Raw genomic sequence first — 576716 nt, forward strand, 5'->3', positions numbered from 1 at the left:
GCTGATGTATACGCTGGCATTAAAAAGCAAAGTATGGGAACCTTGAACGGTATTTACCATAATTGAGAAGATATATTCAGCCTATCTATTATCGTTAGGCTACATAATTTAATAGTAAATAGGATTAAACAAATTTTCAGGACTGAACACCAGTTTTCTTATCAAACACGAAAACTTGTGAACGCTCATGTTGCATATTTCATGTAGCTTCTCGTCAGAACATAAACAGATGCAGATCCTGTGGAATATACTGCAGTTTATTCATTCTAATTGATGTTTCATCTTAAATATTAAAAACATCAAGTAAAAATGACCACATATATATACACAGCAGCAGAAGCAGGAGTTTGGGCTGAACTGAGCAGGACACTGTTGTGCTTTATAAGTTTCTACTTGGCAGGGGACAAAAGATACATTTACCCTCGTTGTACACACACTGCATGTGAAACGAAGCCACGGATACGCTTGAGTGTTAACCTGTCTCTACGTTAAAGGTTTTACATACCCTACTCACCGTAATGTGTCGAGTGCAGCAAATTTCTATCAGTAGTTTTAACAAACGTTAACATTTTGTGTCCCCTGAAGAGAAAATAGTGCTTAATCTCTGGGCAGGAAGCCAGCTGCGATGTTCACAGATGCTTTTACACTTTTGTCAGGTCAAATAGGTGTTCAGACATTTTTCTAGCACCACACGATGGTTTGTTGCCAAACAGACAGATGTACCAGCGGCTGTGTGCTGGTGTTAATTTCCCACCCTGTTAACACCTGACGGATGTGCATTAAATCTCATAACAATCCTTGCATCTAATCAAATGTGAGGCTACTACCATGTCGATGTTAGTGCATGTGAAAATAAAGCATCTATGCACTGTACCTATTTAAATGTGTACAATCTATATAGTTAACTCTGCACATGAAGCCATCCTTTTACCCAACAGGACATATTACGTTTCTGTTTCGGTCCACAGGATATACTGCTGATGACCCCACCTAAAGCATAGTATTGTCATTTAAATGTAGATATAGGCAAGGGTGATTGGAGCTAACACAACAAACTGAAAGGAGATAGCACACATACAGTACACTTTTAACAAAGACGAACGCACAAAGAAAAGACAAAAGTTTCAAGAAATAAACTCTTTCAGATGGTAACACAAGATATGGAGTATACTGCAGAAGTGAGCCTAATGAAACTACTTGTTGCCTTGAAAGTAAAGGTCTGGAAACTGTGGCATGGTAATGGCGATATACTGAAGGTCTTTGTAAACATTCTCTGTTCTAGGCCTCGGATTCTGATTGGTCGGTGGCAACGCTGCCATTCAGCTCGCCCAGTCCTGATTGCTCCTGGATGTCAGTCATCTCCCCGACAATGAAGGTCGGCTCCCCTCCTTTGCTGTTGGCCGAGCCGCTGTCTGGCTGCTTGGCCGCCTGGTTGGCCAGAGTGGGCTCTTCATCCAGCCTGCTGGAGATGGACCAGTAGAGATGAGCGTCAAGTCTGGCTGCAGCTAATGACAGCTCTCGTGCTGAGCAGGATGGCGTGTCCACCTTAGAAGGAAGCAGAAAAGTAAGATGAGAATTTCTCTGTTACCTTTTGTGTAGTCCAAAATGAATGGACTGGTTCTTTTATAGCACTTTTCTACTCTGACCACTGAAAGCACTTTACACAAATTGCCTCATTTACCCATTCACACTAGCACTGTTTGGTATGCTTTTTCACACACATTCATACTCCGATTGATGCGTCAGAGAGCAACTTGAGGTTAGTATCTTGCCCAAAAATACTTGGCATGCAAACTGGAGCAACTAGGAACTGATGATCTACCAACCTACTGATTAGCAGATGACCTGCTCTACCATCCCGAATGAACCCAAAACTGCAACATAAACTGTAATAGTTTCCTATCTAACTCAAACACACCTGTCCTTGCTGACCTTTTCAGTTTCAGTTTAGATTCAGGTCACAGTATATCATCAGATAATTAGCTTGATTTATTTTAAACTTATTATAATGGTTTAATGATGCCTCGATTGTTTACTCTGCAGCATGTTGGTTAACTTCTACTGTGTTAACATGTTCTATAGAAATTGATTTGAATTGACTTTGTAATTGCCATCATGTATTCCATAAGTTAGAGTTGACACATATAGTTCCATTTCAGTATTTTCCGTTTTAGTATATTAGCTTTGGGGGTGGCCCTTATATGTAGAAAAAAGTGCTTGTGTGAATGGCTAAACGTGAGACATCTTATATGAAGTGCTTTGAGTGCTCAAGTACAGTAGAAAAGTGCTATACACGAGCCAGTGCATTTATCTTCCATAGGCTTTAAGAACATCAAAGCACCAGACGCTGCTTTACAGCATCTGTATTTTGATGTCACACATCAAAGAAGCAGCAGCAGAGAATTTCAAGCAACTTCCACTTGATAGCGCTCACCTTCAACCACGCAAACAGTGTCCTATGTTTCTGAAGTTTCTATTTTGATCCAACTATGCTTTTAATATTTGTCATACATTTTGTTTGGAAATGGATGCCACCACGCAAGCAGGAAACATTTATTTATATTAAACTTTTACCCAGACACAAATAGACACGCTTTAGAAAAGGCAATAACAGGATGTACAAAACTTAACTCAATTTGTAAAATAATTAAAAGGAAAGTTAACAAAACAAACAGCATACATTAGCAAAATGGTAAAATAAATAAAATAAAATAAATAGACAGATATTTTTTCATTGCAGTTTGAAAGCACACTTTAAAAATGTATTTATTATCCAATAATCACTATGTAACTGAATTACAGACAATGTTAGTAAAATGGCAAGAGCAAGTACTGCAGGACTTGTTTTAGCACAATGGCTTGAGAAGACAATGTCTACTGGCTTTAGAACTTTTATTTTTGAAAAACTATAACTAACCAAAATAAAAACCATTACAAAATTATTTTCTTCTTTTGACTGATCTCTTTAGGGGTCACCTTATCCCTAATATTCTCATCTGTCCTTATTCACCACATCCATTAATCTTCTATGTGGTCTTCCTCTTTTCCTCCAGCCTGGCAGGAGCATTTTCAAATTCCTTTGTCCACTATATCCCATCTCAACCTTGTCTCTCTTACTTAAAATGCTCAGCTTGAACTGTCCCTCTGATGTTCTCATTTCTAATCCTGGCTGTCCTGGTCACACCCAGTGAAACTCTTATCATCTTCAACTCTGCCACCTCCACCTCGGCCTCCTGTCTTTATGTCAGTCCCACTGTCTCCAAACCATACAGTATAGCAGGTATCACTACCACCTTATAAAAACCTCCCCTTTCACGTATTCCACTCCACCCTGCCTGCACTCTCTTCCTCATCTTTCTTGTGCTTTGTCCATTGCTTTGCATAGTTGACCCCTAGGTATTTAAATTCATCTACCTTCATTACCTCTACGCCTTGCATCTTTACCTTTCTGCCTGCCTCCCCACAAATAACAACTTCTTCTGTGAACAGAATAGAGACTCAGGCATGAACTCATCTGTCAGCCTGTCCATCACCACTGCAAACAAGAAGGGGCTCAGAGCCGAGCTGACATGATCCCACCCCCACCATGAACCCATCTCTCACGCCTCATCATTGTCTCACTGTCTTCATATCAAATTACTTTAATGGATCCTTACAATTTTCCCTCTGCCAGCGCCACCACAACCATAAACCACCATCTACTTTTCCATAATCACATATCTGCAAAACTAAAGACATTGCTATCAGACTCAACTATGCATTGTGTCTACTGCCAGTCAGTAACATGTTAATATGCTAAACATCAACATGTCACTTTGGGCATATTAGCATGAAGACCTTAGGATTTAGCTCAAAGCATTACTGTGTCTAAGTACAGCCTGACAGTTCTGCCAGCTTAAATGCGAATTCCTAATCTTTTTAGTGTAATCTGCCTCATCCACTTCTACAACTCTGACTGCATTATATTATTTTAAATACATCTGTTTTCCCAGGCTATTTTAAACCATTTGATATATAAATTGTCTGTTATTTTCAGTAAATTTCATCCAAAATAACAAAACTAGTTAAAAACTTATAATCTTATGACAATCTGTGTGATTTTGCTTTGGCAAAAACATCTTTCCATAGAGCCAAAAGTTCCTTTATGCAGAAAAAAACCTGCAAACTTGAACATGAATCAAACTTCACCATATTTTCTGTGTTTGTCTGCTTACTTCAGTGCTCACTTCAGTTAGTATTTCTGTTTATATTTTTAAAGACTCATTGCATTAGGCTACAAATGCCCACGTATGTAGCACATGTCCATGTAATGTACAGTCCACATGTCTACAAAAATAAACATGAAATAAATACTTTAGTCAGAGTTCCTACACATCCCAGCATGCTTTTCAACAACCCCAAGAGAATGTGAGAATTCAGCTGCCAGTTACACGTGTAGGTGGAGACAGGAATAGGGATAACAGACAAACAGTAGATAATAATCTTGGTGCTTCTAGAAGAATTGTTGCTTAGTTCAGATGATGAATTATAGAAAATTGTCTTTTTTCTTAAACTAGGAGGAACTAACAGTGAAGCCTTACATTTGTGTAGCTATTTTACTCTCAAGCTGTACTGTTCATTTGCTTCCTTTGTTTATTTTCAGTTCATTTCATTACTTTATCCCAATAGGAGTTCTCAAGATGGCATTTCTAATGTTTGTTTCAGGAAGGTTCCTTTACTGATCTTCACCTTTTACCTGGTGGTCAGGACTTAGCCCACAGGGCGTTTGAAAAAAGGGACATGTGCCTACCCTCCTGTAGGTCCACCACCTGCAGGAGGCGCCATAGGGTCAGAGACCCTGGTGGACCGATCCCTGGCTACAGGGTCTAGCGATTGGGACATGGAGCATCACCTCTCTGGTGGGGAAGGAGCCTGAGCTAGTTCTCAGGTTGAGAGGTACTGGCTAGATATAGTCGGCTCACCTCAACGCATGGCTTGGGCTCTGGAATCAGTTCTGGAGAGGGGCTAGACTCTGTCACTGTCTGGAGTTGCCCGTGGAGAGAGTTGGCAGGTTAGAGTAGGTATCTTAGTATCCCCTAGGCTTGCTGCTTGTACGTTGGGGTTTTTCCCGGTGGATGAGAGGGTTTGTTCCCTACGCCTTCAGGTTGGGAACAGGCCTGACTTGGGACATGATCGAAATGGATCATGTTAAAGGGGTCCTATCAGGCTTGGTTAGCCTATGGGCTTTCGGAGGCAGCCAGTAAGTACCTATAGGCCAAATAGATCGCAGCTCAGGCAGCGGCCAAAGCAAAAACTTGGGTGTGGGAGGAGTTTGGAGAGGCCATGGAAAAAGACTTTTGGACTGCCTCAAAGAGTTTCTAGCAAACTGTCAGGCAACTCAGGAGGCGAAAGTGGTGCTCTACCTGCACCATGAATAGTGTGGGTGGAGCGCTGCTGACTTCAGCTGAAGATATTATCAGGCGGTGGAAATCCTAATTTCTAGGCATAGCCAAGTGGCGGCATGCATCCACTTGGGCGGTCTCAGAATCTCATCTCTGTTTTTTGCGGAGGATGTGGTTCTGTCGGCTTCATCAGGTGATAGCCTCCAGCTTGCACCGGAGCAGTTTACAGCCGAGTGTGAATCAGCACCTCCAAATCTGAGGCCATGGTTCTCAGCCGGAAAAGGGTGGAGTGCCCACTCTGGGTCAGGGACGAGCTACTGCCCCAAGTGAAGGAGTTTTGTTCATTAAGTGAGAGGAGAGGGCAGCAGGAGATCGACAGACGGATTGGTGCGGATGCTTATTGTTAATTATTTTTACTTCAGATATGCAGAAAGCTTTAATAAAGGAATAAAGTGGAACATCTCTTAATAGGGAAGAGAAAATACAAAGATTTAACTTCACCATTTATTTAAAATTATTTCTAGCCTTAGGATTTTAGTGGTAACTTTCACATGCTTGTCCACATATAGAGCCTGTATACAACAACACAAGAAGAAAACATCGAGATGAAGCCAAATGAGTACTTTGTAGCCCATCCTAAGGATAGTCATCCACTGTGACATTTTGAAGTGCCTTACTCAAAGTGAAGCAGGTTCTCTGAACACTACTGTTCTCTTTCCTTCACCTTATGATGTTTTCCGTCATAGCCAAGCAAACCTTCTTCCATAACTAGAGACTATTTTAAAATAAATTATACTGTTAACAGAAATGTCACATATTAAATGTTTTTGGAAACCAACATAACCACTAAGAATATTTGGAATACTTTAAGATTTCTGTGAGTAAATTTAAACACAAATTCATGCAGTCCTTGGCTATCTGCTTGTTGATCATGATTAGGAAAATCGAGGTGAGATTTTCTGTTAAATAGTAAATTATATTTTAAGACAGACCCTGAGGCACTTCATCTTCATGAGGTACACATACTTATAAGATAATATTTTACTAGACATGCATGTTAGGTTAACTGGTGATTCTACATTGGCTTTAGGTGTAAATCAAAGCATCAATCTTTGTCCACCTCTTTGTATAACTCTGCGAAAGACTGGCGAGCTGCCCAGAGTGTACCCCTTCTCTTTTCCAATGACACCTGTGATAGGTGTCATTGGAGTGCAACAAATCATGCTTTATTAGCTTGCCCTCATCACATCTTCTTCAAGAGACATTACCTCAAATGTGTGGTGAAAGGCTCCATAGTCGACGTCAAAGAAGCCCTCTGCCAGCGACATCATTGGGCTGAACCTGTGACCCCACAACAACTCCTCTGCAAGATACGAGCTCCTCGCCTGGCATGTCATCCCTGCATGCACAAACAAATGGATGACTATAGAGATTCATAATACACATTTTCCCTCACGGCATTTGTTCTGGTCTGTGTGATAAATGATTTGATATTAACTGGATTCGCTGTGCCTGGCTATGGCAAAGCAGAAGAGTAAAAGCACCACACCAAGAACTCTTACACAAACATAATTCATTTACCCATTTAGTCACAAACAATTTCACTGGCAAGCTGTCGTTGTAAGGATGTTCTCTGCAGCAGAGTTATGACTGTCAGCTACATCTTTGTAACATAGCGCTCTGACTAAGGGAATCAATATATGGTGTAGGCGGACAGGCCACCTTTACCTCACAGATACACATCCTGAATAGCTCCGATACACTGAGTTCTTGCTAAACTGTGAGGAAACTAGTAGAGTATATCATCCTCTCAGAATGAATCTGACGTAAGGCGATATAAGAGTGGGATAAGGGAGAAAAGATAAACACAGCCTTCCAGGATGCTTTTTCCTATCAGACATATTAAAATATTTGATTTTGTAGATTTAACACAACGCTTCAGTTAAAACAATCCTAAAAACAGTGCGTGTTAAACTCTGCAAACAAGCATATAATATTTGGAACGTCCCCGCTCGTGCAAATTACTTTGGGAATGAATATCCTATAAATCCAGATGCACTTAAGACTAGCAGGAGAAAGTAAAAACATACTTTAGTGTACTCCTATATTGTTTAACTTCCACAACTCTTTTATGTCTCTATATCATCTACCTGGTGGCCTCGGTTTGTCTTTTATATTTGGTGCTATTGTTTAGCACTTTGTTCATCCCTGTTGTTTTTTATAAATAAATATGATATGTTGAAAGTATATATTTTTATGATTTTTCAAGAGGATTAGTTTTGCTTTTCTTATTTCTTTTCTTGTATACTGTTAAAGTCAGGATTTTTACAAGTAATCCCTATGAGCCAAAAGTTCAGACTGCTCCGTATACTTTCTTTAAAACTGTTTTTTTTCTCTTAACTTTGTATGACATCAAGGAGGAGGGATTAATATAGACTCTGTCTGTATTCACTTAACACTTAGTGTGTAGCAGCTATGTATTGAGTATGAGTATTTTGTTACCTATCCCATCATGCATTGTCGGTTTTTTGCTAAAAACGTAGTAGGACGAGAGGAAAGACGGCAGCAAATCAAGGTAGGAACTGCCACTAAATATTTGCATTTATTCGTTTAAGGAAATTTGCTCAGTGTATTCTATATTTGTGACAAAAATGCAGTAGTAGTAGTAGTCTGTAGTTATTCATCTAGCAGACTCGGCTCTGATATTGTAATGGCATAAAGTCCCAATAGTGTCCGAAATAGTTTTTTTATTTTTACTGGATGGATGGATGGATGGATGGGTGAGTGGGTAGGAATCCTTTCCCATCTGTTTCCAAGGGGCAGCCAATTAGAAGAAATTAGCTAAAGGAGGGTTGCATGTTGTACAGTTTCCTTGTGTATGTGGGGATTCTCTTTGGGAACTCCAGCTTCCTCCCACAGTCCAAAGACATGGATGGGGTTAAATTAATTGGTGATTTTAAATCCCTGCAACTACTGGGATCCACTTCACGACAATGAATTAAATAAGCAGAAGAAGATGGATGGAATCTGTGAATCACGCAAAGCCACTCTGGCAGAGGCTAAAAATAAAAATACGGCGCTGGAAATATATAGCATAATAGGTCCACTTTTGCTGATGATTTATCAAGAGTGAGTAAGCACAGCAGGGCTCTGTGATTTGCCCAAGGGTAGATGAGTCTCCAGTTTTAAACAGTTTGCTTTCTGTTGGGGTAACATCAGACTGCAGATTGCTAGACCGTGGCTTCTAGGTTTTTGTCATTTCTTGTGCATACATGGAAATGAGTTTCTCCTTATTTTTTTTTTGTTCAATGTTTTAATTTAATCTAAACTACTAAACCCGGTGATTTGTTTATTTACTATTTACTTGTTGATTTATTATAGGACCTGGGGCTAGATTTAATAAACGGGGAAAAATAATGTATGAGCGCAATCCCCAAAATAGCGCTCAGTGCTGTGGTTATCTTTTAGGGTGATTTACAAAGCTTGCAAGGTTTCTACCCACAGGTGGAGTCTCTTCATTTTAAAATCAAGGACAACAAATAAAACACGCTTTTTTTAGGGGTTAAATTAATAGATTTAAACTCGCAGATGTTTCTTAATTTGGTGTTTGCCGTCTCACCAGTGGCCTCCACCATTCCTTCTAGGATGACCACAATCTCAAAGTCTTCTTTCTCTAGCTGGGCCTGCGACATGTCCCAGAATGGTGAACGTGCGTCAATCTCATGGGAAATCACCAATGGTGAGACCAGGAAGAGACGATCATCGCCCGTCTCAAAGCCCACACTGATGTCTGTCTGATCCAGAGGGATGAACTCACCTGGAAGAGCCAATAAAGTGGAGATGAGGAGAGAGGTTGTACCTGGAAGCTCAGGTTTAAAATGACAGAATACTAGAAAGATACAAAAGAGATCTTAGAATGAGCGGTTCATATGGCCAAGTATGTTATTATTATTATTGTTGTTATTATATACTGGGCCATTTGATTTTTCAATAGGTGTAGTTGTTACAGTTTTTGTCACCAAAGGAAGAAAAAGAAAGATTCATTATTAACTGTCTCACCCTCCTGAGTCTGCTTAGACTTGATGAGTTTGGCCCTGATGTTGGCCCCCACAATGTGGGAACTTCGAAGGTCTCCCACCCTGAACATCAGGCAGAGCTTGTCGTCTCTCGGCGAGATAACAGCGTGTTTGGAGAACACCAGCGTCTCGGCTCGTTTGTTAGGCTGCGAGATCTTTACAAACATGCAGCCCACCTGGACAGAGAGGAAGGAACAATGTGAAACATGGGCCCTGCTAAAAAGTCAAAGCCACAGGGAGCCTTGCACAAAGTAGAAAAGCAGAGGATTATTATGAAAGGAACAATATGTCTTGGTGTTTATAACAAACACATCAGCTAAAGAGCTGAATAATTCCGGTGTAGTCTGCACATCTGGAACACATTCACTGTGGCCACTGAATACAAACTAACCTTGATCATTTTTCAGAAGAGCTTGCTATTGCCAGTTTTTCTTGTCCAAAAAGATCAGTGACACTTGAGTTAACCCCAGACTCAACTGTTTTTATATGCATAGTAAAACAGCCCACGCTACGTGTACATCAGTTGTTAATTTGGAACGTTTCCAGCTCCCAAACATGCATAAACATGATTCAGCCTGGATGTCGGAGTGTGAATTCATCCTCATCAAAAGAGTGCTTACACCGTGCAAAAGAAATTGAGCTTCATCTGCATTTTCTGTGTAAATATTCTTTTTTTTTAGGAAGAATACCATCTGCATATAATTTGCGTCATTATGGCTCCACTGTATTTGTGCATTCAATCTTCTCTCTAAGCTAAAAAAACAGCGTATCATTATTTTATTTGATTCAGCTGAGCTGACAGGAAGCCTCCGTTTAAGCAAACAGTCTCGGGTCAAACTGAAATTGCAGGCACAAAAGGAGTTAGCTGAATTTGAACACTAACTCAGAAGTTCAGAAGCCTGTTTTTCATTTTTCGTTTCCATTTGTTTCTGTAATCTGACTTCCTGCTTTGCTAAAACACATCTGACAATCTTGTTTGCTACATATGTTACACTCATGTCTACATCGTCATTAACACATAATCAGATAACAAATCATCACAGATGTCAGCAGCATTCATTCTAAATATGAAAACGTCTATTTAAGATTCTTATATCCCAAAATTACTGAGAATATTCACTTTGGCACTGCATGAATTTAAACTCATGCTTAATAGGAGATAGGAAGAGAGGTCCCAATTGCAGGACATGCACCTGGTTTAAATATTGAAAAGGAAACTTGTAATGTTACAAAGACCAAACAAAAACACAAAGTCCAAAGAGCATCCATCCATCCCATTCTTTACCACTTATCCGATATAGGATCACAGGAAAGCTGGAATCAATCTTAAACACACAGTCATATTTACACAGAAGACTGATGGGAAAATTAGACATCTTTACCTTTAGAGTAAAAGAAGGAGCAACTGAAAGACAGGACATGAAGACAGAGGCAGGGCGACACAGAATGGAGGGCGAAAAATGCGGAAAATAGAAACACAATGGGGCAAAACAGAACCGGCAAATATAACAAAAAACATAATTTATCAGAAAGTGAATGTGCGAAAGTCTAAATAATCATATCCTCCGTATATCTTTGAATTGCTATGTTATTGTGGTGGAGGGGTTTGTGCGTTTCAGTCATCCTGCAAGAATCAGCTGGCTTGGGAACTCGTTTTCCCCCTGGATGAGCTACAAGAGGTGCCTGGGGTGAGAGAAGTCTGCTTAGACTGCAAACTGAACCCAGGTAAGGGGTACGAAATCGAGAGAAGGATGGATGGATTTCTAAATATTTCCCCATCTCTGTTTTCTACCAGTTAAGCTGCTCACCATGAAGGCGTTAACCATCGATCCCAGTATAGCCTGCAGCAGCAGCAGCATTGTGCCCACCGGACACTGGTCGGTGATGACACGGTGACCATAGCCAATCGTGGTCTCGGTCTCAATGGAGAAGAGGAAAGCCGAGATGAAGCCATTGACATTGTTCACGCACGGCGTCCACGTCTCGTCTTCCAGATGGTCGAGATCACCCCTTGGGAAGAGGAGAAGCAGAATGTGTGAGAAAGGGAAGGCGGGAGGTGACAAAGTGGGTGTCAAGAGGGAAAAATAGACTGAGAGCGAGAAGATATATATTTTTAGACTGGAGGTGCAGAAATATATAGATGACGACTCATCTCTCCATTTAAATTTTCCACCACCTTGCAGCTAATTCCTGTAATGAATAGGAGCAATCCTGTTCATCAGATTTAAACATGGTGCTTAAGCCAACATTTATGCTGTCACTTCTTGCCGAGGCTGCAGAAACCCGCCACTTTCATCATATATCATCACGCGCAACTTGCTCTCAGCATCTTTTGAGGGTTTTTTTCAATCCTGTGCCACTAAAAGTCTGCAGAATTTCTGTTCTAACACACACTACACACACTAATGTCCCCGATTAACACAGCTCCAGCCAGAGAGGGAGCGCTAATTAGCGAAAGTGGTGTTAGGTCATTTATATAATCTATGACTTTTATTGACCTGTGCTGGTGACAAAGGGATTGCAGCAACACTGACAGCTTTCTGGCACAAAACTGAATGGCCTGCAATTGATATAAAAAAGGGTCACAATTTTTATGAGACGAATACGTTAGTTAATTAGAGCAGAGATCCAGCGATCACAGCTCATGAAGAGGCAGCACATCATGATGAAATACGCTGTAATATTAATACTGCTTTGTCATCTGCTTTTTTGGCTGAGAAAGCAGCTTCATTTTGGCCTTTGTGGTAGATGTGTAAAAATCTAACACTCACTTAAAGAATGGTTGGACTTTGGGGGAAATACGTTGAAAACATCAATGATGTTCTCATAGCTGTCTGCTAAATATGATGCCGCACCGAGAAGGCAGTCAGCTTAGTTTAGCACTAAGCTGTCAAACAAGAAAAGAGCTAAAATAAATTTCCCTGCCATCCCCACTGAAGCTCCCTGATTAGCACAGTACATCTTATACAGTACATTGCTTCAATTTTTGCACTCGTTAAAGAAAAGCACCAAATTTATGAGCAAAATTCTGTTTAAATGGTTAAATTCTGCATTTTTGGAGTTATTACATAGACTGAATTCAAATTAATTACAAACATAAATCCATGTTTATGCCTTCTCTGCAATTTTCTGATGATTACAGGTCTAAAAGAGCTCTGAATGACTTTGATTAACATCCTAAGACCCGAACTCTTCCACGGCATGCAGCTTTAATTTCTCTTTGATATTTCGGCTGATTGGGACCTGATGAATGCAAAAACGAAAGAATCACCAGATCTTTTTTTTTTTTTTTACCAGATTTTTGTTTCTAAGAAGAATAAGAGCCACATATCAGGATATTCTTTTTACATTTTGATAAAATAGTGACAGTATAATGTCCTCGTAGGTGTATATCAGGCCCTTGTAGAGCAAAATGTAGTATTTTGGTCTAGACAACCCAAAATGTGCTGTCCACATATATGGACGCCAAGTCCTAGGAGGTTAAAATTGAATTAGCCTTTGTTTCAAAGTGAATGTTAAGCAAACCACTACATCACAGCCAGAGAACAAAAATACATATATTTTTGGGGTTTTTTTTATGCAAATTGACACAATTGTCGCAACACAATGTCCACTCTGGTTAATAACATTTGTATGAAATTCTGAACGCTCCAAACTTATTTCTACATCAAAGGGCAAAGGGCAGTGGCACAGCAAGAAGAGTCTGGCTGTGAATCTGCTTGTTGAGGAGTTTGCAGAGGTGACAAGTAGGAAGAGATGTTCTTTTGCTTTTTTAGTGAAATTTTACTTTTCAAGTAACTCAAAAACAACTCTTTAGCTACATACATACAGTGTTGTTTACATTTCTGTCCAACTGAGATTTTGCTGGATGGGATCACATAAACATAAAGATGGTCTTTATTGGGGGGTTTTCGAACTCTAGATATGAAAAGACAATTTCCCAAAACAAGAAACTTTAATGTGATAATTTGTTGTCAGAAAAAAGCACACAGATAAGGGAAAATCCTGTTTTTGGTCATAATGTGTTGCTACCATATGAAAAGATAGAGTTTAAATTAGGTCCCATATTCCTGATATCACTTGGATTCAGAATATGATCCTATGGATCAGGACTTAATCTGTGGGAAATGATCATTTGATGCCCTGCTGACTTTGTAGGTTTGCTCACTTACAAAGAAATGAACAGTCTCTAACCTACAATTTCATTGTAATGGAGACAGAATAACAACTAAAAAACAAACAAACAAAAGTCATAAAGTCATTTGCATGTCACTGATTGAAATAAATATTTGATCCTCTGCAACTAGCTAGAATTGTGGCCTCCACAGATTGGCTCTGTGCCCATGTAGAACAGATTGCAATCAATCAATCAATTACAGATACTCCTGATCTCAACTCATTGGGTGTATAAAACACATTTGTCTACAGAATCAATTTCTCCCATTCAGGCATCTCCACCACAAGACAAAGAGGCTGTCAGGGACAAAATTGTAGATCTGCATAATGTCTGGTATGGACCATAAGACCAGCAAGAAGCTTGGGGAGAAGGTGGAAACTGTTGGTGTGAATATTCAGAAATGAAAGAAATATAAAATGATCAATCAGACCAATCTTGCCTCATGGGGTGAGGATGAAAGGTGATGCATCAACACAAAACTACACGGAGGGGGCTTAATGTTGAGAGCACAACACCACGAGGTCCCCCTGCTCAAGAACACACATGTACAAGCCCATCTTAAGTTTGCCAGTGAATATCTAAATTATTGAGAGAAATCTTGGGAGAAATTGCTGTTGTCAGATGATACTAAAATCAAACTGTTTGTCATCAACACGACTTGTCATGTTTGGAGAAAGAGAAATGCTAAGTATGACCAAAAGAGCACCCTCCCCACAGTCAGGCATGGAGGTGGAAGCATTATGCTTTGGGGCTGTTTTTCTCCTAAGGGTACAGGATGACTTCACTGCATTAAGGGGCAAATGGACGGTGCTATGTACTATAAAATCTTGGACAAGAACCTCCTTCCCTCAGCCAGAACACTGAAGATGTGTCATGGATGAGTTTTCCTGCATGATAATGATGCAAAACATACCACAGAGGCAACAAATTAGTGTCTGCAGAAGCACATTAAGATCATGGAGTGGCCTAGCCAGTTTCCTAATTTCAAACTATAGAAAATCTCTAAAGGCAGATGAAGCTTGGCGTTGTTAAGCGGCAGCCAAGAAGCCAAAATGATTTAGAGAGTTTCTGTAAAGAGCAGTGGGACAAAATCCCTCCAGAGATGAGTGAAAACCTGGTGGCCAACTATGAGAAACATCTTACTGCTGTGTTTGCCCACAAGAGTTTCTCCACTGAGTGTCATGTCTGATCAAATACTCATTTCACTCAGTGCAAATCATGCAAATCAATGTATAATGTTTATTTCTGAGATTTTCATTGATGTTCTGTCTCTTACCATTAAAATTAACCTACTGTAAAAATTAAAGACTGTTCATTTCTTTGCAAGGTAGCACACAAATTCAGCGGGAGATCAAATGGTGATTTCCCACACTGCAAGAGATCCAAATACATTAGTGCACATGACTTTATCTTAAATCTTACCTGCAGTAGGCGATGAGGTACCAGATGGCTCCGAAGAAGAGCCATGTTACAGCGTAGGCCATGACAAAGACGAAGAGCGAGCAACGCCAGTTGAGGTCCACCAGAGTGGTGAAGATGTCTGTCAGGTATCGGTAAGTCTCCCGCATGTTACCATGCTGCACATTGCATCGACCGTTCTTCTCCACGTAGCGCTGTCTCTTACGGCGAGTGCGGGCTGGTGGAAGGGCAGAGACAGAAGAGAAGGGGCATGATTAGAAATCTGTGAGGCTAACATCGCCTTTTGATCCTTTACACTGTTGAAGACAACTCTTTATTGTTCCATTAAACACTTTCAAAAACATGAGGCTCCCTTTCTGAAATGTTTTGTTTTTAAAGCTACAACTCTGACTGCAGTCAGACGATGAGAATTGGATGAAGGCACTTAGAGAGACGTGAGCATAAACACAGGGAGGTAGCAAGGGACAAAACTACTGAGGGAGATCCAGCGTGGCTCAAAGGAAAGTCAGACTGGTGAAGAAGGGAAAACATAAATGAAAAATGACAGGTGAATAAAACAGAGCAGATGAAGTGCGACGGGACAACATCATCAAACGCTTGGAGAAGAAAAGCTATAACACTGGACTTCATCTGTGTTTTGTTTTGTTTTATAGGCTTTTTACTGTGGATGCACCAAGCCAGAACTGAAATTAAGACACTATACCGCTATCACATACGCTTTAATCAATGAATATCAATCATCGTGCATGCTACTCAAGCTATGGAGACTTATTTTAAGGTAAAACAAAATCTGCCTTTTCTGCAAAAAAGGTCTGGCTCTGCTTCGTAGGATTTTTGTCCTTTGCGATGATGACATCCATTCTTGATCACAAGTTGGAGTTAAAACACCGAAGGGTCATATAAACTGCACATTTCCCTAGTTCCCTAGTTAGGCTTTCTTTCTTTTTATTCTATGAAGATGTACAGCAAAGATTGGAGCAAACAGAGCAGAGCTTAATGAGCAAGACTGTCAAAATTGCTGAGGGGTGAAGCTCTGCAGTATGGTCTAAATTAGAAAAGATTCACTACTACTACTGCGAGACAGATGGGGAGGAGAAGAGGGTGCAGGGCTGAATGGAGAAAATGTTCATCCAGACTCCGGAGTAAGTCAATATCTCTAAATCTCTGGAGATTTTTATCAGATACAAAGAGATTAATAGTGATGCATTTCAGTCTGGTTGAACTGCAGGTCCAGAAAGAAGCCATAACATTTAAAGAACATAGTGAGTGCACTGTTCCAAACAGAAGGGGGATCAAGGACAAGATGTCATCTTGAGAGTCACTCACCCCACCCGAACCGTCCCCTCTCCTTCTCCGTCCCCTGTGTCTTCTTCCTGTGCTGATTAGCATTGGCTTCCCGCTCGGCCAGCTTGGACTGAAACGATCTCTTGACCGGAGCCGAGTTCGGGAGGGAAGAAGTCGTCTCTGTGGTGACGACGTGGCCCAGCTCCTCCGATACGTTGAAGACTCCCGTGGAGGCTGTGACCTCCGTGGCCACCTCCACTTCTTCGCTCTCCACCTTCTCCTCCACAGGGAGCGAGAGCGAGTCCGGACGGGAGGGGAAGATGGAGTTCTCCAGAGCCATGGTCTACGTCTGTGTGTGCGTGTGTGTGTGTGTGTGTGTGTGTGTGTGTGTGTGTGTGTGTAAGCGTGTAAAGAGTATTAATGTGTTATTGATATCTTCCCTAAGGCAGAGTCTGTCCAGCACCTATTGACTGAACCATTTGTTTGCTTGTCTGAAGCCTGGAATAAATCAGAAGAACACACTGATCTGATCAAATGAAACAATGGAATTGATTATCTGTTTTACTGTCACAATAATTCACTGTCAAATGACTTCTTTAAAGAAACAGGACCTCCACACAGGAGTGCTTGAACTCTGATGTTGCTATAATAAATTCTAAAAAAAAAAACCTATAAATAAATGTGTATCCTTTTTTTGTGCTTTTATTACTATTGTCAAAGTCTCATTTGAAGTCTTTTAATAATAAAATGAAGGAATAAGTCCTTATTTTCAGATTGAATATGGATAACTTTGAAAGTCCTTGGAAATTAGACACAATGGTAGAATAAATTAGTTCTCTGAAAGACCCCTAATCCTGATGCACGACATGGCATATGCATATCAGAGCCACTTTAACTGGTCTGTATGCTTCATAAAAAGCCTCGGGCTAGGAGTGTGTGTGGCCCAGACGTGTGTGTTGTATAAGTGCACTTCGTGCTATTTTAAATATGCTGGATTTATACAGCAGGCCTGTTGAAATAGTCTTACATAAGTCCTATATAAGAAGCTGAGTTAAATATATGCATGGATAACGAGACGTGATGAAATATTTACTCAGTAAAATGGAGTCCTAGTCCTCTGTAGCCTTGGATGATGTGCGTCCATTTGGACAACTGGCGGATTGGACGCCAGAGGAGACTGATGGTGACAGTCAAGATGACGCACTACGCCTGATGGATGGATCAGAAATAGCCTCTGTTAAAGAGTGTCTGTGAGCCGGCAAGAGGGCTACAGAAACCAAACAGCTCAGCTACGGTTTGGTTTAATGTCACACAGACTAAAGATAAACGAGTAAAATCCTACCTGCTCAGTGCACCAACTTGTAGATGTGTAAGACCCAGATTGGGCAGATGTTTTGCCATAAGAACGGCGAAAATCGGGTCCAAGAACGAGCCAGGATTCGCAACCTTGGTTCAATTACACCCATTTCTGGTATTTACGAGCGACGCAGCATAATCAGTCCACTCTTGTTCGCTTTTCCTGGAAAACAAAGACCACCTCGATCCGACCGCTCAGTATTCACAAAAAATAAAAAGCGGGCAGCCCAAGCTAAAGATACACACACACCCAAACAAACCCGAAAAAAACAGTTCAAGTACTCTGATTAACGATAAGGCTTTTTCAGAACATGTGTCTGGCAGTGGATGTGCGAAATGGAGGCAACAGGATAATAACCCGGCAGCGCGGAGAGCTCCATCATCTGTGTATCTGATGGAGTCGGTCAGGTGTGGAGCGGTAGAGGATGCTGTCATCAGCCCAGCCCCTATCAAGCCTGCCTGCTTGTTTGCCTGCTTGCCTCAGACGCTTCTCATTTCCACAACAGAAGGGACAGTCCTCTCCCTCCTCTCGGTCAGACCCTCAGCATCTGCAGAGTTCACTGATGGGGAAATTAAAGGCCTTTGTGATGCAGTAACAATGCAAAAATGCAGAAACATAAACATATAGATTGGATGTAATAAAGCTCATTGTATATGTCATTTTAAATATGGTCTGATTGTGATGCAATCCTTTTTATGGCTTTTCCATAATAACATTATTATTACTATTATTATATCAGACTCCTTGTTAGAATAATTTACTAATTAAAAAATTCCGCTTATAGAGGAAGATACAGTCCTACAACATTGTATCACAATGATATCAATGACTTGATCATAATTAGCATTATTCTCACTAACCGCTATTTATCCGCCAGCCTCAAGGTGGCGGTATATGTGTCCATGAAGCCGGTAATCAGTTGGTCTCTTCAGGCAGTGTGATCAGTAGTCTGCCCTCCTTTTCCAAGATGTCGGTGTTCGGGCCAGTTGTGAAAATTCATCCCGTCGTCCTCGCTTCTATCTGCGACTCTTACGAGCGAAGAAATGAGGGAGCGAGTCGTGTGATTGGAACCCTTTTGGGTAAGTAAAAAGACAATATGTTTGTCCTGCGCCGCTTGGACCGACTTCGCACGAAACCAGTTGCCGCATAGTTAGCTGCTTTTAGCTTTAGCTGCTAACACATGCTGGTTCAGTTCAGCAGCTGGCTAGCATTAGCTACTGTTAGTTAGCTAGCGGCATCACTCGTAACAGCTGGCCGCCCACTCAGTTGTTCATATAGTTAAAATTTTAGCAAATCACCTGGACTTTTTTCCATTTTGGTGGGGTTTGCACTCATTTGATGCTTAGCAACAGGAAAAGATCGCTGTTCTTATCGCTGATGTTAGCGCTTATTACTGTCTCGATTTAATGGAGAATCCTCTTGTTTGCTAACTTACAATGAAGCTGCTCGTCACTACAACAATATAATGTAAGAACTGAAACATTTGCTTTTTTCAGGTACTATTGACAAGCACTCTATTGAGGTGACCAACTGCTTCTCTGTCCCTCACAATGAATCTGAAGATGAGGTATGTTACTAAACTCTTTATTTGCAGCTAACATAATTTTATTTATTGTTGATGTTGAAGCCAAGTGGAAAGGGCCAGTAATACAGTAGCCATTCCACATCGGCCATCGAGTAATAAACAAGAGACGAAACCGACATTCAGCAAATAATCTCAGCAAATAATCTAAAGAATAACGCATTATTCAGTTAGACATATCCGAAACTCAAAGAGTCATGAATTAAAATCTTAGGAGCATCAACAAAGCAAAAGATAACTAAACTTTATCAAACTTGTGTGTTTGTGCTTTTGTGTTTTTAATTAGATGAGTCTGGGTTTTTAAATGTCCATTAAAGTTTTAATTTCGATATGGCTGCTAAATACCAGGCTGAATAAATTCCTGGTAGTTTTTCTAAATGGCTTCTGAGGCTACATAATTTCCTTAGGGATTAATAAAGTATTCTGAGTGTGATTCTTCCTGTTACAAGAAGTTATTTTCTGGATATGATCTGGGTCACTGTAGAGATACTTCATTTTGATATGTGTAATAGTGTTGCAAAGCACTACTTTTGAGTAGCTGAGTAAACAATAGAAACAGCCCCCTGAGATCTTCTCAGTGATCAACCTTAATCTGGTCATGGCACGTTTTTACCTGACGTGTGTTGTCTCCTCCAGAACGATTGTTCTTTTATCTTTAAGTAACAAGGTTTTGTCAATTGTTTGAGTTTAATCAAAAGGCATTCAGCATTTCTAACCCCCACCCCATTAAAAGGAAAAAAAATCTCTTAATGTTTATCTCTTGATACCACCTACTATGTTCAATCCTGCTTTGTGAAACAGTGAATTACAAAATATCTTACAGGGTAACTATGACTAATACATGTATTATGTAATTATCACTGAACTCTTTCACAAGTGAAAGTTGATTCTGTAGAAATGTTTAAGAGACAGTGTACATGGCTGTGCTTAAATGCATTGTTTTTGACCACAGGTTGCTGTGGACATGGAGTTTGCCAAGAACATGTATGAGCTTCACAAGAGGGTTTCACCCACAGAGGTCATCATCGGATGGTGCGTCAGTCTGTCATATTAACGATTTAAAGTTTGTTAAAAGTGGAAAAAACTGTCTTCTTTAGCAGATTTTCATCTTTTCTGACAGGTATGCCACAGGCTTTGATATCACAGAACATTCAGTGCTCATCCACGAGTACTACAGCCGCGAGGCCTCTAATCCCATTCACCTGACCGTGGACACGGCACTGCAGAGTGGCAAAATGAACATCCGCGCCTACGTCAGGTTGGCTGATCTTTCTGTCAGCGCCTGTGTTTATGTGATCATCTACAGCCTGAAAGTGCTTCTCTGAATGTGTTTGTGTGTCTCCTACACAGTGCGCAGATGGGTGTGCCAGGAAAGACAGTTGGTGTGATGTTCACCCCACTGTCTGTCAAGTATGTGTACTATGACACTGAGAGGATAGGCGGTAAGAATACAAAGAATAAATGAAGGCGACTGTTTGAAAACAAATGCTTTGTGACTAAGTATCTGTGAAATGCCAAATAATTAAATCCCAGTGTCTCAAACAACTCGCTGGGGTGCATATGAAAGGAAAGAAAACTTTATATTATACTCTCTATTTGTTCTTTAGTGGACCTGCTACAGCGAACACGTGTGACCCCCAGTCGTACCAAGGGGCTGACCTCTGACCTGTCTCAGGTTGGTGGTGCTGCAGCCAGGGTACAGGACATGTTGACCACAGTGCTGGCATACATTGAGGATGTGCTGGTGAGTATCAAGACAAACTTGTCCCCTGGGTTTTTTTTTTCTTTTCTAATTAAATCCCTGACAATTTAACTTAATATTGGTCACCTGGGAACATTTGAGCAGTAATTAGGTTTTGCGCTGATGATGGCTATGAAGTTCATGTTGTTCTGTTTCAGTCTGGCAAGGTGACAGCAGACAACAGCGTGGGCCGTTTCCTGATGGATCTGGTAAACAAGGTGCCCACTATCTCACCTGAGGACTTTGAGAACATGCTCAATTCTAACATCAATGTAAGTGTTCGTGTTTAAGTTACTATATCAGTGACAACTGCTGTTTTTGTTTTGCTATTTGATCTAAACAGACAGGCAAATGGCACTTAAAAATAGCTAGTTTAATAGACACTGTCATTTTTATTATTGTGGTAGAGACACAAATCTAGCGTCAGGAAGATCATCTGGCAATAAACTGCCAAATTGAACATGCAGAGCTACCCGCTGTGCTGACCTGTTGTGACAAGGAAGTAGCAGAAAATTTTATTGTTGTGGTAATAATGTACTTAATTTCTCTCCACGTATAAACACATTGGCTATAAAAAGAGTAAACTGAATTGTCACAGCTCTTATATAAGAGGCTTTAGGTGAGCTCTGAGTTGTTTTTGGCATGTAATTAAACTCTCCTCCTGTTTTTATGGTTATTTATGGTCTTTGGGCTCTACTTGCATCATACTGTTTCTCTTCAGGATTAGAAGCTTTAGAAGATGGAAGTATTTTTGCATCATTAATCTGGGCATTCTTTCCAAACTTACCATCCTTTAATCTTGTTTCCTTGTTATGCTGTTATAATCTTTCACTTTAGTTTAGTGTGAATCTAAATGCTCTCTTTTGTTGTTGCAGGACCTGTTGATGGTGACCTACCTGTCCAACCTCACCCAAGCACAGATTGCTCTCAATGAGAAGCTGGTGCTGCTCTGAGAGGGTTTCTTTGAAGTCATTCATATTTAATTTTTGTATTTTTTTTTTCTTCTTCTTCTTTTTTTTTTTGGCTGATATGAAAATAAAGATGTTAAACAGTCACACAGTGTTCATTCCCTGTGGTAAGATGGTAATTAAATTTAAGGCTGCTTGGTTTCTCACAAGTAGCTTTAAACAGTAACATTAAAGGAAGGATTATACTGCTAACACGTTTCCTTTCTGGTTATTAGACACCTCACATTTACTGCTGTCAACCTGCTGCACTGCAGGCTTTATGATTCTTGATCTGTAATAATGTGTTTTTAAGGAGGCAACTGACCTTATATCTTTTCATGGACGTATGTAGAGGGGGGACATGGGGTGGCTGTTTGACCCATGACATTTGATTGGCCCTCTACCAATATATTTTGACTAGAGTTCATTCGTGGTGTAAAAGGTGAGCATAGTTTAAGGGTGTGAGGCCCCTCAATCTTTCATTCTTTCTGAAGGTCAGCAGGCGGTGGGAACGTCTGCCTGTAAAAGGACTTTGGTTTATATAGAATTGTAAAGTTAACAGCCTTCCAGTCCTTTCTAACATCAACATTTTCCTGATTATTTGTGAGCTCAGTCACATTTCATAAAACATTAAATTTACTAAGTCAGAAATTGTGATTTTCCAGGAAATGCTCATTGGCTAATGACATTTTATTTACAAGTTGCTACCCAATGAGCATGGGCTTAATTTCAGACTGAACCACTGGTTGTTTTGGCGTATCCAGTTTCAGAATGCAAAGCTGGCAATAGCAAAATTGCTCAACTCAAAGCTGAGATTTTACTAATTAGTGGGTGTGTATGTCGTTTTAACTAGTGCTTCTAAGTACTTCTGGGTCATACTGTTTTCTACTTCCACTCAACAGTATTTTTAGCCATTTCTACTCCATACCATTTACTTTAAAGCTTTAGAATGACTTTGAAGTTTTTACTTTAAAAGCATTAAAATATAAAGCTGAGATATATCCAGCATTACTGAGCAGTGTAATGCAAATGGGTCTAATGAGTACTTAATACTACAAATGTTTTGAGTTTATGTAGGATTATGACTTTTTAGCAAAACCTTTTTTATACAATATGTTTAAAATCTGTGAGTATAATAATTGTTACCTGTATATGACAAATAAAACTTGAAAATAATACAGTTTCAGATCAAATGTGCCTACTTTGGTGTTTGTCACCCCATTGAACAAAATTGTTAAAATAAACGACTGGTTATTAAAATCCTGAATTAGTTTTCTTTTTGGTGCTGACTATCTTGTTTGTGCATGTGGCATTATAAGACACGGAATCAAGGCGGTAAAACAACTTTAATGTAAGACACTGCTTTATCTCTACATAAATACACATTCAAATCAGAAGGAAGTCATTCAAGTTGCAAATCCCCCCTTCCCTTTGCCCGGCCTGAGTTTCATGTGAAGCTTAGTGCAAAGTGTAGGCATGAAAAAGTCACGCTGTCTAGAAAGCGCTCAGTTTACAGTATCGGGATAAAGCTCCTGTGTGATTGGCTACTGCTCGGTTATTGCAGTCACGCCGGGGTCGTCACTGTTTGGTCTCGGAGTCGTCACTGTTTGGTCTCGGAGTCGCTGCTCTTTTCGGGTTTATTGACCTTCTCAGCTTTGCTCTGGGGGTTTAGGATCTTCTCCGCCGCTGCGTAGCTCTGCACGGCCAAGTCGTACACGGAGTCTCCGGTTGACTTTGCGATGGACGCTGCTTGCTCCGGGTAGTAGAGAGAGGCGCTCAGGGTCATGAGAGTGGTCGGATAGATGAGTTTCTTAATCCTGGAGCCTCTGGCAAGAACCAGCCCAAGGACTCCGGTAAAGCCGATGACTCCCGCCCGGGGGTAGAAGTCCTTCGGGGGGTTCTTCACATAGGCGTATGCGTCGTTCCCAAACTGGAAGACCCCCTGAACTTTTGGTTTAATTTTCTCATAGGTGACCTGACACCAAGCAGTGTACGGCTCCGCTAACTTCCTGAGGGTGGCGACTCGCTCCTCCAGCTGCCCCGCTTTAGGCTCCACATACTGAAACTTCTCCGGGGGAGCGGTGTACAGAGACAGTTCGTCCACGTTTAACGGAGCCACCGCTGGTTCCTTCTCGCCGTCACCCGCAGCAGCAAACACGGTGAACGGTGAAAATCGCAGGGCTCCCGGCATGGCACTACCTGTCACCTTCAACATGATCCCCGCGGGCCATGCATTCACTACGGTATCCACGGAGGGACAAGGCAGATAGCCCCGCCTCTCTGATTCTCACCCAAACGCTTTTACTACGATTGAAAGCGCGCCAACAGTGGCAGGAGGAATAGAGTATATCTGTGAGGACAAGGCTTTCTTTACAGATAGTAATGATGTCTGTGCCCACATCTCCAAACCATGCTTCATATGGAACTCCAAAGATATGCAGTTTAAAAACGTGTCCACATGTTTCACCATAAATTGACTGCCTGTCATGCATATGTTTGAATGGGTTCATCAATAAAGTTGCAAAATAGGAATAACCTACTTGTTAAAGGTAGATTGTGAAGGTATGGGTAAACTAAATACCCACACCTTCACGGCGATCTGCGTAACCGGCTCTGGCCACGTAATTTGTTCGACGTCACTGGTTGCCATGGCAGCGGGAAAGCCTGGCGTCTCCAGGGAAACAGAAAGCGTCAACAATCCAAACGTGAGCTGCTAAAATTAGTATACTAGCACCAATTAAAATAATTGTTTTGTTATAGTTACTTATAGTTTAGCAGCTTTCTCCTCCTCGTTTGTGTCCGCTGCGCGTTTTATTTTGTTTATTTGTTTTTTTTCTGAATGGATTGTCTTGGGGTATCTTCTGCAAAGAGCCTCCGGGCTCTGTCTGCCTTGTTGTCCAGTCAGCAGGACGAAGAAGAGGAAGATGAGTGTAAAGTAAGATCAACATGCGTCCATGTTAAAACCCTGATAACACTAGCCTTTAGTATCTTCCTCGGAAATTGTTGTCTCTTTACATTTTTCAACAAGCAAAATTTTAATCCTATGTATGGAAGGATAATCAATCAACACTAGCAAAATGAACCTTTAAAAATAATTTTTCAATAAAAATATACATTTTAGGGTATTTAGAAAAATGGTGTGAAGTTTATTAGTCTGCAGGTGTGGGCAGGGAGGACCAATGGGAGAATATGGAGTAAAACGAAGTGGACAGAATATGTATCATTGTATTTCAACTACAGCAACCATTAAGCCAAGTCTCTCTCCCCCCCACCCCACACACACACACTAATATTAGTTTATGTTCACAGGATGTGAAAGCATATGCACGTTTGGGTCCCGGACATATTGGCCCCCCACCCAAAAACGAAAAACAAGGTACTATTTTTCAATTATAAGCACTCTAAAAAAGTATTTATTCAAGCATACATGACTGTTTCTGCATTTGTCTTTCTCTCTTTATGTGACTGTTTAATTAGTGTCAACCGCAAACACGAAGAAGAACAGCAAAGATATCTGGTGTGAAGAAGAAGTGGCCGAAGGCTCACAGTATGATGATCTAACTGACCCAAGGCCACAACCTGAGTAAGCCTGCAATGCAGAAAGAGACACACACCAACAGTGGATGTAAAAAAGCATCAGACATTATGAAAAGCGGATATTTAAAGGTTCAAAAGAGTCCTCATACTTTTTCAAACACTGTCTGTTTCTGAGCTTAATCTCCTTCTGTTCAAGGTAATGTCTGGTAATGTGATATTTGTTGTGTTTGGTTTTAGTGTGTCTGCTTCATTTATCACCTCTGTGTGCAGGTATGAAATAATCCTGAAGCAGAGTGTAGGAACAGAGGATCTCTTCTTGGGATTAAGCAGAAAGGATCCATCCTCCATGTGTTGTGAAGCCATGCTGGTAACTTACCAAGTGTCACAAGATTTCTTAACACTTCACTCAGTGCACTTTTTTGATACTAAAATGAAATGCACAAGGTTGTGATCAAGAGCAGCAAGGCATGAATCTCCTATTAAATGTTGGCTGGCTTCAGATAATTCTGTTGAAGACGTAGTTAGTTTTAGACTTTAGAAAGGAACAGTCTAAAAATGTTCAGGAGCACATGTTAACCCTATAGTGACCAGGCTCTATATACGTAAAAAATATTTAAATGCTTCTAATAGTGTTTATCTTTCCTCTACTGTTCACCTGATCTCTGACAGATACTTCAAAATGTTCTCAAATTGCTAAGATTGCCTTTGTCTGTTCCTTTTTTAAATATGAAATGTTATGTATATTTAAGGGAATTGTGTCTTTTAGTATGTTTGTATTATTTTTTTATCTCCAAAATACAGATGAACTGACTTCCAATACTTCGATCAGCAACAAATTACAAAGAAGACTTCATAGATCAGGGTGTTTTTTCATTGTCTTTAACTTCCAATCTTCTAAACAAAATCTAAACAAAAGTTTTGTTTGTAGATTTATAAAGCTGATTTTGTTCATCTAGATTTCAGTGGGAGAAACATTTCACCGGGTTACTCCTTCAGTCTCAGCTGACAGCAGGTTTCCCCAAACCTATAAACAATGCAGTTGCATAATAAGAGAAAGCACCGTTGCTTTCATGATCAGAACACGCATTGTCATGACCACTGTTACGTGGCCATGAGGACTATTCACAGACCTTCTGGCTCTTTGTTAAGCAATGCTGCTAGTTTCAGTCATTATGCAAGCATACTGTGTGTAAGGTTGGGGAAACCTGTATTTAGCTGAGACTGACAAAGTCACTTGGATGGATGATGTAGTGTTTCTCCTACTGAAATCCAAATGAAAAGAATCAACTTTCTGGGATTTCCTCACCTGTATTATTGAGCATGTATTAAAACATATGTAAAAATATTTCCAATAAATAATATTTGGAGTCTGTATTTAAAATAGTTTGTGTTAAAACACTTGTAAATATTGAGATTACGTGCATTCACTCTTTTAGATTGGTCATAGTAAGATGCTTGATTCTGGAATAATCACCGATATGGCACAATAATTACAGCAGCTATTTAGGTACTTTCACCTACTGGAAGGATCTCCACAGCAGATCCGCATATTTGATTTGGCACACATTTTATGCTGGATGCCCTTCATGATGCAACCATTTATCCGGCTTTGAAATCAACACTACAGTACATTAGCTATTTCAGGATCTCAAACTGGGATGTTTCACATGTAATGTGTGTTAACCTTTAAAAAGTGGAAGTAGAAGTAGAAGTAATATTCAAAGTAGGAAACAACTAACAATCTAAAAAACCCAGCAGCACAAATACATACACGGCTGGGGTCATAAATGACCCCACTCAGTTACTTGAAGGTTAAGAGTAATTGGAAGGAGGAAAGTATTTTTTAAAACCTAATCTTGCATTACAATTGAAGAATAAAAAAGGGGAAATGTTTTTAAAATAAAAATGATACATATATATATATATATAATAATGTGAACAGTGTAGAATAATAACAATGCTAACTTTTCCCTCACTTGTAGGTTAAAATCAAACTACCAGACACTAAAGCAAAAGAGGTGGTGCTGGATGTGAAAGAAAAGTTCCTTGATCTACGGACGCCGAAATAGTAAGAGATCCTTTGAAAATGTTTGCTTTCATTTTTAATTCCCTGAAGACTTAGAGGCAACATTTAAGGCCAGAAGTGCCCTGTTTCAGATATTTCCTTTTAATCAGAGGTGCATGCCAAGATCTGAGCTTTGATTGCTTTATCACACAACTCTTAATGTCTTTCAGTGTTAGACATATATCATCCCCCCTGTGCTACTTGTTTTTTTTAACCTGCCTTTCCATCTGTTTTCAGCAAACTGGGGCTCCATCTCCCCGATCCGGTCCACAAAAATGAGAGCAAGGCCCAGTTCTTCAGTGAGAGGGAGGAACTGGAGGTGACTCTACTAATGAAGCGTCCTATGGACTTCATCAATATGCAATGAAAAAGGATGATTTAGCAGCAAATACCATTATACAAACTGACACATTAAGCATTAAAACCAGAAAGGAATTGGGAAATAATCAGCAAAAACTCTGCTATGAATTTCTTCATGAATTTTGTGAGTTTAAGCTATTGCTTGTGCCATCACAGCCTCTATGACTGTTAAATTGTGGATTTCTAATAAATACTTGACTACTAAAATGGATTATTTTCATTTTTCACTTCAAATTTCTACACCCAATAACCTACAATGACAACATGAAAAAAAATACTTTAAATTCTTTGCAAATTTGATAAAAATAAACAAAAAACATACAACATGTACAGATGTATTCAGCCTTTGCTTACCATTATGCAAGCGTACTGTGCGTAAGGTTGGGGAAACCCTTATTTTGAGGAACACTGAACATGATACCTGGAACTGTCTATTTTTAAGCAATCTTTTATCTGCATAACATTTACCATTCATATTGTATATTGCAGTACAACAACTTAATGTAGCTGTTATTACTGACTTTCATGGTGTACACATCTTAATGTGGTACACAGCTTAATTAATCTTTGAATTCAGGTCTTTTGAGGCCATTTTATACAACTTTTCTCTGGAGTGGATCCTATCTCAGCAGGGCTAATATATAGTGACCGAAAATAGATTCACAGTCACAGTCCCACCTAGGAGAATTCAGAATTACCAGTCAATCTTTCCTCATTAATGTCTTTGGGCTGTGGGAAGAGTTTTGAACATGCAAACTCCATACTGGAGTACCCAGAGCTCAGTGCTGCATGAAGAAGATATACAAGAAAATTGCTCAGCCTTCATTTTTAAAAAAATACTTTTATATTCACACAAAACTTAATGGAGATGCAGCATTTACTGAATTAAATACTAACTCTTATCATCTTTATACTTGATCTCGTTCTGGAAACAATCAATCATATCTACTTCCAGTGCCACCACTACTATTTCTAATATTACTGCAAGTAATATTACTGCTAATAACAACTTATATAGAAAGACACACAGACAGTTTTCATCATGCAGGCTTAAACTTAAACTATTAATTGTTCATTCATTCTCCTCATTTCAAGTCAAGTGTCTGAAGGACTCTGTTAAATTTTTACCATGTTCAAAGAAAAGTATCTAAGTAGAGCATTTTAGTAATTTTCCATTGATGACTGGAGAAAAAAACTAGCTACCTGCGTTTGTTATAGTGGTGCATCGAATACTGGGGGTAAATAATTCACAAATAATTCCAATGTAACTTTCCTACATTAGCAACTCGTAGCACCCCCCGGTGAGCAGTGCCACACCCCCGGGCATCGTTACCGCAGCAGCGGTCGTAGTGGTGGTGGTGTGATCATGTGACGCCTGCATTTCCGACACAACAATACAACACCGTATCGGTCTGCAATCTCTCTCCGCTTTCTCCCCCCCTAATCCCCACGCCTCGCTCTCGGTATGGCGGACGGCGAGAGGTCCCCGTTATTATCAGATCTGGGCGATGGTGCTCTCGGCAGCGGTAACGGCGGGTTGTCCCCCGGTGCGGGACCGTACGGTGTGCCCAACAAACCACCGAGTGAGTATCCATGGTGCTCTCTCCTCCACCCTCAGTTAGCTTAGCTTTTATTAGCCTCTTCTTCTAGCTCAGCCATCACAACAAGAAGGGGTCACCCTAGTGTGATTGTGTTTGGTCAGTATGTGGTGTAAAGCTACAAAGCATTTACTGTTTGAATAAAACCGATAGTTTTAAAATAATGGAAGAAAGCACAGGAGGGAATCAACGCTGTGCTCACTGGCTAACCTAGCTTGACAGCTAGCGCTGCTTAGCACCGGCAAACCATCCGCAAAGCCTCAGTCATGCAGCTCGGTAACGTTATTATAAAATTATATTTCATTTACGGGTTTAACACAAATTAGTGCATATAATTTGGCTATTTAAGAGAGCCCATTTTCTTCACAAGCTAGATAACTGTTTCTCTGAGCTAGCTAGCATACGAGAAACACCTGATTTGATTGGCATGTGAGAAAGCCATTATGGAGGCTGCCGAGGGATCCTGCAAAGGAGAGCGACGACCAATGGTCGTTCACCTCGAAAGGGACAAATGTGCCTGAATACATCAACTGAGAAACATGGGCTGCTTGCAGTAAAAGTAAAGCTGCATGTTGCATATGACTTCTAGATGGAACTGAGCCATTTACTCACACACTGTGAGTAAATGGCTTTCACAAATACCTTTCACAAATGTCTTTCACAAATACCCAGCCTCATTTGTTAAAACTCAGCCCGCTCAGCATTCCAGGAGTGTTTTTCTTCTAAAGCTCCTTTCTGCTGAACTCCAGACCAAATCTTATTATCTTGTTTATCATAACAGGGTATTTGTCATGGGAATTGAGGCTTTTTCCAGCTCACTGCACAACTCTTATGACTGTGTCCCTTCACTAGTCCTTACTACTGTTGTATCTTTCCCCTTGCCTTCAGGTTTCCCTCCATTCCCCAGCCCCACGCAGCCATCAGTGCTCCTAGGGGAGGACCCGCCGCCCTATTCCCCTCTCACCTCACCAGAGAGTGGCAGTGCCCCTGTTATCAGCTGCAGGGTGTGTCAGAGCCTCATCTCTGTGGAGGGCAAGATTCACCAGCACGTGGTGAAGTGTGGGGTTTGCAATGAAGCTACGGTAGGTTGTTTTCCAGAGGAATCTAGACCCAGGTGTAAAGCCCGTTGGCTGCTTCAGGTTATATTATGTCAGCTCAAAGGAATAGAAGATACAATTTGTTGATCTGAATGATGGCTGCAGAAACTAAGATATTTGTTTTACATTTTGCGACCATAGACCTTTGTCCAGATGGAAGAAGGTGAACCCTAGTATGAAGCAAACACTTTCAACATGAATTAAGTTGGCTTTTTCCCCCATTTTTGGTTCTGAAAATGAGGGATTGTATTTTGTTTTGTTTGTTTTATGTTTTTTGTTTGTTTTTTGTTTGTTTTTTTAGCACAAATTACAACTGTTGCTGTACTAGCCCAGCATCTAGCTGTTTGTAATTGAATTGTTACTATAAACTGTTTTAACACATATAAAAAAGATTTAGGACAACAGAAGAACGCGTGTTATTTAGTATAACGTGAGGTTCATTTTGTAAAATTAGATAAACTTTTTGAGTATTATGAGTAGGGCGTAAATACCTTGTGACTTACAAGGAGCTACTGTGTGTGCAGTATTTTTAGGTACTGAGCACCTTCACACCAGAGCCTCCAGTATGTTAATGCGCAAACCAATGTGTGATGTAGGGAAGGTATGACCAAAATTTTTGTTTTGTGGTATTTTTAAGATTATAGTGGTTCAACAGTACATCTCAGTATTATTAGAAGTTGTAGTTGTAGTATTATTAATATATTGGTGTAACCGAGCCTTTATAGGCTTACAGTGGCCCATTCTCCTCCAGGAGTATATAAAGTATAAAACACTTAAAAAGAAAGAAAACATAATTAAAATAAAACCACACGACCAAAACGGTAAATAATCCGCTCTTAAGCCCTGTTAACAAACGTTAAATGTACAACACAGGGATATAATGCCAGTCTTCAGCAGGGTGTCTGTTCTGCTTTTCAGTTCATTTGTTATGACACAGTTGTGACAGTTCCGACCTTCACTAGTCAAACATTCCTATATCCATATCTTGTGAGATGTAAACAGTTAGCATTTAAGCCCACGCGACACCCAAAAGACTCATGCACCACTACTGCAAGGCCAAAGAGAGTTTCAGAGTTTTCAGAGGGGCATGAGAGCAGTAACCCCGCTTTATTTTTTCAGCTGTTTCAAAACAAAATCAGCACATGGGTCTTTAGCATTAATGTTTCTACAGAAGAGCTGTGAAGGAACCTCCATTTAGAGTTATTATTTATGTCTCCAGGGATAACCCCTGCTAGTCTTTAGTAACATGATATCCTAGAATCATATGACTATAGATATGTCTGGAGGCTGTTTGAGCCGTACCCTGAGTGAAAATCCAGCACAGAAACAATCAGGTTCAGAAATCAAGGCAAAACTTTTAACTTTTTAAACTGAAATACTGTAAACACAGTCCTTCATCCTCCATCAGTCTTGAATATATTAACAGAGCTCCTCCCAGCTGTTAGACTGTTATGCTACCTGGCTGGCTAACATTACCCAGAATGCTGTTCAGCCGTATAAGTTTGTAAACTGTTAGTGTTATAAATAGTTTATGTTTCTGTCAGAAGTATGTTTATATACATTTAATATAGGTAACCTTTCAATATGTTCCATGCATTTAATGTACAGACTAACACACACACATATGTATGTGTATGTATATAGCACAGACAAAATGTAAATAATGTTGCGGTCTTTAAAATAAAGCGATATACTGGCCAGCTACAATTACAAAACATGTCTTGTGACCACATTGCCAAATTTGGTGTTGTCACCCTTTATGTTAATATAAGGTGGATGTAATCTTCCCCTTTTTTCTCAGAGCCATCCAAAAAATTTAAAAGCATTTTTTTTTCCAGAATCAACATCCTCATTACTCTGGATAATCCCCAGAGTTTGCCGTGAGGTCACTAATGGTTCCTATAATCCTTGTGAAAATACTGTAATGAAACACTTTTCAGCCTACTGTGCATAGCAATCACACACCATTAAACATTTATAAATTACATCATACTTTTTTTTTTTTTTAATTTGTTTCCCAATCGCCACGAGTCAAGTTAGATTTGCAGGAAATCAGCTGAGTAGTCTCAGGGTTTGAAAACACAGTTGCTTTTCCAGGGCTCATCTGGTGCAAACTAGTTTGTCCTAAACTTAATTTGATTGTTTTGGGCAGGAGAGCGCAATCTCATTTGAACTCATTTCTCTCCTCGCTTCCTCTCTTCAAGTGTTAGGGCCCCATTATACCTGCTGTCCGGTGTCTGGCGAACGGCAACATATGACATTGCCGTCAGATTCACAAAAAAACAAAACAAACAAACACTGGAATTTCTGCTCTTATACCAGCACTGATGTGGAGGTGTTGTCTGAGTGGCAACACCTGTTGTTCAGGTGAATAATGCAACAGGTACCTGTACTATAATGATGAGCATAAATGGATGTGACTGTTATTAAGCCACTGGTGGCATGTAAAGCGACCAATGTAGTGGGTATAGTGGTTCCTTTGGTCCCTCTCAGAGAAAGATGTCTGATATGAGGAGGGGAGGAAGGGGCAAGTCAGACAAAAAGCATTTAAACAACCTGTGACATCCTCACTTTCAAAATGTTATTTTAGAGGGAATTCAGCTAAGTATCACATAACTCAGCTGAAATCCGCTATGCATATTTTTATGTTTTTTGTTTCAAATGTGTCATCTCAGCTGTCAAATAAGTCATTGCACCATGACAAGAATGTAAATGTTTCACTTACCTTTGTTTTATTTTTCACATACAACATTGGTGAATAACAGAAATACCAGAAAGTAACCCCTGCTATTCAAGTTGTGTGTCACAGCTGTTTAATATATTGCAAGTTAAATATACTTTGGCATGCGATATAGCTCTACATCTTCAGTTATAGCTGCCTATATCAAGCCTCCTCTTCTTTCTTCTATGTCCTGCAGTTGCATGTTAGGAATTGAGTCATCCGGGATGACACAGTGAGATTGATTTCCAGGTCAAAGGCTAAATGACTGTGGAGATGAAGGGGCAAAAATAAAAGAAATAAGAAAAATCAAATCATGATGAGACTTACTTGCAGATTTGTACAGTTTCACATTAGCAGTGTTTATAGGATATATGTCTCCAATACTCATAAATTTAGCAAATTATTAGAAATAATTTATTGATTAGCACTTAGTTCCAGTAGAGCAGGGCCGCATCAATTTAAAAAAAAAAAATAAAAATAAAATTGACATTGAATTGAATTCCACTTATTCATGTGGCCCTCCACAGCAGGCCCAGTGTCTCATAGAGCCCATTGGGATAATAATTGCCTAGACGGCCTGATCAGTCTATTGCTATCGGTGTATATGTTATCCTGTATGACAAACTTTTAAACTGAATGTAAGGGGGGAAAAAGAGGTTTGGAGTTGATCATAAGTGGTTTCATTACAGTTTGTTTAGCCGAGCGTATTTCAACACCACTGTTTATAATACATATTACCAATACTGTTGCTAAAAATAAAAACGGACAGTTTTATATTATGATAAATAAAACGTTCACAGCTCTCTCTCTAGTTATGTACAATAACTTTTAAAAGTTTTAACTGTTATTTCAGCTGCTGTTCCCTCTGCTAATCATAACTGAACTTCAGTAGGACTGCATATCATTTTTTTAAACCACAATGTTTTTGTAATGTAGAGGCAGAAACGTAGGAAAAGCTTTTTACTAGTTTCATCCTCTTCAAGTAATTTTTCCACTCGTTACTTTTGCATTTCCCTTTATTTGTGGTCCATTGCATCATATTGTCTTGACATAAAAATGTTCCCTGTTGAGCATAGCATAAGTAACAAAAGCTGCCCTTGACCCATGAGGACCGCTTTGGATGAAAGGCAGGCTTTAGAGTAAGTGTCTGCTCTTCATTGTTGACTTTAGTAAATAAGAAAAACTCAAAAATGTTGGACGTAGTCCCAGTATATGGAATGGTGGGACAACAATTAAAAATGCTGTGGATCTTACATTAAGGAAGACACCCAGTCACCTTTTTTTGCATCATAGCAGATTTTAGTGGTGTCTTAATGACAAGTTGGAAACTGGCCTGGGAATTGCATTGCTGGAGTGTTGATTAACAGCAACCTCATCAATTAACCTTCTCCATGTGTATGCATGTGTATTATGGAGATGCACAACTAGTCGTTTAACAGTTGCTGCCCTAGCTAGTCATCAGCAGAAATTTAGCTAGTTAAAATAATTATTCTTATTTTAATCGTGCACAATAGCAGTTACCTGTTGGTTTTAAAATCGTATGATACCCTCCCCCACAAGCCCACGCAGATTACCTTTTCACTCTCTTATTTAATACATGCATGTGGCGCCTTTAATATTAACCAAACTCTGCTAACTAATCTGATATTGTGTGTTTGTGTGCTGTTATATAGCCATACCTGTCAATTAAACAGCATGATTATTGAACAATCTGACTACAAATGGCTCTTAAATACACACACTTGGCTGTAAGATTCTAGTTCAGGGGTGGGCAATCTCAGTCCACGAGGGCCGGTGTCCCTGCAGGTTTTAGATCTCAAAACACCTGAATCACATGATTAGTTCGTTACCAGGCCTCTGGAGAACTTCAGGACATGTTGAGGAGCTAATTTAGCCATTTAAATCAGCTGTGTTGGTTCGAGGACACATCTAAAACCTGCAGGGACACCAGCCCTCGTGGACTAAGATTTCCCACCCCTGTTCTAGTTGATTACTTTTTACAAAAATAAACAATTAGTAAATTAGTTGCCGGTAACGTCTCTAAAATGTATAAACACGAAGAGTATGGCTGATGAATCTCAATGATTTTTACTTCCAGCAATCATCAGAGGCCTCAAATGACGCATAATAGTTGAACTCTAGTTTCCAGCCTTGTTTGGAGTGAATGCTGATGGGAAAATAGAGGTGAGGTACACAATCAAACATTGTGAAAGGCTCAGCAAACAATACTAATAGCTCTAAACGAAGCTTGACATTGTTTAGAAGCCGGTCTAATTATTCTAATGTTGTAATTAAACAGGTCTCGCAAATAATTTGGCAATAATATAGTGAAGTTCTTCATTTGCTACCACTAGCTAAAGATTGGTCAGGTGTGCAGTAAACAGACGCTCAGCTGCAACTTTAATTACCAAGTTTAACTGGCGGGTTTGACCGTGGAAGAAGATCCCAATGATTGGGTCAGTTTGACAGTCGTGCTGATGGTAACACGGTGTGTAATTTGTACAGTTATCGCTGCCAGATTCACAGGTTGATGGGGCTCCACAAGTGTGCTTCACTAGCCATGCAAATCTGTGTGCGTGTGGAAGAAGAAATATGAAGTGTGTCCAGATGTACCAATGGGCATAATGAGGAATTTACAGATGGAGGCAACATATGCAGATATGCAGAAATATGTCAGAGGTGTGAGGATATCCTGTTTTCCACCACCTCATGAAACATGCAAAACATTTACACTGATGTCGATATGAGAGTGCAAACGTGCTTTATTACATACATCAGAGGTTTGCTCAAATCCAAAAGATATGCAGAGGATGATGTCAGACAGCGGTTATTTGTTTTAAGTAAATATGTGTAATTTGCGGGCTGTTTATTATCCTTAATTAGACTCATGAATTAGTAAGATTTTGATGTGCAATTTTGTTCATTCCTGTTTTAATTTGACAGCAGGCGTGGGATGGCAATCAGGAACAGTAATTGCAAGTAAGCAGTATTAATTGTTATTTTACAGCCTCAGATTTGCATTTAAAAAATGTTTATTATCGCAGTTAATGGTTTTAATCATTATGCAGTCTCTTGGGAGCAGCGATATAGCTCATAGAACGGAAGAAATTATTATATATGGAGTTGTCACATGTAGCGTTGGATGAGTTGTTGTCCCACCGAAGACAATATTTAGACTGTGGTCAAGGTTAGTTTCCTGTAACTGCTCATTATTTTGCTTAACTGATAGATTATCTTGTAAAATGGGCTGAATGATAGAAACCTCTGCGACTGTAATATTACACAGTTAAACTGGAACACGAACTTCACCCTTTTTTAATCGGATCATTGTAACAGTGAGAATTTAATTACGTTTTTTTTTTGTAGGAAATAAACATTAAGACTGAAATATCCTTTTACCACGGCAACTTTAAAATTGTACAAAATTGGCTAATCCACTGTGTAATGATCGCTCCTAATATTAGTTTTCACTTGAGTGGAGAAAAGAACTTCATTCCTCCGGGCATTGTAAGCGGAATTGATAATGGATCTGGAAACGAATGAGACACAATCTGATCTGGTTAGCCGGGGTTTAATGACGCTGTGGTGAGAACGCAGCACGATGGACACGCGGGATGTTATTTCATTCTGGGTGATGGTGTGTAATATTGTGGTGTTTCCAACATCACTTGGGCAGGTTGCCTATGCATATTAATCGCTGAATAAATATATTTGGCAACTCATTTTAGAATTTTTCTGCTTTTATTTGTTTATTTATTTTTTTTATTCCTCCCAAGTGACGAGTTGACAGCCCCCTTGCTCTTATTGTGAAACTTACCATCTTGGGCTTCAGTACTAGGAGGCCGAGCAGGCTGCTGCCCATCTGTTAAGCAGTGACCCTGTTTTACTTTTATTTTTTCCAAGTGTGTGCTATGAAATTGATGAAACACTCCTGTTTGAGCAGACATGAAGGCCACTGTAAGAGAACCATGGCAGACCCGACGATGACATTTCCACAAACATGCTTTTCAGGATCTTTATTCACACTTATCACTCCGTTGCTGTTACAACACAACTGCAGCTTTATAACAACGACACTGGACCTAGCACACTTTTAATCTGGCAGATGCCCTGCAGGTGCGTTCACCTCCCCTGCAGCGGCACCGCCGACCACACCCCGCCACAGCCACCAAAAATAATTTCACGCATTCTGTTTTATTTTTATTTTTTGATTTGCTGTGTACGCAGCAGCACATGGGGTCATGGTGTGCTGCGCTCCGATATTTGACGACTTCAAAAAATAATCGGTCCCTAATCTCACTGCGCCACATGCGCTTTATTATTATTAGCAGCTTTTCCTCACAGCTTTGGCTTACGGGGTAGAGTTGGTCATCTACCAACTGAAACAGGTCGATCGATCTGTGAGTCCTCCACTCTGCATGTTAAAGTGTCCTTTGGCATGCTGAACTTGGAATGATCCCTAGTACAGCCATTGGAGTGTGTTTGGGTATGTTTGTGTGTGAGATTGATAGAAAGCATTCTATAAATGTGTGTGTGTGTGTGTGTGTGATTGGGTGGCTTGTTAGCTTTAAGTGCTAAATGGAGTAGAAAGCCATTATATCAATTCATTTTTGTTCTTCTAGGTACTTTAGCACCACCATCTGGCAATAGAAGTGCATTACATCATACCATTGGGCTGGTAAAAACAAACAAAAAAAATTAGTTGCAATAATAACTTGACTGGAAAAGCTGTTGATTTTGCTTTTGTTATTATCAGAATATCCATAGACTGTTTAAAGTATGGAAATGATGTGGCGTCTAGGAACATGAAGTGAATGTAAATGGGAAATATGTTAAGCCTGCCTTCTTTTAGCAGACCACCAGGGGGCAACTCTTCAGGTTGCTAAAAGAAGTTGTGATTTGGCGCGATATTAATAAAACGGAATCGAAATTGAGTAATATCGTTTATATATAGCTTGTGCTTTTGGCCTGACACAACAAATAAACACTGCCCACTTTCATTGTTGGCCATGTTGGCCAGTGGTTCTCATCCAAGCTCGAAGCCTAATGATGCTAATGGTCAGCCAATATATGAGTGCATCCTTAACACTGTTAACTGATTTCAGCACGGACTTCAGCACTTCTTGATTCATTGAGAAATATTATATAGGTTGTACAAACAAGACTGTAGAGATGGATGAACAACAACAACTCCCAAAAAAGATTGTGGTTATTTGACACGATTACATGCTTGGGGGGTAAAAATATTGACTTTTTAAACCTTAAACAATAAAAGAACCTTTTTTTTTTTTTTTACTGAATGGCTTTAAATAAATAAATGAGCGTAACTAGACCTGCCACAGTCTGGCAGAGAGTGAATTTAAACATATATGGAGAGGCACAAGCAAAAGCAAACTCCATTATTGCAAAACTTTATCTTGTTTTAGTTGTCAGCAGAAGCTGAAATTGTAATTGAAATTAAAATGTGATTATTGTATAGTGGTTTTACTATGACAGTCACCACCATCTATGTCCACTTACAACCAGGTACAAAGCGATGGACCCTGAATTGTTTTTATATGTGGACAAGGCTTTAAACATCAGTCCAAAATCTCCCATAGGTGTTCATTTGGTTAGTTGTCTGTTGACTGCACTCTTTAATAGTCTTTTAAACAGTTTCCCATAATAAATCACAACTATCTTCCTTAACCTGCAGCTTCTGTACACTCACCGCCAATATCTCCTGGCATACTCCTCTCCCTCGTGTAGTATTGGTTAATTCTCGTCCATCATGAATAATTGGCTTGTTATCTATTCCTATTCGAATGTGTTGTTCTGCGGTCTTATCTCTCCCTCCTGTGTGTTTCTGTCTCCCTCTGCAGCCCATTAAGAATGCCCCAGCAGGAAAGAAGTACGTGCGATGCCCCTGCAACTGTCTGCTCATCTGCAAAGTCACTTCCCAGAGGATTGCCTGTCCCCGACCATATTGGTGAGAAGTTATTTGTGTATGTCTGTGAATGTGTGTGCGTGCGCACGCCACTGTGAGACTGCAATAACACTGTATCTCTCTGCGAGAGAGAAGTGAAGCAGAGGAAACAAGGTGCAATGGGAGCAGCAGTCCCTCAATTAAGGCTATGCTCCCAGCACAGTTTACATGCAGTGCTCAGCCAGCCGGATGAGGAAATAACGGCCTAATTAGAACAACTGCATCGTGAGTTTCACTTCTGCATGTCATTAGTATTATGAGAGGTGTGTCTGCGTGGATAATACAGTGGATGCATTATGTGTATTTTTTTTTTCTTAAATGTGTATTTGGAGATGTGGGGGTTATGTTGAGATTTAATTGTTATTCTGAACCTCGCAGCAAAGGAAAAAAAATCACAATATTCATTCAGCATCTATCTGCTTTTAATTATGCACCGAATTCCTGCGGAGCAGCTACCAACCAAATGAACACTTAGCAAATTCCTTCATATTATAATCTCAGAGGGCATAATGAGCACAGCAGCCTCTTCAGAACAAAGAAGGGCAAAGTTAACTGGAAAAGTTAGTTTTATGAAATGTAACTTTTGGGATATGTCTTTTATATTTTTTTCTGTTTTAAAGGTTGCTGAAAGTTCAGATCCAGTTGGTTGTCTCTTGACAGGAAATTACCTAAACACATAAAGAGGGGACTCATAGTATGGGACTGTTATAGTAAGAAGCAGATGGCTGATGTCAGTCACTGGAGATGCACAGCTTTGGCATGTCGTCTCAACATTATGCTGCAGCTGCCATGTGTAATTTGTAACAGAAAAGATTTTTGCCCTAGGCATAAAATGTGCAAGAGCAACATTTTTAGATGTTTTTTTTTTTTTTTTTAATTTTTAGATTTATGCTGCTATGTAAACAAGCATCAACTAACTGTTACAAAATGTGTTGTCATAAAGATGTGAAGCTCAGAGTTAATGTGTCATTGTAAATGCAGATCATGAAGTGAGGCTCAGGGATAAAAGGGCTTGCATTATCTGCCGTGTGAATGCAGCTGAAGACAAATATTTTTGACATCAGTAATTCTATAGCCATTAATTTCATTTGACATTGTTGTATACGTTTTAAACAACGAGTAAATATCCTACCTGACCTCATCAGAATGAGAATATGTTGCATATTTAACAATGGCATACAAAATGTAAATGTACTGGCAGGAGAAACAACACAATTTGACGTTAATATTTTGCGATTGTTATTTCCACCATATTCTGTTTGGCTCCCTGTTAAATTCAGAATCTAAAATTCTTCTCCTCACATACACAATCTTAAATATTCAGTCCCCATCTTATCCTAAAGACCTCATTGTTGCATATTATCCTAATGGAGCACTTCGCTCTCAGACTGCAGGCTTACTTGTGGCTCTTATAGTTTTCAAAAGTAGAATGTGAGGCAGAGCCTTCGGTTATCATTCCCCTCTACTATGGAAACAACTCCCAGTTTTCTGTTTGGGAGACAGACTTTCTCTACTATTAAGATTAGGCTTAAAACTTTCATTTTTGATAAAGCTTATAGTTAGGGCTGGACCCTGAATCCTCCCTTTGTTAGGCTGCTGGGGGTCTTCCTATGATAGATTGAGCGGATCTTCTTCATTCATCTCTTTTCACAGTAGTGTGTTTATACCACTGCTATATGTAATCATGAACAATTATTAAACTCTGGCCCTCTCTGCTGTAGTTTGCCATTTGTCCTGCCTTTCTTGGCACTTTTTCTCTCACTACCCAACTGGATGCAGTGGATTGCTGCCCCTCCTTGAGCCTTGGAAGTTTCATCCTGTTAAAAGGGAGTTTTTCCTTTCCGCTATTGCCAAGTGCTCCCTTGTAGGGAGTTGTCCGATTGTTGGAGTTTCTAATATTATATTATTAAGGTTGTGAATAATAAATAAACAAAACTGAATTGTACTGAATGAACTGTTCATATGTCATAGTTTATTGTATTATAGTTTAGCAAAAGACATCCATTAACCTCAAGTAGTAATAAAATATGTTGTGTATGCACATTCCTCTTTGGCCACTTTTCCTGCAGTAAATTACTTTTAAGAGTTTACCTCCAGTATTACTATTTGCATTCAAACCAGACATGCTGACTAAACCAGACACATCTCAGCCCCGCGGCCTGATCAGTGATTCTGAGCTACTGTAGCCATGTGAGAAAGCTGATTGTAGGAAAGCAGTGTGTGTAGTAATGAGAGGAGTGAATGCTGATGAATTTCATGAGGCTGCAGTCAGCCCTTGAGACGACTGCTCCCAGCATCAGCTTGCATTATTAGCTAGCACTTGCACTGAATAATATCTCGAGTCGCTTCTGGTGCGAATGCTGACGTTGTGTGTCTGTCTGTCTCCTTCCAGTAAGAGGATAATAAATCTGGGCCCGGTTCACCCTGGTCCAGCCAGTCCTGATCCCCAGCCAGCTGGAGCCCGCGTCTCCTGTGGACACTGCAGCAACACCTTCCTGGTACCAGCTCTTTGCTTTTTTAAAAAACATCTATTTAATTAGAATAAATGAGAAGCTTTAGGGGAAATAACCACAGGATTTCGAATCATAAAAAGCTCTGCCTTCAAGGTTTTGGGGAATTTGCTCTTTTAGATTAAAGCAGTGGTTCTCAAACTGTGAGGGAAGTAAAGCAGAATCGAGTTAATATATGGGTAGGGTTTAAAAGTCAACTTGAATAATTTTTCATTTTGTTGATTTAAAAATCTCTGGGATGTGGGAATGAACTTCCTTAAATGGTGTATGCCAGAAAATGTTTGAGAATTACTGATTTAAATGATGGTGGGTTCAAACGTGTCTGTCAAGTATAACGCCGAATCAGCTGTGGATTAGGCTTATTTAAGTTGGTTAAATCTCCCAGTATCTTCAAGACCTTTTCAAGACCTGAATTAAGCTTAGACCTTTATTTTAATTCAATGGAGAGCTTGACTAAATAGACAAGGTTAATCTATGTTTGGGAAAATCTCTACTGCACTGTAAGTCACAGGTCCAACCTTAGAAGAGGTTTAACCACCTGTAAAACCACAGTGCGCCTTCATACATAGATGTATATGAAAGCACATCTATGTATGAAGGCACACTTGTATTAGAAACATTAAAGGAACACAGCCTTCTTTTACTGGCGCCTAAGCTCAGTAGAGGTTCACCTTCAGCGGTGCAGTGTTAGAGTTCTGTAGTTACAGGTTTTTATTTAGGTTTTCTATATGAATGATGACATGAATTATCCTGAATTTTGTTCAAGTCTCTAGTAGACGTGCCAGAGAAAGATGTATTGGCACTCTGTAGTGTCCAGTAAGATGTCCAGTAATATGTAGTTGTATTACCACAAAATAACAGCCTGAAGTTGGTGCCAAGATGACTCCTATTTGAGAAGGACTTGATCTTTTCTTCTTTAACTAAACCTCACTAATTTCTTAAAATGTTATACTACTGTTTCAATAAGTAGTTTGGATTAGGATTGAAAGGGAAATCTAATCCTTTGTGCAAAGAAATATTAAACCAGTACATGCGAGATCAGTCTGAGCTCAGCTGTGAGAATTATAGAGTCAGTGAATCGAACTGGCCATGCTCTCCAAGGTGTCCTCGCGTGACACACTTAAGCAGGATTTATGGTCTGTCTGAACTCTGTGTCACTTGGTCAGATACTGTCATACCCCCACCACACACATGCTTTCCTCTTATCTCTAAACAGCAGTGTATTCCTCTTTCTACTTTTCCTTTTTTCATTATTTTTATTTGTAGCACATTTAATACGTACAATTCAATACAGCCCTGTCAGTGTCTCCCTGAAGCTGACACCCTTATCACTGTTTTTAAAAAGATATCATGCCTTTCCCTTCGCTGTGATGGCCAGCTTTTGACTTCATCTTCCTGTGTAGCCATTTGGAACAACAATACACGAAGCAGTTCAGAGAGACCATAACCTGGCAGTTTGGTGAGGTAATGGCTCAAGTTCCAAAAACTGATCAATAGATTTTTGTTAGGTTTTCTGTTCATTTGCTCTGTGCATACAGTGCTGTGGGCTTTAAGATGTGTAATTCCTAAAATCTAATTATTAGGGTGTCATTAATATTTGCTATAGTTAAAAGAAACATGTTTTGCTTTTCTTAAATCCAGGTTTATATCACAGTGATGGCTGATCATAGTTTTAAATAATGACGTCAGGGTTTGTACAAGTCAACAGATCAGTCTTCAGACTCCTCTGAATATTCAGTGTCAGACCTTTTTTTTCTCCTCTTGGCTCTGCAGGATGTCAATGAGGACGGTATCTATAATATGGTTATCCTGAGCTCTTCGCTCCACCTTCAGCCTTCTGTTTGCAAGGAAAAGGGAGAGGAACAGCTTGTTTCAGACAAACAAAAGATTATTTTGTACTATTAGTCATGCATATTTAATCTGGAGAGTCCACTAATATATAACTATGGAACTAGAAATAAGCACACCAGATCCCCTTTAAAAATATATCTATTGATTATAAATATTAACCTCTGAAGCAGCGTGTAGTAGTTGAAACATCAGTACAATTTGTGTGGTTAATATTCCATAATAAATCAGCTGAATCTTAAAAAAAGTTTCTCCTCAGATTCAGCTGTTTGAGTTTGTTTTGTTTTTTTTGTACAATAACTTTAGCATATCTAACAAAATCATGCAAAATTTTACCTAATACTGGGAGTATTTTTACAGTTACAGGAGCTCAAGGTTCTGAGGGGAGTGCTGAAATTTAAATTTAAGGCTGAAAAATATATTTAATCTCTACTAAAAACTGCAATCAAATCAATTTTACTCCCACTCCAAGTCTGACAAAAAGATAATTTTTTTCATTACCAACTCTGAGCATCAATATTATGCGATACGCATTTTAGTTGGTAGAGTAAATTGGGCCTGTCACTCAGAATATTCATTCATTCATTGTATCAATGTAATATTGCTGCATGGTGTTATTAACTGTGCTAAAGTCATAACCTCTATTTACTGTATTTTTCTTAAAAATACTGTAGATGACCAATGAAAGTCCTGTCACTAAGGAAGGTCCAGAGCCACTAAAACACATTTTTGCAGAAGGGATGTGTTACTTTGCAGAACAGCTGAATAAAACAGTCTTTCGGGTGACGCTTTTATCGTCTGCAGCCAAAGCTACAAACCTGTAACAGTTTGAGTAGCCCTCCAAGGTTTTTGTTGTGAAATGTACTGTAGTGAGTGAATTATTGAACATCCCAAAAGCACTACACCAAGTATATGTTGAATTATTGGTACAGATCAATAACCCTATCAGCTCTCTGCTGATATATTATGGTCATTTTCTGCTAAAGGGAGGAAGGGAAATTCTTCTTGCTGCTCTTTTAACAATCAGTGGGACAGGTAAGGATGGTTTAGATATATGGTGGATGAGAGGAGGTGGGTATACTGGGAGAAGGAGAAGAATAGAATACACCGCCGTTCTTGATTTCTCTGACTATACCCACCTCCGAGGTGAGATGGATGGTGCTGGGTGTTTAGCATTCAGCTGGACCTTTCCTACACGCTTACTGACAGGACGGCTGAACAAAAAGTTCAGATCTGTGCCCTGGGTGGCGTTCCAGTTAATCTTTTGTTGCAGATCCTGGTGATAATGTTCTCAGTGTTTCTTTCAAGACAAGAATAATGTACAGCATGCACACAGTGAATTCTGCCCTGCAGGGTTTACAAATGTATCACGGCCCAACGTTGGGAAGAAAGTAACTGTCTGTGTCGTGAGAGAGAACAATTTTTCTTGTTTTGCTTTTGTGTAGCAAGCAGCACCTGCTGCCAAGAATTTGGATATTTGGATTGAATATCAGTAGGTGTATTTAGAAAAAAGGGGAAAAAAAGGCCTTCAAGACTAGTTTATAACTTGTACCTGACATAAAAAGCAAAATATTACCTTATATCAAAATCATCTATTGCACACATGGGCAACAAAGGGCTCAATAGCCACATTTAGCCTGTGAACCATATGAGTCTGGCCCTAGACATTAAAGGGAAACTACCCTCCAGGGTCTCGCCTGGGAAAAAACATTAACAGGAAGTATTTGGTTAATGGGTGTTGAAGTGAATTACTTGGGAGCAAACAAATTTCACATGAATCCATGTTCTATTCACAATAGAACATGTTTAAACTGAGGAAATGTACCATTTCAAGAACATAATAAGGTTATTTTGAATTTGATGACAGCAACACGTGTCAAACTGTTGTGACAGGTCCATCCACATTTTCTGCTGAGTAGGATTCCCTCGTCTTCTAACGCCTGTACATACATATACATGTCTTTCCAGATGTGTAAGAACTGATGCATCCCTATGTCATCAGAAATGCTGGCTTTAGGAAACAGTGCTGATAAAAAGCCACATGGTTCCTCTGCTCTTTAGTCCAGGATCTCACATCCATGTTTTTCATAAACAATCAAAAACTTTGATTTGTGTGACCACACAACAGTTTTCCACTTTGCCTCAGTTCATTTTAAATGAGCTGTGGTCCAGAGAAGCTGGTGGTGTTTCTGGATCATGTTCTCATACAGCTTCTTTGCATGATGGAGCCTGCATTAGCGGATGGCACAGTGAACTGTCTTCACAGACGATGATTCCTTGAGATGTTCCCGAGCCCATGCAGGAATTTTCGTCACAGAATCATGCCCGAGGGCCAGAAGATCATAGACGTTCAATATTGATTTTCAGCCTTGTCTCTTGCACACAGAGATTTCTGATGAAACTCTGATGGCTTTATGCACTTCAGGTGATGAGATACTAAAAGTCTTCACAATTTGACATTGAAGATTATTATTCTGAAATTTTCCCACAAGTTTTAGAGGTATTTTTTCCCATAGATTACTGAACCTCTAACCACCTTGGCTTTTGAGTAACTTCCCCTCTAATGCTCCTTTTATACCTAATCATGTTACTGACTTGTTGCCATTTAACCTGATTAGTAACAAAATGTTTCTCCAGCTGTTTCCTTGTAGTACCACTTACTTTTCCAGGCTTTTGTTGCCCCAACCCAACTTTTCTGAGACAAGTTGCTACCATTGAGTTTAGAAAGAGCAAAAACTTTTGTGAAATAATATAATTTCTCAGCTTAAGCATTAAATATGTTCTGTAGAATATTGGGATTGTGCAGTATCTTAAGTGGCAGATCATACGCTAGGGGGAGCAGCCTAAAGGAGGAGATGATGTTTCATGTCTTTGTAATAGGAAATTCTTGGTTTTAGAAAAAAGGGCCTTTTTTTCTGTTTACCAAAATTCATCAAGTTTAACATAAATAGTGGTCCTTCTCGCACTTTATCATTGTACCTCCCTGTGGGGGATTTATGAACCAAGCCTAATTTTTATGTTCTCATTTATTACTTTATGTGACGGAAAGTTACATATTTTTCTGCAAGAAGGAAATTGCATGACTTTAAAGACAATTAATCTGCATGTAGAGGAGCACGATTGTAGCAAAAATTATAATCCTGATTATTTTTTCATTATTTAACATGTTAACTTTCCTTTTGAAACATCACACGTTTGTTGAATTCAAGTGTCTAAATCCCACATTACATTGTCAGGTAAAGCTCATTTTTACTTTAATCGAGCTGGGTGCACTGTTACATCAGGAGCATTTTGTTTTGTCCAAGCACTATTGATAAATGAACATGACATTACATTAACATATATCTGAGCTCTTCATACCCCAGCAGAGCCTTATGTGGCGTTTATGATTGATGTGACTTGAAGAGAGACGAGGAGTTCTTTGCTCCTTGCAGCTGATATCCATATGACTGAGAGACGTTAATGACAAATGTTCCTGCCAGAAGAAAGAAAGTCCTCTTCATTTGCATTACATTTGCATGTTTTTTATGCTTTGTATAAAAACTTTTTTTTTTTTTTTTTGTAGAAGGAGGGTTTCATTACTCAAGCTTAATTTTGGTAAAATTTCAAATGGTCAGACCTCTGTAAAGTCAATTAAAACTGACTTTGACTCGCCTGTGTGTGCCAAAAGCCAATTTTGAGCCAGGAAAACTCAACATTTATTTAAAGAACAAAAAAAAGAAAGTTACCCTGGGGCTGCTCAATTATAGCAGCGATCCTAATCAGGTTTATTTTGCTCAGTATTGAGGTCCTGATAAAACACAATGCCTTCTTTTAACTTTAAAGAAAAATTTATTTCTGATTTTAATCAAAGTCGTTCTTCCTGTCATCCTGGATAAACTCACCTCAGACTGTGAGTTTGGAGAGACGCGCTAAAGAAAAGACAAAAATGTCGGCCACAAAAAGAATGCAGAAACATCGTGTTTTCATCTGGATAATTTATGCTGATAGTTATTGGAAGACATCATTGTATTTGAATTTTGATTATTTGGAGGAGTGTTATTTTACTGCAGTGTTTCAGTTGCAGGCCCTTTACACTTTCTCACTCCCTTCAGTATCCAGTCCTGATGATAAAAATCTTCTGACCAGCCCAAATGGATGGGGGGGGGGGAAAAAAAAATCTATCTGCTGTTAGCACTTTATAAACAAACTGTGAAGGACTTCTCTCCAACACCTGCTCACATTTGCTTATCAATCTGCTGCACAGCTATACTTATTTAATTTTTACCTGGTGCTACGTTTATTTTTATTTTTTTGAGCGAAGTCAAAGTTTTGTGCCCGTTTCATTATAAACCAAACAGAAGCAGAATCACTAGTTTGTCTGTTAGAGGTCAAAAAGAGAATTAAAGTGAGTGTAAGTGTGTCGCCACCATAACTGCTAAGTTGGCAAACGTTTTTAGCTGAAGCCGAAGCTCACGTCTTTCTCTTTGTAATTTCAGTGGACAGAGTTCACAGATCGGACGCTGGCCAGGTGCCCACACTGCAGGAAAGTGTAAGTAGCTATAAGCAAATCATCCATTACACCACTCTCCTCTCACTGTGCGCAACTTTTGCTTTTATATCGTTTGGCATTAAGCTGTAAGGTTTTACTCAGACACAGTAACAAAAAGGTAATAAGCAGTGACTTCAGGGCCACTTTAATTAAATCTCTTACTTCCCGTTTCCTCACAGACCTCAATTAGTGTTAAATGTCATGAGGCTTCTGATCTGTCACATTGTTGTCCATATATGTTTAGTACCTCAGGTTACAGATTACTGTATCACTGTCTCCATGAGCTTCTTAACGTGGTGAGAAATGGATGCAGGATGCTAGTATCTATTGCAATTGCATGATAAATCTGAAATAATATAGGATGCGGTTATATACATGTTATTGATTATACGTTTTTAAAAAAAAGATAAACTGAATAATCAGAACGGATATACAAAGCAAATAGCTGCCTTTTGTTCTGGTACTGAAGAGACGTGCCAGTATGTCAGCTGTCTTACTGCAGTGCACAGGTGTGCAGGTGCAGTTTTTGTGAACAGATTTAGTCACAAGACTGTAGTTTGTCAACACAAAAGCATCTACAGAACCTGCATTCAGTCTGGACAGTTACGTTTCTGCAGGTGTACCACCATCATCCATGTTTTATTTCAGCTTTGCACTTGCAGTTAAAAATGAGAATGTAGAAATGCAAACTAAAATTAAGCTACCAAAAGTAGTTATTGTAATCGTTTTTATAATGTATGTGTTAACATGACACAAAAGGAAATATTCTGGTGGAAAAAAACAAACCCAAAAAACCAACACACACAGTTAATGTTGGCTGAATTATATATAGCTGCTCCAGTTTCGGGGTGATATTTTTCACGCTGCTTGCTGTCACGCTGTTGAACCTGACTGGAAAACCTGAATGTGACAAAGGTAGCAGCGTTGTCTCAAACCAAACATGGCAAATGATTCAAGGTTGTTGCTCTAGCAGCCACATTTTGCATGCAATTCATAACTTGTTGAGGCACTGTCCACACGCCCAATACTAAATCCTTTGATACTGAGGAAAATTTTAAAAGCAGCAAGCACATGTAATTTTAATGCCAACCTACTGGCTGAAAATTATTCAGTGGCCCCTCCCCGTCTGCCGCTTGGGCACGATGGCAGCCATGGAGGGTGACAAGTGTTCTACATTTTGCATAATCTGGGTACTTGTAGTGTACTGCATGCAGTCTATTTGTGAGGGTGAACACACTAGTTGTACAAACCTGCCAACATTAGGTTTGAACATCTGCACGTTTTCGCAAAAGTGCATTTTCTTAAGTAAATAAAATCAAAGGGAGGTCAGTGATGTGTGAGTTAAGTAATATTGAATATTACTGTAGTATCTCTGCACACTGGTCACGCAGCCAGCTGCACAGACAGCCTGGTGTTATTTGGTTATTAATTTCACTGCCCTACCTCCTAATTCAATATGGCAGGAAAGAGGCGTTGTTTGTGTTTCTAACATTTTGATTATAGAAAGCTGGAATCGGCGAATATCTTTGTTACTTCATCAAGGTCTGAAACTCCCTGTTTCATGTGGCACATGTGGCTCTAACTACCATTTATTTGGTGTGTTTTAAAAGTCTTTTTTCCCCCCTGTTCCTTCACAGAGTTTTACTGAGAGGCTGGACATTGTGGCAACTTGGGTAGTTTTAGATAAACACAAAACGGTACTGATGCAGATATTATTCCTAATAAATTTAAGGGTCATGCAAATTACTGGAGTTCCTTGGGAAAAACTGGAGATATTAAAATAAAGAGGACAGCAGTTATGAGTAAGGAAAAGACAGGAAGCACTTGATATAGTTAATGGCTGAACTTCTCACACTATGAGTCTGAACAGAAAAATACATAAACCTGCAGGGTTTTTTGCTGCATTTAAATAAGCAATATTAATTTCTATCTCTCCTCTACAGGTCTTCAATTGGTCAGAGGTATCCACGGAGGCGGAGCTTGTGGTGTTTTCTACTCTGCTTGCTATTCAGCATTTCAACCGCCGGATTGATGGTGAGCACACGTCGCCCAACGCCAGTCTGACACCCACATGAGTCAAGGAGCTGTTGTTCAGTATTAAAAAAGAGATTATGAATAGCTGTCTGCCGGGCATTTATCTTTTTTGAAAATGGTTCTCATGTCCTTCCTGTTTTGTTTTATGAAGCGAAAAGTCCACAATTACAGATAAAACAAAGGTAGCAGGGAGAAGCAACATGATTGCTATCTTTTCTTTTGTCGTCGCTTGTTTAACATGGAAGGTTGGCGCCTCGCGGCTGCTCTGCAGACACGGTGTGACAGGCCTCTATTTGTCATTGAGAAAAAGCACAAACACAACCTGCTTTAACTGTAAGCTGTGTCAGGCTGCGACGCTGCCTTCAACACCCACAGAATAACAAAACAGAACATTTGTGCTGAGTTCTGATCTCCTGCTTTGCCTCGTTGCCTCTTGTTCTCTCAGTTTGACGTGTGCAAAAATCCATCAGAGCTCACGGTGCTTTTTAGAATTTCTGTTGTTGCCTGCATTTAAGGGATGGTAAATAGATGCTGCAGTGGAATATTATCAGAATAATAAAGAAGATAACAGCTGTTTTAGAGAGTCTAGAGTAAATGAGGGGAGTAAAAGTCTAATAGTGATGCACAGAAGGGCTAAATGGTCAGGACATTCTGCTTTCTGAACAGCAGAGGGCGCAAGATGAGCATCAAAAGAGGCTGAGCATAAGAGGGTTGCATGCCTGGCAGCTTTAAGAACTGTAATCCAAACATTAAATGTGCTGCATTGAAAGCATTGCGTAATGCTGGTGTTGTTGCAATAAATGTCACGATGTGGAATGAGGTTGTGTTTTATGAAAAGGTGTTTTTAATTATATGAGTGGTGCATGAGCAGCAAGTTTTGACAGTTTAATCTTTAGGGGTGTTTTGCGTCAATAACCTTTTAACAGCAAGAACCAGAGACAAGTAACCGATCAAGCTGACTTTCCAGGCTGAATTTTAATTATGAGTTTTAAACAGAATAGTTAAAGGGAAGAAAAGAAGTTAAGATTCAACTCTGTGACGGCTTTGACATCCTGGATTTTGTCTTGAGAGTTGCCTGTTAAACTGTAAAACCCCCTTGAGAACGACATGAATGATTAAACGTTCACACATCGTTTATAGAAGAAGAAAGATGAAGCTTGAAAGCATATTGATGTCTTTTGGCCTGCTTGAACTGTTAAGATTACCTCATGATTTCTATTTTTATCGAGCTTTTTTGGATTTCTGCTTCTGGCCCTGAACATTTGGAAGCATAATGGTGTATTATAGATGGTAATATTAAGTTTAGATATTCTTGACAACAGAAACGCCTCTAAATCCTTTTTCTTTTCCTGCTTCTTTTAATACCCATGTGAATATTGCTTGAGTGTTTTGACTTTGAAAAGGGAATTTATATTTCCGTACTCCCAGAAAATCCCTGTGGGTTTTCTCAAAGTCACTTTTGCCATCTTCATTAAATAATTTTCTTCTGAGCAGCTGCACACTTAATACTTGATGGCAAAGCTGTTTTCTCTCTTATCTCTCAGTCACTCCTATGTATTGAATATTAGCTTCTGCTTGAAAAATTGTGGGGAAAAAACCTGTCACTGCATTAGTGTGGTGCTGGTGAATTAATCACTAAGTGTGGATATGGGGCTAAATGTTAACTGGTCTTTGTTTTTCTGTCCTTGAGAGGAGAAATTGTGTTGCTGCCAAGTCAGTTTGAAAGCTGAAAATCTGATCGTTTTAGTTTGGGCTGGCCTTGAAATTTCATTTAAATGTTTGATATTTTTCTTATTTTATAAATCCAGCGCAGTTCTTTTCTTTACACATCTGTAAAGTCACGCTCTTCTCTGCATCTTTCCATGTTGAATGGCAGTTGCCCTTGCAAGACAGACTACACAGTCTAACCTAATCTAGAGCCCAGTCTATACTACTTTGCTGAGTACTCGCTGTAGTGGGCGACCTGCTTGTTTACATTTGTCCTTGTCCACTGGTGTGTCTGCATCACTCTGCCATCACGAGTAAAACTAAAGCTGTCTATCTTGGTCTTACAGACAGTAAATCTTGAGCAGCTGCTTTTATGGAAACTTGAGAACAGACTGTAGTGTATGCACACATTTTCAGAGCTATGGAAACAAGAAAAGTGGCACATGTCTACACTGACAGACTACTATCTATTCCATTATCATAATTATCAGTTACAGGCCCATTATATTTTATTTGAAAGCAGCATCCTTGTGCTAATGAATATAGTATGAAAAAGACCTGTTACACCGGACTGTGATGCAGTTTAATACAGTATCATAATTCAGGCACAACTCAAGAAACTTTTAAAACGTAGGTATTTTTGTTTGATTTATACTCGGAGTTCCAGAAAATCCACTTTTAAAGACATTTCTTAAGGTTAAGTAAATGTTATTGATTTAAAGGAGTACTCTTGTAAAGTCTCAGTAATCCAGTCCAATTTATTGCATTTCGGTGTAGTTTCGTTTTTATACCATCGATTCAAAATAACTGTCCTACCAAAGTGCTTTATATTGGAAGCTAAAAATACTACAATATTAGTAAGTAAAAAAACAACAACCCAAGAGTCAATAATAATAATAATTGCTGATGATTAAACACAGTGGTGTATAAACACAGAGCAGTTTCCAGGTAAGGAAATCTCATGAAGGCGATTGTGTTCATGTAGATCAGGGGTGTCGAACTCCAGGCCTCGAGGGCCGGTGTCCTGCAAGTTTTAGATATCACCCTGGGTCAACACACCTGAATCAAATGATTAGTTCATTACCAGGCCCCTGGAGAACTTCAAGAAATGTTGAGGAGGTAATTTGGCCATTTGAATCACCTGGGATGGATCAAGAATCCATCTAAAATCTTCAGGACACCGGCCCTCGAGGCCTGGAGTTCGACACCTGTGATGTAGATGGAGCATTTTCTGTGAAACATTGCATCGCTCATCCAAGTGCCTTCTTCAGTATGACTTGCTTTTGAGTGATTTGTTTTTTGTTGCTGTTGTTTTTCATCAACCTATTGGCAGATTTATGTAAGGATTATTTGACATGATAATCTCTGCAAAGTCGTGGCGGAGATTACTTCATACTTGTGCAGATTACAGCAACAAAACTGATCTGAGGATAAATGCGGGAAACATATTCAAACGTACCTGCAGCCTAGGCTCCTTCGTTCCCTTACATTGAGGTTGATCGGCGTTTTCTGGCCATCCAAAATTCCATCTGGGTCGCACGTAATCACAGAACTGGAGTTACAGTCAGTAACTTCAGTTTTTTTTCGCAGGACTTCTTTGTTGTGGAGCCACACTTGTTCCCACATGGACACATTTTAACAGTGCATTATAAATATCTTTTGTGTTTAATCACCAATAATAATAGGAGTGACTGTTCCACATGTTTTTGTTTTTATTTTAGGATTTATATAAAATTGGCTTCTTCTCATCCTTTTGTTCTTCGTCATACCTGCATTTTCCACCTAAAAAACTAAATAAATAAACAAGCTTCTCCAGCCTTATAAAAAATGCCTGGCTCTGCCACTGCTTACATGTGCCTCTTGAAAGGGCTTTGTGGGGAGCAGATGGATGCCTGAATGCTCCCTCTGCTTGTTGTTTCTCTGCAGGCTGGAACGTGGGTGAAGGCTCAGACCTACAAGGGAATCTACGCCTCGTGGGCCGTGCTGCTGCTCCTGGTTCTCGTCACCCTTGCTCGGGCCTTCTACTGGGCCTGCATGAGGGTCAGCCAGCCCCTGCAGAACTTCACATAAAGCCCCACCAACACCTCTCCATCATCTGCCGTATCTCTCTTTCCAAACCGCCTGGCTGGAGGAAAGTTGGCTTTAATGAAGAAAAACAAAACAAAACACGATATTTATTTAAATCCCTACTACAGAAAGAAACAGTTCTCCTCCTCCTGTCCCTTTCCCTTTTAGTCCAACGTGTTTCCAAAACTGGATGGTGGCGGCTGCGACTGCTATATATATCTATCGGTAATTATGATGACGCGTATAGCCTAATGTACTGTTTATCTGTTCTAATCTCGTGGCCAGTGTGGGGCTCATTTTAACATTTTCTTTTTTTAACACAGTTTTTTTCCTCTTTACCCCTGCGCTGTTTTTCGTCTGCGGCGCATCTGCTGCACTTGCAACTTCTAAGACGAGGGCTTAAAGTTAAGTCTTAGATGTGATTATCAGGCCGCCTTTACTTTTTTGGGTGGCGGGGGGTACTTGCCCTTTCTAATCCTAATTTGTCATTAGGTTGAGTATTTCAGCATTTAACATTTCCTTTTAAACTGAAAAACAAAAGTCAGATGAAGCTAACAAATTGATGCCAGTAAGAAGATAGGCGGCTGGAGGGACATCAGCCTCCTTTTGTGAATCTAAAAGATCAAGTAGGTGTTGAAAAGTGTCTGAAAAATTGAATTCAGCAGCGTGTGAAGGTAGGCTATGATGTTTCTGAACTCTGTGTTTATGCTGAATTATCCCCTGGGACTGACTTTGATCCAAAGCAGCTTGAAAGCCTTAAAAGGAGGTGTGATAGAAGGATTCAACACTCGCACGTACGCACGCACACACACAAACATTCATACACAGCCACATTAATGCATACCATCACACAACAAAAGCAGGATGCTCTTTTAGAGTTGCACCAGCTCAGAAAGCAGTTTGTCAAAGGCAAACCAGCCTCCGTCTTCAAAGCCAGACCTGGAGACAGATTTCCTCCACACCGCGGTTTGTTTTTTTTCAGCCGGGAAAGAAGTAACACGCGTGAAAGTTGTGGTCCGACAAGAATGTAACCGCATTTGAAAGCTTCTTTTTCTTGGAGCCAAAATGCAGCCAACAGGTTTGCACCAACTTCTCTGCAGTCAAAATAACATTAACAGCAGAGCTCGACAGAATCCTTCCTCCCCACTTATTCCCACTTCCAAAAGATACGTGCATGCGGTTTGCTCATGGTGCATTTTGTACAGCGTGGCTCTCTGAAGTACAGAATACCAAATAATAAACCACAAATGGGCACTGACTTTTAGAATACTGATATCTGCCTTGTTGCATCTGCAAAACCCTCAGAGTATATGTGGAGTTTCTTTTAGACGTGTGTTTAGTTGTTGAACCACAGGAACAGGATGTTTTTTTTAAAGTGCTGAAATCTGGGCTTATTCTGCAAAAATACAGGACATGAGAGTTTCACAGCTGAGGGTGGAAACCCTTACCACTTCAAGATCTGTGTCCGAATGCATCAAGTTTCACATAAGTTACCTTATTTCGACATTTAAAAAAAACACGCCGCTTTGCTCTTTTTGTGTTTTGGGACAGTTCAGGATCACTTAACAGTACACACGTCGCTTTTTTGGTCACTGAAGACGGAGGCTGCTACTGGTGAAGTTTTCACATTAAGGCCAGCGGGAGATGTTACGTGGAAAGGTCAGAATAGGTCAGTAACACAAACACACACTATGAATACATTCTCACACAGTGCTAGTCCGTAACTCGTCTGTGGTCCTGAATCTGAATGTGGTAATAATTCTTTAACGATTTATGTTTTGTTTTTTGATTGTAAATATATTTGTTGTATGATGGAAGTGATTAAACGGATTCTGTTGCACTCTGAGCTTAACACTACTGCTGTAATCGCTGCTCAACTTTTAATTGTTCTGTTTGAGAGGGTTATTTTTGCAGCTCCTTCAATTGTTACATATTTAATGATTTTTACTTTTTTTTTTGTGATCAACTACTAACCTAATGAGCCTCTGGACACACGTTCGTGTTCAAAACATAACTATTAACATACCAACAAAACAACACTGAATCACATTCCTGAGCGATGGCATTTCTCTCTCTCTTACACACACACACACACACACTCTCAGCACCTTAGCCGGAAGTAAGAAACACTGCATACAGCAAGAATGAAGAGATAAAGTTACCCTGCTAGACTGAACTGAAGTCAATATGGATGCGTCATGTTATTTATTATACGCACTGCAAACTAGGATCAACTAAACAATTCAGCTTTTTACAGTTTTACAGTCTTATTTATTGTGAACGACGTGGGGTGTGGAGGAAGGTGATTTCATTTTCTTGCTCCGAGGGCATTTGTTGTTGTTTTTGTTTTATTTCTGTTTGTGTTTTTTTCTTTCTTTTAAAGAACGATCTGCCGGTTTAAAGTTATGGTCGGTGCATTAATTTTTAAGACTGTTGGAAACAAAAAGAAATGAGATAATCGAACACGGTGCAAGATGACTTGTTTAAAGGACCCTTTTTTGCAGTGGAGTGACTGTGTTTTACCCACGACTGCAAAACAAATTAATCATGTTAACGCCAATAATCAAGAACCTGGCTGATGCTCTTTTCGGAGTTTGTTTACACTCGAATAAAGACATGATGATGTACAAAACTGGAGATGTGAGATCTTTTTATCTACCAGCATAAAATTTTCGAATGCCTTTATTCTCTGCTCATGTCTTCCAAACAGATCTGGGGTTTTAAAAAGAGGATTTCGCTGCTTGTGCTTCCTGGAATAATCAAACCATTTATAGCTTAAAAAAATCAAAGAACTTCAAGGCGCTCTCTTTGGAATAGCATTTACAATGGTTTTATTTTCATGCCATGGTCATGTTTGTAAAAACAGATTAGTGCTTTTATAATATCTACTGGGAAAAATGAACGTGTCTCAACTCAGCCATCAACGGCATAATTCAAAAGCTGCCTCAGATGGGACGTAGCCTTATCTGCTTCCATTAATGTCCTCATCACACTTTTTCCCAGATGAGACCCAAACCAGAGTTATTATAGTTTATTTTTTCTCTTTCATTTTGACTTTTTGGTTAACATTCAGTTTGCTTTCAGTTAAACTGGATTTGACCATTTGAGTTCAGTTTCCATTGCTTAACCCTATTTATTGTGTATCATGTCAGATTTTTAAAATCTTAAATCCCCTCATATGTTTGTTTAAGAAAAACAAGCTATGAGCAAGAAATTGCATCAAAAATGCCAGCTGTAGATCAACACTCTAGTTTCAAGAGTGTTGAATTTTCTGGCAATTGTGTCATGATTCACAATTTAAAGGGTTAAAATGTTTAGTTTTCGTTCAGCTTTTACTTGTTTTTATCTTTACATTTTTTATCTTCAATATTATAATTGAGCTGTATTAGTCAGGGGCAGAATTTCAAAAGTTTAGAAGCAGCGTCGCAGTACAAACGCAACACTTTGCGAAGGCATTCGACTCACAGTCACATAGACATCCCACATGTTAATAAGCATGCCCATCAAAGCCGTGACTAAAACTGGCTAGGACTACAGCTTCCTCTATAATTTTATTGTATTTTTATTAGATTTTCCGAATGCACAGTACTGCTTCTCGTATCTTGCCGTAGAGGCAAACTTGATTTCTAGAGCAATAAGCTCCCCTTGCACCCAACACCCTTTTATTTCTGTTTAGATTTGAAACACTGGGATATACTGGCATTTTCGAGCATTACACGTAGTGCTGATACAGACTGTTTACTTACTGGACACTGCAGTGTTTCTCCAGGATCATTCAGACTGGCTATGTGATGACTCAGGATACAGCGATGCCAATCTGCACATTTTTCAAGCCTAAACCAAATAAAAGTTCATTAAACTAAGCAGGGGTGGGAGGAGGGCTTACTGCTCATGAAATCAAGCTTTCGAGTCAATAGAGGCTCTTTAGGAATTTTAAGATAGCTTGTTAGTTCAGAAAAACAGCAGTTTGTTATTTATTTATTCATGTATTTATGCTTGGCCAAGTGAATGTATTATACTTTTGTATGTAAGAGACTAAAAGGGTGTCGAGATATAAGATATTGAAAAATGGCATCCTTTTGGCCCAGAGTATTTATCTTATTTCAATTAAAATTCTATAAGCAGCAAAATTTATTCAGAAAAATAAAGTCCTCATTTAAGCCAAGATATTTAGTGGCCTTTAATTTATAAATCCAGCTCCCCTTTGGTTAAATCTTCACTTCTTCTTCTGGAAAGAGGAAAATGCTTAATTCCAAAGGCTCGTAACGTGGATGTGCTGCTAATATGTAGGTCCAGGTAGTGTCTAGCCACGGGATAATTAACACGTCTGGATGTCTTTCTTTGCTCTTCCAGTGTAAAAAAAAAAAACCCTTGCAGTTAGTGAAATAATTGGTGGTCTGGGGTTTGTTTAGAATCACCGACATACACTATTCACCTTTGCACATACACAAGATATTTGTATTTATGTACTGTTTGGGTTCTGGGATAATGATGGAAGCAGAAACCCGTGATTAAAACTGTCATCCTTTCTTTTAATTAGGATCATTCCTAGTTATTAAAAAGAGTGAAATCAAAGCATTCCTCTTTTTGCTGAATCTAAAGGTCTCCCGTTTTAGAATCACTAATTAAAAGCTTTGTGCTGAAGCCAAATTAGTTTTATCTTTTTCTCTCTTACTTTTTTTTTTTTATTCTTACAAAATGCTGGAAAGAAGCTCATCATTTTCTCACACAACTTGGCCCCTGTCGGCTTCTCGAGTTTCATGCGGATATATTTTTTGCCTGGACACAAAGAGATGGAGAGATTAAGGACACTGAAAAACCTTTCAGAAACCACAGCTCCCCAGAGAGCCGCATGAACCACGGAGGCTGGAGGGGCGTAGACAAAAAGAAAAAAGCAGTGAAGAAGACAATTGCACTCATAACCTCCTGGTTTTCAGGCTTTAGCCAACTTTTATTCTGTAACACAACAACTGAGCCGTTGTCTCACATAAATACGCACTCCTACTCAAAAATGCTCCAGGGCCATTTTATTGTAATTGTATTGACTTAATTTTTCATTCATGAAATTATACCGCTCTGCCTCCTCGGAGAGCTTTACAGTCTCTGCTCTTCACTTTTGTTCAGTCGTTGCCATCTTGACAGTTTTCCCTTGTGAGGTGCTTCAGTGACAGCTTTGATGATTTGGGACTAAAAAACAATGAAATAACAGGAAAGAGAACGCAAAGCTGTAAATCATCGTATTTGTTCTACTTTTGGATTATGAGGGTCAGCACTGCACTCAAATCAGTTTGCCTTGTACAGCCGCCAATGTATGAAAGGCACTGCTATTTGGCTAATCCAGTATTAGGGGGGAAAAAAGAAGGAAAAAAGACACTTATTTTAAATTAGCATGGTGGGATTGTTTTAAAATGGAGCAATGGAATTAATTCTGTATATTCAATGTGCATCGTGCACATTTGACAGAGCTGTTTTTATTTTGGGCCAACATTCAGAGAGAATCCGCAACGAAGAAGAACGGCAGCCTAATAATTAGAGCATGTGTCAAAGTACTAATGGCATTCTGGCTAATTGAACTGTTTTCATTTAAAGAATATTTTTAAACACTTAATGTGTCTTCAGGGTGTGGGGAAAAAAGGCAAAATCATACCACTGTAATTCAACATTGTAGCCTTGGGGGACCAAGCTATTTTAACAAACACAATGACAGATTGGGGTCTTTTATGACCCACGTTATACTATTACACACAGGAACGGTGTTTTAATGCCACTATTTGTGTTTTACATTCACCAACCACTTTATTAAGTAGACCTGCTGAATTACTTGTTAATACAAATGTCTAATCAGACAGTCACATGGCAGCAGCTCGGTGAGTTCAGGAATGTAGACGAGCTGCTGAAGTTCAAACTGAGGCATCATAATGAGGAAGAAAAGTAATTTAAGTGGTTGTTTACATCAGACGAGATGGTCAGAGTATTTCAGAAACTGCTAATCTACTGGAATTTTCCTGCACAACCATCTCTAGAGTTTACAGAGAATGGTCCGAAAAAGAGAGGATATCCAGCAAGCGTCAGTTCTGCAGGTGATGTCAGAGGACAGTTGAGAATGGCCAGACTATGAGCTGGTAGGAAGGCAATAGTAACTCCGGTAACTGCTCATTACACCCAAGGTAAGCAGAGGAGCATCTCTGAATGGACAAGACGTGAAATATTGAAACAGATGAGCTAAAGCAGCAGAAGACTGAAAACTCCTGCCAGCTAAAAACAGGAAACTACAGTTCAGTCTCAATTTCTGCTGTGACATTTGGATGGCACGGTCAGAATTTGGCTCAAACCACATGAACACAGGGATTCAACCTGCCCTGTAGAAACGGTTCAGGGTGGTGGTGGTGTAACAGTGTGGGGATAGTTTCTTGTAACACTTTGAGGACCTCACTACCGACTGAGCATCATTTAAACACCACTGCACACCTGAGTATTGCTGTTTACTCCCTTCATGACCACAGTGTACCCATCTTTTGATGGCTGCTTCAACCAGGATGACGTCACAAAGCTCATGCAGAAGAAAACTCTGCAGCACCTGTGTGATGCTATCATGTCAGCATGTCAGTAAATCTCTGAGAAGTGTTTCCAGCCCCTTGTTGAAACTGTGCCACCATGAACTAAGAGAGCTCTGAAGGCAAAACAGCAAAGGTGAGTCTACTCAGTGTGTAACAAATATTCTAAAATCTCATACTGTAATTAATTATTGTTTTCAATCATTATTACTTCCAGGCTGGACTACTGCAATTCATTATTATCAGGATGTCCAAAAAACTCACTGAAAAGCCTTCAGTTAATCCAAAATGCTGCAGCAAGAGTACTGACAGGGACTAGAAAGAGAGAGCATATTTCTCCTGTTTTGGCTTCCCTTCATTGGCTTCCTGTTAAATCCAGAATTGAATTCAAAATCCTGCTCCTCACATACAAGGTCTTAAATAATCAGGCCCCATCTTATCTTAATGACCTTGTAGTACCATATCACCCTATTAGAGCACTTCGCTCCCGCTCTGCAGGCCTACTTGTTGTTCCTAGAGTATTTAAAAGTAGAATGGGAGGCAGAGCCTTCAGTTTTCAGGCCCCTCTTCTGTGGAACCAGCTTCCAGTTTGGATTCGGGAGACAGACACTATCTCTACTTTTAAGATTAGGCTTAAAACTTTCCTTTTTGCTAAAGCATATAGTTAGGGCTGGACCAGGTGACCCTGAATCCTCCCTTAGTTATGCTGCAATAGATGTAGGCTGCCGGGGGATTCCCATGATGCATTGAGTTTTTCCTTTCCAGTCACCTTTCTCGCTCACTATGTATTAATAGACCTCTCTGTATTGAATCATATCTGTTATTAATCTCTGTCTCTCTTCCACAGCATGTCTTTTATCCTGTCTTCCTTCTATCACCCCAACCGGTCGCAGCAGATGGCCGCCCCTCCCTGAGCCTGGTTCTGCCGGAGGTTTCTTCCTGTTAAAAGGGAGTTTTTCCTTCCCACTGTCGCCAAAGTGCTTGCTCATAGGGGGTCATATGATTGTTGGGTTTTTCGCTGTATCTATGAAGCGCCTTGAGGCGACTTTTGTTGTGATTTGGCGCTATATAAATAAAATTGAATTGAATTGAATTGAATTGAATTGAATGTTTATGTAAAAAAAAAGACTTAACTCACTCATCACAATTAATTGAGGCAATTATATCCTCGCTCTGGAAATCGAAATTCCTAAAGGCGTAGCTTTTGTTAGCTATAAGATATTGTAAACATTACAATAAATCAACAACAAAATAAAACACTTGCATACACAAAACAAGAAAAACATTTATATATTTTCAGGCCCTTAAATGACTCAAATCATTGGACAAATTAAACAAATATGAAAGGTTGCTGGAGAAGTAGTAGCAGAAGTATGCTGAGGTCACTCGCAGGTTTAAATCTCAGCGAAGTCAGGAGTAATCAGTGCACAGCTCAAAACTGATCCAAGTCTTTATCTTTATCAAATAAAGCAGTTTTAACATTTTCCACCTGAAGTACTATATATTAATACTGAAATTTTACATTTTCAAAACAACATAACATACAAGCGCAGAGCGTCTTAGTAAGGAGGTGAGCCCTGATTACCATCAAACAGCTTCAGTGCACCTTGAAATTGTTTCTTTAAGACACTAGAACTCTGCTCCATTCTTCCAAGAGAGATTCCCAAATGTGCCGTGATGACATCGATGGTGTGCCAATGTGTCAAAACCCTCGTGACAGACATGTTTCTTGGCAGGATAAAGACGATCAGCTTTCCACTCAGTTGCAGTGACTCTTTCTTTTAAGGCGATAAGTGAGCCCGCTCCACGCCAGCAAAACGCTTTCAACAGAGCCGCCAGATCACCTTACTGGAAAGGTTAAAGGTATACAGGTTTTGTTTTGATGTATGTGAAATGATGCATGAGGAATATTTGATTGGTACAGCCAGGAAAACAAGAAGTCTGGTGATGACTGATTGATTTCTGTCTTCCAACAAGGCAAACACAATGAAATAATGCACTCTCTGTGCTCACACATTGTTTTGCGCTTACACATAACACACAACTGACGGGAGACAATGCAAGTGAGGGCTTAAAGCTGAGACATATTGATGCATAAATTAAATTAAATACAGTCAAACAGAGACAAATGCGATCTCAAAGCTTTAAGGACTGAGTGCCAATTAACGGAGCCAGCATATACATTAAACAAAATAATTACAAATCCATGCTTCATTTTTTTTATTATTAAAGATTAAAATACCACAAAGCTTCCAGAGCTGCACACAATGATCACAATGATTTTTACATTTGTTGTCACATCCATAAAGTCCTCTTGTTCTTCAATATCCGTTGCTGATGCATCAAGGGCTGATATTTGGCACCTGTACGCCTGGATCTTGGCTTGGATTACTATTATCATTATTATTATTATTATTTATAACGTTTATCAAAGTCTCTGCTTTCAAACTGAAAGTCCATTCTCGCTGTTTGTGTGAAGTGCACCCAAGATGAGATTCATTTCTCCTCGAGCTCTCCTTCAGGTCCATGAGTGATCGCCCTTATTTCCCATCAGGCCTGTGATCGATTTAGTAGTCACTGCTCAGTTAGTCTCTACTGTGCCAAGTTTTCTGCTTTCTGCTTCAAAATGCGGGTGCGACTTTTAGTCAGTGCTTCCTGTGTAGCGAAGGTTTGGGGGTTTTGTGTTAGTTGTCCTTTTTTGGGACGGTTTTGAGATGTTTAATCATCATCAGGGTGTATTTTTCAAATGGTTCCTGAAAGATGAAAACAGTTTTTTGTAATTTTACAGCAATGATTACAAATAAATCCAGGCGGCTTGTATGACGGTTGGGTGATAAAGGTTTAAGCCTCTGAGGTTTAGATGGTAACCCTGTAGAAAGGCACAATGGACATAACTTAGGAAAAATGTAAATAGTTTTTAATGTTTGTCAGTTAGAATTATTAATTTCTTTTTTGTTCCCTGATCGTCAAGACTTGGGAGAACAACTTAGTAAAAACAGAAGAGTTTGCCCAGAGTTCAGATTAGGGGTTGGGTCGTCGCCGCTGCCGATTTAGACCTTAGAGGAGGCACCAGGATGACTGACACACTCGCAGGCCTTATAAATTATTACCACAGGCCAACACCGGCCTGCGGGCCACACTTTGAGACTGCTTGCTTCAGGGAAAGAATAAAAAAAGGGAAATCTAAGTGATGCCGTCTTTGTTTCCTGATGATTTTTTCACCTTTCCTGCACAATCTGTCATTTTCTTCCGCCACCTTACCTCCTTCTTTATTTAAGAGGTTATGCGTTATTCCACAGACACACACACAAACACACACACACACACACACAGGATGTATCACACACACTCACAGAGCTCCTCTTGCGCACTCTCAGTGAATATTGCAGCAGTTAAGAAAAAAGGCAGTGCCTCGCTAAAGCCTTGATCCCTCTTACTTCTAACAGGATTTGACCCTTAAGACTTGGAGCATGACCCTCATCTGCTGCAATACCATCATCCTGTTTAACATACACTCTCACTATTGTCCTCCTGCCCTCACTCACACACAGTTCACACAAACACACACACGCACGTCTAGAAGCCCACACAAACAGCAACTCTGAGACATTTCAGGGACTCAAACCTTCACTGCACTCCTACATACTCCCACACACACATACACGCACGCACACACTGTACCGCATGATGTAACACTAGCTTAATTTTACGCCTAACACACAACCTGATGGATCCAGTTAAATGTAAATCGCGAACAAGCGCTCCTGGCACTACAAAGAAAGAGGAGCGAAATAAGGAGATGACAAGGGATGGAGGACGGGGGGAGGAGGAGGATGGAGAGGTTTCAGTGTGGGGAGGAGGGGGGTAACTCTCTGTGAGAGGATGATACGATTGAATGAGTGAGAATGGGAGAGACGAAGGGGAAAGCGAGGGAGAAGAGAGAGAGAGGCAGTGAGGATGAGAGGATGCAGGGAGATGAAGGAGAAGGAGAGATTGAGCAGGCAGCTAAGCACCAGATTAAACTCTGGGGCCGTCAGCTGTAAAACAAACAGTCCTTTTAGCAGGGATCAAATCCAGACTTAACCCCCCCCCCCCCCCCCTTTCCCATCTCTCATCCTCCTCATCCTCCTCATCCTCTGTCCACACGCAAACACACACACACAGAGGAGATAATGCAGCTTGCTCAAGTAGAAGAGAGTAGGGGGAAAAAAACAACAAGGATGACAATCTTGGTGGAAAGCAAATTCCCATCTCAGGACCCATTTTTGTGCGCCACTACCTAAATTGCTCCTCGGGGAATGTGAAGTCTTATTATACCCTGGCAGAAGTCCTTCATTATATTTGTTTTTTTTTTTTATCCCCCTGCACAGTTTCTCTTGGTGATAGACCGGGCTAATATCTGGCACAGAAACACTAGAGAGTAAGCGAGGCAGAGGATGGGGTTTTCCTCACACAGCTCTGTGTTTATATTGCATCTTTACTGTAATATTCCCCAGACAGTGCTGCAAGCCTCAGTTCTCTTTCTGTCATCTGCTTCTGGGTGCTGCAGTCCCATCAGTCCGAAGGCTCAATTTCCAAACTGTCAGCTTTTATTCTCACTATGAGGCCACTTCCTTTGTTGTGTGTTTGTGTGTGTCTCCAAAGTGTCTGTTTAAATCCACTACTAACAGCAGGATTTTTTTTTTTTTTTACTGTCTATCAGCCGTCTTTGTTAGGACTGCTCTGAAGTTGAGTATTTTTGAAAAGAGGGGTTATTTACACCATGCCTCGTGGTATCATAAGGCAGTTTAAGAGTTAAAAAAAGAAACAAACCTGACCCTCACAATACACCTCTCAACCAGTTCGAGATGAAAAAGGATGATCTTTTTTTGTGATTCATACATAAAGCTTCTCTAACAAAGTTAAAAGATCCGGAGATCTTTTAACTTTGTCTTTAAAGTGCCTTTGACCGTTTAAAAGGGACTTTAATCCCACAAGGTTTCAAAAACATTTCAGATTTAAGAGCAAATATAATTATATTGACTTTTCTATCAAATGTAACCATTCAGTAGTTACTTGTTTAAGAATGATAGCCCCAGTTGTTCTTTTAATTCTTTTTGAAGGGGTTTTAAGTTGTAGATCACACAAAAACAGCAAAGTGAAGGCATCAGTTTGATGTTCATGTCCATGGTGTCAGTTTCAGCTGTTACATTTTACAGAAAGAGCAACTCAATAATGAATCAAGAACAGCTAGGCGTAATAGATAATGAAATATAATTTCTTTAGCAACCCAATTTTTTTTTTGATTGAACAAACAATATTTAAACTAATCACAAAGTTTGTTTCAAACCAAGAACATTGTTACAGCAGTTTCACTTCACAGCGAGAAGGTCCTGGCTTCAAGACCTTACTGTGTGGAGTGTGCACATTTTCCCTGTGACTGTGCGGGTTCTCTCCCAGTACTCCAGCTTCCTCCCACACTCCATTGGGTCAGGTTAATTGGTGATTCTAAACTGACTCTATGTGTTAGCCCCGCAACAGATTGGCGACCTGTGACCCAAACACCCCATCCACCAAATTGGATAAGCAGAAGAAACTAAATGTAGCTTGCAGTGCATTTTGTTAAATTTAAATTAGTGTAGCAGCGGCAACTGTCCCCGGGTTGGTCCCTTCAAATCATAGTTTGCTGCATGTAATTTCCATTTTGTTAATTTAACTAATTATACATTTCTGGGAAATATGAAGCACAAAATGAACAATGGCATGTCCCCTATTATCTCATCCTGTGCTGCACTTTAATAATAATAATAATAATACTACCAGCTGGCGCATCTGAAGCTCATTAACATATTACATCTTGTAGAAATATTAAAATGATGATATGTAGTTTCAGGCTGAGTGCTGTTATTTTAATTCCTTAGAATTTTATTTGGCCTTGTTGCCCGGCAACCCCACTAACAAGATTCCGAAACTCAAAGTGACTGTTGGTCGCTAGGAAACATCACATAACCAAAATGTAATTTTTATATTCCTTTCTGTATGTGTGTGTGTGTGTGTGTGAGTGTGTGTGTTTATCAGTGTGTGTGTGTGTGTGAGAGTGTGTGTGTTTATCAGTGTGTGTGTGTGTGTGAGAGTGTGTGTGTTTATCAGTGTGTGTGTGTGTGTGTGTGTGTGTGTGTGTTAATTAGTGAGCCTTAGAGGTGATGGTAGGAGTATTTTTTAACATTAGCTGCATATCTATTGCACCGACATGAAAGAAGTGTTGAGCTTTTCATCTCACAGGAAGAAAGTGAAATTACTTTTTAAGACGTTAAAAGCAATTTATGGATTCACAAAAAGACAGACTTTGACAACAGCTTAGATCTCATTAAAAGCGAGCCTTTAGCTACTTTAAATGTATCTGTTGCACAAAAGTTGTTTCGCTCTTAACTATCCAAAGTAGGATTAATGTACTATAAATATGGAGGAAATCAAAACCTTTTATTCAAACTGAGTAAAACATGCTTAGACAAATATTAAATCAAAAAGCTCTGCTCGCAGCATTCAAGCAAGAAACTTGTCCTTTAGAAAAATAAGAAATAATTTTTAATATTAGATGAATGTAACAACAAATAATGAGTCATTTTCCAATAAAGTCTTTTTTGGGGCTGTTCTTTTTGCACCATGGATGAACCAGTCTTTACTTTTGTCAAACCCTCGGGGCCTGTTTTACATCTCATGTGAGATCAAACCAGATGTCCTAGAAATAAGTTTATGTGCAACTCTATTATTACTTTCAAAGAAATGTAAAAAGAAAAGCCTGGCTTGATTAGGAAATATATTTTATTAAATTTAAAACCAGGAAGAGGTGGTTATGGGGTTGATGGAGAGTGTGCAAACATGAGATTGGATGCAGTGGTTTTGCTTTTGTAACAAAAGTACTTTGGTTAAGGTTAAAGGTTAAAAGACCACATGTTGTGATTAAAGTCACTGTAGATTTTTTTTTTCCTGTATGAAACCATACCATACTCTTTTAAAGCATTTGAGAAGTTACTCACTCTGCTCTGTCAGAGTGACCTCACTCATCAGCTCACCAAACTTTAGTTTTGTGTATTTTATAACATGAGACTTATGGCTAATATCAGTGTTCAGTGTCAGCCAAAGTCTAGCTGATCATTTTCCACATGTTTAGATTTCATTTTAGATTTGCAGCACTGTGAAGGACACTGAATGTCAAATCCTTATTGTTTCTCCCTCCAAATACAGACATTTTTATATCGTAATGTAGCTTAAGTGCAATGTTTGCACTGGCTATTGCTCATAGTAAAATATAATGGCCAAAATATTTCTAAAGCCAGCCTAGTAGTAAACTAGTATGTAGTCTGTTGTAATAGGCTAAAAAATGTCGTCTCACTTCTGTTTTTTAAGGTTGAAGTGAAGGAAAAGGAACTGAATGGTATCGGAATGGGTTCTCGTATATGTGCAATTATCTATGTGTGTTTGGTTTCAAGCTCTGCATGTGACCCGGGGTCCTCAGGCTGCTGAAAGCACAACATTCAACTCAATTAGTGCTATGCATAATTGATAGCTGTCTGGGAGAGTATTTGTATTTACACTGGAATTAAAAGCCTCCGGTGTCAGCTATCACATCTGAGGGACGATAAGTGTATGCGGGTGGGACTGTGTGTGTGTGTGTGTGTGTGTGTGTGTGTGTGTGTGTGTGTGTGTGTGTGTGTGTGTGTGTGTGTGTGTGTGTGTGTGTGTGTGTGTTTTGTGCAAGGGGTGGGGGACTGTATAGGGATGTATGTGCATCACAAGCCTAAGCAGATTGTTGCTGGGAGCTTCTCTTTATGTCTTTTCTCCTGCTGTATAGGGAACACTAAATCACAGCTAATCCACCAACAAATGCAGCGGCACAACATTTTGTTCGGGTTAAGTAATGCAGGATTAAGTCGTAACCCAGTTCTCACAGACTCGGCGAAATATAGATTTGGATGCTGTCTGTGTGTGTGATTGTCTTGAAAAGAAGCTGATATCAACATATCAAAAATAATATTTCCATTTTAGGAAATACAATCTTTCCAATACTTCATTAGCATAATTACCTGATTAAGAAACAAGTAGAAATCTTCTATACTTAGCTACTGCTGTACACTAGCATAAATTGTGTATTAGCATAAAAAAAAGCTATTCTAGTTCTATACATTTGTAACTGCGAAGTTGCTAGGCAACAAGCTGATAATAGCGTCTGGTTAAAATGTAATTCTGTACACACGTGTCCTGTCAACATAAAACTTGTCATTTTTTAAATACAGATTTACCCTTAGGCTTACCTATGAGCAGATCTACACTGCTTTCAACTGTTTCCAGTTATAGCTTCATAGCTATAACTTCATATTTAACAAACACACGTGAAAACAGAACTGATATTTCAAGATTTACCGATCTGTCAAAATGTTGTCCTCAATGATGCGTAAACACAAGCACGGAAGAAACTAAAAGGAAGTTCTCAGTTATAAAAAGCATGTAATTTACATATTCAAGTTAAAAGAAAGGGAACAAAAATGGAATCAATATTAAAAATAAGTCAAAATGACATATCATCTGTACCTTACATCTTTGCTTTAAAGGTTTTGCGACTTTCAAGCACAGTGTTTCACTTGCTTGGTAAAAAAAAACAAAAAACAAAAGTTTTGTTCTGTAAAATTATTTGAATTCTTTCAATTATAAAAGTTATTTGAAATTGATGTATTGTTATTAAAAAAATTGAAGTAAAAAAACTGATTAGAATTATCAAAGTATTTAGAATTTACGGTAATACATCTTCTGAACCATTTTAAGTAGTTTTATTTATTTGTCTAGTGTTGCATGCTGTAGGAATGCCCCCTCACCTTCACAGAAGTGCGATAAGTGCTCGAGGCCTGTGGGACCAATAGCAGGACATTAGCTTGAGCAAAATGTGTCACCGCTACCTCCACCTCTACACCGGCCTCCTGTGCCTGTGCGGCAGAGTATTGAACAGCCTGTTGACCTTGGCCAAAGTCACTCCTGTCAAGTGAAAAGCGGCTCTCGTTGACTAAAGTGTGGCTCCGGTATTGAGTTCATCACCTATTTGATTCAGCGAGGGAAAAAAACCCCTTCTGTCACCTTCAGTCTGCTCAATCATATCTCTCTCCTCAGCTCACTTTAATATGCTCCAGTCATGACACAGAAGAAAAGTACCTTCACCTATTTCCTAACACCTTATTTTCTCGTGCTTTTTAGTTCTGACCCACTCTCTCATATAACCATCTAAGCACTGTGAGAAGCTGTTGACCTCGACTCATCTGTGCTTACAAGAAGTAAGTCATATAAGGCGTAAATCATAAGTAAACCATATAAGGGTGACAAAAAAGACTATGCAAAAAGTGATGTTTTAAAATTACAAATTTTATATAAAGCTCTTAAAATGAAAAAAATAAAAATAAAAAAAAATAAATATATATATATATATATATATATATATATATATATATATATATATATATATATATATATATATATGCTATATATATAAAGGTGCACTTAACGGCTCTTGCAAATTATAACAATCATTTGTCCCTATTTGTTTTTACACAAATTAACATGTTATTATATTTTAAAAAATAACTGTTAGATGATGATCTATCAGCAGCTAATCAAAGTTGGATTTCTAACTCATTAATGAGTGATGGTTTCATGTTTTGGGAGGGTTTTCTTCATTCATCATCAGTGTAATCAACATCTTTTTGTCATGCCCCAGTCTTCCTAATTCTGGGGCTGGGGGAAGGAGGGAGTAATGTTGTAGGAGGGAAGGGGGAGGTGGGAGTGTGTGTCTGTGTGCGGTTAGGGGGTGAGATGAGATAGAGGGTTTAAGATTCGGTCCATCCATCCTTCAGTCGTCCCAGATTGGAAGTGGGCCGGCAGACAAACTGATCATTGTTACTCGTCTTAACGAAGAGTTTTCCACTTTGGCTCCAATCAAGGTAACAGGACCAATTGCATTATGATTACACTTGCACGGGAGCTTCTAAATTAGGCTGCTCTTTGTAAACAAAATTACTTTGAATGATTAGTTACATTTTGACCTTAAATTCACCTACTTAAAAAAAAAAACCCTGTGAAAATGTTGTGCTTCTCTGAAATAATGATTTGAACTAGTTACCATTAGATTTATGGTGGAGTTAGAGTTGCATTTTTAGGCACTTGGTGCTCTTATGGAGTAAAAAATTGTAGTTAACCACCAAAACAACCAATAAAAAGGGGGGAAATTTAAATATGAGAGCCAAAGTTTGCATAAAATTGCACAGAAAGCTAAACTAAATTAATTCTAATTCCTCTGCAGTCCTCTTTTGATCCCATGTTTTAGTTTGTTTTTCAATTTTGAAGCGGAACAACTTGGAGCTTGTTTTTGTCTAATCGTCGGCCTTAACAAGTGAAACGACTTTGGCTCGTCTCCCGCGGTTTCCTGATAATGTCCCTGTGACCCTGCAGTGATCATGTGTGAGAGTAGTGCTTCATGGGAGAAGGAAATAAAATAAGAGCTGAAGGTAGACATCGTTTTTTTTTTTTTTGTTGTTGCTCCAAGATAAGAGGATATTACAGCTGATGGAAGAGGGCTTATAGCAGAGGACGCATCATTCAGTTGGGGGAAGAGGGTTATGTGAAGTACTTCTTGAAGAGATGAGTTTTCAGCCTTGCAGGGAAGATGGTGGGTGTCTCTGCCGCTGCAAATCGCCTGGGAAGGTCATTGTGTCTGTGGGTGGACGATGTGTGTGCGTGTGTGTGTGTTTATAGGATGAAATTATAGAATAATATAGAGTATTAAACAATGTCTGCAGGTAAAAAGGGTGCTTTCACACATTTAAGCCACTGTAAAACCAGCTATTGAGTCAAATGCAGTTCCAGGCACATTATAAACTGTCAGGGCATACATACACATTATATTCATTTACTTATATTGATCTAATATACAATTGGGAGATGGGCTTTGCCATCGATTTAATTTGTGGGTGATGGTGAAAGAATAAGTTGTTGCAATCAGCTGCATTTGTGCTTTGTTGTGATGGCTAATTTCACACCAGATGAGAGGTAATTAATATTTTTTATAAGATATTTTCTTCTCGTTTCTCACCCACCTTCAGTCCAGTGAAGACACTGACGAGTTTTATCTGTTTGTATTTTGTGACAGATGCAGTGCAGCTGCAGCTCCTCGGTCGGTCACCTTTCCTCACCTTATTGGAGCAGAAGTAAGACCGTGTGTGTCGGTGTGCGTTCATCTCAGTTATTTACATATGTGTGGGTAGACATTTGTGTGGGATAGCGTTCATATTTATGTAAGAGTTATTATGCATTCATTCGGTGCAGATCTTATTCGGATGCATGATAAAAATAGATAAAACTGCGAGAAACAAAGGAATGATATGTCATCATGTCAGCGCCAGCGAGTCGTGCAGTCTTGATGCCGTCTTGACCAATCAGCAACTGATACAAGCTGCTCCATTTTGACCTGTGATATTAATGTTTAGTCTGTACTTAAGTTAAAACTGAAGCTATAATGTCCACGAGGTATGGCATACCAGCGTGAACATCTGTCAGTTTTATTTCCGAAGCAAAACTGTTTTTCCACCATCAGTTTGCTTACTCGGGGATCTTTTAGGACATTATTCTAGTTAAGCAGAGAAGCTGATTTTGATACCAGTAAACATTCTTTTCAAGGAAGATTAAGAACAAGACAGCGGAGCCAAGAGGGAGTCTGACTAGTTGACTAGAAGTAAATAACGTGAAGAAGATACTAGCCATGGATATCAGGCTCATGTTCCCTCATTGCCATGCACCCTGGAATACTCACAAGAGGACAGAGAGATGGTCTGTGACCTCATCTCCAGTCATGGGCAAATCATCTCCCTCATTACCAGACTGCTTCCACTGCAGAAAGCTTTTCAATAGTATTGAGGAGATCCTCAAAATATTCTTTCCTCTGCCTGACTACCTCCTGCTGTATACAGTGTGAACAGGAAACTGCTTCCTCCCCCTGAGTCACCTGACAGTTTCCCAGAATTGCATCAAGGCTGACTGAAAGTCTTTCTCCATGGTTTCACCAAAATCTTCCCACATGCAAGTTTTTGGCTACTGCCAGAGCTGCACTGGTTGGTCAATACCTGTCAACTGCCTCCTGAGTCCCAAAGGCTAATCATGCTCAGTAGGACTTCTTCTTCAGCTTGATGGCTCTCTCTTCATCTCCAATGTCCAACATCTGGTTCTGGGATTACTTCCTAGCCAAGCACTTTGAGGCCACAACTCCATACAGCCACCTCAACAATGGAGGTGCAGAACATGATCCATTTGGACTTAATGTCCTCAGAGTCCCTCAGATTGCGACTGAACATCTATTAACCTTCTGGTGTACCTGAACCGTAAGCCTGTTCAGAATTCTCCTCCACTATTTGATTCAACTCACTGCAAGCTGGGGTTCAGTTCACAACTCTGCTGTTCTTCACCCAAGTGTCCAAAACCTGAAACCACAGATCTAAAATTATGATTGGCCTACAGTCCTCATGCCACCTGCAAAGAACACCCTTAACCTCAGCCATGATGCTTATTATAGACAAGCTGAGGTTAAGCGAAGAAGTCCAACAATCCTCAAAATGCAGGTACTGAACTGATAACCAAGCATACCCAACACTGCTCGCTGCCTCTCAACAGGAGCAACTCTAGAGTAATATGGAGTCCAGCCCCTCTACAGGTTCCAAAGCCCAGGCTGTGCATTGAGGCAAGACCGACTATATCTAGCTGGCATTTCTTGGCCTCAAGCACTAGCTCCATCCCCACCAGAGAGGTGACGCATCAGAGCTGTTATTTTAGAGTTTATTTGCTCAGTTAAATTAAAATATGTTACAACTTAATCATCTAGTAATCCATTTTCTAACTCCCCCCCCAAAAAACTTGGTCTTAACTTTTAACACTTCAGTTTTTACCAGCTTATAAACTATATTACGTAGTATCAGTTACGAACATATTTGGTAAATGGGACATTTTTATCAGCCAACAAGTTAGACACAGCAATTCATGCATCCTTCCACTTTCTTAACTGCTTATCAAGTTCAGGGTCATGGAGCCTTTCCCAGCTGCCAGAGGATGATAGGCAGTTTACACCATGGACAGGCTGCCAGTCTATCACAGGGCCAACACAGACAGACACACAACCATCTATGCTTTAATGTATTCACGTCACCTTATTAATTTTGTTGGAGTTTACAGTCTTGCCTCAAATAGCAAAGCTTCAGACAGATCCAAGGACAATCTATTTCCTTGTGGAAGAATTTACAGATAACCAGCTTGCAGTAAGAAACCTCTGTAACAGATGAGCATATTTCTGAACCCAAAATAATGAGCTGAGCTTGAATAAGCTTGAAATTATTTTTCTCATAGTCGCAGAGTTATTAGTTTGTGCTCACAGAACAACAAAGCTTCACGACCACCAAAACAAATGATGAGAAATATTCATTGTTTGTGTCTGTGTTTTTTTATGACATGTCTGGATGAAACAGAGATTCAGTTAAACTCCTCTACGACCAAAATCACATTTGCAAAAATCCGTACAATCAGTGTGGAATAAAGAAAAAGAAACCAAAGCCTATTGGAGTCACGATCTGATATGGTGATAATAAGATGTTATATTAGGAGCTTCTTGTGCAGCAATTTTTGTTTCAGCAAAAAAACAACAACAACTTCCTCACAGCAAACTTCATATATGTTTGTTTTACTCTGACAGAGAGGTGATTTATGTTGAATTAGCGTATTAGCATGTAATGTAACGTATGCAGTGGCGTTTTTATTCTGTTACATTAATAGCAGTTTTGAGCTTGTCACAAAGCTTAAAAGAAAAATAAAATCCCCAATCTGAACAAAACATGAGACACATTACCTTCTAAATATGAATCAAATAACCAAATATTCATAATTAATCATTCCAATAATTACGTCTTCTGTCTTTTTCAAGGTTTCAGTACAAGAAACAGCCACACTCACTGAATCTAACTGGATAAAGTCCACTTATAAGTAATATGTTATTATGATAGTGTATTTAGCATTAAACTTGCAGTCTTTGTAATGGCCAACAGGGGGCGACGTGTGTGGTTGAAAAAATACATTCGATTGTATTCAGTCGGTAGAAAAACAAAAAATAAAAACCTTTTTTACTTGACTTATAAAAACACATTCCTGGTGAGTTTATGGTCTCAAATGCTGGTTAAAGTTTTATTTAATAAAATATAATGTCAGTTTATTTTTTTCTAATTATGGTCCCATATGGAGGAATTAGGCAAGAAACCTGAGCGTGATTTAAGAGTATGCATGCCCGGTGATCGCGTCCATGTCTTAGTTCAGAAAAACATCTGACTTCTTAAAAATAAAATCATAATGGTCAATTAAATGCTCAGCTCGTCCCATCATTTATATACAGTTTACAGCTCATGTTTGCTTACTTGCATAGCTACCGTGTCAACTTCAGGCTTCAGACTCAGGCTTCTCCTCTAACTTTAACCAATAATGCAAAATATTAACCCAGCAAATCAAAGTGTGATTTGTGGCTTCCTGAGAAAAATGAATGAGCAACCTCAAACACAACCACTGAATTTTAGATTGCTGACTTTCCTTATTGTTTCCCAATTGCTTCTCCAGCGGTGCTGTTTCCTGACTGGGCCTACAAACCCACGTGGTCGCCCGGCTCCCGACAGATCCAGCTTTGGCACTTCCTCCTCGAGCTACTGGGCCGAGGCGAGGGCGGGGCCATCGGCTGGGGAGGGGAGTGGGGCGAGTTTGTCATCAGGGACCCTGAGATGTTGGCCAGGCTGTGGGGCGAGAGGAAGGGCAAACCACACATGAACTACGACAAGCTCAGCCGGGCCCTCAGGTGGGTAAATTAGCATCAACATATTCTGAAAACTTAAGACTTAAAATGAATTTAAGACAAATAATGTTATAATATTCATATTTTCTCATTTAATTTGATTTTGACTTTGCTGAAATTTATTTAAGTTTATTTGAATTTTCCCTGTAATGAAGAAAAAAAGACTGAAATAAAAAAAGTTATACAAACAGACTATAAACAGACTATTTATATATATATATTTATAAATATATATATATTTAACTGTGAATATGAGTAATCCTTTCTCTCCGTGCAGCTTCCTCCTCAGGCTCCTCGCCAACACATGTTGTCAAATTAAATTTTCAAATCTAAAATGTCCACAGATGCAAATCATGCCACCTGGAAAGCAACAAAGAAATCTAAAGTGCCCTACAGGAACAGCAAAGCGCACCTTAGACACACACTTCAGAGTGTAGTCTTGACAGAGAAAACATTTTACTTCCAGATACTACTACAACAAACGCATTCTGCACAAGACCAAAGGGAAACGATTCACCTACAAGTTCAACTTCAGTAAACTCATCCTCGTCAATTATCCGGGATACCCACCGCCAGCACCGCCAGCACCACCAGCAGCACCAGCACCGAGCCATCAGGTCATTCATCACATCTTCACTTCAGCTTAAAGGACTTTGTTGTGTGGAAAACTGGCTTCTGGGTTATGTTACACTTTATATAACACTATAAATACAGTGGAGTGGAACCTGTCATTTGGCCAGTTTTCCAAAAAATGAGTCCTTTAGGAAGAGTTTCATTCCTCAGCACTTTGAAATAAAATAATTACCTTATTTGATATATAAAAAATGAACAAGCTCTAATAGAAACAATTGCCTCAACTTTATCATTTAATATGAGTTTGGCTGACTTGAATAAAAATCATTAGTAAAATTTTATCATTTAATGTAAAACCAAGCAATTGACTGATCCTCTAAAGTAGAAGGGAGTCAGTGTGTTAAAGTTATATCATGTTCATGGGCAGCGCAAGGGCTTAGGTTACCTGCTAGCCTTTAAAAAAAGCACCAGACCTTGTTTAATTATTTGATACATTTTGTAGGAGTGGGGATTAGTAGGGAGGCGCTTTGTCTGCTGAGGTAGAAAAGCGCTGCATGAGCAGAGTCTATTTAAAAAAAGTCCTGTTTTGGAATTAAACTCTTAATGTCATATATTCTAATGACGTTTTTCAGATATGTGTGCAAAATATCAGGAACACCATACTTCAATTAAGTTGATTAATGTCTTCATCATCTGAAGTCCCCTTTTCCTTTCAGCTCCAGGAGCTTTGATCTTCTGCATATTAAAAATAAATTAATCTTCACCTGGTGTTCTTGATGTTTTGTGCACTCTCTGTCTGTCTGCACTCTTTGCATTTCAACCATCCTTCCATCTCATTCTTCATATACCTCCATCCCTCCAGCTCGTCCAGAGCGGCTCTCTTCTATTCCCTCATCTCGCTGCTGACAGTGGCCTTCCTCTCTGTGGAAGAGCAGGGTCAGTGATGGACAGAGGTAAGGCACGAGGTCCGCAGAGTCCAGCTAACACAGATGAAGACATAAAAAGCTGCCTTTCACTGCTCCCTTGCCACAAGGGGTCATTACAGCGGGTAGCTCTGCATGGTTGATATGGCAGCGTTTTTACACCGGATGCCCTTACTAATACAATCCCAAAGGGAATTTGTGTCTCTGGCTGAAATTTAACCAGCAACTTTTCACTCGCAAAGCAAGTGTGTCAACCTAATAATATACCACTGGAGGCACCAAGTGATTGCAGACACATAATAAGAGAAATCTGGCTCTCAAAGAGTCCCAAATTGCAATCTGTGAGAGAATACTGAAAAGTTTTTAATCATCTTTTATTTAGACCTTAGTGGTAACCTTGGATCATGGCGTGGGCGTTAAAGAGGCTGTTTTTGAATGGTTTAAATCATATTTAACAGGCAGGCCGGGTGTTTTTTTTATTTATCTATCATCACCTTCCCTCACAGGTGGGATCCCTCAAGGGTCCATTCCCAGTCCCGTACTTCTTTCACTCTGTATGCTGCTGTTAGGATCAATTTTCAAAAAATACGGAACTTAATTTCACAGCTGTGCAGATGATTCCCAAACTTATCTGCTCCTTGAAATGTAAACCACAACCCCCTTGAAGGTCTTCTTGGACCTCTTTGATGATATAACACTGCGGATGACACTGAACTTTTTTAACCTGTGTGAGCCGAAAATAAAAAGTGGTACTTTTTGGAGCCCCTAACCTTCACGCTTTTCTTAACAGTCATCTTGACCTTTTTAAAACACCCTTTTGCAAAGAAACAAATAAATGTTATTGTGTGAGCTCGTTTCTTTTTCTCCTTCACTGACTTTGAGAAAAGAATTTATGGCTTCATTTTGTTTAGTCTTTTTTTGTGCATCACCCTGTCTCCAAAACACTGTAGCTTGACTCCTGAAAGGCACACATTTGCTAGGCGAACGTGCAAACTAATACTCTGTGGAGCTACTAATGGGACGTGTAAAATCATCAACTCTCTGCTGTCCCAATAAGTGTAGCACTTCAAAGCTTCTCTTATTAACATCAGTACAAAAGCTGTGCACTGGGAGCTTCGTAGCATATCATGTGCAGGAAGGCCAGTACTTTTGTCCACATAATGTAATTCAGTTGACTCAGGACTACTTCTACCTCTGGATTAATACACATTTGATGTTCTTGTTCTTATATATTTATAACCATTTTGTAATTATTCTTTCCTCTAGTGCAGGAGAAGGATGGTGTGTTTAATGGTACAATTTTATGTGATTCAATGAATTCTAATAAAGGCTTTCGAGACCCAGACACACTCATTGAAAGGATCAGTTGATTGCGACTGTAGGTTTCATGGACTTTACTGAGAATTCTCCACTTGCTTGTAATTAAGAAAGCTGTAATTGTAGTTTTAGCTGGACTGACCTTGCCTTTCCACTGTCCTCATATTCACTCACTTTCACATTACACAACTCACTATTCATTTCCTGTAAACTGCAGATTTTTTAAACTCCTTCAGCTGCATTTAGTTCAATTTCCAATGAGACGTCATTTTGATGGCTTGCCTCTTCTGTAATTTAATATATTTCAAGGTGAAACAGGGTGACGTGATGGGAAATAATGCAAGGAAGGAGTTCGATCCTGACCTTGAAGACTTTTCCTCCAGAGTGAATAAATTCATTCAGCTTGAACACGCATGAAAGAAAGTAAATGCTAAAAAAATGCTCTGTACTTTGCACCTTGGAAGTTTTAATACTGCATGTTTCCTGGAAGATTGAATTTATGTGGGAAGGACACTAATTTAATGTTCATTTACATGCCCCCCCCCAAAGAAAAAAAAATCAAGAAACTTACGGTTTTACTGAAATATCAGTTTAAAACAAAAATAGCTCATAATTTGACATTTTTAATGAAGATTTAGACTCAAGATTGCTGTTCTTCTTTGTGTTTGATCTATTATAGACTTAAAATATTCACTTTAAACAGTTAATTTAACTACTTAGAACCAGTTTTAGGTTCCCCCCGAACGGCTTTAAAGCCCGTTCAATGCATCAGAGTAGTGGTATTAATAAATCACTATGTGTTTAAGCTCTGCATATGTCTCAGGGGTTACTTTTCTGATTGATTTGACTCTCACTCTGATTCCTGACAGCGGTTCAGCCTCTGCCTCACCCCTTCCTGCTCCCGTGCTGCCTTCCTGAACCGCTCCCCGTGCCTCGGGCTCTCCACGGCCCTTTCCCCGTCATCTCCACCCCTGCACGGCCAGGAGTCAACCTGAGGGAGCTGGGGGAATTGAGCCTGAACGCTCGCTGGCTGCACAAGAGCCCCGCAGGGTGGGATGTGAACCATTACGTCAGTCGGAGCCTTTATGAGGGAGCGAAGCAGACTCAACTTCAAGATGAGGAGAAGGCAGCAGGGAGACGGTTAGAGTGACAAAGAGAAAACAAGCTACAACAGATGGACTGCTTTCCCTCCTCAAATCTCTCAAACACAAGCTTTTTTGTGTGTTGTTTGAGCTTGTTGTACAATAGTTTATAATTCACTACCTGTGGTTTAAAATGCACAGACTTTGTGGGCTATTTATTTAGTTGGACCATGTTGTCTTCTTCTTCATTTTTTTTAAATTTTTTTTTGCATAGAAATATTTATGAATCCTGCTTTTCTTCTGTCAGCACTTCACGCCACAGTAGGGGAAATGCACTTGTAAACAATTAACTACATGACACTTGTGTTTGGGTAAATAAAGCAGTGCACTCAGCTTGCATTATTTAGCTGTTTGTCTAGCATTTCACCAGCCCCCTGCTCCAGGCTTCATGAAAATAATACGAGCTCCATAAATGATGCATTCAAACAGGCCCAGGGAAAATCCTCTTGAAACGGGGGCTTTCGTGTAGTCTTTGCAGTGTCATTTCCAGGAGCCGGTGTTGTTGCAGTTACCACCCCGACACAACAGGGGGCAGTAGCGTCCTTGACAACTCGTGAACCTTTCACTACACCCCATTTTCCCGGGAGAGCGTCTAAGCGGAGAGGTGTAAAACAGCAGAGGTGCCACTCTGATCAGTAAAGATAGTACGCGTTATATTTGATCTACTATTTATTTTTCCTGATATTAAGTTGTAGATTTTTTAAGGGGATGTTGTTAATATTGCTCTAAAGCAACATTATGGAGCCTTCAGAGGAATCTATATTTGAAGCATTTTGTCACTTTTTGCTTATATTGTTGCATTTAAGTTATGGTGTTGTTTTTCAAGATATATTAATTTGTTTATTATATGTGTTGTTATTTTTTTTTCTTGGAGCGTTCACTTGTACTTCTTTATGTTAAAGGGTGGGTATGGTGCTATTACTGATCTGGCCTGCTTGGCATAAAACTGATGGATGAGATGTTCCCTTTCTAGAGCTCGCAATGACAATAAAAAGAAGCTTAGACACACTCAGGCCATTTTTGTTCTCTTTTAACCTTTAAAACTCTTCTTAACTGTAATTTTAAGATGCTGTTTTGTCTATTATTTGACTTTCAGTGGGAAGCATTTGACAAATGGCACATTCTCTGAATACTGCCTTTGCTTGACGCGTCTTGTAGTTGGAGATTACAACACACTTGATGGGCTTGTCCAGCGTGAATGAACTCATTTTTTTATATATCTCAAATATCACATCACTTTTTGAGCTACACTTCATGTAAAACTCAAAAATGACAAAGAAAATGACTGACAAAAATTTTGGGAAAGCTGTTTGACATTCACTTTCCACCACTTTCTCCCAGTTTTATGTGTATTTCTTTTACTTCTGGTAGTCCACTTGTAACTTTGTGGTTAATGTGGTGACACATTAACCATCAGGACACTCTGGCCCTTCAATAAAAGCCAAACTTTACTTTTGAATATTACGGATAGTAATAAGTTGAGAAATATTTTCTGAACATCTGCAGAAATGAGATTAAAAAGGCTGTGCAGATCCCCATACAGAGGGATCATACTATCTTTAAAGAGGGGTCGACACCCCTGGTTTGGAATGACTGTAGAATGACTTTGGAATGACTTTTCAAACCTTTTTTACCCAAGATCCACCAAAGGTTGAGGCAAAATGTCAAGGCTCATATTCATGTCACCAAAAAAATAGCCTCTATCTCTGCTGGTTCTGCTGTCAGATCAAGTCCCCTTTACTCCACCAGTTCATATAACTGGCATTCACCTCCTTATCAGACTGACCATGGTTCCCACATGCCTTTTTAGCTTGCTTGGCACCATTTTGGCAGTGTAAATTGCAGACTTTAAAAGTGTTTTAGCTTTTCAAAATGTTCTCCTCCTCATTATGAGTCTAGTATGTCCTCTGATGTGTACTTGCTAGGAAGACTGAAAAACACCAGGAATTAAATTCAGGTACCATTTAATGCAGATTGCATCGGGAAACATGCAGCCATTGCAAGAGAAGTCTGACAAAAAATTAAAGTACAATTTTTTATATACCTGCATGAACATAGCAAACCTTTAGCTTTGTTATATTTTACTCATCTTGTCCATTCCATAGTGAGTTGTATACTATCTTAACAGTAGCGTAGAAGCTTTGACTAAGCACAGTCACATCTTATTAGTAGCAACAGAGTAGTTTTATTCAATACATTTTGTGTAGCTACAGTAAAAATTATTTTTCTTTGGGTAAACCAAGTACGTGAGTGCGCATGCGTACAGAGCGGTAACCGCTCGCTTTGGGCTCCCGTAGTAAGTCTTCTTTTCCTCTGACAATCTTTGGCTGAGATACAACTTTTGGCGCCGAATATTCCAAGTTATTATTTTGCCCCTCTGCAGCGCGGGAGTTGGTGTCTTCGTGTGTGTGAATGTCGGAGTTTTGCTGCGATTTAAACGTTTGTTTTAACCGGGTATCAGGTGAAGGAAGAGTTTAAAGACAACATGCAGCGGAGCATCGCGTAAGTGCAAGCCAAAGTTTGCAGTTAGCTTGCTGGAAATTAGCGCTAGCTTGACGATGCTTGTGTCTGTGCACTAGAAGAGTTAGCTGTGTAATAAGTGGTGATTAGGCGGGCGGGCGGGGGGTTAAGTGTGACTTAGAGGGGGTTACACTGAAAAAACAAACAAAAAACATGTCTGTTTCGGTGTTAATCGGACTACCTGTAAGCTAGCTTTAGCATGCTTTTATCCGCATCACCTATTTGGAAAATAGGGTAGTTTTATCTCCAGCACAGACACAGACAATATCATAGCTATATAAGTATACATGATCTTTAAAGGCAGGTTATTTTCCTACCTTATAGAGATCTTTTAAAGCGGCTGTGATCAGTGGAGCCACATTGCTGTAACACTAGATAGCAAAGATGGTAATCTGTGATTCAGCAAGTTTCTAATTAACAGGCAAACCTTTTTCTGTATTATTGTAAAAGTGCGGTCTTATTACCGATTTTTATTACACTTTAATGCACTAAATACAGACATGTGTTGGTATAAACATGTATCAAGCCAGTGAATGCTTGTGTGGTCTTTTTACAGATCCTTCTTTCAGCCCAAGAGCAAGGACATTCAGAAGAAAGCTACGGAGGAGCCTGTGAAAAAGTGAGTTAAGACTTATCCAGAGTCTGCTGCCTGGAATCACTTAATTTAGCTTTGACACTAGGGTGTTTTAAATCTCTCAGAGCAATTGAATTAATCTAGACACAAATTATAGTTTGACTCCACATGTAAGCATGCCTGGTCTGTATATAGTTCAGGCAAAGGATGTGTTACCTTATTTACCTAAAGCCTGAAACCTGGAAACAAAATAGTTAAAAACCATGATCCTGGTGTCAGCTTTGATGTATATGTATGAAAATCCTGCACCTGTTTGTTTTCTTTAAGCTTTTAACATGCTCGTGCTGCTTCTGTGAGGATAGATCAGTTTAAAACCTCAGGTTTACCTTACATAGTAATTGCTTGGCCCAAAAAGTCCCATCTTATTCAAAGAATGAAGATTCAGACTTTGCATAACGCGATCACGGTGCAGTGTCAGTTAAAACTTCTGCATTGGCGGCTGCTGCTGTAAAACCTCGACTGTTTAAGCATTATACATTTTTGGTAAACCTTCAGAAAAACCCTTTTGTATATCTTTTCTAATTAGACTTTTGTTGAATTAGTTTTACTGTTGTTATTTACACCGGCCTGTCTTTGTTTCTCATCTTAATTCAAGCCACAGCTGAGTGTCTTTGATTTTTAATAGAGGTGCAAATGCACACCTATGTCTGGCACTTGTACTGGGAAAAGGACTGCAGAGCAAAAGTAATAACTGTTAGTTTTTTTTTATTAATAGTTATTGTCTCAGATGTCTTGTTTTCATAATAGTTACATAGCCTGAACTTTGAAGAGTTGGCTTTTGTTTTAGTGGAGTTTAATGTACTCATTTGTAACATAGTCACTGCATCAAGGCCAATTTTGAACCCTTAAAACTTTTAATTGGGCTGCAAATTTCCTTATACTTGGACAAACAGGGCTATTTTAAGGAATAAACCACATAATAAAACTGTCATATTATCAGAAGGATGGAGATTTTTACTGCCTATAATACAGTTAAAATACCTGCATTTGTATTCAGGCAGAAGCATAAAGCGAGGTGGCTGATACGGCGCATACTGATCCCATTTTCAAACATATTTTTGTGTTGAAAGCCCACCCACGCGTGGCGTATGTGCAGTTATCTTCGCTGCTGAGTGAAACTTTGTGTCCAGTAGCTCCTATCAAAAGATGAAGAGATGAGAACTTCAGTTTCTCATTTCCGAGCTGCTTTGGTGATAAAATGTTCATTATCTCTAGACTCTTTAATCTTTTAAGTACGTCTTAAAACTCACTTTAATTGACTTTCCTTTCTGTAATGATCGCCTCATCATTGCTTTGACCTCTTTTTACGAGTCTTACTTTGATTTTATAGGTTTTCTTTTTTATGATAGATTTTACTGTTGACTTGATCCTTTAAAAATGCCTAATATCGCACCTTGTGGGTCAACATTACCACGTGAATTAACCTTAAAGGGTTCTTTTATGCTTTTCCTTGTTTTCTGTCTTTAATATACTGTTAAAATGGTGGCTGTTTATATCAAATACAATTAGAGTTTTGAATAATAAAGTCAGCGTTCATGCAAGTAGTTCCTGTGAACCGGCTCTTTAAGCCTTCTGTTTGTGATGGGCGATCAAGTCTCCTAAAGGTGGCCTTTTTAAATATTGCGAGTTTAAAACAGTTTAAAACTTAACAAGTTTAAATGAATTTGTCAATATTATATGAAGGAACAATGGCTTTATGTCCTAAATATCTACAGAGAGAAGATATTTTAGCTCAAGTTGAACAAGGGCTGCACTGTACTTTTATGATATATATAGACATGCTGGCCCGTTTGGGTCAGTGATGGCATGTCCAGCGTTCAGCTGTAAAGCACACTGACTAAAATAAACCCTGAATGACAAATTATTTTTCTTTGTTTGTTTTTTTTTCAGTGTTTTCACATTAAAATGTAAATAAAAGTCCTTCATCAAACGAGCTGTTTGCACAGCTTCTCTCGCACAGCTGGTCCCCTCTCTCTTGGAAGCAGTTATTCCAGCAGCAGAGTCTTTATTAATTTTAAAGTTTTAATTGCTGATTATTTTATGCATATAGATTATCTCTAACTATAATAAATAAACTCTCTTTCTGTTTGTTTGTGAATTCTTTCTACACAAGCAGTAATTAAGTAACCAGACTTCGTACACAGATGCATCTTAGGAACGTAAAGGTTTCCATCTATATCATATCCTATGTTGTCATCATGATGTCTGGCAACCACCCACCAAAAATGCTTAATTTATCTATAACACTTTATAAAAGCATACTTTTAATTCTGTGATGGTGACATCTGATTTATCACAATACATATTATATCATGATGCTATGCAGGTTGCCTGGCAACCACCTAACAGTGGATTACAGTGACAGTAGAGCAGGGCATGCACCGTTTAATATAAAATGTGTGTTTCTGTGGTTTATCTCCAGGTCTGTCAAGAGTCCACTGAAGGTGCAGAACGGTGTTCAGGAAGCAGATTCGCCCATCAAGAAGGTTGTGAAACGCTGCCGTCAAATCCTGGACAGCGACGATGACGAGGCGCCAGTCGTTAAAGAACAAGTTCCCAGCAAGGGACAAGGAGACAAAGAAGCTCCTGGAAAAACAGAAAAGGTAAAAGCGACATGTGGTTTTATAACTGGGACGTCAGAGTTCATTTAATCTGTTACATTCAACACATCAGCTGCAATTTGTGAGTGACGTTTTCACCAATAAAAGACTTGACAGATTGATGGGATGTCATGGTGCTAAAGAAAAAACGCAGACATGCTTTGTGGAAACGCTAAACGGTGTGTTACCCATCAAATGCTGAACGAGTGTAATGAAGACGCTCAGGGCTCCTGTAGGCATATCAGTGCCTATTGTTGGTTTGGTTATGGGGGAAAACAATGCTACACAAAGGCCTAGTAATTGTATGGTGAATCACAATGTTGAATACATTTGTCAATAAGCCATGTAATGAAAAGACCTGATTATCAGCTTTGGCTGTCTTTCAGCCACCTGTTGTTTGATAAACACTTCTCTTAACCAGCCTGTTTATTTTGTTTGTTGTATGTCAGCAATTATTCACTATTTGTTGATTGAGGGAAGTGATTATGATGATACATGATGTTTGTCAGGCTGCCCTCACCTCACATCCCTTTCATATGGGTGTAATTATTAATTTTTGTGACAAGGTACTAATATATCCACTCTTGCACTCTTGGCAGTGGAGAGGCTCCCCCGCAGATAAATGCAGGGCAGCGACTAAGGATCACTTTCATCAGTAATTAATAATCCGATTTGTTATTAGTCTGTAAAATGGTAAATGAAGTGTCAAAATACCTTAAGTAATCTTGTGATGCCAAATTGTTTGTTTGCTTGATAATAACTTGGTAAATTAAATTACATTTTCTGCACTGTGCAGTATGGTATTGAACTACCGGTACTTATTTTTAGGGTACATGAACATTAGAAATAGCCTGCAATGTTGGAGAAACAGCAGGTTTTCTCAGTGGACCCCAGGAAGCCCTTCATGTGAACGCCACCTTTCCTTCTTAATTTGTAGTGATATGGTTTTATTTGAATCCAGATGTTTAACATCATTAGTTTGCTTGATTTAAATGTAGTTTTTGCTGTTCCAGCTCTTGATGGTCGATGCTTAATAATAATCCGGTTTGCCTTTCTACAGCTACCCCTTGCTGTGGCAGAAGCTGGCTGATTGTGTTGCTCTTGGCTTTCTGTTTTGACTTCTTCGCTCTTTCCAACTATTATTATATTTTTTTATGTTGTTGAGGCCAGTAGGTGGGAGATGTGACCAATTCAGTGAGTTGCTGGTGTCTTTATAAAGAAGGGAACCTTCAGCTGGGGATGGGGGATCAAAATAGTTTAACAAATGATTTTTATTTTAATGTGATTGTTATGTTAAATTAAACACTGTTATTCACGTGTTTATGCCTTTTTAACTGTTCAGACTGGTTAATGTTCAATATTGATCAGGTTTGTTTTTATCTGTTTGTATTGATTTCTTTGCTAACTTTCCAACTCCTTTTTAACACTTCTATTTTTGACTTTTTATTCTGAGGGAAGTTGGTGGGAGACCAATTCAGTCGGTCCATCTCCAGACTTAAAAATTCCCTCCTCCGTGATGTAAACTAGTTTTAAAGCATATCTCCAGTACCATTGTTACTTATAATGGACAGTATTTATTCATGTAATTATTCATTTTTTTGCTGTTCTCAGATGAATTGATGTTCAGTATTGATCAGGTTTGCTTTTATCTCTTGCTCTTAGCTTTCGTTTTCACCGTCTGTGCTATAATTATATTTATTAAACATATCTCTCCTTTGAATGTAATACAGAACATTTCCATAAAATAATGAGTGGAAAATTTGAATCTCAACAAAAATCTCCATGTATTTCATTAACTTCAGCAACTATAGTATTTGCCTTCCTCTTATCTTTAATGACAGCAGCACTTAAGCCAAAAAAACTGATTACCTCAGCCTCGCTATCACCATTTCACAAGGACCTTATTGTCAAGTCAGGAGTGGTGCGTTGACAAAAAAATGCACAGAAAACGTCATGCATAAAGGGCCATCTGAGGCAATAGAAAGTCAAGTGACTGGACCTGCAAAGTAAATGGGACTCTGAAGTTAAACCATTAGCATTGAGACTAAAGGATAATACTATTGAAGCCAACGGGATGAGGAGGAGTTCAAATGAGAGCTGTAAATACATTTCTCTCACTTTTCTCCAACCTCTCTTTGTTCCTTTGCTCTATATCAAAGTGAAACTGAACCATACAGCTACAGCTGCCCTCAAATAGCATCAGTAAGCTTGATGTCAGTGTTGTGAGGAGAATCCCAGCTGATGGGTGCTTTGTGACAGCATGAAGCAAATTTTTCACTGAAGTTTTTCATCTATTTAAATTGCTGCAAACTCTGATTTCCTCTGTCAGCTTTACCTGGTATCTATTCACCCTGGTTCACCTCATTTCATAGAGTTTGTTTGAATGTAATGTACCCTATATAGACAAAGGTATTAGGTAGAGCAGGGCGATATGACCAAAAATATTTATCACGATATACATTTGAAAATTTGCGATAACGATATAACTGACGATATAATTGACACTAGACAAAATACTTTGCAACTCCACAACTTTATTAGTGCAAAAAACAAAAACCATCAATGTATTTTCACTTAAACAAGCAGCTGTTTTTTATGTGCATTAAAGTTATATAAAAAAATTTAACAGTGCAAATGCAAATTCCTCGCTGACAGGTTAACCAAAAGGCATTTTCAGTGGAAATTGGCCGACATATCCTCAGCATAATATCCACACAACTTAAAAAGAGGTTATACACACACAATACGGTAATATTATGTTGAAGCACCGTACGTATCACTCTGCGAGGCGCCTGACTACGGTAGCCGTAATCCTCCGACAATCCATCAAGCAGTGCGGGATCGTAGCTTAGCAAAGTCGAACTAAAACATTTGACAGATTTTCTAGCGCTGTGTACATAAAATTGTTTCGAGGTCAGTAAACACAACCAGAACTCATACATAAGGCACACGGGATTATAAGGGGCACTGTCGATTTTCAGAAAGATCAACTTAATAAACTTTCCTGTTACTGCCATAGATTCATCAGTACTTTTTTTTTGGGGGGGGGGGGGGGGGGGGGGGGGGGGGGTGGATCTTTCACTGTGTTTGTCGGTCTTTCTTTCTTAACCTACCCCAACCATTTCACCTTGTTTCCCCTTACAAGATGTGATTTAGAGACCCTTCCATCCTCTGAGACTATTGCTAGACGGCCTTCTCTTGACAGGACTGTTGCTGCAGGGAGTCTTGTGTTCTTTATTTAGCTAATTCTGTTATCTGTGACTTTGCTTCTCTGTTTCTCAGAGAACAAAGCCTCTCGTATTGATCTTCTCTCAGTGCGCTCACTTTTCCTCGGCCTGATCGTGCTTTGGATTCAGCTGATCCAGTTTCCACAGCGGTCCATGCTGCCCTCTTGCAAACCTTGACTCTAGTCTTGATTTGGAGCCCTTAGAGCCTGTCTTGGATCAGAATAACCATTTTTACTTCTAAAACTTCTAATTCTCAAGCCATGCATCCCATTATCACAGTGGTGTTTAAACCCCTTTTAGAGATTCACTTCTTACCATAAGTCTTGTGGCATGTAAACATGTTGGCTTCATGTCTAAAGGAGCACCCGTGTTAATTTTTATGAGCTACTAGGTCAAAATATTCTTCATCATAAAGATTTACAAAGATGGGTCCTAAAAAATCTTGAAGGATTTAGGGATCATTTTAAAGCATAGGTTATTGGTTGCCAAAACGTAGTTCAAAAATTAGAAACTGCATGTCTTCATCAAATTACTTTATTTCACATTCAATAAACAATTTCAGCAATAAAAAACGAAATAATACACAGTATTCGTATTCCTCAGCAGAACAGGCCACATTTTGGATGAGCCACACAAACAATCCACAGCGATCCAAATGATATTGTTGCAGACAGCTGGACAATTGTTGCTGTCACTTCCTTTTCATTTTCAGTAAAATCTGTGGATGATGGCGGCCATGCAAACAAACCATGATCTGCAGTCATTTTGCCTGTTCAAGCTGTTGTTCATGCCGCCTCTTGTCATAATGCTTACCATCACTCGTGCTTGTGTCTTTCAGAAGGATGATGCGTTTAAAGCCGTTCCCACCCCCCTGTCTCCACCATCGCCTCCAGCCACGCCTGTAACCCCGACCACCCCTGCCACTCCAGCCACCTCTGATTCACCGGGGACCCCCAGCACTCCCAATTCCGTCTCCCCCACTGGGATCGTCAAACGCAAGACTGGTCAGCATCTGAACAGATTTTTATTAACTTTGTCTTAATTAAGCTGTTTCAGAATTGTGCTTTTCAGCTCGTTTTCCAAACTTGCACCATTTTGAACTTTGACACCAGCAGAGGATTAATAGCGTTCCTGCCTCGAGCTGTTTTATTTGATTACTTGTTAGCAGGCGCCTAATGGCTCCAAATACTCATTATTTCACAATGAGGGAGAAAACAGGAAATTTATCTCGAACTGAATGCATAAGAAGTTTGTTCACCAGAAGCGGCGAAGTTCATTTTTCACCCTTTTCTTTCATTTGTCTTTCCACACTCTGGACTGCCTTAGATTGACAACCACAAGACTAGACCGTGATTGCGCTATCATTAATCATCATCTGCTGCACCACGAGTACACCCTCCTGGAGCCTATATCATTATTTTTCTGCACGTCTTTGCACTGTGATAATAATATTATTACTGCTATATTGTCTTAGCAGTGCATCATTTCTGCTGACTGGGAGTTAATCGAACCAGCAGAGCATGTCGTCCTATTATTGCAGCTGATTGTCAGTGTTTATTTGGGTGCTTTCTTGGGTTTGCAAGCTTTAGAAACTTTGGGCTTTTTAAAAAAAACCCCAGCATAAACATATGTAGTGATCATTATTTTATAGCTGCAGTTGGTACAAAGCAGCTTGAATGTTTCACATCTGCAAGATAAAACTGAAAGAGAGCTGCTGTTTCTTGTTTGTAAATTCTTAATCAGATGATGTGTGCAAATATCTACATTTAAAATGAAACAGAATGGCCTAGTTATTTTTTTTTTTTACATGGCTCTTTGTAGTTGCTGTCTTTCCCATATAACACCAGATACGTTGGAGTTTGAACAGAGAATTTAAGCTGCTTAGAGTTTTCTAGCATTCCAGCTTTGTCTTCATTTGAGAAGCACCTCCTCTCCCACTTTGTTTCCTTCATCCTAGTTTTTGCAGCAGTAAAAGTGTCTCGTTCTCTTCTCATCGTCCCGTTCTCTTTGTGTTTGATGACTGCAGTGTTTTCTTTCACCAGTGGTGCGTTGCCACAATAAGAGCCCCGCCACCATCACTGCTGGAGAAAACATCACATTAAAGTAACTCCCTAATTCGTCCAGAAATTGCATTCTTAATGTCCTGGGTTAATGCTTTCATTATAATATCCAGAAGAGAAACATCAGCACTGCTACCTGTGCTAGAACCCGTAACAAGGGCCAAAACAGAGGCAGGTGTGTTACCAAAACTGAAATTGCCCTCGAGCACCACTGCTGCATAAAATTGCAGGGTAATTTACACTGGAACCGTAAGCTGCTGTGCTGCATAATATTCTTCAGGATGGAATTAGTGTTTTCATTAGCAAAGTATGTATCTATGATTCTCTCTCCCTTTTTTTCTCCTTCTTCTTCTTGCCCTACATCTGCAGCAAGAGAGCAGACTCGTCCTGTTTTCATCTCCTTATTCTCTTACTGTTTGATCCCGGCATGATTTCAGCTGGGATGCCTCCCACTTTTTTTTTCCTTTCTTTTTTAAAATCATGTTCTTTTAATGTAATGCCTGTCCTGATATGTGCAGCAAGGAAGATGTTCCCTAAGAGGAAGCTCAACGAGAGTGGGAGTGGCAGTGACAGTCAGAAAGAAGATGCAGAGGTCAAGGAGGAGCAGGGTCAGAAAAACAAACGGCCACGTGTGGAGACTAGTGTCAGCGGTGAAGGTATGCTTTCGCTTCTGCTGCGAGTCTGATAACCAAGTTTGGCTCCTGTACAGGTTTGGAAAGTCCACGTGGGAGGGGAAGTTGCACAGACACATCGGCTATAAGGGGAAAAAATCAGCATGCTATATTAACAAACTCACACCTTATCATTACTAAAATCCACTTTTGGAAACTTTCAATTGCATCCTGACTAAACACATAAACAATACTTTTTGTTTAGCAGTGTCACAGTACCAAACAGCTTATTTTCTTGATGTACATGGTCTCATCCAGCCATTTGTTTCCAGAGATTTTATGGCCGATTGGGTTGCAATAATAAAGAGCAACAACTTGGATAATTAATTAGATATTAATCACCAGGCAAACGCTTTTCAGTTCCAGCTCCGCAAATAAGTGTTTCCTCTTTATTGAATCATGAATTTGAAAGATTTGAAGTGAAAGATTGAACATTTTTATTGCTGTCTCTGCTGTCACAAGGCTCTGGTAAATTGCGGCATGTGTTTCGTTTCATCATGGCCTTTTTCTCTGAGCTTAACGATGAGTGGAGGAAAACAAAAAAATGTAGCCTAGTGAATCAAACAAAGTAATGTCTAGTTGTAGTCCTATAGATGTATGTTGTTCAGAGAATTATGGTACAGTGACGAAGTGACAGATAATCTCAAACAATGCACAAGTGTATTTCCTTTAGTTTTGACTTGTGGTTGAGGACAAAAGCGAGTCACACCCCACAGGATCCCACAGAGTTTATGGACGTCCACTTCTATCTGGGCCAGCTAATGTTAGTTCATAACTTAATGCTCAATTCTCTTCTGCAAATAAAGGGCTAAAGAAAAATGGTGAAACAGCCTTCGTGCTAAAACTGGATTACATAACAGCGTATATGTTCATCTTTTATGTACAGACTACTGCGAGCATGTTAAACTCATTTTACAGCTCCACTAGTTGTAGTTTAACTACACATTTAATCCCTGAGATATCTCAGTATAACAAAAAGAAGTGCAATTTCAACTGTATGTGTCAGTTTTGAGAAATGCTTATGAAGCAAATGAAAGAAATCTGTCAGCACATCTCTTTGGATTCAAATAAATAAGAAATTAAGAAGATTATGTAAGAAATTAATATTTCAAATGACAGAAAATGTTTTGGTAGCTCATTGTCCAGACTGTCCCGTAATTATAAAACAGAAACTTTTTGTTAATTTACAGAAAATGTCCTTTTTTGTTCAACTGCGTAGTGACTTTACTATAGAAATGTATGTTTTTTAGATGATGAAGAAAAGGAACTTGTTGCCATTTAATTGTTAATTTATTACTTTACTTTATTACATAGATGTATTATGAATGACCATGAGGGAAGTCTTTATCAATAAAAAAAAAAGTTGCAAAACTTTTGAAAATATAATTAAAAATAAAAAAATGATGTCCTCCTTTACCTTTCCTTATTCGGTGGGCCGATTCTGGCCCCTGAGCCTTATGTTTGACAGTCGTAATCTACTGTTATAGTGAAGTGCAAATAGAGAGAAACACAACAAAAACAGCCTGCGATTCAAAGGAATGAGGATAAAGGGTAATGATTTCAGTCTGTTACTGCAACTGTAGGAGCTCTGCACTGTGATAAAGCAAAGTTCATTTTTACCATCTGTGAGATGCAAACTGAGAAATTCACCATCCACGGAGCTTGTTTGGCTTTGTTTAATCGGTTCGTCTAAGTTTTGACACAGACGCTCAATAAAGGCAGAATTATGAAGAAAATGTAGCAGCCCAAGAGTGTAGCAGCCTCCACCAAGGCTGAAAATTGACTCCAAAATGTGCATAAATTGATATTAGTCTGTGATATTTTCTTGAGAAGATGAACGCTATTCAAACACGATGCAATGTCCAGTTTTGCCCTGTCTCACAATTATAAGCAGTCCTTCTCAATGGCCCTGAGTTCAGATCTAATTAATCCTTAGATGTGCTAAATCCAGCTTCTCACAAGATTTTTAAGCGAGTCTGTCCGTTACGTTTGTGAGTAGTCCTCCTAACACACGGGCAAACAAACTGAACCAATCACATCACCACCTGGACAGAGCTAAAAGGTTAGAAACCGTCTCAGAGCGGTTCACTCCACATGTGTTCTCACTACTGCAAATACTCTATTTGGTTTAGGTTAGGATGCTGCATTGGTAGAGCATCTTGTACTTTCTCAGTGTGAATACACATGTGGTCAGTCACACATCACATGCAGTTTAAATCTGGGAAATGGCAGGTTAAAGGCTCGTATTGGACAACAGCTAAACAAGGTTAAAGCTGAAGTGTGTTTGAAAACCACTTTAGTGTGTTTTGGGGGAAAAAACAAAACAAAATTGACAGCAGCTCAGCTTGGTGCCCCCCCCACTCTTTTTTTTCCACAGACAGGGAAATGGCTCTCTTTCTCTTTCTAAAGTTGTCTAGTAAAGTACCAGCTGTGACTACTGGGTTTAGCGGTCCATTCCACCACTTACTTTAACGTTTGAATGAGAAAATTAAAGTTTCATGCCGCCCTCCTTACCCAGGCAGTATCATGACCCCAGCTCTGACTGCTGGGAGTCGGTGCTACAAGTTTGTCAATAGTAATTTCTCTTAGCTGCCTTCCTCAGGTGAAAATGAAACCTCAGAAATATAACCTGCGGCATTTACTGAAGGAGGCTCTTACGTCTTCAAACATGGGCTCTCAAAAAATCTGGGTTGCCCTCAGTAAACCTGCTGGCATTTTTCTCTTCAATGACTCCACTCCCTTTCTGTCTTGCCCCTGTGTAGGTAACGCAGATGAACCCATGGAGGAGGACACAAAGGAAGAAAGGGGAGAAAAGGCAGTGACCGAGGCTAACAACCCAGGGGACGAGGAGGTGGAGAACAAGAGCAAAGAGGAAGAAACTGTAGAAAAAGAGGAGCAGGTGGAGAAAAAGAACTCTGATGAGAAAGAGGAGAAAGCTGAGGAGGCGGAAAAGAAAAATGAAGCAAAGCCGAAGACAGATGATGATGATGAGAAAGGACCTGCCGTAGCCAAAACGGAGGTGGTTGAAAAGGACACGCGAGGCACAGAAGAGAGCCCGAAAAGTCAAACGGTGAAAAGGCAGAAAGAAGCAAAAGAACAGAAAGATAAGGAGCCGACCAGGAAAGCCCCCATCAGCAGTTTCTTTGGTGAGAAGGAATTTGCATAGTTCTGTGCTTGCATAAAAAAACAGCATGTGAATGTACTGTGCTTTTATCAGTTTGGAGAACAAGGTAAAATAAGCCTCCACTTCAACCCCTACATCACCCTCACCTTGTCTTTTATTTATTTCCTTCGATAGCTCCCAGAAAAGCAGCAGTGAAGACGGAGAAGCCGGAGAAGAATGAGGGGGGAAAAAAGACGAGTCCAGAGAGGAAGAGGTCAGAGGAGGAGAGTAAAGACACGAAAGGGTAAGACAGTCGCAACAGGAGGTTACAGGTAGCTCAGGCTTGATAAGCTTGCCACCTTGCTTGCCTGTTTGTTATCTTGCTGGAACACTAAACTTATCCACATGTCGGCCTGTTCAGCTGAGCTTCACCCCTGACCCCTTCTTACTAAAGTGTAAACTGTACGTGCATGTGGGGAAAAGAAGACGGATCAAAATTTAGTGACAAGGTGTAGAAGAGCAGACGGAGAGCAGCTACTGAGAATTATTTCCATTATATTCTTCAGTGACTACCTAATCATTTTATTATGTTGATTGATTGTAGCTGCCAGAGAGGTTATATTTTATTGATTCAAACTAGGCACTCACACTGCAAAGAAACCCTGAATTCAGTTCCTTTATCAGTTTTGTAAAGATATGGTAAAATGCATGGTTACTTTGAAAGAATAAATGTAGGAAAAAGATGGCTGTGAAGGCACAGCTGGGTGGGTGGATGAGAAATACTGTCTGCTTTTGAGCAGTCTCTATCAAGACTTGTAGCCAAAACAGGTGAAATGATGCTGTCGTTACATTTTGTTGGCGTTAACTAATAGTGATCCGCAGTAAATGCGAAAAATCCAATAGTATATGACATCGATACCTTAAAAAGTGAATGAAACCAAGGTTATCTCTTGCACTCATCACTACAGTGATGTGCTTGTTTTGTTTAGGAATGTTCCTGATGATTAAGTGTCAATTAAGCGAGAGGAAAAAAAGGAAAACGGCGATTGACTGGGTGATTATTCTAGTCCTAAAAATAACAAACAAATAAAAAGAGTAATAGGATTAGCAAAATAGATTAAAATCTGTCAGTGTATATTTATAAATGAGTGTGCTTTCTATTCTACAGATTTCTATTCAAGGCTCAGAAGGCGTGGATGAGTGGGCGTTATCAAGCTTTTTCTTTAAATATCTATAAATGTTTTATCTAAGTAGTTCCAATTATTTAAGACAGTTGCTGTCGTGTTGAACCATTTTCAGTCTGTAAAATGCTGACTTATATAAATTTGCTAGTGAATATTAACACCAGCACTGTTGTTTCATTACACTACAGTTGTACCTTTTAGTCTACAGTTGAAAAACATGCTTAGGAGTGCACCACCTCTTCAATATTAAACAGGCTGTGTCATCAGGTTCTGCTGTCCTCTTTCCTCTTTCCTCTTCCTTCCTGATTTAAAGAGACTTGCTCGTGTGGAGAGGAGGAGGGCCTGGCTGGTTGCAGCTACTTGGTCTCAACTATAATTATGCAGAGCTCTTCAGTGTAGAGCACACAAGTGTTGGGGGTGAAGAGGGGAGCAGATTTTGTTGCACACACGGATAACGAACGCTATCATCATCATCGCAAATAAACTGTAGTCCAGAGTCTGTTAGTCAGCTGCGACGTGTGTGTGTGTGTGTGTGCGTGTGTCTGCCCCTCCTTCATGTAAACAGACAGTGATACACAGTGCAAAAGAGAAGCAAAACTCATCATTGAGACTGGGCTTAAATGGGGTTCCTAATGCAGTGTGTGCTCTGCATTATTTAATGTAATTTCTTCCTGATGTTCCATTACCAGAACTATAACTGTTCTCCAGTGACTGCCTTCTTATTTTCTGTCTATTCCTCTTGTTTTTATATATTCCTTGTGATTCTATATATATTTCTCCTGTTTATTTATTACTGCTGTCTTACTATTTATATTTTATACCTGGAGTGGAGCACCCATAATTTCGTTGTACATGTACAATGACAATAAAGGGCTGTTCTATTCTATCCTACAAATAATGTGATTTATTAGCCAGCAATACTCCATGCGTCCTTACCAAAGCCCATAAAGCTGCTGAGCAGTCAGTAAGGTGGACTCAAAGCAGCCTTTTGCATTTCTGACTCGATACCGATGCCTTTGATTTCGGGATCTGCCCATTCTGATTTCTGATCCAGTGTCAGTGTTGAATAATAAGCTCTGTCAGGAGTTAAGAGAGCAGAAATCTTTCTTTATATGTAAAACCGCATCAGGCGAGACTGGAACATTGTTTTCTTATTTTTGTGAAATGAAATGTGACAAATAAACATACCCAAGATACATATTTACCAAACCGCTATCTTGTATAGTGTAATAATACATGACAACAGGACCAACGCAGGCGTTAGTTAAATTTATTTGCCTTTGTTTCATTTCAGCTCGGTGTGAGAGTCATTAGGCTGCTCCATACTGCTATTATTTACAACTTTTACAGTTGTGCTAATTTCTCCTTTTCCTGCACCACCTACAACGAGCAAACACCTTATATGATGATTGTTGTATTCTCAGCTCAGGCATGCACTCCGTGCTGCTGGAAACCAATCGGTTTCTCTTTATTATGATTGCTTTTGCAATTATTCAGTCTCCCTTACAGGAAGCAATGCATTTACCACATGTAAATGTGGTAAATGTCATGTTAACTATTCAAGATCCAAACTATTTTTGGCTGTGGAAAGCAGGGAATGCATTTTTCATCTTCCTAACTATTTATTTTTTTATCACTACCTTGTGTGTGACACTCTGGGAATGACAGGTATTGCACACAAAAGAAAGTTTACAGCGTTAGTTTATCTCTGTGTAATGAATTCAGACAATGATATTTTGTTTGAGGAAAAGAAACTCAACATCTTGTATGTTACTGCAGTAAAAGAGAGACGGTTTAAACTTGTAAACCATCCCAGTATTTTGTTTTTTGGAAGCAATAACTGCTGACAATGGAAACACTTTTCTATTTAATGTGCAGAACTTTTTCTGTTTTTTTTTAAAAAATATCTACTTGCACGTTCAGTTGGGATAAACTTTGCAATAGTTCAGCTTCTTTCTTTGTGAGATAACCAGAAAAACTACTAGAATATCTTCCAAAATATTCTTCACATTTTTAAAGTGTTTCATTGTTGTGATAATTGTGTGCGTGACTCTCTGCCTACAAAGGAATCTGAGTTGGCACCAGTGACTGCAACAGCTGTTGTCATCATTTAGTTGGACACAAATGTGCTCTTTCGTTTTATCTTTTAAAATTTGTGTTATTTCCTCAGTGAGGCAACCTCAGGACAAACAGACTATGATCCGTCGAGACCAAACTATCATCCCGTGGACAACGCTTGTTGGAAACAGGGCCAGAAGTAAGTCACCTATCTGCAAAAATAGGAAGCCAAATTCTCTGATTGAATGTCTTGATTGAAATTCATATGCATCTTTAACTGTTTCCATCAGTTACTGGCACCTCTCAGACATATTTTATCACTGCTTCTGTATGCTGCTTTTCCCTCTTTCCAAATGTCTCCAAAATAATATAATTTCTTCACAGGGTGGATAGCCTCTCTATCCACCCACCAAATCCAGTCGCTTGGACATCAGACATTAAAATATAAAGAAGAAAGACAGAAGGAGGAGGGGAGCACGTGGGATGATCAACTAGCTTTGCATAAGGCAAAAATTATGAGAATTTTATGTGAAGGATCATTGGAAAAACAGCTGTTATTTTAACTAGGCAGCTGCCTATTTTTTCCCTTTACTGGAGAATTTGTGTAATCCTAAAGTAAATACAGAAATCACAGCCTGCCTATGTGCCTAGACCTATTTAAACAAGATGCCCTGAGATTGATTATCATGAACTATGCCAAGCAGGGTAATAATAAAGCTTGGGAGTGCAATGTGGACAGGAACTATAGTCGAACGCCAACCTGTCTCTTTCTCTGCTGATTATTTGCTTTTACTCTCCACTTCTGGCTGTCAAATAAAAGACAAAGCTAATCTACTCACTAAACAGGCAAGATTTGGGATGCAACGTTTTCACTCAACAGCGATTAGAGTCATCACACTGTTGGTGGGGTTGTTTTATTTTTCTCGCTTCTTCCCTCTGAGCCAAACTGAAGTGAACACCAGCCTGTTTGTTTTTCTGTGAAGATCTGCGAGTTATTTATAAGGAGAAAAAACTGAAGGAATGAAAACCTTCAGGCCAGGGAAGTGCTCTGACTTAGTAATGGGTAATCACAGGGAAATCATGGAATTTTATATCAAGGTCACGCTGTAAGGCATGCTGCTTATGTGCTCGGCTTATTCTCAGGTCGACTGCTGTACAGATTGTTTTAACCTGCTTTAAGCCGTGTGCAGGTGAAGTCTGCTGCTTCTAGCTAAATATCAGCCTCTGAATTAAATTGTTCTTTTCTGAAATTGAATAAACAGTTTGAATGTCAGAGCTTCGCGGTAAGGATTAAAAACACATTAGGATATAGTAGCTTTATATCCAGAATATATGCAAAAAATTATAAAGATTAAATTATATATATATATATATTTAAATTGCACTTCCCACCATATTTCTCTGTCAAACTAATTGTAACGACACACTTTTCTCCACATGGCGTTGTCACCTTCGCCCTCCTTGCTGTCATTTTTGTGCGGTTTTTGATAACCTTGAATCAAAGCTTATTCTACTGTGGCATTAATTGCTAGGCGCTCTGAATAGCCGAGTCAGCTCAGCGCCGCGAGTGTGAAAATCTGTCCGTGTTGATGCTTTGCCTGCTAACTACGTGTTCATCACTCTCCAGAGTGCCCTACTTGGCAGTGGCTCGCACCTTTGAGAGGATTGAAGAGGACTCTGGCAGGTAAGACTTCCCAATGGGGGAAATTTTTCTTTTAAATGCCAGAATGAGTTGAACATCATTAGTAAGAAAATGATTGCAAGTCTTGCAAAGCACACACACGTACTAGCGAGTTTCTTTTTCTTCATAAAATTACCATTCAGGTTCAGCTGGGAATTTCTGGAACTAAATTAGTTAAGTGCTCGCCAGTCAGGAAAAGTGAGAAAATTTGAATAATTCACTGGTTGTGTTGGGAACATGAAGAAATTTTAAAATGGGTCACCTTCTAGGATTGCTCAAATATATTGTAATATGAAGTTATTATGCTCTCTTCCAGCTGCATATTTTTATTCTTATGTTTTACTAAAGTAGTTAAAATAATCCTTATTTGCCTCATAACGAGCCGCGGTGCTGCTCCTCAGTTTGCGCCGTCTAAAACGATCATTTTAGCCCCTCTCTTAAAGGCCACCCTTCATTTAAGCCTTGTTTCTTTTAATTGGCTGATTCTTGTAAACAGAAGGTTTGAACAGCAGGTTAGCAGCTTATGTGCTCATGCCTGATGTGAGCATATTGGCCGTCATACAAGAGTGGGGAAAAAACAGTCTCAGCTTTTAGACATCAGGCTGCTCAGAGGGGTGGTCGCCTTCAATATGAAAGCCAGTATTGTAACTATACCTGACAGAATATAAGTCTACGTTTCCCCACCTTAGTTTCCATCTTTTGTTTTGTAAACCTGGGTTGGTGTAAACCAGCCAAAAAAAAAAAAACCCAACAAGAAATTGCATGTTATTTTTAGAAACCCTACATTTTAAATAATGATTTGTAACCTTTGTATCTTGCTGCTAGTTGAAAACATCTTTATCTTTAAAGGATATTGAATGACAAATCTCCTTCCAATGACATGTTATTATCTGAAACTGATGTATAGTGTTTCATAAGTGAACTCTTCATCTGCCTCCCAAGCCCCTATTTCCGATTAAAACCTCCAGACTAATCTCATTTCCCACCTACCAGTATTTACGGGATGGCCTTAAAATTCGTTTAACTCATCTTCCCTGTCTAAAAGCAATCCTGTTGTCATTTCCTAGGCTGAGAAACATCGAGACACTGTCAAACCTGTTTCGCTCTGTGCTGCTGCTCTCCCCAGGTAAATGCTATTTTATCTGTGCCATAATGCATGCTGATGTACCTATACAGGCAGCTGGCTGCCAGCCGCTCTATCAAGGAGATGATGTTGACGCCAGGTTGCACACAAAAGTGGGAGGACGTCGGGCGATGTGTGTATGAGAATGTGGGAATCTGATGGTGTTTGTGTGTGTTGTTCTGCTTGTGTTTCATTGTGTATATAATAGTGTTTGTGTCAGGCCTCAGCAATACAGTCATACAGCAATACAAAAGCTGCAGGCATTAAATGAGCTGAGGTAGCTAATTAGCCTACTGTTATGCTGACCGCTTTTGTCCAAATAGAAACAATTCAATGAGCTCGGATGGGGAAAAGTTTGCGATTACATGCAATCTTTTTGTGACACTATAGCAATTAAATGCCGTAGGTTGGCAAAAATCACAAATTTGTTGCTGTCTGTGTACAAAGAAATTTATATTTAGAGTCCACCCAGAGCCTCAGAATTTAAAGCAAAAATTCAGAAATTCCTCATCACATAGAGATGCTTTAAGAATGTAGGGATATAACCAGCGTACAACTAGTTGGCAACCAGTTGAGTCAAGCTTCTTACTGAAGGAGTTGGGCTGACTGGCGCAAGCTCAGATTCATTGGAATATATTGGCAATTTATCTGCATTATAAATTGGGATCGCAGTTATTTGCAAACATTTACCAGTTTGTCTGTGAGCGATTGCCGTCAGTCTGTGTCGGACTACAGTTGTTTGGAAACAGGTGGCCTCTGACCAGGCAACTTGTGCAAGCAATTGCAATTGAAAGTGGTTTGCTAGAAGTTAGTCACTGCAACTATTAGGAATTGGTTAAATTTAAACTGCAAGAGAGAGATTCGCATAGATAAATAGAGAGAGAAATATAGATAGATATAGAAATATGAATAGATACATAGATATTTTTACTTTAGTGTGACTGAGCCATTAGTGGCTATGGTAGGCGTAATTAGTCATACTTGTATGCCAGGGTTTTATTGGCTATGAATGAGCCTTTATGATTACATAAAGTAAAAGCAGTGAGTCTCTGCACTTTCCTCTTATTTTTGACCATTTGGTAAACAAGAAATTCCTGTATGCTGAAAAAAACCTGTTAAATGTGATTCAGTGCTCTCTCAGTGGTGCAGCCTGAAAGCATGTCTCTCTCTTTTCTCTCATCCATTATGTGTGTGTAGATCTAGATCTGCAGTATGTAGCTCTGCTGTTGTGTCTGTCCCAGAAAAGTAGGGTTACAACTGGTGGAGTGTACTATATTAACCCCTTAAGCCCTAAGCTGTTGTTTGAAACTTCTACCTGGAATTTTTATCCTTTTTTTTGCCAAATTAAATCAGTAAAAGCCACAAAGATATTAAAAAATTCATGACTTTTGGCCTTTGTGGGCAAAAAGGAAACACATTTCAGAGAACTTTGGCTTGTTCTGTCAAGAATGACTTAAAAAACTCTTAATATTGACAGATTTTCTGTCACCTAATGTACACTGTAAATAAGAGAATTTAAAAAAAGCCAAACAATTACACATATCAGTGATGCTAATATTACTAAAAACTTTCAGCTGCAATTCTACCAAGTTTTGATGCCCGATAAATGAACCACAAGAAATTCTACATCCAGTCTAGTCATGCCAGTAGTTGGTGGAAACTCCATCCAGGGAATTTGTCATACTTGCCAACCCTTAAAAAAATAAAAAAAGATACCCGATACATTTTTATAACAAATCCAGCCAGCACCCAGAACAGGGGACTCTGGGGAGGAAGGAAAGATTGCTGGTTGAAGCCAAAGCTGCCACAGTCAACAACTTTTCTGGTGGAAACCCTTAGTCTTGTGTTGCCTGTCTTTATGTATTTGAACGTGATTTTGTGGGTGTTCATTTGTGCGTCAAGAGTTTTGAGTGCCCACACTTGTGTCACCTGCTGTTGTCTCAGAGTGTGGTTATGTATTTGAGTTGCTGCTTGAGTGTGTCTATCCATGTGCCTGAGTTTGCGTGTCTGTATGTGGGTTTACTGTGCTGTTTTTGGTGGTATCTGTTTTTATTTGTGTGTATGTGCTTCTCTTTGCAGACTTGTCTGGAGGTGTGTGTGTGCGCTGCTGTGTTTGGAGTATAATAAAGCCTTCATATGTGTTCTCCTTCCTAGATGACCTGCTCTGCTGCGTGTATCTGTGTCTGAACCAACTCGGTCCTGCCTATCTAGGGATGGAGCTTGGTGTTGGCGAGACGGTGCTGATGAAAGCTGTTGCTCAAGCCACTGGTAATAAGCGCGCACACACACGAACATGTGGAAGCACTCTGCTGCACCCAAACACTTGCTTGTGCATTCCCAGCCTAACTGCTGATGCCACCCTTCTCTGAAGCTCATCAGCCAGCGAGGCTGCTGCTATTTACCGTTTCACTCTTGTTTCCAGGGCGACAATTGGACAAAATCAAAGCAGAGGCACAGGAGAAAGGAGATTTGGGCCTAGTGGCCGAGAGCTCCCGTAGCAACCAGCGCATGATGTTTCAGCCGGCCAGTCTGACAGCAGGGGGCGTGTTCAGGAAATTGAAGGAAATTGCCAGCATGAGTGGGAACTCGGTGAGCCACAGAATAACATTTTCATTAGAGGAGAGCAGTCTTGGGAAAATATTGTTTTCGCTCTATTTGCCTCTCAGTATTGAGGTCATGGACGGGAAAAAAGAAAGGAAATGTTAATGTGACGTATCGAATGTTAATGTGTGTATCGAACAAGAAATTAATAGTTTATTTGTCTGCTTCTGAGGGGCAAGGTAAATTTTCCACCATTTGAATAAGTTGTTACCTGCCTTGATTCTCTTGTCCAATTAGTTGCTTTTCACTTCATGGTTGCTGCTGGGTCATTTTTTATTTTTATTTTTTTCCTCTGTATTGAACATGGAGTTTGTACTCGCTGGTGACCTCAGTCTTTTTGCATTCTGTCTCTTCTCGCTCTTCTTCTGTGAATCTCAATTTCCTCCCGCCTGCCTCAGGCCATGAATAAGAAAATCGACATCATCAAAGGCCTCTTTGTGGCATGCCGCTTTTCAGAGGCCCGCTACATAGTCAGGTAAAATAAGACTCTCTCTCACACACATGCACACACAGCCTTGGCTGCACGTGTGACCACAGGCATACATGGGCGTCTGCACATTTATAGATGCAGAAATGCATAATAACTCCATAACCCTCTGTGTACAAGTATATAAAAGATGAATGTAGCCTTGGAGTCTGAAAAATACTGCAGAAGCAGAAATCTTTTAGACCTGCATTCTTTCTAATGGTTGCAAAAAGGAGCTTTTAGCAATATTGCCCTAATTCTCTCTCAATCACTAGATCCTATCTACAGTAAAGCAGAGAGTGACTGTATGGTTCAATCAACACAATCAGCGTCCATTAGTGTTATTATTAAGTGAAATCTTGGATTATTTGATTATTCATAAAGAAGAATTTTCCTTTAACATTACATCCTTTAGTATTATAACTGAATATAATGCACATAGGAAAAATAAATGGGGGCTTGGGAACTTCCCTCTTGCAATGTCTTTATGTGCAGACAGTAAAAAGAGGAGTAGGGGTGGGAGGACTTGATAGCACAGTTAGGGCAAAGGTGAGTAGTCAATCAAGTGACCTCTTAGCGTTGTGCTGCCAAAAGCCAACCTGGGTGAGAAACCTGCCACTGGTTCACCTACAGAAAGATTCTTCTAGATGGAGCTTGTTGACCAACACGTTTCTTGATCCAGGTGAACAGACAAAATTGTAACTGCCTTTTTTTGATGATTTGAAATAATTAAGTTTGCATTACGTCTGGCTTTCTCAGTCAGGTTCACTGCTAACTCCTGAGGTCTGGTTAAAATAGAAAAAGGGGGGAAAAAAACTCAAGTCAAGGCTGCAAACCATTTTATGGGTATCCTTTATGTTTTATTTTCTCTGCTTGCAGGTGTTGTTCAAGGTAGCTAGGTGCAAATAACTGACTTGACTTGGTGCAAATAGGTGTGTCTTCTGACTGCTGTTGAACTTTTGGTTCTGATGGACAGGTCTCTGGCTGGAAAGCTGAGGATTGGTCTTGCTGAGCAAAGTGTGCTCTCTGCACTGAGCCAAGCTGTCTGCCTGACCCCACCTGGACAAGGTAATTTTAAAGGAAAAGTTCTTTTTTTTGTTGTTTTTTTTAAAACAGCAGCCAGGTTTCCATAAGTATATGAAAGAAGAAGAAAGAAAGCTTTTTTCTGTTTCAATCATTCCTGCTGTGAGCACTCACCATGAAAAGATCCTTTCCTAGTGAACTTTTGGTTTAAGTGGCTGCCAAATCTTGTACAGACTTTTCAAAATCAGAACTTCTCTTACTCAGTCTCTGCATCTCACCTGAATCCAGCTGTTTTACAGTCAGTGTGGTGGTGGCTTGAAATCTCTTGCATACTCTGACATTTTACAATTCAGTGCCTTACCTCCCTCTGTCCTTCCCTTACTTCCCTCTATTGACACTTAATAAAAAATTAAAGACATCCATGTTTCACTTTCGTTCTGGGTTATGCTAATATTTGGCATTAAATTTTAATTTTATTTAATGTTACTAATTGGTCATATGAGTTTTTCAAATCCTATTTTTTTCTTGCTCTGTTGCACATATTCAAAGGTTTCTTGCCCTATGATGTGTACAGAGCTTTGGTTAACTGGTTGTTTTAATTTATAAATGAATTTGTTACATAGCCGAGTACCTTCTGATGTAAATCATCACTCTGTGCGTTACACCAAACTCAAGAAAAGGAGAGAAGGGAGGTTAACAGTGAAAGGACTAAATATTGAAATGATTTCTACTTGATTTGCGAAACCAAACGAGTTTACTGTGCCACACTGTTGGGGCTAATAGAATCCCGATTGCCAGTCCTTGTCAGATTGTTCAGTATCAAGCTGCAGGCTTTTCAGTTTGTGCAGCAAATGATTCGGGAGTTGTTGCATTGCTACTAAACTAGGGGGGGAAAAGAATAAGATATGAAGTATGTCATCCCTCTGTGCCTTACTTGCATTTTGAAAGCTTTAGGCATAGTTCATAATAAACTTCTCTGCACTGAAAAAACAAAACAAAACACAGATTGGGAGGTGGAGGAGGAGATTATGGATGGATCAAAGCACAATCAAATTGGTAGATGTGTCTTACACTGTGATCAAGTACATGTTTCCACCAACGATAAGCTGTTGTTGAGCCATTTCTTCTCCCATCCCTTTCAAGAACCAGCCAACATTTCGGCAGATTTGGGAACCAGTCGTTAAATAGCATTATGCAGCAGAACTTGAGTGATTTTAGTGGGAAGAAGATCACGGCAGGCAGATTCTGGGGGTTGAATCTGCAAATCATTTGATATTTTTGTTGTGGTAGCTTCTTAAAGCCACTAATGTACACAATTCCAACTTTTGGCCCGGTAGTTTTGGGAATTTGCAAAAGGGCTTAGTTCTGATTGTTTGAGTCTCATGCGAACTTCAGATCAATGTATATTTCAAATTCATATATTTTCTCACACGGTGAACGTTGCATACTTGAAATGGTTAAAATAATTAGATTTCTGGTGGTACGATCCAATTATTCTTTGTAAAAGTTGAATCTGAATCCTAACTTGGAGGTGACAACGATGGAGGAGGAGGTGGAGTGTTAGAGCAAGTAATGATGTGCTTTATTTTTAGGCTAGTCATTAAATCAGCGTTAAAATATTCTTCACATGAATTAGAGCAGTCATAGATCAGCTTCAGCTTGAAAGAGCAGTGTACATCATCCGTGGATTTGATATATTTAACACATTTTCTGACCTGATCTGTTGCTAAATTCATCTCTTTACGAAGAAAGTTTTGACTGCCTCGCTTTACCACCTACTTTCAGCACTCTTACTAACACTAGACTTATTAAAATGAGTTGCTTAGTCACGACTGGAGGTGTGCTTTAATAAGAGTCAATTAGACCAGAGGCTCATAGGGGAAATTTGCATTGATCTGTGGCCTGGTCTGGAAATGTTTTTCTTAACATTTTTATTTATTTATTTCGCCATTATTTAATCAGGCAGGTCAACTCAGAGCAAATTATTTGTTGGGCTGAAGAGGATCATGGTGATGAATAATTTAACTTAATACATTATTATTCAGTCATAGTTTAAATGTATCATAATTATTAATTTTAAACTGGGAAACAATATAATTAATTTGGACTTCACAGTGGGAATTAAATCCAGTCTTCACTGTTCATTGTTGAGCTAAATAAATAAATAAATGAATAAAAGTGAAGTGCAGCAATACTCAAGTAATTGCTGCAAGTCTTGTATATTTCCTGGCCTTTGAAGTGCTTCTGAACTCTCATCCAACAAATGTTAGGTCATACAAATGTTCAAACACTTGCAAAGATCTGTTTGAAATGCATTTTTACCCCCCCACCCCCACCCCTCTTTCCTTATAGGTTTTCCTCCCGCTGTGATCGACGCAGGGAAGGGAATGAGTGCTGAGAGCAGGCGGGCGTGGATTGAAGAGAAGAGTCTCATTCTCAAACAGACTTACTGGTAACTGAAGCCTCAACAAACACCCTTGTTTCAATTTGCACTCTCTCCTCGGCACCACCACAATGCCTCATCGCCCCCTTTAAGTCCCGTCCCTCATTCTCCCTCACATTCCTTTTTTGAACATATTGATTTTTTTCTTCTCTTTTTTTTGGGAGGTGAGGTGAGGTGGGGGATTCTTTCCAATCACCCTGTCTCATGTCTAACTCGCTGCCCTGCTCTCTCCCATACAGCGAGATGCCCAATTACGACGTTCTGATCCCCGTTTTGCTAAAAGAGGGCATAGACCAGCTGCCCAATCACTGCAAGCTCACTCCAGGTAAGCAACCAGTCAAGAGGCAGAAAGGTTGTAAGATCCAAAGCAGTGATTGGTGTGTGTTTATTGATCCATTCAGTGGAGGTGAGTCAGTTATTTTAGTTAAGTCATTTATCACAGAAAGATAGAAGATACCCTAAACTAAGGATTAGGTCCCAATTATACTCTTGTCAGGCTATTTGTGATAAGGAGACTTGGCACCAACGTAGGAAATTAATACAAGCCACCATCTGAACGATACTAAATTGGGAAACTAAATTGGCCGTTGTTGGTCAGTTAGAGCAATCTAGCTGCTATTTTGGCAGGTAAATAATTGTTCTTCAGGGGCCTGTATTGTTCTGAAATGTGAGATAGTTAAAGGAGCTGGTGAGTGTTTGCATAACACCAGCCAATTTGGACAAAATGTTGCAGCCCTTTCATATTGGGCTTCTTGCTCTGTAAGCTGCAATTAAAGGAATTTGTTTGGTATATTTTCATTATATCATGCTATGTCTGCTGCTTTTGAAGCTTAACTTAGCAGCACAGCTCAAGGGAATGTGAGTCAGAATGTTAATATTGAGGCCAAATGGGAGTACAAACAAACTAATTTCGACTGTGGTTTTGTCACAGAAACAGTTGTGGGTGTGATGCTGATGTGTCATGTGGGAATGTGTTGTTGAAGCCAGTTTCACATTTTCTTGGTTTGTTTTATTTAAATTTTTTGTTGCAAAAGGATACGAGATTCTTGGAACCTGAAGCTCTGTTAGCAGTAGCCCTCCTAGCGTTAGTCTTTCTCTGCATAGGAACCAGAAAGAATGGCAAATGAATGGAAACTTAATTTGCCATTCTTCGTCTGGTTGTTTTTAGCCGTTTTTTAGCCGTTTACTTACTCCAGTTCTCCCACTATTCACCCTTTTTCTTCCAGGTGTACCACTGAGACCCATGTTGGCTCACCCAACTAAGGGTGTTGGCGAAGTGATGAAGAAGTTTGACGAGGCAGCGTTCACCTGCGAGTACAAATACGACGGGGAGCGTGCACAGGTCTGTGTTTGTGCAAAGTGACAGAGTGCAACTGTTTGTTTTTCTTGCATTTGGCACCAGACATATGCCTGCTGAATTTTGCATGCATATAGCTTTTGGCTGTGTTCTTTTGAGTATGAAGTATTGCTGTTCTGTGACTCTCACTGCCTGTTCACTTGACAGTGTGTATACGTGTGCCTGTGCCTATTCTTTTAAGATAAATAGTAGTGCTGCTTATACCTTGGGCCTGTGGGTAGACTGAGCTACTTCTGCCACTGTGGGCTAGAGGGGAGGAGGGGGTGGAGGTGGTGGAAGGGGGGAGATGAAGAGACATGAGGCAAGAAGGTAGAGACAGAGAAGACAAGAGAGATCAGAGAAAAAGGGAGTCCAAACCACAACAGGAGAGAAAAGAGGGTATGTGGAAATTTCGAGGGAGACGTACAGAAACGCAGCAAGAGAGATTGTAATGTAAACCCCTCCAGCTGTATTGTTAATTTTGGACAGTCATGCCAATAAAGTGCCTTTGAACTGAGTTGAATTGAGAAGAAGAAAGATGAGGAGAGCAAGAGGGAGAAACAGAAACAGAGGAATTGGATGCGAAGAGGGAGCGAGTCGGCGAGCAAGCCGTATGACGTCCTCCTCTTCTCTCTGGCCTCACTGCAGTGGACTTTACCTTAAACGGCCAGCAGGGGGACTCACGATTCACTACTCAACCTTCTGTGTGTGTGTGAGTGTGTTTGTGTGTATGCAAATGATTGTGTGGTCAGATATTGCAGCCAACAGAAAGTCAGCATTGCTCTGTATGACAGCTGAAGAAAAAAAAAACTGTAAATGAGCAAAATAATTAGATGTCCCTGTCTGCAGGTTAAAAAATAGACAAAATCCGCAGATATTCTAGGTAGTTAATTTGAAAAATGGGGGTTAAACACATGTAATGGTTAGAAAAGAAATGAGCTGAATAGAAGAGACGTCACAAGGGCAAAAAAGTGGACAGTTGTTGTGCTAATGTTCATATCTCTGAGTATTAATGAGCGAAAGTTTCAATTAGTTTGTGAAATATCATTTTGAATCCCTAAATTTATCTAAAGCTCATAATGTCAGTGTGAACAGACATGCAATAGATGTTTCTACTAGAAAAGCTAAATGACCGTATAGAAAAAGTGACTGTTGTGTGGATAACTTGGAAGCATGTGAGTTAAGCCACACATGGCCCCACATACACTTGAAAAGAGAACAGACTACACCTGCACACAAGACAGAAAACCCAAAGGGAACATTTATACAGAGAGAGTGTGAGAGATCAGCCTGACGATGAGCTGACCCAACAGTGTGTGTGTGTGTGTGTGTGTGTAACAATGGCTTATTTGTCGTCATTGCACTCGACACAGAATGGGAAACTTCAAGATATAAGGAGCAACAGTTTTTGTCTCTCACCTGCGTTAAGATCTTGTCTGTCACTGGACTAACTCAGTTTGCCGATTGGCAAATGCAGTGAAAATACGTTTATTACCAGAACAAATTTTCCAGCTGAAATGGTAAACCCACTGTGGTTCATTTCCCTTGGTACCAGTCGGAAAAACAGGCGGTGTTTTGCTCCCTAGGATGTTAGAGGCATTCAGCAGTCGCCCAGTAGTACAACACAAAGGCTTTTTATTTATCTTTATTTGGCGTGTTTAACAACACAGCAGCAGTATACTCATGGATACAGCCTGGTCTGTACTCTGTGTATGGCTTATTTAGTCACAAATACAAAGCGGTACTAGTACAGATGAAATGTTCTACAGTTTTACTCCATGTTTATGCACGCTACTGCCACCTCAAGGCCAACTTTACCCAGCGTTCCAGCTAAAAGGTCTGACTGGGAAGTCAGAATTTATGACTTTGTACTTCAAATGGAATGTAGCATTAGTTTCTTAAAGGGGAACTATTAGGCTTTTCCTTATTTTCTGAAATATGCATACTGTTACACTGTTAGATTTCCATGTTAAACATGGACATATTTTCAAATAATGAGCTCAGTGTATGCACAAGTAATCCCTGTGAGCCTAAAGCTCAGGCTTCAGATTCTTCTAAATGCTCTATCTCAAACAGTTTAGTCTACTTTTGACTCTGTTTGTTTGATGTTAGCGGATCTCCCTATATCTCATATCAGGCACACAGCTATAGCTGAGAGTACAGGAGCCCCAGAAGAAAGCTGGCTTAAAGGGAGACGAGCTAAAACATCTTGTTTCATACGCTGGATTAACTGAGCGGCTGCACCTAAACAAAGGATAAAATAAATGAAGAATATTTTGAACTGAATCAGTAAAATATAAATATAAAGCTACAACTTAATATATTTCCTCTGCATCATCTTTTTTTCTTTGTTTTACGTGACACTTGAATCAAACTAGACTGTCTTGCATTAGCAGAGGAGCAGCTGCTAACTTTTTCCACATAAGATGTGTTTATGCACATTATGCAGTGACCTGCAGATAACCCGTGTATTGGAAGAATTAAGAGCCTAATAGACAATTACCGTAGTTTTGTATATGAAGCACAACGCAATAGTAAAAGTAAAACACAAGCCATTATGTTGCATATGTAGACAGCTGTATTGATTAAGCTAAGGTGTTTATCCTGTTGCATGAGATTGACTGCTGAAAAACATTATGTGTCAGCGTAGCTGTCTTGTGATTTTCTGCCATTTACTTGCTCATTTGGTCATTTCGGTGACCTGACAGTTAATCCATTAATCTAGAAAATAATTGGGAGACTAATTGTTGAGGCCTCAGTTTAATGATCACCCCTACACTAGGTAGGAAAAACCTTCTCCTCTGAGTGACCATAAATGTTGTCAGCTGTATGTTCCTTCAGAATACATATTTGCATAAAGATAGTCATTAGTCTGGAAGACTGAGCCGATTACCGGAATAGATCGACAGAAAACTGGTGCTAATTGGTCAGGAATCCATCCTGTGTGCATGTATGTATTGATAATGCTTGCATGATTTCATAATCTTGCTGTGTGGGTAGTTGCTCTCTTCATTCCCAGGACTTATTTCTTCATTCTGTCCCCAAAGCTCCCACTTAATTGGGCAAAAGGAGCATTTGAATTTTAAGTAATATCAACTAAGGCTTGGTGAGCTGGTCTTACTAAATGAATTGAAGGTAATTTTAAATGATTTGGAATCGGTAAAAGCTGACTGTGAATGTTATCGTGTCTATCTTTGTGTATTTAGTGAGCTGCCTGTGCCAGTCAGAACACTTTTGCACAAGAGATTTTAAATCTATCTTCTGCATAAAGAAGGATAAATGTAGCAGGCACTTAATGTGTAGACTAAATGTTTTCCTTTTAATATCCTGTTGAACAACATAAGTTATGATTTTATATTTGCCCGAATACGTTTGTCCTATCTGACACTTCAACTATTATACTGTTATCTTGGCATAATAAGAGCCGGTAACGAATTCCACCTACACATGCATCTCCTGTGGTTAGTTGTTAATAACAATAGCTGTTGTTCTTCCTCCTTGAGGTCCATGAATTCTTTACAAGTCGATCCATCTGTATCTGAATGCAACATCAAGTCTCTTTTTGTTGTTGTTGTAATTTTACATGTTTTAACCAACACATAAATCATGCTGTTATTGTGACTTTTTTGTTTTCCTCTACAGATTCACATTTTGGAGAGTGGCGAGGTTCGAATATTCAGCCGCAACCAGGAAGACAACACCAGCAAATACCCAGATATCATCTCCCGCATTCCCAAGGTAAAACACTTCGACACCGCAGCTCAGCCCTTTGGGAGAGAGGAGAGTGTGATTGTCAAATGAGGCCTTTTACAGCGTAGCGGATAACAGCTGAACGCATTTATCCTGCTCACTGCCTCGTCACTTTGGTTCTTCTTCTCGCCTATCTTTCATCTGTCTCGTTTCCATGTGCATACTTCTCTTTTCTGCCTTAGATTTGTCACAGTTGGAAACCCCTGTTCAGTTTATTTGTTCTTTCCTGTCCTTACTCTCCCTGCACTCATCGAGAGCTGCTGCTGGCCATTAGATTTCTCTTTTTGTTTTAAATCTACTGAGTTGTGCACTCAGGATGGGAATTTTAACCAGCTTGTCATCTCTCTAATAGATGTCAAAAACACACATTGTTGCAGTTTTGCTTTTAAATTTCAGCCGTGGGAAGGCTTGCCAAATTAGTGAGGATCTGCTTGAGTGGGGAGTGAGAAAAAGAGCAACACTACCTGAAACTTTGGCACTTGGCCTGAGGTTATCTGAGCGTGCTCACTGCTTCAGTGCCTGCTGAGTGTGTTTTTCTGCTGTAGTAAGGAACTGCAGTCAAGTACCAAACGAATCTACATCAGTTTGCACTCTGCTCTCATTTATTTTGTTTTTAAGCCTTTTGTTGGATGCACAGCTATTATTGAAACGTCATTGACATTAAAATAAATTCCCATCTGGTCTGTGCTAATTAGAGCAGATTATCGAATCAGATGAATTCTCAGAATAGACGTGTATTTCTAATGGGTTCCTGTGCAAGAATTTATTAAGACGTTATTAATTACTAGAGCTTGTTAGTGGAAACAGGTGGTGTTTCTCACAACAAATTCAGGAAAAAAAATGGCAACACAACACCGTAGCAAGAAAGCAAAAGAATCACATCATGTCATAATTTTGGTAAATTTCAGTTTAAGTATTTTAGTTTGCAGGTCAGACTTGACCTTTTGTAGAGTTCACACTTTGTTTCCTCATGTTGCAAGGTATTTTGTGGTGTCAAGGTTGTCATTAATTAGATCCTAGACGTATTTTGTTGACTTCAAGGGCAGAATGTGAAGATGCAGACCTGAAGGTTGCAGTTGCAGGTCAAACATGCAACTAATTTTCCAGTGTATGACTCATGATAGTTCACAGAGGTCATGTTCCCTCCGGACGTCAGTACAGTCAGCCGTTAATTGTTCCAACCTGTGAACATATCATCAGGAAATAAGCACCCCCCCCAAATCTAATCAGTGTCTTGTGTTAAACTGATTGGCTCTTTATGTGCAGCTGTGTTTTGTTTTTAAATGCCTCTCTGAGTTCATCCCCAACTAAATCTGTGCTGCTTGAGTTTAGTTTCACTTCTACATTTTATCTATAAGAAGATATTTATAACATTTATCAATGATAATATCTTATTCTTTATTATTTTGCTGATAGAATCCAAATTTGTTTTCTCTAGAGGAGAAAAAACTGGACCTAAAGAGGTTTTTAACCCTCCAGCCACAGAAAGATGAATTTCATCATCACTCCACCTCGTGGGTGGTGTGGACACCCAAGTTTGTTATCATGATTACTCAAGAATGAGGTGACGTTGGATTTTTAAATTAATAGTTCAATCTACCCAAATCACAGCGACCTCGACCTATATTTCATGGTCAGAGGGCAACTTTTCAGAAAAACTTTTAGGCTTTTCACATTTCTACCATAGATGCATTTACCAGGAGCCTGAGGGTCAGCACCAGCAGCCATTAGTATTTTTGAAGTTGATACAGTGGGGTAGTAAAATTGTTGCTCAGCTTCAATTAAGCTCATTTGAGTAACTGAGTTTGACCATCTCCATTACGTTCATGCTGTTTATGCTTCTTAAAACATTTTCAGTGGTTTGTCTGACTAATAGTATGGCTTGCTTTGTTGTCCACAATATTGAAGAAGTTTGTGCTTCCGGAGTCAAATTCCTTATTAGTTTGTTCCATAGGTCTAACAAGCAGACGTGTTTTTCTGCATTGCATTTCTGCACTTCATGGTAAAAGCTCGCTAGCATATCTGGCTGGTGTCCTCATCTGGTCCCAGGATACAGCTTCTAACTCCAGAAATGTAGCATGGCGGTGTCCACGATGCTAAAGTTAAGGTTTTAAGAATGTCACAGTGCCTTTACCCTCCACAGTCTCTGGTCTGAACACAGTGTAGGTAAAAAGCTGGTGTGCATAACCTCCACTTCCACAAGTTGGACAACATTGCTCAGCTTTGTGCAGCCTTCAGACAACCATGTAAAATTCTGGTTTAAATGAAATAGCAAGTTCGGAGGCATAGATTAACTGGACAGATTGGAACCAGTTTCCTATAGAGATGGACCGATCCGATATTACGTATCGGTATCGGTCTGATACTGACGTAAATTACTGGATCGGATATCGGAGAGAAATAAAAAATGTAATCCGATCCATTAAATATAAAAAAAAAAAAAACACCTCACAAAACATACTACACGGCGTAACTCGGCTCATAACCGTAGCATGTCGGAGCAGTGTGCTCACGTGATAGAGTGGCTGTGTGTATTTGTAGCCTCACTACCAAAACCAGCATTTCATCTCTGAGGAAGTTTTCCCAGAGAGAAGTAAAGCAAGTGTGTAAGTTCATCTCTGAATGTTTGTAAAGCATTCCAGCGTTAAGCTTAACAACCGATATATAGAGCAACTGCCTCTTCTCTCTCTCTCTCCCTCTCTTGCTGCTACGTGAAACTGATTAATGATCAGCTGATCGGCTTTTCTGTCGCGAGTCCGTCTCTCTGCTTTGTTTTTGGCCCACTTTGCACCAGAAAGAGGAAACCAGCAGCTGAACAACAGCAGCACGTTTAACCTTGATAAGCTGTTGTTAGAATTTATTTAATATTACTTTCTACACCAGGATCCTTTTCTACGTAGCTGACAGCTGGTAACTGTGCAGGGGTGGATCTAGCAAAGTTTAGCCAGGGGGGCCGATAGGGCATGAACAGGGAAAAGGGGGCACAAAGACATACTTTTCTTTCTTATTCTCATTTAAAATGTCTAGCTTTTAATAAAAATTATCCGAATCTTACACCCAAAGTTTTAATCTGATGTAAAATATATAGAAGTCCATTACTGTATATATTAACTATTAAGTCTAATATACCCTAGTAAGCTATACTACTTTTTCCTTTGGGAAGATACCATCTGGCAGTCTGCAATTCTGTAGAAGAAAGATGTTGAATCTATTTAATTATTCTTGAAAAATAATTTATTTCTGTGCATTTTTTTTCCAACCTGCATCAAATTAAAGTTGATTACATCATGAGGTGGAGGGTGGGGGTGGTTCCCTATTTTTGTTTTTGCTGGGAGTTTGCAACCCTATTAGTTAGGTTGCTTAATATTTCTGCTAAGTACTCTTTAAAATACAAGAATCGGGAGGATGGTGTAGGTTTAAGTTTATTAGATTGATCAGTGTTGCTGAACTATGAAATATTTTGGGTGATTGATTGAATCTTTATTTTGAACATGTTAAAAAAGTACAACAACATAGAATTAAAAGAGACAAATAAACAAAGCAAAACAAAAAGAAAACGAGCAACCACAACTACAAATATCTTTTATGTTCAAAAAGGAGCAGGAAGAAGCATGAGCTTATTTAATCCCACCCCTTTTCCACTATCTAGTAATTTATAGACTACCGAAATACCTCCTTGCAATCACATTATAAGTCATGTGTATTTTTTATTTTTTTTAATATATATACATATATGTTTCTATCTATCCATACATACGTATTTACACATACGCACATATACACATTTTCAATAACCCCATTAACACCTCAAAGGATACACAACCTACAAATATATATATACCCATACCAACATACCCGTGCACCCGCACACACATGAAAATATTAGACAAGAACACCCTATCAAATCTCTACCTCGTCCCTGTACCCTGTAAAAACCATCTCCTTAAACCGCTTTTTAAACTGTGCCATGCTCGGACATTGCTTTATATCTTTACTTAGTCTGTTCCACAGTTTCACTCCACACACAGAGATGCAAAAACTTTTTAATGTTGTACGGATACGAGGATGTTTTAAATTTAATTCCCCCCTCAAATTGTATCCCCGTTCCCTTTTAGAAAACATTTTTAGAATATTGTCAGGAAGCAGGTTATTTATTGCTTTATATATAATTTGTGCAGTGAGAAAATGAACCAGATCTGTGAATTTGAGAATTTTTGATTTTAAGAATAGTGGATGCAGTGTATTTTTTACATACAGGTATAACAGAATAGCTTTAGTGTTGTTGTTTATTTAAACTTGAGTATGAACTTATACAAAATGCAGCAATATATTTAAAAAAAAAACAGTTTTATTGATTAAAAAACATACTACATCGGATTTATATCGGTATCGGCAGATATCCAAATTTATGATATCGTTATCGGTATCGGACATAAAAAAGTGGTATCGTGCCATCTCTAGTTTCCTAGTTCTCGATTCTCATCTCTACAATACTTCTTTCCCATCGACTGTTGGCTGCGTCTGCCAAATCAATTTTCCTGTTGACTCCTGGGGGAGCATAGGTCCGCAACAACACCACGCCAACGGACTCTGTTCTGGGCTGCCTTCACTTTGCTCTCGACAGATCTTCTCCACGTCTGTTTGGGTCTCCCCACTGGCTGCGTCTGCCAACAGTTGATAAATTGTCGATGTGCTTATACTTACTGACAGGTAGTTCTAACTTTTAGACCCAGGAAACTTGTGGGGTGTAAAGGGTTAAACAATAACAATATTTGTATTATATGTTTCACTTAAGACCACTTAATTTACACTAACTTGCTTTATATAACTTCTTGATATCCTCTTTCACATTCAATGCTTTTCAACGGCGGGGAACTCTCACGTCTTTGTGGGTTTAAGTCACAACTAATTAACTTCATCCCTATTCAAATGGTTGAAAGCTGGCTGAGAAGCATTTGCATGATGTTCCTATCTTTCTCTTCTTTCATTCCCTTATATCTCCTTACTGTCAGTTTTCTAGGAGACCCTTTTCACTTCAGACAGCTTGACTCATCAAGCAGGAAACGCTTAGGTGGAACTAACATTAACGGCTGCTCTGGTCCATTAAGTAGTCGAGGAAGCCTTTCCAGTCGGTGTACAGTAACATACCCCGGACCCAGCTCATCTAAGTGGCATAAAACCACCGTTAATGTTATCGATTATAGATTATATTATTATGTGGTTTTCCTGTTTTGACATGTTATATTGTCAGCTATGAAAAAGATCTATAAAAAGTCTAAAAAATCCAAAAAGAAAAGCTAGCAGACTGCTGTGAAAGAGCTTTAGGGATTAATTGTGTTATTTAAAATAAGATTTTTTTCACAATAAGATTAAAGTTATTTGACCTTGTTTAGTTTTAAGATTTTAGAGCTGTTCACATGTTGGTTACATGAACTAGCACACCTCTGCCACATGGGAGGAAAGTAAAATCTCTTTCCTCATCCTGCTGGACAGTAGCTTTTTGCCAACATGACTCAAATGATAGCTCATATCTCACCTCAGTCAATCTAACCTCTGTATCCCATCTTCTCTCATAACATCTGCACTCTAACTTTCCCTCACACCGACTTTCATCTTTCTGATATTTTCCTCCCTTTTTTTTAATAACTTTAAAAGCTACACGGATCTTTGTCTCTCACACTCACCTTATTGCTCTCTCCGTCCACTTCCTTCATGTCTGCCTGTCTAATCATTCCCCGCCTTTCTTCTTCATTACGTCTTGATGATACTTGTTCAATTCTTCGCTACTCCTGGCTCGCTCTCCTTTTTTCCCCCACCTCTCTTTCTCCACTCTTGTCTTATTCAGCCTCTCTTCCTCTCATCTTTTTTAAGCTTTGATACTACCTGTCTGCAATTTCACCTTTCTGGTCTGCCTCTCTGCCACTTATACCTTTCTCCTCTCACTCCCTCTACACTTCTTACGTATTTGCTCTCGCTTTCTCTTCATCGCCTGTCGACGATCTTGACTGGTGCCTTCTCTCACCTTTTTTGTTTTTGCCTTCGGTTTCTTCTCATTCCTGTCTCCCTTCTCACTGTTTCTTTTGCACCATTTTTTCTCCCTTACTTTTAAAACATTTTCTTTAACTTTTTTTTTTGGTTCCTTCCTCCCTTGCTCCTCTTCTTTCACCTTGTTCTCTTTGCACTCCCCTTACCAGCATTTCTTGGATTATTTTCAGACTTTTTCTCCTTCTCTGTCTCTCACCTTTCTTTCTCACCATTATTACCTCCTAAATTGCAAGAAGAAACAGACATAGTGTCAGATTTTGGCATCTTTGCTTGATTATTTGGATGACTCGAGATAGATTTGAGTGATGGCATTGCCTTTCTTTCTTTTGAAGTAATTTTCCTTTTTATGGGTTTGTGAAGTTAATGGTTCATAATTTAAGATGCTGAATTTCTTGCGCTTTGAAAATGGCTCATGTTGGTTATGTGACGTTTTTGTCTCAGAAATTGATTACTGATCATTAATGTGGCAGACAGTTAATTAAAGAAAACGCTTAGATAATCATTTACATTGCCTATCTTGACATTATGATTTCGTGGCAGTGTGTTTGTGTGTGCCAACACACTTGGTGAGCACACTGAGTTAAACTTCAAACTAACTCAGGTTGCCTGCATGGAGAAGATGGTTTGATTAGATTTTACAGCACCTTGCTGCATTATTTTGCATTTCAATAAGGGAAAACCAATTTTCCCCAAGCTACCACAGAGCCTTAAAGTTTCAAATTATGTATTAATATTAATACATTAATATTAATACAGATGCATTAATTAGTAATTAATTCATTACTTAGCCTAATAACCTTATGAGGAGAACTGATTGTGTTTGATATTTCAGACTGTTTGCAAACAAGCTGTTACCTCTAAAGTGTCTGTTACGCTTAGCTTTGATTAGGAGTCTGATTACCTTTCAGATTTCCTTCGCTAATAAGTTCCCAGTCTGATTCAGATTACAGATGTAGACATTTCGAGGTATCCTACAGGTCCTCGAATTGACCAGGAAGTGAGGGATTAAAGCCTCACACACGATTTGGTGGCTCAGCTAATTAGCAGCCGCTCAGTTTGCTCAGTTTGATCTTGGGATTCGGCTGTGATGGTCAATATAATCTGCCCATGAGCTAGACGGTTTATCCGCAGCTTAAACCCTATCAGTGTCTTCCTGCACAGGGAAATAACTATCAGCTGCCAAAGCCTTTAGTTAATGCAGAAATGATAAACAACAAACTGCAGAATGTTTCTGGTGAAGCTTTTGACCAGACGTGGGCGTCCGACCAAAAGAGGGGATGTGCTTAACAGTTTGGAAACTGTCTGAAAAGAAGAAACTTCAGTTATAAGACATGACTGCTCAAGAGTAGCAATAAATGTAGGGCATAAAAAATGTTAATATGCGGTCTTCCAAAGCATTTGGCAACAAATTGGGGGCAGCTGCGGGTCCTGAAACGATCTGAACATGTCTTCGGTATGATTGCCTCTGTATGAGACTCAACTTGGCGCTTTTCAAAGACATGAACAGAGTTTGAATCTCTGAGTTTGTCAGAAGATTGAAAGTCTCATTGAAGTAAATCCAGCCGTCTTCTGTTTGCTACAGCAGATGTTCCCTATATGCAGTCTGGCTTTTTTCCCCTTCATCTATAAAAAATCTTTCTCATCTTTCTCATCTCACTCTTGAGCGCAATCTTTTATCTTTTTGTTTATCTATTTTTGTTTGTTGCTCTGTCATGGTTTTTCACGCAGGTGAAGAAGGACTCTGTTGTATCTTGTGTCCTGGACTCTGAGGCGGTGGCCTGGGATCACGAGAAGAAACAGATCCAGCCCTTCCAGGTCCTCACCACCCGTAAGAGAAAGGTATGGACAGAGCGGGATGTAATAGGGAAGAGGAAAGGGAAATAAAATGGCTGTGGTGTCATAAAGGCAGAGAGTAGGAGATAATGAGAGGAGAAAGGAGGAGGAGTGAAAAGGTTGAAGAGAGAAAACAAGACAGAGATAAAGACTTGAAGGTAGAGTAGAGCGAGATAATAGTGTGAAATGATCCGGCAGACTGAGGGTGATGGACGGAGAAAAAGCAGACAGAACGAGGTGGAGACTGATAAGTAGGAGAAGGAAGAGTCAAATGGATCGAGAAGGGTGGTGGTGGTGGCTGAGATTGCAAATGTCAGCAAGGTGTTTATTCAGTTTTGATCAGACTAACGGCCTCTTTCCACTACACCAATCACATTAGAGTGAAACTGCTCTCTTTACTTTCTCTTTGTATGCATGATGCCACCCTTGTAAATTAGGAAAAGAGAAATGAGGAGGAAAATACAGAGAACATGGTGATGGAAATTGCTGAAAATGATTATCTTGATGACTTTTTCTTTTCCTTTTTCTTTTTTTTTTGGATACTGTTACTGCCACCATGAAACTATGATTATTTGTAATGATGGTTTGATGCACATACTGATTGTTTTGCCCTTCTGGCATTCTGTAACATCTCAACTGCTTCAATACCACAAGCACGCTTCCTGAAATGAAATATTTCTGCTGAGGAGATGAAACCCGATATGCACTAATTAAACATTATTAATGAGCAGAGAGGAAAGTAATGAGGGTGTGAAAAGAAGAATTAAAGAGAGAAAAATCCTTCAGGTTTAAAGATTGCGGTGTTTTTTGTTTTTTTTTAGTCGTTGCTGTTTAATTCTTCCATCCAGTCCTTATCAGATCACTCACAGAAGTTTGGAGAACTGAACCTGCAAGTCACACTTTACAAAATTATCTAATCTGACTATCTTATCTATCTAACTAATAATTACCTGAAGGAAATGTTGATGAAGCTGAGTATGTATTTCATCATGAGCTTCTTGTATGTTGGTGACAGATGGATGAAAGTTAGTTGCAGATGGAATTTGGCACAGATTTGATTTAGTGTCAGTTTGTACTTTAGTACTGACATAAATTGGTAGGTTGATGGGTTACATAGTAGAGGTGGGAATCACCATACATCCCACGATACGATATTATCACAATACTTAACGCACGATACGATATTATTGCAATTTTTTAAAATATTTTGCGATATTCAGATTCTGTACATAAAGGTAAACTTTATGAATATTCATTTTATCTAATAACAAAGTCTCACACTCAGTCTTTCTCTCATTTCAGTTTTATTGTTGACAAACTGAACGGTTTGTATTACAGTCTAGTCCAACTTAACTGAACGCAACCATCTGGTACAATTATAGCTATTCTGAACTATGCAATTTATGAAAACTATGCAGCCCCTTCAGCAACTGAAGAATTTGAAAGTAAATTAAAACAAAATATAATTTTACATTAAATAAAAAAGTTTTAAACTTAATTAAAATAAAACATGTCTTAAATTAAAATAAGTAAACTGTCATGTTTATTGCTGCCAAAAAAAAAAGTTAAACACATTTGGACAGTGAAGGAATGTCAGGATTCTTGCTCAGAAAAAGGATCAACATGCTCTGAAGTCAGAGCATGTTCCAGTCCACAAAAACTTTTTTTGTAACAAAATATCGATTTCTGCTGTCCCTGTATCGATACATTATTAGCAAACAAAATATCACAATACTACACAGTATCGATTTTTTCCCCCACCCCTAGTGGGCAAGTAGGCTTTCGGTACACTGATGTTAATGATCATGATGATCTGTCTAAAACAACAGTAGTTGGCTTGAGAATAAACTTAGGAGGCAAAGTTTATTTGAAGAGTGTTTCATACTTAATACTTGGTATTGATGTTTTCTTTTCACGTATATAAACACATTCGAACAGTGGTTTTTAAACTTTTTAACCTTATTTTGAGATGACTTAAGAATATTTACTTGGAAAGGTTATATACATCTGAAATAAATGATGACTATTAATGAAGTATCCCAAATAGGCAAACAGAGGCTTGTTATCAGAAGCCATCAGTTGAGTCCCAGTTGTTAGTTAAGCGAAGTCAACGCTGACTGATCAGCCTTTTCTAAGTATGGTAGCACAGCTGAAACTGTTTCTGTTGTGCATCAGCCTCTGTGGGTTCAATTACAGTCCAAAAAAAGAATATTTTTTTAAAAGTGGTCAGTGATTTTGTTTTAAGCCTGCCAAAAAACTGAAGATTTCATGCTGCCATGGGCACTGCTCCCTTCTCAAATTCGCACAGTCTAACCAGAATAGAAGGAGAACTGGGAGACCATAATGCACAACTGAGGAAGAGTCTGTAGTCTCAGAAGCCGACACCTCACAGGTCCACAACTGGCAGATTCATTAATGGTAGCCATCTGAGTCAGTCTGTGCCGCATTGCACTTCTTGGCACGTCGCTGCCATCGCAGAAAACTGGGATTGTTTTGAAATCAGGAGTTAAGAATGTGTATTGCTGTGATTGCATGCAAACAAATGCTCCTGAAATCTTCTCTGGAAAGTTGCTTTATTGTGCTACTAGTGGTCAAAAACTGCACAGGGGTACCCTTTAAAATTTTAATGATGCAACCTGATTTCATACATCACTAGTTTGAAACAAGCTAGTATCTAATAAAGAATGGTTTCACAGACAGAGTAATGGATTTGTAAATCGCTTGTGGAGCCTTATCCCCGGAATTCAACATTCCTTGGGTTCCATCAGGGGTGTGCTGGAAGCCCAGTAATAAGGTCGAGTTGGGAAAGTAGAAACCAACAGGGGTAAACAAGGAGTGGAATAAACAGGATGAGGTTCAAGAAAGGTGAGAGTAGGAGAAGCAGAAGAGGTGAGTGAAGTGAGCAGAGGAGCAGGAAGTAATAGGCTGAGAGAGGGCGAACACAACAGGGAGGTGTGACGCTGTTAAGAGGAAGACGGAAAGGCTGGGTGGTTAACTTTCAACGCGAACGGGGAGAGAAATCAAAGAGCTCTTTGTAACAAGTCCCAAGGTTGGATGTAGCGATTTGTGAATAAGATGCGTCTATTTGCATATTTTTGTCAAAGGGAAAAATATTAAAATGTATCCATGTGTGTTGATGTCTCCCTGCAGGATGTGGATGCATCAGAGATCAAAGTCCAAGTGTGTGTGTACGCCTTCGACCTCCTCTACCTCAATGGCGAGGTAAGGCCTAGTGATGATGAAAATTTTTCCCAGAGATCTCTTAAAACGCTCGTTTTCTTTCTTTAAACCGCTGCGCGTGTTTATTGTTTGTGAGTACCCGCGTGCTCGTCGCCCGCCAAGTTGCCAGCATCGTCCCTGAATGCCAATGATGCTGCTTCTGGAGGCCGTAACTACATAATGATTGTAATGCTCATTGTAATTCCAACGGGGTGTGTGTGCGTGTGTGTGGGTAGGTGTGTGCCTGTCTGTCTGAGAGTGTAGTGGGTGGTAACTGTGACTGAGTGTGGGATAGAGTATATGTTTCTATCCAAATAAAGCTTAGTTTTTAAGCACATTTCTTAAGACTGCTAAAGAAAATCCTAATTACTGTTTCCATCTTCCGGTGCCATGTGAGTTTTCCCAAGTGGACAGAAACAAAATTATGTAATTAAAAGACCAATACTGTCTTCTTAAGTTGTGCCATTTCATTGCTACTTCCTCCTAATATGGCATTTATGCAAATGTGATGAATTATTTTTTTCTCTGTATATGCATGCTTTGTCTTCTTTATGGCTGTTGCCCTTTATTTATGAATTTATTTTTTCTTTATCTCTCTCTGCTCGATTAATTGGAAACATCCAATTGCCTTTGCCCTATAGTCCTTGTCATTGCTAACGCTGTTGTTGTCCTGGGAGGGTTTTTTAATGCTATTCACACCAGCTACCTCCCCTGCTAAGGCCTGACCAACCAGCAAGAGCTATTAGTCAGCAGTAGCCACCACACAGGACACCAAGGTCATGTCCTTGGTGCTATTTTTTAAATTATTTATCTACTTTAGGGACCTAATATTACACATACACTGCATATGCTCATTTTGTTGGGTTCATATTTTTAAGGCAAGAATATAAAAGGAGGGAAAATAAATAAATTTGTGGTTTTAACGCATTGGGGTAAACAGATTTGTATGACTCATACAAAGCTTTCTATGAGCACTGGCTGGCAGCCGTACAGCAAACTACTAGTTCAAGTCCAGCTTCATCTGTCTCATTATCCTTCGAGATTTCTCTCCCTTGGTGGATTTGAACTTGCTCTTTTTATAAATCGGTCTTGATTCCATGTAGTGACACAAGTCCTGAGTTTGAACACAAAATACTTCCCGAACTTCAATTTATCACTGGCAACACAGCCTCCATAACTCTTGTGCAGAAAGGAGACAGAAGAACGGCACAGAGAATGAAAAAAAAATAAACTTTGTAAAGAGTCACAGAAATTCTCTCTTTAGAAAAATGTAGAGAATTTTGCAGATATGGCAGATTGGCAGAGGTCAAGAAGCTGTTGACAACTAGGCTAGAACTTCTCGCAATAATGGATAAGAATTAATATGTTGTGTATTTACAGATGGGTATGTTCACTCTTACTGTAAAACATGTACAACCCTGTGGGGCACTGCAGGCATGGCACAGAATGAACTAACTGTAATAATCTACAATTTGCTGATGAATTGTGTTGACCTGCATTTAAGTAAAATTCAAGAATGTTGGAGGGCTTGAACTTTTTTCACCTTCTGAAATTGGGCATGCTAGGAAAAGTTTGAGAACCCCTGGTGTACATGATGAAATGATAGTGAATGTAGCACCAAACTTGGCCCTTTAAAGTCTTCTCCCCCCTCTTGCTCGCTGCTATATATTCTTGCAAAATACCAGGTGCATGTCCAACATCCTCTATGCCAGAGCACACTTCAGCTTTGTATTAATGCATGTCACTGTGTCACAATATGCCAAAGTCCTATTTCAGAGCAATGACACGTATAAAGACAAGAGCATCATTAAGGATTGGCATTGCCTAGCTGTTATGCCAAGCTACTGTCAGAGTGTATAAATCCATGTGCTGCCAACTACAGGCAACTGACACATGTCAAATGACAATATAGATGTAAAATTTACCTCAATTATAATCAAAAATTCAAAAGTAGACATAATGTGAAGATGTTTAAAAATGTAATTCCAGTCAAAATCTGAACTCCTAAGGGTACGATCCCCCCTGCAGCTTCCCACAATCTTTTGGGGTTTCTGGTCAGACAGAAATTGCAGCAGCATTTCAGTGCTGCGACTAAGCTGAATAAAATGAAGCATAAAAAAAACCTTGCAGTGTCATCATTAATTGATGAAACCTGCATCTGTTGACCTTTAATGTATTGTCCTCTTGTCAGTGCTGTATGTGGGTGCTTTGCTGCTTTAGCCAAGTGTTGGCTGACTTGTGATATTTAGGAGAATATGTGGCCTTTTCAGTTATTTTTAACGGATAAATTAAACTCTAGTAGATGGTTAGAATCATCCTCGCAAAGAACGTGTGGAACGAAAGGTTGGCTGTGCCGTAGCGTAGCTTGCACCAAACTCGTTACGTGTCTCTACCTAGAAATGTTGTGAACCAACTTTTGTAAAACAAAATGTAAAATGTAATAGGCTGTAATTATTTTTCATGCTCTTAATGCAAAAGCAGCAGGCTTTTGGTCTGCCAGTATGACATTTCCTTGTTTTCAGAGCTCCACCAATCTGTGCGTAGACGCTTCTGTTTTCTGAGTTGCAGTAATTTCAGTAAAAGCAGTGATTTTCAAATAAAGCTCACACCTGTCACCTCACAGTTTTTTTTTTTGTCAGTCAAATGAATTAAAATAAAAGTTCAGTATCAGTGAAATTCCCCCCGACAAAATATAGTTGTTCAACTTCACTCCACATTTTCCCCTCCCGCAGCCCGCTGACAGCGGCCCCCCAGTTCCCTTACAGGTTGAGGAAAAATTGCAGTAAGCCTCTGTTTATCTCGTATAAGCTTCAATCGCCATTGATTGTGAAAAAGTGCATATATGTAAGTGTAAAAGAAAGTCAATACTGTAGCATAGAACAATCACCGAAGGTGTAATTGCAGAACGTTGCAGGCTGCATCGGCCTCATTGTCTGCACACATTTTGAGTATGAATTGCGCATAAGACTGCATGTTCTGCAGATTTAAGGCTGCTCGTGTGTGTGGCTGTGCGTGCACATGTATACGTGTGGGTGTTTGTATGTGTGCCCAAAGCTGCCGTGGCTGTGTGTCTGTGAGTATACTCTGAGACTGTGTGTTTGTGTATGAGTGGGTAGATGGTTGAGATGGCATTTCATCCTTGTCATCGCAAGGCTCCGAGCTATAGAGAGGAAATGGTTGTAATGATACAGTTTTGCCATTTGTAATTGTGTATGTGTTTCTGTGTGTGTGTGTTGTGTTTAGTCCCTGGTGCGACAGCCATTGTGTCGGCGTCGGGCTCTACTGAGAGAAAGCTTCTCAGAGGTGGAGGGAGAGTTTGTGTTTGCCCGATCCATCGACTCCGACAACACCGACACCATCGCCGAGTTCCTGGAGCAATCTGTCCGAGGTGTGTGTGTGTGTGTGTGTGTGTGTGCGTATACTTGCCGGTTAGATGGAGACAGGCTTTCTTACTTGTTTTCCTTCCTGCTGTCTCTTTGTGTCTCATAACTTTTTTGTGTGTGCACCGACTGTGTACTTTTTTTCCTCGCCTGCTGTCCCTGTGCGTCTTGAACCTTTTTGTGTGTGTGTGTGGGTGTGCTGTGCGAGAGATTCATTTCATTTGTGATTTTGTGCGAGGGCTTTGTGTAGTAGTCGTCCTTTCCCTGCATGCCGTCCCTTTGTTTGGCGTGTGTGTTTGTTGTGTTGTGTGTTTGCATAAGAGAGACAGGACTTGTTAGTTGTGTAATTGAATTTTCTTGCGTTGTGTCTGTCTGGCTCTGTTTACGAGGAAGCACATAGAGCTGTGTTTCCCGTGCGTCTCTTTGAGTTATACGCCGGTGTCCTTGTCCACTGGCTGTCTTTGTGTCCTCAACCTGCTTTTGTTTTGTGTATTTCAAAAGAAAACAAAGACCTTTTATGTATCTGAAAGATAATCTCTTAATTTCCTTTCTGCGTAGCAGGAATCGTGAGTTGGAGTATTAATCTGTTTGTGTGTTTAGAGTCCTGCGAGGGCCTCATGGTGAAGACTCTAGAGAAGGATGCCACCTATGAAATTGCCAAGCGCTCTCATAATTGGCTCAAGGTGTGTGTTTATGTGTGGTGATGCGCTTCAGTTTTGTTACCCATTATTCATTTACATTCACGTCACACACACACACACACACACACTGCCTAACAACGTGGATGTGCACTTACCCTATCATAAGGTTATGACACAAACACACATATATAGAGTGACTATAGAAAGAGCATTCTTTGCTTCATGGTATGCTTGGAAAGCCCCAACATTTGCCAAGTAAAATGCCAAATCGTACTTGATTTAAAGGTAAAGCCTTCAAGGTCATCTTATCTTGCACTCCCCGGAAGACAAGCCCAAAACAAACAACTTTCACAACTTCTTTGTCAAACTGACATGACTTTCAGTCGTTGGATCAGTAATGACGATGAGAGCTAAGACTCTGGCTACAACCCAAGCAATTTTTAAAGGCTTCCACTTGAGGAATCTGCAGTTTTTCAAGCCCACAGGTAATATGTCAGATGTAGAGTACAATCAGAAGCCTGCTGATTTGATATTTGCTGTTTATTTTTGTTTTGTTTATTTGCTTATGCCATCGTGAAGCAGCCATCATCTGTCTTTCCATAATTCAAAAGAATCGCTGCTCCTCCTACTGTACCAGTCAAAATGTACTCAAACTGGAAACACAATGATCACCTAATTGGTCTTCATCCAAAAACAATTATCTTCTAATGAGTCCAAGCTGTGCTCAAGATCACTTTTGCCATTTTACAGGCACTTTCCTCACATAACCTTCATGCACACGATTTACACTTTTACCAAATTCTTACTCCTGATCTTTTTAACAATATTTAATAAAGCTAACATAGCTTGATTCTGTTGGATTTTTCATATTCACCAAACTTACAGAAATGCCAAATTATTTATTAGCACATGTTGCATACAGATGGAGATGAGCATGATCATAGATGAGGTGATCATGTTGGTTGAGACCTTAATATTACTAATTATACTTTTACTATTATACTAATGCCAATAATAACCAATTCCATGAGATGCTAATGAGGAAAATGAGTTACTATGTCACTGATTTATAAGTATGATATTCACATGGATGTGGACTGTGACTTCATCTCTAATGGTGAGATTTTCAATGCCTAGCTCTGTTCAAGTGAAAAGATTAATCAGAAACATGAACTTTGCAGCAGCATCTGTAAGCACTCAGCATACCTAGACAGCCTTCGCTCACCAGATTTGCCTTCTTGAGACTTTTTTGAGACTTCCTTTTCTCCAAAATGATGGTCAAGTTTAACGAGCGACATTTTTAAACACTGGAGAAGTTCCAGTATACGTCATAGAAGCGCAAGAACAAGGGGAGGGAACGGGACTGAAAGAGGGTGATCTCGAAATGCCTTTAACACCAAACTTGTGCAGAGGTGCACGATGAGACAGCCTTGAAGGGAATATCTGCCGAGTCGAAATCACGTTTTCGATTTTCAGCATCAAAGTCTAGGATTTTTTATCCGTACCTGGTATTCTAATTACAGACATTTTTTCCTCAGGTTTCTGCTCAGAAATATAAACACAGATAAGTGTAACAGATTTTGAATTTGTTTTTTTTTTTCTTCTGCACACCAAAGTTGATTACACTGTTGTTTAAAACGGTTTCATCCAAACTGAGTTTGAATTTCTGGAGGACATTTTTAAACTATCAGGTTTTCAACTAATTCACGCAGCATTTAAAAACTGTGACGGTTCATACTGTATAAAAAAACAAAACACATGAACATACCCTCAGGCATTTAATTTATGCACAGATAATTCATACACTCTGGAGTCATAACTGATTACTCATTTAACACTATAATTTTTTTTATTTTATTTTTTTTAAATTGCAGACATTTAAAGTCGCACTTTTTATTTGCCTGTGTTGAACAATGACCAAAACTTGGGGTGATTTATTCATGAATGTATTTCTCGCATGCTGTTATCCTCCCCCAGTTGAAGAAGGACTACTTGGAGGGAGTTGGAGACACAGTGGACCTGTGTGTGATTGGGGCCTATCTAGGGAAAGGAAAAAGGACAGGCACCTATGGGGGCTTCCTGCTGGCTTGTTACGATGAAGAAAATGAAGAGTTCCAGTCTGTCTGCAAGGTATGTGTGTGTTTTTTGTCTTATGTTTATGTAAAAAAAACATAGACACAAACATAGGCATCCTGTAAGGAATATCTGCGCTCTGTAAACATCTTTGAATGGCCTTGCATTCCTGGCGTTCCACATTAAACGTCTCCAGAGACACTTTTTAATATTTTCATCCAGAAAAGTGTGTCAACATTTCCAGGCAGCTGTTGAGTCCTTCAACTCAAAATGTTAATCAGTGTAATTAAATTTTGACCCGTGGATTTTGGTGCATGTAAACGTGTGATGTGTGGGAGGATTGTGAGAAAAGGTCTTTAATAGTGCAGCTAATTTTCTGCTTAAAGATAATTAATTTTGACATATTTTATTGTTTGTCTTCTGTGCAATGCATATTTCACATCTTTGTATTAAGGTGCTCTAGAGTGTGGAGTGTTAATTAAGTGCGAAGGTTTTTCTGTGTGTATGTGTGCTGCTTTTGCCTCTTATGTGTGTGGGAGCTGTGTTTGTGAGTCTGTTTCGTGCTTTGAACTGTCGTGCTTCCCCTCAAATCCGAGTTAGAGGAAAATCGTTGTGTCCCCAAGTGTGGAGGTGTGACTGGATGCATCTTGGAATAAGGTGTAAGCATATATTGGAACATGCGTGACCGCTTCAGTGTGTGTATTTGTACGTGTGTGAGATAATGACAGTGTGAACAAGTCAGAGTATGACTCCAGCACAGAGCATAAATTCAGCTTCTCCTCTGTCCTCCTAAAACCTTTCATCTCCATTTTTTTCAGTCTCTATAACTTTTATGTCTTTATCCGGAGAAAAGGGATTTAGAGAGCAGCGAACACACACACACTCTTTCTACAACATCTACTTACACACATTCACACCTGGGAGCTCATTGGTACAACCGCAGCGTTTACGCTTTTGGCCCATGAGATGCTCCAGTGGAGCCGATGGAGGTTAAAGCGACCGTTAAAGAGCCACGTTAACTATTCGGGCAATGCTGGTAGTTTTCTCTTTTTCAAGCTTTTTCATCTGTAAATGGGGTTCATATTTGAGATCACTATCCTGAGTAAGTACAGCCAGGCAGATGTACAGTGGGGGAAATAATTGTTTGATCCACTGCTAAATTTGTAAGTTTGCTCACTTAAAAAGAAACGAACAGTTTGTGATGTTTGTAGTTGTTATATTTTAATGGGGTGAGAACATCAAACAAAAATCCAGAAAAAAACCACGTAAATGTTATAAATTGATTTGCATGTCAGTGAGTAAAATAGGTATTTTGTCCCCAAGCAAAACATGATTTAGTACTTGGTGTTTGCCTGGGAAAATCTAATTGATTCAGAGAAGGCGAGGGAGGAAGTGCTGTGGTCAGATGAAACCAAAATCAAACTCTGTCGTATTTGGAGGAAGAGAAATGCTGAGTACGGTCCTGAGTATAAACATTGTCCTAACAGACAGGCACGGAGGTGGAAATGTTATGCTTTGGGGCTGTTTTTCTGATAAGGGTACTGGATGGAGCCATGAAAATCTTGGCTGAGAACATCTTTACTTTACCCAGAACACTTTAATGGGTTGTGTAACAATGACCACCATATCGCTTAACACGTTGCTAAGGCAGCAAAGGAAGAAGAAGCACATTAAAGTCACGGAGTGACCTCTGTAAACCTCAATCCTATAGAGAATCTGTGGACAGAGCTGAGGCTTTGATTTGCCAAGCGACAGCCAAGAAGCCTGAAACATTTATAGACTTTCTATAAAGACGAAAGGGCCAAAATCCCTCCACACATGTGTGTAAAGCCACTGACTAACTGCAAGAAACATCTTCCCGCTGTGCTTTCCAACAAGTTTTTTTCCAAAAAGTACTATTTAGTTTGGGAATCAAATGCTTATTTGAGTCAGTGATGTGCAAATCAATTTATGACTTTTATGTAATGGGTTTTATTTTCTAGATTTTTGGTTGGTAGTCTCTCTATTTATTAAAATGAAACTACCATAAAAATTAAAGACCATTCATTTCTTTGTAAATTGAACAGTTACAAATTCGGCAGTGGGTGAAATAATTATTTCCCAAGCTGTGGATAACAAAAGATGGAGTGAAAATTGTAGAAGAAGTCTGGTTTTTAGCGCTTCATTGATTTTTATATCTTTTCTTTTGCTCGTGTTGATTTTATCTGTAGTGCTTGAAAATCCTTCATTTTTAGGAGATTTTTTCAGTACATTGTCAGTAATTCTTTATTTTAGTTTTCCAGTTCAAAGATCCAAATGTCCAAAATGCTGAATGAGCCACAGAGGTGACAGGTTTACAACTATCCTGTCAGCTTGGCCTGCAGCGTCCAGTCTTGCTCATATGTTTTAATCCTCCCAACTCTTACTCTCACTTGTTCAGAGTTTGGCTAATTTCAGATCAGATAAAATCTCCAACTGTGAATTGCACTTGCCCCCATTTTATTTGAGCTCATTTATGTGAAGAACAAACAATTACATCTATGGCTTCTCTTAACAGAAGGAGAGGTACAACACACATTGTATGAGATATCATGCCCTTGTGTGTCCTGGCTGAAGAAACCTGTATTCACACCTTTGACCTGTGATGACATGCGTTCATATAGCCCCTCTCGTCAATCATCCCTCAGTTCAATAGCTGCTCTTCACCAAGCCAAGCTGCGGGGCGGAGGAAACTTGTGTTGGACCTCGTTCCTCTCCTTCAGGAAACAGAAGTTACAAACGTAACTGTTTGTTCCCTTTCAGCTGATTCACTCTGTACAACACATATAGTATGGGACATATATACATGCCCTGCAGAGCAGCCACTGAACTGGAGTTGGACCACCAGCATCTTAAGGACAGCATGAGCTGTAATGTACAAACGATAAAACCAAACAAAAGCGTGCGGTGATGCCCCACTAGCTGCAGCACAAATATCACCTACAGTTACAGATTTAAAAAGAGCCTATGAGTTTGCCCTGGTAGAATGAGCTCCTATACCCTGGGGTGAAGCGAGACCCTTGGTGCTGTACGCCAGTGAGAGAGCTTCTGTAATCCAGTGGGACAGCCTCTGTTTACACAGAGCTCTACCTCTGGCTAGATACGCAAAGCATGAGCTCGATGAATCCAGCTGTGATGCGGAGAATCTGTTGTGCTTAGACAGCAGTGTTGCAGGGCCACCGGCACCATGGTCTTGGGACAGGGCCAGATAAGCAGCCAGGGACGGCTCCGTGTATCGTCCATAGTGACCGGTGAGGATCACTGTTGTGCATAGAGAAACAGCGTCTCAGAGGACATGAGAGAAGAGTAGATTTCGGCTTTCCTTGCTTCTGTTTAGCATCCATACCAAAACGCAAAGCAAAGCACTGCACAGGAAGACTCTAAATTGGCGCCTTGCGGGCAAACTACACACCAACTGTGCGGTGGAAGCTAACACCAACAGGGTTAGTTAAACTAACTTAAAGCAGTCAGACAACAGAGATAACTAGGAGTAGATAGTTAGCCCAACTCAGTAGAAATGTTTTTAGCGAGATGAAGAGGATAAGAACTGAGGGATGACTGTGATGACATGGGGTATATGTGTAGGCGGGGCCATAAGCATGCTATCACAGGTCATCCACTTTAAAGGCATTAATACAGGTTTCTTCAGCCAGGACACACGGGGGCGTGATGTCCCATACGATATGTGCTGTACTGACTAAATTCTCTGACATGCAACTTGGCAGTTACACTTTGTGCTTTTCTAAAGTCATGTTGGAGCATCACCTCCTCCATGCACAGTAACTTTAAAAATACATGGGGACAGTCTTCAAAAGCCAGAGCCAAAAACTGTATAACGAAGTTGCAAGCTGACTGACTGATGTTTTGGCACTTATTGGGCCACTTGTTATTTTTCAGGCTTGGAAACAATTTGGACTTTGTAGGCAGTGTCATTCATTTTCCATTTTTATTCATGTTGACACATAAAACGGAAAGAAAGATGTAAGTGTTGCTGACACTCTCACAGACGTAAAGGATTAACAAAGCCAATGTTTTCTGGACAGATGCCTTTTTTTCATTAACAGTAAATTTCAGCAAAAGTTCTCAAAGACGAAGGGCGTCATTTAAACCATGTTTACAGAGAAGGCCCTTCAGTTGACCGAGGCAGTCAGGCATTACTTTAGGTCACCTGTGTTTACAGGGTCTTTAGAAAGTCTTAAAATGACTTTAACAAGTAATCAAAAGGCCTAAAGATTATTAAACTGACTTAAATTTTTTAGGTCACCATGAGAATTTTCACAACTCATTGGCACTATTCTTGCCTCAAGGACACATTAGATCACATATAGCTGCATTGTTGACTTATTTTTAGGCTCCACTTCAGAAGGAAATTACCAAATCAATCAAATGACTCATTTAGCTCTTTGGTGAACAAGTGTATTGATATCAGCCTAACCAACACCAAGAGAAGTGGGGGTATTGCCAGTGGTGCAGCACCTGCAATTGCAAAAGGAAAACTGGGGGTAAAATAAATAAAGGTACTTTTTGTTTCCCCCTTATAAAAGCATCATGGTTAAATGACGTTACTGGACATCCCTAGAAGTGGTGCATTTTTCAAAATTAGCTATCAGCCAGTACCTCTCACTAGCTAAATGTCCTCATCGACATTTATCGCCTAAACTTCTGAGCACCAAGTCACATTTAGAGTATTATAACCTGCACCCAGATGAAGGTCAGGCTTTGGCTTATGAGCTGCCGCTGTGCAGTTTAATATTGTAATCAAGCAGTAATTTCACAGTTCTGCCTTTGTTACCAAAAGGGTACTTATAAATTTGGCTCCATATTTTGATAGGTTTTGGTCAGCAGTGCACAAATAGTTTTATTGTATGTCTTCACTGCTTCGTCGTAACAAACCTCATAGTATGACTGATGTGTGTGTCCGTCGTGTGCAGTTTACTTAGTGTTCTGTTGTGTGCAAGCCGCTGTATTTTTTTCTTGGCTGTTCTGAGCGGTTCAGTTCAGTTTCGGGTGTTCATTCGTGTCTGCTGGTTGCAGGACTGACAACCTTTGTAACACACTACAGCACCCTCACCTTCAAGGCCCTTCCCACGGCTCTAAGCGAAGTGTCTGACTGTAAAACAGTCTTAACATTTTTCCTGATTTCTTTTCCGCTCATTTCCAACTTCTTTAAAGGGCATTTAGCTTTTAAAGGCTTTTTGTTGTTTAAGATGACCAACTTTAACTGTGGTTAAGCTAGACTTGTAGTCAAGACCGCCTAAACCAAGACCAAGAGGGTATCGAGACCAAGACAAGACCAAGATCGGTCTCGAGACCATCTTATTAGATGGGTCTGAAAGTCGTGTAACGTGTTGAACTTGCATTGAGCGGCACTCAACTCCTGCAGTTTTGTACAATGAAAGAAAAAAAATACTTCAGATCCTGTTTCCTGTCTAAACGTCTCACGTGGACAGCTATGTTCAGTAAAATTGGAGTGTACATACTTTTTCACATGTGTATGAGATGAGTGAGCACATGGAAGCACGCCGTTAATCTTTTCTGCAGTTGTCAGTGTGTGCCATGTGACTGCAGCATCCACTTCTCCTGTGTGCTGCACTCATCTTCCCTTTGCTCTCCAGTGTCAGCTAAACAACAAAGGAATAAATGTTTTGTCTTTGACATTGTACACTTCAGTAACCCTCTCTGTAGCCGAAAGCAGAATCTAAACCACATTTCCATCTCCCAAATGTAATTTCACCTGTATGTCCTGTGAAGTGTCCTTGAGTGAGCAGCAGATTTGGGAGCAGTGCTGCTGCTGTGGACACACAGTTCACACAGGCTGCTGTCACAGAGAAGAAAAAGGGACACTAATGAAATGGAAGGTGACAGCTGAGAGATACATTTAGCTATTTACAGTCATTTAAATGATTAAAACAAGTGCTTGTAAAGTAATTGTGCACAATGAGAAACCAGCACTTATACATAGTTAAGACTGACTCAGTGGTAATTTGTTAATGACCAGTACTGAAATACTGTAGTATTGAGGACTTTCACAGAGGAAAACAAGATCTAAATCTCAGTCTTCTCCACTTTATGTCGACAGTTTATTAATGTACATCGAAGCCAGTGGTTTGCCTTTAATCTGCTAGGTTTTTCTAACAAATACTGGTAGTTATGTCAACACGCATCTCATTAAATGATTGTTTGTTGAGCCTGTTCTCTGTGAGCCCATTAAAATACATTAGAAGTGTATTTATAGTTTGCAGTCTTTGGCAGGAGCTTGATATTAGGCAGGCAGGAATGACTCAGAGCAGCAAGCTGAGAGGTTTTCGTCAAAATAGAAAAATAAGAAAGCATATTGGAAAAGAAAAGTGCTGCCAAACAAATAGGACCTGAGCCACACAACCTTTTCTCCACCATGAAGAAATTAAAAACACACGCACACACGCACACACACCTCACAAACGCAAAATTCCCACATACGGGAGAAAGAAAATAGGCGTGCAAAGCGTGCAAGAGACGAGGACATTCATGCACAGCTGTCAATGTTTAGTTTTGGATCCATTTTTATTAGTTTCAGTGTTTGTTTGTTACTAATAGTAATATTAGGGCTAGTGGTCAGGGGCAGGATTTAGACCATGTATTAAAAATACAAACATTTTGTAAAAGCTTTTGACATACAGTCGGTCTCAATGAACCGATGCCTCCTCGGGCATGTTTGGCAAGGCTAAAACGAAATAAAACCCATAGATTTCCATCTATTAACTCTGAGCTATTCAGTCCATCACAGGGCAAATGTGGATACAACCACATGCACCCACATTCTCACAGATGGTCACATAAGATATATTAACTTTCCAAGCATGTCTTTGTGGGAGGAAACCACAGGGAACCCATTCAGCCACAGTGAGTGCTCCATACTCTCCTGAATTGGATGGGGCATTCCCAAGCAGTCACTTGAATCAGGAATTTTCTTGCTGTGACCGTGCTAAGTGCTTGTCCATGTTGCTGTTCATGTACTTCATTTCCACCTAAGTCAATTTTTTTTTATCTTCTTTGCTTGGTTTTTGTCAAGTTTTAATTAAATATATTTTTTAAATTTGCAACATAGTGAGTCAGTGGGCTTGCAATGAAGCTCACACTGATCTCCCTGTGTTTTGAGTTATAAAACCAAAAATTAAATCATCAAATTAAGAGTGTTTGCATAATGTAGTGGTTTAAACATTTATCTAACAAACAAATCCCACTGTGGTTGTGTCAGGAAGGGCATCCAGCATAACAAGCGGACAAATCAAACATGTGGACCTGGCTGTGGTCATCAAGAAAAGGAAGCTCAGCCCAGAACTACCAAAATAGAATAATTTATGTTGCTTTGTTGTTGTTGTAGTGTTAAAAAATGTGAATGTTTGTGAGCATTGCTGTTTGCTTTTGTTAACTTGCGCACATACCCTTGTATTGATTGGATTAAGCTGCTGGGAGACTCTGATTATCCACAAAACAGACTAGTTGTACAGTAATTAGCTTACCTCTACTTCATGTGGAACAGGTGCTCTTAAAAATACATTGCAGTCGGCTTGGTAGAAGACTTGGCCAGCACAGATAATGAATGCATGAACACATGCTTGGATTAACCTCCAAATCTTCTTGAATGCTACCTTTAAAACACACAGTGAAGCCTATCATGGAGATCTGCAGAATACATGCAGATCTGTAAGCTGGGAAATCCTATATTTGCATGACACACCAGCCTGTTTTCCTCCCCCCTTATTCATTGGGTGATTCTTGTGCCTCAGCAAGGCTCAGGTCTTTTGAGAGGTGACGTGTTGCTTAATGTGAAGTAGGCAGACAAGATGCTCGTGGTGTAGGGAGGGATTTTCTTGCTGTTCTCTGTTTTGCAGCCTGCTGCCAAATGTCTGCTGCCTCACACACATCTAAGACTGAGTGTGTGTGTGTGTGTGTATAGATGTGTGCATGCCTCTTATCTCCTTTCGTCTCTTCCAGATCGGGACAGGCTTCAAGGATGAAGATCTGGAGCAGCATTACAAGTTCTTAAAGGTAAAGTGTCACAGCAAGGCTGTTGCACTTACTCTTTAAACAGTCACACTGTTGTTTCTTTACATTGATGTCTTGATTTTTTTTTCTTTCTTCCTCTTTTTTAAATCGCAAATGTACAGGAGCCAAATATTTAACTGTAGACAAGATTAGCTTTGTGTGATTTCAAAACAATCTTTATTTGTCTTATACTGGGCCTTGGTACAGTCTTTTCAAATTGGCTTTTTTTAGTGCTTCCTTGAAGCTAGCTTTTCTCTGAGAGACTGTCCCTCGCAAACATAAGGTTTGAATGGCCGGCTTCTCCACTCAAAGCCAGAGCTGTGAGCCTGAGGAGACCATACAAAGTATATATATCCCATCTAACAGACTTCATTCAGAGATAACAGATGACAGTACTGTGTAAAGACATCTGAAGCTTCAGCTTTAGGATTACTTGAATTCATTGTTTGATAAGTACTTACTTGATAGTAACAATAAACACAGACGCAGTAAATTTTAGATCAAAACCACAATGAGGTTTTTGGGGGGTTGGAGCCGTGAAATTCCACAACTATACATTCATAGATTATATTCTCTGTTCATTCAGTCTCTTCAGATATGAACCAAGATTTTAGTATCAAAATAATAGGACCAGTGTGCAGATAAACTCCTAAGTTACAACTTCATTTTGTAAACAGCACCTTGAGGATACCTTTAATTATCCAAAAGGAGAAAAGTAACAGGAATAAGCTCAGGGATTACAGATGATGTTTTCTACCCTCTAGGCTTATACACGTGTTACATCTTACCTAAAATAAGTTGCACGTGCTTTTCAGAGGTGTTCATTTGGTGTGTTTAGAAAATGCTGGGCTGGCACTATGAATCACTTCTATTTTACCAATGAAATAAAATGTGTTTAGTGAAACTGTGTTGGCGTGCTCTTACGCTGGTTAATGAATTTCTTTTTCAATTTATATTTGAAGAGGTTTGCTCCAGAGCAGCAGAGCAGCAGAAGCATTTGAAGAAACTTGACAACTGCTCTCTGAAAATGATAGCCGTTACGAGAGTGTGAATTCATTTTTGTATTCTGCTGGCTTTATCAGCTAAATTTATTACTTCTTTTACAGGAATAAAAGAGACGGGGTTTTTAAAATACAGTCATCTATTTATAAAACAATGTAATCGTTATTTAATGCAGACTGAGCAAACCTGGTGAACACCGTGGGTTTTTTTAAAACATCTCTTTTAGAGATTAAAGGGTTGAATTTGGTGTAACAAACTGCTGCCCAGTGTAGAATCACTACAGTGAAGCAGTGATTTAGAAAGCGGTGTAACCTTTTTTCTTTTTTTTCTTTGTGAGACCAATAGAGCCTGCACTGTGCTGCTTTGTAATGAAAGTGATGGATGGTGAATTAAGGAAGGCCAGTGTTGCTTTAGTTGCAGCAGTGCTGCAAGCCGAAGGGACTCGAGACGGGGAGACGATTGGCTCAGTTCACAATCCCCTGGGTGGCGAGTTGCTGTGCTGTAACACCGGGAGCTGCTCCCCCCCATTTTTCAGTCTAATCGTTATTCTGATGCTTGAAAATGATTAAAGGTAGTAGATGTTAGAGGCTGACTGATAGTGGAGTTTTGGGGGGCTGATGCAGAATCATGTTCATTATAGATTTTAAGCAAAAGTACAATTTGACATTCAAATAAACTCTCCCAGAAATGATTTGGGAATGAGTTGGCGCTTTTGAAGGAAAGAGGCATTTTGTAACAAAGGGCTAAATGAGACTCCAGAACTTTGGTGTCATTGATCTGAACAAAGCAGCTAGGCAGTGGTGACACTCACATTCAGTTGTTCGTAGCTTATTATTAACTGAAAAGTACATTTAGGCTTCAAAAATCATAGAAGTGATGTCAATTTGTGAGGAACAAACTATGTAAGTACCATAAACTTTTATTTTCTACATATTTTCTACATTAATCCAAAATGGTAGTGGGCAGTAAAGCCCAATTATATCATGAGATTTTGAAAATTTGCAATAACCATATTTATGACAATAGAGGGGAAAGAATTTAACATTTCTTTGGTGATCTTAGCTCGCAGGCAGCAGCTTTATGTGCAAACAAAATGAAGGGCATTTTCCATCCTCCTCTTCCATTGAGTTACTGTCATTGATGACAGACTACCTAATTTGAAGTGTAGCGTTCACAGCATTAATGTAGCTGTGAGACAGCCTTATATCCACTGACATGGCATAAGTCAACTGTAAGTACAATTGTAGTCTCGACAGTGTTTTCTCCAGAAGTTTTAAGTTAAAAAAAATTAAAAATAATGCAACTGCTTAACACAGTTTAACCGGAAAAGCAACTTAACCTTGTAATTCCTCAGGAGCCTGCACAATATGATCATATAATAAAGTATAAGTCTAAAAATAATTTTTACCCAGGGTGTTTTAACTTGGGTTTATTTGAGCTGTTTAACCAGTTGCTTAAAGTCCTGTGTTACCGCTGTGTAACCGCATTACTAATTTCCATCCACCGTTGGCTCTTCTTGCCATATAGAGTGCAAGGAGTGAGTGCTCAAGCGATGTTTACTTTTGCGTCGCTGCTCTTATTTCCGCTTTACCTGCCTTCATAGCCTTGTAGTAGTCGGTGGTGTTTTTGCCTCAAGCGGTGAAACAAGTTCACTGTTCCCATTGTTAGGAGCAACATTTTTCTTGCATATTGCGTTATCATGTTATATTGGATGTCATTGAAGAAACTCTCTTTTTAAGTACTAAAATGACACTGCTCTCGCCCTCAGACATGCCTGGACTTTGTTGTCATCGTCGTGTGTGCTAGGCAAAGTAAACGCGTAGCGTCACTTTATCATTTTATATCATTATCATGATGTGACAGATTTTTTTTTTAACAAGTTAAAAGTATATTCATGGATAGTGTGATTCTGGCATAGGGTGGAGTCCTAACTCGCAGGATGGCCTGCAAAAAACATTCCTGTAGCACTCTTTTTTTTATCATTATTAATATCACGCATTCTTTGTGTTTTTTTGTTTAATAATACTTGGAAAATGACTTTTGATGCCTTATTGTCACCTTCTGGTGGAAGCAATGTGTTATAGATTCAGGTACAACCAAGGGACAAATACAGTACCTATTTAAAAATATATAACTAAAATATAGCATTTCAAAAGTTGGAAATCATCATTTAAAATTAATTGAATTTGAATTGAACTGAATTTCAGTTTCTCATTCAGTGAACTGATAAAATGTTATTATTAGTATACCGATCACACATTTCACATTAAAAGCCTGGAACAGAGTTGATACCTAAATGCAGCTTCTGCTCGTCATTGCTGATCATGTGCTTAAAATGTAAGTAGAATTTCTTTTATTTTTTTTCAACTTACCGTTTCACATCATATAAGCCAAAATGTTCCACAGCAGGCACAAACTGCACAGTTTTCCCAGCAGTAACAACTGTACTTGATTATATAATTGCCACTCCACCTTAAATAAGTCACTTTACATGCCCCGAAGATGAGTTCTTCACTTGGTCCTCGGTGGTGTAAATACATTTAAATCAACATGAATAATTGCATGTAACTGAAATAGCTCACACACCTTTTTAGGCTTGTGTGAAGTGTAATTATGATGCTCTGGAAGGCGTGTAAAATTGCAATATTACAGTTTTATTAACTGCACCTAATACTTGACCCATCTAATGATTACAATAATAACTCTTTCTATTATATAGCTGTATCTGTGTATCCCCAAGTATAACTGAAAGGCCACAGGTTTGAGCTCTGACAGAACTCAATATTTTATAAGACTCTACACGCCTACCAGCTCATGCATTGTAATTCACTCTGTATTGGAGTGTCACTTGAATGCCCACAGTATAAATAATGTGTGCGGGGAAACAGCACCGCTACAGCTGGAGCTTTCTTTCCCCCAGAATTATTTAACTATGACCCAGTTCTGTGGACACTGCAGCAGTCTCGTTAACATTAAACCGTTTCAGAGGCACAGTCGCTGAAATGGCTGTTTCACGCCAAAACAAGATGGGTATCATTTTGTAAAAGACTGACACCTACGCTGACAGAATGATTGCTCGTGTCAAAGTTAAAATGGTACTATTAAATATTGCAGAAGTTGGCTCTTTTTATTTTTCTCGGTCGCCTCGCGGGAACAGAAACAGTTTGGCGGTGAAGCCTGCGAGGTAAATATCGAGTTTAAAATAAGGAGAAAAAAAGGGCAGTATATCAGGCTGTTTCTAAATGAAATCCTTCGTGTAGGTGTGTGATAATGTGTCTTTGAAATCATGTTGCCCCCACCAAGAAATATGGGAGTGCTGAGACTGTGTCTGCCTCTTGGGATGTGGTTTTTGAGACACGGCACAATTCAGCAGGGCAACCAGAAGCGCTCCATCACTGTCTTTTTTACCAGGTTCTCTGTGCATGCATTGCCCTATTTTTACACTGTGCATATTTGCATGTACACTGTATGTACACTCTAGTTGTTCTCAGAAGTGGGATACATAACACTGCTGGCTTCATCAGTCTGTTCAAATGATGGCAGTCTTTCATTTCGGCATGAGTCACTTTTTTCATGCTTTCCTTCAGACACCCACGGCATTGGGTGCATGCGTGGGATAAAGTACTCTGAAGGAGATTTTAACAGTATATCAGTTGACAAACAATGCATGAGGTCAAAGTTTTATTGTCATGGCTGCTATATTTCAACAGCTGCTTTAATAAGAAGAGTTGCTGCTTACTATATTTAAACATGGAAAGGAGAATATCGGCACGAATAGAAACTTACCAGACTTGAATTTGCCCAAACTCCTTTTTAAGGTCAGCTATTTAGGCCATTTTAGATGCTTCCTTAAATCCCACTATGCACCTAAAACTCTAAGCAAACATTTATGTGTAGAGCCAGGACTTGTATTGAACTCTATGCTGTTTTTAAACAACAGTAATAAACCTGAACTAACTGACCTCTACTCCAGTTAACTCAGTGTATGTGCACAAACTGGCTTAGTACTGAGTGGCGTTAAAAAGTCAGATGCTAAAAGTAATCTGGTGGTGCCTGTCTGATTATGTGACTACATGCATTCAGTTTATGCTGTGCTAAAAGTAAAAACGTTATTTCATCCAACTTGGATTCTAATCACGACATTTTATGTGTGACCGAGTGCCCTGCACAAGCTGTGCATATCTGAAGAGTTTTGAGTTTGAAACGTTTATATAATTGTACTGTAAGAAGAACAAATTGGAGTTCTTTTGAAGAAGTCACCATTAACTCTGGGTACACATTTCTAACATTTATCTAACGTTTTATTCTTAAGTTGGATAATTTAGTGATTTAATCATTAATTTTTCATTTTATGTTCTCTAGGAGCACATCCTGCCCAAGCCCCGTGCTTACTACCGCGTTGACCAATCAGCCGAGCCCGACGTGTGGCTGGATGCTGTGCAGGTTTGGGAGGTGAAGTGCGCTGACCTCTCACTGTCTCCGGTCTACAAAGCTGCAATGGGAATGGTCAGTTCAGTGTCTTAATCCGCCCTCCATGTGTTTCCACTGATAAATTCAGCCTGTTATGCTCTGTTGCCTACAGTGAAAAGTCATAATTAGTGCCTCTTAATTGAGTTATTAAAAATGTTGTAAAAGCGTCCGGTTTTAATAGAACAGATACTTGTTTATTACCCGTGGTTTGGCTGCATGTTAGATGCAGAGTCCCTCAGCGCAAATAAAAAAGGTTTGCCAGAATATAGCTCCCGTTTTAACAGCAGGCAAAGTAAAACAACAGTGGGATGGATAAAACGCTGCCATTAATTAAAAAAAATCCGGTGTGAAATTTGCCAGGTGTTGCGTTCGTTCTCAATAAGCCTTCTATACATCGTATTTTTAAACAGTTGAATATCAGATGTTTGGATGAGTAACCAAAAAGAGGATTAGCAGTATCAATTCTTTTAATACCGTGATCCCCAGGATGGTTTTGACAGGTAATTTGTAAGATTACCTTGAGGCTTCACACATAATGTGGCTACAGCTTTCTGCGATAGTCAGTAGCTTGAAAAAGAGTGTATACTTTCTGAGATATTAGAGCAGTGCAATCTGATGTAACTACAAGTGCTATGTGGATTTGCTAATGATGTTCATCCCCTCTGTGTACGTGAAGCTCGAGCAGCTCATGTGAGCAGCTCAGGTACTTATGAACAGAATGGTCATCATGCTTTGCTGGGACCCTCGCTAATTCATGTGCTGTTATGGTGGTCTAAGCCAGTTTCCCAACTTTTTAAAAGCCAAAATTTCAAGGCACAGCAAAAAAATAGCCTGTACTTACTGCAAATTACGAAAAGCTTTAAAGATTGAATTGATAGGTCAGATTATTGTCAATGTTGTATACTTATTAATTACATTTGACCCCCCGAATTTACACAAAACCCCTTTTGCATTTGATAAACTGTAACTACAGCTCTGAAAAATCTTAAACACACCCTTCACATTCAATATATCTGCATTGTTGGTTGTTCTGAAAAAGAAAATGTACAGTGCTTTTTCTAAAGCCAGTAAAATACTAAACAAGACAAATAATTCATTTTATTTTATTCCGGTTTTTGGAACTGGAGTAGAAAGTTGATATTTCCGAGCCTTGAGCTAGCAGGGCTTGAATATCTTTCAGTGCATGTTAGTCAACAAAATATTCAGTACGTGGGGGTATGTTAGAAGTAACAACAAATGATAACTCAGTATCACAGGTTGTTTGCTGGTTTTAATTATAATTCTTGTGATCTGCTCTTCTTCAGGTGGATCCAGAGAAGGGCATTTCTCTGAGGTTCCCTCGCTTCCTTAGGATTAGAGACGACAAGAAGCCCGAGGACGCCACGGCCGCAGCTCAGGTACATTAGATCAGTACTGCTCCACCAATGAATATGAAACCAGCAGTACACTCACAAACAATGTCAGATAGATCTCTTATAGGACTAGAAAATATGAAGGATCATGAGGTCAAAGAAGGAAGATCGCGGCCTAGTAAAATTCAGTCATATGCTTGTTTGACCGTGTTGTATAGAAAAGCATCATCATCACCACGGTCGCTTCACAAGAGCTGTCCTGTAAAATTTCACGGGTGAATAGCACTCCAAGGACAGTCTTTTTTTATATACAGGAATTGGTTTATGTAATGGTCTCCTGCTGCATGTCGAACAGAGCTGTATTACAGTCAGTTAAAGCACTGTTGGTTTCGGAGCAATATATTGTGAGGCAGCAACCATGATTTGTACTGTACAAACTGCAGGACAGTCGTGTCTTCAGAAAAACAAATTTAAGTAGACAACGCCAAGCTCACCAGCGCAAACCATTAATTGTGTTATTTTAGTCTAACGGTGGATTTGTGTTTGACATAACTCGCAGAAAGTTTTGCCAGAACACAAGTCAACTTTCAGCGGTTTGCTTAGGTGTTTTTTTTTTCTTTTTGTTTGTTTGTTTTTTATTTTTTTATGCCATGTTGATCTCTGCCTGCCTCTGAATGACCTGACTGCTGACCCATGAGCATATAAAATTCTTATCACTATGCTGACCTGAGTTACAGGACTGTATATGGACTGTATACTTTATACATACAAATATTTTTTATGTTTTGTTTTTTCTCCTAGACTAATACTAGTAGTATTAGTGAAATAATGTTAAATATTGATATATATTGGAATATTACCATAAAATACTGCAACTTGTACTTAACTATTTTATGTCTTGGGGCTAAAACTGCCAAATATTTCTGTAATCTTATATAGTGCCAGTGTATATACAAGTGATCAGCTTAAAGCTCTAAAGTGCTATTCTAAAAACTGTGTTTTAGACAGTTTTTTTCTACTCTTGCATTTGTTTTCTGTTTGTTTTCCAGTGATACAAATATGGATTTGAATGTGAATAAAACAAAGTTACTCTTAACAGAGTCAAAGTATTAAAAATATGGAGGTGGAAATGAGCTTAATAATGAACCCTTAAAATGTGAAATGCACAAAATTAAATAAAGTGTCTAATTCTTGTCAATTAACCTAAACATTAGGGTAAGATACTTACCAAAGATGTGTTTTCATGCACTTTTCAGACTTTCAGCTGTTCTTTAATTACAGTGTCGATGTAGAAAAGATATGTCCAAAATAGACATGAAGGTGTTTTTTGTTTTCTTTAATTTACTACCTTGTCTGTTGGGCCTATGTGTCTGAAACCAGAAGTCTCCACTTCTGTGTTAACATGCACCAGAATGTCTTTATGATGCCTGAAACTCGTACTGAAGTCTCCATGTTTATTTCTTTCTGTATTCTCAAAGTTTTGTTTTCTGAAGGTTGCGTTCATGCATCATTCATAGCCTGACTTATAGAACATCTTTTACCTGAAAACAACATTGAACATTGATATTTTTTTTGTCCTCCTGCTGTTGACCATGTTTTCTGATTCACGGCAGAATATAAAGAGATCCCCTACGTTCAAAACCGTTTGACTCTAACAAGTCAACAAAATGAAACGAGATTTTTAAAGTTTGATTCTCTGCTAAACATTTTACGACATGCTTTCTTGCATCATTCATCGCCTTAGATGCACCAGCTCGGAAAAGCACGCCGCGCCTCACCGGGAAAATCCATGCCAGGTTCATTGTAGTGTAACACCACCTGCGCCCAAACTTGTGTAGCATTTCTAAAGACTCAACTACAATAAAATGTTAATATTCACTGAGTTGAATCAATGCCCATCTGTTACTTATAGAGTGTAGATATAGGCGTTTACGGCAGGGAATCAAGTCGGAACATCAGCCGCATTTAAAATGATGCTTCTGTCAGTTTTCATCAGTTAAGATGCACACACGCTCATTAGCACAGCACATCGGTTCACGTTGCCTGACGTAGCGCGCGGTTTAAATAAAACTTAACCTCATTCGAGTCGGTGGGAATTAAGAAAACATGAAGACCAGCCAGATCATGTTGGATGCAACCACTTTTGGGCTGAGAATCAAAGCTTTACCTTGATCCTGCGGAGGAGAAATAATGTGATGTTTCATTGTTTTCCATCCTCACTGTGCCACCCTGCTGTACTGGTACTGATACTGCTGATTCTGGGTGGGCCTGCTGTTCGCGCATTATTCATTGTCCCGCCTTCCTCCTCCCTCGCCCCCGAACTCCGATGAGCCCAAGTGAGCACAGCCCCCGTCTCGCACTCAGCAGCTGGGAGTCACCAACATCAAAGCCCAGCATATGAATAATCAAACTGATATTTTTAGCTTCTCCTCTTCATGTTTCTGACCTCACTTCATGATAGTCTCTCCTTCACTCCCTCCCTCCACCCTGCTTCCCCTCTTTCTCGCAAATCGTCTCATCTCCCTTGTTCTCTCTAAACATCTCTCTCCCTCTCGATCTCTGCAGATCGCCGAGTTGTACAAGAAGCAGCAGCAGATTCAGAATCAGGGGGATAAAGCTGACCCAGAGGACTACTACTGATCGTCTGTAGTCATCAGCAGGGAATAATAAATAATTGAATTTTAAGTCTTGTAATTGTAAATAGCTTCTTTCTTTCTTTGTGTACTGTTGAATGAAAATAAAGGCACTTGCCAGTTTTAAGCGTCCTGTGTACGTTATTGATTTGTCGAGGCTGCTCCTTTTTACTTACTTTGATTTCCTTTTGAGAGTCAAAATTGCGTTAACATCTTGCCACATGCGATGCACATAAATTCCTAAAACCTGCATCGATTCAGCAGTTACAGCATACCTGCCGGTATCAAATCCCTATCAGAAATTCACTCTGCACAGCCGCCAAGTAAACCCAGAAAAGTAAGGTTTGCATGCAAATATGTTTTAGACTGTCCTTATTTCTCCTCAAAAAGGCAACAGCAAAGTGTGTGGTAATAATAGTACGAGCCAAAGAGATTGCCAACTGCCTAAAATGTTATTAGTAGCTGACGATGCCGGAGCTGACAGTTGCTCAAACAGCAGGACAAAAGCGAAGCACTCACAGCTTGCATTAGATGATGGAAATCCACTAACTGTCCAGCATGAATCAATCACAGATGTGTGGAAGGAGAGTCGCAGCGAATCAAGCGCCAAGGATGGGTGATTATAACGTGGAGAAAGAGGATTGTGAGTTTTCTGCACAGTGATTCCATGTGCGAGGCAGCGAGTGCTCGCGGAGATTGAACTACTTTGGTATTTGTGAGCTGTGAGCACCTCAGAATCTATTTTAATGCTAAACAGACTGAATGAGCGGGAAATATTTTGACATTGACAGACGCTCACTGCTTGAGAGATATGTTTTGCGAGTCACACATCACGCAAGGGCAACAGAGCTGCAATAAGAACGGAGGGGGAAAACTGTTGAACTGCAAATAAGCTCTTGTATCTGCAAGCATGTTGGCAGCAGTGCTTACTGACTAAGCCACAGTATTGGCTCTAGGGGTGGTAATATCAATCCACCATAAACTCCCATTTAACAGTCATCTCAGGGCATTTTCCATTGTAAGGAAAAGGTAAAGAAAGATACTCGATGATCCCCTGTGAGCGGGGCGGGGAAATATAAACTGCATATACTGGTGCATTTTATGTGTTCGATATGACTGCTTCCTGTTAAAATGGAGTTTTTCCTTCCCACTGTCATCTAGTGCTCATTTTGGTTTCTGATATGATTGTAGGGTCTTTACAATAACAAGCACCTTGAGGTGACTGCTGTGTTATTTGACGCAGTATAAATAAAACTGGATTGAATTTACAATTTCTAGTCTATGAAAATCAGAAATTCAGTCATTCAAATTATTTTAGAGTTAAAGTTTTTTCTCTGGACACTGTAAAAATGTCCAGTTCTGAAAAGTATGTTTGTGTATGTACTGAATACTTAGAGCTTTGTTTTAACATGCGGTGCAAAAACTCAAAATCTTACCAAGAATATTTGTCTTATTTCTAGTCAAAATGATCTCATTACACTTAAAATAAGACACAATCAGCTACTGAGCAACATTTCAGTAAGGTATAGAAACAAATATTGAAACTAGAGAAAAATTAGAGAATTTTCACTTGTTCCATTGGCAGATTTTTTCACTTAATACAAGATATTTTACCTTGAAAGTAGAAAAAAAATCTGCCAATGGAACAAGTGAAAATTCATTTTCAGATTTGGTAAGATTTTGAGTTTATGCAGTGAATTACTGCATCAGTGTGACGTGGCATGTAGGGGATCAGCTTGTGGCTCTGCTCAGATGTTATTAAATCTCAGGTTGCTTTAATGGCGGCCTTCAAGTCTTCTCTGTTTATGCCTCGTTTGTTTCTCATCTTCATCTTCAGGCGACTTGGTTAGCCAATTTAAACGTATTATTAATATAGAGTGCAAGCTATTGGATGGTAGTTTTGGCACTCTGGGCAGCTCCCCATAAGGCTTTTCAGCAGATGGAAGCATGAAGTGTTATAATATGTTTTGTTAGACAGTTGCGTTGACATAGCCCACCAGCACCACCACCTGCCATAGTGCCCCGAATAACAACAGATTGCCGAAATTTCTCACTAGCCTTCAAACACCTTGGATCCAGTGCCTCATCAGTCTTCCTCCAGACGCCGGGGCCTTGTTTTCCATATGTAACAAAAAGTATATTTTTATCTGGAAAGAGGACTCTGGACCACTGAGCAACAGTCCAATTCTTTTCCTCCTTATCCCAGATAAAACTTCTGACATTGTCTGTTGTTCAGCAGTGGCTTTAGATTAGGAAAGCGACAGTTGGAGCTCCTTTCCTGAAGACTTCTGAGGCTGGTGGCTCTTGATGCACTCACATCAGCCTGAGACCAGCTTTTGACTCCATGTTTCATGACGATCCTCTCAAGCCTGCAGTCGACCCTTTGCTGGTGCAACTTTTCTCTCACTCTTTTTCCTTCCAGTCAACTTTCCACTAATATGCTTCCATACAGCCCTCTGCCACCAGCAAGCCTTTTCACCAGTGCACTTCTGTGGCATACCCTCCTTATGACTGACAGCTCAACATCACATGATCACAGAGTGTCTTTGTTTTCTAATTCAGATCCATCCTCACTTGTTGTTGGTTTCAAGCCCCGAGATGCCAAGGCCTCACAGTGAGACCTTACTAACCAAAAGGTGACATCGGGATGGCCAGGTTTTATATACAGTGTGATGTACAAAACCAGGCTCAGGGGAAACCGCCATCTGTCTCTGCTTGTTGGGGTGAGGGGGGAACAGAGAAGAAGAGGTGAACAAAGAGAAAAAGAGCATAACAACAAACAATATAATAAACAGGGAGCAGCTTCAGGGGCCATTTGCTTCAGATTACCAAAGGGGACACAAAGTTGATTATATGCAGTAGTGGCATATAAATACAGGCTCACCAGCAGCTTGAGCTTGTAGAAGCATGACTAAAGGATGGTTCAGTTCCAAGAAGGAAAGTTTGAAGGTAAATCTAAAAAGTAGAGAGGGCACTTGTTTTCCAAACCTGGAAACAGATTCCACAGAAGATGGGCCAGATCGCTGGAGGCTCTTCCTCTGAAGTATGCTACGGGAATAATAAGATACTGTGAGGTCTTTAAGATAAGGTGGGGCTTTGCGTGTGGTCCCGAATAAAATGTCTCAACAGTTTAGGATTGATTGCTATAAAATCTACTACAAGTTAGAACTTTTTTTGATCACACTAAGAAAAAAATAAATCACAATAGCAATATTACTTCAGTATCTAAAAAGCATCAACAGCTTTTCTTGTGTATTTTTTTTAGCTAATTATACTCAAAGTGAGATTGCCTCTAACCATCACTGTTCAGTTTTCATCTTCCTAATAAGCATGTCTTATTGGGGTGATTATTGTGTGGGAGGAAGCCAGAGAACATGCAAACACTACACAAATGTGTCCCAGAGGATTCAAACCCAGACCCTTTGGTGTGTGAGGCAGCGCAAACCTCTGGATCACGCTGCTGCTCAGCCCCCCACAACACAAAATCCATTGACTTTACCTGTTTTGTTGCAAATTAAAGCTCTACTGCTGTTGAATGGATTGTTGTGAAATTCCCTTAATGATGAAGTGTAATTGCTTCATTGATAATGCTACTTTTCATCTTGTCTGAATTTGAATTTCCAATATGTTTTATGACTGAGGGAAAAAAAGTGATTACCCTCAGCTGCACTTTTAATTAGCAAACCTTTCGGTCTGTAATGATGAACATATTAAGTATTATACCGGCCTGCTTACTGGCATGCAGATGCCATCTAGCTAAAGGCACCACTGTGCATCCTCACAGCTTCTAGCATAGACTCGGAAAATTGTGTCAGTTGTGCAGCATCTAACGCAGCATGTGGCACACTATTGTCAGTGTATTTACATGCAGAGTGGTTTATATTTCCCATAGTCGAAAGCTCTTGAGATCGCTATTTGTTATGCTTTCTCTGCATGCAGGTATGCATACTGCACGGCTGGTGGTTTGCCTATTATTTGTGCGTGTGGGCCGTGTCCTGTGTCTGCTGAGGGGGAGTTTGAGAAGGACACCATTGTGGCCGAATAATCATGGAAATGCCAAATCCAGATTTGCCTGCCTGTTTTGTCTTCTGTTTATCTGCAGCGCATTTTTCCTCCTATTTTATTCAGTCTTCCTTTTTCTCGTGTAAATACTGAAATGTTTTAGTCTAGTTTCTGCTTTCAATGTGTCGTCTCTCCTGCACACAGCTTTGGGAAAATCTGAAGCACATACTGAATATCATCATCACATCTCATCTTCAAGGAAAAAAACAAAAAGTATGAACAAGGGCTTGCTGGTGTTACTGAAATCTGAATTTCAACCAGCAGTGTTCAGCTGTGCTGTTGCTTTAGAAAAGAGCTTTAAACATCCAGTTTGAGGGAAAAAGTCCCAAATGGGAATCACGCAGGCAGCAGAGCGTGAAATATTTAGAAAGAAAACATATAATTAATTTAATCCCATATTGTGTGTGCTGTATGATATTGTCCATTGTTGTGGGCAACTGAAGGTTGACGTGGAGAATGTCTAATTTGTGTCATTGTGTCAGTGGGGAGGAAATGATCAAATCTCCTTGGTTTGCTGTTGGGTCTAAATGCCTGCATGCTGACACTGTTCTGCATTTGTTCCCTTTTTTTTCTGCATGTCTGAACGAGGCTGTTTTTGTCATCTTTTCATGAAACACGTGCGTGTGTGTGTGTGTGCGCCTGGTTAACTGCCCGTGTATTTGTGTCACTGATGTTTACCGAGGGGGGCAGCTGGCACGCATCGAACGCCTGCAGGGCATTGCAGCACAGCGGCCTCCATCTCTCCACTGAGGTCTCAGCCCGTGTTCAAACAGCTGTGCTGTTAGTTCACATCAAGTCACCCGTTCAGACTGGACCCAGGGGGCAGTTGCTGCAGACCTACCTGCTCCCTGCCTCTGTTGAACTGTTTATCCACATGTTAAGAAGTGACTGGAGGCTCTTGGATGTGAAGCACGATTTGAAAGGAGAAATGATCTCTAGGCTTGATGCACATGAAAAGCAAGTTGAAGATTGCTCCTGTGTGCTGAAACCGTCCCTGCTGTGTTCCTCTTTAAACTTTCAGGAAGTGTACCCTAAAGCCAGGATTATGGATTACCTCCAAGTGCATGGGGGGGAGGAGGGTGGGGGGCATCTATAAAAAATGCCAGGTTTCACCTTTCTCTGTCCTTTTGTGTCCCTCTCTCTTTCCCCACCCCATTCTCCCACATAAGCTATCTGTCTTGTTCACAATAGCGCTTTCTCCACCCTTAGAACAATGTGTTTGTTCTCCTCCACCTCCTCGCCTTCCCTCCATCCCTTTCTATCCCTCCATCCATTTGTTTGGTGCTCTCTGTGACATCTCTGCGATGCCAGGCCACGAGGGAGAGCGGGAGGGACAGTCCCTGCCATTGTCCCCGGCCAAACCCACGGCATATCAATAGTGTTTTTCTTGAGCTTGAGTGCCCAGCGTTGGCCAGTAACCTTTCGGATTTGATGATGTCAGGCCCCCTCTGTTTTAGGCCCTTTATATGATTTCCCTCGTCCTCCAGTCTCCACTCTAACAGGGTATTAGCTCCTCAACACCAGAGACAGTGCAGAATTGTGCGCGCAGTGTGACTCATCAGCGCACTTCATCAGCTCATTTTAACTAATGCGAGTTGGGTTTAACTGTGCCAACAAATCCTTGAAATTAAACCACAAACAGTGGCGTTGGTAATTGTCTTCCAGTGTTTTTTCTTTTCTGACACGCCATGACAAATCACTGCTCTGCTTAAATTATTTACATTTAAGCACAAAAACAGACCTAATTAGGGGAAAAGTTTAGCAGCGATATCTCTCATGGTTGAGCAGCATCCTCAAAATCAGACATTTGTTGACTGCCCCTCCACCACCACCACTCAGTTTTTCCGTGCTCAAAGTGGACAAGGGTCATAATTTCTGCTGGTGCTTGAGATTTGTGCCACTTGAACGTAAACACATGTTGTTTATGGAAAGCTGTAAAGAAAAATAATAAAAGTACCTCCAAATAAGGAGTTAAGTTGTCTGCAGCAGACCGTTGTTCTCTCTTTATCCCTTCTGGTTTTGCTTTTTGATAGCGTCACTGCTGGTAACATGAGTACCAACAGCCCATTGAAGCACAGGAAGTCCAGCCCATCCAGATTTCTGCATCCATACAGTGTGGGAATGATTGGATCCCCTGCTGAATATGTAAGTTTGTTCACGTCCAAAGAAATTAACAGTCTAGTTTTTATGGAAGTTAGAAACACAATATTATAAACTGATTTTGGTGACATAAGTGGAATAAGTATTTGATCCCCTGATACCCAACCAGATTTCTGGCTCTCATAGATTGACTGTGTGCTCATATGGTACAAATATTGTAACTGATTAATTGATTGTAGATACTTCTGGGCTAAATTTGTTATGTGTATACGGCACGTCTGTCCACAGAATCAGTTTCCTCCATTTCACCTTCATGGGCAAGCCCAAAGAGTTGTGAAAGGATGTCAGGGGTAAAACTGTAGGCTGGACTACAAGACCATCAGCAAGAAGCTTGGTGAGAAGGAGACAACTACTGGTAAGATTATTTGGAAATAGAAAAATGACCATTAAGTATCTGAACAGTGTGAAGGAGAAACCAGGAGACTAAGGTTACATAAGGTCCAGCAGCAGGGCCAGTATCTGCTCCATCTGTGTGAGAAACAGGGAGAGAGCTTCCAGAGATGTGCAGGTTTCTGATCAAACAGCTTGAAGGCAAAACGGGGTCTAATAAGGTGTACCTAATAAAGTGTCAGTGTGTGTGAATTTTCCTATACAAGCTTTGTAAGCACAAAATATCTGTTTTTACCCTAAAATCTAGTTTTTATTTCAGTTAACTAAAATTGCACTTAGCTTTATTTTTTTGTTAAGTTTTGATTAAGTACAATAACCTTGATAGACTTAGATTAACAACAGTGGATGCCAAGTATAACAAACGCGACTTACATTCATACCATAACGTAGTTAGTTTAACAGCATTTTACTAACTAGGACATATAAAACATCTCCACGAACAGGAGGTCCACAAAAGCGATACCACATACCTCCATCCTGATGTTAATCACTCATATTCACTATGGAGAGGCTGTGACACATCACCGACATCTGGACTCACAAAGCAGTGTGACTCTGCTGTATTTCAGCCATGATTTTATTAGACATATTTTCAATCTTACTGACTTTTTTTTATGAAGCACAAACAGTGAAAAAATACCAGGCAATAAAGGAGAAAAGTTGCAATACTCTCCACAAAATTAAAAATAAAAAAAGAACCTATGCATGACTGAACTTCAAATGGCTGAGGCGTCACCGTGAAATATAACCGTTGTAATCCTTTCCTGTAAATGACACTTGCGTGTAGATATTCACATTCATCCTTTAGTCTCTCTGCTTGCTCAGACATCAAAGATATTTTTCAGAGTTTACACAAAAAAAACAATTTTAATAAGTTATTCCCTTTCATCATGATGAACTTCCTGCTTTTCAGCTGGTTTTTATGTGTTCAGGTGTTACATCACAGTTTACAATTTTATCACATGCTGTGGCTGTCTATACTTTGGACAGTTACATATTTGATGTTTTCTCCCCTCTGTTTTGACCGTGTAAAACAATGCTGCTTATGTCTGCGATTCTTCACATCACCTGAGTCATCAAAAGAGATTTAAAAAAACATGTATTACCCTATTTTTTCTTTGAAATCATCTTTTTTCCCCGTGCCAAGCTAATATTGGTACAGCACAGCAAATAAACCCCTTTTCAATGGCAACAACAGCGCTGCCAAGTAAACTGAAACAGCAGTCCATCATTACATTAAGACATGAAGGTCAGTCAGTCTGAAAAAAAGCACCTCAGGCACCACAAGCATCACAGTGGTGCTTCCCTGAGTTCAAGTATCTTAACCTCAACTGCTAGGTGAAGTCTGTGTGAATCAGTCTGTCATACTCTAGCTGTTGCAAGGAAACCACTGCTGAAGGACATTAAGAAAAACAAGGCCAATAAACAATACACAAATACACATTAGATGAGGTGGAAATTTGGACTTTGGTTTGCTGAGCATCTGCATGTGTGCTTCACACCATGAAGGACAGAGGATGAGCTGTAATGGCGTGTGGCTTTTGGGGAGGGGGGACATAGCAGGTGAGACTGCTGGAAATTTATTCAGCATTCAAAGCAACACTGTTTTGAGCAGCAGGGCTACAGCAACATCCTGCAGTGACACGCCATCCCATCTGGTTTGAGCTCAGTGGGACCATCAAAACACACCCCTAGGCTCTGCATGGACTATTTGACATGGGAGCGGAGTGGTGGAGAGCTGTGTTCGACAACGTGACCTTCACAAACACCATTCTACATCCAGTAAACAATGAAAACCAGCTAGCAAGTGCTCCAAATTTGTGCAAACCTATTGGTCGGTTGGGTGTAGTGTGCAGTTTTTGCATCTTCTTCCAGTGCATTTGGAGGTTTTCTCAGAGTGCTTGTTGCAGACATGCATGCAGAAGTCGACTGATGATTCTAAACTGGGCATAGCTGTGGATGTGAGCATGGAAGCTTGATTTCACTAGTGATCGGTGCAAAGTGTGTCCTCCCCTCTTGCACAGTTGCAGTCAGTTGCAGAAAATATTTCCCTGCTTTCTGATTTATTTATTTGCCTATTTGTCAAAGGTTACCTGACCCTGTGTGAATTAACTGTGACTAACTACATTTATTGAAAATCTGAGTTGACACACGCATGCCTCATTATTGCGCATCAATAAATCATATACATAGAACCTATTAACAAAGCAACAAAATATGACACAATGTAAAGAAACAACTGAGAAACATCCAGTCACATCTATTAGTCTTGAAAGTCTTACAAACCCATTTTAATGCTTTAGGACTCTTGCAAACCACACTGAGAGATATTATCCACAAATGGAGAAAACTTAGAAAACTTGAAACAGTGATGAACCTTCCTAGGAGCGACCTACCAAAATTACTCCAAGAGCACATCGACGACTTATTCAGGAGGTCGCAAAGGAACTGCAGACTTCTCGTGTTTCAGTTGACAATATGTAAGAGACTGAGCAAAAATGGCATCCATGGGAGAGTTCAAGGTGAAAACCACTGCTGACCAAAGAGAACAAAGAGGCTGATCTAAGATTTATGAAAAGAAAATGACTCAACAATCTGTGAACTGAAAAGACAAAGGTTTAACTTTTTTGGAAGTTTTGAGTCCTGTTACACGTGGCACAAAACTAACAGTATTTCATTAAAATGACATTATATCAACAGTCAAACATGGTGTTGGTAGTTTGCCAGAAAATCCTGTGGAAGAAAATTCAAATGTACTCGGGTTATGTAGCAGGACCGTTACCTGATACACACCAGCTTGAAAGCTCTGGCGGGCGTCGTCAGTCTGGACTTTGATCAAATTGAGATGTCCCGGCATGTCCTTAAACGTGCCATTCATGCTCAAAGAGTGGCCCAAAATTTCTTCACAGCGACGAGGAAGTCTCGTCAGTCATTGCAAACGCTTGGTTGCAGTTCTTGTTTGGCACAAACAAGAACTGGCACAGACAGCTGTTAGGTTTAGGGGGTGATTACTTTTTCAAGTAGGATAGATTTGGATAGCTATGAAGAGTATGGAAAACAAACGGCAGTTTCACTAAAGAATTAGAAATTTGAAATTTTTTTCTTTGTAAATCCAATGATGCTGTTTCAGTCTGTCATATCATTACACATTTACAGAAACAGTGAAAATAAAACCATTGACTCTAAACTGAGCCAAAAGTGTCTCAAACTGTAACTCTAAGCAGCTGCAGCTGCGGCTCTATGAAACACACTTCCCACTACTTAGAATAACTTCTCTAAATGTCAAAGATTACTAATGAATACACACCTATGTCATACATTTGGTCGTCTACTCTTTCCTCTGTTGACCTTTTTTTTGTTGTTGTTGCTGCATCGTTAACCTGCCTCCTATTAGAAACCCATGGTGGAATAACACGGCTGTATTTATATTTAATCCTGCCTTCTAGCCTGAACTTTTGACAGTTTTCTGGCCAATTGCTCGCCATGGCTCATTTGCCTTATTTGGTTATGGAAATGTTTCGCTTGATTATTCAACCCCTTCAGCGAAACTGCGAGTCGATCCAGTCGCTAACGAGACCGCTTTGTGATGGGTTTATGATGGCAGCAGTTGTTGTTCCCCACTTCTCAGCGCTTCACTTTGGCCCACACTGAGATGCTTGTGCTTAAGGGGTTGAGATTGCAGTGCACTCCATTGGATCGCTGTTGACGGTCATTAGTCTTTTGACCTTGGTATGAACCGGCCTCTGTGTTGTGTATCTCTTCTGTCTTTTTCCCATCTCGACCGGCAAGAAACCCTCCAGCAGTCCCGTCTTAAAGCGGCTCTTCATTCGCAGAAGCCCTCCACATTTCGAAAAAGACATTCCCCTTCTGCACATCTGCCAGCCTGCCTTGTGATCAGTGCTGCACTCAGCTGTGACAAACATACTCCACATTGCAGAAAAATTAGACATGGATAGAGCTGACAAGTGCCCCAAACATCTACAGCTCGGGATGCCTTCCCAGCCTGTGTTTATCTGTGGGCTTTGGTATGTTCTTTTTTCCTCATTCCATTGGAAATAATTTGATGTCAAAGGAAATGAGAAAATCACAAGGAAATGTGCTCTGTAAATTTATATGGGTGTCTAATGACATGCCCTCACCAAATACAACTGAGGCCACTGTCTCCACCCGTGAAAACAAGCTTGATGGGTTATACAGGCAGACAGCTGAGATGGTTTCATTCGCACAGTGGCTAAAGCCTGAGGTACTTTGCGTATTCAGTCATCTCTAATAACACCAATTGATGTGAAGCCTTGTCCACCTCAATATGACTAAAGTGCAGCTGAGGACTTGTGTATAATTTTCCTAAAAAGAAAAAATGTTAAAATTGGTCTACAGATCGAGTTTTCCCCGCTGTTTCCCGCTGGTACCTCTTTTCCCTCTCCTCTACCTCTCCTCTCTGTATAATTTAGCAGCAGATGAGCTCTCCCTCTCCTGCATTAGTGTGCTATATCACTGCCAGCTAAAGGAATGGAGGCCTTCGCTCTATACGTGATACAGTTTCTGCCTGCCAAGCTCAGCCGCTGCCGCTGCCACCATCGCTCGGTGCTGACGAGTTTGGGTGCTTGCCACATTCTGCACCTGCCAGACTCATAAAGAATCCCCCTGTTTCACTGGGGCCTGAAGGCAGGATCTGCAATAATTGTTAAGGATGTCGCGATTTAGACATTCAAGCCAAAGCTTAGACAGTTGATGGCGCCAACAAGTTGGCAGATGGTCCATTTTGTTCAGCTGATCCGTCAGGGGGGTATCTGAGGAGTTAAGATGAACGAGTGGCTGTCACAAGTGGCAAAAAAAAAAAAAAAAAAGTATGCTGTCGTCTGAAACGTGAGAGAAAGTTGATCTGATGCTCGGCGCTGTGCTGCTCTCTTGGCTTTGTGCTACCTTGCAAAACGAGAGCCTTGATTTTTATCCCAGAAAACTTGGATAAGTGGGCTCAGTGTAATAATGACGTGAAGTGGGTAAAGTGGACGTCCTTGTCAAGTGCCAGCTCTTCTCACTCATCATATACAAATTCTAAAGAGAGGTAGCAGGACTTGAATCAAGGTTGATATGATTTACACTTCAGTGTTGAGTGTATCCAGCTTGTGTGTTTGCTGAAGCTAGAGGAGAACTCCTAATTTGAGCATGTATTCACTACAAATATGCCAGCGGCTAAATGAATCCATATTCATGACGGGTGACAAAATGATTGAATGAAACCTCCAGAAATCAGACTTTTTTTTTTTAAATCTCACTCTCGCTCACACCGTTGCTCTCCTTCTCATATTTTCCTCACCCTGCGCCTGTATCTCGCCGCTGCCTCACTTGCACGTCGGTGCTTCTTCTCTTGTCCTCATATCAACCCATCTATATATAGCATGTCTCTCCCCACACTCTACTGCTGTCTGTGCCACTGGAAAAGTGAGGAGTGGGTGCTGCGATTTCAATACGCAGCTTTGTCTGGGCAGGGAAAAAGAAAGGGAGAGGAAGAAAGCCCCATTGACAGACAGGCAAACACCAGTCAGGCCCTGTCCACTCTCTCTCCTTTGTGTTCGTGTGCGAGACGTCAGCAAATGACAGGAATCTGAAGAGGGGGAAGAATGAGAGAAAATAGTCGGTGCATTGTTTGGGCCACAGGGCGAAAGTGCAAGGAGAAGAGAATGAGGGGTGAGGCATGGGGGATGGAGGAGAGAGCCCTGGACTGACCTCTCTGCTGGATCACTCCATGTTATACTAACATGCGAGCAGTGATCACATACAGAGCAGCCGCATATGGTCACGAGTCCCCGTCACACGCTTTTACCTGCACCTACACACTAAGTGTTAATTAGCATCTCCTGTCAGCTCAGTCACATCAAGGTGAGGGTTTAATGTGACACATCACATTCATCATTCTGTAATGTCGCGCATACTTTGCAAATTCGCCCCTAGTTGCCTATCCAATTAATTCACCAACTACTGTACTGAGCAGGTGTCTGTCACCTGCCTTTCTTTTCCACTTCAAAAGATAGCATGCGCTCATTTATTTCAGAGAGGGAAATGGAGAGAGCCGGGAGGAGGGGAGTGTGAGGAGAGGAGGAATGGGCCGGGCTGAGGCCTGAACGAGGGGTGTGGTTGGGTATAAAACTTGGGACAGTGGGTTTTCTGTTGTTGTCCTGTTTTGAAGCCCTCTGTCCTGGCATCCTGCACCCCTCCACTCTCTTTTACCTCTTTCTTTCTCCTCCTTCCACTCACGCTCCCTCCAGAGAGGGACTCTTCCTCGACCGACTCCAGTCGGGTCTGCAGCATCAGTCTTTTGGGAGCTCCGTAGAAGCCAGAGACCATGCTGACGTTTTTGGCGCTGACGTCGGTTGTCCTCCTGGGAATAGGTAAAACAACAACAACAACAAAAAAAAAAACGGGGGGGAAAATGAAAGAAAACATCTTCTTTTAAAGTTTTAACTTCATTTTTGAGGACGTCTCTAACAAAAAAAGCTCACACTTAACTTAATCTACTGAAAGTGATGATGTAGAAATGATCTTTCTATTAATGTGAGGATACGGCAAAGTGGGTTTTTGTGTGTTTTGTGCTACCTGAAAACTAATAAACTTGATGACAATGAAAAAGGTTTAATAGCTTTGATACTGAATCAATCTCAGAGTGCACTCTAATACCTCCCACTACACTGGATTAACACTTAGCTAAAGCATTTTAATTGATATCTTGGCATTTGCTGTATTGATTTAATCTAAAAGGCCAACAGCACACCTGTAGAAGATTCAGTCTCTTTTTGCATGCATTCCAGTAAATGGGTCAGCACCGTCCATCTGTGCTTCTCTCTCGAAGCAGGTGTCTCCAAGCTTGCATCTTTAAAGAGCAGCAGCATTACAGCTTTTTAACTGAGGAGTTTTGGTCTCGAGGAGGCAGCTTTCTAAACTCCCTCCTGTCAGATGTTTTGTCAGAATTTTAATTAAAAACGTCAAGCGTGATTTCATTGACAAGTTGTGCGGGGGTTGGCTATCGCTCAAGGATGTGCACAGCGAAAGCTGCGAACTTTACTCCCTGGGTGTTGAAAACTCCAGAGTGCTTAAGGGCATTCGTGTTGATACAGCAGTGAGAATACTGTGACTCGTTGGTGGCGCGGTCCAAGGGAAAGTGAACAATACAAAAAAATGATACTGCTCAGCGGCGAGGCTGTGCAGCTCCGAGGGGCTTTGGTAGTTGTTTGAGATGCTGAGTGCATTTTTGGAGGAAGTTAAAATATTGATTTTTGCAGCCAAGACTGAATTAACATAGATCATTAAATATTATTCAAGCATAAACTGTGCACATGATTAGGCCAACATTATCCCTACCAATGGAGAAAATGAAGCTCCCCCTTTCAGAGACAACCCAAATATTTACTGAGTGCAACTCTGAATCAATGGCACATTTGACCCCACTTAATGTGCAGTTTGTCAGTGACTATCTGGATGTATATGCATGCACCTAGCATTATGCTAAAAGAGGACTACTTTGTGTCTCTTGATAACAGTTTAGGTGTAAAAATATTCACAAAGGTACTCAAGGTATTCTACGAAACAGTGCATGTTAATTTTTATACACCAGCTCACACTAACAACTATGTACATGTGTTTTTGTAGTTACACATTTAGATTCCTGAACACAGTATATAGTGAAGGTCAACTCATAGTATCAAAAATAATATGAGCTCCCAGAATATTTTGTTCTTTCTATGTGTGATTTAACCACTTAAACCTGTTTTGTGTCTCCCAGTGCCTGAGCAGTCCCAGGCCATAGCGATTTACACTGGCTGGGAGCGGCACGCCTTGGTGGGCTCTGACATCCGACTCTCCTGTTCTTTCTTCTCCTGGCGCTGGACCTCGGAGGACGTCACCTTCTCCTGGACATACAGGCCCGATGGCTCACGGGACTCCATCTCTGTAATACTCGAATTCACACACATATACACACGCTATGCAAAATGAAAGGTTGTGTGTTTATAGGTCGGCTACTTTGAAAGGAACAAGCAATTCAAGTATAGTCGCATCAAAGCTGCGCTTGATGAAACTCCAGCGAAACGTCACCGAGCGTGGTATCTATAAAGTCATTGTTTCCCTGCCCACAACAGTGTTGTTTTCATCTGCAGCATGCAGCTGTGTCAGTAAAACATCTCTTGTCCAGAATCAAACAGCAGACAGCCAACGATAGCGTCTAGCTGTTGAGATAATGGAGCATTTGGCAGCTAAAGAGCCAGATGTAAATCACTAAGGCGGGCTACAGCAGGAGAGCCTTCCCTCCTTTCTTGCTATTTGCATGAATGACATTCTTATGTTGTTTACTCCCACTGTTCTCACATTCACAAAGTCATGTATAAATATTTAGGAGGGAAGCACACAAGTCTGCTGCACTGACAGAAATTTAGACTTGCCAAAAATGTCTATATTTTCTTCCAAAAGACTTTTTATTGTTTTCACCATCTCTGCGAAACACGGCAAGCAAAGGGAGAAAACCGATAATAGGAAGAAGGTGTGGTTTTCTTTTGGAGGCCACGCGATTTGATTTATCTCGGGAGATGTTCTTTAATCTTCGGATGTCTGTATTTTAAATGTCTTCCAAAATTCACAAAGTGATTTGTAGAGCACTGAGGGAGCGCGGTTATCCAAAAACAAATCCATGTTTAATCCAGCAAATGCAGTACTGTGCATATCTGAAATGTCATCATACACAAGTACTCAGTTTACTCTAACATCTGCACTAACTAAAAGCAATGTTCTCTGCTAATCTCCCCACTCCTCCCGCTGCATCACCTGCCTCCTGCTCTTTAATTTCACTCTCCCTGCCCTTATCATCCTGCCATCTCTCTAATCTCTCTATCTCCCCACCCTGACTGCGCCTCCCTCTGTCCACCTCCCTTAATCTCCTCCTCCACAGCTCTACCTTCTTTGTCCCTCCCCTCCTCTCTCATTATGTCCTTCCCTCACCTCCTTCGCCTTCATCTGTCTCCCGCGGTGGCCTCACTTTGAAACTAGACTTCTCTTCTTCTTTTATTTATTTATTTTCCTCACTTATCTTCAGTCGCTCATTTCTTTCCCTGCCTGGACAGATTTACAGTTTCATATCTCTATCTGTTGTCACGCTGCATTTGTCCCTTTAAAATGTCATACTTGATTTCTGACACGTTAATCATATGAAAGCTCCTCTTCTTTTCACGTGGGACTTGGTAACAGCAACCGCAGGCCTCAGGTCTTTATTTATAGATGAAGCCTTGAAAGACACATTTGACCTTGACCTTGTAAAATCCAGAGCATCACCCCGATTCTGCCACTGTGACCATTTAATGCTTAATAATCGATACTTGGTGACGGCATGTCATCATTTTAAAAGTCATGGCACTTCTTCCAGGAAGAAGAACCAGAAGTCACGACAATATGCAGACATCTAAATGCAAAGCTCTCCTTTGCTTCCGGCTTTTAAATTGCTTTACATGTAAAACTACCTTTGACAACGCTGTGCAGTCAATACTGCAGTTTAAGCTGGTCCAGCAGGAGTGAGATTTACAAGCCTTCAATAAGCTGTAAGCTGCCCGGTTTGAGACCATATACATTAACCTGTGTGTGCAGAGCACAAGATGTGCACAAGAAACAGACCAAAACTATTAAGAAAAAGTGCTTTGTTCCCAGTAACAACATCATTGCTAACTGCAGTACCACAGTGATTAGTGTGCATCTGCTTAATTTAATACAGTGAAACAGGTAGCTAGCTCTTGCTCTGGGAGCTGTGGTGGTGGAGTAAATCAAGAATGGGCTAATTTAATCAACCTACTGTTGTATTATTGGGAAAGATAAGAACCTCTAAATAGGGCAACCAAACAAGAACAACGTCTGCATCAGAAACAGTAAACTGGCTAACTCTGTCAGTTAAACTATCTATAGGTCACCGCAGTCAGTGTCAGCAGGCAGCGGTAATCACTGTAGACTTGCTGCTGCAGTAATGGCAGCACGCTGAATGGACTTAATAATTAATAGGTTATAAATGCAAAGCAATAGACTGCTCATATGTTTCACTGGGATTTGGTCCACTCCCTGGAATTCCCCAAAGCCCCTCAGTTATCAATTATCCACCATATATTAGTTATAAATGTTGTATATGTTTTTCGTGCGGTAGTAATTGGCGTCACATTTGCTACACCCCTCAGGAGCTGCTTTTGAATATTATTTTCTGGCCCTCGTGTGAAGCTGCTTGCCAGTTTTAAAAGCTGTGCCCTATTTTTTTCTAATGCTCCATGAGTGTCCCCCTGACAGGTGCTTCGTGCATCTCTATATTTTTTTTAAAAATGCACACAAATAGTGGCAAAATTTGTTATTGCAGGAAATCACAGGTCTGATCTGCTGCTCTACTTACCAAACATCCAAATGCAGCATTAGTCAGAGTGACAGTGTGTTGACTGTCCTTTGTAGATCTTCCACTACACTGGTGGTGCTGCCTACGTTGACAACAAGGGTCCCTTTAGAGACAGACTGGAGTTTGTGGGAAACCCAGGTCGCCGTGACGGATCCATCCTGCTCAAAAACCTGGAGCTCAACGACAACGGCACCTTCACCTGTGACGCTAAGAACCCCCCTGACATAGTGGGCCGGCCTTCCAGTGTCCGACTGCTGGTGTTTGAGAAAGGTGAGACGTCCTGTGGGGGGTTTGTCTCCTAAATTAAATTCCTGCTTGCTAGATTCCCACCCGCCCTGTATTCTTTTTTTTCCATTGAAAGTGAACTGTTCTCATTTGTTTTAATCATTTGAAACTCTGAAATTAATCTCAGTTCTCGCCGTTCATCAGAATCAAGCAACTGTCGTTGCTTTGCCTCATTTAGAATTCTTCACACCTCCCGTTAAATGAAATCAATTACAATTTTATCTCTTTCTCTATTTGCGATTGCTATCACTGCCTCCCTTTCACTTCTTCTCACCCCCTCCTTCTCAGCTTCTCCTCCCATTTCTCTCTTCCATCCCCTACGCCATCGTCTTCCACTTTCTCCCTCAGCACCTCTCTCCATGACTCTCTCTCTGATCTCACCTTTATTCTACCTTATCTCTCTGTCACTTCATCTCCTTCTCTACCTTCACTGTGCTGGTATCTTTAATCTTTCATTCAACCGTTATTTTATCTTTTGCTTTACTTTTCTTTGCTGCTTTCATCTCTTATTCACTTTCCTTTTAGCTTTGTTTACCCTTTCCTCTCCTACCAATTTCCTCCCACAAATGACAGCATCGTTTCTTTTCCATCTCCTTTACTGTTTTTTTTTCTTACGAACACTTCTGACTTCAACCTGGCATTCGCTCTCCACTGCCACTTTTCCATCTTTGTCCTTTTTGACCTTTCCTCATCTGCTTTTTCCTCTCGTCCACTCATAGTGCCCATCCAGGCTGGCGTGATCACAGGAGCCATCATCGGGGTGGTCCTGGGCCTGCTGGTGCTCATCGTGGTCATCTACTACCTAATGAGGTTACTGGTGGCACGCCGAGTCTTCAGCCTCAGTGTCAGGTCAGTGCCCGGCCTGTGGCCGGCGACTCTCTGCCAGTCGGGTTTTTGCCAGGGACTGGAGCTGAAGCCGGAGCCCATCCCTGGCATGGACACCTGCGTGGCCAAGCTGGCATAGCTGCTGTGCCACGATTTGATTTGGTTAGGTGTGCGGCGTTTAAAATTGAAGTTAGTCAGCTGTAAAGACACAGATAATGATCTCTCGATTTAGATTTAATCTAAAAACAGTACTGCTCAGGTCCAAGGCGAGATGATTAAAAGTAGTGAAGTGAAGGTTTCTGAGTGGATTATCTACTAGATCATGAAAATGACAGATTCATCATCTTGCTTATACCCTTCCAATCTTCCAGTCTTATGAGATCTTAACACATCTAGCACCTGGGGGCTGTGCTCGAGACAGGGCCAGTAGATTAAGTTGATGTTCTTTATGATGGCTGCCAGGCAATGCAGCCCTGTGACCACTGGAGGGAGAGATAGATTCGACATCCTGACATTGTCTTTCTTTTGTCCCCTCCAGCAAACATGGCAAGAAAAAGAAAGAGGGTTCACAGCAGAGACAGGCAAGTTTCCCCTTCTACTTATTCCACATGCCTCTCTTCCTCTCCTTCCTGCCCCCGCTCCTCTTCTTCCTCTGCCTCCGTCCAGCCCCACCACACACACAGACACACACACAGACCGGCGCATATACACATCCAGCCGACAACACCAAAAGCAACAGATTGGTTTGCTGTCACATTCAGGCGCTAATAGTAAAATCATGTGCTTTTGGAGAGGTTACAATGGCATTCAGTGTTTGAGTATTTGGGCTCAGGAAACATGTTGTCAGAGGGAATATTCATCTCCTCTGTTGCAGTGCAGCAACACAATAGCACGCATCCAACATGACAGTGCATAACGGCACAGTTTCCTAATCGCATTCCCCCGATGCCAGTCCAACCAGCTCGAGTATGCCCTCGCACTCAGCCGGCTCCTCCTCTCAGCAACATATCAACAACAAAATAACATGCCATTCAAAGCCGGGCCCGCTAACACTAATAACAGTGTTCAAGCTGTTAAAATTCTTGTGTTGTCTCAGCGTTCGTGGTGCTTTAAAGCCCACGCCATCACACTTTTCTTTCTCGTGGTCCTCACCACTGTTTCAGCTCCCTCGGGGGTGGGATGGGAGGGGTCCTAACAGTACGGTGCCTGTACACAGCTACGGGGCAAAAAAACAAAAAAAAAAGAAGGAAACACTCAAACCAGTGACTGTGAAATGGCCGAGGCCAGGTTATGGCACTAATGCTATTGCCTTACTGAATGGGACTATGATTGCTCGCAGTGGGGAAATGGACGGGAGCTGCTGATTTTGCTCACTGGGAGTCAAATGAAAATCACGGGGTCTATTATGGTCTGGGCTGTTATCAGTGGTTTTACGCTGCTGCACGCCAAGGAGTTGGCGTATTTTTTTCCCCCTTCTGTTCCTCATGGGGGTGTGATAGCCTCAAGAGGTGGATTAATCAGACGTTTTGGTGGCTTGTATTCTTTTGTGCACCAGGGCAAGTTCTGTTTGATTACTCTGTGGTAATGTGGGGGCTGCAGGGTTGTAATCGACTGTATGCTTTGCATGCTGATAATAAAAAAAAAAGAAGGAAAAAAATAGAGAGACAGAAGTCAAAGGATTTGAGTTCAAGGCGTTTTCAACAATCAAGACTCGGCTTTGAAACGAGAGACGTGTAAAGATATCCGCGGCAGGAGATCAAAGGTGTTATTGTAACAGCTAGTCATTTAGCCACAGGTAGAAGCAACTGTAAAGCGGTGGCGGGCTCCGGAGTGCGCCACGTTGCCCCTGTAGCGTAAACCTAGAGGGCGACACCGGCAAGGACCGAGACTTCCTCCTACCTTAAACAAGTGCGCTCATTCTCATCTCCCCGGAGCCCCGCTTCCTCCTTCTGTCTTCTTCTTTCCTTTCTACTGTCATATGATTGTCAGGTTATTCTTGAGCTGCAGTCAGTTGCTCTCAAGTGCCTGCGGCGGATGACAGTGCATATATGAATAAATAACTCGCCGCCAAAAGGACACTGAAATATTTGACAACGTTGTCATTTGCAGTTACTCTCCTGCAAGTCTCTGCTTGGAAGAAAAATATACAGCGAAAACAGCTTTTCCATCTGAGCTCACTCTCCAGTGTGTTTTAGCTTATTTATTTATTTCGCTCCTCTGAGCCGGTTCTGGTCTTCTAGCTGCACCACACACAGAGAGGACTCGTGGGAGTTTACAGTGCGCTCATAAGCGGTTGTTTGATCAAATAGCCCTTATTAGGAGGCTCTGCTGACACGACACAACTTTGCATCAGCATCGCCGTCTTCGTCGCTCCTCTGTTTGCTGGGCTTGCACTACAAATCTCAAAAAAGGCTTTTGGGCAGGGAAGTGAACAACAGGGTGAGCGAGACAGAGAGACAAAGAAACCCTGTGGTGCCCGCTACTCCCCATTAGGTGGAGTTGTGGAAGAGGACTTTACCCTGCAGCCACACACATAAGAAAGCTCAAAGGATTGAACACGCATACACACACACGCACTGTACTGGAATGATAATTGAGTGCACTCAGTATCGATCTGAGCACAGACACACACACACACAGACACACAACCCACCCATTCTTCTCCACTCCCCAATTGCCTCACTTCACTCCACTCCCTCCCTCGCACACTCTCTCTCTCATTCAGATTCCTTTTATCCGGTCCCCTGTCTCCCACTCTTCAGTCGCATCTTCCTCTTCTCTCCATGCCTTCGACTACCTTGCTGACCATGAGAAGCATCTATCTGTAACTCCTTCTTTGCTCTTTCATTTTTTTTTAACTCCCTCTCTCTGCCGATTGCCTCCTCACCCTCCTCCCCACGCCCCGCCGCCCCCTTCCTCTCTCCCGTTCCAGTTTCTCTCCTCTCCCTCCTCAGGTATTCTGGGTTCTGATCAGCTTTGGTTCCAGACAGAAAATCACTACCTCTCGCTCTTCATCTACCTCTCAATCTCCCTCCTCACCTGTCACCTTCTCTTTTTAGTATGCAGCACGGGACGCAGCCACTTACCTACCTATCTACCTCCCCGCCAGTCCCTCCTATTTTGCCACTGTACCCACATTTCCTTTGAAGTGTGTGCAGCCCCTGTAACGAGGGTGGTACTGCGTTCTGCATAAGCAGGCAGGAGTGTGTTTACGAAGCAAGCCCGTCGTTAGCGTGGGAGCTATGGAAAACACCGCAGTGCAAAACTCGAGCCTATCTTGGGATGCATAATGGTAAACAATACAGTGATGTATGAGAGAATGTAGGATGATCGAAGATAATGACACCGGACGGCCCTTGCAGCTTCCCCGTCGAGTTGGTTGCACTGTGTGTCTCAACTGCCGTCTGTGTGTGCAGCTTCTGCAGAGTGCGTAATTAAAGAAGATAAATTTTCTAATGCAATCAGCGGGGTATTATTACTGGGAGCTTCAGTGGGTAGAAACCGCCTCTAGTGTGCTTTCCACTGTTGACTAACCTCACGTATTAGAGGAGTATTTCAGTCTCGAAGCCTCATATCCGGCACGCTTCCCTCTTCACTCTGTTCTCTGTAACACGACAACACTGTGCTGACCCGGGGTTCAAAAGGAATGGCATTATAAAAACCATTACATACGAGCAAAGTTTTATTAGGCTCCATCAAAGCATTATCATGCGCCTGTGATAGTTTTCAATAGGTTAACTCAGGGGTTAATGCACTGGAATACAGTTATTGTAAAGTTAAGTGTTGCCTTGACCTTATCTCCACTTGGTCAAGTCTTTCCTCCTGGATTTGTTGTGCTCAAATGAAGCAACACTTTACTTCATTTTCCCTCTCTCCTCCTCCTGCGTTTATAGATTTCTCATAGGAGATTTTTTTTTTAGAAAACACACAAACGATAAACAGAAGGACTGCCAGTAAAACTGCAAAGTTACATAAGCAGAAGCTAAATAAAGAGTTTAGCTCGTTCAGGTTTAGGGTTAGAGTGTGTTTTAGCCACAGGTTAAACAAGCGTGCTCTCAAACTAGAGCATGTTACTTTTAAAAATTAAGTGAACTGTACCTAGCTCTCAGTTCTTCTGTTATGATGCATAATGTTAACTTAACCTTAACCCAAACCCTCAAAGGGTAACCGGAGGCCTGGAGGATGTTAAGAGATTACGCAAGTCTGTCCCTGACCACAGCTACAGCAAAACAGTGTTGAAGATTTATAACGACTATTCCCCTGCACACTTTAGTTATTATTTATTCAGTAGCTCAGTTAGATACTTCAGAAATATTTAATTTTCTGTTGCCACTCTGACCCTGGAACTGCCCTTTTTAAATGTGATGGGATGCTGTGCCTCAAAGTGCAGCCACCCTGGAAATGATTTAATTTTTCTGTTCTTGGTGTAACTGTAAAAGTCTAAAACATGCACCAGACATCTAGTATTTAATGGTCGAATGAAGCGTGTCTGATATCAAAACATGTTTCATATTTAACAGGCTAACCCCCCCAAGAGACGCATTTCTTTTTAAGAGGGTCGTGCAAACATATTGGATTTTCACCATTTATGTATTTGAACAACAAGCGAAACCCATAAAAACGGGAGAAGAAAAATGACAGTATAATTATTTATAAGTCACAAAGTCAGACTTTAAAGCAAAATTACCTCGATTTTAATCATGAAAAATCTTTCTTTTAAAAATAATTAAAAAGAGTTCAATGCGTGGCGTTTAACTGTCCCTGCTCCATCTGCAACGGCACTTTCAACAGTGTTTAAACAGCTTCCTCGCATTGAGCTAAAGGTCTTCACTCCGTAGTGAACTCCAGTCAGAGGAATAATGTTCAGCACTGAAATGTAACCTAGATGAAAACACTTTCCAGCTAAATTTGAGACATTTGTAAACATTTTTCTTTGAAGGATCCAGCGGTGGCTCAGAAGGAATAGCAGGTCGTCCACTAATGAGAAGGTCGGTGGTTTTATCACTGGTGCCTTCAGTCGGCATGCAAAAGCGTCCTTGGGCGAGATATTTCAAAACCCTGAAACTGCACCTGATGTGTCATTTATGTGTGTTTGATAAGTGGAAGTAAAAGTGCTGTATGTATAGTAAAAAAAAAGCACTGCGTGAATGTGTGGGAGTGAATGGGCGAATGTGGCTGGTAGAGTAAAGGGAACTATTTTTGACCGAGACAAGGACGGCAAAGAGTTAATTTATACAAACCAAGGCTAAATTCAAAGACACTGGATATGTAAATAATTCAAGGGCAATATTTGCTCAATAGCCAATCAAAATCTACTCTGCATGTGTGTGTGTGTTTGTCTGTTTGTTAATCATCAATTGTCACTCAGTTGTCACAGGTGTATGGAGCCTACCTGCCACTGGGTCCCATCCTAACGCATGGTTACCTGTTTTGTCACCCCCTTACAGCTCTGGACACCGCCCCCCCTCACTTGCTACCCCCTCCCCTAAAAGGACTCTCTCTCTACCTCCTCACCCTCCTCCTCCTTTTCCACCTAAATGTGTTTTTCTCTCTCCTCTTCACATTTCCACCCACCCTGCTAACCCCATATTTCATCTTCTCACCTCTAACACACCTGTGTCACCCCCCTCCTTCTTTTCTCTCTTCTTCCTCACGCTCCTTTCCTCCTGAAGTGACTCTCCTCCCCTGTTCTCCCCCCAATTCCCCTCTCCCTCCTCCCCCCACAGGGCCCTGTGCCTCCCGCCGACCCCTCCAAGGTGAAGGCGGCCACCTCGGAAAAGAAGAAGCAGGAGTCACGCAAGGATAAGAAATAGGATACGGGGAGGGGCTGGGGCGGGTTCGCTGACCGATTGCTCCAGCCCGTACGCCAGGCGGTGGGGAAGGCCCAGGCCAAGCAGCAGCAGCGAACCATAGTCAGAAAAACAGAGAGGGCGGGGGGAGGAGGAGAGGAGGGCTCGGGTCGGGTACTGATGACCATCGAGCTGGAGCTGACTCGCAGAAATGGTGAGGAGGGCCCCAGCGGTGAAGGAGGGACAGGGAGGTCCGAACCGCTTGGCTTCCTCTCCAGGCTCGCCAATCAGCTCACCTTCAAATAACAGACCACGAGAGAGGGAGGTGGGGGTGGGGGACCCATCGAAGATAAGAGAGTGGGAAGTCTATTGAGAAACCACAAACCTGCTTTTCAACCCACAACGCTAACCTGAGTCCCTGAATAAATGAGTCAAATCATAACTGCTCCTGTCACAGGCTGATGATTATAAACGCAGCTATACTGGCTGAGATCTTAGATGTCGTGATAATCTCTTACACCAGCCAGCACCCCGAGTGCTTTTGTCAGGTCATAAGATATGCCATTTGAAGCGAGACCCTAAGACGGCTTGGTTTGATAACAAAATCTAAAAAGCTGCTCCCTGGGTTCTGCCTTTCTGGTTCCTTTCATTGTGATCCTATCCACCGAAAAAAAAAAGAAGAGCTTTCTCCAAGTGCGTCCGATACGCATCACGAAGCCCTGGCTGCGGGGACAAGCCAATTTGCTTTTTTCAGAGGCGACATGTCAAACTCCAACTTTCTCACCTCACACTGATCTTCTTTCTCTTCCCCTCTCCTATTCCATTTCTTCCTCCTTTCACTGTGAATTTCCTGACTTTCTTGTTAATTCAAATTACAGAAGTGATTTATATGCTAACTGCTCTATCCTGTTTCTCTCTCTCTCTCTCTTTCTCTCACCTCCCTTCCCTCTTTTCTTCCTCCTGTAGATAAAGGTCTGACTTCTCCATGACTGCCTCCAATCCTCTAGTCTGCTCCCTCCTTTTCCGCCCAGCCTGATGCAACCCCCATTATTTTCCATTATCTCTACTCTTTCAAGACAGCACTGGCTGTAAGAATAGTCCCACTATATCAGCGGCAATGGTGTCAAATAATTTTCACGACGCCTCGCCGGAGATCCTGTATGTGCTCATTGGGCAAACTGTAAAACTGTTTAGGGCCTAACTATGTACATAACTTCCTTAAGAGGAACCTGAAAGATATCCCCTTGTGTTTAGAGTCCCCTGAATGTCCCCGCTTAATGTTTACAACTCAATCACACACACACACACACAGACACACACACACTAAGCGGAGCTGCGAGTGCACTCTGGTCTTTAGACAGAGAAAAAGCGAGACAGAGAGGGACAGGAGAGTGATAGTGGGAGCGAAATATGATTCCTGCTCTCAGCCGGCGCAGATAGAGGTTCAAGCCCTCGAGCTCGGGGTGATTCAATCCTCTCACATTTGAGCTAATGGAGGTTGTCGCTGTGTCCCTGCCCTGGCTAAAGGGGGCTATTTCTGGTCCTATAAGAGCGTACGGGCTTACTGTAACAGCTGCACATTTTTCAGACGACAGGAGATTGGGGGAAGGGGGTGCAAGAGAGAGGCGAGCAGAGCAGGTGGAGGGGGCCCTGCTGTGCTGTTTGCGCTAAGTGCATGAGGCGGTTTGCTGTTGACTCGACGGCCGGGGACTGACAACCTGGAATGACGTCACGGCCCCCGAGGCTGGCGAACGCTCTCACGAGTCTGACAAAAGAGCTTACCAGGAAGAGGTGCAGCTTCAGAGTTATTTTAGGTCCAGTTAATCCGCTTGCACGTTTCTCCTCGACAACCCAGGGCTAATTATTTTAGCGTGCTGGTAACAAGATATCTCTCTCTACATCTCCCTCCCTGCCTCCCCTGCGGTCTCCTCTCCTCTGTTATTTGCTCTTCATGTCAGCCCCCATCTTGAGAATCATCTCCTCTCTCTAAACTCCCTGTTTCGTTCTCGCCGTCCTTAATGTCTTTGACTTCCTTTATCTCTTCCTCTTCCTGCCGGTTAGTGAGTCTGCACTGCATTATTCCCCCACAGAAAAGGCCTATACACAATCCACTCCAGTCTTTAAGCCTCTCCTTATCTGACTGCCAGGCCTACAGCTCAATGCTCTGCTCCTCTCTCTTCTGTCCTTCCTCCTCTTGCTTCTTCTCTTTTCTCAACTCGGTGATGGACATCTCTCTCTCTCTCCCCTCCCTTCGTGTTCACCAGTGATCGACCAACGCCCTCTCGTTTGCCCTTCAAGCACCACCTCCCTAAGGGGCACGTCCCTTTGCCAGCCCTTCTTCTCCGGCCCTTTACTGTCTTTTTTTTCTGCTGGTTCGAAAGCCAAAAGGTTCTCCTCTGCCCACTACTTCCAGAGGAAAGAAACGGATGGGCACAAATCCGCCTTTAGTCCTCACTGAAGACGCCAAACAAAAACTTATAATCTAGCTAGCTCTTTTCCGGTCGCCACTGCGTGTTTTATGTATATGTGTGTCTTGTTAAAAGTGTTAAAATTTAGATTACATGTGAAGTTTAAAAAACAAAACAAAAGCAGTATGTCACCCCAAGTAAAGCAAATGTTTCTGAGGCATTTTTACATGTGTGCAAGAAAACACATGGAGAACATGTTTATGGAGGCAGGGAAGAAATGTAATGTAACTCTTTAGAATATGTCATATTTCTGACCTTGTGTGTTATGGAAGGTACTGTGTGGCTGTCTCTATGGTATGTTTTATTCAAAGATGAAGGGAAATCAAGGTTGTTGTGCGGAGTCAGAGAGAAGATGAAGGGTGGATAAGGGTTTGGTTAGCCTTAGATGCAGCGCGGTGTGGCTGGGAAGGAAAAAAAAGATGGGGGGAGAAGGTGCTTGCTGTGGGAGAAATCTTTAGAGGAAGAGACTTATCTGGTGTGTTAAGCCCAGCCAAAAATCCATATGTATCACTACAGATAGAGCCTCCTCTTCCCCCAGAGCTTTCTTTTAAAGGTGCTCCTTCCCCAACCCTGAGCCAAAGATGGACTGCGATTGGTGAGCTTAATATGCAGGGTGGAAAGCGTAGACTTGAATGTTTCTTTAAAATTCATAACAGGAATGGAGGTGCTAAAATCCACATCGATATAACTGGTTTCACTAGTCGCTGTTTAACTATCCAGTCAAATGGATTAGTTGGAATGTTTTCTTCTTTTTTCAGCAAAGCCACACAGACACCTGACGTAAGACAAACAGCATTAAAACTGCCTTTTAAACACACGTTTTGTATGTATTTTGAACCGTGTTAGTCGTAGTTGCAGAATAACATTCCTTCATTTGAAATGACTGGAGCTTCTTACATTTTTTTACATTTATTTTAATGCTTGTGATCATTTTCGAACCACTAACGACTTTTGGTGACTGTAATGTGTTGTAAAGAGAACGTAAATAAAAATAAAATCCCCACGTCGCCAGCTGTTGTCAACAGAAGACAAAAGTAAACCCAGCTGAAAGTGCCTGCCGTGTCTTTCTTTCTGTGCCGAGTGCTAAGCTTTCTGTAAATTTGTCACGTACGTCTGTGCCAAGACTCACTTTTATGAACTTTTCAAAAGACGAAGGTCCTTGCAAAATGATATAGTTACCATTTGAAATATTTGAATATGCTTACTGCTGGCAAGAGAAGTAAAACTCATTATAGAACAGCACTAACCTTATTAGCTATCTGAAAGCTTTTTGCATTTTCGAAAAGACCATTTTAGAGGATGTAATCTGGTTTTAAATGCTGCACAGTGATCACCAGGTGGTTTTCTTGTAAGTACAAAAGGAATTCAGTTTTGAAATTAAACTTTTAAGCTTTCCTGCATGATGGTAGCAGGTGAGCGCTAAAATGGGTTCTCCTCATCATGCCGCTTTGCAATCCTACAATCAAAAAGGAATGATGATAAACAGGAAATAAATGCCTAGCAACCATTAACCATCCTTTCACGAAATGGCAAAATAACATACAATTTTTTAGGGGATTTTTTTTCCCGAATTAACATGCTGGTGGGATTTAGTGAGCATAACCTTTTCAAAAATACTTTGCCTCATTATTCACATCAGAGTCGCTAACAGATGTGCGGTGACTTGCCTGGAGACAGTGTATGACTGACTGGCCAATGGGAGAACATGGAATGCTGCAAATGTAGGTTTATTTTGGATTATGCAAACAACCAAAATTAAATTTGTTAAAAATTCAATTTAAAGCTGATGCAGATGGAATTTTTGTATCATCTTGTGACACTGTGGAACAGATGCTTATATGCTGTGCTTCCCAAAGTTAAACTGGATAGATGATAATGCACTGTATAAGCCAGACTTTAGCCAGAAATTAGTTGTGGAGTAATAAAGCCAGATTGCTTGCCTGAGCAACGCAAAGTTTCCAGACAACTGAGCTCAACTTCAGGGTTGGCTGAAGTTGCTCATACACTCTGATATATTTTGTTGTTACACCTGTTATGAATATAATGAGGATTTTAGAATTACTGCAGAGCATCTTGTGGCTTTACTCTCTCGGGATTGGTGGGACAAAAGTAAGACAAAAACAAAATTTGACTGTTCATGGACTTACACAAAGTTGCAAGTTTCTTTCTGTTTTGCAAAAATGTAGAGGATGCAACCATGACCTGTAAAAACGGTCACGTATTCACCAGCTAAAGCTGCCTATTTAGAATTGACAAACAACTATGTTGTAAAATATAAAAACTGTATATTATTACACTAAACTTTTTCTTGGATAAACACATCAGAAAAAAAGATATCTGTAACTTTTACAAAGTATTAAAAATAAAAGAGCAACATCAGATTTTATTTAAATGACACAATAGCATCAGCACATTCCTGCCTGTTGATATCCCCTTCACCAACAAATAAATCAATAAATAAATGAGAATTAAGTCACTCATCAATCAAAACATACAGAATGCCTAAATATATAAGCAGAAGGTTGACAGGCAAATATCGAGTTAGCTTAGTGTAGAGCTAAAAATGTCCTTATAATTCAAAATTTTAAGTTAGGTTTGTTGAAACTTAAAGGCGGTCACTCATTGAGTTGAAATTTTGAGACAATAACCCCTCACTTTTGATATAATAACAGAGAGGGAGGATGGCTAAGCTGTCTGCTAACTTGGTTAGCAAGGCACCTTCACAGATAACTGCTAATTACAGCACAGTAGTGCTAAATAGCTAATAGTACTCAAATTATACTTACCAGAACTGAGCATCAGAGTTGTTATTTAATCTTGTGGTACAATAAACATTGCAATAAGCTCATTATTTGGGAGCTAACTGCATGATAAATGCTTCAAACAATTATTAAGGAGTAGTAGTAGTTACTACTTCATCGGGTGAGGGCCTCCAGCCCGGTTCTGTTCATAATTTTTATGGACAGGATTTCTAGGCGCAGCCAAGTGGCGGAGGGCTTTCGCTTTGGTGGCCTCAGGATCTCATCTCTGATCTTTGCGGATGATGTGGTTCTGTTGGCTTCATCGGGTGAGGGCCTCCAGCTCGCACTGGAGCGGTTCGCAGCCGAGTGTGAAGCAGCGGGAATGAGGATCAGCACCTCCAAATCTGAGGCCATGGTTCTCAGCCGGAAAAGGGTGGAGTGCCCACTCCGGGTCGGGGATGAGGTTCTGCCCCAAGTGGAGGAGTTCAAGTATCTCGGGGTCTTGTTCGCGAGTGATGGGAGAAGGGAGCCGGAGATCGACAGACGGATTGGGGCTGCGGCTGCAGTAATGCAGACGCTGCACCGGTCCGTCGTGGTGAAGAGGGAGCTGAGTGTAAAAGCGAAGCTCTCAATTTACCGGTCGATCTACGTCCCTACCCTCACCTATGGCCACGAGCTGTGGGTAGTGACCGAAAGGACGAGATCGCGGATACAAGCGGCGGAAATGAGCTTCCTCCGAAGGGTGGCTGGCATCTCCCTTAGAGATAGGGTGAGAAGTTCGGCTATCCGGGAGGGGCTCAGAGTAGAGCCGCTGCTGCTCCACATCGAAAGGAGCCAGCTGAGGTGGTTTGGGCATCTGACAAGGATGCCCCCTGGGCGCCTCCTGGGTGAGGTGTTCCAGGCATGTCCCACCGGGAGGAGGCCCCGGGGCAGACCCAGGACACGCTGGAGAGATTATATCTCTCGGCTGGCCTGGGAACGCCTTGGTGTTCCCCCGGATGAGCTGGAGGAGGTGGCTGGGGAGAGGGAGGTCTGGGCCTCTTTGCTTAGGCTGCTGCCCCCGCGACCCGGCCCCGGATAAAGCGGATGAAGATGGATGGATGGATGGATAGTAGTTAAGCATCTTCAGCTAATGTGATGCAGGTTTGGGCCTAGTCAGGACCCACCTGTCATTCAAGGTAGTAGCAGCATTTCTATGCCCTTCAAATTGAGAAATTTAGGCTTGATCAGATTTAAATAAATTAGTTATTACAAAATATCGCCACACAGCCATGAACAAGGAAATTGATCAAAGCCCCATTTTTGTACCAGGCTGTAAATATGCATCTGCTTATTTACACAGGAGTCTCCTGGGATTAACTCCCTTGCCAAGTAAAAAGACTAAGTATGCACCGAAGGCATTATCTGCTTACACTCATGTATACCATTTTTCTATCACATTTATCAGGTGCTTGCCACAAAGGAAGCAATGCTTGTTAATTCAACTTTATTTTTCGAATGAATCAAAGTATGTGTGCGTGTTTATAGCTCTCTTTTATATTTCTTGTAATTAAGTCCAGTGTGAAATTCTAAAGGGTTTTGATCTGTGAAGATTTCATTTTTGCACATATTTATTTATTAGTTTTTTTTCTGAATTGGTGACATTTAGTACAAAGATTTAGCTCATCATCAGTGAAATATACAACCTCCAAGTTAGATTTAAAGATACTTTTTCCTCTTAGGTTACTCATTTAATTGACCTGTACGATCACTTCTCTGGCTTATGCCTTAGACACTTTAATAAGAAGCTTTATCTACACGGAGTTTTATGCTGAACTTCAAACAACCATGCTAATATACCATTAAAAATAAAAGACCTTTACTGCAGAGAAACTCATTGTACAGGCGCTTAGACATGAAGTACAAAGTTCATACAGGATTAGATGCATTGCAATGTAAGCAGACACCCAGCATAGAATCTGCTCTAAAAGCAATTGGCAAAAAGTGATAAGATATTTGGTGCACATTAGATACAAGATCATCTGCAGCATCTGTTGTGTGGGCGCAGTGGTCATGACCCACCTTATGTAGTAAATAACTTGGACTTTAAGCTAATTTAAGTGTTGTGTTGGCAGTGAGTCACATTGATTTCATGCACAGGACAAATGAAGAAATCATTTCAGCGCTATACAATAACACAGCAGTTTCTCACTATCATTACTGTTCACAAACAGCTGGACACTGTGCTTCCCTTTGCATGATAATGAGTCTTAATGAGAATTCTTAAGGGTCACTAACGGTCCCCCATTATGATGTTTGTTAGAAATGCTGCATGTTATGTTGCTACCAAGGTTTCACTTGTAGTGTTGACACGAGTGATTGAAGAGCCATTGTTCTCTAAGAGGCCTTGTGTGTTGTGACAGGAGGCAGTGACGTATTAAGCAGGTGCAGGTACTTGCTGTGTGTGCATGGGACCATTTGCTCACGGTAGGGTGGGTGGGTGTGAATATGGAGAAGCCCTAATGGGGAGGGCCAGTGGAGCGGGGTATACGGGTCAGGTTACCCTGACAGGAGTTTTTGGTGGTGGGGGTGCCAGGCCCAAAAAAGCCACCAGTGTCTTCCACACGTGGGAGGAGAGTCTCAACTGTGGCCGGGGTTCCTAAGTGCTGTCCTTTACATTATAACCCGCCGACGTCTGGACGTCCAACATGGGCAAAGGGGTGAGTTCTCTTGATTTCTGAAGCTTTTCTTTCTAATATCAGCGAATGAATGAATGAACATCGCTCATTACTTACTGTAATATATGTACAATGACAGCATATGGTGTGGACATGCATCACAGACTTTCCTAAATGCGTCTTCAGCACTTGATGTCTCTAAGTGTCAGAATGATGCCTTTTGAAAAAACAAACAAACAAAAAAAGACAGTAACATCTCAGGATAATGGCTTTCCTCCTCAATAAGTTTTGTTCTCGGCTTGCTGTTTATTTGGGTAATTACGTAATTTTGCTTTTATTCTCTCCATCAGGCCCATTCCATTTAGCTTTATGGGAGGACAGCCTGGTAATCTTCCTCACACACAGTGGTGGGAAATTGCTATGCCAGACACATTTCAGGCACTCCGCCGGCTCTGTGCTCCCTGTTTGGCTCTTTCTGATTACTTTTTCACTGTGTCACTTGCTCACACTCTCCTCTCATTCACGCTGTATATCCCTCCTTCACTGACATGCACACGTGCCGCCAGGAGCAGACTGACAGCGGCAGATGATTTCCATGATGCACACTTCTTCCAACTGTTCGTGACACGCACACACTCTCGCTCGCGCTCACAAATGAGGAACTTGCAGTATTAGAAAAAGATATTTTCTCGTCCATATTCGGTGAATGGTTTGCCAACAGTGTCAGGAGATTGCAATAAACAAGAAAACACAAAGTCCATTGTGCTCACATTGATGCTTGCATTCTGTCGCTATGGCTGGGCACAATGTGCCTACCAAGCAAGTGACTTTTCCCACTTATTTTAGGTTTACAATGATACCCTAATGTATAGTTATTGCACTCTTTTCCCCTAGTGTGGTGCCGAGAACGGAGGGAAGAAGAATAAGAAGGGAAAGAACTTGGATGAGCTGAAGAAGGAGGTGGCCTTGGTAAGAAAAACAAGCTGTCACTGCTCCATCTCATACTCATTCGGCACAGTGATTGATTCCAATGCCGCTGCTACCAAATGATCCCCAAATAGTGTTACTCCAAAGACACCAGGTTATTTAACAAGGCTATAAATGAAAACGGTGACCCATAAACAAAATGGCAATCCAACATGTTTAGTGCAGTCAATTGCAGACTAGTTGTGAGCCAGTCTGTCCTCTCCTATCTGCTCAGCCACCCTCTGGCTGCTCCTCTTTGTACTCGGAAAGATACTGAATAATTTGTGGGCCACCAGCAGTGTAGTGCAGAGTTTCGTCTTGTGCAGAGCTGTAGCTCTTTGAGGTGCTGTCAGAATGCAGCCAAGCGATGTCCATGAAAAGTGGGCTAAGTTTTGCCTTTTGCTACTTTATCTCTGATAAAGTCGCTCTTGTCAGTTATCAGATTGGCTTGTGACTGATTAAAGAAAAGAATCCCTTTGATACTGTCAACACTTAGGAGAAGTTTTTTGATGAATTGTTTAATTTTGCTTTGATCTGTCTGGCTCATATACTTCTTTAGTTACTGATTTCCTGCATTTTTTTCCCCACAGAAATCATTTTCACTACCACCAGACAATAGCTAATCAATACTAGGTTTAGGTGCTTATAAATAAAACAAACTATCTAATTGTTTACTTGATTTTGGCCAAATTACTTGCAGCTAGTGAGGCGGCTGTTGATGAGGAAAAATATGGATTTTTCCCTGTCTTACTAAGAAATTCACCCTTCATCCTGTTTGATTGACACAATCCTGACAGCTGATGGCTGAAGTTTTTGTTGCTACACTGCCAAACTCCATATCACCCACAGTGGAAATGTCTTGGGATTGGGCCAGCAGCAGAAATATGCCACCAAACAAGAAAATTTAGTGTTTCAGGTTGGGTTTCTTTTCTTTGCAGCAGGAAACAATCAGTTTTTATTGGCTTACACACTCAAGACACAATAGAGTTTACTCATCTGTCTGTCTGTCTGTGATGGATCCTTGTTAGATACAAACAATAAACTCTTTTATTAGTGAAAGACAGGGGTTAATGGGGTTCTTTATAAACAAACAAACAAACAAACAGTGCTGTAGTGCACCTGTGCTTTGCGCTTGTGATTCTTGAGGCTTCAATATCAAAGAAACGTTTTATTTTTGCAGGATGACCACAAAATAGATCTGGATGATTTGGGGAAACGATATGCAGTGGACCTCAGACTGGTAATGTCAGCTACACACAAACTCTCTTAAGTACACATGTACACTTGCACACAAGCACACAAGAAAGAGCTGCTGTAATATCCCGTACAGAGATGCAACCTCTCGTTGCCCGGACTGAAGAGCAACATCCAAACGGAGACCAAGCATTACTTTGGTCAACATAAACTCTCCCCAGTGTCACCTCTTCATCTTTAATCCGTTGCACACTCAAAGAAACTTACACACTTTAGGATAAAAACTAATTGCAGATAAACCACATCATTTTTTGCTTTCACCACGTCTGCTGCTGATTCTAATTGTAACATTCCAGGTGAGGTCAATAAGATTTTATCTTTTTAATCTTCTTTTTTAAAGATGAGCATGGAAAAAAAAAAAATCAAAGCTCTACACCATGGGAAATAGTGCAAGATGTAAAAATGTCAAACATTTGTCAAGCTCCAAAGACAATCAATCAAAGTCAATTAATCAGATGTGTGATTATCTGTTCTAATTTAATCATAGCACATTGGATATTTACACGGGATTTTGCTAAATAAGATATTGGAAAAAAGAAATTAAGGGGAAAATGTTCAATAGGTACATCCAACAGAGCATCTTAGATGAGCATCTTTTCTATGCTTGTGATGTTAAATAGGCCAGACGGGGACACTTGATGTTCTGCAACTACAGCTGTAAAATTGCTTTTTAAGCCAAGGTGAAAACTGGGCCATTGTGTTGTAATAAGATTGCCTGTGACAGCAGAAAGACATTTATTCCTAAAAATTGCTCTCCCCCAGGGCCTGACCAATGCCAGAGCTGTAGAGAATCTTGCCAGGGATGGTCCGAACACTCTGACTCCTCCCCCAACCACGCCGGAGTGGGTCAAATTCTGCCGCCAGCTCTTCGGCGGCTTCTCCATTCTGCTGTGGATTGGGGCCATCCTTTGCTTCCTGGCCTACAGTATTCAGGTGGCCACAGAGGAGGAGCCGCCCAATGACAATGTGAGAAACTGCTTGTAAAACCTGCACACATATGGACCTAACATATTAATCACACACTCAGAGTAAGACGTGCAGAAAAGCAAAGGCAGCTGCAGATATAAAATACATTATATATACTGATATAGGGTGTCAACTCTAACACTTGCATACAGCTCCTTCAGATATATACACAGAGCTGGAAATGCACATGTCCACGCATAAGAAAGCATCATTTTAACTTCTTCTAATCTTGTTCAGACAGATGTACTCGGTTTATGTGGAGCACTTATCTAATTATAATTTTATATGAAATTTAAAGTTTCCTCCAGGTCTAGCAAATTTTACTAACTTTATGGATTTCCCTGCCTTTTCTATCTTTGGTGGGACTCAACATCATTTCCCATAAGCATAAGTTACAGAGTTTTATCAACAATCACATAAATCAAATCGGTGTTAGCAGAGGTGTATATAAAAGGGGCGAGAACACTGACAAAATTCATCTGATTACATCACACATCCTTTTGACTATTCTGTTAGACCCCTCAAAACTCCAGTGGGGATAAAAGTTAAATATGAAATGACTGCAAAGAAGATTGCAGTTATGTGAAAAACTAAGTATGCCATTAAAATTTCAGTAGGGATTAAGAGGGTGAGTAGCAGTCCTGTGATCCCAATTGGGTACACTTGATTATTGATGAGCAGTAAATGTGACCACCTCCATAAAAACAGATATTTTGGCAGTTCGCTGGTCTGAGGTAGGCGTGTGTAAACATAATGCCACAGTTTTCCCAGGGAAGGATGTCCCAGCAAATTCATCCAAATTTCAGACTGTGAAATGCTAAGGGAAAGTTCAAGAGCTACATTGCCAACTTTGCAGCTGTCACTTAGCATGTTAAAATTCAGGACAGTACCACTGGAAAAACACTGAACACCTAAATGTTCATATGGCTTGTTTGAAAGGGTTACCAGGTGCCTCTTTTCTCTAAAATTAACATGGCAGCACAGCTTAGCTTAGCTTTGCAAAGTTGCATTTAAACAACCCACAAGACTTCTGGAATAATGTCCTTTGGACTGACAAGACCAAATGCTGATGTTTGACCATAAGGCACAGCGCCACGTTTGGAAAAAAGCAGCACAGTGCAGGACTGGTTATGTTTTTGGGCTTGTTTTGCAGCCAAAGGACCCGGGTGCTTTGCAGTCAACCACAAACTCCTCTGAACACCAAGGTATTCAAGAGTCAAACGTGAGGCCATCGCTCTGATAGCTATAGCTTGGCCCACATCGTGTCATGCAACAGGACAATGATCGCAAGCAAAGCAGCAAATCTACAACAGAATGACTGAAAAGGGGAAAAAAAAGATCCCACACCTCAACCTGACTAAATTGGTGTGATTGGGATGCTAACAAAGCTGTACATAAACAAATGTGTGCAAATTTCAATGAACTAAAGCAACATTGTAAAGAAGAGTGGGCCAAAACTCCTTCACAATGATGTGAGAGACTGATAAGGTTATACAGAAAGCAGTTAGTTGAAGTTATTGCTGCTACAGGTGGTTCTACAAACCACTGAGTCAGGTTTTCACAGGAGTCCTGTGAAAATGTTATTTTTCGCATGACTGTTCGTATAAATACAGAATTGTTATTAAAGACATGCCTCACACCTTTCAGCTGCTTTGAATCAAATCTTAAACAAAGGCTAGAGAGTAAAGAGATTTCAAAGGACAAGATTTTCCTCTGCTTAAAGTGGTATTTATCTCTCTAGATGGTTTGGGTGTTACTCGCTGTAGAGATGTCTGCCTTCAGTTGAGTATAATGGACGGAGATGCCATTTACCTTGCAGTTCACAAAATGAAGAAAAAAATCAAAATGAAAAAATATCACATCACAAATCACGACGTGGCTACACACTTATTGTTAGTCCAACTAAGGTGGATTTTTCTTTGGCTTTCTTTTTCTCCTGGTTATATTTTCTTAACATAACCTTTACTCAGCAGAGGTTTTTGTCTTGAGATCTTAATCTCCTTTCTGAGTTTCCCGTAACAACCCAACTGGTCACAGGGACCAATATAGAGACAGCATACATGAAAACCAACAGATTAAAGAATGAAAACTGAAAAGGAACAGGGGGAAAACTCAACTTCTAAAGTGTAACATGAATCCAAAAATACTTTTTAGAAACAGCAGGCTTAGGTTCCCATAAGTACAGAATATCGGTTACACCGTGACATAGAGTCCTTGTCTTCTTCCGAGTGTGGCACAAAAACAACCACTGACACTGGCATTAGTCCTAGCAGTCGCACGAATAAACACCCAGACCAGCCGCTGAGCAAACAGAGCCAATCACCACCCATGCTGCACATTATGGCTCTCACTCATTATGCAGTCATCATCATCATTCTTCAGACTACAGTCTGCATTAAGCTCTTGCATAATATACAGTAACGTACAGTAGATAGACACGTGCACATTAATCCCCCAGCAGTTTAATCTCTCCATTTAGCGCCGAGCATGTACAGCTGGATGCTCCGGTAAGCTACTTCAAAGCCCTGACAGCCTGCAGCTTCGGCAAATTGAGCCTTTGCAAAGTGTACTTGCAGCTATTACAGAAGAAATTCCACCTTAAGTGTACTCCACATATGGTTGTTGTCAGATGATAAGTTAATCTTACTTTGATGCATTTTATTGACCTGAAGAATTGCGTTTAATTTGAGAAAATGGTCCAGCAGGCTTCTGAAAGTGCTGCTGAAATAACGCAATATATTTCTTGGTGTTAAAATTCACATTTGGGAAAGAACCTGTTGATTTAAATGTCACCTGCCTTGACAGCTGTTGTTTCTATAATTTCCATGCAGCTGGTGAACAGAAATATTTCTTTCTGAAGTGAGAGGAGGTAAAAGAGCTGTACTAAAATCTGCAAAAACTCACATGGAGACAAAATCAGGACCTGCAAACTGAACACTGAAGTACTGACAAGTGATTTTTCAGCGGATACAGATATGTTTCCCGGTTCAGAAGATTTTGCACAGAGTTAGTGTTTTTAGAAAAAGAAAGAAAAAAATAACCCACTGAAGTGTAAAAGAGCAAAACATTCTGTTGTTGCTGTCAAATGAAAGCTACACCTGCCAAAAAGGGAACTTTTCAGGATTTTGTAATTTTTCTTTCCAGGAGTCCAAGACATACAGTACACCAGCTGGCAGATGCTTTCATCCAAAGTGCCTGGCTGTCTTGTTTGCATCAGTGAGAGCTGAACCCATAACAGCCTTTTCACAGTAGACCTGAAAATAGCCACCAAAAACGCAATAAAAATACACCAGAATGAATGTTTCCTGCTTTTACATAACCATAAGTCTAAAAAGCCAGGCTGTAGCTCAGTGAGCGTCTCTTAGTGGCCTCGCAGATTGGAGTTTCAGTCCTTGGTTTTCTGGGTTCGGGTGACAGATGCTCACTTGGACTGACGAGAACTGAGCCGTCCAAGATAACAAAAATAGTACAGAAGATTTCGGCTCTGGGATGACTTCTTCTTTTTAAATCTCTCACTAAGTCTGTGAGCTTCCCCCAGGTTTTTCCCTCTGAACTCTGTTCTTGCACATGTCCATTTAAGGTTTTACTGTTTTAAGACCTGTTTCAAGCTGATAAATCCCCATTTCCTGCGCTTAAGTGTACCTTACATGAACCAAACTAAGTCGATAAAGACACCGTCTCCCCCTGTTACATGGCTTTCTTTCCGTTTCAGTTATATCTGGGTGTGGTGCTGGCAGCTGTGGTGATCGTCACCGGCTGTTTCTCTTACTTCCAAGAAGCCAAAAGCTCTCGAATCATGGACTCCTTCAAGAAAATGGTGCCACAGGTAAGTTGATGCATTTGGTGTTTGTGTAGTCTCAGAGCTTTCTGAATCAATAAGCCGTCCCTCAAGTAGGGCTTACACACTCACTTGAGTGGAAACCTAATAAGCTTGCACAAAGGAAGAATAAATGTTTGAGCCAACTTTGGATTGTGAGTGTGTTTGCATAAAAACTCCCCTTGCGTTATCCACCTCTAGCACTTTGATTGCCTAATTCTTTAATCTATTTAGACTCTTTTCACACACTTCTCGCGCCTCTTTTCCCTACCTGTCTTCCTCCTCTCATCTCCCTTCTCGTCTATATCTGTCTTTTACATACCTCCATACCCCCTGGCTTCTCTTCTTTTTATATCGCTCCTCTCTCCTCATCTGACTAAATCCTCTCTCTGTTCCCAGACATTCTCTCTTCCTCACACTCCCTCTCCCCGGTCTTCTTTTTTTCTCCATGCCAGCAAGCGATGGTGATCCGGGAGGGGGAGAAGATGCAGATCAATGCAGACCTTGTGGTGCTGGGAGATCTGGTGGAGATCAAAGGGGGAGACCGCGTCCCAGCTGACCTTCGAGTGATCTCTTCCAACGGATGCAAGGTAGGGGAGGGATGCTGGGCCCGTCCCTGGGGAACCTGGAAGTCGCAGTGGGATTACAGTAGCTCAGCTGACTTTGGTATTTCTACCTTTTTTTCTCTTTTTTCTAGCACATTGTTTATCATAAAGAGCATCTGAGCATGCAAACATTTGCAGGTAAATGAAGTACAGGTGACTTGGACGGGAATGATAAATAAATCAAATAACTGATAAAATATTTGGCCTTGAGATTGACTGTTCACCAGCTATCAGTCCTTGAAAGATATTTTAGTCTGGATCAAAGTAATGCACCAACCCACAACAATGCTGCAGTAATCAGACTGTCCACTTTTCCCAGTTCCTGAATGTTTCCTGAATGTTTTTTTAAACATCTTCTTGTTAAAGCCTTTTCCCCTGCCAACAAGCAATGTGCAGTTTTACATGCAAAAACTGTTGTTGTGTTAGCTATGACCATATTTACATCACCCAGAAAATGCTTTCATTATGGCTCGCTTCCAAGCCACCACGTAATCACATTCAAACGCGACGCTTGAGCGGCTAGTTGTCTGCTTCTGATTTGCAGTTTAATGAAAAACTGAGTCAGATTGTTCCTGCAGAATTCACCTCATACTGATGAGCCAGGGAAAGGGCATTTTGTATACATATTTTGTGTGAAAGATTAATCTGGTTTTGATTAAATTTTCGTCTTTTTTTATGTCGAGTCAGAGTAAGGTCTGCGCGCTCACTTGGAGATTTGTTAATATTTTCTGCATAAATATGACCTAAAGGTTCATCTGACTCTGACAAAGGTCTTAAAAGGAGATAAAGAGGACCAGTTTACATAACTGAAATAAAAAATATCTGACTTGGTCACTGATTAAACATAAATTAAATTCTTCATGGCATAGATTCAACAAGGTTTTAGAAACACAAGTGTCTATCTCAAGGCTTTCCATTGACATGATGTTATTATGCATTACTACTACTTCTACTACTACTACTACTACTACTAATATTTCAAAAATAATCATTTTTGAATTTTTCATTTCAATAAAGTGAAAAACATGGAAAAAAAAACCCCACAAATGCAAGAAGACAAAAAGATGTGTTGGCTGCACATCCACAATCCACCACATCCCAAAGGTGCTTTGTTGACTTGAGATCTGATGTCTCTGAAGCCCATTTTACAACTCTTTGTCATGTTGGACAAACCGATTAGAGATCATTTGAACTTGATGTGATGCATTCAGCTTTAAGGCACCAGCATGTCTGGCACCAACAGTGGTGCCATGTTCAAAGTCACTTAAATGAACTTGAGCAGGTCATCTTGACCATACACCAAAGTATTGGCTGATTTGATATTTGCACCAACAGTTGAACAAGTGCACCTAACGTTGTGGTCTGTGAATATATGTTCAGTGTTGGGAAGGTTACCTTTAAAATGTATTCCATTACAGAATACAGAATACATGCCCCAAAATGTATTCTGTAACGTATTCCGTTACGTTACTCAATGAGAGTAACGTATTCTGAATACTTTGGATTACTTAATATATTATCATGCTGTTTACAACTACATGAATGTACTATTGCTGTGGTTTATTACTGTTACTGAAGGTCCGCGGCTCCGAACCGTAGTAAAGGTACCTCTGACTAATACGATGGGTTCTGTGTCGGGCTCGTAGCCGAAAACTAGCTTTACTTTGTTGTCTGGGTCAACTTTGCTTGCGAGAGACAAAGAGAGGCGTTGAAAGGCTGCTCCAACGGAACTTATTGTTTTTGGAGGAAAACATGAACATGGTGTACAGTCGAGTCTTAATAGCTTACTTACAACTGGGCTCGTCAGGCACTCTTCTTGGCTGCAGTGGTTATTATTATATTTACATGCTTCCAACTCCCGTTTTTGCTAGATGACAGCTAGTACTTTTCCTTTTTCTCCCTCCCTCGCTCACAGACACATAACGTGTATGGCAGTCCATTCTCCCTGCAGCACGGACTACACTGCCCATGATGCTACATTCTTTAGAGTTATACCGGTAGCATTTTGCCTATTAGCTTAGCACAACAACAACAACAACAAAAAGGCCTCTCTCACCCAGGAAACATGCAGAGAGAGAGAGAGAGAGAGAGCGTCACCCTGTAACCATGGCAACCGTAACGCTGCCGCCTGGAACAACAGAACGTAGCTGTCACACAAAACCCAAACAGTCCTGACCCGCCACAATATGAAACAGGGAAGTACCGCCGTGTAATCCATTTATTTCAACAAAGTAACTGTATTCTAAATACCACCTTTTTAAACGGTAACTGTAACGGAATATAGTTACTCATATTTTGTATTTTAAATACGTAACGGCGGTACGTGTATTCTGTTACTCCCCAACTGTATATGTTATATGTATATTTTCTACAACACTTCTCATTGAACCGATCCATAAAGCACTGTCAGAACAGCCTTCTTGTTCAAGCAGTTGGTAGCAAACATGCAGATGGGCTTCACAAACCTTACAATCCTGTTATATACACCAGTGTTGTTTAGTTAGTCTTCTGATGGTGGAATCATTAGCCACTGTAAAACAGGCCTTTCACATTGAGTTTCTTTGTGACCGACCAGGCAGACTACTAAATGCCTTTAACTGTAGTATTTTTTGTTTTGTTTTGTTTCTTGAGCACACCTGAAGCGAGCAACAAAGATCTTTAATTTCTTTTGTCTGTCTGACTACGAAGTTGTCCAAATTCTCCAGAGAAGGATTATACATTTCAACATTTTCCCAGTCTGATGATCCTGAACATCTGTTTTTCTCAGATCCTCCTTCGTTTGAGCCATAATACATTTTCTACATGGGGATGGGAATAAACCTACCATGAAAACAGGGCTCACTCTCACCTAATTGTCATCCCTGATTCATTTTACCTTTAAATTGAATGCTACTCCTAGAGTTTCACACACCTTTCTCCCTCACTGATATGTAATATTGTATCATTTTCCTCATTCAGTAAATTACCAAGTCTAATATCTTACCTGTATTTAATTGGGTTTAATTGATCTGCTTTTTATGACTTGTGTGGAAATCAGATAATGTTGTAGGTGCTAGAAAATATCAAAGGCTTTTTCTGCAGCTGCACTTGCTGTTGCCGAATAGGGTGAAGGTTTCTCTCAGTGGTTCAAATTTCTACACCGTGTTGCAGCGAGCACCAAAATCGGAACACAGTTTTGACAAGACAACAGCGCTATTACACTTGTTGTTATAAAGTGCTTTTTTTCCCATTTCCACTCTGTCAGTTTCACCTCTTCAGTCTCTCTGATAACACCGCACTCACATCCTTTTTCTCTCTCTCCCTGTGAAGGTGGACAACTCCTCTCTGACGGGAGAATCTGAGCCTCAGACGCGCTCCCCGGAGTTCACGCACGAGAATCCTCTGGAGACCCGCAACATCTGTTTCTTTTCCACCAACTGTGTCGAGGGTCAGTAGGCCACATCTGGCCAAGATTGTCTCTTATCGGCTCTAAATGTCTTCCTCTAAGCCATCTGGAGATCAGCATCATTTTGCTTTACCACCCATCGGTGAATGTGTTCCAGTACATGATCCGTACACTGCATCACGCAGTGTGTAGCTGCTCTTGCTGAATGCATGAGGATTAGTAATAAGCATTTCCATCTGAGATAGAGTCACTGGGAATTTCAGTGGTCAGTGGCTGTCAGTCATAAAGTTTCAAAGGGATTTTATCAGATTTATCAGATAGATCTTAGAACAAGATGTACATTAAAAGAACATCTAACGCTGATGGAGTTATTATGAAGTTTTAGAAGCTAGATTTTTTTTAACAGTTCTGAACACTTGCATGTCATCTTTGAAGATCTGCGTTTTGGCCACACGTTTGTGGAGCTCTTTCTGACTTAATTTAGAGATTTATTTTTTTTTTTATGAAAGTGAAGTGTTAAAAAAGTACATCCTACTTATCTACAAGCTCAGAAGTGTTTGTCCTTGTTTTTGAAATACACATTTGTTTCCAACTAATTGAACATTAAACCAGTCAGAAATGCTGTAATTTAATGGAATACCTGTGTGGGTGTATGGAGGCCCATTTTCAGCACTCTTGTGTTCAAATGGCACATTATGCTCCCTAATGCAGGTTTAGCATGTTAACGGGCTTTGATTACGTTAGCACAGCTGAAAGATGTGCTGATTAAAGAAACAATAAATTTGGCTGGGTGTGTGGAAGATTGGCTTTTATGGGTTCGGACGTAATGGACATTCTGAAAGTCTTTAAAATCGAAGGCTATTCAGTTGGAGGCCTAAAAAGAAACAGGATTGCATATAAAAGGTGTGTACTGCAAAGTGGCCCTAACCAGAGTAGAACAAGACGTGGGAGAAACTGAGCAAGATTACAAGTACAGTTTAAGAAGCACCGCTCAGGTCCTCAAGAGGAAGCTTCATTAAATTGTCCCCACCAGATTGTGCTGGTTTGTAAACGAGTAGAGCACAGTTGCACAAAGCTTTTTTTTTTCTGGCAGTTTAGCACACAGAATACTCTTCGTTTCTTACACTCTGATGAATTTCAGAAGAAAGTTATTTTTTGAGGGACATTTTAAGGCTATAATCAAACCCACAGAGGGTGATGCTACAGACACTCAACAAGCTATTTTTTTTCCTTCTTTAATCAGCAGAACAGTTTTCAGCTGTGCCAGCATAATTGGAAAAAGGTTTTCAAATGATAAATTAGCTTTCAAACGTGATCAACTTGCATTAGCTACCACAATGTGCCAGTGCAACACGGGAGTGACAGTTGCTGAAAATGGACCTCTGCATGTCTATTTGATTAAAAATCCTAAAAGATTCACAATTATGATTCAATTACTCATTAATTTGCAACATCTGTGGTTTGTTATCGTCTATAACTAAGTGTGTTTTTCTTCAAAAATCAAAGACATACCTACATACGGAAAAAAAACTCTATCAGAAACTGTGCTGGTTACCCAGAGTAACTCACAGTTTCCACATTTCAGAGGATAAGGTAGAGTCTGCTTATCTGGATTCTCTCCTCATCCGCTTTCTCGAGCATCTGCTCAGTCCATCCAACCACCGATCACTGGCCAACACCTGTAATTCACCTCCATCTATCACTGCTCTACAGCCAGTTATGTCTCGCCATCGAACCTCCTCATTGTTTACACATTAGAGCACGTCGTCTGCAGTGCCCACGGTATCCACGCTGTTAGCATTTGTTTGCCCCTTCGCATATTACTCTGAGTCTCACTACAGCAGTGAGAGCATCTGGTCACCCAGCTGAAAGCTGTACCTCACACCTAGTGGTCTGTAATTTCACGACCTCTCATGTGAAGAGCTGTCTTAAAAAAAATAGCTATAATTTAAAAAAACCGATGCTTCTTGACTAGCGACTGCAACAAATCGATGTTGTTAACTACTGAACTGATGAATCATCCAAAGACTTTAATTTAACTTTTAATTGCACAGAAAAAAATGGTGAGTTTGGTGAATGTTTTATATCTATTTAATGCAGAATGTGGACCTCAGGCTTCTGGTCCAGAGCACCTAGAGGCTTTCCTGTGTGCTTCAGCATTTGCATGAGTGGCTAAAATCTAATCACTTGAATATTAATGTCAGGAAAACAGAACCATGCATTTTCATTTCCCAACAAATATCTTTGAGTTTTTTTCTTTATTGCTGCCTGATTCACTGACAACCAGCAACTACATTTCTATTAAAAGATCAGATAATACCTCACACATACTGCTTAGGACACATATTTACAGTACTGTGCAAAAGTCTTGAGCCACCCTTCATTTCCTAATATTTAACTTTTTTTAAAGCCTCTTAACGCTGATCTACGAATCATTCAGGCATAAAAAAGGCACCTAACTTTAAATTCGAGGGATGAAGCAGTGCTTTGTTGACACATAACAAACGAACCAAAAAATCAAAGTTAAATTGGGTCTTTAGACACTTTGCAAAAACACATACTTGCATTTCTTTAGATGAACCAACAAAAAATGTCAAACATAACACGGACTGACAGCCGTAAAATAGTATTGTTGCACTAACATTGTGATTCCCAAAGAGCTATTAGCTGAAAACTTGGCATATCTGTGTAAGATGTGCAGTGAGTCCTTGAAATATGTTAGAAAACTGGACAAGTGGAGGACAAAGAAGTGGCAGCCCTAAAAAAATCATCTACAGCAGATGAACAGTATCTGAAAGTCATGTCCTTAAGAAAAATAATTCAGCAAAGACCTGGCAAAACCTGAGAGATGCATCTGACTCTTCAGATGATCCATCTACTGTTCACTGAAGCCTAATCAGAAATGTCTCTGTAGAAAGGTGGCTGTCAAGAAGCCATTCTTAAGGAAGGAAAACAGGGAGGAAAGGCTGAGGTATGTCATATTGCACGTGTAGTGCACGGAAAATCAGTGGCAACAGGTCTTATGGGAGCGAGGAGTCAAAATTTGACAATTTTGGTTCAACTCGTCATTAATAGAAGAAAGCTTGCAGTTTCAACCTGTGCTGAAGCATAGAGGTGGTTGGACAGAATATTGAGTTTCAAACTCATTAGAATTGTGCAAACTCTTCTTTTTTTTTGTCTATTTCCATCTCTGCTTCAGGATGTTTCAATAAATCCTGGAACTATTTCCCATTTTCCTAGAAATATATGAAGAAATGAGAGGTGGCCAGTTTGTACCCCCACCAAAAAAGAAATCACTGACAGCAAGACTTTATAACAAAGCTCATAGCTTCATAGCAGCCTTCCCCTTTGGACCAACCACAGCTTTGCACTCTCACATTCAAACACCTTCACTTGTCAGATTTACATGACTAAGCAAGCCATTAAAATGTTCTTTCAGATTCAAAATAATAACTCCTATTTAATAGTTACTGCTGTACTTTGAGACATAGGACAAGAGCATTTTCACACGTACTCGTTCCTCTAGCGGCATGAAAACAACTATTAGATAATATTTTTCATAATTACACTAAAGACTGGAACGAGACCCTGTATTACATCCGAGCAATAACTTTAGTTACACATTTAAAACAAGGATATAACCACTATTTGCTGGAAGGAGGGCCAGTGAGTGAAATCATCATCACGTTTTATTTTAATTCATATTGTCTCCACTGTGCAGCTGTTCATGTTTTGCTGGGTTTTTTTGTGGCCTATTTTTGTTTTATCTATTGCACAGTCATCCCAATTACAGTATTATGCCCTGCAGAACAGAAATCTCCTGTAAACCAATTTTAACTGAGTCAATGCAGTTACATTGAACTCATTTTATCGGTAATGTCCCTTTGTGGTAAACAGAATGACCGATTTAAATTTAATGACCCCCTACTGCAGGTACAGCTCGTGGCATTGTGATAGCCACCGGTGACCGAACGGTGATGGGTCGCATCGCCACTCTGGCATCTGAGCTGGAGGTCCGCCGGACACCCATCAGCATCGAGATCGAGCATTTCATCCACATCATCACTGGTGTGGCTGTTTTCTTGGGAGTCAGTTTCTTCATCCTGTCACTCATCCTGGGATACACGTGGCTGGAGGCCGTCATTTTCCTCATTGGCATCATTGTAGCTAATGTGCCTGAGGGGCTTCTGGCTACTGTCACTGTGAGTATAGTGTATCTGAGTGTTTGTCTCTCTCTCCCTCTTTTTTGTTTTTATTTTTTTAGAACAATAAGTTTATTAATAATAATTTTCTCCAAAATATATCTGCAAGATTTTCTATAAATAGCCGAGCAGTTCAAACGGTTTAATGAGAGTTTATGTCCCTGCACAGCTTCTTTCTGTCCTTGCTGCAATGGCACAATGTGCACTTCAGTTTACAATAATCCCCTGTTGCAAGATCACTCCATAATATGCTTCTGGGAAAAGAAAGTGAATGGAGACATGTGGGAAATAAAAACTGGCTGTGCCACACAAAGATACAAAATTGTGTTTGAAATGGTAGTTTTAAACAAAGATTATGATTCAGGTTGATTGCAGGGGGAGGCTTTTACAGGTACATTTGTTTTTTTTTACATTAACAGTGAGATTTTGTTTAAATAAACTGTAAAGAACCATCATAATGAGCAGAGCGAGGCAGGAGCTGACTGGTGTGTGGACTGTAGTGTGTGGGTATGTTGGATTACTTTTTGTACATTTGATTGCGGTCTAGCTTTTGGTTGTACAAGGTATCATTAGCATGATTACTTAAAGCTGCTTTCTTTGTGTTTTTGCAATTTGGAAGATCAGAAACCAGCTTCTGAAATTACTGTAAGAAAATGGAAAGTTTTCATTTGTTTTTAAGCTCTGTTTTCTGGCTTTGATGGACATTCTTCACCTGTTCAATTTGTATAGCAGAAGTCTGTCTGTGTCTATTGATAATGGGAATTTAAGATCACAGGCAGCAATAATGAAACCAACCAACAAACAAAAAAGACTTAAAGGCTTTACAAAAATTAGGAAAATAGCAGTAGGTGGCAATAATTTCCCATGGGCTTTTCATCTCGAGCAGCTGCTTTCATACCCATTTGATATTGTTGACATAAACATATTGATTAGTGCAGGTTTGCATGTGCCAGTTCCAAAGCCCTGATGGCATGCCTGCTGGCTCACTGTCACGGTTTACTGGCACATCTACCTGGAACCAAGCCATCATCAATGTTATTAGTTACACCTGTGCTTTTCCTATCACTAATTTACCCTCCCTGAATGTTAGGTGTAGGTCTAATGATCTTACAGAACACAGCAAAGTGATTTATTACCGAAAAAATGTAGCTAACTTTTTCTGCAACAACAAACAGAGAGCAGGTTGAGGGGGATGCCAGCTGGCATTTTAAATGCCATCAGTCGACATTTCAGTGGTCGCAGAAAATAAATTAACTTCCAGTGGCTGGTTTCTTTAGTTGCATTCCCTTTAAATACATCATACAGTAAGGTATGTGTGGAAATGCTTGTGTGTACATTATGTGTGATATATTAGTTGCTATGTGGGTGACATATGGAATATGTCCACTCATCATATTTTTATGTTCTTGTTCACCTGCTGTTAACTAACCAGCGAGATCCTCACACACATACACGCACTCTCATTGAGAAGGTACCCGGAGCACGCATGGTTTCACATGCACAAACACTTGAATGCTCCGCTGCGTACACACGCTTTCACAATCATCCATCCTCGCCTCTCCTTTTTCTCCCTCCCCTACTCTTTCTCTCTTTCTGCCCTCACCTCCCACCGTCCTCCCAGGTGTGTCTGACTCTCACTGCCAAGCGAATGGCCAAGAAGAACTGTCTGGTAAAGAACCTGGAGGCCGTAGAGACTCTCGGCTCCACCTCCACCATCTGCTCCGACAAGACGGGCACGCTGACCCAGAACCGTATGACGGTGGCCCACATGTGGTTCGACAACCAGATCCATGATGTGGACACCACCGAGGACCAGACTGGTAAGACTGAGATGAAAGGAGAGGAGGAAAACAAGGGGGAGAGTAAGGAAAGAGAGAGAGAGCTTGGAGAGTGAAAGATATAAAGGAGAGATGGAGTGGGGGATGCAGAGGGGGGAGTGCGACCACCTGCTGAAATTCATCTGTCCAATGTTCACACCGCCAACCAACAAGGCTGTTCACTCTACTGCTTGGATTAATTGAGCAGCGGTATGCGGTGGGCGGCATAACCCTCAGCTACAAACGTGTCTTTTCCCAGAATTCCTCTGCAAGACTGCTTCCGCGGAACCAATCGGATTCTTGACTCCTGTGGAAAATCGAGCCAAATTTTAAAGAAGCTTTTAGCAATAACCAAAAGGTCTGGCAGGAGAAAAAAAACAGGTGTTCCATGAATACTAATTAGTCCTGAGTCAGACAATTGTGAACTCATACAAGGAATAGCCAGTGGTGCTGACAAAGGCTGTACAAGAGAAGCGAGGCAAGAGCTACGAAAACACAGTGTGTTCAATTTTTTTTTCTCCATAAAGCATGCAGACGTTTTTTTACAGCTGCTGCAGCCTTTTTAGCCTTTTGTACCGCACCGTGTCAAGCTCAACAATCCCAGCCATAGTGTGTCAGTGTGTTTCCACAATAACAGTTGTACACAGTCCAGGCAAATATGAAATATGAATGCAGGCGCCTGCAGTAGAGTGAAGGTCATTTTCAGTGCAATTGGGTGGGAGGGTTGAAATTTTGATACAAGTCATTTCCAAACACCTTTTTATTTTGAGTCCCTCTAGTTAAAAATGAATGGCATTTTAGAGACTGGGGATTTGAAAAATCACTTTTGTCAAGGAAACAGTGATTGTTCAACTTAACTGACCCTGATTCTATTATTTAGCTACGATATTCAGTTGTACTCTGTGAACTGAGAGTTAAGTCCATAGCATAAATACTGCATGAGTCCTACTTAAAAAAAGAAGCCTAACACAGTTCCTTCTCCTATTCTCTCAGGTTTGGGTTTTGACAAGAGCTCTCCTACTTGGACTGCTTTGTCTCGCGTGGCTGGCCTCTGCAACAGAGCTGTTTTCAAACCCGGACAGGCGCACCTTCCCATCGTAATGGTAAAAGAAAGTATATATATATTTATACTGCCACTCACACACACTTATTGGTGTATTGGTGCCTGAAGAAGTATGTATAATCTTTATTTTTTCCCCCCAATATCCTCTGCTCATCTCCAAAGAAGAGTGGTTCAGATAAAAGAGGGAGAGGCAGCTATATAAATAAGCTTTTTGAACAAACAGTGCTGTGTGTGGAGGGTAGAGGTGTAAAGGAGCCAAAGTGCAGCACAGAAGAGGCGTGAAGAATCCAACTAAAAGCGAGCTTTATTAGCAGATAAGTCCAATACAATAAAATCCAAACATTAATCCACAAGGCACGAGGGAGACCAGAACTCTACGGAGGAACTCTGAAAGCAAAGCAGAACAATACAGGACTAAACAGACATAAGCGGATGACATGACCAAGACAAATAGAGGGATAGGACAATTTATACAGGCAACTGATTAGGAATTAGACACAGGAGAATAACAAGAAACGGGCGCAGACAATCCAGACAATCAGACAGGGAGGAAGTAAAACTGAAAACAAGATGCAAAAAAACTAACAAAGTAAAATAGGAAATGAACCAGAGACGTGAAATATGAAAGTACATTTTAAACATGCTTGAATTAATTTACACAGAAGGGCAACGCCAGACAAAACAGAGGGGAAGGAAAACTGAAAGTGATAGTACTCTGTGAAGACAGAAAGCTGACACTCATCTGAAGCAAAATGTGACTCCGAGATCCAAAATATTACAAGAAATAAAAATCACTATTTGAATAGTTATTGAGTTAAGACAGGAATCCAAAACCCTTCCTAAATACTAAAGAAGAAACTGGAGGCCATACACACGCTAAGCAATGACTAAAGCTTAAATACAACAAGAATTAATACTTGAATGATAACAAAAAACAGGCAATGCAAGAATATAAAACTTCACCTCAAAAGGATCAAGAAGATATACTTGCACTGCAGCCAACCGACCAACTAAACAAACAAACAAACAAGCAAACAAAACTCAAAACCCAAGAATCAAAACCAGGGACAGCAATCGATTCCTGACTCAGTGCTCTACCAGCATGTGAACACTGGACACATATAATGTAGTACTGAAGACACTATATGTTCATTTATTTAACTCCAATATGGAAAATACATGAACATAGCCTCTATAAATGATGGATGAAGCCACTCTTACATTACCTAACACATAAGTTTGACTCTTGTTTTAAAACCTTAAGTTGAGCATTGTTTCCATCACCATCTTCCTTTTTTTGAAACTGCATGTCACCAGCTGAGGGGTGGATGTGACACCACGCATTCATAAGTTAGTGACTTGTCAATCACAAGTCCAAAGCATGCACTTTTTAAATATATTCTATCTTACTTTAAATAGAAGCTTATATATTTAAAAAAAAAAATCACGCTGTATTCAGTAAGACTAGAGACTGAGACTCAAACATGTCAAGGAAATGTTACAGAGGTCATAAATCAAGAGAAAATTAGCATGTTCTCAAACGCTTCTGTTATTACCAGGTTTCTTTTTGCAGCCAAAATAGTCACGCACTGCTGGCTCGCAGAAAGAACCGAGGTTCAAGGCTTTAGCCCCAGAGGCTACATCTATCTTTTATATACACTGTGTGGGCATAACCCACTCTCCTCTTGTCTCTGATTGGCTTACTCCAGCCAGTCATCACTTGTCATGTCCAAACCCAGCCAAACCAACCAATGAAGGCAATGAGTATTCACCAATCAAAAACAGGGTAAGGAAGGATGCGCTTCACCATCCTTGGAGAAAAAAAATAACCTGCCGTACTGAAAGATAAATGTCGTTTGGGATTTATAAGTGGTTCTATGCAATGCAGCATGAAAAATAGATATGTACCTGCCGCATGTATACCATGCAACACAGCAGCGCTCACGCTATAACATCAAGTTACTGAAAACTTTACCTTTATACTTCAGCTTCATGAATTATCTCTACTCCCTAAAAAGGTGGAGTATACCACTTTTAGTTTAATCCAAGGGCATTCTGAGTGGGTCTTTTATATTTGGATCAAATAATGCATGCGCATTATTCATGACATGATTTTTGACAACATGGTTTGCCAGTAGGGTGAACTTAACAACATGTGGGAAGTGTTAGCTGAGTTGTCACTCCAAAATAAGAAGTGGTGAAATCAGTGTTCACTCACTAAATCTAAAAAAAGATTTAAAAACAAAATGTTTAGGTTGCTATCAGTTTAATTCATGACAAGATTGAAAACTGTTAAACCTATAAGTGCTGTTGTTGTGCCCACAGGCGTAGATAGATAAACTTCACATACCGTTGCATTTGTTGCTAAAATAGCTTTAAAGTTAAAGTACAGAAAAATGCAAAAAGCAGAGTCAAACAGCAGCAGCTTTTGTAACATAAATCAAAGCACTTGTTACACATCTTAGCCTCTTTTAATGTTTCATGCAGACTAAGTGGCGATACTTCAGATCTAAGATTTATATGCTTGAATATGTGCTTAACTAAAAGTGGCAATAAAGCCATGTAACAGTAGTATAAGTATAACAGACCCTAATAAAAATAATGTAAAAGTAAATAATTTAAAATGTATTTAAAGTCCACGCTGAAGAATAGACCTGATCATGTTATTATAATACTTATTACATCATATATCTGGCGTTTGCAGTTTGCACGTTGTTCAAGCGGGGGCTAATTTAAACGTTTGCACATACTGCCGGCAATTTAATCTATGAGGTTAACATTGTTAACAGAGATTCAATTTGAAATCTCAATCTGAAAATTTACTGGCGTACATAAATAATATAAATGTAGCGAAGCTAGAAGGAAAACATTTGCCTCTGAAATGTAATGCAGCGTAGGTATACAACAGCACGAAATGCCACTACGGCTGTTTGCATTATGCAAATATGAGCATATAAAAGATTTTCTAAATGATCATACACTTTATCTTTAAATGAATCACGCCATCAGCTCTCATACTGAGTGTATTAGAGGTTAAAAGCACAATATTCTCCTTTGAAACGCGTAACGCTGAAAAGCATAATGGGACTATGCTCAAGAAAAGTGTAAACACTTCAAAAGAAACGTAAGCACCGCGCTTTACATTAGAGTAGCCGTTATTGTGTCTCTTATCAGAAAGAGTATTACACAGATCCCTGAGAGTGGAATTTTTTTTTTTTACATGTTGAGTTTTCATACCTTCTGCCTGAGGGTATCGGCTCCGGCTCTTTGTACAGGATGTGGTTCGGGTCTCTGGTAATTTCGAGGCTCTCCCTTCTCACTGTCTCTTCAAACATCTCTTGGATGAGACGAGGGGGAAAAGATGGGGCCAGCATGCCAATTATGTTCCCTGCCCTTCTGATCAGATTTTGAAGTTGTTATCTGAGTTTAACGGACTGGTTGCCAAACCATCTTGTTATGCCATACTTGAGCAAAGATAGTTTGTATTCTCTCCTGTGGTCAGCCCATCCTCAGCTGTATGGCAGCCACAGGGGAATGAAAACAACCCATAAAAATAATTTGTCAGTACCACTTGACACTTGGCTTGGCATCTCTCTCACACATAAATGCACATACACAGAGGATAATCCAATGCACCCCTGGAAATGACTCCCCCAGCACAGATACACAAACACACACACACACTGCTGGGAAGGTAAGTCAATAATATCTCCGTCTTCTACCGACTGCTGCCCCTCTAAACTGTGCTACATTGACCTGAAGAAATTCTCAGTATGGCTCTCAGTGACAGGGATTACAGCGTCTTGACTCAGATGGGAGCAGACGGTGCCAGTGCAGCCTCTGTACCCCTCAAGGTGGGCAGAATTCCTCGTTGGATTAAGTGACACGCGTATATCCCAGCAGCCCTCAAACACAGCAGTCGAGGCTCCGTTGACATTACGCGAACAAGTACCCATCTTACTCGGGAAAGGAGAAAAATGGAATTTCCATGATCTATTTATTCATTCATGAAAAGGCACAAACAAGGACAAATCTTGTGGAGTGCGTGTCCTTGTTTGGCGGCCGTTCATGAATGAATAAACAGAAACAAAGAGAAATTTCTTGTCTTGGTTTCGCTCCCACTGGCGTATCGGGTGTCAGGTCAATCAGTTTAGCATGATTTTAATAAATTGGCTCTAAGAGTGGTTTGAAATGCCGTTATTATCATGGATTTTTTTATGAAGGTGGATTTCACAGGTTATCAAAAAAGAATTTTCTCTAAAATTATCCAAGTATCACAGCAAGCAACTTTATCAGACAAGTTAAAGCTGATAAGCCTCCAAAAACAAAGAAATATCAAACAAGCTGCTTCTAGGAAAAAGAGAATAATACTACTTTGAGACTTGTGAAATAGGCTTTCTTAAAGTGTAAAGTTTATTGCAGGACACACTCTGAGACATGGATCTAATAAGCTTAGGTACAACATCAAGTTTGATGTATGCAGATTGTACCCACTGATTCACTCCCCACAAGGTATCAATTCCCACAATATTTCGCTCCATACTAGAACCTCCTTGAAAACAGCTAGAGGACACATCAATCTTGTGCTGCCACAGCTCAATAAATTACATTTTTTATTAGAATCCCAAACATTAGGTTTGTTTTTTTCCACTTTGACACCCATATATTTTTGATCAGCGCGTTATCTCCCAGCTCCTTTCCCATTCATTGGTTAGCAGATGTAGATCTTATCAGCAGACACGTTGTAAGATGGTCTTTCTAAATTTCTTTCCCATACTGCTTTTAGTCACAGACCGTTATAACAGCCGACTTTGAAGGCCTCTTTGTGCGGAATATTAAAATCTGTTTTCCAGCCATGACCAAAGATATTGCCGCGGCTCTTTCTCGTTGGATGTCTTTCATCTGCGATAGTACAAACACATATAGTGTAGCTTATACTTGAAGTTACTCTGTATGTGTCTTCATGTGAAGGCAGTTCACACATGTTAAGACTTATGAAGCTTTTTCTTTTGAATTAAGGTCACATGTAGCTACACAGAAAAAAATGCCACCAAGCTCAATGACCTCAATGAATATAATCTGAGATAATTTGTTATGCTGGAGCTTGTGTTTTGTTGGACTTTTTTACTGTTTGTGCAACAGTAGAATTAATTGGTCCGGGTTAGAAAAATATCACGTTTTAGATTAAAATGCAACATTAAACAGATGAATTTCTATCGTCTTAAGGAAACGGCTATAAACAGTGGCTTCAGATTTTTATAGGTCATCATAACAGCTAGGACAAATGATTTAAGGAGTGCTTTAATTAAATATGGTTTACTCAGGCACTCGAGAAAATAACTCCATCAAGGACAGTTCTTCACCACCGGCGACACACATGTGGGTGGTCTGTGGAAACAGAGCTGAAGACCCCCAGCTACAGCTGGAGCATATCTGAGAAACTGGCCCCAGTACAGACTGAAGTGTAAAGTCTTTGTTGCTGCCCTACATTCCAGATAAATAGATCAAGCATCAAAATTAACCTTTTCTTCCTGAATTTCCCTGAGTATATTATTTCTTCACACCACTATTGGAAAAATATAACCTAATAATTTACTCATTTACTACAATCTTAGCAACCAATTTGCTACTGATTATTGCCAACAGGCAATACTCAAATGTCTTCCTCCAACAGTATTTATTTAGAAAACCATCAAGACCTTTAGAAGCTGCCCTTGAGAGTTTACAAACAGCATATGTACCCAACTAATTAGCTATATTTTCCCTGAAGAAACTGGGCTGTTTTAATAAAACTCTTCCTCATCTTGTAGATTTTTTAAAAAGGGGAAATCATTGACTTCTTTAATGTGAAGTTATTAACTTAGACAGCAATATTGTGGCCAGCATTGGTAATTCAGATCATACTCCACTACCTGCATAATTAATAAGAAACATAATGGATGTAAAGGAAGTCCTCTCAGGTATCTCAGCTAGTGTTTTAATCAATTAAATAACACATAATCCCAAAGCTTCCCTCCACTGCAGTATGATAAACACCGGCAATGAGACAGACAACACTCATTTCCTAATATGCATATGTTAGTGACTGTGCTAATGTGCTCCTGTGTGTGTTTCCCCAGAGGGAGACAGCGGGGGATGCATCAGAGTCAGCTCTGTTGAAATCCATCGAGGTGTGCTGTGGGAGTGTTCGTGACATGAGAGCCGCAAACCCCAAAGTGGCAGAGATCCCATTCAACTCCACCAACAAATATCAGGTATTGCATGAGACTAGTGTCACATCACGGCTTTGGGCTTGAACTGATGAGAAAATTAACACAAGGCTGAAATTTATTACTGTGCATTCTGGGTTTTTGTATATATACACATATTAAGCAACCTAAAAATGTAATAGAGTAACTGTTATGTAAATAGATATTGTTGCTCACCAGCCAGAGGAGGTATTTATTTCTAATCTTGAACAATTTTATGTTTATGAAAGCTGCACTAACATATGCTATCACATAAAACTGTTTCGGTCAATTTTTGTATTAAAATCAATTTTTACTATGTTTTAACAATCTAGATTTCTTATGTAATCAGTGTGAGCAAGACTACACAAAACCAAATGTCATGAAACTTAGTGAAAGACAAGGACAAAGTCTTTAAAATGCCGGTATGGGTCCAGATCTTTTTGGTTGCAATTCCAGTGGTTTTATTTTTAATGTATTCATTTTATTTATTCATTCATTTCAATTAAGAGGTTATTCCTCTATTTACTTTAAATGATCTTTCACAATTCTGTCAGAGCTGTGGTGAGTTTTTCCACACAGATTTCCAAGACGTCCACGAGAGGAAAAAAATATAATTTTTTCCTTATGCCAGAACGAAATCATGCATATTCATTTTTTAACCTTTTCCTACTGAGTGAAGGCAGCCTGAACATGTCTGCTCTTTTACCAGAGACACCCTACTTAAAATTCACACTGCTGCACGCATTCATACTTGGAAGCTACCCAACAAGCCACAAACGCAGCATTGTTGGTAACAGGAAAAACGGTTGCAGCATTAAAGCAATGCAATGTGTTTTATTTATGTTAGAAAGATACATCAGGATTATGAACTGGCTTGGCTGGGATACTAAGAAAGTGCTCTGCTGTTGCCTTTCAATGCACAGAAATCCCATTTGTAAATTTATTGTATGTTGAATATGCTATTGAATTGTAAATGGGTTGGTAACCTGCTTATAAACAGTGCCTGAATCAAAAGGCCTAACATGCTGGGAGAAGAACAGGTGAGAAGACCTGGATGTACATCACTAATTAAAATTTGCCATCATGCTAGACAATATCAAACATTTGCAGAGGTAGCTTCTTATGAGACTGAGCAAAGACAAGCATGCTCTGTAATTCTATTCTTTCACCAAAGTGGATTAAAAAAAATTGAGGAGAAGCTATTTTTTTTTAATAAAATTGAACAAACATTTCCCATCCAGTATCTGTAGTAGAGAGGCAGTTGTGAAAGGTCTTACGTTAATCCACATGCTTCACTCCGTCCTCTAACAGTCAACACCAACAGAGCCAAAAGTTAATACTGAACTGTATGAAGCCATCACGCAGAGCATTAACACCTTGCTCAGGGGAAGTGTAACAATTAACGCACAGAGATGTGTGTTTGCTTTGCTTTTCCACACCCAGTCTTTCCCAGCTTGTGTGGAGATTCGAACCAGCATATGAATTACACAGCAGCAGTGTTGAAGCAAACAAAGTACTTCCTGCATGCGTCTTGTGCACCTGTTCCCTGACTTAAAATAGGCACGTCTGTGTTAGGGGAGGGGAAATAAAGCAATTTTGCTCTGGTTTTCTGAGATTAGATATGTTGTGACTCAGATACAAATTACCTTGGGGAATGTGTGTGTGTGTGTGTGCGTGAGTGAGGGCGTGTGTGCACACAAACTACTGTAGGTATGGGGGAAGGGATAATGCAAGGTGCTACACCAGAGGAATATATGCAATTGGGTAAATGAATGCCCCTTCAACATAAGGCATACATATGACTTTCAAGGTACACTCAATCAATTCAACCTTGAGATGATTTTTTTTTTAACCAGTTGGAAAATATGACAGCAGTGAAAACAAAATAAAAAAATAATAAATAAAAAAATCAGACTAACAATAGACAATGAACCGCATGTGTGCATTGTTTTTAAAGCAAATCCCACAGTGTCGTGTCCTCACATTTCCTCCTGTGCGTTTTCTTCTAGCTCTCTATCCATGAAGCGGAGGACAATCCCGCTGGTCATATTCTGGTCATGAAGGGAGCTCCCGAAAGAATCCTGGACAGGTTGGTTAATCAATAATGGATCGATTATATGTCTCAGTAGGAAAATAGCACAAAATTTGACTCATTTTTCATTTAATGTTTCCTGTTGCTTTGTGGTTGCAGTAAAAAAAAGACTCTATCCAGGCTGTTAATTTTCTGTATATTGCTTTGTTACTGTCAGGGAAAAGATTAAAATCCAGCAACATAATAAAACCGGTTGTTTTTATCATAGGCTTTGTTTAAAATATGGTGGCAATATCCTTTAATTTGTCTTTATTCATGCATAATATTTACAAGTGGGCACAGGTTAAGAAACCTTAACATTTATGCACCCACATGATTGGCATTCATTTGGCACTGTTTAACAGTCTGATAGATGCTCCACTGTTAGAGGCGGCAGGGCGCAGAGTCACTACAGGTGGGCAGTAGATGACCAGGGGAAAAATGTGAAGTTAAACTTACCTGAATTAACATTTTTCTTATTCTATCATGTTGACATTTATTTTACTAAAATTAAACTTCTTCTTTTTTCCCTTAAAAAAAAATGATGATAGTTGATTGAAAACAGTATGACTTGGTGGTCGGGGTGGAAAAAGTTATTGCACTTTAACAGCTACTTTTGCAGCAAAAGTTCTACCCGGGGGTAAGTACTAACTACGAAAGTCCCCGGGGAGCTGCGTACTTTCAAAGCCTTCTTTCTGCTTGCATTCGCACTGCTAATGGGAACTCTAACGTGATGTAATAGCTGGCCAGCGGTTGGTAATGCAACATCACCTCTTGTTGTGGTCCTTTGTTTTCTTGTAATCCTGTTTGAGCAGCATCATTTTCTTTCTGCATTGCTTCACTGTGTGGTGGATGCCTTGTAGCAAGTTGAAGGGAATTGATTTTTTTTATTTTTATTATTTTTACGTTTGCCTCCGACAAGTCAAAATCTTGTTGTGTTTCCTCCTTTTCATATTGGCACAATAAAGCCTGGATGCCACTGTCAGTTTACTTCTTTGTGTTATTTTCCCCACTTTGCAGTTAATAAGAGTTGTTGTATGGGAGTATTGTTTTACCATGGTTTTAAGGGTTTTTTTTATGTGAGCTGTCAGTGCTGCATTCATGTGTTTTACCAATTATCGTATACGTACATCACTCCCTAGAAGTTCCCTTTTATGCTGAGAAAGTATCTACTTTTAAAAGAAGCAAACAAAACAAAACAAAACCCTCAAAGCAGAGTTGTGAACTACAGGGGTCTCCAGTTTATGCTGTACAGCCACAGAAAAAAAGAGGGCACTACATGTCAAAGTTTGGATTGTGAATAACTTCCTGCTGTCCACATCTCTGCCTAATAATGAGATTAAGCGCTCCTCCAGTGTGCATATACTTTGTATGTAACAGTGGTGCAAAAACAAACCCAACTCAGTGCTGACATGAATATTAAATTTAGAATAAAGCCACAGTAAAGCTGTTGTTGGCTGATAAAAAAAACAACTTATCCTTTTAAAGGCGCAAATCTTTTTGACACCACATATCATATTGTCCATATAGCTGGAGCTCATCCTGCTTATGTAATATAAGCACACTGATTATTGTAAGCACCGTAGTTCTAAATTTATTATTCATTGTTTTACAGATGCAGCACCATTATGGTACAAGGCCAGGAGGAGCCTATGGATGAAATGTGGAGAGAGTCTTTCCAAAGTGCCTACCTGGAGCTGGGTGGACTGGGAGAAAGGGTGCTTGGTACGTTTATCTAGTGGCACCAAATAAAAGCAGTCTGCTTGGGAATAGGTGGAGAGGAGAAGCAGTTGGACACAGCACTTACTTTTTATAATCGCCTTGGTACACAGGGTAGTTTGCCCTAATGTCCCCATAAAGGTAAAGAATGCTTGCACTGCAAGTTTTTGGCTCTTGCCTTGGATTGGAGCTGACACAGAGCAAACACTTATAACCAATGTTACACAAAATATTAGAAACATTTGTTTGCAGCGTTTTAAGGAGTATCAGGTGAAAAGTGAGCCATAAAATGCAGCACATTTTGGGTTAAAAAAATACTGTACTGGAAGTTCAGCTTTCGGTGTTTCTAAAGTGTTCGGCATTCTGACTCTGTAAATGTCATCTTTTTGACAACCAAGGAGAAAACTTACCTGGCATCTTTTAAAAAGTGCCATAGGTAATAATTATGTGCTATCATCATTTTGTTAGAGTAGGCGTCACAACAGTGGAATATGGAATGGTGCCATTTTAGAGTGAAACTCCTGAAATTGTGTAAATTAGTGTGTCTCAGTTATGCCTTAGGTGATGATGATGATGGGTCGGGTGCTTCTCCCGTTTTAGACTGAGTGTGGTGTTTCATCCGAAGTATCTCACTTTGGGCGATTGGAGAGAGAGAGATATGATGGAAGCGATGTGTATTATGAATTAATAAAAATGCCCGATTCAATTTGTGTTGCAAATCTGCGACTTCTGAATCTGAATAAGCATTTGGAAATGTACAGGATTACTGCAACCAGATGTATTTTCTGAGGGTGTATTTCTTATATAAATCTTACTCACATTTTCTTAACGAGCTTAACTGTAAATAGCAACAGTAACAGTAAAGTCCACCATCAAAAATCAGTATTGCTTATTGTTATGTTTCTTGGGGGTCGTAAAAAACAAGCCTCTTTTTAAATTTAAAAATATGTTTCTCTCTTGTTTTTTCAGTAGCTGTAGTGTACTTTGAGATTTCATTTCAGTCTGTTATGAACAATCACCTCACTGATCTCTCTGCTCTTCCAGGCTTCTGCCACTTGAATCTATCCTCATCTCAGTTCCCTCGAGGATTCACCTTCGACTGCGACGACACGAACTTCCCCACTTTGCAGCTCTGCTTCCTGGGTCTCATCTCCATGATTGATCCTCCGCGTGCCGCTGTGCCTGACGCAGTGGGTAAATGCCGCTCTGCTGGCATCAAGGTAACACTTTCTGCAGATTCATTTATAGTACTTCCTGATACTCCTTTCCCTCTGGCTTCATTCATCAAGCTTTTTAAAGAGGGGATTTGCATGTCAAATATCTTTTCAAATCACATAGTGAAATCCAAATGACAACTGATCACTTCTCGGGACCATGACAGATCATGACCAATGGACAAATTAGTTCAGGCACGGCACAAAGTCAAGCTCAGCTGCAATCCCAACAGATCAGCTGATGTCAGTGTGGGCTGGCATTGACATCAGACTTTTTGCCAGAAGGCTCAGCTAGCCTTCTGGCAAAACCCACACGGGAATGCTATTTTAAGCTGCTGTAAGCTGTCGGAAATGTTCTGCATCTGCAAGCGACTTTGCAGTCCACCTTTATCCCAGCTCCTCCTTTCATGTGTACTGTACATGACATATTTATTGTCATATGTGTTGCAAGTGATGCCTGTTCTCTGCTATAGTCATACTGCTGATCTCCCCACTTTATGCTTTCCACATAGCTTGTGTAGAGGTCACAGAACAGCAGGCTGCTAGATATAAATCACTGCAGATGGAAAAAACCATCTTCCTTTGACTATGACTATAGATGAAAATGCTTATGGCATGTTTTGCATAAACACTTTGAAGGCTGGCTGAAGTACCCGAACAGTTTTAGAGTTTACTCGGTAGTTTATCAGAGCTACTGTTGCAGGTGTGACTATCTGCGGGTAAGAAGTGACTGACAGTTTTACGAATAAATTATGGTTTTGGGATGAAAAATTCAAAATAATTGGCAAATTGAATTGTTGGCGTTAAAATAAAAAGCATGGAAGGCGATAAAGAATGAGCTGAATATATTCTGATAGCAATTTGTAAAAAGAATCCATTTAGCTAAATGCAGATTCAGTGATTTACTGCAAATTGTCATTATATGTTAATCGACTCCAAATACACAGAGCAGATTTCTTTTCTTTTTTTTCGTCAGAAAAGTAATAAGCCAGGCCGCAGGAAGGTTAAACAACTTCCAGCAGAGATAAAAATGGATAATGAGGAGAATGAGGCATTCTAACTCAGGGGAACAACTACAAATATGGGAAGAGGATTTTGCATGTTTAATTTCAGGTACAGTAGTTATCACGCTTCTTTTTGAAAGACACCCTGTAATTGGCTTAAAAGTGAACTAGAGGCAGAAGTGACTGAAAATGCTGCTATATTTATTTTTGTAGAAAACAGCTGGAAAGTTTGTGTTAAAAACATATCTGATAAAAAGTTTAAAACTCAAATGTTTGTGAAGGTTCTCAGTCATCCAAGTCATCGTAGTCTAAGGAGCTTGGAAAGAAAAGCGTCTGGACTTCTTTAAGTTGCTTGAAGACGTTTCACCTCTCATCCGAGAAGCTTCCTCAGTTCTAGGGTCAGATGGTGGAGAGTCCCAGATTTAAGATCTGTGGGAGTTCCCCCCCCAAGAGGGACAATGGACACCCTGATGATCCTCTACCTAATCACACAAGCCAAGGTGTGAAAACAGGTGTGGGTCACAATCAACCAAGGTTTCAGTTGAGCTCATTGCGAAACCTAGCCCCACTCTATCATGTGATTTCCTGAGGTCAGATGGCCCAGGATGTGAGTGGGTGTTAAGATGCCTTGGAATTGATCTCAGAACTAAATTATAAATGGCAGACAGTTGGTGTCGTAAGCCACCGCCTCTGTTCTAAGATCATTCACAGTGGACATAGATGGCTTCTTTCACTCCTCTTTCAAACCATCTGTCTTCTCTGCCTAAAATGTGAACATTGGCATCCTTGAAAGAGTGACATCTATCCTTTAGATGCAGATGGACAGCTGAGTCTTGTCCCGTGGAGGTGGCCTAAAACTCCATGTTTTATGACAGGTTTAGTTGAATATATAAACTTTGTTTTGACTGATGCATTAGGACATGTATTAAGTCCTAATGTATTAACTAATTAAATAGTTTAAACCTACAGGAAATGATCCCATTTCTAAACAATTTCTACAAATAAATAATTGAAAATATAGTAGCTTTAAAATGATCCAGGGAAATATAATGTTTGTAGCTGTACAGTTGGGAGATTTTGTAGTTTGTAGTTTTGCCTCTGTACCACACCACAATGGATTTTAAATCAAACAATCCAGATGGGATTGTGAAGTGCCTCTGAAATTGGGGTACTTTGTATAAAAATGACTGTATTTCCTAAACAGTTAATGTAACACTTTTGGTCAAACCCCTTGAGTTAAAGTTGAAAGTCTGCACTTTAATCACATCTTGATTATTTGATTTGAAATCCACTTTGGTGGTTTACAGAGGTAAAACTACAAAAACTGTGTTTTTGTCCAACAGATTTTGGACCTGTTTCTTTAAATACCTTTAGCTGGATGTTACATTTTCATTATGCTGTGTAATCACATGATGTGTGATGTTTAATGTACCTTCATGCAGCCTGTATATGTGCTGCTGAAAACTTTAGTGGTGACGGTAAAGTAATGAAGCAGATGTTAAAAATAAGCTAAATGTACTATATGAACAGTACATATGGTTATAGATCCTAATATTTGCCACATTTCCTTTATAGCAGTCTATATATATCCAAGTTAAATGTATACTTATATATACTTCCCTTTTTTATTAGTTTTATAACTTTCCTTTTCAACAGCTTCTCATCAGGGAACTGATTATTTTCCACTGGGTGACTTTGAAAGAATAGAAAATAATCTCCATTGTGCAGTATGTTCTTTTGTCACTTCTGTGATGAAATGAAAAGTGGGCTTCTTAGCAAAGTCTGCATCTGTCAGTTACTTGTTATTGGAAGATTACAAAGGATTGGATGATACTCAAACTAAACAATAGATGAAAATACGGTGCCTAAAACCAGCATAAGAATTGTTACCTTCTGCAGGTGCAGCTGGGGATTGGCGAAAGTGGATGAATTTCAGTACACATCACCAACTTCTGTAGTTGCTTTTGCCCAAAGACAAAGATTTGATGGATTATTTGTAAAATCATACTATTTTGCCTATAAGAAAGCATCACATTTAAGATTTAATAAATTTAATGTACGATTTGAACCTTTAACCCCTGATAACCCCACTCCCTCCCAGTTTAACTACACAGCACATCTGGATGAGTTATGTGCCTGTAGAGCCTATACTAAACTGTAGCTTAGGAATGCTCTGACACATGGCATACAGATGAGATACAGTCAGGCCTCATGTGACTTATGGGAACCTTCTGTCCACGGTCAGGTGATCATGGTTACCGGGGACCACCCAATCACAGCCAAGGCCATTGCTAAAGGTGTAGGAATCATCTCTGAGGGCAACGAAACGGTTGAGGACATCGCTGAGAGACTAAACATCCCTCTGAGCCAAGTTAACCCCAGGTGTGTGTGCGCGTGTATAAAGGGAGAGTCTGACTGCGTGCTTTAGCTTCTAATAGTAAGTGTCTGTGCGACTGAGAGTGTTTCAGTTTGTGAACTATGTTGTGTCTTCTGGATGTGTTGTGCATATAAAGTGGAAGCAGTTGATTTAAATTTAAATTAAAAAAACAAAAAAAGGACAACGGTCGCATATATTTCCATTCAAAAGTGTATTATAAAGATCAGAATCAGAAGAAACAACTTTGTTACATGTCTGAAGGTAATAAAATCTGCCTACTAGGACCTCTGAAGGTCACTAAGGTTAAAAGAAAACCTCCTTAATGGAGCTCAGTCAGACAGCCTCTCTACTTGTAAGAATATGCTTAAAGATTTAGATAAAGCTTATATTTAGGGCTGGATTAGACGCAAGCTGCTGGGGGCTTCCCATCATGTGCTGAGCATTTCTTCTTAGCTCACCTTTTTTCATCCTTTATGTGTTTTCCGTCCATTATTGTAGGGTCTTTACTTTACAATATTAAGTACCCTTCGACGATTGCTATTGTGATTTGACACTATATAAGCTGAATTGAAATGAATCTAACTGAATTGTCTGAAGGATGTACAAAGTAAACAGAAATAACGAGGGACAAGATTCTTGATAACAGAAACACTCTGGATCCCTTTATAGTCTTCACAGTTTTGTTACTATTCCAGTTGTTTGAGTAGACTTCGGTTACAAGCAATCAAATAGTCTGTGTAATATGGAGAGCACTAAGAATAATAATAATAATAATTGTACAATACAAACTGTATTTCTATAGCAATTTTCAAAACACAGTTACAAAGTGCTTCACAGTTTGAATAAAAGCCACACACTGAAGATAAGTGTACATGTTAAAACATACAGACACATAATCAACCACACGGTTTTCCAGCATACACACATACATGCAAATAGTTCCAAACTATGGCTGAAAATAAAAGGGATAAATTAAGGGAAACCTAACCTATACAAATGAGTTCTCAGCAATCGTTTCAAATAAATAACAGCGTGAATAGGAGGATTTCAACAGATAAGCAAGGGCTACCTTCTCACAGCAATATAACTTTTTGCAACATTATTATTATTATTATTATTATTATTATTATTATTATTATTATTATTATTATTATTATTATTATTATTATTATTATTATTATTATTATTTCATTCATCTGCATTCATAAACAATGTGCTCTGGACAGAAATGGAAATCTTGACCGGGATATGCAGCCACTACACAGGAAGCACCCCAAGAAACTGCAGCGATTTCCCACCATATGATAATCAGCAGATGGGTTTTGAAATAATACTATAGTACAGACAATCCTGATGACAGTAAAAAGTAAGCATGTACTTGGAGACTCCAGGAGGTTGAATTACTTCCCCAATAATTTATTTTCCGTATAATACAAAACAGCACATATTCATCATTAGACTTTTATTTTTGTGTAGATTAGACAAAGGAAATATAATGCATTAACGAGCAACTTTGGATTTGCTGATTGGCTAATTGTCTTACTTTCAGACAATCTCCCAAATGTCAAACTGTTCCTTTAAGACACAAAGCATGGAAATGTATGTTTCCCGCTGCTGCATTTGTGTGGTTGCCTGACAATGACAGACTTGAAGGAAATGTCATTACCACCCTCTGCATAATTGTACCTGCTTGTGTGTTTCCCAGGGATGCCAAGGCGTGTGTGGTGCATGGCTCTGACCTAAAGGAGATGAGCTCCGAGTACCTGGACGACCTGCTGAGGAACCACACTGAGATAGTGTTTGCCCGAACCTCTCCGCAGCAAAAGCTCATCATTGTTGAAGGCTGCCAGAGACAGGTCAAGGGTCACACGTGTGTGTCTGTGTGAGTGAGAGACAGAGTGTGTGTGCAAATGTGTAATTGGGTCTTTTTGAGAGCTTAAAGCTGAATTGCAGTGTGTGGCGTTTTATATAGATGAATGCAGGCATTTGGGTGTTTGTGATAAAGACTGAATGAATGCTTGAAAGTGCCTGTTTTTGTTTAAGTGTGGAGGTATGGTTCTGTACAGGTGTGTGTGTGTGTGTGTGTGCGTGTGTGTGTTGTGTCTTCCTGCCATTTAATACTGAATACAATTGTCTCTATGTGTGTTTGTGTATTTCAGCTGTTTTTAGTGCAGGTGGTTGAATGAATGAATGCTGGCTTTTGTCCTCATGCTCATTTAAGTGTGTGCGCCTACAATGGAGGCCTGTTTGTGTGTTTGAGCATGTGATTAACTGTATGTTAAACTCATATCAAACCCTGTATATGTGCCTTAAATTAAATGCTGAGCTTTTATGTACAAAACTTTAAAATTATGTGTGCGTGCACTTATTCACATCCCCATATATTGAGGTCATGCTACAATTCACCCTGGCTCACTCACTCTCACTCCTCGTGACTGAATGACTGCAACTCAATTCCATTTTTCATTTAATCTCCCCAGAGCTGCTTTGAAAAGACATTATTAAGACAGAAGGGGCGGAGGGGGGAGAAAGGCTTTAAATCACGGTACTTATCTTTTTCCTCTTGACACTTTTTGTTCGCCGGTCCTTGTGGGTACAGGGGGCGATCGTGGCTGTGACAGGCGATGGCGTAAACGACTCTCCGGCGCTGAAGAAAGCCGACATCGGCGTTGCCATGGGGATCGCCGGTTCTGATGTGTCCAAGCAGGCGGCTGATATGATCCTGCTGGACGACAACTTCGCCTCCATCGTCACCGGAGTGGAGGAGGGTGAGTGTGGGGGAAAGGCAGGGTGTCAGAATGGAGGCATAAAAGGAGAAAATTATAGAGGAGGAAACAAAGAGGGAAAGAAAACATTGTGAGTCAGTGAAATAAAGGGATCAAGAATTTGAAGAGTAAAAAAAAGAAAGCTCAGAGAAAGCTCTTTTGTCATTTAACACTAGAGACCAGAGATTTTCTATTTTGAATGAATAGCAGTTTATATGTGGAGAAGTCTGGTTGATTTCACAGAGTTTATGCTGCAACTAGAGTCAGGCCTCAGTCAAAAAATTAACTCTCAGCTAATTTAGCATTTTTTTTAACGTTGACTTGAACACAATACAAATTTTAAACAGATAAAATTAACTAGAATAATTTAAAAAGACTTTACTCAGCACTATGTAGGTGCCGCAGTGAAAGGACTCTGAGAAGTTTGAGTTAAGATTAGAAAAAAAAAGAGTTTAATGGAAATGTTAAAATGTGATGTATTAATAAAGAACATTCGGCGACCTGAAGGACGGATTTTGACCTACAATTTTCTCAGGAATACTCGTAATTTGACATGCCTTTGCTCTCAAAGATTTGACTTGAGATTTAACCTTAGATTTGCTTTGAGAGACTGATATTTAATTTAGCTATGGGTGTTTAATATGGTCTTCGATTTTTAAAAATCCATTTGTATTGTGGATATGCTGATGAAGGGGTCGGAGTGACCTTCATTTAAGTAAGAAAATTCACTCGGCCTTGACCCACCTTAAATCAACCGTCAACACTTTTTTCTTTTTTGTTTTTTAAATTGCTGCAGGTCGTCTCATCTTTGACAACTTGAAGAAGTCCATTGCGTACACATTAACCAGCAACATCCCAGAGATCTCGCCTTTCCTCCTCTTCATCATTGCGAGTGTTCCTCTTCCTCTGGGAACGGTCACCATCCTCTGCATTGACCTGGGCACAGATATGGTGAGCACTGAGGAAACAAACTGAGATATCTCTTTGCAATAATACCTCAAATAGTTTCCTTGACCAACTTTTTTTTAGCCAGAAGCCAAAAAAAATTTCCCAAGCATCACTGCACAGTCTTAAAACTTGTGAGACATTTACTTTACAGCTGTTATTATTCTTAGATGCCTTTGAAACCGTTTATAGTTTTTAAAATGTTATTTTAAAGACTTCAGAGATGTAATTTTCTATTTTGATTGTGTAATACTTCTTACATAGTGTGCAGTGTTTATCTGAAGTGTGTTTGGACTCTTGACAGCACTAATACTTTATAAAAGTAACTCTTTCTGGCTTCATGGTTTCGTTTGCCATCACCTGAAGCTTTATCTCATCACTATATTTGTCTTTTCTCAACTTAACTGCTTTAGGATTAACATCACTCATTTGGACTCAATCAAATATTTCTCCTTCGTCTCCAGTTAACTATGCTAAGCAGCTGCAAGTGAGTGACTATGTGACAAATTCATAATCTTATTGCATCAGCCCAAAGATAATGTGAGTGTGAAGTGTGAGTCACAGATGAAAATCTAGTGCCTAAAGCCAGTCATAAAACTTATTTCTTATAGGCAACAGTTTCACTGATTTTTTTGCCCTTTTTCAGGCACGATCAGTTATTGATTAAATCATCAGCCTTGAGTTAACCATTTTTGCTGTTGCCATTTCATCTTACAACGCACCAGCTGCACATGCTCCCTTTATGAGTGAGGACTTTAGGCAGACTTACAAGAACTATAACAGAAATGACTATATGGCTGTGGTTTCAACAGATGTAACAGTATTATTGCTGCTTTGCAAGTGAGTTGTGGATCTGACAAAGAGTTCTATACATGCAGTGGTTTATGACTGACAAGCTCTCAGTCACGCTCATTTGCTAACACATTCTCAATCACAAGTCACTAGCCAGTGAATATGTCTTATATAATCCTGTTCCAACAGTAATGATAACCACGGTTAAAAAGAATATAATGTATCATTTGATTTGACCTGAAACTAGTGACTTAGCCCATAAACTCATCAGTGTAGTATTTTCTGAGGTCATGGCTACTTTCCCAAAGACTTATATAAGAGAAAGTCTTTTTGCAACCAGTCGCACATTGTTGACCACTTAAAAAAAAAACAACAACAGAAAAAAAACACTTCTGCTTTGGCTTCAATTTTCAGCCCTGGAAGCTGTGTCCATCTTCAACACTGTCTATGCTAACTAGCATAAGCGCAAAGCTAATTAGCATATCTTGACATATTACACCTAACCAAAGCAATTTATCACACACATTATTCATCCCACATGTACACATGTTGTTTACACCAATACAAAATGTGCTCACAATGAAAAATGGTTAAACTGTGTATTTCACCAGAAAGCTTTGGCTATATATCATTAGTGTCCCTGCATTCAGCGACATAAATGAAGCAATCCCACAATTCGCCTGCCATAGCTGTAACATAATCGTCATTTGTTTGTCTTTTTTCCGTTGTTGATGATCAATCAATCAATGCAATCAAATTCTCTAGTAGTATTGTAGTAGGATTCAGTGCTCAGACCAATATGTGACTCATGAGAGCTCCAAAACAATTTCAGTTTCGGTTTCAGGGCTTTTACCCCAATACTTGTTCTTGATCCCCAAGTAGAATGACAGCTTTATTGCAAGACTTGCTTTTTTGGTTTTTTTAAAAAAAAAATATTTATACAACAATTGCAAAACAAACTTAAATTGTCAAGTCCTACATGTTATATACCTATATTTGTGTTTGAAATACTGCTGCTTATTCAACTTTTACCATTTCTGCATAGAACCTTTAGAACTCATAACACAGCATAATATTTTAGATAAATCTTTATTTATTGAGTTGTGAGCTTTCACCAGCTAAATGCGGGCTAATTTTAATGATTTGTCTTCAAGAGAAGGTGCTAATTATTAGCATGCTACATAGCTACCGGCAAGCTAAAGGTGACATTAACGAAAATGGCACTAATACTGGTGTCAAATATGAATGCCTGAAGGTAAAAAGAAAAATGTTTGGTTTCATTAGCTCTTTCATTTGGGGGGAAGAAATTCGCTTTTGCCTCACTGTCGACGTCCATTTGTTCATGTAGAACAAAGACCGAGTGACACTTGCATACAGATTTACATTTCACAGCTCTAGTATTTCCAGATGCCAGTCTCTCCTTTGTATTTCTAGCAGCAAAAAGAAAAAAAAGAGAGGGTTGCTGGCACACTGCTTGCCTGAGGGGTGTAATCCATCATTACAACAAAAAAGAATCACACAATGAATATATTCAGAAAGACTTGTTCAGTTGTGTCCATTATTTCAACTTTAATTTTTCCTGCTTTCACCCAGGAGCCATTAGAGTGCCCCCGAAACTGGCTGTTATACAATGTTTCTCACGTAATCAGGTACATACATTAGAAATAGTCTCCCACTGCCAAGAAACACAGGTTAAAAATAAAGAGGAACTGCTTGCTAACATTGTTAATAAAGCAGTTCAGACTTATTTTACTTGGGTGACATCAAAATTGAACTTCTTTGGTTTCCTAGCAGCAGAACAGATTTGTTCCTGTTGACAAATATTTACTCAGCTGTCTCAGATCACAGACATACTGCATTCTTTATTGGTTGAATTTCTCTTTCAAGATGACATGACTGAAGTTTTTTTTTGTTTTTTTTTAAAAACACACAAATTTGTTCACCTGTTTTGCATATAAAAAAAACACCTTCCCTTCAAAGTAACATGTCTTCATGTATCCAGTAACTGCATGAGAAATGAACAGCTGGATGTGAGCTTTGAAGAGTAGGACTAGCCAAAAAAAAGTACTCGAAAAGTGTTTATTGTACAGTACAAAAGTGCAGATTTCCAATGGTGGTAAAGCTGTTAACAGCTTGTTAACAGCGACGTTCCACTCCAAGCTACAGGCTGGAGGGCTCTGCTGAGATTTAGGAGTGACAATCAGCACTTGGAGTCTGCTAGGATTATTTTTAGCAAGAACTACCATGCAGAAATGGATGCTTATCAAAGCGAGATGTAGCACACTTAAGAATGCTTCAACACTGAGACTTAGTTTTTACACATGTACTTTCAAAGGTGCAAAAAAACCCCCAAAAAACAACACAACCTCTGTCTACACATCCCTTTCTCATGCTCTATTCTCTTCTTTCTTCACTGCTGCAGTGGGTCAAGGGAGTGTAACACCAAAACAAAGTGGATTTGTACGCCACAGAGCATGCGCTCAGTTTCACACAATGCCAAGTCCACACCTCAAAGCTCTCCTAAGACCCAAAGATTCCTGCCCTAAGTCACACATATTGCTCTGTTGCTTACCTGGTAAAACCAGCCAATATACGATCTTTATTACAGGGACCTTTCTAGCCTCCTGTTTTATGAATGTCTTGAAATTCACTATCCGTCTCTCTCCTCTTGTCTCTTCTCCCCTCCTCCCTCTCTGTCACTGTCGTTACTTCTTTTTTTCCCTCCCTCCCTGTCGTTTCTCTCCCTTTTCTCCCTCTACTCAGTGATTGAGTGATTATATTAACAGTCTAGTCTTCCCTGTGTCTGGCATTGTCATCATGCCTTTGTACAGATGCCACAAAGACAAATTCCTGCACATTCATCGTACAGGGAGCTTAAGCCGAGGTCGTTCTGTTCTGTTCCTCCCTTACCCTCCAGGTTCCAGCTATCTCCCTGGCCTATGAGACAGCAGAGAGCGACATTATGAAAAGACAACCAAGAAACCCCAAAACAGACAAGCTGGTCAACGAACGCCTCATCAGCATGGCATACGGACAAATAGGTTTGGCCTCTTGTCATCTTTCAGCACTGCAGCTCGTAAACCCGAATCACTGTGACAGGCCTCTTCTTGTGAAGTCTCAGCAATAATAAACATCAAAGGCATATAAACATTAAATATTGACATTTATCAGAAATTTTGGCATTTCTAACTGGCTTTGTAAATGTGTAGGCACATACAGTAAAGGAAAATAGATCCAGAGGTGAGCAGATAGTCCCACAATTTCACTTTAATTGTTGTGACATTTCGAGCAAATTGAGTGTAGAGAGTGCAACTTTTTTTCTGCTTAATCTTGGTCGTGTTCCAGTTGTTGGAGCCTCACTTCAATGCATGCTTTTTCATCTTTGGTTTTGTATGGTTTGGGAATAGCGAAAAATCAAAGTCTGGCCTCATTTTATAGGCTGTTAAATAGGTCAAACTATGACAGGGCCTCACTGGATGACATGCAATCTTAAAATTGAACATGCTCTAAACAGCCGGTAACTCGTGAACTCCCATAATGTGTGCAAGATAAACACTGCTGGGGCAAAATGTTTGCAGGGCTCAACAAATCACATTTACAAACCACTGCTGTGACATCACAGCCACAAGTCCTGAAAAACCTACTGACGACGTGATCCTGAGTGACACTTCGTGAATGCAACAGCAGCACAAACCACCGCCAGTGAGAAAAAAAGTTAAACAACCAGCTTCTTGTCACTGACATGATGTCATAAAAAACCTTAAACATAAACACTGACCTGGCAAAGAGTTTTAATGTAACAAATTCATGAACACAGTAATTAATAACCATTGTCTTAATCCATAATCAGTCATTTTGAAGGTTTGGTGTAAGTGGAGCTTTTATGCTCTGCAGTAAGATGTCCATCCTGCTGAAAATGTTACGCCCACTCTGACAAAACGAATTTGCCAACATCAAATTAAAAGTCACTAACACCTATTATGGAAGTACTCAGCTGTCTGGAGCTATTTACCTTTAAAAAAAAATAATGTCACAGAGGAAAGAGGGATGACAATACATTAATCTATTTTCCCTGACAAACACTAATGGATTGAGCTACTATAGACTCAAAATATGCACTTTGTAGGGATTTAAGTCAGTATATATTGTCCAGGTTTTAGTTTAATCCCTTGGCCTGCCTGTTAATTCAAAAAGTACATGTGGAAAATTGTTATGGCACACAAGTTACGCAGTTGCCATGCATGTTGTAGGTAGACTTTGCATTTGTCATCTTGAAATGCCACATGAGTTTGCTTTACAGGATTGCACTTTCCTACAACATTTGCTGGAAATGAGTAGGTGTTTCAGTATTAATAATAAAAAATAATAGGAACTATATTAACATTTAATTAATTAACAAAATTATAGATTAACTGTAACTGCTGCAAGACAAGTAAAGAAGATAAAGTAAACACACAAAATAAGCAGCCTGATGAAACCAACACATACTGTTGTGGTCACAAGTTCAAATACAAATACAAATCTTTAACGACATGCATTTTTAATTTCTATTTGCTATTTGGACTGATTGGGACCTGATGAATGTACAAACAAAGAATTGTGTTTTTACCTGATGTAGTTTCTGAGAAGAAGATATCAGGCCCTAGTAGAGCAAAATTTAGTATTGTGGTCTAGACAGCTCAAAATGTGATGTCCACATATGTGGACGCCAGGTCCTAGGAGGTTAAATGTGGGCTTCTAATTATTTTTTTAGTTGTTCTTTTTCCAGGGTGGAATTATTTTACATCTTTAATGACTTTAAAAAACAAAAATTAGTGCACATGTTTGAAGTTATTTCGGATTTTTCTCTAATCCACACAAGTAAACAGGTTCACCAACCAATTTAAATGAATCTTCTCTCCCTTAGATTGGTTTAATATTCAGCCAGAATCATGCCAGAACATTATTGATGGTTACTAAATGCATCTAGTTGTGGTGCAACTTCCCAAGAGACATTTAATCAGGTATTAGTGGGGTATGTCCACCCTGATCCTGTGTGTGTGTTATATATATAAATATATCCATCCATTCTCTGCCAATTATCCTTTATCAGGGGGATGGAGCCTATCCCAGCTGACTTAGGGCAAGAGGCAGGGTACACCCTGGACAGCTTGCCAGTCTGTCACAGGGCTAACACATGCAACACAGACCACCATTCACATTCACACCTATGGGCAATTTAGAGTTTCCAGTTAACGTATCCCCACTAACTGCATGTCTTTGGACTGTGGGAGGAAGCCGGGGAGAACATGCAAACCAGACTGCTGGTGGAATTGAACTCGGGACCTGAGTACAGTACTAACCACCATGCTGCCACTGTGCTGCCCCTAGATTTAAATAAATCATTAAAAACAAGCTACCACAAAATCCAAGCCATGTATAAACTTCTCACCACAAATCTATTTGGAAAATGATTTTTGCATGAACTAATTAACACTAACAGAATATTTACTGTGTTTTAAATGGGACAGTGATAAATCAATATCGCTTTCCTCTCTGAAATAACTTAAAAATTTATTTTTCTCTACAGTATAATACCACTTATTAGAAAAGTTACAAAGTTACAAAACCATTGTTGGACCTTATGAACCTTTGAAATGTAACAGCTATAAAATGTTACATTATTTTTAGATCATCTAAATGAGTTTTTGCATTGCTGTCTTATCAATGGGCTTTCATATTTGTAATCCAGGTATGATCCAAGCTTTGGCTGGTTTTTTCACCTACTTTGTGATATTGGCTGAAAACGGCTTCCTCCCAAGAAACCTAGTAGGCATCCGCATCGACTGGGATGACCGTGAAGTCAATGACCTGGAGGACAGCTTTGGGCAGCAGTGGGTAAGGAATGGGGACTGACACTCGCCAACATGACCGGAATGAATAAATGAATGTTTCCACTCTCGCGCATGAGTAATACAATGTGTTTCATCCTGGCAGACCTATGAACAGAGGAAGATTGTGGAATTTACCTGCCACACAGCCTTCTTCACCAGCATTGTGGTCGTCCAGTGGGCTGATCTCATCATCTGCAAGACAAGGAGGAACTCCCTCTTTCAGCAGGGGATGACGTGAGTGAGTGGGGTGTGAAGTAAGGGAGGTGGAAGACAGGAAAAGAGTGCTGATGGAAGGAGGAACTGAAGCATGTAGAATCGATGCACAAATGAGGGTAGTCAGAAAGGTACTCTTATTCTTCAAAATGAAAAATGATTTTGGCTCTTTTATTTGAGGCTTCTAATACTGGGATCATATCATCACTGCTATTTTAATGTTCTGCACTTTATAAACCTGTATAAACCTTTTCTTTTCTCTGATGTGCACCTTTTTTCTGCCTAACAGGAACAGAATTTTGATCTTTGGCCTGTTTGTTGAAACAGCTCTGGCTGCCTTCCTCTCCTACTGCCCTGGAATGGACGTTGCCTTGCGCATGTACCCCCTGAAGTATGCTCTGCATATGCATATCTCCACTGAACCGAAAAATAACCTCTGAAAGACCTAATAGGCTGCCATTAGCCTGTCACTCTGGACTTTAAATGTAGTCTGGGATCTTCTTAAACACCATGTTGTTATCCTTAATATTCAAAAATAGCTGCAATGAATTTAACAATTTCCACTCCGCCTGTGAGTCACCACATCTTCCTTTTCCCCCCTCAGGATCCTTTGGTGGTTCTGTGGCATACCATACAGTCTTCTCATCTTCATTTACGATGAGGTCCGTAAATTTATTCTGCGGCGGCAACCAGGAGGTAAGCAGTTATTAAGAGAGAACCATGATTAAAAGATTTTTTAAGCTTATTTATCTTCCTAATAAGCTAGAATAATAATCAAGTGATGGTGCAGTATAGTAGTTGAAACCCCTATCTCAACCACCACATGTGCCAAACTTTTAAAAGCTTTCCTTCTACCTTGTGTAACTCGCTCAGCCTTCTGTCCTTGTAAAAATAAACACCATAAAAGAGAAGACTGTCCAGTGCTTTAAGGACACATTGATTGACAGTGTTGCCACAGCTCTGCTCTGTTGATCTCACCTAAACCATCCCAGCAAGCATTTGACAGATGGTGACTTTTAGAAGAAGATTGAGTTCAATGTCATTCCAAACAAGCACAAAGTATTTATATATATAAAAGCACCTTGAAGTGGTGTGGACTGAGATTAAAAATAAAAGTACAGGTAGCCAACAGTGTCGAGTGTAGTGCATTTACAGCAGAGGAAGTAAGCTTTAATTTTGGTGTAATATTAAAAGCATAGTTTATTTCTGACAACTTCTTACACTTGCAAATGCAGGCTTCACAGTCCATCACTGCAGTTCTTCTGGTTCATCCGGTTTCTCCTGTGATTCATGGGTTTGAGAGCAATATCTTTCACCACTGGAGGCAGCTGTCTTTTTGAACTCTCACAATTCATATGACTTCATGTAAATTTGGTAATTCACCAAGTTTTCCAGACAGATTTTAATATTATTGTTATTTTTTACACGTATTGCTAAACATCATTCAGAAGCTTTGCTTTTTCCACAAATTTACCTTCATGCCCAGTATTTAGTAAAGCGGCTGAAATCTATCAGCCATCCAGCAGAATGCAAACCAATTCTCCAGCTTTCAAAAATGCAGATTCTGCAGCACTTCACTGATTATTGTCTTCCAGTTTTGATTTCTCACAAAATAGCAAGCAAATGCAGCGCTCTCTGGCAGTTTGCTCTGTCATTGAAATCTAACGTGATCTGATACTCGGGCCAGGTTTTCAGTCAAAGCTGATCCAGGAAGGATTAAGATCATGCATTACTGCTTAGAATTTTGGGTTCACTTAATGTATCTGTTTTGAAATATCCATTTTAGAAATGAAACAGCCCATTGAAAAACCCATTTTCATCACCGATTACTTCTGTGCTCCATTGTGATGTCTGAGGTTTCTCAGGTTAAAAAGTTAAATGATCATTCATCACCTTTTCTAATTACCTTAGCACACTTGAAAAAGAATTGCTCTGCTGATTAAAAAGAGGAAACAAACTGACTACTTGAGTGTTTGGAGCATCAACCTTTGTTGGTTTGATTATTGTTTGGAGAAAAAAGCCACAAAAAAAGTGTTTTCTTCTTAAACTCATCAGTGTTCTTATTGAAATAAACGAGTGATATTACATTAAATAAACTGCTAAATAATTAAATATGTTTAAATAATACCTGTACTAACAAAGCTAACATAACAGAAAGAGAACTGAGCAACTGTGGTTCACAGCTGAGCAAGAGCCAGACTGTTGCGGTTTGTTAAGGACGTAGTAGGCACTGTTATATGGAAACTCCAGAATTTGCACATGGTTTTAATTGCTTAGAAAAGGAATATTAGTGTATTTTCATTTAGGATATTTTTTGTAGTTGGTTTAACCGGTGCAACAGTTTCTGCTGTCCTGGCATGAACAATTATATTATTATAATGGAAAACAGAATTCAATGATAATTAACAACCAATCGATCACAAACTAATTTCTAAGTGGCCCCAAACTTTTGATGGGTAATACATTTTATAAATAAATGTCTAATTATTCCCAAAAATGAAAAAAAAAATCCCTCTGTGCTAAATGCTGCTGTATGAAAACATCTGTGACCCCTTTTTTATACATCTGCAAAAATATATAATGTCACTCAAGAAGAGAGCGCGCGGTTAAACAAACAGGACAAGAATATTAGACGCAGCTATTTATTTATTGAGAGAAACTATGCAGTATTACACATCTGTAAGTATGTGAACCTCTAGACTTAGCAGTTAATTAGATGTTAAAAATCAGGTGTGAGGGTGTGATGTTTTAATGAGCCTAAAGAAAAGGGATCTGTTAAAGTCTTATCTTTGGAGGACATGATTTTAAAGTGTATCGTTACTGCAACATATTATACTTCTGAGAACTTTCACAGAATCTTTGTCAATGCTCATCACCATATTTAAAGAGTCTGCACTTCACCAATCCACAGTCATACATACTGTTCATGACTGATGTTCAACGGTCTGGCAGGTAACAAATGAACCAGAGGAAATGTCTGATCATCTAAAGACCTCTCTCACACTGTCTAATATTCATGTTTGTCCTGTATCAAAATACTGAACAATGGCTTGCATTGCAGGGCTTCAAGGAGACAGAGACAAGCCTGAATGATATTTAAACTCGGGCTGGATGATAAAAGGATAAAGACAGTTATTCCAAATTACCTTTTCATCAAAAGAAGCATTGGACATGGTCAATGTAAAGGCAACACTAATCATTCTAGCCATGTTTTGATAGACAACCAATTGACAGGCCAGTGACAACAAGAAGAGTTATACGTCTTATCAGTCCCCTGGTTGGAATAGAGTTAAAGCAACATCAGGTTAAGACACATACAGCGTAAAAGGATTTTGTTTGGGCTACTGTAGCCATACACATCAGTACATTAGGAGTGTGAGGAAAATAAAAGACAAAATGACAACATAAATTTTTAACGAAGCATTGCTAAACATGACAGTGCATCGAACACGGCCCAAGGCTCAAAGGACGAGAACTCCGTGGAAATGTTCAGTAGTGTGGAAAGATTTCTGGCTATTTAAAGTTGCACAAATGCACAGAAGAATGTTTGCAAAACCCACAGCTGAATGTTTACCTGCACAATGCAAGACTTTACAGTACCAGACACTTTCTCTTGTACCATGCCCAGTGACAAAAAACAAAGAGACACTGATGCAACAGTTTACTTTATTGTAAAATATGTGATGTAATGTAAACAGAGCCAAAAATGTCAGGTTTAAGTGAATGACTCGTTACCGAGTCCCTGGCCATTTCCCTTACACGGCACTTTTCCAGCTGCGCGTGGAGTGTAAAGAGACAGGAGAACATCTGAGTCACACTTTGCTACAACATCAGATTTGTGGTCAAGTCACATATCTGATCCATATAAGAGCCTCGCTGCCCACTTCACTGAGTCAGAACTGCACTTCTTGTGCTTTTTTAAAGAATTAATTAATTATTAATTGATATGTTGTCATGAAGCATAAGTGGATCACAATTGAGTGATCCCTTTCACAGGCCGGTGTACTGTATGGCAGCTAAGAAACCAAACCCAGCAACTTCACAGCACTAGTTGGTTTTATTTATTTTCTCCTTTGTTTACATTTGAAAGTTGGAAGGTCTATTTAAAACTTAAAAACTGTTTAAATCTATATAAAAGAAACGATACCGTGTGGGTTCCCTGAGATATGATTTTGTCCTTTGTGGAGGACATGAGATTTTTAAGACAGCGATCATTTATGCAATCTATACGAGTCCTGCTGTGCTGTAAATAGGACATCCCTTCAAATGAGGACATCCCACATTTGTGGGGGTTGAGCTGAGACAGCACATGGATTTTATTTCCAAAATGATGGGAACTGCAGCTTCCAATTTTATGACCATAAAATTAGGTGATAATAATTTTGCAGATATTATGTTTCCATTACTAAAAATCAAACTGCTTCGTGAGATCTTCTTTGAGAGTCAAAGATTTAATACGATTTCAGAAATGTAGAGTAATTTTATGGCTTTCGAAACAAATTTTAGCCAGTGGACAAAAGGACTTATCACATTGCATTTTCAACCTTTGTCCATACTTCAGGAAGCAAAGGGCAGAGTGAAGCAGAAAGGATTTTTCTCAAAATTGTGGCAGGGGTGGTCAGTCTTATTGCTGTCAGGGGTATGAGATGGAAGAAGGCCAGACATTAGAGCAGAGGGGTGAAAGGTCAGAGGAAGACATATCAGCATTTGGTACTCACCCATAATAAGAAGTGTTGTATCATGTAGGGCTCTGAAGTTTTCAGGTATTACAAATTTCTAGAAGCCTTTTCAGCTGAGAAGCTGAAAAGAAATTTTTACACACTTTTACCCTGTTTATTTACATTAATTATTAATTGATTAATCATATATATCCTAAAAGTATATATAATATAAGCATAAGCTAACTCTACATTTCCTGCCTTTTTCACTTTAATTTCAACCATACTGAAACTACTGCCAAGAGAGTTAGACCTCTGATTACATCAAACAGTAAAGAGCAAACCAGGTCTTAGACTAAAAGATGTCAGACGACACAAACCAGAAGGAAGTGGTTTTAAGTTTTAATGCTGAAGGTAGCATTAAAACGTAACGCATTCTGGAGCTGAAAACATTCTCCAGCATATCTGTGTTCATGACATAACTTGGATAGCCTAGGATCCAACTTTACTGGTTCCTAGTTATAGACAATTCAATAAGTTGAGACAGATTCTTCGAGATTGGCCAGTCGATCAGAGTAACAAATGATCTTAACGTCTGATCAGGGGGCAAAGACTAAAGCTCTCTTGAAGGTGACATCTCCTTAAAAAATGCAACCTTCTGCCTCAATCTGATGAAATCATGAAAAGATGATTCACTTCACAGGCCGGTGTCCTATACGGCAGTCGAGAAACCAAATCCCACAACTTCAGAGCCCTAGCTTACGCAATACTCCTCATCCATAATAAACTTTGGGTGTCATCATTTTGACCCTGCTCAGGCTCCTCAAACGCTGGTATGTCCTCCTCTGAGCTGTCACCTTCCGGCTCTCATGTTTGGCCTTCCTCCACCTCCTTTCCTGACAGCACTCAGTATGACTCCACTTGCACAAATCTGAGTAAAATCCTTTCTGCCTCGCTCAGCACTCTGTCATATCATGCATGATCACTGCTGTTGTCATGGGTTACATGACCTAATGATCCAGGTTTAGGTGAGAATTAGGTGTGCAGAGTAGAGTTAACTAAAATTTAAAAAAAAAAACAGTATAAGAAAGTATTTGCTAAAATAATGTTTTAGTGTTCATTAATGTTTCCTTCATGAAATGTTTTAATATTCACAAAATGAAAAACATTGTACCGGAAAATCCACACAAAGAATGGAAACGATATCCTTACTTATTCCCGCAGAAGATAAAACAAAAAAAATAATATAAATAATATTCTTTGTATCCATCATTTCCTGTTTTTTTATCTTCAGAAAGAATTATGAACCTATGTTATTTATTTTAAAAAGTACATATATTGTGATCTATCGATATATCTGACTGATATAAAAAAAACTTTCCATGTCACCCAGCCTTAATTTGAATACATTCACAGTAAAGTCAAGAACACGAATCTCAAAAGAAAAGTGCATAAAGCCAGAAAACAACTCGTAGCACAAAAATATTTCTACTGAGGAATGGTAGTGGAAGAATTCAGCTAATGTTTTTCAATAGTCGAGTCAAAGTCCTAACCTTTAAGTTGTAGAAATTGTGGAATAGCCCAAAGCAAGCAGTTTGTGTGAGAGAACCCAAAGTTTTGTGTTTGCAATACTGAAATGGACTAAATTCCTCGAAGCCAGTGTGCAGAATTGATCACCTTTTACTGCATATTTATACTTGCATTTATTGCTGCACAAAAGTGTCACATGGGATGCTGAAAACAGAGGTTCAGGTGCCATTCACAGATCTGTATTACTGACTATTTTTTCCTTAAAATGTTAAGGACCAAGTAATATTATTGTGTAATATAATTCATGTTGTTCTGTTTTTCTTCCTTTAGCAAAACTGGATATTTTAGGATATGTTTATACAAAAATATGGAAAATTCTAAAGGGTTCACAACCTATTGTTGCAATTCGAGTATATAGCGTGCAGAGCTGATCTCAGCCTATTCATGTTCATATGTAAAACTTAAACCAGGAAACTTAAACCTGTCCCACACCACCAGAGCCAGCTGAAAATTATTAGAAAGGAAATTAAAGCAGGCTGATGAAGACTCTTGAGATATGTAATGAAGATTATGCAGATGATACGGGCACCTTACAATGGCTCAAAATCTGTTCACTGCCACTGCCTTACAGCAGATGAGGGGCAAGACACGGGGAGACAAATACAATTTATCGTGACAGTTCATCATTTCTGTTAATCTGTGTGTCACGGGCGGCTGATCAAAGTCTTAGAGTTATAAGGGGATTCATTTGGAAATGTACGGAGACAAAGGCAATGAGATGAATACAAATAGAGCGATACAAAAGGATATTATGAAAAATGCTCGCCTGTCATTTTGTTCCCTGACACTTTCTCTCTTTGTCTTTCTGCCTCTCTCTCTTCATCTCTTCCAGGCTGGGTGGAGCAGGAGACATATTATTAACATTCAGAAAATGTCAGTTTGAGGTCTGTGTGTGTGTGTGTGCATGTGTATGCATAGATGTGTTTGTTTGCGCTCATGAGTGTAAAACTGTGCGTGCGTGTCTGTCAGTTGTAATATTGCATGGATCAGTTCACAAATCTGATTATCAGAAAAATACTGCTGAAAATAGGCTTTTGATTTTTCTCTTTTTTTCTCTTTATCAGAAAACATTTCCAGCAGAGTGATAGTAATGTAAACCTTTGTGCCTTACACAAGCTGCTACCAAAGTGATGTACTGTGGCCTGTTTGGCTGGAAGGGAGTATCAGATGTTGTTTGTGTTAAATTTGACAAATAAAATGTATTCCAAAGTATGTCTGCCCATCATTTAAACATTACTCACCTATCTGTATTGTTCCCTATTACAAAGTCATATAAGCAACTTGATTTTGATGTGCCATCCCTCTGAACATTGCTGGATCTAATCAACTAAGCATCTGCAGGTTATGAAGGAACAAGCCAACAAACCCAAAGTATTTTCTGCCAGGTTCCCTCTTTTGTCTGTTGGAATACACAATCTGTACAATATTACACAGATGTTTTTAATGTCCTGGCTGATTTGTGTGTGACAGGAGGTAATTGGAAATATCTAGAAGAGCTTTTGGGCATCACTAACTTTATTATTATTATTATTATTTGTATTTATGAGTGTGGAGTGCATGGAGCTCCCATTTTACAATAGTTGTTCCATGCATCCATTTTACTTGACAGAAGACATGACTGGTGGGCTAGTTTATTCTTGCAATTGATGAATGGGAGGATATTCCAATAATGATCTTCTTGAAAAAATATTCCTTTATCTTTTTGACTTCTCTTGGGCTCTCCAAGTTAGTTGGTTCAGCCAGACAAAATAGGCATGGAAAAAAAATGATTCAGACAGAATTCACACACTATCTAAGTAGTTGTGTTTCTCCTCTAAAATCAGACTTAAACCGCAATCATCACCGGATATGAAAAAGGAAATGAATCTGATATTTTCTTTCAGCATCCTGTGCAGATTTGATTTAGGAAAGTTGTTCCCCCAGTGGATAAAAATACTCTGTGTTTCACCCACGAAAGCAAAGGATTGAAAGAAATAAAAAAATATGTCGGAATTTTTCTGAAAACAAAGACTCAGTGTTTGCATGTTGCTGTCATGTTACAGAAAGAAAAACAACCAAATCCTGACAAAGAACTGTTATAAAAGAGTAGCTCCTTAGTGTAGTAGGTTATGCATTTGCCTAAAAAGCAAAAGCTCCCAAGTTCAGCATCAGGAGAAAACATAAATCCCTTTGGGACTGTGTCAGGAAGGGCATCTGGGTTGCTGCAATTACTTTAAACTAAAAACCACAGAGCTATGTACAAATACTTCCATCAGTCCATTTTGTCAAGTGGACTGTGCCTATACTAACTGACATCGGGTGAGATTGAGAGGAAGGACACAGGTTATGGCAGGTGACAGGTTGTGTACATCACAGGGGTACCAGAGAGGCAGACAACAACGCTCACATTCACTTACAGATGCTGATGACTGTCTTTGGACAGTGGGAGGTAGTCGGAGCACCCAGAGGAAATCACTTGTAAATCAAGAAGTAAACTCTAAAAAATGTAACCTAATTTTACATTTTACTTACACAGTCACATTTCCTTTTCATTACATTTTTATATTGATTTGATTTCCATTAGCATACTGATTTACCTATGTTTTAATAAAATAAAATGTCTGAGTATTTTATTTTTGTCTAAATTTCTTGTGTTTAACATGAAGTTCATAAAAGTGAAGGAAACAGATATTTTTTAAGTCATTTTAGTATTTTAAAGTAAAAATTGATTTCAGCCTTAAAATGGTGAATAAATATGGGATTTCTTTTAAAGTCGGATGCATTTTGCTGCAAAGATAAAAACATTTTTTCAACAGTAAAACAGACATTTTCTGTAAAATAACCTAATTATTACACGTCACCTTCAACATTACGCCATGCCTTACAGCACTCAGACAGTTCAAACTCCTTTTCGAGCTTGAATCTCTTCAAGGTTTTTCATAACGCCGCGGAACAACAACATCCGTAACGTCACTTCCGCTCACTGTCCGTCAAACATGGCGCTGCTTCTAAGGTCAGTTTATCTTTAGTCCATTACTTTCGGGCTCTGGGAAGCTTTTACTCCTTGTTCTTTGGGATATTGAGGCGCATAGAGGAAAAAGTACAATAAACTAAATGCACGTTTGAGGTCGACGCGCCTTGGTGTAACTTGTAGTCTCCATTTATTATCCTTGTTTACCGCAAGTGCGGTGGAAAGCCGCTAGCTTACTGTAGCTATCGTGCTAGCGTCAGATGTTCTTGGTTATCTGAGAGTGGACTTTGACAAGTAGTTTTAATAATGACAGACGTAAGCGGTTATTTGGCGCCTTAACCTTCATGTGACCGCTTGACAAATGCTTGATTCGCTGTTGATAATCTGAATTTGTTTGATTTAGGTTTGTGTTAAGTGATAATCGCACTACACCGTTACAGTGTCGTAACTCTACCCAGGTCAAATGATTGTCAGGCTTTGTCTAAATTACCTTAAATGTGAAACAGATCTTTGTTTAGTAGAAGTGAACCTATTACCCTTTAGAGTTTGTTTAACAGACACTTCTCATCTGTTCTATTCTCGCTAGAGCTGGAGTTAAGACTTGGCTTTACTTATTGCTGGGTTTTCCCAACGAATATGCAAAATTTATGACCATAACTGTTTATAGAACTATAAAAATACAACACCGAACTACAAATTATTCTCTCCTAAACATTTTTTATTGACAGTATTAACAATTTTACAGTATGAATAATAGCGAAGCTCAAACCTTCTTTTGTGTCCTATTTTTTTGTATGTGTTATTGTTCTTTTTTATGTTAATTTGTTGACTTGTTGCCCCTTGTTCCTATTTAGCTCTGTTTACTTATTGAGAAATCTTCATCTTTACAACATATCTTTCTCATGGTGCTGCTGGTTTACTCTGAAGTAAACCAGGATTCAAATCTAAACCTGTTTTTTTTTTTTAATGTCTTTAGGACGTTGGGACGTCAGAGTGTCTGTCTCTCCAAACCCCAGTGCAGTGTCCTGTACAGACAGTGAGTTCTGTGCTTGTTTGTTAGTGCTTTTAAATGCACACATAGATGCTACTGCAAACTTGTTTTCTGTAACCACCACATTTTCTCTCCTCTTCAGTGTGGCTCCAATGGGATCCACAGCCAAGGAGGAGATGAACAAGTTTTGGGACAAAAACTCCAGATTAAACCGACCCATGTCTCCCCATGTCACCATCTACAAGTATGTACTGCATACCTTCTGGTGTCTACTCAGTGTTGTTCAGATGTGACTCAGTTAAAGTAAAATTTGTTTTATGTTTTCAGAGACACCTCAAATCTGCAGCAACACGTTTTCTGAGCTGCAAATATTGTTACTTTTAAAGTCATTTTTTCTGATTGTGCAGGTTTTTCATTCTTTCGAAGCTAATAAAACAGCAGGGCAACCCACAAATACCTGAGATTTAGTGCAATAAGCACCTTATAATGTACTGTCACCAAGTTATTGCAATCCTAACGCCTGCAGCAAAGAACCCCTTTTTTGTTCAGTATATGTCGGTATATGTAATTTCTCTCTAGGCTACCCTCCTGGTTCAGCTGCCTTTTTTTTAACTTTAATATTTTTCTGTCATTTGGGATCATTGTGATGACTCAGGGCACCTTTTTTTAACACTGTCAACAATCTTCAGCTTCTCCAATCTGTAATCCAGTGATTTAAGTCATACTCTTTCACCGGGTTTAGCCTGTTCTGTACTAGAGCATTAGCTTATTCATATTTATGCATGAAAACTTTGCATGTGCATCCATCACTGGCACAAAATAAAAGTTCCATGATTAAAATGTAAAAATTGCAGTGTTGTTACTTGTAAATCAAAGCCTCTTTCATCATAAAACTGTTTTAAAGATTTAAAATAATTATTAGTTGAGGCCTGCATGTGTGAAAGCTAAATGTGCTCTGGTTTTTGGGGGGTTTTTTGCGTCTCAGGTGGTCTGTCCCCATGATGATGTCCATCACGCACAGAGGAACTGGAATTGGGCTCAGTGGAGGTAACACATCTGTTTTTTCCATCCAAAATTAAAGTTAAAGCAAGTAAATGGTTTAGTTTTGCCCTTGAAGTACCAGTTCTGAAAGAAGCTATAAAGCCACTGTCAGCTTTTAAGTGACCTTGGAAATGTCTTCAGGGCATTGTAGTCTGTCACTATTGATTTTTACTAAGAGCATTTACTGGAATTACAAAACACAAGTTGTTCAATACAATTAAACCTAACATGTGAAAATTAACACTAGATGGCTAACAGCTTTCAGCCATTCGCCTGGAGTAAAAACACGTGTCATTGTGGTGTTGTATATCAGTGCTGCTGACCTTCATGGAACATGCTGTAAAAGCTGAATCAGCTTTGTTTATGTGTTAATTGGCTCGATAAGGGCCAAACTTAACAGCCAGGCTACCTCTCGGACATTAATTGCCACTTACTGTCTCTCAGCTTTCTATTAGAATCACATGAGTAATCACGTGCCTGAAATCAACTTCGATTCACAGTGAGGGAAGTAAATCTGTCACCAACTGACAGGAAGCCATATCAGCTCATCTAAACATAACAGTCAGTATTTAACATTTAGTTTTTAATGCAGCTTTCTGTATGTATATAAATATTTTAAAGAATGTCTTTTCTCACACGGAGTTGTTTAGTTTATATTCTTTATCATCCAGGTAATACAGAAATAGAAGCTTTAAATAAGCCATTGTGTTCAGTGCATTGTAGCAGGCAGCCCGAGAAGCGCTTGTGTGATCCCGATCCATTATTTGGCTGTCACTCCAGCAAGAGCAAAAAACAATAAAGTATTTACATAACTGAGGCTTTCACATGTTGCAAAATTACTGGTGAGCTGGATCATGTGGTAAAGTGGCTTATGGAGAGAAGATGTTAGAAGCATGCGGAGCTTCTTTTTACATGTCTTAATTTCTTACTGATTATGAAAGGTGTGGTGGTCTCAGGATTTCTGTCTGTGTTTAGCTATCTCAGCATTTGCGGTGGCAGCGCTGGTTTTGCCAGGGAGCTACCCCTACTACCTGGATTTAATCCACTCACTGTCCATTGGTCCATTTCTTACTGGGCTGGCCAAATTCGGGATTGCCTTCCCCGTATCTTACCACACCTATAACGGCATCCGCCACTTGGTAAGATTTAATAATTCATTTTTAAATTGCCTAATGATTTAACTGAGGAACTGCTTACCTTTTTCTTCCTCACACTAGAGTCTCTTTGAAATTCTTTGGTAGTTTTTCCATTTGCATGTTTTATGAGGTGTCTGGACTGCTTAGCTTAAGCTTTTAAGAGGATACAGATTTTTGTTTTGCTTTTGTCATGTGTACTAATTTTACTAATTACATTTGCCAACATTTATAAACTGAGGTTGTTTTTGTGTGCTTAACGTTCTTTTTATGATCTTCTTCTGTTTATTATTATCTAATCAGGGCTGGGATATGGGCAAAGGCTTCAAAATTCCAGAGGTCTACCGCACCGGCTACACAGTCATTGGTCTGTCCGTCATCACGTCAATAGCTCTGCTCATGATCTGAGCTCAGGACCAGACGTGATGAACAGAGCGAGTTAAAGTGAACGTGAACTGGATTTCACTGTGGGAGTTGTGTTTTGTGTATATGTACCGTGGCCTAATGCAGACTTATGTCATCAAAGTGTTCAATAAATGATTATATTATTCTAAACTTAGAAATTATGTTGTGATGTTTCTTCCTTTGAATTAATTACACTTGGAGAGTCTTTGGGGTCAGCAAATGCAGCAGCAGAGTGCAAGGTGCATGCAAATGTGACCCAGTTTATTTCACACTTGTTCTCAGTGTGAACAACAACCAGCGGCCAAAATTAGACATGTCCTACATGCCTTATGTAATTTGCCTAATTGTGCTGTGACGTCAAAATCATTAATCACTTTTCTTTGCCCTGAGTGCTCAGTCACTGCCAGTTCAACCAGTGTGTCTGCTGATGTTGTTTGTGCACAGAAAGGTGTGTTTGTGGTTTTGGCACTCTTTTTTTTTTTTTTTTTTTTTTTTTTTAAAAACTGTAGGCTGTCATTTATATTTTAACTTATCCAGGCTGCAGATGCTCAGATACATTTTTAACGGCAGGGAAGGGAGAGGCTGAAATGTAGAGGCAGCTCAGTGGTGGAAGCTGTGCATGTGAACAGGCTCCTCACCGGCAGCCTGCCTCGGGCCTTACCTCCAACTGAGCCGCACAGGAGATACACACTGCATCTCACCTGCTTTTGTCCTGCAGTGTGAATAAAGGCAAGCTGTGATGTAAAGTCAGATCCAACTCCCGCTTGTGCTGCGTACAGTAACAAGTGCATACAGATCAACAAAAAACAGGTGAATGTTCTGAGGTTAGCTGTAACAAAATTGGCTCATTAATTTGTAACCGATGCCTGGAGGGGAAATGCCCGTTAGGCAGAATGTCTTTTTGGTTTACTGATGAATATATATATATATATATATATTGGGTGTTGTGTCATGCGTTTTGTCAGTCTGTTTCTAAAGGACACAGCCAACTGTTTTTCCCAGTATTTGTAAAATTCAAGAGTTAATTCAGTGCTTTTGATGGTGTTGTAATGTCCACAGAGTCATATCAGCTCTGTTGCTGGACAGGCATCGCTATACCTAACCACTGCCAGCTCAATGTTACATCAACTCTTGCAAAATGCCTCTTTGTACATGAGTTTTTTGTCTGATTGCTGTTAATTTGGCATACGCAGGATTCCCCACACAAAGTCCTATCCACACAACAGGCACATTTCCACCTGAGCTGCACATCCATTGGTCTGCAATTTTCTATTGTGATGGACGGGAAAATCGCTCAGGCTCTGCGGGATCCAAGACTGAATTTGTTTATAGACTGTTTGGACTAAACCCTGCGGAATTTCTCATTTTTTGGGAGTAAAAAAAAAAGAATAGGGGGTAATAGAAGTATTGGCTGTTTCATTCCCCTACAAACAACAAGCACTCTGGCTCATAGTTGTTGATGCATTTCCAATGCACAATGTTCCATCTTTTAGTTTTGCTCTGATAACATCACCATAATGATATTTTGACGAGATAACTTGCACGAAACAAATGGAGGATGAAAAGCGGGAGTTCCCACTGTTTCTATGAGACATTAAGTCACTGATGATTATGCGGCGGCAGCACCCCCTACCGTTTGGCAAATTATTACACCACGGAGCTGCGGTCCTGATGCTGAGGGGTGGTGAGGATGCTGCGCAGGGCTGGGAGGGGGAGTATAAACCCGGTTTTGATAGAAAAAACGGTGCCTCAGTCTCTGTGGCGCAATGGAATAGCGCGCTGGACTTCTAATCCAGAGGCTCCGGGTTCGAGTCCCGGCAGAGATGTGGATGTAAGGATCCGGCAGTAAATTTTTTCCTTTAATGAGAAGGGTTCGGAATAAAGCTTACATTTTTTTTTTTAAATGTTCTTTGCAGATAAGATGTGCATAACAGAGCTGCTCTGTTCTGTCGACGGAAAGGGTGGATGGGTGGAAATAAGATGATTCATAGTCGTGTTTATTTTGCAGAAGCTCAAAAACAGTACATCTGGCCTGGTAATTTCACAGGAGCCTAGTCACCGCGCAAAGGTCATCTCATCTATGCAGATTTGAAATAGGGAAAAGGCGTGAAACCATAGCAGAACTTCACGGGGCTCCCTTCCCAGCTTTACTGTCCAGGCTGCGCGCTAAGTTATCACGCGAGCACATTACTGCACAGTCTCACCAGCGGACACGCGCGCACGCTCACGGTTTCGGCACCTGGGGCTGTTCGCTCATTTAAACCAGAGCAAAAAGCTTTCCTGAAGCAGCGGCAGCAGCTAAACGTTTAAAGCCTTTTGCCGTCCTCGTAACAAGTGTTTAATGATGCCAGATGCCGCGTTTCCATCCTCCCATTCGGTTCAGAGACAGAGGGAGAGATAAAGACTCCGGTTTACTTTGAACATAAATGACTCATAGTGCTAGAAAATGGTGTCGTCTCAAGATTTTTTTTTTGTATGCAGATTCTGTATTTAATTAAAGACCACAACTACATTGTACAGTGCGAGTGGAGAAGAAGAGTTGGTGGAAGTCATTGTGTATTTTTAAATTAAGGGAAATCAGGGTGGGGACCTTTCTGGAATCCTTTCAAGGATCCCTGAAGGTGGACTATTTCCATCTTTAAAACCCCCCAAATCTGGGAGCCCAGAGCTGATATTGTTATTTGCTTTCAGTGTGGGAAAGCAGCTGCTTGCTTGAAGATCTCTCAAACGCCACGACTCCCCTACCACTCCCCACTCCCCCCGCGCTCCCCATGGTTTTTATAATTTTTTAAATTTATTTATTTATATTTTCATTCAACCCCACCTCCTCGGTTTCAGTTTGTTGCCACCACCACTGATTGGGCTGTCGTGCCATCCATGTTTAACCCCATCATGCCTCCCCACACACAGACCTAATCCGCCCGCAAACTAATCCTTAATCCTCTCTGGCAAGTTGAACAACCCCTCCCCCTCCTCCCGCTCTCCCTTCCACCCTTGGATCCTGATTCCCAAACGGGCCTGACGTCAAAAACGTCAAAACTACAAGGACTCTCCCCTTTAACGTTGCAAGCATATGTAAAACTCCCAAGGGTGTAGCCATTATGATGTAGAAACAATGGACTACTGCACAAACGGTGAAACGATAACGTCTCAGCAAAGTAGGACTTACAGTATTCTGGGAAAATAGGGAGGAAACGGAAGTCCCACAACTCCACAAGGCCAAGGACTCGGTTAAATCATTAGGCAACCATGGAAATGATCTAACCGATGGGAAATAGTAGTGGGCCTATCTGCAAGATATAAGTAATAGCTCCATAGCATCAATGATAAGAAACATTATACTCCACTGAGAACCGTGACAATCAGCTTCAGATGAGATGATATGAGATATGTAGGTCTGAATTCAGGAGAATTTTGTACCTACTCTGTAGGCTATGGAAACTTTAGATAAAGCGAGCGTATGTACAACAGGGGATAATGAAATTCCATAAAGGCAGATAAGGTCAGATGACTCACTGTGGGATATTATAGCAACATTACGATGATTTTTCGCTATGGTAAGATCTTACTATCCGCTCCATCTCCTTCATGCTGCTCTCAGTCAGTAGGCCCCTGCTCTGGCCCTGTTATCCCGGTGGTACGGGCCAAATCGTATTAAAATCCCCTCCCTCCCTCCCTCCCGTGTCCCCTCCCCTCCCGCTCGTCTTTCAGACAGTCTGTTTTTGCTGCAGTGAACGGTAGCCGTGGAGAGCGAGCTAGAGAGAGATAGAGATACAAAGACAGAGTGAGAGAGTGAGCGGAGGGGGAAAAAGCAAGAAAAACAAGGAGTCGGGAGAAGGAACAAGGAGAGAGAAAAAAGTCGATAAAAGCAGATTGAAAGAAGGCTCCGAACAAGCGACTGCTGCGCATCAAAGGAGGGACCTTACTGGGGACCTTATTGGAGACCAGCATCAACAAAACCCGACTCCGGAGGCGGACTATACCGGTGTGTGTGCGTGTGGTTATTGCCGTGCAATGTTTCACAGTTTGTATTAATGTACAGGGTTAGGATGTAGCCTGTAGGGCGGACAGGAGACACCTGTCAGTGGTGACGCTTTTCTGTCTCCAGGAATGTGTCCGTGTGCGCACTGCGAGTCTCCCTTCTCTCTCTCTCTCTCTGTAATCCGTTATGCCTGCCCAGGGAGAGAAGTGTATAATCCCTGAGTGTTTCATAATTTACTCTAAATGTACGTTTTGTTGTCGGGCTGTCTGCGCTGTTCCCGACTCCTCTCCTCCTTTTTTTTTTCTTTCCGCGCTCTTTTGCAGAAAAAAAAGATCGTAACTCGCGGGGTGTGCAGCAGCCACCTCTCTCCAGCCTTTTCAAGAGTCTCCCAAATTCTCAAGAGCACCAGATTTTTCTGCAAGCGCGGGAGAAGGACTGGTTTTCCGACCTGAGAACCAGTCCTCTGGTGCTCTCGCGGTCCGTCGCAGCAATGCAGGTAGCCATGCGCGAGCTGTTGTTGTTTTCATTATTGTTATTATTATTGTCATCATCTTTATTGGTTTCACTCTCCACGTTAAGCAAAGAACTTCTGTTCTTCGCGCTCAGTTTCCGCGTTATTTCCCATGGATGCACTTGGTCCAGTTTTGTTTTCGCTTCTCGCCATCACTCATCAGGAAGGGCTGGAGCAACAATAAACATAGACACCCCCCCACCCCGTCTCTAGTCCCCAACATCCCTTTCCCATGACATGCCCCCCCCCCCCCTCCGCCCCATTACTCCATCCCACCCCTTGTCCCCGCCCTAACCGCCCGCTTGTGCGTCTGTCCCGCAGCCAACGTTACAGCCCCGGTTCCCTCTCGGCGATGACAATGAGGGAGCCGTCCACAGATGGACCGAGGGCTCACCTCTGCGCAAGCTATTGCTATTTTAAGGAATCTGCGTGAGAGAAAGAGGAAGAGAAGGAGTGCGAGAGAGAGAGAGAGCGAGAACGAGTGCCAGAGAAGCTATTAAGCACGACGGTCCGTCTCCGGTCTAGTGCAAAGCGCACCGTGTATTCTCAGCGGGCGGCAGGTGTATCTCTCCGCTGCTGCTGTGTCTTTCATTGTCTTCCCTCTTCTCCTTTTTTCTTTCACTGCCAATTGTGGGAATGTTGCTCAGTGTTATTTTTAATTAGAGTGAGTTAGTTGGAGCTCGAAAATGGCCCCAGAAACATTCGTTTTCCTTCTTTCCACATGCGCACAGCTTGTTAAAGTGGAATAAATTGACAGTAATATGAACACCACCCCCCACCACCCCCATTCTTCTCGTCTCCCCTCATTAACACTTAAACATCGCCACCATCTCCGTCTACTCCTCTGTTTGGCTCTATCACCGCCCACTCTCTCCTTACTCCCACCTCCCTCAATCAGTCGTCGGTATAGTATGACACAACCAGATCGATGAATACCCATGGAGCAACGCGTGAGTAACGGGTGGGCCAAGCGTTTATTCAGTTGCAGCCAATCAGTAGCAGGGGATGCAATTAGTGGCCAGTTGGCCTTGCCTGCTTGTTTTCTTTATCTCACCATTGCTTTCCCTGCAGGTGACACTCCAGAGCTCCTCTGCCCTCCTGAGGATTCAGTGAGACAGGCGGATCTGTGTGACCGAACATGGCCTTCCCATCAGCCCCCTTTGCATTATGGAGTGTCAGCTTATTGACAGTACTCTTCACAGCTGCGGTTCACAGCAATACTAGCTTTGGTAAGCACATCTCTTCCTCTGTATCTGTCTGCCTCTTACTGTCTCTCCCTGGGCCCCTGACCTCCCTGACCCTCTCTCTCTGTCTCTTGTGGTGCCCCTTATCTGTTTACTTGAGGCTTTTTCGTTGTTTCCTGTATTATGACAAGGGAATCAGAGCAGCGTTAATAAGCACATGGGACACTCCCACCTCCCCAGACCCCAGTGGAATTTCTGCTGTTGTTTTTTAGGAATGTGTGTGACTCGCACGTGGGTGTAGGGCTCAGCAATGCATTGCAGGTCCTTTGCCAGAGTAGCACACTTGCCCAGTAACTTCCTCTTCTTTTTCTCTCTCAGTGACATCTTAAATGACTTGCATAAGGTCGCTTGAGATGCAAAAACACAGGCAAACACTCATCATTAGCAGTCTTGGATGTTTACCTGCTTAGCATCTCTCTGTCTTTCTCATGAGTATACACTTGGAGATAAAGAGCGATTGTCTTGTGCTTTCTCAGGTAGGAGCAAAGCAGCGTGCAAATTCAACTTATATACAGACATATGACAGTCCTTATGGCTGAAGCTCAAACTGCGATGAGCTGGGTGTGGCTCAAAGCGGTTGGTAAGAGAGGATTTGATGAGAGAAGCACTTTGTAATGATATCATCCTTGCTGTGAGTGGCGAGAATATACAGACCGATGTGCTTTCCAATTACATAACACTCAAGTGACTGACTGCTGGTAATACAACCTTTAGAGGACGAGTTTTGCCAGTGGTAAAATGGTGCGTCACCACTGGCCCTCAATCCACAGAAAATTGATTGACATAGGTAGAATCCTGTCGGCATGTTTCTCATTACACTTGGTATTTTTTTGCACAGAGTTTGACAAAGAATTGTAAGACAATATAGCAGGTAATAAGGCTCCTAATAGATGTTCCCTGATTTGCATTTCCAATATATATTCTCAGAGGCCCCTTGTATTCACTTATGCACACCCACACTATTTCACAAATCGGAATGCACCTGTGAATACACACTGCATGCATATGCATGGAGACATACACAGTATACGCCCATAGATATGCACGCACACGGACTACATTTACTGTACTTTGAATTTGTTTATCCACATCAGCTGTTTTTATTTTCTGTTGAAATAGGTATACTTGAGTTTCCGTGCATTTATGAATTCAATTTGGGGGCGCGAAGGATTGTCGGCGTGAGCTCACATTGGTCAGTGCGGTAGAAAGTGAGAAGCAATATGGGTATGTCAAGAAGTTGGGATCAGGCCGCTGTAATACAAATGCAAATGGAAGCATGTCAAAACCTTTAGAGTTGCTGAAGATGAGAAATGCACAAACAATCACCTCAGACTGAGGCACTGATGATGAAACATCAATCTCCTGTCAGGATGCTGACCCCAACTGTGTAGCTCGTCATTGAAACCCAGGCGCTGGTTCGTTATTTGGGTCCGAAAATGATTTTGGCTCGCATTCACACGCATGTCACATTTGATTAAGGTGTGCTTGGAGGGAGGCCTGACCATGCGTGACCAATTCTTGCTTTGGTCTCACCTAAGTGCTGTTTTACATTATCATGTCAGTCAAGGAGAGTAATTAAGCCTGGGACGTCTGACAGCATTTAGGAGATGAGAAAACACGTCAAAGAGCACAGCTGAGAGATGGGAAGCAACCGTGGAGTGCTGAGTTAACAATTTTGGCATCCATGTCTTTTTGTCAGTAATATGTGTCATCAAATAATGATCAAGGACTTGTATTAATTCCAAAGAAACCAAATTAATAATATCACCGCAGTGAAATCAGTCAGAATCACTTGTCAAAAATGTTTGAAAATATATTTTTTGCACCATATAGAAATGCATTAATCAGAAGAAGACCGGATACTTTTTTTTATCAGTAGTATTGAAATTTGTCTTAGTGGCCTTGATGCAAGAAATAATGAAAACTTGTAGATTTTCCCACTGGCAAACAAGGAACCCGTTTTTATTCAACACATACAACACCAAGGAACAATGCCAAAAAAATTCAAGATACAGAAAAATAGATATATTCATGAATAAATCTTGTGTTTGCTGCTTTGTTCTTGACGTTTGAGTAATGTGGTAAGCAATGGTGTTGCAGTTATAGAGGGAAATGTAGTGCATAAGCCGCAAAGCACCAGCCCATCACTCACATCAGCTCCGATCTGTCTGAATGTTGTGACACAGCAGCAGAGCTGTTAGTAGAAGGTGGAGTAGGGTGGGGCAGAGAGTCAGATAATGCCGTCATAATGGAGATCTCCAAGCTAAGTGGCCTTGCAAAAGAAGGGTCTACTTAGCTTAAATAATTCAGTGTTATGTATCAGAGAGAAAACGATTAGCTCAGCAAGTCAACGTTAAAGCAGATGAGCCATTAGAGTAGGACCGTCTATTATTGTTATACTCAGAGTGGATGAAAAATATGTTGACTGTTTGTCTCTTATCATCGGTCAGAGAGGTACAATTAAGAAAAAAGAAATACTTTCCCAGGACATATGGGGTTGATCATGTATTATGATAGTGTTCATGATAGATCAATCCTGGACTTCCAACTTCCATTTGATGTATGTCAAAGTCATGGAAAGGACAGAACTAACTCTGCTCTGGATTTATCTGTGACCGGGCATCCTTGGAGCATGTGAACGAATCAGGGAGACACTAATTGCACGCCATTTGACATATCCATTTCCACAGCTGGATGTGCAGCCATGCGCTGTAGATGGAAAGTGCCTCTCAGAAGGGCACAGATTAGGCATGCAATTGGCCGGCTGTGCCCTGGTTCTGTACCGCTGACCCAGTTGCCACAGGACTGCTGTGTAGTGTGAGGGTCCGTCTGCTGAAGCACTCAGTTGACAGCAAGTAGAACAGTGTGCTGCGACCTCCAATCAACCACCTGGCCCTCAACGCTATGGCAGCCTGATGGCAGTCTGATCTCAGACTCCAGTAGAGTGTTTGCATTCATGGCAGGAAACATGCCTAATAGTTTATTTACTTCAGCGAGTTCTGCTAGTCAGAAACACTGAATGAATCCCGATGCTTCCAGCTGAGGCTAGTAATGGATAAGGATTAAAGGACGGGAGCAGTGTGGACCAGTTGTTAGTGTGGTAAGATTTATAGGCGGGAGGGCTCTGCGTGTGTGTGTCTCTGCCAGTGGTTCACTTTATACTGCCACAGAATGGGTTCCTTTCCCCCAGGAGCAGCTCTTTCTCACTGGCTAAAAGCCCACTTCCTGTGTGTGTTGCTGTTGTTTGGTGTTGACTTCCTGTGTGCCAAGATGGGGGAACATTTGGCTAATACACAGTACGGCTAGCACACAATAGCAGTAGGCGGTTTGGATGGGAGGCCTCTGCCTGTTAACAAGGCTGACTGATAAGCAGTGACTCATTAACAAGCCGAAGTACACAGAGCCTGGGGGAATTACCGCCTAGCCACTGTGACATTAATAAGAGGCCTAAGCTATTTTTCCATTTGGCTCCACTGGCATGGGGCTAAACCAGTGGTTTCCAATCTCAGTGCTGGCTATTTATTTCCTCCAGCGCTCTTCTATTAGTTTCAGCCGCTGGTTACCTGGTCTGATTGGAGTGTGGGCTGATCAGTATTGTCAATGTGGGCTGTAGCTAATGACATCTGCCGCTTCAATAGAAAAACCAGACAGCCCTCATTAGTTTTCTGCAGATTTGTTCAGAAACATCTGGGGAGGAGCCCAATTAATTATTCTTATACTAATCATGCCAGTTAATTAGCAATATGTTTGTCTTTTAAGAGAAAAACGACAATGACACAATCTAGCACATATCCTAGATTTGAATCTGTGAGACTGAAGGAGATTGTGACACTATATGGATCCAATTAAGCATCTAAAATACACATGCTAAAACATGCAGTAAAGCTCCTGGAGACTGTCTGCTATCGGAATTTTAAATCTAAAGCCATATTACTTCTATTGTCTTGTGTGTTTATTCTTCTCTGATCCTTTAAGTGTTTTCTTGTCCAGATCAGTTTTCTGATTATAAATTGGATTCTGATTGGCTGGCATTAGTTTGAAACAGATTCACATCTGGCAGAAAACCAATTATTTCTCCTGTTCATCATGCCGATTAATTAGTGTGCTGTGGCTGATTGATTAAACTCCCAACAAAGCTCTAACCATGAGCACTAGAGCCCCCGGGAATGATTTGCATCACACATTGTGCACATTGCTGTTACTTCATGTTATGCTCATACATCTCTCGACATGCTGAAACATTACACATACGTAAGCGGCAGGAAGAGAAAGTCACAGTTCAACAAGGCAAAAGTGTTGATAAGTCATTTGTAGCTAAATTAAGCAGAATTAAAATGCAGTGGCGCGCCAGTATCTTCGGATGTTAGAAGTATCAACTGCACCCAAACAAGACTCCATTAGACCTCATCAATCTGAAGCAGATCTCATCCACCCAGGCTCTCTCAGGCAATGTGAGATTACATCAGAACAGATCAGTCTTGCATGCTGCCATCATAATAACAGCAAATGCCATTAAGAAACCAAAAGAAAGAAGTGCTCTTGAGATTTTGATGAGCGGTAACGCATTCGCCGCCCTCTCTGGTGCTTCGCAGAAGACACATCACCTTGCAGCAGGTCAGAGTTGTGAAAAATAGGGGTCCAGCATTTACAGAGCAGCCAGCTTCAAAACCATCACCTCACAAACACACTACCGATTAAACAAACCTAACAACAACAACAGCGTCAGCCTTGAAATAAATTAATTTACCTTGTTTCCACCAACAAGAGCCCGTATTGCGTTCAGCACTCATCTGGCTTTTCCTTTGATCAAGGCCCTCGCGCTCATTCCCCCATCCCTACCTGCCTGCTTTTCTCATGTTATCTGCTGGAATTCTCTGGCGGGTATTTTAATTGATTGCTGCAGGGGTGGAAATCACCAATGGTGCCATTACCGCATGGGTGGTCAGACCAAGGGCTTCCTGGAAAGGTGTATCTGTTTGTTGAAGCACATCACTGTGCTGTGTGTAAACTCCAACTATGACCGGGTGCTGGAAGATTCGAGTGCATGGCTGTAAAGCGAAGCATTTGTATTGATTGACTCTGAGTGCTGAGGGTTCCCCCTGAGCACAGGAGCTCCACCAATGAAAGAGCGGAGGTTGCTCTTATATATTGCCTCTTTTTGATGATGCCATCACTTCAGCTCGTGGTAGAGAGTGTGCCTGTGGGGGGATCTTATCACTGATACCACAACCATAAAGCCATTTCAATTCACCTGTGTGTTGTGTAGGGAACTCTACCTAGTTCTGCTGAGGATATCGCTGTCCATTGACTGGATGGTGAGTCTTATTGAGCCTCTAATATAACTGTCAAATATAGAACCAGTGTAGGAAAAGGACTGTGAAGCAGTTCTCCAGATTAGTACTTAATGTAGTATAAACTCTCACGAGCATAAAGAGAATAAATCTGAAGTCTGACACTTTTGCTTTAGCGCTATTAAAGTGAATCAGCAGACAGAGTGACAAGGTCTTTGAATCTGTGTCCTTCATCAGCACATGCGGCAAAGTTTTTTTTAATAGCTTTACCATCGACTGGCTGATTGTCAGTTCAACTGAGTGCCAGTTGGATCCTAAAATCTGATACAATTACTTTTTAGTGGTTTATTATTGTGCCGGAGCAGAGTTGAATATTGCCTCCTATACACAGCATATTTTATTTATTGTTTTAGTTGCAAGTTTATTGTTTACGGAGATATGTTTTCTGCATTGAAACTATTGGACAGTATCATTATTAAAGTTTTTGCATTGTAACACAGCCACTGCTCAGTGGAATTCATTTATGGTTCCACTGCACTGCTGCACTCCTTATGCCTCCCAATCATATTGTACAGCCCTGCTTGAATGCTCATAGCTTCTATATATACTGCAGATCTGCTATTGAAATTCATTCTGTATTATTTAAATGCCCTTTGAATTAATGCACTACCTGGCATTTAGTGTATGTGTTTTCATCATTTATGGCTGCATTGTAATCGGATCAAATATTTGAATGCAGCCAATGCAAAGCGGGGGTGTCATTTGGGGAGGTTGCTTTGTCAACAAGAACAGCCATGACGGGCATAGGATCATTAGACATGATACTATAGAGCCTGGATTTACTTTTCATTGAAGTGGAAAAGGTCGTCTTTTACGAGTCTTTCCTGGAAGGCAACAAAAATGATGACGAGGGATTTTTGCTGCAGTTTGCAACTACTGTAAAGGCTAGGGGAAAAAGGGGATAGGAGTGAGAAACTGATGGGATCTGAGTGTGGTGCTGTATTGTACCACTGTAGGTGTCTTTGGAGAGGCTGAAGGAACGGCAAACTCTGGAGAAGTTTAGACTTTTCTGCAGTGGTTGCAGGATGCGAATATACACTTTATTTACTCCTGGCTGAGGTTTGATCATCTCTGTGGGTGGTGTGGAGGACCTGATAGCGTTAAGATCGTGCCATGTATTTACTCTCTGTAAAGCCATGTTTTTTCTGAGTTACAGAGCTCCAAAGAAATTGAATTTTAATACAAAGTGTAAATTATGCAAGAGTGCTAAATGTTTTAAAAGAAAGAGGAAGTAAATTGTCTTTTTGTTTAGTTTCCTCTGTGTTCATGCACCTCATTTCAAGTTCTTTTAAAGTGTTTTTGGTTTATTGTTATTGTTCTTCTCCTTCAATGTCACAACCTAGACAGGTACTCGCCTGATACAGTGAATATTTTCATTGTTGGAACATTTTCATTGTACACAGCGATTGTGACCTAAATTAGTATCATTACACTTTTATGAGATTTGCTGCTCCCGTCTATTCTTGTCTTAAGTGGAGGAACTGAAGTCATCACTTTAAAGGAAAAAAAAAAGCAGCAGTCTGCTGATGAGCATGAAAAAATCTTGTTTGCTTTATTCTGTCATCCTTGAGCTTTTAAAAAGTTCCACATCTATGTTTTCTATTAGGAACTCACGAAAGGAATATAATGCCTCGTTTTAAGCGGTAGATAAGATCTTATGATCAGTGAGTCATTGTAATGCAAGTGCAGACTTTAAACTCACGGTGACCAGTCGAGAGGTCCAGGCTCGGCTTTTAATCTGGACCTGACCCTTTGCACCGATCGAGGTACGATGAACTCGTGATGAGTGGATGCGGCTTCTGACGATGGGGCCATCACCACACGGTGTAACTCAGCATTACTGTGCTGGTTGAAGACAAAAGCACCAAATAGGCATCTCTAATCTCCCTGCTGAATGAATCCGAAACAAAGAGAGGAGGAACGCAGACATAGAAGCTTGGACACACATAGGATAAGCTGATTACCCAGGAAGGGAGGGAGGGCGAGGGAGACAGAGGGAGAAAGACAGAGGCATTCACGTGAACAAGAGAAAACCATACAGTAAGGGTGCATGACGGCAGGGAAATGGAGGAGGAGGGGTCGGGAGGGAGGAGGAAAAAAAAGTGAGCGCACTCTAATGATGGGGTGAACAGACCGGAGAGAAAATGAAAAGAAACAGTGTAGGGAGCGAGGGAGGGAGAAAGAACTCACAAGAGAAAAAAAAGGTGAATGCTTAAAAGGACGAGCCCTGGCGCGCTACACAGAGCATGCAATAGGAAAATGAAGGGAATGCATATTTGCCTCTGATATCCTTCTTAGCCATGCGACACAATCAAAAAACAGGACATTATGCTAATGCGAGACTGCTCAGCAATATAATTGCAACCTGACTCATTTCACCTGTCGCTATATATACAAACGGAATTACACCCAATCCAGGTGTACAGGCTAAATATACAGCTAATTAAAATTAATGAGATTTACTTAGAAAAGAATATGCTTCTTCTCTAAGCTGCTTATCCCTGCATGGGAATCGGCTACACACACTGACACACACACACACACACTCACCTTTGCCAGTTCTCTAAGATACACACACTTCATTTTGATTCACTCTCCTTCACTTCGCTTTCTCACCCTCTGCTAGGCAGACTGTTTAGAAACCCCAGTATGCTAGCACGCACGCACGCACACACACACTCACACACACACAAACACGCAGTCTATCTGTCTGTCTTTCAGCCAGCTTTCCTCTCACGCAGACTTAAACATGCTCCTTGCTCAGTGAACATGAAGTTCTTGACTGTACGTTGCCACTCACACACATAGACATGAATAAACAACTGAATTTCTGGAGAAAAAAAAAGTTGAAATTGTATTGAAAATGATTTGCAAGTCATTGTTTTTAGTTTTAGAAATCTCTTAAACCACTTTAGCTTAGCTTTTGGTGTTTTTTTTATGCAAACACAAATGCAACCTTCATGTATTCCTAACAGTGCTGTAACGTGCTAGTGTTGCTCCTACATAATCATATTAATGATGCTCCATGACCATCATTACAACTGACAAATTATGTTATTGTGATGTCAAAGCTTTGCGACTCAGGAACAAATATTAAATCACAACGCGTCCTGTAGTGGAAGACGTGTAGCACAATAAAGTCAATTTGAAGATGAGGGTCAAACACAGGATTTTACCCTTGAGAAACCCAAATTATATTTGACTTACATTATATTTTCATTATTTATGCATTTTTCTTCTTTTGATAAAGCACCTACATGGCTAAGTTGAGGAAAAGATAGTAGTTTCTGTTAAAACAGAGCCTTTTGCAGTATTAACGCTGTATTAAAACTGTTTCTGGTTGGCTTTCTGCCAGAGTGCATGTCCTTCCCTGGTGTGGGATAATATCGGACGATATCTGATTGTGCGAGTGACAAGATATCTGTGTAAACGAACTCTTGACCTAAAACGGGTTACATAAACATTAATGAAATCTGAACACTAGTCGTCAGCTCAACACTTTAAAGAAACATGATAAAGACAAGCGCATATGGTGATATTTACTTGTAATGTGATGGCCCAGGACACCAGCTCAAACCAATTATAAACAGGGTCTTAGAGGCAGCAATGCAAACCCACAAGCAGATGCTTGTGACCACACAAAAACACTTCCAGGAAAATGCACGTGTACATTTATGCATAAAGACAGGAATAAGACACACACACGCATACAAACAAACATATATTCAAATGGAGCTTTGAAGGCACTCTGTTCTTTACTTAAACAAAAATACCCCTGTGAGCCAGGCTGTTGACTGCCAGATGAAAAATTGTGTTTAGCTGGGGAGCCCGCATACAGCATACATATATATACTCCCCGCACTGTGTTTCTCTTGTATATACACAGTGTAGGCGTTTGATATGTAACAGTTCCCAAATTGCTTATGCATATGTTTTTTCCCCATAAGGTGTTGTCCAACCGGCAATTCTTCAATTCCGAGTGAGCAAAGTGCTGAGTAATTAAATGGCTCTTCAAGTCATCTCTGAAGTAGTGTTGTAGGAGGACACTGGGAAAATGACACAGAGCAAATTAATCACGCACTTTATTAACAGACTTAGGTTTCAGCGGAACGTTGCTGTCTCCACCGCAGCGAGTTGCACCACTTGGCACAAAACCAACTTATGTCTCGCCCGACCCTGAGCACACTCACCCTAACACGTACAGTAGGTCACACATGCACTCACACACTCATCTGAGTATTATGTGAGTAACACACACTTCCGTGCTCTCCTCTTCCTTCTGTCTCTATCTCTCTCTCCTTCTGTCAGAGCTTCATTTCTCAGCCTGGTGAGTACTTGAATGTCATTATGACTTTTGCTATCAAAAGCAAACAGCGGGGCAGGATTGAGGAGTGCATGCCAGACCTCCCGTTTTCCACGCTGAGAATGCCGCAGCATGTCGAGTGCTATTTTGATTGTTTCAGATTCTTTCCTGCTTCTGTGTGACAAAAGGATAGGCTTTTTTTTTTTAAAGAACAGATTTATTGACCAAGCTCCTGCTGCGAGGCTCTACAAGCCCACGCTGATGTATTTTCTGAATGGAAACCCCCATCTCTTTATATTTACAGTATGATCACTCCACCTTGGCCTGTGTGTCAATGAAGATGTCTTCATATCTACCGGCACATTCGATCCTATTTTTGTAGTGCATCGACAGACGGCAGAAGTGAATAATATAATTGAGTTAATGAGCTACACGCCCTTATCTGCTGTTCATTCACACGGGCAGCCCGAGGCGTGACGACTATCAGCCTCTTACACAAGCTACTGTATGTTTGATGAGTACCTTGAAGGGAGAATTTGATAATGCAGTCAAACTTCCTCAAGGCAAACTGTTTTGATGTGTGAACCAAAGAAGAAGGAGTTTATCCCCTGCTTTTCCCCCCTTATTCTCTTATTCTACAATGAATATTTAAATATTATTGTGATTTATTTATGGCGGCTCGGTGTTCAGCTTCACTGAGCTATTTTCAGGTTGATATCTTCACAGGCAGGAGGGAGGGGAGGTATATAGACTTGTACATGGGAGGTGTCATGCTTGAGTTTGTGACAGCGCTCAGCAGCTTGCCTCCGAGAGCATCTTTTTGTTGTTGTTTGAAGAGTTTGGTGACATTTTCTGGTTCTTCCCCTCAGGGCTGTAAGATTCAGAGCTGGCCTGGTTTCATCAACCACCCAGTGCATTTTACTCAGGACGTCATAGGGTCAGTTGCCAGAGGAAGGGTGGTTACATGTTGGCTTTTCTTCATCCTGCTGTGTATTGCAAGTCTGTGGAATCAGCTGCCATTCAATAGTGTTAAACTGCTCTAAGCCCTCATGCAATTGAAGGCATTTTAAGAATATATCTCAAAAGTTTCAATATCCTCTGCGTAAATTTTCATTTTTTTTTGTGTAGCTTAGTAAAATGCTTCTATCTGGACAAAAGTTAACCATTTAATCTAATATAAGATACAGTATCTTGGTTAGAAATATTTCTGTTAGTATTTTATTTGCTTGTGAGGCCTGTTATTATATTTTTATTGCCCTTGGGCATTCAGTTTTCATCATTTATGTTAAGCACATTGAGTTTATGTGTAATGTGTAATCGCCATTGTCAGTTTTACTGCATACTTTACATTCAAGGCCATTTTGTGAGTTTGCATTGTATCAGGCTGGACGTGTTCACTTAAGAAGTTTTCAAAGTTTGAAGGCTAAACTTTCAACAACCAGCTACCTTTATTAGACTTATAATATATAGTCTATATAATATAGACTCATAATAGTCGCTGCTGGGGCAGTGACACACTGGGTTAATGCAGTCGTGAGATGAACTTGACAGATATGGAATCTGAAAGGATTGCTTTACAATGAAGTTTAAGGTGTTAACATTTAGGGTTAATGTGGTAAATTTAAGCAAGTTGTTTTTGGTGCCTAAGACCTAACCAGCAAGTGAACGATTAAAATCAACTAAAAATCTGTAAGATATCAAATGGGACATAAATCATTGTATCCTCCATCCCTCCAACATGCAAATGTGGACTTTGTTGCTCTGCAAAAGAAGACTGATCACTCTGTGACAAGTAATACCACAACCAATGTGTCAGTGCTCATGCGCTAAAGGGTAGGTATCAATGTAGTCGAGCTTCATAGAAATGAGTTCAAGTTAAAAGACAAAAAAGCCCTAAATTGTAAACCTTGGGTTTGATACTTATATAGAGTACTGTAATGTTGGCTGGTAATAATTAACCTGTCATTTTTAAATAGTGACGTAATACAAATATTGATTTATTTTCTAAATAATTTAAATGGCGATTCACACAAAATTCTGTTGTGGATACAAATTTTGGTGAACGTTATGGGTGCCGCATGTTGAACGTGACACAGGAAAGAAACACAAACTTAGAATGTAACATTGCATTTGCAGGAGGATGATGAGAAGAAGATCATTTATAAGAAAATCAAAAGAATTACGATTTATAATCAATCTTTTTTAAAAAACATGTTCATGCAACGTTTCGTTCAGATTGGCCCACCCGTTAAAGATGAGAGAGGGTACGTGCACACATAGATATGAGAATTGACTAGAAATCCACAGCCTGCCAGGCTTTGCTTAACTAATTGCAGTGTCCAAAGTACATAAACAGAAAATCATTCTGCAACTTTGATAATCGTGTAACAACTTAAGTAAAAATTTGCTGCTTTCTGCCCTATGAGATGACGTGTTTGGAGTGCTGAATTCACCAAAAGAAGCATTTTAATACATTTTTTTAAAATAGTAAAAGATATTTTCACAATTCCAGAATAAATAATCATTTCTTTTAACCTTAAACAATTATTTACTATCCTTTGCTATTAGACTTGATTATGTTTTTGCTTTCAAGTGTCACATCAAGTCAAATCTAACGTCCTCATTTTTATTTTTAGGGCTTGTGTCAAACTAAAGTTTCACACTTTGCTCTGAGTGAGAAAACACATTTCAGATCTCAGCCCTGACTAAGAAAACAGTAAGTGAAATGTTACATACTGAAGCCCCACTGTAATAATGTGGCCTGGAAATATGGCCTTGGTAAAAATCACATAACTCCTGCAGCATCTGCTCAGGCATTACGTTTGGTTCTGGTTTAGAGTATCGGCTAAATTGCGAACATGTTAAGATGTGAAGTAATTGCAAAAATTCAATCATCTTCACTGGCAGTTTCAGATTAGCCTCAGCCAGTATGCCGTAAATTGACTGGCACATATCCTCTAAACAATAGATATCCCGCACTGCATACATATACATGCAAATAGGAGTTGTTTCAGGGGGCACATGCTAGCACAGTGAATTGAGAACCGAATGAAGGAGCCGGCGATCTTGGTGTCTTGATTAATTGTCTTTCAAGTACTGCTATCAAATTTACTGTCAGAGTTGAATCTCTTAACTCCCTCCAATCAACTGATATTGCACTGTTTGAAATGAAAAATGAAAGCTCCACCTGAATCAAATCTGACATCTTCAATTTGAAGGGGAAAAAAACACCTGATAAAGGAGCACATTTTGTGAGCCACTCTCAAACATTTATATGAGCACTTTACTCTGGGACTTTATTCTGTTACACATAGAAATGCCAACAAAATAAAACTCTATTAGCTATTCACAAATATCCCATTAATTTTTGTTATTAGTTTCTTATTGTATAGGGCAGGGGTCGGCAACCTGCGGCTCTTTTGTCCTTATACTGCGGCTTCGGGTGGTTTGGGAAAATAAATTAGAAGTAATTAGCTGAAGTGTATTTTATTTGTGTTTAGTTCTTTTTTTAACTTGTAGTTCTAAATTGGAAGATTATTGTGATATTGAAATATAAAAATAAAATTATATTTTATTATTTTTCATTGCTCAAAATAAGCGTCACACTCGCGGAAGCCGGCGTACCCGCCGAAACACCGTGCATTTATTGAGACTTTCAACCCCAGGTAGGCCAATTATGGATCTTCGGATCCACATTATGTCAGCGGGTGCCGCTCAGGTGCGTCCGCCTCCCCTGCAGCGGCCCTGCGGACCACGCCCCGCCACACACATTAACCAGGTAAAATACATATTTAGGCAGAATTTTGCAAATATCTATTTTTTTTTAGCAGCATAGTGCTTTTTTTCCAATTATTTTTTAAAAGTCAGGTCAAGGCTCCAAAAGCCCAAACGCAATATAAGGGTGGCAGCTCACAACAGTTTTTGTTTGCTGGATCATTTTAGTTCCTTTTGTTATATTTCTTTAAGAGTTCAAAATGTGTTAATTACATAAATAACATGTAATTTTCTCTGTAGCACTTCATGGATTTCATAAGCAACACACCTTAGTTGCTCTGTGGATTCTTTTAAAAAGCAGTTAAAAACTTTTCTGTTCAAACAAGCCTTTTGTTGATCTACGTATTTTATATTCTTTACATTATTTACATTTGATCTTTTACATTGTGTATAATGTCTATTGATTGTATTGTTTATTTTAATCTTTGTGTACAGCGCTTTGTGACTGCCTGTCTGTTAAAAGCGCTTAATAAATAAACTTTACTTACTTACTTTAGTTGTTCACAAAAAGCATAAAGGTAAAAAAAAAACCAATATATACAGTGTTATCTTCATTTTAGATGTCAAAAAGTATTTGCTGCTCCCAGTGTTTTATTTTGCGTGGAAACCGGGTCCAAGTGGCTCTTTGGGTGTTAAAGGTTGCTGACCCCTGGTATAGGGAAACACATGCTGAGACATACAAACACTCATACACCAATACTAACAAAGCCACAGTGGCACATGTATTTGAAAAGCACCTCACTGTTGGGAGGAATAAAAACACATGCACTGCTTCAACACAAATCATCATGCATATTATTCTCTCTGTTTTAAAAAAAGCACTGAAATGGGACCTTTAAAGCTCTACTACTAAGATAAGTATGAATAATTCAGAGTGCCAGACATGATAGACAGTCTGATAAAATAACTATTTATATAACAGTTTCAAAGTGAAGTCACAGATATCTGCTCTGTTAGGAAAGTAAATCCATTAAAAACAAGAAATATAAAAGTGATACAACACCTGCCATTTGTCGGATGATTTCTCCCACTGTGCCGCTATGACTGCATACATTTTCGAGCGCCAGTGGCCCGAGGGGGAATCCCTAACCATGACAGTGTTAGTGCATAGATTTGTCTGCAGAGATATATACCAATGCAGCAGAGTTTATGCAAGATTTAAGTTGTAAAGACCAACAGAGGATGACAATGTTTTGGGAAATGTACTTTGTTGCTCACTGGAATGACAATAATTTATATCCAGGAGTTGATTAGCCATGGTATTTAAAATCTTCCACCTGCTGTATACAAGGCCCTTTAGCTCCGATACAACAGGAAATCTAATTGTCTTTCATTGGCACTTCTGTGCTGCTGATATTTGAAACTGTCACAGACAGAAATTGACTTCTATCTGTGATAAAAGTTTTTTTCCTGACCTTAACATCCTACATCACTCACTTAATTTGAAGGAGAATTTCATTAACAATGATTCGTTATCACTGGGCTTTTACCTTTTAAGCCTATGGCAAGCGCAGACAACTGAATTTCATGTTAAAACATGAAAGAGTCTGCAGTTCTTTGAGGCTGTGCTTACTGTGGGTAGTATTAAGGTTAGCAAAGTGCTAAAATTATCCTCACAACATGCCTACAAAGACATGCTGATGATGTCAGTTTATAACAAGGGCCAATACTTGTAAAATAGTGAGGTAAGCTAATGTTCTTATACACATTTCCAGTTTAAGTTTAGGAATGCTTTATGGCCAACTATCAGATTGATACCTTGCCTGTGTAAGCTGAATCTGTAAGCTGCCTTTTAATAAATTGTGTTGCCTGTGGGCTTAATGTGAAAGCCAAGCCTTCATCATGCCAGAGAAGTCGTATTTAACATTTTTCAGTACTGGGTTATTGTTTTGACCTCTTTGACCTCTTCTTACAAACAATAGGATAACAATGATCGCTTTATACTGAATGGCATGCTGCTTGGCACTTTCACACATCAGCCACCTGCTGCAGTGTTGCTGCCATCAGCTATCTGTGGCTACCTGAGGTCAGTGGAAGTGCTGATGATGCAGTGAGTCTACCACACAGTGGATGCTGAATAGCAAGTCTAAGCTGAATTAAGCATGATTTTTGGAGGGAAAATTCTTATCTGCTGATTTTTTTTTTCAAATAAAATTCTTAACAGTAATGAAATTACCTTGTTCGCATCCTAATATGTACAACAAAAAGTTCAGGTAAGGCTTTTTTTATTTGTCATAACCCAAAGAAGTGGGCAGACTGAATTTATTTATAGATGATGGGGCATGAAAAAGTCAACTTGAAATTCAGTGTTTGGGTGGAGACAAAAGAGAGTCAGAGTTGAGATGGTTTGGTGGAGGATGATCTGATATCGTCGTGTTGGTGTTGACCCCAGATCATCATGAAAATGTTGTTCCAGGTTCAACATTGCAAGTGACCAATCACATTGTTGTGACGTTATTCTTTTGTGCGCCAAGCCATTCGTGCATTTATGAAATTCCAATGTTGCAAGTACAATATCAGTTCTGCTTACCGTTTATTAAAGGATTAGGGTTAGGGTTTGGGTCAGGGTCCGTTGATCGGAGGACAGAGGCGGTTTCTCGCAGCTTAAGTACAGTTTTTTGTTTTACGGTGGTTTTTCCCGAAGTCGCAAAAGTATGACGTCACAACATTCTGATTGGTCACTTGCAATGTTGATCCTGGAACAAAATTTAGTATGATGATCTGGCAACAACACCAACACGACGATATCAGATCGTGCATTTGGTGGATGTGCAGATTTGCAGAGGAGGGACAGTGGATGTTAAAGATGCCAGGTGGAAAAGAGGACCAATATAGAGACGGTTCATGGATGTTGTCAAGGAGTGCATGCAGAGGGTTACTGTAAAAGAAAAGGATGCTGAGATGGAGGGAGATGATCTGCTGTGGGACCAGCGGAAAGAAGAATCGTGACTGGAACGTGAATGTCTGTACCAAATTTCATCGCAATTCATCCAATATTTAACTGATAACCTTCAATTTGAATATGATGGAGAGTGCTGGTCTCAAGGAAGTCATTAGGATTCACCCTCTAGAGAAGATTAAGATGTGAACAAAGTTGCATGGCAATCTATCTACTAGTTGTTGACATGTTTCAGCAAGATGGTGGTGTACTCCAGAAGAAAAGCTCGTAACTCAAAAGTTTAATCTGTGCATTACTAGCAATAACTGGCATTCTGGTTATATTCATAGAAATACTTTACAAACATGGAAAATAAAAACTTGAAGTCATCATTGCAACATGTCGCCTCAGCTGTGCTGTAGACAGAGTGTCAATCACAGTAGCCCCTGTGCCCAAACCAACAGTCGGTCGACAAAGTTCCATTTAGAGTGGAACCCGGCTTTAAATGCGATTCAGCTGGATTTGAGTTTGCTCTCCCGGCTTTGGATTTGAATAGAATAGAATCGGCCCTTCTTTTTTTTTGGCTTCCCTGGCTTCAGAAAGCAAGATTAGATAGAGGTAGAGCGGGAAGAGACACACATGGCGAGGGAGAGAAGCAGAGTCAAAGGAGACAGAGGGATAATAAGAAATACAGAGCAAGCGAGAGCGTCCGCGGATTTTTAAAATTGCAAGAGCCTTAAAATAAATCTAAATTTAAGGCCTTGAGAAGTGTGAAAATGTGTGAAACGTCTGTATTAAGGGTCTTATTTTTCCACCACTCTATGATAAGTTTCTTTGTCCTGCACGTCCCGTCTTAGATTATTTCAGAGCAGAGCATGGTTAGCAGTACAATAGGCTGCGTAATGTTTTATTCAGCATTTCTGCTTTAGCAAACAAAATTGGACTTCATGTTCCTTAACAGATAATTTCATGTTGTCCTTTTTATTACACTGCCCGTTCATAATATCAGAATTTTTATAAGCTGTACTGAATCTCAAATAAGTTCATTTTGGCAGTTTTATCGTGTTCTATTTGTTGCACTGGAAGATCTGTAAACCCCAGCCAGATTTTGACAATAAAGTAATTACCATAAACAAATGACACTATTACGAGGGAGATTGTCAGCCTCGGAGGGCTTCTGTGCTGCATTTTAGAGAGTGTGAGATTTCAGAGGAAATCTGGGATATCTTGTACGTTGTTAACAGGAATTTACATTACAGTATTAAAGCTTGTGGCACATTTTCATTAACAGTAATGGCAAATATTTGTCATCTGGATTTCTTTTTAAGTGAAAGAAATGAAATACAATCTTTCTGATGTTAGATATGTTGATGATTGATTCAGGTTTTTTATATATACATGGATTTATTCGTCCAGCATTTGGTCCACTTTTTTCTTTTTTATCTCATGCATGTATTAATCTCATGCATTCGTCTTTCTAATAACAATATTCTTTTCTCCTCTTCATATTCTTCCTTTTTAAATGAAGGTGTTACTTTGTTTCTTTGTAAAGTATATGAAGCTAAACTAGACACTTTTTTTGAGAGCTTGAGAAATAGAGAACCAAAACAATATCTTAATATGGATTGACACTATCCTCTCACTTATATATGCAAATAACCATTATCATTCAGTTAGTGTTTGTTTGGCCATCTGGTGACTGCTAGGCCAATTTTTACCCTTTTTAGCTCTATTTTTGGCCTCCACCAACTCCTGAGGGAAAAGCCTATATGGGGAAAGTATGTGTCTGTTTGCTTTTTATTGCTGAGTAGCTACAGTGAGTTTCTAGAGCCAATTTTAAAAGATAAAGAAATAAATAAATGAAGGAATGAAAATAACATTTTCCGGCCTGAGCCAAAACCATAAAGTTGTGAGCTGCAAAGCCAAATAAAAGTGTAAAGCTGAGATAACCCGCAGTGTTTCTCTGTAATTTCGTAATTGTCATATAGTTAAATTGTGATGAGATACGCTGAAATAACAGCGTGTGAAGCGCTACTTGGTGTTTACATTCATCCATTTGGCAGATGCTTTCGTTCAAAGGCCGAGTGGCGAGTGAAGGGCCACAGAACGACCACGTAAGGGTAAGCTGGAAAAATCCTTTAAGGGGAGTGGTTTAGTGTGTGGATGAATCTGTTTTTGGACTGAACAGTAGAATGTGCATAGCATATTTTGATTGTTCCACAAGTGGCACGGCAGTGCAGGTTCACATAAGTGCAGTTTTCTTTATTATTAGAGAGAATGAGAAAAGGAGGAGTGGGAATCCAACACATTTGAGTTTGCGACATTCATTCAGTTTAAGCATCTTTAAGGCTCCGCTCTGATGTTGCGATACTCATTTGTTTTAGCTTTTGACACATTCCCCACTGAGGTGATCAATTAATATATGAAATGATGAATGACGAATTAATAACAAAAACAAAAATTAGTCACAGCCCTACATGTGTGTTACATTGTAGACTGCACAATATAGCATTTCATTTCAGCAAGTCTGAGTGTCAGCAGGAGATTCATTAGCTCATTAGTGTGAGACTCATTAGCCAGAAGTCTTGTGATGTTTAAGTCTTTGGCAATATAAGTACTATACTCGCAGTAAACTTTGCACTGCCCTGACCTGTGTTTCTGCCAATTGAGTGAGAACATAGTCGGGGGGGGGGGGGGGGGGGGGGGGGGGGGCTGGACAGCTTCGTCAGCTCTCTTTTTCAGGATAGGTCACCTGAAGTTTTGATGAATGTGCTTTTTGCCAAGACGATTTCCTGTTGCTGACATTGTGTTGTTAATTGGAACCAGTGCTGATGCTCTCCTTTCCTGAATCCTGTAAGGAATCTGTGAGTTACGTTGATAAAATGTGGTCATTTAAGTTAAATTATTCTTTGTGAAACCTGCAGAGACCTTGTAAAGGTAGAGACGGAGAGAGCAGAGAGTGCTGCTGTTGCTGCAGCTGAGGTCTGGGCTATTTCAGGATGGTTGTCTTGCAGTGTAATGTGGTTTGGTACTTGTGTGTCTAGTCAGGAGGAGATATATGGCTGAATTTGCCTTGAGTGGCTGGCTGGTTTTTGAATGGAATTGAATGGATGCGTTCTGGTTTCTCTGGTTGCTGATTGCTGTGGTTGAGACTTTTCTCCCCTATTTTTCTCTCTCATTTCCTTTTTTGCATGTGCCTTTGTCTTACATCTGCATCTTAATTCTGTCTTCACTTTCCTTTTTGTTTGTCTTATTCCCACATTGTCGTCCTTCCTTTTTCTGAACACCCCGTAATTTTAATTCGGGATTCTTTTTTTGTCTCTTCTTAATTTTGTCACAGCAGCTCTTTCGCTTCCTGCTTTATTTGTTCCTTCTCAGATTTTTTTTCTTTTTTTTTACTTTTACCTCATCTGCTTTGCCTTATCTCACTTCCTCTCTTATTTATCCACCTCCTTTCTCCTCATTTTCCCTTCTTTCAACCCTTTCTCATTTTTCTCAGAAATCTTCTTGCCATTGTTTTCTTTTTGCCTCCTTGTGTTTTTATATGTCATTTTCCCCTCCGTTCTCTATGTTTATATCTCCTCCCCTCTCATCACTTTTAAGTCCCCTTTTCGTCATATCTTCTTCTCTCTTTTCAGGCTCTCTGTTTTTTTGTCCTCCCCTTTTGCTTTCTCTCTGTCTTTTTGCCTTTATCCTTATGTCTCTCCCTTTCTGCCTCCTTCTCTTGCTCTCCCTCTGTTTTTGTGCTTGCTGTTTTAGCATACTCTGCAGGGAGCACTCCTGCGATGCCAATTATATTGACTGAAGAAAAAGAGAAAGAGGAAGGGAAGGATGAAGAGGGAAAGAAGACTAAGAGGAGGGAGGGTGGGAAGACCTGTGCATGCACAAAAACACACATTCATGCTGATGGAGAGAATGAATAAGGGGATAGAGGCTTTAGAGCACAGGAGGAACAGAGGAGACAGAGAAGGAGAGGAAGAGAGGAATGATGAAAGAGAGGCAGAGCTGAGAGGAAGAGGACAGAGAGAAATTGGAGGAGAGAGAATCCGTCTGTGAGTGTAATAGTCTCCTGCTGTCGAACCCGGGGGAATTCACTGACTGCAGAGGGAAAGAGAGAGGTAGAGAAGCAGAGATAGAGGGAGACAGAGGAAGAGAGAGAGAGGGGGGTGGGTGTGATCACAGCAGAGAGAGAGAGATGGAGAGATACAGAGGCAGAGCAAGCGAGACAGAGAAAGCTGAAACAGAGTGAGACGGCAGGAAAAGAAAGATGACTTCAGTCCTTTCCTCTCAGAGCTGAGCTTGTAGGGCTCCACTCCAGGCAAATGTGGCTCGTGACATTAAATAAGATTCAGATTCAGGACTGAGTGTATGAATGGAGAGCGCAAGTATATCATAGTAATGTGCTGCTGTACAGTAGCTTTGCCGGGGGAATTAAATGTAGTGTGCAAGCCTGTGGATTGGATGTTAATGGTTTTTTTTGTACAGTGTGAAAAATGTCAGATTATCCAACAAAAAAAGAGAATAGATTCTTACTAGAAACTATTTTCTAGACACGCAGACTGCTTAACTTGGATTACTTCTGTTTTGAAATACCAGTTTGTGAGACTTTACTCTCTCAGGAAAGAGCCAAGTAGGGTGTGTGAAAACAGTTAAGACAACCACGACAACATTGAAACCACTGGCAAACTGAATGAGATTTCTCATTTTATTACAGTGTTTTGGCGGGAAGTCATACCGTGGCATTTATAGGGATGCTACTTTGACACATGACAAGTACAAATCCCCGTGGCACGTGGCAGTGTCCACCAGCAGAACACGCCCCACCACAGCGGCCTTTCAGCCAACCTTTGCTAATGTATTATACGCTGTCTCTTGGGAACTACCTCTGTGATAGACTTGATGTACCCCACCCCACGACAGCTGGGACAGGCTCCGGCCGCCCTGCTTCCCTGAACTCTACAGCAGTACAGAAAGTGGATGAATATGAAATCCATAGTGGTAAATTTCCAACATTTGTTTCATAGTTTCGGGCAGTTGCAGATTTGTTGATGTGGTCCTTTTAAATGACACTGATTGGTGCAGTGCACACACATCTGCACAGTGTACTGTACATCCATCATGCCACCTGTGCTTGCATGCACGACGATGTACCAGGAGGTGTTGGGTGTTTTTCCAGGTTTTTAGCTTGACATATAACTTGATAATATAAATTTATAGCACCCATTAGGGACAGGATGATAGATCTAGCCAGTATTTACCTTATTATATGTTGTGTCAGATAGTTAGGCTGTTGCTTAAAGTGATGCTTCCTCTCTACTGTATGTGCACAAAGAGAGACTTGAAAAATATTTTAAATCATTGATTTTTTAAAAATGATTTTGTTTTGGGTTTATAGTTTGATTATTCTGTTCTACCAACAAGTATAATTGAGCCCCCAACCTACCATGGGATCAGTGTAATGGGTTAATTGATCTTAAGGAGATGGTAAGAGTTTTATTGTCAAGAAAAGTCTTTTAGTGATATGTGGTGCTTTAAGTGTTCTCTCTGAGCCTTTTTTACCTTGAAGAACAAGAATAAAATTTACATGGAAATGCTGTGCAAAGATGAATTCAGTTTGAATACATTATGGTAAGTACTGTCAAACGGATGTCAGTTACACTGAGACATTAAAGGAATAAAACGGTTTTTTTTTTTAATACATAAATGATTATTGGTTGCATAAGTAGTGCCTTGTCCTGATTCTTTACCCACCTATTTGCTATATTTACTGTAATAACACCATCTTCTAGTGCCCTCTGTGTGGCATGTATTTATAGTGTGTAGGTGTGCGCTGTATGCTGCCTTGCTTGCATTTGTAAAATGATTACGGTCCAGGGGTTGTTGATAAAAATTTCACAAGGTGTCCAGCTAAGTGATAATTTAATTTCAGTGTAATGCAATTCAGTAGAAATACATCAATCAGAATAAATGAGAGTGTATATTATGATTTGAATTTGCATTTTTTGATATTGAATAAAAAAAAAATCAGAGAACATTTCAGCCGCGTGTGCATCTGTGTACATTTGCATCGTATACTGTGAGGTGCTGCCCTCATATTTTCTGTCAAGGGCGTCACCAGATGGTCACAGGACCGCGCCAATTTACCAGTCTAGGCAGTCATTACAGTTAAGACCACTTGGAGTGACCCTAATTAGTCAGTTACCCCGCAAGGGGCACCCTGACAATGTGTAGAGGTACCCCGCCACTCATAGCACACGCAGATTAAACCGCCACTGTCCAGGCTCTATTGTTTCACTGTTTGTGTCTGTGGTGCCATTGTTGGAAGCTGCCACCGCTCTCCCCGTCTTTTTTGTCTTCTTCATCCCTTGTCTTGCTTTTTCATTGATCTCCATTGTCTTCACTGGGAGTGACAAACCGTGGGGGCCGTCTGAAAGGTTGCGTTCGTTAGTTGAGGTTTGTTGTTACAAGGCATACACGCATTCCAGTAGACATGATGGGGAAGAGGAGCGTTGATCATGGTTCCTCTCACTGTCTCTCATACACAAACACACACACACAGAGACACACACACAGCAATGAAGACATATTCTCAAAGTGGTCCCTCGAGACAAGAAACATGTCGGGATAGCGAAGCAGAAAGAGTTCTTGTACACCTGCAAACACATACTTTCAGCGAAGAGAAGACAGGCCTTGCATGAAATACAAAGACTCATACACATTACACAGACTGCAAACTTTGGTCCACATTAACATTTCTGCTTCTCTCAACCCTGCTTTGTCTCTCTGTGCTATTTCAAGGGAGACGCTCAATCGTGCACGCACTCCCATGCACTCCCCCACCCATCATCAGCGCGCTTGCAAAAACACTTCGTCCTTTCATGTCATGTTGCTGAGCAGTCAGAGAAGAGAGGAGTGGAAAGAAGAAAGGAAGAAGGTCTGCCTGAAACGAAACAAAAAAACACCCAGCCCGAACACCCATTCTCATGTACTTCAGCAACAATTACATGACGAGACGAGAGAACACGTTTATTTGTGATTTCGAGTGGAAGCAGCCAGACAGGAGAGTTGACATGATACCAGAGAAACTTCAGTAGCATCTGCAAGTATCATGATTTGTAGTACGAGTGTATCCGAACAGGTTTCTAATAATTTTTTTAATTGTGCATTTAAGAAAACAGATGTGTTAAACCATACTAGGCTGTTTTCTAAAGTAATTTCAGTGGATTTTTGATCATGTCTGTACTGGAAGGGGGGGTGATTGAAACTATAAAGGCTGCTCTTGTGAGTACTATGTTGAAGGCTGAAACAGAGTGGTTTGTACATTGTAACCAATGTGCAACCATGTGTAAAGGTGAAAATGTTTAGGCTATACTTTTTCTGAATGACGCTGGGGAAACAAACCATTTCCCATGTCAAAGAGGTTTGGATGAGAATGTTTTATACGATGCACAATGTTTACTTTGTGTGAAGCGTACTGACAGCTTAACGCTTCGTCTTTTCGTCCGAAATCTTTCTCAAAAGATTTCCATGCTATTCATACATGTTTTGTTTTGTTTTTTGTAAAGAAGCAAACAAATAAAATAACACTGAATTTCAGGGTAGAAATCATCTGCTGTGGTTGATGTAGTCTAGAATCAGAGTCACAATTACATATAGTTTGTCCATCAAATAGCCAAGTCAACACGCATTTATTTTTCAGCTCTACACTCTTCCAGTCATGAGGAACTCTAGTGTCATAATAAAACAGCCCGAAACACTTTTCATCAAGCGCATATCCCAATAAATACAGGGTGATATATGGTTATGAAATTGGTCAATCAGCCTTAAAAATCTTGTGCACTGTTCAGCACTGATAAGTAGGATATTACTTTGTCAAAGGCAGGATTTATTATTTCAACGACTCAATCCCTTTCATTTCTCATACATAATACACCTCTGTGTAATAAGAGCACATAATGATCCAGTGGAATTCAATATTCAGTTGTCATTCTTATACCACAACACAGCAATCACATGTTCCAATGAATAAAACAGAAAATAACAGCAGTAATGTGTTTATCATCTCAGCCACTGACTTTGATAAATAGCCAAAATAGCCTTCTTATAATTTACAGTTATTACCGCTTAATCATAAGCATGAAGTGCACAAAAGTAGTTTTGCATCCCAAGTCGTTGTCAAAGGAAGCTCTTTATTGGAGATTATGTATCAGAATTTCAGGAGCGGGACTGCGCCTCCAAACACGCTCCTTCTGGTTCTCATCTATATACAGTAGGTTCCCTCAGTTCTGTAAGTTGTTCATTCTCGTTTACGTGCCCCACCCTCACTCCCTCACCTTTTCAATTATTTAACTTCTTCACTCCTATTTAGGACATGGGGATCTGCCACCCCCGGGTCCCCTTCGAGGTCTTCCCCAAACCGCAGCTAAATTCATGTCCAAGCATCCACCTTTACCTACTAAAACACTGCCAAACCTAAAATGAGGACATCGGCCCAGCTAGTGAAATAGCAATTAAACATGTCAGCCTCAATACGCATTTGCTCATGTCGTGTACTACTTCGTTTCACAACAGCGTAACACAGCTGTGACACCATGAGTGCAATGGCCTGCAGAGTTGATGAGTTTGTGATATCAGATGTATTCTAGGTGTATTCTTCAGAAACAGAAGTGATGCTCTGCTCGATGTTAAAAAAAGACCAAAGCTTTCTCAATTCCTGTTTACAATGATTCACCACTTATCACAACACTGAGAATAATTTCTTTCTTTAACCAAGCCAATACAATTTCAAGTACCAGTATAATCATTTTAATAAGGATTGTGCTTTTTAAACACAATATGCAATTTTCTCTGAGAACCTTTCCCCAGTGTTTTTCTTTGTAACTAAACAAATTGACTTTTTGTAAAGATTTTTTTAGACTTACCTTATTTGATAAGTGAAACTGTCCTGTTCTGTTGGCAGATAGCTGTTTCAAGTAATTTTTTCCGCATTTTCTTTGATTTTGTTGCTTTGCAGTATTTTGTTAGCACTTTTTTTTCAAGTAACACCATAATTTTAAACTAAATTCTCCTTTCTATTAAACTTCTTAATAGGTCCTTAAATAAGCCTTTATATACGCTTTCCCTTACTAAGCGAGAATCTGGGAGCCATCCATTAGCTCTAAATAGTGTTTGTATATTGATATTGCTGCCAAAACCCTGTGAAACATACAGCAATGTTCATCTATTCTATCTATCTATTCATCTTGGACATTGGACAGTTTCTGTGTTGTGCTTCACTAGCTGTTGATTTTGCCTAACATCATAACTGCCTAACCCTGGCCCCACTCAGATTTAAAACTGGCCTTGATTGAAAGCACTGCACTTTGTTTGTACCTCGGGTTGACATTTCGGTTGTGCTCTGCGTTTTCCAGGAGAAACCTTCTGTCTGTTTGTGTTTGTCAGATGGACCTTGAAAGCAACAGGCACGGAGAGCAAGGCGGAGGTGTGTGTTTGTGTGCCCATGTGTGTATGCTGATGGACGACAAGGGCGACTCCATTTCTCAGGTCAAGCTTCGGGTCATCTCTGTTGCCCTGGTAACCCTGTTCTGGCTGGGTTGCTTGGCAACGATCCTCTTTTGTTCCAAATGATTTAATTTGAGAGCATATCTTCCCTCGTCACCCTTGGCTCACTGACTCACCCCTCTTCCTCGATCTTGTCCTCCTTCTGTCCCTCCATCACTGCTTGCTGAGTCTTTTCCTTCACCCTCCTCACTGAATTCCCCTTTTTTATATCTTGGCCCTTCCATTGACATCGAGAGCCCAATCCTTCTTTTCCCTGTGCTGTAAGTCCCTCCTGTTATCTGAAGGCTTTACGAGCGGATAGGTGTGTGTGTGACTATGTGAGAGCACAAGAGTGAGTTTGCTGAGTTTGAAGGTGGTGACTTTGCTTGACTGTACTTGCCTTTCTGTACTGTGCCATACAGAGTATGTTTTCATGTTTCTCATAAACTAATCTAGGATCTAAACTTGCACTGTGGCCTCCCATGCCTTCCTGTGAATGGTTTGTATCATGTTCTTCCTTTGCCTGTAAGTGCCTCCCACAGTCTAAATATATGCATATAAATTTAATTGGGGATTCTAAATTCGCCTTGGTTTTCGAATAAGTGGCTAAGAAAATGGATGGACGGAAACTTATCGGCAGCTGTGACGGCCTCCGTTCTTCTAAGAGGCTGTCCACAGAAGCCTGGCTGCAGGGACGTAATACTTTTCAGCTGTAAGAGCATTTATAAGGGTCAAGCACTGATGTTGGACACAGAGTGAATCCCGAGAATATGACCTGACAGTCAAGACACTGTTGCCAAAAATGTGGGAGCATCACTCTCGTCTTCTGAGAAATTAAGATTTAGACATTTTGGAATTTAAACTGAATTTAACAAATAAGTTTGTTCACATACTTTGAGGCTACACTCTGTCATAATATTACAAACCGTAATGTTTAACCGTCGCTTAATACAGCAGGCTGTGTTCTGCTGTCGTGCCTTACATCAAACAAAACCTGTCATTCATAACAAAAACCAAAAAGTTTGCGAGTTTTTAATCAGTTTGTTCAGAATCATTACAGACACATCATTAAGCAACATCATCAAGGTGGAATTTCACTCCAACGTAAATTATATTAAATGAACAGCCAGTGTGTGTGTGTGTGTCCTTCTCCTGCTTATGTAACAGTCCAAGTATCTGATTGCGGCACGCTTTTGTTTTCCAGAACAGTACACACATTTTTTCCAGACTTCTTGTTATTGCTGTTTTTGAAAAATGGGTAGACAACACCCATCTTTCACAGAGAGATGAGCACAGAGAAAGACAGAGAGCAGATTCTGAGTCTCACCATAGCAGGTCCAGTGATCTTAGTCAAAAGGGCAGACTTCTGGTAATTGACTACTCATTTCTTTAAGTGGCCTATTGGCAAGGGCAGTCAGTGCATTTGCCAAAGCATTAAAGATTTAACTCTCTTTATCTTCCTGCGTGTGTGTGCGGAAGTGCAGATGGACAGATAAAGCTTGGTTGCCATTTTTGATATCCTGTGATGATTTGTGGTGGGGGATTTTTTTTTTAAATCGTGTGTGTACTGGTTCAGGACAGGGCTTCTCCCTTTAAAATCTAAAGCATCCGTCTTCCTCTGTCTTCCCAACCCGACTGTGTCCGATTTATTTTTAAAGAAGCTTAGCTGACAAAGCTGTATTGAAACTCTGCAGAGATAATTATAGAGGTAATTATGATGTAACAAACAGCAGCTGAATAATGGGTTTCAGCCTGATTAGCAACTCAATAAAGCATATATGCCATTAAAGTATAGGTTCAGATCCAAGTCGCATATTTTATCTCTATGTACAGTAGGCATACTGGTTCTGAAGCAATACTCAGTTTTACTCCACTGCGTCAAAAAATGGGGTCAAATTGTGCTTTCACTATTTTAAATTAGTGTGAAGTGTTTACATTCTGAGGTTGGTTTCTTCAGCCTTACAGTTTGATGTTGCTGGCTGAGCCCAACCACAAACCTGCGTGGCTCCGAGAGCTGCAGGAAATGAACAGCTTTTACTCAAAGCTAGCCACAGTTTTTTATGCCTGTACATTTTTTTATACAAAGAGAAGGACAGAAAATTATGCACTTTCTTTCACAGACAGCTCTGCATTCCAAGTATGATGATGGAGGATGAGAAACAAATAAGTGATTAAAGTGCGGATGGGTTTAGGCAACTAAAATTATAAGGTGCCTAAAGGGAAAGATGATGGGTACGGTTAATATCTGATAATCTGGATGTTAAGCGTAGGGTTTTTTTGTTTTTTAAATCATAGGGTACAGAACTTTCCTGTGCTGAACCTAATCTTAGCTGAACCGGTGCAAATTTATGAGCTGTTAAAATATCTGTAAAACTACTGACATTTAGAGAGTGTGAGACTTCTTAGGGTCTACAACACTCAAGCAATTGCTCACTTTGGTGACAACCAAACAATATTGCTCCCATCATAGGAATACTAACCTAGGAAACATGGAGAAGGAATTTAATGCTTAAAAGGCCATAGCTTCGGAAGATACCCACTTGATTTGACTCCCTCAGACTACTAAAGTTTTATTTCACTCTGATTTTGTAGGGATGAAACAAATTTTGAGCACTAGTAAAGTGACCTTAGAAAGAGATAAGTTCAAACCAGTAGCAAGACAAGGAATGATAACATAAGTGTGAATATTCTTGTGGCCACGCATTTGAAAATATCCTATCCTATCTTTAACAGTTATTGCCGTTTATTGCTGCTCTTTCTCCCCACCTCACCACTTATGTCAGCACCTCTTCATTTTTTTCATCCATACTGTATGTCAGCTTTCTCATTTTTCTTTTGTCTTTGCTCTACTTCCCCCCATCTTGCTCTCATTGTTTCTTTTTTCCCACTCTTTCTGTCTTTTTGCCCCCTTTCTAAGTCACCCTGTCATCTCTCCTCATTGCTCTCATCAATCTATATATGCTTATTTCTGCCATGTCCTTCGCTCACCTCTCACTCTCCCTTTCCCTCTTTCATTTGCTTTCTCCCTGTTTTTCCCCTGTGCTTTTCTCTATCTTTGCCTTGCTCTCTCGCCATCCCAACTCTCTCTGTCTTTCTCTTCCTTGCAAATCATTATTCTTTTTCTTTTGTCAGCAGTGAAGCCCTTTTCTGCAAAATGAATCCCCCCCCTTCCTCCCTCTCTCCCTGCTTGCGCTCCCTTTTCATTCTCATAGTGCTGTTCCAGTGGCAGGGTGGGGCGGCCGGCTTGGCGCCTCACTACTGCTGCAGACACTGCTGGGCTATGATGGTGGTGGTGTGTGAGTGCGTGTGAATGGGGGGGATCTAGCTCGTGGAGGATGCGAGTAAGGAGGGGATTGCCCGATTTCTGAGCTAACTATGTTTGACAGGGAACATAGGGAGGGTGGGTTGGCAGGGTAGTGGAGGGGTACTTTATGGGAGGTGGTGGGGCCTTTTGTGGGCTCAGAGAATCCCCCACAAGTAGGACTGATTAAGAAAAAAGGCGGGCTGGGGTAAAAACTAAGGGCTAAGGAGGTTGTTTGTCCTAAGGTGGCAGATAGGGGGTCCTTAAATCCCAACATCCAGTCCCACCCAGCACTCCCCCCCTTTACTTCCACACTCATCTACATCCCTTGAAGATTTTAAGTAATTTGTTCACGGTCCCAAATAATGTGGCACCAGAATGAGGATTGCAACAATCGCTATTCTGTTAAAGACTGCAAAGCTGTAAAGAGCCTTTTCGCTACAAACGATCTGCATTTCATAAGTCAGACATGAATGGGGGTCTGCTTCTTTTAAAAAAAAACAAAATTGTTATGATTTGCAGATTTTTCTTAATTCACCAGGAATTAAGAAAGAAAATAGATTAAATTTGCATCTTGTGACAGCCGGACGGTAATGGTGGAGAGGTAAAGGGTGGAGTGAGGGGTGCAATAGTTGGGGAGGAGTAAACTTGTGGATGGTAGAGGTGGGCAGAAGGGCACGTACACCCACACACACATATTTACAGTCCCAGATATGCACACACTTACCCAGGGGGATGGGGGTGGTAGTTGGGACAGCTGGGCATAGATGGATGGTGTGGGGGAGGCTGCTCTGTATCTGTCAGGGTGGGTGTATGTTTGTGTGTCTGTCTTTCTGAATGTGTCCTCTGTGCATTATGGGGAAAGAGTGTGCATGCATGTGTTTTTCGTATGTCCCCCTTCTTGAGTCCAGCTGTATCTAATGCTGCATTTCTTTAAGCACGTTTTTATCCATTAACGTCCTCGTGTCTGATGTGTGTGCCTGAGAGATGTGTAACTCTTTTTTTGTGTGTGTATGCCCCTGTGTACAGTTTTGGGGGTGAGTGGTGAGTACGTGAGGGTGTGTCTGTAGGGGGGAGGGCTGTTTGTGTGTGTGTTTGGGGGGAGGGTCAGCTTTCTTGTAGTCTGAGCAAGTGGATGCCTCTGTGTGTGTGTAATGGCCTGTATCCTACCACGCCGTATCAACCCGCACATTGTTGGCTGAGTTTCCCATCAAATGTGTACAGCATCAGTGGCACCATGACACATGACTGTGTCTGTCACACACCATAGCCTTGGACTCAGTGGAATATGGATACACGCACAGGAATGCACAGGGTAACGTGCGCATGCACTTCGCCTCAACCACATGGAGATAAAAAGCATCTCATAAATCACACAGATACACACGCTTCTTCCCACGTATTTGTGCACAAACAGATATATTCCTAGCCACAAAAAAAACCCCAAATACCACTGTGTGCTTGAGCGCTAACACGCACTAGCATGCAAACATCTTCGATAATAAGATTCTCGGAGCTTGCACACACACCCGCAGACGTGCACGTACTGAGACACAGCCAAATAATTACCTCCCTGCAAAGCAACAAATACGCTCTGCTTACAAATATAAACCACATGTGCGCAAATATGAGGATAAAAATCTTATCACATAAACACCCGTGCGCACTTAGACCAGACCTACATGTGGAGGTACTCTCACACGCATACGCACACACCCGCACACAGTTGTTTAACAGTAAATAAAGTTTATTAACCTGAGTTAATTAGCAACAACATCGTAAATCCACCCTGGGGGACCAAAAAACTGAGGAAAACAAGGAATTAAGGATGGGGAGAATTAAGCGAGTTGATCAGTAATAGAGGAGGAGGGGAAGGAGGCTTGACAGAAGGGCGAGGAGGTGAGGGGGGACGATAGGAAAGCAGGGAGGACATCAGGGCAGATGGAGAGAAGGAGGGGGGAGAAGCTAGAGGGAGACAGATGGAGTAAGAAGGAAAAAGAGGGTGAACATGGAGATGTGCAAGGTGGTTTGAATTTTTCACTGTCTGTTCTTTGTAGGGAGAGAAATTGGAGGAATAAAGAGGGAACTTTTTTTCTTATTAAGGCAGCAGTTCAAACTTTTTGGGAAACACATTTCCAGAGAGTGAAATAAGGTGACTAAAATTAATCCAGTGTGTGTGTGTGGGTGTGTGAGTCTATGTGTGTGGTACCGAGCTGAAGTCAGGACCTGGTTAAACTAGTTTCGCCTGTTCTTATTTATACATATTTATGTAGTTTAGCTTAAATACATAGATACCAGGCTAACATTGGGCCATACAGGATGAACTTAAGCCTCACTGCACAGTTTTGTATTTTATCATTAAAGCTGCTTGTTTGCAGAAGTTTGTAAAGGCGAAGAAAAAACACGTTTGCTTAATTTCATTCTAACGTAAAGCCTGGGGAGTACGGTTCATTGTCAACGTTCAAAACATTATTGCAACACTTTTCTTCGGCACTGTGTGAACAACTTTTGTTTGACTGAATAAGTACCTTCTGTCTAGACATCTTCATAGATTGACTTTGAATTTTTGAAGTTAACCACAAGCTGAAAATGATATCCAAACTCAGTGCGCATGAATACATTTTCACAATAAACCGCCCAAAATGTAATTAAATGTGATATGAAATGCAGCTGACTGTAACAGAAGAGAGGTTTTAGTTGGTATATTGTCTCTCTTTGGATAAACTGAACAAGTTTGCAGTGCAGCTCTATATGTAATGCATACACATGAGATTGATAGCGATCTTCTCATCTAACTCTCTGACAGAAAACAAATAAACCATATGTTTAAAAAATGTGTAATTATTCTTTCAGGTTTTTAATTCTCTCTCTGTTTTTCTTTTTTTGTCCCTGAAGATCCCTCGAGCGCTTCTCACTTCCTCTGTTGTCTCACTAGCTCCTTCTTTCCCCTTCGTCTCATTTTTTTTTCACACACACGCACAGTTTCCCACCTCGTTTTATCACCGACCCTCCTCTGCATCCATCTTTCTCTCTGTGTCCTCCTTCCTCCCTCCCTCATCCCATTGACTTGATATCCCAGTCAGCCTCTACCCTTGCGTTCTCTCACCTTGTTTCTGGCTAGGGAAAGTGTAAATTGTGTTGCTTTAAATACCCGTGTCTTACTCTGGCTCTAAGCTTGGTGAGGGAAGGCGTGGATGTGAGGAGAGAAAAAAAAGAGGAGCAAACCACAGAGTTTAACTTAACGTCTGCTAAGGATAGATAGGTCTCTCCTTTTATTTTTGCAGCTTGAGTGTTTAACCTGACTTAACAGTTTAAACTCTGGATGAACTTCATTTCCCTTCTTTAACTTTGCTGCTAAGGAGATTCAAAGGTAAAAAGCACAGCCGTATCTGAATCCCAGGATTATTGGAGCCAGATTCTAGTGGCGAGTGACTCTTTAGCACTTGTATGAACCAGTTTCAACCAGCAGATGGTTTGGGTGCGCCACATTGGACTGTATCATAAAATATGTTAACCACACAAACTTTTTAATAACTCATTTCAAATACTGTAATATCTCTAGCATCCATCTTAATACCCACTGCTTCTAACCGCACCCCTCTGACCATATAATAATGGTTTAAGTGGATTTGAGATATTGCTAAAAGATTGATAAATTATGCTCTTGCAGTTAAATTCTACACACATGGTCCTTCAACTTAATTAAGCCAAACTTTTCTTTGATTAATATTTGACCAACTGTGCTAAAAACGTCAGCATGCTCGTATACTGTACAATTCAAATAATTTGTATACATTTGTGGCGCTTTAAGTTTAAGATGCAGAGTGCCTGTTAATCATGATTAAAGCATTTTAGGCCTTATGGTCCATAAGAGTGAAATTAACCTTTATTTGTTAGCTTTCATTAATTTACACACAATGTTTTTGTAGCAAACAACAACCAGAGCCTGATGTATTGGGCGTCTGCTAAGTGCTACTGGAGTAGCTGAAAATTATGTTTTGCTCCAAGACACTCCAGCAGCGTTAATGAACGAGCTACAAGTGCAGCTTTCACATTTACCATGCCAGTTCGTGGATCGAATCTGCAATCTTCCTCAGACCCTTTCACTTCTCTAACCTTTAACAAACCGGCAACCCAGATCAATAATTTTAAATGAAAATAAAAGACCGAAATATGACAAATGATCACGAGAAAAACAAACATGTATAATACCAAAGGCCGCTACCTTTCTGGAAGTTAACCTCCTTGGCTCTGGGTCGTTCTTTATTACAGGGGCGTGCTTAGTTTGAAACCTTGAGACATTTAATTGTTGCGCTTTTGAGTTTTTATTTCAGATTGAAGTTTGGAGAAACAGATAAAGTGTAATTTATGCGAAAAATGTGACGTGATGGCTTTGAAAACTTTACTCCCTGCAAACACAAATTTGATGAAATGATTAAATGGTTGATATTACATTGACCAAAGGAAAAGCTTTGTCTGGCATTTAGTGTTCCACTGATAAAAAGTGACATTTCTGGGGGTTTTTCTGGTGATAAATATTCAACATTATGTAAAGGATCCTTAAAATATGTCCACTTTAAAAGCCTGTCTCCTCGCTGAAAAGTCACTAATTGGCTACTGATATTGTTTTACCAGCACAAATGTCACACTGAGCCTCAAACTCAGGTTGTCCTTGATCAGAAAATGCCAGCACTCTGTGGCAGCTAGACAACGCAAGCTTGGCTAACTTGTCGGCGTTCATTGCGGTCGGCTTGATGGGTAGTGCAGTGGGACAGCCAATTTACCCAAAGTGTTCATGCCAAGTGGAGGAGCTTGTGCGATCAGCCACAAGAATTAGCCCAAGATGCTATTAAAGGAGACACTAATCCGTGGTACACTTGACCACACATTCAGCCCTCAGCCATCATGGTGCTTAGATAAACTAACCACAAGGTCAGAGCTGCAGTAAAACAGGAGAGAGAGCAAGTGAGCGACTTCCTGACATGAAGGGCTCTGGAAGTCTCTGAGTGTCTTTTGAATCCCGCTGGCAAAGAGCAGCTGTACCTTTATTATCGCTCTGAAACCTTATAGCCCAGAGGCAAACCTGAAGCCTTTTTCTGCCTGATGTTTTCTGTGATGCTGGACTTGCAGGCCAGTTTTATAATGGAAAAAAAAAAGATGCCTATAGTTTCTCCCAGGTGCTCTCGGCTCATGTACCGCAAATATGCGTTTTTGATGCTACATTCAGTTAGTTTGCTCTCCTCCTCTTCTGCAACCTTCCTTTGTGTGCCCCTCCTTTGCGTGTCTTGATGGGAGTTCCGCTGAAGCGCACTTAAGCAGATGTTCTTCCTGCAGAAAAAAAAAATCAATTCCACCGCCGGTGCAAGGATGCGATAACGCTCCACACCGAATATAAACCTGTCTCCCGCTTGACAATTTGGTTCCAATTAAACTATTTATATGCGCCGTATTTTCAGGGGTGAGGAGACCGCTTTGAGGCATATTTTCTTATAAGATGTTCCCCCACGTTGGCTTGGTCTTGTCGTCAATTATGTCATATTTTCCTTTTGGTTGAGATTTGAAGGAGTGAGCACCGGCATATTTGGAAGATGGTAGGAGAGGAGAGGGCACGAAGGGTGCACACAAGGCCGAGATATGTGGAACTTCACGTGGCAAACAAACAAAACCGCAGCGACCATGTTAGGCTTTACTTACCGTAACGAGGGACTCCATATTTTAGTATAGATCTCTGGTTCTGATTCACAATTTGTCACCCTCATTGAATGCAGAGGAGAATTAGCCTGCCTCATCACCCGTTATCAAGGGAGCTCTGTTAAATACCATAATTTGAGCCAATTTGAATACTGTTATACACCCAGACAGTTCACTCTTCAGTGATTTTTGCGGTGTTCCAGTTTCAGCTACAGCCTTTAGAATCCCTTCATTATGTCGGGTCATTTATATTCTCATTCTCCTTTTCCTCTGACCTGCTCATTTCCATAATGCCTGTCCTGTTTGAGCTTCCTCTGGACCAGCCGATGCATATGCATGGAGTTAAAAACTGACACAGATATTGACAAAGGAGAGTTAGAATGCCATTAGAGGTATGAGACAGTGCTCTTGTTGTTGCTTTGACCCGTCGAGAGCCACTGTCTGCTGTAGTCGCTTCATCTTTGCTGGTCCCTCAGGTCGCATGGTCCCTGGATGCCAGGGCTGCAACTGACTCATTGCTCTTACACTGGCCTCGCAGACATACAAGTAGATAGCCATTTGTCTACTTTTTTGCCCCTCTGACAGCTTGTCTGTGTGTCGGTGTGTGTGCGTATTGTGTCTGAGCTTTCAGAAAGACAGATAGAGATATATAGATAATCTGACAAGCAGAGAAAGAGATGGGCGGGGGGAGATAGAGAGAAAGAGTGAGATCGAGGCGGGTAATGCACTTTGTGGGTTTATCTGATTTGTGTGTTTGTGTGTGCTACTATTTTTGCCTGTGTTTTCATATGAGCACTGCATCTCACTGACTTGCGATGCATTTCTATCACTCAGTCTCGTGATTTTTTTCTTCCCTCTCTCCTGTTACCTAGAAGACGACCCCTTGCAGCCAATGACCTCCGATGAGACGGTGCCCGTGGGGGGTACGGTGACATTGACCTGCCGGGTGGCAGAGAGCGACAATTCCTCACTGCAGTGGTCCAACACTGCACAGCAGACCCTGTACTTTGGAGAGAAGAGAGGTGAGAGGAAGTCAGGGATGGAGAAACTAGCAGAGTATCATTAGGAGCTAATTACAGAATATGTACAAATTCTGCTAATTTACTTTGCCAAATGTGTTTTGGATCAGTGCTTTTCAAACCACTTGTGCTCAAGTCACACCAAAGGGCAGACCAACATTTCAGTGCGCACCTTAATCCTCAAAATGTGACACAAAATAGTCACCAGTTCTTATTTGGTTTGATTTTTGCCACCTCACTTGCAGCATCTGGACTCTGCCTGACACCTGAATTTCAGATACTTTCATATAAAAGTCTTGCTGCCTCTGGTTTAGATCCAGTGCTCTTTTTAAAAAAAGCCAAGGTTCTCTCAGAAGGATGTTTAGTTTCTAAGTGCCTCTTTAGCTTGCACCGTGTTAGCTTTAGCCAGCTTTTCCTGACAGATGACTTTCAGGCTGAGGGCTGTTAACATCCCCTGTCCAGCTGTCGAAGCCAAAAGACATTTAGCGTTTTTTCTTTTTCCTCCCATTAGGCAGCAGATTTTTTGTACTGATGGTTATTTAGAGAAAATTAGTATGTAAAAAGTACTAAACAACCTATTAATTTATCCATAGCTTTTTGTGCAATTCAAACCTGAAATCATGGCAAAGCGTGCAATAGACACGCCGTTTGGCATGCAGAAGTTGCCGTAACAGCAAGGGGAGATAATATATTTAAAGCCAAAAAGTCGCTAGTGACCAAGGAAGGTATGAAGTAGGGTTCAGGGTCCTTAATCACCAGAAATCATTAAGCTAGGTGGTTAATATGTATATACATGTAAATGTGCTAAAAATGTCTGTTTAAACGCTTGTATTCTTGTTGGCTTAAAATAAAACATCTCCCTCTGCTGGTACTCCAGCTTACTGCAACTTCTACATGCGTGTCCATTTCACACTTAGAAGAAGCAAAGTGTGGAATGGACACGGTGGACCGGCATGTCTATTACACGTTTTGCTGTGATACGGGGTTGGCAATAATATATTGTGATTATAACATATGTTGGACACCTGGACTTACCCCAGTGGACACTATTTGGGGGTCATGGGGGTCAAATTGATGTTAGTACATCAGCCACATATATATATATCTATGTTGGCCCAGTAAAGACCCATTGCATAATAACATATAAAAAAAAACAAAAAACACATAAAATTTTCCCTGTCTAGATACAATCTGAAAAAAACAAAACAACGTGAACTTTCAACATCCTGTATCAGTTTTCCATTTTTTAATATCATTGTTAGAAAGAAGGCTGTAAAACTGAGATTAAGTCAGATTTCTGGGTCAGATGAAAAAACACCTTAGATAAAACATATATGTATATATATATATATGTATATATCTATCTATCTATCTATATATATATATATATATATTCTTTTTCTTGTTTCTTGTATTAACCACTCCTGCAAGGCATCCAGGACACTATTTGAGGCCGGTTCTCACCCCAGTCCATTCCTATTTCATGATTTGTTATGGGGAATAGGACTGGTGGAATGCACAGGGCTTACACAGCTGTGACATAAATTTTGTTTTAGTGTGAGACCACAAACCTAAAACAAAAGTCACAGTTTGGTGAAGCATTTTAAAGCTCATGTCCCGGCTGTACCCTGCCTTTCACCCAATGACAGCTGGGATAGGCTCCAGCTCCCCACAGGAGGATCCTTAGCTTCTTATCCAAACCTGGATAAGGAGATAAGAAAATGAATGGATGGGTTTTAAAAGCTCAGTGCTCCCCTGCTTGTGTCACAAGTAGGTATAATTGAGAAAAGGAAAAAAGAAGAATTTGTGCACTTTCTGATTGTCGCTATAGCAGACAAGCAAATAGAATTAACAGCTAACAACTGCTCACAAACTGCTAGTGTCACAAATGAATTGTATTTGTGAACTATAAGGATATAAATGGTGAAGTAGTATCATCCGCCACGTTGCTCCAAGGCTTAGATTACTAGTTTCGAGCTTGAATAGTCATCGTGGCTCCAGCTTTTCCTCGCGCTACTCATTCTGTCCCTCAAGCAAAGTAAATGCTTAAAGACGAAGACACACATACACAAGTTGTCTCACGCACACGCACGCACACACAGATCATTAAGCCCCTGAACTGTTAAAGGATCAAAAAACTTGGAAAAACAATGGCTATTTTCACTTTAGCTGTGATGTGTGTTATTGCAAGGGAACCCATGTAAAGGCTACTTTAATGGTGCTTCCTAACACAGAGTGATGTCAAGAAGTTCAGGTTTGCACTTTTCTTTGTATTACCCATCAGAGATGTACATGAGAACAGACATTAAACGGTCTTTAACCTTCCCACTCTGTAGTACAATGTGATGTCTGATTGTGCTCATGTGAGAATAGCAGTTAATTCTCTGGTGAATTCACAGCAAATGAGTGGGCGTCATGTGTCCTGCCTCCGGCTCGCTCTACTCAGGCAGCTCCCTCACCTAAAGCAAACGGATGGAGAGAGAGTGAGGATGCCTGTGAAACTGACTGGCTGCTGTACATTTGAGAAAAGACAACTGCAGGCAAAGTCACAACCTAGCATGTGTAAAAAAAAACACCCCAGCTATAGTAACAATTGGAAGGCGTTAAAATTATGGATATGCCTTGGACAGATGGCTGCACTTATGATTTTTCAGCAGCTTGCTAAAAATGCTTCACTAAAATGACCCCTGAAAGTGAATTAAACAATAGGATTTCACTCCCTCTTGAATATGTCTCGGATGCATTTGCATATTGCACACTATCTCATGTATCAAGGATGCATGAAGTATCATAACTAGATGTAAATAGAGGCTATTTTGATTTTTTTAAAGGTATATGCTTTCAATATATTTTCTGAAGAATATTAATTCTGCTTGAATGGAATTTTTGGAGGATGGGTGTGCAATAAAGATGTCTCCTGCTGCAATGTTGTGTTGAATGAGGCACCATAATTACTTCATATAAACAGGGTCAAGTGCTTTGTTCGAGAGAAGAAAAGCCTCAACGACATTAGGAGACCGAGATGGCAAGCAACATATTGTTGTAATATTGCACGGTGCCAAAAGCGCTCAGTAAGTGCAACAAATGAAAACTGACGACATAAACAAACTTCTGGGGGGCTAAAGTGCATCTTAGCGAAGAATTCAAACTGTTTTTAAGAAAATCTGTCACAGTTTTTTAATAACCCATTTTGTGTAACTTGATGGGCGAACTAGCTTTTGTGCCAGGCTGGCTTTTATTGACATTTTGAAAAGAGAGACTTCCCACTCAATGATACATTGGTCAAAAAAAAAAAATAAATCACACAACAGACCTCGCATTTGAAAAGGGAAAAAGAAAGAGGTGCTGCTGGTGGGGTTAAAAATGACACTGTAAATAAGGACTGACATTAAATATGGAGTTTCATGCCTGTTGATTGTGCTGGCTCAAACCCATGGCTCAAAACATCATGAGGAGTGAAAAGGAGCATGCCCAGCAGTTAGTTTGAGCGACATTAATAAGCTATGATTGTGAGAAAAAAAAATTTGCTTTTTCTTTATTTGACATTATGACAAAAAATATTGCCAAAGTGGTGGTTAAAGACAAATACATTTAAAAAAAAAAATTCTCGGAAACTTTCTTGTAGTTTGTCCATTTTCTGTAGTCCAGCATCACAGAGCAGGCTTGGCACTTGGGAGTGAAAAAAGGAGAGAGCGGTACAGATGGAAGGAAGGAGTGATAGGATAGTTGGGGAATTACAAACGAGCCAGACGAGAGAGATAGAAAGCCTCCCATATGCAGTAATACACGCTTAACAGTGGAAGTCAAGTAATTGAGAGATGGAGTTGAGAATTGCGAGAGTATAGATGGCTACAGGCTGAGACGTTTTCACTGCAAAGGGCCAGACTTTTTGAAACAAACAATTTGGAAAACAGAGAGAGGCGCGAGAGAATGGGGAACAGAGGTGGGGAAGGGCAAATTGAGAGAGCAGCGAGTCTTTACTCCAGACGGAGCTTCAACCACAGTGTAGAGATTGAAGACAGAAAGTGAGGCTCTTCTCTGCAATGATACAACACTTACAGATCGAACCCCTACTTGGGAGGGAATTGAGACGAGTATTGGAGAAGGAGGTGGTGGTGGAAAGGCTGAAGCAACCCATTGTAGTGGGTTAAAAAGCCGAGTTAAGAACCAGATCTGGGTGAATGGTGGTGCTGGAGGGGTGGAAGGTGTGACGGGAGTTGAGAAATCTTCGACCATGTCTTTTCTTTAAAGTGAAGCAGATGGGGGAAGAAGGAAGGTAACGTCAGGTTCTTGTCTTTTTTACAGTAAAGATATAAAAAGATAAAGCTACGGAGGTATTAACAGAGTAAGATTACAGATAATGACGATAATGACGAGGCTGAAGGGAGACTGGATAGTAAACAGAAGACAACGGTTGTCTAAGAGGAAAGAGAAAGAAGATGAGAGAGCATTTTGACTTTAAGAAGATGCTATTACAGTGATGGAAGCATTGAAAAGCAGAAAAGCATGTCCAAGATGCACAAGGAAATGGCCTTGAAGGACAGATTGCAAGAATTAAAATGAGAGGAGACTTTTTCTTTTTTTTTTCGGTAGTTGTTGAAATGTATGATTTCACCTCCTAAGTCTAGTCATTTGAATTTCTTATAATGCCATTTTAGTATGCTTAGGATAAATGCTTGCACTGTTTTATGTATTATCACCTGCCGTTTTCTGTCATTAGTTTTAAGCAGGTAGCAGTAAAGCTTTTACTGGAAACAGCTGGAAACAAAGCTTATGAGATTTAAGTGAAACAGTGATGTAATATAGTTGAAAATAAAAACACTGAGCATCTGCCCCCTTCCATAGTATGATTCAAACCAGAAATTTCAAATTGGGATTCATCACTGAATAATAGAATAATAGAAATCATTTTCAGGCCAGTTTTTGTGTAACTGAGCATACCGCAGCATTTTCTCCCTGCTTCTCTTCCTTATCAACGACTCCTTGACAGCCACTGACCTGAGCTGCCCTCTGATTACACTCATTCCTAGTCCCATTCCTCCAAAATGACAAGAAAGCCTTGCTCAACACTTTTGTACAGCACCATATATATTTCAAAAAAAGTGTCAAAAGCTTTCAGTGTTTAGTTATAACAGTAATTTGTGAAAATGTTCTTCCTCTTTCAGTTAACGCCCTCCACACATTACCATCCCCCCCCAAATTGTCTTGGTAGTTCACTGTAATTGTCGAGCCAAGAAAGAAAAAAAGTCAAAGTCCGATTAAAAAGGTTAAATGAAAGGATGCTTGGCTCTAAAAAAAGTGCAGTATGAGAGCGGGAAAAGAGTGACTAAAAATTCCTCAGTTGTCCAGTTTGGACATGATAGATAGAAATGAGGCAGCAAGTCATCTCCGCGGTTGGCCCAGACAGCAAAGCGCAGGCAGTGCACTTCAGAACTGAGACAGCAAGACATAGATGGATGAGAGTGAGGAGAAAAAAGAAGGGCAAATCAAAACAGGAATAAAAAAGCGGAAAAAATTAGAGATACGATTGAAAAAAAAAATCATAGGGGGAGAAAAGAAAAGGAGACGAGAACGGGGAATGAAAGGAATCAGAACTTCTCACCATCATGTTTCAACATAGCACAGCATGCAGCAGGCTTTGTAGCGGGAGGGAGTGAGGGATGAACGAACAGCATGGTGAGTGATAAAAGAAGACGCACAAGAAAGGACGAAGCAAATGATGAGTGACAACTCCTTACAGAGATGGCCACCACACAGCAGACTGTGGAACTGACGAAACTGTTCTGTGACAAAATCCGAGATGGCAAAGGAGAAAAAGGAATAATCAAAGATGGAATGACAGATGCTTGTTTTTCTTTAAACAGGTATCCCTATTAAAATGAAAACCCTGCCGTTGATGCATACATGACAGTTTTACCATCATTAAAGTAAGGAGAAGAACAGGAGGGGAGGAGATAAAGAGAGATGTGATGCAAAAATGAACGGAGGGTATGAGGACAGAGTGGTAGACGTGACACTATAGAGAGAGCAGAATTGGGTTTGTAAAAATGATACAGGGAAAGTAACTTGGGAAGAGACCTTGAATTCAATTTCTAAATACATTTTTATTCACACGTAATATGAAAAATGAAACATCTAAGCCCATGCTGTGATATATGAAATGTTGACGTTGCTGGCATTATCACAGGGTCACATCAATTCAATCCAATTCTCCATGGTAGATTGAAAGCTCAAGCTGACTTTTATCATTAATCACTTAGCCAAAACCATTGATATCAGTTAAATTTCACCCTGCTTTCACAGATGAGAGGTGATACAGAGAGGCAGTGACACAGAGAAGGGAACAGAGAAAGGGGGCACATTTAAAAAAAAAGAAATACAAATCCTTTTTAAAGCTTCATGGAAGTGAATTGAAAGAGAACACGTTAAAAAATAGAGTAAAAGAACAAAACTGAGGAAACCAGTCTGGTTCCAGTGGAGCAGAGCTAATGAGAGTTCTGCAGCTATAACAGACCAGATAAAGATGAAGCAAAACAAGAAATTAATTGTTGAGGGACATAAAGCCCAGTTGTGTTTATTAAAGCAGATACAATTACAAAAAAAAAAATGCTTTTTACAGCTAATCCTGTCCTGCATTAATCCAAGCGTGCACATTTAGTGCAAAGGAGCCTGTCACTGCGTGGCATAAATAAATGATCTGATAACTGTAGCCAACACAGGATATTTTGATACATTTAAGGCCTTAATTTGAGATCATTTATTTTAAGACCCTTTTAAGGACTCACATACACCCTGGAGGGAACATGTGGAAGTGAATGGATGGATGGATGAGTGGGAATAAAAAGACCTTTTGCTGCTAATAGAAGCGATTAGCCAGCTAGGAAGGCATGAAAACAGATGGGTTCATACATTAATGCTGAACTGTCAGGAGACAAGCCAGGGGAAAGGAGGGGGGCAGAGATACTGAGACCAAATGATGGACATGAGGGAGTTAAGAGAACTTTCAGTTTGTTATTTTATCAAAAACAACCCTTGGAATTGTTTCAGTACATCTGTGAAAGGTCTCTCAGTCATTTCTTACAGTAGCGTTAGATAGAGTCACTAAGTTTAAAAAAAAAATAGTAGTGAAACTTTGTTTTAGTGTGCTCGACATAGTTGTTTGGTTGTCTGAACTCCCAGCTGTGGGGTGAGCTTGCTACAGTATAGTTAGTAAGACCACCGGAAGGCAAGATGAGGCTGAGTGACTTGTGTATTCTGTCAGGAAAGAGACAAACCTGTGAGCATCCTGATAATAATTTTTCATACTTTATTGTGAAACCCTAACCTCTGGGGGACCTGGCATTGTTTTCCCACAGTACACTGTGACATCCTTGGGATTAAATAAATGTTGCGGTAAATGAGCAAAATTCCCCCAAATTCAGAAAAAAATAAATAATTTTAAAGTGAATAAAAATGAGCTCAGAGGCAGAACTTTCAATAAAATTATACAAGAGTGAGAGTTTGATTATAATATTGCCTCCTTGTTTTCCCCTGATACAGACTTCTCTCCTGCGGTGACTTTCTCCGGTTTGTCGGCTCAGTTTTGTGGTTTTGGTTAATTTTTTTTCTTCCAGTTTTACTTCTGATGCAAACACCTAACAGGAGCAGGTGTGACAAGTCTGTGTCTTAGTTGCCCCAATGCAATAGGATAGACAGTTTAATAGACAGGAAATGCAATATAAAGGAGTCAAATTTATTTTGCATTTCCCCCAAAGTTTTGTAACTAGCAGTCATAATATAAGAACAGACTCTTCTTCCTTATTTGTCTTAGGTTAGAATGACCCTGACATTACTGCTAACTAGGGATGCAACGATACCAATTTTTTCTTTTTTTCTTTTTTTTTTTTTTTTCTTTTCCTTTCCCTTTTCCGGAAAAGATACCAATTTTTTCAAACCGATACGATACCGATACTTGGATCTGAGTACTTGCCGATACTGAGTACAAAAACCAATACTTCTACCACACACACACACACACACACTGCCCGTGGATTTTCTCTTGACATTTTTCATCGCTTTTCCAAAACCTGAGTTAAAGTTGGCTGTTCCAGTCCACATTGCTGACATTTTGTTTAGCCTAGCTACAGCAGGCTCCAGTTTCTCTTTTTTATCTGGAGCCGCCAGTCTCACTCGCCTAACCCTGTGCCTGTTTAGCGCGGGATGCCCCCCTAGTGACCAATCTAAAAAACTACAACAGAAATGACCAGCCATCCTCTGACTAATGAAATAAGTTAGTATCGGTTCATGGTATCGGTTAACTTTTACGAGTATGAGTACACACACATTTTACAGTATCGGCCCCGATACCCGATACCAGTATCGGTATCGGTGCATCCCTACTGCTAACAAAATAAAATGTGATATGATATCCAGTTCCAAGCTATGGAAGAAGTTGCTTGAAGGAAAAGGCATTAAGCATTATAACTTGTTGCACTGCTGATCCATTGACCTCCATAGTCCAGTGGGAATGTAGTGCTGTATCAATCAGTGTTGGAACTGAAACTGCAGAAATGATCCAGCGAAACAGAAGAAAGTGCCCACATGAAGAAACCCCCATTATTAAAAGCAGGCAAGAGCGTAATCAAACATCACTCTTGCATAATGTGATTGAACGCTCTGCCTTTGAGCTCATCTTGCCATTCACTTTTTCTTTTTAGATTGACTTTTAATTTATTTCCTTTTGTTCAGTTCTTGTGGGATTTCACTGAATTATCATGACACGGATTTAATCACATAAACATCTTTTTATTCATTGCTTTATTTAAACTGCAGTCCAAAAGCAACAATTTTCACTGTCTATACTGTGAAGCAGAGAAAAATTGAAACGGGAACGTGCTGCTTCTACATTTCACTTGAGGCACTTTTCCACTTTGTTTCACCATAAGTTGTACTTTTATGAGAGAAATTCAATTATGTTATGCGCCAATTAGCATTTAACTAGCTAGACAGTTATATTAAGCACAAGCTTAAAATGTGAAATGATCTTAATGCATTTCTACATTTGCCAATGACTTTCTCTTGTAACAAAAAAACAGTGTTATACACATTGTGCTTCAGAAATGTCTTAACAGACTAAATAGCAGTAGGACAGAGCTGAGCTGTACATCCCCACAGAAGTAAAATTAAATAGCATCTCAGAACGATTTCAAACATTAAGCCCAAACTCTGAAATGCATATTGCGTGACGTCTCCAAAAATATGAAGATTGGTTCCCTCCATCTTGAAAGGATTATATGACAACAGAACAAATTAGACACTTTATATTTACGTGCTACCCAATGATTAACCTTCAGCCTATGAAAGAAGGATTAATAGGGATAGTTTGTTTGTTTGGTTGGTTGCGATTAAAAAATAAACTCTGTAAGGGGAAAAAACAGCTGAGTCATACTAAACTGTGTTGTATGATTGACAAAAGTGTTAAAACTGCGTAGCCTAACACGTATGTGGAACTAGGTCAGGTCTTTCCAGCCGCGTCTCCACCGCATCGCACACTTACTATTTGCTCTATTTTTAAAATAGAGAGAATGCCTATGATATTTTAAGATGTCTTTATTCCATTCAGCTTTACGGCACCATGTTTGCAGCGTAGTTAGCCCTCATATGCTTTACAGCGTAGAATAATAAAAAGAGGCCTGCAGCATAAATACTCAGTTTAAGATTTTGTAGGCACATTTCCTTACCAGAAAGTTGTGTATACGCTCTCAGTCCATCTATAAATTTATTTATTTGTGATGTGGCTTCCTTCCTTCCTTTCCATAAAAGCATATGAGCAGACATCAGACAGCTATCATCTGCCTCGGTGCAATTTAACAAGGTAATGGCTCTCTGGTGATTTACAAACAATGGTGGACAGGAAGGGCTTGTGCCTTTCGGGAGGGTGTGTAGTAGGAAGACTTTAACTGTGGTGAAAATGACTGTAACTTGTACATCATTTCATTATAAAGGCACACTAAGCACTTTTAAAGTTTACAGTGTTAAGCAATCTTAAGTGAAACGAGCACAGAATTATTGAAATTGATTGCATGAGCTCCCCACTCAGCCTCTCACAGATGGAGACAAACTGACAATGAGTGCTCACAACACAGCGCGAGGCGGTACTCCAAATGCAGCGCATGAGATGTTTTTTTGACATTTTCTGAAAAACTATTGATCCACATCACATCAGTCAGAGTTTTCCTGGTGTCTTGGAAGGCTCTCTCGAGAATGTATTAACAACAACCATCACAGGACCGAAAGACTGCAGGAGATGCTTTTGAAATCCAGCACTTGAAAGATGGCTTTTTATACAGTTTCTCTCTGTATTATTTGAACTCTTATTTTTCCGCGTGTCCTTAAAATAATCAGCTATACTGGCAGATAAGCACGAGGAGAAGAAAGAGAAAGGCACACAGGGAATTCAAAGTCAAATATACAGTCATATTTTTCAGGTTAATGAAGTAAATATATGAAGAAATCCACTGTGTGATTCGAAAATTGGCCTTTTGCCACTCACCCTCAGAAATAAAATTAAATTGAATAAATTACACATAAAGCAGTGCAGGCATACATATGCTGCTACTGTATTTGTTTAATTTTTATCTTTTCTTTTCCTTGGATTATTTTTTTCTCCCTTATTTTTAAATCAATAAAGTAACATTTTGCCACTTATGACCTTCCTCAGCTTGCGCTGAACCCTGATTCATAGAATTATAAATAAAAAGCTGAAACTGAGAGTTGTGACTGTGAACATCTCATCTTTATAATGTAATATTTCACCAACACATCATTAGCGCAAGTGTGTTTTTCCTTTTGTTCTTCTACAGTTTAATGCCTACCTTCACTATAAAAGAGCAGAGCCTCCCTTTAAGGAATTGTTTGGCATTTGGGGAAATAGGGTTCTCACTTATTTGATGATTAGAGGATCTACACTAGAATACTAAAAATGAAGCCAGCAGCTGGTTATTGTAGCGTAGAAAAAAGACGATCACTTCAGACTTTGCTTTGCCCAAAGTAAAAGAAATAATGCCTCTAAAACCTCATATAAAAATTGTTTTATATTATGTTCTTGTCATTCTCAAAATCACTCTGAAGTCATTGTCTTAGTCATACCAGAGTAAAAATGGAACCTTATAACTGGGAAAAAGTGTTGGCTGTCTGGTAATTATATTGAAATTTTCTTGCAAGTAGCTGTGGTGACTGCCTGGTTGCCCAGAGGTTGAGCGTGCAGCATCATCTGTCTCTAGGCAACAACTTTTAATCACAAGGTGATTGCACAGGTCGAGCAGCCTGTATCCAAACAGCCGTGGTCATCGCTCTCAGACAGATTGCAGAGGTTTTGCAAATAACTGCAAACTAATTTATGAATGCAGACACATTGCCAAGATGTTGCAGTCAATCTGAGTCTGCACCAATCAGCACAACTTCTCTTGTAGTGGTTGCCAGCTGACTTTATTCTGGTTATAGTCTTTTGTAACGGCAAGGCTGCTGAGCAGTTCAGTATTTTGCAGTTAGATTGCGTTTCTGCAGTATTGACGTTATTATTTGTGCAGGAATTTCAGAATTTCGTCTTCGAATATACATTTTTCTGAATTTAGATGACAACAGAGTTCTGATTCTTGCAGATTAATCGCCATTATAACAGATTTGATGTAATTGCCAACTTTTCCACATTCAAATGCAGATTGATAAAATACTTACAGCAGACTGACAGACTCCATCTTGTTGCCATTTTATCACTTAATGCACCAAAGTGACTTTGAGGACGTCAACAGACTGCAAGTTGTCGCTGACCTGGTCACCCATTTTTGAAGCAACACTTTTCAAAATCAATGAGACTGCAAGTTCAGTGTGCACATTTGTAGTAATTTTAGTTGTTTCATGATCTACAAACTCTGTTTTCCCTAGTGTGACTGTAGCATTGTTCATCTTTGGACAAAACTTGTAACAGGTTTGTCCAGTGGTGAAAAGTTGTCTCTTTACAGGCTGCAGATTCAAATACATCAGTGAGACATTAGTTTGGGACCATTATTTACAAATTAACATGGTGCATTGTTGTTGTAGTTGGTTGTGAATATAGCAAATGAAACCTTAATCCCTGCAGGAAAGAGTTTACTGAGGTCAGAGAACACGTGAGCATTACAGTTGGTTTCCCCATAGACTTTGACACAAGGTGCAACCAGGAAAAATTCAAGGTGAAGTCACATATGCAGCAACTTCACTTCCCAGGAAACCTCATCAAGGGTAAATCTATGGTATTGATGTTTTTAAGGCATGCAAAAAAAGCCTGTATCCAAAACCTTTTCCTTAGTAATAACGAACCACGTGAGGAATTCTCACCCTTATAAAAAGAAGATAAAAAGAAAAAGAATTGTATCAACTAGCGGTCCAGTCAAAACACTGTGGGACATAAATGGACATAAATGGACATCAGGGGAAAATAATCTCACTTTACTTTGCATGAATCTGATCTTTTGACATAGAAAATTGAGCAAGTTAATGATAGCATGCAGACATTCAAAAGCAGCAGGCTGACAGTGATATGATAATGATCGTCTTGACTTCTTTTTTCTATAAAGGTGAGGAAAGTTGAGAAAATATTCTGTGCTTTATTGTTATACTTCATTCTGATGTTGCTTCCTTTTTAATCCTTTTGGGCCGGGCTGCCAGCTGAAGCCATGGATTCGCTAGAGTCTTAGGATGTGTCATCGGTCAGTGTTATTTGCAAGAAATCCCCAGTGGACATTTTTCACTACTGTAAAAACTACATGGGAGGATTTCGTTGGCATGTTGCTTGAAGCCGCTACACCGTTGGGAACATTTCTCTCTCAAGTTTCAACTGGAACTAATGCCTCCTTGCTTCAGTTTGCACCACCTTGGGCAAAGTTTAGTTCATCTGCCTCAGCTTGCTTCTTTCCATTGATTTTGCATACATTCACGCCGCTGCCTCTAAATTACTATTTTTGAAATCTGAAAGTAGGGTGAGAAGGACAAGTGCATTTAGAGGCAGCAAAAGGCAGTGGGAAGGATGGCAAAGTAGATAAAACAGACAGGGGTGTGCATTTATCAAGTGTTTCGTAGTTGGCGCACTGATCCAGGATCAATTGACGCTCTCAGATCAGTGGGGACGGCATGATCAAGGGAAGCCCGTGGTCACTGAACCCAGATCAGCTGTTGTTAGGATGGATAATTAGGGAGCTGGAAAGAATATTCAGAAACAGATGGTAGGATGGGTGAGACGTGTGGGAGAAAGACAGAGAGAAAAGAAAGAATGGAGGCTGTCTCTTTGGATGAGAGTGTGAGCTAAATGCCTGAAATGTAAAACAAAGTGGGAAAATGAGAGAGTGATGGAGAGGAAGATGGGGGGTGGACAGGAGAAGTGGAAAGAGAAGAACAAGGCAGGGTTGGAGAAAGAATGGATTGATGACAAGAACAATTGTGACAGACGCAGAAGGGAGGGGTGAAATGCTGATTCGGTTTGAACCGCAGAGGAGGATATGGACACGGAGAAGCCGGGTGGAAGACAGACGCAGACATATAAAAACTATATATGAAAAAAATATTAGTCTGTAACTTATGTACTTTTTTTCCAACAACACGGGTTTCTCTCCTGTTGTGCCAATAAAGCAAATTTGAATTTGAAAGAGTTCTCAGCATAGTGGAAACTTGGCTGGAAAGGCATAAAGAGGCAGATGAAAAAAAAAAAATACATGGATTTGCACTCGGTATGTGTTGCGAGAGAAACCCCACTGCCAGCCCACCCCACCTGAATGTTTGAAGTTGAAAGAGCATGAGGAAGATTGAGGGAGGAGGAAGAGGAGGAGGTGCAGGAGGAAGATGAGTAGGCGAAAATAGCTACTGTGACCAGATCAACAGTTAGACCTTTGGGGAGTATCAACTCTCGAGTTTGAGCGGCAGACAAGAACCAACGTCTGGCCAAAGAACTACAAACACACACACAAGATGAAAAGACACCATCAGCACGGATGTAAAAAATATGTGTACACTGATAAACACATCTTGTACTTGGTATGTAAGAGCGCACAAAGGCTAAATCTATCCACCCGATACCATTTAGAAACCACTTACACTTGTTTAGGCTGGTAGCACAAGGGTTTCTTGATCCTGTCTATAGCTATTCAGTAATAAATTGTGAGGAAGTTTTATACAGTAATGTGCATTTCCTTGTGAATACAGTCAAATATCACGAATGCTACAGACACATGTAAGGAAAAAGTAGAACAACATACTTTTACAGTATGCAGCCTTTCTTTTCTTTGACTAAAGAATCAAACAGACAGAAATTTTTAAATTCAAGTGAATAATCTAGAATTGATTGCTATTAATTGCATTTAGGCTTTAAACATTGTTGATGAGTCACTATTACTGCAAGCGATTTAGTGATAAATCCCCTCAGGCCGCCGTTTCATTCAAGAGCATCACTATAACTGTATGGTGCAAGGAGCATGGTAATTGGGACAGAGCTGATATTGTGTCACCGTTGTTCACAGTGACACCTTGGCAAGGACACAAATTATACTTTCCGGTAGTAAACTGTTTATGGAGTTTGCAGTAGAAAAACTAAAACAACAATATAGTTGCAACTAAAAAGCAGATAATATGATACTTGCTTGCTAGATTTTAATCACTGAAGTGCTTTTATTAGATATGGCGGTAGTTCTACTGTAATAATACTTGGTGTGAGTCCTGTACTGTGATTAATGTGGAAATTTCTTACTCTTTAGTGCCTATGTGTGTGTGTTTCCATTGCACCTCTGGACAAAGTGTGGCTAAAGCATGAAATCCCTTTGTGAATGCATGTAATTGTCTGTAGCTGTTAGTAACTGATACAGAATTAAGATTTAATTATGCACTTTGGTTATTGATTTTTGTTCCTGTTTATCATATTGTGTTTCCTCCCTGAGATTTGTGAAGCTTTAGAATGAAAGGTGAAATCCCTGATGGAGCGCAGAACAAAAAGTGACACAGTATGCAGTGTTAAACAAGTAAAGTGCATCTGCACAGGATCAGAATATACTGTGTATTAATCATAAATGTTACGTGCTGTCATGTTTTCAATATGAGATTTTAATACAAAAATGTTAAATGATTCTACTCAGGAATGGAAAAGAGGCTGACAAGAACAGACTTCTACATGGTAGCATGTTCTCCTTCTGAAACACTTAATTATTTCAGCTTTATTACTGAGAATTCATGGTTATTGTCTGGTTAGCAGATGGCTCTCTGTGCTGTGAAACCTGTGAGCTGCAGCTGAAGCTGCTATGCTGAAGAACCCAGTCAGAGGCACAAAAAGCAACTGTAACAAATTCAAAAGGAGCCTTTGTTACAAATTGGAACAAAATACTGCGCAACAGTCTCTGAATTCAACCAGAATTAAAAGGGAAATCAACAGCTGTATATTCCGTCACTTCTAAAAATGCATCTTTAACTTTAGCTTCCTAATACTGGTGCATGCAGCAAAATGTTAAGCTTGAAGACTGCACGCTCCTGGGAGACATAGATAATAAAGGGAATACTTTATTCATTTGGTGGAAACTGAAGCCAAAGATGCACAAAAGAAGTACCAGCTGGACTTGTTGATTATTTTATTTTACAATAGACTATATAGAAAGATGGACATTGCTTCCAGGACCTATTGGTTTATGAAACCCTGTTTTGAAGCCTTAGCTTGACTGTCCCTCTTTTGCATTTTTAAAATCCTGACACAACGAGTGAGTGAGAAACCGAGGACCCTAACATGGTAGTGGCTTGCCCATCACAAAGAAGCTTCTTCCTAAATCAAACACTGTTTTATCATCTGTTTTACTTCAAATTGAACAATATGTTTTTAAAATGAAGCTGGTGTTGTTTTCAATAAGGCTAATGATTGACTTCATAAACTGATAAGGGAAGCTTTTACTGTGGCCCTAAATCAAGTGATGGCCTTTTTTAAAATAGATTTTTAAGCATTTTCTGCAGGCAGTGGATTTGCCGCCTTCTGACCATTTATCAGAATGTAGGTTTGAGGCGCTTCTAAATTAGCTTCATTTTTCAGACCGAGAGGCTACGTCCATCATTGATATGCAGTGTATATTTTTTTGCCCTTTTGGCCTCCTGACAGGCTGCTAATGCCAGGCTATGTTTCTGTCATATATCCATACCACTGAGAACGTTAACATCTTAATCTTTGTAAATAGTGCAGAGTTTTGGGTATTCTGCTTTCTAAACATTCGGATTCAGCAGAGGAGACTAGAGCACTGCCTTCCTTTGGTTCAGAAAGTTTGAAAAAGGTCTTTGTGTGTTTAAAGTTGTGGAGTCTAATCTTAGATGTTCAGAGGTTCATGTCTGTCCAAGCTTTGGATGTGTTCCAAATGTCAGCCACCTAACAAGTTCTGTGAGTAAATGAGCAGGCCTTCACTTCTGAGCTATATTCCTCTACCATAAAGCAGCTACACTCATATATAACGTTTGCGCCAATCCAGTTTATCTCAAAACTAAGAAATTCATTATATCCCTTAAGCGAAGGAACAAAACCCAAACATCAGTGTGTGACCTATTGACAGACTATTTATGTTGCCCACATCACCAAGGCACAGCACATGTCCAATTTTCAGGTGCTTCTGGATCGATACGTCCCCGTAACTAGATATCATATCGTTTTCGAAAATCCATCACACCTGTACTGGCCAGAAATATACATCGTTTATAATGAAAGAAGAAATAACCCCCCAAAAAAGAGAGAGAGAGAGAGTAAGAGCCTGGAATGATTAGAAATGGGTGAGATGTAAGAGAGAAAGACGAAGAACAAGATGTGGGGGTGGGGGGATGAGTAGAGATGAGGGGAAGAGAATTAAGGAGACTGATAGTTGAGCACAAGGTCCAGGGGGCATGGATAAGTGTTTGTGTGTGTCTGTGTGTGCGAGAGTGAGTGACCGTATGCCTCACACACACCTACACACACACCCACAGAGAGAGGGTAGCTCATGAAGACAAATGTAGTGACCTTGCTTAGTGATAAGGCATGAAGATAAAGTAGTGTTGGATGAAATAACGGGAAAAAAATGCCAAGAGAAACAAAGGTGTGTGTGTGTGTGTGTCTGTGTGTGCGTGTGTGCATGTTTGTGGGAGTGTGCAAGACAAAGATGGGAGAATAGACAGATGGAGAGATGAAGAGAAAGGGTGACAATAGTGAGACAGAAAGAATGACAAAAGGGTGATGAGACAAGCAGCCACAGATGTGGCTCAATACCGAGAACGCCAAATAAACAATAAGAAAAGAAAACAGAGGCAAGACAATATGAAACTTGACACACATGTTTGGACTGACCTACCTAATGCTCTCCCTTCAAGATTTCCAAGATAAAATAGCTTCTTACCCCCTGAAACACAGGGTTTCACCTAATACACTGAAATCACTGATAAGTGTGATTTGTTAGAGGTGCAAGATCAACAGGAAGAGGTTAACAGTGTTGCCAAGTTAGCTGTTTTCTTCCTAGATTTTGTGACTTTCAATACCTTTGCTCTTTTGTGAACAAGTTATAGTGACAAAAGTATTCTACTTGGGCTAGTGTTTGAGGAGAGGAGAACTATATTTTTTAAAATAAGGTGGTCGACCAAAGAGCCAGACAGATGTGTAAATAAGCTGTACATGTACCTACCTCCTGTCCACAAGTTTTTCATTTTGAACTTTAGCTTGACCATTTAAATTCAATTATTCTTTCTCTAAGAACACATTTTAGCAGAGTGGGTAAACTCTGTTTTTGGATCCTTCCATGACTCTTCCATGACAGCTCAAATATATATATTTTTTTGAGTTATAGGTGAATAATCTGAAGCAATTAAAACACTTTATAAAATTATAATAGCTTAAGCTAAAGCTAGTTAACTTGAATTTTTGACCTGAATCAGCCAAGAAAAGTTCTTCTGCAGGCAGTCGGTGTGACCTGCCAGGAGGTCCCTCCAAAGCAAGCCTTGACTCTTAGCAAACATCTTGGTCAGAGAGCAGGGTGATTATATGGTCAGTTATTTTGACTACGCTTTATAAATGAGTGGGGAGGGTGCAGTAACATGAATTTTAATGGTCTCTAGAATATTAAAAACCTGCACATAATTAGCAGTAATAGTAAACACTGCTTAAAAAGTTTGTCTCAAAATGAGATTTAAAAATTCATGTTATGGGTAGAGAAAATCAAGAGAAAATACTAATTAGGCACACTTACATCTTTACTATGATAACAAGTAGATATCTCTCTCGACACCCATTTGAGGCTGTTGAACCTCTGCTGTCCAATTTTGTATTTTATTGAATGGCTTTTCATGTGAAAGATCAGATCCACTACTCTTTCTATTGCTGGATCTTGGAATCAGCCAGGGCAGCCCATTGTCACTGATTCTATTCATAATTTTTTTCATGACCAGAATTTATAGATGCAGCTGTGGAGGGTGTCAGCTGCCTTGGTCTCAGAATGTCATCTCTGCTTTTGCAGATGATGTGGTTCTGTTCAATTCCATTTTATTCATGTAGCACCAAATCACAACAACTGTTGCCTCAAGGTGCTTGTTACCCTCATCAAATGACTTCCTACAGGGCAGTTTCCGGCTGAGCATGAAGTAGCACCTGCGGAACAGGCTGAGACGCTACACCATGCTCAGGTGGACTGGCAGACACTGGCAAGGCCACGATCCCTTTCTCCACCAATCCAGACACAAGAGCAGCTTTCAGCTCAGCCTTACGCAGAGCTGTGGAGACACAAATGCCATAAAATGCTGCCACCTCATGCAAATCCCTCTTCCTACAGGCATCCAGCTGGACAAGCGAAAGGTTTGTCTTAAACACGGCAATATAAAAGGTAGCCATTCAAAACCACAACAAAAAACTACCTGAGGCTAACAATAACAACAAAGAAGAACCACCTCCAACACGCAAATCAAAAACAGGTGGGAAATATGTGTGGCCACAGGTTAACCAATAAATAAAAATACCACCGACCCTCTCCCCAGACCTACCTACTAAAATCGTAGCCTAGTTAGCTTCTGGAGTGTACCAGGCTCGAGGCAACTTTAAAGGCTAAGCATCAAGTGCACAAAGCACCGACAAGCCTACCCCCAACAGGGAACTAATCCCCACCCGGGATTACTCCAAAAATAAAAAAGGCAAAATAAAAAAATGAGTGCCTGAAGGAGGAGCTGACGCTCAGCTAGACACTCCCCTGTGCTAACCGGAGAGAGAGCGCAGCAGATACAATACAACCAAACAAGCCACTGGCAAACAACTCACGAATACTCAATTGCTGTTCCTTCCATTCATATCCCGGACGAGCCCCCACATTGTTACGTCCCCACAATGAAGGTCTAGGGGTGTGTGTGGGGACTGGTAACAAATTGGTCCAGAACAGAATGAAAGGAAAACAGACAGAGGTGTTTAGTAAATAAAATAGTTTTTATTATAGATAAACTTAACATAAAGAGCCGGCAACGCCGTTTTACTAATAACACTAGAGAAAGAAAAAGGTCGCAACAACAAAGAACACAACAGCCACACTACTCACGTGAAGCAGCTACACTGCTTCCACAACTCCACACTATAGGATCGCCTTCGACACACAATGTGGGAACACCAGAGAAAAACCACCCTCTCAAGTCCAGTTCATCCCCAGCTTATATGACCTCAGAGAGGTGATTGCTAACTGGGCCTAGAGCAGGGCGATATGACCAAAAATATTTATTACGATATACATTTGAAAATTTGCGATAACGATATAACTGACAATATAATTGACACTAGACAAAATACTTTACAACTCCACAACTTTATTAGTGCAAAAAACCCCATCAGTGTATTTTCACTTAAACAAGCAGCTGTTTTTTTATGTGCATTAAACTTATATAAAAATGTAACAGTGCAAATTCCTCGCTGACAGTTTAACCAAAAGGCATTTCCAGTGGAAATTGGCCGACATATCCTCAGCATAACCATGTATAATATCCACAAAACTTAAAAAGAGGTTATACACACACAATACGGTAATTTTATGTTAAAGCACAGTACGTATCACTCTGTGTGGCGCCTGCCTAATATAGCCGTAATGCTCCGACAATCCATCAAGCGGTGCGGGTTCGTAGCTTAGCAAAGTCGTACTAAAACATTTGACAGATTTTCGAGTGCTGCGTACGACATAAAATCGTTTCGAGGTCAGTAAACACAACCAGAATTCATACATAAGGCACATTGGATTATAAGGGGCACTGTCAATTTTCAGAAAAATCAAAGGGTTGATGCCGTATTTTCCAAACAACACGGTAATAATGACGGCTGCTGGAATGCTCTACCAAAAATAGTGCTTTGTTGTGTATCTGATGGACGAAAGCCAAACCAGTTCCACACCACTGAGGTTGCAGCATTTTTACAAACCAATTCTGGTTCATCCGTTTCATTTTACAGTCCACTTTCGCTCTTCTCATTCTGCGTTGCCGCCATGTGCGTATGTAAACATAGGCACTGCGCATGCGCGTTTTACCCATATTCTATCGCGATATTTCATTTTCCTATCGTTGCCCAAAATTACACCGGTATTACCGTGAATGGTATGATATAGCCCAGCCCTAACTGGGCCCAGGTGGTAAATGAGGCCAATGAGCAGACGCTGTGTCCTGGGGAGAGAGAAGAGCAAAAGAGAGACAGAGAGGTGGAGCAAGAGAGCAAGAGGCGGAGCAAGAGAAAACACCACACCCACAGAAGGGCAGTTTCAGGAGGCCCAGCTAGGGCCGTAACAACCTCCTAGTCTGGTTCTCAGCTCCGACTTTGTGTTGGAATTGAGTTGCTGCCCAAGTGGAGTAGTATCTCTCATTCACAAGAGAGCGAAGGAGGGCGTGTGGTACTGGTAGACATAGTGGTGCTGGGTTGGTCTTTCGCGATGACGAAACAGCTGAGCGTGAAAGCTGAGCTGATTTACATTTCCATCTTCATCTAAGGCAACTAGCTGTGGTTAGTGACCAAAATCTCAGTCATTCATTCCCAAACCACTTCAACCACCAGTTGACTTCAAAGTGGGATGTTTTGGGCATGTCTAACCAGGACAAATGGATAGAATAGCTTAGATAGCACAGTATCTCACCAGAAGAGCTGAAGGAGGTGACTGGGAAGAGGGTAGACTGAGGCCCTCACAGCTAGGACTCGTAGAAGCAGTATATGATGGTTGGAAGAATGGATGGATCCTTCTAAGGATTGAGATCCTTGTCTCGCTCTCCTCCTCTCTTATAATTATTCTGTCTGCACTGACTTTCCATTTTATTGTAGTTAAACTAATATAGCTGTCCTAGTTTGAAACTGGGAGAAAACACAAAGAAGAACTTGCTAAAAAAGCAACAACTTTGAATGTGTTGAATGTGAAAACAAATCTGACTATTCACTGTACTTAAGCATGATGGCTTTTTCCAGGTGTCTGCTTTATCATAGCCTGATTGTTTTGCGTTTAACCATTATTTGCAGAGAGCCAGCTCTGCACAGAGAACAAAGCTGAAAAGTTTTTCTTGAGACAGAGAGATAGACAGATATACATCTAGATAGACAGACAGATAGCAAGGCAGGGAGACCGGCAGCAATCACAGCGCACAAACACTGCAGAGGTCAATGCTATCACGGAAACGAGCGGTTATTTCGTAGCATTTCATCATCATCATCTATCTCGGTCGCTTGCGCTCTCTCCCTCTTTCATGGCTGGATTTCTCATTGATGACAAAGCCATTTATGTCTCTCTTATTCCCCCTTCTCGCCTCCCTCCTCTTTATCCCCCCCCATTCCCTTTCCTCTCCCTTCTGTTCTTCCTGGTCTCTCTCTAACTCTCCTCGCTATTTATGCTTCCTCTGTTTTATTTTTCAGCTTTTTTTTCCCTCTTGCACTTTTCCTCGTCTCTCATTCTCAATTTGCGTCTCCTTTCCATTCTCTCTTTGCTCTTTGTCTTCCTTTGCCTCGTTTGCACTTGCATCTCTATTTTTTACTCCTCTCGCACCTCATCTTCATCACTCGTCCTTCTCCTCTCCGCCTTACATCATTTTTTCTTTCTCTAAACACCTCTCCCCCTCCCTCCTCCTTCTTCTCATTTTACCTTTCTCTTTCCCATGATTTAAATTCTGCGGATCATCTTTCTTGCTTTCCTCTTTGCTTCTCACTCTGCTCTTCCCCTCCTTGCTCATCCTCCTTAGCGCACGTTCTTTCTCTCTTCCCACCTCCTGTTTTTCCTCACTTCAGCTCCACCACCCCTTTCATTATTGTTTCTTTTCGTACTTTTTTCGAACTTGTGCATTTGCTGTTCCCCCTCATATACTCCTTACAAACATTTATCAGCCTTTTCTTTCCTTCATCTTCACCATTACCTTCTTAACTATTCATTTCTCTTCTCTCCCTATGTACCTTCCTTTCTAACTCATTCCCCTCCTTCTAACTCCCATTTTCTCGTTCTTTCAGTCTTTCTCCCTACTGTCTCACCTCTTGCACACCCTCCTCTCTATCACCATCCTCCCTGCTTCACTTTATTTTTTTTTAACTGTCTGTGACAGTATTCTTTCTTCCCATACCTCTGTCACCTCCCTCCTTTTTTCATAATTTCTTTTATCGCATCCTTTTTCCTTTCCATTCTTGCCTCTTTCCTTTTCTCTGCTGTGTTTGATCATGCGCCCCTCTCTTCTGTCTTCTTCCTTTTTTTTATTTCTTTCCCTTTTATTTCATTAAAACAAGAAACCCATATATAGCAGTCATTGAAAAAAACACTATTTAGCTCTCTAACTAAAGTTTAAAGGCAAAAATAACTGATAAATTAAACAAACACAGCTAATACAAGCTGAATCTCCTCAAACACTTCATAAAGTACATTTCTAATAATTGATATTCTCTTCCTCAGCGCTGAGAGACAACCGCATCCAGCTGTATCGCTCGACATCCACCGAGCTTTCCATCACCATCTCGGAGGTGCAGCTGTCTGACGAGGGAGAGTACACCTGCTCCATCTTCACCATGCCAGTCCGCACCGCCCGCGCCACCGTCACAGTGCTAGGTGGGTCACAAAAATATGTATAAAGCACACACTGTCAGTCACTCTTCATATTGTGGGAGAAATCTGTCATTTTGTATAGAAACTGCTTTACCTTTGATACTGTCAAACATATTTTTATATGAACTTATCCAGAAAGTAACCTATGTCTTAATTTGGTAAAGAGATAAAAGGACAAAAGTATAAAAGAAAGACGCTTTGCTCATTTTTTGATTTCAATAAAACCTTATTTACTATAAGTCTAACTTTCCTGTCTCCTGTATGTCCTTGAAGGATCCTTAGGTTTTCATATTTTTCATATTTCTCTGTCTCTTGTAGGCTTTTCTAAAATATCTCTTTGTTCACACCCAGGGCTAATGGTCCACAATGGCATTCTTGTCTCCATTGTTCACCCTCAGCTTGCCTCTTTTGAGGCTGATTGACATTTGTACAAATCAGCTTGACTGCAGTCTGTCTTAATTTGTGACAAATTAAAATGGATTATTCAAAGCTTCTGACATATGCTATTATCACCCCACTCAGTTTTCATGTTGTTTATTCCCACTTTCATGGGAAATACTACTACAATTATTCCAAGCTGCATTCAGAGTGCACATTCAGAAAGTAAACGCAGGTGTTTTAAATTGCAGAAAAGTCCAACTTGACTTGTCGAGCTGTAAACAACTGGCTTCAATTCATCTTGATACATCGCCGTGGTATTTTGCTAGTGCGACCTACTCGCAGAGTTTACCCCCATGCTAAATGAAATTTTCCTTTGTTAATGTTCAGTTTAAGTCAAACTTGCTTGCACTGGTACGCTAGCATTTTAATGCTGAATCTTCACAAAGTTTGGTGAATGATTAAATAAATATGTGTTTAATTTGTGCAGTAAAAGACAGAGAGATCCCCACCTTTAGTTCAGAGTGTAGATGAAGTTGGAAAAGCACCTAAAACAACCATTTTCCGTTAAGCTACCCAACTGCAAATCAAAAGGTCTACTCTGCCAATCTTCTGTGCCACTAAATAAAACAAGAAAACATATTTAAATATTTAACAGAACATCTGAATACTAGTACTCAATAGTCTTCCATGTAATCGTTTCATACTGTTGCTTAAATCTGTGCATAAGGTTGTGGAGATATTATTGAGAGATATTATTGCCAATAAATCAAAGATTTAAAAACATCCAGATTTTACAAAATTGAAATAAAGTTTAGGTCACCAAAAAGTGAAAGGTTATGCAAGTTTAACAGAACAGTTTGCACAATGATAAATGTGTTATCTTCCAGTTCCTACAGGTGTCCCAGTGTTTGCTGCTTTGTTTTTGCTTCTGTCCACTTCATCTCAAACCAGATCAATGACTTTTAAGTCTGGTCTTCCATCATTTAAAGACTACCATCTAGTTCTTTTCTCTAATGTTTTGGGTCATTACCTTTTTGTAGAATGAGCCCCGGATAAACCAATGTGTCTTCCGCTGCCTTTTTCCCACCATTCGGACAGCAGTATACGGTACTAAAAATACATCAGGGGGTGTCATAACAGTTTCTTTCAACATTGCCCTCATATGGACACAGGTTTAGGTAAGTAAGCTGGGGCATCTATAAGAACTGTTAATTTAGTTCCACATCTCCAGGAAAGCATTACATGAATAGGTTTGTAATCCGTGAAAGAAGTCTGTTTAATCGGAAATTGAGCTTTTAAAATCTTTTTTAGCTTACTTTTCTACATTTTGGTATTTTTACATTGGAATTAAACTGCACATATTAGCACCCTCCTTCCCCCCAAAGAAAAAAAAAGTCAAAATAAAAATAAAATTGAATACATTGGTGCAATCTGAAGGGTAATGCAAGTGTAATGAATGCCTGCAGCCTTGAATAAATTGCCATCATCCCATCAGTGGAGAGTAGGCTGTTTTATTGATTGGATATTGGCGTAATTGGCTTTGGACGCTCTTTCAGGTATTGACTTTTATTAGCTGAGTTTTTACTGGTTCTCTGTGTCAGCTTATTCTGTCTATATTTAAATTAATGATTTTACTTTGCATGCTTGGCAATAGTGGAATGCACCAACGCATAAACAAAAGAGAATTATTTTATACATGGAAAAAGCTGCTGGCGGGATATTTCTGGGAGGCAATGATGGACAAATTCACAGCCAACACTTAAGGGCATCTAGTGCCACTTCTAAATTGGTGTGTAATGAATTTAAGTCATTATTTGTGCTGAAAACTCTCACATTAGTATGTATTCAATAAAGTGGACTTCCATTATTTCATTTTGCATTTCCTTCTAACATGGAGATAGAATTAATATTTACTGTAAGTTAATTTGTGATATTGATGAGATGTAATTTCCTCTCACTTTTTTTTGATTCAGCACTTTATAATTTGCCAGCAAATTCCTGGCTGAAAAACCAAGCTGCAGAGGGTTTCGGCCTAATTCTCTTGGAGAATGCACTTAGTGGAAACAAGAGATTTACATTTAGGGTGGGGCAAGGCAGCCTATGATTGCTCTGTGATTGTTCTGTGGCTCAGCGGGCAAAGGCTTTTTCCCCATATTTGAAATTAGTCAATCAACAACACCAAAATGATGGATTCAATCACTGTTGTTGAAACGTATCCCAAATGTTTTGTCAGTGCTACAATATTGAAAATAATAAAACCTAGTTCCCCTGGACAACATAAGCAGTGTGCTCAATAATGATTTTTTTTAATTCATAGAGGGGGGGAGGGTGTATACTTTGAAGCAAGCATGAGGGTGGGTCCACTTGACTTTTAAGAGCCAAATTAACACGAGAATCATTTCTCAGTATTTTCTTAAATTTTGCAGTAATTGTGTTTCAAGCATCTTTTATTCTCTGTAATTGACGGCTGTGACACTGTATTCTGCGTTCAATAAATATTTCATGGCTCCTGAGAGGGAGCCAACCCATTAAAAATGTATGGTAAAATGTCTAAAAAAACGCATGGACCCCTATGGGAAAATCAAGCAAAGATATCGAGTTTTGGCAGAGCAGCGTTTGTGTGTGCATGTTTCGACTTGTTCTGACCGTCGTGCACAATCACACATCAGCACATAACTGGTGAGCGTGGCCAGTTCGCATGTGTCTGTGAGAAGGAAACGTGTGACATGCCTCCGCTCTTGAGCTAACCATAGAATAATTTATAATGGCTTTATTCTCTTTTATTCTACTTGTAGAGGAAAGGGTCTCAACAGGACTTCTCCAGCCAATTCTATATATCCAGTATTATTCCCTTATTAATATTCAATGCTACTTTACTGCCAGAGAGCTTCTGCACACAGTGCACTACATCAAATACCGCTACATTAAAAATTGACCACATTTTTTTTTTAATGTATACCATGGCTAGTTCACAGCACTTTTTTTTGGCACTTCTGTTCATCTTTTTGCAGTGGTTTGTACAAAATACTATAAATACATTCTCTTAATCTGTTTTCTGTCATTTGCTGTTTCCTGAATTTTATGAATATTTTTGAACAAAAACTAATAAAATATACATTTTCTTTCTTTCCTTTATGCCCTGGTCCTAAATCCATCTAATCTGTTGGCTTAACCATCTCCGCTTGTGCTCTTTCAACTCTATCTCTTTCTCTCCTGATATATAAGCAACTCTGTCTTTCCTGCCTTAATGCATAAGACGGCAGTTTGCAGTCAAACCGAATGTTTATTATTTGCAAAAGCAGAATGACAGTAAGCGCCGCCAACATTTAGAGAAATGTGCCGCCCGCAAAAGCTGCAGATGGTGTATTGCAAGTTTAGAAAATTTTCTCCTCTTACCTTCAGCCATGGTGGTGAAGAAAAGTGGATACTGAAATATTTGGCAGAATGGATGTTTAGAGTCTTTTTTCTGCTTGCATTGTTTTCACTTGTGCTCCAAGTTAAAATAGCAGTTAAGCAAAAAATGTGTTAAACCGACTGTGCCAGAATCTGGAAGAACACCCTCTGGGAGAGTAGCATGAAATTTTGGTTTGGCAGCAGGGCATCTGGTGTCTCACTTGGCTAAAGTTTTTTTTTTCTTTTTCACCTGACCTTTGGCTCATGCTGTGTTTCTGTCCCTCTCTTTCACTCCTGTAAATGGTCATCCAGGCCACCAGTATTCTTGCACAAATAGCGTTCACCTTGGCTTTTAGATAATGAATCCTGGAAGTTGTAATTAGTATTGTATGCAAAATATAATCTACTTGACATTATGAGCTGACCTGAGAATGAATGCAACGCTGACTGAAACTGTAGGAATACATACATGCAGAACCCTTGCTGCTGATTTTGAAGGGATAATGCGTTATTATTATTCTCACTGAATTAATTGCTTTTCCATGATCATCAGTAGACAGCCGTCGTGCCATTTGGGGCTTCACTGCGACTGTTGGAATACTTAATATGTGTGCCACAAGTACTGTTGTAATGTTAAGTTAATGAAGGATTTAATCGTTTTCCTTTGGGAATATTTTCTTCTATATTTGGTTTCTGTCTTGTTAAAAATGTGGTGAGCGTTTCAAATTTTTCATGAGACTGTGAAATGCGCAGGAGAATATGACCTTTTTTTGTGAATAAAGAGAAAAATTAGACAGAGTTAAGGGTTTGTTGTATGTTTTTTTGTGTAATTACCCAGTGAAATGTGTTTTGCAGTTAATTCAAACATAAATTTAAAAAAAACAAAACACTTTTGTTCTTGATTTACTGTACACTTTTTTGCAATAAAAGGAATTGCTATAAATTTCCTTACAGCCCCATGCATGGGCTGGGTCTTTTGGCAGTTTTATAGAGACGAGTTTCTTTCCGAATGTTCTAAAATGTTTTGTTTGTGCTAACACCAACATCTATTTCATCCGATGTATTTTCCTCTCACTGCATCAAATACTGGCCTTCTGTCAGATGCTGATCGTGTCCCTCTCGGCAATATTGGACACTGATGGATCACGGCCATGTTTTAAAAAGTGATAATGTCTGCTTTAGGAAGCTGCAAAGGTGAAGGTTTTCACAGGTTTCTTAGCCAGGAGACTGCAGTTTGTGTCCCATTTGGAATGCTGTGCTTTGCATTTTTCTCTATATTTTCCCTCACTGATTTGTTATCATCTGACTCATATCCACTACTTTAGATACTTAAAACTGCTGGCCTTGGTTCAGTTGGGTTCAGGAAAATATTGTAACATGTGTTAAAGTACATGGCTAGGCGGCTGCCGCTGCAACTCTGCCCCGGATAATCAAAAGAGAATGAATGGATGGATTGTGTTAAAGTATACCCCTTCACAACATCAACCCTGCATGTTGAACAATTACACTGGTCATTTAAATATGACACAAGCATCCCTAAGTGACGGGTTGGGAGTGAAAGATGTGAGACACCAGCAGCTTTGACGAAAACAGTCAGTATTTGACAGCCTAGTAATGAGAATGAGCTGTTTAGTCACAGCAGTTCACCAACTGAGCTTAAATGCTTCTGCAAGTTATGCCATCTTACTGTTTTTCAGACAGGCATGCAGATTTCTTGTTTTCTCATTTTATTTCAAAAGACAAAACAAAAAAACTGAGATATTTGCTCTGGGAAGCTGGAACTGGGGGAGTGTTTTGCCTCTGGGCTGCAAACATTAAACTCGGATGCCCATTCAGCCCAAAGAGGTGTAACTGTGCTGTGTTTAACTAACAGAAGCAAGTCACTTCCTTCTGAGACTGAAACAGTCATTATCTGCACATCCTAATTGGTCGCCTGTTAGCAAAACTGGGAAAAAAAAATCTCCAGTGCACCAGTCATGGCAGATACTTATAATAGAGACAGCATGTTCTGATTCTTCTGGAAGGTCAGAGCTGCTGTGAAATGGTTACGAACCATATTGGGTGCAAATCATAGGAAGCCTGCATCATTATTTTTCTCCCAGCTGGATTCTATCAGAGCTTTCCAAGTTGCCCAAATAGATTCAAGCTTGTCTGCGATATTGTGGATGCTGCTGCACATTTTGCTGATAGGCCACAACTTTGCAGACACATGCAGTACTTGTTAGAAACTCAGCAACTGGCCTTAATTTTACAAGGTTAGCCCTGCTGCATAAAAGTCTTCTCCTTCTCTCTTTCTAACTCTAAAACTCTTTACTCTTTAGGTGTGCCCGGCAAGCCTCAGATCTCAGGCTTTGAGCATGCAGTGAAGGAGGAGGAAAAAGTCACCCTGACCTGCACCAGCACTGGCAGCAAACCCCCCGCCACGTTGCACTGGTACAAAGGAGACCAGCTGCTGAAAGGTGAGAGATACGGACAGTGTGTGCAATGCTTTGTGTCTGTCTTTATAATTTTGTGTTATGTGCACAAGGGTGTTGTGAGGTCAAGAAAAATGTGTGTTGCACGTGTTAGTTTTTGTACTCTAGCTTGTACTCCTGGTAAGGAGTGTATGGGTGTGGCTGTGTGTTTGTTTAGGAAAGCTTGTGTGTCATTATGCAGCTGGAAGGATACTCTGAAGGAATGCAAGGATGTGTTTTTTACTTGTGGTGTGTTTGTGCGAGGTTTCTGTGGTCACAAGTGTTTATGGGTGACTGTGATCCTTGATTGTACGCTGTGTATGGGTATTTGCAAGCGCGTATGCGACATTGGTGCGCATATGCCTCACGTTTGAGCATTTGCAAGATCATGCTGCGTGTGTATTGCGTCCTTGCCATATTGCCTGCTGTCTCTCTGTGTGCCCTGAACCTGTGTGTGCATATGTGTGTGTGCATGCGCGAGAGCAAGCTGCTTGTGAGCCCGAGTCCAGAAACGTGCTGCGTGTGTGCCCTTCTTTCCCATCATTCTTTCACACTCTGGTCCTCTACTGACACATGTATCCAGGAGACGTGCATGTGGTGGCATTTATTCTATTTTGTGTGTGTTGTTCCATAGCTTATTTGCACAAGTGCATGTGTATGTTGAGCCGCAGCATATCTGCAACTGGGAGCGACGCAACAGAGAGCAAGAGATAGTGTGGGTCGGATCTAGCTAGGGATAACGACAGAATCCAGCAATAAAAGGCAGGGCGGAGGAGAGGATGAAGGGATGAGGTTGAACAGAGAAACCGAGATAGGGAGAGCTTTGCATGAGGTCAGGCTGACTAGTCTTTTGTTACAGATAAACGGGAGAAATGAGAAGGGAAGAAAGAGGAAGAGGCACAGCAAAGACAGAGAGGATGTCATGAGAGGACAAATTAACTGGCTTCTTCCAAACAGATAAGCTGAAAATCAAGGAGACGATTGGCAGCTTCTGACTCACAGTGGTATTGGCAGTGCTTTCGTTTCTCCAAATTGCAACCATCTTTCCCATAACCCCCCCTGCTTCTTGTTTCTAAATCAGTCAGAGGTTTTCTGTTTTGCTTTACCGAGCAGAACAAACATGTTTGAAGTGTTGTTTCTGTCGCCCTTTCGCTCCTTCCACCATCTGCCCTCACACGAAAAAAAAAAGCTTTAAGCTCTCATTGTCCTGGAAGAACAGCGCTCTCTGTCTGTCGTCACAGCTCTCCAACAGATGCCGCAAATCCTACTTTATATACAGTACGCTGCGGTGTTTACACTGGTGAATCGTCTTTAGGAGGCATTTTTACAGTAATTACATTAATATAATAAGATAAAGATTTATTGACGTAAAAATGGACGCTCAGGCTTTGTAATGCAAAAATGCCCATCATTTGCCCTGATGCTTTGGCACTGTGTTAGTGTTTGCTATAATTATGGATTGAAAGGACTCAAAAGAATGGACTAAAGCTACAAAGAGAAGGAGTAATGGGAGAGCTGCCCGCCTGAGGACAGATTATCTGGTCCTTTTGTTACAGCTGAACTAAAAGCAGGAGACAGAAAGGAAGGAGAAGAGTGCGGAGATTGTCGCTTTTTAGAAACTGGATTTCTGTTTAAAGGCTCACTTCACCCAAAATACAAATAGATGCTTTTTTCCTGTATGTACCTGTAATGCCACTTCAGAACATTCATAGCCCAAATACTGCTGTTCTGTTTGATGCCACTGCCATCACAGAGATACACACAATATTGTCCTTGTCACTAGTGCCATTGTATACAGAGAGATAGCACTCCTTTTTTGCAAAGTGGCAACATTTCCATTTAGAGGCTGGAGTGGTGGTCACAAGTTTGCCAGCCAGGCTTGGGACTTTATTTTTAACTTTAATGTCAACTACTTATTGGATTGTCTTCCTCTTGCATTTTAATTTTGCTTTTACTTCATAATTATCATTAGTAATAAATCCTTGCCTTTTTTTTTTTAAATAAAAGGTTGCGGTAAGGTTTAAATATGTCCCTTTCTCAACATAAGTCCTGCATATCATCTAATGATGCTTATCCATTGCTTTTAAATGCAACAGCAATGAGAGCAGGCTAGCTACACCAATAATTTTGGTCTTTTTTGCCCAGTTTTTGAGATAAACACTGTAAGTGAATGTTATTTTGTTTGTAGCGCTCTATAGCGTATATTAGAGCAGGGCAATATGACCAAAAATATTTATCATGATATACATTTGAAAATTTGCGATAACGATATAACTGACGATATAATTGACACTAGACAAAATACTTTACAACTCCACAACTTTATTAGTGCAAAAAACCCCATCAATGTATTTTCACTTAAACAAGCAGCTGTTTTTTATGTGCATTAAAGCTGTATAAAAATTTAACAGTGCAAATGCAAATTCCTCGCTGACAGTTTAACTAAAAGGCATTTCCAGTGGAAATTGGCCGACATATCCTCAGCATAACCATGTATAATATCCACAAAACTTAAAAAGAGGTTATACACACACAATACGGTAATATTATGTTAAAGCACAGTACGTATCACTCCGCGAGGCTCCTGCCTACGATAGCTGTAATGCTCCGACAATCCATCCAGCGGTGCGGGTTCGTAGCTTAGCAAAGTCGTACTAAAACATTTGACAGATTTTCGAGCGCCGTGTACGACATAAAATCGTTTCGAGGTCAGTAAACACAGCCAGGATTCATACATAAGGCACACAGGATTATAAGGGGCACTGTCGATTTTCAGAAAAATCAAAGGATTGATTTTAAGTGTGTCATATTTTCCAAAAAACACGGTAATAACGACGGCCCGCTAGCATGCTCTACCAAAAATAGTGCTTTGTTGTGTATCTGACGGACGAAAGCTAAACCAGTTCCACACCACTGAAGCTGCAGCATTTTTACAAACCAATTCTGGTTCATCCGTTTCATTTAACGATCCGCTTTCGCTCTTCTCATTCTGCGTCGCCGCCATGTGCGTATGTAAAAATAGGCACTTCGCATGCGCGTTTTACCCATATTCTATCGCGATATTTCATTTTCCTATCGTTGCCCAAAATTACGCCGGTATTACCGTGAACGGTATGATATAGCCCAGCCCTAGCGCATATGTTTTATTTAGAAATTCAACAACAGCATGTCTTTCCACAGACATGGTGGCAATTTCATATGCTAAAGAAACAGTCGTATCCCCAGGAGTTATATATTTGCATTGCACATAGCCACACTGCATGATTTACATACATAGTGTTTAATGTCATTCCACAGAGTAGGGAGCCCTTTACACAGCAAGACGGAAATTAAAGGTGCGGAAGTTCTGAGACTTGATAGAAAGAAAGTTTGTATTCTGTGATTTGCTCATTTCACTGTCATCAGAACCTTTCCCAATTCTTTGTGGTATTTTTTCTTGTCGTTTTTCTTTTGTGTGGGTGTGTGTCTTAGCTATATGCACATCTTAAATGGCCACTCTTGCAGACTTCTAGTGGAAAAACAGAATGTTACGTGACTCAAAACTGATGCATTCACAATTTGTTCCATTTATGGGCTAAATTCTGAAATACTTCATCCTATAGTTCCCATAATGCAATATAAAGGTGTTGTTCAGACTTTCTTATTCCTGCTAGAGCCACATGGTTGTGGTTAAATAGTAGTATTTTCTTAGGAAGGTTCTCAGCTGAGTGACCCAGAAGTGTCAGCCAGAATAACATGTTCCAAACATTCTCCTGATGTTATGGAAAGGTGTTTTTGAGCCTCTGTTATCTCCTGTAGCACTGGATACTGGGCCATCCTTTATAAAAGGTGAGCAGATAATGCTGGCCTAGAATTCAAAGTGACACACTATCAGACGGCGCAGGAACAGAAACAATCAACATAACTGACAAGCTAGAGATCATCATATAATTTACTGCTGTCTTCTCCCTCGTGCCGTAATTTGCTGTTTTGCCAGCTTTTAGGATAATCGATAATTAATTTTACTTCAGAGATGCCAGAAGCCTTAAAAAGGCAATTTTCAATGTAGATAATGTCTTCAGCAGGAGAACAAAATAGGAGTGGACAGCCGGTGAGCAGCATTTCCTAACACAACCATTTAATTTCACCGTTGTTGCTGATATTTTGTAAACCAACATGGTAAAAAAGCATGGGGTGAGGTGCAATCACAGTTCATTTTCAGGATGTTGTAGTTTTAACATAACAGATTCATGTCAGCAAGCAGCCAGGATGTAAATTTATCTTTGTCAAACTCCTTATCTCTCAACCTTCATCGCGTTTCCCACTAAGGTCAAGGAAAACTCATGAGTAAAAACACATAGGCGGTAAGTTTTTTGACTCTTTGACTCCAGTCCTTTTCTTTTGAACTTTGCCCTCTTCATTTAGCAGCTTCATTTCCTCCCACTGAAATAGCCCAGATGACATCATTCACCTTGTCATGATTAGGATATTAAACACCATGTACAAAATTACCGGGTCCGTGCCCCTGCCTTGTACAGATGTCGCAAAAATTAATGAATTTGTAAAACATTAAGTGTTCCTCAAGGTTTTGCTGAATCACTGATCTGGCTTGGTGAAAGGGTTGCATGTAAAGCAGCGGTCCACAACCTTTTTTACGCCACGGACCGGTTTATGCCTGACAATATTTTCACGGACCGGCCTTTAACGTGTCGCGGATAAATACAACAAAATAAAACTGGTACCAATACCAAAAAAAAGAAGATTTATTCATAACACACGTGAAAAGACCAAGGAAAACCGAGTAAACGATAAAAACGATAACAAAATAACTCTGAAAACCGATAAAAACCCTGAAAACTATACATTTCACACCTGAGCCTCAACTCTCGTGGTACCAAACGACTCACGGACCGGCACCGACCGCTGATGTAAAGTATACAGACATTGTTATTTTGTGGAATTTGGATGAACTCAGCTTTTGAAATGGAGTGAGCACAGAGAGAAATAGAGACACACCAAGAGAGATTTGAAGGAGATCAACTCCATATGAATGATGTTGTGTTTGAGGCCTCGCTCAGCCATCCTGACACTGCGCAACACCAATCAGTCATTGCTGGGATGACACACACTCTGTCACAAACACAAAGACAAACACACACACACACACAAACACAAACCCATTCGGTTCAATACACAAACATTAGTAATGGACAGATAATAATCATACACACACAAAGTGCTCATCTCCGGCTATATCACAGAAGAGCACCACGGGTCAGTGTGCTATTATTACAGGTTCTCATTCATGCAGCTGCGGTGTATGTTTGTGTGCGAGTCCAAGCGTGTGGATGTTGGAAAGATGAGCCCATAGACTGTTTCTCACCAATGTCTGTGACAGCTTCACTGACAGTAAAAGGAAAGATGGAGAGAGATGAAGAGAAGGGAATGAAGGCAGCACAGTAAAGTGTGTGTGTGTGAGAAAGACGAGAAAGACTCTTTGTATCAAGTAAGTGACAGCGAGGGGCTGCTGAGAAAACAGTGAACAGAGAGAGAGGTGAATGAATGAACGGGAGCACGTGCGTGTGCGTGCATAAAAATAGACAGAGTGACTGCAAGTATACCGAGAGAGTGATGGAATCTGCAAAAGCCGATGTTGAGAGAGACAGAAGGAAGAAGAGAGAGCTGAAGGGGAATTAAGAGAACTGCAGAAGAAGTGAGGCAGCTTTATGTCTGAGTGGGAGTAGATTGGGGGGGCAAGGATGAAGCAAAGGGGGACCAGTTTTAAAGAAGAGGGGACTGGGGAGTGCAACAGGAGAGAGAAGTAGAAAAGAAGGGAAGGCTGACGAAATGGAGAGAGAAATCCAGAAAGAGGATTTAGCAGTGAGTGGAGAGAGCAAGAGAGAATGCGGGAAAGGGAGTGGTAATTGAGAAGAATGAAAGTCTAAGAGCTTTGAAGACTGTATTAGTTGTACTGTGTGAAAGGGCTATGGATCATTTAGTGACATCGATGTATTGGATTGGGGATAATGGGGATTTATGGTGGCACTTAATGCCATACCGGTTGAATTCCAACCTAAATTGTCATAATGCAGAACGTAGGGCGGATGGTGAAGGGTACATGGGCGTGTGTCTGTGTGTAGCAACATAATGGACGAGAAAGGAAAGGTAGAGAAACAGTGATGGAAAAAGTTTTCTCAGTTCCTTCGCAGCACTTGGAGAAAAGTGGACTGTAGGTGATGATTAATAATGATCATTAATGAGCAGAGTTTGCCTGGTCATGAAACTACTTTTAAGCCTCTGAAAACTATGCATCAAAATGGCTCTAATTCCCAAACAGTTCATGTGAAACTTGTTGAATTAAACCTCTGAATTAAAGTTGATGGTCTGAACTTCAACCACATCTACTTTGTTTGACATCACAAAAATCGTGTCACTGTCCAAAACTAAATACATGGTTAAGACTGAGAGGTCTTAGAAAAGAGCCCGAACTGCAAATATAAATTACCGCAGATGGGAAAAAATTGTGTCCTTTTCAATGTAGTGGTTCTGAATAAAAACTTAATTGAAGTGAAGTTAAACTAGTAAGTGGAAGAAAATGGAAATACTATATCTTAAACCTGAGTATAGCACTTTGTCATCTGAACCACTGAATATGGACACACATGGACACAGCAAGACAGATGCATCCCATCAGCTTCACTCAGTAATTCAGTAACAAGACTAATTAACTTTCTTTCCAAATTAGATGACCTCATATGAACGCTTAAATCAGACTTCAGTGCTTTCTCTGGACCTAATCCACTTAAAGATTAAATCTGATGACTGTTTCGATTATTTTAAAACCTTCTACTCTTTCACAGGAAGGCTTTTTGCTGAGCATTTGTTTCTTCCTATTCACAGTCATGCATTTTCACACCTTTGAGAAACTGGAGTCTTATAATCAGCTCAACTGGTCGTGGTGGGGAGTAAAGTACCAGCTGGCATAATAGTGAATTTTAAAGAGAATTTATTCACTAATTTCATTTAGCTCCCCACACTGAACTGAGCTGTTTTTCTTCTTTTTTTAGTAATGGATTAATTTTGCTCGTACCTTTGTCTATAAAGAGTCACTAAATACTATATTGAAAATAAAATATCATCCTTATGATTCAAGATACACATTAAGATATTGTAAAGTCATATTGTAAAACATTAGATTTAATAGTGAAAGCATTGGCAAAATGATGATTGTTTTTCCTCCGTTAATGTTTTCAAACGTTAAATTCTCAGTTTATTTATTATCAGTGGAATTTTTTTTCAAACAAAAATAATCACAGTTTGATTTGATAATATCACATTTTCCCAGTGCAATAATTAAAGGACACCACACAGTCGAGTCTGTCTTTAGCACAAACAAAACAATTTAATCTCACTGGCAGCTTCATTTCTTTGATTACGAAAGCAGCGATTTTGGGACATTTGGTCCATGAACTAATGGATTCAGTTAATAATTTTTTCCGCTCTAATCTGGACCTTCTGGTCACAAACACGCTTCTTTAGCCATGAAGTCCCAAACATGCTGGTCGCAGTAATTGCTGCATCCAGTTGTTTGATTTTCCTAATATGATTATTTTATAGCAGATTGGACGCTTGAGGGTTGATGCATCAGCAGCTCCACCACCTAATCTGCATGGCATCACCACCTTGGGGGAGGTTAGTTTCAAGGATGTGCCGATTGGCCACCTTTTTTTTTAATCGAGGAATACGAGTTTTATAGAAAAGTGTCGGTATCCCATGAAATTTTTAGCAGGTGCTGGAGTATCGTTGAGCTTAAATATTAATGAAGCAGAATGCTGCACATACTTTTCCTAACACTGAATATTAAGATTTAGTTTAAAGATTTAGCAGTCATTAAATGCATTACTTTGATCGTATGAGATGTTTTTGTAATTATTTTGTATTTTTGTGAAGTGTTTTGTGACATAAACTTTTAAACTGTTGTTAATTATAATGAATCATGTAATATATTAGGAGCATAAATGCTAGCAGCAGGGTGACTCACAGGAAGCCATTCTCGTGGAAGGGAATGGGGAGAACAGGCTGAGGTAGGTCAAATTACTCAAGAACTGAACTCTAAATCAGTGGCAACAGTTCTAATGATGTAATTAATCCAAATTTGAAGTCGTTTTGTCTTAATGTTCATCAGTATTGGTCAGGAGAGAGGTGCAACAGTGAGCGTAAAGCACTGTCAAGTTCTTTCATGGTTTGGAGCTGCTTTTTAGCCAGTTGTGTTTGGGATCGTGCCAAAACGGATTGAATTATGAAGCCAGAAAGATTTTGATACACCATGCAATGCCATCTGGAAAGCACCTAATTGGCAACAGCGTCATCATTTACTTCATTATTATGAAGGCTACTTAAAGAAATTGCAAGAAAGCTTGCTTAATAGAGTTCAGGCAGTGTTAAAGAATGACGGTGGTTATACCAAATATTTACTTTCAGGCTTGTTGAGATTATACGTACTCTATTTTTGCCTTATATAATGTATTTCCACTTAAGTTTGAACATGATTTAATGAATTGCTGCTTTTATTTATCACTTTCCTGTCAAAATATAAAGAAATTAGAGCTAGCTCTTACTGTATATCAGACACTTGTGCTGCCTTTCTGTCTGAACCGAGCTGTTTTAGCTCTCTTTGCCACTTTCAGTAAGCCAAATGTCTGCTGATTGGTTGCCCATCATTAACAACAGATTTGAACAGTAGGTTAGTGCTGTGCTTGATGTGACATATTAAGGACATCTCCTCTCATTGATGTTACACAAACCCAAAGATTGAGAACACTGTCTGAAACCACCATAACAGTGAGTGGAAAAGAAGAACGAACTCTGAAGAAAGTTGATGTTGGTTGATGGAGCCAAAAGAAATAGCAAACCTGGATTCGCTTTCATAGTGTTACGAAATCAGTTTCACCCCGGTTCTTTTATTCCTCGAGGCATCCAGAGACGGCACCGGAACTCAGTAGTCATTTTTCACAAAACCTTTATTCGTCTTCATTCATCTTCATTTAAGCATGCATCTTCTAGAAGGGGTGATGTGCAAGGCCGGTGTCCCTCTGCAAATCTTCCACTCCTTTGTTGGTTACAGTCAGCTTTATAGAAGCGACCCCGTCATAAAACCCCCATGGTATGCTGCAAACTCTGTGTCTCTGTGTGTATGCACGAGCACGTGAGTGCCTGTGTGTGCGCGTACCCGTATGTCTATGTGAGTGCACGTGAGTGAGTGTGCATGTGGGTGTGGGTGCGTCATAACAGTCAAAGCACTGTGTGTGTGTCTCTGTGTACGTGACTTCCTGCCGGTCATAAAAGTAATCTCCTCACCCAAGCTACACCAAATTCCTCTACACAACATAGAAAACAGAGTTAACATATTACAAACACTGAGACTCCCACTCTGCATCCACTGGCCCATTGGCCTCTTGTTATCTTACATTTACAGATAAGGTGGAGAGTCTCCTACAAACCTACTTCTAAGTTTATAACAATTATGGGTTTTATTAAAGGTACAAGCATCAGCATCAGCAGCCCCCAACTGTAGCTTCCTGTCTCCTTCTATGGCAGGCAGACCCCCAGTGTCCATAAATTCCTTTCTCTCTAAACAATTACACACACTCTCAGGCCTACAACTAACAGTTTGTGACAACAGCTGTGTGCAGATCAACAATGGATCATATATCGAGTGCGGGAGAGAGTATGAGCGTGCAGCGTTTAAAGCGTGGAAGTACTGACCTTACTTTGAGTTTGATTCCATAAAAAGTGACAAAAACATTAGCGTCTGTTGTGCGTGGGAAGAAAACTTCTTTTTACACCGAAAAAAACCCTAAACAAGCTCCGAGTGCGCAACGACGTAATGGGAAATTCACAGAGAAACTCACGGATTCTTTAACTGACCGCTGCGTAGGGATGGGTACTGGTATCCGGTTCTGACATAAACGGTAGTAACCAGACTGAAAAGCAGCGCACATTTCAGTGCTTTATTTTCCTGAGCTGTGATACACTTTAGATTCTAGCCAATCATTTTACGTTTCTGAGGATAGTAGGCGGGTCCAGGTACGTACGTTCTTTTAGAGCAGAGCTACAGATTAAAAATGCCCAAGGCAAAGCGGTCAAAGTCTGGCTGTACTTCACAGCAAAAGATGCAAACTCAGCAGCCTGCAACAAGTGCTTTAAGCTGATACTGTGCAAAAGAGGTAACACCTCGAATCTGATGAAACACCTGGCGACGTATAGCATTTTGTTAAAAGCTGAGAAATGCGCTGTATTTGATAGCTTGCTGCAAGACCGAGCACCGAGCACATCTACTGCGGGTGTGGTGCCTGTTTTCGGACCCGGAGTTAGCAACATCCCCCAAGAACCCGAAGAGTAGAGTCCTGGCCCCTAGCCCTGCCAGTGTAGCAGAAATGATGACGGATGATGATGGCAGCAGCAGCCGTTCTTCTCTGCGTGAGTAGCTTAATGTTGTTCGTGTGTAATTTACTTTGAGTAGGCTTACATGCATTATTAAATTAATGCATGTAAGGTGAACTAGCAAACACCGTCATAGTTATAGCGGCTGTCTTCTTGTTTGATGGCAGATGCTCCCTTCACCCTGGGCAAAAAAGGCTAAAATGACCAAAGAAAAAGTGGAAAACAGTTAAACATGAGAGGTTTTTGGACAAAGTTTGTGTTTGTCCATTGTTTAAGCACTGCTTCCAGCCAAGAGTGATACCATATATGCCCTATAGCGGCAAAGAAGACTAACATTGTTATCTTTTTACAAAAAAACAGCTAAACATGAGAGGTTTCAGGACAAAGTTTGTGTTTTCCATTGTTTAAGCACCAGCACCATTTCAAAAGTACCGGTTTGGCACCGGTATCGGATAAAACCTAAATGATACCCATCCCTACCGCTGCGGCACACCTGCACCAGAGCACATCTCCGCCTACCCCACTCCTGCTTTACAGGTGAAAATAGAGCAACAGCTGCTAGTCTTTGATTTTATTTATTTTCTGCTGTGTTTTACTTGCATCTATTTGAAAGACTGAGTGTAAACACAAAATATTTTATTTTATGTGCTGGAATGTGCAGAAAATAGGTTTAAATGTTAAACTAATTTCTTCAAGTCAGAGAATGGTGCATATAATTTGATTTTTGCTTGATGCATAAAGTTAAAAGATTAAAACTGATAAAACAAGTTAAAAAAAAAGAGACTTTTCCATTTGATTACATTTTGTATGATGGATTATGCAGAAAAAGTAGAATTGGGCTGACAGATCTATCGCTTTATTACCTATTCAGGTTGTAAATTGTGTTTTTAAAAAGTAACTAAGTAATTAATTACTTTTGAAAATAAGTAATTGGTAAAGTAACCGGATTACTTTTTTGGGGAAGTAATCAGTAATTAGTAACTTGACCAACACTGGTACTCACAATAGCCATAATGCTCGGGTAAACTATAGCAACAGATTACTCTCCCATGTTGACCAGTTGCTCTCCAAGATAGATGGGCTGGTTCTTATATAGTGCTTTTCTACTCTGCCTGAGCACTCAGGGCACTTTATACAACTTGCCTCATTCATCCATTCACACCCATTCATACAACTACTTTTTTTTCTATGCTTAAGTGCTTTCTATCTAACATTCACACTCCAGTGAATACATTGGTGTGCAACTTGGAGTTGGGTTTGTTTCCTGATGATATTTGGCTACAGCCTGAGTTACAGGCACCCCACCCCAGATGAGCTTTGAATGCTTCCCAGATTGTGGGAGAGACTTCCCTGCTAGAATCCACCCCAATCACAGAGTCATGTAGGCCATTGTTAATAGAAAAAGTACTCATTATAGCAGCTTTCAGTACATATTATATCCATTATCTTGTTCAGGTTTTGAGTTTGTCTGAATATTTCTGTCTCATCTTCAGTTCGGTGATGATGAATAGAGTTTTGTGCTTCATGCCCACAGCAGTCAGAAGTAAAATATTTAAAAAATTTAACAATGACCTATGTTTCCAGAAATAACATCCTAGTTATTCCACTATGAACCACTTTAATTGGAGAAACAGTAACAAGGACCTTGTTTCTGCGGAGAATTTTTTGTTCTTTTTAGATTCGCTCTCTAATGCTGTGTGCACCAGATTCTATTAAAGTTCACATTATATGGATGGAGACAGGAGTCCTCAAGATGCATATCACAGACCAAGGGGACAAAACAAATTGATCTGCATGGATATGCTTATGTGTTACAGTTAAAAAGACTTCAGAGTGTCTCTGTATGTTGCTACAATCACTCTGAAATAAAACAACCAAGACTTGAATTCAAAGGGATGAGCAAAGTGTTTTAACTATTAAATAAAACACTTTTATTTAATAAAACCTGAAAGCCATTTTCAGGTTCTTGGTAAACTGACCCTTTAAATGGTAGAATATGCTAGCTGATGCATAATCCAATGTATCAAAATATTTTGCTATTTTCCAGTCTGATTTGGTTGGCTTGCAGCAGCTGACATGCAAATCTGCACTGATTATCTAATAATGAACTGAGGAAATGTGAATTATGGGCAAATGTGCATCACAGCTGTCTTGGGAAAAAGCACTTAAACTGACTGCATCTTGTTTTTTCCTTAATGAATATGTTGTATCGGTACCGTGACCCCTTGGGCACAGAAAACGTATTAAAACTCAATTGCACAAATTCAAAAATACTGTACACAAGAGTCAGGGAGTAAACAAATAGGGCTTCACCATTCCCAAGTCTGGTTTTGGAGATCTGTGGTCTTTAATAAAGGCAATATACTGCCTGTATTTGTGTGTGGATTGAGAGAGAGAGAGAAGATAGTGAGAGAGACAGAAAGTGACTCCTTAGAGTGGCATACGATTATTGAAATGCACCTGGAAAGTAAACTAATTTTCTCTGTGGGTCAGAGGACTGGTCATGGTAATAAAAAGAGAGATGTCATTAGATTCAGTGGTATTTGAAGAGTTCTCTGGGGGAGGAAGGAGAAGAGAGGGAGGTGTCTATAATATCTGAGGTTTTGAGAGAAAGTGTGAGACAGTGGGGGAAAAAAACAAAACAAAAAAAACCAGGTGTGTGTTTTTCAATCCTCTTTCCTGCCACTATCTGTCTCCGCTGTGTATATGTTATTCATGAGCTTGACCTACATGTGCCCATGCTTGTGCGTGCATGTGTGAGTGTGTGCGTCAACCCGTGCAGGAGTAAATGATAAGGTTCTGGTCCACTTTCCCAGATTCACCAACCACTTTCACGGTCTGACCACCCAGTTTGATATCTCTTCTTACAATAGAATGCGATTTCTGGCTGACAACAACTCAACTGTGTTTATGCTTTCATACTATAACTGCAGCGATGCTGCTGTTGCTCGCTCAGGCACAGCTGCCCAGTTCTTCTTCAGCACAGTTTCCCATGGCAGCTTCCATGAATTTAAAGGAAAGAAGTATAACAGCTTTTGAAGTGTTTCTACAGTATATGCAAATCGGAGCATATTGTTACTTAAAAGTTTTTCTATAAAATCTGACCTGTTTCATCATTTTAAATTGAGAAATAGAGCTTCAGCAGATTGTGTGGAAGATGTTGCAGATGCTCTTTATTTGCCAGGATAAATACTTTGCTTCAGTACAGTTGCTTGTCTGTCTACAGTGATGGATCAAATCATATGCAATGCAATCCGTCTCCTAAGCAACAGCGAGCAAGCGAGTCCAAAGAAAGCTGGACTTAGCAGCATTAGATCTTTAGCCTGTCTTGTCCCTTTGGTGTCCTTCAGCATGAAACATCACAGACTGGCCTGGTTAGTAAACATGAGCGTGCTGTGTGCAGTTTACTGATGTTACATTGCAGAGGCTGTGGGTGCTGAAGAGAGCTGACATTTGGAGCTGCCATCGTGCAAGTTTTACCCCTACAGAAAACACATGTGAGGATAGATACAAAGCTTTGAGATGTGCTTTGATTACATGAGAATTTAAAAGAAGTGTTGCCAGAAGAAACAGTTTCCATGTGTTCAACTGTCAATGGATGAGTTTGAGGAAATTCAACCACAACCACAGTAGTTGATTGCAAAATGGAACAAATGTGGTGCTGCAGTTAACAAATATAAGGCTATTTTTAAACAGTGGAAAGAAGATGTCTTCGATTTACATCCTATTTTTGACAAAGAAGAACATGTGCAATGATTTAGCTTGATTAATCACTTAAAATATGGATCAATTATAAGTGTTGTTGAGTAATTTTCTGTCGACTCACCAATGCCTGCTACAGTAAGCTAATTATTTTGAACACAAAGATTCTCTGTGATGTGAGGTCTTATTGGACAGGATGATTTATGTATTGCTGAATGAGTCAGCAGGGAAAAGAAATGATGATGACGAGAGAAAACAACGATATTTTCTCACATTGCTAAAATATGGTTTGAAATGGATTGTCAGACATACAGTGTATGCGGAACAAAATGATACATCGCAGAACAAAACACCCGAGGGCACAAGGTAACTGCAAAAGCATTTTTCATTTAATGGGAACAAATGGGGGTCATTGTCGTTCTGCACAGTTCTGCGACATGAAACCGCCACATCCTAATTACAGTGCAAAGTCCTTTTCTGTGTCATAGCTTGTGAGTTGTGTGAATTTTCTGTTCAAGACTACTGTACCAGTCCCAGGTTGAGATGCAGGCGCTCTCCTCCTGACCGTATTCTTCCTGTTCCTCTTCACCTCAGGCGGTCCACAGGTGGTGGAGACTGTTGATGGCAACCCCACGTACAACGTGAGCAGCGAGCTCACCCTGGAGGTGAGCGCCAGCGATGACAACACGCTCATCACCTGCGCCGTCAACCACCCCTCTCTTTCTCCGGGGGACAAGAGGAGCGAGCAGGCTCTGCGGGTGTTGTGTAAGTCAACTGGGAAATTGGGGGGGAAGGAGGGCAGCTACAGAAGCTACTCAGGGATGGGTGAGAAGCAGTGAAAAACCTCAGACTGCTCTGTTTCTTTATTTCTATCCTGACCTTTTCTTTTATTGGGCAGTATAAGCCCATTTTCCCCTTTTTCGGTTTGATCTTTGCTCCAATAATTCCACATTAGCTGCCTGTAATCATGACCACACAGGAAATTCACCTTCCTCTGCTGGTGCACTTAGCCAGAGTAGAGTCACAGTGAATAAGGAGAGAGGGTTATCATCTAAAATGAAACTATAATTGGAGTTATGGAGTCTGTGTCACTGCTGCCACCCTGTGGGAAATATGACAGTACTGCATCGCCGGTGGAAAGTGATGTTGTGTAAGGGGTTATGTCATAGTGGGAGGCAGAGAGATGGTGACGCCTACAGGATGCAGATGGGAGGAGATGGGGATGAATGGGATTGTGCATATTCGCATGGTTACAAGTCTTCTGTTATATAACTATACTTTGTGTCTCTGTGTATATTTGTGGGTGTGTCTGTCGTACACTTACAGATTCCCCGAACGTGATGATACACCCTGAGAGCACTCTGCCTAGAGAGGGGGAGAAGTTTTCTCTTCGGTGTGTCGGCAACGGCAACCCCGAGTAAGACAAACAGATGCCTCAGTGCTTAAACACATACAGTGCTCTCTGATTTAGCTGGAGTCTAGACACCACCTGTACGCAGTCGAGGCACAATTATTAGTCAGAACAACAATATTTTAAAAAGTGAATAAAAAAGATACTATCCAAAACAATATCCTTTATGTGGTTTAACTATGTAGCACATAATGTCATGGTCATGTTTCAGCATTTTCCAGCAGCTCTCCTCTTTGCCCAAACTCAATGATTCACAGCTGAAGTATTTTTAAATGACTGGAGTGAGTGAACCTTGTCATTGACTGAATTGGCAGTAAAGCTCCTCCCACTTGTGACTGATGGCGCTCTTGTATGCTGAGCTGTGATTCACAGGGTGTCACGGAACAAAGAAAAAAATGATTGTGAAAGACACAAAAACATCACAAAAACGACAATCACAGTGACTCTTTTAGAACCGAAGAATCTTGCTGGATGAGCGGTAAAGTAATCAAGTTGCACCTTTTCTTTTCAAGGTTTAACTATCAGTAACTAATAATTCAGTCCAACATAACAGGATGCCGAACTACCATCTCTCTATACAACGCTAATAATTGCTAGTTTTGTGCACAACTGATCCTGACAGGTTAGACCGAGCAACAGGCTGAATTCACTCTTACTGAACCGAAGACAGCAGGATCACCTCTGAATGTCGACACTAATGGATTCACCCATTGTTGTGGTTACCAGAAAGCTTTTAAAACTAATAGGATCAGTCGCTGACAAACAAAAGCCCAAAGTTAAAGGTGTTGCAACCACTTAGCTTCACACTTCCACCCTGGTATTAAAGTTGCGTAAGTGTTACTCTGATCTCTACTTTGTGGGCTGTAAAAGACAGGCTAAAATGGACTAAATAAAGACGTAACAGTGCTACGATTGGTTATAGGATCATTAGTGGTCTTGGGTAAGAGACATCAGCTTTTACTCTTGGTGCGAGATGTCTTTCTATTTGATGTCAAAAGATACTTTTCAAGTCGCATTCCTTGCACCTCTTCCTGCTCGCAGCACCTTAAGCACTCAATGATCATTAAAGCAGAAATATTTTCTAAAATTTCAACATGTGCTACCATTTTTTTTTTCTTGACAGTTAATTCAGGGTTTATATGCCTTTTGTGGAGTGCCTGTAGCTTTTCTGAAGTAAGTGCAAGTGCTTGACATGATTCCTGTCTAGTAAACCTGAGTTCATGACCACATTCAGATAAATGCTGCCTCATATATAGCACTTTGGCCTGTTTTACTGTAAGATATATCGATGGGAGCCCTGCCTGTAATGAACAGTTCAGGCTGGCTTTACTGTAATCGAAGCTCTCACCCCGGTTGTGTGGAGGACCTCAATCGAATTGTGAGGCATTTTAGAGCAACATACAATGAAACAGACACGCGTGTAAATACTGTCACATTTTCTCACGGTAAAGGTGCCAGGTCACACAGCATGGGTACACAATCGTATAATAAAAAAAGCGCACACACGCTCACGCTAATTATGCGGGTAACAGCAGTCACAGTAAGCACACGCACACACAGAAACACTTGTAAGCAATCAAAAATTAACATGTTCGGTTTCTGATGCCTTCTTGTGCAAATGGTCTCTTGTCCAAACGGGACTTGTGTGCGAGCACACATGGACGCAGTTAGCAAAAACAAAAATCTGCTCAAACAAGCTCTGGTGTGTTCACTGATACAGCGTGTACATGTTTTTTCTGATACCCGCATGCACACAGAAACAAACTGCAAGCCGCGTCTTAAATCCTGCCCACACAAATGCACTTTCCCCTGGCCTTTCTGCATTATAGATGAATCTCCATCGATCCGTACTTCTTCTCCCTCTTCTTCCTCCTTCCATCCTTCCATCATCACGTATCTCTCTGCCGCCTTGTCACTCATAGCTCGTTCGCGCCTCTCCGCCTTGTCATGCCTCCACCCTTTGGTCTCCTCCTCCACCTCCTCCTCACTTCGTCCTTTCCTATAACTCTCATCTATCTCTCCTCACACCTTTTCCCTCTAAACCCCCCATCCCTCCCTCCTCGCTCTCCCTCACGCTCTACTCTGCTGTCATCCCTTCCCTACTCATTCTCTTTCCCTGTCAGCTCATCACAGGAGTGGCTAGGAAGAAGACTAGCTGGTAAGTTTGATTGGCAGGTGGAATGCACAGGGGGCGGGGGAGGAGGAGGTGACTGTCATTGCACGTACGTGCTGTAACAGGCAGCATGGTTGTGGATAAATTATAGGCAGCAAGGAAGCAAGGCGTGGAGAGTGTGCCACAGTCAGGGGACCACCAATGCTAGAAATCCATTTGTTTGGGAAACATTTCAACCATCCACTGAATCATGTTTGTTCTGCATAAGGAATAGTCGTGTTCTGTTATAATAAATGGATCTGCAGTGTCTACTTTGAAATGGCCTTGACAGGGCAAATGTTCAGGGTGCTCCTATTGGGATCACCCACTGTAAAAATTTACATGGAGTACATGGAGAGGCTTTAGATAAGAATGACTGCTGAGTGGCAGTGAAAAAACACACACAGAAGAAGCGAAGAGAGAAAAAAAGAGGCAAAGAAAATAAAGGTAGAGAGGAAAGGAAAACAAACTGACAGGAGGGGAGAGGTAAGTGGAGAAAAGCGTGGGCAGAGGGGAGACAGAAAGATATGGTGACAAGCAGGGAATGACTAAGACAGAAAGGGGGAGCGCAAACAAGAGTGTGTGTGAGGGAGAGAGAGGGGAGTGTGCTCAGTTATGTGCACCGCTGCTTGTGGATGAGCTAGTGTCCAATCGAGTCAGATACAGGTTGCCCCTGCAGCTGTCAGTCAAAACCCAATCACTGCAACAACACCTTTCCTCCGACACACCCAGCCACTCAGCTCCCTGTCCTCCTTTTTAACCGCCCGCCACAATCAAACTCAATGAATGTCACACTCTATTCCAGGATACACACTTTTCTCTCCGTGGTCACATCCTGTCAGGTTCAAAAGAATAACAGCGTATCAAATTCTATACTGTGTTTCCTTGACGCCCTGCGGCAAGAACTTTCTAATAGAAGAGAAAAGGATTTGTGCGCTACATTCTATTATAGTTCCCATTTATTTGATCAGGAACACGGGGTAGTGCTCACAATCGCTTTACATTTCTATTCTTCAAGTCACATAACTGAGTTAATCTCTCCCCAGACTTTTCGCTTAACATGTTTACAGCTTAAAAGCCTGACATAACCTTGACCTAATGCTTGCAAGCTTCCTTAAGTCTGCAAGGTTGTGGATATGTTTAGAAAACAGCAGGTGACACGTTACAAGACTACTAACCTGCAGCTTGTTAGCAGACAAGGCCGTCCATGCCCTGTAGTTCAGTTATCTTAAAGACCAAATATTTGTAGCCAAATCATAATATAGCTTACAGTACTGTGCAAAAGTCTTGAACCACATCTCATTTCTTTATATGTTGCTAGGAAAATGGGAAATATGTGCAGCAGTTTATTTAGACATGCAAACATAGATGGAAATGCAGTAAGCAAGGCAAAAACAAAGCTCATTTACTATAATTCTAATCAGCTTGAAAGTCAATATTTGGTATGACCACATCTATTCTTCTACATAGACTCTCTCAGGCACACTGTCTTGTAATTTCTTCAAGTAGTCTCAAGAAATAGTTTCTCCAGGCTTCTTGAAGGACATTCGGAGCTCTTATTTGGATGTTGGCTGTGTTTTATTCGATACTCTGTCAAGATGATCCCACACTGCTTCAATAATGCTGAGCCCTTGGGAGACTCCATCCATGACTGATACTGTTCCATTGTTTGTTTGTTTTTATGCAGGTTTGCTTTTACTATGTTGGCAGTGTGTTTGGGATCATTGTCATGCTGAAAAATGAGGTTGTTGTCAATCAGGTGCTTTCCAGATGGTATTGCATGGTGGATCAAAATCTTTTCTGCTTTCATAATTCCATCAATTTTGACGAGATCCCCAACACCACAGTCTGAAGTGCAGCTCCAAACTACGACAGTGTTTTTTACAGATGGCTTTAGACACTCACTGTTGTACCTCTTTCCTGACATTTCATTACCGTGCATCATGACAACAATTTCAACTAAAAATTTCTCATTTGGATTCAAATCCAGGCATGTTTTTCACAGATTTTCAGTCCAGTTTTTTGTGTAACTTAGCACATTCATTTGCCAATATCATTTCGAGAACATTTTTGATGTGGCTTCGGCAAACAGGAATCAACTTAAGGACTAGATGCATCTCTCTGGTCCTGTGTCAGGTCTTTGCTGGATTTTTTCCTATTTTTTAAAGATGTGACTTTTACATAATGTTCATCTGCTGCAGGTATCTTTTTAGCCCTGTGACCTCTTCATTTGTCCATTTGTGCAGTTTCTCAAAAATTTTAAAGGACACGCTGCGGAGATGTGCCAGGTTTTAAGTTGTTAACTCTTTGAAAATCACCTTACTGTTGCAAAAGTACTGTTTCATGGTAATCACAATGTGTTATCATTGGCATTTTGTTTGACATGAAATGAGGCAGCCTGCTGTTTGTGCAACAAGCTGCTAGTAGTTAAATGCATGAAGATTTAAAATAGTTTCTTTTGCTGTTTGCTATGCGTAGACACCGGTTCATCAGAAGTGGCAAAAGTACAGATATACTATACTGATTTAAATTATTTAAGGTGAAAAAGTACAGGCTCTGAGATGTACTCAGAGCAAGAAAGTAAAAAGTCATTTTTAGGACCTTTCTATCAGCTATTTTTGTGTAAAGTCAACTGAACCTTGTGCTATATTACTGTAATAAAATAATGTTAGTAAACAGGAATATAAACTTTACTTTAGTCTAAATTTTATTCAGGTGTAGTGGCTCACAGTGCAAAAAAGAATAGTAGCTTACAATAATTGATATTGCGGTCTCCAGTAGATTCTTTTGGTGTATAGGCTGTGATCAGCTGATCTGTGCTCCTGCTGACCCTTATGGAGTTACACAACTGTATTCAAAAAGATGCAAGCAGTGCTATCTTGGCTGATTCCTATCCTCTACATCGACACTGTTTATTCTGTCTTTATACCAGTATAAAGTTGGTATTAAGGTGGAATTCAGTGAATTAAGTGTCAACAGCTAAAATTCATATTAATCTCTGCTATCCTTCATGTAACCTAACTATAACCAGGAACACCACATCCACTATGCAACCTGCCAATAACACACAGTTAGTATAACTTTGTTTGTTTCACAGGATATGAAAAAAAAAGCTTCATATCATATAGAGAGCCAATATCAGATTTAACAAAAAAGAGCTTACACGTCAATTTTTAATTTCCATTTTAACCTCTCTTCTTCTTCTCCTGTCCTGCCTTTTTGATCTTTTCCATCTTTGAGCGAAGTTATTTTGCACTCTTTTGTCTCCCTGTGAAGAACAGCAGCTGGACCCTTAGCAGGCAGACACACTGTGCGACAAACTGCACACTTTGTGCGCTTGCTGATATTTGTTGAGCTGATAATAACGTTACATTTGAAATTACCTGCCACTCAAAAAATGTTACTGCCTTTGTACTTGCTCTTCTTCTGTAGGGTTAGCTAGAAGTACTGAAGTACTGCGAACACAACTTAAAAACATCTCCACTTGTTCAAAGAAAAAAAAACAAACACCGGCCCACTTTGACTGGCAATATAAATTATGCATAGCTTGTATGGTTTTGCCTCTTTCATCTTTTTTTTAATGCAATAACCCCTGGTGATTGATATGCTATTAGGATTGTCTTTTATGTGTTACTGCTTAGGCTCACACCGGTTTAATGTTTGAAGGCCCGCAGTGACATGAAATAATAAGCCCCTTCAAATGTGTTAAACCGAAAGTAACAAGCCTGTTTTGAAAATCTAAAGAGTAGAAAGTACAGATATTTGTTTAAAAATTTAGGGAGTAAACGAAAAAAAAAATTCCAGTAAAGTACAGATAATCTGGAAATTCTACTTTTGGGAAGTACATTAACAGATTTGTACTTCCCAAAATTCCTCTGAAAAAGATCAGGTACAACAACTGAGTTGAGAGTGAGTAGAAAAAGCAGAAAAACCTTAAAAGATCAAAACGCCTCGAGAGCTATTGCCTAAGACCACTTTAAAAAATACAAGAAAGTCTGCTTGGAAGGAAAGTATAAAGACATGAGGAATAGCATTTGCAGCGCACTGTTTGTCGGTAACATACAGCCACATTGCCGTTGCCACATTCAGCCATGTATACTCAGCCTTGAGGACCTTTCCATACACTTCTTTGCCTGCCGGTAATTTTTTTTAAATGACAGGAAATCAGGGTCCAGTTAATTATCCTAACAGCACTAAATAAATAAAGAGTGAATAATGATTAAAAGGCCTCCAAGTCATCAATTTTATTTTCAGATTTAGTGACTTTTAAACGGCATTAATTTCATGGAAGCATAGATATGATGCCTGTGGATACGGATAAAGCACATATTTTACTTTATTTATTATCTGAATTAGTTACAAATGCTTTGGTAACAACTGAAGGAGTTCAAACAACATTAGCTGGAGCCTCTTTAGTAAATTTGATTTAATGAATAAGTGCACCAGCCGGCAGCCTGCAGTGGGCCCAGTTTGGCCCACTGGCTGTAAGTTAAATACCGCTGTTGTGTTTCTACAGCAAACAGGTTGTCAAACAGAAGTTTATTTATACACGTGCACACACAGAGCAACATTGCCATTGATTTGTAAGTTGAGTCTGTATGTCCCGCCTGCTGAGCGATGTTCTTTTACCTTTGCTGATTTAGTCTCTAAAAACTCCCAAAGGGTCGGCTGTGGCTCTTTAGCATCTAAATGCTCCAATTTCTTTGCAAGCTTCAACTGATGATTTTGTCTGTCTGATGAAAACGGGAAAAAAAATTAGTGGCATAATCATTTCACCCATTGTTAATACAAAAAAGGTAATTAGAGCAGCTTCAAGGCTGTCTATATTCTGCAGGAAACAGTGACCTTGGGACTGAGCGCCACAGAGTGGGTGTGAAAGAGCGAGAGTAATAGTGTAGTCTCTGGGATTTAATCAAAAATAAAAAGCAACATAAAAAAAATCACAAGGCTTATCCATTTATAATCTCTAATTGTAAAAATACCATTATCTATTGACATGATATGTTCGATTGAAATAACTGTTGAATTACAAAGATTTTATAAATGAGCTTAATTTAACAAATCTTATATTAATAATTTAGCAGAAATACCCAAAAGCTCATTCTTCTCAGTGATAATGATTACAACTGGGAGAGAGAGGCGTATGCAGCTCCAAAGTACCCATAATTGCAATAAGGAATGTCTTCAAGCGTATCATGACTTTTGTACAGTGTTTACTAATGCATGTGTGCTAATTGAAAACTTTCCACCTAAGCGGGGCTCACAGCCAAGAATAAAGCGCAGAGTTTAGACCTGCATGCTGGGAATTATCAGATCATTATGATCTCACCAATCCGCTTTATCCACTTAAGCTGCCCCGCTGTACGTAAACGTATATCGAGCATTATGTTTAATATTGCTACACGAGTCACAGCCTGTAAATGTGGAGTTAATTGTTCGGTTAATTGCACATTATCAAGCATTTGGAAGCGGTGTAAAACAACAGAAGATTACATTTTATTGCAGGTAACCACACGATGCACTGAAACGACATGCTGGTTTTTAAACATTTTATGGTTGAATAATCATCTTTTATTTGCCTCGGGCCACTGAAAGGCTTTCCCTTCAGGATTGTTAGGATTTCTTTGCCTAAAATGAAGCGTACTCCAAACTTTGACACTTGGTCTTTCCAAGCGTTTGCTCCGCAGGAAGTGTCAAGGGAGCAGATTGTGTTTTTCATTAGCTTTCAGCCATTTGGAGAATTTTACCCAGCAGCAAAGACCAACAGAGTTACTCCTTTACAGCTGCGACTCATCCAGCTAGGTTTTAAATACTGGTTTGAAGTAGCTTATTCAAAGAGGCTCATTATTCCTGCCATTTACAGTTAGCGTACGAATGCCAACCTGGCCAAAGCCGTGAAGTTACGGATCGCACCTTTAGGTGTCGCTAGGAGTTTTTTCACATTTCCAAGAGTGATTAATCAGTCCAGTATATTCAGGTCTGTCCCCGATTCAGACTCCCCGTCATCCTAATTACTGTACAGTGCTTAAGGACTTGCACATTTACATAATTGATTCTTTTATCAAAGCTCGTCTCGCTATCTCTCTCGTTCACAATCTGTTATGCAGAATGGATTTTTTAGCGCAGCCTGATTTGAAATGCTGATCTTCGCTCTGTTGTCTTCTTCTCTTTCTGTCGCTTTTGAGCGCCTTTCTTCTTCAAGCCGTGCCATTATTTTTTCCATCTTTCTTTTTTATTCATCTACTTTGCTGTGTCCTGCAACAACTTCCCTATAACCTCATTTTTTCTCCTCCTGTTTCTCCTTGTGTCTCCTCTGCTCTGCTCTCCTGCTTTTATCTTTTCTTTTTCTGTCTTTATTCCTCCCAGTTTCCCCGTTCCTTTGACCCTTCCTTCTTTTCGCCTGTCTCGCTCAACCTTTTTTTCTTTCTCCTGAAGCACTTGTCACAGCTCCCCTCTCTCATCACCGTAGAATCTTTTGATTGTTCAGACTGTATATGTTTCAGCTGAGGTCTCTCATTCTCTCGGTCTGCCAGGCCCACTATCTACACATGGGACAAGAAAGATGGAGGGCTCCCCTTACAGGCCAAACCTGATGGTGCTGTCCTGCATTTCTCGATGCTCAACAAATCAGATAATGGCGTCTACGTGTGCCATGCTGACAACGGCATTGGAAGCAGCGAGGGGGAGTACACACTCTTGGTGCAAGGTAAGGAGAAAAAGCAAAAAGAGGGAAAAAAGGGAAGTGTGGTGACAGAAAGAGGAAGGAGAGGGACTCTGGGATGTTTTCTTTCTTCATCACGTTTTTTTATTCCTTCTTTTGTTTGTTGTGGCTTTGCTTGTACTTCCATCTTTTTTTCTCTTCTGATTTTCTTTTGTTTCTTTCCTCCTGTCTTTGTTTTTTCTTTTTGTTTTTTTTCTCATCCAACCGCGCCTGACCACAACCATCCAACCGCTTGCGTTCATTTCTTGCGCTTCTCTCCCTTTGCTTTTATGTGACCCGTTCATTCAATTCGTGGTCGTTTTTGCGCTTTGCTCACCCGTTTTTTCTCCTGCTGCGCTTCATTTTTTTTCTCGACCTCCTCAAAGATCCCGTGGACCCAGACTCCCCAAAAGTCACAGTTCCCTCACTTGGTTCTTCATCTTTCACCCCCTCTTCCTTCCTCCCATCTTCCTCTCCTACCGACAGCTTCTTTGGCTCTGGCTCTCATTCCATTTACTCTGACCCCTTTTCCACTACTGACCCCTTCACCACCTCCTCTTCCTCAAACTCCTCCCCTTCATCAGCTGATGTGTCAACCACCATCTCTGAATCCTCCACCATGACTCTCTCCAACGCTCTCTTCCCCGACCTGCCATTCTCTCCAGACTCCTCTTCCCCCCACTCCACTTCATCCCCAACTCCTCCTTCCATCAGCTCTTCTAGCATCACTGCCACTCCCGCCTACTCATCCCCTGCCTCCTCCCTTACGCCCCCAGTTTCAGTCCAGCTGAATGGAGTTAACACTTTCACAGGTAAAACCAGTTACACACTTACGCACACACACACACACCTGTAAGCAAAGAGATGCGAGAATCTTAGTATAGCCGAGAAAATCCAAAACGTTTGAAGCTTTCTTATGTTTTCCCGCTGTACCAAAAATTGATCTTGAATTGTGTAGCAGTCAAAAATATTCTGACCTTGTGTTACATGCGCGCACACACGCAAACACAGAAAAAAGCGTGGCAACAAAGGAAATGACGGAGCACTCCATAAAGGAAAAAATGGCATTTGTTTGGCTGTGTCACAGCTGTTTCACATTTTTTTCTTGTCTTCCTCTTTCCTCCCGTTGATTATCCTGAACCCCAAATCTCTTCCTTAACAAACATTCCTCCACTTACCTAACCACCAACCATCCCTCCCTCCATCCATACATTCAACAATCCATCCACCCATCCACTTCTGAAGATGAAGCACGCAACATTACAGGTATAACTTTTCCACCAGTCAGCTGTGGTCTTTTTGTTTTCTGTCGTTCCAACTTTCCGTCCACCTGTCTGTCCGCCTGACTCTTTGTAGTTTTGTTTTTGTCTGTCTGTGATTCTGGGGGGGAAAAGTAGTCTGGGGACACTTTGAACTTGTGAGTAGAGGGATGAATATTTTATACTCCTGCCCACATAATGCTTTGTTGTTGCCCATACATACACAGACTGGCTCCAGACACAAGTACCCACCATTCCCACGTGCTGCACACACTCACATCCACACTCGCTTCTATCTCCCAAAGACACACAGACTAGCATGACCCCTTAAGTGGTACAAGTCATTTACACAGTGTTCCGCTTCCTCTCTGTGTGTGTTTCTGTGTGTGTGTGTGTATGTGCGCGTACCAAGGAGGGAGGGGGGTCAGGCTTCGAGGTGTTCTTGGGTCTTGTCTGCTTTCCTTTGATGCTGACAGCAGGATTTATGGGCTCATTCTCAGTCTCGCCTCGTCAGCATGCCCCTCTCTCACCTCCACGCTGGCCAACCAGAGTGTGTGCCCGACTCTCTGTGTTTGTGTGTTATTCTGACCGGCGTACAGAGTCCTACCCTCCGCTTTCCCCTTTTCCTCTTTTCTCCCATTCTCTTGTCTAGAGCTGGCCTCTGGTTCACCACTGTCAGGCCCGTCACGTCTCCAATTGACTGAAATATATTTCTCCTACAAAAAGGCCCTTCACTACATCCTTTGGTGACCCAGCTGGTTGTAAAATGTTCTTTTCTTCCATGTTCACTTTCAGTTTTATTTCTGGTTGACAGTAGCTATTGCTGTGTTTCAATGTCTCTCTTCTGCAATCCAATTGAGTGTAAAGAAAAATAGCTTGTCCTCCACATTGTTTTAACTTGCTGATTGCCAGGTAAAAAAAACAGCCTCTCCAAAACCGTTCCTTTTTATTCCTCTAATATCTTTTTAAGGTGTGTTTTTTGTTTGGTTTGGTATAAGACATGCTGCATTTCAGTTGTTCCTGCCTAAGTGACTTTCAAATAATGAACACCCAGTGTCTGATCAGTTCTAAAAAGCCAGGCGAAATGATTGATGTATTGTGTTATTTCCACTTAGATCGCTTTCTCTTCTGAAGAGTAAGTTGATTAAGTGGCTGATTCGAGGCAACAAGAGGAACTTAAAATTTTCTGTTGTTGGCTGAAAAACCTTCATCTCTTCAAAACATAACAAACAAACAAAGAGAAAAAAAAAACACTTTAAAGAGAAGAAAAGGATGTCTTCTCTTAAAGTCAACTGAACATTATTCAGAAACTTACCCAAGTCAAGAAAAAAAGAAAAATGAAAAACTGTTCTGAAATAATTGTGTTGAAGTGTAGACGCTACATAAATGAACTGTTTGTTAAGTTGTTAGCACTTTTATAATTATGAACATTATTATGGTGTTAGCACGCGCTTAATTTATCATTTATATAGCATTACTCCTCCTTAGTTTGATGTTTAGAAAATACAGATAAATACTTATGACTATGATTATGATTATGATTATCATTGTTACTGTTTATCCATCTGTTACTGGTGTAACAGATGGATAAACATATTTGTGTTTATAAATGGCGTAATAACGAGGAGTAATGTTATATAAATGATGAATTAAGCACTTGCTAATACCTTTATAATATCTTGCAAATGCTTAATAGTGTGACATTATCCTAAAGTGCTACCGGTAGGTCTTTCCTGTATTTTTATGACACTTCTTTTATGTCATGCACGGCGTGACTTGGCTGAGCTATTTGCTGATTTGATGGTGTCAGCTGTTATAACGGCCAATAAATGAAGATTAACAAAATAAAGAAGAGACGTGAGAAGCAGCCTTCATCTGTAGGTGCTGATGTTGCATAGTTTGTCTATCTGAAGGTGGCCTGCAACTTCCCTGGTGGCAGCATTTGTTTGGAACACCACAAACGCAACAATCAGCTGATCCAAGCAGAGTCGTGTAGAGTATAAGCGATCAATAAAAAACAAGATTATTTTTAAACTGTTGTGTCATATTATCTTAGTAAGGACTCATAAATAACTACACATAATGGTTGGGGAAATCTATTTATGTGTAATGAGTCTGCAGAGCTTGCAAACTCGTGTGGAGAGAAGGAAACCCAGGATCCAGATACCGATATGTAGACACAGAAAAAGTCAAATGAAAATACGCAGTCCAGCAATAAAGTCTATGATCAAAGTAACATGAATCCAGAATGAAGCAGGAATAACAGACTGGCAGAAAACAGAGTGGGAGGGTAAACAGACTCTGTGACACTGGACAAAGGAATGATAGGATTATATTAGCTCACAATGAGGGCTGATGGGGATTAGACACAGCTGGACAGAAACAAGACGCGGGTGCAGACAATATAAAACACTCACGGGGGGAATAAAACTAAATACAAGACACAACTAGCTAGCAGAGCAAAACACTAAATGGGTAAAAACAACTAAACAGGGAAACACAGACATAAGAATAAACTTGACACAGGAGAAAAAAAAAGGAAATACAGAGGCGAATACTGCACAAAGTACTGGATTAAAACAAAACTGAAGAATCATAAACTTCAAAAGATGCAACAAATAAATTATCTGCTGCATTTTCTGGTTGCACTGCAATTTCAACGTGTATATATATTTTTAAACATATATTCATAATACAGCTTTTAAATCATTAAAAAGCTAAGTGTTACTATCCTGCAATACATGATAATCATCTTAAACTGTAGTAAGTTATGAAGAACTCTTACTCATTACTTGTTTGATGGATTGTCAATGATTTCAAATTAACAACAAGAAGTTCTGAAATGTGCTAGAGTATATGAAACATATTCATTCAAAATCCTCCGTGATTGAATGAATCTGCTAGATAAATGTATACTTAATCAAATCATCCTAAAAGCAGAATCTGGGGCTTTGGAAGCGCCTGGAGGCTTGGGACTCTGGTACAGTTCGGTGCATTGCCTTGGATTTCTCAAGACCGAACATTTTAATTCAAAGAGGAGCATAAAATCAATCAGTCACAGTGAAATCGCCACGGCTGAAGGGGTCAGGATTTCAGCCAACATCAAGAGTCTGTGTGTGTTCCCGCAAGGTTCCCACGAAGTGATTGGTACTTGGTTTGTAGACTGCAAACAATTTTTAAGGTGACTCAGTGGCCTTCTTTCTTTCGCCTGGCTTTTTCACATCCCTGTCTTTGTCTTCTGAAACTTTGCCTCAGTGGGTTTTATATATTGACAAGTCTTCTCTGCTCCCCTGTTCTTGTCATTTCGCTCTGTATTCTCTCTGTCACTCTCCCCATTATTCTCTCTCTCACTCTCTTTATTTCTACCGCCTTTCATCATCCGTTTCCACCAATATTCCTCCACCCCCTCGTCTCCCCCTCTGTTCTCAATCTCTGTCTCTCTGTCATGCTCTCCCCTTATTTCTCGCTGCTTCTACCTCATTTTCTCTTGCTTTTTTTCTCTTTTTCTTTATCACGCCTTCTCTTTCCCCCCCCCTTCTTCTCCTTTCTTCCACACTGCTCGACCTTTTCTTAAGACCCCACAGCCATGTCGACGACTTCGGGGGTGGACCACGCCGTGATCGGAGGGGTAGTGGCTGTCATCGTCTTCATCTTGCTTTGCCTCCTCATCGTCCTCGGCAGATACCTCATCAGACACAAAGGTCACTGCCTCCCACAAACACGGACTCGTGAACACACGGACGCACACTCATTCATGCGTGCACGAGTATACACAGAGATACACTTGCATAAATATGGATACACGAGCTCCAAGACTGGATCTCGCACCTGCAAATATGCATACAAATGAAGGAACACAAAGAAATGCAAATGCAGTTACACCTACAGTATATGTGAGTTAGAAGCTTAAAACTCGGAATTAATGAATTTATTTATGCTCAAATCAGAATAAGAAGATGAATGACTCACACAAAGGGAATGTTTATTTCTTTTTAAAACATTTTGGTTCGCATAACCCCCCTTTTTAAATTAGACTGCCTGTCATCGGCGATGTGTCACCAGCCTTTTCTTTTCGTTACATCACCAAATTTTATTTGGAATTCAAAATAATGCGTTCAGTCCAATTTTAGGACGGAAATACTGTAATGCAAAGTTCAGAGGCAATAAAGACCTGTTTCAGTACCCAGGTGGGGTGGTTAATTAAAACAAACACCACCACCACTCAACCAGATTCAATCCCTGAGTTAGGTGCTTCAAGCTGGTAGAATATTAAAAGCGACTGCCTGCTGGCTGTTGTTTACAAGTGCCAGATCTACTAGGAATGATGTCCATTTCCCTTCACTACCAATTACCTCTGACTGCTTCAGGCAATTGTATGTCAGCAAATGGATATAGTTCTAATTTGTGATGAGTATAGTGGGCACAATGCTAGTTATCCTATTCATTAGACGTAAACTACCAGTACATGCAATAAAAAGCTAATAACACTCAGACCTTTACATTTAAATTTGTGTAAGAAGTAAAAGCCCTATAGGTGATGGGGTTATTTACCTAACTACCTTTGATTCAACAGACTTATGATGACCTAACATTATTTTAAAACAGGCACCAACACCATATTAAAATAGTAATAGTAATAAACTGGTTCTTAAATAGCGCTTCTCTGCTCTACCTGAGCATTCACCCATTCTTACCCATTCACACAATCACCTTTTCTCTGCTTTCTAGCTAACATTTATACACATTCATACTGCGATGGAGAGCAACTTGGGGTTAGTCTCTTCCCCAGAGATATTTGGCATGAAGACGTTCTGTACTTAAGTAGAAATACTGCTGTTAATAATTACTCCAGTAAAAGTTGAAGTACTGATTTAACTTCTTTACTAATGTAAAAGCAAAAAAGTACAGGCTCTGAAAAGTACTCAAAGTAAGAAAGTAACAAGGATGTTTCTATTTCTGTGCAAAGTTAACTGAACCTTGTGCTATATTAACATAATGATAAAATGAATGGCTAGATGGGAATGCACACCTTTTGTTATTCTAATTATACTCGATCGCCACTATAGTGGCGATCGTGGCTCAAGAGTTGGGAGTTCGCCTTGTAATCGGAAGGTTGCCAGTTCGAGCCCCGGCTCGGACAGTCTCGGTCGTTGTGTCCTTGGGCAAGACACTTCACCTACCGCCTACTGGTGTTGGCCAGAAGGGCCGATGGCGCAATATGGCAGCCTCGCTTCTGTCAGTCCGCCCCAGGGCAGCTGTGGCTACAACTGTAGCTTGCCTCCACCAGTGTGTGAATGTGAGAGTGAATGGGTGGATGACTGGACGTGTAAAGCGCTTTAGGGTCCCTAGGCGGGACTAGTAAAAGCGCTATACAAACACAGGCCATTTACCATTTACTCAGCTTGAATCTGAAGAAAAAGAAGGAAGATAAAAAAAAATACATATCTATTTTCTGTTGCCTACATTGCAGAGGGTGTCTGCCTCTAAAGAGAAAAATGTGTACAGTCAGGGGTTAAAGTGGAATTCAGCAGTTGGGGAAACCTAAAATTGGTTGCAATGGCTCACTGTGGGGAAAAGAATATAACTCAGAATAATTTATTTCGAGAGCTCTCGTAGATTTTCTTAGTGTGCAGGCTGTGATCAGCTGACCTGCTGCTCTTTGTCATTTACACACCTGAACTGAACCAGGTGTTAGCAGATATTTCACGAGTTGTTCTGGCTAATTTCCAGCTACACTGTCAGTACACTCTTTACATTCATTTTTCTAGATGGTATAAAGTTGGTATGAAGATAGAGTTCAGTCAATGGATCTCAGCATCATCAGCAAAAATCCATATTAATCTCTGCTACACTTGATGTAACCTAACTCTGGCCATGAAACCACAGCCACTGTGCACCAGTCACACACTTTACTTTAATCCATCACAGTACAGCAAGCTCACCTGTTTATCCTGCACTAACCTGCGGAGTATTTTCATGCAGCCTTATAATAGCACAGTTAGTCTACCTCAGTTTGTTTTCAGCACATTTCACAATATGAAAAAACATAATTTCATGATCTGATTTAAAAACACGAGAACTTGCATGTAAGGCTTAAATAAAGCAGCTGGACCTTTAGCTAGCAACGCACTGTGTAGCAAACTGTAATGGTTTATTTTCTGCTGGTCTTTGTCTGGTTACTTTTTACAGTTACAATGTTACACTTTCACTGCCTTATTTAATCTTACTTCTCCAAATTTTTCTCTCTCCTGCCACAGGAACGTATCTGACCCACGAGGCCAAGGGCTCAGATGATGCCCCGGATGCCGACACAGCCATCATCAACGCAGAAGGAGGTCACTCCGGAGCAGAGGACAAGAAAGAGTACTTTATCTAGATAGAGAACAGAGTGGTGGAGGAAAGAAGCGGGAGGAGGCGGAGAAAAAAGTTGGAGGACGTGGATTGGAGGAGAGGGGAAGAGTGAAGGAAAGGAAACCTCGATTTTTTTTCACGATGCTTCAGTTCTTCACTCTGTTGGAGGGATGATGGGATGGGAATGGAGGGAAAGGACTCTGGGCTGAGTTGAGCTTCAACTGGTACTACCCTCTTTGCATTGATACAGGGAAGTGAGATTTTGCACTGACATATGGATGAACTAATGTTACACTCAAACACACACACGAACATGCAACATACTTGTGTCAGTTAAGGGGTAAATCTGTTTTCACACAGACGTGAATGCTCATAGATGCTCAGAATAACAAACGGGAGCCTCCTACTAACACGCATCCGAATTCTGACACATTAACACATTGTCACACAAGCATCGTAGCCTATTTTGAACTGTCAGCGCAGTGAAAAATCAAAATTGTAAGTCACATTCCAACATGTCGAGCTGATATTCCACTTCTCAAACCTGTCTTCTCAACATTTAATCCAAATCAGGTCTGTCTATTCACTTTTTTTTTTCTCCTCATTCTCTACATCTAACAAGGCAGAATCCCTCTATAAGCCTCCTCGTGACAGAGAAATCCATCTAAAGCAAATTATTACTGACAAACATAATCTCCCTCTCTCACGGTTTAATCTTTTTATGCCATCAAACCTCTTCCTACGTCCTCGCAAACCCTGGTACGAGCCATCGAGTTTTCCACAATGCACCGCCACAAAACACATGCAACACCCATGCAAAAACAGCATTCCCACCTTGTGCTACAAAGCCCAGGGGCTCCAGTATACATATATAAATATATATATATATAGAATTATATAGCATTCTTTTTACTTGACAGAAAATGTTTGGTGTGCTGTAAATACACTCTCTCTGTCCTGTTTCTGCCTTCTGTCTCTCCTTCTATCCCCCTTCTCTTTCTCTCTCCACCCCTCCCCTCTCCTGTAACTCATACAGTCTGTTACTGCATTACAGTAACTTATATACTCAAAAAAAAGCCTGCCTGTTTTTATTACATGCGTGGAAATGCAGAGTCGAAATATCAATATCTGGGTAAAAAATAGAAACATAACAACAATGATGTTGCAATGAAGACTAACATTAACTGCAAATATTTGTATATTCTGATTTTCTTTGATCTTTTCTTCTTTTTTTATTTGATCTCTTGGGGACTCGTGAGGGATTTGCTCTCGTCAGTGTCTCAGTATGTTACTGTCAGTGTTAACATTTTTACAGTGTTTGTCAGTTTGTCAGCCCAGGAGTCCATGAATCTAATTTCCAACTTGTATTTTGATTTTGATGTTCAGGTTTTCAACACTGTTTATGTACTTAGTTCCTTTTTCGCTGATGAATGGAGTTTCTCCCTGCTTTGTCGGCTCTCTGCTCCTAAATGCTAATCAGCAGCACACCTTCGGTCGAGAGCTTTGAACGGCGACAAGTTGGTGGTGGAGTTTATCTTGAATTCTGCGGCCCAGTGTTTGCACTTGTGGACCACTGTGGCTTTCCTTCCAGCTGGCCCCGCTGATCCCACGGTTCACCTTCGCCGTTTTTCTCTCTGCAGCAGACTGCTTGTCTTGGCGAGGCCACCTGGCGCTAAATTCATTGAGTAGTGACATCATGACTTCCTCTAAGAGGTTGGCACATTTGCTGCTTTCAGAGGTGAAAATGCTTGCTTGCTTTTCACTACAGGGCCAAATAAGACTGGCTACATGCATTATGACAAACTTCCCGGCAAAAAACCTTTCTGTTACTGTTTTTTTTTTTCTCTTTTTGTGTGTGTATGTGTGTTATTGCAAGCAGGAATCATTAACCAGCTTAGCAAAAGGTTCCCATAAATGCACAGTGTTTTATTAAGGTTGGAAGTTCGCCTTAGCACTGAAAGCTCCACTTGGCCCGGTCATTGAAATTGATTGCAATCTAACTAAGAGGCTCTGGGTTTTAGATTGTACACATGCCAAGCTTTGGTTTGGTGGGCAGGGTGCCGAGTCTGGGCGGCGCTAACACTGAAGAAAGTCATTTAGTAACTTAAATGTCCTCTTCTCTTTTCCCCCCTCTGCTCCGCCCGTCCATTCCTTGCATTCTTTAATCAATCATCCCGTCTGCGTCCTGATCCACCTTCACCCCATGTCCCCTCCTCTCATCACTCCTCCACTCCATCTCTGATTGATGTCTGATTCTCCTTCCTGGTCTCTCATCCACGAGTTCACATAGACGTACAGTAGAAGTAGCGTCTATAGCTTTGCTGGCGTGTGCTGATGGCTCTTCGAAGCACTGTTTGGGAGTGTTTGGAGAGGAATCCACTTGCTGTTGTTGTCAGTCTACCTGTAGACAGTTATGTCTTTGATAGTTTTTGTACACATTTTATGGGAATGTTCAGGGAATGTGATTTTGCATTCCTTTCCCCGTGTTGTTGTTAACCGCTACCTAGCTTTCTTCTTTGTGAGCAAGTAGTATGTCTATAAGCTAGCTATTCTACAAAGGGTAATGCGACCTGAAGCAGGGTCAGCTGTTGTTCTTTTTTTCTGCCGAGAGCTCTTGGTGAGACTATTTAGTGACTGGTGATGTGGTAGTGAACCCGGGTTAAACAGTGCTTGGATTCTGTGTGTTTGAGCTCGCACTGTTTATCTGATGTTTGCTCTACAACACTCTTCTGCTATCATTTCACTGCTATCATGCCTGCAGATCAGAGGATTGGCTCTGTCTCACAGAGATTGTTGTCCACTTTGAAGATGTTACCATTGATTTGTATTTAACCTCAGTCTAGTTCTGCTCTGTGAATGGAGAAAGGAATATCTGACTCATACTCACCAAAGTGTAGTGTCTTTTAAAAACTAATGGACCTGTATTTGCCTGTAATTTATTGTCCTGTCCTTTGTCTTAGTTAGTGTGCTAGCATGTAGCTTGCATGAGAAATGGTTGGAAAGTGTAGATAGTGTTGCAGATGAGCAGCGATGACAAGTTCGTCTCCTGAGACGAGAAGCGGCGGCCTAACCGGCCGACCTCCCTGCTTTTCTCTGATCTGCAAACATGTCCCAGTGAAATCCGTCTGCACCGCCTCAACACAGCAGAAAAGCAGTGAAGCAACTGGCAAAGTAGGACTCGTTATGCCCTCATCAAAACCACGTAGGGGCATAGTGTTGGACTGAGATGTGCACTCACGTCTAATTGAATTTCAGTGCATCAGTGCAGTAATGATTGACTGTCACCAGATGCCAGCAAACAACAGCTTTTCTTCTCCCTCCTCAGTCGGTACGAGCTGTCCTGCCCTTCCACCCGACGCGCCACCTCCTCTTCAGGCAGCCGCACACTAGCTGCCGCCCATCTGTTTTCATTTTGTAGAATAAGCCAATTAATTTTTAAATTATGTTTCGTTAAAGGTGTGCATAATCTCATTGTTTTCATTTCAATTGATATCTTTTTTTTTTTCTTTCCTTGAATTTAGATGTTCCAAAACTTGAAGGTTAGACATTTAGTTTTTTGCATATTTTATTGTTTCAACAACAATTTTTAATTAATTTCATGTATATAGTGTTGCCTTTTACCGGATACTCTTACGAGCGCACCCCATACATACTTTGCACATACACTTTGGATACAAACACATCCACACACATATTTGGATATGCACAGCAGGCTTGATGTCTGTTACTATGGTGTATTTGTACATGTGTGTGTGTGTGTGTGTTTGTGTATGAGTGTGAGGCGTGTAATAATTGACCCAGACAAACTTCAGATTTACTCTCATGTGTGTTGCATTCACAAAAATGTTCTTATTTCAGTAACTCAGACAATGTCTTTGTTCTTATCATTATTATTTTGAATGACAAGTCTTCCTTTTGAATAAATATCCATATCACATGGGAGTAGTGCTGTCATGTATGTTAATTTGTACTATGGCTGATGATGTCATCAAGGTGAGGCCCAACCGCATGCAGTGGTGGGTTTTGCGTCTGTTGGCTGTTACGTTCATAAAGTATTTGTTTTTTTGGGGTTACTTTTGTTAAAATAACAGTTCAGTTGTTGACTTCAATAAACATGCATTTGGGTTAATTTCACGTGTCTTATCATTTGTTCTTTATGCTGGGAAACTGTAAAAATTCCAGGTCTGAAATGCCCATTAGAGCTTTCTTATGAAACTTTTTTTTTTAATATGAAAGTGTGGTTAAACACATATTTTGCTAATCACATTTAATAACTCAGCACAGACTCGTCTTTAACGTTATTAGTACCTGTGTTTACTGTTTCACGCTGTAAAACTTTGTGGTACCCGGCAGTTTACTGCATCATTGAAAAATGCAACATTTTCTTAAAAAACTGAGACTTTTCAAGATCAAAGAGCTCTAAGGCGCTCTCTGTTATTTAACATTTTAAATGCCTTCACATTCATCATATCAGAGACATATTTGTTGAGAATAGCTTCCTATCTCTCTCTGAACTAGATGGACTGGACAGTTTCTGATTCTAGACTCAATTTGAATCCAGGCATTGCGCCTATAGAAATACTCTTCAGCTAAAATATAAGAAATATATATATATATATATATATATATATATATATATTTAAAATAATATTATATGCTAGATCTGTAGTGACTTGATTAGGACTTTAAACAGGCTTATGGGATTTATGAGCTTTCTTTTCTTTGTCAGCGGATTCTGGGGGGTTTTTTTCTGTTTTTTTTCTTTCCAGTGATTAAACATCTTACTTTTCATCAGTCTCTGTGCTTGAAAAACACTTTTCCCCCCAGAAAGTAATTGATGTGATAAAATGGCTCATAAATCTAAAAGCCACAGAATGAAGTTATCAACAGGTCCAGATGAGCCACACTGCATATTTTGTTTCTAGCATGCAGCTAAAAAGAAGGTCCAACAGATGGCAGTGCAACATAGTAAACGGAACACTCTTGTTTAAACAGAAATGATCTTTGGTTATAAAAATAAGAAAGCTACTGACTGATTTTCTCACTTAATTCTATTAACTTACATTGGACACTGGCAACAAAATTCATCTTATTATGTCTGAAACCGATTATTAAGTCTTTCTTCTGTGTGGTTTCCTTTCATTGCTCTTATCTTTCCCTTGCTTCCTCTCATTTAGTTTGCTCTGCGGTTTGGGGAAAATTGTTAGCACATGTTGGTACTGGAGGTTAATAATCAGCCTTATATTGTGTACATGCTACTGGTTAATTGCACAGTATGTAGTCGCATCAAAACAGATGGATGATGCGTGCTCTCCATTCATTTGAAGATAAAGAACTATTTTTTTGCTGAAGTTGTTCTACATATAAAAGCGTCGTTGGGATGAATAAACAGAATGCCGTTATAATAAATTAATCAGTTTTCACCCTCAGAAATGTGATCCCGCTCAAACTGAACAAAAATGCATTGATGTAGGTGCCAACAAATGCGTGCACTGTCAAAGCTGACCTCGTTTGGGTGGTGAATTATGCAATTTTAACGCAATTTACATGTTGCTGTATTTGCAGGCAATGAAACTTCTTAGCTGCAATTAAACAGGTGTTCTGGTGGCTTTTACGCTTTAAAAATAAATAAATACAAATGAATACGAATTCCCTCTATAAGCAGCTATTCCCATTAGCACACTGGATACGATCGGGCCGCTGTTATTGCACTAGTCCTAATAGTAACAGTAATAGCAACATGTATAAATATTCAACATTCATTATTTTTTATGGTTTAGCTCTCAAAAGCTATTCAAAAACTATTTTGCTATGATTTGATGAGCAAAGAATTTACTCTAGTATTTTAAAACTATGATCGGCACATGAAAATCTGTAGTCCTGTCATCCATAGCCAGATATACACAATCTGGCATGAAATGATCAAGACGCCTGAAGCTTTGAACAATGCAAATTTCTGATCGTTTTCTTATGTGAATCGAATTAATGTCCAGAATATCTGACTTAAACATTTAACTATCTACACTGTCTTCACTGCTTTGCTACTTTAATTTAAAGGTTACAAACTATTCACATCCATAATCTGCATAATCTGAGTTTTCATCGTTAAAGCAGCATTCATTTGTAAAGTTTAACACCTGACTGTTTAGATTTCTTTTTTATGTTTTAAACGCAGTTCTTGTTGTGGCCGCAGCAGCGCCCTCCTCTCTGTTCTCTCTAAAACCGAGATTTGGAGCGGGAGGGGTGGAAGAGGTGGAGGTGGTGGTAGTGAAGGAGGGAGGGTGTGTGTGCTACTGATTGTATGAAAGGAGGGGGGCACAGAGGAAGAGAGAGAGAGAGAGTAAGAGAAGAGAGAGAAAGAGGAATTCAGTCCTATTTAAATGGGAATCAAAAGCGCACAGAGGAAAAGGGACCAAGAGTGAGAAACAAAAAAAAAAAGAAGTGGAGACAGGTTTAATTTACGCACGGAAAAAACTGAGACATAGTTTAAGAAAGACAAGGGCAATAGAAATAAAGAGGCATTGGATTTTTTTTTCTCTAAATGTGTGTTTTTGCACTCTCATGACTCAAAGAGGATTCCAGTTAAATTCACCCGATCGGGAGGAATTGATGGTGTCTTGTTGGGGAGGCAGAGCCGAGGGGAGGAATCTGAATGCGCTCGGCTGAACCATGCCAGCTTTGTGGATCATAACTTTGGCGATCACTTTAAACCAAGGTGAGTGATGTTTAAAGACGCTCAGTTTGACCTGACTAAGACATGAGAAACTGAAAGTTTCTGATAAATACCCGATTTTCCACCCATTTATTGTTTCCACTGTTTGTGCGGGCGTCTGTGAGCTTTGTGGGTCTCTTTCGGTCTGCGCTGGCAGTGCTTGTATATTTTGGATTTATGTCTGGCGATGAGTCCGTGCGCATGGTTCTCTGTGCGCGTGTTGTTACAGATTTGTGCCGCCCTGGACATCATCATCAGCCCCTCAGCCCGCAGAAGCTGAAGGGAAAGAGTCGTGGGGTTTTCGGGGTCTTTGCCCTGTTGGGGAAAAATAGATTTTAGAGTGCAGACACAAACGGCCCAGAGAGGCTGCATTCATTTTTCTTCAGTTACACGTTTATGGGAGAGATGTGGAGCATCTGCAAACGACATTGCTTTAACGTGACCTTTAAAACGCATGGATAGAATTGGTTGACACATACGAAAACGCAGTGTGGGTCACACATGCGCGCGCACGCTTGCCCATGCAAACACACATTGCGCATAACCTGCCAGCCGGGGGATGATTGATGAGGCGAGAATCCAATGCACAGTCTGGTCGCCGGGTTTTAACATAAGTCACACTGAATCAATTTCCAACACGTACGCGCACACACACATGCAGCATGCACGCGCTTGGCGTGATCGTGCCTTCAGTCTCTGTATCGAGCCTGTGTGCAGTGAGAGTAGTGTAAAGACCAGCGCAGACAACTGTCCCTCGAGAGAGAAAGTCGATGTGTGCGTGCGTGCGTGTGTGTCTGTCTCTCTGTGTGTGTTAGTACTCCTTCTTAGCATGCAGGTAGAGTCTTGCGTGCTCGTGTCCGTGCGCGCGGTCCTGCTGCAAACGTTCAGGTGCCAAGAAAAATTCATATTTTACCTTAAAGACGGAGACATATTCAGTGGACTGAAAGAGAGTCCCATTACTAATATTAATGTTCCTATTTATCGATCACCTTGATAGATTGCCCTCTCTCACACACACAGCGACACACACACACACCTCAGTGAATGAGCAGATGTGTGCGTTTGTGTTTGAGGGCAGTCACTGCTCCAAAGACAGAGGTGATTAATTGAGGTGGCCTGATGTGAACAGTTCAACCGTGTGTGAGAGAGAGTGTGTGTGTGTGTGTACCTGCTTCAGCACCTGGGTCCCTCGTGCTGCAGGCCGAGGGTGTGATGAACCACAGACAATGATCTACCTAGACAGACAGTCAGAGGAGCTCCCAGACTGGAGCTGAGCCGACCACCCCATAGGATTATAACAGAGCAGGACATTCGTGCTTCACACAAGAAGGTTAAAGATGTTACAGAATAATATGTCAAAGTCAGAATATCTGAAATTGAAGATTAGAAAAGAGATCTGATTAACTGGTGTCGTGGCTACAAGGAGCACTGGTAATAAGCTTAATTGAAGAGAAGGAGAGATATGGGTGAAGTATATTAAAGTTTGTTTTTTTGTAGAATAAAGAGAGAATAAAGCAAACCAAACAGAGCAGGGTCACCAAAGAAAATAACAGAACAGCAAAACAGCAGAGAAGCTCTCAGCTCAGAGGAAAGGTGACCAGAACTGAGTTATGTCAGACGGAGGAGAACAAGAAGAAACATAATGAAGTAAAAACACGGGAGAGAACAGAAGCAAAATGGATCACGACAAATTAGAAAGGAATATAAGAAGGAGCAGAACAGAAGAAATGAGAGAAAGGATGAACAAAACAACTGAACCAGCAGAGGAGGTTAGAAAAAGTGTATATCAGGGGTTTCAGACATGATACCTGCTGGCCAAAATCATCATAATCCAGTGCAGTGGATGTCTTTGCAAGGTTTTTGGGCTTTTTGCTGTATTTTGAAATGCTGTGCTGCAAGTCACCTTCTTCGTGTCAAAAATATTACCATACTACGTCAAAGCAAAGTTGTTAAGTTAAGGAGTCAATCCTAAACATGTTGTTGATGACAGAAGCATTTCTTTGTCATGACACTAGAATGACTTATAAGGAAAATTTAGACATATCTTTCTTAAGTTATCACCATCTGTTTACAAAATGGACTGCCTGGAAATTCATAGTTTATTACATGTGAACTTTTAGAAAAGCCCACTTGTATTTCTTTATGCTAAAAGAAAGAGAACATTTTGTAGACTTTTTAGGAGATTCTACTGGTCTGGCCCACTGGGACGCTTGTGGCCGATGAACCAAGGTGATTTTGACAACACAGGCACAGAACCTGAGCAGCAGAGAACAGAGCAGAACAAAAACATAAAGAGAACAGCAGCGAACAGACGAGAACGGAGCAGAGAAGCAGATCAGTGTTTCCTGCTGAGCTGGTGTAAGCCTGTAAATGTGATCAGAGGGAATCCATCCCCTACATGCAGCATCTGCAGCTTAATGTGTGTTTAGCCTGTTTGGACTCTTCCAGGTGTCTGTTGCCTGGACTCTGCCGCTGACACCTCAGATGGTCTCTCAGCCTGATTTACTGTTCAGTTCAGTGGTGTGTCTGGCTTCCTAACACAGACCAGCTACATCTCTGTGTGGTTGACCGCGCATCTGTGGGCCCCTGCAATTACGATTGGGCTCTGTATGTGTGTGTGTGGGTCTGATGTAGCGTGTTGCCGCTGTGAACTGCCGCTGCGCTGCCAGCGCTGGTCTGGCCACAGGCGAGGAAGCCTGATTCTCAGAGTCGATTCTTGAACAGACCTTTTTGCTTGAGTTGAACATTTTTGCAGCCTGATCATGCAAGCAAGGCAAGCAAAGCAATTCTTGCACTGCAAGCACCTGTCCCATCTCTCGTCTCTCTCTTTCACACACACACATTCACACACACACACACACATATATACACTTTCTTTTTCTCCTATATCTCCCCCTCCTCTTCCTTCCACTCTTTTCGCTCGTCACAAGAATAGAGCAGAAGCGCAGATGTAAAGAGACAGGCCAAAAGACAGAGAGATGGAGGCAGAGAGAGACGACGAAAGGAAGAGACAGCGGGGTTCAGTCCTAATCTGTTGACAAGAGGGGATGCTTGAGGATAAACAGAGGCAGAGCAGGAGTGCTCAGGAAGCAGAGAGGGAGAGAAAGAGAAAAGAGCCCTACTGGCTTCAGTCTCTGCTTCCACAGCAACCCAGCTGGACCATCAATGTTTGATGGTTTACATCAGCAAAGATTTACACCCAAACTGGGCTCCAGGGGCACCCAAGGATCCTCACAAAGGCTTCTCAAGATGTATTTAGAAATGTTCAGTCAAAAGCAACCGGACTTCCTTTTTACCTTCAACCGAAAACACTTTCATTCAAATCATCTTAAAAAAATGTAAACTTTAAGATGATCTGGATAACGGCAAATCTTTACAATCCCTCAAATTGTTGATTTGACTCACTATGACTTCGTACAGTAATAGACTCTGTGAGGCAAATGATTAGTTTCAAGCTCTCTACTGTAACGCCCTCAAACAGTTGTATAATTCCTCTCTGAATCATCAAGATAACAAAAATACTCTCTGATGGGGGTTTATGGGTAAAGACATAAATCTTTTTTGGCATTTACAGCATGTAAAGATTTTGAAAACTGCACAACAACACAGTTATAGCCTGTGTAGTTAACGGGAACATTTATATGTAATGAAACTATCTATTTAAAAATTAAGTTTCACGTCTCAAAGATAAATACTAATGGATTTCTTCTACCACTACTGCCTAACAGTAACAACTGTTACACTTGATCTGTGATTTTATTACAGTGTTTAGAGTAGGTGTGTCTGGAAAGTTCTGACATCAGTATGAGTGAAGAGGGTCATGTTGATGGGTGTAACATGGCAGCCTGGACCTTTGATGCTCGTTGTTTCCCTCTTCTCTTTCCCTATATTTCCATTTCCCCTCAATTCTCACTGTCATTACAATTTACAAAATACCAAAACTAAAAAACTAAAACAACAAAAAAAGACATTTTAGGCTGATTTGACCTAATTTTGTTTTAGTATTTTTGGCCAAACTTTTCCTCATTCTATGGATGGGATACTCATTTTTAAATGACACAATAAACCTGAGCGTTAAACAGTGTTTTACATAAAAATTGAGGTTTCATATTATCACTACTGAAATAAGTAGTTCCCCTATTTATATCAGTAGAATTCATTCGTAACTCTTCTAAGGAGCTTGGAAAGAAAAGCGTCTGGACTTTGTTAAGTTGCTTGAAGACATTTCACCTCTAATCCGAGAAGCTTCTTCAGTTCATTTTTCATTTACAGTTCTTTCTCGGATGAGAGGTAAAACATCTTCAAGCAAATTAAAGAAGTCCAGACGTTTTTCTTTCCAAGCTCCTTAGACTATGATGACCTGGATGACTGAGAACCTTCACAGACATTCAGAACTCCTGTTATTGCATTTGGGATGCCACTGTGCAAAATTAATAAATTAATAAGTCAAGGTCATCTGCAAAGAAGTTGAACCTGCTTACTTTATCCTGTTAAAGAATCATGCATCCTGCAGTAGGCTGCTGGCTTTTGCAAGTCACATATCTGCATGGCATGATAAGCGTTTTAAATTAGTTAATCGTGACATCAATTATATTTGATTGCCTCAACATGTTCCTACCACTCCATCACCTTGTGTTTTTTGTTTTTAGACCCAGTGCTTTTATACAAACAAATCTACAGTCAATGAAATTACAAAAACAAAGCACGCTTTGAATTTCAACCTTCAAAGGTCTGGGGCCTCAGAGCAGCACCTCACTTTACAACAGATTACAAAAGAGCTTTTGTCAGCACCAAATCCAAACAAATGGCTTCTTGTGCGCCGTTGTAAATATCAAAACTTTTGAAAAGATATTAGATACATGCGCGAGCAATATTTATTTGCACCGGCGCTTCTATTCACTATACACAGCTACTGAACATGCACTTCACTTTAATGACTTTTATCATCTAAAGCACAACTGATGAGCGTTTCTTGCATGAGCAGCTTCAGGATGAATCACCCTTGGCCATTAGTGCCAAAGTGTACTGATCGTACCATAAAAACAAGTATACAAGGTTGGCTGACTCTGTTGTTCTAATTGGGTTGTAAAAAAAAACACCTCACTGAAGAAAACTCTGTACTCGCCAGTGAAAATAATTAAAAATAGCATGACAAGCCTTGTTTAAGAGCAGAGGTTCAGACATCATGATGGCAAGTGGAGCTTCTCTGTATATGTGTGTGTGTGTGTGTGGGCCTCATCCCAAAGCCCTGCAGTACCTGACAGATCTGATATCCTTATGGTTGGAGAAGCATAATCTGAGGTGACAAGGAGCAGCAATTAAAATAAATAAATAAAATAACCGCCACAATTAGTTGCCGCTTAATTCACTACGATGCCCCAATAATCCAGTGATCTAAAATGATGGCGGCAAATTCCCCCTTCCCTCCTCTGCACAGGCTGATGTGTTTGTTGGAGTGAAAGATGGAAGAGTCTGCAGAGGCTAACAGAGGGCTTCTGCTGGTATTAGGGCTGACACCCATCAATCTGTCTATAGATATGTCATCCTAGATGAGGAAGGGGTCATAAACTGAGAGAGAAAGGGGAATGAAGAGAAGAAGACATATACATGAGAAGATAAAATAAGGGACAAGAGACGAGAAGGAGAAGAGAGAAGAAAAGAGGATGATGGCAGGAGAGTAATTCAAACTGGAAAAAGAGTAGTGTGAGCTGGATTGAAAGATCAGAGGGGGAAAGTGGTGGGATAAGATGAGAGAACACGAGAACAAGAGAAGGGGATCTGGGTTAGAGAGATAGAATTGGAGGAAGAGGACAGACAAGGAGCGAAGGAAACTGGTAAAATAAGGAAAGGAAAGAAAAGGAAAAGAAAGGAAAGGAAGCTTTGCAGGAAGGAAAAAATGAAGAGGAGGAAAATGAACTATATGAGGGCAAAATAGGAAAGGATTTTTGGTGGGAGAACCAAGGTAGAAAGGTGAAAGAGCCATAGAAATGATGTGAGCCATTTGTGTGGAGATAGAGGAGAAGAAAATAGAGGAGGAAAGGATGATTGCGAGACATAAATCTGGAAGACAGAAGAGCAACAGTCTTCTATCTATGATTAGAGGAGGCAGGAAGATATATGAAAGAAACATGAACAGAAGGAGAGCACAAGGAAAAGGAAGAAATGAGATTCTGAAGTGTAGCCGAGATGCGTAGTGTGAGGTGAATTTGGCTAAGAAGAGTAAAAAAGACTGACTGAATATAGCAGAGTAGGAGACTATAAAGGGGAAGTGGAGATTAAGGGTGAAAGAGGAGAAGAGAAGGGCTGTTGGAGCAATGGAGGAGAAGAAATGAGGAAGACAATAAAATAGAGGCGCAGAAGAGAAGAGGAGTGGGTAGATTAGTAGTGTAGGGGGCGACAAACAGGAGATGAATAGTTAAAGGAAGCAGAGAGACGGAGAAAATGCTGAATAGAGGGAGAAAGAAGCATTAAGAGGGGAGTTTGGACATAAGAGGACAGCAGGATTATAGATTAGGGAAGGATGTACATTTTGGTAGGAAAGACTAAGAGGAGGATGAAGGAAATTCTAAAAAGATGGCAGAAAGAGAAAAAGCAGCGGGGTTGGAGAGGCCAATGCAATATATGGATTGGAGCAAAGGAGCAAGAAAATGGAGAAGTACATCAGGCATGAGAAGAAAAGTGGGTGAGACTGGAGAGAAATTTGCAATGAAGGAGAGAGAAAGGATGTGGAACCTAAAAAAGGGCACTAATAGAAGAAGAAGAAAAAACGGAGGAAGAAGGAAGATGCAGTAGTGTTGATGAAGGCAGGAATGAAATGCAGAGGAGGAGTGGGAGTTAACGGGAGTGAAGGAGGGGGAGAGCAGGTTTGGGGAGCAGAGATTTATGTGTGGAGAGGGTTGCTGCTCGGGAGCAGAGGGAAACAGCCAGGCCTATTATAGATGGGGCTCTCCTGGGAGAGCAGGGCCTGGAGTTTTCCAGGCATTTCCAGCATATTTCACCGCTGTTCCAAGCAGCATGCTGCAATGCACAAAGCGCCGCCTTCGACCACAGTCCTCAGCCCTCCAAGGATAAATAAAGTGGGTCTCCTTTCTCTGCATGAGTATTCAATAAAAGTGATAAAAGGCTGGAAGTAACCCTTCTTAGCTTTTTTGGATGGGAAAGTGAGAAAACCAAACTGGCCACCCTCTCCAAGGAGAGGCTTTCAAAGAAATGCAGACATCAAGCATAAAAGCACCAAAAGCATAAAAGTGCTTCCTTTTATATGAGGAAGAATGTCAACGAAAAAGGGCTGTGAGATCAAATAAGCTCAGTGTGGAGGTAGTTTATGTTTCTGCCTCTCTCTCTCTCCCCCTCCGTTTCTTTGTCTGCCTGTGTTTTCTCTCGCTCGCTGGCTGTCTGAGAGACTCGTGTGGAGGTGAGAGAGAACAATTGAATGGGCCTCCCACATAAAATCCATTCAGAGACATCTTGAGGAATAAGAATGAGAAATTGTCCGGCGCAGTGAATTAAATCAATCTGATCCATTACAAGATCACTATCACAAGGTTTTCCCTTTTGTCTTTGCCCTGGATTATGCATGCTGCTGGATAAATGTGTGTGTTTGTACCTTATGCAACACCGTATTGCAGCGTTCCTGGTAATCAATGAAACAATTACTCAATTAAGCGAGGTCGTAGCAAAATGCTTATTGACTTGTCACATTTACATTTTTGATAATTGACTATGCTTACTGGGTATTAGGCTTAATGCTTTGACTAAAAGGTGGCCAAAGGGTCTCCGAAAACAGAAAATCATGCAAAAACTGTGGAATAAAATTTTTAAAAAGTAGCAAAATCTTTTTTGCGCTGAATGGTATGTAAGTGGTAAGAGTTTATCATGGTTTAAGCTTTAAATTGTCTCAGGATTACAGATCTATTTCATAGAAAAATAATATTTTCCAGTTGTGAATTTCCTAGCCCTTACTCTTATCAGAAACATTATCAGGTAGAGATATGGATCCTGAAATCAATGAGAACATTTGTCTTGTCTCTGTTCTCAAAGAGCCAAAAAGGGAAATGTGAACCAATCATGTTGCTGGACTGATGCACGGATGTTTCAATTGTGGGTGGTTTTTTTTACATCCCGGTGATGACTGAAGTAAAAGTTGTGGTTCTCATACCACTAATTCAGATAAATGCTTGGACTAGACTGAAATAGCTGCTGTTTCTAAGAAGACTGCTGAGTGACAAGACTTGCTCTTAAAAGAACTTTGCCAATGTCGGTTGTACACAATGTTGGGGAGTAACGGAATACATGTACCGCCGTTACGTATTTAAAATACAAAATATGAGTAACTGTATTCCGTTACAGTTACCGTTTAAAAAGGTGGTATTTAGAATACAGTTACTTTGTTGAAATAAATGGATTACACGGCGGTACTTCCCTGTTTCATATTGTGGCGGGTCAGGACTGTTTGGGTTTTGTTTGACAGCTACGTTCTGTTGTTCCGGGTGGCAGCGTTACGGTTGCCATGGTTACAGGGTGACTCTCTCTCTGCGTGTTTCCTGGGTGAGAGAGGCCTTGTTGTTGTTGTTGTGCTAAGCTAATAGGCAGAATGCTACCGGTATAGCTCTAAAGAATGTAACTTCATAGGCAGTGTAGTCCGTGCTGCAGGGAGAATGGACTGCCATACACGTTATGTGTCTGTGAGCGAGGGAGGGAGAAAAAGGAAAAGTACGAGCTGTCATCGAGCAAAAACGGGAGCTGGAAGCATGTAAATATAATAATAACCACTGCAGCCAAGAAGAGTGCCTGACGAGCCCAGTTGTAAGTAAGCTATTAAGACTCGACTGTACACTGTGGTGTTTTCCTCTGAAACAATAAGTTCTGTTGGAGCAGCCTTTCAATGCCTCTCTCTGTCTCTCGCTAGCAAAATTGACACAGACAACAAAGTAAAGCTAGTTTTCGGCTACGAGCCCGACACGAACCCGACGTATTAGCCAGAGGTCCCTTTACTACGGTTCGGAGCCGCGGACCTTCAGTAACAGTAATAAATCACAGCAATAGTACATTCATGTAGTTGTAAACAGCATGATAATATATTAAGTAATCCAAAGTATTCAGAATACGTTACTCTCATTGAGTTACGTAATGGAATACGTTACAGAATACATTTTGGGACATGTATTCTGTATTCTGTAATGGAATACATTTTAAAAGTAACCTTCCCAACACTGGTTGTACACATCTTACTGATTCCCAACCACAACAGAAACAGTTGCGATAATATTTCCTTCCAGTCAAAAAGGAAACCTTTAAATCAACTGTCATTCCTGAGATTTTTGTTGTCTTAGCTACTTGATCTCGATCCAACCAGAAAGCTATGAATAAAAAGAAAAAGAGAAACAAATCTCATGTTCAGTTATTGCAAGAGGTCTGACTGTGTGTTTCACTATGTAATTCAGCATACATTGGATTTATGAAAAGCAGGTGGTACAGTGATGCAGTGATGTACCCCGTCTTTTTGCATGGTCGTAGCAGGAACAGGCTTCGTCTCTCTGAATTAGATGAGCGGCTGAAAAGATGGATGGACGGCAGTAGAGTCGACTCTTTATTGCCGTTGTAGAAATGCTCCTCAGTGCAACAAGTTCTACACTACACCAACTACATACACTGCATATATAACACCAGATCTTTGCATTTCAAGTTATTTCTTGACTAAGTTACTAAAGTCTACGAAGACCACATATCGTACTTAAACTAAAGCATCTGCCAAAGGAAAAGTTTGCCATTTTTTAATAATTTCTTTTTCACATATCCAGTGTGTAGTGAACATAATTCCAATTTTTCACACCCTACAGACTGAGTATCCACTGGCACCATTTTCACTTAATTTAAAATTTAGCGCCTTCCAATCTTTTCCACTGAGACTTTTTCAAACTTATTTCCCTTATCAGAAACTGAACTTGTGTAACCAAATGATTTTATTGCATAGGCACCACCACCGAGACATTTTTTTTTTTTTGAAGGCTCAAAGTATCTCTTTTATTTCTTTTCCTTTGGTGGATTTTAAATGGTGATAAAAGAAGCAGCAGCAATTTAAAGATGGAGATGGACAACATGATTACAGATGATGAAAGCCGGTATCCATCACCACCCACTCTGTGTGTGTTTCCATCCAGCCTATGTCTGTCTATCTGCGTGTTCCTCCTCTCTCCCCTCTTATGTTTTAATGTAAGTCGATAGCCATCAGGAACTGATAACACCCCGGGCTCCACTTCACTTGGCGAGGCTAGATGAGGCAAAGAGAGCGAGGAGAAGGCGAGAGCCGGGTTGGCTGAGGTGTTGGTGTGGGTGGGGAGGGTGGTGACACTATCTCCCCTCGGTGAAGCCTGATATGCTCCAGTGCAGGAGAGATAAGCGAGCAGCTCTCAGCGGTGGCAGCGAAGGGGGACGGTGACGTCACGCTGCTTGTCTCTTGTTCCCTGTGGCGCTGGAAGAAGTGATGGCGTCACAGGTGGAGATTATGTCAGTGGAAGATTTGCTATTGTTCAGGAAAGGAAATTTGACTGAATCGTTGTGACTTTATACTTTTGGAAGAGCTGCACGTTTGCACTGGTTGTCGTGATGGTTGTTTGTAACTTGGTGTTTTTGCAGGAAACTTGCAGGAAACGTAAACAGGTGTTACTCATGATATAATATAACCATTCAGCTGTGAAGGTGCCTGCAACCAAGGTAGCTAATTGAATTGAATTAAATCCAGTCACTGTGAATTTCTTTATTTATACCTGTGCTTTTCCTTCTGTGAAATGTCATAATGTATTTTATGAAAAACACTTTATGCTGTGTCTCAGATTGTGTCCTCCTGTACTTGTGCTCTCTATTCTGGGAGCATAAATGCGCTCACACTACCAAGTACAGCTACATGAAGTGCTCTGTGAGTACAAAGATGGTGTACTCATAATGGTCATAAAGTTCAGATGGAATGCTGTACACTCCTTGCCCTCAGTGGTTGCCACTTTGGCTATACAGTGACAAGGTGGGAGACCACCACCAACAGTTTTCAGCCATCAGGGAGGATACAACGCCAGCTTTGATGATGCTTTTCAGGCATTACAGGTAAACCTTGCATTATCAGCACTTTTAAGTATTTTTGTGTAAAACTGGCTTCACTGTAGTAGAATATTTTATGATGTGCTGTCAGATGCACAACAAGTTGCAAATGTAGGCAATAGCCAGTGTAAAAATGCAAACATAATTTCTGGTAAGTGCCCAATGAATCATGTTTGATTTGAGATAATATTAGTCTGTATAGTCTAGGCCTACTACACAAAAGTAACTAAACTGAGACACACTATTAAAGTGCTTAAATAAACATTTTAGGGACCTAAGTCCCTTTTTGTGGACTAAAATCTGATTTTCCAAAGGTAAACAGTTAAATTTAGGGTTACCGTGTTTATACTAGTGAGAAAACAATGTTGTTCTTGAAGGCTCTTTATTCAGGACCCAACATGAAATGCCTCTGAACAGTTATTTTGAAGCATTAAGTTAAACTTATGTATGTTAAACATTATGTTAACCATTACTTTTAATTTCAGTGGTGACTTGAACATAAAACCACTGTGCACACAATCACTGTCAAATCTCAAATCAAAAGCTCTTAGCCTTTCTTTCTTTTTCTTTTCTTTTTATTACTGTGGATGTTTTACGTCTACCACTGTGTTTGCTTTTTGCAGAATTAGATTCTGATGGATTCAGTTCTGGGTTGTTTGAGTGCCCCGTTTCTCTTTCATAATGTCTCCAGCGCAAAAGACAGAAGGCAGTTTTGTCACGCTGAAAGGGAAGTTTGTATTATGCATGTTCATTAAGAAAAGGCACTTTCAGGACAGATTTTGTATATTCATATTAAGTGTGCGTGTGTGTGCAACAGTAGGACCGTTGAAAGCGGCTGTGTGTGCGTGCGTGTATAGGGTGGAGGCGGCGGGTGGAGGTGGGGGGAAGGTGAAGAAAGAAAGAGAGTGCAGGTTGTTGGTTTATGTGTATGTTCTTGTGTGAAAATGAAAACCAGCGTCATACAGAGAGGGCCAAATGGGAATAAAAGAGTAGGTCTGCTCGCTTGTGATTGAGGCAAAGCAAGGAAACGAGAGAGGGAGAGAGGGGGAGGGAGGTGGGTGAAAGAGAGAGGAAGTGAGGGAGCAAAAGTGAGTGTGTTGGGGAGAGCTAGAGAAAATGATAATTTCTTAGCTCTTCTTTTAAATAAGTCTGTTTCTATAGCAACCATCCAACCAGCCACTGGAGAGAGAGAGCAAGAGGGAGAGCGAAAAGGAGGGAGAGCGAGAGAGAGAGAGAGAGGGGAAAGAGGGGGTGCACCGGAGAGATAGAGGGAAGGATAGAAAGAGAGAGAGAGTTACCATAGCAACGGAGGAAGAGGGAGAAAAAGAACTTGAAGAAACTTTAAAAAAACATGTTGGGAGAAAAGGTAGAAGGAGAGATATGCAAAGGAAGAGTGAATTTACAGCAGATAGTGCTGGGTAAATTAATTAAAAAGGCAATGAATTACTCTGTGAAAAGGGGGATATATCACTTTACTTATGGAAATAGGAGTTAGTTTAAATGAAGGGGGTTCAAGACTTCCTGCTTAACTTGCAATTGGCCACCATGCCAACACTTTTGTAGCAATTAATCACGTCCAACCAGGATATTTGTTGAAATACTGAAGACTGTGAAGTGTACAAAAAACAAAAATCAAGTGACGTTATCCAGTGGTAGTGAATTGCCACTTCTGTCTTAGTATTTCTAAAACTAGATGTGACAAATGAATCTGAGTGAGCATGCACCCAGGGGCGTAATTTCCAAGGGGGTTTAGGGGGGTTATGACCCCCGCAATAATCAAACCCAACCAATGTAACCCCCCTAATAAAATTATGAATTATCTTGCATAAATAGGCTGTTGATTTTCTTTACTCATTTCAGTTATTACCAGAAAAATAGTTGCATGTTTAATCATCTGGGAATTTACCCAGATTTATTTATTTAGACAGAGATCTTGATCCCCCCAATGTTCAGCACAAAGTTATGCCGATGCATGCAACTCTACTTTGTCATCCTTCTGGACACTAACGAGGAACATAATATGTAAAATGAACATCATGTTGAATTCAGTGAGACTAAAAACAGTGATTGAAACCACAAATTCATCAGAAACGTATTTACTGAGGTCACAGATGAAGCAAGCCAAGGGTCAACTTTTCCTTAGACTTCTCGACAGCCAGACTTCTTTTTGGGACCAAGTGGAGTCTCCCCCTGCTGGCCATTAGAAAGAATGCAGGTTTGCGACACATCAACCTTGCTGCACAATCTAGCTGATCATAATAAAATTATTATGAGTAGCTGTTTGAAAAAAAAAAAAAAATTAAATCTGAGTCTGGTAAGTTTTGTTCCGCTTTTATAATTTTTAATATGATACAAATTGTTTTCAAATGAAATTCATCAGAAAGAAATTTAAATAAATTTAAAAATGTGTGTTTTCAGGACACTATTTTTGAAACAAACTTCCACTTTCTTTGTGGAAGTTTGCATGTTCTACCTGTACATGGGTTTTGTCAGGTTCTCCAACGTCTTTCCACAGTCCAAAGACGTGTATGTTAGCTTAACTGGTCATTCTAAATGGTTGTCTGTCTTGATGTTAGCCCAGTATGAAACCTGCCTCTCCTCCTATCAGAGCTGCGATAGGTTTCACATAAGGAGTCAAGAAAATGGATGGATGGATAAGAGCAGCTTCCAGTCCTTCTGTCCAAATCCTCTCCAACCATGAGACATTTCTTCATATTTAAAAAGGGCAAACTGCGTGTTAACAAGCAGTCAGCAAACAATTCCGATGAGTGTTCGTAGCCTCCAAAAGTCATGTTCAAGGCTGGACAAACAATTTCTTATTTTATTCTCAACAGTATCAAATCAGTTGACTGAGACGTGTAAAAGTAAAAAAAGGTTTTGTTGCCTTACTGCTCAAAACTATAAATGTGAAATAAAGAAATAGTAAGTAGAGTAGTATGACTGCACTGTATAGAGAGAGGGAGACAGTGATATGAGCTGTAGTGATAACAGTGGGTATATGGCTGCTGCCTGATTGTCCATTCTCAACTCTTGACCACACATGACCTCCATCATTGTGTGAGTGAGCAGAGAGAAATACAGACAGGGAGACAGGGAGAGGGGGAGAGGATTGATTGGGAGTCCCAGAGTTCAGACAGCTCTGACCACAGAGGCCTCGAACTGTTTCCCTGAAAGCGCTGAAGCTACATCGTGATCCAAAATAGGAACCGACAAGGGTCGAGTGGGGAGAGAGGGTCAGAATTCATTATCCTGCTGGAAACTTTTGTGCTGTCAATATAAGTGGCAAATTTAATATATGAAACATATAAGAATTTAAAGCCAATTGCCTAAACAAGCGAATAGAAAGAAGACTAATTTAATGGCTTTGTGACAAGAACGATTTTCATTTAGCACTATGAATGACCTTATGGTTTGGGCATGGATAATGTGTGGCAATCAAGAATATTGTTTTGGGCACAAAGGTGATCAAAAGGGAAGCAAAGTGACATGGGGTGCATTAGGATAGTGCTATTTGATGCTTGTTGCACATACAGTGCCAGTGCACCATCAGTGTTGAAAACTATGAGCTCTATGCATTTATATGGCATCATGGCAACAAATGCAGGTCTTGCAAAATCAGGAGGAAGCAACACAACGCAAATGTTTTATTATTTATCATATATAGCTAAAACACCAAAACACGAAAGTCCATAGACGAGTCAACTGAATTCACTGCAGTCATCAAACCATCACCAATCACGAAAAAACTCTCTGGTCAAAGGCCCATGACCATGACACAATGATGATGTGGGTGTTGAAAAGCAACAGCAGGTGTGCTTCTGCTACAAATAGGCAGGGGTCATGTACAGTCGACCCCTGCCTATTTGCAATTAGATATTTGCGGATTTGTGGATTTTTCTGTGAAACGTAATTCCAAGTTATTTGTGGAAAATTCGCCTATTTGCTGTTTTTTTTTGTAGAGCATATCTAAAATATTTATTAATTATTTACATTTTATTTTCATGTCTAAATACATTTTTCATGATTTAAAAATAAAAGTTGTGTTTCTCTACCTGGAGAGATAGCATCGACAGACACGGAAGTGTCAGTAAAATGTTCTGAGCCAGATGGCTTTGAAATGATATTAAAGTGTTTTAGGATGATAGTTTAAGGTATATTTGGTGTTGAACTAGTATAATAGGCAGTTATAAGTGTTTTTAGAGGGGGTCTCAGCTAATTGTGTGCCGTTGTGGTCCCTAACCCCCGCCTATACCGGGGGTCGACCGTACATTCGACTACTTTCGCTGCTACATGTCATCCATGAGTCACAGATGGTATTCATTATCCTCTAATGCACTTATTTATCCCAAGGTGACAAATACTATTGCAGTGCCAGAAGTTGCTGGTGTCACAAAGAGATAGGCACATGATGTACTAGCTGTGGTAGTGTTGGAGCCAAAGAAATGACAGAGAAGGCAAGAGGGGCAGAGGTGGCAAAAATGAAGTTTGTGGATCGTAAAGGATCGTGCTGTGCTTGTGAGCTTTTCATTTTATCTTATTACCTACTTTTAACAATCATTTTTACTCACCTCTTACACTTTTGAAGTCTGCTCACTGTCTCTTCACACTGTATATTAAAAAGGCCCTTAAAGATGGCTAGTGTATTTTAATGGGATGCTGAAGGGTACTGAAAGAGAGGTCGCTTATGATGAGTTCAGTAAAAGAATCAACGGTAAAACAACCACCTCCATCTGGTTGGAATCGAAGGTCCGTGCTCGAACAATCCTAAATGGGCTTTATCAACACAAAAGTCGCTTAAGTCCTCACTCACATCACTGATCTGTGCACCAGGAGCTTTGTTTAATTGATCAAAACAAAGGTTTCCAAAAACATCAGAAAACAGAGATATTTGTACATCAGGTTTAAAGTTGTGCAAACAGTCAGTATTGTTTCAGTTTTCATATATGTCATTTTCTACTTCAAATGCAGTAAGGATGCAGTCAGTACACTGCATAACTTGTCTCTGAAACGAGAGACAATCTTCACTATATTTTCCAGACCTCAAGACAAGATTCTGTCTTTTAAAAAGTGATACAAGCTCACACTTTTTATACTTTTTTTTTTTTTTTGCAAAGCACACTAGCAGCCTAAGAATTATTTCGTTTTGAATTATTAAAAAGGTAGTCTACTTTTATCAAACTTTCTCTAACATGAAATCCTTCCTCTGCAAAGTTAGAGTGTGGGTGCATGACTTTTCAGCCTCAGCTCAACCTGAGCCTTTCACACTGAGGCTTTCTATGCTTCTGCCTTCATAAACGGATGTTATTCTTAACAGCACAGAAAATATCTTGCAGATTTGACCCATTATACACTAGACCGAGCAGGATGAAATTAATGGGGTTTGGAACAAAAGGTTTTTGAGCAAGATTTCCTGACTATTCCCCACGCAGTTACTTAATCCCTTGTAATTAGTCTCCTTGTTTGAAAGGGAATATACATTCTCTGTCTCCATCTTTTTCCCTGTTGAGTTGGAAGATAAAATTGCTCAAAAACAGCACAAATGTTATTTCATGGAGCTCACTGCATATAAACATCCACACAGTTTTGGCTTTGAACAACAGTTCCGCTTTGTCTTTATCAATTTACATTTGTTATAGAGAGCTGCACAAGGATAATTATTTGTTTCAGGAGGCATGGCCATTATAATTAAACATAAACACAGTCCGGTTTTGTTGCATGAATGAAGCTTTTTGGATTGAGCCTCAGTGCACTCAGACATTGAACAGGAAAAAAGGGGGAAAAAGATCATTTTCTTCTTTTGCTTTTGTGGTCCATTGTTGTGTGGCAAATTCACAGAAGCAGATAATGAGGAGTACATAGTCTTTTCAATTCTGGCTTTGCCTACACAGGACAGCTGTCTATTTTAAGCTATAGCTGCTGGCCAGTGAACCATTAGCCTGTTTTACACCGATAGCAAATAGCCATTAGGCGTAACTGCAAGCCAGTTAGCCAACAGCCATCTGCAGCACGCTGCAATTATGCTGCCTTAAATTGCTGTTGGAAATATAGTAATTATGAGTTGAGAGTGCATTAATGACCCGACACAATGGTAAATATGCCTTGGAAAGGGGGAAATTTCAACGATACCTGCAGTAACACTCTATGCTGTGAAGAGCGTGGAGGCAGTGTGAATACTGATGGTTTGTCAGGATGTGTGCGTATCTATGTGTGTGGTTTTTAAACAGCTTTTCTGACACTTTTAACAGTATTGTCCAAAAGCAAATATGCACACAAAGTTACTTTTAGATCGTGTGAGCTCAGCTGTCGCAGCTCCTGACAAGCTTTAAAAACAGAAGGCGCCAACAGAAGTAGCTTGTTAGCTGTTAGCTTCTGCTCTCTGTGGTGTTTCGCATGTTGGGCTCAGTTCTGTTCAGTGACAGTGGGCTCATTGAGACCCTGCTGCTGCTACTAGCTCTCCGTGTAAATCCTCAGGCTGTGTTTGGTGAGTCTTTTCCTGGCAATGACAGTTGCTGTAGTCAGCAGTGCATTCAGGTCAAGCAACTTGACTCATTTCGTCACATTCTGCCACAAGCCTTTTTGCCTTCACAATGCTCTGATTAAGTGCTACAATAGTTGCAAATGTGCTGGCGTGTTTGCTGAAGAGTAATTACTAGCGTCTGATAAGCGTTCTGGGGAAGTTTCCCAACTACATGATTTCCACTGAGACTTTATCTCAATTGAATGTGATTGTCTTTGCAGAATTGGCTCAGCCATGATCCTGGAAACTGGCCTTGTCTCACAGACATGATAAGACAACAGATTGCCTTGTATGCTGTCCAACCAAGAATAATGCCGCAAGCTGTAATGATTTACACCATCCATCAGGGTTTCTTCACAACTACATGCATTCTTCATCACAGAGATAAAACTGCTTCTCACTAGCAAACTCTGAGAATCACGAAGTGGCATGTTGGAGACACTAATTGGCCACATTCAGAGAAGCGCTTTCAGCTTTTGCACAAACATATCATACAACATAAAGACAGCGATGCAAATCAAGCTGAAACTCTGCTCAGGGATGACAGGAAGGATGCTGAAATATGAAGAATAAGGTTTCTCGCTTAGGACTTCTTCACAAACAGACCACAGACACTCCAGATAGGGGAGTCACACAATCTGCACTGTAGTGCTAAGCAAAGGAACTCCCCTAAGGGCTGTGTGCTCACCCCCCTCCTGTTCATGCTGTATATCCATGACTGGATTCCCAGACACAGGGAGAATTATTGTGAAATTGTGAAAAACATCATGATCATCAGCCAGATTACAAACAGTGACGAGAGTTCATATCAGGAGAGAATCGCTGATCTTTCATTTTTGGTGCACAGAGAACAACCCACTACTGAACATCAACAACACTAAGAAGATAAGTGTTGATTTTAGAGACACTGAGCCAAAGAGACACCCCTGTTTACTTCAGTGGGGCTGAAGCGGAACAGGTGAGCAGCGTCGAGCGTACCTGTCATAGTCATCACACATCTGTACCCTGGTGAAGAAAGCTAGAAACATCTGTGCTTCTTAAGGAACCATGAAAAGACTAAAGGATCCTAAAAAAATCATAAAGTGAATAAAGCCCTCCCAGAACATCACCTGCACTCATCTATTGAGCATCAGCAAGTTAAAGTTTCTCAGAAATTACAGACACATACAGTTCCTACTCATTTCACCAAAAAAATTAGCTTTGTTCATGATTATTTTTTATGACGAAATGATTTCTTATTCGTTTATATTTTTTGTTGGTAGCATAAAGGGACTGCAGCTCAAATTTCACTGTGTTGCATAATGAGAATTAAATGAATGTGGAATCATGTGTCTTTTGTCTCTTTTGTGATGTTTGTGTGTGAGCATGTGCCGGCCTCGCTTCCCCTCTTTCAGGATCCCTCCGTTTGTGTTACCATGGGGACGGCATGCTTCCTATATCTCCCCCTCTGAACCCCCACTCACCCTCCTCACCGCCACCACCAACCATCACCAACACCACTACCTCTTTTTCTCTCTCTCCCCTTTCCTGGTTTCAGTGTTACCATGGCGACACATGTCTGTCTCCTCTCTTGTGTTACCTGTTTCACGTGCTGCCCTGTTTCACTGGGTCAGTCTCTCTGTGTGTCTGTCTGTCTCATTCTCTGTTTGTCTGTGTGCCCTTGCCTTTCTTTGCTTGCTCTTTATTTATTTGTTTTCTGTTTTATGTATCTGCACGACCGTCTGACTGGCTGTTTTTCTGTGTCTGTCCCTGCCTGTGTTTGCTTTCTGTCTCATTCTTTTTTCTCTTTTTCTCTCCGGCTCACTGGCTGCCTGTCTGGCCACCAGGCTTTTCCACCTCTAATCCCTCCTCTCCTCTTTCTGCTCTGCTGCTCTGCTCCAACGTTCCCCCTAACATCAACCTCTCTCCCCTTTCCTTTTTCACCCCCAACTCATTTGTTTGTTCCCACATCAAAACAGTATCCATTGAATGTCACTGGGAACACACAGTATAAAAAAGAGAGCGAGAGAGAGAGAAAAAAGGGAGGGATTTAGGTAATTTTCGCAGACGGCAGCTGTTGCTATGGCGACACAACTTTTGGATTTGCTGGGGAGAGATGAATAGAGGGATGGAAGGAGGGACAGAAAATGTGTGATGAAAGAAAATGAGGAGGTGAAAGAAAGAGAGAAATAGAGAAAGAAACAGAAAGGAAGTCTTTGGCTATGGTAGCACATGCTGGCTGTGGTTGGTCCTTTTAAACAGGGTAAGTTTAAAAGCAAAATAAGGACAAAGAGGGAAGAAGCATTACCTGAGAAGAAACTCTAAACTCCGCAAGGGGGAAACACAACATGTGACTAGGTTACAATTATATTACCATGAAACTTTCTGAAAATCAATACAAAATCATATTTTTAACTGTGCTTGGAAAATGTTTAAATATGCAAGCCAGGCTTTTGCAGAGAACAAATCTGAAACACTTGTTTCGTTTTTGTTATTTCGACTGCGAAGCCCTGAACTTTTGTAGATTTTAATTAATAGACAATGACATAATGATGTCTGCCACAGCTGGCTAAGACATCAGCCAGAGTTTAATCTGCTAACTACAACAAAATCTGTAATAGTGCACTGATGTTGCACAGATAATAATCCGATATGTTCATCATTAGCGAGCATCGTGTGTGCTACTTGCTGCGTCCACAATCAGCCCAGCCCTTAAACTCTATTTCTAGTGGTGTGAATGGTCCTGAAGTGTACCGTTACCTGCTGTGTGCTAGGGGTGAGTAGTGCTGGGTCTAACACATTGCAATGACACAGTAACCCCAAGTGCAATTAAATTCAGTAATCACGTTACTGTAACAATTAGTTTCTTTGCAAAGATTCTCAGCTGTCTGCCCAAAGGGCGTCTAGAACAAACCCCCATACCATTTTTTGCTATAATCACCTGTTTCAGTTTTTGTGCAGGGGAGAAAGGAAATGTTAGTGCATCTAAAACTTTTGAGGCATTGCAATATGGACATTACTTTTATTTTAATAGCATGAAAGCAAGAGAAAGAAATGCTTGCATGTGATTGTATGTTTGTCCTTATTAGGATAGGGATATGTGTCAGTGTGTACGGATAATAATCTAATGACTAGTGTAACGGATTTCTGTTTCCAGGGAGTAATAAAGTAGTGTACTGCATTATTTTGTAATGTGTAATACATTACTTTTCTGAGTATTGGCCCCAACACTGTGTGTGAAAAACAAAAACTGTATGAGAAAATCTACAAACTGATTCTTCATCAAGTTTGTATTTTTGACACTTTTCCCCCCTGGGGGGATTTTAGAATTCTTTCTTTAAAAAAATACTATGCTATCACTAAATACTATTCACAGCCAAAAAGAAAAAAAATCACCATGTTTTTAGGAATATTATGTTCTAATTAGTTCCTGAATTATGCATGAACACATTTTTTAGTAAAAACCTTCAGAATACAGATAGGAAAAACACTGAAAGGTTGGTAACACTGGATGTAAGTGTTATCAAAGTGGAATTTTCTGGCTCAGAACCAGCATCACTTGTTACAGCGCTGCTCTGTCAATCATTTTGTTTGTACCAGTTAAATCTTTGCTCGGTAATGTGTGTGGAAAACCACTTCATTAAGCTCTCAGTGGTACTCTCTGGCCTTTACTTCTTCTGCCCGTTCTGCAGATTTAACAAAAAAACTGTTGAAAAACATCATCATAAACAAGGCGAGAAGATCTAGAGACTCTAAATGGAGCAGAAGTAACCGATCATCTCTTATAAAGCATCCTCTTCTTTGTTTCTGTAAATCATGTTGCAAATGGGCTTCCCTCTACTCACTTCTCTCAAAATGGTGAAAACCTCATTTTGGACGGACCCCTCCTCTCCCTTCTGCGTGCTAATGCATTTAGAAAAACCACTTTATTATAACACGCATTTGAATATTCATAGTAGGGAGGCAGGGGGTGATGGAGGAGACTGGAGCCTTTGGGTATTGATGCAGAGCTGTGGAATTAGCTGCGAAACTGCTATTGATTCAAGCTGTGAGGACTGGAATATGAAACACAAGGGGGGAAGAAAAAGGGCAAAAGACCTTATCAATGAACTTGGAGAATGAAAGAGAGAGTATAAGAGAACGAGAGTGCTCAGCGGAGAGGGGGAAAAGAAGGAAAAACAGATTATCAGTCAGCAGAGAATTGAATTAAAGTGAGACAGAAGGAGAGAGTGGGTGAAGAAAGAAAAGGAGATTATGAAGCAACACAGAAGGGGAATGAAAGAGACAAAGTACAACAAAACTAAAGGAAAGAAAGAACAGGCACAAAGAAAACAGGAGGGAGAGGAAGAGGAGAAACATGATGAGATTAGAGGAAAAATCAAATAAACAAACGAGTGAAGGAACGGGGTGAGGGGTCAGGGCTCGCCGCATGTGGTGCTTTAGCTGCTCCAATAAACCCACAACCTCCGGACACTGCAAATTGTTGATAGGAGGACTAAGTTGACAAATGTCAAAGTTTACATTTTATTACAGAAAGCGGGGGCTGGAGAGAGATGGCAAAAAGAGGAGGACAGAAGGAGAAGAAGAACCAGGGGGAGGGAGAAAAGGAGGAAATGCCATGCATTCCATTAAGTGGCCAGAGAAAACCTCAGAAAGAGGGGAGGGGAGGAAATGGCAGAAATGAGAGAGAAATACAGGAAACAGTGGAGGAGGAGAAGAAGTACAAGGGGGGTTGGGGGTGGGGGTACAAGGATTAGACAGATAGCAACAGAAAGGGGGGGTTTATAAGCAAAGGAATGAAGTGCTTGATTCATCACCGCCTCAACTGCGGTCTTGACCTTTGAAAATGGAGTTTAATGTTAGACAAGGCAGCACTTAACATTCTGGTAGCCTCCATGTTTGTTCTGAAGTTGTCAAGGCGGCGCCTCAGATTTGTTGATCTCAAAATTGCCAGGCTTTACCTCTTGCTTGCTTAGTGATGACAAGTTGACTCAGCATTGTTTTGCATTCTTACGGTTAGCAATCATCCAAATGTTTCTAATTGTTAAGAAATCCCGAAAACGTACACTAAATTGATTCTTCTGAATGTAGTCGGGCTCCGATGAAGCTCATTCCTCCATGCCTCAGACCTTTGCAGTAGTTCTAAAACTATTGAAAACACATTAAACTGAATGCCATGTTCCTTTATTACCATGATGGCTGCTGTAGTTTATTTTGAATCAATTCCACTAGAGCACCAAATGTGTATTGATCCACAGTTGAAAATAGTCCCTGCAAATTTTACTATTCACTCCTGTTAGAGTACATTCAAAGCGGGTGAGGGAGTGTTTAAAGAAATCATTCTGTTTTTCCCCCACATTTTTTTGTGGACCATTATAGCAGATTTATTTCTCAGTGCCATGCGGGGTATGGCAGAGGAGGAGAGTAGGGCAAAGCGGGGTCCCAGACTTTTAATGGGTTTCCTTTTATATAAAGAAATTACAGACTATTTCCAACTTTTGTGAGTTTTAAACCTTGCTACAAGACACAAGTGTCTTCAATCTAACTTTATATTGTGTAGCAAGTTTTAAGTTCCTATCTAAACATGCTCCCAATCCATGATCACAGTGAACCCGACTTCAGCCCTAACCCCTTACCCTATGTGTTAGAGAAGAGCAACACAGACCTCACAAGTATAAGCCTTTAACAGAGCGTTTTTCTCAGGTTCCAGACACATTCGAGCAACAAAATTGCACAATTTTACAAACAAACAACATAAAAAAATACAAATACAAATAATCAGGTACATAATCTCAGAAATGACTTAATTTTATTACCTCGTTACCGAATGTTTAGGAGACCAAGGCTGTCTCTCAAATGATCTTCAAAAATGAAAATCTGAGTATGAAGGAGGATCTCCTACTGTTGGCAAATGGTGATTTCTTTTAACTCATTTTTGTATAACCTTGTGTGTCTGTTACTGTAACCCACAAAAGGCACCAAACCTGAACAAGTAGAAATCAAAGGATCAGTGCTGGCTATATTAGCGTTGAAACTCAGCGCTTCAAATGATCAGCATGAAACTATGGAGTAATTACGCGTACCCATTCTGCTACATCAGGTCATTGTTAGCGCTGACAACAATGAAACAGATTAGAAGTGTGCATTCCTAACGTAGTCTGTGGAAGAAGTGGATGTAGCCACTGTGAACAGACAGTCAACTATACCCACGCCCTGAAGCTGCTTTATCATCTATGTTACTTTACATAAGGCACCTACACTTAGCTTCACCATTCAGACCACAGGCTGTTTTCTGTACACTCTGAATCAGTCTAAATCAGGGGTGGGCAATTCCAGGCCTCGAGGGCCGGTGTCCTGCAGGTTTTAGATCTCACCTTGGGTCAACACACCTGAATCACATGATTAGTTTGTTACCAGACCTCTGGAGAACTGCAGGACATGTTGAGGAGCTAATTTAGCCATTTAAATCAGCTGTGTTGGTTCAAGGACATCTAAAACCTGCAGGGACACCGGCCCTCGAGGCCTGGAGTTGCCCACCCCTGTTCTAAATGATCCCAAAATGCTGTAGACATAAAGCATTTAGATTTAAGAGTTTGCTTGCGAAATTAAATTTCCCCTTTACACCAAACAATAGATTCTTGCTAATGACTGTATGCGCAAAGTGAAAACACCTTTGTTCAACAAAAGGAATCGACACAGTGGATCATTTACTGCATCAGGCAAGTAAATAAGTATATTTTTCCTAAGTCAGTGGTCCTGTGTTTGAGATGACTTTGACTCTAGTTCGGTAGCTAGTTTTAGTTCTTTTCTCTTTCACCATTTCAGACTGAAAATACTGTACTTTCTCATACACTTACCTTTGTCAGCCAGTGTTATAACCTTGAATCAAAATGCAGTTTTTCAGCAAACCCATTCCATTCCCTTGTAGCTGCATTGATATTAGAGTTGTTCCTGCTGAGGAAGACAGGAGAAAGTGGATGTTTTTTTCACTGCTCTAGCCCAGTAACAATTTCCTAGTAGGATTCAGGCCAAGATGAGTCAGTTTGAGGCTTGGGCAAGCTTTGAACAAATGCCATGGATGCACAGTGAACCTGGTAGTAACAGATTTTTACATTCATAAATATCTGATCAAAGCCAAAATTATTATTACATATTGCCATGCTGTATTTTGTACATTGTCTAGTTTTTAAAAGTGCAGAAGCTCTAACTGCCTTTGTTGCTGTCTTTTTATTTCATTTTGATTCAGTCTTCTTACAGTTAAATTTCCCTTGTGGACACATGTTTACTGCCTTTACATGCACAGTATGTAGACCCATAATTACTTTAAATTCTAGTGAAGCTCTCAAAGTTTCCAAGACTACCAAATGTGTCAGCTTAAATTTGGTAGAAACATACATAAGAGGATGCACAAGGCAGCAAAAAATTTGTGCATCTGATGTAACCGTGCCGCCATAAAAATATTGTGAATAAACAGCTTGACTTTTAACATTTCTCTCAGTATGAACAACACAGAGCATCAGACGAAACATACATATTATAAATCCACAGTGTGGAGAGCGTACTTTCATAATTTGAAGAAAGTTATGGCTAATGTCGAGCATTAAAATGTTTAATGTTCTTAAATCCACCTCCAGGCAGAGTTAAAAAGCTTTAGAAAAGTACGGTTTGAAATATGCAGCTAACCCTGTTACTTAGCGCCGGTAGACGTGAACAAAATGGATAGAGACGCTATAAAACTAAATGATAGCATATTGTTGTCTCTGCAGTGGACGGGGCAGTTTATTTGTTGAAAACAGAGCAGAAAGTTGAGGTAAACTGCACAAGAATCTTTTTATATTATAAGGTTGCTCTCAAGATGCAACTCCTTTGCAAACCACGCTAGTTGTATTGTCCAAAGCAGGTTTATCCTCATTTCAATTTACCTTTAACTCGTTTCAGATTGAGTCGATATTGGTTGTACCTTTTTTTTGTTATCACATAACCAGCAACAAGCTTATTAATTTGCCTTGCAGTGACAGCTTTCGCTAAATTAGAAACTAGCTGGTGTTGGTGCTGAGGAGCTGTTGCACTTGCATTATTATCCTTCTCAATGAGCCACCAGTGAAGAGGTGCTTCTTCAGATTTGAAGTAGAGCTCCAACAGACACTTATCACCCAGGAACGATTTGCATTTCACTCAGTCGACTTACATGCGACTCATTTATTTCACCAGCAGAATATAATTAGAGTTCGGTATCTGGGCTCTAAACGTGTTACATGGAAAAGCGGGGAGTGATAAATAAATATCCTCCCAGAGCCTGCAGGTGGATGCTGGGTTGGTGGAGGGGTTGAGGGCAGCTGCAGCACTAACATGTCAGTTTTTGATGTGATTTTGATGCAGTCCAGCTCAAGTTACTTGGACCTACTAGCTTTCAGGGCTTTATGGCTGTTGTTATAGTTTTTTCCTCAAAAATGTGCATTCAAAATAATGCAAATAATTCCTAAAAGTAAATTTAAGTTGCACGTGGGCTATGATAGCAGCCTGTTCAGCTACTGGACATGGAGAGGGAGAGAAATAGAAACGTATGTGTCAGGTTTTTCTCTTTTCTTGACAACAAAAGGTTAAAAGGAACAACAGTAAAAATATGATATGATAAGCTGCTCATTTGAAAATTGAACTAAAGGAAGCGCTTTAACTCGTTACACCCAAACAGTAATCTGTTCATAATTAGGGACATTTTTACTAAGTTGGCTCACGTGGACCTGCGTACTGCTGCAGAGCTCCTCTTCAAGCCCTTCAGTTTTTTCATCAGCCTACTGAGTGCGTATACTGAATATAGAGTATAGTGTATCTGTGTGTATGTATGTCTGAAGTTCAGCTTCCCTGCTGATAGTCCTGTGACTGGGCTCTGCTCCTTGCCAGCCTCCTTCGCATCTTCCTTGACCTCCTTCATACTTTGTCTAATGAAAAACCTTCTGCTTTGTGTGTCCCTGTCTCCCTTACACACACACACACACACACACACACACACACACACACACACATACACACACAGACATAATCATGTAAACACACAGAACCCTGCACCCACACTGACAGAGATATATTTGCAGACACAAGCTCTTGGTGCGCGCGCACACACACACACAAAGCACATGAACACACATGGATAAGACGCTCAGAAATCCTGCTAACAAAAAACATATACTTGCATAAAGTGCACATACACACACTAGTCCCATGACTCCACGTCTGGGAGCAAAGAGACGTCTTTAAAAAGCGAGTCCTCTGGTCCATCTCCACAGAGATTTAATTTCCCTTCTCCCTGCAGCAATCGGTCACAAAAACAAGATTTTTCTCACTGATGATTTTAGAGTAAAAAAACCCCAAATGAAAAATTCATCAAATTGGAAGAGAAGTCCAGGATTTTTTTCTTTTCCTTTCTTTTTTTTTTTTTTATTGAAGAGGGAGTAGTGTGTGTGTGTGTGTGTGTGTGTGTGTGTGCATATTAGTGTGTGCAACATGAAATGGGAGTAATGCACCTTTTCTGTGTCACTGCTAATGTCGCATGTTGCAAGAACCTCCAGAGGGCTGCAGTCTATACACACACACACACACACACACACACATACACATACACCTACATGCATTCATAAACATCACACAAGACTAGACATACTCACATATTATTATACATGTAGTACACACTAATGGATACACGCTACACACGCCCACTCGTATTGCACACACACACACACTCGTGCATGTGCACCCTTTCTGTCATATTCCTGCTCAGCATCATGGGAGTTCCGGCTCTTCTACTCTGAACATAAAAGCAGGAAGCAGTACATTTATCTGCTGTTAAAATAAAGTGACGGAAATCAATTTGGCTTGTCATACCCCACACTCACATACATACTAACACATAAATAAAAAGTGAATGCCTGTGCATGTGTGCGTGTGTGTGCGCGCGTGTGTGTGTGTGTGCTAATGCGGAGGAGCAGAGGTTGACCTCAGGCTACCAGCTAATTAAAACTGTTCCAGAGAAATAAGAGAGGAAGGGAGGGAGAGAAAAAAGAGAGAGGAGAGAAGGAAAACACAGAGAAAGAGGAGTAGTTAGAAAAGAGATTGAAAAGAACGAGACACGGGGAAGAAGGAGGAAGAGATGAGAGGAAAAAGACCAGAAGGCAGAGGGAGAGGGAGAGAGAGCTTTCTGAGGTTTTTTCAGTTTTTGGTGGAGTTCTGACTTGAGGAAGAAGAGAGGTTGTTGTGTGGTTGTTGTATGGAAAACCCTTTGAGACAAAACTTGTGATTCTGTGCTACATAAACTCTGACACACTAATTTACCGTCACAGATGAATAATTTGTGTTTGTTAATTTATAGAAACATTAAACAGTATTGTTGAAATTAGATGCAGAAATATGACTTGGTTGGTGTAAATGCCACAGGATGTCAAACGTAGTCATTTTGTCAGAAGATGCTGGTGTCCCACTGATGTGCACAAAGTGGGCTTTGACACTGATGCACTGGCTGTCACACTAGTTGCAGTAAGGCAGTGATAACAGTCCTCTATTTGGTATGAAGTCACAAGTTTGTCAGCAAAGAGATTCACTTTGTATCTCATTTGGGAGCTTTGTGTTTTACTCTCTTTTCATTCAATAATTGGTTTTGTTTCCACTCACTTTTCCTAACTAGTAGCTGCTTAATTAGTTTTAGCCAGCAAAAGCTATGTGGTAAAGTTTAGGTACCAAAGGCTACTTGGTTAACCTTACAACTTTATAAGCATGTTTATCCATCCATCCATCCATTCGCTTCCGCTTCTCCTTTTCAGGGTCGCGGGGGGCGCTGGAGCCTATCCCAGCTGTCATAGGGCGAGAGGCGGGGTCCACCCTGGACAGGTCGCCAGTCTGTCGCAGGGCTAACACACAGAGACAGACAACCATTCACGCTCACATTCACTCCTAATGGCAATTTGGATTATCCAATTAACCTATCCCCACAAGCTGCATGTCTTTGGACGGTGGGAGGAAGCCGGAGTACCCGGAGGGAACCCACGCAAACACGGGGAGAACATGCAAACTCCACACAGAAAGACCCCGACCTGATGTTGGAATTGAACTCAGGACCTTCTTGCTGTGCGGCAACAGTGCTAACCACCGTGCCACCGTGCTGCCCCACGGCAGCATGTTTATTTCTGCTCAAAATACACATTTTTACCCAAAAAAGAATTACGTTACTTTTAAAAAAAAAAACCCAAAAAAACAAAGAAATGCATTACGCTACTTAATTACTCCCTCGGGAAAGTAATTTGTTCTTCTTCCTATTTCACTTCTTTTGACTATTGCATTACTCCGTAACATGGCCTAAAATGTATTGTCACATAATTACAGTTACAATTACAACAATATAAACCTTAGGCTACAGTCCCACACACTGACACAAAACCTTATCCTAAGCCAACATCACAAAGCAAATGGGAAAACCAGCTCAAAGTGATTCTGCTATACTGTTGTGACTGCTGGCTGGAGTCGGTATACACTGATTTTTAACATCACTCTGGGTTTTTTTCCACTAGCTTTGTGTTAGCATGTTGTTTATGCAGATGCTTATTGTTTAAGCACCAGCAGCAGCAGTTTGCACTTTACCATCGGGCTCTTGCTCTGAAGTAATCTCCATTTCTCTACTCCTCAAAAGTTGTAGACTGCTCCATCATTTTTTTCTGCTTAGCTGAAATCAGCTGATTGTAGCACAAGTGCAACAGGAAAAACAGGTTTTATGGGGTTTTTTGTCTTACTATCAGCCTATTGTACAGTTGCTTGAAGAACGTTTACAATGCAAGCAAGTGACATGATTTTAACTCTCTCACTCTAATGGGTGAGTGAGTTCAGTGTAGTAGTTATTTATCTTTAAAAAAGCAACCTGAATACAGAAATGCATTATGTTGTAATGTGCTGCATTAAAAAAATGGGGATTTACTGACTTTACTTACTTTGACGCTTCTTCGTCACCTTTATTTTTCAGCACAGTACAGCAGATTGTAGAAAGAAAGAGAGAGGTGGAGAGAGAGGAGTGCGAACAGACCGAGCCACCTGGATGGGTGGAGTAGAGGTGGGAAGTGAGCGAGAGAAAAAAGTAGTTCGCTGTGAATTTTGAAAGTTTTTTGAGAGCGTCTCTGTAGTTTGTTGTATTCACTTTACTTTGTTTTGTTCAAACTTTGTTCAAGCTTTATTGAACTGAATTTAATTTAGATACGAGAAGTGGGGTGAGAGCGGGGAGAGAGAAAAAACACGGGGCATTCATGTTTTATTCACACAGCAAATATACAATCGATGTCTCTTTATATTATTCATGGTTCATTTTAAATATTTCACTGTCAACAAGCCAATTAGCAGTTTAAAAAGGAAGTGTGTGTATGTGTGTGTTTGCACTTTTTAATGTGTCTCTATGGCTGCGTGTGCTTGTTTGTATGTTTTTCAAGTATTTCCCGATATATTTATATATGTGCGTGTGGGTGTGTGTCTGTGTGGAGGCACATGTGCACCAGTTATTGTGTATCTGCCCTGCCAAACAGCCTGCCGGGTCTGGGCAAAGGGGAGAGCGTGTCTTGAGGAAGAAGGAGGAGAGGAAGAAGGAGGGGAGGAGAAAGAGGAGGAGGCGAGCGCACATGCGTGAGTGCGGGTGTTCAGGGGTTGGGGTTTGTAGAAGGAGAAGGAAAGAGTGAAAAGCCTAGATTGAAGTTTGATATGTTTGTTCTCTCCCCCCTTGTCCCACATACATGTCCCCATGGAGCTCAGAGAAGGAAAGCAGGATGATGTATGTGTGTTTGTGTGTGTTGATGTTTATGTGCGTGTCAAACACAGCAACACAAGCTCAAAGAGGGGGGGAAAAATGAGCCAAAACAGATCAAGATAAACAGATAAACAGACGGATTGAAATAGACAGACTGACAGCAAGACGGGGAAAGATAAGAGAGAGGAGAGGGCACAGAGTTAGAGAGAAGAAGACAGTGGGAGATGAGTTTAGAAAAATCATACTCGCTCACAGATGTGCACACACACCCCCACGCACACACAACAGCAGCGCCGATTGATTGACAGAGACCGACAGACACGCCTACAGACTGAAAAAAGGATGAGCGGAAAGAGAGTGACAGAGGGAAAGGGAAAGACAGAGAGAGACGCAGTGATCCACAGCCAGATACAAATCGAAGCAGACAGCGAAGAGACAAACAAAAAGAAAGACAGACAGATGGACCGAGCGACAATCACTGGCTCTGTTTGTCCGTTCGCGTCCTCGGCTGCTCGGTTAAACGTGTTGTGACCAACCGGTTTGGTTTAAGTAATGACCTGAAACATTTGGATGGTAACTGTAGTGTCAGTTTTGCCTGCAGTGAGCCTCAACAGCAATGATTCATGTGAAAGCCCATTTCACGAGAGCTGCCACATTTGCTGTTATAAAACTTTCAGTGTTGGGTAATGCCTTTTTCAGGGAAATCATCTGGAGCACAAGAAATGAACAATTTTCTGTTTATTTGTTTTTGAATATGTGGGAGAATGCAAGAGGCAGCCGCCCCGGTTTCATGAGCCAAAGTAGAAATGCTTTAAAATGAAAAACGGAAAATTGCCTAATTTCTGCTGCAGAGTTCAGGGGCACATCCTTCAAAGTCAGCATTTCTTCACTGATAATGTCCTGAGAAGTCACCAAGGTCTGCCCAATTTCACATGCTTGTTTTTATGTGGGGTTCATGAGGAAGGAATGCAGAAATCAAACATGCAAATGCAATGTTTATTCATAGTGAAGATGGTTATGATAACAGATAAATGAAGACCAGTTGACTCAGATGAGGATAAGCTCCCAGGTCTCAAACAAAGGAGGAAAACTGGGGGCATGGAAACAAGAACACATTGTTGCATTGGCCAATTAGACAATTTTTAGGTGTATGAGAAGGAATGACGAAGTTCGGTCCTGCTCCTGAATTTTTAATTCAGTTATTTTCAATTTGGACCAAAGTCTTTGTCACCTATGAAATCAAATCCAAATGACAGGGATTAAGAGTGCTTTGGAATATGTACAGTCCCTACAGTAAATGCACTATAAACTATACCCCAAAACACCTTGTATAAATACAGCAGAATCAACTAGATGTAGTAAAATTAGATATACTTTTTTAAATATTTCTAAATACAATATGACAGACATACACAGCATTATTGTCAGACATACAGACTGTCAGTCTGAAGGTGATACCTGAACTGTTCCGGCCCCTAAAACTAGCAAGATGATGGCAATAATGGTATTTCTACATTTTTTGTACACTGAAAATCGTCAGCAAGTCTGATATCAGGCTCATCGGTTTTGCAGAAAAAAACTTCAAAACAAAACAAAAGTTCCTCTTAAGTTTCATCAGCAGAAAATAAAACTCTATCTACAGGAAAGCTGTGCAGCAGTCTGAGCTCTGTCACTGTCTTTGCTTTGAGAGGCTACAGCTGTGCTTGTCCTTCGCTAATGCTGTGATAGTGAGAGAGAGAGCAAGACCAGAGCAGTGGTAAAATCCTATTACCTTAATTCTGCCCTGGCAGCAAATTTCACAAAGATCACTTTTAAAAATGTATCTTCCCAAAGACAAACCTCATTTAGCCTTATTATTAAAGCCATGAGCTTCCCGGTGCCCTCGAGACAAATTCTTGAAAAGCGGGAGTCCCCTGATGGAGTTGAGCTGCCTGGTCACTTTACCGCATCACTGTTTGACTGACAGATGATCCCTGAGAAACGTAGCCCAGTAATGGAGGAGTACCATCAGCGTTGATCTCACTAAATATTCAAAAAATACAGAAACATTAAAGTCTTATGTTCTTATTTATAATGACATCTCTTTGCCTGACATAGTGATGCAGGCTATCAAAAAAAGAAAATCGATTACTGAAACCAAATTCTCAATACTGCCTCAACATTGTTCCTAAATAAAGCATTAGACAGTGAAAGCAGAGATTCAGTCAACTCTAACTCCACATTTCAGATATAAAACATATAGTGACATAGTCCAAATTAGCACCCACAGACCTGAAAGAGCCTTTTCATATTTTACATTCTTTGCAATACTGAGATCAGATCTTCAAAGTCTGTAGTAGCAGAGGTATCTTGCACTTACATCAGAGAAAAAAAATGATGAATGTTGAATGCTGCTGGGCTGTGAAGTTCTGACAAAAAAGGGCCTCCAACGCAACAGCTATGGCAAGCTTTCACACTCTCACTATGCAGCTCTATTATATCTTTGCATTAAGAAATGAAGGAACTGCGAGTAAAATGTCAGGCAGTCGCCGTGGGAAAAGGAATTTTTGAAATGCAGGGGATCAAAATTCTAATTACACGTCTTTCTATCAGCCGCGCTAAAAAAATAAATAAATTGAATTCACAAACAGACTTTAAAGAAGTGAGTTCTTTTTGCAAGAATGGCATTGTGCTTTTGTGCCAGCGTGAGTGAGCTGTATTTCATGCTTTTATTTTCAACATGCAAACCAAGGAATGCATTTTGCATACTGCAAGCTCCTCTGAAGCATTATACATGGAAGAGACAGCATGTATGTTTCTTTTTCACTGAGAGGCCACGGTTTACTCAGAACATCTCACAGAGATTTTCTTAACCTGCAGAACTTTCTTTTTTACCTCCAGTGAGCATAAAAGTTGACATTTACATTGGGCTTTTCCAAGAAGCGCTTAGAAGGCAGCGCGGTTCCTGTTCTTTCTGCATTATTGCAGGAACGCCATGAAAATGTACTTACTGACAATTAGAATAGAAACTGCGTGAACATCTCCTCTGTTTGGCAAAGGTAGCTCCAATTTTTCCTCCAACCATATTTCATCATCATTAAAATGAAAGTATTCTCTGTCCTTGTTTGCAGCTGAGCTTTTTGTCGTCTTGTTCTCAGGGCTGCAACGAGGTTATTTCTTTCCTAGCTGTTACACTTCACAGCAGAACCTCATCTCCTCTGCCTCAGTGGAGTTCACTTTACCAATTCTTATTGAAGGGTAAATCACACAGCCGTTGCTGAGCGAGCTTGTTATTTGGATAATGACTAATCTGGCCCCGACTTAATTCCATTCCTCTGATCCGACGTCCAGGTTGGAGTCAGAGGATGCGGCTAATGATGTGGTGGCAGTGTTGTCTGGGAATACACACAGTTTTGCAGTCACTGACTAGCCTTCGTACAGTAAGCACTTATGTGAATGACTTCTCTTTAATGTCATGCACTGACACACTTATTTGGCATTAGGCCCATAAACATTTTCCCATGCAATTCCCCCCGTAAAGAAACTCAGTAAAAACCCATTATCTCGCAATGTCACATTATTTTCAAGTGCTTCAGTGCTTTAAGTAAACTATTTTTATGGCTGCAGCAATACTAAAGACAGCATTAGCCTTAAACATACTGACACGAATGACATATAATGTGGAAGTTGCTTCCATTAATGAACCCGCAGAATTTGTTTTTCTCAACTCTATAAGTCTGCAGATCTTTTTACACACATATAGCTTAGAATTTAGAATTTTAGACTGATTTGGTGTGATTCCAGACTTTCTCGACTTTGTTTCAAGTTACAGTAGAGTATTATTCATTTCAAAGTTTGTTCATTTGCTTTTGAGAAGTCCAACCATCTGAATTGACAGAGGAACTAGGCGGACTACATGTTAGACATTTAGAGACAATACACTGTGCACTCTACCTGCTAACTTTAGTAGCTTAAATGAACCTCGAATGAACCTAAAAACTAACATTTATACTATTGTGAGCTCAAAGTAGTTACTGGTTATTCCATTTTTATATGAAAACCAGAATTAGATCAACTAGTAACCACAGCCAAAGAACTACTCATGAACAAAGCTAACAGGGCTCATGACTTGAACAATAAATTTGACAATTCCTTTTTCTGTTTTGAAGATAGAGAGGGCTTCACATCCAGCTTAGTCTCTGAAGGCTTAATTATCTGCTAGTAGTAGCAGCTACTGAAAGCCTCAAGTTTAAAATCATCTTAATTCAGAGGTAGTTTACTATTTTTACATGCTTTGCCATCTTCATTCTTGTACTGTGATATGATAAAATCCAACCCGACCAACAACCTCAATGACATGATTTAAATTTCTTCAATAAAAGGCCTCACAGAAATTTTATGGACAAGCTTTAGATCTGTTAGTCGCCGTTTCAAGTGGTCAAGTGAAAATGCACAGGAAGTGCTTTACCTTCCTGTGGCAAAAATAATAAACCAAAGCCGGAAAGTCCACTCATGTTGCACATTCTTCACTCTAAAAGTAACACTGGATGATTCTCTGACCAATCAGATTTGGTACTAAGAGAGCGTTGAACAGTCAGGCTGGAGAATACACTCCTGTTTGTTTTTGTATACCTGTAAGGACCTAAAACCTCACAAGATGATTATGGTTTACTCAGTCCTCACGCTGCTACTCTGAACCCCAACATAAAGTCTTAACCCTCACACAGCCTTTCAAAAAAGGTGAAGAATGACTAAAATGTTCACACTTTCAAAAAATGTCCTAAATCATAAAGTCTCCAGCGGGTCCTCACAACTCTAGAAGTGCCAGAGCGCGCACACACACACACGCTCATATTCATCCATGCGCTCGGTCTAATTTGTATCGAATGCAACATTCACAGCATTGACCTGCTCACTCAGATGCACTCACACTCACAGACACGTACACACAAATATAATCTCCCCCTCCACTCATACACTGACTCACACACACACACACAATTGCCCTCCTCTTCTCACATGCTTTTTCACTCCGTGCTCATTTGGTGATGTTAATGCTAGCAGACATGTACAGTGTGCTCTAACAGCAGAGGGAGGGGAGGGTGTGTGTGTCCGTTTGTGTGTGTTCGAGCATGTGCGTATGTCAGTGTGCGTACGTTTGTGTGTACTTACCTCTCTTAAAAACCAATTAGCGGCGCACAGCAGCAGACACCCCCCTCCTCCAAATGAAGAGGTGAATTAAACATCACCAAGACCAGATGGAAAGAAATCAGAGAGAGAAAGAGAGAGGGATGAATAATTGAAGACAGGGGATCATAAAAAAGTGGGAAATAAAACTGAAATAAGAGATGAAATGAAATGTAAGAAAGCAGAAGTCAATTAGAGAGACTGAGAGAGAGCTGCGGGGAGAGGCAGATAGGAAGACAGGGGAGGGATTGCTGCCAGTGTGCGTGTATGTACTTTTGCATATGTACAAGTGTTTTTATATATGTGTGTGCATGTAAGTGTGGGTTTGCAGCCTGCGTTCTGCAAAAGAGTCAGACTAATACAACACAGTTGTTTGAAGTCAACAGCAGCCTAACCAAGCTGGTTGCAGTACGGTCATGATTAGCCTAGTACTTTTTTGACTGCGCTAAATTTCAGTAAAACTCTGTCACCACTGTGCATGCTACATGTGCTTCTATGTATGTGTGTAGGTCGTTCTACGTGCACGAGAGTGAGAGAACAACCTGTGAACACGGTGCTGGTTTACCAAAAGAGATTTGTCAACACTGCTGAGACACAGATCATAAATGCTGCTGCAGTCACAATTCTCAAATGGTTATCGTTCAAAGAGAATGCAGATGAATTTGAATTCTCTTTTATTAAACTGAAGAGAGGGGAAGAAGAAGTATTTGTTTCTTTTAAAATCTTGACACATCTGTGATGAGAAGAAACCAGCATGTACTGAGCAGCTAAGCTTCGTCTCCTGTGGTGTTCTCTACAGTTGTCTGTTTGAAGGTAAATGAATTAAGAGCTAAAAAACTTTTACCTGAAAAACAATAAACTGAAATAGTTTTAGATTGCATTTCATTTGAGTAGTGAGGTGAAATGTTTTTATCTGACTATATTTGTACTAGTTGACTATAAATACATAAAATGTTCATATTTTAAAAGGAAAAAGGGTAAAGATACACAGTGGTGCACATTTATTAGTTAAAAATATTTCTATTAACTGCTTGTTAGTAGAAATATCTAATCAGCCAATCACATGGTAGCGACTCATGGTCAAGGTAACCATTTGAAGTTCAAACCGAACATCAGAATGAGCAAAATTCCAACTGATTTAAGTGACTTTGACCATGGCATAACTGTCACACACACAGACATAGGCTGGTCTGAGTATTTAAGAATCTGCTGAGCTACTGGGATTTTCCCACACAACCAGCTCTAGAGAATCATCTATAAAAAAAGAAAACATGCAGTCAGTAGCATTTCTCTGATGAATATTCTTGTTGATGTCAGAGGTCAGAGGAGAATGGCCAGTCTGTTTTGAGTTGATAGGAAGGCAACAGTTACTCAAATACCACTGATTACAACCAAGGTCGGCAGAGGAGCATCTCTGAACACGCAACACTTTGAACCTTAAAGTAAATGGGCTCCAGCAGGAGAAGACCACACTGTGTGCCACTCCTGTCAGCTGAGAACAGTAAACTGAGCCTGCAGTTCACCAAAATTTATAAATTTATAAATAGAAGGTCTCATTTCTGGGCTGTCATTGGTTGTCACAAAGGTTAAATAATCTCAACCTGTTTTCTTGAACATGAGTTTACTCTATTCAAATGGCCTCCACAGTCACCAGATCTCAATTCAATGGAGCACCTTTCAGATATGGTGGAATGGCAAATTTGCATCTGCGAGTTTTTGCAAATCTGCAGGAACTGCATGATACTATCATGTCAATATGGAACAAATTCTTTCCCAGCACTTTGTTGAATCTATGCCATGACATTCTATGCCAGGTCAAGGTCACAATGACCTCACAAAACACATTCTTGGCCAGTATGCAATAAAACAAATTAATTGAGGCCAAAGGTGTGTTATATGACTCCATCCATTCTCCACTTATCAGGATCGCAGGGGGCCTGGAGGCTATTTCAGCTGTCACGGGGCGAGAGGCAGGGTACATCTTGGACAGGTGACCAGGGTTCACACATAGAGACAGACAACCAGTTAACCTAACCTCACTAATTTCATGTCTTTGAACTATGTGAGGAAGCAAGAACATGTAAAGTCCACACAGAAATGTCAGATAGTGGAGTTGATAGTGGAGTTAGCACTGTAAACACCATATATGAGCCCTTATATGAGACCAGTAATGACAAATAAGCATGAAAATGTTCCGCCATAAAAGCTGCTGGTAGCTGTCAGTTACTTTCAAGGGCACTGCAAATTCAATAGTTTTCTTTTGTCTGTACTAAACTAGTTAAAATAAAAAAAAATATCAAAAAGGAAAATGTCAATTTATTGTTGGAACAACTAAAAGGGCTACCATTAACTAATACTAAGAGTAGTGAATCATCAAATCAAATGAATATTGTTTTTAAACCATGCAGTTTCTGATCTTTATTTATCCCGACTGCTGAAGATAATGGGCCTTTTCTTATTTATTCTGTTTGGAGTATAACTGGTTCCATTTTAGTATTTTATGATAACTCTGTAACTGCATTTTGTGGTTTATACAAATTTAACATTTTCTGTATGCTATATTCAGATTTAAAGTCATCTACAGCAGGATTTCAGTAAATACAAACACTTCATTTTCAAGTTTTATTCTGAAACATTTGCACGAAATGAAAACTGAAACTGATTTTTACAGTTGATAGGCGTTGGGCATTTACCAGAGAAAAAGTACAGTAAGGGAAAAGCAACCGACCTACTAAGAAAAACACACACATAAACATATCCATGGACAACAGCGAGAATTCTGTATTGGTTGATAAAGTTGGTCAGAAAGAAACAGTTCATGATGGTAAATGGCCTGCATTTGTATAGCGCTTTACATAGTCCCTAAGGACTCCAAAGCGCTTTACACGTTCAGTCATCCACACACATTCACACACACTAGTGATGGCAAGCTACATTGTAGCCACAGCCACCCTGGGGCGCACTGACAGAGGCAAGGCTGCTGGACACTGGCGCCACCCTTGGCTACCACAACCAGTAGCCAACGGGTGAAGTGTCTTGCCCAAGGACACAACGACCGAGACTGTCCGAGCCAGGGCTCGAACCGGCAACCTTCCGATTACAAGACGAACTGCCAAGTCTTGAGCCACGATCGATGATGATGAGTCAGATGATTTTCTGATCTTTTCCATGATGCCAGTGTAACATTTAGTCTTCAGCTGTAGTTGAATGATGTATTTGAACATGTGACTGTGGTGACCAAGCATCAGAAATGAGCAACAAATCATGGGTGTGGACATGCATGCTTACCAGTGGTGTAAGGTGTGTAATAAAACAGGTTGCCAGCTTGTTGCAGGACTAACACAGAGGAAAAACAACTATTCATGCTCACATTCACACCTATGGTCAAATTGACTGTAGAATCACCACTTAACCTAACATCCATGGCTCTGAGCTGTGTGATGAAGCCAGAGCACCTGGAGTGAACCCACAGAGTCACAGGAAAGACCTGCAAACTCACACTGAAAATCCCCACCTACCCAGTGGACTTAGCAGCACGTGATAACCCCCTCACCACCAGGATGGCCAAAAATTTTCATAACATTTAACTGTACAAGATTATGATGTGATGATAATGATCCAAAGGGTCAAAGGTCAGTTTCACTGTGATGTCTTGAAGTTCTGCAAAAACAGTCTTTCAACTGTAATTTGACATTTGATTGAATAGTGACACTCATCTTTAGTGTCTCCCTGTTCCTTCAGAGTGTTCACTACATGCGTCATACCAATCTAGACACACATGGATGGAAAGTGCAACTTGAGTAGGCTGATTGGTGTGATGTGATGTTTCTATCTATTCATCCATCCACTATATTCTACTTATCCTTGTCAGGGTCATGTGGGTGCTGGACCCTATCCCACCTACCACAGGGCGAGAGGTGGGTACACCCTGGACAGATCGCCAGCCTGACACAGAGCTAACCCAGAGAGACAGACAACCATTCGCACTCACATATACACCTATGGGCAACTTGGAATCTAACCTAACTCAGGACCTTCTTGCTGTGAGGCACCACCGTGCTGCCATTTAGTATTGATGTTCCTGCGTTCTCATTTTTTACTAATTAGTTACGAGAACCAACATTTAGACCAAAGTTGTAACAGGTCAGATTTCTTTAAGAACAAACAAAGTGAAGGAAAATGTAAAAAGAGCAAAAAATGCCCAGAAGGTGTTGAGAAGGCTCATGACCTGTTGTAGTTGTAAGTATGCGGTTTCTATCAGTGGTTTTAGATGCCTCTTCAAGCTTATTAATACTGAGTTTCTTATTATAAGCAATCATAAATCATAGCCAAACTACAAATGATGGACCAGAATTCTAATAGATTCAATTGCCTTTTAAAACTATTCTTGAACAACCACATTGTGCTGTGATAAACAGTTCCCCTGTAATGTTCCTATCCCTTTATTCATTCAGATGTTCTGTCTGTATATTCTTTGGCAGCGTAAATGTAGACTACTACTGTGCCAAAAATGAAAAGAAAAACAAACAATGGAATTTAAAGGGAGCGGGAGCCAGAGGAGGATCATGTTATTGGGTGATCCCTAAAATCTGGAAGCTCAAGAAAGATCCTCAAAGTGATTTTCAAGTAAACAGATAAGTCAAATGTTTTATGAATGTAAGCCAATAACTGGGGAAGAAAGATGCGTGTGTCTGTGTGCGTATGTGCATGTGCAAGTGTTTTTGGCAGTGTAATTGTGTATATTTGTGTGCGTGTGATTGGTGCCTGTGCTTTTGTAAGTACGCTCATGTGCTCATAAATCTTGCGCGCATTACTTTTTTGGAGTGCCCTTGTGTGTGTTAGAGTGTGCGTTTCTATATCTACGCATCGGTAACTGCCCCTGTGAGTGCGCGTGTGATTTCCAATAACTGCTGGGTTTGCTCAGCATCACCTCTACGGTTGGTTTCACGCTGCTTCTCTGTTCTGCTGGAGGTGTTTGTGAGGAGAAATAAAAGCAGCATTTGATGGTGGGGGGCACTGGGAAATCGCGGAGCTACTGTTTACAGCAAACACACAGCAAAAACTGAGACACACAGCGGCAAAGTTATGATCTCCGTGTCTGTCCCACTGTGTCTGTCTCGCCGAGTCCTTTTCTGTCTCTCTCTGTCCGCTCTCGTGTACGTCTCTGTCAGTTAAATGCTGTGTGCTTTGGGGGCATAAATGTTACATAAATTATATTTCCAAAACATCAAATAAACAAGGATGCAGTAAGCATATCAACCCACAGGAATGATGCAGTCGCCCCTCACGGCCAATCAGAAACAAACAGGTCGCTGTATTCGTGACCTTTGTTTGTAAATGACTGGAGGGAGACATGGCTTTGTAATGTGACAGAAAAATCTTTTCTGTAGTTGCTTTGTGTGCCAAGCCTTCCTATATACTGCAGGCTAAATGTACTATAGATGCACAGCATTTCTGTAAAGAATATAACTATAGCTAAAACAGAGATTCGTCTCTAACTGTGGCTGTGTAATATCTCTCTCATACATTATCAGAGGAATTTTTCAGGTAATAGTTCAATTACCACATCTGTGTTGTAGGTATTTGATTAGTTGAAACATTTAAACATTCACATAAGAGGAAGTTATTCTACGTTTCAGTCTGTAGCTTGAAGGTTGTGAATTTCTGTACTCTACAGGTCAATAATAGATCCATAATTTTGTCAGATATCAAATATTTGACAGTCATGTTCATGCTGCAAAGTAATACAGCACTTTGCTTGTTAAGGCCCAAAAGCATTTTGAGTGGTAAATTAAAATATACGGCAATGTAGATGAATTATTTCTAAAACTATGGAAGCATAAAAAATGTATTTCAGACACCACAATGATGTCTTTTAGACCATTTAAAAAATGTAATGCACCAACTAACTTACAAACTGTCATGATAGCTTAAATACGCTTATGTGATGTCTCACTGTCATAGATGACAGAGGCAGAGCACCTACCCCAGTAACTACTCAGAAAATTATTACACGTTTTCTTCTTCTCTCAGTTTTATGATTTTATATATTAGTCTTTTAAGCTACTAATATCACATAAATGCCTGGAGAGTTTATTACGAGTCATAATTTTTCTCCTAGTACTGGATGTTAGCCATCTATATGCTGTTTAATTTCTTTGCTTTTCTTTTTGTTCCTTCACACACATGCACACAAACACTTTCTTTTTCCTTTTCTCTCTTTGAGGCGAACACCTTTTTTTGACTCTTGCAGCCACACTTTGCCCTTTGCTGCCTTTTTCGGAAATGGCAAATATATGCGCGCGGTGTACACAACACAACAATGACAGCTACGCATGCAGGCATGCGTGTAAACACGAACAATGCTTTCGCATACACACGTAGACACAGCGTGCTCTCTCTCCTGAGTGAGAGTGGTGTGTGGTAGTTGAAATGGGAGCGAGCCATAGCCCAGAGGCAGAGCTGGGCCATGAATACAAGGAAAGGGTCAGCGTTGCAGTTTTTGGGGTGGGGGTTAGAAGCATGAATGCTTCAGGGTGTGGAGATGTGCAGTTTAGGGTTACAAACCTCACAAACTGCCTTTTCATTTCTACATTTGCTTGTAGGAAATTGCATTTGGCCTCTGATGGCCACCTTGGAGGTCTTCGCTGTTTGGAATCAGCAGCTGCATTCCTCAGGGAGTACTGTGACCATGTCTAATAAGATGACAAGACATCCCACTTTAAAGTCAAGGCAGTTAAAATGTCAGCCGATTTCTTCTTGTTACAAAGACTTCCTTCCTTTTCATATTAACTCAAATTCCAAAAAGAAGAGCGCTGCATGAAAGTTATGATTTGATATGAGTGAGCAGTGTTATTGTTTAGCTCACAGGAGAAGAGAGAGCGCTGAAAAGTTGATTGCCGCCTGAAATTCCAGTTTCATACATTCTTGTCAGCTGCACTCAGCCTATTTCTTTTTTTATCCTTGAGCTAATCAAAAACCTGTGAACTGCACTCGGAATAAGAAGTTATGTGATAGATTCATTTGTGCTTATCACAGCAAAGACAACTGAGCAAAAAGGGATAGTGGCAAATATTATATGGGGACACACACCTGTACTGTGCAGCAGCGCTGACACCAAGTCAGGTTACCATCTTATTTCACTGCCAGCTGTCAAAACTGCAGAAGAGTTGCAGTTTTATTACAGGTACTACAGTTTCTTGATATTGTTTTTTAATAGTAAACGTCTTTTTCTAAGGAACACTGTGTTCATCGTTTGGTGGTTGTGTAGATTACGACTGTGATTGTCTGTGCAGAGCAAACACTCCTTCCTAAAGTAAATCAATGGGCGGACGAAATTTATGACTTTCACAAAGGAGATTACTGTCCATTTCTTAAACCTTTTTAACCGCTAAAGTAATCATTCCCTAACCTTTTGGAAGTGGTCATTTTAACCCAAACAGCACCCTTTTTAACCTTATTTCTAATCCTTTGTTAAAGTCTTTGGTTGCAGTAAGCAAGGTGCTACAGGAAAGTCTTTCCTGTACCCGGCACCCCTGACAAAACAAGAGCCATGTGTGTTTGTATTGTGTTGTTTCTTTGCAAGTGGCTTTTCATTTGGAGAAAAGATGAGTTTTGAAGTGAAAAAGACAATGCATTCAGTGTTATACAATGACAGCTGTGAAAGGGCTGATGCAGACCACAATACAACAGTAAATATGCTCTGAAACATACATCAGCTTTGTGGGAGCAGTCACAATAGACGCCAAGGTATACACCATTTTTCCCTATGATACCTGGGACAGCCTCCATACCACTGTGAGCAGTTATGGATGGATGGATGTATGGATGGATGTATGGATGGATGTATGGATGTATGCATGGATGGATGTATGTATGTATGGATGGATGCATGTATGGATGTATGGATGTATTGATGGATGGATGGATGTATGCATGTATGGATGGATGCATGTATGCATGTATGGATGGATGCATGTATGTATGCATGGATGGATGTATGGATGTATGTATGTATGTATGGATGGATGCATGTATGCATGTATGTATGGATGGATGCATGTATGCATGTATGGATGTACGGATGGATGTATGCATGTATGGATGGATGGATGTATGGATGGATGCATGGATTGATGTATGAATGTATGGATGGATGGCATACAACTACTTATCAAGTCAAGTGTCAAGTGAAGGCAAACATTTCTTACATGGTTAATCACCTGCATAAATGTTCACATGAACCGATGTCCTAGGTTACTCATTATGAAAGTCTATGAATTATTTGACAGTACAAATTCACTGGCTAAAATCGTCCTTGCTGCTCAGCTTCCCCCTTCAGCCTACACTTCTGTGTGAGGTTCTAGTGCAGCTCCTCTATTCCAAGTCAGCCACTGAATGTTAATACTTCAGCATTAACGCAAAATGTAGAATTTCTTTATAATACAGAAAGACTTGTACGCTTCAAGTAGAAATTGATAGGGCTAGTTAGATAGTGCTTGTATTGATGTTTAACAAAGCTCAGCCTGAAGGGAAAAAAAAAAGACCAAAGTGAATAAAAGATATTAAAGGTATTACGGATAATATGCAAGGGCACTGTGGCTTTTATTGTGAAGCTGGGTCATTATGCAATGAGAATAAAAAAGAGGAAGAGAAGATATGCCCAAGATTATCCCCAAGGGTAATGATGCAGGGATGTAAAGATGAGAAGGAGAGTGAGGAGGAGGCTGAGACAGAAAGAGACAATTGCAGCAGAAAACAGTGGATAGGAGAGAGGGCGAAGAAAAGTGAGAAATATATAAAAAACATGGAAAAAATGTTCATAGATACAGAGAGATAATGAGGGAAATACTGGAGTACTAGAGGGGTAGTGAAGCAAAGCGGGAGAGGAAAGAGAGAAGATGGAGGGAGGTGGAGAAACAACGAGCTGGGTCCAAAGAACAAAAGAGAGGGAGATTGAAGAAGCTATAAAAATTGTGCATTGCTGCATTGAAAAAAATACACAAAGAAGGAGAGGAAACGAGGACGGAAAGAGTCAGACTGTATTAAAAGAGGTGGGCTAGTCAAAGTTAAACAGGGTGAACTTGGAAACCCTGACAAGAAAAAAGAAAAAGTGATTGGAGGAAAATGTAGAGAGGCTAAAAAAAAGAGCAACACATAAAGGAAATATAAATGTAGAGAAACTGACCACATGTGAGAAGAAATACACGGGGAGTTTGAAAATGGAGAAAATGTTAGAGGGGAGAGAGACAGAGGTGTGTGTATGCTGGTGGAGGCAGCGGGTTGGTGGGGTATCCCGTAGGGTTAATTACATCTCTGTTCTCTGTCTGTACAGCTCTCACTTCTCTGATCTGAATCCCTGCTTCAAGCTGACAAACTGCAGACACACGTATTCAATCCCAAATATGCACACAAATCTACTCCAGGCAGCCACAACTTTAAACCCACTGACGGGTGAAGTTCGGCATTAAACTGTGAGAGTCCTTGAATACATTTGGATAAAACACTGACGTGTGTTACCTACCACTGGCATTGTTGCGAGCAAAAACCCTTCATGTGATTGCACTGGCCAGTGGTTCTGGCCTCTTCCAACACAACGTTGTGCCCAGCCTCAATGCAAATGCTGCTCTGGAGCACAGATATTAAAGGTATTAACCCAGCCTCCAAAACAAAAACCACAAATGCACACTGCAATTCAAAAGCTGCAGGATCCACTGCTAACTTTCCACTATAGACACTGACAGTCCTGGAGGTCTTAAGTTATTGCCCTGACTGATCAGAACTGTGCTGGTAACAGACCGCACAACATCATACAGGTGGTTTTAATGTTGTGGCTGATCAGTGTATACCCACGCAGTCATACCCACACATTCATGCATTTCACAGCACACAAACAGAAATGTTTGTTGTCTCCTCCTTCATATCTTTCTGTCACTACTTCTCTCTTTCTCTCTCCTACACAGTTACACACAGATTAAACACATCACAGCCAGTCCCGTGAGAACATGTGTTGTTCTGTACAGAGTTCTACACGAAGATGAGGGCCTTTGCTCATAATAGCTGTTAATTTTGCATAAATCATGCATAACATGACCCACATGTAAATCACTCAAGTTAGCAGGCACAACCCAGCAGCTCCTTCTTTTTCCACTCAGAAAGAGAAGCAGCTCCCACGTTCGTAGTTTTATTTTAAGGTATTCTGTTTGACTTTCACTTTTTAAGATTAAAGACCTAAGAATGCACGTTTTTACAGCCGGGGAACATTATCACCTTTTTTTCGTTTTTCAAAGACCAGGTGTGAAAAAATGTGTTTCAATCAGGAGAACTATAGACAAAGAAGATTGCTGTTTTCCTTTTCATTTATTTTTACTTGGTGGAATACCTCTTCATACAAGGGAAAAGGAAAAAGACAGAGAGCAGTGATAAGACCCCAAGTACAGAAAAAGGCAAGAACAACATGGATTAGATTAGCTATAACATGAAAATTAGGAGATAGATTCAAGGTGGGTCTCTGGGTGGCTTGCAGCAGTTGTTTAAGGATACTACATATGGCTTGCAAGAACTAACATTAGAATGGATATTTTTGCCTCTGTGCCAGGGTTGTTTAACATATCAGAAGAAATAAAATCCATTAACATTCTATATTAATGTAATAAATCATACTGTATATAAAAGTAGATATGCTTTAATTATTTTATTGACCCGCTAGTGGATTGTTCTATCTCACCGTTCTAATAATATGCAGTAAAAGTAAACAAACTTTTAAACAAACTCTTAATCTTTTGTTATGTAGTGTATGTGATACTGCATGACTCCTTGCACGCACACACACATATATTTTTCCTTTTATTTGTGCTGGAGCGACTGCTTTCTTGTATGTTCTTTTTTACTCTCCCTTTTGGCAACCTTACAAGACGTGTTGAACTTGTGTTGAACTGTGAGTGATCCATGTGTGCACGGTGAGTGATAACAAGAGAGTGGTCGAGTTGAATGCACTGAAAATGCAGCACAGCTTCCATATTCTGTGTGTTGCATTTTGATTGATTGTGCAGAAATCTAAGGGTGTTATTGTATCTTTCCCAGTAGATTAATGAGAATTTTAGGGGCTGAAAGTCGAAAGCAGCTTGGATTTTAACTAATGACTGAACTAATTAAAGTTTTTTTTTCACATTCTGCCTAAAAATGCCAGCTTTTCATGAACAGTTTGCCTTTATTTGAAACTACTGAATACAGAAGTACATGACTCGCACCACTCTACAACTATGATTACAAAATGTTTTACATTAATTAAGAAGAAATACAGTAGTACAGGAAAAAAGAGACAAAACAAACTAAAAACGTGATAAACGCTGTTAAATGTTTGCTATTTAAACATGTGATAAGAGCCAAAAGCTTAAAGGAGAATTAAAAAGTCTGAGGATTTTAAACTCTGATGAAAATTAATAACCTGACCTCCCTTGGGGTTTCTGTAACTTGAAGCAAAATAAGAGTGAACACAAAACCTAACAGGTTGTTTAAACATTTGAACTAAGTGGAAAAACTGTTCATTCTGGAAATAATATCTCAACAAAAAGCACAACCAAGCAACAGCCACTTTAAGAACGGTGAAGTGTGTTAAGGCAGTTTTTCCCTTAAACTTCAAAATAAATTACACAGCTATCAGCTCACAGTCGCCACAGTTGTCTTCTTGAATCAGCATTCAAAAGGAAAGTTGACGAAACATCAAAGCTCTTCTTGTGAAGTTTTAAAATGTCCTGCCTTCATTAGACGAGCCTTCCACACAAATAACATGACAAGTCATGTAATCCTCCTGACAAATCAGTAAATCGCCCTGTTGTTTGCACCTTTGTGGTTGAATCCCACTGAGATGTGTCCCTCAGAGCCAGGGCTCGCTTTATTAACCAGTTTTGCCTTAATTAGCTAATAGGATTGTTTTAACCATGATCCAAGAACAGAATAGCCCACGGGAAGACAGACGCAAACTCTGTGGAAGTGTGTATATGTGTGCAAGTGCACACATATACACACTTCCACAGACTGAGTATGCAGCTGCATTTGTGTTAGTGATATAGTGCGTTTGTGCACAACTGCATAAATTGGTTGTTGCATGTGTGAAAAAGCTTCTGTCTCTGTAAGTTTCAGTGTGTTTGTATATGTGTGCTCGTGCACGTTCGTGTGCATGTGTCATCTAAGGCAGCGCAGTCTCTCGCTCTCTGCCTTAATTAACGTGCCTTCTTGCAAGACTTTCTCCAGAATATGAAACAATTTTACCTGATGATGCAAACGGCTGAAAATAGCGCCGGGTGAGTGCCTCGCCTCCTCACCTGACACTCTCTCTTTAAGCGAGTGCGTTAATGTATGCCTGCTCTACACTTGTAGTTTTCTATCTGTGTATTTTAGTGGCACTGCGATAGCCAAAAGGCTTATTTTGCTGCAGGAAATGTGTGTGTGTGTAAGCAAAATCCTTTGAAAAAGAGCAGGCTGTATAACAGCTTGCAATGATGTTCTTGCTACACAATTGTTCGCTTACACATCCATGCATGTACACACACACTTTTGCACAGAAGCCTCAGTTCAGACCAGGGAAAACCTTAAAAAGGAGGCAAAGAGACAAAACACAGAGGAATGAAAAATATACAAAATTCAAGCAATGGACTCTTGACCAGGTAAAAAGACAATAATAATAATGAACACTATATATGCATGGAGTTCATGTTTATTCCTGTAAGAGAAATTTCACTCAAACCGGGTTCATAGTAAAAACACATAATAAAAGAAACAATAAAAACACCCTATATTCAATAAAAGCACAAAACAAATTACCCAGCAACCTCCATATGGACAAACAGAAGTCAATAAGACCAGAGAGGGACTGTGTAGCTCGATACAGTGCAATAAAAATGCCAGCTCATGGCCAGGTCACAGTGAAAGGAACTAAAAAATTGATCCCGCTCTCTGTCCTTCTGTTGCAGTGTGGTGCGTTCGTTTCTCCCAAGAGCCCGCGGACCAGTCGGTGGTGCTGGGAGAACGGGTGGTGCTGTCCTGTGTCGTCTTCAACTACAGCGGCATCGTCCAGTGGACCAAGGACGGCCTGGCACTCGGCATTGGAGAGGGTCTTCGAGGTAAAAAAAAAAAAATGCAGCTTCACCCAGCTGCAGAGATCAAAGTGAAGAAGGGGAATAACTCAGCTACGGTTTTGGTTCAGTTTGGAGTGTAAGAACCCTGACAAAAGCTATTATGGTTGAAAAGTGTAGGGGTTTTTTAACATTAAGGGAATGAACACTGTACCATGCGAGAGAGAGTTAAGAGTGTGTGAGTGACAATCTGGGCAAAAAGGAGTCCTGTATATCATGCTGAATTAGAGAAAATCCCTCACACTGCTGACAAAAGCAGACGCACATTCACATTTACATTTTAAGCCGACACGCACATCCAGAATGACTTACTATGAGTGCAACAGTAGAATATACTTCCTTTTAAAGATGAGGAAACATCACAAGCAGCCAAAAGGGAGAGTCAAAGGGTCAAAGCCACAACAGACACCCAGGTTTTTTTTTCTGTATACGTGGAATAATCAGACGAAACTCAGAAATGCAAAATCAAAGAATGAGAGGCCAGGAGAAGAATAAGAAAAGCAAAAAATGTCATTCTCAGCTAACCTCATCTTGATTTTCTTCAAAATATGCAAACAAGCTTTTGACCGCTGTGGCTTACTGAATGCTACCATTGCTTATGAATAAGGCTGCTTATAGACCTCTGATCAGGATAACTTTCAGGTAAAATAAAAGGGAAGAAAATGAGCTGATAGGCTCACTGAAACAGAATTAAGAATGCGCAGCATATGAAGTATTCAGATTTAACATCCATATAACACATTAATCAGGTAACTACCATATCTTTTCACCGTCATCGGCTGTGCATTATTGATTTATACAAATGAAAGTGTTGGAAAGAAAGAGAACTATACAATTATACATAATATACAAACACATAAATAAAAATGCAAATAAGATGATTACTTTTACAAATGTGTATTTTTGAGAAGTATAGAAAAAAAAAACAGCATGTAGAAAAAAGAAACTAATGATTTCTAAAAAACCTCCATTCTAACTAACAGTCCATGAAAGCTCTTCTCCATCCACCCATATTCTTAACTGCTTACCCAATTCAAGTTATTGGAAATCAATTGTTTATTGTTTAAGGCTGCAGTTATACATCCCTACAAACCAATTGGTAACTGGCTTGAAATCACTAGCTACTCGTGAAAAATGATTTTTCCCTGGTCATTTGCTAGCAGTTACGGTGAAATTGATCGCTAAAACCCCCAGTCCCCAGACTACAGACCAGTCAGAGACTCCTTGGCAAACACAGGCAGCTTCGGAAAAACGTGTATTCCCAATCAGCTGGTCGTTGTGGAAAGTTGTTTTGCTGTCGATGGAAAAACATACCTGATAAACACGTGTTCGGTGCTGCACAAAAATCCTTTTGCCGCTATAGCAGATTGCTGTGATCACAGATAGTTTTTATGGAAAACGCTGACTGTGAAACCTCGCCAACTGCTCACTTAGCCATAATGAAATTGCGAAAGGTGTCTTCAAGGTAAAGTTGCACCTACTGAAATGCGTTAGCTTCAGCAGTAAGACAACTTTCAAGTGTCAAAAATTAAGAAATACCTTTGACACTTTCATAAGTTTAAAAAAAATATTCTGTGATTATGATTTTTGAGTTTCTCAAACTCACATGTTATGTTAAATGAATAGACTTTTGGGAGTATTGCAAATATACCCTTGCAGTGTAAAATATAATGTCTAAGCAGTCTGTAGTATTACTGATCTCTACTAGTTAGCCTGGAAGATGTACCAGACCGTACCAGCAGGTCTAAAGTGCTGTAGCTATGGTGATTGTGCATCCAAAATTTAAATGCAGGACGAGTGAAGGAGTCTGTGGAGAAGGACTTTCAGCTGATCCAGGGAAGTTCTGACAAACCTTCAGACTACTCAGCAAAAGGAAAGCAAGTCTTAGCCCAGGCTATGCTTAGCAGTAATCCACGCTGAGGATATTGTTTTGCTGTGGAAAGAGCACTTTCAGAAACTCTTGAATCCCACTAACACATCCTCTGTGGAGGAGGCAAAACTTCAGAGGTAGTGAAGGAGCTCTTAAATTCTCCACAAGAGTCTGAAAGCTCCGGACTTTGTTAAACCGTCTAGGCAAAGATGCATTTTCATGTCGCGTGGAGCTCGGGGACAGCGTCTGTACAACAGGATACCAGAATAAGGGAGTCAGGTAACTGCTCAGCATCCCTGGCTAAGCTCATATATGGTGCTCAAAGGGAGGTTCTGATTGGCTGTTGAACTCTGGACTAAGGATTAATCCTGCTTCACTCCTGCCATACCACGTTAGACTAACTCTTCATGCTGGAAAAGTTACTGAGGTGTGATGGAAAAATTGTTCTTCCAGTTTACATGTGTTTTATACATGTGTCAACTGAAGTATCAAGGGATCAGTATTTCACAAAAATGGTACCAGAGCACTTTGGTGGAAAGGGGTTTGAACTGGAAGGTGAAGCTTTCTATTAACCAGTCAGTCTTCTCACCTGGGGTCAAGTTTTGGGTAGTGACTGAAAGAATAAAGGCTGCTGAGGTTCTTAGATGCAATGTGAAATATTTTAAAATACCGAGGGGTCTCTGAGAGGACTTGGTTCTCCTTTGCGAAGGGATCGAGTTGAGCCGGTCCCGGGATCTTATCTAAATACCATTTTAGCAACTTTGACTGGATGCTTTCACAGCTGATTTTCCATCTGGTATGTGACCCTGTGATACAAAGGGTAGACCCAAGACAGATGATACAACTCGTCTGACCTGTGGACACATCCGAATCCTTCATTAGGGGTTGAAAAATGTTTTTAAGGAGAGAAACATTAGAATTTACCTGCTAAGCCTACAACCACCTTGATTCAACTCTGCATAATCCACAGAAAAAGGATAGATGGAAGAAAAACTAACTACACAGCTTTCATTCATTCTGCCTTTAAAGCTATTTTAAACAATTTATTGATAAATAGTTAGGAAAGCTTTTATTTATACATGAAAATGTTGCTTTTTTGCTGTAATGGGCAATTTCACGTTCTCACAAAATGTAAGAGAAAAACTTTTGCATTAGCACTTACAAACATCACATTAGCACTCACAGACTTTCAGCTCTAAACCACCCATCACATTTCTCATAACACTGTAAATTCATCCACAAAGAACGCTCGATGCTGTATAGCACGCAAAAAACACCACATACCCATCCACCCACACAGACACGCACACACCGCCCACACACACTGACACAAAACACACACATGCACACAGTCACACAAGTGATAATCTGACATGTGATGCGAATCTTGTGTTCAACTCAATTTAATTCACAGGTTCAGTAAAGGTCTGCACTTCTCTCTCGCCTCCTCTCGCTCGCTCTTTCTCCCTCACACTGCCTTTATTTCCTGCTCCTTCATCTTTAAAACTACAGCTTCACCATCACTCGCTGGCTTCCCAGATCCCCTCTATTGCTTTTTATTTCTTCACTCTCCTCTCTGTCGGTCCCATCGCCGTCCCTTCCTCCTCCCGCTCTCATTTTGTTGTTGGTAATGCTCTCTTTGTCCTTGTAGCCTTTTACAGCGTGGACCTGCTGACAAACACATTTGATAAACATGTTGTCCTCTTTGTCTCTTTTCCTGCTTCTCAACCATCTACCATCGCCTTCTGTCCATCTTTTATGCTTAGTCGTCGGCTGCCATTCTTCCCGCCGTGACATACGGCCACTCAGCCTTTTGCTCATCTCATAACCTGAACTTGAAGCCATGTCATGAAGTCTGCAAGTTGCAAACACTTGCACCAACAAATATTATTAATTCACTGGTGATCTATTAAGGTGCAGCTGTTTGATGTATGATGTATAAGTGGTTGTTATTATGCGCCCTGTATGATTACATACAGCTGTGGATGACAGTGTAGGCGTACAGATTGTGCAGTGCAATTCTCACCTGCAGTTAGCTCACCCACACATACGCAGGAGATCTGCGTTCATTCACAGACCAAAACAGCTTCTAGACATCACCTGGCTGCGCCTGTAAAATGTCAGATAAATAAAATTTAAATCCAGTTAATATATGATCGGTGTAAAGCCACCTACATGTGTGGATCATGTTTACGTAAATACCCAAAACACACATGCATCTTCTCACTACCTGCAGGCATAAGTGGTGGCAGTTTATTGTTCATCCTCAACCTCCTCCTCCTCTCCTCCTCCTCCTTCTTCTCCTTCTCCCCAGGGTGCTTTCACCTCTGTGGTTGCTATGCTGCGAGGTGCTGGAGTGGATGATGTAATCTCCACTAATACTTTTGTCCCCCTCCACCCAACCTCCTTCTTCCTCCTTGCACCCCAACTGCCTGCCTGCTTGCCTGCCTTTGCCATCTGAATCCATGATGTCATGTTAGGATTGGGCACGGAGGATCAATGAGTGCCCCCTAGTGGGATGTCACGCTCAATTATGTCTTTGTCTGCGAGTTGAGGGTTCAAAGAGAGAAAAAGAGGGTGCTGTAATTGGAACAGCGCCGTCCGTAATTCTGCAGGAATTGATGTGGCGTTATTGAATATGTGGCCACGTTTGATCAGCGTTAGTACAAAAACCATTTAGCTATTTATCGCTAACTGTGTTACTATACTGCCGTTACGCGTGTGTCCTCATGCATTCATTACCCCCCTTGTGTTGTTTGTGTAGAGGGCATATCATATCATTGTGATCTCCAGATGCTGTGGTTAATGAAAAAAGGGTCTTCAATAAATCATGTTATCTGTGTATTATGATAAAAAGCTTTGACACTTTCCCATAAATATGTGTCGCCTTGCTCTCTGTTCTCTGCCTGTGATGGATGTAAAACAATCGGGGTTCAGCATTTATCCATTTCAAAAGAGCTTTTACATTTGCTTTATCCTGTGAACAAATCAGGTCATAGTCCTCTGTTGCACAGTTACACAAAGGACATAAATAATATTAAAAACTGAATGAAAGAAGATGGAGAAGAGGTTTTTGGGCTTTCGTTTTTGGTCTTTATATAAAAGGCATGACAAGTACCTCAAGGAACTACAGTTTAAATGGTTAATTTACCAATATTACTGAGAAACTGTGTTTTTTGTGAAGTATGTTCTGTTACAAACACACACAGAGTTTTAATTTATAGTCATAAAGTTTAAGCTTTTGACTGCAACCCCCAGACAAAACAGAGGTGAATGACATTTGTCTACAGTCTACAAAACATCACCTAAAAAAATTCAAGAGTGACATCTCTTTTCAGAAAATAAGAGACTAGATAGAAAGGCCTACATTCTATCTAGGAATATTACTGAATTCAGATGAATGTCACCTTTAAATTAGCAACATTTCTTTTTATTATCAGTTACTTGTAGCACTTTTTTAGGAATTTCAGATTTTGGATAGCTTAACAACAACTTTTAACATACAATTTTACAAGAAAGGGTAAATGTGACAAATACCAGCTTGTTTTCTTCTAAGTGACGTGGAAACAAAATATTTCACAACAGGAAATCATCACAGAGTATTTCTAAAAAAATATATACTTTCCTCCTCAGAAACAGCAGATACAGATCATTCAGTGAATCCAGTATTGCTGTGATGACTCATGTCTGTAATTGAAGCATTTAATGTCTCTTCCTGCACTCCAACAATCATTTCAGAACAATCAGTCTTCCCTTCAAGTTGGCTCACTATGTATGAAAAAGTATGTGACTGTAATAAAAACAGACTGAAGTAAATGAGTCATAGTGTGAATTATATGCTCTCTAACTGAAAGTTTGCTTGGTTTGTTTAACAGCGTGGCCCAGGTATCGTATCCTGCGTTCTCTCGACATCGGCCAGTACAACTTGGAGATCTCCAACGCCGAGCTTTCTGATGACTCTCTCTACGAGTGTCAGGCCACAGAGGCCGCCTTGCGCTCCAGGAGGGCTAAGCTCAATGTACTCAGTAAGTACCCTGCTGCTACTGATACATGGGTCTTCTCCTGATGCATTTTTCTGATTTTCCTCTAACTAGTTAAGTAATTATGCATTGAATCCTCTCAGTAAATCTTTGGGTTTCCTTTTTGCTTTCATTAAACCAACCTTGTCATAAGTTAATATAAATCTCCCACATCCTTAACATTTAAGTGGAAATTGCAGAAATTGTTCTTTCTACAAAGCCTCTGTGCCAGCTTGCTTTTGTTATAATCCCAAATGTGCTGTTTGAGAGTCTGTAGCTTTAAAAACAACTGAGCTGCCACTACCCAAACCCTTTCAGGAAGATGTCTGACAAAAAAAAATCTAAATTCAGCTTGCACTAATACACAAAATATTGCATGAAAACAAATTAACCAACACATAGGTCTCACCTATTAGCTTCAAAATGTCCCTGCACTGTGCTGGTTTTTATAAACGCACAAGAATTCAAACTAAGAAAGACTTTTACAGCTGTATATGCAACTTGCAGGTTAGGCAACCAGCATTTCTATTTTTTGCTTACCAAGATTTAGAAGGTTTGGTAAATGATAAAGTGAATAATTAGGAAAATAGGTGTTACTTACAATCACATAGTGCTGCCAATCTGATTGATAACCTGGGACATCTTAACCTTTGCCAACTACTTCACCCAATGTGTATATATTTTCTCTGACTCTGAGTGCTGTTAGTCCATTTAGATAGTTTTGGGGTAAATTGCCCATTTTTAGAGATATTGGCTATAGAGAAGTTGCTTTCCCTTAAATATAACCAAGCAAGGCGACAAACCAGTTAGAAGTTTTATGCAGGTCTAATTTTATTCTACCAAACTACATCCAATAACCATACCTCTGTGCAGAAGGTAGCTTGCATCTACTCGTGATGAGAAACTCATTCTAGTGACAGTGTGACAGGGTGTAAACATTAAAGACGACCTCCTTTAGCTGAGCTAGCTAGCTGCATCCTTCTTTTGGTGGGCGGATGCAGACAGAGGTAAGAAAATAGCTCCTATGAAACAGCTCACAACAAAATTGTGGATTTTTTATGAGTAACTGGGTCATGTTTTCTGGAGAGAGACATCGCTGCTGATTTTTAGTTTGTTTGCTTGTTTTTGGCACTTGGGTGAAGCTAGTATCTCCAGAATTGGGCAACTCAAACCATAAAAAAGCAGCAGATTAAACAGGAGAGGAAATGCATGAGGAAAATATGTAAATTTAGTAGAGGGTGAACAACTCCTTTAAATGGTTAGCTTAACCAAGAAGCTAATTGTGTTAAATAGGACATTAATATCTAAAAAAGAAACACATGAAAATCATGCCTCTAGTCTTTTCATATGTATGAAAGTTTTTTACAGTACTATGTGTTTTTATGGTTTACTATATGTATATGTAAAGTTTTTTTCTTTATTTATGTGTTCACACTTACATAAATGTGTCATTTTAAAATATGAATTTGTATATCACCCCTTCAGTCCCCCCTGAGGACCCAGTGGTCGAGGGATCCCCTGAGCTCTTGCTGATGGCTGGTACTTCACACAACCTGACCTGTGTGACTCGTGGGGCCAAGCCTGCGGCACACATCCAGTGGACCAAGAATGGCCTTCCTGTGGAGGGGGCCTACCACTCCACGGTGACTCATACACACCCATGCACACATGCAGATAATAGCAGCCACACGTGTGTGTGTGTGTGTGTTTTTCCAAGGGGAGTTTGTAAAGCTCCCATAAGGATGATTTTGATGATCATGAGTTCACTTGTCGCTGTAAGACTATGTAATACAAACTGTAGAACAATGCAATCTTTGTAATATAATCCACTCTGTCTGTTTATTTGTTTTTATGCCTTTTTTTTTTTTTTTTTTTTTGCTGGAGGCTTGTTATGATGGGTAAATACAGTATGCACACCTCGGGCCAGGCGGCTTCCCAGAAGTCCTCCAGTCAAGAAATAGTGTGCCAATCATTAGTATTTCACACAAAGCGCTCCTTACTGTTTAGTCAACAATACACTCACCATATTTATTAAGAAATGATTAATGGTTACAGATTTTAACCTACAAATCAACAGACAGAAACTTTCAATGGGCTTTTTTGGCTATAGTAGCAGCAATAAAGGTGCAGAAACATTACTGAAATGTCTTTGCTCAATCAAACTAAACTGTCTTTTCCCCCTCACACTGAGAAAGCCACAGTTACACCAAAGTTCTTACATTTTGAAATGAAAATTAAACCATGAAACTCACTAAGAGAGGACACGACAAACTTTCAGTCCTAAATTTCCTGCTCTTTGTCAGCTGTAGAGAGACATCAAAATGTGCAGTGTTAACACAGCATGCTGATGTTGCTGCTGAGCAGATGAAATTGTTAATGTGTAAAAAAAACAACTAATACTAGAACATCAAACTAAGAGCACATCACATTTCCCTCTTTGGGCTGCTATGCATTGCTTCATTCATCCATAGTGAGTCTTAGAAAATATCACAGACTCTATTTTTATGTGTTTTAACAATTCAGTTGATGCACTAAAGCGAGTTTGCAGGGGCAGCTAATTAAAATTAGTGGTTAAGTAGATGTACTTGTGGTATTTCATAATTTTTGCATTAGAAAAATACTGTCGCACTTGCACACCTACTCAACACATGTGTTTAATTACACTCTTACTTCAGTAGACTTTATATTGCGAGTGTCAGCCATACCTTCTACCCGGAAGCACAGCACATGCTTTCCAGACATCTCTTGCATTCCTCGCTTTACAGTCGTGACACAACTTAAAAGACACAAAGATCCAAGACATGTTTTATTAACCCACTGCCAGAGATTTTCTTTTGTACACACATACAGGCAGGAAATGTATTTGGTGACACCTTGCACACAGTCGCAGTGTTACATTTCTTCCGTGTTCAGATTCCTCGCCATCCCGCATATTCTCCTGTACACATGAAAGCAGGTCTGCAAGTGCACGCACGCATAGACACTCGCTCGCATATGCACACATGCGCTTTTATATGCACAGAGATGCAGCAGCAAACACTGACTCACGCACTCAAACACAGATGTTTTTACATCTCATCACAGCCAGCTTTATGCCCCCCACACATGCTCATACATATTACATGCTGCTCTTATATTACCCTGTTACTGACCACGCATTCAAACTACATTGAAAGCTGTACACAGTTTCTTGACAGATTTTGTGGCTGCGTTTTAAAAAATGCCACCTCCTCATTCCAAGAAAGCTGGATTTTATGTTCATGTTTGCCAGAAGAAGATTTATGGCGTCTCTTTTATGACTGCCACTAAGGACTGTTTACATTATTGATTCATCTATCAATTCTTTTCTCCTACATCTTTCTTTTCCTTCTTAACTTCACATACTTTATATTTTTTTCTATTTTTGTCCATGGATTTCTATTTATGTTCAGTTATTTCTCATCTCTAATGGCTCCATTAGTAACTCACCAGTGTCTCTTTCCTTCCCCCACCTGACTTTCTATCTTTATTTCTCCTTTTTTCATCCTTCCTCTCCTCTGTGTATCTTTTCTTTGATCTCACTCTGTGGGCTCTTCTCCCTAAATTCCTCTTATCCCGTCATCTCCCCTGCTAATGCTTGCCCTGTCTCTGCCTTTTTCTCTGTCAAACAGGAAGTGCTGCCAGACAGGAAAAGGGTTACGACCAGGAGCTACCTGCCCATCACACCAGTCGACACAGACAGTGGCAGCAATTTCACCTGTGTGGCCAGCAATCCAGCTGTACCTATGGGGAAACGAACCACCCTAACCCTCAATGTTCACCGTATGTTACTCTTCCTGTCTGCAAGACTTTAAACACACATAGATGATGATGAAGCAGAGAGTATTTTTTGCAGACAGACTGCAAAATCAGTAAATATTTTTAATTAGCTGTGCCAGCACTCACCAACTTGAATTACCAGCAAAAAATAATATACATGTCAGTAATGTTCAATACATTCTCAAATCTGGATGTCTTCCAAATTGATTTAGCTTGATTTGTGTTGTTTTAGCACATATTTGGAGGCCCGAAGCAGTTCAGGAATCTACTGTCACGGCTAGTGAAGCGGACTCAGGCGCAGACCACTAGTTCCTTCAAACAAAAGTGGATTTATTTACAGTGATTCCCACAGGTGCAATATATATACAAAGGTGTTCGGGAAAAGGGTCGGGGTTCGGGGTCCAGGAGTGACAGGGGAAGGAGTCCAGGGTGGGGGCTTTCCATACACAGACAACAGCTCCTCTCTTCACCACCACTCGTCTTGCACACGCTCAGTCACGGTTGCTCAGGGTCCAGGGGAGATCTACACACATATAGAGAGACAGTCAGCTTCCAGGTTCACAAGTACTCACGAGTTCAAATAACAGGTTTGCAGGGTGACTGACGCTGATGGCTCAACGATCCAGCGACGAGTAGAGCAGACTCGCCATCTTAAGTAGTACTCTAATTTGTAATCGCCGGCAGGTGTGCTGATCATCCCCAGGTGCGTGGGCCAGGGGCGGGAGCCCATACTGAGCTCCGCCCCGGCAGGAGAAAGAGAGAGGGAGAGGACGAGAGAGAGAAAGAGAGCAGAGGCAAGAGAGGAGAATAAAGAACACAAAACATAGCGCCTGACTGCTGTCAGCTGGCGAGGTGCGGGGACCATGACATCTACTGTACTTTATCACCCGGTGAGCCAGAAAGTTTTGGTGATGAACTTAGGAGTTATTGTCAAGAAGGAAAAAGTAGCTTTAATAACTGTTTTACTTAAGATATAGGATCAGTGCAGAAGTCTATAGGTAACCAAAGTTTCTCCTTGAACGACGTTATATGAATCAAAGTCCCATATCCACAGATGAATAAAATCAAACATCTAGACATGCAGTCTGCCTTTCACAAACATTTGTGAAGGAATGGATTGTTCTAAAGAGCTCACTGAGATTAAGTGTAGCACTGTAATAGGATGCCACTGTTCGTCCTAAACATTCCAAAATCAGCTGTGAGATGAGTTATTCCAAAGCATTTAGAAACTATAGAAACTCAGACACATTCCCAAAACTCTGCTGACTTAATAACTGCAGGTTTCCAAACCTCCTCTGGCATTCATGCAACATCAGCACAAAAACTGTGCACCGTGCGCTTCACAGCATAGATTTCCAAGGCTGTACTATGTAGGTGGCCCAGTACTTTTGTTCATATAGTATGCAGTCATTATATTATTCACACTCATGATCTCTATATAAAAGATAAAGGCACCGCTGTGAGTTCTGATTTGCAGAGTGCAGTGTTTTTAAGCTTTGGCTTTTTAAGCATTTTCTCCATCAGCATTTTAGAAATTTCAAGCAGAGGGCAGATCTGGGAAACTTGCTCTTTCAGTAGCTGCTTGTCTTTCACATGCTAGGCCCACCCTGAGTCATAATCTGCTTTATTGTTCTTCTGGATATTAATGGGGACTGTAATATATAAAATGAGCACACTTTCATATTCACTAAGGACCGAAACTTTCAAATGAGAACAAAAAACTCATCAGAACGTGCTCACCGAGGTCTCAGAATAAGGGAACCCAGAGTTTTCTTTACTACCAGAGTTCCTTTTGCAACCATAGGAGGTGTCCCTTGTTGAACATTTAAAAGAATGAAGGTTGAAGGTACTTCTGGATTGTCATCTGCTATATGCATATTTTATAAATACAATTTATGTTCACATTATTGTTAAGTTCATTTAGAATATATATCAAACGTGTATCTCTCCCTGTGTAGACCCTCCCACCGTGACCCTGTCCATCGAGCCTCGCTCTGTCCTTGAGGGAGAGAGGGTTACCTTTACCTGCCAGGCCACTGCCAACCCTCCTATCATGGGCTACAGGTCTGGATGTTTTTTTTTTAATATGTGTTTACAGGTCTTTGTGCACTTCAGGCTATGAGAAACTTTTTGATGCTCGTCCTGCAGTGCAGATAAGATGTTTAAAGCCAATATGTTTTCTTTCATCTGTGTGAGTGCGCTCATACCCTCTCCCTGCTGTTGCTCCTGAATAGCAATTTCTGCTTAGAGAACAGAATTGATAAAAGTACTGAACATTTGTACAGCTAAACGCTGACTTTTATCGTAAATGACAGCACTGAAGCACTGAAACTGCAAAATGCCGGAGTTTAACACGATGGTTGTAATTTGAGGTTTGAGACTCCAACAGAGGGTCCCTGTGTGGGAACACTGCCAGGTACTTAGGCACTAGGCCTACTGAGTGAACATTAAATGTCATCTAATGGACGATGTGCAATATGGTTATTTGATTTTGAGTCAGGTATCTGGCAAGATACAGCACGGATAACAGAGATGAAGAGAAATTTCTTGCAATCATTCCCTCAGGTTTTCGTATTAAAGTCGTGTAAATGTTAGCTTAATTGATAATACAAAAAGAATCATTGTCTTATGGTGGAAATCTAACATTTAGATAACCTCAAAAACCCATTATGCTTTTGAAATATCCCGCTGGGAGGTCTACATAACAATGATTTACAACGCTTAAAAACATGTTGAACTGTGTGTTGTGCTGTGTGTCTCACTGTCAGGTGGGCTAAAGGTGGCGTGCTGCTGGAGGGAGCCAGAGAAAGCGTGTTTGTCACCACCGCAGATCACTCATTCTTCACCGAGCCCGTGTCCTGTCAGGTGTTTAACGCCGTGGGAAGCACTAACGTCAGCATCCTTGTGGACGTGCACTGTGAGTAGAGTGCAAACACTTCTTAGCTGAGTGGGATTCTGATGACATGAATGCGCTTTGTGCTCTCTATTTGTCTAAAGAAACATGCTGCATTTATATTGTTGCCATACACCATTCATGTATTGCGCAATGAGTAAATTCCCAATAGGCTGTTATTGCGTTTTCTCTCGGTTTAAACTGAGTTTAACAAGACACTTAAATGAATTAGGTAAATAATCAAAATGTGAAAGAAGCAATGTGTTCTTCATAGCTAAGGACATATTCATAAAAAGATTGCAGTGAAAAAGGAGAAAAAGAGAAAAATGTTGCACAAAAATTTCTTCCTTTATGATAGTAAAATGAACAGTTCTTTCTTAGAGAATATGAATGAATTCTGCTGTAATAAAACTTCTTTGTAATCGCATATTTTTTTTTAAACGAATCAAATGAAAATCAACTCAATTTTATTTTTGTAGCACCAAATCAACTCAACAGCCACCTCAAGATGCTTTATGATAAAGAGAAACACGATAATAAACTTTATATTGTTGTAGTACTATATATTGTATATAATGTGTTCTATACAATATAAAGTGTAGAAGACTGCTGAAAATCATAAAAATAGCTAAAATAATAAGTTTGACAAAAAAAATTTCATAATTAAAATTTTCAATACATTAACATAAAAATCTTTATTCTATTAAAACAGCAAAAGTGAATACTCCTACTAGTACTACTAATTTTACTACTGCCATTAATAATAGTACTAATGGGCTGCTTCTGACCTCCCTGTAATGCTGTGGCTTGAAGTGTAATGGCTGAAAGCATCACTACATGTTTGTTGTTTTGCTTTGAGGAACAGATAAAAGAGAAGAACCGGAGACTCTGCGGGGCATTCCCAGTTCATAAAACAATAGCATTTTCAGAGGCCGTCTGATGCAAGGGCATGTAGACTTGTAAACCTTAAAGACTAAAAAGGGAATTTTAAAATTTGTGCAAAAACTACCAAAGCAGTGTAAACAGGCTTTAAAGTGCTTTTCTGGTCTTCGGTGCGCAGAATCTATTAGTTTTTTGAAATCCGGATTAAAAACTATTTTGTTTTTGTACCTTTTACATAAAATATAATTGTAATTATTGTATTTTTGTTTTGTCCTAATGCTTTTTGCTTTTTGTCTTTGTAAAGCACATTGAATTTCTTTGTATGAAAGGAGCTATATAAATACATTTGACTTTGGTAGGAACCCTTTTGTTGCTCATTTGGTGATCGGATTGCTATTTTCTTTCAGTTGGCCCCATACTGGTAGTGGAGCCCAGGCCGGTTACAGTGGATGTGGACGCAGACGTCACTCTGAACTGCAAGTGGTCTGGAAACCCTCCTCTCACTCTCACCTGGACTAAAAAGGGTTCCAGCATGGTAAAAAGACATTTTTACCTTTGAACTTAAATCTAAAATCACCCATTCATGATGGATTAAAGTATTATTTCTATAAATACTTATTAATTACAGAAATATATAAATCATAAAGTGAGAACAGCTAATGTAGTTGTAGTCCTAACCATATAATATATAAGCACATCTATATTAAGGACCTAGATTTTGTTAATGTTTGCTCAGTTGTAAAGCCATCTTAAATTTTTAATTTTTAGCTAACAAGTTAAAAAAAGCTTGAGGGGAAAAAAAACTAATGGTGCCCTCCAAGTAAATCAACATGCTATATGAATTAAAAATAGATCATCTTCCCTCCAACCTCCTTTTTTAACATCTCTCCAGTCTGCTTATCTCTGTTCTTTTCCTCTTCATCAGCCTGTTTTTTTCCCTACCTGTGTGCTTGCGTCCAGGTGCTAAGCAACAACAACCAACTGCATCTGAAAGCAGTGAGCCAGGCTGAGGCAGGCCAGTATGTCTGCAAGGCCATCGTGCCCCGAATTGGCGTGGGAGAGACCGAGGTTACGCTCACTGTCAACGGTCAGTTAATCTTCACTTACTCTGCATTATCAAGAAAAGTGTCGATATTAGCAAAACTCACAACATTTGTAAAGAGATCTCCCTACACAAAGCACAGCCCTAATTCTTAATAATGAAACCACACAGACCTGCAGGATGTGTTTATTTGATCTAGTGTTAAATGTAAGCATGCATCAATCTGAATCGCTCTGACAGCTGAAGAGACTGAGCGAATGGAGCACAGTACTGTACGGGCCTGTCGACCCGACCTGATTTATTCCGGCGTGACCCAAATGATCTAATCAGCTAATTTTTCAGTCATGAACAGGCCAAAACCCAATATTTCAAAATCTCACAGAGCAGCCAGCAGGTACTTAATAAATCAAAACTGAATCACCAAGAACACAGTGATAAAAAGAGAGTTCACAAATGCCCCTTAAATCTTCACTAAATAGCCAAGTTCCTGGTCAAACAAGAAAAGAAAATCACTGGCATGTCCTTGCAACTGAAAAGCTAAAAGCTTTTTTCATTTTATTAATGATCTGGTGATTATTTTGGCACTCATTCACTAATCAGACACTTAGTGTGAACACAGTAAAGTATTTGTACCATCCACCTCGTTCCCATGACTCACTGCAAAGCATGATGCATTGTTTTAGTGGAGCTATTTATACTTCTGCAGAGCACGGTTACTGTATAGCACACCAGCTTTGGTTTCATAGTTCAGCATCACACTTTAATCTGACGATTGCATGTGTCATACATTTGATCAACTTACAAATATAATATTTACATAAAAATAAGCTAAATGAGTTTAAAATAGCAACAAAATGGCAGAAAAGAGAAATAACAAAGAACAGAGAGAGATGAAAGACACTAAAAAGTTATCATCCACGGGCAGCTCCAATGGCAAACAGCAGAGCCTCTTTCTCCAATCTGCGGAAATTGAGAGACATATATGGTGTTAATAGGTCTTTGATATACTTCAGAGCAAGGCCGTTTAGTTCTTTAAAGTAATTAATAAAATTTTAAAATCAATAGAGAATTTAACAGGCAGTCGGCGCAAATTTGCCAGCACTGGAGTAATGTGATCATTTTTTTAGTACCAGTATCAAAATCCGGGCAGCAGAGTTTTTTCCTCAGCTGGATTCAGTTGCGAGAGCTCGAACTGATGATTAAAACCACTGCAGTCAAGTCCAGAAACACAGTAATTAAATCCATGCATGACAATTGAAAATAAGATGACTGGATGTTATTTTCAACTTGTGAATCAATACAGAGGTCAGTGCTTTAAATATTTTCCTCACATTAACTTTATTTTCCACTCTGATTTTGAGCAAGCGCCGTTACATGCGTGTTACTTTTATTAGCCCGGTTTCATTACTGAAAAGGAGAGCACTGCAGTGCGGTTGCTGTGTTAACAGTCTTTCATTCACTGTGATAGAGAGTGACAGTATTGCAGCGAGCAGGTTTTCAGGGACTTTGCTCAGAGTGTTTTTGTGAAAAGCAGTAGATAACAGCAAAATCTTTCTGCAACTTGCTCAGAGTTGTTGTTACCATTAAAATTACCCACCTGCAACAGACATTTCACGGATTTTCTGCATGACCAGACTCTGAATGCATCTTTCAGCTTTTCTTGGCCTTTTTTAAAACTCTTTGTGTACAATCTTCGAGCACATAGCCAGAGTTAGGAAACACTATAATCAATGCAGTCTGAAATATAGAGGTATAGAGGTTGAAGAACTGTCTATGGGATGTATTAATACTAGAGAATACACCTTTTCTTTCCTTAATAAAGCAATTATTTGTGCCGAAGAATGTCCTCTAATAGCAGACACTATATAAGAAAAAAAAAATTCTCATTTGCTTTTTGGGGTTCTCTCTTAATTCTAAGAATTAATATGATTTTTATGAATGACAGTTTTTCTTCATTGTAGTAATCCTCCTCTCTGTGCATGTATCCCTCTCTCTCTCTCTTTCTCTTTGCCTGGTGCTATCTCACCCGTTCAGGCCCCCCTATCATCTCCAGTGATCCGGTTCAGTACGCTGTCAGAGGGGAGAGAGGGGAGATCAAATGTTACATCGCCAGCACCCCTCCACCTGATAAGATTGTAAGTCCATCCTTGGAAGTTGTAATCTTCTGCAGAGGTGCTTGACCTTTTCAGATTGCATCTGCCTCACACAGAATCGTGATGGCAACGCCTCGTCCACCCCGAAAACAAAATGATTTTTACTTTCTCTCTCCAGCCTGTGTCACACAGGCCGAAAGACCGACATAAGCGACTGTTCTCCAATGATTACGGGAGAACAATCTGTTCTTCCTCTGTGGTGGAAGGTGTGACTCATCAAAAACAGCTGCTGTAGTGTTTGGCTGAAAAGAAAGAGGACACACGCACAAAACTGTGCACCGTGATCCAGTGAGATGTTGGAGTGCAGTAGATTCGATTCAGCTGCGATTGACGCCACACGTTACATGTTACTCAAGTATTTGTAAAGGTTTTGTGTTTGAATGGCTTGCGGTGAGTTGCAAATTTTAAGACCTTTTATTGAAAAGTAAAAGTGATTAAAAAGTGGAAATCACTTTGACTTTAATGTTCAAAAACATATTAAACGATCCAAGTAATAAATCACAACTAAACGTGCCTGCAGTTTTTACAATTCACAACAAATTGGTGTATGACAGGCAGGTATGAAATTGGCTGTAACTCTCACACCATCACAAAATAGCTACGACATATTTTTCTATTATTGACAAAGCTGTTTCTACAAGCCTTTAAATGTCACCGCACAGGTTTTGTAGGACACTCAAATTACCACTATTTCACCAGTGAAACACTGGCTCCGGTCAGTCAGTGGATGCACGTCAACTTTCAGGAAGTCTTTAGCTGTTACAAATAAAAGACCAAGCTCACATCCATGTGTAATCCTGCAATATCTACCATACATGCATGTTTACTGCTCTCTTAAAGTCAAATATGTGGGGAAAAAAATGAAATTATAAAAGAAAATGAACCAAGAAATGTTAAAGTTTCTTTAAATGAATCATCTCCTCCGAATCCTCCACCATCTCTCAGGGATGCAGTGATGCTTGTACCTCTATTTTGGGAATCGACTGTAAACGTGACAAGTTTCACAGTGATGGAATCAATCACATTACAAAGACAGCCAAGTGTTGGTTTCAGATTCATTTCACTGTCTACAACCTTTGGTGTAGTTTAGTTATATCAGGATCAATCAAAGTATTGATCATCCCAACCTCTTATTATGATGTAAGACTCATTTTTCAACACAGGAGTAAAAAGTGTTCTGCAATTAAGGAAAAAAAAACAAAAGTAGGTATAGATTTCTTTTGGCAAAAATGTAATTTATTTATGATATATTCACCTTGAAGTTTTCATATGATAATATGTATGTGAAGGTTCTCAGTCATCCAGGTCATCGTAGTCAAAGGAGCTTGCAAAGAAAAGCGTCTGGACTTCTTTAAGTTGCTTGAAGAAGTTTCACACCTTGGCTCAGGCGATTAGAGGATCATCAGGGGGTCCTTTTGTTCCTCTATGGGGGGATACTCCCACTAGGTTTAAATCTGGGACTCCCCACCATTTGACCTTAGAACTGAAGAAGCTTCTCGGATGAGAGGTGAAATGTCTTCAAGCAACTTAAAGAAGTCCAGACGATTTTCTTTGCAAGCTCCTTTGACTATTCATATGGTAGTTTACCTACTTAGCCTTTGGTAAGACCAGCTAATAAGGATATTCAGGATATCCGACTGATGGCTCTAGTAACCTGATAACAGCTATCGAGTTCATGACTGTGAGGTATTCATTATTTGTGAATTCAGAGCAAAATTGTAAATATATAAATAAAATGGTGCATTTATTTAAACGTAAACATGACTTGTTAATAACACGTGTACCTCAACTGGACTACAGATAGAAACCAGTCACCACCTGTCACCATATGCTGTGCTCCTTTCCTACAGATTCGACATTATTCATATGCAGATATGATATTGTGACCCTCTCATATGTATCATTACTCAGAGCTGGTTATCGCCTGATTGGAAGGTTACAGCGATGTGTTGCTGAAAGATTTGAATCTTGTATCAGCTTTTATACAGTTACCCTTGAGTAAGGCATTACACAACACACACCTCCTCCAGTGCTGTGTGTGGGTTAAAGGTCTTCCTTTGAGCTCAGGTGTGACTTTGTAAAGATGTAGGACTGCGATTCGTGAAATGAACACTTTTTCCTATTCCTATTTTTCCTAAAGACTGACTCAGTTTTCTTACGAAATACCATCAGTATGACTTACAAATACCATAATCACATAAATTTCAAACCCTCATATAAAGACAATCAGCATCCAGAATCAGGCTGTGCACCAGAAGCTCAGTTCAGTCCTTTTCAAAGTAAGCACCATCCTTTCTTTTAAAAGAAAGCTTTCTCTCAGATTGCCTTTCCGGAAAACTGTAATTGAGTATCCGCCTGAATTTGCCATCCCAGCTGTGTGTGCTGTTTTTCTCAGTGACAGTCACTGAGGGCAATGCTTGACCAAACTCAAATTTAATTTAAAGTGAGGTTTATATAAGTTAAAATATAAGTGGTCTGGCTTTCTATATAAAATTTCAAAAAGAATACGATGACCAGTATGCGCTCATATCACAAAAAGAAGCAAAAAGAACTGAAATAAAGCCACTTACACCATTTGAGTTTGAAGGCTAGAATGAGTCAGAGAGAGTGGGGGTGAAGTAGATCGAAATGAGAAGGAGAGAGATGGAGGGAGAGTAAAATTTTGTACCTTTCAGCGTCAATTATCCAATTGTGCAGCGCCGACATGACAGAAATCAGAGCTTTTAGAAAGCTTCAGCCCCCTGCTGCATTGGCAGAGAGCTCAGAGCGTATAATGTGATATGACATTATAGTCTAGGCTTAATGCAGAGACACAGGGACTCATAAAATATGAAGTATGATGCTGTGTGTGTGTGTGTATGAAAAAGTGTGGGCAGTGTGTGTGTACGGAGAAAGAGGGACAGAGATGCAGACAAAGGTGGTGCAACATAATTATTGTGAGGAAGTGCGATTAAAGAGAGAGAGTAAAGAAAATGAAGCGTTCTGCAGAAAACGTCCCTGGTTGAGTCTTTAAAGACATTCGCCTTTTTATTTTTTCAAGCCAGGTTAAGAGGTACATTAGCCCAACATTTGGGTGTATGTATATTTGATATTGTCATGCTCTATATTTAATACCCTGGGAATTCCACCTCAGCAGATTTTAAGTAGAAAAACCTGCTCGAGTTTTTACCTCTCGTGTACACTTGCTGCACTGTGTGTGTCTCTTCTTTTTAAGCAGAACTGTTTTCTCACCCACTCAGAAAACTCTGTGCACACATTTTAATTGGGGAATAGTGTACCAGTTACCAGGGTGTGAAAATATAATCTTTCGAGCTTAAAATGTATTTCCTCGCTTTTGCCTCTTTTAACACGTCTTAACAACAGCCCATCTGTTGCTCGTGTGCGCGCGCGCGCGCGTGTGTGTGCGTCCCTCGATGTGAGGCTATCGTGAAAAAGTGAAATCAGCATTATTGATCCCTGAGGTTAAAGTGGATGATTGCAGCAGAAAATGTTGGAGTTTAGATAAAAATCAAACAAATTACAGATGCTGGCGATTAGATCAGCATCACATTAATACAGCTTGGAGGAGATGTGTTGATTAGGCACATATTTATATATTTACAGATATATCAAGTCTTTATTCTTAACTTAATCTAAAACTGAAGTACACTTGGGCGGCTTTTTTAGAGGCTTTGAAGAAACAGAACAAATGCAAAAGCCAGTGCTCACTCCAACATGTTTTTCTGACATCTTAAAATGTATTTTACCAGCTGTGTGTGATAGCCTTGGCCTCTTCTCTGGCAGGTTGTCCAGGTTTAGATGTCAGGCCTTTGGTATCTTTGTTACAGGTTTGGGCGTGGAAGGAAAACGTCTGGGAAAAAGAGAAAGGCACACTAATGGAGAGGTACACAGTGGAGCAGAGTAAACCTCCATCTCAAGGCGGGGCTGTTCTCTCCACCCTGACCATCAACAATGTCATGGAGTCAGACTTCCACTCCCCGTACAACTGCACTGCCTGGAACTCCTTTGGACCTGGCACCATGATTATCACACTGGAGGAGAAAGGTATGAGGGGGGGGACATATGTTGAACATGGTGGTCATGCTGAGTACTCCTCACATGGACACATTACAGAAAATAAACTACAGTCATCTTTACTTGCTATTATCAATTCAAATATTAGCATAATGGAATCATAATGCATCATTATGGAGAGACTGTGTTGAAGTTAGGGTTTTAGGTTAGGGTGAATAAAATCATTTCGTTTTTTGTTCAACTTTAAAGCACAGATGAAGCTTGCCGTGGCACGTGATCAATGCAGATTGCAGTAGTTAGTAAACAGAATTAAAATATTTATTATATATATCATAAATGTGTATCTAATTTTCATGAGCTGCTCTTCTTGTCTTTTCAAACACATAGATACACAACTACTCCACTGGCAGAAGCACAAAACCCTTCCTGCCTTCCTAGTTTAATGCTAGAATTATGTTTTCTGTTTGGCTACTGCTTTGTGGAAGTTTACATACATAAAACAAAAGCATAGAAGAAGACAAAGATTATATGTAGCAACCATGGATGTTAACATTACACTGGACTTTTCTGTCCAGTGTAATGTTAACATCCATGGTTGGATGTTAACATTACACTGGACTTTTCTGGGGGAAGCCATTTGTGAATGCAAAATGCTTTAACTGTAGTTAAATTTATGAGTTGCAAAGTTCTCATTGTTGGCTTCCAGTTGTGGCGTTTCTGTATAAATCATTCGGATGTGGCAAACTTTGTGAGAAATACTCCAGCTTTCCAATTTTTCCAAAAAAATTAGCTTTGGAAATAATTTATTAGGAAGGTGTTAAATTAATTTGTTGGGCTTTAAATACCCTGAATAATTTTTTTTTCTGGGTGAGCTTTTTGTGATACGCAACAGGAATTTACATCAACAAAATATTAATATAAAGAATGAAATATCAACTGGATGTTTCATTTAAAAAATTTCTATATCTCTTCATTTCTAGATGCTCCTCACTCATCTATGTGTGTGGCTCAACTGAAAAAAGGCAATATCACGTAATTTTCATCATAAGAATTAAGAAACTTAATTCCAAATTTGATGACGGTTGGTTGTGTGCTTTGTTGTTTGTTTTGCGATGAAGGCAAACAGCTGAGTTTTTAAGCGCTGAATTTGTTTACAGGGAAAAAAATCAGACGGGGAACTTAATGTCCCCGAACAAGATGTTCTTCTCTTTCTTACAAGCTCAAATGCCCTTGAACAAGATTATTAAGCTGTGGCCTCAGCCAGAGAACAGATAGATAGTGTTGTTAGTCCATTCTGGATGGTTACATATTTTATTGCCAGAGCTTGGTATGCCACATTACATTGAGAAAATGGCTTCTCCATGCTCTGTCAAACTGTTATTGTTTCAACTGTCAGATTTCGCCGGCTTCAGAAAATCTCCCAAACATCTTTGAAAGCGAGAAAAAAAGACGGAGCCTGGATTTTCCCCTCACATGTTCACTTAAAGCATTTCATTCCTCGTCTGACTGGTGCTGCTTCTGCGCCTTATCAACAGAAGCAGCCCTCAGAGATTCAATATTAAGCTAGAACACCAGTGGATTTGTGCTTAAACGACGCTGCATCCGCGCAGGTTTCTGTAACAATGAGGCAGCAGCTGTCCCTCAACCCCATACCCTTTTTCTGCATGTGTTTGTTTCAGATATTGTTCCAGTGGGAATTATCGCTGGTGGCACGGTGGGCTCCTCCATTCTGCTGCTTATTTTTCTACTGGCGCTCGCCTTCTTCCTGTACCGCCAACGCAAAGGCAGTGAGTGCACACAGTCGCTCTCTAATGTGTTTGTGTAGGGGCATGCACACACTTATATTGTGTGTGTGTCTATCAGTCTTTCTTTTATCCACTCTCTACAACTGTCATTCTGCTTTTCCTGGAAAAAAGGGACACTTGCCAGCCATATAGCAAGCGATATTAATGAATATTCATATAATATGGCAAACTGCCTTAAGACGCCTACTGTACATTTCCCTTTTAATTCTTTTGACTTATATTTATAAGCTGCTTCTACGCTAGATAAAGTACATAAACAACAGAGCAGAAAACAAGAGCATTCAGAGGTGAATAGTATTTAAATTATGAATTCCTATATGTTATTTCTACAGCCTGCAGCAATCCAATTAGTGTTTATGAACACAAATCACGCTTCTGTTAAACGGGGAGCTAAAAACAAGCGGCGTCTCTTAGTTGTTTAATTTTGAGCTGCTCCATCTCAAATAAAGAAGTGGGAAAGACAGTGAAGGTGACTGGCAGAGTCCCCAGAGGGATTTTCTGTGGATAAGAGTGTATTTTTTTCTGGTTCAGAGCTGATAACACCTCTACAGAAAAGACACCGTTTGGAAATAGAAACTCAAACAAACATCTCTGTGGCTCCAGATAAACAGTCTTTCATTTGTCGTCTACGATGCAGCGCGACACTTCACAGATTTAAATCTCTGCTTTTAAGGTTTCTGGCTGTGGAAGTGAGTTGTTTGTGCTGACAAATATTGACTGCTTTGCGACTGAAGCATGTTGAGTTGAGACTTTTAGGTTGCATGAGGCAGTATAGAAATACACTTCTTTTATTGCCCTAATATTTACATGTTTGCAGTTATAGACAAGACAGCGTTATCCTAGCTCAATAAAGCCATTTGCACACAGTAAGTATATTTAATATCAACATTTTAGGTTGACTTTTACCAAGTTTAATGTTATAGCACGGGCCTGTGCAAATGGATACTGAGCCAAAGCATGCTGCAAAAGAGTTTCTCAAAGTAAAAAAAATTGATATTGTGGAATGGCCAAGACAGTCACCTGATCTCAACTCAACAGAGCAGCTTCTCATTTATTAAAACTGTAAAAAAGGAATGCAGAATGACCCAAAAATGAGCAGCAACTGAGACTGAAACGCTGCAGGAAGGAAACATAACTCAGGGCTGAGACTTCAGGCATTCATTGACTGCAAAAGAATCTCATCCAGGTATTAAAAACTTTCCCAACATTTAAAATTATGACAGTTTGTCCAATTACTTTTGAGCCATATAAATGGAAAAATATTTATTAAATGACTGTAATTCCTACAGTGAAGCTGAAAGTCTACACGTAAAGGACGTCATCATTTTGTTTTTATTTCAAATCCACCTGTGTAGCTGCTTGTTTTTGAGAAAAAGTGGCTAAAAAAATTAGATTCTTCACATGGTATGCTATTTGTTCTGAACGCTTTAAAAAAAATATTCAGACACTTCCACAGCGTCTACTTTTAGAAAACTAAGCTGCTGAAGTCAGAAACACGAAACTACGGTGGCCCTGAGAGGCCAAACGGACTGCAACTTAAGAAAACACCAGCAATAAGAAAAATACTGCAATAGCACACAAAACGACAACGGAAATAGGAAAAAACAAAACAGAAATAGGAAAAACGAAAACAGAAATAGGAAAAAAACAGATTTCCAAACGCTCAAGGGAAGTGTTTCTGGGGAGACAATAACCCGACGGACCAGTTGCAGGAACCAAAATATGCTAATAGCGCTGGGAGACACTTAAAAGAAGTGGAGGATCTATCGGTTTTGTGAGGAAAGAAAAGATGAGAGGTAAGTGTGTTAGCCTAAGTATTAGCCTAAAATCCGTCATAAGTATTATATGAATCGTGACAAAACACACCTACCATGTTTTGGGTTCCTGCAACTGGTCCATCGGTTTATTGTCTCCCCAGAAACACTTTCCCTTTTGGAAATCTGTTTTTTCCTATTCCCGTCTTCGTTTGTCCTATTTCCGTTGTGTTTTGTGTGCTTTTACAGCGTTTTTCTTATTGCTGGTGTTTTCTTAAGTTGCAGTCCGTTTAGCCTCTCAGGGCCACCCTACGAAAATACAATGTCCAGCCAAGCAGATGGATTAACAACGACAGTATACCAAGATACACAAACTATGAAAGAATACACATAGACACAGAATACAAAATGATAACCACATAAACAAATAAGAAAAAACTAATATCACACCTACAAGGAAAGGACAAAGGTGGTTAAAACTGAGAAGTTCGTATATAAAAGACAACAAAGCAAATAATGAATCATCCTTGGATTTGCAGACAGAGACATCTGCTGAAACGATATTTATCTTTCTTATAAATTTTAATCAAAACAACCCCTGATGAAGAAATTATTGCCCAAGTAGAGTAGAGATATTTTAGCATATTCTTTCACTGTCACATCTTTAGAGTTCATGTTGTGATATTTTTCATTTCTTTTAAGGCTGTCAGCATGCCAAGGCAAATAATGAACCAGGCAAGCTGAACAAATTTAAAACAAAAAATAATGCTGAAGTTTTCTTTTCTTGCTACTTTTCTAGCTAGACTGAAAAAGAAGTCAATCATTTATCTTAACATTACCACACATTATAACCGGTGGTTGTGTTTTTCTTCCAGGTCGAAGGGGTGTCACCCTCGGTAAACCAGACATCAAGGTAGAAACGGTGAACAAAGAAACTCACAGCCTGGAGGAGGAGGCGGCCAACGTCTCCACAGCAACCCGGATGGTCAAGGCTATGTACTCTGTGAGTAGACTCCCATCTGAGTCACCGGGGGCCGTGGAGAGGAGGCGTATGGGTCAATGGCCTTAAATGTACAGATACACTGACACTAAAGGCGACTTGGCAGGAGAGGCACACACAGACATTCTCACACTCACACAATGGGAACAAATACACACACACAAGGCCTCACTAAACACACACTAAAAACACAAATCCATAAAAAAGATGTCAAAGTATATGCGCGCACACACTCGACTCAAAATCAATAAAGCACAATGAAGCATGTGTACAGACACATATGAGGAGAAACAAGGACATGACATTCACGCATAGATACAGGAGAAAAACTAAATGAGGGAAAAAATACACAGTTTTTCCTCAATGCACACATATTTGTGCACACAAAAAAACACAGAAATAATAAACAAATATACAGACACACACTCATTTTAACATTTTGTTCCTTTTAGAGGAGAATTCAACCCCGGAAGTCCTGGAGAATCTAATCGACGCAGCTCCTCTGACGCGGTTTTAAAGCTCGGGCAAAAACACCTTTTTCTCCAACAACTAACCGTTTCTCGTCTTCCGGTCTCATGGGATTCAAAACCTGAAACTCTGTTTTCCTCTCCCCTCCCTCTCTTCTTCCTCCTTTCCTTTTTCACCCTCCCTCTTTCCGTGTGTGTGTTTCGTTGTTTGATGGTTTAGTTTCTGCCCTCTGTTTCCCTCTCTCCCTCCACTCAGCCATTCAAAGATGACATGGACCTGAAGCAGGACGTCAGAAGCGAGAGTGACACCCGGGAGGAGTACGAGCTCAAGGTGAGATGAGTCAGCGAAGATATGTTGGCATGCTCGCGCTGGATTAAAAAAAAACAAAAAAAAAACACTTATCTAGAGCATCACTGGACATTTGGCATGGTGCATGAGATTTGTGATCATGTTCTTCAGGTCCTGCTGTACTTTTTCCTGTGGCTTTACATCACAGTTAAAGCAACTTTTTCTGTAGTGCCTTTTTTTTGAGTGTGAGTGTCCTGGCATAGAAACCTCCACTATCTGTATTTGAGTTCACTTATAGAGTCTGATGATCAGGTATCTCTTGAAAAGGCCAGAATTCTGTATTCTTAGGCAGCTCGACCCTACTGTGATTGGCACACGGCTGCAAATAACATAGTTTTAACTTTTCTAGACTAAATAAGTAAAAGACAATAAATAAACAATGCAAGTGTTTCAGTTTCTTCACCAGTAATGTAGCATATTTAACTTGATTACTTCTTGATTACTTTCCTAAGCATTTTAAACTGGGTGATAAAGCAGCAAAGTCCTCCACAGGATGCTGAAGTTTCAGGTTTGATATCGAGCGTTTCAGTGTTAGCAGAGTTTTTCATTGTTTCTATACAATCTTTACACCGTACTGTAAGTTAGAGCCTTTTTTGGCATATTCGGCTTGTTGTGGGCATGGCAGACAGTGGTTGCTTAGAGGAATTCATATTGATTTCAATCCTAGACGAGGAGGTGCAAGTTCAAAGAAGAGTCAAAGTCAAAAACACTGCTTTGAATTTTAGTCCATACTACCAAATGCAAAGAGCCTGTGTAGAAACAACTCTTTGTAAATAGACCTGGCCTTGTTGGTTTTGGTCTTTCCCAGCAGTTTTGTCAAGAAATAAAAAATATTAAATATTTGGACGTAACCCTTTATATCCCCTGTAATTATTAAAGTTCTGATAGTACTGTTGGTAAATGTGATTAGAGTACATATCTGTCTTTGGTAATATTTTGGTATTTAATAATTAATTTCTATTACACATACACGGTGCTGCGTTACTCATATCATTACATTTTTGTGTGTATGCATGAAACAACAGCACACCACCATTATCACCATGCATATCTTGTGACACAATTTCAGCAATATATGACAACATAATGCAAGATTTGTAGAACTCTAATTTAACTTTTATTTTTAGATTATTACACTTTTTTTCTTTTCATTTGTTTTGTAGCAACAGTGTAATATAAAATACACATCCCAAACAAGTGGTAAAAATATTCACCACTTGCTTGGCATACTAACCCTTTAGTAGTCTATAAAAAACATTAATGCCTTACTAAGAATACATTATATTTAAAAGACACATACATGTCTTAAACCTGGATTATATACCATTGGCCAGCAGATGAGGGGTGGGGGTTGGGGGTAGGGCGACTCCAATGGATTCAAAGAAAAATCTAGCTCTTTTATACACTATACAAAAGAGACTGTTTTTGTAATAGAAACAAAGTGTAAACTAAGCTAACACAAGCACAGAACAGATCGTATATGAAGAGAGAGAAATATTAGGATTTACTGAAAAATCTATATTCTTTTTCTGATCACAGGATCCAACCAATGGCTACTACAATGTCCGTGCTACAACCCATGACGAGGCGCGCCCCCAGTCCCGGGTCGTCCACTACCAGGGAGAGTTTCGCTCTCCAAACCCAAGCAGCGGACCAGCAGGAGCCACTTCCAGCGGACCCTCTGCGTCTGCCAGCGGTGCAGTTCCCCCCAGTGCGGTGCCGGGCTCAAGAGCTGGCTGCTACGACCCACGTCCACCATCCAGGATGTCCCATTCTACTTATGCCCAATTCAACACATTCTCCAGGGCAGCACAAAGCCAGCAAGCCCCTGCTAATCCAGCTCTTCAGTCACCCGGAGAATACCCTGGAGACTGTGGCCTGCTGGAAAGTACCACCCAACTGGCTTATGACAACTACGGATACCCTTCCCAGTATCCCAGCTACCGCATGGGCTTTGCTCCACCCATAGAGGAAGGGCCAGCCTATGAGATGTACCCAACGGGACAAGGGACAGGGCCAGGGCCAGGGCCAGGTCCAGGACCAGGACCAGGACCGGGGCCAGGGCCAGGGCCAGGACCAGGACCACAAAGTCCTGAAACAGGGCTGGGAAAGTATGGAAGCTCCACTCGCTTCTCATACTCATCTCCACCTTCTGACTATTCGCAGAGACACACACAACGGATGCAGACTCATGTGTGAGAAAGTGGTATACAGGCTTTTTGGATTTGCTTTTTACAGGAGCAGTACTTATTACACAGAAACATAAAAAAAAAATCTTTGAAATCTTCAAAAAATGCCCTCATATCTATACATATACACCTAAGAATCTGTTTTCTGTTTTCATCCTAACCACTGCATGGTATTCGGCTAATTTTCTGAGTTGATAAAACACCCAGCAGTTAGCAGCATCGCATATTGTACGGTTCACAGCAATACATGCAACACATGCACAGCGATATTCATACACATCTAAGAAGATCTTCTGTCTGCAATGTTTATGCTCCAATAAAAACAACAGCGAGAGCCGCAATCAAGAGAAAACCGACAAAAAGACAAGAAGAGCACTTTGACGACACAATGAAGAAGAGGAGCTTAGGGGATGCCGAGTGATCATTTCTCTTCCAGCAATTCTCATCTTGCTCTTGGACCGTTTTCTTCCATCACATGGTCCTGCCGCCCCATCTCTGTAAATAACCGCACATGGAGATTAGGGTCATTTTAAAGATGTTTCCTTGTACAAAACTATACATTGTGATGCAGTACATTGACCTACAGCAAACCCCTCTGCTAGTCACACGTTTTACATTTAGTGACTCTAACAAATTGCAGAACACACACGTGCAGACACACACACACAGATCTCTACAAGCCTATTTGCTTCTATGTATTGCATCAATGGGGCAGCTTGGACTAACAGTATATGTGGCACTTTTTGACTCCCCTTTCCTCACTAAAACTCACCCAATTGCCATTCCTTACAAGATCTACCTTGATTTAAATGGGACAAAGCTTCTTAAGGTGAGTGACCAGAGTGCCAGTGCTTATGTGCCAACACATACGAACTATTAAGACGTGTCTTCTTTTTGTAAAGCGTGGACAATGAGGTGCTCTGGATGATGAGATTTTGTACATGCCACATCTAAGATGACCGGAGCGGTAGCAAGCGTTTCTATGCTCCTTCACCCCATCTTTCATTTTTATCATCATGATGCATTTCTATACATTTCACTCAAGGTCAATGCTATAAATGGTTTTTGTGAAACGAGGTGGGAGTGCTTTTTCATTAAATGAATTTCTGCAATTTGTACAAAAAGATACCTCCCCTATCCTCAGTGTCAAAAACGTATGTGTTTCTATCACTTGCACAGTAGAATAGATTTTTTTTCCATATTTATACGGAACGGTATTGAAAAAAAAAAAAAAAAAAAACTGCATTCAGAAACATTTTATAGTATTTTTATAAGGAGTTGTGGACCAAAGGTTCAGCGTTTTGGGTGACACTCACTTTTTAATGTGTATGTGGCATCGTATTGGAAACGTTCCTTTACAAAGAGATGGATGGTGTTTTTAAAGTGGATGTTGTAGACTTAAATTAGAAAAAACATGAAGAGCTTCACTTCAAAATGATGAATATCCAGCAAAGGCAAATGTCTTTGATGGATATCTTTGTTTGGTGTGAAGCTCTTTCTTTGACTTCCAGTCTTCTGACTGGACTGCCTTTTTCAAATGTTGACGACATTCAATTGAAATGGATGGAGAAGAAGCAGCTGCTCAGGTTGAGCTGTGCTGTAAACTTTGCAAGCAAAGAGAAGGTTCAAACATATCAAAGTGAAAGTACAGAGGATTCTATCTAGCTCATATGGTACTTTGTACATTTGAAGTATGTGTAAGTATGCTGGTTTCCTCACTGCAGCAGGAATTTGGTGGTATGTTATGTCCGAGATTTTTCCCATTATGTTGTGTCAGCTTTTGATGCATGTGATTGACCTTTAACCCCTATGATCAGCATTTAAAACGTTGCTCCTCTAAAGTAATGTCACTGAATAGCTGTTTGGCCATTTGCAGTGATTATCACACTAATGTTGTCACAATTTGCACACTTTGTTACTGAGATTTGGTTGGATTGCTTCACCGTATAACTTCAAAACTTCACCTTCTGGTGACGTGTTTGTTGATTTGATGCAGCAGCATCAGTCTTCACTATATACTGACCTTTAGCTCATAAGGTTCATCGGCTGATCTCCATTTTTATTGCTCACAAAAGATTAAGACAGTTCACATTTTTAGCAACTCTTGGGAATTGTACCTTTTCCTAAGAGCGCATTCTGTACTGTGTATACTTTACTGGACAGACACAGTTAAGAGAGAGCAGAAGCAATAAAGTTTCACCCACTTGTACCTTTATTCTACAGCAGTTAAAATCTGAGAACAGATAATAGTGGTGTTTTAAAATAAGACCCCAGGCTGCAAAAGGAAGCCTGAAATCTCAGCACCTCCAGAGGTAATCATTGAGTGTATCAGCCGCCCTATCAACCCCTCTCGGTATATTATGGTAATTGTGTGCTAAGGGGCTGTAAAAAATGTATTTATTGCCTCTGTTTTGAATAAACACAGAGAAATGAAACCACAGACACACCGTTTCTGATTAGAACATCAGATTGAACCTACTAGCTCCAAGGTCACTATATAAACCTTTTCGGAGAAAATAATGGCAGGTGGAGCAGCCTTTTAAATTTATATGGTTATCACAGCCTTGGTATTGCATACTATTACCTCTTTACAACCCTTTTACAGAGTTGTAGCTGCGCAGTATTTTGCATCTGACATACAATGTCGTTACGACCTTGTGTAGAAGGAGTACATTTGACACAGAAGAGGTACTGAGGCCAACAAATACATGGCCGGGCCATCCAGGTACTTAGTTTTTACCTCTTTACTGTTTACGGTTTGTTGACAGTGGGGACATATGAATATGTAAAAGACACCACAGATGCCAAAAATGTAGACCATGTGTTTAGATTTGGTTCAGCAACGAAAAGATGTGTGATTTGGAAGAGAAGAGGTGTTTACCCCACTGGGTTGTTATTTTATGTCCTTTTCCCCTTTTTTCCATATGTACCTGTCACTGCAATGTGTACTGATGCTCTTATGTAGAAGGAGTACTCTACTCTCTCCCCCATGTCATATTAATTGCCACCTACAAGCTTCCAAATTTCGAGGATGAACCTGTCTTTTCATGGAAAAAAAAATCATCGCAGCATAGCTTTCTTCCAAGATTACAACATATGGGGTCGGTATATCTATCTTGCTTGCATAAATGTTTGTATGTCGGGTGTCTTTTTTAGAGAATATATAGCTTCATGAGCTCATGACATTCATCCATTGTTAAATTATTCCATAATCATGTTTCTTTTCAAGAAAATCAGTATTTTATTTTAATTTTTCTATTACTTTATAGTGATTCATCACCACTGTAGTTGAAAGCGTGTGATTTAACTTTTAAAGACAGTACTTTATTTTATGTTGTATGCATCAGATAGAGGGGTTCTAATTAATCAACCCAGTGAAAAGTGAGAAGGGTTTTGTGCATCCGTGGCCAAAACGACTGCCCAGCCAGGCCACAAATAGCCAAAATTCTGCCTCAACTAGGCCAACGCAGGCTATATTCAGGCCAGACCAACAGCTAACTGCTCTGTTCCATGCTGTGCTGTGCTGTGACAGGCCCGGCCAACAGTGACTGAAGTGGCTCGGTGTCCATTTTTACCTTTTGGAGTTTCCAGTGAGTGCCAGAAGACTGTGCAAAAAATGAACTGAGCAGAAAAACAAATGCAACAGCCATTTGTGTTTATTGTGTTTATGTAAGCTCATATGTGATTGTGAGTGTGTGTGTGGGAGTGCGTGTGTTTTGGCTACATGTAACCCAAGTGTGTTTTCATGTCATCTGAAATATGTGGAAACCACTGGGCTTTAAAAATTAGGGTTTGACTGATATTTTCAGCAAATATAATAGCGATCAGACAGTCGTGTTGTCACCTGCTGGCATGATGGAGATCACTCCTGACCACAGCTAGGCTACACAAAGAAAATGTAATATTTAACAGTTAAATGAATATTTGAAAATATTTTTTGCAACCCTACTACTGCATAATACTGTGTATACTCTGTAATCTAGTTTATATCCAACCTCATCTGAGATCAAAATGGTACTGGTATTCCAAGGTGATGTGCTTTAGTTGTTTCATTAACCTGTAATAGTGTCATAATTTTAATCACCGATGGCAGATTAAAAATTTTCAGTCCATGCGCAAAGTTCAAATGGAAGCTAATCCTATGAGAAATAAACCTTCTGTGTTAAATGACAATGACACAAAGGGACACAGAGCAGTACAGTACACAGCAAATAACTTTGGAAGGAAGAAGTCAGTTTGTGTAAAAGTCTATGGAGAAATAGCCCCAACACCTATTATCTATGACTTCAATTAACACTTTGCTGATGACTTTAACGGCTCTGTCAATCATTCCAACTCTTACTAACACAACATGATGTTCACTTTATAAGTTATGGTCTCAGAGTAGAGTATGTTTTCTAAGGCAGTCCGTCCTGACTTTCAAGCTGCAGCAGCCTTTGATTTTGCTGCCAGATTCACTTCTGCTCATGACGTCGGGACCCCAAGAAGTTGACTGAGAAAACACTCAAAGCTGTCAAAGCAAGTCACAGTTGATAAAACTATTTCCCATATGCAGTATTTAATGAAGAGCAGTGAATGGAGCTCATCGGCAAAAATAATTGTCAACATCTGCTTCTGGGCAAAAAAAGACCACATTTTATTCTAGTGTTCACTCATATAGTATCATTCAGAATTAACATGAAACACAAATAAAACTCTGTTAATGGATGTTGATTGGCCAAATAACGATTTACCACAGGAAATCCTATTATTGCAACACACTTTCAAAGTATTGTTAAGTCAAAACAGAAAGGCGCACAACTTTGTTACATTTGGTTGCTTGCATTAAATTTTAAAACGTGTAAAGGTTGATGCTATTAGGGTAATGTTAGCTGCTGTGACCTGATCCAAACTCCTGTAACTGAATTGAATGGCTGAGAATTCTGAGTGGCCTTGAGCGAACAATATCCTCATTTAACCTCACATAATGTGCCCTGTTAGAATAGGAAGGGTTAATTTTCAGGCTCGTCGCGCTTCGATTGGTGCTAAAATTTTAAGGATTCTAAAATGCTTCAAAATGTGTATTTTGACCTTTTTAATACTTACAAAGTTCCATGTAAACACTGTATATGTGGCACTTTAGGAAAAATGAACAGTGCTCTTTGTGACCTTTCAAACAATATATCAGTCAAACCCTAGTGAAAAGCTGAACAGCTGGTAAAACAGACTGAAGGAGACGTGGCGTATAGCCTATGGAAACGAGGAAGAAGCTGAACTGGTCCACTTGTCCCTCATCCAGCTGCTGAGCTTGTCTGCTCTCTGAAACAGCTGCACGAGCGAACAAGATTAACTGATGTTCTGCTTGATATCTTAAAGCATATGATGACAATGATCGGTACAGTGAAATGAAGGTGTACACCGCGACAAAAAGAGGGACAGCCTGTGTGCTTAAGTAAGCATATATTCTCCATAATCCTTTTTTTTGTTTGTTTTTTTAAAATATCCCTATATATTGTTCTCATGTGTATTATGTTCTTGTTGGGTTCTTTGTTTATCCTTTTGTCAAGAAAAGAAACTGTAAACATGTAAGCAAAACATACAAGATATTATTGAAATGTTCTTTTATTTTCATGTTTTTTGTTTATTTCCGTTTTTCTTTCAAATTCTATGTAATTATTTTTTCACAGTATTAAAAAAAATAAAATAAAAGAAGACACGGTTTCATAAGAACATTGGTAAAAGCTCCTTTTATTTATGCTACCAAAACCCAATTTTCAGAGAGCTTATTTTATAAAATTATATTTTGTTCATTTTGTAAATGAGACTCCGGGATGGGGCTAAAAATACTTTAAATGTAGTTTGTGCACCTTGTGTGCTGTTGTTTATTTAGGTCATACTCACACTGGCAGTATACAGCACTCAAACAGTTGTTTTGACAGTTTCTCATGTCAAGCAGACTGGAGTGAAAAGTAAGTAAGTGTGTCTATGTATAGCACACAAGCAAGAGTGATAGTGTTTACCTGAGTGTGAGGGAGACAGTGGAGCACAGTGCACAAAGCCAAAACAAACAGCTGCTGAGTCTTAGTCACTCCTCTCATTTAAAACTCATTTCGGGGTGTCTCCTGAAATGAGTCTTCCCTTCCTCTTCCCTTGCTTCATTTTGTCATTCTGAGTATCTCCTCTCCCTGATTCTCATTATCGTTTTAAATCTTCTCTCTCCCTCTTGCAGTTTAGATCTCCCTCCATTCCTTTCAGTGTCTGTTTTTCTCTCCATTTGCTTCGACTTGTCACTCCTTCTCACAGATAATATTCTTCTAATTTTCTCTCAACACCTTTCCTTTCACCTGACATTAGTCCTCCTCTGCTCTCCTCTTGCTCTCCCCTCAAACCATCTTGTCCCTTTCTCATCTCTCTAGCATCCTTTGATCTCCTGCTCTTTCACCTGTCCTCTTTCATTTCCATCCTACCACTATGCCATCGCCCTCCCTCTTTTTCAGATTTTGCTATAGCTTCAGTTCTCCTTTCATATCTGCTGTTTTATCCTCTTTATCCTTATCTGCCATCTCTCTTAATTACTTCTTAATTTTCCTCTAAGTCTCACAAGTCTAGTCTTTATCAGTTTTTCAACTCTTACATCTCGTCTTATACTTATCAGTCCTCCTTTAAATCTCCTTTCTCATCCACCTGTGTCTCATTTTTTCTTCACATCTTCACTATTTGTTCCACTAATGACAAGAAAAATGAGTGAAGTGTTGGCAGAGAAAAAAAGCAAAGCTCTGGCAGGGTAAAGGCAGACAAGGACAGGAGACAGACAGAGCATTAAAGCTCTCCTTTGCTTAGTATGTACTATGATTATTGCCTGCTCTCCTCTACCGTTTTCATTGAGGAATAATGTCTGGAATAACCTTCAGCATTGCACTCCCGACTCCAGTGTGGACCCCCCTTCACTCCTCCCTCACCAGCACTTCCATTTTATCCTCTTGTTCGCATTCGGAGCGACCGTTGTATGGATTATGGCCCCTCTCATGCTTGGCACCGCACTCACTGCTTGAGATATATTATCATATTAGTGGCGAATGATGTAATGCATTTCAAGACATTTGTCCTTCGCACACCCTCTGTCCCTTCGCAGATGATGTCACGGGCTTTGTGTCTGGAGGCAGAGAAGTTGTCAAGTGCACTCTGGGTTTTCGCTTGGTGCTGTCGCCATCTAGTGGCACTAGAGCCGATTGCGGTGGTGAGTGAAGAGGAAGGCATGGGGAGTAAATTAGGATGTGGGCAATTATTTATTACTGAAGCAGAGGATAATGTGACTCATAATGGATGTCCTTGGTGTGACTGTACTAATGTGGTCTGTTGGGCCAGGGACAGAAGGGAAGAGACAGACACTTTGGATGTGAGTTGATTACAAATTAGGGTTTGACCGACTGGTTTTGGAGCCTCCTGCCAATGACTTGTTGATAGCACACATGTTAGTCCAATAATCAAGATGTTTTAAATTCATTTCCATATATAAAAAAAATATATTTGGTTTTCAATTTAAACCAAAACAATGTATACATAGCATTTCTCACTACATAAAGAAGTCTATGAGAAACTGACCCTAACGCAACCTTGATTTATAGTCTCAGTTAAAACGTTCCTAATGAGTTTACTGGGCTGAGTTCTATGTAAGAGAGCATTATGTTCATTTTGTAAATTATGGTCCCATTTAGAGTAAATTAAACATTAAAGAAGGCCATGTTTACATTTGTGGCTACTTATGTGACTGATAAATCCTTACTGTGTGAGCATGGAGTGTCTTATATATCCCCAGCATATCTACCATTGTCATATTTGGTTTCAAGGAACCACTGAAGGGCCAGAATGACGAAAATATCAAGGCTTCAAATTTCATTCTTTCAGCCTGTATTCTGTTTTTTTCCCCTTTGGTGAAACATTTCCCAAATTTAAACGTATTTTGTGGTAATTTGATTTAAAAGGTTCATTAAACAACATGCAACATGTTAGAATCAAGAGTAAAGGGAGGCTTAATCTGATGGCTTTGTTCTATTTTTCAGAATTTTGCTTTAGGTTAAAACTGGGCTCGAGACAAAGTTTTAAGATCAAGGACTCACCTCGTTGCCCTTGGCTTTACAAGCTGGTGTAGTGGTTAATTTGTGAATATTCCCAAATAAATGCAAATGGTTCATTAATTTAACACAAAAAAAGATAAATAAATAAATAAAATCTGCTCCACAGTCAGTAAGCCTGGAGCATTGGACAGCTAAGGGCTGTTGCCCAATTTGCTCCTTTGTTAATTCAGCCTTGACGTAATCCCAACACTGCATCCGTCCTGTGTTATGTCAAAACTGTTCTGCACCGGCTTTTACTCATTAAGCAGTAAATCCTGAGTTTTGTCACCTGGCTCTGAATTATTAACGAGTGGATGAAGGTGCACGATGCATGCAAAGAGCACTGGGTGAAGCTCAGGCAATTTTATTTCACTCCAATGACCTTGTTTAAATTTTTATGTATTCTGTTTTGCTACCATCTACATAATGCAGAGGTGGAACAAATTTATATCGATTTCTTTTCTGAGTTAAAAAAAGATAATGCTTTTTGGAATATAATTACTCTCCACAGGTTGTTTCCCACCTAATCTCAAGTAAAATAAAGTAAGAATTAGCAAGAAAAGCAAGAAAAAAGGTAAGTAAAAAAGGCAGGACAAGCACACATAAAAAAAGGATCTTCAATCACTGCATTTAGCTGACGCTCCCTCTCAGTGAAGAATATTATTAGCATTACAAGGTGAAATACAATATCAAATAATTAAAATATGGAGTAAATCAGACACAAATATATTAAGTGGATCAAAATGAAGATTTGTAGCTTCATATAAATCGCTGTTGTGTTGCAGAAGCAGATATATACTGTACATAACATAACAACATAATTTATTAGGATTTAGATAATGATCCAAGCTGCATCGTCTCCCTGTTTGAATATGGATTATTTCAGTCTTGGTCTAACAATCCTTGGCTCATTACTGAAAACTGATGGCAGTCTCTCCTTCCTCTGTGCAAATTATGCTAAAGCCTCCTCTTTCACAGAGCATTTAAAAATGCAGAGATGCATCGAATCAAGCTATAAACTGACCACTACGCCAATGCCTGGATTTGATTTTCCATTGATTTCAGTTTTATTAGGCCTTTATCTGAACTACTTCCTTCAAAATCATATGAAAAGACAGAAAACCACTTTACACGTGTAAAACATTTAAACTCGGCAGATCCAAACACTGCTCTTGTTTTCCATGGAAAGCTTCATGCTGGCATTGCTACCTGCAATGACGAATCAAGAGATTTGTTCTTAGGCTTCGTGGGTATGAGGTCTGTGGATTGAGGATTGGGAAAGATTATGACTGGCTCGTAAGTCATCAAAATGCAGATGATGCATCACAACAAAAGCTGTGATTGTTTGTTTGATAGCACTGGTTTCTTTTCACTCAGTTCTCATTGTTAATCAGAGCAAAGAGATTCACAGTTCTCAAAGGAAAGCCTTTATGCACTGTAAACACTGTCAGATGCTATGATATCCAAAAGTACATAAAATTAGAAACCAGAGCTAACATTAAACCAAGGCAGCTTTTTAATCTGCTTCACATGAATTTAGCCAAATATTATGCAATTATAATATAGAATGGGGCTTAAAACTACTTAAATATTGTTTTAAAAATGCTGAATTCTTCAGTAAATTGTTTTCATAGAAGTGGCTGAGGATTACTCTACTAATGACAGTGTAGAATTTACTTTGAGGAGGAGGAAGGTGTCACTTAAACCAGAGGTGTGATGATTGCCAGGTCGATGTTACATGATTGTGTTACATGAGAACTAAAAATGAGACTTAAACAGCAGGATTCCTGTCAATATCTTATTTATATATGTATACATAAATGGTTGTTGCTCATTATGCATGTTTTTGATCACGCTACTTCCTACTTTTCCTCTCTAAATAAACAGCAGTTATATACAAAGGAATAGACCAGCTCCTCTTTAATGGTTTAATATTCTATATGCTGAGTAATTTACTTGTTTATTTTCTTTGGTCACACAATTTCGGAAGGAGTTATTTAAATTTAAAGGAGATTAGAAATGAACGATACAACAACAATAACTTTATTTTATGGTAATATCAGTTTTAATCATTGGGATTTTGAGTTGCTCCACCAGGTACCCAAATCTATTATTCTAAAACTATAAATATGATCCTATTATTACACCACTTCATTATAATTCTAACAACAATAATTACACTAATACTACTACTATTAATAATACTAAATAGCCTCAACTTAAATGCAAACTTTTAATTTTAAGACAGAGAATATATCTGTGTGTACATACATACATACATAATTTTGTTTTTGTTTCTTGTTGCTATATCTGTGCAAAGATGTGGCTTCCCTTTTCTTGTGCCTGTTTTTAAGTGCAAGAACTTGGTATTTGGTAAGGAAGAATTTGGTGTCATTAGATAGTTCTGTTTAAGTGAATGTAATCCTAAGGCTAATACATAAACTGCGTAGTCATCTCATTTATAAATGACAAACTCAACATGAAAAATTGAAACAACCACGGTCTTTCGTCATGACTGACGAGCTCATCACGTACATGCCATTGTCATGTCTGTATGTCATGCAAAGGGGTAAAAAACAGAAAAAGAACAGTGGATGCACTAAATTTGCATTCTGTTAAATTCCAGTTGTTGTAGTAATAAATAACTAGGATAAAATAATGTCCTGTTCCTTTCAAACTGTGACGAATGACAAAGTAAGCTTGCAGGTGCCTAAAACTGTGAGCAGAAGAAAACCCCTGCAACAGTTCCACTGAAAAAATGTGTTATTTTATCTTTTTGTCCTTAACAGCAGCACCGGTTGTTTTCTCAAGGACAGTAAAAGAACTGGGAGTTTGTTTTTGTTTTTGTTTTTTGTTTTTAAACTTGCTTCATATACCTAGATGTGCTTAATTAAAATGTTATTTCCAACAATGACTCAGACACCTTAGCTGTATTATTCTATTGTTCAGTATTGTCCCATATTGTTAAAGCATAATTTTAATTCATGTACATTCTTTGAAGTTTTACATAAATGAATCCTATTTGATGCACAACACCAAGCAGTAAAACAGGGTTCAGAAACGTAACAAGAAAGTGTCTGGAAGTGTCAGTCATGTCAGCTGGATCTGACAGATTGGACATTTTGTCTCTCAGAATGACAGTAAGTCTGACAGATAAGCAATTTACTGACACCATCCCCCCCAGCTTGGAAATTCACTGTAGAACTAAATTTCTATAGCATGCAAAACTTTATATGTGAAAGTAAATAAGTTATCAATGGGATTATATCACCAACAGTGACGAGAGGGTCCTTGCGCCTCTGCACAGGTCTGGCCTGGACAAAAAGGAGGAGTACATGCAAAAGAATTAATATATTTTATACAAACTGAAAGATATAAATAATATATGCACACACACACATATATTTCACTTTGTTAGAGAATCAATAATGAAAGAGTTTTTCTTTCTAATCAGGTTGGTACAGTTTTTGTTAAGTTAGGAGATCTGAGTTGCACAGCAGTGAAGCATGAGACGATTAAAAGTTATACTTTAGCAAACTGACCTGCCAACTCCTCCATGGCTAGTGTTAGCAACAGTTGTGTGCCAGGGCTTTTCAGTAGCTGTTGCTATAGTACCACTGTTTACTGCTGCAGCAGCTCTAACAGTTGACATGTTGATTAATTTGACACATTTTGCTGCATCTACTTCTAGTTTTGTTTTTTCTCTTAGCTTTTCAGCTCTTTTACATTAAACTCTGCTGTACAAGTGAATAGGCACAGGGAGAGTAGTGGAGGGGCTGTTTGCATTAAGATCTGATGCGGCAATCCAGGGTCAGTAATGAAGCTACTGTCTGTGCTTTTAGGGCCGGTGCACAGCAGACCTTAAAGCTTATTCGTAGCCTGTATAATTGTATCGACATAGAAAAATTATATATATATATATATTGACCTATCAGCAAATGCCTGGTATGCTAGAGGATCTAGATTGAATAATGTAAGTGTGAATGACAGCAATCAAATGATCATGATAATCGCATGATTGAAATTCACCATAGTGCCACATTTTTATTGCTCTGCAATAAATAATGACTTCATGAACCTATATAAATAGTAAGTGCTGGGCCGACCCCTCCCATACACCTGTTCTGGATAGGATCTGAACAAGGGGACAAACAATAGTAGGTATAACCAGAAATTTACCTTCTAAGAGAAAAGAAAAATCAAATTACCTGATGGTTCAGTAGAATTCGATTTTAAAACCTATGCATAGATGTAAACTAACCATTACGGCCAACAGTAAAATAACATGAAACAAATTATGAATATGTTTAAGAGACAACGGGTAAATAACTACATTCCTGACATATGTGTTTCTTTAATCTCACCAGCAGATGGCAGAGGGTGGTTTTGGAGACAGGCTGCATTGCCAAGGAGAATTTACAAATAACATTACTGTTTTTGTGCTATTCTAGCACTGGTTGCTCAAGGAAAATATGTTCCTTTACTTTTAATTGAACAGGGCAAAAGCTGCTTTCAAGCTACTCTTGGGTTGACGGTAAAGCTGAAAACTAAAACGAAAAAGTAAAAATTTAACATTAAAAAGAACATTTGTTAGGTCTTTAAAATGTGTGTCTGAATACTAATTAGTTCTACACTATGAAAACATTTAGAAGTTATTGCAGGTTGCTATCAGTCCAAACTTTGAGGACATAAGTTATGAGTGTGACTAAACTTCTCACACTAAAGAATTAAAAACTAAAAAAAAGTATGGAAAAAAACACATCAGATCATTCTGGGGGAAATTATTCTGGATAGATAGACTGACGATGACTGTGTAATGGATAGGTATAAACGGATGTCACATCATTTGATGGAAATAAGTGAAAAAAAATACTTCTCATGCTCATATGCATGCCTGACAGGATTGGTGATACTCTTACTGTGACAATGTGTCACGGTTCTGGGTCCGTTGGACCCAGTATTTTGAGTTTATTATGTTTTGGTTTAATTTTGCATCATGGATTGTTTCTTGTTCTCTTGTTGTGGTTGTGATGATTATTATTAGAGTTTCATGTTTCTGTTATCCATGTTTTAGGAATTGTGGTTTCATGTATAGTTCAGTTCCATGTGTCATTTTCTGTCTCTCTGTGTTGACCCCGTCTCTGAGTTGTGATTCATGTTTCCTGTTTTATTGTGAAAGTCTTTGTCTTATGTTAGTGTGTGCAGCTTGGTTCCCCCCGTCTCGTTAGCCCTGATCTCTCCCAGCTGTGTCTCCCTCCTGTTGCCCATTCCCTCATTACTACCCTGTGTATTTAAGCCCTGTGTTTTCCTGTGCTCGGTGTTGCGTCGTACCCTCAGATCCTGCCTGTGTGTTCCAGTTAGTGTTTTCATGTTTGGTTTCTGTTTTGTTGGTGCCAGTGTAGCCGCTAAACTGGTGGACCTAACTCTTAACCACCACGTCCGTATATATACAAGCGGAAAAGGGAGTGAGTGGGTCAGCGCTCGGAGAACAGAAGCTAAGCCAGCTTTAAACACACCATTTATTTTCAGGGTAAAACACAGTCAGAACCCCCAAATACAGGCTAAAATTCGCGCTACACAATAAACATAATGTTCGCAACCCGCTAAAAGCCCTGCCGGCAGGAATAACTATACACTAAAAACCAAAAAAAAATAAATAAATGTTTTTTTGTATAATAAAAACTTCCCCCCAGAGTCCTATATTCCCTCTTATCCAGCCACACACATGCGGGCAAATGTTCCTTAGATGGAGAAGAGACAGGAGAGGAACTTCTCTTCCGGGATGGTAAAACTCGCCAGCAGCCGACCAGGGAGGAGGCTCCTATCTTCGCCTGACGGTACGCGGCCGCACAGTCCAGCCACTCTCCGCACCTGCACACAGCTTCCCTCGCAGCCCCGCCCTGAGACAACAGACACGGGCCAGCAACGTTGTCGGCGCAGCCGCTGTTATCCTCCCCCGGCAAAGCTACGCTTAGCGCCCAACAGTGGGAAAGCGATACTCACAAATGCAGGCAGAGGCGTCCCCCTGCCCTACTGTGGATTTCACGCGTTGCCTCCCACTGTTGCTATTTTGTCCGTCTGGACTGGATCGCCGGGTTATGCTGGCCGATCGTCGGCTATCTCGTGCCGTCCCACAGGCAGGCCGGTCTTTCTTTGCAGGTGCTGGGCTACACATGTTTTGTTTCCTGCTCCTCGTGTGTCTCTCCTCTCTCCTCTTTGTGCTCACCATCTCCCTTAAGTCCGTTTGGTGGCTGATAGGCCACCTCGGGAAACGCCCCCACATCACAGGTGCCTACAATTGTCCGCTTAATACACAGTGGAAAAAAAATACTACACAACACCAAACACGCACTATAAATATGGGGATAAAATCATGCAATAAAAATATCAATAAAAACATGCAATATCCCTATTACAATAAAAACATGCAAATAAAATCGACACTAAACAAAATATAAAAACACAATTTTCCACTGTGTGACATCCCCCCACATTTTACCTGTGACAGTCCCTGTCACACTAGTCAAGCGTCTGTCCAGGAGAGTGGCTCGCCAACATTTGAACCTGCTGGATACTGTGGCTTTGCCATTCCCTTCTGTACACATAACACATAAAACATCAGCAATAATCTGCTACCAATCAATCAGTTCTTTCGAATGCATCCTAGAAACATTACAGCATAGAGGTGAGATGCAGTCTAGTTACCACATCCAGGTAACCTGCTTTTCTTCAATTTCGTGACCACATAGCATAGCTAACGTATGGGATTATCAGACTATTGGCTCCTCTCAGCTGGGCACTGCTGGGATCCTTCCAGGCATAACCTGGTCTTCGTGCCTCTCCTAAGCACTACTGCATAGCAGCAACCCACAATCCCACAGCCAGCAACTCTTGAAGCTCAACTCCTCTGATATCCCTGTGGTTGAACACTACTCATGACTCCTCACGTGGCAACAAAGTCTTTCCTGTTCACCCTTTGCTCACAATCCTCAGTGTGAGTAGCTGATTTAAACACTTGGCTTTGCATTCTATCATCTATATCTGTACCCCAGGTGCTGAACACTGCTCCCCAAACTTGTATCCTGTCGACAACGCCAAAATTATGTAGCCGCTAAGCTGGTGGACCTAAATCTTAACCACCACGTCCGTATATATAGAAGCGGAAAAGGGAGTGAGTGGGTCAGCGCTCGGAGAACAGAAGCTGAGCCAGCTTTAAACACACCATTTATTTTCAGGGTAAAACACAGTCAGAACCCCCAAATACAGGCTAAAATTCGCGCTACACAATAAACATAATGTTCGCAACCCGCTAAAAGCCCTGCCGGCAGGAATAACTATACACTAAAAACCAAAAAAAAATAAATAAATGTTTTTTTGTATAATAAAAACTTCCCCCCAGAGTCCTATATTCCCTCTTATCCAGCCACACACATGCGGGCAAATGTTCCTTAGATGGAGAAGAGACAGGAGAGGAACTTCTCTTCCGGGATGGTAAAACTCGCCAGCAGCCGACCAGGGAGGAGGCTCCTATCTTCGCCTGACGGTACGCGGCCGCACAGTCCAGCCACTCTCCGCACCTGCACACGGCTTCCCTCGCAGCCCCGCCCTGAGACAACAGACACGGGCCAGCAACGTTGTCGGCGCAGCCGCTGTTATCCTCCCCCGGCAAAGCTACGCTTAGCGCCCAACAGTGGGAAAGCGATACTCACAAATGCAGGCAGAGGCGTCCCCCTGCCCTACTGTGGGTTTCACGCGTTGCCTCCCACTGTTGCTATTTTGTCCGTCTGGACTGGATCGCCGGGTTATGCTGGCCGATCGTCGGCTATCTCGTGCCGTCCCACAGGCAGGCCGGTCTTTCTTTGCAGGTGCTGGGCTACACATGTTTTGTTTCCTGCTCCTCGTGTGTCTCTCCTCTCTCCTCTTTGTGCTCACCATCTCCCTTAAGTCCGTTTGGTGGCTGATAGGCCACCTCGGGAAACGCCCCCACATCACAGGTGCCTACAATTGTCCGCTTAATACACAGTGGAAAAAAAATACTACACAACACCAAACACGCACTATAAATATGGGGATAAAATCATGCAATAAAAATATCAATAAAAACATGCAATATCCCTATTACAATAAAAACATGCAAATAAAATCGACACTAAACAAAATATAAAAACACAATTTTCCACTGTGTGACACCAGCAATAAAGCTGTGGTTTTCAGTTATAGTTCTGTCTCAGAGTCCTGCACTTGGATCCCCATCTCCACCTGCCCGCACACAGAGCCCTGACAGAACGACGCGACCAGTAATGGATCCAGCATATGGTATCGGCGACCCGCAGTTTCCACCTTCCTCAAGGAGAGGGAGAGGCAGGGGGCTAGGTGTGCCTGGGAGCACGAGTCACCCTTCCAAACTGCGATGGCTACCGCCGTTCCATCAGCTGTTCTGTCAGGGATGCGAGGGGCCAAGCGCTCTCCCTCGACGGCAGTAGCTCCTCAGTTTTCTGGTCTCACTCCACCGCTGCTCTCAGAATTCAGGCCCTGCAGGAGGGGCAAGCAGCGGCAAAAGGATTATGTGGTGGAAGACACTGGGCACTCCACTGCAATCCTTTGCTTTGTTTTTGGGACTTCCACGTTCGGAGCTACACAAACTTCCCGCCTCTTCGTCCCAGCCCGGCCAACCGAAAGACTTTCGGCCCGGTCTGCAGGAGGATTTGCAGTCTGGCTTACCTCCCTCTTCCCAGAGTGAGCGACGCTCACGCAGCCGTCGCTCCGCTTCCTCTGGACAGTCAGCAGTGGTGAGCAACAAAGACTGTCTTTCTCATGCTCCTCCTGAACTCATGAATGTAACAAACAATAAATCCACCCCTAAGAGTCTGAAGACTACCTGCCATGCAAGTGACTCTAAATCTACTAACTTAAAGGTAGTTGAGTCTGTGTTTGTTAACCCTGTGAACCCCTGCTCTGAGGATTTAAAAACCTGTTTTCATTCTGCACAATCTGAACCCAGTGTTAAAATGACTAAGACTACTCTACTCAAATCTGGGGGGAGAAATGTTCGAACTGCTGTGAAATTTCCGGAGGCTTCAAGTTCTGTTTTCAAGTCAGCTGAAAGGGAGGTGGTTAATGTTTCTAAGCCAGCCTTTCAGCCATGTGCTTTTCAGCAGGGGCACAGGCAGTTGGTAGGGACAGAAATTGCAGGCTGTAACTTAGGCTCTCTGAAGGAAGAGGCTGTCTGTTCCCCAAGGACATTTAAGGACTCAAGTTGCACCTCTCTACAATCTATTAAAACTGTGGCTCTTCCCAGGGACTGTTCTGTGTCCCAGTTGAATGTTTCTGAGGTTGCCCACTCTGCTAAGGCTATATGCCCAGACCCAGTTGGCAATATTGGGGATCTTGAGACCGTTCCTGAGCTTCTCTCTCCTCCTGTTTCTGCTCCTAGGGTAGCTCGGGTCCAGCGTTCCCCTCCACCCGTTTCAGTTCCTTGGGTGGGAGGGGTTGGTGTTCAGCTGGTGCCGGCACCCATTCCTGTGTCAGCTGGAGGCTCAGGTGAGCCCTTCCAGCAGTTTTTCTCGTGTTCAGAAGGCTCAGGAGGATTAGCTCAGTCACCATCACTACAACCTTTATGGCAGCCGCCCATAGCTCAGTGTCCAGTGTTTCCTGCTCAGCAGCCGCCTGTAGCCCAATGACCAACTCCAGCACCACCACTTTCATCTCAAGTTCAGTCACCCATAGCTCAGTCTTCACCCCCGCTATCCGTAGCTCAGGTGCTACCACAATCAGATTTTCTGCAAGCTTTGTTACAGTCCATAACCCAGTCAGTAGCTCAGTTAGTGGAGGAATCATTAGCGTTATCATCTGCTCAGTCAGCCACTCATCTTCACCCTCAGCCAGGGGTCCCTATTGCCTCTGGTCCTGTATCTACTCCAGCTGGAGGGCCCGAGGAGCCCGTCCAGCACATCCTCACATCTGCTGATGGTCCGGGGAAGCCTGTTCAGTCGTCACCTGCTGAATAATCCCCTGCGACTTCTACATCACCTCGCCGCCGTTGCTGTCCGCACGGCCAGCCCCCTGAACTTTTCATGGACTCTTGAGCTCTAGTTTCATTTAGTTTTTGGTGTGCTTTCCTGCGTTTTTGGACTCTTGTGCTCCTTGTTTTTTGTTCTGGTTTCTCCCTCCTGTTGCCCATTCCCTCATTACTACCCTGTGTATTTAAGCCCTGTGTTTTCCTGTGCTCGGTGTCGCGTCTTACCCTCAGATCCTGCCTGTGTGTTCCAGTTAGTGTTTTCATGTTTGGTTTCTGTTTTGTTGGTGCCAGCAATAAAGCTGTGGTTTTCAGTTATATTTCCATCTCAGAGTCCTGCACTTGGATCCACATCTCCACCTGCCCGCACACAGAGCCCTGACACAATGGTTAGAAAAACAATCAGAAAACATGAGGGATAAAATGCCAGTGGCCTGTAAAACTATTGCTGTTTTGTTAGTTCTATCATTTCTGCCTCTCTAGTGCACCTGCAGTTAATTTAATTAACACTAAAGCAACCATTAACATGATTTTTGAAATTTTAGAAACAGGACTGAAAAAAATGAATAAATGCTGGTTGATGCTTGTTGAACCTGATAGCTGTTTTCTGAGATTTTATGTAGGAAGCAAATGCAAAAGAAGTATTTCAGATTCCAGAGAGCACGTTTTAGATGTTTCTTCAGTGTGAGGGGGGTCAACTAATAACTACAAAGTTCTAAACCCAAAAGGAATGCAGCTAGTGAACACGTCCATCTTAAACTAATTTAAAATCATCAAAAACAAACCTATCGATCTCTGATATCTCAGAAGTTATTCTGCTTCAATCACTTTCCTCTTTGTATTATTTTGAATGTTTAAGAAATAGTCAAAATATAAAGAAATAGTTCCACCACCAATTTAACAAGCGTTATGTTCATTTAACATTTAAAGTAACCTAAGAATGGGGAAAGAGTACAGAAATATATACCTCAAATGAGAATTGGTTATCTTTCCAAATGCAGCAAGCTGATAAAGTTTGGGTGAATTAAAAAGTAACCAAATATATAAAAACATGTAAAAGAATATTCAATATAATATGCTGCCAATTTTTTGTAGTGTCCTAAAAATGTCTCATTGAAATTCAGATACAAAACTGTTTTGTCAAAGTGTTTTAGTAGCTACTGACAGAATTGAAGCAGTGAAACAAGGCATTGACGGGAAGTTCATAAATAACACAGCTGTGAGACGGGCCTGGTCCTGTGTCTCTCTGGAAACACTTCATAGTTTCACTTCTTGATTGTAGAAAGCTTGAGACTCAACATCATTTTTCTTTTTGATTAAATGATGAATGATAAATGAGTAAATGTTAACACTTATAGAAATAATTGGTGCTTCTTTTTTTGTCAGTTCAGTTTTTCTCAAACTGAACATTAAGGCAAAACTCACAAACATGGAAAGAGCAAACCTTCATTGTATCTTATTCTATGACTGGAAACACATATATACTAAAACTGGGTTATTACGTACTATCTGTATATTGAACTACAATCGTATAAAGAATCTTTTAAGAAAGAATAATTTTGCTTTTGTTGAAAGACGGTCATATGTTTTGACATTATTTTGTGAGAAAATTATGGAAAAAACACATCTATTTGAGTGTGTTACGAGGTTCGGGGGTGCAAACTGAAGTATGGCAAAAGCAAGCTTGTCTGCTGTTCTGCTAATTTTATTTCTTTCTTGTTCTCGATCTGTGAAAAGATGCCACTTCCTTTTACTTGTGTTACATTTCTGTTTTTTCGTGCAAGTATTTTTGCTTAACATGTAAAATGTAAAGGGTGTTACATCCTAAAAATCTTAAAGAAGTCACTGTAAATGAAGCTATTTAAAAGTGAATGCAATCTTACATCACCTGTGAGGACTAAACTTCAATAGTATATGTTAAAAAGCAGATAGTCTGAAACAATTTCAACCGTCATGTTTATATCTTTTTCATTTCTATAGTTCATGGGGAAAATTAAAATGCTGAGCAATAACAGTAAGACATTTTCATTCTGTTGAATTCTAAATGTTTTACTAATAGTTAACTAAGAATAAAGTATAATGTCTACATCATATGTTTGGCCCTTCAGATAAAATGGGGACCTGTTCCTTTTAACTGTGACAAAGGAAACTTTGTGGCTAAACCTGTGAGTGGATCTGGGAGATGTTTTTGTTTGTTTTTGGTTTTTTACTCATTACAAGATGTGCCTGATATCTTTGATTGTGATTTTCAACAAAAAATGCCTCAAATGTTGAAGCTTTAATTAATGCATTGTTTGTGCATTAAAGCAAAATGTTAATTCATATGCATTCTTTAATGGGGTTTCAGGTAAGTTAATACACAAAATCAAGCAATAAAACAGGGTTTGTGCTTACTTTTGCCCTATAAGACTGCAGCCAGTAGTTGTGAAAAAAGAAAAAAAGTGAGACAGTTATAACACTGTCATGCTTTCATTCGTTCACAGTTCCACATTTTGGAGTCAAAGAAGTTAGAGATTCAACCATGTCTTTTGCTGTGATGGTGGCACTGCTGTTCTGTTCTGAGACACTCGGTAGGAAACTTTCTAATTAAATGTAAATATCATGTGAGATTTATGACTTGATCATTTAATACAGACTTGGAGCAGAACTGAGTATATATACATATGGTTAACCTATATGAATGTGCAATTTGATCAAAGTAGTATGGAAGAAGATATATTGTTTTTAAAATTGTTTACTTCATTGTTTGAAGTCTAAAAGTAGATTTGTCAAGATACACGATGTTGACTAAAATCTGATTTAATAACTCAGGTTGTAAATCTAACATGAAATTTCACTCAAGTACTGCATGTGGGCCATAAACACTGACAAGATCTATTCAATAACTATGGTAAATGGTAAATGGCCTGTATTTGTATAGCACTTTTACTAGTCCCCTCTAGGGACCCCAAAGCGCTTTACACACCCAGTCATCCACCCATTCACACACACATTCACACACTGATGGAGGCAAGCGACAGTTGCCTCCATCTACATTAAACTAGTCAGTACATTTACCAAATTTGTTATAAATGGAGTCTTAAATAAAGAAATTTAAAAGCAATGTGTTGTTTTCCTAAACTACATGACAATGAAGATGGAAGTTCTTAAAATACTGTTAAATTCTGTTTGTATGAATTCTGAAGTTAAGAAATTTTAGAAGATTCATTGACTATAAACCTATTGTGTTTGATTTGTTTGGTACTGTCACATTTAATGTTTTAAAGGGTCACATCCTGTGTTTGGAGAGGAGGATGTTGTGGAATCTGACTTTGATATTAGTAACCGGACTGAATTAGACTTAACGGAAGCGAAAGACTGGAGTGCAGTCGATTTTTCTGATTATGGTTCCGAGTATGAATTCGGCATGGAAGGAGACATTCCCGAGGAAGCGGATGAATTATTTTATTGTAGGTATGTTAACAATCAAAACCAGTGCTGGGCTGCTGCTATATTACTAAAACTTTGGATGTCGTATATCTGCCTCCAGATCCATTGTCTCCAGTTAACCTGATAGTGGACTCCATGTTCAACAGCTCATACTCCTGTAACCTTACTGTGACCTGCAGTACATATAACTTTAACATCAACAGCACTTTTAAATGTAATAACAAAACTTGCCATCAAGAGGGAGGAGAACAAAGAGAGACCTGGTGGTGGTCCGTTTCTCTTCATGTCTACATGTCAGATGGATCCATCATATGTAACTACAGCAATGAAGTAAACTGGACCAAGGATATGATAGAGATTGGACATTTTTGTCCTCGAAATGTTGGTAAGTCAGATAAGCAGATTTTTTTTTTTCTGATAACATTTTCCAGCCTGGAAATTCACTGTAAGCCTAAAAACATTTGGATAACATGCAAACATGCATTATGTTATTGTCTGCATGTGTGAAAAACAAACAAAAGAACCAGTAAGTAATTAATCAATATCATTATAACTGAATATTTAGTGAATGGTAACCTGTTTTTTTGGTACAGCTTTAGTACTTTCAACATATGTTGTTTTATTACAGGCTCTAAAACACATACATCAAAAATTACATTGTGAATCAAATGGTATCCACATCCAGTGAGAGGTATTACTGGTTTTATCCTTTCCCAATGTGCGGTAAAGGCAAAGTCTGGTTTTGCTCTGTGTTTCAGGTTCTGAGAGTTTCTCTGACGGTGTCTCCTTCTGTATGGTGAAGACAGTCGTGTTCTCTGTTGGTCTGATCATCATGGTCTTTGCTGTCATCACTGTTCACCTCATAGAGAAATTTCAGATGCAAAACTAGAGAAAAAAAGGGATGCACATCTACCCATAAAACTGTTCATGTACCTTTACATGAACCCCACAGGGGATGTATGATTAGCTGTCAATGAAGTCCACCAAATGCTTAGTTTATAAATAGAACTGCTTTTTGCTGATGTTAAAATGCTTTTTAGGAGTTAATCTTAGGAAAACAGTGATTGGGAGGCTAAGCAGGTTTTTGACTTTTGAATGTTTGGTATATATCAATCTTGATTCTAAACATTTGGTGTGCAGCACCTTAATTTTGTTGTATTTGTACAATGGCAATAAAGCGTTATTCTATTCTATTTGATTCTATTCTATTCTATTCTATTCTATTCTATTCTATTCTATTCTATTCTAGTCTGGTCTAGTCTATGTGTTTCTTTGATATCACCAGCAGAGGGCAGTGGACGACCTGTGTTTTTCTATTATTTTAATGTTTGTTGATCTTGTGGGACCAGCACCCCAATACAGGAAGGCTGGATCGGCCCTGTGTTTAAAAAATCTTAATCTCTGATCCTAAGGGTCTTACTCAGTAAGCAATGGTGTTATCACAGTGAAAACTGTGATAAATGTGATATTAATGTGGATGGATTTCTTTCATTCTTTCATTTCATTTCTTCTGCACAAATTTACAAAATTATTAATAATGATTAAAATTATATTTCACTGATATTCTATTATGTGACTTCTATTCTCTCCAGGGTGCTGTGACGTTTGTGTTTGTACAGAAGAGAAAGGATGTACTTCTTGATTTGAAGGAAGATGAAATTCCAAAAATATTTGTTTATTTTTAAGTGGACATTTAAGGTTGACAATAATTTAATAACATTTTCACTTGGTAGAGACCCAACAGTCACTGATGATTACTTTGGAAGGGTTGAGTTTTCTGTGAGAAATCACTCTGTGAAACTGAAGAATCTTCAAGAGGCAGACAGTGGAGTTTATACTGCACAAGTGATAGGGCCTCAAGATAAAGTAATATTAACTGAATACAACATCACGGTTCAGGGTAAGTATTGCAACTTGTTGCACATTGATGGAGAGTAACCACTGATGCGTATTTTCCTTTAACGGGAGTGACAAACTGCGCTACCCGTGACACTGCGGTACCCGTGAAACCATGCTGCCCATGAAAACGCTCTACCCGTGAAACCGTGATACCCGTTAAGCTGCGCTGCCAACTAAACCACGCAGGCAGCACTGCATGACGGGCAGTGTGACCGGTGTGATGGCAGCGCATTTCTAATCTGTGTGACTGATGTGATGTCATACAATTTTCGCAGACAGCATCAAGGTGCGACTGGTGTGACAGGTGTAACGGCAGCGCGGTGTGAACTGGGTCACTGGTGTGAACGGTGTGAACACATGGTCAGCTCCATTGACTGTAGAAAACATGGACGACGCGACCCCGCCTCCTACCATTGTGCAAAAAATGAAGCCAAAATACCCCGCTTGTGGAAGCTGCCATCTTGCAAATTTGAAGACAGAGTCTGCGCAGTAGTGACTTTAGGTGGAGCGACTGTGTAACGCTCCCGCCCACACGCCCCCTACACTTTTTATGTAGCCCGGCTGCTTGAGTTTTTTTGCTGGTTTACTGCGACTGACAACTCGTTTAATTAAGGTAAATACAACCATGTCACTGTTATAAAAAAGACACACAGCTTATCATCTTATAGTTCTAAAATTGCTCTGTTGGATGACACAACAGTGGTTGGTGACGGTTACAAGGAGGATCTCAGTGCCTTTAAACTTTATTGCTAAGAGAACCATCTCACCCTCAATATCACAAAAACAGAAGAGATGATCGTGGACTTCTAGAGGTGTTGTAAAGCACATACCCCGATGTGCCGTGGAAAGGGAGAACAGCTTCCGTTTCCTAGCTGTACATCTGGCAGAGGATCTGACATGGTCAGTTCACACGAACAACATACCCCTTCATAGACAGTGCAGTTTAACGGGAGTGACAAACCGCGCTACCCATGACACTGTGGTACCCGTGAAACCATGCTGCCCATGAAACCAGGCTTCCCGGGAAACCGCGCTACCCGGTAAACCGCGCTACCCGATAAACCGCGCTACCCGGTAAACCGCGCTACCCGATAAACCGCGCTACCCGGTAAACCGCGCTACCTGTGAAACCGCGCTGCCCGTGAAAACACACTACCCGTGAAACTGTGATACCCGTTAAACCGCGCTGCCAGTTAAAACGCGCAGGCAGCACGGTGTGACAGGTGTGACGGGCAGTGTGACAGGTGTGACGGCAGCGCGTTTCTAATCTGTGTGACTGATGTGACGTCATATAACCTTCACAGACAGCAGCAAGGTGCAAGTGGTGTGACGGGTATGACGGCAGCGCAGTGTGAACTGGGCGTATACTGAACTCTCTCCTGTCCTCACTCTACACCTACGCCTGCACGGCCACTAGAATCTACAATTTCATTCTCAAGTTTGCGGATGACACAGCAACGGTGAGTGACAGTTTACAAGGAGGATGTCAGTGCCTTTTTACTCCAGTGCTAAGACTACAACTCACCCTCAATATTAAAAAACCAGAAGAAATGATCGTGGACTTCTGGAGGTGTAGGAGAGCACATACCCCAATCACCATCAACGGCACTGCTGTGTAAAGAGGGAACAGCTTCCGTTTCCTAGGTTTACATCTGGCGCAGGATCTCACATGGTAAGTTCACACAAACAGCATACACCTTCATAGACAGCACAGTGTTACGTCACGCATCGCAGTATGACGGGTATGACCGCAGCGCAGTGTGACCGGTGTGACAGCAGCGCGGTGTGACCGGTGTGACCAGTGTGACGTCATGCAGCCTTCGCAGAGGGCAGTGCGTTGTTACGTCATACAACCATCGCAGACGGCAGGTCGGTGTAGCGTCAGGGGTGTATACTGCGCTCTCTCCTGTCCTCACTCTACACCTACGACTGCACGGCCACTAGTATCTCTGATTTCATTGTCAAGTTTGCGGACCATACAACAATGGTGGGTCTTATCACCAAAGGTTAATCCCGGATCTGACTGGTGTGACAGCAGCGCGGTTTGACCGGTGTAGTGTCATGCACCCTTCGCAGACGGTAGCTTGGTGTTACGTCAGGGGTGGATACTGAACTCTCATGTACTCACTCTACACCTACGACTGCACGGCCACTAATATCTCCTAATTCATTGTGAAGTTTGCGGATGACACAACAGTGGTTGGTGACGGTTACAAGGAGGATCTCAGTGCCTTTAAACTTTATTGCTAAGAGAACCATCTCACCCTCAATATCACAAAAACAGAAGAGATGATCGTGGACTTCTAGAGGTGTTGTAAAGCACATATCCCGATGTGCTGTGGAAAGAGAGAACAGCTTCCGTTTCCTAGCTGTACATCTGGCAGAGGATCTGACATGGTCAGTTCACACGAACAACATACCCCTTCATAGACAGTGCAGTTTCACGACAGTGACAAACCGCGCTACCGGTGACACTGCGGTAACCGCGGAACCATGCTGCCCACGAAACTGTGCAGCCCGTGAAAACATGCTCATACATCTTACAGTATCAAAGGGAGTAGGGCCACTGTCAGTCATCTTTAAGAAAAAAGATTTTATTTGTCATGTCGATGGGAAGCTTCCCAGCCTGGAAGTTATCCAAACTTTGGAGACTTCACTAGATCTACCTGAGACCTCTGGGGTTATGCTACACGTAAAAGAGAGAGCTTATACTACAGTGAAAGCCCCAAACTGAGCAGCAATGAGACTTCCAAGAGTGAGGAAAACCCCACCGGCTGATGTGACTGTCCAACACCTACTTGAAAAAGGTGTTACCTTTGCTATGGGAACTAAGACAGGAAGGTAGCAACTGTTTGCCCCTCCTGTCATATGCCAACATGCCTCGAGCGAAGCACGAGTCAAAGTTGTATGTTGTATGTAGATTGTGAACACAAGCACTAGAAAATTGTTTTCCTCAAAAAGTGTCTGTTCTCCCTTAAACCGCGCTGCCAGTCAAACCGCGCAGGCAGCACGGTGTGATGGGTGTGACGCACAGTGTGTCGGGTGTGACGGCAGGGTGTTTCTAATCTGTATGACCGATGTGACGTCATGCAACCTTCGCAGACAGCAGCACCTTGTTATGTCACGCTGAGTGGTATGACGAGTGTGACGGCAGTGCGGTGTGACCGGTGCGAAGTCATTCAGCCTTATCAGACGGCAGTGCGGTGTTACGTCAGGGGTGTACCATCTCACCCTCAATGTCACAAAAACAGAAGAGATGATAGTGGACTTCTAGAGGTGTAGTAAAGCATAACCCCGAACACCATCAATGGCGCTGCTGTGGAAAGATTGAACAGCTTCCGTTTCCTAGCTGTACATCTGGCGGAGGATCTCACATGGTCAGTTCACACGAACAACATACCCCTTCATAGACAGCACAGTTTGACGGGAGTGACAAACCGCGCTACCCATGACACTGTGGTACCCGTGAAACCATGCTGCCCATGAAACCGTGCTTCCCATTAAACCGCGCTGCCCGTGAAACCGCGCTACCCGGGAAACCGCGCTACCCGGTAAACCGCGCTACCCGGTAAACCGCGCTACCCGATAAACCGCGCTACCCGGTAAACCGCGCTACCCGATAAACCGCGCTACCCGTGAAACCGCGCTGCCCGTGAAAACACGCTACCTGTAAAACCGCGCTGCCTATGAAAACACACTACCCGTGAAACTGTGATACCCGTTAAACCGCGCTGCCAGTTAAAACGCGCAGGCAGCACGGTGTGACAGGTGTGACGGGCAGTGTGACAGGTGTGACGGCAGCGCGTTTCTAATCTGTGTGACTGATGTGACGTCATATAACCTTCACAGACAGCAGCAAGGTGCAAGTGGTGTGACGGGTATGACGGCAGCGCAGTGTGAACTGGGCGTATACTGAACTCTCTCCTGTCCTCACTCTACACCTACGCCTGCACGGCCACTAGAATCTACAATTTTATTCTCAAGTTTGCGGATGACACAGCAACGGTGAGTGACAGTTTACAAGGAGGATGTCAGTGCCTTTTTACTCCAGTGCTAAGACTACAACTCACCCTCAATATTAAAAAACCAGAAGAAATGATCGTGGACTTCTGGAGGTGTAGGAGAGCACATACCCCAATCACCATCAACGGCACTGCTGTGTAAAGAGGGAACAGCTTCCGTTTCCTAGGTTTACATCTGGCGCAGGATCTCACATGTTAGGTTCACACAAACAGCATACACCTTCATAGACAGCACAGTGTTACGTCACGCATCGCAGTATGACGGGTATGACCGCAGCGAGGTGTGACCTGTGTATCCGATGTCACTGGTGTGACGTTGCGCAGCCTTTGCAGATGGCAGCGCGGTGTTACGTGAGGGGTGTATATTGAGCTCTCTCCTGTCCTCACTCTACACCTACGACTGCATGTCCACTGGTATCTCTTATTTCATTGTGAAGGAGGATCTCAGTGCCTTTAAACTTTATTGCTAAGAGAACCATCTCACCCTCAATGTCACAAAAACAGAAGAGATGATAGTGGACTTCTAGAGGTGTTGTAAAGTACATACCCTGATCACCATCAATGGCGCTGCTGTGGAAAGAGTGAACAGCTTCTGTTTCCTAGCTGTACATCTGGCGGAGGATCTCACATGGTCAGTTCACACGAACAACATACCCCTTCATAGACAGCACAGTTTAAACACCTCCTCCCCCCACAGATCCAGTGTCACCGGTCGACCTGACCGTCAATTCTGTGTCGAGCAGCTCAGACTTGTGTAACCTCATGATGACCTGCAGCACAAAGCACGCTTACATTAGCAGCATTTTTACATGTGACACCACAACCTGCTATCAGGAAGGAGGAGAGCAATCAGAGGTTACAACGTCAGGTGCTTCTCTCCATGTTTGCTTGTCAAATCTATCAGTCATCTGTGACCATAGCAACCAGGTCAGCTGGACCAGAGACATGAAGAACATTGAACATCTTTGTGCACTACTTGCCGGTAAGACTGAAAGAGAAAATGTTGATGATGATCATTTTGATTTTTTTCTTAAGATAACACTTCTTTCATTTAAAGAAATTAATTATTGACGTGACCTTCTCACACCAAGAGTGAAATAAAACTTCACAGAAAGAGAATTAATATTTTTCTGGATGCTATTTTATTGTTTTTGACTACTAGTTCAAGAGTAAAACAAGCAAATTAAGTTATTTGTATACCTGCTTTGTACATTGTTGGTCTATAACATTTAGACAAACAATCACTACTAGTCAAGTTCTGTTAAAATAATTCATTTTTCTTTACATCAGATTGACTCAGAGTTTAATCTTTTTTTAACTTTAAGGCCTTTTGATTATTTTTGTTTGTTTGTTTTACATTTTCTTTGTCTTGCAGGTTCTGGGAGTCTCGCTGATGGTATCTCCATCTGTTTGGTAAAAACGGTTGTTTTCTCTGTGGGTCAATAAAGAAATTTGTCATAAAAGTGCTGAACAATAATTAGGTAAGCTTTATTGAGCCACGTGGGGAAATACCTCTCTGCATTTAACCCATTCACTCAGTGAAGCAGTGGGCTGCCATTGGGCGCAGTACCTTGCTCAGGGGTACTTCAAGGTGGCCGTTCAGGGGAATCAAACCCCTGACCTTCTGATCACAGGGCTAACACTTTACCTAGTGAGCTATCCCTGCCCTCCAACAAGGAATAACAAATAAAGACTCACTTTGTAAAGAAAATTGTGTTTTTTAAGTTTTTTCTTAAATACAAGTTTCTTCGCTCTTGGATCGGCTGGAGTGGGTTTCTGATTTGTTTTCCACAATGCAGGACTAACATCTCTGAACCCTGAACTTTCTTCTGTAACCAGAAGAGGGCAGCGAGTGACTTGTGATGTGGGCTGCAGGGAGATCATACGTTTAGAAATTTTATTTTCAGCTGTTAATATATAAACATTTCTCATTCATTTTGGTTGGGGGGATTTTTGGAATGTTCGTAACTACTGTACAGGATAAATCCAGCAAGATCTGAATCCAGAATTTTACATTATCAATGAAAAACCCACAGTCATCTGATATTTCATGAAGTCAATTCCTGCAGCCTAAATGCATTCAGATCATTATATTACCTCTTCTGCTTTGATCGGCTTGATTGGACTCTGTCTTTAAAACTCCTGTAAACTCATCATGACTTGCAGTGCACGGGACTCGCACCTTAGCTCACTAACTCTCACACATGACCCCAAAAATCTGCAGGAAGAAATCAATAAAAGTTTGTTCGTGCAGGCTGATACTGTCAGACTGAGTCATGGCTTCTGTTTTGTCGTCTCTTTCTGCTCAAAGGTAGTGTTACTGTGAAACGATGGCTATCTGAGAGCTAAAACTAGCACAGCTCACAGATAGTTCACTTTTGCACTGTTGGTCTGTATAGAGGAAGAATGCAGTTGTGAGAAGGGGCTGACCCTGTTCTGCTGTCAGTGGTGTAAAACACTTCCACGTTGTTGCATTTCAGAGAAACCTCGAGACTCTAGAATGTTTTTCTTTGTGATTCTTGTGTTGCTGTCCTGCACTGAGGCTGAAGGTAGGAAAAAATGTCTAAATATGAGCACACATATAGTAGCAGTATATAACAACTGCTTCTTTAATTCAACAGGGACATAACTGACAAAGATGAAAAGGGCAAATGTTTTCTTTTATAATAGAGTTCACTACAAAACGTATCTTTCATTTTATTGCAGAAGGTAAAAGACTTGATTAATGTCTCTAACTACATTAGTCAAGAGTTTAATGAGAGCTGTGTCTTTGACAGGCTGAATAAGCTCTGACAAGTTAGTCAATCTAAAAATAGTCACTTCCTCTTTCTTGCAGTGACTCAGTTTCCTGGTTCTGAAAGAAAATAAAACCAACACACATCCGAAGCACATCCAATGAGCTTATGTTCCTTGGTAAACCAGTGTGTCCTAACAGGCCAATTTTGTTTTTGGTGGGAGGGGAGGAAAAAAACACTGTGGAAGAAATGTCATTGTGTCTCAGATAATCTTTTTCAAAATAGTTCTCTGTCCTGGGTGAAGATGTGCTTTGAATTAATAAAAGAGAAGTAGCATAGCTGAGGAGCAACTGCTAACAACTTTTCATATTTTGACCTCTTAAAAACACTGTGAACTGTGTGAAATCTTACCCTGTTATAAAAGAGGTATTAGAGCTGTTTAATAATTCATTTTAAAGCAACAAATTCCCCATTATTTTCCAATCATGATAAAAAAAAAAAACACTATAAAAATAATAAAAACAAATGAGGTGTGAGTAGAAGACTTTACGTCTTACGTGTCTCTTTAGGTCTTTATAGGGTCTGAAAATGTGCTTGCACTTCATGGAACGGACTTACATCTGCCATCTGTTGTAGTAGTGAAATATAAACTTAATTGACTACCCAAAACAGTTATTATCAAGATGCAATAGTGTTTGACAGTGGTGAAGGATAGGAGGAGTTACAGACTAGAAACAGACAGTTTGGGTCTGAAAGGCTAACGTTAAGGCTTTCAAATGTTGTATAACTTTATCTCAGTCTTCTTTTCATTTTTCATGGTTGATTCCTTCATTGATGATTTTTGGTTAAATTTGGTAACAACACTTACAACATCAACACTAATAAAAACAACAGTTACCCACTATAATAGTTTTATCTCACTGAGCACTAAATCAGAGAATCAGAAAGTTGAAAGGTGCGGGTGGACAAAAAAATGACAAATATGCTTTATAAGTGTGTGGGAGACCAAGAATGCAACTTTCAAAGTAATCCTGACTATGTCCTGACATTTGGTTGACGTATAAACTAGAATGAAAGATTGCTGGAACTCTTTCGCAGCTGTTAATTTAGACTAGATTGGTGTCATATATTTGCTCATATCTCAAGATATGAGAGGTGGGCTGTCCGAAGTGAGATGGAAGCTGTATCTCATAACAAGTTCAGGTTTTCCCCAACAGCTTTATCTGAAATATAAAACTGATTATTGTTTGGTGGGTGCAACAAACGCAAGCAGTTAGCTGTGACTAAAGAATATTGAAAATAATCAAACAATAGGGAGGAGCAGCAGGTGGTGTCAGGCAAGGTTGACCAAAAAAGATGGTCTCTATCGTCCAATCATGTCTCCCTCTGTGTGAGTAGGTTGCCAGCACCTGACCAAAGTGCTTTGTGAGGTGTGCAGAGCAGCAGAAGGCAGATGAAAAGCTGAGGTGAAAAAAAATAACAAAAAAACGAAACCTTCACAACACTGCAACGCCGTGTGTCAGGTCCTTTTTGTGTTGCATTTGTGTTTGATTTAACATAATTGTAGCTGGATGTTCATGACTGATATTTTTTGTTTTTCCTTTTCTTTTAGGTCTCCATCACGTGTTTGTGCTGCATGGAAACGACTTACACTTGGATATAGAGAAAACTGTTAAACTTGACGAACAGACAGATTTGTTCTGGAGATTTAATTCCAGTAACAATATAGCTAAATGTGTTTTTAATAACAATCCAGTAGTGTTTAACAAATATGCAGGAAGGGCTGAGCTGTTTAGACCAAATTACTCTTTGAAATTAAAGAATGTTCAACACAGTGACAGTGGAGATTATACTGCAGTTGTGGTTTGGGGACGAGACCAAAGGGTAGCTGAATACAAGGTCATAGTTCAAGGTAGGTTTTGTTTTTCATTATTATTTTGAAGTGTTAACGTGCCATAGACGTGTTTTAAATACTTTCACACCCATTGTTCCCCAGATTCAGTGACTCCTGCCAAGCTGACAGTGGAGTCTGTGTCCAGGAGCTCAGACTCCTGTAACCTGACTGTGACCTGCAGCACAGTGGACTTTAACATCAGCAGTAGTTTCAGATGTGATGGTAAAATCTGCTCTCATGCAGGAGAAAAGGATTTGAAGGCCACAAAAATTCTTTCTTCTTTAAGTGTTTACCTGCAGCAAGACACCATTTTCTGTAATCACAGCAACCAAGTGAGCTGGAATCAAACCATGAAGGTGCTCAAATCTTACTGTGAAACAAAGACAGGTGAGAATAACGGTCATAATAATGAATGAAAAACTGAAATAACCAGATTTTTAAAGGACTTGCTGTGTAATGTTTGCATGTTGTCCCCATGTCTAATTACATATCTTTGGATTATGATAGAAAGCATCCACAATCCAGTCCAAATACTTGAATTGTCACCTCATTGTTCTGACACACAACACCAAACTATCCACAACACAGCACTCTAACTACACAAGACAGCATACTACACGCTCCAAACACGCTAAACGTCACAAATCTCGCTCTATCTCTATCTTCTGCTCTCTCTCTCTCTCTCTCTCCATCACTCCTAAAACTTCCTCCTCTTCCTAAACAACCAAATGTCATGTTGCCATAGCATATTTTCATTGGTCAACATTGTACATTTTTCCACCAACACGAAAGGGCTGCTTTTAGGTTTTTTTATTTTTTGCTCATAAGCAGAGAGTGCTTGCTCGCGCTGTCCTTAGACAGTAAACGAGACGAAACTATTCAGGAAAAAACACGTGTATATATTGTTTATCATGACTCAGAAAGTGATTGCCGTCTGCGGAAGCGCGCAGCTGCTTAAAGCTGTAGCGCCAGATTACTTATGTAGTCAGCTACTTCCATGCAACTGATATTACATGCAGTAAGACGAACACAGCTTCAACCGTCTGTTTGTTGAAAAGTAGTAACGTGACCGCATTTTCTTGTTAGTAACGGTAACGGCGTTGTAACGATAGAAATAGTAATTAGTTAGATTACTTGTTACTGAAAAAAGTAACGCCATATAGTAACGCTGTTACTTCTAACGCCGTTATTCCCATCACTGTTTGTAAGTACAGCAACCAGGAACATTACCATAATGAACTTTAAATGAAACAACTCAGATGTCGTTGAAGTGCAGACTTTAAGCTTTAATTCAGTGGGTTGAACACAAGACTGTATAAAATGTGAGGAACTAAAAAATCTTTAGTTCCTCACAATGAATTCATTTGAGGAGCTCAAGATTAATCGGAAAAGTTGAATAACTGAAAATAAAATGTTAATTTCTAATACTTTGCTGGCAATGACACCATGAAGTCTTCAACTCATGGACATCACCAGATGCTGGGTTTTCTCCCTTTTTATGCTCTGCCAAGTCTTTACTACAGAGGCTTTCAGTTGCTGTTTGTTTGTGGGCCCTTCTTCTCTTTATTGCTGAGTTCATCAGTGCTTTCTTTCTTTCTCAGGATGTACCAAATTGTAGATTTTGCCACTCCTAATCTTAAAGCCGTTTCTCAAATGGGATTTTTCTGTTTCACGGCTTAAGGATGTTGTTTCACCTGCATGGAGAGCTCCTATGACTGCATGTTGTCTGTTCACAGCAAAATTTTCCAAACACAAGCACCACATCTTAGATCAATTTCAGGCCTTTTATCTGCTTAATTGATAATAACATACGAAGGAATTGCTCACACCTGCCCATGAAATGACCTTTGAGTCAATTGTCCAATTAAGTTTGGCCCCTTTAAAAAGACTGTGGGACACATTATGTCCATGTCCATTATATAACTGTAATTAGAATATGTTTCAATAAACATGTTAAAAAACAATTGTACAGTGTCCAAATATATATGGACCTAACTGTATATACACTTCAGTCCTCCCTGTGTCCTTTGTCATTGGTGTCACTTGCTGCACTCCATGTTGTTTGCTTTCAGGCCTGTGAGTTTCCTACTGATGCTTCCCATCTGAAGTTTTGGTTTCTTTTATTTTTGGAATCTAATTTAGTCACAATAATGGTTCGCTTTTTCCTCTGGAATGCTGAATACAGTTGGGATACATTCAGAAATAAATTACCTGTATTTCTGAAATGTAAAAGATTTCTTGAGTCAGACAAAAGAAACTGTACTTCCAATTTATTTAGTGTGTTTCATTATGTCTGCTCATGTCTGCAGGTATCTCCATCTGTGTGGTGAAGACAGTCGTGTTCTCTGTTGGTCTGATCATCATGGTGATTGCTGTCATCAGTGTCCACATTATGGAGAAGATTAAGAAGCAAAAATAAAGAAGAGGCTTTCCACTTACACATATAACTTATATGGTTTTAGAAAATGTTGAGGTTATACATACAGGTGGTAGATAACTACACAGGTTAACACATTTTGGGTGTTTGCAAACATTAAAAATTCTCAAATATCACACAAGGAATCTGTATCACTTTGTAAATAAAATGCTTGTTGCTCATGTTAATAATATTACAGAAGATTTCATCTTGAAAACAAAACTTTTTTGTGGTCTGACCCCTGAACTGAAGAAATTGTCAAATTAGATGATATAGGTTAAAATTTTCCATTTTACTTACTTCATAACTTAGCTTTCTAATGTGGCAACACAAGAGTAATAAAATAGTTTTAATGCTTTGCCCGTGACACTCACTATTCCCCCCATTTTTTTGGGCAGCCAAAAGTTGTCAACAACACCACCTTGGGAATGTCACCCAAGGAAATGAGCATCGGTAAGGTGCACTAAGATGAGGTGAGAGACATGATTCCACAATTCAAAAGTTTAAGCTTATTTTTAGGAAAGGGGGAAAAAAACATTTTGAAAACTACACATCCAGCCACAAAGGAAAGGGGAGTTCAGGACTGAGGCTTACCAGCAGCTTAGAATGGTCAACGTGAGAGGGAGAGGGATTCAACAAATAAAAATAAACGGATCAACTCAGGCACTTGTGCACATGCATTTGATTGTGAGGGAACCCAGCACCACACACAGACACACAAAAGACCCTTCATTGCATTCAGGTCTCAGCCTGGATGCAAAAGGAATAAAATCAGCAGAATTATACACAAAAAGGAAAAGAATACCTTAAAAATTACATGAACAAATCCTTTGACCCAACAACAATCCTTAATTTAAAAGTTAAGAGTTTAGTTTAGAGTTTAGAAAGTTAACCACTCCTCAAACAGGTACACACACACACACACACACACACACACACACACACACACACACACACACACACACACACACACACACACACACACACTAAAATTATTAAGGCCACATTTAAGCCTGAGTAGTGTCCAAATAAAAGCTACATGCAGCTGAACCAAATAATATCACTGAACCAAACACACAAACTAAAGCAACACAAAAAAACCCACTAAAATTGGGGGTTGGATACAGGTGCAGATCATCTCTATACTGGGTCCATCGGTCCATGACCATTTCTGGACATCTATATGACGTCCAAACTAGGTCCACAATTTGAATATCCAGCCATGACAACATTTGGACTGGGTAATTTTTTATGGACGTCATGTGGGCGTCTATGACAGCTGCAGGAAATTTACATGATTAGTAAGTATAATATTTTTTTTACAAATACCAACATTGTTTATGAATATCAATGTTGTTATCAGCATAATACATATGAATACAGATTATTTTAAAAACAATTCCTTTTTAGCCTGTTGAGTTATTATTCACAAAGTGATTCTCAGTATTTTCCTGTTTTTTTTTCACTGGTTTATTCATTTCAATAAATCAATTAATTTGTTTGTAAACAGCTCAAACCTATCATTTGTTAAAATTTGTTAAAATAATAAAGACACTGAAACCCAGCATTTCTGCCTCAGATCTAGCCTGCAGCTGCTCACTTTTGTTTTAGCTCAAGAGTCCGCACCATCTTGGGAATGCCTGCTGATCACTCTGCATTCCTTCACACATAGTTTTTACTACCTAGTCTCATTTAAGAAGGTGCCATGCTCTTCATGATCATTTTTCAACTTAAATAAAACTTAATAAAGCTCCAGAAAAAAATAACTCATGGCCTGTAGAAAACATGTTTTCAAACCTCTGGAAACTGGGATTACAAAACCTATAGAAGCAGTATAAAAACTAGTAGTAGATTGTGTTGTTAAGTAGTACTAATTTCACAACGCAACACAAACAGGAGATGCCACAAGAAAGAGGCTTCTATGTACACAAACAAGTTGGATTAGGCAGACAGACATCCACAGCTCCTATGCAATGGGCAGAACATATATACCACATTAGGGGGCCTGTACATGTCCAGCCTAACAGGCAGCGAGCAGCAAAAGATGTCAGGAAATGCAACCATCAGTGAACAAAAAAAGGCAGGTGACAGAGCCTCCTTATATACAGCAACAGTACGTTGAAGTAAACCTGTTATCATATTGTAGAGTCTTTTTAAAGATATATTTATATTATCTGCATATTGAACAGTCATTAAAATATTTAGAAGGTTACTCCATCAAACAAGGAAACATGTCAAATTTGATCTTCATGGTATTTCCTGTTATCAGTGTCGACCTCATAGTGAAGTCTACCGAGCAAAGAAAAACAGTTTGTTGTCAAACAATTTTTCAAGTAACTCACAATTTATGTAGAAAAAGATCAAGTTAAAATAGGCTGTGTTTTTTTTTTCTTGTGTGTTGATTTGTTTTGACCACTTGCAGCACATTTGCTTTCTGTAACCTGAAAGCAGTTTGAACGTGTAACCACATCTGTTTTGACAACTGCCGACAAATGTTTTCAGCAAATTCTTCTGTAGCAAGACTGTGCAGCTGTGAAACTGTGGTCAGCTCAGAGCTAAACTATAACACTTCATTTTCCAACTTTATGTAGCATTTATGTAACAAAACCACCAGAAAATGTGACGTTTGGTTTGACATAAAATTATTGTGGCTAACACTGGAAATTTAGCGAGCTAAATATTTAAGTTCAAGTGCTTAAATCCAAACATAACCAAATTTAATAAAATTCATTAACATTTTTAACATGACAGATTTTAAATTTGAAACATTGCTTTGAAAGGAAATTGGACTTGAAAAGTTTATGTGTTTACTTTTACACTGCTAGTCTGTATCAAGGATAAACAGCTGTAAAAAGGGGCTTCCTGTGTAGGTCTGTCATAGGTATAAACCACTTCCCTGGTGTTGCATGTGTTTAGAAGGCTCAAGAGTCTGCAATGATTTTCTTTGTGATACTTGCACTGCTGTCCTGCACCGAGACAAGAGGTAGGAGAATAATAGCCAGTTGTGAATGAAAATACCAAGGTCAACTGCTTTATTTTCATCAAACAGATCATAACAGGCCAAAGGTACAAAACGCTAGTTTTTAATAGTACTTTTTATTCTTTATTCTTTAAATAGACACAATCTTAATATATGTGTTATTTTGTTAGAACAAAATGCAGCGCGTCTACTTGCATGAATTTCCACTGATGTTTGTGTTAATTGTACTAAAGCAGGACAACTAATGAAAATACTGCCCATTCTGTTTGATTACATATTAAAGTAGCACTTTAAAATAAGGTCACATTAGTAACCATTAGTAAGGTGTTAGCAATTAGGTAATCGTATATCATTACTAAGCCATTTATAAATACAGATATATTATTATGACTGTGATTATAACTATGGTTATGATTGTTACTGGCAGTGATGTAGTAGCAGTCATAGTTGAGCATACATTGTCTGTATTTCTGTATCTATATCTGTATGGAATAATGATATACAATATAAAGGATGAATTAAGCACTTACTAATAACTTACTAGTACCTCACTAATGCTTAATGCAGTGGCATTATTATAAAGTGTTACAAAACACGTATGATAAACTAAAGTTGTTATCATGAAGTCTGTCTTTTTTTACCATGCATCTCTCATGCATTTTACCAACTGACATTTTTTGTCTCTGTGAAACAGACACAATATTTTTTGAAAAGAACAATCTGGAAGAAAGTTCCCAGTATTTCTGATGTTTTCAGTTTTTTATCCTTTCCTGGAGAATGATCCATCCATCCATTTTCTTCCGCTTATCCGGGGCCAGGTCGCGGGGGCAGCAGCCCAAGCAGAGAAGCCCAGACCTCCCTCTCCCAAGCCACCTCCTCTAGCTTACCCGGGGGAACACCAAGGCGTTCCCAGGCTAGCCGCTGGAGTATATCTCTCCAGTGTGTCCTGGGTCTGCCCCGGGGCCTCCCGGTGGGACATGCCCGGAGGAGGCGCCCAGGGGGCATCCTTGTCAGATGCCCGAACACCCTCAACTGGGTCCTTTTGATGTGGAGGAGAAGTGACTCTACTCTGAGCCCCTCCTGAATGGCCGAACTTCTCACCCTATCTCTAAGAGAGAGGTTGGCCACCCTTCGGAGGAAACCCAGTTCCGCCGATTGTATTCGTGATCTCGTTCTTTCGGTCACTACCCACAGCTCATGACCATAGGTAAGGGTAGGGGTGTAGCTCGACCAGTAAACTGAGCTTTGCTTTTACGCTCAGCTCTCTCTTCACCACAACAGACCGGTACAGCGTCCACATCACTGCAGCCGCTGCACCAATCCGTCTGTCGATCTCCCGCTCCCATCACTCGTGAACAAGACCCTGAGATACTTAAACTCCTCCATTTGGGGCAGGGTCTCGTCCCAGACCCGGAGTGGGCACTCCACCCTTTTCAGGGCAGCCCTGGCCGAGCCCATCACCCACCAGGAACGAGTCCGACTTATTGCAGGCTAAGTGGACCAAGCTCTTGCAACTGTTGTATAAGGACTGAATGGCCAGTAGCAAAGGGCCAGACACCCCATACTCCCGGAGCACCTGTGCACGTGTGCCCAGGGTTGCCGACCCCTGTTCTAGATATTTTAATACTTACTTGTACTTGGAGAAGAATTGTTCCAACATGTCTCCAAGCACAGTGTGGAAAATATGTTAAAGAAATCTTAAATAACAGTACAGGTCAGCTGAGGGTGAACTCTTTTTCTGACAGCTGAGGCTGTGACCTGCAGTATGGTGAACTGGAAGCAGTACTATTGGATATTAGTTTAGCATTTGGCAATATTTTTATGTAAGCATGGGCACCTTTTTTTTTATTTGTTTGTTTATCAAAGACAAAGCAAATGGTATTAACTAAGTGATATTCCACCAAAGACATCCAAAATGATTTTAATTGGTTAGATGTTTCTGTCAAATTATAATTGATTCAATTCTGTAAATTTCTACTTTGTTATAAAAACTGTTTGAATTAATAATTAACTTACTGTCTGTGAAGGTTCTTAGTCATCCAGGTCATCATAGTATAAGGAGCTTAGAAAGAAAAGCGTCTGGACTTCTTTAAGTTGCTTGAAGATGTTTCACTTCTCATCCGAGAAGTTTCTTCAGTTCACACGAGCCAAGGTGGGAAAACGGATGTAGGTCACAATCAGGCAAGGTTTCAGGTGAGCTCATTGTAAAACCTAGCCTCACCTATCATGCAATTTCCTGAGGTGAAATGACCCATGTACACTGTACAGCATACACTACATTGTTAAGTTTGTCTGAGGAATGCCCAGACCTCTCCACCATTTCACCCTAGAACTCAAGAAGATGAACTGAAGAAGTCCAGACACTTTTCTTTCCAAGCTCCTTAGACAATTAGCTTACTGCTAAAAAAAATAATTGCTGATCAATTCCCAACAAGCTGATTCTGTTCTTCTGCGTTTTGAGTGAAAGATGTTCAGAATCGACTTTCTGGGATGTTTTTAAAGGGTGATTGATTGATTGATGTATGTATTGATGTATCAAGACATTTTTTTTCAATCAACTTGCGATTATAACAAAAACACATGCAACCAACAGAAACAGTAAACATGGATGTACTTTAGTATGATATTATTATAATTATTATCTGTCTTTATTTAGGGCCTGAACATGTGTTCGTGGAGCATGGAAAAGACTTACTTCTGGATATAAAAGGCTCTGTTGCACTCACCGAAGGGGCAGATTTTTTCTGGAGATTTAATATCATTCACATAGTAGCTAAAAATAATTATCTTAATTCAATAGTGTTTGGCACATATAAAGGCAGGGCTAAGATTTTTGTACAAAATAATTCTTTGCTGTTGAAGAATGTGCAACACAGTGACAGTGGAGATTATATTGCAATAGTAAGTGGGGAACAAAACCAAAGGGTAGCTGAATACAAGGTCATAGTCCAAGGTAGGTTTATATTTTTTATTATAACTGTTAAATACTCATGCAGCATAGACCAGCTGTAAATCTCTTTGTGCCTGTTGTTGCTCCTCAGATCCAGTTTCTACAGTTAACCTGACAGTGGACTCTGTGGACAGCAGTTCAAACTCCTGTAACCTCACTGTGACCTGCAGCACAGTGGATTCTCACATCAGCAGCAGGTTTAGATGTGACACCCAAAACTGCTCTCATGTAGAAAATGGTAGCTTGAAAGCCAAGCCCCGTTCTTCCACTCTCATTATTTATTTGCAGCAAGACTTCATTATCTGTAATCACAGCAACCAAGTGAGCTGGAAACACAAGACAGAAAAGATAACATCTTACTGCAAGACACTTTCAGGTAAGAATAAAAGACAATCTCACAAAGGGTAGCTGAATACAAGGTCATAGTCCAAGGTGCATGTTGAGTATTATATAAGCACAGAACCACAACAAGCGGTGCAAAATTAATCATATGAAATCTTTTGTCTGCTTCTATTTATCTGAAATAGAATTTCAGTTAAACTGTCAAAACCAATGTTAAAGACCTGGGCAGATAATGTTGATAATTAATTACAGTTCATTCATAAATTTCTTCCCATTAGTAGTGCCGCTTTTTCAAATGGAAAATACCCATTCATTTTTGGAAGAAGTATTTGCATAATATTTTTATCATGCATTGTATTCGATGTAGTGTTTTAACATGCTCTCCACCACAGATATACCACCAAATTTGTCAGTAGCTTCCTAGTGATAAAAAAAGAAAGAAACTGAGATATTAAATTAACATCAGCACCACTTTTAAATGTGACACTGACACTCAGACCTGCTGAGAATCAGCCAAGAAAGTCACAGCCTCTGGTGCTTGATTTCAATTTATAGGTTGGAATTAAACTTAAAGAGTGGGAGAAATTCTTTTCTTTAAATAAAAATTTAGTGTTTCCAATTAAATATGTTCACAAACTTAAAAAAATACAAATAAGTACATGTGGAACATTGGCTCATAAAAATAATAACATAAATCTTGAACCTTTTTGTTAGGCTTACAAGTAGTTTGTTGTTATGTTTGACATGATATTTAAAACTTAAAACATGGTATTGCATAAGGTCTTTTTGGAGCCTTTTATGCATGTACTTGCATGTATTTTGAATTAGAGTTCACTAAGTTACAAAGTAAAAAAAAATTGCTATTAAAGCTATTTAAATTCAAATTTAGACCTTAGTAGTTTTCTTTTGACCATCTTGTGCTTAATGTCACATTCTGGATCTGAATTTGTGGTGAAGTCATGGTTTTCTGTGTTGCAGGTTCAGAGAGTCCTTCTGATGGCATCTCCATCTGTCTGCTGAAGGCAGTCCTGTTCTCCATCGGTCTGATCATCATGGTGTTAGCTGTAATCAGTGTCTACCTCATAGCGAAGCATAAGAAGAAAAGATAAAAATGGACCAGACTACAAACGTACATAAATATTTCACGAGAAAATTTCACAGGGCATGTATTATAAATTTTTTAAAAATCTTTTCACTTTGGAAAAAAAATTTTTTTTTGAGGATTTGTTCTTTAAAAAAAAACATCAGCAAAAACTGTATTTATGGGTCCGATCTTGCCTAACTGTGTGTGTTTCCAGAACACGACCAGAAGAGGGCAGTGGGTTACTGTTGTGAGTGTCTGTTAACGTGGAGTAAGGAGAGATTAATGTCCCCTTGGCTGCACCGTGCCATCACAGCTGAGGTGGTAAAAGGACCTGATACCCAGCCTTCAGTTCAGTTGAATTTTATTTATATGGCGCCAAATCACAACAGCAGTCGCCTCAAGGCGTTTCATATTGTAAGGTACATCCTACAATAATACATACAGAAAAAACCCCAACAATTATGACCCCCTACAAGCAAGCACTTTGGCAACAGAGGGAAGGAAAAACTCCCTTTTAACGGGATGAAACCTCCAGCAGAACCAGGCTCAGGGAGGGGCGGCCATCTGCCACGACCCTTTGGGGTGAGAGAAGGAAGACAGGATGCTGTGGAAGAGAGCCATATGAGGCTTATGTGTTGAAATGGTTACAGTGCTAGACAGACTTTTCCCCATTCTGATAGTAAGTAGATCATCGATAAGGTTTAAGATCAAAGATTGAAGTTTGATCTAAATGTTAGCAGAGAGATGCAGTCTGAGTAGTAAAAATGCAAATTCTAATGTTTGTGTGTGTGAACGCGAATCCATCATCGACCTGTTTATTCATGTCTGAGTTTAAGAGGATAAGAACTATGTCACCAACCCATCATTATACTTTTAAACAAGAAAAATAGAGTTAAATGTTGTAAAGGTTAAACACAGAATTATTATTCATATGTGATTTTGCTGATAGTTAATTATGCGCAATACTGATCAGAACATAATCTGTAAATTTAAAGATGTTTGAGGCTAAAATGATGAATAAGGAAAAGTAAGAAAAGAGAATAATGATTTTAGAGACAGGCCTAACTCAGGCCTAGCTGTAGAAACAGCCTTGAGAGATATGAGTGTGAGTGTGTGAATGAGAGCATGCTAAGAACACTGAATGTCTGACTTTTAAAGTGTATGATTTAGTGAAAAGGGGGATTGTATTGTATATATTGTATTTAATGAATATGAATGACAAACGCAAAAGTTTTAAAGAGACAAGTATCTGTATTAAAAGGAATTATGTGAAGTGAATGTGCTAATGAAATCTCAACTGAATGAAGGCATGAAATGAAATGGCCATCGCCTTAGTTAAAGTGGGTGAAAGGTCATAAATGGAAAGAATATTGAGGTCTGGCTGAAGATCAGTGAAACTTGTGTAAACATCTGATTGGTTGGCTAGATATTAGAGAGAGATAGGTGGGGCGATTGGGCACTTGATAAAGCATAAATTGCCTGGAGGTCTACTGGGTCAGTCTGCAGCAGTTCAACCCTTTGAACTGCTCATCTCGCAGTTCAAAGGGATTCCAGAAGTTCACAGCTGAAAATTCTAGCAGAGTCCCCAGTGGGAGATTGGCCAGTGGACTGAAATTGCAGACTTGGATTTGGCTCTATTTCTGCTCATCATCGTCATCATTCACATGTTGAATTATAATTCTGAGAAGGTTTGGACTTCCATCATTTACCAGGTGGACCGCAGAGTCCCAAGACCAAGGTTTGCCCTGTGAATTATAACTTTGAGGAATCCTGCTTTCCTAAATATTTCCATTAACACAGAACACTGAGGTGGAACACATCTACGGTGCTGGAACTGTCTATCTCACCACCAACCTCTCTCACCCCAAAGATAAGAAAAAACCAGCATTAGCTCAGAGTGGGTTAATTAAATGAGTAGAATTGATGTGATTTGATTATAAGTATACTTATACTTGCTGTAATAAAATCTGCAATTCAAGTCTAAAATGTGGATATTCTGTTTTTAACCCCTTGTGAAACAATAAAGGCGTATATATGAGTATTAATCAATATTAGTCCAAATAGCATTCAGGACCTTTAGAGGCAAGTGCTGCAGAACAAATAAACATTAATGGGTAAAGCAACCTTTATGTTTATGTTTTTCTTATCAAGTTGAAATCAAGGTAATTTATGCCTGAGGGACAGCTTCCTAAGCCGAGACCCCCCACATCTAGCTCATCTAAGGGAACACCTTGGTATTCCCAGGGCTAGTAGACAGAGGGAATCTCTCCACTGCAACTAATGATTATTTTGATTTTCAACTAATCTGCCTGATTTTTCTTTAATTAGTCAATGATTATTTCAATAACTATTATCTCTGATTCCTGTGGGCAAACCTCCTGTTCTAGGCTAAAGTACCTCACCTGCTCAAGTCTTCCCACCTGTGAATCACCCTGTTGTCTCATCCCACAGCAAATTAAAATTATGACCCAGGAAACATGAATTTGAAAATATTCAAATGTAATTTTAACATTACCATCAGGCTAAAAAATTAAATTATTCAAAATATTAGGTAATATAAATTAAAATGCTAGTAGTATTTAAACAACAATAATAATAATGTGAAAATAGGAAACTAACAATGACTAAAATAAATAAAAATAAAGTGCTTAATGCCAATTAAACTTACGTCACAGCTCAAGGGTGTCGGTGCTTTTTAGTGCTCGTGCACTGGAGTAATGCTGTGGTGGAAGTAAAGCTCCGCTTTGCACAGTCTGCTTTTAATTTTGTGAGTTTTCTGTGAAATGCTTTCACATATTTTAAATTCCCCGCCTCCATTTTTTTCCGTCCTCCTGTTTTGCCGTTCGAGTACGTTCTTCCTCGAGTGCAGTTTTGGCAGACGTTATTAGGCGGTACTGCCCCCATAGCTTCCTGTAGTGTATTGCAGTTAGAAAGGCGCATTTATTACGTGGTTTTACAATATGACGCATCGACGAGTTTTTATAGTTGATGTCATTGATTATGGAGACGAATCGTTGCAGCCCTGCTCTCTTCCCCTGGGCCTGAGCATCCCCAGAACACCTAGCACAGGAGTTGCACACAGGGCTTTCTAGTCAGATGCTTGAACTACTCAGTTGGCTCCCTAGGTGTGGAGGAGTAGGAGCTATACACTGAGTACCTCCCAAACTACCAAACCCCTCACCCAGTCTCTAAGGAAGAAGCCAACCACCTCTGCTTCCTCAGCGGGATCCTCCTAGTAACCTTCCACCGCTCGATGTTGACAGCACACCATCCACACTATGCACCACCAAAGTACCACTTTCCCCTCTGGCAGTTTCCAGAATCACTTTGACGCTGATGAAAATCCTTTTTTTCCATTTCCTCGCCAACTCAACCACAACATCAGGTGTTTAAAATAGTAATTCTGGGTACTCTACAGGTCAATAGTACATCTGATGCAAAATATTAAGTACTCAGTACAGTTTTTTCTTTAACCTATTCTCAAGTTTAAAGCTCATACACTAAATTCTTCGATAGTATAGGATACACTTTACTACTACACTTCTTTTTAAATGTTTTTTTTTAAGACAATCTGTTTGAATTCTTATTCAAAGTAAGGCCAACACATTAAAATTGACAACAGAAGATATCACTTCTGCATGAACTTTTCCTGCTGTTTTGTGTGTTAGCGAGGCGAGACTCAGCTTTTCCTGTGAAAAACATGCCCTTTTAGATGCATATTGAAGTACTAGTACTTTTTTGTGCACTTACATTTAAAACTGTTTCCTTAACAATGATTTCAGTTCTTTCCAACAATTATTAACTGGTGCCAAAGGGCTCTGAGAGGAAATTATAGAGGAGATGTTTTTGTGTTTGTTTTTGCGCTGACAGTCTGTGACAAGGAAACAAAGTTGTGAAAAGAGGTGGGCTTTGTGGGTTCCATCATTGCTGTAAACAGAAGTAACACACTGATGGCTTTGATGTTGTTGCATTAAGCTTAAGACTATACAATGTTTTTCTTGGTGGTACTGGCGCTCCTGTTCTGCACTGAGGCACAAGGTATGAAAAGAAATCTGCCTGATCATTTGCACAAAAAGCAATGAGACGTGTTTTGTTGCTGGTGTGTTATTTCCTGTTACGTTTTGTTTTATTGTGATCAGCAAACTGAACACCAGGAACAACAGTGGCAAACAGGAAAAGAGCAAACCTTTTATTTTATAGTAGTTGTTATTTTTTGATTAGTAATGAATATGTGTCATCTGTAATCGTGTACCATTCTATTAGAGCAGTATGGAAGAAGAGGTTAGTAGCACGAGTGGCTTTGTTTAACATTAAAGTCTTAAAGTACATCGTGATTTCATTCGATGTGCTTCTTTCGGAGTCTGAAGACAGTTTGTTAAAGTAGTTAATGGAAGTAAAGGTTCTTACCTGTTACTGCCAACAATAATGCCAAAGTAGTGTGCTATGAAGCAAGATTAATAGGTCAGTGAGGTGACTCAGAATTTTCAGTTTGAAAAGGTGGTTGTATTTGTTCCTGGATATGTTCACTATGGTCACCTGCTCTCGAGCTCCTTATGTTCTAAGTTTTAGTTTGAAATCCTGGTGAAATGCTGTGTTTTCACTCATTCTAAAAATGTAATTTTCCGTATTCTCCTGGTGCGACGCAATATAGATTATAGATTCTCTACTGGAGTAGGTTTTATTCACAAAACCTTCAGAAACGTATCCTGTTAACGCCACAAAGACAAGCCCTACTATAGTTACCATAGCACAAACAAAAATAATTTATATTAATTTGGTCATAATGAAAATATACTGTATGACTCTGTCATTTTACACTGTTGGAGCTGGAACCAATATAGCACAGATTATACAAAAGTGATTTAAACACCTCTCATTAGGCTATGGGACTGCTCAATGGATCAAAGTTTCAGAACTCATCGAAGATAAATGGTGTGGTAGAATATATCAACTGATATAATATTACTAATAAAAACTAATGAATTCTCAAGACTCTCAAATCACAAAGCAGCACTTTTAAATGTGACAGAATGGAGAAAAAGATCTTTATATTCTGACACATCTCAAAATTTAAATATGATTAAAAAGTCATTTTTGTTCATGGTTTCATTCAAAAAGGTTAACTTTTGTGTATTCTAAATTCATACATACATTGTGCATGTATTATTTCAAACCCATAAAAGTAATAAATCACAGGTGAACATGACATGATTCTGACCACATTTTTGTTTTTCTGTTCTTTTAGGCCTCCAAAACGTGTTTCTCCTTCATGGAAGTGATTTACACCTAGATGTAAAGAAATCTGTTGTACTTGACAAAAAGACTGACTTTTTCTGGAAGTATAATATTACTAATTATGTTGGTAAAATTAGTTATAATAAAGAGGCAACATTGTTTGACAGTTATGAAGGAAGAGCTGAGGTCTTTGGACGAAATTTCTCTTTGGTATTAAAGAATGTAAAACACAGCGACAGTGGAGATTATACTGCAGTTGTGGTTGGAGAACAAGAGCAAAGTATAGCTGAATACAAGGTCATAGTCCAAGGTACGTTTCTCTTGCCAGTATAATTTTTAAATGTTGATACATCAGAAACATCCATTCACAGTTTTTTTTATTCCCCAGATCCAGTATCTCGTGCTGAGCTGACAGTGGACCATCTTTCCAGCAGTTCAGACTCCTGTAACCTCACTGTGACCTGCAGCACAGTGGAGTTTAACATCAGCAGCATTTTTAGATGTGATGCCCAAAACTGCCTGCAAGTGGAAGAAAAGAGCTTAAACGTCTCAAAATATTTTTCTTCTCTGATTGTTTACTTGCAGCAAGATACCATCTTTTGTAACCATAGCAACAAAGTGAGCTGGAGAGCGAACAAGAAGGTGATCAAGCTGTACTGTGAAAGAAAATCAGGTAAGACCATCAGTAAATTGTCCCCCCACCAAATGTGTTGGACTAACAACTTACTTTTGATGAACAAAAAGATATCTCTTCTGGTGAGATTATTATTGAAGTCAAAACAAAAATGTAACATCTCACAATAATTGTTGTTGGTCTGAGTAACTTATCTGTTGTCAAATCTGCTATTGCACAAGCTCAGTCACTGAAACTTTGCTATACATTTCCTGTATTTGGAAATAAAAAGTTTGGTCAGTTACAAAGTTCACAAAGTGCTATTCACATTTTTTAGAGAAATTAGTGGTTTAGAACTTGGGCTCTGTTGTTGTTCAACGTTTGGATTAGCTGTTTGGATATGCTGTTTTAATTTTGTAAGAAATCTGTCTGTTTTCCTGTGTTGCAGGTTCAGATGGGATCTCCGTCTGTGTGGTGAAGACAGTCGTGCTCTCTGTCGGTCTGATTATCATGGTGTTTGCTGTCATCAGTGTGCACCTCATGGAGAAGAAAAAGAAGAAAAAATAAACCTTTCTAATGTATATAAAGCTCAGTCTTATGTAGAATACTTGTTTGTTTTTTCACTTGTAGCAGCTTTGGTTAAAAAATAAATCCCTGTTTCTTTATCTTATACAATGAAAACACAAAGTTGTGCATAAGAAATGTAACAATGCACTCAAGCCAACATCATACAGTACATTTAAAGACAAGAAAACATTCATGATTATTTATTAGTTAAACCCATCATGAAAATGTTTGAGGATTTGCTTCTGAGACAAATATGTTTCTTAAACCTCACCAGAAGAGGGCAGTGTGTTACTTTTGAGCTGGTCTGCCCACCTGTCCAACAAGATTACCAAGTGATTGAATTCCTCTGTGCAATTTCACAATGCAAGAAATGAAGGCCATCACCTCCCCGAGCAAATACCAAAACATTAACATATTACCAGCAGACAAAGGGAGGTGCACTGTTGTATTCAGCTCAGCTGATTATCTTCCCACGATTACTACACTCCTCAGTGACAATACCTATGAGACCCCACAAGCATTAACTTGCATAGGAAAGCCATTGACTGCTCTAAGTATAACCATCTGTACCCAGGGGATGCTATAGCCGGTGTATACGGACTTATAAAGATCCACAAAGAAGGAGTCCCACTCAGACTCATCATTAGCAGTATAAACTCAGCCACCTACAACATTTCCTAGCACCGCGCCACTATCGGCGCAAGGATGTTTTCCCTCCAATCAGATTTGCTGTTAGGACTCTGCCTTTACACCACTTATTTTAAATACAACAAGGGTTTTCACTGACAAAAGTGTCATTGTAAGTAGCCTTGACACGGAGGAAGTGAAAGTAAATCTTTGGGCTCTTTCACAGTGACAGCACCTAGCCACCGGTACAGATGTGGATGAAACCTGGGTTAAAACCAAAACCCAAGAAGTAGAAGCCTTCGCTGTTCACATCAACTCAGTGGATAGAAACTTGAAATTTACCAGGGAAAATAGAAAGGACAACTGTTTGCCTTTTGATCAGTATGTTAAATGAGTAGTAAAAGAGACTGTTCTAATGTCTGGATTTTGTGTGTCTGTGTGTACATGATCAGGGAAAGGACTGAAACAGCGAACTCTGAACCACAACTTCATTGGGGTGTACTGTAGTTCTTAACAGCCACAAACTAAACTTTGCGTGAAATGTGATAAATGTGATATATGCATTTAATATTTACTTTCTGAACAATAGTAATAATCTTTTATTCATCTCCTTCAGTTGTAAGGAGTTAGCATGTAGATGTAACAACCAATGTTATGATATACTGCATGTACTGTTTTGGGTGTGTTGCATTTACGTTTTACAATCTGTCTTTAAAGGAAGTTCAGTCAAGCAGAGACTTCCTGTCTGCATAAAGTTGGGTTTAAATACACCTACACATCTCTCTGTTTGACGTTTCACTTTGTGCTTGCTGTTGTGCCTGTGTGTAGAGTGCAGTACAAATACTTGTTACTCCCCTAACTTTCATTATTGCACATGATTCTGCTTGAAGTTTTATAACAATATATCTGTGATAATTTATTGGGTCAAGGTTGCCCTCTCTCACAACGAGTCGATAAATACCAGCCGCAGTTCTAACTTTGTCCATTAATCAGAGAGTGCCAGAGGAGGGTTGCTGAATAGAGTGATTTTTGTTCTTGAGGAGGCGGAGGAAACAGACATAAAGAGAGTGAAAGAAACTTAGTAGAAGGAATCAGCAACAGACTCTGTGTTTGCAGAAAACAACGGTTCCATTTTTAGATCTGATTCTTGAAAATCAAAAAGCCCATCAGGAAAAAGACTTGAAATGTTTATGAAAATATGAAGTTCTAACTTCACAGCAGACAATGACAGAAATCCTTTAAATAAGATGAGTTTTTCTTGTCTTTTTTTGGTACAAGTATATTCTTAGACAAGAGAAATAAAGAGAAACTCACACTTCATCAGTATTGTAATATATCTCAGTTTGGCTGGTTAAAGGCCAAACATGTAATTCCAATATATTCGACAATAAAAAACATTATCTTGAAATGATGAACACAGTATTTTCACCACTAATCAGTTCCAAAATATTTGCTTTCAAAATATTTTTCCAGATAAATTAATTGAAACATTTCTCATAATTTGTTCTTGTAAAACCTCTTCAAAAGCAAAACATGTTTTTGTTAATGTCTACTTTACATTTGACTTTTACGAAAACAATTTAGTTCCCTGGTACAACAGCTAAATTAAAAAAACAAAACAAAACATGAAGGCAATGAAAACCTTTGTTCTGTCTTATATACTTTTAGCTTTGGGTGTATGTGTGTAATTCACTATGACCTTTGAGGACAAAGGCATTCAGTCTGAGTCGTAAAAAAGGAAGAGATCTGATCTTTTGGACATGTCATCTTTATCAAGAAACCAAATGTACTGACTGGCAGTGGTTGAGGGTAAATATGGGGAAACTCCATTAGACATGTGACATTTGGTCAAAACAACCGGACAGATTCTTATTTTATACACTTATTTAGAATTTAATTTTGGAAAATTCCAGTAGAAAAATGTTTAAGATTTCTCTGTATACCTCCAGACTTCATTCTTGTTTTGCTTCCCATGCCTTGCTTTCTGTAATAAATATAAACTACAAAGAAAGTTTTTCTGTTGCAGCTGTTCCACAACAAACTTAAGGTGGCTGTTAACTAATAAAGTCTTCCAAATGAGAAATTGATTTAATACATTTCTCCATGAAGTTTAGATCGGGGATTTTGAACACATCTTACAGTGTTGGCCACATCCAGCCCACTTTGATAAGTGTGCCAAACCAATTCATTTTAGTTTATATAACGCCAAGGCAAAACAACTGAAATATATTCGACAGTCCAAAATTTATGCTCCCAGTGGGCTGGATTGGAGTCTTATATTTCACACCCCTGGTTTAGATCTATAAAAAGAAAACTTGAAATGTATTAACTTTAAGTATTATTTATAGTCTGCAACACATATAAAAAATAACAATAATTATTGATAAAGATTATGTGCACTACATTATTCAGGAAGACTTCAAAAAGCAAGAAAAAGAAAAAGAGATTCAAGCATATAGCTCTAAAAACAAAATATTGTACTTCACAGTAAGCCATCACCATCTAAAACACAAAAATATTACTACAAAAAAGGATAATGTTTGAAAACATTAAGAAAATATTCAGTTCATTTGTGTTTTAAACAGGTGATAAATTTGATCCAACATGCCCTCTGTGCCAACATTTTAGAAAAAAGAAAAGCAGAGTTCAAGTGTTCAGAGTTCATATGTGTTTAGCCTTGTGAATTTATACTACTGATGTTCTCCAGCTCTGTTTGTTGGGCAGTGACTCTGGGCCTGGTAGCTCTGGTAACTTGAGCATACACCGTCTCTGGCTGTGGAATTTTTTTGGACTTTGTGGATTCTGTTTTAGGGTGAAACTCCACGAGGGCATAAGTAGATGTTGGGGAAAGACTTGAGGCATCTCCTGGAACATTCTCATTTCGATTTTGACCTGGAGGATATTCCTAGAAACAAATCAAAAGTGTTTTGTTAAAAAACAAACAAACTGGGTGGAGCAGTGAAGAAAGAAGATGGAATTTGATTTTGGGCAGGCGCATAAAACTAGTGTGTTAGCTCATACGTAGACTCATTAAACTATTCTGAATTTGAAGTGAATTTAAAATAAAGCTGAATCAGACATTTTCTTTCTTTTTTTCTTTTAAGAAAAAGTGTTCACTTACTTGAGCAGCCTCATACAGATGATTTTCCTGGTTCCTTCGTTTACCTGCAAGCCAGTCACAGAAAATACAGATTTACTTACAGCACATATCTTCCACCGGAACGTCTAAATTCCTCGCTGGAAATAACAATGACTCCAGATCAGTTCATGTTAGCTACAGAGAACTAATACACCACTGTCCTGTTATCATACAGTGAACTGATCAGTCTGTAAATAAATAAATAAAATCATCGATCTTTATTGGTCAAAATGAATTTCCATTTTTTTAAAAATAACTTTCATCCTTAGAAAATATATTTACTGTTAGTGCTTGGTGCTATTCTAGATGCAAAAGTCTTAATGTCATGTATCTCTCCTATAATATTGGTGAAGAGATGAGATTTAGTGGGTTTTCATGTATTATAATATTACTCATTACTTAATATATTACTGTAGTCACAAACAACAAACTGGTTAAGAGCCTGTAGTAACTGTGCTCCCTTCTTTTTCCACAGTTATGTCTCGGATATGTTAATAGAAGGCAGCAATTAACAACCAACAATTAATTCTTTAAAAATATTTAAACTATTTAATGCTATTTAACCAGGTGGGATTAGCAGTATTTTTTTTTTCTTGAGAAAACTGCAGACGCTGCATCGCTAAACACAGATGCAGGACAGCGAAAAAAAGGAGCTGTCTGCAGGAGTGTTTTGTTGTTTGTTTTTTTAAAGAGTAGTTTTAATTAATTACTGGTCAAAACTTGTTTCATGCAGTACTTGTATCCAATCCAATGCTCTGATGATGTGGGTGGAGCTCAGACAGCTCCACAACACACAACAACTGGAAACCAGGTGAGATACAGATAATGTTATATTCAAATCTTTATCCCAGTTGGGTTTTAGGGCACAAAATATTTTCTGCTACATATTTGTCCAAGCAGAGTTTGCTTGAATGCTGCACTTCACAGAGTAATGTGAATGTTTAAAAAAAAAACAGTAGCAACAAAAGTGGCAAAGTGGCTTCACATCTAGGAAAAAATACACTAAAAATCAGAGCTTTTAACTGCTCATTCTTTAGCCGGTACCAAATATTTAGGTAACGGGTCACATTATTAGATTTCAGTTGTGTCTGTTTTTTTGTTGTTTTATGTGTATATGTGTGTTTTTGTGGTGGTTTTCCTCTCAGCCAAATTTAAATTTCTTATCCGACTGGGATTAAATTCAACCCTACAATTCAGTCCAATTACAGTTTTCCCCTCCTGTGAACAGTGTTGGGGAGTAACAGAATACATGTACCGGCGTATTATATTTAAAATACAAAATATGAGTAACTGTATTCCATTGCAGCTACCGCTTATTAGAATACAGTTACTTTGTTGAAATAAATGGATTACACTGCGGTCTTTTCCCATTTCATATGTTAGGCTATCCCCTCTCTAATCTTGGTAAATCCACACATTGCAGGAAATCCAAACAAAACATAAATAAGAGGCTCTAATGAAAGCGTCTTGTTAATGTTGGTGGCGTCAGTTACACGGTGGACCTGAAGCCAGTAAAACAGAGCCAGCAGTGCACGGGCAGGAATGCATTTCTTATTTGGAAATTTCACTTCACATTTAAAGAAGAAAGGGATGGGCAAAATCTGACTCTGTTTGCTATCAGCCAAGCTACTCTCAGCATCAAAAGACTATTAATGAAGGCTGCATTGCAACCTGCTAGCTGCAAATAATCAGGTGCAGTTCTGAAAGCAGACAGAAAGAAAACATATTACTGATACAGAAATAGTTTTCTATACAAGACCACTGCAAAAAGTGCAGCCTTACCTAATGTCCACCCTACTGCTACTCATTTTATATTAAGATTTAAAAATCTAGTTGGCATTGCTTTCAGAACTGCACATGGTTATTTGCTGCTACATTCATGTAGTTATAAAAAGCATGATAATATATCAAGTAATCCAAAGTATTCCAAAATACGTTACTCTCATTGAGTAACTTAACAGAATACGTTACAAAATACATTTTTGGCCATGTATTCTGTAATCTATAGTGGAATACATTTTAAAAGTAGTCTCCCCAGCACTGCCTGTGAATGTGCATTACTTACCTAACATTTTAAAGCAGTTGTATGTTTTAGTTCAAATGTAGCAGCAACTCGGTGCTTTATTTCTAATTTTATCTCCTCCAGCCTATATTGCCTTACTGAGGGACACCATTTTTTAGACTCATTTTTGCTGTGAGGATCCACGAAGCTTTGAAGACAATTCATTCATGAAAGTAATCTAGACAGGATAATTTGGATACATAGATTTTAAACCTTACAGCTGATTTGATTGCTAATCTTTGCTCATTTGTTCATAAGTGGGAAATTGGGGGAAATTTGAGAACCAATGCGTCACCTAATTGAACACTTTTTGAAGAGGTGAGGTTAACTTAAACAGACATTCTGAAGGAAAATTACATTCACATTTAAAACACCTTACTGTTTTCATGGAGTATTTTTATGTATATTAAAATGGTCAATGGCCTGTATTTGTATAGTGCTTTACTAGTCCCTAAGGACCCTAAAGCGCTTTACACATCCAGTCATCCACCCATTCACACACTGGTGATGGGAGGCTACATTGTAGCCACAGCCACCCTGGGGCACACTGGCAGAGCCAAGGCTGCCGAACACTGGCGCTGGTGAAGTGTCTTGCCCAAGGACACAACGACCGAGACGATTCAAGCCGGGGCTCAAACCGGCAACCTTCCGATTACAAGGCGAACTCCCAACTCTTGAGCCACAATCGCCCTATTAAGTGCATACTTACATATTATATTAGATTTCAGTGTACTTAAAGTAGCAACAATTCTTATTTGACTGTTTTTGCTGAAAAAACAAATTGGGACTCACGTTTTACGACAATGCAAATGATGACAATGATGAAAACGAAACCACAGAGGCCACTAGCAGCTGCGATTATTATGTTTGCGCTTGAAACTGTAAAGAAAACAAAATATTACATCACAAACAATCTGACGCGAATCTGTCATTTTAAATCTGCAGTTATTTCTGTAATGGCAGAATCATCACACCAGAAGCACAAACACTTTGTGTTAAATCTCAAAAGGTTTTTGACTACCAATCAAAAATCACCAACCAAAGGTGATTAGATTTAGAAATTTTCATACACTTCTATGACTGTTAATGGAAAGCTGCAAATCCTTTTTAGATCTTCACCTTGGTTAACAGCATGTCTGTGGTGAGAATGACTGGACAGAAACCAGGAATTTACAAACTAGAATGGAACACAGGACACACGGTGAGTGAGAGAGACTGAAACAAGGAACAGAGGGACACTCAGCTGACACTAATCACAGATGAATGAGACAAGGGGAGCAAAACTGAACATTTAGCACAGGAAACGGGACACAGGCTAGAAAACAGCAAATGACCAACACTGAGACACGGATTAAGATATACAATACAAAGAAAGGTAAACAAACACAGACTGGTGTTTTCTAGTGTTTTGAGAGTTTAATACCTTCTATTTCAACAGAAAAACATGAACAGATCAATATAAAGCGATGAAGTCTTTAAAGATCAAAAATTTGTTTTACTTCTTTGTTCTGCTGCATAAACTCTTTAAATGGTTATGATTTAAATCAGTCATTCATGTCTTTATGGCATTTAAACTTACCTGTCCTTGTCTCACAGTAAGGTTTAGTCTTACTGTCTGTCCAGTTGACTTTATTGCTGTGATTACAGATGATGAAGTCTCCACGCAGGTAAACAATTAAAGACGAATAATAATCTGGGGTTTTCAAATTGTTTTCTACCACCTGAGAGCAGTTTTGGGCATCACATGTGAAAATGCTGCTGATTTGAGAATCCACTGTGCTGCAGGTCACAGTGAGGTTACAGGAGTCTGAACTGCCAGACACAAAGTCCACTTTCAGGTCAACTGGAGAAACTGGATCTGAAGAGTAACAGGCATAAAGAGATTTAAAACAAGTCTATGTTGTATCACCATTTCAAAAAGATAATGAAAACAGAAACCTACCTTGGACTATGACCTTGTATTCAGCTACCTTTTGGTCTTCATCGCTAACCATGAATGCGGTATAATCCCCACTGTCACTGTGTTGCACATTCTTTAATAACAACCCATAATTTTGCATGAAGAGCTCAGCCCTTCCTTCATATTTGTCAAACACTACTGGATCATTATTAAAACCACATTTAGCTATATTGTTAGTTATATTAACTTTCCAGAACAAATCATTTTTTTTGTCTAGTACAACAGATCTCCCTACATCCAGGTGTAAGTCCTTTCCACGGAGGAGAAACACATGTCGGACCCCTAAAAGAAAAACAACAAACCTGATGTCAGAATCATCTTATTAACATGCAACTGGAACTCCTTAAATTAAATACAGTAGATACTTTTTCAGAATTATTTTTATTATTGTTTTGTCAACATAGTTACATCATCTATTTATATTTATATGTTTATAATTAAAATTTTATTCAGCTGTAATAAAACACCTTTACATGAAAGATCTCTCATACTAATATAGATTTGTGTGTAACTGCCAAAATGTTTGATTGTGGTTTTTCCTACTCCCTTCCCCAACCTGACTTGCGATCACATGTAGCACATGCTATGCCACACATCGTCCTTCAGTCACTGGTTGTCTAGGTTTCAAAACATTTACAACAATAAAATGTGGACTTTCTCGTGAAAATCCTATTAGAAATTATGGCTTCCACCCAACTTTGGATGGTGCACCTCTAATATCTAGAGTTGTCAAAATTTATGAAACTAACCAAACTAACCAGATACTTTTTTGTCTCAGGAAGGATTTCTGCTTCCTTCCATGAGAGGAAGAGGGAAGCTGCAACCCTCAAACCTGTACAGAATGTATCCAGCCAAACCAAAAATCATCAAGGAAGGAATCAACCATGAAAAATGAAATGAAGACTGAGATAAAGTTATAAAACATTTAAAATTCTTACTCTTAGCCTTTCAGACCCTAAGTGTCTGCTTGAACATCAAACAGTATTTCTTGAAACACTCTTTTATCTTATCTTTTTAAAAAATTATTATTTATCATTTGCATTTACAAAAATGAACTAACGAGCACCGGGGACTTTTTTTTCCATTAAACTGGAAGTTTATCTGACAGTGCTGTGACTAAATTTAAAGAGGTGATTCAACTGTTATTTCCTTCAATAGACAAAAGCCCCACAGCTACTGAGCTGATGGTTTTCTTACATTTATCATTTGCTTATTTTTGTCTCAGCTCTTGCTGACATCCAAAAGTGTGTGCATTTTGGGCTTTTTTAGTAAGATACAACAAATACCTATAATAGATCAAATGAAGATTAATGAAACTGAAATATTAGTAGAATTGCAAAATCTATCCATCATGTCTCTTAAGAAAAACAGAAAAGGCTGTGTTCATTCAGTTCACTCTTCTTTCACATTTTGATTCCAAACTTTGATCCTTTTGCTTTCTCTCCACATGTCAAAGTAACATTGGCCAGGAAGATCAAATTGTTCTCCCTTTTTTATCATTTTGTCAACATATGTACTCAAACTAATCTAAATGAATAACAGATAATGATAACTAAACTAGTGATGACTTCACAACATGTTTGAAATGGAAACTGCTGTCAACCGTAAAACTGTTCCTGTAGGTATTCATCATTCTATGCTACTACAGTTTTATACTGTATTACTGTAATATTGTTCACATTTTCTCATTTAGGATCTAAAATTGCAGACCATCCACTGCTTGCATATGTCTGCAGTGAATGGACACTTATATAGTGTCCATTAATTGTTTGTGTGTTCTTCTAACTCTGTTTTTTTTTTTTTTAAGTTGAATGTTCATCTAAAACATACGTCACTCTCAAAGCGTAAATGTGTGTACTCAAAAAGAGGAGGTAATAAAAATATTTTTCTCAGTAGAATAATTTTAGCATCCATTTAGTGAGTGACTGCTGACAGATTTAAATTAGAAAGTGAAGACACTGAAGACATTGGTGTTTATCTCACAGCTATCAGAGTCTCATATGTGCTCCTTCATCTACTTGCAGTCTCATAGCTGTGACCACACACTTAACCACATCTCAATTATAATATCAGCATTATATATTATTATGTAGCATTTCACATTTAACTTTGATCAGTAATCATGCTGTTTCTGTTGATTTCACTTTGTTGTAAGGAGTCATTCAGCATATGTGATCACCCATTTTATGACATACTGCTATATACTGTTGCTTCATACAGCAATAGTATTTTGTCTGTTAGTTTTTGTTACAGTAAAACTAACTATAAGAGGAAGTTCAGTCAAGCTTGTACACAGATGACCAAAGAGAAACCCATAGTCTGTCTGCCTGATGTTTGCATTTGTGCTTGTAGCAGTTTGTAAAGCATTGTTGCAGGAGTGCAGTACAAAAACGTGGTACTCATGTAGCCGAGTTAATATTGTAGATGATTCTACTTGCCATGATTACCATAATTTCACAGCAATGAAGCTGCAGAAATGCATTGGGCTAATGTTTCCTTTTTTTCAGAGGTAGTAAATAAATACAACTATCAATGTGAAGTTAAGTTCATCAGAGCATATCTGAGAATACATGACCACTGGAAATTATAGGAACATTAAAGAGAAGACTTGCAAATGGGTTTAAAGCTCTGGGTCACCCCTGCTCCTGTCCTGCCTTTCTCCCCTGACCGCTCTTCCTGGGTCCCCTCTGCTATCAGTTCTCACAGGTCTGGTGCTCCAGTTTCCTGCTTACTGTCCTCTTTTTGGCGTCCAGTTAAAAAAAGAAAAAGCTTTGTGCCATGATGTCAGATTGTGGTAATCATGACACAATTGTATTGTCTTTTAACTTCTGGCTTTGAAATATATATTAAAAAATATATATGTTTAATGAAATGTATAATTTGAATAATTTAAAAATATATACATTTGGTAGATTACAACACAGCAGTCTCTACACTGGCCCCTTCCTCCCTGCTCTCAAGGCTAGTAATTTCTTCTGAACTCAGCTGGGTACAGAGAGTACGGTAGTTCCAAAGAAGTGGAACAAGCGGGCATTAGCCAGTTATAATGGGGAAGTATAAACAGAAAAGAGTGACATGACCCTGACCTGGCACTCATGGAAATTTCCCTCTTACAGTCTTTTGTTCATCAAAATTGTAATGAAAACATTGCATTTAAAAATAAACTTGTTGAACAGGGGTTCTGCCAAATGATGTCCAAATTATTCCAAAATGATTATATAATAAGTGGCTTATTCTAGTTCTAGCTCACAAATGCATATGCATGACAGAATGTTGTGGGTGGAAACACAGACAGAGGGAGAGAAGTGATACTGACAAGAGGAAAGACTTAAATAGATAGATGTCAGCAACTGACATCTGTGTGTGTGTGTGTGTGTGTGTGTGTGTGTGTGTGTGTGTGTGTGTGTGTGTGTGCGCGCCTATGTGACAGAGAGACACATATTATCTTTTTACAACATGTGAACATGGCTGCTTCAGTTTTCGATTTAATATCAGACACTTTAAAACTTTTTGTGAATTTGTGTTCTACTGGTTTTGAGTGGAGTACAGTGGTTCAGCGCAAATATCAAAAAAATGTAAAGGAATTTTGTTTATTTGCACTACATGGTTTGTTGAGTTACTGAAGAAGAAGTGGACTGATCCCTACCAAGACTAGCCTGCGACATGGAACGTCACCTCTCTGGTGAAGAAGGGGCCAGATAAAACTACATTTTAATTCAACTTCAGCCAAATTGATTTGGGAAAATAATTGAAAAATGACACAAAGAAATCAAGCAGATAGTCAGCACTTACCAGCCCCATGTTACCATTATTCATAGTTCAGAAACATCGATGTTGAAATTCAGTCTGATTTTTCATTTGTTAATATGTCAAAAGCATTCTTATTGCAATGTAATTATTGTAATTTCAATACCGATTTTCTTGCCTGGTATTCATTTTTCACTGTATTTATTTGACTTTCTTCCACCCTGACAATTATTTATTATATGTCATTTGTTGTTTGTCTTTTACAAACAATTTAGTGCTATAGTACAAAACCAGATTCCAAAAAGCAAAGGAGACGAATCACTTTGACATATTAGTGTAAAAAATAATACTAACAAAAATATAATATTAATCAGAGTGTAAAAATAAGTGTTTACCTTGTATTTCAAATGAAAGCAGCAATAGAACTCCCCAAAATAAAATACGTGCCATCTTCACACCTTCTTTGAAAATCAGGAAGTGCAAACTTCCTCATTCAAGATTTTCAGCAGTGATGCACACAGCCTGTGTGGGTTGTCCCAAGACTAAAACCTCTATGTGACGATAGTGACATAAATACAAAGAATGACTCTCCTCTCTTCTGAGCTTTCTCTTTCGTTGTCACTTTTTTGTTTTTTACATTGTATTCCTACTGTATAAATCTTTTACAGTAAAATCTTTTACAGTAAAAATAAATGAAATGTTTCTACCTACCAAAATGTTCAACCTAATATTGGAAATGTTAAGTTCGATTCGGATCAACAGTAGTCTGCTTCACTTACACAGTTTCATATTTGTTAAATTAGGATATAGACTAAGCTGAAATTTGCTCCAGAAAGACTCAATCCCCAAAGGTATGATAAGAGATTTCAACAGTATTAGGATCACTTAAAGCAAAAACTTGAAATTGTGTGGATTATGGGGGGAAAAGAAAAAACGTGATAAATTTCCAAGACAAAAATGTGCCAGACAGGCTGGTCTGAGCACATAAACTGATGATCTACTAATATTTTTCTACACACTTTGAGAAGTTTGATTAGACTGGTTAGTTAAATAACCATCCTTTATGACCAAGATATGCAAAAGCACATGTCTGAAAACACAACACATCAAAACTTGAAGCAGATGGCTTACAGCTGCAGACTACACTGTATGCCCTTCCTGTCAGCTAAGAACAGGAAACAGAGGCTACAGTCTGCATGTGTTCACCAAAAAGATTAAAAATCATTTTAAGAACTGAGACAAAAGGGTCCAACACAGAAATGTCCAAGGTGTATTTAATAAATTGTGTGGTAAACTTGTGGTGACAGGATAATTTCTTTAGTGCATGTAACCACAGAATACGTTTTAAAAGGGTTTTTTTTTTTCACAAACTGTACATAAAATTCACCTTAGTCCACTGTCATTACCTGATAAATGATACAAGAGTGTACTTACAGTACTTTTACTTTGAAGTTAAAATATACTGTTGTTGATTTGAGTATAAATAATAATACATTTGTTAGAACTGTAACCTTTTCAATAACAGTTGTTAGTGATAACTTAAAAGGTATTAGGTTTACACATGTGTTTATGCTACTACATAGGCTGCATGGTGGCAAGGTTGTTACAATTATTGCCTTACAACAAGAAGGTCCTGGGTTCCAGTCCATCACCTTGCCTGGCACTCTTCCTCCCACTGTCCAAAGACATGCTGTTAGGTTAACTCAGACCTTCCCAAAGTGTGGGGCCCGCCCCCTAGGGGGGGCGCAGAGCCATTGCAGGGGGGGCACGGTGTGAAAAGGGGGGAAAGAAAACAAAACGCTTGAACACTGCTAGCACGGGCGCCTACAGAAACGCAAAGCAGGAGATGAAGCATTGTTGAAAATGTTTCCAAACCAACTTCATTCTAAGCCAAAGACTAGAAAATATGCAGAATTGGTTTTCCCTTTGTCGGGAGCAGCGCTGGGCTCTCCAAATGATGGACAAACAGTATCCCACATTCTTGATCTTTAGTTCACAAACACTTGTTGTGATGACTAACTAATCCTGGCATTTTGGAGATGTTAGCTCTTTATACAGTAAAGTTACAGCGGGATACAAATAACATCAGGCTGATCCTGCCACGATTTGCTCCCCCTGTCTAAATCATGGACAAACAGTATCCCACAGCTGTTAAACCCATTTTGCACAGAGAGACATTTTTTGAAAAATGTATTGATAGCAATGTTGAATATTATTACACAGGAAAAAAACAACTACACGTAAAATAATCACACCATAACGCCTCTGCCTTTGTAAATGGAGGGGGGGGGGGGGGGGGCGCAAACATTTTTCTTGTAAAACAAAGGGGGGCCTAGCAAAAAAACTTTGGGAACCACTGGGTTAACTGGTGATTCTAAATTGGCTATAGTTTGAATGGTTGTTTGTCGCTGTGTGTTAGTCCTGTAACAGACTGTCTACCTACATATTTCCTTGCATGTTTCAATAAATTGCTACACCTAATTTCCCATGACACAATATTAAGAAATTAGAGGTGGCTCAAGATTTTTGTACAGTATGAGCTGGAAACTACTTAAATTACTATGAAATTACTATCAGTCAAAAAAAAAAAAAAGCCTGCCAGAACAGCACGTACTCATTGTGCATAACAGCCACACTCCCAACTGGTGAGCCTCCTTTGAATTGCCAATGGGAGCTCCACATCCAGTATACAAAAGGCGGCAAAATCTGCAGACACCAGTTTTGACCTATATTTGGGCGTGACACTATCTCTCCATTAAGGTTCACATCTCTAACAGAGAGACCTGGTTTATTTTTGCATTCATTACAGTTACAACCTTTTAAATATAAATTTTTATTGATTTGACTTTAAGCTGACATTTTAAAATACAAGTAAAAAGTGGCATGAAATCAAAACAATTGTGTCACACATCTGATGCATGAGCTCACTATTTCATTTCTTTATTAATCGGCTTTCTTGCCACTTTTCCTGTCCTCCTCCTTTCTTGCTATCGAATGTGTATTCTTGTCCATCAACATCCCAGTGTTTATGATAAATCTATAAATATTTTATAGATATTGAACAAAGACTGTACAGTTTAAAAAAACAAAGACCCCCCCCCCCCCCACCTGAAAAAACAACAACAAAACAAACAAACGAAAACCCCAAAACCCAAATAAAAAAAAACCAAAACAATACATTTTGTTTTGTTTGAACTCATCCATCATCCTTTAGGGCACTCCTGAGAGAATCTGATTACAATATTTGTCCGATGTGATTTTCTAGAAAAAACATCCAAAATATCATGTTAGATAAATATTATTGTCAAAATAATTTTATCATATATTGTACAATTACGCAAGAATTTTGTGGGCTCCTTTAGGTGGAATAGAATGAATATGAATTCTTGTAGTGGAAGTTACATAAAGTATGATGCTTCCGGGTAAGTGAGAAATAAGGGTAAGTGAGAAATAAGCCACTGAGTGGCTGTATCTTATTATTAATATAGTTTACTTTATAGATAAAATCCATTGTGAACTACACATTTAATTCACAGTTCTCTTCTAGCTGAACACCCTTCTTATCTGTGAACTGTCATATGACTTACAAACACTTAGTTTGTCTGTCACTCCTCTAGCTTGCTCCTCTACAAATATTTTTTTCACAATTTAGTTGAACAGAGTTCTCCTATTTTGTTCATTGGTCATGGAATAAAATTCAAAATGTAACAAAGATTTCTGCAATGGAACAATACAGTTACTTCTCTTAAAGTGGAGATGAAAAACTACATGTATAAAGTCTGTATAAAATGAATAAAGTGTTTAAAGTTTATAGAACATATTTAACGCCATCTTCTGTCAGTACAGAATATTACAGTACAGCATCAGGTTGGTTGGTTGGTTGCGGTCAATAGACTTACATTATTACCTTACTAATAACACAACCAATAACTCAGGGCAACATAACGAGACTAAAAATAGAAATCAGTTCAAGGAGGTCATTTCTGTACTGCCCCGTGCTGCAACTGTGACTTCTGTGTTAACAAATCAAGGATATACTGCTTCTTGATGCATGCTCAATCATCCAGGTAAGGAAAGTCTGCAATAAGTGGGCAGTCTTGTGAGAAACTGAAGACGTTACTTGGATGAATGACAAAACATTTCTCCCACATCCAGATGAACAGAATCACCTTTTTGGGAAGGATATACTGCCCATTTTCACTCTTTGTCTCTTTACCAGTAAATACACTGACACGAGAAAACTTGGTGTAAACTATCATTTATACATGTAGTCTTTCATGCCCACTTAAAGATGGTCTTTGCATTATTTTCCTTGTTATTTTAATTCTTTTTTGATTTTTTCGCAGAATTTTTCTATTTGCTTGTGTTTTCTGAAGTTGCGCTGCATTTGACTTTTCAGGGCCACCACTGTTTCAAGTGACAATTGAATCTTTAAAACCTTATACCAAACAAATTTATACTGCTTTACCAAAACATAATTTCAGCTGCACTATAATCATATTTATGGCATTGCAGAATCATACAAGGAATGCTTTTGTGCATGAAGTGTATGCTTTAATACAATGCTAGATTTCTGTGTATTTAGTGTAGATTCACTGTTGTTGCTGCTTAAAAACAGACTGGGACTTACATTTTGTGACAATGCAAAGGGCAATGAAGACAGACAAGACAAAGAGACCAACTGAAGTTGAAATCTGAATTATGGTGGCTCTACTGGGAACTGCAAAGACACCAAAACATTGGGTTAGAAACGGTTAGAAACATTGCAATAACTGTACAATTATTTCTGTTAGGGTAGACTTGCTCTAAAAGCCCAAGCACTCAACTTTTGCAAATGTTGGTTTAAAACCTTTTGAGCTCTGTTAGAGCTTTTCAGTGGCTATTTCAGTGATTGTGATTTTTTCGAATAACAACTATTAAACAACATATCTACTGCTGTGCCAATTTACTACAACAAATTAGTGTCACAAACATTTGCATACACAAAATGGTATGTTTGCTTCTTCAGAGTGAGGGTAGACCATAATAATAAATGCATGGTATTCAGGATCAGAACAGGATGTGAAAACTTTTACAAATTCTTGAAAAATCAGTGGGTTATGGCTCGTGTAAAGGTAACACTATTTTAACTACACTAGAATTCTTCACCAAACCAAACACGGAGGTTTTGAGAATTTAACGGAAACTTTTTGTTTCACCTGGAAACAGATAAAATTCTTAGGATTGAAAAAATGCTTTCAGGTTTACAATTCTTTGTTCACTGAGCTGAATAATATATTAAAGTGGATTTATCATTCATATCATTATTTTTCTTATACTTACCTGTAATTGTCTTGCAGTCAAACTTGATCTTATTGTATTCCCAGCTAACTTGGTTGCTGTGATTACACAGGATAAAGTCTTGCTGGAGGTAGACAATGAAAGAGGATGAATAGTTTGTGGGTTTAAATGTCTTTTCTTTGACCTGAGAGCAGTTTTTGTCATCACATCTAAAAGAATGGTGGATGGATGAATCCACTGTGCTGCAGTTCACAGCAAGGACACAGGACTCTGAGCTGGCAGACAGAGAGTCCACTGTCAGGTCAACTGGAGACACTGGATCTGAAGAGGAACAGACATGAAGAGATTTAAAACAGGTCTATGCCTGACCAATATTTCAAAAAGATTAAAAAAGAAACCTACCTTGGACTATGACTTTGTATTCAGCTACCCTTTGGTCTTGTGCCCAAACCACAAGTGCAGTATAATCTCCACTGTCACTGTGTTGTACATTCTTTAATAGCAAAGAGTAATTTTGCTTGAAGAGCTCAGCCCTTCCTTCATATTTGTCAAACACAACTGGATCATTATTAAAACCACATTTAGCTATATTGTTAGTTTTATTAAATTTCCAGAAAAAATCCATTTTTTTGTCTAGTACAACAGATTTCCCTATATCCAGATGTAAGTCCTTTCCATGCTGCACAAACACATATTGGAACTCTAAAAGAACAGAAAAAAAAAACAGAATTAAAAAAAGAACAACAACACAAATATCAGAATTATGTGCATGAAGCTACATATGGTCAAATGTAATTTAATGACAGAAGGTGATGTCAACTTAAGATCACTAAAATAATGTGAAATAGCATTTAATTCTCCTAAAACTATATCAGATTCACTTCTCGATATTCTCCTGCCCAATCTGAGCAGTGAAACGTGGCAAATGCCTCCAGTCAGTTGAGGTGGTGCCAAGCAAATTATATGGGCTTCATAGATAGAAAACCTGCTCCCGCTAAAAGGGATGGTTTCACTTTCACACTATTATACAGAGATGTGCTTAAATGTATTAAACTTCACAAAACATGACTATCCAGAGTTCTGGGCAGCAGGGAAAGATGTAGTCTGTTTGCTATTAGTTATTTAATGTCACTTCCACAACTGTTCTGTCACATTGTCTCTCCAAAACCTTCAGTTGTGTTTTTGGGAAACTCAATATTTTAAACAAAATATTTTAAAATATTCCCAATTTTTATCTGATCACTTTTAAATAGTATTTAAATGGATAATAATATACTGAAACTAAATTTAAGGAAGTGATCCCTCTTCTTTTATTTTCGTCTGCGTCATGTACCAACATAATACAGAGCAACTACCTAAATGTCAATGGGAAACAAAACATAAAATACATCTAGAAAACAACACTCTTAACATATAATACTAAATTAAATTAAAATGTTGAACTTAAAACACACGCACCCAGGACTGTGACAAAACCACTTTTGTAACTGTAACCCAAACTTCCTAGTAACTTACAGTGCTCTGGAATCTTTTTTCAGAAATGCTCTCTCTCCATTTGATGTATTATGATGTGCCTGTCAGCTTATATAAAACATGTCAATACCTGTTTATTATTTATTTATATTACATTTACTTGACTTTCTTCTTCTCATTCCCTAATGACTTTATTTGCTGTACAAATGTTACAACATTCATTAGTGCTGAGGTAACACCTAAGTTTAAAGATAAATCGAGTTCACCCAGTTAGTATAAAAGTTGGTTCTTACCATTTACTTCACATGAACACAGCCATAAAAAAGCGCTAAAAAACACAATCCGCTCCATCTTGATACAGCTTCACAGCTTTGGTTTGAGAAAGCAGAAACACTCTCTGCACACGTGACAGTTTGATTCCAGTCAACTGAGTCATTTGCCAGAATGTACTTGTTAAGTTCCTTTTCTAATACCCTATTCTCACATCCTTCGCTCGCATCTCTGGTGAAAGGGACTGAGAGGAATCAAGTACGTGCAATTTCGGAAATTACAAAGCAGGTTTGTGTGTTGATGTGGAGAACGGTCGGATCGAGAGAGACTGAAGTTCGGTTCACCTCTCATTACATCTGAGAGAGGGTGAAAAGGCTTTAAGTGCTAAATCACTCTTTTCTTTGTGTGTTTTTGCAAGTTGTAACTTTATTCTTTATAATATATAATTGGACATATAATTGGAAATCAGCTCACAGTTGGAAATTCCAGCAGAGACACCAGAGGGATTGATAGCTGCCCAGAAGGTGGACTTACAAAGTGGACTTGAATTCAGCTCCATCTCTGCCCATCATCAGAGATATCTTTTATGTAAGAGTTCAAAGGTGGTACAACATTCTTGATGTGGAATTTTTTTTCTTTTTTCCATTTTTTTCTGTTTCCTCTGTTTTGTTTTGTTTTTCTAATTTTGCAGGGGCAGCATGGTGGCAAGATGGTTAGCACTGCTGCCGCACAGCAAGAAGGTCCTGAGTTCAATTCCACCATCAGGCCTTTCTGTGTGGAGTTTGCATGTTCTCCCCGTGTTTGTGCGGGTTCTCCCCAGGTACTCCAGCTTCCTCCCACAGTCCAAAGACATGCACTTTGTAGGGATAGGTTAATTGAAAAATCTAAATTGTCCATAGCTGTGAATTTGAGTGCGAATGGTTGTCTGTCCCTGTGTGTTAGCCCTTTGACAGACTGGTGACCTGTCCAGGGTGTACCCCGCCTCTTGCCCTATGACAGCTGGGATGGGCTCCTGTGACCCTGAAAAGGATAAGCGGATGGATGTTTCAAATTTTACAATGACCCTGATGAAGGCTGCAAGCGAAACGCGTTGGTCACTCCTTTATTTGTCACTGCAATGTTACACGTACATGTTACATGCATGTCCTGTGGTACTTTGCCACATAACTTCCCCTCTCTCTGTATAGGCAGGACAAATGTATCTTTGGGATGAGCAGAGTAGTTTTTATATTAAATTTAAGGAAAGATTGTTGAAGTTTGATCCTGTAGCCTGAATCAAATCTACTGAGCTATAACTTCTGTGTTTATGCCTGTCTAGTCTGTACTATTATGAATATGAGTGAGACTTTCTGCTCCCAAGCACCAAAGCTGCTGTGAAACTGTGGGTAGCTCAGACCTAAACTATAACACCTTAATTTAGTAAGACCTGTCAAACATTCAGACTGAGCTGAAGATTCAAGAGATGTTAAAACTTTAGATCTATGAAAAGGGGAGTGGTTATCAATGCATGAACAGGGAGCTACTAAAATAAGGATGTAGCCAGTTTTTTTTTGTTTTTTGTTAAACTACCTAACACTGATTTGTGAATAATTCAAGGATAGAAAAGGCACCTAATTTAAGGGATGAATCATATCAGACAACATACACAGCAGAAACAGTCATTTGTGCATGTGAAGGCATATGCTCAAATACATGTTTAAAGCAACCTTCAATCTTCATTAAAGAGGTTGAGGAGTAAGGATGTGGATGTGCAAGTAGAAGACAACAGATAAGGAAGATTTAGAGCAGTACAGAGGGCAGAGGGTATGCAAAGAGTACAAAGCAGTTCTTCTCCCATTGCAATACAAAGTTGGTTACTATATGTACCAACAGAATTAGTGATTTCCAACATTATATTGCTCCTTTAGTATACTATCAAGTACACGCCAATGCTATTGTTTGGCCTGTTGATGCAAACTGATGTACTTAATTGTATTACTAGTCAACATGACAACTTTATATATAACTGTGGCCAGAAGTACATACACACACACACAGGGGCGTCCACGGTTATGGTAATTTGGGGTATCCAAAAGATGTGCATCAAATTCTGTCACTAAAGATTTATGCTATACAGTCATTCAAAGAAAATGTTAATTACAATCCAACTTTGGTGGATATAATTTGACATTACTGTCGTGAAATTGAAATGACAGGTATCAGGATATGGTGTATGAGGACACAAGATGCAGAGGCTGTTGGAAGTTTAACAAAAGGCATGCTCTATATTGAGCTGATATATAAGAAAAAAAATAACACATGAGGAAAAACTAGACAGAAAAACAAATCCTATACAAAAACTATAAAACTCACTAAGGAACACATAGGGGGCGAAGACCAGGAGACAAGAATAACACTAGGGAACTGAACGGTACACTCTGATGTAGGACAAAGGGAGACCGAGACAAGACATACACAGGAGGGTGATGAGGGGAAGTGGAGTATAGAGGAGGAATCATGAGACGAGGAAGTAAACCTGACACAAAACACACAACACAATAGACTGTCACAATAAACAGGACATGTAACAAACAGACACAGAGACCCAGACTAAAGAAAATGAGCCTCCTTACAGCTTGATAGCTTTATTTTAGATCAGTCTTGCATTTATAGACAATCACAGCTGTTATACGTTGGCACAAAGTCTGAGGACTTCTTTATTATCAGCTTATAACTGCTGTTTACAGTTCTTTACTGGTCAGTTAAGGCATAAGGAAAATGACGATCTGAGGAAAAAGGACCCAAATGCAGGAAAAATGTACTGACAGAAAAGCTTTTGTGTCTGAAAGGAGCTTGAGGTAATCAACCCATGACACATACTGCATTTCATACATTGTTCACAGAATGATTACAATCATAACACATCTATTTAATACCAGCTTTGGACAATGAGATTGGTTCACATAATATTAGTACCACCTTTTCAAATTTAAAACATTCTAAGACAGTTACAGTTCATTTACTTTGTGTTGAGCAACTGCTGCCAAAGAGAAAAAAATAACTCAAGTCTTCAAAAACATTTATAAATAAGTATTAGGCAATACTAACTTTACTTTAAGCTCTGCTCCTTACAACACATTCATCAAAAATGTAAAAAAAAAAAAAAAAAAAATAAAAATAAATTAAAAAAAAAACACCCAGCTCATTTATCCTTCAAGCTCGGGTCCTCTACCAGAGGCCTGGGAGCTTGAGGGTCCTGCGCAGTATCTTAGCTTATCCCAGGACTGCACTCTTCTGGACAGAGATCTCCGATGTTGTTCCCGGGATCTGCTGGAGCCACTCGCCTAGCTTGGGAGTCAACGCACCTAGTGCTCCGATTACCACCGGGACCACCGTTACCTTCACCCTCCACATCCTCTCGAGCTCTTCTCTGAGCCCTTGGTATTTCTCCAGCTTCTCGTGTTCCTTCTTTCTGATGTCGGAACCGCTACATCAATCACTACGGCCATCTTCTTCTGTTTGTCTACTACCACTATGTCCGGTTGGTTAGCCACCACCATTTTGTCCATCTGTATCTGGAAGTCCCACAGGATCTTAGCTCGGTCATTCTCCACCACCCTTGGGGGCATCTCCCATTTTGACCTCGGAACTTCCAGGCCATATTTGGCACAGATGTTTCTGTATACTATAACGGCACTTGGTTATGGCGTTCCATGTATGCCCTGCCTGCTAGCATCTTGCACCCTGCTGTTATGTGCTGGATTGTCTCAGGGGCATCTTTACACAGCATTCACCTGGGGTTTTGCCTGGTGTGATAGACCCCAGCCTCTATGGATCTTGTACTCAGAGCTTGTTCTTGTGCTGCCATGATTAGTGCCTCTGTGCTGTCTTTCAGTCCAGCTTTGTCCAGCCACTGGTAGGATTTCTGGATATCAGCCACCTCCTCTATCTGCCAGTGGTACATACCGTGCAGGGGCCTGTCCTTCCATGATGGTTCCTCGTCTCCCTCCTCTTTCTTGGGTTTCTGCTGCCTGAGGTATTCACTGAGCACTCGGCCAGTTGGGGCCATCTTCCCAATGTATTCTTGGATGTTCGTTGTCTCATCCTGGACTGTGGTGCTGACACTCACCAGTCCCCGGCCCCCTTCCTTCCGCTTAGCGTACAGCCTCAGGGTGCTGGACTTGGGGTGAAACCCTCCATGCATGGTAAGGAGCTTTCTTGTCTTTATGTCAGTGGCTTCTATCTCCTCCTTTGGCCAACTTATTATACCAGCTGGGTACCTGATCACGGGCAGGGCGTAGGTGTTGATAGCCCGGATCTTGTTCTTACCGTTCAGCTGACTCCTCAGGACTTGCCTGACTCTCTGCAGGTACTTGGTGTTTGCAGCTTTCCTAGCTGCCTCTTCATGGTTCCCATTCACCTGCGGGATCCCCAAGTACTTGTAAATGTCCTCTATGTCTGCAATGTTGCCTTCTGGTAGCTCAATCCCCTCAGTCCTGACTACCTTCCCTCTCCTGGAAGTGTTACCATCCGACTACACTTCTCCAGCCCGAATGACATCCCGATGTCATTGCTGTATATCCTGGTAGTGTGGATTAGTGAATTGATGTCTCGTTCACTCTTGGCATACAGCTTGATGTCATCCATGTACAGGAGGTGGCTGACAACTGCTTGGGGTCCTTGGGGATCAGGACCGTCCGACCTTCGGTTAGCCATTCCGGGTGTCTCTCGTCAACTAGCAGCTGGTTCATTTGTGCTGCCAGACGCTCGTGGAGTGCAGTCAGCTTCTTCAGCCAGTAGCCGTGAACCATGTCGGGGCCTGGTGCTGTCCAACTCTTCATACTAGAGACCCTTGCTGGGATGTCTGCCACCGTGATGGTTACTGGACCCTGTTCAGGGAGGTTGCTATGGTCTGCCCTCAGATCCACTAGCCACTGAGCATTGCTGTTATGGGTTGCGTCGTTCTACCATATGCTCTTCCAGTATTGCTCCGTCTCCAGCCTTGGTGGTGCTGTTCTCTTATTGTTCCCTTGCCACTGAGAGTACACCTTTGCTGGTTCTGTGGAGAACAGCTGGTTTATTCTCCTGCCTTCTATCTCTCTGGTGTACCTCCTCAAGCGGCTGGCCAAGGCTGTAACTCTTTGCTTGGCAGTTTCCAAGGCCTCAGGTATGGACAGCTTGCTGTATTTTTTATGCACCTTCTTTGTCGCACCTTTCTGCAACTCCGTTAGTTGGCTAACCTCCCTCCGTGCTACTTTGATCTTGCCCTCTAGCCTCCTTCTCCATGGAGGGTACTGCTCCTTCTGGCTGTTCAACTTATAGCCAAGCATCTCACTGATCACTGCTGCAGTATTGTAGATCAGCTTGTTAGTCTTGGTAAGCGTGGCTGTAGGTATCATCCGTAGTGCTGCATTAACATCATCGAGTAGACCTTCTGAGGGTACTTCACGTAATCTTGGTAACCGGCTACGGGGGATCCAGGTTTCAAGCTTGGCAATGATCCTATCTTTCTGGTCAGTTCCTCTCGCACTCAACAATCCTTCTCCTATCGCACTTGGGGCTTTGTACCCAATCTCGGGTGGGGGTGATGATATCTCCCCCCTGACCTGGTGTCCTGGCTCCCCCTTGCCGTAGCATTTATGTTGTACCTCGTCAATCTCTAGCTGTGAGAGCAGTCCCTTCTTTCGAATGTTGGAACACTGAGCTACTAGTTGTTTCGCCGTCATTGTGGATGTTGGGTATCGAAGACCATCAAGTCCATCAAAAGCACACCTTACAGAAGCCTCAGTTAGTTCTCAACATAAAATATTTCTCTACATGTGTGATATACTTTCTCTTCTTCCCTTTTTTTTCCTCCAAGAGGACTTTGAGGATTGTATTGCCTTTGGTAGGCAGTTATTTTTTAAACCTTGAATTAGAATTTCTGAAGAGATTTTAGGATCTGGGATGAATTTCTACCTGGGCATACAAGCTCTCGGGCAAAGCTTTGCTTCTGGCCTCAGTGGATCTGTTGGGTCCAGAGTGAGGTCTCACAAAGCTATAGGTGGATGTTGGAGAAGCATCACTGATTGGACTCTGTTCCACGGGTGGTGTTGTTCGGATAACCTGGAAAATAAATTATAGATAGCTTTTTTGCAAAGTGTATTTCCCATTTTCATTCAGACTTTATTTGTAAATAGTGCCATTAAACTGCATGAACATAAGCAGGAATTTTACTGTGATTAACAAAAGATCACCTGTATCCATGACTGCAAAAGAAAATTACAATGATTTTTTTTATCCAAATACATTTTATTCAAATGTGTTCAACACATACTTTTAAGATATTCTTAATCAACAGTGCAATGACCTGCAAGTGCACTTCAGAGGCTAAGAATAATTTACAAGAATTAGGGAGAGTCTTCAACTCAGCACTAGACTTAGTGCAGCCAGACCTACACTAGCAATTTGTGGCTGAGGTAATTTGGCTCTAAGGCTAAACTCCACCATTGTGTCTTTTTCTCCCACTGTCTGTCTTCCACATAAAGGAATTACTATATTTTAGACCATGCACTATTAGCTGGGAAGATAGCTCTGGAGGACTGGAGGCACTGGATGAAGGGGGCAAGCATCAGACTGGCCACAGGAGTTTATCATTCTTGCAAAATCTAATGATTAAACTCCAGGCAGGCTAGATGGTCACTGTTTTGGGGTCATTTTAATTTCGCTAACACTCTGGTTCATGAAACATTCAATCAGATGCTGTCTCAGCAGTTCTCCACAGAATCTAGTTAACCAGCTAAAGAGACCACTTTGTCACTCTCTTGTGCGTTGGGAGGTATAAAGTTTGTTTAACCAGATGTTTGATCTATTGAGCCAGATTCCAGCTCAAGCCCATCCTAGCAAACTCTATAGGTCATTCTCAATACACTCATGGATTATCCATTGGGCCCACACTGCCAAGTTCACCTGCCATTTGGTGGACCACTCTAGATAAGGACACCTGCAAATATTTTTGCTAGAAATAAAACTGTTTCCTAACCTACCTCAGGTTAGTTACAGCCCTTGCTGACTCACATAACTTCAGACATTGTCTCCTGCTTACTTTGATCACAAGGCAACAGCGTTATCTTCACTGTAGATTTGTATTCTGAAAAAGATAATTTCAAATCAGGTCCAAACTGAAAGACTAAATTAAGGGTTTGAAGCTGTTTTACACATGGATAGAATATGCACACAATGCTCTAACTTCTGGTGTAGCTGGTCTCTCTTCCTTTCATTCTTTACTTCCATACCAAGCTTCTGTTGAAGTAACATTTGTCTCTGTCCACCTGTGCTGCTGCTTATGGTTCTGGAGACAGATCAAGTTGGCCCTATTAAGGACTGCCAACCAGAGGACCCCAGGAATTAACACTCCCTTGGTCAGAAGGTTTGTTTATTTTCAGAAGATTTTCGTCACTCATTTTTTGTGTCACTAAGAACTTTCACCCAGGTATACTGGACCCTTTGGAACGAAGAAAGTCATCAATGCAAAAGCTTTTCTTTTAAAACTACCTGCTGCCAAAATTCATACTACATTTCATGTTCTTCCACTGAAAAACTGTCTACAGCTGCCTGGAGGCGAAGGGAAGATGTTGTCATGGTACTGCTGGATTGGATTTGTGGCCTGTGGGTTTTTTGTTTTTTTGGCTGTCCTCCCTGTTTAACTTTTAAGTTTCAGATGAAATTGTTAGTTTTGCTTTGTGCTGGTGATTCACCAGTGAGGGGAGTCTTCTTATTTTTTCCATGTTTTTCCATGCTTCCGACACCTGAATAGAACAATCAAGTGTGGGTTATTCTAAGGCTGGAGGGTGCCACAGCCTTTTTTTTTTGGCTGTTTGTTTCAGTTAATAGCTAATAGCCTTTCTGTCCTTCCTCTAGTTTTCCAGTTAGTAACCAAACTATGACATTTGCTTGTGTCACTTGTTCTTATAACTGGATATTTGTCAATGCAATTGGCACTCTACTCTCGACGAGAAGCCTGGGTTCGGGAGAGCCCAAGTGTCCTGGAGGGACGTTCCCTGCTGGATAATCGATGGACGAGTGGCAGAAGTGGCACGTCGTGTGCCTGGTGGGACTGTCTATTGAGGATATTGAAGACATCTACCTGTTCGGAACCATGATAACGGGGTTCTTGCTGATCGGAGCTGGCTTGGCCCTGGCTTATCGGAAATTGAAGAAAGCGGTGAATGCCTTTCAAAACCCCACAAGGTTGGCCGCTATGATCGAAAATGTGGGAAGAGCTGTGAGTACTCAGACTGTTCTTACTGAACGCAATATGGGAAAGATCTTGGAGGAGCTCACAGTTCTAAAACAGATGATACAACAGGAGACCAGTGATGGACATTAAGAACAACTGTAAAATTGATACAGTTTGTTCATCCCAAAACAACATTTACAACACCCCCACCCCGACGGCGCCAGCTGGACAATGCTTGAAGGTTGATGCCGAGGAGAACAACAACAATTCTTCCCAGAGATACAATAACAAGAACAAACTGACTCCCTTTCCCTATTCCACAAGGCCACCTGCGTAGGCTGCGGACTGTTGATTTTCACCTAATAGTCGAAAGGACACCCTCTCAGGCTACAGGATACACATCCCCACACAGACGCACACACGTACACTGATACTGATACGCCCTCACCCAACGCCTCCCATGCTTTCCTCCCATCTGATGTGGACATCGGCTCAGCCAGAGGCGCAATCGCGAGATTGCAGCGTCCCAGATGCAACTGTTCACACTGGAATATTTTCCCATGTACCTTGTCTGTGATTTATTGTGTTATGGTGTCATGATATCTGTGTTTTCTTTGTGTGTTATGGAGTTTTTGTTTTTTTTCCTCATGCTGACTCCCTTTTGGGGACCAGTATGAGAGGAATTTCTTTTTTTCAATAAAAGATTATAAGCACAAGCAAACAAATTCAGTAATCTGATAACACATTAACTATATAAAGAAAGGCATTTTAGATTAAATGGTTTACTTTCCAGACTGAACCCTCTGGTTAAACGAAGCATGGAACATCAAAAGATTCAGCAGAGTGACTGAGTTCAAAGCACCTGAGCAAAAACACGTAGTGTGACCAGTAACACAAATATGTGTCAGTTAGAAGCTGCTTGCTTCTACCTAAGTCAAATCTCATTTACCACACTTACCTCAGGAACTGCATACACTGTGTTTTCAATGGTTTCCCTGGTATCTGGTGGTCAGACATGAATAAATAAATATGTAGTGATTTGCTTTAACTTATATTTTTCTTTGCAGGCTTTAACTGACGATTTCTATTATTCTGCATTCCTAAGTAATTTCAGCTGATGTTACATTAAATCCAAATTGTATCAAAATAATTGAATTCTCACACATAAACTAGACCTGGCATGGCACTCCAACCTGATATCACGGCAGAGCATGTAATAGACACACCAGTCCACTGCGTCCATTTCAACCTTTGCCTTTCCAAAGTGTAAAAAAGACACACATGCAGAAGTTTCATTACTGTATGCGAACGCTGCAATGCCAGCAGAATAAGATAAAATATTTTAAGCAACAAAGTCAGTAGTGAGGAAAAACGTATGATGAAGTACATTCCAGGGTTCTTAATATATGTATACACGTGTAAATGTATTAATAATGTCCATTTAAATGCTTTCAGATAATTATTTTCATGTTGGCTTGAAATAAAATATCTCCCTCTGCTGTTGTTGCAACTTCTACATGCATGTAGATTTCACATTTCAGTAAGGCAAAGCGTGGAATGGACACAGTGGTCACTCATAGTTGGGATCAGTAAAGTACTTTGGCAAAAAGTTTCAGTTTCAATTTTATTTCTATAGCACATTTAAAAGTCTCAGGTACATCAAAGTGCTTCACAGACAAGCCGCATTTGCGGGGGTTAATAATATCAAGCAATGTATTTTGCAACAACAAGTATTTTGATGATTTTGTATTTATTTACTTTTGCAATATCTTGATAAATACTTGCTTGGACTTACTTTTATGTTTCGTTCGATGATGAATATAACCTATAACGAGGATTATGATGATGGCAGCAACAACAACACACACAGTCACGGTGGTATTGTTGGCATCTATGTGGCCTGTAAAGGAAAAACAAAACTGATTACAAAGGCACTGTACAATTCTAAGTTGATATTATTAATACAAAAAATAATAATATTAGATATTTCTGGCAGGTTTTTTTTTTTTTTGCTAGAGTAGAAAACTCAATCTTCAAATATTTTTATTTTTAGAGTTTGTATTTCACTAAAGTTCTGTTGCATGACATATTTAAAAGGCTATCTTTTAAATTTTCATTCATTGTTTCTGTGGCATCTAATCTTACCTGACTTCGTGTCACATTGAGATTTTAGCACCATCGTGCTATTTTTCCAGCTTACTTGATTGCTATGATTACAAAAGACGGTGTCTTGCTGCAGGTAAACAATCAGAGAGGAAAGCATGTCTGTGGTGCTGGGATTTTCTTCCAACAGAGAGCAGTTGTGAGCATCACATCTAAAAGTACGGCTGATGTTCAGGTCCACTATAGTGCAGGTTACAGTCAGGTTACAGGAGTCTGAGCTGCTGGAGGTCAATGTCAGATTAACTGGAGACACTGGATCTGGGAATTAAAAGCAGGTGTGAATAGAATTAACACAGATATATGCTGTGTCAATATTTGAAATGAAAATGACAAAAATAAACCTACCTTGGACTATGACCTTGATTTCACCTACCCTTTGCTCTTTTCCCCCAGTCACTACTGCAGTATAATATCCACTGTCATTGTGTTTTACATTTTTCAATACCAAAGAGTAATTTTGTCCAAAAAAATCAGCTCTTACTTCATAGCTTTCAAACAATACTGACTCTTTATTATAACCGATTTTACCAACATAATTACTGGTATTAAACTTCCAGAAAAAGTCAGTCTTTTTGTCAAGTTTAACAGGTTTCTCTACATCCAAGTGTAAGTCCTTTCCATGCAGTACAAACACATGTTGGAGCCCTAAAAGAAAAGAAACCAAAAAGTATCAGAATCATGAACATTCAGCTCCAATTCTGTTAAACCAAACACAACAGTAATACAAAAAAGACCTGACACAAATATTGTTGCAGTGTTGTGGATGTTTATTTTGTAGTACTTTTTTCACCAGAGCTTTTCTGCTCTTTGCACACCTCACAAAGCACTTTGGTCAGGTCTTGGTAATCTACTCACACAAGTGCAGGCATGATTGAACGATGGAGACCAGCTGTGTTGGTCAACCTCTCCTGACACCACCCACTGCTCCACCCTATCATTTGATTATTTTCATTGTCTAGTCACATGGGCATAGAAAAAAGTGCTGGTGTGAATGGGTAAATGAGGCAAGTTGTGTAAAGCACTTTGAGTTCTCAGAGTAGAAAAGTGCTATATAAGAACCAGTCCATTTACATCTAACTGCTTGCTGTCTGTGGCACCCACCAAACATTATGGGTTTCAAACGTCAGATAATCAGTATCAGGATCAGAATACTTTAATCATCCCTAAGGAAATTATGTTTGTGGAAAACCCGAACTTTTATGAGATACAGCTTCAATCTCACTTCAGACAGTGCAACTCTCATATCTCGAGATATGACCTAATATATTAAACCAATCAAAACATGACCAGGGTTTGGACCAGTAAGCAGAGTCTCACACATCTCTCTGCAGCTTATCTCCTACTGTTTCATATCAAAAATCCTTGAAAGAGTAGTTGTCAAACAGCTAACAGATCATCTGCAGAGGAATGGTTTATTTGAAGAGTTTCAGTCAGGTTTCAGAGCTCATCACAGCACAGAAACAGCTTTAGTGAAGGTTACAAATGATCTTCTTATGGCCTCTGACAGTGGTCTCATCTCTGTGCTTGTCCTTCTTGACCTTAGTGCAGCATTCGATACTGTTGACCATAATATCCTATTAGAGCGATTAGAACATGCTGTAGGTATTACAGGTATTGCACTGCAGTGGTTTGTATCATATCTATCTAATAGACTCCAATTTGTGCATGTAAATGGAGAGTCCTCTTCACACACTGAGGTTAATTATGGAGTTCCACAGGGTTCAGTGCTAGGACCAATTCTGTTTACATTATACATGCTTCCCCTAGGCAGCATCATTAGAAGACATAGCATACATTTTCACTGCTATGCAGATGACACCCAGCTCTATCTGTCCATGAAGCCAGATAACACACGCCAATTAGTTAAACTGCAGGAATGTCTTAAAGACATAAAGACTTTGATGGCCACTAACTTTCTGCTTCTTAACTCAGATAAAACTGAGGTCATTGTACTCGGCGCTGAAAAGCTTAGAAATATGGTATCTAACCAGATTCTTACTCTGGATGGCATTACCTTGGCCTCCAGTAACACTGTGAGGAACCTTGGAGTCATTTTTGACCAGGATATGTCCTTCAACGCACATATTAAACAAATATGTAAGACTGCGTTCTTCCATTTGCGCAACATCTCTAAAATTAGAAATATCCTGTCTCAGAGTGACGCTGAAAAACTAGTTCATGCATTTATTACTTCCAGGCTGGACTACTGCAATTCATTATTATCAGGATGTCCAAAAAACTCACTGAAAAGCCTTCAGTTAATCCAAAATGCTGCAGCAAGAGTACTGACAGGGACTAGAAAGAGAGAGCATATTTCTCCTGTTAAATCCAGAATTGAATTCAAAATCCTGCTCCTCACATACAAGGTCTTAAATAATCAGGCCCCATCTTATCTTAATGACCTTGTAGTACCATATTACCCTATTAGAGCACTTCGCTCTCGCTCTGCAGGCCTACTTGTTGTTCCTAGAGTATTTAAAAGTAGAATGGGAGGGAGAGCCTTCAGTTTTCAGGCCCCTCTTCTGTGGAACCAGCTTCCAGTTTGGATTCGGGAGACAGACACTATCTCTACTTTTAAGATTAGGCTTAAAACTTTCCTTTTTGCTAAAGCATATAGTTAGGGCTGGACCAGGTGACCCTGAATCCTCCCTTAGTTATGCTGCAATAGATGTAGGCTGCCGGGGGATTCCCATGATGCATTGAGTTTTTCCTTTCCAGTCACCTTTCTCACTCACTATGTGTTAATAGACCTCTCTGTATTGAATCATATCTGTTATTAATCTCTGTCTCTCTTCCACAGCATGTCTTTTATCCTGTCTTCCTTCTCTCACCCCAACCGGTCGCAGCAGATGGCCGCCCCTCCCTGAGCCTGGTTCTGCCGGAGGTTTCTTCCTGTTAAAAGGGAGTTTTTCCTTCCCACTGTCGCCAAAGTGCTTGCTCATAGGGGGTCATATGATTGTTGGGCTTTTCTCTGTATCTATGAAGCGCCTTGAGGCGACATTTGTTGTGATTTGCCGCTATATAAATAAAATTGAATTGAATTGAATACGCTTAAAATTCCCATCATCACAGAGACTCTGTGTTTTGGGATTTTAAGGGTATATTTTAGTGGTGGGTTTTGATAATCGATTTATCGATTAAAATCGATTCTGGCTTGGATAACGTGATATCGATTCATTAAAATCCTGAATCAATTTTTTTAATATTAATTTATTTTGCCCAAAACGCCAGAATCTCAGGTTAAACCTCACAAAATTTCAAGAACCACCAAACAGCTAAAACAGTAAATGAGAGCAGGTACACAGATTCTGCACAAAGATGTAAACACAAAGCTCGGACCCGCCGACAGATCAGAATCAGTGAGATGTCGCCTTTCTCACCCGACGGCACAGACACGGTTGGGGCTGAAAGCCGACAGCTCGCTGATTCCGATGTTTCGGCGGGTCCGAGCTTTGTGTTTACACCCTTTTTGCGTTGATTCTAAAGCTGTTAGTTTTATCTCTCTCCAAACATTATTGACCGAACCAGCAGCAAAAGAAGATCCAAACTACGCTTCACATAAACATCGTCATGGACTCCCTCTTACTTTGCTGTTTTGCTTCCACCACACTTCATGCACAGCTCTCTCTGTGTACTTCCAGAACAGTTTCCCGTCTAAAAATCTGTTTTCTGCATTATTCGCTTGCTTGTTACGCACAAGTCTACCATTCTTTACAGCGCTGTCGGCCGCTGTTTTTTTCCCTTTTACTTACTTCCGAAAAGAAAGCCTAATTTCTGCTGTTCAATAGGTTACTGAACAAATGTAAACTTTTTAAAATTATGCAAAATGCAAAACGCTTAGCTGTGTCTGTAATAAAACCGCTGTAACTTCAGAGGTAATGTTCATATGTTGATTATTGGTTTTCTTTTGTTTTTGATGTACTGCAGAAAATTTTTATAAAATCCCAGGCCAGGAAAATCACATTCATGTTTTTCCTGTGTTTTATCTTCAGCTACTTTGACACAAAGGCATCTGCTGTGATGCTCACACCTTTGATAAAGTCTTGCGAGTGTCAGCTTCCTTTTTATAGATACAAAAATATGTAAATGTACTGATCTGAATTATAATATTTCTGACTGTCTGAGGCAAAATTTCCCAGATTTAAATCGAATCGAATCAAATTGAATCGAATCGTGGATCGAATCAATTCGGGACCTTGTGAATCGGAATCGAGTCGATTCTAGAAATCAGTGACGATACCCAGCCCTAGTATATTTCTCAGTGATTCCAGATCACCAAGAAATAAGGCAAATAATAAAAAAGTTACCCTTAAAATTAAAATTAAAAAAAAAAAAAAAAAAAAAAAAAAGTTTATTTGTTTAAACTGCACCAAAAAATGGCCTGTATTTGTATAGCGCTTTACTAGTCCCTAAGCAGAGATGGGCAGTAACGCGTTACTTGTAACGCATTACTGTAATCCGATTACTTTTTTCAAGTAACGAGTAAAGTAAGGGATTACTATTGCAAAAACGGTAATTAGATTACCGTTACTTTCCCGTAGGAACGCTGCGTTACTGCGTTACTAAAACCGTGATTTTTTTCCAAGAATGTCTCATGACAGTGACAACAGCTGTGTGCAGATCAACAATGGATCATATATCGAGTGCGGAGAGAGTATGAGCGTGCAGCGTTTAAAGCGTGGAAGTACTGACCTTACTTTAAGTTTGATTCCATAAAAAGTGACAAAAACATTAGTGTCTGCTGTGAAAACTTCTTTTTACAGCGAAAAAAAAACCCCTAAACTTCCAAGCAAGCACCGAGTAGCTACCACGTAATGGGAAACTCACAGAGAAACTGCCGTATCCTTCCACTGACCGGTGCGGCACACCTGCACCAGGGTAAACCTCCGCCTACCTACCCCTGCTTTACAGGTGAAAATAGAGCACCGCTAGTCTTTGACTTTATTTATTTTCTGCTGTGTTTTACTTGCATCTATTTGAAAGAGTGAGTGTAAACATATACATACACACACACACACACACACACACACACACACACACACACATTCATGTGCTGGAATGTGCAGAAAATAGGTTTAAATATTAAACAAATTTCTTCCAGTCAGAGAATGTTGCATATAATTAAATTTTTGCTTGATGCCTAAAGTTAAAAGATTAAAACTAATAAAGCAAGTTTTAAAAAGGGACTTTTCCATTTGATTACATTTTGTATGATGAATTATGCAGAAAAAGTAGAATTGGGCTGAAAGATCTATCGCTTTATCACCTATTCAGGTTGTAAATCGTGTTTTTAAAAAGTAACTAAGTAACTAAGTAATTAATTACTTTTGAAAATAAGTAATCAGTAAAGTAACGGGATTACTTTTTGGGGGAAGTAATCAGTAATTAGTTACTGATTACTATTTTCAAGTAATTTGACCAACACTGTCCCTAAGGACCCCAAAGCGCTTTACACAACCAGTCATCCACCCATTCACACACTGGTGATGGCAAGCTACATTGTAGCTACAGCCACCCTGGGGCACACTGACAGAGGCGAGGCTGCCGGACACTGGCACCACCGGGCTCTCTGACCACCACCAGTAGGCAACGGGTGAACGACAGAGACTGCTCGAACCGGCAACCTTCCGATTACAAGGCGAACTCCCAACTCTTGAGCCACGATCGCCCCATTATATATGGGCTAATGGGCTCTTCAATGTCTTCTTAGTAAATAACAGCTGCAAAGGAGTTCCAACAATCTTTCACTCTACTTTATATATCAACCAAAGACCAGGTCAGTTAGGGTTACTTTGAAAGTTGCACTCTTGGCCTCCCATGCACTAAAAAAAAAAAAAAAAAAAAAAAAATGTTTTATATTTTTTTTAGTGCAGGATACTGTGGCTCCTATGAAGATTAAATCAACATCCTAGGGAGGATTCACTCCTCAGCAGGGCTCTAGAGTGCGACGCAACCTGAATTCTCAATGGTGCAACTAAAAAAATCTGACGTCGCATCGGTGCTACCAGCCGTTCGAGTAAAAAACTAAAGTCTTCGTAACTCTGAAAGTCTCCATGTGATCAACAACAGATACACAACATGCCCATATCATGGTCAAACCAATCAGAGATAGTCAAGGGCAGGACCTCTCTGATTGGCCATTGTACAGATATTCCTTTATTCCTTTAGGCCTACGTGTGTGTACTTTCAAAAGTGCTGGCGGACAGAGTAGCCTAGGCCCGATAGAAGTAGATGTAGCTGTGACTAATGAGAAAAGATGAAAAGAACGATTGATAACTTTTTCGTTAAGGCCTGATCCGTCTGAAATTCATAGCAAAGTTTCTGACAAAGAGCCATCAACCTCTCATGTTTAACACACCACGAATTTGTGATTGCATGGGCACCGGCCGGTTTTCTATTGCTGATTTGCAGGGAGTAAGTGCGCCGTATAGTGGTGGGCGGATCGATCGGCATTAGCGATACTAGCCTGTTGAGATTGATTCTTTACTTTAAGTTTTCCCTCTTGTTTGCAATACTGTGGTTTCGGCAAAGACGAAACAGCCCGGTTGCCAGACTCGCCGCTGCAGTGTCAGCGCAGAGCACTTTGCTCCCCCTCCCACCTCTTGTGTTTAGATGTTGTGTCGTCACGTGATGTGACTTTGGAGACTGTTAAGTTGTTTACATATTATTTATATTTTCACCAGCTGTTGTTTTTGTTGTTGAGAATTTTAATTGTCATTTTTGTATTATAGTTTCTCAACAGTACTTTTTTGTTTTAATTTGTTAACTGGTTTGCGTGCACTTTTTATTTCAGACTTTTCCCCCAAATAATTGATAATAGAGCATTTTCTATTTAATTATAAACTTTATATTATAATTATAAACTAATCATGTCCTGGACTTTAGCTATTTAATAATGAAAAAGGAAACATCACAAAAAACACTTAAGGTCTTGAAAATTAATTGAGATTTAGCAATTCAATGACACATCCACCTTATTTATTGAAAAGTATCAGTATCGTATTGGATACTGTTGCTTGTTGCTGGCTGCACAGGAACGAGAGGGGCAGGGCGGCTGGGGATTCTCTGGCTGGCTGGAGCGGCACTGAATAACCAGCTCGCAAAATAAAACAAAATAAAAACAAACCAATGAAAACAAAAGCACCAGAAAACATGATATAGACTTATAATTTGCACCAATGTTTTTTCTAAATTGACCACTTCAGGAGGAGGCCCTGCTAGGGCCGTAACAGTATCACACACAAGTTTCACATACAACCTGTCGAAAGGGGAGGGGGGAAAGTTGCTTCTATATTAACACACATTTTATTTATAATCTTGTCAATCCAAGCCTATTATGTATTAATAATTTTTTTTTCTGGGTTGTGTGAAATCCCAGAAAAATAAACCCCTATACAAACCGAATCTGTTCACTAAGGTGTAGGTCTGTTAGGTTATGTTGTAGTGATTCTCGTGTCGGGGATGGGTGTTAATACTAGAGTGCAAAATTACTGATGGAAGATGGACAAGAAAAGGTCAAAGCCCTCAGGTCCTCAGTTTTTTTTTTTAAAAAAAAAAAAGAGAGAAACGAGGAGGAGAAAGGAGCAAAAGACACAAATAAGCAGATAATAAGCAGTCACTGGATAATGGCAGGTATTATGTATGTATGATGTGTGTGTGTATATATACATACATACATACTAGGGGTGCAACGATACACAAAATTCACGGTTCGGTTCGGTTCGATACTTTGGTGTCACGGTTTGATATTTTTTCGATACAAAAAAAAAATGTTCATGCCTTTTTAATTTGTCATTTATTAAAATTATAAATATAGATTTTAACTCAAAAGTACATTTTTTTAAATTTAATGTTGCTGAAACAAAGTAATAAAAAAAATAAATCTATCTGATCGAGAAATCACTCATCTTTGGAAAAGAGAGTTTATTACAGAGAAATGGCTCTTTCCAAAATAAAAGCTATACTATACGCTTCTTCTGGGGTATACTCTCAGAAGCATATTAAACATATATAAGGAGAATCATGTGTTAACGGCTGTCTAAATGACTCGGGTAAAGTTTGTAGCATGCGTGCTTGTTGTTTTTGTCTGCTTCCACTTGTCTTTGCACTAGGATGATAGCGAAGTAAATGTGCAGTCATATTCGTTGTGTTCCCACTAGTGCTGTCAGCGTTAATCTCGTTGAAATGACGTTAACGCCACAACACGTTAACAAGCAAACTGCGCTAACGCACTAGTTCCCACCAATGTAATTAAGCATTGCGTGGCACATCCAACATACTGTTTTACTTTAGTCCATGACGCGCTAACCTTCAGGGTCATACTTCACATGAAGACCAAAATAGTTCCAAACGCCAGATCTGAATGAGGGTGGGGGAGGTTCAATTTGCCATGTTGCAATGAGAGCTTAACTTCTGTCTCGCTAACTTGCCCTGCGCTCAGTGGATCTGCGTTCTACTACTCCGCCTAGGCTGCACTGTCGAGCGCAGATCCACTGAGCGCTCAACACAGACAGCATCGTCAGAAGGAAAGTTGATAAAATAAATTAAAAATTTTGTATTGTTCGATACATATGCATACCGAACCGAAAGCACTGTATCGAACGGTTCAATATTGATACGAGTATTGTTGCACCCCTAATACATACATATATGGGGGGTTCGGACAGGGCACCAACAATACTGCATTTGTGACTGGTGCTAATACGTTTTGAATTAAAACGCTGAAAAAGCACACTGTATCCAGAAAACACACTATATACCAGGATAAATACATTGCCCAAATGTCTCCAAGTCTGAAATAATTCTTCACAAGAAAAATGGCTTTAACGTAAACCCCACATACATTTATTGGTGTCAACACAGACACATTGGGGGGGGAAAAAAAAGGTGTGTGGGGGGGGGAGAATCTGAGGGGCATGTGACTGCAATGGAGGATCGTCCATAAAATATCAAGCTGTTCAGATATTAAGATGTTCAGTTTTAAGCCTTTGAGACACTTTGAGGTCCTTTTAATTTAGATTTACTTTTTATTTAATATATCCTGAGATGTTTTAACTTTAAATTTCAGCTCGGTGAAACATTTGAAGCACAAGCACTTTTTCAGTAACTTATCTGTCTTGTAGAACTGTGCTCCAAATAAAGAACTTTGTGTTGACAAGATTGATAGTTAACCATTTATAAATCAATATTGTCTGTATGGACAGCAATTTTCAAAAAAAAAAAAAAAAAGAACATGTAAAACTGTGGTGTTCCGCAATGCGTTTGAAATATTTGGGCGCACCTAAGAAAAAAAAAGTTAATTGCACTAATGCAACCGAGGCAAAATGTTAGTCTAGAGCCCTGCTTAATGAAATTTACAAACGAGCACCTAAAAAGCAGACCTAAGAAATTATAAAGTACAAATACTTTGTTACATTGTTAGTTCGTACTAGAAAGAAAGTACAAATACTTTGTTACTGTGTTAAGTAGACTTCTTAGGTATCTTTACTTTATTTCAGTATTTACTTTCATGATAGCTTTTTGCTTTTGCTCCATACATTTTAAGAGAAATATCTTATATTTTAAAAACAGACTTTTACTTTTTTTTACTTTAGGTTTAATGCACCCGAGAGGTTTTTATTTACCAGCATACATGCCTTTAAAAATTAAACTGAATGGAGCATGAATGATGGGCACATAAATTGTAGGATATTAACAACAATATTAGTATAAAAACTAGCTATTTACCTTTTGTTTCAGATGAATACATCCACAAAATTGCGCCCCAAAATAAAATGCAACGCATCTTGATATGTGCCTTCAAAATTCTGGTAAAGCTTTCAAAGTTCTTGTAAAGCTTGACTCAGGAAGTTTGAACTTCCTGTTTTGTTTTACACTTTCTGTGTAGGTTTTTTCTGACTCGTTCACACTTCTCAACTGATCTATCGCCACTGATGGTCCCATTTACCCTCCATCTTCAAAAAAGACAGTTTTAAAGTTCCATAATTCATATAAATTTACTATAAATTTCTGAGCTTTGCTGAGAAATTGACAGTTTCTGTCAACAGAAATTACAAAACTGAAAACACAAACATTAATTTTTAGTAACAGCTTAATGCAGTGACTGAAACTGAAAACTTTATCATTAAATGTCTGTGAAGGTTCTCAGTCATCCAAGTCATCGTAGTCAAAGGAGCTTGCAAAGAAAAGCGTCTGGACTTCTTCAAGTTACTTGAAGACGTTTCACCTCATCTGAGAAGCTTCTTCATTAAACGTTAAATGTTTATCATTAAACATCATCACATCTAAAAGTACCAGAGTATTCAAATGTACAAATTTGCTCTGTATTGTAAATTGACTTGTGTGGTGGTGATGTGCATACTTTAGTGTGTGTGTTATTTATGGGTTTGAGAAACACTGATGCGTGAGTTTGAGTGGGAGGTGTCTGTGTTCAGCAAGGATGCCTTGAGGAGAAAAAAAAACAGCTCCTGAGTGTGTTGGTGCTGATTTGGATAGACTGCAGTGCCTCCTAGAGGGCAGTAGGTCAAACAGGTGAGATGTAGAATGGCTGAAGTCTTTTGTAACAACAGTCAATGATCTGCTGCATTGTGCTGACCACTCTTTGGAGCCTCTTATGCAGTATGTAAGTATCCTCTCAATGGCTGAGCAGTGGAGGTTCACCAGTACAGTTGGGAACTGAAGAAAATGTAGTGATTTGGATTCCATTAATGATATCACTGAGTGATTGAATTCCTTATCAATTCTCACTGGCTCTGCTTTGAGAGTCACCGCCATCGCTAAACAGCATATCAAAGACATTACAGTAGTGCTTATGAATTGCATCCTCCATGGTAAAATGGTTGTGCATGTTGGAGGTATGTCTCCTCTTTCCTGTGATCACTTTGGGGTTGTTACTCAAGAAATGTCATTATTACACATATTACAAAGATGACTTTTCATAAAAGTAATATAGTACACTACTTATTTCTCTCAGGAGAAAATCTTCTACATAAAATGACCAGAAATTAAACATGTCCCATTTAACCATACACACTTCAGGCTACAGTCCCACTCGCCAATTTAAATCCCTATCCTGAGGTTCTCATCATCCTCTATGTGCACAGCCTAGATACAGCAAACTATGATCTCTTGTATCCTCCCTGCTGAACTTTGTTTTTAGTCACTGAGTTGATGTGAACAGTAAAGGCTTCTAGATCTTGGGTTTTGATTTTGATCCATGTGTAATCCAAGTATCTGTACCTGTGGCTGGGTGCTTTCCCTTTGAAAGTGCCAAGAGCTTTACTTTCCACTTCCTCCATGTAGAGGTTGGCTGCAATGGGTGACACTGATGAGCCCATGGCACATTCATGTTTTTGTCTATAGAAACCCTCGTTGTATAGAGTTGGTTCTGTTTTGTAAGTATCTAAAGCAGTGGTTCTTAACCTTGTTAGAGGTACCGAACCCCACCAGTTTCATATGCGCATTCACTGAACCCCTCTTTAGTGAAAAATAAAATGTGATTTTTTTTTCAAATTCAAGACATAGATATGTTTTTTACTGGTGCACAAAATGAGCCGTGCATGTCATGGCGGAGGCTCTGCCGAACCCCTGAGACCGACTCACCGAACCCCTTGGGTTCGATCGAACCCAGGTTAAGAACCACTGATCTAAAGGGACAAGCCCCACTAGGGTTTAACTACCTGGGACTTTTTATCTGGTTTTGAAGCTGAAGAAGATAAGAGGTGAAACACCTTCATGAAACTGAAAGAAATCCAGTTGGTTTCTTTCCTTAGTTTAAGTTAGGGCTGTGGCTACCTTTACTGTGTGATGTGCAAACCATGTATGTGCGGTCAGTGCCTTTTAAATCATTTTTCATTAAGTTATCTGACAAATAATATGGTTTTATTTATACACAGAGGTTGTGCTTTAGTTTTGGTGAGTGAAATTCTAGTATTTCTTAGTCTATTGACACTGATCTGAGCTACTTGTCACGGCTGGGGCGGCAGTCGTGTGGAGGGTGAGAAAGGAGGATCCAATAGCAGACAATGGAGGAGGTGCAAGTGGGTTTTATTTACAGTGCACAAAACCAAGGTGTGGGCAGAACCGAACATAAACCTAAACTGGGAAAACTAATACAAAATGGAGGACATGGAGCAAGGAGCAGAGAGACACAAAGAAACATGGAATAATGTAGACTACACGGGAGATTCACAGAGAAACACAGACGACGCGACGAGAAGCACAGGCAGACACAAACTATAAATACACACACCAGGTAATCAGGAAATGGCACACAGGAGGGGACACAGCTGGAACTAATGGGCATAACGAGACAGACCTACAAAGTAAAACAGGAAACACCCAGACTGTTTTACAACACAAAACTCGGGGACCCGTACAGAGCACAGAGGGAGACACAGGTAGGGAAAATAAACACGACAACCAAACCCCAACAACCAATACAAAATCAGAATAACTAGAAAATAATAATCACAAACTCAAAGCGCTGGGTCACCGACCCAGGACCATGACACTAGTGATAGGAGACTGTCTCACCCCAACATCGTCAGACTCATGGCAGTTGCCCGCACTGAGTCCTGCTTTTTGTTCGCAGCTGAATACATTCATGGCGCAACCCTGCAGCAAGTGCTTCACACAGACACCTGCTACTCTAATAGTCTGTGTTATTGAAGGATTCAGCACTTCTTATGGGTTTTTTTTTTTTTATCCATTTTTAGACAGCGATGAGATCAGCTACACACTCCACAGAAGCCCAGAGTTACTGTTAATATCAAAAATATAATGCTGTCCTTTGAGATTTTAACATTTGCCCTTCATGTGTTTCATGTCTGCTGCTGTTTTTAAAGTTTCCATGTTACCAGGCTGTAAAGATTTAAACAGTTTTAGATCCATTACACTCACAGTCTTAAATGTTAAAATCTCAAAGAAAAAAAAAAAAAATCCTTCTGCCAACAAAAAGCAGGACTCAGTGCGGGCAACTGCCATGAGTCTGACGATGTTGGGGTGAGACAGTCTCCTAATAAAACAGAAACGTCTCCGAATAAAAAAAAAAAAAAAAAAAAAAAAATCACGTTTCACCACTGTCGCTAGCTAGAATAAATTAGCCAGACAAAAATAGTACTGATTTGGTTTCGTACAAAACTAGCTTTCCTTCTCTGATATATAACTTTCACAACATAACGGCAACTTAATATAACACAACTGTGGCAAAAATATGAACAAAAGTTAAACTTACCTTGTGTCGTTAGGAGCCTGAACCGCGGTAAAACTCCGGTGAGGTCAATGACCTTACGCTCTCCCACTGTCACACGTTGATGACGTATTTGGAAATCAATTCGGGTGGGACATGACACCACCTGCAGGAAGATTTTCTCTCTGTCTGGTACCTTGTGTTCTGATACCTGACAACTTTTTTTCCTGACAACTGAGACCTGACATTTTTTTGTCTGATATCTGACAACTTTTTTCTTGAGACCTGACGATGTCCTAAAATGTACACCGTACAGCAGCTCTTCTCCACCGTGAATTATGTTAAAAACAAACACCGCTCACGCCTCACAGATGACAGCTTACAGTCCTGTGTAAAGATGAAAGGGACTTCGTACAGCCCCGATCTGCAGACGCTGTGCGCAGAGGTTCAGGAGCAGAAGTCCCATTGTAAACATACCACGGCAGACCCGACGATGTTTCCATGTACATGCTTTTCAGCATCTCTTTATTGACCACTTTTCACACACGGTTGCTGTACACATACAGCCGGCTGTAGCTTTTCAGCTCACAGCCCGACACACGCCAACACAACAGCAGAGAGAGCACAGACTTTAAGGCGGCGAGGCGTGATTGCGGGTGCCGCTCAGGTGCGTCCACCTCCCCTGCAGCGGCGCAGCAGACCACGCCCCGCCACACACATTAACCAGGTAAAATACATATTTAAGCAGAATTTTGCAAATATCTATTTTTCTGTTTTTAGCAGCATAGTGCTTTTTTTCCAATTATTTTTTTAAAAGTCAGGTCAAGGCTCCAAAAGCCCAAACGCGATATAAGGGTGGCGGCTCACAACAGTTTTTGTTTGCTGGATCATTTTAGTTCAGGTTGGTGTCTTTCCTTTTGTTATATTTCTTTAAGAGTTCAAAATGTGTTAATTACATAAATAAAGTGTAATTTTCTCTGTAGCACTTCATGGATTTCATAAGCAACACACCTTAGTTGTTCACACAAAGCATAAAGGTAAAAAACAATATATAAAGTGTTATCTTCATTTTAGATGTCAAAAAGTATTTGCGGCTGTTAGCAGTTAGAACTGGGCAAGTCTCCTCGAGAAAGACAATGGTGTCTGAGGGATACTAAAAAAACAGCTGGAGGAACATTTTGCAACTAATTAGGTTTGTTGGCAACAAGTCAGTAACATGATTAAGTGTAAAAAGTAAAACTTAGAGAGGCAATTTAGGATGGAAGGTTGTAGTATCATAATTTGACACTAGTTTGTTTTTCATTTTCAGACCAGTCCTTCTACCTCAACATTTTCAGAGGATATCCTTTCTTTTCTTGCTTTAAATTTAGTTAAGCTACTTAATACTTGACTTGTGAATAATTCAAGTATATAAAAGGCATTTAGTTCGAGGGATGAACAAGTGTTGTGTTGACACATAACTGAAAAACAGGCACAAAAACATATTTTTTTCATATCTCTTTAGTCTCTTTGAAAAATATCATTAAAACACAGTATGATAGGCATAAATTTGTATTTTTGAACAGGGATTACCTAAGAACTGCCAGAAACCTGAGATATTTCAGCATGGTGTGGAATTTGAAGATCTGAAGGACAAAAGAAGTGTCAGACCTAAAAACTATCTACAGCAGATGCGCAGTATCTGAAAGCAATGTCCTTATGAAATGGGTACAGCAAAGACCTGACACAGGACCTGAGAGACGCAACTGGCCTTTCAGATAATCCATCTACTGTTCTCTGAGGCTTCAACAGAAGTGGCCTGAGTAGAAAGGATGTTATAAAGAAGCCATTCATAGGGTAAGGGAAACAGAGAGAAAAGGCACAGGTATGACAAAATACACAAGAACTGAGCTAAAGATCAGTGGCAACAAATCTTATAGAATGATCAATACAAGTTAGAAAATCTTAGTTTAAATAGTCATCACTTTGTACAGAGGAGGTCAGAAGAGTGGTACAATGGTGAGTGTCTGCATGGCAATGAGCAAAACAAGACTCCTAATGCAGTAAAAGGATAAAGGGAGAGAAAAAAATCCAGAATATTCATTCATGACTGACCTCCCCAGAGGCTGCATCTCAATGTTTTTGAAGCACTGTGGGATCATCTTTATGGAGAATGGAACAAAAGGCAGACAACATCCAAAGAAGAGCTTTGAATGTCCTTTATCCTTGCCAAGTTGAGTTGATAAAAAAAAAGTGGTGAGACAAAAAATAACATGTTTATTTATGTTTAAATCAATACATTATACTTGCACAGGTTTCAATAAAATGCTGCACCTATTACCTCATTTTACAAGCAAAATATGAAGAAATAAGGGGTGACTTAAGACTTTTGAAAAATAAAAACATATACAGTCATGTCAAAAAGAAAGCTTTGACTCTATGTGTAAAAACACTTTTACTTCCTCCATTTAAAGCCACATGAATGTTACCAGGGTGTAAATTGTAAATGTTGAAGTCACACTTCTTCGAAATATCAAGTATATATTCATGTAAAAAAAACTACACTTATTGCCTCTATAAGAATTAAGAGGTTAAGTAGTAGCCAGGTGCTCCTAATCAAATGCAATTCTTGGAAAGCTAAATTCAGTGTTACTAAACACACTCAGGCCTGATTACTGGCAAAACTGTTGATTCATTTAAAGAGAAGCTGTCTGCCAAACTGAAGCAGGCTAAGATCTCAAAAAGCAACAAACCATGCCACGATCTAAAGACACACCTGAGAAGCATAGTCACTGACATCTATCAGTGTGGAAAGGGTTACTAAGCCATTTTAATACTTTGAGACTAGATGAACCAAAGTGAGAGCCATTTTACACAAATGGAGAAAACTTGGAGCAGTGCTGAAGCTTCCCAGGAGTGACCAGCCGGCCAATATTACTGTAAGAGTGCACTGACCAGGAGTAAAGAGGTCACAAAAGAACCTAGAACAACATTAAAGATCTCCAAGCTTCATATGTCTCTTTAAAGGTCAGAGTTCATGTTTCAACAAAACAGAGACTGGGGAAAAAACGACCTCCATGGGAGAGTTCAAGGAGAAAACCACAGCTGATCAAAAAGAACACAGTGGGTCATCTCACGTCTGTGAAGAAACAAATGAAATTGAGAAGTATACACACACACACACACACCTATGCACTTATAATTAGTGTCAGTGTCACCTGGTTCAATGTGGTTCATGTGACATGAAATGCTTTCAGGCGCATTTACAGACATCCAAAGTTAAGTGGGAAGAATGTGATCAGTGACCTTTAGGGGATATGGGTCATCATACAGGTGTCAATATGTAGGGACAAAGAGGGCTCTTTCTAGAGGACAGAATGATCTGTGGGACATTGACACTATATATACTGTAGTTAAAAGCGTCTTGTTGTTCTTCCATTTTGCATGTAAGAGGAATCCACGTACATGTATTAAAGTCTTCCAAACTGACTTAGTGTTCATCTCTTTATTGTTTCAGCCTCTACAAAGAAAACACATCATTACTGCAGTCAATCTGACTAGACAAACAAAAAAAACTGAAAAAATTGCTCTTCTGTTTTCTCCATCACTGCCACAACTGCACACAAGCCCATACAGACTACACACATATGGCTACTGTTTTTTACAACCATGTGACATTTTCTTTCTAAGTCTGGAAAAATGGCCATTGGTAATTTATTAGAACAGTCTATTTATCTGTATGATTAGGTGTGCTGCACAGTGTGATAAAAGTGATGTTACCTTATCTGCCTTTGAATGGTTTCAAGTTTAATGGGCAGATGGGATATTGCACAGGAATGAGCAGCAGAAAATTACAGTATTGCACTTTTTAAATATAAATATTAATAACAATAAAGTGGAGTGACCAGTGCAGATTAACTCCATTTTATTGTCTATGTCATTATCTATGACAAGTTAATAAAGAGATTAAAGAGAAAACATATATTAGTATGATTATTAGTGTAATAACAGAACACACTAAATATTGCAGATATTTCACAATAGTCTGCAGCTACATACACTCATTGGTTCTCAGCTGACTCTACCTTTTTTGTTGCTATGTCTGTAAACTCTGTGCCTATTTCATGTTCTCAAAAACAAGACTTTGAAAGAATAAAAATTGGGTTTACTAGCTCTGTTAATTCAAATTAAGAGAAATATCCAGCTACCTTTAAGCTAGACCACTTTAGACACCTTTGTGTCTAAAGTGAGCTACATGTGAGTGAACAGATCCACATTCCTTCTGATTAACATGTTTCCCTCACAGTAACAGTAACATCCACATTTTACATATATGGTACATCAGTGAACTCTGTTGATCATTATAAATACAGTTACTGGTTTTCTTCAGGTTTGGGTGTTTGTTGTTGGACTGTAGAATTGGGCTTTGCAGCTCTGTCCACCTGAGCATACACCGTCTCTGGCTGGGGGATGTTTTCAGTCTTAGCGGATTTTTGTCCAGTGTGAAACTCCACCAAAGCATAAGTAGATGTTGGAGAATGACATGAGTGATGTCCTGAGGGAGTCTGATTTTGAGTCTGGCCTAGAATGATGTCCTGGAAATAAATCAAAAGTGCTTTGTTAGGAAAATGTAATATTTATCTTACATGTTTACACAATAATAACCCAGCGAGAAAATATCACAAACAGTGATGTCTAAATGTGACAAGAAGAAGCATAAGGTTGGATCTGCATCAGCAGACTAGGTGGAACAGTTGGTGTAGAAAGAAGATGGTGTTGATTTTAGAAAGTAGTTTGTGAAACAGTGTTTGCTCACGTATATAGCTGGATGGCCTGGATTTCAGTCCAGTTTAAAATAAAAAAGGACATTTAAATAAAAAAATGTTTCTTAATAATTTAATTACTCAAAATTGAACCATTTGTACCTACAGTTTGACTAGCAGAGTGGGAGAGTTTCTTCTTCTTTAATAAAAAAAAAAAAAAAAAAAAAATCTATTATGCTTACCTCAGGAACCGCATATATAGTATTTTCCTGGTCCCCTCTTTTACTTTTACCTGTAAGTCAGTCATAGAAAATATAAGTTGACTTGCTTGAAATTTACATTTTACAGGGGAAATTATATTTCCTTATTAAAGTGTTACATTTACATCTTCTACAAGGTGATTTTTTTAGTACATAAAGAAACAATCTTACTGTAGCCAAACAGAAGTGATATAGTGGACTAATACAATAACATTTATTCCCGATTTTCTTTGTTAACTCATGCTATTTACTTAGAACTTTGATACAACCCTGTTTTGTCAGTAGACTGTAAACAGATCAGTCTGCCCAAAAAAGAAGAAAAAACCCTCATCCCTCTTTGCAGTCAAAGTGATTTTTATATTTTTACAGCTTTTATTCAGTGTGAAAAACATGCCTATGGAACCTGTCAGAGTCACCCATTAAAAACAACAAGAACAGCAGCATACTATCGTAATAACTACACTGTAACCCCCACATAGTCACAGAATATACACTACATATCAATTTAACACTGGCATTTTTCATTTTATATAAATTTTGAGTAGTTTGAGGTATATTTATGATATATTTACAGACAACGTACATCTTTACATAAATAATACAAATTTCAATTGTCTCTAATGGGTTGTTGTCACGATCCTGGGTCTTGTGACCCAGAGTTTTGAGTTTTAGTTGTTTTATGTTTAAGCCCTTCAGGTTTTCTAAGTTCATTTTTATCATGCCTAGGTTGTTATAGTTCTTTGTTATTAGATTCCCCTTCTGTCTTCCACCCCTGTTAAGTCTCCCTTGCCCTTCATGTGTTTCATGTCTGTGTCTTACGTTGTCATGGCTGCGTCTTATGTTTCCTGTTTTATTTTGAAAAGGTCTTGTGTTCCTGTGTTCATCATTAGTTTTACACTTCCACTGTGATGTCGTTATGTTCATGTGTGTCAGCTGTTCCCCCATATGTTCCCACTTCTCTCATTAGCCTCCTGTGTGTATTTAGTCTGTGCCTTCTCATTCAGTCTTTGTCGGATCGTCTGTGTTGTTCCCATGCCATGACCTGCATTCAGGTTTTCATATATCCTCATCATCATTGCCATGTTTATAGTTTTGTTTGTTTTTATATTTGCCAGGGTTTTTCATAGTTTGTGTTTCCTTTCTAGTTTACCCAGTTTAGGTTATTGCTTAGTTTGCATTGTTTTTGCCCTTTTATTTTGTACTGTTCTGCCTGCCTTAATAAACTGCTCGTCATCAGTTAACTTTGAGTTTTAGAATGTCTGCACCTGGGTCACTCTTCACACTCCACGCAGCTTGCCTTGGCAAACTGTGACAGTTGTGGAAATCAAGATTGCCTTTGAATTGCTGCAACCAACATTACACAACCTCTTAAAGCTAATAAAAACAATGTTTTCTGTTCCAATGTTTTTGCTTTGTTTCCCCCCCCCCCCCCTCCCCCTCCCCCTCCCTCAGACAATGCTGGTGTGCACAAGGAACACAAAGCAAAAAATAACTGTATAAAGCTTTTGTGCCTGCCCTACAAAGCGTTTATACAAATTTGTTGTATTTAAACGGTGTTTGAGAAGAAAGTGCCATCTTGTGGAGCCATGATTTGAGTAAGGTGGCATAATTACAGTAGAAAATAGATACACCCCAGTGGAAGACATGTGAGTGATGAAGCCCTAAGATATTAGCCACAATAGCAGGTCACCAACTTCCTCGCTGTCACACACATACTGAAATTACCTGACTGTTGATTCACAGTCTGGGAGCTATTTTTGAAGATGGTCAAACTTTGCAGTCTTTGCTTAAGTCTGGAAACTCTGAGCTTCAAAATTCTGGTGTAAATTCTTATTGAAGCTAAAGATGGTAACTACAGCTAACTACAATGAAGTGTGTGCTTCAATGCAAGATGAAATTTGTGTACTTTAAGTAGCAGCAAGTCCCTGAAAAAAGAAAAAACAAAACAAAACTGGAACTTACATTTCATGATGACACAAAGGGTAATGAAGAGAGTTAAAAAGAAGAGAACACAAGCTGAAGCTGCAATTATAGTGGCTCCACTGGGAACTGTGAAGAAATCAAATTATTATATCACAGAAATTCTGACTAGGGTAAGTACTGGGATTTATTTGCAAAAAAAAAAAAACTAAACAAAATGATTTACAACAGGAGCCAATGTTTTACTGATAACTACAGTATTAAGTGACATGTGGTTGTGACAGTTTGCTTAAACAAGCTCTTTAAAAAGACAACTTACAGTCAGTTCATGCCTACATTCCAGTTGACTTAACCCCACTGACTGCAAATCTTTGGACTTTAACAAAGATAGTAGATAGACATAAGAAGAACATGCAAAAACCACACAGCAAGGTGTTGTATTCTCACCTGTCTCTGTTTCACAGTAAGATTTGAGCACCTTCATGGTTTGATTCCAGCTCACTTGGTTGCTGTGATTACAGAAAATGGTGTCTTGCTGCAGGTAAAAACTTAAAGAGGAAAAAAAATGTGTGACCTTTAAATCATTTTCTTCTGCATGAGAGCAGCTTTTACTATCACATCTGAAACTACTGTTAATGTTAAAGTCCACTGTGCTGCAGGTCACAGTCAGGTTACAGGAGTCTGAGCTCTTGGACACAGGGTCCACTGTCAGGTCAGCAGGAGTCACTGAATCGGGGGGGGGGGGGGGGAAGGAGTGTCAAAGTATTAAAATCAGGTCTATGATGTGTGAACATTTCAAAACAATGAAAAGAGAAACCTACCTTGAACTATGACCTTATATTCAGCTACCCTTTGCTCTTTTCCGCTGATTGTTACTGCAGTATAATCCCCACTGTCATTGTGTTGTACATTCCTCACTAGCAAAGAGTCATTTTGTCCAAACAACTCAGCCCTTCCTTCATAATTGTCAAACACGACTGGATCAGTATTAAAAACATGTTTCGCAATATTGTTACTGTAATTAAATTTCCAGAGCAAATCAGTCTTTTTGTCAAGTTAACAAATTTCTCTACATCCAGGTGTAAGTCTTTTCCATGCAGCAGAAACAAAGGCTGGAGCCCTAAAAGAACAAAAAAAAGAGAGGTAAGCTAAAAAGCAGCTTTATTGCTGCAATTAAACAAAATAGAAATTGATGCTGGTTAGAAAAAACAAGGCAAACTAATGACTAAAGACAGAATCTTCACAGCACAAAAGGAGACTGAGACACGCTGTATACACACAGGATAATTAAGAAAAAGGCAACAACTGAGACAACATCTGAAACTGATCAGTAGTAATTAGACACCGGAAGTTGAACTGAACCAAAACAACATAAGAGACATGAGGTCACCAAAATAAAGCAGGAAATGACAAACACTGACCTGGACACTGAACTTGACACAGTCAGAAGACAAAACACGGAGACAAGACTGGGATAATTAGCATCATCTAATGTGGAACCGAGGACTAAAGGCAAAGATAAACACCAAAGCAGCAATATCATACTCAGAGGACTACATACAAGAAATAAACGACACTGCAAAAACTAAAAGAATATTCCAGAAAAATTCAGAACTGACCATGCTTAATATCAGAATAGTAAACATGCAACTGCAGTCCTCCTAAATCAAATGCAACTTTTTTTATTATTTATTTATTTGATTATTTTTATTATTGTTTAGTCACATCCAACTGCTTTTTGTCTGTGGTGTCTAGAAAATGGTGTGGGCTTCATATAGCAGATAAACTTTTTGTGGGAAGCCTGGTTGTTTTGGAATTACAGGCTCCATCTCACAGTGGTGGTGGACCTTTAATAACTATGAATGAATATATCAAACCACCCAAAACATATCTATCCAGGATTGAGACCAGGAAGCACAGATGCGGTCTTACACATCTCCTCATGAAATACCCAGGAACACCCCATCCCCTCAGAAACCGTCATAAACAAAAAATATTAAAAATAATTTCATGTACACCAAAGAAGGAAACTGTTATACATGGGTTATTAAATATTCAGTGAAAGTTTATGGCAGAGAACAGATGGGTTTGGCTGTCGGAGGGGGGCTTTTTTGAACTGCAGGTCCTAGGCAGCAGCTCTACCTGTACTAGAAGCACCTGCTCCTTGTCGTTTCCATCTCTGAAACGACAAGGAGCAGGTGCATCCCAAGAGTTTCTGGGTTTTTTTGCTGGTTCTTCAAATGTTCAATAAAAACATGTATCTGAAGAAAGCTTTGTAACTATCCCCACTAGTGAAGACTGTCATTTCCACAATCACTTCCTGGTGATGAAGGAAAACGCTGGGCTGGCATGTAAAAGGGCATTTATTCCCTTCAAGAAGCTCCATAAAGCACCCCTCCAATAGCCAAACCTATCTGTTCTCTGATTGGATAGTTAAATTTGTGATTGACATGTCATTGGCCGATCAGATGAAAGGAAGAAAAATAGGGTCAAAAATCGTACTTGTAACTTGAAAGTTGAGTGCAGAGTTTCACACGTATTTTTTGGCTAAGTCCACACACAAATCTTTTTTACACATACACAAATTCTTTTTACATATGCAAATCCTGGTTTACAAGTGTGGTGAACAACATAAGAACTGTTTGTTCATATTCTAAGGAGCAGAGCTTCAGCACTTCCTTTATTACTTCCTTTAGCAAAGTGGCTCAGATTATGCAAACATTACCTATAACTGCATTTTCCGTTTCATGCCATAATTTGCTAAATGCTATGAATTTTTAATAACAGCATGTTAAATAAATACTGCTTTTTGTCCAGTTCTTGTTGGATAAAGATTTATGTAAGAACTCCACACTGAGATTATGATCTATAATCAAAGTGTAGCCATAATTTAAGGAGATGTAACGGTGGCTGTGGCGACAGACAGGTCACATACTAATCGGAAGGTTAGTGTCTTATTCCTGTTTGCACCAGTCTGCGTGCCAAATATTATTGGGTAAGATACTAACCCACCAAGTTTTTCTCTGATGAGTCTGTGTGAATGTTACAGAAGCACTTACATAGAAAGTCATAGAAAAAAATGCTAGTATAAACCAATGACTGTAGAAAACAGTCATTGGTATGAACGGGTGAATGAGGCAAATAGTATAATGTGCTTTGAGTTCTCAGAGCAGAAAAGAGCTGTATGAGAACCAGTCCATTTAACATGTGTAAGATTCAGTACATTTAGGTAACAACCAGAATTCTGGCATAAGCAGCACAAATTACTGACTAAAATTAAGCAGACCTGATGAGGATGCATGAAGGAGAGACTGAAGGAGAAAGCTCTGATATAACTATTTATATACTGCTCTCTACTTATGAATTCTCCTACCCGCCTCTCCTTAGTTTCCTTGGTCAAGAAAAGGAGCTTTTCAAACACATCTCCTGTTTCAGAGTGATGCTGAAAAACCTTTCATGTATTTGTTACTTCTATGATGGACTATTGCAATTCTTTATCAAGTTCTTCTAAAAGCTCCCTGAGAAGCCTTCAATTAGTACAAAACATTGCACCAACACAAACTAAAAGGAGAGGTTATATTTTTTCTATATTAGTGTCTCTTCTTTGCCTTCCTCTTAAATCACAAATTTAGTTTAAAATCCTTCTTCTCACACATGAAAATGCTAAATGACCAGGTCTCATCACACCTTAAAATGGGGTGGCTGTGGCCCAGGTGGTAGAGCAAATCTACTGACTGGAAGGTTGGTGGTTTGATCATTGGTTTCCCCAGTCTGCATGTCTTGTTGTATTTGAAGTATTTTTGACGGATAACTTTCACTATGACTTTGGATCACTGACTACGATTGTAGCAGATATTCACACTACTAACTGAACATCTCAGTGTAAACTACATTTAACTGTATAATAGGGCTGCACGATTAATCATTAGAAATCGCGATCTCAATTCATACTTACGTGCGATCTCATTTCCAAATGACAACGATTTAAATAATAATAATAATAATAATAATAATAATAATAATAATAATAATAATAATAATAAAAAGACGACGACGATTGTACCGCATTTTGATCCGGGACGTAATCTGCATGAAAACAAGCGCTCACTTTTCCTGCTCAACAAATGACAAGGGCGGAGCCTTATACCACGTGATACAGCAGCTGGCTGCTAGAATTGGCAGGGAAAAAACAACGGAGAAGACGTCAGGGATGACGAGAAAGTGACAGGAGAAAATCCGTCCCGGTCAACCACCCAAACATCAATAACGGGAACCTTATACAGCGCTTCCCTATACACGTCGAACTCCCGCAGGCACAAAGAAATTACAGAGGCTATTACTTATCACCTGACCAAAGATATGGCTCCATCAACACTGTGCAAAACGAGGGATTTAGGAAAATGATCAACACCCTAGACAAACGCTACACAGTGCCGTCCCGCAACTATTTTTCTATTGTTGCACTACCTGCTCTATACACGCAGTGTCAAGCAACGGTGGAGACGGAATTTCAAGCAGTACAACATTTTGCAGCAACGAAAAAATGTGAGACATTTGTTGTTTTTATGTTTATTTATTGTTTTTATGTTCAGTCGAAGCTGTTACAACTGTTACGAAGTTGATGTGCAGTTAATAAGCGCAATAAATATTTATACTGGAAAAGAAAATCGTGAGAGAATCGTGATCTCAATTCTAAGCAAAAAAAAATCGTGATTCTCATTTTATGCAAAAGCGTGCAGCCCTAATGTATAATGTTGAATTTTATCAGCATCGTGACTAAAAATACCAGCATCACTACAAACATGGCATTTTGTATTACCAAAAGATTTTTAAAAGCAACAAAACAATAGTTATAAAAACAACAGAGCGATTTCTTACCTTGTACTGCTATTATGTAGAGCAGAGAAAAAGGAAGTAGCACTAAACTACAAGACATCATTCTTCCAACTGAGCAGTGAAGGAAGCAGAGTAACATTTTGATAAACCACACCTCTGGGGCTAGTAAAACTTTTCTTTTCTTGGTTGGTTAAATGAACAGTTGTTACTTTTTATTAAAAATGTTTCATGGAGAAAAAATAAATACATTTTAAAGAGGCGTTAGCCATATTTTAAGATGAGTAAAGTTATGAGTGTTTTAAGCAATACAAATGTATCTTTGACATGTGTCAGTGTCAGAAATGGCATCGAGAAACAAAGACATCAAACTAGATCCCACCCGTTTATGACTGGACCAAAGACAAATGATCATGTTAGCAAAGCTGCGTTTTGTAGATTTGTTACAAATGTACAGACTTGCTGATAATGTGATGTTAGAGTTTCAGTAGATGCAGCTGAGGTTAACATAGTATCAGTAAAACTTAAACCTCAATTGCAGTTTCAAGTCTTGAAGTCTTGCAAGTCTTACAGTCTAAACAAACAATTCCACATGAGCATAGCTGACTATGACCTATACACAATCATTTTAGTTATGTACATCAGACACCAGCAATGCTGGTTTTTTTGCTTCATGTATGTGGATTAATCAACTGATTAAAATAAGAGCATATCTGTCATAGCTAAACACTTAACTGGCAGACTCACAACAGGCTCAGAGACAAAAATGTTTACAGAAAGCAGGAAAGTGCAAAAGCAGATGAGAATTCCTTATGAGCAGCAGAAAGTTCACATAATGTGAGAGTTTTCCTAGAAGAGTGAGTTCTTCCAGAAATCGTTTTCAGGGTGGATGAAGAAAAGCAAAGATAAGAATAAATCACTGAGCTTGTCTTTAAAGACACTTTACACTCATAATGTAATTCCAAAACAATTATTTTTCATCTTATTCAGATCCATTAAACTCATGGATCACTTCATTTGTAACTATTAATATTCCACATTCTCACATCTCAGCACTCACCTGCATTGTATCCTACTGTTCCACTTTTTGTCTGGGATTTCTGCAAGTGTTTAAGGAACAGTAGGCTACCGTTTTTTTACATAAAGAAGAGTTCCTTTAATGTTTGTGCATATCTGGACACATTAATATTATTTAAGCTACAGAGACATACAAAAAAAATTACAGTTTGATTTGTTAAAAATTAATCATCTGTTTTTAAAACTAACAATTCAATGATTTTTAATGTTTAAGTGCTTTTAGTGGACTCAAAATTTAACACACATTCACGTGTGTGTTAAAGTGCTATGTTCTGAAGCAGCAACAGCAGTCACGCATGACAGAAAACATGAAATACAAACACCATTACCAACATACAGGTCACAAAAAACGGTTCAGGTTTGTCTACTTTTCAGTTGTAGTGCTACATTTAATTGAACTATTACAGTACATGTTTGGGTTTTTACCAGGAAATGAACCAGTCATGATTCTCTCAACTGAGCAATGAAGAAGGTAGCATAATGTTTTGTCAAACCACACTTATTGGTCCTTTCAAGCTTCTCATTTCGGTTCCGTATTGGTTCTTCTGTTTTTTTAACCTCTTTGGTTCGTTTTTTGTTTTGTTTGTTTTTTTCTGTTTGCATGGTGAGCAGATCAAAAAAAAGGAAAGAAGAGGGGGGCAAAGAGATAAGGTAGAAAGAGTACAGACTTGCTGATTGTGTGACATTACTTCAGTGTCACAGACAGAGGGCAGTAGGTCGTACATCTGTCATACAGTCAGACTAAGCTGAAGCTGCAAGAGGTGTTGAAACATAGACCTATGAAAAAGGAAAGGGTTATAAACGGGTGAACACAGCTACTTAAATAAGTGTCCACTCGTTTAAAGCAGTAAAATTAAGTTTTTCTGAGAGAAATTTGAGAGAAAATCAATTCAGAATTTTGAAAACATAAGATAAACCCTCTACTGCATCTTTTATTTATTTTTTTTATTTTATTTTGAGATAGTGGCACTCTTGTTTTGCACTGAGAGAAAAGGTATGAAAATAACATAATTAAATTGTGGGAAAAGGTCACTCGTGAACAAGACCCCGAGATACTTAAACTCCTTCACTTGGGGCAAGAACTCGTCCCTGACCCGGAGTGGGCACTCCACCCTTTTCCGGCTGAGGACCATGGCCTCAGATTTGAAGGTGCTGATTCTCATTCCCAAGGCGAGCTGGAGGCCATCACCCAATGAAGCCAACAGAACCACATCATTCACAAAAAGCAGAGATCATCTCTGATAAGCATCAAATAGCATTTTGAAACCGATATGGGGATTTCCCAAGAATCAATAGCCAGAAACCTGACACATTTCAGTATCGTGCGGTGTTTGTTCTTAAAAAAGGGGTGTGAAACTCAAGTCCTCAAGGGCCGGTGTCCTGAAACTTTTAAATGGTTCCCTGCTAGAACACACCTGAATAAAATTAGTTGGTCATTATCAAGACTTGACTGCATGCTGAGGTGGCAACCCCTAACCTTGTATCTAAGTGAATGTGCAGATGTGGACAAAATTGTTAGTACCCTTCAGTCAATAAAAGAAAAACTCACAATGGTCACAGAAATAACTTTAATCAGACAAAAGTAATAATAAATAAAAATTCTATAAATGTTAGCCAATGAAAGTCAGACACTGATTTCAACCATGCTTCAAGGGAATTATTTAAAAAGTAAATGCATGAAACAGGCCTGGACAAAAATGATGGGACCACTAGTCTTCTGCCCTCAGCTGAACGTCTCTATCAGCTTATGCAGAGAGCTAAACATTAAATGGCTTCAGTAAACACTCAGGAGACCGCGTGGCATTCTTCAGAGCTTTACTGATCCTTATTTTTTCTTTTTGTAAAACTGTAATAACAGAAACAGAATACAGTGTATTCACTCTCCATACAAATACACAAAGATTACATTAAATATTGTTGACTTGTGTAAACAGTCACTACACAATCTCAGTATCAACACTACCTCCGCGTAGCATTTCAAGAGATACAGCTAACACCAAATGCTAGTATGCTTCATGTTAGCAAGCTAAACAAAGGGCTAACAGCTAGCTTGTGCTAGTAATGTAACAAACTCTGCTAAGTACACAAGAAACTCATTACTTTGCTGAACAAGGTACTAATAAGTGAGAACAATAAACCGTTTTTGCCACACTTACAGATTATGCCTTTTCAAGGGCGTCAGATGCAGGAAATTACAGAGACACAGAGAAATGGACCTTCCCTGTCGAGCGCTGGGAGAAAACCACTGCTTGCGCTCTAACATGGCGCTACCCTGTCAACCCACTAGATGGCAGGCTTTGCCCAGACAAGATCAGGAATAAACATATTTTCTGACACGTTGCAACAGTTAATTACAGAACTAATAATTATGATCCGCCATATAACAAACTTATAAAAAACATACCTTAGAAATAACAGGAGGGACAGAATACTCCCCGCCTGACGTCTGCAGGACGTCACACCAACTAAAGCTGAATCCCACTATTACAAAGGATATTAAGAGTCTTTCAGGCTTAGCTCTTAGGTACCAGTAAGACGACTTCACTGATGGGTCTCAGGTACACTCTACATTCGCCACTGCGGATGATCTTGACTTCGATCTTCCTTACTCTGCCATCTTGACTGGGGAAGGTCTTTGTGACTAGCCCTAGTGGCCAGTCAATCCTGTTTTCTTGTCCCTCTTTGAGCAGGACCACATCTCCAATTTGTAGGTTGGGCTTTGATGCCCTCCACTTGCGACGACCCTGTAGTCCGCTGAGGTACTCTCTCCTCCATCGTCCCCAGAAGACGTTGGCTAGGTACTGTACACGTCTCCATTGTGCTCTAAACAGGTCCTGATCATGGAACTGACCTGGTGGTACTGGGGGCGCACCGACCTTTTGTGTGAGTAGCATGGCAGGAGTGAGAATCTCAGGATGCTCTGAGTCAGCAGAAACTGTGGTAAGTGGCCTTGAGTTGACTATTGCAGTGACCTCTGCCATGAATGTCACTAACACCTCATGTGTGAGCTTTGCATTTCCGTGCTGCAGCAGCATTACGTCAAGGATCCGCCGACTGACGCCAATCATGCGCTCCCAAGATCCAGCCATGTGCGATGCATGTGGAGGGTTAAATTGCCACTCACAGCTTCTGTCTCCAAGATACGTGTTGATTTTGTCATTATGACAACCCTTCTTGTCGATTTGGAGTTCTCTGCAAGCACTCACAAAGTTTGTGCCGCAGTCGGATCTGAGTAGTTTAACAGCACCTCGCATGGCAACGAAACGGCGCAGAGCATTAATGAAAGATGAAGTGTCCATTGCTTCTATCACTTCGATATGTATGGCACGAGTGCTCATACACGTAAAGATCACTGCCCATCTCTTGGCCTCTGCTTGACCTCCTCGTGTCTTTCTGACTGTAACAGGCCACGGACCAAAAACATCTAGGCCCACACACGTGAAAGGAGGGTCTGTACACATTCTGTCTTCTGGTAGATCTGACATGATCTGCTCTTGTTGCTTTCCCCTTAATCTGCGGCATATGACACAGTTGAAGATGACACTACTGACGGCTCTTTTCCCACCCACAATCCAAAAACCTGCAGCTCTGATCGCACCTTCGGTGAAGTGTCTGCCCTGATGACATACTTGTGCGTGAAAGTGTCTGATTATGAGCTGGGTTATGTGGTGTTTACTGGGAATGAGCATGGGGTGTGTCTCATCTGTCGACAGTTGAGCTCTTGCCAGCCGGCCGCCGACCCTAAGAACTGCATCAGCGTCTATGTAAGGACTCAGCTTACTAAGTGGACTTTGTGAGCGAATGGACTCACTCTGCTCCAAGCACTTGATGTCATCCGCATACACCTCTTTTTGAACTGCACAAATGATAGTAACCTTGGCCTGCTGAAGCTGTTCTTCTGTAGCATAGCTGTTGCACGTGTGCCATCCACGACATGCACTCTCTGTTTCGCCTATAAAGGACTTGGCAATGTGCAGCAGTCTGGCAATAGTTTTCAGCAGACGACTCCAATTTGAGAATCTCTCGAACCTTGTGGTCCCGAGCTCTTTTTTTGACAGAAAGGTGGCACAGGATACGATATCTGGGCGCAGCTCGGTGTCATTTTCAGGGCAAACAAGGTCAAAAGGTTCTTTCTGTATTTGCCGTTGGCCTGAATTCTTAAGGAAGGCAGGTCCGCTAAGCCATGTAGAGTGAGACAGATGCTCAGCGGGCAGTGCTCGTGTGGCATGGTCAGCTGGGTTTAGCTGTGTGGGTACGTAATGCCATTGGTGGGTCTGGGTAGAACGCCTAATGCGCTCCACACGGTTATGCACATACACATAAAAGCGTCTTTTTTCATTGAAAATATATCCAAGGACCACCTTCGAGTCGGTGTAGAAGTTCACCTCATCAATAGTAGTGTGAAGCTCCTGCTGGACCATTTCCGCCACTTCTACAGCCAGCACAGCAGCACAAAGTTCCAGTCTTGGAATTGTGATGTCTGGTTTTGGAGCCAGCCTGGCCTTTCCAAGAAGAAACCCAACTTCACTGAGCCCATTGCCTGCTGTGAGTTTCAGGTAAGCGACGGCTCCAACAGCTTTTGTGGATGCATCACAAAAAACATGCATTTCTTTTCTCTGAGATTCAGATAGTGAGATGGATGTATACATGCGGGAGATCTTGAGCTGTTGTAAGTGCATTAGGGAATCTTTCCATTGTTGCCACTTGTCCTGTTTCTCCCTCGGCAGCGGTGCATCCCATTCGCTAATGTCCATAGAAATCTCTCTCAGAATGGAGCGGCCTTCGATGCTGACTGGCACAGCGAAGCCAAGTGGGTCATACAAACTGTTGATGACTGACAATACACCACGTTTGGTGAAAGGCCTGTCATTGATTTCAACTTGAAATGACAATTGGTCTGTCGACAGGTCCCAGCCTAACCCAAGGCTGCGTTGCATGAGTGGGGCGTGTTGTCCACGTTGGAGTTCCTGCGGACCTGTAGCTAGATCTTCACTTGGGAAGGCACTGACGACTACAGGGCTGTTGGATGAGATCTTGTGAAGGCGGATGTTAGACTGAGCCAGCATCCTTTGTGTTCTGTGAAGGACGTCGATCGCCTGGGTCTCAGAGGGAAATGACTTTAGCCCATCATCTACATAAAAATGGCACTCAATAAATTCCCTTACATCACTGCCATATTCTTTCTCTCCTTCCACAGCAGTTTTCTTGAGTCCATAGATAGCAACTGAGGGGGACGGGCAATTCCCAAAAACATGGACTGTCATGTGAAACTCGTCCACTTCTCCATCCAGGTCGTGATCGCGGAACCACAGGAAACGCAGATAATCACGATGGTCCTCTCTGACCGTGAAGTTGTGAAACATCTGCTCCACGTCGGCCATCACAGCATGTGGGTCACCTCGGAATCTGAGAAGCACGCCCACAAGGCTGTTATTGAGATCTGGGCCTTTACACAGCACTTGATTCAGAGACACATTTTCAAACTGGGCGCTTGAATCAAAGACTATTCTGATTTTTGCTGGCTTTTGGGGGTGGTAAACACCAAAGTGTGGGAGATACCAGCATTCTTGGTGGGGTTTGAGAGGGGGAGCCCTTTCTGCATGACCTTTGTCGAAGATCCTTTTCATAAACTCCACATAATGATCTTTCATCTCCGTCTTTCTCTTTAATGTCTTCCGTAGGGACATGAGGCGGGTGAAAGCCTGCTCTCTGTTGTTGGGTAAGCGACGTCGGGGATGACGAAAGGGCAGGGGGGCGACCCAGTTATTTGCATCATCTTTAGCAAACTCTTTGTGCATAATGTTCAGAAATGTCTTATCTTCTGCAGAGAGTGCCATTTTGTCATCATCAGTAGTTTGTTGAAAGATGTGTTTGCCCAGTTCATCTTTGACCTGTGTGCTCTCAAAAAGGGGGCATTCTTCTGTGATCTTCACCTTTGTGTAGATTTTGTTACAACAGGGAGAGAGAAAACTGGGGCGGCCATTATCCAGTATGTTAGTCTTGTAGGAGTTCACTGTGGGTCTGTGAGCTCCCGAGAGGCAAACATCCCCAACAATTACCCATCCAAGATCAAGCTTTTGGGCGTAAGGTGCTTCATTGGGCCCATTTGCCTGGCGTCGAACCTTGTGAGCCTGAATTACATCACGGCCTAAGAGGAGGAGAATATCTGCCTCTGGATCAAGAGGGGGTATTTGTGCGGCTATGTGAGCTAGGTGATGATGAGCAGCTGCAGCTTCTGGGGTGGGTATCTCACTCCTGTTATCAGGAATCTGATTACACTCTGTCAGTGTTGGTAGTGGTATGGACACTTTTCCGTCAACACCTTCAATGACAAAGCCGTGAGCTCTACGGCCTGTTTTGTTCGTTGTGCCAGAGCATGTTTTCATTGTGTATGGAAAGTCTTCACCATGTACATTAAACATGTCAAAAAAGGGAGAACGAGCCAGTGACACATTACTTTGGTCGTCTAAAATTGCATACATTTTCGTTTTCATTTGAGGGGCTGTGCTGTGATATACTTTCACCATGCAAATTTTAGAACAAGACCGTCCTTGTTGTCCCTGTCCACATACCTCAGTGCAGTTAGATGTGGTCACTGTGGAGCTCGGGATGTCTGGCTCCCCGCCGTGTGCCTCTGGTGTAGAATCAAAGCTCCCACTTGTCCAAGGGGGTGGCCCGGCATGCATGGCAGAGATGTGGGTATTGCTTTTGCACTCCAGACAACGAATATCAGCTTTACAGTCTTTGGCCCTGTGTTCTGTTGATGAGAGACACTTGTAACAGATCGAGAGCCCTTTGAGCAGACTTTTCCGCTCATCCAGTGTTTTCATCCTAAACCCTCTACATTTTGCAAGTGAATGGGGCTTCATGTGTACTGGGCACTGTTTGTCGGGATCAGGAGAGTGAGTGTTAGATTTGTTGCTGGATGTGCCAACCTGTGTTTTGTTTGCTGTTAGCGGGGCTCTAAAATGTGATTGTCTCACCAGTGGCCTTTCTATCTTCATGTGCCCAGTGCTGTAATTTTGTAGCATGAAGCTGGGGTCAGTTTTCATTTCAGCATTGCTATTCACGAACTGAACAAAGTAGGAGAAAGGCGGATAGTGCACTCTGTGTTCTTTCTTATACTTGGACCCCTGTTTGATCCATGACTCTTGCAGGGTATGTGGGAGTTTTTCCACAATTGGGTTTATGCCTCTTGGAGTGTCAAGAAAGCTGAGGCCTGGTAGATATCCTTCATCTTTTGCTGCTTCAAGTTCCAGGAGGAGATCTGCAAGTTCCTGAAGAAGGTGATTGTCTTTCGGAGTAACTCTGGGAAAGCTCTCTAGGCGTTTGAACAGAGAAGCTTCAATAACTTCTGATGAGCCATAAATCCTGTCTAACCTTTGCCATAAACGCTGAAGACCTGTTTCTGGATTGTTAACATGGACAGCCCTGATTCTCAGAGCATGCTGGAGAGACTCCCCACTAAGCCACTTAGTGAGCAGATCAAGTTCTTCACTGCACTTTAGGTTTAAATCTTCAGTGGCATTGTGAAACATAGATCTCCATGCTAGATAAGTCTCTGGCTTGTTATCAAACACTGTCAGTCCTGCTGTCAGTAGGTCACGGCGTGAGAGGAGGGCAGCGAGGTCTGATACATCTGCTTGTCGCTGTGGTGTGGCTGCTCCAACGTGGTTGGACCAATGGGGAGGTGGAAGTTTGGGCTGCCAAACGGGTGGAGAACTGGGGGGGTACCCACGCACAGCTGCTGCTGATATGTCCGGCCCTGTAGTGTGGGTGTTGTCTAAGTCACATTTTTGCTGTCTACTGTGTTTTGACTCACCTTCCATATTAGTGTTGTTGTGGAAGTGGGTATCTACATACTCTTGAGTGCGACTGACAGCCGCAGGAATGTCTGGTGGCTTCACAGACTCTGCCTGGTCCAGAACTGCAGCCTCTAGGACCCTTGCAGCTGCAAGTGCTGCTTCTGCTTCTCCCTCCTGCTTCAGAGCATTTAGCGCTGCCTCCATCCGGGCCTTTTCGACCTCCATGTCTATTTGGCGTTTGGCGTATTCTGCTCTTGCTCGAGCAGCTTCGGCTTCAGCTCGTGCTCGTGCTGCAGCAAGGCTTGCTGCTGAGCTGTTTGACCGGTGTGAAGCTGCTGATCTGCATTCCGACCTGACTTCCAGCTGTGAAAGCTGCGAGGTGTCTCCGTGGTTGGACATGATTGCTGTCGCTGAAGTGGAGTGTCTCAGGATCCTGGCAGTGCACTTGATGCGTGGACAATCTTTTTACTCTTCTGCCCTCAGCTGAACGTCTCTATCAGCTTATGCAGAGAGCTAAACATTAAATGGCTTCAGTAAACACTCAGGAGACCGCGTGGCATTCTTCAGAGCTTTACTGATCCTTATTTTTTCTTTTTGTAAAACTGTAATAACAGAAACAGAATACAGTGTATTCACTCTCCATACAAATACACAAAGATTACATTAAATATTGTTGACTTGTGTAAACAGTCACTACACAATCTCAGTATCAACACTACCTCCGCGTAGCATTTCAAGAGATACAGCTAACACCAAATGCTAGTATGCTTCATGTTAGCAAGCTAAACAAAGGGCTAACAGCTAGCTTGTGCTAGTAATGTAACAAACTCTGCTAAGTACACAAGAAACTCATTACTTTGCTGAACAAGGTACTAATAAGTGAGAACAATAAACCGTTTTTGCCACACTTACAGATTATGCCTTTTCAAGGGCGTCAGATGCAGGAAATTACAGAGACACAGAGAAATGGACCTTCCCTGTCGAGCGCTGGGAGAAAACCACTGCTTGCGCTCTAACATGGCGCTACCCTGTCAACCCACTAGATGGCAGGCTTTGCCCAGACAAGATCAGGAATAAACATATTTTCTGACACGTTGCAACAGTTAATTACAGAACTAATAATTATGATCCGCCATATAACAAACTTATAAAAAACATACCTTAGAAATAACAGGAGGGACAGAATAACTAGAAAAGAATGAAAATAATGTGACCAAAGAGACATGATCATCCAAGGTATGTCCACTAATTAGCATCACAGGTGTCTACAATCTTGTAATCAGTCAGTGGGCCTATATATACGGCTCCAGGTAATCACTAGGTTGTTTGGTGACATAGTATCTACCACACTCAACATGGACCAGAGGAAGTGAAGGAAAGAATTGTCTCAGGCGATTAGAAAGGAAATCATAGACAAGCATGTTAAAGGTAAACGCTATAAGACCAATGTCCAAGCAGCTAGATGTTCCTGTGACTATAGGTGCACATGCTTTTCAAAATTTAAGATCCATGGGACTGTAACCAACCTCCCTGGACGTGGCCACAAGAGGAAAATTGACAAATCAAAGAGACGGCTAATCCAAATGGTAACAAAAGAACCCAGAAAGACTTCTAAAGAGATCCAAGGTAAACTTCATGCTCAAGAACCATCAGTGTCAGATCACACCATCCATCGTTGTTTGAGCCAAAGTGGACTACATGGGAGACAACGAAGGAGGACACCACTGTTGAAAACAAGCCAGACTGGAATATTGGGGTGGCTGTAGCTCAGGCAGTAGAGCAGGTCATCTATCGATCGGAAAGTTGGTGGTTGCCAAATATCCTTGGGCAAGATACTAACCCCAAAGTGTGTGTGTCTGAAGTGTTAGAAAAGCTCTTAGAAAACGTGCCTGTGTGAATGCACAAGTTGTGTAAAGCGCTTTGAGTGCTCAGAAGAGTAGAAAAGCGCTATATAAGAACCAGTCCATTTACCATTACCAATATGCCGCAAAGCTTCTGGGAGAACGTCCTACAGACAAATGAGGCTAAAATGTAACCTTTTGCCAAGGTACATCAGCTCTAGGTTCACAGACAAAAAAATGAAGCATATCTATAAAAGAAAACTGTCCCTACTGTGAAACATAACAGGAGGCTCTGTTATGTTCTGTGGCTGCTTTGCTGCATCTAGCACAGTGTATTGAATCTGTGTGGGGTACAATGACATTTTAAGACTATCAAGGGATTCTAGAGAGAAATGTGCTGGCCAGTGTCAGAAAGCTTGGTCTCAGTCACAGTCATGGGTCTTGCAACAGGACAATGACCCAAAATACACAGCTTAAAAACACCCATGAATGGCTAAGAGGAAAACATTGGACTATTTTAAAGTGGCCTCCTATGAGCCCTGACCAGATACCTGCTGAGAGGTGCAGAAGTCTCGTTGACAGTTACAGGAATTGTTTGATTGCAGCAATTGCCTCAAAAGGTTGTGCAACAAAATATTAAGTTGTGAGTACCATCATTTTTGTCCAGGCCTTTTCCATGCATTTATTTTTTAAATAATTCTATTGAAGCATGGTTGAAAAGCAATATCTGGCTTTCATTGGTTAACATTTATAGAAGTTTTATTTATTATTACTTTTGTTAGATTAAAGTTATTTCTGTGAACATTGAGGTTTCAGTGACTGAAGAGTACCAAAAATTTTGTCCATGTCTGTATATGTAAGTGGTCTCAGTAGAAAAGATGCTATAAAGAAACCATTCTTAAGGTAAGAGAAACTAGAACTAAGGATCTTGAACTTGGAAGACATGACAAGAGCTAACGCACAGAATGTGACAACAAAAAGGAAAAAATTAAAGACTTAAATACACAGACAGGAAAATGAGAGAATGGGGAACAGGTGGGACAAATGTGACATAACGAGACAAAGGGGAGGCAAAACTAAATACACTAAACACAGGACAAGGACTATCAAAATAAAACAGGAAGCATGACAAATAAGGAGATGTGGACGCAGACACACAAGCTTAACACTGAGAACAGGGAGAGAGACAAACATGGGGGATTGACTGATCTGGAAAGACAGAGAGGGAACATGGAACACGGAAACACAAGAAATGTGAAACAGGGAGAGAAAACTAAAAACTATAACATAAGCACAAATCAATTAAGAGTAGTAAAATCACGAATGACACTAAATCGAAGAATATTAACAAAACATAAAAACACATGAGCACTGGGTCACCAGCAGTGTTGGGAAGGTTACTTTTAAAATGTATTCCATTACAGAATACAGATTACATGCCCCAAAATGTATTCTGTAACGTATTCCGTTACGTTACTCAATGAGAGTAACGTATTCTGAATACTTTGGATTACTTAATATATTATCATGCTGTTTACAACTACATGAATGTACCATTAATGTGATTTATTACTGTTACTGAAGGTCCGCGGCTCCGAACCGTAGTAAAGGGACCTCTGGCTAATACGGTGGGTTCATGTCACGAACACGGTGTACAGTCGAGTCTTAATAGCTTACTTACAACTGGGCTCGTCAGGCACTCTTCTTGGCTGCAGTGGTTATTATTATATTTCCAGCTCCCGTTTTTGCTCGATGACAGCTCGTACTTTTCCTTTTTCTCCCTCCCTCGCTCACAGACACATAACGTGTATGGCAGTCCATTCTCCCTGCAGCACGGACTACACTGCCTATGATGCTACATTCTTTAGAGCTATACCGGTAGCATTCTGCCTATTAGCTTAGCACAGCAACAACAAAAAGGCCTCTCTCACCCAGGAAACACGCAGAGAGAGAGCGTCACCCTGTAACCATGGCAACCGTAACGCTGCCGCCTGGAACAACAGAACGTAGCTGTCAAACAAAACCCAAACAGTCCTGACCCGCCACAATATGAAACGGGGAAGTACCGCCGTGTAATCCATTTATTTCAACAAAGTAACTGTATTCTAAATACCACCTTTTTAAACGGTAACTGTAACGGAATACAGTTACTCATATTTTGTATTTTAAATACGTAATGGCGGTACATGTATTCCGTTACTCCCCAACACTGGTCACCAGACCCACGACTATGATACTTCCTCCATCAAAAGTCATGTCACATGGATGTTACTAGGGTGTAAATCAGGGGTCCCCAATCCCAGTCCACGAGGGCCGGTGTCCTTGCAGGTTTTAGATCTCACCCTGGGTCAACACATCTGAATCACATGATTAGTTCATTACCAGGCCTCTGGAGAACTTCAAGACATGTTGAGAAGGTAATTTATCCATTTAAATCAGCTGTGATGGATCAAGGAGAATTCTAAAACCTGCAGGGACACCGGCCCTCGTGGACTGAGATTGGGGACCCCTGGTGTAAATTGTAAATGATGAATTCACTTACATCAGGACAATGCTCAAAATATCAAGTATATAGCAATGTGAAAAAGTACATTCTTATTGCCTAAGAATTCAATTCAATTCAATTCAATTCAATTTTATTTATATAGCGCCAAATCACAACAAAAGTCGCCTCAAGGCGCTTCATAGATACAGAGAAAAACCTAACAATCATATGACCCCCTATGAGCAAGCACTTTGGCGACAGTGGGAAGGAAAAACTCCCCTTTAACAGGAAGAAACCTCCGGCAGAACCAGGCTCAGGGAGGGGCGGCCATCTGCTGCGACCGGTTGGGGTGAGAGAAGGAAGACAGGATAAAAGACATGCTGTGGAAGAGAGACAGAGGTTAATAACAGATATGATTCAATGCAGAGAAGTCTATTAATACATAGGGAGTGAGAAAGGTGACTGGAAAGGAAAAACTCAATGCATCATGGGAATCCCCCGGCAGCCTACGTCTATTGCAGCATAACTAAGGGAGGATTCAGGGTCACCTGGTCCAGCCCTAACTATATGCTTTAGCAAAAAGGAAAGTTTTAAGCCTAATCTTAAAAGTAGAGATAGTGTCTGTCTCCCGAATCCAAACTGGAAGCTGGTTCCACAGAAGAGGGGCCTGAAAACTGAAGGCTCTCCCTCCCATTCTACTTTTAAATACTCTAGGAACAACAAGTAGGCCTGCAGAGCGAGAGCGAAGTGCTCTAATAGGGTGATATGGTACTACAAGGTCATTAAGATAAGATGGGGCCTGATTATTTAAGACCTTGTAAGTGAGGAGCAGGATTTTGAATTCAATTCTGGATTTAACAGGAAGCCAATGAAGGGAAGCCAAAACAGGAGAAATATGCTCTCTCTTTCTAGTCCCTGTCAGGACTCTTGCTGCAGCATTTTGGATTAGCTGAAGGCTTTTCAGTGAGTTTTTTGGACATCCTGATAATAATGAATTACAGTAGTTCAGCCTGGAAGTAATAAATGCATGAAGTAGTTTTTCAGCGTCACTCTGAGACAGGATATTTCTAATTTTAGTGATGTTGCGCAAATGGAAGAACGCAGTCTTACATATTTGTTTAATATGTGCGTTGAAGGACATATCCTGGTCAAAAATGACTCCAAGGTTCCTCACAGTGTTACTGGGGGCCAAGGTAATGCCATCCAGAGTAAGAATCTGGTTAGATACCATATTTCTAAGCTTTTCAGCACCGAGTACAATAACCTCAGTTTTATCTGAATCAAGAAGCAGAAAGTTAGCGGCCATCCAGGTCTTTATGTCTTTAAGACATTCCTGCAATTTAACTAATTGGTGTGTGTTATCTGGCTTCATGGACAGATAGAGCTGGGTGTCATCTGCATAGCAGTGAAAATGTATGCTATGTCTTCTAATGATGCTGCCTAAGGGAAGCATGTATATTGTAAACAGAATTGGTCCTAGCACTGAACCCTGTGGAACACCATAACTGACCTTAGTGTGTGAAGAGGACTCTCCATTTACATGCACAAATTGGAGTCTATTAGATAGATATGATACAAACCACTGCAGTGCAGTACCTGTAATACCTACAGCATGTTCTAATCACTCTAATAGTATATTATGGTCAACAGCATCGAATGCTGCACTAAGGTCTAGCAGGACAAGCACAGAGATGAGTCCACTGTCAGAGGCCATAAGAAGATCATTTGTAACCTTCACTAAAGCTGTTTCTGTGCTGTGATGAGCTCTGAAACCTGACTGAAACTCTTCAAATAAACCATTCCTCTGCAGATGATCTGTTAGCTGTTTGACAACTACTCTTTCAAGGATTTTTGATATGAAAGGAAGGTTGGAGGATGGCCTATAATTAGCTAAGACTGCTGGGTCTAGAGATGGCTTTTTGAGTAAAGGTTTAACTACAGCCAGCTTGAAGGCCTGTGGTACATAACCGATTATTAGAGACAGGTTGATCATATTTAAGATCGAAGAATTAATTAATGGCAGGACTTCTTTGAGCAGTTTTGTAGGAATGGGGTCTAAAAGACACGCTGATGGTTTGGAGGAAGTAATTATTGAAGTTAACTCAGAAACATGAATTGGAGAAAAAGAGTCTAACTTAACATCAGTGGTACTAAGAGTAGCTGTAGATAATATTACATCTGTGGGATGAATATTGGTAATTTTTTCTCTAATGATAAAAATTTTATTTGTGAAGAGGTTCATGAAGTCATTACTAGTTAACGTTAAAGGGATGGTTGGCTCAAAAGAGCTCTGACTTTTTGTCAGCCTGGCTACAGTGCTGAAGAGAAACCTGGGGTTGTTCTTATTTTCTTCAATCAGTGACGAATAGTAAGCTGTTCTGGCTTTGCGGAGGGCTTTCTTATAAAGCAACAAACTATTTCTCCAGGCTAAATGATGATCCTCTAAATTTGTGACACGCCATTTCCTCTCCAGCTTACGAGTTATCTGCTTTAGGCTACGTGTTTGAGAATTATACCACGGAGTCAGGTACTTCTGATTAGAGACCTTAGTTTTCACCGGAGCTAAAGTATCCAGAGTCGTATGTAGTGAGGAGGTGAAATTATTAACAAGATAATCGACCTCTGTTGGGGTAGCATTCAGATAGCTGCTCTGCTCTGTGTTGGTACAGGGCATTGACGATGATAACAGTGGGTGGATTATATTCTTAAACTTAGTTACAGCGCTTTCAGAAAGACATCTACTTTGATAAAGTCTACTCTCCACTGCTGTGTAATCAATTATTTTAAATGTAAATGTTATCAGGAAATGATCAGACAGGAGAGGGTTTTCAAGAAACACTGTTAAATGTTCAGTTTCTATGCCATATGTTAAAACAAGATCTAGAGTGTGATTAAAGTGGTGGGTGGGTTCTTTTACATTTTGAGAGAAACCAATTGAGTCTAATAACAGATTAAATGCCATGTTGAGGCTGTCATTTTTAGCATCTACATGGATGTTAAAATCACCCACAATAATTATTTTATCTGAGCTCAGAACTAAATTAGATATAAAGTCTGAGAAATCAGACAGAAACTCTGTGTAAGGCCCAGGTGGACGATAGATGATAATAATGGATTGGATTTATGGATTGGATTTATATAGCGCTTTTCAAGGCACCCAAAGCGCTTTACAATGCCACTATTCATTCACTCTCGCATTCACACACTGGTGGAGGCAAGCTACGGTTGTAGCCACAGCTGCCCTGGGGCAGACTGACAGAAGCGAGGCTGCCATATCGCGCCATCGGCCCCTCTGGCCAACACCAGTAGGCGGTAGGGTAAAGTGTCTTGCCCAAGGACACAACGACCAGGACAGAGAGCCCAGGGATCGAACCGGCGACCTTCCGGTTACAGATACGCTTCCCAACCCCCCCTGAGCCACGGTCGCCCGGTTGATAACAAGTAAGACTGGTTTCTGAGTTTCACAGCTGGGGTGGACAATGTTAAGCATCAGGCTTTCAAATGAATTAAAAGTCTGTCTTGGTCTTTCGTTAATTAATAGACTGGTGTGAAAAATTGCTGCCACACCGCCCCCTCGGCCTGTGCTTCGAGATTTCTGGTAGTTAGAATGACTCGGGGGTGTTGATTCATTTAAACTAACATAATCATCCTGCTGCAACCAGGTTTCTGTAAGGCAGAGTAAATCAAATTGTTGATCAATTATTAAGTCATGTACTAACAGAGACTTGGAGGAGAGAGACCTAATATTTAATAATCCACATTTCACTGTTTTACTCTTTGGTTCAGATGTGGATACTGTATTGTTCTTTCTTTGTAATTGTTTATGTTTAAGTTGTTTGTTGCTGGTTTTTAGTTTGTTTTTTGTCTTTTTGGAAGCTGACACAGTCTCTATGGAGATGGGTTTTTGGAGGGGTAGCAGGAGGAGAGAAGCTGCAGAGAGGCGTGTAAGACTGCAACTCTGCTTCCTGATACCAACTCTGGATAGTCATATTTTGGGGGATTTAATACATTTGTCCATATTTCTAGAAATGAGAGCTGCTCCATTCAAAGTGGGATGGATGCTGTCTCTCCTAACAAGACCAGGTTTCCTCCAGAAGGTTTGCCAATTATCTATGAAGCCCACATCGTTTCTGGGACACCACTCAGACAGCCAGCAATTTAAGGAGAACATGCGGCTAAACATGTCACTCCTGGTCTGATTGGGGAGGGGACCAGAGAAAACTACAGAGTCCAACATTGTTTTGGCAAAGTTGCACACCGATTCAATATTGATTTTAGTGACCTCCGATTGGCGTAACCGGGTGTCATTACTGCCGACGTGAATTATGATTTTACTAAATTTACGTTTACCCTTAGCCAGCAGTTTTAAATTTCCTTCAATGTCGCCTGTTCTGGCCCCTGGAAGACAATTGACTATGGTTGCCGGTGTCTCTAGCTTCACATGTCTGAGAACAGAATCACCAATTACCAGAGTTTGACCCCCGGTGGGTGTGTCGCCGAGTGGGGAAAAACGGTTAGACACATGAACGGGTTAAGAGGTTAAGTAGTAGCCAAGTGATGCTAATCAGTTTTTGGAAAACTAAATTCAGTGTCACTAAACACACTCAGGCCTGATTACTGACAGACCTGTTGATTCACTTAAAGAGAACCTGTCTGCCAAACTGAAGCAGGCTAAGATGTCAAAAAGCAACAAACCATGCTACGATCTAAAAAATAACACCTGAGAAACAAAGTCACTTGCATCTATCATTTTGTAAAGGATTACAAACTATTTTTAATACTTTGAGCGTAGATGAACCGCAGTGAGAGCCATTATACACAAATGGAGAAAAGCTGAAATTTCCCAAGACCGGTCGACCAACTCCAACTCCAAGAGCGCACCAAGAGTAATGTCACAAATGAACCCAGAACAGCATTAAAGAACTCCAAGCTTCACATGTCTCAGTAATGGTCAGAGTGCATGATTTGACAAAACAAAGAGACCGGAGAAAAATGGAATCCATGGGAGAGTTCAAGGAAAGCAACATGGGGGTCTCAAAACAACTCTCAAATGACCTGAAGACAAAGATTGTTCACCATCATGGTTTAGGGGAAGGATACAGAAAGCTGTCTCAGAGATTTAAGCTGTCTGTTTCCACAGTTAGCAACATATTGAGAAAATGGAAGACCACAGGCTCAGTCAACCCACAGACCAGCACCAAAGACCTACAACATCATCTTGGAGCAGATGGAGTCACTGTGCATCGTTCAACCATTTGGCGCACTTTACAGAATCTATCTAATATGCTCCAATTTGTGCATGTAAATGGAGAGTCCTCTTCACACACTGAGGTTAATTATGGAGTTCCACAGGGTTCAGTGCTAGGACCAATTCTGTTTACATTATACATGCTTCCCTTAGGCAGCATCATTAGAAGACATAGCATACATTTTCACTGCTATGCAGATGACACCCAGCTCTATCTATCCATGAAGCCAGATAACACACACCAATTAGTTAAACTGCAGGAATGTCTTGAAGACATAAAGACCTGGATGGCCGCTAACTTTCTGCTTCTTGATTCAGATAAAACTGAGGTTTTTTTACTCGGCGCTGAAAAGCTTAGAAATATGGTATCTAACCAGATTCTTACTCTGGATGGCATTACCTTGGCCTCCAGTAACACTGTGAGGAACCTTGGAGTCATTTTTGACCAGGATATGTCCTTCAACGCACATATTAAACAAATATGTAAGACTGCGTTCTTCCATTTGCGCAACATCTCTAAAATTAGAAATATCCTGTCTTAGAGTGACGCTGAAAAACTAGTTCATGCATTTATTACTTCCAGGCTGGACTACTGAAATTCATTATTATCAGGATGTCCAAAAAACTCACTGAAAAGCCTTCAGCTAATCCAAAATGCTGCAGCAAGAGTACTGACAGGGACTAGAAAGAGAGAGCATATTTCTCCTGTTTTGGCTTCCCTTCTTTGGCTTCCTGTTAAATCCAGAATTGAATTCAAAATCCTGCTCCTCACATACAAGGTCTTAAATAATCAGGCCCCATCTTATCTTAATGACCTTGTAGTACCATATCACATTAGAGCACTTCGCTCTCGCTCTGCAGGCCTACTTGTTGTTCCTAGAGTATTTAAAAGTAGAATGGGAGGGAGAGCCTTCAGTTTTCAGGCCCCTCTTCTGTGGAACCAGCTTCCAGTTTGGATTCGGGAGACAGACACTATCTCTACTTTTAAGATTAGGCTTAAAACTTTCCTTTTTGCTAAAGCATATAGTTAGGGCTGGACCAGGTGACCCTGAATCCTCCCTTAGTTATGCTGCAATAGACACTGTGTGATAAAAAGGATGTTACCCTATCTCCCTTCGAATGGTTTCAAATGTAAATGCATCCAAATAAATTGGATATCTTTTTTTTTAAGACTTACATATACTGTGTTAGTTCATGTATTCTCCTCCTCTTTGAGACCTCTGCCATTTTTACCCAGCTATAAACAGTTTCACATTTTCAAGACTGTATCATCCTAGAATGTTTATAAAGTTAAAAAGAACTGCATTGGATTTGTGTATAACACAACCAAAGCAGTTAGAGTACAATTAAACAAAAACAAGCAACAAACAAACAACCTTTATTTGTCACATGCACAGTCATCATACAGAGTACAACATGCTGTAAAATGCTTGTGCAGCCACAATTACTGATGAAACAACTATTATCTATGATAAAAAAAATAAAAAAGAAGATATATATATATATGTAATGTTATTAATGTAATAACAGTACTTACTAAATATTGCCGCTATTTCACAATAGTCTGCAGGTACATATCTGTGCTTAGCTGACTCTACCCACTTTGTTGCTATGTCTGTAAACTCTGTGCCTATTTCATGTTCTCAAAAACAAGACTTTGAAAGAATAAATATTGGGTTAACTAGCTCTGTTAATTCAAATTAAGAGAAATATCCAGCTACCTTTAAGCTAGACCACAATATCATTCAGCAACCAAACCTTTGTGTCTAAAGTGAGCTACATGTGAGTGAACAGATCCATATTTTTCCCTCACAGTAACATGAACATCCACATTTTGCACATATGGTACATCAGTGAACTCTGTTGATCATTATAAATACAGTTACTGGTTTTCTTCAGGTTTGGGTGTTTGTTGTTGGACTGTAGAATTGGGCTTTGCAGCTCTGTCCACCTGAGCATACACCGTCTCTGGCTGAGGGATGTTTTCAGTCTTAGTGGATTTTTGTGCAGTATGAAACTCCACCAAAGCATAAGTAGATGTTGGAGAATTACATGATTCGTGTCCTGAGGGAGTCTGATTTTGAGTCTGGCCTGGAGTGATATCCTGGAAATAAACCAAAAGATCTTTGTTAGGAAAATGTCATAGTCATGATTACTTTATCTTACATGTGTTATACAATAATAAGCCAGGAAGTCTAAATGCAAGAAAATATCACAAACAGTGATGTCTAAATGTGGCAAGAAGAAGCATAAGGTTGGATCTGCATCAGCAGACTAGATGGAACAGTTGGTGTAGAAAGGAGATGGGGTTGATTTTAGAAAGTAGCTTGTGAAACAGTGTTTGCTCATGTGTAGTTGTAGACTTTAGTCCAGTTTAAAATTTAAAGGATTTTGTTTAGGAACAAATCTGGTTTCAATAATTTAATTACTCACAATTAAACCATTCGTTCCCACAGTTTGACTAGCAAAGTGGGAGAGGTTCTTCTTCTGGTTTTTTTTGGTTTGTTTGTTTGTTTTTCAAAAAAAGTTTCCGCTTACCTCAGGAACCGCATATATAGTATTTTCCTGGTTCCCGCCTTTACTTTTACCTGTAAGTCAGTCATAGAAAATATAGATTGACTTGCTTGAAATTTAGATTTTGCAGGATAAATTTTATTTCCTTATTAAAGTGTTATATTTACATCTTCTACAAGGTGATTTTTTTAGTACATAAAAAAACGATCTCACTGTAGCCAAACAGAAGTGATATAGTGGACTAATACAATAACATTTATTCCCGATTTTCTATGTTAACTCATGCAAGTTAAACAGAATTTTGATAAAACCCTTTTCTGTTCAGTAGACTGTAAACAGATCAGTCTGCTTTAAAAAAAAAAAGAAAAAGAAAGAAAGAAAAACCTCATCCCTCTTTGCAGTCAAAGTGATTTTTATATTTTTATAGCTTTCATTAAGTGTGAAAAAACATGCCTATGGAACCTGTCAGAGTCACACACACACACACACACACACACACCTACACACACACACACACACACACACACACACACACAAACAAACAGGAACAGCAGCCATACTATTGTAATGACCACACTGTAACCCCACATATTTACAGAATATACACTACATAGCAATTTAACATTTATCATCTTATATAATATTTGAGTAGTTTGAAGTATATTTATGGTATAATTATAGACACGGTGCATCTTTACATAGATAATGCAAGTTTCAATTGTCTCTACTGGGTTGTGGACATCAAGATTGCCTTTGAATTGTTGTAACCATCATTACACGACCTCCTAAAGCTAATAAAACAATGTTTACTGTTCCAGCGTTTTCCAAGTCTATACTTTAACATGTACACTGGTACAGCTAGGAACCTTTTTCTCCTCTGTCATTCTTCCTTGTGGTCTTTAACTTTTTGTTTTTGTTTTGTTTTGTTTTTAAACGGGGAAGGGAAAAGAACAAAATTAATTCAAGAATTTCCTTCTGACCACTTCCCCATTTTTTTTTTTATAATTTTAATGGCTTTGTTATTATTTATTTTCACTTGATATTGTTATTCATTTTTAATTTACATCTTAAATCTCTCATTCCAAAGTGAATGAACAGAGTTATAAACACATTTACACAGAACATACACAAAGTAGATCTTTACTGCTGTACTAAAGTATATCTTCTCATGGCATTACCTAATCATATAAAGAATGTGTATTTGTATAAAGTGTATTTTTAAATGCAAAATAAAATTTTTGTGTACTTTATGTATCACCAATTCACGAAAAAACATTGGAACTTACATTTCATGATGAAGCAAAGGGTAATGAAGAGAGTCAACAAGAAGAGAACAGAAGTCGAAGCTGCAATTATGATGGCTCCACTGGGAACTGTAATCAAATTAAATTATTATATCACAGAAATTCTGACCAAGTTCAGTACTAGGATTTATTTGCAAAAAAAAAAAAGTATTATAGCAGTAAATCTTTTACTGATCTCTACAATATTACATTACACACCCCTGTTTGGGGCAGTTTGCTTAAACAAGTTCTTTAAGAAGGCAATACAGATCTTTTTCCAAAACCATTCACAGTCAGTGGTCAGTTCCCACCTACATTCAATCATCAGTTTAGTTAACCCCACAAACTACATGTTTTTGGACATGTAGTTAGGCATGGGGAGAACATGCAAACACCACACAGCAAGTCCTTTAAAATCAGGTTATTTCAGTTTTTCATTCATTCATTACCTTTATTCTTACCTGTCTCTGTTTCACAGAAAGATCTGAGCACCTTCTTAGTCACGTTCCAGCTCACTTGGTTGCTGTGATTACAGAAAATGGTGTCTTGCTGCAGGTAAACAATTAGAGAGGAAAAATTTTTTGTGGCCTTCAAATCCTTTTCTTCTGCATGAGAGCAGTTTTTACCATCACATCTGAAACTACTACTGATGTTAAAGTCCACTGTGCTGCAGGTCACAGTCAGGTTACAGGAGTCTGAGCTCTTGGACACAGACTCCACTGTCAGCTTGGCAGGAGTCACTGGATCTGGCGAACAACAGGTGTTAAAGTATTTAAAACAAGTCTATGACTTATCAACATTTCAAAATAATTATGAAAAGAGAAACCTACCTTGAACTATGACCTCGTACTCAGCTACCCTTTTCTGTTTTTCGCCGATCACAACTGCAGTATAATCTCCACTGTCATTGTGTTGTACATTCTTTAATATCAAAGAGTAATTTGGTCCAAACAGCTCAGCCCTTCCTGCATATTTCTTATATACGAATTGATCTTTATTAAAATCACATTTAGCTATAGTGTTACTGGAATTAAAGTTCCAGAACACATTTGTCTCTTCTTCAAGTTTAACAGGTTCATTTATATCCAGATATAAGTCCTTTCCATGCAACAGAAACACAGGCTGGAGCCCTAAAAGAAAACAATTAAAAAATAGAATTCAAAAATTAACAACAACAATAACAACACTAATGTCAGAATTGTGTGCATGAAGCTATATACTGTAAAATTTACTATAATGACAGAGGGTTATGTCAACTTAGCATCACAAAAAAATAATGTGGAATAGTATTTAATTCTCCTGTCCAAATAACAAAAAACATGTCAGTGTTGACTGTGTGGCAGGCAGAGTCAGACCCAAATGCAGGAGTTGGAAACAAGGGAGGTAAACTAAGGCAGTTTTATTCCTGAACTTAAACACAATACAGAATAATCCAGACTGAAAAACAAGGTAAACAATCTATAACTGTGTTGATGCATGCTCAATCATCCAGGTAAGGACATCCCAAAAAGTTGATTCTGATCATCTGGATGCAGCGTTTTTACTGGGAAAAACATTTTATCACTGATCCAAGACCGAAGAAGTCACTTGGATGAGTAACAAAATGTTTCTCTCACTGAAAACGCTATATCCAGATGAGCAGATTGGTAAATCTGTGAGTTTTCAGGGAGAACAGACTGCAAGGAAGGACACAACAAAGGACAAAAGGAGACAGAGACAATACATAACAAGGGGAAACACAACAGGTGGGAAGATAACTGAAACAAATCAGAGATAATTAGACAGGGGGAGTAGAACTGAATATAAAATACAAGAGACTAGAGGTCACCAAAGTAAAGAAGGAAATGACTAACACTGGACACCTGAACTTGACACAGACAGAAGCCAAAGCATTAAAATAAGTCTGTCCCAGAAAGGAAGACTGGGACAGACTGAAGACAGAAGGGAATAAATATCATCTAACAAGAAACCAAGGACCAGAAGCAAAGCTAGCAAACAAAAGGACCAAGGAACAATATCATAATCATTATACAAGGTTCAAACATAGATTACACTTTAAAAACCAAAAGAATATTCCAGAAAAAATTCAAAACCCTGACAGAACATCAAAATAGTGAGAATACAACAGCAATGCTCCTATATCAAATGCAGCTTTTTATTATTTATTTGCTTGATAACTTTTATTATTGTTTAGCCACATCCAACTGCTTGCTGTCTACGATGTCCAGAAAATAGTGTGGGCTTCACAAGGCAGATAAACTCTTTGGAAAACCTGGTTGTTTAGAGTTAAAGCTTCCATCCCATGGTGGTGCTGCACATCTCATAACTAGAGATATGATGAATATATTAAACCACCCAAAACACATCTATGCAGGGTTGAGACCAGGAAGCAGAGAGGCAGTCTTACATATCTTTCAGCTGCTTACATCCTCATTAAATGCCCACCAAGTCCCCATCCAACAGACACTGTCTTCTCACAGACCACAGAAAATGAACCAGAAAACAAAATACGAATTACCCTTAAAATTCATAAACAATAATTATTTAAAATTATTTCTGACACACCAAAGAGGAAAACTGTTATGTATTAGGTAATAAATACTTGGTCAAAGTTCAAGGTGGTGAATGATTTTAATAATCAAGTCTTACTAACTGCCAAAATCCTCAAACACATCTGAAAAACAGAATTTTTCAGTTTATACGTCAACCAAATACAGAGCCCCGCAAAGGAAAAGGGAGAAAAAATATAAAGCTGAAGATCTCACAATTGTTTTGGCCGCATTCTTCAGAGGCCACCAGTTTGAAGCCGACCAGGAGGTCGAGGCACGATGTGCTGGGAGTGCGGTGTTCCCCCTGGCTGTAGTGGGCCTTGACCTCCTGTTAGCTTCAAGATGGTGGGTAACAGACGTCTCCGAAAATGTCGGAGCACTTTTGCAAATATTTGATGTCTTGATAAACCGAGCAGATATTTGACATTTACACAGCTACATTCACGCCTCAAAATATCTTAAAAGTTTATTTTGTGACACAGAAAGAGTAATATTAAATCTGAGTAGCTGCTGCCATTGTTGGAAACTAAATGGCTGGGCCGCGAATAGGGATAGGTTGGGTTACAAAGGATACACCGACTCGGTCTTCAAATGCGACCTGCGAAGTATGCAGTCTATTTTGCGAGACCTCGCAAAAGTTCATCTTAATTTTTTTTTCTTCCCATGTCCCTTGCAGTGCTCCGTACCTGCACCTTATTAAGAGTTTTGAGTCTCAGTCCTTTTCTATGATTTAGTGGTCAGTAGGATAAAATCACATTAATGTAGCCAGCGTTTCAACGTAATTTAAGGAAGTTATTCCACTTTTATTGTTTTCATTGTTATATGCTGGAAAAATCCAGAGCAGCTACCAAAGCTTTACTACAACATACATGAGTTATCTTATTAATAGTGCTGGAGCCTATTGGGATGGAATTGTTTGAAGTGCCTCCATTCTATGCTATATATTAACTAAAATGCCATATAACCATATAGCCTAGTATTAAGTGGACACGGCGCCAAAAATAAAGGCATTAGACTACATGTGCTTGGGGGATAGAATGCTGTAGACTCTGGCTCACGCTTGCCTGGGAGAGAGTAGATAACAGGGGACAGTGGAAAGTTACTGAAAACACTGTTGTTTAGACTAGAGAGGGACCAGCAGATTGATTGTTTGATTTTAATTGATTGTTTAATCTGAGAAAAACAGGAATGGGATATTATACTGTTTTATGATGCATTATACTTCGGATAAGAAATACTGTTTGTGTAGAATCGTGGCCTTATTTCTCTGATTAGAAAGAAAAAAACATACTGCACGGGAAACCAAGGTCATAACTTAGGCTCACTGAGAGAGAGAGAGAAAGAGTGTGAATGCTTAGTCTGGAAGGGCGCCGAGGCTATAAGAATGTGAGAAACGGTCAGACACTTCGAGATTTTGCTGGACACCCTCCAGTGCACATCTCCCGTCCGGACGTTTGTAATGCTCAAAGTGTTGTATGTAATAAAGAGAATTGTATGGAATAAAAAGATTGTTTATTGAGCATTAAACACCGAGTGTTGTTCTTCCCGCAGCCCAAAGATCAAAGAATTGGGATATTTTAACAAACCTAACTTAGTATGAAACAGGATAGTCTGCATCAAGGATTCTCCTTCATACAATTTAGAAGGAAGAACCTAAAAAGGAAGTGGCTTTCCAGCAATGTGGAAGACTGTTGTCTGAAAAAGAAATGATGTAATCATTAATATTCAGGTGGAAAAATAAGAAATAATCACACATTTCTTTTCAACACTACCTTGCTGACAAAGACTGAGAGCTCTGTTGAGCCTTGTGTTACTTTTGAAATTAATTCGTGAATATCTTTATAAATAAAATGCTACTTATTATAAAAAATTATTAATCACAGACTTATAACTTATAACACAAACTAGTGATTGATTCTTTGGCCTCTGTGCTTGTCTGCAGCTGCACCTCACTTCAGCATCCGATACAGCTGATCCCAACATCTACAGCAGGACTCTATAGTGCAATCAATTTTGTCGCAAATGGGACCTAAATTCTCAATGGTGCTGATAAAAAAAAAAATCCTAGGTCACACCGGTGCAACCAGCCGTTCCAGTTACAGTCTGCTCAACTCTGAAAGTCTCTGTGTGGCCAACAGCAGACAATACGACCATATCGTAGCCTAAACCAATCATGAAGGTGCTGCTTAGAGTAGCTGAACGCGCCGCTGAAGCACCGCAGCACCAAATCCGTGCTCCGCTGTCCAATCAATTTGTGTGTCACCCGCACCTCTGCACAGACAGGGAAATGACGTAGGGAATTCCCACAATAATCCAATAGCACGCGGCAACAGCACACTCCCAATGTGCAAATTTTCTTCCAAAAAAATCCTAGGTCGCACCAGTGTGTCTTCTCAACTCTGAAAGTCTCTGTGTGGTCAACAACAGACACACATCATGCCCATATCGTGGCCAAAACCAATCATAGATAGCCAAGGGTGGAAGCTCTCAGATGCCCATGCCCAAGGGCATGTGCATGGGCATGTTCAGATAGAGATGTTCAGTTCGAAGACTTTGAGGCACTTTTAATTTTGACTTTATTTTTATTTTTACAAGAGATATTTTAAGTTTAAATTTCAGCTCAGTGAAGCACTTCAGCACAAGAGTTTTTTAGTACCGTATTTTCTGACTATAAGCCGCACTTGAAATCATTTAATTTTCTCAAAGGTACGCCTTGTGTGTCAGTTCTGGTTGTGCCAGCCCAGTAATCTGGTTGATTCCCAACCAGACCATGGGTGATGTCCTTTCAGTAATTAAATGACTGTAAAGCTGATGACAGTTCTGTCTCTGGCTCAGATGAAAATTATGCAATTACTCTTATAACGTGATTCTTCAGCAGCACAATGTTTTTTAGGGCACACAACAGTGAAGAGACTCCAAATCATGCCCGCCTCCTCTGTAATTTAACCCAGTAATGCACTTATGTATATAAAAAAAGGACTGCCCTATTTCATCTGTGCAATATTACTAAAATAAGAAACTTCTTGGGTCATTTCAAATAGTCCATTTTGCTTAAGAAGGTTCCTAAATGACTGAAGTGACCTATCTGAGTATCTGTGTGGTGGACATATTAAGAATTGTTTGATCTGTTCAGTTGCTAAGGAAAGGAAGCTTCAGTGCTTCCTTTATTAATTTATTACTTTAGCAAAGGATGCACTGTGATCATTCTTTATGAAATAAGAGGAGAAAATGTTGTCCCATAATTGATAATGAAAGACCAGCTAAGCATTCATGAAAACAAATGATTGGACGGTGGCGCAAAGCAGCACAGATTATTCAAACATTAACTATAACTGTTAGGATGCCCGGGTCGTTGACCCAGGGTTTTGAGTTTATTATATTATTTATCATTTCTAGCCTTTGGTTTCTTTGTTAGAGTTCTGTCTTATGGTTTATGTCTCTGTGTTCTCTAGTTGCTCTGTCTCCCCTGTCAGCTGTATTCCCTTGTCAAGTTCGCGTCTCTGTGTTATTTTTCCTGTTTTACTTTGAAAGTCTGTGTCTCATGTAAATGCGTCTGGTTTTGCATCCTTTGTCTCGTTAGGCCTGATTTTCCCCAGCTGTGTTTCCCTCCTGTTACCCATTCCCTGATTGCTCCCTCTGTGTATTTTAGCCCTGTGTTTCTCTGTGTCCATGTCGCGATCTACCCTTATCTAGCTGTGTGGTCTGTCTGTATAAGTTTACCTTGGAGTCTCAGTTTTGTTATTTTTTGGAGTTCAGCATTAAAGCTGTATTTAAGTTCACCTTTTGTCTCCGATTGTCTGCACTTTGGGTCCTATTCCTGCCTGCACACAGCCGTTTCATAACAATAACTCCATATTCAAATTCCTTCCATAACGTGCTAAGTGATATAAAATTTTAAAAACAATATGTGAAATTAATGCTGCTGTAACAAAAGCTGCTTTTTGTCAAGTTGTTGTCTTCCATTAACAAGATTGATGTAAGATTTCTAAAATAAGATTAGGATATTTATTAACTGATCAAAGTGTGTTTAAGGCTCAGTATAATACAGTTTGTATCCTCAAAAATGCATTTTTGCTTCAGATTAACTGAGATAAGAGGTAAATCAAGAGAAGATTGAGACAGTGAGGTAAATTACTATGATGCTAAAGCCACAGGGTGATACTAACTTTGAGCCATAATTTAAGGAGAAATAAAATCCAGCCCGTACACGTCAGTAATAACCAGCATTCTGGCATTAGCAGCAAAAATTACTGAATAAAACTCCAGCAGACCCAATAAAGATACGGAAGAGAAAGCGCTCTCTCTGTCTATTTCAGTGAGGTAATTCAGATCAAGATAGAATCGGTATGTTTTTAATAGAGAGGTAAACCCTTCTCATACAAACTGCTGGGCACTGAGCACTGAGACTCTGGTGGAGCTCAAGATTTGTCAAGAGGGGAGCAGAATTATTACAAACTAAGCCACCAAATAAACCTTACAGGCTGACCTGTGCAAAGTGTAGAAGAGGACCAAAACATTTTTAGCGTCAGCTCATGAGTGTGCTGTTTGTTAATGAAGAAATTTATACTGTGCCTGTCTGACTGGTTATGAATTGGTGCCATAAAAATTAAAAGAACATCTTATGACAGTCATGCCAGCAAACGTACAGCTGGTTCCACTCAAATGTGTAGTAATTCTCAATATTTTTTCAAACAGTACAAAGGAAATACTGAAATGTGCAGGAGAAAAAAAGTTATTTCCAACTCTGGTTTCCTCGTTGGGTTTTTGCTGTGCAGCAGAAGAAATTCATTTGACACAGAGATAAATATAATATACATATATTATACACAACATACAGCCAGACATTTCCAGTATTTCCAGTATCTAGAGCGTACAGAGTTATGATTCATTTGTGTTTCTACGTCATATTTTAAAGTACATACTACATTTGAACCACTGTATTATTTCAAAGCAAAGTTAATATTGAGTAGATTATCCTAGTAAGGCAGTATTGATATGTTATTGTTCCCCCCATGCCCCAACAACAAATGTGAAGACACTACTAAATCAACATCTCAGTAGAAACTACATTTACTGTATCATTTTGAATTTTATTAGCATCATGACTAAAATAAAGGCATTACTGAAAACAGCGTTTTTTGTTATTTTTTGTTATTTGATTTGTATTGCTAAAAGGTCTTTAAAAATAACACAGTAGCTGTGAAAAAAGAACAAGTTCTTACCTTGTATTTCTATTATGTAGAACAAAAATAGCGCAAACAGGACTACACCACGAGTCATGATTCTCTCAAATGATCAATGAGGAAGCAGCGTAACATTTTGTCAAAGGAGACAAAATGTTACGCATGTTAAGCTGACAGGAAGAAAAGCTGACTTCCTGTCAGCTTTTCTTTCCTTTTTTGGATAGGTGTAATGTTTATTTGTTTTTAGTTTTTATTAAAAATGTTTCAAATAGTTTAAAGAGGCTTTTCCGTTATAATTGAGCAATGAAAAGGGTTATTTTCAGTGTTTTAAGCAATACAAATGTATCTTTGGCACGTGTCAGTGTTTGAAATGACATCAAAGAGAGACAAAGACATCCAACTAGACACCCACCCCCTTTATGACTGAACCAAAGACAAATGATCATGTTAGCAAAGCTGCGTTTGGTAGATGTGTTACAAATCTACAGACATGCAGATAAATTTATGTTAGGGTTTCAGTAGGATGCAGCTGAGGTTAACATAGTATCAGTAAGACTTAAACCTCAATTGCAGTTTCATTTTAAGTCTTACAGTCTAAACAGATGGTCCCACATGAGCATAGCTGACTAAGACCTACACACAATCGTTTCAATTATGTATATCAGAGGCCAGAAACGCTGTTTAGTAGTATGTGGATTAATAAACTGACTAAAATAAGAGCATATCTGTCACAGCTAATCATATGACTGGAAGACTCACAACAGGCTCAGAGATAAAAATATTTACAAAAGGCAGGAAAGTACAAAATGAGATGAGAATTCCCTGACAAGCAGCGGAAAGTCCACATGGTGCGAGATGTTTCCTAGAAGAGTGAGAGTCTTCCAGAGATCATTTCCAGGGTGGTACAAGTTCAAGTGGTTCAAGTGGTGTACAAGAGGAGGATGAAGAAAACCAAAGATAAGAATAAGTCACTAAGCTGGTCTTTAAAGACACTTTACACTCATAATGTGAAGGAAGTATTACAAAACATGTATTTTTCATCCTATTCAGATCCATTAAACTGACGGATCATTACTATTCCATTACTTACATCTCAGCACTCACCTGTGATGTATCCTACTGTTCCACTTTTTGTGTGATTTGTACACTAAAAAAAATAAGGGGATTCAACAAAGTGATCACAAAAGTGTTCAAGGAATAGTAGGCTACCGTTTTTTTTACATAAAGGAGAGTTCCTTTAATGTTTGTGCATATCTGGACATATTAATATTATTAAAGCTACAGAGACATACAAAAAACTGTTACAGTTTGATTTGTTAAAAAAATTAATCATTTGTTTTTTAAAACTAACAATTCAATGATTTTCAGTGTTTGAGTGCTTTTAGTAGACTCAAAATTTAACACACATTCACCTTAACCTTTCAAGGTACAAATTTACATCACATACATAAAGTGCTATGTTCTGAAGCAGCAACAGCAATCACGCATGACAGAAATCATGAAATACAAACACCATTACCAACATACAGGTCATACTGAACACAAAACGTATCAGCTTTGTCTACTTTTCAGTTGTAGTGCTACATTTAGTTGAACTATTACAGTACATGTTTGGGTTTTTACCAGGAAATATAAAATATATTACTCGTTTAGAGGAAACCGGGGGTGGGGAGGGGTTGCAGGAGGCAGAAAAACTGCTTTTACTCCTGTTTTACTGCAAAAACTCAGAGTCATATGACCTTTGTACATAAATGTTTACATGTAACAGGGTATGTATTTTAAACACACATTTACATACATTTTAGGCGTATTATACACGGTTCAGTGCTTCTACTTAAGTGGGCGGCTGTTTCCATCTCACTTCGTCATAATAATGTCTCCAAACCCGCTCTTTATTCTGCTCTACTTTGAAAAAAATGAAAATTAAACACCACTGTCTCACACCTTTTTGTAACTTGGTTAGTGCCCACTGAGATTTCCATCTTCTTTACTTGATTTTGTATCATTTGTATTGTAGTTTTTGAGTTAAAACTGTGAAGTGAATGGACTTGTGCCGTGATCAGCTGTAAACAGCTGTAGTTATGACGTTATTCCTTCATATGAATACAGTCAAGTGAGTGTATCTATATATATCATACCCAGCAAGCATATGACAATAACATACTCCACGTGTTCATACAGTAGTCAACATTAATCTGTTCTGTTCATCGATATGATGTTTCACTGATTTGTTATTTACACTGAACTTGGCGACGTCTCCTGTTGCTTTTTAAACCTTCTGGTTTAAACTCTTCACACGTTGCTGATGCGAACACTCAGAGGAGCATCCCTGACTCGACCTCGGTCCTCTCCTCGTTGTTCCCTGTAGCTCTGCTCCAGACGAATCTTCTCTGGATCAGTCACCTCAGGTACAGTCCCCCCTCCATTGCTCTGGTACCCGTGCTGGGGGCTGGATGGCTTAAAAATGGGGGCGGTCTTGGTCTTGGCCACTTTGTCGAAGAAGGCAAAGTCTGCTACATATTTCCCTGAGGGAGACAGGGAAACTACAGGGGGAAACTCATAACCCCAGAGGATCTCATCTGGCAGGTAGGAGGTGCGAACCTGACAGGTGGCAGAGGTTGGCTCCACGGTGGCGCTCATGATCACCAGCAACTCAAAGTCAGCCAATTCTGGATCAGTCCAGCCACCACCTGAAGAAGGTAAATGCAATGGAAAGAAATGTCAGAATATCCTTAGGACAAAATGGATGAAAAAAAGTTATAAAGATATTTCACTTAAAGACTCACAGTAAAGGGTTTTTAACCACTAGTAGTGCTCTTAATTTAGATTCTTAACTTCTTCAATTCTATTTAGTACATGGAGATCTGCCAGGCCCGGGAGCCATCAACAGTCCCCTTCGAGGCCTTCCCCAAACCGCAGCTTTATAGCCATTTAATTCCTGGAAGGACATCACCCATGGTCTGGTTGGGAATCAGAGACCATGTTGTTTCATTTCACATTTCCTTTTTTCAGATGACTGTAGACACTTGTGGAAGAACTGAGACAGTTTTGTTGCGTTTTCAGTGAAACAAAACTATGAAAACTGTCTCTGCTGGAAGTACTGTTAAACTTCTCCAAATGATCATCTGTTTTTAAAAAGCTGGGTTTATTTAGGCTCTATTTAATAAGTGATCAATAAATAACTATAATGTGGCTCATGAACTAAAATGAGTTTGAGACCCCTGAAGAATGTGACATAGTTACTACATTAACAAATACAGCATCAAGCAACATGTAAAACATCAAGCTAGTGGCTTCATTTTTTTAACGTCTTTTTTTAATCTTCTGACTTCACAACCAAAAAGAGGAAATTTAATTCTGCATAAATTCAATTTTTGTAAACCTAGTCATGACATTTCTCAGAAACTGAAGCTATTTTTAACAGTTCATTACTAGGCTTATTAACTAACTACAATTTGTGGAAAGCAGGCCTATTGTTAAAGTCTCCACCTACACCAGAAAGGGAGGAATGAGGGATTATGTATTTCTCTATAACACAAGTGTTGCTGAAAGAATTTGCCTTTTCCTACCAGCACCTTGGAAGGAGGTAAAATTATGTTAGAAACCTTCAGGGTCAGATGTTTGTATGACAGAGGAATGAGACACAAAGGTCAAAGAAATCATTCTGATGCAGTTTGGGACACCACCCACCGAGTCTACTGCTCTCATCGCTAAACTTACCCTTGGCTGCCCAAGCTCTCAAGGGACTGTTGTCATCGATGACATGGTAGAAGGTAAGGGGCAGGATGAGGAAGGGGCTGTCACTGGAAGTGTCCACTTGAAAGGGGACATTTCTCTGATCCAGACGAACCGTCTCCCCTTCCTTGGTCAGAGACGTCTGGAGCAGTTTTCCAGTCACCTGATAGGAATATTGTGCACATGTTGCTTTAGCTCAACTGGTTCCCAGTTTGACAAATTTCTCATTCACACTAATCTATGACCTCTAAACCTATTTTTATTGTCTAGTCTTTACAAGTATGGAGTGTGTTACGGCTGTCGTCGTGGGCTGGGGTTCTGACATATAAATGTGACTGTGCAGGTGTGCCTCCAGGAGTGGTGGATCCTGAAGATGGTGTGCCCGGATTGGATGATAATCTGGAGGCAGGGTATAAGACAGCACAGTTGAGGATGGCAATCCATCCATCCTCGGTTTTACCCTTGGGGTAAAACCGGGGTTGCGACATGCCCTGTGTTGTTTTGTGAATCCAGGAGGAAGTAGGGGTGGACCGCCTTTGCAGTTGGGCACAGTTTTTTCATGTTTTGTTAGTCAGGGAAGTAAGTGATTGTCGTTTGGTCGTGTTTCTTTATGGCTAGGCAAGCAGTCGCTCCTCTGAGTTAGTTTCCTTTTGTTTGTTATTTTGGCATAGGTCCACCCCGAAGCCTGAGTGACTCCTCTGAAACCCATTTTTGTTTCGTTCTTGTAAATAAACCATCTCTTATTTTAACTTATGGTGTGATGTGCTGCTTGGGGTCTAACTGGGGGTGGATCATTCCTCTTGTTGCGGTCGGGTCCGCTAGACCGGCCGTAACAAGTGGAACTTTTCCCAGCTACTGTATACTTACAGTATCTGCATGCATACTTGCCTGACACCCAATCAGGAGACTTTTGCGCATGTTGGCCACCCGGATCATGAGGCAGGGGCGGCCCTCGTGGGCGGACACCACAGCATGTTGGCTAAACTTCACTGTCTCACCGCGCTTCTTTGGCCGGGCAACCTGATCAGGAGGAACTTGGTCAGAGTCATCTTTGTTAATGATTATGTAATAAAAACTATTGAGTAAACCTGCAGCTCACATGTACACTGCAGTGTTGTTAGTCAAGACAACTTCTGCTTTTTTTTTTTTAAAAAAAAAAAAAGTTTTCAAAACACAAATTAAGACCTGCATGACTTTGTTGATAAAAGGCACTTGTTTCTTTTCATTGCATTTTACATGGATATTTCATGTATTGGCTACCTTGGCCAGAAAGGTACCGGTGATGAAGATTTCCATGAGCATGGTGATAACCAGTTGAACTATGAGAAGGATTATGGCAGCTGGACATTCCTCAGTGATGCAGCGAAAACCGTATCCAATGGTTGTTTGGGACTCCAGGGAGAAGAGGAAAGCCCCCGTTAGCGTCTGCATCTGCATCACACAGGGCGTGTGGTTTGATGGAGGGTCAAACTCTGGAGGAACATGTTTAAAAAAGCATCCAAAGCTCTTTTAAGAAATTCTAAAATATAAAAATAAACACTTTTGTTATTATTTGCTCTTTAGTTTTATACACATTATTATGGAACAACAGACCAGAATATTTAAAGTCTGGCTAAAAAAGGGTTTTTGCTATTAAACACACTGTCTGCTGAAACACAAGTAACATCAGCGGAAGAGGGGGAGAGGCATGTGTTAACGAAAACTAAGATAGAATAAAGATATGATATAGTTGCCAGATTATAGCTAAAACTTCACTTTAACCGCAAGATAAGTTCAGTAAAAAAAGAAACAGCCTCTGCATCTCTTTACAAGCCTCCTATAACATTCACCCTCACTGCATATGCATCCTGGTTAGCACAAAAAGTAAGGAAATTGGTTAGTTTTTTTTTTTTTTGTTTAACAATGCTTCTTGACAATAGATCTGTTAGAAAGCCTCTTAAATGGCTCCATATTTGTAAGTAAAATGCATTATTAAATGCATGATTACATTTAAATTCAAACAAATAACAAAATATAGAGCAATTAAACTGAATAACACTGGCAGCTTTAAGACAGGAGAAGGCATGATCACATCACCCCTGTCCTAGCTAACTTACACTGGCTAATACCGTATTGATTTTAAAATACTTTTGCTTACTCTTAAAATTTGAAATAACCTGGCGCCTAGCTACCTAACTGATCTCCTCGACTTGTATAACCCTAAGAGAGCACTATGATCGTCTAGCCAACTGTTCTTAGTGCAACCAAGGTCTCGATTAAAGACCAGAGGTGACCCTGCCTTTGCTATGGCCGCCCCTAGACTCTGGAACAATCTCCCAGTCGATGTCCGCACAGCTGAGTCCGTTCAATTGTTCGCCAAAAAAACCCCACTTGTTTAACTTGGCTTTTGAAGCAAATTAGTTTGACTTTGACCCGCTGCATTGCACTATGTAATTGTATTGTTCGTACCTTGTTTTACCTGTCATGCTCTGCCCCTAATTTTACCCGCATTGCGGTACAATTGTGAAACAGTTTGATGTACTCCGGTCTTTTAAAATGTGCTATAGAAATAAATTTGATTTCATTTAGTTTGAACAGGAGATCTTGTTGGCTCCACTTTCCATTATAGTCACTGCTTTAGTCAAGGTTATATTCACTATTATGGGTGTTTTCACACTTGTCTGTAGTCTCTTTGTTTTGGTGTGAAGAAGGCAATGAGATCTGTTTCACACTTCTTCTTGCATTGCTCAGTTGCGCATACATTGAGGTTGAATGTCCTAAACAGACATGACTGAGGTTTTGCAAGAAGTCATAATGAACTGAAGTCTGCGAAGCTTCTTAGCAAACACTCCTGTTTCAGTTCATGCAATGACTGTGTGAATTGGGTTTGAATGGGTTTGAATTCACACACACAGCACAACAGTTTTTCGCTTTTTAAAGGAAGTCAGCAGGAAGTCAGCATTAAACTCTCAGTGGTTGATAACTGAAACACTTGAGTAGTTAGATATTTTTGCACTGACCCGCAGGTTTTAGTGTTTCTCAAATGTATAAATAATTTGGGGTTTTAAAGTCAGCACTGACATTTTTTCAGACACTTCCTGTATTCGACCCATAATAAACCACAAACCTGCGCAGGAAGATTAGGTACTTTTTGTGCAGATGATTTGAAGTCAAAACTGGAAACTTTCTGTATGATTCAGTTACTAATTATATAACTGAAAAACACTTTTCAGGTGTAATAGTGAATGATTGTTAATGTCAGTTGAAACTTTTAACTGAAAACCCGCTTGTAGATCACTTAGAATGACTCCATGTGCCAAACTGAAGGCCGGGGAGGCGTGTCAGTGTGAACCTATGATCTGGTCTTTGCTCTTTTAAATTTCTCCCTGCTTTCTCACCAAGAAGGTCTCCATGGACCAGTGCGACCAGGTACCACAGCACCCCGAACACGAACCAGGTCCCTGCAAAAGTGGCAGTGAACAGGAAGAACTTGTAGCGCCACTGCATGTCCAGAAATGTTGTCCAGAGGTCCCGCATGTACAGGGCACTCCGTCCGCTGACATGCTCGATGCGCACGTTGCTTCGCCCATCTTTGGACAGGACACGTCTCCTCTTCCTCAGAGACCCTCCCCCACTAGATATGCCACCACCAAGTAAAGGTTTTAAGACATCTGTCTGTGTCTGCGAGTGGCAAACTTTATGTGGAGAGGAGCTACGAGAGGAAGGAGGTGTGGCAGATGTCATCTGGGAAATAGAAAAAAATGGAATAAAATGTTTTTATTGGTCATTTGTCTGTCACAAAGTACACATTCTCATCCTGGAGTGCAAAATATATTATGCTTTAAAATATACAGGATCTGCACAATCCTTGTTAGGGGTCTGGAGGTATAAGCTGTGGTGTAAGCTGCAGGAAACCTTTGCATTTTGTGGTTTTGTACTTTTTACTTTCTTTTTAGGTGTAGGCACAAAGTTAACTGGTTGGATTTCAAAAAAAGCTCATGATTTGAGCTCCTTCACAACAGTAAGCCTGCTAGGTGAAAAGAGGCAAGCTGAGTGTGACATCCGACACATCTATGTTAGAGGAACTTTAGTTTCACATTTAAGCAGAGCCAATCTGATAACAGTGTCTTCCTGTATACAGACTTTACAAACTTCCCACTATAAAAAGCTGCAGGTGTTAGTAATTTCCCTGCAGATATCTGCTCTCACATTAAGACATTTAAACTACGTGTCTAATATGTGTTTGTTTCAGCCTGGTAATAATTTTAATAACAGAATAACAAAGATGAAAGGTCATGCAGACCCATACATGTTGTTGCGGGAAATGCTTTAGCTGGTGAAACTGTTCTGGGAGTTCGCTCAGACAGGAATCCTCTCTGGTCATGAGTCACTCTCCAATCGAAACTGACTGAACGTAACAATAGTTTGTGGAATTTACTAAAATTCACTGTGTTAATATTAGAACATCAGTGCATAGATCTGACAGAAGAATGAATAAATACACATATTAACATGTACCATATATTTCGTTTCCAATATCATGGCTCAACGAAAGTTTTCTGAAGCATGAATATTTTAGCAGCAATGAGAAGTGCCACCCTGCCAACAGTTTAGAGGCAGGAAATCAAGGATTATGAGAAGGTGAGGCCAGTGCCATCTGGCTGTTCTTATAGTATGGATGGGTTAGACTGTGTAAACCCTAAAAATATAAAACAGATAACACCATTAAAAAAATGTGAGAAATAAAAGAAGAAAACCTTAGAGGGCAAGTTAACACTAACACATTTTAAATGTCTGTACCCTGCCCATTATTTCTGTAAATCGGCATTCTTGGCGTTTGGAAATTTACTGAAATATAGTCATGAAGAAGTGACATATGCCATCACTGTGTGGCCCAACAGGGGCGCTTTGTTCTTCTTTTGATTGCGATCTTTGAAACTAAAACTTGAAACAGGAAGAACAAACATTTCCTCACATGTTTCAAAACTTATTGGGTTTCAGCTTCATGTGTTGTGTCACATAGAAAGAACTCTCCTCTTGTGTAAATCATTTCTTTAGAATAGTCTGTACATGTTTTTCAGGTGAGGTGGGCTGCTTGGCGCTTTTTATGGTGGTTAAACGGTAGAGTGAGTCATTAAAATGTGGTTTCAAAAAGCAAATTTCAGTGACTAAGTATAGTTACGCATGGAAGTCATACATTATCTCACCACGTCGTGCCTGTGACTCACTAGCTGTAAAGTACTAACGAAAAAAGCAAACTAACAAACATGTGACCAGTGATGGAAAGATAAACTACACACACAGGGGTATGTAGCATGCTTCAGACCAGAATAACACTGGCTGTATGTCCTCAAACACATCAGTAAAATATCACACAGCATTCTGACATTTATTTCTGACTCATAGATGCTAACTCCTTTAGCATGTTCTTTGAAATTCATGCAGTTCTTCAAACTGACAGGATCTCCATCACTGTCAGCTTTCAGCTCCACTTTGTGTCAGTTAACATGATGGTGAATGCTAAAGAGGAGAGACTTGGTATAAGAGGAAGTACAAGCTCACACATCTGTTAGTGTGGTTAGATCTTTATTAAGATATATGGGCGGTGTATACTTGATGTGAGATGAAAAACAGGAAGAGAAACAGCTGCTAATCAATGTTTAGTCCGAGTAACCCTCATCTAACATAAAAGACCTGTGTATTTCTGTCTTTAGGAAGACAAATTGAAATTCAAATGTCCCCGTGATCTGATGGCAAGTATTTCAGTTTTTCAGTTTTTACATTTTGGTATGTTTGCATGAATGTGTAGATGGAAGAATATTTAGATACAGGTCATGTCAGACAGCTAGCTCCTGCATAATTTGACATGCTCACTTACATTCAACAAATGATGGAGGTCAAGTGAGAGAATAGCCCACAAAACAGGGAGATAAGGAAGAGGAAGGTGAAAAGAAAGAAAGAAGACAGTAATTAGGATGCATTCATTGACGCAACAGACAACCCACACAGAGACTCATTTGTGATCCAAAGGACAGAGACGAAACTTGAAAGAGTCAATTAAGGTCAAAATCTTTGTTGGAAACTCAGACGTTTATCAAGATAAAGTTTATTTAAAAAGCTTACTGTTGATTCTGATCAGGGAGACCTTTAGTGGACAAAGAGTGAACTTCTGACTGGAAACCAGAGACAGCAAGAGACAGTGAGAGATGGATAGGGAAAGGGCCAGTTCAGCTTTCTGTGTGCTTTGGCCTTGTTCAGCCTGAGACTTGACTCCCGTGAAGTCTTTTCTCGGGTGTTTTACACTCTGGATCCTCAGAAGATCACTCTGTGAGAACTTCTCACGCTCATTAAAGCAGAATGTAAAATTCTACTTTTCATGTAAAATGATATAAAAGCTCTCTGGTCTTCATGGTCCTCTCAGGCCAAAAAGTAAGTGGGCACCTGTTAACATGATAATTTGTGATTACTGGGAATCTTATTTCAGCTTCCTGATTGTTGATAAAATTTTGGAGCCTGGCTTCAGGGATTTGATCCCACTCAATGACAGAAGCATCGGTGAGCTCCAAACGTATATCAGTGGTGGAAGTAATACTCAGATGTATTACCTAAGTAAGAAGAAGTCCTGCAATGCAACTGAAATCTTTTGTAATAAAATTGTGTTTATTATGTTCTGCATATAATGATCAGTGTGACAGACATATTACTAAAAACACTGTGAATTTGTGGCTTAACAGCATTTTATTCTTGTAGCTAGTCAAACTGACACTATCTTTAGCTGCATTTACACTGTTTTTCTAAAGCAGTTGTTTAATTCTGACAGACTAGCTTCCTCCTGACATGCTTGCACAAGTAATGTAAATTACTTGTGCAAGCATAAGTTCAGCTCTCTTGCAAATGAGGTCTGGTGTAATCACCATCACATCACACAAACAACAAAGCAAAGTTTTTAGGGTTTTTCTCCATAAAAGGAATTAATGGCAAGACTGCCAAACAGAATGTGAAAGCAGAACTTTAAAACGTCCTCATTCAAGATTCTCACCCTTCATAATGCCGCTGTGCTGGGGGCTGTTTTTCTGTCTCCTATGTTTCACTTTAGAGGCACTTACATGTGTCATCTTCATAGCATAAATGAAAATTATCATTTACTTGGATTCTCAGCCTAGAGTTTGGACCCTACTTGGATGTTCACAATAAAAACAAAAATGTGTAAAAGGTATAGGAGAGAAAAACAAACAGCTCTTAATTTCTCTCCTTTTTCTAAATAACAGATTTTGCCCCTAAAAAATTTGAGCGAAATAAAATAAATTCATATAAACAGTTCAGAGATGAAAAATCGCTTTGCTGAAATTTGTAACAATTCAAATCTGCAACAAGACAACAGGCCCAGAGATGTTTTTGAGGAAGTTTGCACGCAAACGAGTTTAGAAACACTTTTCTTACTCGTCTGCAATGTCAAATAAATTTCCGGTGAACTGCATGTAAGTGCGGTAAAGGACTTAATTATTATACACTGTCACCGCCTGTAGCCAGCATCTATGCCAAAGGCATTAGACAGGGCTGAGGTCAGTGTTTTTGATCAATTCTAAACTTCTGCAAACATTTTTTTTTACTTTTTTGCACAGATGTAAAAATATTATTCATCATTCTCATCTCTAGACCAGGTGTATCCATATACTTTTGCCTCGTAGCATAAATAAAAAATAGCTCCTTTGCTGATTGTGGATTACATAACCGATCAGCTTTAATTACATCACACTTTTGTGAGCCATTCAAAGGCTTTGCACTTACAATGGATCAATTGAAAACTTCACTCTTTCAACTCTGCATCACCCTCTTACCCAGCCCTCTCCCTGACAGCCGCGCACACACGAATACGCTCGCAAATTCCACTACAGCCATGTATCAGATAACTAATAGAGTAAATGAGAGGGAAACTATTAACGAACCTCTCCAGCAGGATGTATTCCATCTCCATGGCAGCGCTACAACTTTACTGTACCTGCAGCCTCAGCGAGACGAATCCAAGAACTCAATCAAAACTTTTGTCTGACAAAAAGAGCGGTGGATGTTTTCCTGATCTCCCTCTTTCTCTTTTCCTCTCCCTTCTTCTCCTTTCCTCTTTCTCTCGCCTTCCTTCCTTCTCTCTATCTCTCTCCCCTCTGTGTACACAGGAATGCTTTGTTGCGAGCTCAGATAAAAGAAACAAAAGGCGCCATTGACAAATACGACTCTGTGCCCATCCATGTGTGTGTGTGTGTGTGAGAGTGTGTGTGATTATGTGAGAGTAGGATTGAAATTACATGTGTCTTTTATGTGACCGTAGGTGTGTCATTTTGTATGCATGTAAATACAAGTGCACAGCTATGCATGTGTGCCAGTCATGTTGTATCAGTATAAATACGTCTTCACATTGTGAGGACTCAACGTTTCACTGATGGAGGAAAAGCAAGTCGTCACAACGTAAACACAAATCAGTGCATTTTGGTTGAATTAGGCTTGTAGGTAGGGAAGCTTATATTAAAGTTTTTTGAGTGAATGAATGAATGAGTGAAAGTCCTGAATGTCCTGTGAAGTGGTGTGTGTGTGTGTGTGTGTGTGTGTGTGTGTGTGTGTGTGTGTGTGTGTGTGTGTGTGTGTGTGTGTGTGTGTGTGTGTGTAAATGAAAGAGAAAGAGAGGGAGAAATGAGTAAAGTGGAAAATGAGAGCACACAGACAGAAGGGGAAAGAGAGAAAGATCTGTGACAAAAGGCCCTCATTAGTATTCTGGAGTGAGGAGTAATCCCCCTCCCTCACCTCCAGACACACTCACACACACTTTTCTCCCCCGTCTTATTTTATTTGTTATTTCTGTTTCTTTCCTTCTGTCAAAAAATTTGAAATCAACAGAATCTCATAAGACTCCCAAATAACATAAGATTCATTAAGAAATAAAAACTTTTTTCTCATCCTCTAAGCATCTTTTTACTGACGATCTAAAGTTCATGTATTAGACGTGTTCTCCCTCTTTAAAAATCAGATTTGGGAAAATCTAATCGACAATATCATGCTTTAGTTTCATTGCGATGGAGATGCAGGGAAGTGTAAACGTCTTCAAGTGTTGATCAGATCTTCACCAAAAACTGTTGATTTACCTCTTTTGAGGCAGCATTGAACCTTTTTTAAGGTAAACTGAAATAATAAACTGGAGCAAATATGCATAATAATAAACCTTCTGCCTGGTTTACACTGTGAAATAAACTGAACTCGATTTGTATCCACAGCTTTCAAAGCATTTTTAAGTTTGTTTTATATGGTATGTTTTACAGAGATGGAAAGAACAAACTGATGATTGCTGACAAGCTGATTGCTGATAAAATGTCCATCTATCTATCATCTTCCGGAAACCAAGATATTAAGAGAAACACTTTAAGGAACTGTGAAACTTTACTTTAAAATGCAGCACAAAAAGAAAAGTCCCCTTTGTTAACTTTTTTATTTTGTAAATGATATATTCAAGATCGTTTATGCTACTGTCGTGGATTTTTGTGTTTTGCAACCTCTGATTGTGCAAGGCAATGCTCTCATGATCTAATTTGCAGTGTGTCAGCATTTTCTGAAATATTTTTTAGGTTCAACAATACATGCAGTAAAAAATCAAATCAATTTAATAAGCTCAAATGTATAACTACACACATCTACACAATCGCTTTGTCCTGGAGAATTAATTCCACGGAGAATTATTACTTTAAGAGTCTCTCACTCTGATTTATTTCTTTGGTATTTCCAGTGCACTTTGTTGAGAATTCATTTGCTTACCTTTTCAGCGCAGGCTGCAATCTAATTGACCCGTACAGAGAAAGTAGTTAGGAGCCTGGAGCCTCAGCCTTTCGTCCACATGGCTGCTTTGTTGTCATGCTCACAGGACACAATTGGGACTGTAACTCTGCAGGAGTAACTTCAACACCGTGCGTCCCACGACACTGATACACCGCTGAGGAGAATTATGGAGACAGTCACTGGCTCATCGGGCTCTTGTTTCGGACCCAAAGCCCGTTCTCACTGGCTACAAATTCTTCCCAAAGTGACAGGACTTGGCTTTATAACAGGCCCCTCTCTCACTGTTCCCCCTGAGCTCTCTCATTCCTGAATCCCTGTTGCGTCCTGAAAGTCTGTAATTGGTGTAATAATTGATCGCCACTCCCCACAGTCTCCCTTTTTCCTTTTTTTTTATTAAAATGACACAATGGGGCATGAATACATCATACAGGCAGCACACCAGATTCATGCAGAGAGAAATAAACACACATGTTCAGGGCCTCGCGTGCACATTCTGCACAAACGCACACAAGGACATGCGCACGCGCCAACAAATGGCCCTAACAAACCACCCCCTGCAGCAAACCCACACACACACAAGTACACACACAAACACTCTTTTAGGGGAAACCACAGAGCACCCTATTCATTTCTTCTGTGCCCGGCGTTTGCTGTGTCCAAGAGCGTCTGTACGGAGCATCCTGTTAAGCTCCGCCACATAAAGAGGGGCATCCGTGAGGTGAATACAACCCCATGGTTTGGCTCAGGAGAGGGTGACAAAGCATTATTTAATAGAAAGAGGGATAGTCAATGAGGACCATTGGTCACATGTGCAGAAGAGTCCACTTTGAACAAAGTGCAGGATCAGTCCTGAACTTTATTTTTGTGTTGTTATTGTTGCCATCAAGATGTTCTATTTTAAAGCAACACTGGAGCCTTTCTGTATTGCCCCCGACCGCCAAAAAAACAAGACACATATATGAAGAGGAAGTCAGTACCGTGGAAACGAAATAACCACTGTGAAACTGTGTAAAAGTTTTCTGTGTATTCAAAAGAAACGGAAAATATGTGTGATCGTGGCGATGCAAGCATGTGGCCTTTGAAGAGGAAGGAAAAAGATAAGATTAAACCACGCTGTCTGAACTTTTCTTATGCAGTCAGGTTTTGCATGCACATGTATAAAGCTGCAGGAGCAAGAATCCTAAAATCGAAGGGTAGGCTGAAGCAGCATGAATGTTTATTCTTCTCATTTGTGGCAGTTAGTTGGTTATTTGTTCCTGCATTTTGCAGGGCATCTCCACGCAAGGTGCTTGTACTTCAACATTAGTGTATGAGGGCAAGAATTATAAAGTGTGTGTTAGTTTATAAAGTTTTAAGTAAAAGTAGAAGTAAAAAAAATAGTTTTCTTCAAGGGTTGTTTTGTGGTCACAGTGACAGCAAGTTCTAAGTAATTTAGCCTGAAAATCCAGGTATCACAACACAACAACATTCGAGCATTTAGTTTTTCACTTTGTTAAAATAATGCATGCTAACCTTTGCACCGGCCGTTGTGCATTAATAGCCCTGCAGTCTAGTGTTTATCTGTTTTAGGCAGGTATATTATGTGCGGAAACTACCTTTATTAACTATGTAACTATGTGAGGAAAGTATCTGTCCAAATAAAGTTGCTGTACTGCACACTAATTATATGTAAGTTTGTGCACTGAACGTAAAGTCGACCCTCAGTGCTAATTTTACCCCAACACAGCCCTGTATGAGCATCACTCAACCCACATTCAATTTCCTCCACAGTTCTTGTAAATTACAGTCAGTACTTCTGACTAGGAAGTTGGACCAAGCAAGGGGGAACGGTAAAAATATGGCTTCCCTTTTACTGTAAAACAATATCTTTATTATACCACTTACTGATAGTTTTTTTCTCACTTAGTTAAAAAGTATTAGTATCAACATATTCTAATTGAAGATATGTCATCAAATATGGTATCTGCAAAAAAAGTAATGATCTCACCATCTTCTCTTTTTGAGGATCACTTTGATCATTTAAAACCTCAAGGTGCTTAAGTACTCGAGACATCGAGACATACATGCGTGCATGCATGTGATTCAGTTTCAGTATGAAAAGCTGTTAAAAAAAATCAGCTGTTTACTGCTTTTTCTCTTCATGCGCATGCTAGGAAAGAAAAGTAGGTGTGTGTGTGTGTGTGTGTGTGTGTGTGTGTGTGTGTGTGTGTGTGTGTGGTGGGGTCAGTCAGTGCTCTTGGCTCATGTTAGCTGTTAGTGGTGGTGTTGGTGAACTTACCTCCGTTCCTTAGAAACTCTTTTTCTCACCCTCCTTTCTCTGCAGCCTTTTATCTGATTCTCTCTGCACATTTAGTTGCTGTTTTGCTGTTTTTCCCACTTCCTTCCGGTTCTTACTTCTGCTTGGTGAATTCACTAAGGTGAAAACACAGACATCAGGTTACAGAGAGTTTAAAAAAAAACTTGTTTCCAATATTCATGACAGACTTACAAATTCAGGGTTTATTTAAAATGTAGACACTTTTTCATTCATTCATTATGTTTAGCATCCAGCATTATGTAATTATGATGCCGCAATAATAACAATAAAAATACATTATCATACTACGTTTCATTCAATATCTGTCAGCTTCAGATGAGCTTTAGGCAATAGACAAATGGATGGATGGATGTTTGATGTTTTGTTTAAAAAATAGTAGCTGTGCAAGACCAATTACAGAAGTTTGACTCTTGCTGCAATTCCAGGTTTAGTCAGCAGAGGGAAACATATGACAGTATTTCCTACTATTGATCATTTGAGGAATGATCTCCCTTTTAAGATAAAAAAACAAGTCATTATAGTATAACTCACTGTGGTTTAGGTAACGGTGTAGGTCGAGAAGTGTGTGTGTGTGTGTGTGTGTGTGTGTGTGTGTGTGTGTGTGTGTGTGTGTGTGTGTGTGTGTGTGTGTGTGTGTGTGTGTGGTACACGTATTACTCATTTTCAGATGACCTTTATTTCTTCACACAGCCACATCATAGGGACCTGTTTCCTTTGCAAGGAAAAAACAGCAAGTTTCCATAAGATAAAGTTAAGGTGAAAATGTGCTTAACAGGAACAGGAAGTTTGGGTAATGACCTGAATATCTAAGGTACTATATGTGAGTTTACAGCAAACATTCAGACCACCGGTTGCTATGCTCTTTGCAGGCCCAATCACTCACACCTGATAGTATTTCATCTCCTCAACAACACTTTAGATACATTGCAGAAATATATATGTATATACAGACATAAATATTACTACAATGTACCTTAGATGCAAGATTGTATGAATAAGTCCAAGAGCAAGGAATTTTAAGCAAGTCCTCATGAAAACTTCTCTGATCTGGTGTCCAAACAACACTTATAATACCTCTGGCACGGCTGCTAGAACCACAGTTGCTCAGTATGAGAATTTTGCTTTGAATTCCAAATCATAAAGCATCAGCGTCCCCTACTGAATCAGCAGCTTTTAAGGCTGGAGCGCCCCCTACTGGTGGCCAAAGGCACCAACCCTCAATTTATGCTCGTTAGTGTGTGACTTCATTGTTAAAGGTTTCATGAAAAATAATGAAAGCAACTATAATAACCACTTTATACCACGACGCCTCCAGTCTTTAGGGATGGATATGATACTACTTATTATTTTTATTTATTTTGACAAAATAATGGGAATACAGGTTGATTATCTAACTATTCAAAACTGCCATCATTAGTGATGTGATGCTTTTAACCCCAATGTTGTGTTAGGTCAAATTTGACAAATTTAAAAGTTTTACCTCCAAAAAACGCAGTTGACTTATCAGACTAACCTAAGATTCCATGCCTTTGTCCACAAAGAAGATTTCCTGAAAAGAAACAAGCAAAGGTTGTGGTTCTGGAGCTTGATTGGAGATCTCGGGGACATATGATGATAATTTCTTCATCTCCTATGGTCTTGGTCAGGAGCTGTGTCAGAAGCAAGTGGAGTTTTGGGATACTTTCCTCGGTGCACAAATAAAACATTCCAAACACTTTTGACCAGGAACACAACAGGTTACATTATGTGACTGTATAAAACTTTTAAATGTTTCAAAACAAATGTTCATTATAATACTGACAGCGGGGTAGTCTCTAATACACAGTATACCGCTTCATCCGATTATTTCTTATAATCAAAATAAGACAGAAATTATGTATCTGAGAACTCAAATTCAAGACATATAAGATCAGATTAATGGTAAATGGCCTGTATTTGTATAGCGCTTTTACTAGTCCCGCCTAGGGACCCCAAAGCGCTTTACACGTCCAGTCATCCACCCATTCACTCTCAGATTCACACACTGGTGGAGGCAAGCTACAGTTGTAGACACAGCTGCCCTGGGGCAGACTGACAGAAGCGAGGCTGCCATATCGCGCCATCGGCCCTTCTGGCCAACACCAGTAGGCGGTAGGTGAAGTGTCTTGCCCAAGGACACAACGACCGAGACTGTCCGAGCCGGGGCTCGAACCGGCAACCTTCCGATTACAAGGCGAACTCCCAACTCTTGAGCCACGATCGCCTGGCTCGTAATAAAGTGGGAACACAAAATAGTTTGACACGAAATGAACACAACATGAGGGCTAAAGTCAGCTCACAGGTCTGTAGTCAGAACACAAAAAGTGACCCAGTTTCTTTCATTGTTAAGAAATGCATGTTACAGAATAAGCGTTGTATCCACATACTCCCCTTCAAAGACACACTGAAACACATAAATGTGTGTTAAAGGCAAAAGTTTCTTCAGCTTCACAGTTCAGCCTCATTCGTCCTTTATCAAAGGGCTGTGGCGACCCCTACAGGACACAACAGAAATCAAAAGAAGATCAAGTTTGTTTTATCCTTTTCCTTGGTATCGTGGTTTGGAAGTTTATCTGTAAAAGAACAGAAAGTAGAAAGTTACTCAACCAAAATGTTAAATCGTCTAAGGGGCTGATTGGTGAGCCACAGCTGAACCAGTCGTCCTTGTGCAGACAGTTTTACTTGACAACTCTCAGCCTTCACGTAGCAACTTTGAGTTTCCTGCTTCTGGAAAAAAAGTGTTTTAGTGCAGAACGATACTTTGTTCCACAATCCAACACTCAAATAAACAAATCATAGCTCTGGTTCGCTAAATGAAGTTGTTAATATTGATTTTTTTTATTTATTAATTCATTCAGCATTCTGTTGACTGTGTTTGTATATAATATATCCACATGGGCATGGATGCCTCACTACTGCAGATCAAATCTAACTGGTTAGCTTGGTTAGGTTTGAGGCCTACAAACAACAGGAAATAACATGAATGTGTTCAACATTCAATTGAATTCAATTCAACATGAAAGGTTGAGGTTGTGGATGTTGTGGAGGAAGTAAAAGGAAATAAAAGAGTAAAACAAAGTATGCATGCAACAACTTTCATTAAGGCCGTTCCTAAATAATAAACTCCAATTTTATCTGGAATTCTGGTTAATTAATTGTGAAGCTGTTGCTCCTTAAAAGGACGTCAAAGGACAATTAACCTACAATTGAACAGTAGCTCGAATCTGCTTTGGGTTATCAAAGCAAAGTTCTTGCACTCGTGACCTGTTACTAATTTATATTCAGAGTGAGAGCAGCGGGTTTTGGCTTGCACGTCAGGAAGCCGTGTGAATGCAAATCAGCAGTTACATAACAGTAGTAACAGAACACTGGCTGCTCTGTACAGCTGCCAAAGCAGGTATATAACACAGGACACACTGTGATATAGTGAACACATAAACTCTGGCATGCATACATTATACGTGTATGAACCTGTCGTTTTAAAACCATCTGGTTTTAAAACTCTTTATTCACTAAAGCTACTGTTTTGTTCACATGCATACAAATGGGCTGCCATTTAATTTGTACTTGAAGGACTATTCCTGATTATTTTGGGAAAAGTGTTCGGTCTTCCTTTTGTAAAAACATCAAGTTACGATTTTTACTTAGTCAACACTTTAAAGAATGACTGGCGCTTAAACAGTGCTCACTAGATTTTGGTGAAATTTGGGGCAACACTTGCAATGATCTTTAGGAGTTTAGACCCAATGTTTGTGGTAAAACCCATGGAAAATATTCACTAAATCCCAAGAGCAATATACCCTCCATTTTGGAACATATACTTTTCTTCTAGTTCCGCCAACATCTGCAGTATGTCTTCTCTGAAGTGTAGTATTTCATTATGTAAGAGCCCAAGGGCAGATTTAGTGCCAAACTCCTCGCTACCAATGAAATGAAACGTTTTAATGTTAAAGACGCCCAGCCATTTTACCCAAGTGTCCCCTCATGCCTGGGGAGAAGTGCATGTTCAGCCATGAGCAGAGGAAGGGTCCCCAGTCGTGACAGTTCATTTCTGTAAGCAGCAACAGCTGTAGGAAAATAGCAGACTGACAAAATAATCTGAACTGGCTGAAAAATGTTTTTTCAGCTCTTGAAAAACTTACACTCATCTTATAAATACACAGCATTAAAAAGGGTACAATTGTGTTCTGCTATCAGAACACAATTAAAAATAATTCTCAGCAGGTTCTAAAATTATTTAAGTACAACCTCAGATGATTGATGGTACATGATTTATTACAGTGTTATTATATATCAAAGAGAAATTCAGCAAAATGCTGAAGCAGTGAGTGAAAAACTAATTACAATCCAGCATTCAACCATTCAGTTTGCTGCAGTGCTTGGGATCATTAACTGTAGAATACTTTGGTATACAGTGTAGGTCATGGTCAACTCATTAACCGTGAGGTGTCCAGGTCTTGTGTTTACAAAACAAATCCAAATGCATCACCCCCTGTGTTTGACAGATGGCTTTTTTTAAAATGTCCTGATAAATATAAAGATAAAACCTTGGAATTGAAAGTGGGTTTACTTTTCTTTTTCTTTTAAATGACTGTATCTTTAGAAAACAATTGCAAGCTGTTGCTTAAAAAAACAAAAACAAACAAAAAAACTTTCTTTCATAAAAACTTTATTAAAAGCGAAACATTTGCACACAGAACCCAGGACAGCTCACACTGCTAAGTAGTGCCACATGGGAATGTACAACCTTGAGACTTGGGACAATCGCCCCTCACTATCGCAACACTTACAGCTTAAAATCTTCTGAGTTCGTTTTCCTGTGAATCAGTTCATCCCTCCAAACACAGATCGATGATAAACTAGAAATTTTCATTGTTTCAAGTACATGAAGAAATGCCTACTCTTACCACGTGTGGCTAAGTTACTCTGGAAAGTTGATTTTCCTTTCCCTACTATTTGTCAACAAAGTCTGTAGGCGGTAAGCCTTCTGAGCTGTGACAATTTATTCCTTCTAATATTTCTAGTAAATACTAGAATAAATTAAAATATGCATTATATAATATATATTATGTAGCCTATGGTCCTTGTATCACGTGCAGAGCGATTGCATCAGCACCAAAACCTCCACAACCACGTTCTTGAATGGGGTTCGGTGCTGCCTTCAAGTCCTGTGGGAAATTTGACCAAAGTTTTAATGCTTGTTCAAAAAGCTAAAGAATAACTCCCAACATCTTACCTTCAATCCCCTTTTCAAATAGTATAACAATAATATCCCTCAGAAACATTTGCTTGTTTTTGATCCCGTTATTAAAAATTTTGTTGTTCTTTATCTATCCCAAAGTGGGCATATTCTTGTGTGCGCAGAATATCCCGTTATTAAAAATTTTGTTGTTCTTTATCTATCCCAAAGTGGGCATATTCTTGTGTGCACAGCAGCTAGTTTTATTTGGGTGTAAAAACACGCTAAATAAAAGCTCGAGAAAGTTAATAAAGTGAGGTAATATAGAATATATGAGCTAAGTAAGTAAATTTAAATAGTTTATAATAAAAGGCTAACAAGTTTAAGTCATCTTAAGGGAATATTATATATAATTAATAAAGAATGTCTTACAGTTGGTATATTTGGACAAATGCGTATTAATAATTTGTAGTTATTTTTTTCAGTTTCATTCTTAGTATTAGAGGTGTATTTCAGTCAAAGTGGGAGCAGTCTCACTAATTTCCTTTTGTAACAAAAACAGAGGACGGATTCCGGGCACTCAAGAGGCTGCCTCGTGTGGATTTTTGTCTTAATTCCACACACATCCTTCCTTATGTCGACGCGCTGTATCCTGAACGCAGCACCGATTGCTATGACTACTTGTGTTAACCAGTGCATCAGAGGCACACGCCTGTGGGTGGACCAATCAGAGCCTCCGATGTCATGCTACGCCAGCAGTGACATAGAAGTGTGGGGGTGTATATCTAAAACCGGTACCACATCAGGAAACCCGGATAATACCGACAGGACTCACTCCAACGCAGAACAACCTGCTGACTCCATCTGAATCACATTCCATCATGTCTGAGTTTATCTCTGGGTGAGTGAACTATTCATACCTTCCTTTTGTATTCGTATTAAAGACTAAAGACATCTGTGTGTGATTGGAACTACTCGTGTAGGCAGACTCTATTTATGATGTATTAATCCCTCAAATACCAAATACTCGCACCTCTAGCATACGTTTTCTGTGTGGAGGCTGGATTAACTTTGTGTAGTCCATCACTGGGTTTCTATTCTGTTGAATGTGTATAGCTGCTTCTGTCGAACATCAATAAGGAAATTAATATCCTCAAACTGCTTAATTACGGTGGTCCTGATTTAAAAAAAATTTAAAAAAAAAATAGATAAATAAATAAACTGCCTGGGGCTTTAACATCTCTCCGCTCCGCTGGCAGTTTTCCTGAGTTCTTCCGCAGTCTTTAAACGCGCAATTACGCGCGGAAGAGCTACAACGTGCCCACCGGCACTGATGGATGTGGCGGAAAAACCCCACACGAGATCCTCCGTGACGTCACTGAACCCGCTGTCCCATTACTGGCACAGGAAGGTGGTTTATTCACAGTGAACACACACCGTAATCTCCTCGTTGCCGTAATGCTTCCTTCATGGCGCAGTTTGTTTCATTTGACCACATGTGCGACCAATGAGGTGTCCGTGAGTCAGCTGCAGGCTCCACCACCATCACATAAAAGTGTGGGCTGGGTTAGTGACGGAGCGCACGTACCACTTTGAAAGAGGAAAAGAATGAAAACATTGGAAACGATTGAACAGAAAGATTAGAACATGATTTTTGTTTGTTTTATTCTGTAAATGTTGATCGCGTAAAAAAGAACAGATGTTCACATTCCCTCGATTTCTATATTAAAATCGTTTTTTATCCTTATATAAAATAAGCATATACTGCCATTATTATAGTGCTTTTTTTAGTACACATTTCACTGTACTCAGAACTATGTATGTGACAAATAAAGGATCTTGAATCTTGAATCTTGTCCTGCTTAAAACACCTGATCGAAGTAGCATCATTAATAGACCCACTCTACCACCTGGGCCACAGCTGGTCCAACAAATACAAAATCAAAAGGAAAAAGATTTTTCCAACTACCGTGAAGCTTCTTTCTGAACGAAAAAGAAGTCTTTAAAGGGGCTTTAGGGGGTTCAAAGGGCGGGATTAACTCCCAAACTCCTCCAGAGTCTTCAGTTATTCTTGTGGTAATTACACTGTGGTAATTTTAATTACAATAGCTCCACTTGGGTGGGTGAGTGGGGGAAGGGTTGGGATGTTTTGTACCACTAATGAAATGATTTAAAACACATGTGATATTTAAAACTACATGTGATATTTCCGTTGATGATTGGCATCCACTCTACAAATCAGTGCCTTACCATATGTGGTTAAGGCCTCTGCATCTACTGCATAGGATGAGGGGGGTGGCCAGAAGGCAAGCATGCAGTGAAGCTAATTTGGCAATAATTGGTGTGTAATAAGCAGAATAAACAAGTTCTCTGATGCTATCTTGCTGAGCCCCTTTTTATGCTAATATTCAGCTTTAATAAGACACTTCCCCAGTCTTTGTTAATGGCTTATATATCGGATGAGCCTGTTAACAGCTCACTTTGAGCCGGTTAAAGATAAAGTGTTTGTAGAAAAGAGCACAGACAGGTTAAACAATATTTAGTTTGCTTTTGATTAAACTATTTGCTTTTGGGGTTGTTTTTAAAGTTTTATGTTATTTCATTGGTTCTATTTCATGTGGAACAATCTAGTGGCTGTAATCAAGTGGCTTTACAACATTTTATTATT

General features: G+C 40.0%; 22 protein-coding genes, 1 non-coding gene and 1 pseudogene across 36 annotated transcripts in view; 16 read left to right on the forward strand and 8 right to left on the reverse strand.

Moving 5' to 3' along the window:
- Positions 1-246: 246 nt before the first annotated feature.
- Positions 247-18240, reverse strand: kcnj9 (potassium inwardly rectifying channel subfamily J member 9). The gene is made up of 9 exons (XM_006792385.3): positions 17680-18240; positions 17431-17546; positions 16380-16835; positions 15057-15270; positions 11266-11467; positions 9441-9633; positions 9001-9198; positions 6650-6780; positions 247-1545 (listed from the first exon to the last, which is right to left on the reverse strand). The coding sequence occupies exons 3-9, from the start codon at positions 16675-16677 to the stop codon at positions 1279-1281; spliced, it is 1503 nt and encodes a 500-aa protein (XP_006792448.1). The 5' UTR covers positions 16678-16835; positions 17431-17546; positions 17680-18240; the 3' UTR covers positions 247-1278.
- A 372-nt stretch (positions 18241-18612) lies between these two features.
- On the forward strand, positions 18613-22177 carry eif3f (eukaryotic translation initiation factor 3, subunit F). The gene is made up of 8 exons (XM_006792384.3): positions 18613-18773; positions 19191-19261; positions 20229-20308; positions 20397-20534; positions 20627-20718; positions 20884-21020; positions 21176-21289; positions 21893-22177. Exons 1-8 carry the CDS (start codon positions 18662-18664, stop codon positions 21968-21970), a joined length of 822 nt encoding a protein of 273 aa, XP_006792447.1. The 5' UTR covers positions 18613-18661; the 3' UTR covers positions 21971-22177.
- Positions 22178-23561: 1384 nt separating this feature from the next.
- Positions 23562-24595, reverse strand: LOC102777839 (MICOS complex subunit MIC26-like). The gene has a single exon (XM_035908295.2). It carries the CDS (start codon positions 24177-24179, stop codon positions 23565-23567), a length of 615 nt encoding a protein of 204 aa, XP_035764188.2. The 5' UTR covers positions 24180-24595; the 3' UTR covers positions 23562-23564.
- dnaaf6 (dynein axonemal assembly factor 6) lies at positions 23563-28125 on the forward strand. Of its 2 annotated transcripts, none has more exons than XM_006792382.3 (6): positions 23563-24669; positions 25274-25340; positions 25442-25547; positions 25772-25868; positions 27484-27569; positions 27804-28125. In XM_006792382.3, the coding sequence occupies exons 1-6, from the start codon at positions 24529-24531 to the stop codon at positions 27931-27933; spliced, it is 627 nt and encodes a 208-aa protein (XP_006792445.1). In that variant the 5' UTR covers positions 23563-24528; the 3' UTR covers positions 27934-28125. The 2 variants fall into 2 exon arrangements, with proteins under 2 accessions (XP_006792445.1, XP_006792446.1); XM_006792383.3 differs by having other exon boundaries at positions 24573-24899.
- Positions 28126-29272: 1147 nt separating this feature from the next.
- On the forward strand, positions 29273-56637 carry pip4p1a (phosphatidylinositol-4,5-bisphosphate 4-phosphatase 1a). Its single transcript, XM_006792381.2, has 7 exons — positions 29273-29509; positions 30413-30606; positions 39205-39311; positions 41701-41806; positions 48145-48197; positions 50141-50231; positions 53865-56637. Exons 1-7 carry the CDS (start codon positions 29392-29394, stop codon positions 54006-54008), a joined length of 813 nt encoding a protein of 270 aa, XP_006792444.1. The 5' UTR covers positions 29273-29391; the 3' UTR covers positions 54009-56637.
- A 13809-nt stretch (positions 56638-70446) lies between these two features.
- LOC102796572 (uncharacterized) lies at positions 70447-79513 on the forward strand. Its single transcript, XM_035908412.2, has 6 exons — positions 70447-70521; positions 71727-71784; positions 75218-75449; positions 75913-76063; positions 76882-76972; positions 79129-79513. Exons 2-6 carry the CDS (start codon positions 71727-71729, stop codon positions 79407-79409), a joined length of 813 nt encoding a protein of 270 aa, XP_035764305.1. The 5' UTR covers positions 70447-70521; the 3' UTR covers positions 79410-79513.
- A 2173-nt stretch (positions 79514-81686) lies between these two features.
- On the forward strand, positions 81687-146702 carry lig1 (ligase I, DNA, ATP-dependent). Its single transcript, XM_006792380.3, has 27 exons — positions 81687-81903; positions 82478-82540; positions 84978-85158; positions 89221-89386; positions 90961-91098; positions 93876-94259; positions 94412-94520; positions 97571-97657; positions 99086-99142; positions 100207-100265; positions 102417-102530; positions 102685-102851; positions 103262-103338; positions 104306-104397; positions 106705-106804; positions 107035-107120; positions 108022-108137; positions 111774-111869; positions 119655-119765; positions 122910-122981; positions 126222-126366; positions 126959-127041; positions 128977-129129; positions 137068-137121; positions 142483-142626; positions 143895-143987; positions 146508-146702. Exons 1-27 carry the CDS (start codon positions 81887-81889, stop codon positions 146580-146582), a joined length of 3039 nt encoding a protein of 1012 aa, XP_006792443.2. The 5' UTR covers positions 81687-81886; the 3' UTR covers positions 146583-146702.
- A 12642-nt stretch (positions 146703-159344) lies between these two features.
- Positions 159345-174012, forward strand: mpz (myelin protein zero). Of its 4 annotated transcripts, none has more exons than XM_087832543.1 (7): positions 159345-159576; positions 160965-161131; positions 163649-163862; positions 164597-164726; positions 165241-165283; positions 170429-170705; positions 171458-174012. In XM_087832543.1, exons 1-6 carry the CDS (start codon positions 159531-159533, stop codon positions 170513-170515), a joined length of 687 nt encoding a protein of 228 aa, XP_087688669.1. In that variant the 5' UTR covers positions 159345-159530; the 3' UTR covers positions 170516-170705; positions 171458-174012. The 4 variants fall into 4 exon arrangements, with proteins under 4 accessions (XP_087688669.1, XP_006792440.2, XP_006792442.2 ...); XM_006792377.3 differs by having other exon boundaries at positions 159346-159576; positions 170429-170458; XM_006792379.3 differs by lacking the exon at positions 170429-170705 and having other exon boundaries at positions 159346-159576.
- Positions 174013-178285: 4273 nt separating this feature from the next.
- Positions 178286-229089, forward strand: atp1a2a (ATPase Na+/K+ transporting subunit alpha 2a). 2 transcript variants are annotated; one of them, XM_006792373.3, is made up of 25 exons: positions 178286-178399; positions 179252-179326; positions 180504-180563; positions 181340-181543; positions 185256-185369; positions 185816-185950; positions 189275-189392; positions 193284-193552; positions 195174-195372; positions 196363-196472; positions 202552-202686; positions 204672-204751; positions 206349-206458; positions 207497-207672; positions 210916-211052; positions 212753-212903; positions 213647-213815; positions 214609-214763; positions 218467-218590; positions 221281-221426; positions 221526-221656; positions 221925-222026; positions 222240-222331; positions 228716-228767; positions 228948-229089. In XM_006792373.3, the coding sequence occupies exons 1-24, from the start codon at positions 178388-178390 to the stop codon at positions 228742-228744; spliced, it is 3033 nt and encodes a 1010-aa protein (XP_006792436.1). In that variant the 5' UTR covers positions 178286-178387; the 3' UTR covers positions 228745-228767; positions 228948-229089. The 2 variants fall into 2 exon arrangements, with proteins under 2 accessions (XP_006792436.1, XP_006792435.1); XM_006792372.3 differs by having other exon boundaries at positions 228716-229089.
- Positions 229090-230796: 1707 nt separating this feature from the next.
- sdhc (succinate dehydrogenase complex, subunit C, integral membrane protein) lies at positions 230797-234561 on the forward strand. The gene is made up of 6 exons (XM_006792371.3): positions 230797-230875; positions 231810-231869; positions 231967-232068; positions 232810-232871; positions 233841-234004; positions 234302-234561. The coding sequence occupies exons 1-6, from the start codon at positions 230859-230861 to the stop codon at positions 234404-234406; spliced, it is 510 nt and encodes a 169-aa protein (XP_006792434.1). The 5' UTR covers positions 230797-230858; the 3' UTR covers positions 234407-234561.
- A 1594-nt stretch (positions 234562-236155) lies between these two features.
- On the forward strand, positions 236156-236229 carry trnar-ucu (transfer RNA arginine (anticodon UCU)). Its single transcript has one exon. It is a non-coding gene; the product is annotated as a tRNA-Arg (tRNA).
- A 1881-nt stretch (positions 236230-238110) lies between these two features.
- On the forward strand, positions 238111-341410 carry cadm3 (cell adhesion molecule 3). Of its 3 annotated transcripts, XM_087832605.1 has the most exons (12): positions 238111-238388; positions 239968-240125; positions 275851-276000; positions 298908-299060; positions 305153-305290; positions 320003-320173; positions 320735-320825; positions 329505-329677; positions 330058-330483; positions 330917-330937; positions 334506-334631; positions 337188-341410. In XM_087832605.1, exons 2-12 carry the CDS (start codon positions 240035-240037, stop codon positions 337304-337306), a joined length of 1659 nt encoding a protein of 552 aa, XP_087688731.1. In that variant the 5' UTR covers positions 238111-238388; positions 239968-240034; the 3' UTR covers positions 337307-341410. The 3 variants fall into 3 exon arrangements, with proteins under 3 accessions (XP_087688731.1, XP_087688730.1, XP_087688732.1); XM_087832604.1 differs by lacking the exon at positions 337188-341410 and having other exon boundaries at positions 334506-334780; XM_087832606.1 differs by lacking the exons at positions 330058-330483; positions 330917-330937.
- Positions 341411-343604: 2194 nt separating this feature from the next.
- kirrel1b (kirre like nephrin family adhesion molecule 1b) lies at positions 343605-426592 on the forward strand. 2 transcript variants are annotated; one of them, XM_087831530.1, is made up of 15 exons: positions 343605-343996; positions 392487-392636; positions 398394-398543; positions 400023-400180; positions 402188-402338; positions 404294-404399; positions 405104-405252; positions 406518-406645; positions 407071-407197; positions 409187-409287; positions 413133-413349; positions 414999-415106; positions 417754-417881; positions 418566-418676; positions 420234-426592. In XM_087831530.1, exons 1-15 carry the CDS (start codon positions 343951-343953, stop codon positions 420891-420893), a joined length of 2490 nt encoding a protein of 829 aa, XP_087687656.1. In that variant the 5' UTR covers positions 343605-343950; the 3' UTR covers positions 420894-426592. The 2 variants fall into 2 exon arrangements, with proteins under 2 accessions (XP_087687656.1, XP_087687657.1); XM_087831531.1 differs by having other exon boundaries at positions 418602-418676.
- Positions 426593-441505: 14913 nt separating this feature from the next.
- Positions 441506-443605, forward strand: LOC102799598 (uncharacterized). Its single transcript, XM_006792370.2, has 4 exons — positions 441506-441561; positions 442258-442440; positions 442521-442805; positions 443179-443605. Exons 1-4 carry the CDS (start codon positions 441513-441515, stop codon positions 443307-443309), a joined length of 648 nt encoding a protein of 215 aa, XP_006792433.1. The 5' UTR covers positions 441506-441512; the 3' UTR covers positions 443310-443605.
- A 7216-nt stretch (positions 443606-450821) lies between these two features.
- Positions 450822-455518, forward strand: LOC148097690 (uncharacterized). The gene is made up of 4 exons (XM_087831749.1): positions 450822-450890; positions 452689-452988; positions 453073-453357; positions 455280-455518. The coding sequence occupies exons 1-4, from the start codon at positions 450842-450844 to the stop codon at positions 455387-455389; spliced, it is 744 nt and encodes a 247-aa protein (XP_087687875.1). The 5' UTR covers positions 450822-450841; the 3' UTR covers positions 455390-455518.
- Positions 455519-458320: 2802 nt separating this feature from the next.
- On the forward strand, positions 458321-462767 carry LOC148097691 (CD48 antigen-like). 2 transcript variants are annotated; one of them, XM_087831827.1, is made up of 4 exons: positions 458321-458369; positions 461023-461319; positions 461408-461692; positions 462637-462767. In XM_087831827.1, exons 1-4 carry the CDS (start codon positions 458321-458323, stop codon positions 462765-462767), a joined length of 762 nt encoding a protein of 253 aa, XP_087687953.1. The 2 variants fall into 2 exon arrangements, with proteins under 2 accessions (XP_087687953.1, XP_087687954.1); XM_087831828.1 differs by having other exon boundaries at positions 461408-461677.
- A 3964-nt stretch (positions 462768-466731) lies between these two features.
- LOC148097692 (CD48 antigen-like) lies at positions 466732-469157 on the forward strand. Of its 3 annotated transcripts, none has more exons than XM_087831807.1 (4): positions 466732-466780; positions 467988-468287; positions 468366-468650; positions 469039-469157. In XM_087831807.1, exons 1-4 carry the CDS (start codon positions 466732-466734, stop codon positions 469155-469157), a joined length of 753 nt encoding a protein of 250 aa, XP_087687933.1. The 3 variants fall into 3 exon arrangements, with proteins under 3 accessions (XP_087687933.1, XP_087687934.1, XP_087687932.1); XM_087831808.1 differs by having other exon boundaries at positions 469045-469157; XM_087831806.1 differs by lacking the exon at positions 469039-469157 and having other exon boundaries at positions 468366-468781.
- Positions 469158-471239: 2082 nt separating this feature from the next.
- On the reverse strand, positions 471240-481173 carry LOC102798728 (uncharacterized). Its single transcript, XM_006792367.3, has 6 exons — positions 481088-481173; positions 476928-477227; positions 476565-476843; positions 475778-475864; positions 472906-472949; positions 471240-472689 (listed from the first exon to the last, which is right to left on the reverse strand). Exons 1-6 carry the CDS (start codon positions 481140-481142, stop codon positions 472456-472458), a joined length of 999 nt encoding a protein of 332 aa, XP_006792430.2. The 5' UTR covers positions 481143-481173; the 3' UTR covers positions 471240-472455.
- Positions 481174-485267: 4094 nt separating this feature from the next.
- On the reverse strand, positions 485268-487835 carry LOC102795372 (uncharacterized). The gene is made up of 4 exons (XM_006792440.3): positions 487739-487835; positions 486375-486674; positions 486015-486293; positions 485268-485412 (listed from the first exon to the last, which is right to left on the reverse strand). The coding sequence occupies exons 1-4, from the start codon at positions 487794-487796 to the stop codon at positions 485285-485287; spliced, it is 765 nt and encodes a 254-aa protein (XP_006792503.3). The 5' UTR covers positions 487797-487835; the 3' UTR covers positions 485268-485284.
- A 5781-nt stretch (positions 487836-493616) lies between these two features.
- LOC118454279 (SLAM family member 5-like) lies at positions 493617-508016 on the reverse strand. The gene is made up of 6 exons (XM_087831633.1): positions 507802-508016; positions 498421-498720; positions 498058-498333; positions 497708-497812; positions 496871-496914; positions 493617-493799 (listed from the first exon to the last, which is right to left on the reverse strand). Exons 1-6 carry the CDS (start codon positions 507857-507859, stop codon positions 493629-493631), a joined length of 954 nt encoding a protein of 317 aa, XP_087687759.1. The 5' UTR covers positions 507860-508016; the 3' UTR covers positions 493617-493628.
- A 6965-nt stretch (positions 508017-514981) lies between these two features.
- LOC148097693 (uncharacterized) lies at positions 514982-523125 on the reverse strand (annotated as a pseudogene). The gene is made up of 6 exons (XR_015716749.1): positions 523065-523125; positions 519008-519306; positions 518634-518912; positions 518229-518315; positions 516249-516298; positions 514982-515838 (listed from the first exon to the last, which is right to left on the reverse strand). The product of XR_015716749.1 is annotated as an uncharacterized LOC148097693 (transcript).
- Positions 523126-542929: 19804 nt separating this feature from the next.
- On the reverse strand, positions 542930-553101 carry LOC102799110 (SLAM family member 5-like). Its single transcript, XM_006809948.2, has 6 exons — positions 553044-553101; positions 546103-546402; positions 545734-546018; positions 545276-545362; positions 544014-544063; positions 542930-543579 (listed from the first exon to the last, which is right to left on the reverse strand). Exons 1-6 carry the CDS (start codon positions 553099-553101, stop codon positions 543358-543360), a joined length of 1002 nt encoding a protein of 333 aa, XP_006810011.1. The 3' UTR covers positions 542930-543357.
- A 1114-nt stretch (positions 553102-554215) lies between these two features.
- LOC102797740 (ATP-sensitive inward rectifier potassium channel 10) lies at positions 554216-566953 on the reverse strand. 2 transcript variants are annotated; one of them, XM_006792363.2, is made up of 6 exons: positions 566514-566953; positions 560117-560462; positions 558000-558211; positions 557628-557759; positions 556725-556902; positions 554216-555694 (listed from the first exon to the last, which is right to left on the reverse strand). In XM_006792363.2, exons 2-6 carry the CDS (start codon positions 560460-560462, stop codon positions 555297-555299), a joined length of 1266 nt encoding a protein of 421 aa, XP_006792426.1. In that variant the 5' UTR covers positions 566514-566953; the 3' UTR covers positions 554216-555296. The 2 variants fall into 2 exon arrangements, with proteins under 2 accessions (XP_006792426.1, XP_087688341.1); XM_087832215.1 differs by lacking the exon at positions 566514-566953 and having other exon boundaries at positions 558000-558170; positions 560117-560411.
- Positions 566954-574839: 7886 nt separating this feature from the next.
- Positions 574840-576716, forward strand: part of pnp5b (purine nucleoside phosphorylase 5b) — an 8148-nt gene continuing 6271 nt past the window's right edge. The window contains exon 1 of the mRNA XM_006792362.3: positions 574840-574949. Coding sequence (XP_006792425.1) covers positions 574930-574949 — 20 coding nt within the window. The 5' untranslated portion in view covers positions 574840-574929. The remainder of the gene's footprint in view (positions 574950-576716) is intronic.

The sequence above is a fragment of the Neolamprologus brichardi genome, chromosome 18, assembly GCF_056152115.1.
Source record: "Neolamprologus brichardi isolate AB-2024 chromosome 18, ASM5615211v1, whole genome shotgun sequence".
Lineage (NCBI taxonomy): Eukaryota > Metazoa > Chordata > Actinopteri > Cichliformes > Cichlidae > Neolamprologus > Neolamprologus brichardi.

Coding starts and splice junctions, on each gene's coding strand:
- kcnj9 (XM_006792385.3), bottom strand. CDS start 16,677: ATGGCTCTGGAGAACTCCATCTTCCCCTCCCGTCCGGACTCGCTCTCG. Junction 9,199..9,440: donor GTCTAAGCAGACTCAGGAGG/GTGAGACAGTTA, acceptor TGGCTCTTCCAG/GTGAGTTCATCCCTCTGGAT. Junction 1,546..6,649: donor CCTTTCACCACACATTTGAG/GTAATGTCTCTT, acceptor CTTCCTTCTAAG/GTGGACACGCCATCCTGCTC.
- eif3f (XM_006792384.3), top strand. CDS start 18,662: ATGTCGGTGTTCGGGCCAGTTGTGAAAATTCATCCCGTCGTCCTCGCT. Junction 19,262..20,228: donor ACAATGAATCTGAAGATGAG/GTATGTTACTAA, acceptor TTTTGACCACAG/GTTGCTGTGGACATGGAGTT. Junction 20,309..20,396: donor ACAGAGGTCATCATCGGATG/GTGCGTCAGTCT, acceptor CTTTTCTGACAG/GTATGCCACAGGCTTTGATA.
- LOC102777839 (XM_035908295.2), bottom strand. CDS start 24,179: ATGTTGAAGGTGACAGGTAGTGCCATGCCGGGAGCCCTGCGATTTTCA.
- dnaaf6 (XM_006792382.3), top strand. CDS start 24,529: ATGGGTAAACTAAATACCCACACCTTCACGGCGATCTGCGTAACCGGC. Junction 25,548..25,771: donor GACCCAAGGCCACAACCTGA/GTAAGCCTGCAA, acceptor CTCTGTGTGCAG/GTATGAAATAATCCTGAAGC. Junction 25,869..27,483: donor TGTGTTGTGAAGCCATGCTG/GTAACTTACCAA, acceptor CCTCACTTGTAG/GTTAAAATCAAACTACCAGA.
- pip4p1a (XM_006792381.2), top strand. CDS start 29,392: ATGGCGGACGGCGAGAGGTCCCCGTTATTATCAGATCTGGGCGATGGT. Junction 30,607..39,204: donor GGGTTTGCAATGAAGCTACG/GTAGGTTGTTTT, acceptor CTCCCTCTGCAG/CCCATTAAGAATGCCCCAGC. Junction 39,312..41,700: donor GCCTGTCCCCGACCATATTG/GTGAGAAGTTAT, acceptor GTCTCCTTCCAG/TAAGAGGATAATAAATCTGG.
- LOC102796572 (XM_035908412.2), top strand. CDS start 71,727: ATGCAGTGCAGCTGCAGCTCCTCGGTCGGTCACCTTTCCTCACCTTAT. Junction 75,450..75,912: donor AAGCTCAGCCGGGCCCTCAG/GTGGGTAAATTA, acceptor TTTTACTTCCAG/ATACTACTACAACAAACGCA. Junction 76,064..76,881: donor CACCAGCACCGAGCCATCAG/GTCATTCATCAC, acceptor CCATCCCTCCAG/CTCGTCCAGAGCGGCTCTCT.
- lig1 (XM_006792380.3), top strand. Junction 89,387..90,960: donor GATCGTCAAACGCAAGACTG/GTCAGCATCTGA, acceptor TGATATGTGCAG/CAAGGAAGATGTTCCCTAAG. Junction 106,805..107,034: donor ATTCTCAAACAGACTTACTG/GTAACTGAAGCC, acceptor TCTCCCATACAG/CGAGATGCCCAATTACGACG.
- mpz (XM_087832543.1), top strand. CDS start 159,531: ATGCTGACGTTTTTGGCGCTGACGTCGGTTGTCCTCCTGGGAATAG. Junction 159,577..160,964: donor GGTTGTCCTCCTGGGAATAG/GTAAAACAACAA, acceptor TGTGTCTCCCAG/TGCCTGAGCAGTCCCAGGCC. Junction 161,132..163,648: donor GCTCACGGGACTCCATCTCT/GTAATACTCGAA, acceptor TGTCCTTTGTAG/ATCTTCCACTACACTGGTGG.
- atp1a2a (XM_006792372.3), top strand. Junction 195,373..196,362: donor CACCACCGAGGACCAGACTG/GTAAGACTGAGA, acceptor CTATTCTCTCAG/GTTTGGGTTTTGACAAGAGC. Junction 212,904..213,646: donor TTGAAGGCTGCCAGAGACAG/GTCAAGGGTCAC, acceptor TTGTGGGTACAG/GGGGCGATCGTGGCTGTGAC.
- sdhc (XM_006792371.3), top strand. Junction 231,870..231,966: donor TGCAGTGTCCTGTACAGACA/GTGAGTTCTGTG, acceptor TCTCCTCTTCAG/TGTGGCTCCAATGGGATCCA. Junction 232,872..233,840: donor TGGAATTGGGCTCAGTGGAG/GTAACACATCTG, acceptor GTCTGTGTTTAG/CTATCTCAGCATTTGCGGTG.
- cadm3 (XM_087832604.1), top strand. CDS start 240,035: ATGGCCTTCCCATCAGCCCCCTTTGCATTATGGAGTGTCAGCTTATTG. Junction 320,174..320,734: donor GCAGGCTCTGCGGGTGTTGT/GTAAGTCAACTG, acceptor GTACACTTACAG/ATTCCCCGAACGTGATGATA. Junction 330,484..330,916: donor TGGAGTTAACACTTTCACAG/GTAAAACCAGTT, acceptor CCACTTCTGAAG/ATGAAGCACGCAACATTACA.
- kirrel1b (XM_087831530.1), top strand. CDS start 343,951: ATGCCAGCTTTGTGGATCATAACTTTGGCGATCACTTTAAACCAAG. Junction 402,339..404,293: donor CCTAACCCTCAATGTTCACC/GTATGTTACTCT, acceptor CTCCCTGTGTAG/ACCCTCCCACCGTGACCCTG. Junction 405,253..406,517: donor CATCCTTGTGGACGTGCACT/GTGAGTAGAGTG, acceptor ATTTTCTTTCAG/TTGGCCCCATACTGGTAGTG.
- LOC102799598 (XM_006792370.2), top strand. CDS start 441,513: ATGTCTTTTGCTGTGATGGTGGCACTGCTGTTCTGTTCTGAGACACTC. Junction 442,441..442,520: donor AGCGGATGAATTATTTTATT/GTAGGTATGTTA, acceptor ATCTGCCTCCAG/ATCCATTGTCTCCAGTTAAC. Junction 442,806..443,178: donor TTTTTGTCCTCGAAATGTTG/GTAAGTCAGATA, acceptor TCTGTGTTTCAG/GTTCTGAGAGTTTCTCTGAC.
- LOC148097690 (XM_087831749.1), top strand. CDS start 450,842: ATGTTTTTCTTTGTGATTCTTGTGTTGCTGTCCTGCACTGAGGCTGAA. Junction 450,891..452,688: donor GTCCTGCACTGAGGCTGAAG/GTAGGAAAAAAT, acceptor CTTTTCTTTTAG/GTCTCCATCACGTGTTTGTG. Junction 453,358..455,279: donor TTACTGTGAAACAAAGACAG/GTGAGAATAACG, acceptor TCATGTCTGCAG/GTATCTCCATCTGTGTGGTG.
- LOC148097691 (XM_087831827.1), top strand. CDS start 458,321: ATGATTTTCTTTGTGATACTTGCACTGCTGTCCTGCACCGAGACAAGA. Junction 461,320..461,407: donor ATACAAGGTCATAGTCCAAG/GTAGGTTTATAT, acceptor GTTGCTCCTCAG/ATCCAGTTTCTACAGTTAAC. Junction 461,693..462,636: donor TTACTGCAAGACACTTTCAG/GTAAGAATAAAA, acceptor TCTGTGTTGCAG/GTTCAGAGAGTCCTTCTGAT.
- LOC148097692 (XM_087831806.1), top strand. CDS start 466,732: ATGTTTTTCTTGGTGGTACTGGCGCTCCTGTTCTGCACTGAGGCACAA. Junction 466,781..467,987: donor GTTCTGCACTGAGGCACAAG/GTATGAAAAGAA, acceptor CTGTTCTTTTAG/GCCTCCAAAACGTGTTTCTC. Junction 468,288..468,365: donor ATACAAGGTCATAGTCCAAG/GTACGTTTCTCT, acceptor TTTATTCCCCAG/ATCCAGTATCTCGTGCTGAG.
- LOC102798728 (XM_006792367.3), bottom strand. CDS start 481,142: ATGGCACGTATTTTATTTTGGGGAGTTCTATTGCTGCTTTCATTTGAA. Junction 477,228..481,087: donor GCTTTCATTTGAAATACAAG/GTAAACACTTAT, acceptor TTTTTCTTTTAG/GGGTCCGACATGTGTTTCTC. Junction 472,690..472,905: donor ATCTGTATGAGGCTGCTCAA/GTAAGTGAACAC, acceptor ATTTGTTTCTAG/GAATATCCTCCAGGTCAAAA.
- LOC102795372 (XM_006792440.3), bottom strand. CDS start 487,796: ATGGAGCGGATTGTGTTTTTTAGCGCTTTTTTATGGCTGTGTTCATGT. Junction 486,675..487,738: donor GTGTTCATGTGAAGTAAATG/GTAAGAACCAAC, acceptor CTGTTCTTTTAG/AGTTCCAATATGTGTTTGTG. Junction 486,294..486,374: donor ATACAAAGTCATAGTCCAAG/GTAGGTTTCTTT, acceptor GTTCCTCTTCAG/ATCCAGTGTCTCCAGTTGAC.
- LOC118454279 (XM_087831633.1), bottom strand. CDS start 507,859: ATGCGTTGCATTTTATTTTGGGGCGCAATTTTGTGGATGTATTCATCT. Junction 498,721..507,801: donor GTATTCATCTGAAACAAAAG/GTAAATAGCTAG, acceptor CTTTTCTTTTAG/GGCTCCAACATGTGTTTGTA. Junction 498,334..498,420: donor AATCAAGGTCATAGTCCAAG/GTAGGTTTATTT, acceptor TTTAATTCCCAG/ATCCAGTGTCTCCAGTTAAT.
- LOC102799110 (XM_006809948.2), bottom strand. CDS start 553,101: ATGACTCGTGGTGTAGTCCTGTTTGCGCTATTTTTGTTCTACATAATA. Junction 546,403..553,043: donor CTACATAATAGAAATACAAG/GTAAGAACTTGT, acceptor GTTTTCTTTTAG/GGCTCCAGCCTGTGTTTCTG. Junction 544,064..545,275: donor CCTTTGCTTCATCATGAAAT/GTAAGTTCCAAT, acceptor ACTGACTTACAG/GTAAAAGTAAAGGCGGGAAC.
- LOC102797740 (XM_006792363.2), bottom strand. CDS start 560,462: ATGACATCTGCCACACCTCCTTCCTCTCGTAGCTCCTCTCCACATAAA. Junction 558,212..560,116: donor GGTCCATGGAGACCTTCTTG/GTGAGAAAGCAG, acceptor ATGTTCCTCCAG/AGTTTGACCCTCCATCAAAC. Junction 555,695..556,724: donor GAGAGCTTGGGCAGCCAAGG/GTAAGTTTAGCG, acceptor TACCTTCTTCAG/GTGGTGGCTGGACTGATCCA.